The 576,716-nt window shown below is 45.0% G+C and overlaps 2 protein-coding genes and 2 pseudogenes across 11 annotated transcripts; 2 read left to right on the top strand and 2 right to left on the bottom strand.

Moving 5' to 3' along the window:
• The first annotated feature begins 20,616 nt into the window (after positions 1 to 20,616).
• Positions 20,617 to 262,859, top strand: LOC139278597 (caldesmon, smooth muscle-like). 9 transcript variants are annotated; one of them, XR_011596314.1, is made up of 15 exons: positions 20,617 to 20,796; positions 73,110 to 73,218; positions 115,890 to 116,005; positions 191,736 to 191,864; positions 211,412 to 211,835; positions 223,826 to 223,956; positions 227,138 to 227,393; positions 229,813 to 229,953; positions 237,029 to 237,072; positions 237,168 to 237,249; positions 240,509 to 240,652; positions 243,069 to 243,164; positions 250,709 to 250,823; positions 252,559 to 252,607; positions 252,939 to 252,997. XR_011596314.1 is itself a non-coding variant. In XM_070897545.1 (15 exons), exons 3-15 carry the CDS (start codon positions 115,929 to 115,931, stop codon positions 261,596 to 261,598), a joined length of 1,707 nt encoding a protein of 568 aa, XP_070753646.1. In that variant the 5' UTR covers positions 20,618 to 20,796; positions 73,110 to 73,218; positions 115,890 to 115,928; the 3' UTR covers positions 261,599 to 262,859. The 9 variants fall into 9 exon arrangements, 7 of the variants coding, with proteins under 7 accessions (XP_070753652.1, XP_070753646.1, XP_070753648.1 ...); XM_070897545.1 differs by lacking the exons at positions 250,709 to 250,823; positions 252,559 to 252,607 and adding exons at positions 257,050 to 257,110; positions 261,567 to 262,859 and having other exon boundaries at positions 20,618 to 20,796; positions 252,939 to 253,028; XM_070897547.1 differs by lacking the exons at positions 250,709 to 250,823; positions 252,559 to 252,607 and adding exons at positions 257,050 to 257,110; positions 261,570 to 262,859 and having other exon boundaries at positions 20,618 to 20,796; positions 252,939 to 253,028.
• Positions 185,166 to 185,400, bottom strand: LOC139279151 (U2 spliceosomal RNA; annotated as a pseudogene).
• A 23,848-nt stretch (positions 262,860 to 286,707) lies between the features above and the next one.
• LOC139278011 (troponin T, cardiac muscle isoforms-like) lies at positions 286,708 to 341,795 on the top strand. Of its 2 annotated transcripts, XM_070896663.1 has the most exons (15): positions 286,708 to 286,761; positions 295,667 to 295,722; positions 295,827 to 295,840; positions 301,427 to 301,468; positions 303,592 to 303,630; positions 308,326 to 308,343; positions 310,701 to 310,722; positions 313,825 to 313,882; positions 315,775 to 315,891; positions 318,019 to 318,096; positions 320,881 to 320,994; positions 321,713 to 321,825; positions 322,256 to 322,346; positions 325,518 to 325,561; positions 341,591 to 341,795. In XM_070896663.1, the coding sequence occupies exons 2-15, from the start codon at positions 295,688 to 295,690 to the stop codon at positions 341,640 to 341,642; spliced, it is 837 nt and encodes a 278-aa protein (XP_070752764.1). In that variant the 5' UTR covers positions 286,708 to 286,761; positions 295,667 to 295,687; the 3' UTR covers positions 341,643 to 341,795. The 2 variants fall into 2 exon arrangements, with proteins under 2 accessions (XP_070752764.1, XP_070752765.1); XM_070896664.1 differs by lacking the exons at positions 286,708 to 286,761; positions 295,827 to 295,840 and having other exon boundaries at positions 295,678 to 295,722.
• A 184,304-nt stretch (positions 341,796 to 526,099) lies between these two features.
• Positions 526,100 to 552,965, bottom strand: LOC139278101 (uncharacterized; annotated as a pseudogene).
• Positions 552,966 to 576,716: the final 23,751 nt, after the last annotated feature.

A 576,716-nucleotide genomic window follows, 5' to 3' on the forward strand; every position in this document is an offset into this window, starting at 1 on the left:
GACATCTATCGCCAGACAGCTATTTCCAGACAGCTATCTCCAGACAGTTATCCCCAGACAGTTATCCCCAGACAGTTATCCCCAGACAGTTATCCCCAGACAGTTATCCCCAGACAGATATATCCAGACAGTTATCTCCAGACAGTTATCTCCAGACAGTTCTCTCCAACAGTTTAGTCAGACAGTTTTCTCCAGACAGTTTTCTCCAGACAGTTATCCCCAGACAGTTATCCCCAGACAGTTATCTCCATACAGCTATCTCCAGACAGTTATCTCCAGACAGTTTTCTCCAGACAGTTATCCCCAGTTATCGCCAGACAGTTATCTCCAATCAGCTATCTCCACAGTGTTACCTCCACACAGCTATCTCCAGACATCTATCTCCAGACAGTTATCTCCAGACAGTTATCCCCAGGCAGTTATCTCCAGACAGCTATCTCCAGACAGTTATCTCCAGACAGTTATCTCCAGACAGTTATCCCCAGACAGTTATCCCCAGACAGATATCTCCAGACAGTTATCCCCAGACAGTTATCCCCAGACAGATATCTCCAGACAGTTATCCCCAGACAGGTTATCCCCAGACCGATATCTCCTCCAGACAGTTATATCCAGACAGTTATCTCCTGACAGCTATCTCCAGACAGTTATCTCCAGTCAGTTATCTCCAGACAGTTATCTCTAGACAGTTATCCCCAGACAGCTATCTCAAGATAGTTATCCCCCGACAGTTAACTTCAGTCAGCTATCTCCAGACAGTTATCTCCAGACAGTTGTCTCCAGACAGTTTTCTCCAGACAGTTATCTCCAGACAGTTATCACCAGACAGTTATCTCCATACAGCTATCTCCATACAGCTATCTCCAGACAGTTATCTCTAGACAGTTTTCTCCAGACAGTTATCCCCAGTTATCTCCGGACAGTTATCTCCAGACAGCTATCTCCACAGTGTTACCTCCACACAGCTATCTCCAGACATCTATCTCCAGACAGTTATCTCCAGACAGTTATCCCCAGGCAGTTATCTCCAGACAGCTATCTCCAAACAGTTATCTCCAGACATTTATCCCCAGACAATTATCCCCAGACAGTAATCGCCAGACAGTTATCTCCAGACAATTATCACCAGAAAATTATCCCCAGACAGTTATCTCCAGACATCTATCGCCAGACAGCTATTTCCAGACAGCTATATCCAGACAGCTATCTCCAGACAGCAATTTCCAGACAGTTATCTCCAGACAGTTATCCCCAGACAGTTATCCCCAGACAGTTATCCCCAGACAGTTATCCCCAGACAGTTATCCCCAGACAGATATATCCAGACAGTTATCTCCTGACAGCTATATTGAGACAGTTGTCTCCAGACAGCTATCTCCAGACAGATATCCCCAGACAGTTATTCCCAGACAGATATCCCCAGACAATTATCTCCAGACAGTTATCTCCAGATAGTTATCTCCAGACAGTTCTCTCCAGACAGTTTAGTCAGACAGTTTTCTCCAGACAGTTATCTCCAGACAGTTATCCCCAGACAGTTATCCCCAGACAGTTATCTCCATACAGCTATCTCCAGACAGTTATCTCCAGACAGTTTTCTCCAGACAGTTGTCCCCAGTTATCTCCAGACAGTTATCTCCAGACAGCTATCTCCACAATGTTACCTCCACACAGCTATCTCCAGACATCTATCTCCAGACAGTTATCTCCAGACAGTTATCTCCAGACAGTTATCTCCAGACAGCAATATCCAGACAGCTATCTCCGGACAATTATCTACGGAGAGTTATCCCCAGACAGTAATCGCCAGACAGTTATCTCCAGACAATTATCACCAGAAAATTATCCCCAGACAGTTATCTCCAGACATCTATCGCCAGACAGCTATTTCCAGACAGCTATATCCAGACAGCTATCTCCAGACAGTTAGCCCCAGATAGTTATCCCCAGACAGATATCCCCAGACAATTATCCCCAGACAGTAATCGCCAGACAGTTATCTCCAGACAATTATCACCAGAAAATTATCCCCAGACAGTTATCTCCAGACATCTATCGCCAGACAGCTATTTCCAGACAGCTATATCCAGACAGCTATCTCCAGACAGCAATTTCCAGACAGTTATCTCCAGACAGTTATCCCCAGACAGTTATCCCCAGACAGTTATCCCCAGACAGTTATCCCCAGACAGTTATATCCAGACAGTTATCTCCTGACAGCTATATCGAGACAGTTGTCTCCAGACAGCTATCTCCAGACAGATATCCCCAGACAGTTATTCCCAGACAGATATCCCCAGACAATTATCTCCAGACAGTTATCTCCAGATAGTTATCTCCAGACAGTTCTATCCAGACAGTTTAGTCAGACAGTTTAGTCAGACAGTTTTCTTCAGACAGTTATCTCCAGACAGTTATCCCCAGACAGTTATCCCCAGACAGTTATCTCCATACAGCTATCTCCAGACAGTTATCTCCAGACAGTTTTCTCCAGACAGTTATCCCCAGTTATCTCCAGACAGTTATCTCCAGACAGCTATCTCCACAATGTTACCTCCACACAGCTATCTCCAGACATCTATCTCCAGACAGTTATCTCCAGACAGTTATCCCCAGGCAGTTATCTCCAGACAGCTATCTCCAGACAGTTATCTCCAGACAGCTATCTCCAGACAGTTATCTCCAGTCAGTTATCTCCAGACAGTTATCTCTAGACAGTTATCCCCAGACAGCTATCTCCAGATAGTTATCCCCAGACAGTTAACTTCAGTCAGCTATCTCCAGACAGTTATCTCCAGACAGTTGTCTCCAGACAGTTATCTCCAGACAGTAATCTACAGACAGCTATCTCCAGACAGTTATCTCCAGACAGTTATCCCCAGACAGATATCTCCAGACAGTTATCTCCAGACAGTTATCCCCAGATAGTTATCCCCAGACAGATATCCCCAGACAGTTATCTCCAGACAGTTATCTCCTGACAGCTATCTCCAAACAGTTATCTCCAGACAGTTATCTCCACATAGTTATCTCCAGACAATTATCTCCAAACAATTATCCCCAGACAATTATCTCCAGACAATTATCTCCAGATAGTTATCTCCAGACAGTTTTCTCAGACAGTTTTCTCAGACAGTTTTCTCCAGACAGTTATCTCCAGACAGTTATCCCCAGACAGTTATCCCCAGATAGTTATCTCCAGACAATTATCTCCAGACAATTATCCCCAGACAATTATCCCCAGACAGCTATCTCCAGATAGTTATCCCCAGACAGTTAACTTCAGTCAGCTATCTCCAGACAGTTATCTCCAGACAGTTGTCTCCAGACAGTTGTCTCCAGACAGTTATCTCCAGACAGTAATCTCCAGACAGTAATCTCCAGACAGTTATCTCCAGACAGCTATCTCCACAATGTTACCTCCACACAGCTATCTCCAGACATCTATCTCCAGACAGTTATCTCCAGACAGTTATCTCCAGACAGTTATCTCCAGACAGCTATTTCCAGACAGCAATATCCAGACAGCTATCTCCGGACAATTATCTACGGAGAGTTATCCCCAGACAGTAATCGCCAGACAGTTATCTCCAGACAATTATCACCAGAAAATTATCCCCAGACAGTTATCTCCAGACATCTATCGCCAGACAGCTATTTCCAGACAGCTATATCCAGACAGCTATCTCCAGACAGTTATCCCCAGATAGTTATCCCCAGACAGATATCCCCAGACAATTATCCCCAGACAGTAATCGCCAGACAGTTATCTCCAGACAATTATCACCAGAAAATTATCCCCAGACAGTTATCTCCAGACATCTATCGCCAGACAGCTATTTCCAGACAGCTATATCCAGACAGCTATCTCCAGACAGCAATTTCCAGACAGTTATCTCCAGACAGTTATCCCCAGACAGTTATCCCCAGACAGTTATCCCCAGACAGTTATCCCCAGACAGTTATCCCCAGACAGATATATCCAGACAGTTATCTCCTGACAGCTATATCGAGACAGTTGTCTCCAGACAGCTATCTCCAGACAGATATCCCCAGACAGTTATTCCCAGACAGATATCCCCAGACAATTATCTCCAGACAGTTATCTCCAGATAGTTATCTCCAGACAGTTCTATCCAGACAGTTTAGTCAGACAGTTTTCTCCAGACAGTTATCTCCAGACAGTTATCCCCAGACAGTTATCCCCAGACAGTTATCTCCATACAGCTATCTCCAGACAGTTATCTCCAGACAGTTTTCTCCAGACAGTTATCCCCAGTTATCTCCAGACAGTTATCTCCAGACAGCTATCTCCACAATGTTACCTCCACACAGCTATCTCCAGACATCTATCTCCAGACAGTTATCTCCAGACAGTTATCCCCAGGCAGTTATCTCCAGACAGCTATCTTCAGACAGTTATCTCCAGACAGTTATCTCCAGACAGTTATCCCCAGACAGTTATCCCCAGACAGATATCTCCAGACAGTTATCCCCAGACAGTTATCCCCAGACAGATATCTCCAGACAGTTATCCCGAGACAGTTATCCCCAGACAGATATCCCCAGACAGTTATCTCCAGACAGTTATCTCCTGACAGCTATCTCCAGACAGTTATCTCCAGTCAGTTATCTCCAGACAGTTATCTCTAGACAGTTATCCCCAGACAGCTATCTCCAGATAGTTATCCCCAGACAGTTAACTTCAGTCAGCTATCTCCAGACAGTTATCTCCAGACAGTTGTCTCCAGACAGTTATCTCCAGACAGTAATCTACAGACAGCTATCTCCAGACAGTTATCTCCAGACAGTTATCCCCAGACAGATATCTCCAGACAGTTATCTCCAGACAGTTATCCCCAGATAGTTATCCCCAGACAGATATCCCCAGACAGTTATCTCCACACAGTTATCTCCTGACAGCTATCTCCAAACAGTTATCTCCAGACAGTTATCTCCACATAGTTATCTCCAGACAATTATCTCCAAACAATTATCCCCAGACAATTATCTCCAGACAATTATCTCCAGATAGTTATCTCCAGACAGTTGTCTACAGACAGTTTTCTCAGACAGTTTTCTCCAGACAGTTATCTCCAGACAGTTATCCCCAGACAGTTATCTCCAGATAGTTATCTCCAGACAATTATCTCCAGACAATTATCCCCAGACAATTATCCCCAGACAGCTATCTCCAGATAGTTATCCCCAGACAGTTAACTTCAGTCAGCTATCTCCAGACAGTTATCTCCAGACAGTTGTCTCCAGACAGTTGTCTCCAGACAGTTATCTCCAGACAGTAATCTCCAGACAGTAATCTCCAGACAGTTATCTCCAGACAGCTATCTCCTGACATTTACCTCCACACAGCTATCTCCAGACATCTATCTCCAGACATTTATCTCCAGACAGTTATACCCAGGCAGTTATCTACAGACATCTATCTCCAGACAGCTATCTCCAGACAGTTATCTCCAGACAGTTTTCTCCAGACAGTTATCCCCAGTTATCTCCAGACAGTTATCTCCAGACAGCTATCTCCACAATGTTACCTCCACACAGCTATCTCCAGACATCTATCTCCAGACAGTTATCTCCAGACAGTTATCCCCAGGCAGTTATCTCCAGACAGCTATCTCCAGACAGTTATCTCCAGACAGTTATCTCCAGACAGTTATCCCCAGACAGTTATCCCCAGACAGATATCTCCAGACAGTTATCCCCAGACAGTTATCCCCAGACAGTTATCCCCAGACAGATATCTCCAGACAGTTATCCCCAGACAGATATCCCCAGACAGTTATCTCCAGACAGTTATCTCCTGACAGCTATCTCCAGACAGTTATCTCCAGTCAGTTATCTCCAGACAGTTATCTCTAGACAGTTATCCCCAGACAGCTATCTCCAGATAGTTATCCCCAGACAGTTAACTTCAGTCAGCTATCTCCAGACAGTTATCTCCAGACAGTTGTCTCCAGACAGTTATCTCCAGACAGTAATCTACAGACAGCTATCTCCAGACAGTTATCCCCAGACAGTTATCCCCAGACAGATATCTCCAGACAGTTATCTCCAGACAGTTATCCCCAGATAGTTATCCCCAGACAGATATCCCCAGACAGTTATCTCCACACAGTTATCTCCTGACAGCTATCTCCAAACAGTTATCTCCAGACAGTTATCTCCACATAGTTATCTCCAGACAATTATCTCCAAACAATTATCCCCAGACAATTATCTCCAGACAATTATCTCCAGATAGTTATCTCCAGACAGTTGTCTACAGACAGTTTTCTCAGACAGTTTTCTCCAGACAGTTATCTCCAGACAGTTATCCCCAGACAGTTATCTCCAGATAGTTATCTCCAGACAATTATCTACAGACAATTATCCCCAGACAATTATCCCCAGACAGCTATCTCCAGATAGTTATCCCCAGACAGTTAACTTCAGTCAGCTATCTCCAGACAGTTATCTCCAGACAGTTATCTCCAGACAGTTGTCTCCAGACAGTTGTCTCCAAACAGTTATCTCCAGACAGTAATCTCCAGACAGTAATCTCCAGACAGTTATCTCCAGACAGCTATCTCCACAATGTTACCTCCACACAGCTATCTCCAGACATCTATCTCCAGACAGTTATCTCCAGACAGTTATCTCCAGACAGTTATCTCCAGACAGCTATTTCCAGACAGCAATATCCAGACAGCTATCTCCGGACAATTATCTACGGAGAGTTATCCCCAGACAGTAATCGCCAGACAGTTATCTCCAGACAATTATCACCAGAAAATTATCCCCAGACAGTTATCTCCAGACATCTATCGCCAGACAGCTATTTCCAGACAGCTATATCCAGACAGCTATCTCCAGACAGTTATCCCCAGATAGTTATCCCCAGACAGATATCCCCAGACAATTATCCCCAGACAGAAATCGCCAGACAGTTATCTCCAGACAATTATCACCAGAATATTATCCCCAGACAGTTATCTCCAGACATCTATCGCCAGACAGCTATTTCCAGACAGCTATATCCAGACAGCTATCTCCAGACAGCAATTTCCAGACAGTTATCTCCAGACAGTTATCTCCAGACAGTTATCCCCAGACAGTTATCCCCAGACAGTTATCCCCAGACAGTTATCCCCAGACAGATATATCCAGACAGTTATCTCCTGACAGCTATATCGAGACAGTTGTCTCCAGACAGCTATCTCCAGACAGATATCCCCAGACAGTTATTCCCAGACAGATATCCCCAGACAATTATCTCCAGACAGTTATCTCCAGATAGTTATCTCCAGACAGTTCTATCCAGACAACAATATCCAGACAGCTATCTCCAGACAATTATCTCCGGAGAGTTATCCCCAGACAGTAATCGCCAGACAGTAATCGCCAGACAGTTATCTCCAGACAATTATCCCCAGACAGTTATCTCCAGGCATCTATTTCCAGACAGCTATATCCAGACAGCTATCTCCAGACAGTTATCCCCAGATAGTTATCCCCAGACAGATATCCCCAGACAATTATCCCCATACAGTAATCGCCAGACAGTTATCTCCAGACAATTATCACCAGAAAATTATCCCCAGACAGTTATCTCCAGACATCTATCGCCAGACAGCTATTTCCAGACAGCTATATACAGACAGCTATCTACAGACAGCTATCTCCAGACAGTTATCTCCAGACAGTTATCCCCAGACAGTTATCCCCAGACAGTTATCCCCAGACAGATATATCCAGACAGTTATCTCCTGACAGCTATCTCGAGACAGTTGTCTCCAGACAGCTATCTCCAGACAGTTATCCCCAGACAGTTATCCCCAGACAGATATCCCCAGACAATTATCTCCAGACAGTTATTTCCAGATAGTTATCTCCAGACAGTTCTCTCCAGACAGTTTAGTCAGTCAAATTTCTCCAGACAGTTATCTCCAGACAGTTATCCCCAGACAGTTATCCCCAGACAGTTATCTCCATACAGCTATCTCCAGACAGTTATCTCCAGACAGTTTTCTCCAGACAATTATCCCCAGTTATCTCCAGACAGTTGTCTCTAGACAGCTATCTCCACAGTGTTACCTCCACACAGCTATCTCCAGACATCTATCTCCAGACAGTTATCTCCAGACAGTTATCCCCAGGCAGTTATCTCCAGACAGCTATCTCCAGACAGTTATCTCCAGACAGTTATCTCCAGAGAGTTATCCCCAGACAGTTATCCCCAGACAGATATCTCCAGACAGTTATCCCCAGACAGTTATCCCCAGACAGATATCTCCAGACAGTTATCCCCAGACAGTTATCCCCAGACCGATATCCCCAGACAGTTATCTCCAGACAGTTATCTCCTGACAGCTATCTCCAGACAGTTATCTCCAGTCAGTTATCTCCAGACAGTTATCTCTAGACAGTTATCCCCAGACAGTTATCTCCAGACAGTTGTCTCCAGACAGTTTTCTCCAGACAGTTATCTCCAGACAGTTATCACAAGACAGTTATCTCCATACAGCTATCTCCATACAGCTATCTCCAGACAGTTATCTCGAGACAGTTTTCTCCAGACAGTTATCCCCAGTTATCTCCGGACAGTTATCTCCAGACAGCTATCTCCACAGTGTTACCTCCACACAGCTATCTCCAGACATCTATCTCCAGACAGTTATCTCCAGACAGTTATCCCCAGGCAGTTATCTCCAGACAGCTATCTCCAGACAGTTATCTCCAGACATTTATCTCCAGACAGTTATCCACAGACAGATATCTCCAGACAGTTATCCCCAGACAGTTATCCCCAGACCGATATCCCCAGACAGTTATCTCCAGACAGCTATCTCCAGACAGTTATATCCAGTCAGTTATCTCCAGACAGTTATCTCTAGGCAGTTATCCCCAGAAAGTTATCCCCAGACAGTTATCTCCAGACAGTTATCTCCAGACAGTTATCTCCAGACAGCTATCTCCTGACATTTACCTCCACACAGCTATCTCCAGACATCTATCTCCAGACAGTTATACCCAGGCAGTTATCTACAGACATCTATCTCCAGACAGTTATCTCCAGACAGTTATCCCCAGACAGTTATCCCCAGACAGTTATCTCCATACAGCTATCTCCAGACAGTTATCTCCAGACAGTTTTCTCCAGACAGTTATCCCCAGTTATCTCCAGTCAGTTATCTCCAGACAGTTATCTCTAGACAGTTATCCCCAGACAGCTATCTCCAGATAGTTATCCCCAGACAGTTAACTTCAGTCAGCTATCTCCAGACAGTTATCTCCAGACAGTTGTCTCCAGACAGTTGTCTCCAGACAGTAATCTACAGACAGCTATCTCCAGACAGTTATCTCCAGACAGTTATCCCCAGACAGATATCTCCAGACAGTTATCTCCAGACAGTTATCCCCAGATAGTTATCCCCAGACAGATATCCCCAGACAGTTATCTCCACACAGTTATCTCCTGACAGCTATCTCCAAACAGTTATCTCCAGACAGTTATCTCCACATAGTTATCTCCAGACAATTATCTCCAAACAATTATCCCCAGACAATTATCTCCAGACAATTATCTCCAGATAGTTATCTCCAGACAGTTGTCTACAGACAGTTTTCTCAGACAGTTTTCTCCAGACAGTTATCTCGAGACAGTTATCCCCAGACAGTTATCTCCAGATAGTTATCTCCAGACAATTATCTCCAGACAATTATCCCCAGACAATTATCCCCAGACAGCTATCTCCAGATAGTTATCCCCAGACAGTTAACTTCAGTCAGCTATCTCCAGACAGTTATCTCCAGACAGTTGTCTCCAGACAGTTGTCTCCAGACAGTAATCTCCAGACAGTAATCTCCAGACAGTAATCTCCAGACAGTTATCTCCAGACAGCTATCTCCTGACATTTACCTCCACACAGCTATCTCCAGACATCTATCTCCAGACAGTTATACCCAGGCAGTTATCTACAGACATCTATCTCCAGACAGTTATCTCCAGACAGTTATCCCCAGACAGTTATCCCCAGACAGTTATCTCCATACAGCTATCTCCAGACAGTTATCTCCAGACAGTTTTCTCCAGACAGTTATCCCCAGTTATCTCCAGACAGTTATCTCCAGACAGCTATCTCCACAATGTTACCTCCACACAGCTATCTCCAGACATCTATCTCCAGATAGTTATCTCCAGACAGTTATCCGCAGGCAGTTATCTCCAGACAGCTATCTCCAGACAGTTATCTCCAGACAGTTATCTCCAGACAGTTATCCCCAGACAGTTATCCCCAGACAGATATCTCCAGACAGTTATCCCCAGACAGTTATCCCCAGACAGATATCTCCAGACAGTTATCCCGAGACAGTTATCCCCAGACAGTTATCCCCAGACAGTTATCTCCAGACAGTTATCTCCTGACAGCTATCTCCAGACAGTTATCTCCAGTCAGTTATCTCCAGACAGTTATCTCTAGACAGTTATCCCCAGACAGCTATCTCCAGATAGTTATCCCCAGACAGTTAACTTCAGTCAGCTATCTCCAGACAGTTATCTCCAGACAGTTGTCTCCAGACAGTTATCTCCAGACAGTAATCTACAGACAGCTATCTCCAGACAGTTATCTCCAGACAGTTATCCCCAGACAGATATCTCCAGACAGTTATCTCCAGACAGTTATCCCCAGATAGTTATCCCCAGACAGATATCCCCAGACAGTTATCTCCACACAGTTATCTCCTGACAGCTATCTCCAAACAGTTATCTCCAGACAGTTATCTCCACATAGTTATCTCCAGACAATTATCTCCAAACAATTATCCCCAGACAATTATCTCCAGACAATTATCTCCAGATAGTTATCTCCAGACAGTTGTCTACAGACAGTTTTCTCAGACAGTTTTCTCCAGACAGTTATCTCCAGACAGTTATCCCCAGACAGTTATCTCCAGATAGTTATCTCCAGACAATTATCTCCAGACAATTATCCCCAGACAATTATCCCCAGACAGCTATCTCCAGATAGTTATCCCCAGACAGTTAACTTCAGTCAGCTATCTCCAGACAGTTATCTCCAGACAGTTATCTCCAGACAGTTGTCTCCAGACAGTTGTCTCCAGACAGTTATCTCCAGACAGTAATCTCCAGACAGTAATCTCCAGACAGTTATCTCCAGACAGCTATCTCCACAATGTTACCTCCACACAGCTATCTCCAGACATCTATCTCCAGACAGTTATCTCCAGACAGTTATCTCCAGACAGTTATCTCCAGACAGCTATTTCCAGACAGCAATATCCAGACAGCTATCTCTGGACAATTATCTACGGAGAGTTATCCCCAGACAGTAATCGCCAGACAGTTATCTCCAGACAATTATCACCAGAAAATTATCCCCAGACAGTTATCTCCAGACATCTATCGCCAGACAGCTATTTCCAGACAGCTATATCCAGACAGCTATCTCCAGACAGTTATCCCCAGATAGTTATCCCCAGACAGATATCCCCAGACAATTATCCCCAGACAGAAATCGCCAGACAGTTATCTCCAGACAATTATCACCAGAATATTATCCCCAGACAGTTATCTCCAGACATCTATCGCCAGACAGCTATTTCCAGACAGCTATATCCAGACAGCTATCTCCAGACAGCAATTTCCAGACAGTTATCTCCAGACAGTTATCCCCAGACAGTTATCCCCAGACAGTTATCCCCAGACAGTTATCCCCAGACAGATATATCCAGACAGTTATCTCCTGACAGCTATATCGAGACAGTTGTCTCCAGACAGCTATCTCCAGACAGATATCCCCAGACAGTTATTCCCAGACAGATATCCCCAGACAATTATCTCCAGACAGTTATCTCCAGATAGTTATCTCCAGACAGTTCTATCCAGACAACAATATCCAGACAGCTATCTCCAGACAATTATCTCCGGAGAGTTATCCCCAGACAGTAATCGCCAGACAGTAATCGCCAGACAGTTATCTCCAGACAATTATCCCCAGACAGTTATCTCCAGGCATCTATTTCCAGACAGCTATATCCAGACAGCTATCTCCAGACAGTTATCCCCAGATAGTTATCCCCAGACAGTTATCCCCAGTTATCTCCGGACAGTTATCTCCAGACAGCTATCTCCACAGTGTTACCTCCACACAGCTATCTCCAGACATCTATCTCCAGACAGTTATCTCCAGACAGTTATCCCCAGGCAGTTATCTCCAGACAGCTATCTCCAGACAGTTATCTCCAGACATTTATCTCCAGACAGTTATCTCCAGACAGATATCTCCAGACAGTTATCCCCAGACAGTTATCCCCAGACCGATATCCCCAGACAGTTATCTCCAGACAGCTATCTCCAGACAGTTATATCCAGTCAGTTATCTCCAGACAGTTATCTCTAGGCAGTTATCCCCAGAAAGTTATCCCCAGACAGTTATCTCCGGACAGTTATCTCCAGACAGCTATCTCCACAGTGTTACCTCCACACAGCTATCTCCAGACATCTATCTCCAGACAGTTATCTCCAGACAGTTATCCCCAGGCAGTTATCTCCAGACAGCAATATCCAGACAGCTATCTCCAGACAATTATCTCCGGAGAGTTATCCCCAGACAGTAATCGCCAGACAGTTATCTCCAGACAATTATCAACAGAAAATTATCCCCAGACAGTTATCTCCAGACATCTATCGCCAGACAGCTATTTCCAGACAGCTATATCCAGACAGATATCTCCAGACAGTTATCCCCAGATAGTTATCCCCAGACAGATATCCCCAGACAATTATCCCCAGACAGTAATCGCCAGACAGTTATCTCCAGACAATTATCACCAGAAAATTATCCCCAGACAGTTATCTCCAGACATCTATCGCCAGACAGCTATTTCCAGACAGCAATATCCAGACAGCTATCTCCAGACAGCTATCTCCAGACAGTTATCTCCAGACAGTTATCCCCAGACAGTTATCCCCAGACAGTTATCCCCAGACAGATATATCCAGACAGTTATCTCCTGACAGCTATCTCGAGACAGTTGTCTCCAGACAGTTATCCCCAGACAGTTATCCCCAGACAGCTATCCCCAGACAGATATATCCAGACAGTTATCTCCTGACAGCTATCCCCAGACAGATATCCCCAGACAATTATCTCCAGACAGTTATCTCCAGATAGTTATCTCCAGACAGTTCTCTCCAGACAGTTTAGACAGACAGTTTTCTCCAGACAGTTATCTCCAGACAGTTATGCCCAGACAGTTATCCCCAGACAGTTATCTCCATACAGCTATCTCCAGACAGTTATCTCCAGACAGTTTTCTCCAGACAGTTATCCCCAGTTATCTCCAGACAGTTATCTCCAGACAGCTATCTCCACAGTGTTACCTCCACACAGCTATCTCCAGACATCTATCTCCAGACAGTTATCTCCAGACAGTTATCCCCAGGCAGTTATCTCCAGACAGCTATCTCCAGACAGTTATCTCCAGACAGTTATCTCCAGACAGTTATCTCCAGACAGTTATCCCCAGACAGTTATCCCCAGACAGTTATCCCCAGACAGTTATCCCCAGACAGTTATCCCCAGACAGTTATCCCGAGACAGTTATCCCCAGACCGATATACCCAGACAGTTATCTCCAGACAGTTATCTCCTGACAGCTATCTCCAGACGGTTATCTCCAGTCAGTTATCTCCAGACATTTACCTCTAAACAGTTATCCCCAGACAGCTATCTCCAGATGGTTATCCCCAGACAGTTAACTTCAGTCAGCTATCTCCAGAAAGTTATCTCCAGACAGTTGTCTCCCGACAGTTATCTCCAGACAGTAATCTACAGACAGCTATCTCCAGACAGTTATCTCCAGACAGTTATCCCCAGACAGATATCTCCAGACAGTTATCTCCAGACAGTTATCCCCAGATAGTTATCCCCAGACAGATATCCCCAGACAGTTATCTCCAGACAGTTATCTCCTGACAGCTATCTCCAAATAGTTATCTCCAGACAGTTATCTCCAGATAGTTATCTCCAGACAATTATCTCCAGACAATTATTCCCAGACAATTATCTCCAGACAATTATCTCCAGATAGTTATCTCCAGACAGTTGTCTACAGACAGTTTTCTCAGACAGTTTTCTCCAGACAGTTATCCCCAGACAGTTGTCTCCAGATAGTTATCTCCAGACAATTATCTCCAGACAATTATCCCCAGACAATTATCTCCAGACAGTTATCTCGAGACAGCTATCTCCAGACAGCTATCTCCAGACAGTTATCTCCAGTCAGTTATCTCCAGACAGTTATCTCCAGACAGTTATCCCCAGACAGCTATCTCCAGATAGTTATCCCCAGACAGTTAACTTCAGTCAGTTATCTCCAGACAGTTATATCCAGACAGTTGTCTCCAGACAGTTGTCTCCAGACAGTTATCTCCAGACAGTAATCTCCAGACAATTATCTCCAGACAATTATTCCCAGACAATTATCTCCAGACAATTATCTCCAGATAGTTATCTCCAGACAGTTGTCTACAGACAGTTTTCTCAGACACTTTTCTCCAGACAGTTGTCCCCAGACAGTTATCTCCAGATAGTTATCTCCAGACAATTATCTCCAGACAATTATCCACAGACAATTATCTCCAGACAGTTATCTCGAGACAGCTATCTCCAGACAGCTATCTCCAGACAGTTATCTCCAGTCAGTTATCTCCAGACAATTATCTCCAGACAATTATCCACAGACAATTATCTCCAGACAGTTATCTCGAGACAGCTATCTCCAGACAGCTATCTCCAGACAGTTATCTCCAGTCAGTTATCTCCAGACAGTTATCTCCAGACAGTTATCCCCAGACAGCTATCTCCAGATAGTTATCCCCAGACAGTTAACTTCAGTCAGTTATCTCCAGACAGTTATATCCAGACAGTTGTCTCCAGACAGTTGTCTCCAGACAGTTATCTCCAGACAGTAATCTCCAGACAGTAATCTCCAGACAGTTATCTCCAGACAGCTATCTCCTGACATTTACCTCCACACAGCTATCTCCAGACATCTATCTCCAGACATTTATCTCCAGACAGTTATCCCCAGGCAGTTATCTACAGACATCTATCTCCAGACAGTTATCTCCAGACAGTTATCTCCAGACAGCTATTTCCAGACAACAATATCCAGACAGCTATCTCCAGACAATTATCTCCGGAGAGTTATCCCCAGACAGTAATCGCCAGACAGTTATCTCCAGACAATTGTCACCAGAAAATTATCCCCAGACAGTTATCTCCAGACAGCTATCTCCAGACAGTTATCTCCAGACAGTTATCCCCAGACAGTTCTCCACAGACAGATATCTCCAGACAGTTATCCCCAGGCAGTTATCTCCAGACAGCTATCTCCAGACTGTTATCTCCAGACAGTTATCCCCAGACAGTTCTCCACAGACAGATATCTCCAGACAGTTATCTCCAGACAGTTATCTCCAGACAGTTATCTCCAGACAGCCATCTCCAGACAGTTATCTCCAGACAGCTATCTCCAGACAGTTTTCTCCAGACAGTTATCCCCAGTTATCTCCAGACACTCCAGACAGTTATCCGCAGGCAGTTATCTCCAGACAGCTGTCTGCAGACAGTTATCTCCAGACAATTATCTCTAGACAGCCATCTCCAGACAGTTATCTCCAGACAGCTATCTCCAGACAGTTTTCTCCAGACAGTTATCCCCAGTTATCTCCAGACAGTTATCTCCAGACAGTTATCCCCAGGCAGTTATCTCCAGACAGCTGTCTGCAGACAGTTATCTCCAGACAGTTATCCCCAGACAGTTATCCCCAGACAGATATCTCCAGACAGTTATCCCCAGACAGTTATCCCCAGACCGATATCCCGATACAGTTATCTCCAGACAGTTATCCCCAGACAGTTCTCCACAGACAGATATCTCCAGACAGTTATCCCCAGACAGTTATCTCCAGACAGTTATCTCCAGACAGCCATCTCCAGACAGTTATCTCCAGACAGCTATCTCCAGACAGTTTTCTCCAGACAGTTATCCCCAGTTATCTCCAGACAGTTATCTCCAGACAGTTATCCGCAGGCAGTTATCTCCAGACAGCTGTCTGCACACAGTTATCTCCAGACAGTTATCTCTAGACAGCCATCTCCAGACAGTTATCTCCAGACAGCTATCTCCAGACAGTTTTCTCCAGACAGTTATCCCCAGTTATCTCCAGACAGTTATCTCCAGACAGTTATCCCCAGGCAGTTATCTCCAGACAGCTGTCTGCAGACAGTTATCTCCAGACAGTTATCCCCAGACAGTTATCCCCAGACAGTTATCTCCAGACAGTTATCTCCAGACAGCCATCTCCAGACAGTTATCTCCAGACAGCTATCTCCAGACAGTTTTCTCCAGACAGTTATCCCCAGTTATCTCCAGACAGTTATCTCCAGACAGTTATCCGCAGGCAGTTATCTCCAGACAGCTGTCTGCAGACAGTTATCTCCAGACAGTTATCTCTAGACAGCCATCTCCAGACAGTTATCTCCAGACAGCTATCTCCAGACAGTTATCCCCAGACAGATATCTCCAGACAGTTATCCCCAGACAGTTATCCCCAGACCGATATCCCGATATAGTTATCTCCAGACAGCTATCTCCAGACAGTTATCCCCAGACAGTTATCCCCAGACCGATATCCCGATACAGTTATCTCCAGACAGCTATCTCCAGACAGTTATCTCCAGACAGCTATCTCCAGACAGCTATCTCCAGACAGTTATCTCCAGACAGTTATCCCCAGACAGCTATCTCCAGACAGTTATCCCCAGACATCTATCTCCAGACAGTTATCTCCAGACAGTTATCCCCAGATTGTGATCACCACACAGTTATCTCCAGACAGTTATCTCCAGACAGTTATCTCCAGACAGTTATCTCCAGAGAGTTATCTCCAGACAGTTATCCCCAGACAGTTTTCTCCAGACAGTTTTCTCCAGACAGTTATCTCCAGACAGTTATCCCCAGACAGTTATCTCCAGGCAGTTATCTCCAGACAGTTTTCTCCAGACATTTATCTCCAGACAGTAATCTCCAGACAGTTATCTCCATACAGTTATCTCCAGATAGCTATCTCCAGACATTTACCTCCACACAGCTATCTCCAGACATCTATCTCCAGACATTTATATCCAGACAGTTATCCCCAGGCAGTTATCTCCAGAAAGCTATCTCCAGACAATTATCTCCAGACAGTTATCCCCAGACAGATATCTCCAGACAGTTATCTCATGACAGATATCTCCAGACAGTTATCCCCAGGCAGATATCCCCAGACAGTTATCCCCAGGCAGTTATCTCCAGACAGCTATCTCCAGACATCTATCTCCAGACAGTTATCTCCAGACAGATATCTCCAGACAGTTATCTTCAGACAGTTATCCCCAGACAGTTATCCACAGACAGATATCCCCAGACAGTTATCTCCAGACAGTTATCTCCTGACAGCTATCTTCAGACAGTTATCTCCAGACAGCTATCCCCAGACAGTTATCCCCAGACAGTTATCCCCAGACAGTTATCCACAGACAATTATCTCCAGACAGTTATCTCCAGATAGTTATCTCCAGACAGTTGTCTCCAGACAGTTTCGTCAGACAGTTTTCTCCAGACAGTTATCTCCAGACAGTTATCCCCAGACAGTTATCCCCAGACAGTTATCTCCACACAGTTATCTCCACACAGTTATCTCCTGACAGCTATCTCCAGACAGTTATCTCCAGACAGCTATCTCCAGACAGTTATCTCCAGACAGTTAGCTACAGACAGTTATCTCCAGACATCTGTCTCCAGACATCTGTCTCCAGACAGCTATCTCCAGACAGCTATCTCCAGACAGTCATCCCCAGACAGTCATCTCCAGACAGCTATCTCCAGACAGTTATCTCCGGACAGTTATCTCCAGACAGCTATCTCCAGCCAGTTACCTCCACACAGCTATCTCCAGACATCTATCTGCAGACAGTTATCTCCAGACAGTTATCCCCAGGCAGTTATCTCCAGACAGCTATCTCCAGATAGTTATCTCCAGACAGTTATCCCCAGACAGATATCTCCAGACAGTTATCTCCAGACAGTTATCCCCAGACAGATATCTCATGACAGTTATCCCCAGGCAGTTATCTCCAGACAGTTATCCCCAGACAGTCATCTCCAGACAGCTATCTCCAGACAGTTATCACCAGACAGCTATCTCCAGACAGTTATCTCGACACAATTATCTCCAGACAGTTATCTCGAGGCGTGTATATCCAGACACATACCTCCAGACAGTTGTCACCAGACAGCTATCTCCAGACTCTTACCGCCAGACACCTACCTTCAACTGGTCAGATTCAGTGGAACAGCACATGGTAACTGATCTGTCATGTGCAACATTGAATCATTGCTTCACCTAACATGTCAGTTGTGGCTCAGTTCGTTGCAGGAGCAGATTAACAATGGGTCAGATGGGGCTGCAGCCCCAGGCCCACAAAAGCACATAGGCCCTCCAAATAAATCGAGGAAAAAAAATACTGAATGCCCTTTCACTTCTGTGTATTGAACATGACTAGTTGGCTACTATTGAAAAGGAGACATCATTGAGAAATTCACATTTAGGAAGTCTCACAATGTTATCCCGTAAAGTATCTTGTTTATACCTAGATACAGAAGTACCTATATACACTAATGTACCGATATACAGAACAGAATATGTACTAGCCTGTTTTATTTCACATGTTATTGAGAAAAATTTGCATATATGTATACGAATCTCGTATTGCAATGTTACCAAAACCAGAATATATACTTGATTGATGCAGAATATCTTCTTTCATTGTTGAATATACCGGCCTATGTTTTAATATTCAGAATCAGAATCATATATGTAATGAACATGAACAAAAATAACTGTCGGCCCATTTGGATCAGTTTGCCCAGGCCCATCAGGCCCTTAATCCGGCCCTGGTTGGTTGCACTCTCGTCTGAGTCAGAAGGTTGTGAGTCCAAGTCCCACGCCAGCGACTTGAGCACAAAATCTAGGTTGACACTCCAATACAGTACTGAGGGAGGGCTGCACTGTTGGAGGTGCCATCTGGCGGATGAGAGGTTGAACCGAAGCCTGGTCTGCCCTCTCATAAGAACATAAGAAATAGGAGCAGGAGGAAGCCATTTGGCCCCTCGAGCCTGCTCCGCCATTCAATAGGATCATGGCTGATCTTCTCCCTCAACTCCACTTTTCTGCACTATCCCCCATATCCCTTGATTCCCTTAATATCCAAAAAATGTACTAAAAAGATCCCGTGGCACTATTTCACAGAAGAGCAAGGGAATTCTTCTTGGTGTCCTGGCCAACATTTATCTCTCACATAACATCCCTTAAAAACCAATTTATCTGGTCACTAATTTTGTTGCTGTTTGTGGGATCTTGCTATTCATAAATTGGCTGCCATGTTTCCCTACATTATAACAGTGACTACACTTCTAAAGCACTTCACTGACTGTAAAGCACTATGGGAACCCGTGAGAGGCGCTATATAAATGCAAGTCTTTCTTTTCTTCACCAATCATGTACTTTCAAATAAACTAGCAGATTCTCTGCAAAAAAAACCTTAACGACCAACAATACTCCTTTAATAGATTACATGCAAGATACACACAAAGCTGAAGTCTTATTAACTCCTTCAATACGCTATTAGTCTTCTAATGACGTTGCTGCAGCCCACACCCGCCCTGCACAGCTGCAATAATGACACATCTATCTCTCTGAGGCAAGGGGCTGCAGTGGGAACATCAAATGTCCAATAATCAGCTAAGACGTTCCAGATGTTTTCATTGGCCTTTAGTAACAGACATTGGGGCCTAAAGGGTTACTTAAACTATGTCCCTCAGAAAACTAAAAATGGTCAAATTCGACTCTCAGATGAAACCGCACTTCATCCTGTCTTTATTTTTAAATGCACAACAAACACGATTAAACTTCTGAAGGAATGAACTGTCATCCACAATCTGCTGTATTTCTTGACGTTTTTTTTTTCAATTTGTGTAGAGTACATTTGCACCAGGGTGTCGTGCACGAGATTTTTCAGCCCTTGCATGTGTTTTCAATAAGCTGTAGAAAATAAGTACTACGCACTGAGGCGAAATCCAGGGCTCATTTCAACTCTGTCTTTTTACTATGATAAAAGAATATGCACAATTGCTCCAAAATTTGAAGTCTCTGTGCTTTTTAATTTTTTAGCAAGCCAAACGAAAGCTCAAATGGATGCATATTCCCTGGGATTAGCATTTCATATGATTATACATGACAGACTATTTACTTTCAGAGGCCCTGCTAAGGATAACCAAAAAAGGGCATGTAGCAAGACATTTTTGGCAGCAAGCAACAGTTTTCAGGGGTTTTAAGTCTTGTTTCTTGATGAGTGGCTTCCTGAGCATGCCTGGGGAATGACAGGCATTCGTGGACGGAGGCTGGACTCAGCTTGGGTTTAAACACTGTGATTGGCTTCTAATCAGAACAAGCTACAGACAATGCATACTAGTGGCTGTCAACTGTAAACATAGGGGGAGATGTGTTCACTTGGCATTGACTTTGGGAGGGGCCTAGGCATGACTGGAGTTTTATTGAATAGAACTGTGTGAGTGTGTGTTTTGACTGCCTGTACTTCCTCGCAGTTCTGCTGCATTGTAGCTTGTATTCTTTGAAAGCCGGCCAGCGTTGAACCTACAGAGGTAAGGCATGTACTTCTGGTATTCCGTGCAGTAGGCATTGCCTCAAAGTAATGAAAGGTTTGCACAGAGCAGGCTTGAGACGATTCATTAAACTTTATAGTCGGTTAAACTTTTAATTGTCCAAAGTGAAGATTGAAAACACGGTCTGATTTGTGCACGGACTGTGAAGGTTTTTTTGGGAATGTAACAAGTAGAGTGGGAACAACATCTTTCAAGGGGAAATGGTAGAACCCGCGAAAGAGTTTGATATGCCTTTGTTGCAGTGCTAAAGTGACCGAAATGTTTTTTCAGGCTGTTCATTTTGTGCCATCTACAGTAGGGAGCAGCAAGGAATGAAGAGACTGAATGGATCCCTAGCTTTTAGATACAACTCCGGCTGCACTTGTAAACCTTTTCACGCAAGAACAACTTGCAAATGAGTGTGTGTAAGCCTCTTTTGTAGAAATATTGCTTCTCATGTTTTAATTATAACTCGATACCGAGAGTGAAACATAACTCAGGCAATCTCTAATCTGCAAACTGTCACTCGGTCTGGATCTCTGTTCTGCTTTTTCAGAAGTAGAGGATGAACTTTTATTCCAATCAGCTCGACATGTTCAGGCGATTTAAATTGTTGTTGAAGTCGATATCTGATTTCAGACTCGGTATTGCTTAAATCTGTTCATCATCACTCGTGGAATGCTGCAGTGTTTTCTGTTCTGTGAGCTGGTCTGCATGAAGTCTCTTGTTTTTCTTATGCTGGTGTTCAATGCTCACACAGCTAAAAATTCCAGCACTTCACTTTTTCCATATCCTCAGCCTCTTTCAAAAAGTTTTCGAAAGCATTTCTGCAATTATATGTCCCAATGGTAAATCCGATCGAACTTTTTATGTTCCGAAACGATTTCATGTTGATGAGTTCCTACTGTTTGCGCTGGGGGAGGGGAGGGGGATTTGGGGGTTAAAGTCATTCCCGCAAAACAAAATGATTTAAGATTTGAGATGCATACTTGAGAATTGTCTGCTCCAGTGAGCTCCTCGCTTAATTTGCTTGGGAAGGTTGGCGGCATGCCAGTATTTTGAAAAGTAAAAAGGTTAGCTAAATATTTGCAGGCCTTCCGTGGAACCACATCTGATAAGGAATCCATGTTAGGAAAAAAATGAAGGGAATGCACTCAATGCATAGGCCTTATAAGGAGCAAATTTAACTTGGTGACAGACGATGGGTTTGACCTATGGAATGTAAGTATGCATTTGAAAAAGTTCTGTGGGCTTTTTACATGCACAACTAACAGAAAAAGAGACCAAGATGTTTGTTCTCCATATTCGCTGCATTGCATCTCTCTATCCGTTGCAAGTGTTTGTGACTATACATCGCCTGTTAAAACATTGAATTGGGCCTATTTTTGATTTTGAACTGTACCTATCTGCAAGGCCTATAAAAGATTGACTACTCTTTTGATTCTGATATAATTGATTATTTATAATCACGTACTTTAACTCAAGTTATTCTTTGATTGTGCAGTCTAATTGTACAAAATAACCACAGTGTAGACTCAAAAATCTTATAATTTAATAATAAAACCCCAAACTGCCTGACAATGTATAATTACTCAATTTTTTTACAAATTAAACACCAGTCTTGCTTTACTAAGTACACTGCATAAATAGTTGAGTTTTTATTTGTTAATTAAACCCTTTCTTAATAGATAGGTTGAAAGCATTCTTTGACTTAAGATTTGTATTCCCCAATAGTAACTTTGAGACTCTTTGACTGAGGTAGCTGAAAATATTCTCGTGAAAACCAGAGACCACAAAATGGCCCAGCCTCATTAGATCTGTCTGATAGCGATGTTTGTAGGGATTGCATAGACGTCTGGGCTTTCCACTCAAGGGAGCCGCTGCTAAAACATTGCAACTGGTCGAGAATCTGAACTGAAGAGCCCTAGTTATGGGAAAGGCATGGGCTGCAAAAGAGTAAAGGAATCATTCATGCTTTTTGACAGCTTCTCATTAAGGGTTAGTTGAAACCACAAGCATAGCATTGGTGTGAAGTGGCTTTGCTTTGCATCAACACTACGATTATAGTGCAAATATAGCCTGAATCCAGAGTCAGGGCCCGACATGACACAGCAGCGAAAGGGACAGAGACTCCCTGGAGTCTTACTCTATTTGACTTTGGAATAATTTCCTGATTACATACACAAGTTCAGCATCTTTGTGAAGCCAGAACAGCTTTGCACCTATGCCAAACTTATAGTGTGAATGCACTGTTGCGATTACAGCACTTTGGTATTGGTGTACACATTAGTTTCCAAGCACCCTTTATTAAAAGCCATGTAGTATTACACCAATTGGTATGGATGTCTAGATCTCAAACTAAGGGGTCAAGGGCTTGAGGCCCAGGTGTCCATTCATTCAGTTATGATTTCACCTAGCCTTGGCTTTGCCTATTGCTGATCATCAGGTAGCGGGGAAGAAGACAAATCAGACCTTCACCTCCTTGAACTCTCCTGCTGAAGGTTGGGGCATTGTGTGACACCCAATCATTGAAGAGAAGTGCTCGGACCAGGCTGTCTGACTCTCAAGCTGGAGAAGTCACAAAGAAATAGGAAGAAAATTACAGAAATGAAATTAGCCCTTAGAAAAGTGAACAGATTTTGTATATTTCTTTGAAAAACGAGTTTGACATTTGGTTCTCCAATATTTCGACTTGGAAGTTAATGAAATAAACAAGTTAACAGCAAGGGTTAGTAAAGTAATAAAACACACCATGGAGTGGTAGGATCCAGAATTGTAACTGAGATCCTGGTTACAGCAGGAGACACTGGAACCCTAAATTTACTCATGCATTGTGGTTTCCAGATACCAGTAAAGATATTACCAGGATGGCCCATAAGGGCCTGGCCCAGTATTGATATGCACATCTTGGTTATTGAACTGTTCTCCAGTTTCGGACGAATTGCAGTCACACTGCTGGGCTGGTTTCTCTGTTCTTTGCCAATTGTTTGAATAGCTAATGTAGCAACATAATTACATAATCATATCTGATGTGGTTGTATTATCCCAGTGCCACTGACGTGTGTAGGCAATGAGAACTCTCACTGAGTTTGCAATTATTTGAGACCAATTCTGGGTGCATTCACACTCTGCAATTTTAGATTTAGTACTCATGAATAAGGTCAGACAATGCGGAGTCAGGGAACAAGTAACAGAATGGATAGCTAGCTGGCTTTAAGACAGAAAGCTGAGACTAGAAGTAAAAGGTAGCTATTCACAGTGGCAGAAGGTGGGAGTGATGTTCCACAAGGATCAGTACTGGGACCACTGCTGTTCACAATTTACATTAACGATTTAGACTTTGGAATAACAACACCATTTCTAAATTTGCAGATGATACCAAATTGGGGGAGACAGTCAAAACTGAGGAGGACTTCAACAAATTACAGGAGGACATTAATAAACTTGCAGAATGGGCAAATAATTGGCAAATGAAATTCAACACTGATAGGAAGAATAGGGAGATCACTTATTACTTGGAGGTCACGAGTCAAGGTGGGATAGAGGAACAAAGGGATCTTGGAGTACAAATACACAAATCACTAAAAGTTGCGCCACAGGTTAGCAAGACGATAAAAAAACAAGCAGTAGGGTTTATTTCTAGAGGTACAGAATTTAAAAATAGGGTAATTATCGAATCTTGGTTAGACCACACTTAGAGTATTGCGTGCAGCTCTGGTCGCCATATTATAAAAAGGATACAGAGGCACTGGAGAGGGTGCAGAGAAGATTTACAAGGAGGATACATGGGTATACATATTAGGAAAGGATGAAAGGCTGGGTCTCTTTTCCCTTGAAAAAAGAAGGCTGAGGGGTGACCTAATAGAGGTCTTAAAAATTATGAAAGGTTTTGATAGAGTGGATACAGAGAGAATGTTTCCATTTGTGGGGAAGAGCATAACTAGAGGACATCAATATAAGATCATCACCAAGAAATCCAATGGGGAATTCAGAAGAAACTTCATTACCCAAAGAGTAGTGAGAATGTGGAACTCGCTACCACAGGGAATGGATGAATCGAATAGAACAGATGCATTTGAGGGGAGGCTAGACAAGCATATGAGGGAGAAGGGAATCGAGGGTAATGTTGATAGATTTAGATGAGGAAAGACGGGAGGAGGCTCGAGTGGACCATAAATGCCGGCATGGACTTGTTGGGCTGACTGGCCTGTTTATGTGCTACATATCCTATGTAATCCTATGTAAAGCCAAAACTTAGAGTGTAAATGAGGTGTGAAGGGCAGAACTGATTACAAAGCAAAGCAGAGTGAGATTCTCTCCTCCAGGGGATCTCACTCCACTTTGTTCAGTAAAGATCTGATTCTGGATTCAGGCTGCATTTACAGTGCAACTGTATCATCGATGCAAAACAAAACTGCTTTGCACCAATTCTGCCGCTGCAGATCAAACGCACCTTAGAGTGAACTGGGATCACTCATTCCTAGTCTTGATATAAAAGCGCGTGAGGTCTTTGTAGGTTCACCCACTGAACAGACACTGAACTGAGGCAGGGTCCTTCCACTAATGAAAGGAAAAAAAGGATGGAGGGACAATTCAGAAAAGTGAGTTGACTTGTAACACTGCCATATTCATTAGTGGACATGGGCAGAATTGCACTGGTAGGACATGGCCGTTGGTCGCCACTCGTCATCTCAATCAGACTTGGGTGTGTCAAACAACGAACTCTACATCAGGAAGAGAAAACAATAAAATGTCCGAACATTGAATGTTACTGATTTCTAGTGAGTTTTGATTACATTATTAAAACTATAACAGAATTTCTGAGAATTGTTTCAATGTGTTGAAAGGTCATGCTGGAGCTTATGATTAGAGGAATTCTTATTCAAGCCAAGAAAATACATCTTTAAAATGGAGCTTGCTTTGCATCCTTTCAATATGTGTGTTTTTGAATGGAGACATCAATCATTAAAACGTGTTAAACACTTTGGGTTAAGGCTGGAATTTGTGAGGCCATTTGAGAACAGACGACAGGCTGAACTCATCAAGCACTGTAGCCTTGTGCCCTACTTTGATTCTTTAAGAAATACCATTGTTTTATCACAATGAAGTCTTATCTTTCTAAAAAAAAATATTCAATTGACATTCCTTTGCAGGCACTTAGTTGGAAGAACAGATCCAGGGGGCAATTTTCATGTGGAGTGTAAAGTCGGAGGCACTGGGTGGGACATGTGCTGGGCCCAACAGCAAGAGTCAGCAGGGAATCCGGCCAACTTTCGTTCAGGGTCCTCATTGTAACGGGGTTGGTGAGCTGCCAGCAGGAAACGCATGGCCCCATAGGCAAATCACCATTCTGCAGTCGGAGAAACATGGCAGGCAGTCGGATTTGAAAGGCTTGTGTCAGCATCTTAGTGGGAAGGGATAGGAACATCGGGAGTGAGGGGAAGCATTTTACAGCAGCAGCCGAATCTACAGCAAGGATATTAAATGTGGAAGTCTTTAAGGCTCAAAAGCCCCAACGGATGATAATATAACATGAGCCAAACATGCATCAGCTTTCCTATAACTGCAACTGAACATAGGGACAGAATATGAATGGGACGTGGTCCTGGTAGTTACACCGGGACCCTGCCCACCGATGACCCCGCCCCCCCAAAGTGCCGGCTCTGACGCAGTTTGTGGGGTCAGTGGGAGGGCACCTCATTTGCATGGGCAGCAGGCACCTGTGGCACTACAGGCACATCTCGGTTACTTGCTTGCCCCACACTGCCGGATACTCTGGTGCCTGTCACGGGAGGGAGGGGGGGGGGTAGGTGTGTCAGAGACTCCATGTAAGGGGGCTGATATGAAATTCTTGGAAAAAAATTAGTTAAACTATCTTCAGGGGTCCAGACCACTTAACGGGTCTGGACCCCCTCTGTTACTGCCCATTTTTCCCCTTCTGGATGCTGAGACACCTCATCTCACTGGCCTCCAGTCTTAAGCCAGGTCCCTTAAGGGGCAGGAAAATAGGAACTCCTAGTGTAAGGTGGGTATAGGCTCCGCCCCTTGGAAAATCCCTAGTGTATCTCGAGTTACAGCAGAGGTCTGGCGGAACGGATGAGGAAAATCGGCGTCATGATGTCTTTGAGAGGCGAGTGCATGGTAACTTGAGATGCCATCTAGTAATGGAGAAAATACTTCTGTGGTTAGATGTGGGACTTATAATCAAGCCAGTCTCTTAATGCAGTACAACAGGCAACACTGTCATTGAACATCACCACACTGGTGGCACTGAGACATCAATAGGTCTGCTCAGGTGGCTCAGATGCTTTTTGGGTAATGTTGCACATAGCACCTTCATCGTTTTGCCTTTCTTTTAGCAGATAAGGTCAAATTCATCTGCACTGCTCCATAGGAATCAGACTAACGGTCCTGGATTGTTGTAGAATTGGGGCATTTCAAACAGCTTACTTCTCGGAACATCAAAGGTTGCACCACAATAAATGGTGATGTTGCTGGCTGACACTGACCGTATGCACTCCTGTTTATGCATGTACAAATATACAAAGCACTTTACTGGGCAGCAATGACCCAGTCGCATCTCCTTACTAGGCAACGATGGTCTGATAAGAAAATGCTTACAACCGATTTCTTCCTTTGTATTGCACTCCCTTCTAGTTTTATCTCTTCCTTTTCCAAGGCCACTTATTTGTGTCAGAGTCAGTATCATGAGTGCTGACTTCCCTCTACTGCATCACCCAAATGGCTGGTCTTTATCTCTGAGCCGACACAATGCGTATTCGTATGCTATTCAACCCTGGAGGGCATCATCACTGAGGCGTTGCCCGGTATCCAGACACTTTCCTGCATGAGGCACTCGGCACTGATCGGCAGCTAGAACATTGGCTGATTTCCTTCCTCAGGATTACTGAGGCTAATTCTGGTGCCGTACCGCTACCCTGGATCAATGAACTCACAACCTCGCATCTCCTTTCCTGTTGCTTCTTAAAGGAGAATGCACCTAAAATAATCCTCAGAAGTTTGCATGCATGGAATAGGGTTTGCCTAAGCTTCAATCTGCGCTGTTCGACTAACATGCTCGAAACACATCAGTATTGATATCAGTACAGGTGCGACCTCCCAAATCCGGAGTTCCAAACTACGCAATGTCCGAAATCCGGACGTTGCGTAGATTGGTGGACGGGTCGTCCGAAATCCATAATAATGTTCCGAAATCCAGACATTTATTTCAGAACAGTAAATAACACCACACCCCACCCCCACAGACGCACACACCCCAAAAAATTGCAAAAAACAAGAAATAAAAAAATCATAAAACATTCACAAGACATTTAACAATCGAATCGCTGCAAAAGAATTAAAAAATAAAAACTTTAACTTACCTTTTTTGCGGGTCTTCATAACTACCGCTGTCCCATGGGATGCAGCACGGGTTTTTCCCAGGCGTTTTTTTTCTTACGAATTACGGGTCATTGCTGAGCCATAGGTTTCCGGATTCGGGAGGTCGGATTTCGTCTCTGAAATCTGGAAATACCCAAACCTCGGCCCAGGGGTTTCCGGATTTGGGACGTCGGAAATATATTGCGAAATCCGGGACGGCCTCGGTCCCGAGGTTTCGGGATTTGGGAGGCCGCATCTGTACTGATGTAAGGACGAGTGACCCCTGGGTCAGGGATAGTATTCCCGCCACTGAGTGTTGGATTCAAGCCCCATTTCAGGCAGACTGGATTGATGCCCAGCGGGGGTGCTTGTGTTCAATGGGTGGCCCTCCAACGAGGATGACTTGCTTCCAAAAGGGACGAGTTTGCAAATGTTTCAATGAAGGACCTGATATTCCAGTCCTGAACTCCAGGGGTGGAAGATGCCTGTGCGTGGATTTTTTTAACGTGTGGTGACCATCGCACACCAGCCACCACACGGGCTTGACAGAGCTAGGCCTTTATCCAGTGGCAAGGGTTAACCAGGACGACTGGAGACCTGCTCTGCTGCACGGACCTAGTGCACGCACATATAGCAGTGTGGGCAGGCCAGTGCTACCCCTGGGCCCTCGCCTCTTCTGGGCCCCGTACCAGACAGCTGCAACATTTTCTTAAGAAGGTATTTTTGCAATAGGAGAAGCTAAGCCGAAGATAAAAACCGCGAGGAAGGCAACGGGAAACCACCTCGGCTATTCTTCCCCAGTTAAGTGGCTCAAGAATCCTGATCGTGGGACTTCGAGTCAAGACCTGCCCTGGGGCGGAATGGAATGAATGGACGGGCTAATGAAAGACTGCTGTGAACACACATCAGCCCTCAGCCATGCTGAACAAAGAGGCTAGCTAGCCCATATGCTTAGAGCCACGAGTTTCTCTATACCATGCGCCTCGACAACCGTGCACCTTTAAATATAACCGAAGTTGGAGCCTCAAGCTCCTGGTTATTTCCTGCTTAGCTTTCAGAATGGCATGCTTTGTTCAGTGCTGATAAGACATGGACATGTTTTAAATTTTAAAAGTTTTTCTTGTAACAAGCTTTCCAGTAGCTATCAGCGTTCCACGTGTTTCGTGTGCTGATAAATGCATAGCTGCTACAGTCAATTCCTGTAATACACCAGTTTTATTATATTTAAGTGAGTCTTGTACTGTTGAAATGTATCACTCGCGGAGTCTCCCACTTTCACTTGAATTCTTGCACGTATTCTCCACCCGAAAGGAAATGCTCAATTGTCTTTGTCTACTTTATCAGCTCCGTAACTGCTGCCCTCCTAATCTGCTCATCTTCGTCATCCTTTCCTTTCACTCGCTGTCTTTTTTTTACTTGAAACATTTAATACTCCTTAAATTTTATTGCTTCCTATTGTCAACGGCCAGCACTGATCTGGAACATTGCTGGGTCCTTCCCTGCTCCCGTTCAGTCTGTCCGCTGCTGACACCAAGGCAGTGAATGACACCAAGGCAGTGATGACCAGATCCGACACGCTGCGGCTCGTCAAACGATTGGCATTTTTATATATTGCTGCTAATTATTTTCTTCAAACCACGGATGAGCTGGTATCAAATCGGTAAGTATTAAATCATAGATGAATGTCCATTGGTTAAGTGAAAAGTCAAGTAGTGCAGGAGTAGCAAGTGACCCTTCTTTTTGGACAAATGGCACCAACACTGGCAGGGATTCTTTAGCTCGTTGTGTTAACGGGTGCGTCATAGGCATTTCAAGGCAAACAAAGTTGTGATGTAAGAGTTGGATAATGGAAGATTAACCCATTATATATAACCCATGGTGCATTTGTGACGTTAAGAGCTGTATGTTTTCTATAATGCACTGATTTAAATAATAAAAATTAGTCAAAGCCTACGGTTGGATTAAGAAAGTTTGAAAAAGGACAAACATAATTTGTGTTTCATATTCTTGAACATTTCAAAGAATTCTCATTTCTGCTTTTAAGTCTATGTCTGGCTCAGTAGTGAACGGTTTTAACTATTGTTGGTGAATGGGGCAAATGTCAGTCACTCTTAAATTGCAAGGAACTTGGAAATGTTTTTGTAGTTACTTCCATTAACATTCCCTGTTTCTAACCTCTCTTTCCTTTGCATCTTCATCCAACTGGGTGGAGGGGTTTTGCATTTCTCTATGAGTTCATTTAATTCATTCTTGGCATATGGGTGTCGCTGGCAATTCCGCCATTTATTGCCCATCCTAGCTGCCCTTGAGAAGGCCATGGTGAGCCGCCTTCCTGAACTGCTGCAGTCCATGTGGTGAACATACTCCCACAATGCAGTTAGGTAGTGAGTTCCAGGATTTTGACCCATCGATGATGTATGTCCAAGTTGGGATGATGATGAAGATGATCCCATTGAAAGAAAGAACTTGCACTTATATAGCGCCTTTCACATCCTCAGGATGTCCCAAACGAAGTTATCATTGTTATAATGTAGGAAACATGGCAGCCAATTTGCGCACAGCAAGCTCCCACAAACAGCAATAAAATAATAACAGATAATCTGTTTTAATGTTGTTGATTGAGGAATAAATATTGGCCAGGACACCGGGGACAACTCCCCTGTTCTTCAAAACTGTACCATAGGATTTCTTATCCGAAAGATGGCACTTCCAACATTGCAGCAATCCCTCAATACTGCACTGAAGTATAAGTCTAGATTTTTGTGCTTAAGTCTTTGGAGTGGGACTTGAACCCACAACCTTATGACTCAGAGGCAAGGGTGCTACCGCTGAACCAAGACCCATTCTGGTGCTGTTGTGTTCTCAAATAGGATATGTATTTGTAACCTGTTGATACAGGCAGTTCTGGCTCTCTCACCCTGTGAGGCAAAGTCCCATCGGGGCAGGCAATGTTTCACCTGCCTCTGGACAGACAAGAGTGAGTGTGGCCAAGCCTAGAACTCGAGTCTAACAATCAGACAGAAGTACATCTTAACCAATGTATTGTACAGCTACACTTTACAATATATGTGCCACTCCAAAGATTTTAATCTCAGTATTTCAGAATTCACAACTAATAGAATTTGTTGCTGCTGTCGGCTGCAATTAGTAAGGCAAAGTGAGAGTATTTCACAGCTGCTATTCTGTTCATTCTTCTCAATATTACTCAAGGGTTACACACATGAGGATCCTGACAGTAATCAATTTTAAATGTTAGGACTGTAACATATGCATACATATATATAGAGAGCAGCAATTACTCAATTTCCATAACAGGTAATGAGGTTTCCCTCACCAACAAGGGCCAGCGTACATTATGTTCTGTTCTCTTTCAAGGCGAGACATACCATAAAACCTTTCTCTGGTGATGTTCAAGGTAACGTACATCCAACATTCCAAGAATATTGAGTCACAGCAGAGTAAAGGTAGAAGTTATCCTGATACAGTATTTAAAAATATGCAATTAGTGGTTTGTAGATATATATGCAGTAACATAATATTCTGGTAACATTCTTCATTGGGTTTTTACTTCAATTTCTTTTGACGGATCAAAGTCGGAAACTCTAAATGCCTATCAAATATGAACAGGCATTTTTGTGCGAGGCAGCTATGGAAAGATCTAGTCGGAGAGAGGAGGTTTGCCAAGTTGCTCTGAACTCCTTAGATGGATCTGAAGTGAGCCCAAGACCAAGTACAGACATATTTAAAGTATAATCAGCTGCTAATGTATGTTGCCTTTCTGGGTGTTTTAGGGAGTTCGCCTCAAGCAGTCAACTGCAGGAACTGATGGGAACATGATTAGAATTGCAAGCTCATACTTGTTCATGCTGAGTGGTCACTTCAAGCGAGAAATGTGCTGTGCATTGCAGAGTATGAAAAACGTTGTAGGGTAGATTTTAGGAATAGTAAAGCAAATGTAGTTATGGTTGATTTTATCTTATTGTAGTTACGTTTCTCAGTCTTTAGGATCATGCTATGAGCTGAATTCAAAAGTAAAAACTGATGGGTAGCATTCAAATACGATCACCTCTGCCTTTAAGACCTCCCTCCGCACCCCCCTGCCCCACCCCTTCAAAATGCTAAACATGAGCCTAGAATTTACTATTGGTGATAATCTTTGTACGCTATTCCTCTGTCTGCTATTTTAATGCATGTGTTAACTGGTTTATGTGAAAAGGTTAACAGCGCCACTAAAAGAGCAGAGTGTCACATAAGCTCATTAAACATGCAGCACAGATGGCCATTTCAAGCGAATATTCACAAATATCTCTTAAAATATTACCCCATAAAATGTATGGATTTCTGGGTACTAGTATACCTTCTCTTTATCTGGAAACTAGTTTAGTCAAGTGTACAGTTGACCCATAACAAGCCTGCATTAATTCAAGCTGGTGCCTGACTCTGGTTGAAGGATAGAATGCCAGGGCAATGATCCACATTGTATTCACTGCCATCGAACAGACTCCCTGTTCCAAAAATCCTGGTCTGTGCACATATATTTATTTAAAAAAAATGAATATGCAACACACTTAATTTGCCAAATTTCACTTAGAGGTAGCAGAGTGTGTCGTTGGGCTGGATCTTGCAGGAGTGTGCCATCTCACACCGTTAGTTAGATTTTTTTCTGCACCCTTCAACTCAAAAATATTTTGCACCGTAACTTGCTGGAAATGTGAGCTGGTAACATTGTGGTGAGAGCAATGAGGCATCCGGGACCTCAGTGAACAACAGAGAAATAAAGAGAGGGAAAAAAAGATTGGATTATGAGGGTGAGAAAGTGACAGAAAGGAAAAGTTTAAAAAAAAATTAAATGTCAAATTTGACATTTTAAAAATCTCTAACAATTTACCACATGAAAAAACAAGACTCCGCAGTTTAAATTTAATTTCTGGGCTAAAGAGGTTGATTGGCATGCATTTACAATCATCATGTTGTTAAAAAGGTCCTTACACTGTTAATTACCAGATTAAATTTTTTTTTTTTCTATATTCATTCCTGGGATGTGGGCACCACTGACAAGGCCGGCAAATTTATTGCCCATCCCTAATTGCCCTTGAGAAGGTGGTGGTGAGCCGCCTTCTTGAACCGCTGCAGTCCGTGTGGTGAAGGTACTCCCACAGTGCTGTTAGAGAGGCAGTTCCAGGATTTTGACCCAGCGAAGATGAAGGATTGGCGATATATTTCTACGTCAGGATGGTGTGTGACTTGGAGGGGAACCTGAAGGTGGTGGTGTTCCCGTGCGGAGTCTTGTTGCCCTTGTCCTTCTAGGTGATAGAGGTTGTGAATTTTGGAGGTGCTGCTGAAGAAGCCTTGGCGAGTTGCTGCAGTGCATCTTGTGCACGGTGTGCCACTGGTGGAGGGAGTGAATGTTTAAGGTGGTGGTGAGGTGCCAAACAAGTGGGGTGCTTTGGCCTGGATGGACAAGCTTCTTTAATGTTGTTGGAGCTGCACTCATCCAGTCAGTGGAGAGTATTCCACCACACTTTTGACTTGAGCCTTGTAGATGGTGGAACGGTTTTGGGGAGTCAGGAGGCGAGTCACTCACCGCAGAACCTAACTTCTGACCTGCTCTTGTAGCCACAGTATTTATGTGGCTGGTCCAGTTAAGTTTCTGGTCAATGGTGAACTCTAGAATATTGATGGTGGCGGATTCAGCATTGGTAATGCCGTTGAATGTCAAGGGGTGGGGGAGATAGTCATTGCCTGGGACTTGTGTGGCGCAAATGTTACTTGCCACTTATCAGCCCAAGCCTAAATATTGTCCAGGTCTTGCTGCATGCGGGCACAGACTGCATCATTATCTAAGGAGTTGTGAATGGAACTGAACATTGTGTAATCATCAGTGGACATCCCCATTTCTGACCTTATGATGGCGGGGAGGTCATTGATGAAGCAGCTGGAGATGGTTGGGTCTAGGACACTGCCCTGAGGAAATCCTACAGCGATGTCCTGGGGCTGAGATGATTGACCTCTAACAACCACAACCATCTTCCTTTGTGCTAGGTATGACTCCAGCCAGTGGAGAATTTTTCCCCTGATTCCCATTGACTTCAATTTTACTCGGGCTCCTTGATGCCACACTTGGTCAAATGCTGCCTTGGTATCAAAGGCAGTCATTCTCACCCCACCTCTGGAATTCAGCTCTTTTGTCTATGTTTGAATCGAGGCTGTAATGGGGTCTGGAGCCGAGTGGTCCTGGCAGAACCCAAACTGAGCATCGGTGAGCAGGTTATTGGTGAGTAAGTGCCGCTTGATAGCACTGTCGATGACACCTTCCATCACTTTGCTGATGATTGAGAGTAGACTGATGGGGCGGTAATTGTCCAGATTAGATTTGTCCTGCTTTTTGTGGACAGGATATACCTGGGCAATTTTCAACATTGTCGGGTAGATGCCAGTGTTGTAACTGTACTGGAACAGCTTGGCTAGAGGCGCAGCTAGTTCTGACGCACAAGTCTACAGCACGACCGCCGGGATGTTGTCGGGGCCCATAGCCTTTGCTGTATCGAGTGTGCTCAGCCACTTCTTGATATCACGTGGAGTGAATTGAATTGGCTGAAGACTGGCTTCTGTGATGTTGGGGACCCCAGGTTGGCACCTCATTTTTTTTAGATATGCCTGGTGCTGCTCCTGGCATGCTATTCGGCACTCCTCATTGAATCAGGGTTGGTCGCCTGGCTTGATGGTAATGATAGAGTGAAGGATATGCCAGACATGAGGTTACAGATTGTGGTGGATTACCATTCTACAGTGCCTCATGGATGGCCAGTTTTGAGCTGCTAGATCTGTTCTGAATCTATCCTATTTAGCTCAGCGGTAGTGTCACACATGGAGGATGTCCTCAGTGTAAAGACGGAACTTTGTCTCCACAATGACTATGTTGTGGTCACTGTTACCAATACCATCATGGACAGATGCATCTGTGACGGGTAGATTGGTGAGGACAAGGTCAAGTACGTTTTTCCCTTGTGTTGATTCTCTCACCACCTGCCGCAGGCTCAGTCTGACAGCTCGGTCAGTAGTGGTGCTACCGAGCCACTCTTGGTGATGAACATTGAAGTCCCCCACCCAGATTACATTCTGTGCCCTTGCTACCCTCAGTGCTTCTTCCAAATGGTGTTCAATATGGAGGAGTACTGATTCATCAGTTGCGGGAGGGCAGTAGGCGGTAATCAGCAGAAGGTTTCCTTGCCCATGCTTGCCCTGAAGCCATGAGACTTCATGGGGTCCGGAGTCAATGTTGAGAATTCCCAGGGCCACTCCCTCGTATATCACTATGCTGCCACCTCGGGTGGGTCTGTTCTGCCGATGGGACAGGACATACCCAGGGATGGTGATGGAGGAGTCTGGGACATTGGCTGAAAAGTATGATTCTGTGAGTATGACTATGTCAGGCTGTTATTTTTATTATTGCTTTTCGTAGTGGTTGTGTACAACTGAGTGGCTTGCTAGGCAATTTCAGAGGGCAGTTAAGAGTCATCCACATTGCTGTGAGTCTGGAGTCACATATAGGCCAGACCGGGTAAGGATGGCAGATTTCCTTCCTTAAAGGACATTAGTGAACCAGATGAGTTTTTATGACAATCTGATAGTTTCATGGTCACGTTTTATTCCAGATTTATTTAATTAACTGAATTTAAATTCCACAGCTGCCATGGTGGAATTTGAACTCGCATCCCATGGATTACTAATCCATGTCCCTGGATTACTAATCCATGTCCCTGGATTACTAGTCCATGTCCCTGGATTACTAGTCCAGGTCCCTGGATTACTAGTCCAGTAACATAACCATTATGCTACTGCTACCGTTCTGTGGCACGTTTAATGGGTAATTTGTGTGCAAATCCAGCTAGTTCTTAAAAATGATGGGGAGGCTAAGGCCGTTTGTGCAAAGCAAATGGCGGAGTGATTATTTTTCCAGCAAAATCCAGCTGTTTCTTTTTATATGAAATCTAATGTTGGCCTTGTTTGGGTGAGCATTGAGTTGCTGAATCAGGGCTAATAATATGTGGTCCAAAGACTCACCAGCTGGCCAGTTTTAACTGCACTTTCAGCAATCCTAATCTAAGCACAATGCAAAAACTCTCTTAGATCATGAGTTATATGTTTAAAAGGATTCAAGTGGATGACAAATTGGTAAGTATATAGTATTCTTGTCAATGCACACGTAAACAGAGCACTAATAACCATTTTCATCTATGGTGAGTATTTGTTAATTCTTTAACCAAACAGCTCAGTCCAACACCTCATAATTAACTAAATATCACATTTTGACCTGTGTGAATGCCAACGTTCTTTCAGCTAGCCTATTTGTATTTAATTGCAGGATGTGGCCATTAATGGCAAGGCTGGCATTTATTGCTGAGCCCTAGATGCCCTGTGAAAGTGATGATGTGCCTTCTTCTTTAACCACTGCAGTCCATGTGGTATTCGTTGTACTGGTTTGATACATCTGAGTGGCAGTGAGATTGGAGTCACATATGGGCCAGATTGGGTAAAGACAGCAGGTTTCCTTCCCTAAAACTCAATTGGGTTTTTACAACAATCCGACAGCTTCATGCTCACTTTTACTGTCACTGCCATTTTATTTCTAAATTTTTTTAACTGAATTCAATTTCGCAAACTGCCACAGTGGGATTATGAACTCACCTTCTCTAGGTTCTTGGTCTAAGGACTCTGGATTACTAGTCCAGTAACATAACCATTACTCTACCGTCCCAATTCTTAATTATAGAGTTGCTCTTTTTCCTCCCGAAATAAATAAATGCATTTTATAATATAAGGATCTTCTACAATTTCCCAATGGTGCACTTATATCGTCAAATCCTTTCCTGGAGTAGTGTGCCTGCTCTGTCAGTCCCTCTGTTGTTTAAACCACCCAGCAGTGTAAGCAGGCTGGTTCCAACAGCACCTGTATCAACTGCTGCAAGTGTACAGATGTGCTAAGGTTTTTGACTATTTTATTCAGTTCCAATATCTTAACAGCTGGAGGAAGTCAATGCAGATTCCTAGCAGTGGAATCATTTCACTGCTTGCAGGGAGGTAGATGGGAGTATTTCAGCAAATCAGTCGGTCAGTAGGCAAATGTTTCCGACCATCTGTGCCTCTGCCAACATGCTGCTTGGCATTTACATTGGCAGTGAGGGGGGTGTGACTGAAGAACAGCCATTATGGTGGCACACTCTGCCAATGACAGCAACAGTCCCCTCCGCATTTAGGATTATATGTGTACATGTGTATGGGTGTAAATGTCTCATATTTGGTAAATTCTCCTTCATAGTTCCACTTGAAGTTTTGTGCTGTTATTGGATTGCTCAGGGGGAGTATCAGAGAGCAGTACTGGAATGGAATTGAATATCAGGGAGTATTACTGGAATGGAATAGAGTGTCGGGGAACAGTACTGGAATGGAATTGAGTATCAGGGAGTATTACTGGAATGGAATAGAGTGTCGGGGAACAGTACTGGAATTGAATAGAGTATCAGGGAGTATTACTGGAATTGAATAGAGTATCAGAGAGCAGTACTGGAATTGAATAGAGTATCAGAGAGCAGTACTGGAATTGAATAGAGTATCAGGGAGCAGTACTGGAATTGAATAGAGTATCAGGGAGTATTACTGGAATTGAATAGAGTATCAGAGAGCAGTACTGGAATGGAATAGAGTGTCGGGGAGCAGTACTGGAGTGGATTGAAGTGTCGGAGAGTAGTACTGGAATGAGCCCAAATATCAGAGAGCAGCCTGAACAGTAGTTAAGTATCAGAGAGAAAATCCAAATGGTTCTTGGCAGATCCATAGTGCTAACTACAAGTCTTGAATTATTCTGGAATGAATTGCAAGGAATTACTGTTCTATACAAATTGTTCCCAGAAAGAAAGCAAGGATAATGCACCTACCAAACAGGTAATGATACATCAAAGGGTTTAGATGATGCAAAGCATGAAGGAATGCTTGAGCTGTTTATTGTTATCATCTCAACATGTGTATAGTAATCCATAAACCTCAGTTTATGTTATTCTATATAATAAATGTTGGTGAAGTTTATGTGGTTGTCTTGCTCTTATTTTCCACAAGCATTTGTTGCTTTTCATTGGCAAGAGCTATCGAACCTGCCAGGATTGGGTCATGATTGGACTGCTGGGGGCCCTGTATCCTCACCTACACAAAGTCCAAACTCTTATCACCCTGATCCTCCCCAAGCTTCATTTGGTCCCCAAGCTCCAGAAAATTGTTCTTACTTTCAAATCCCTCTAATTTGTCACCCCACCCTACCTCAGTGATCTCTTCCAGTCGTGTTATCCCATATTCAGCCTCCACTCCTCTGACATCCGTTGAGTCTCTGTCCTCACTCCCTCTGCTCCACCATCAATGATTGCTCTTTCAATGAGGCTTTGTTCTCTGGAACTCCCTGCCTCAACTGCTCTGCACCGCCGTCCCATTCCTAAGTCAGTCTGCCCTTTTACCTCCCTCCAGTCTTCAAATGCCTTTATAAGAGGCTCCACTTTCACCATGCTTTTGGCTCCAAACCCCAAGTTCTTTGCTGCTTTTTCCGTTTCCCCCATTATGTGGAGTCCATTATTTTCATTACACTCTGAAAAGTGCTCTGAGACATCTTTCTGTACCTGAGCACTACAGTAACGCATGACTTGAACTGCATGTTGCAATGAAATAGCATACCCTGCATATTCAATGATGTCAATAATGATAGTGGAATGATAGTGGAATGTTTCAGCTTGAAGCTATGCAACATACTGGTTGAATTCCGCATGTTCATGAGTTGAATCTGTGATTTATCTCTAAATAATTAATGATGGCTGGTATCCAGGGAATTCTTGTGATAATGAGGGTAGGTGAGAGAGACATTCATAAATGCAGAGAATGTAAGTATTTGGGGCCTGAAGAAAACCCTCCTTATGATGTCAAAATCTGGTTATGAAATGCAACACAAACTAACTTAAAGCCTACACATGTAAAAATGAAACAATTTACATTTAATTTTACAGATCAGAACAAGTCCATTAAGCCCAATCAGCATACGCCAGTGTTTAGGCTCCGCATGAGCCATCTCCCACGTTATTTCATCGCACCCTATCAGCATATCCTTCTATTCTTTTCTCCCTCATCTACTTATCTAGCTTGCCCTTAATTTATATATCAATCGGTGACAATTATTTAAGTAATAGGACACTGTTAGTACATTATCATTGGCTTTCCCTTGAGGTGTGCAATTTGCAAAAACAACTTGTGAATGTTAAGTTTAAAGCTGGGGATTCCTGATCTGGCTTTTAAAGCTCCAGAAACCATTGCATTCATGAGGATATTGCCCACTGATTGCACATTAACCATACACTTTTGCCTTTACACTTTGCAAAGTCTTGAGTCAAAATAGAGCAGAATTCCACTGACATCAGTGGGAGAAAATGTTAAAAACTTGTAATGGAGAGATCAGAATTGCATATAAATAGATACAGCTGTATTTAGCATTGAAAAAAAACAGTTTATTTCAACTAAAACACTCATTATGAAGGTACTCAAGTCTCCAATAATCATTGTTGCATTACAACACAAAACAGATTTACTAGATCAAGGTGAGGATTAACAACTTGCATTTATATAGTGACTTCAACATAGTAAAACATCCAAGGCATTTAACATTGAGATTAACACTGAGATGGAAGAATTTATGCAGCAGTAGGTAGTTTCTCCTGCTAAAAGTAATAAAGCAATTCAATGGTCATTAGCTGAGGTACTGGCTGAGTGAGATATGCACCACATATAAAAAGTGATCTCAGTATGCATGTTAGGGTGTATCCATACTGCAAGTTTAATGTTGACCTGTTTGGTTTGACACTGATGCTAAACTTGTGTGGTATTTATCGAGTGCCTCAAACTGCTCCAAGGTGTCTTACTCTGCTTCGATCTCGTGTCAGATGGATTCAGGGTGCATTTACACTATAACTGCAGCACTGGTGCAAAGCGAAACCACTGCACACTGAACTACAGTCATTGTGTAAATGCACCGAAGTCACTTCAATATGCCTTTCCTTTATAATTTCCAAAGTGTTACGTACATAGAAATATTAATACTTCAAATTGCACAACACATCCAGTACTAATGGGGTTAAATAAACAGATACTATTAGAAATATAGAAACATAGAAATCTACAGCACACAAGGAGACCATTTTGGCCTATCGTGTCCACACTGGCCGACAAAGAGCCACAAGGCCCTCGGTCAGCAGCCCTGAAGGTTACTATGAAAATGAACAATGGCGGAAAGGTAATGAGCATCCGGCCAAACCAGTCCACCTCACACAACTGCGACATCCCCTGCACTGCAACATTCTACACTCCACCCCAACCAGAGCCATGTGATCTCCTGGGAGAGGCAAAAAAACCAGATTAAAAAAACAGGCCAATCAGGGAAAAAAATCTGGGAAAATTCCTCTCCGACCCATCCAGGCGATCAAAATTAGTCCAGGCGATCACCCTGGCAGTATAAGATTCCCTGTACTTACCATCGTATCTGCGCCAGCGAACAAGAGGTTATCCAGTCTAATCTCACTTATCAGCTCTCGGTCTCGTAAGTGTTAACAAGGCATTCGCTTCATTAAATTCAGCTTTAATGGTAACAGTAAAATTCAATTCATTAATCTGAACTCTGTCAAGAGATTGCTGCATCATTTTATTGTGAGCCTGATAGATGGGGTTTTATTTCACGTTGGGCTGGTTCTGTGCTGACAGTGAGTGACTCTATGGCAGGAGCCAGTTGCCAATAGGCTGCCAGTTGTTGATAGTTACTGACATTCACACTGATTGTGGTGGAATCACTGTGAGTTTATCAAGTGATAAATGACAGCTGATTACTAGAAAATAACAATTGGTTCACATTACCAATAATTATTTTATCAATAGATTGTATCTGGTGTATGTGTTTATACTTCCACACATGATTACATTCTGGAACATTAGGGTTATTTCATTGTTTGATTTAATCAGACATTAATTTCTGTGCTTTAAGAACATAAGTAAATAAGGCATTTGTGTAAACATAGCAATGACATTTATAAATTCATCATCATCATAGGCAGTCCCTCGAAATCGAGGAAGACTTGCTTCCACTCTAAAAGTGAGTTCTCAGGTAACTGTACGGTCCAATGCGGGAATTACAGTCTCTGTCACAGATGGGACAGACAGTGGTTGAAGGAAAGGGTGGGTGGGACTGGTTTGCCGCAAGCTCTTTCCGCTGCCTGCGCTTGGTTTCTGCATGCTCTCGGCGACGAGACTCGAGGTGCTCCCGGATGCTCTTCCTCCACTTAGGGCAGTCTTGGGCCAGGGATTCCCAGGTGCCGGTGGGAATGTTGCACTTTATCAAAGAGTCTTTGAGGGTGTCCTTGAAATGTTTCCTCTGCCTACTTGGGGCTCACTTGCCTGTAGGAGTTCCGAGTAGAGCGCTTGCTTTGGGAGTCTCGGTGCCCGACACAGATATTTGATCATTGTAATAATCAAGTGACCTCCACTTCACTATTACAGAATAGCTTGTTTGGTACTTGTCTGTAAGTACTAACCTTGTTTTGTTAAAAGCCTAAGGATTTGAGTGCTTATAAAATATAATGATTGAATATTATATTGGTATTTAATAAATGTTCTAATCGTGAGTAAAGAAAGAATCAACCTTTAACATCTTCAGAACATGCAATCTCCAGTGCTTTTTCAGCACTCCATTTGTGGAATCATAGAATTTTACTGTAGAGAAGGAGGCCATTTGGCCCATCATGCCTCTGCCAGCTCTCTGAAAGAGCTATTATGTAGTCCTGCTCTTTCTTCATAGCTCTGCACAGTTTTCCTTTTAAAGTAAGTATACAATTTGAAAGTTACCATTGAATATGCTTCTACCACCCTTTCAGGCTGTGTAGTCCAGATCATAAAATCTCGCTGAGTAAAAAAAATATTCTCCTCATCTCCCCTCTGACTTTTTTGCCAATGATCTTAAATCTGTGTCCTGTGGTTAACGACCCTCCTGCCAGTGGAAACAGTTTCTCCATATCTACTCTATCAAAACCCCATATAATTGTGAACACCTCTATTAACTCCCCCCTTAACCTTCTTTGTTCTAAGATGAACAACTCCAGCCGATGTGTGCACATCGAGGTTCCACACAGAGCGAATATGGAATGCCCGGTAGTCTGTTTGAGTGCAGCTGATTGAGTGAACAATGTTGGCCAAAACAGTGGGAGAACGCCTCTGCTCTTCTTTAAATAGCCTTGTGGTATCTTTTGCATCCACCTGAGCAGCCCCGGCTTAACATCTCACCCAAAAGACAGCTCCTCTGACAATACAGCATCCCCTCAGTATTGCCCTGAAGTGTCAGCCTAGATTATGTGCGCAAGTGCTGAAATGGGGCTTGAACCCACAACCTTTTGACTCAGAGGAAGAGTGGTACCACTGAGCCAAGCTGACCTTTGCATGCTATTTCTACTCAATTGTCATTTTGTTATTTTTTGCCTATTGCAGGGTGGGTTATTTTAACCGGGTAGGGAAGGAATGAATGGTTTTATTTGTTTTTGAAATGACTGTTGCTAAAATGAAGAATATGAAACTTTAGCTATTATATACTTACTGGTTTGGTTTTGGATGAAATTACTAAATTTAGACAAATGAAATAGATACCCTCTGCTCTGGAATTGCAAAGTAACGATGCAGTCTTATTCCTGGGTCAGCCAAACGGGAAAGAGAGAAGAGTAATCGTAGAACAGGGAGAGAAAACACACACAGACAGTCCATTGAGCAGTTAAACATAGCGAAAGAGAGGGCAGTGCAGTGGAACTAACAAAAGAGAGAACTATGGGACAGAATAAAGAGTTACAATGAGAGTAAATGGAGAGAGATTCAGTGAGGAGAGAGGGAAAAGGGGCAATTTCTTTGTCCCAGAAGGCTGACTGGGGGCGGGAACCGAGGCCAGGCTGGACCTCCTGCACCCCGGCTACAAAATTGGGGTTAGCGCCCCGAGAGGAAGTGGAGTGCAATGTCGGGTGCTCTACTTCCTCTTTGTGGCGGAATAGGGGCAATAAGCACGTGGATTTTCCAGTGCTACGCGGAGCGAGCACAGGGGAGGGCCGCTGCGAGCTCTGCAGTGGGGGGAGGAGCCACCACCAGGTCACCGTGGAGCTGGGTGCCATGCCCACAACCCGGCACAGAAGTGGAGTGCGGGTCTGCACCATCGCGACACGGACCCTGCAAAATCGTAAACGAAAGGCCAGACCGGTAAGTCTGCAAAAAAGAAATGACGGCAGGCGCCTTCCCTTTTCTTTTCGCTCCGCGAGCGGAGTGCGGCCAGGTTCACGACCCTCGAGGCTGGTGCTGACATCACCCGCGGCGGCCTCACGGGGCACAACCCAATTTCCGCTCCGGGGCGAAAACGCTGCGCACGCTGATGACATCATCATCTCTGCCGCAGTAGCCTGGGGTACTACCGGTGGGAGCGGGGCGCTGCTGGCTTGCGCCGCAGCTAACTCCGGTGCAATTTCGCGGGAGGCAATAGCGGTCCTCAATCCCCCGGGCGGGAAATCATTTGCAGCCCGCCCCTGGGGGCACTAACGGGAGCTGCAAACAATGTGAATTTCTCCCCCTTAGTTAGAGTTCACTCTCCAGGACAAATCCTATGTGGAACTTCTCACGGGAGGAAGAAGAGTTGATACAAATAGGGAAAACCCTTGCAAAATACAGGAAACTTGTCAACAACAACAACTTTTCATTACATAGCACCTTTAACGTAGTAAGATGTCCCAAGGCACTTCACAGGAATATTATAAGACAAAATAATTTGACACAGAGCCACACAAGGAGAAATTAGAGCAGGCGACCAAAAGCTTGGTCAAAGAGGTTAGGTTTCAAGAAATTTTAAAGGAGGAAAGAGAGGTAGAGAGGCGGGGAGGTTAAGGAAGGGGGTTCCAGAGCTTAGGGCCTAGGCAACAGAAGACAGTGTCTCGAAGAACAATCAAAATAAAATTGAAACATTTCCATAAAATATTGTGGTGAAAAATGATTATGTTCGTGGAACCAAATTACTAAAAAACACATGAAGAATTATTAAATTCAACTATTTGAATAAATGCAAACCAGAAAAGAAATACCCCTTCGTAAGGTTGTTATTATTTTTTTTAATTTTTGAATGATATTTTCATTATTATTCAACATGTTTATTTTTCAACCCAACAAATGCACAAACCTTATAGACCTCCCTATTTTCCCTGTGATATCTATCTGGTAATATCACATATTTGCACATTGTGATACAGGGTAATAATCAACTAGAATATGTTAGTCAGTCTCCTGAGTACTTCTGTGTTGTAACTGACCTATGATTGTAGTATATTACATCATACTTTTGGTACAAACTTTGCATTATTCTGTCTCTTTGCTCCCAACATTTTCATATTGCATTTTTACGCCGTGTTACGAATAATTCCTTAGATAATTATGTTGGATTCTTGAAGGCTGTACAATGAAAAGAATGTAGCGGATATTAGAAAGGAATCTGCATTTAGTAATCACTAGTAGTTCTATATTTTAGTAGTAACTATTTATTCACAGTGAATTTCTAATGTTCCTATGCCCTCAGTATGTGATTGATGCACCTTTTCTAATTAAATGAATACTATTTGTAATTCAGAATGCTGATTTTCTATTGTTTGGACCTATTGGAAACCAATGGGCTCCACAGAGATTGCTGATTTCAATTAAAAAGCTTTCTATCTGTACACCGATTGAATTTCTTAATTACATTTAAAAAAACCCATCCCAGCTCATTTATAGGAAATAGTCTTGGGATCACATATACAGGCACTTAGGCTGACAATCTGAAGAAACAAGACATTTGAATTAGAGAGTGTTTGAATCGATATTGGGAATGAAAGTTAAAGTTTAGCTGTTTTATGTAATAGAACTTTGGACTTGCTGCCACCTCCATTTAATTTATTGACCTGCAGCAGCAGAAGCTTCTGGTGGCTCAGTGGGCTGCACTCTTGGCTCTGAGTAAGAAGGCTGTAGACCCACTCCAGAGATTTAAGCACAATATACAGGCTGACACTCCAGTGCATTACTGAGGGAATGCTACGCTGTCAGAGGAGGTGTCTTTTGGATGAAATGTTAAACCGAGGCCCCGCCTATCCTCTCAAATGGACGTAAAAGATCCCATCCCTATATTTATCCCTCAACTAACATCAATAAAACAGTTTACTTGGTATTACATTGCTGTTTGTGGGAGCTAGCTGTGTGCAAATTGGCTGCCAGCTTTCCTACATTACAACAGTATTTCATTGCCTGTAAAGCCTCTTAGGATGACTTGAGGTCATGAAAGGTGCTATATAAATGCAAATCTTATTTGTTTATTATGATAAAGAGGATCTCATTGGGAAGAGGTAGGGCTGTACCATAAGATATGAAATACAACACAATAGAGTTTATTAGGGAATTGCAAACTATTGTGTCAAAGTATATTCAGTCATACCAGAAATAATATGGATGTATATAACATATTATAAGTAAACAGAAAACTACATAAAAATTCCAAACACAATCATTGGAATGTGAAAAATAGTAGCGGAAGCAGAAATAACAGAACATGCAATAATACTACATAGATTTAACGATAATGTTTAAAATACCAGGCCAAGAAACTGCTCTGATTTTGACTTATTTGCCAATTACATTCACAACACAAAAAATAAACTTACTTTATTTTCTTCACCAGCAAAACATAATTGCCTAAATGAGAGAATTTGTGTTGCTGTGGAAATAGTTTGCAGAGTACAGCTAATTTCTGAATATTACCACACTGCAGTAGTTATAATGGGAGTATGGAATGGGGGCTGAATTCAATCCAAACACAAAAGTGGGCCATTTCAATAACATTTTAAAGAATGTTTTTTCAAACAATGTGTTTTTTTCAGAGTTTAGGGGGGAAGGTTGTTACTTGTTTGCTAGCAATATTGTGCAAGTGTGTGGTGTGGTATGTGTGAGTGTGTGGTTAGTGTGTGTGTATACTTTGTGTGTGGTGTAGTGTGTGTGTGGGATGTGTGTGTGATGTGTGTGTGATGTGTGTTGTGTGTGTGTGGTATATTGTGCTGCGTGTGTGGTATGTGTGTGTGGCATGTGTGTTGTGTGTGTGTGGTATATTGTGCTGCGTGTGTGGTATGTGTGTGTGGTATGTGTGTGTGGTATGTGTGTATGCTGTGTGTGGTATGTGTGTGTGCTGTGTGTGTGTGTATGCTGTGTGCTGTGTGTGGTATGTGTGTGTGCTATGTGTGTGTGGTATGTGTGCTGTGTGTGGTATGTGTGTGTGTGTATGCTGTGTGTGTATGCTGTGTGTGTGTGTATGTATGCTGTGTGCTGTGTGTGGTATGTGTGTGTGTGTATGCTGTGTGTGTATGCTGTGTGTGTGTGTATGTATGCTGTGTGCTATGTGTGGTATGTGTGTGTGTGTTTGTGTGTGTGTGTGTGTGTGTGTGTGTGAACATGAAAAAGAGCACTAGCTTCAACTGCTATGCAGGAAACAAAATGCCAGGTTGAACTAGGAGGGGAGAAAGGGGAACAATGCCAGTATGATCTGCAGGAAGAGTTAATGGTTTTTGACCCGCTGGGAGCAGGGAGGCATGGTAGAGCACAGGATACCCAAAGGTCCGGGTTTGCCCGCACACTGTGGAGTTAAAATGGACAGGTTCCCCACCCAGAAGTCAACCTGACTGACAGGCTGGTTTCCAGTTCCAGCAGGGAGCAAGTGTCTGATCACCGATTGGGGGAGATGCAACCCCAGGGGGTGGGGTGGGTATAATCCAGGGGAGGGTCCGATCGCCAACCCTGTGGGGGGGCCGATGACCAACCCGGGGAGGGGGGATTGGCTCCCGGGGTGAGAGGCTGATGATAAGTTAGCTTGGGTGGCCAGGAGGAAGCAGCCCTGCTCCTCAGGCCCACAAGGAGTGCTCCCCGAGGCAGTCCACACCTCACTGCAACTGGTGGGAATCCCGAAGCCCGGGAATCCCGGCCAGCCACAGTTAAACCCAAAGCTTCCAGTCTCATTCTAGTACTGAAAGTGCCAACCCACCACCCTGGAGCAGATTGGCTGCCCGCCCCCCGTCCCACCTCCTTTAAACTGGAAGTCAGTGGATTGGAAGCGGGTTGTGGTCGCGAGCCATATTTTTAGAAAGAAAGACTTGCATTTATGTAGTGCCTTTCATGACCACTGGTCATGCTTTTGGAGTGTAGTCATTGTTGTAATGTGGGAAATGGGGCAGCAAATTTGCACACAGCAAGCTCCCACAAACAGCAATGTGATAATACCAAATAATCTGTTTTTGTTATGTTGATTGAGGGATCAATATTGGCCAGGACACTGGGGTGAACTCCCCTGCTCTTCTTCGAAATAGTACCATGGGATCTTTCATGTCCACCTGAGAGGGCAGACATGGCATCGGTCTAATGTCTCATCCGAAAGACAGCACCTCCAACAGTGGAGCACTCCCTCAGCACTGCACTGGAGTGTCAGCCTAGATTTTAGTGCTCACGTCTCTGGAGTAGGATATGAGCCCACAACCTTCTGACTCAGAGGCGAGAGTGCTATAACTGAGTCACAGATGAGACTTTTACCACTTTAACCTTCCATTTGACCCCAATGCACCCTTTTTGAGGGTTAGAATTCCCCCCAATGTCTCTGGGAAATGGTGAGTAGTTGAACAGGGTACAGTATTCCTATGAACAGGATGTAAAGGGGTTGGAATGCCTCTATGAACTGGGGCATAGAACTGGTTGGACATAGGAGAATGATTGCTGACATAACTTTTGGGGAAGTGATGATCTGGTTCTGGTTGAGAATCCAAACATCACTTAATTTTTCCTTTAACTAACAATTAAATATCCATCAACTGTGAAGTATAAAGTTCCTTAAAATGAATCAGAATGCATAATTTCTAATGTACAATTCAGTATTTTGCAGGGGAACATGCCCCAGACTCCCCTGCCCCTGAAAATGTACCAACAAACCCTTGCCTTCGACATTGGATTTGCCCTCCAGATTTCCATTACTCATGTTTCTTTTCCTCCGATACTAATGAATGAATTTTGTGTATATAACAACAACAACTTGCATTTGTATTACGCCTTCAACCACCTAAGGCATTTCACAAGAGCGTTATCCAACAAAATTTGACACTGAGTCACATTAGGAGATATTAGGGCAGATGACCAAAAGCTTGGCCAAAGAAATAGGTTTTAAGGAATGCTTTAAAGTAGGAGAGAGAGGTAGAGAGACGGAAAGGTTTAGGGAGGGAGTTCCAGAGCTTAGGGTTCTACAGCTTGAGACATAAAGCCATGTGACTATTTGTTTTCACAAGTCAAGAGATGTTCTTGAGTTATCAGTGTTTTGAGGCCCGCTTTTTGAAGCTGTTAGCTTTCTGCTGGTTTTCGTTGTTGGCAGGTGTGCTGTACTGTCACGATGAAATGGTTTGGCTTCACACTGATGCTGCAGTTACAGTGAAAATACGGCCTGAATCTGGAATCAAGGCCAAACCTGACACTGAAGCGAAGCAGAATGAGGTTTGTAGGAATGGGGAGTCTTATATTCACTTCGGAGTCAGGACAGCTTTGATGTGAAGCCAAACCAACTTCATATTAACACTAATCTTTTAGTGTAAATACATCCCAACATGAACCTTTTACCTACACGTGCCCCAGCTATAACATTTTATCCCACCTAGTTTCCTTTAAAAACGCAAAGGCAGAATATTATCTGAATGGCGGCAGATTAGGAAAAGGGGAGGTGCAACGAGACCTGGGTGTCATGGTACATCAGACATTGAAAGTTGGTATGCAGGTACAGCAGGCGGTGAAGAAGGCAAATGGTATGTGGGTCTTCATAGCTAGGGGATTTGAGTATAGGAGCAGGGAGGTCTTACTGCAGTTGTATAGGGCCTTAGTGAGGCCTCACCTGGAATATTGTGTTCAGTTTTGGTCTCCTAATCTGAGGAAGGACGTTCTTGCTATTGAGGGAGTGCAGCGAAGGTTCACCAGACTGATTCCCGGGATGGCAGGACTGACATATGAGGAGAGACTGGATCGACTGGGCCTGTATTCAGTGGAGTTTAGAAGGATGAGAGGGGATCTCATAGAAACATATAAAATTCTCTCAGGACTGGACAGGTTAGATGCGGGAAGAATGTTCCCGATGTTGGGGAAGTCCAGAACCAGTCTAAGGATAAGGGGTAAGCCATTTAGGACTGAGATGCGGAGAAACTTCTTCACTCAGAGAGTTGTTAATCTGTGGAATTCCCTGCCGCAGAGAGTCGTTGATGCCAGTTCATTGGATATATTCAAGAGGGAGTTAGATATGGCCCTTACGGCTAAAGGGATCAAGCGGTATGGAGAGAAAGCAGGAAAGGGGTACTGAGATGAATGATCAGCCATGATGTTATTGAATGGTGGTGCAGGCTCGAAGGGCCGAATGGCCTATTCCTGCACCTATTTTCTATGTTTCTATGTATCCATGTTCAGCTTATTTGCAAACTCCATTTTCTTTTGCTTAGTAAAGTGGTCTTTTATATTATTATGGCTTGTGGTCCAGTAAAACTTGGAAGAATGGCAGTAGATAAGATATGCAAAAAGCCAAATTGAGGACCTACTTCAAGTGGCTTGTGATGCATGTTGCTGCAATCCTCGTTGTCCACTGTTACCGACATTAGGTTGATGCAGCAAACAGGCAACTTATCAGAATCAACCCATCCAAGCTTTAGCTCGGCTGAAGATATTTTATCCTAACCAAACATATCTTCAAATATGAGATCATGGCAGATTGATCAGCATCTGGCAGACAGTGTGTTGCCCCAAGCACAACAGGGAGAAATGTCAGGGTAAGTTCTGTAGTCATAAAGAAACCCAAAGGGCCTCTACATGATCTTATTCAAAATGTATCAACCTCACATAAAGGATGGTATCTGTAATGAGACGTATCATAGTTTTAATTACATGCAATGCTTTTAATTACAGTAATAATACAGGCTGACATTTAATATAAGTTTATCACAAAATCTTTCCATTACTGTCATTGGTCTCTGATGGGAATATGATTCCTGACTGTTCATGATGTATCACTGAGTAAATATCCCTAAAGAATCTGGAGCATTGCCATAAAAAAGAACAAAAATCTCTGATCGCATAGAGTTCAGTTGAAGTGAACTATAAAAAGAACACAACATAACTGTTCCAAATCGACTGACCCACAAGGCCCACAAGACTCGCATTACCATCAATCAATGCACTTATGACAGACTTGCACCTGGGTACCAAGTATTTATTTTCAATTCGGCTTTATCAAGTTGTATGAGAATTCCTATAGTGTCTCTCCTTCATGCCAAATCTGGTAACCATGTGGAATAGCTTACCCAGAGAAGCAATAGAAAGAAAGGATATTATAAATATTAAGAGGGTAACAGATACATTTCTTTTAGTAGACAGCACTATCGAAGGGTAGCAGAGGTAAAGTGGGGTAAGAAGTCTTAAGAACTTTGGAGCTAACCTATTGATGAAAATGGTCATTGCCAATCCTGTACAGGCCTCGCTTTGTAAGGAAACTTAGATACATGGGTAATGGGGAGTAAGGTTTAGTTCAAATCCACCTAATGATGTCTTATGGCTTATGGTCTTCCGGAGTCTGCTCAATTGCCTTGGGGACTCGGGGAGGAATTTCCCAGAGTTTTTCCTGAAACTGGCCATCATTGCTTGTTCTACTTTTGCAATCTCGCACAGGAGTTATCATTACTCATGCTTGAGGAGCGGGGGTGGGTGCACAAATTACACCATCTAATAGATCGGATCAGCACTGCTTGGGCCTCCTGCTCTTTTCTCACCTTTCCCATTATATATCTTTACTGTTGCAGTTATTTTAGTGTGAATGTGAGGATCAAGCAATATATTTATTCGCTAAATACTGCATCATCCCTGACAACTGATATTTCTTTTTGTTTTAAAAAATTATTTTAAAAATATACTATGTTATGTATTAAGCCTATGTTAAATGGTGCACATTTATAATTTAAATTACTGCCCATTGCATCGATAGGTGTAATGTATGCATCTTTGAGGAGGCTCACAGGTTTGTTGAGCTGTTGAGTTGGGAGCGGCTTAGCCAGTCACGTGATGTTCACAAGACTCAATAAAACCCCAACCAGTTGGATTCGGGGGATCCACAATGAGGCAGATGGTTGTGAGCCTGGTGAATGAATTGGTAATGTGTAGTGTGGTTGTCAAACCTTTTGTGAATAAACCAACTAGTTCTTAATAGCAAAGTGTTGGTATGAATTATTAAGCAAGGAACCCATGAAGCAAATACATTATATAAGGTGTCACAACTGAAACATTAAAGTTAATATTCTATGCCACAATTTTTTATCAATGAAGAATGCCACACCCCAATACTCACCAATGCATCCATCTGCAAGCCCTCAGAGCAAGATTCTTTCCCCAATAGTTCATCTTCTTCAATTGCTCATTTTGTGGGAGAAACAACAGGGAAGAAAGCTAACAGACATATCTTGCGACTTAAAGTGGCACAAAGCCTTTAGATGTGGAGCAAAATAAGTCAAATCAGGCTCTTGATGTGAAATGTAACCCAATAACGTAAGGACCATAGCTTCACCACAATTCTACAGTGGTCTGAGCAACCCAGAAAGAATTCAGTGACCAGTGATCGAATGATACATTACATGGTCAGGAGCAGACATCTGTCAGCACTCCAGGTTATTCTGTTGAGAGAAAGCAGTATAATGAAGATTAGGATCCAGACAGTGAGTTGAAGCCTTCCTGAGAAATGTCTGTCTTGGCTGGAGAGCGCAAAGAAAATTGCACATCAGTGCCAGAAACCACAAGAAAAGACTTGTGTTTGCAAGGAACGAGGTATTGACAAAGGACCTTGTCTAAGAACAACATGCTCATTTCTGATGAGTCTGTGATTGTGACGAGTGCTAACACCATCCATGCAGTTGGTGAACATCTCATGAATTGCAGGTCACCGTCAGGCTCGGGGGCCTTTATTCCACTGATGGCATTATGGGTGACATGTTTACAGTTCTCCAGATTGAAAACATTCTCATTTAAATTACATTCTAGCATGATTATGATCTAAAACATACAACTTTCTTCATGAAGCCACTCGTTACCAATATATTGGATGCAATTCCAGCTTTGTGACTCTTGGAGTTGCATGAAGGATTGTGTAAATTACCAGAAACCAACATCTATCCATCAGCTACTTGTTCCAGAAGTCAAATTAATTTCAGTATAGACTGTGCACCATGCGTGACATGTTAGCTTTTTACTCAATAAAGCAGAATATGATCATGGTGACACTGCAACCTCAGTTTTATAATGAAAGATGTGACAGATCACAGATCTACCCTACTTAATATCATAAAAGTTCCTACATTATAAATGTTTATAAGGAGTGAGCGGCTTGCCTGTATTGTGGCCATTTTAAATTGGGCACTGTAACTGGGTCCTAGTGGAGATTGTCCTCTCTCTGCTCCTTTGTATTGGGGATGGTGGAAGGGTCCAAGGTCTTTGGCTCACATGTAGATGGCACTTCACAGGAAGGTGAGTCACTCGAGCTAATGAGTGATGGACAGCAAATTGTTATAAATAATGATTGTTGATCATGAATTGTTTAAATTGCTCCACAGGGGGTCTTTGACTATCTCATGAAGAACGGGTGTGTTGTTTATTTGGTTTCCAGGAGGCTGTGCTGATGCAAGCTCTACTTTGATTGACAGTCTGTTTAATTGTGAGATATATCTTTTGCCCTACTGCTTAATTTCTGTGCCGTTATGTGGGCAGAGGCTAACTAAGAACTCTGGCGACAATTTTGGTACCTGAAGGGTGGGTGGCGTATCTGCTCCGCCCGCCTGATGATTTGGCAGCAGGCCCGATCTATTTTTGGAGTTGGCCCTCATTTTAATTTGTACAGCAAGCTGCCAGCGCTGAACAAGCACTGACAAACGTCTCACCAAGTGTGGTGTCGGGAAATTGGTCAGCTCAACTGCAGAGTGTGTCATTAGAAAAAGAAAGACTTGCATTTATATAGTGCCTTTGACAATCACCGGACGTCTCAAAGCGCTTTACAGCCAATGAAGTACCTTTGGAGTGTAGTCACTGTTGTAATGTAGAAAATGTGGCAGGCAATTTGTGCACAGCAAGCTCCCACAAACAGCACTGCGAAAATTACCAGATAATCTGTTTTTTTGTTATGTTGATTGAGGGATAAATATTGGCCTGGACACCTGGGATAACTCCCCTGCTCTTCTTCGAAATAGTGCCATGAGATCTTTTACGTCCACTTGAGAAAGCAGACAGGACCTCGGTTTAACGCCTCATCCAAAAGACTGCACCTCCGCCAATGCAGCACTTCCTCAGCACTGCAGTGGAGTGTCAGTCAAGATTTTTGTGCTCAAATCCCTGGAGTGAGACTTCAACCCACAACCTTCTGACTCAGATGAGAGTGCTACCCACTGAGCCACATCTGACACTGGGAGGGAGGATGCAATCCCAGGAAGGGGGGGGTCACTGAGGGAGTAGTGGAAGACAAATATTGCATTGGGGTCCTAAATTTGTCTTAAACCCCAATCTAAATATTTTAACAAGATTCCCACCTGGTTCAGGCAGGAGTACTGGCCGCCTAAATCAAGGCCCACTCCAAAAGTCAAATCGGGCAACAAGTTTGGGGTAGTTTTGATCTATGTTTTTGTCTCACTACTACCCCATTCATGCTGAAAAGCGGGACAAAATGAGGTAAAAATCACGCCCATGAGTCAGCTTTCTTATGTAAAAGTATTTCAATAAAGAAACAAGTTCTTTAAAGTTTTGCAGGGAGTTGCTTAAGTTTCTTAATGTTTATTGTTTGGAAAAATACTCTGAGTTACAACAGATATTATAATCTAGCTAAATATTCTTTGTTTTAATAGTGCTGCTGTTAATCTTATTTCTTAACAAACTTGTCTTGTAGTTTTTAGCCTGATTTGTCCATCAATTAGAGAAATCAAGAGTATAGAAGGATCCCATGCCATGCACAACACATTTTAATGGTACAAATAAGGTTAAGGTTTGCTTTGCAATTTGCTATCCCAGATTACTTCCGCAGAAGGTCACAGTTCAGTTCGTAGGGAGTAAGGGTTTTTGCGTGGGCATGAAAAAAAGGTTTTAGAGTGAACTTGGATCCTAGCATCTACATCTCCCCAAATTGTATCAAACTTAAAAACCACAGCTCTGCTGTAAAAATTGGGTTATTTACATCTGGTCCTATCTAGGGAATATGTTTAATATATTTACACTGCAAAAGTAAAAGAGCACTGAGCTTAATCAGGGGGACAAACATATTTGGGATAGTGCGTCCACTCTGCTTTACCTTCCAGAAATTATGGCTTTACATCAAATACAACTTCAGTTGTTTATTTATTGAAAGGATTGGCTCTTATTTTAGTCCAATGCCAATACAACGTTTTCACTTGAATCACACTGGTTTCCTCACGTAACTTCACCATTAACCCATAGGTCTGGTCTAAGAATCCGGAGAGTGTGGGTTCAAATCCCACCATGGCAATTGGAGAATTGGAATTCAGCTTTTCAAAAATAATAAAAAGCTGGTATCAGCAAAAGTGACCTTGAAGCTGTCGATTTGTTGTAAAAACCTAACTGATTCACAGGGAAACCTAGTGTCCTTACCAGGTCTGGCCTTTATATGATTCCAGTCCCACACCAGCATGGTTTACTCTTAACTGCCCTCTGAAATTCCCTTAGCGATGGGCAACAAATGCTGGCCTTGCTAGTGACAGCCACATCCCATGAACAATAAATAAGAAAAATAGGTTAATGCTTCACTTTGGCTTGTCATTCTCCTTCAGTCTTAGAAAAGGCTGCTGATGGAGTTGTGAGAATTGATTTCCCTTTATGTTACCACTTGCCACAGATCAGGCATGGTCTAATTGAATGGCGGAACGGGCTCAAGGAGCTGAATGGCCTAATCCAGTTCCTATGCTCCACTTCTGTTTAATTGTCCACATGCCTTTAAATTTCACCTTTCAGCAATTTCCTGGTCCCACCATAATGAATTCCAGAAGTTGTGAATCATTCTGCAAATGGGTTGACACACAAAAATTGAGTGGCTATTAGCACATCACCATTCTGACAAGATTTGCGTCATTAAGAACTGACTTACATCAATACAGAAAAATTTTCCGTTATTATGTCAGTACCTTTTTTCTTAACTTTAATCTTTTGCTAGCAATTGCACAGCAACTTGAAGTAACAGTTCCACATCTTATTCACAAAATGAACCACAACTGAAGACATTATCAATTGGGTTTTATGAACTGGTCAAATGATGACAATGTCCTCTCTGTGTGCTGCACTATGATTTGGTTGGTAACCAAACTGAAGCTTAGATTTGCTGCCCCCACCTCTCGCCAACCCCCTCCCCTGGCCCCTCCGACTGTTGCAATATTTATCTCCTCTCCATGCATGAATCAGTGCATTCCTCCCAATTCTACATAAGAACATAAGAGCATAAGAAATAGGAACTGGAGTAGGCCATACAGCCCCTTGAGCCTGCTCCACCATTTAATACGATCGTGGCTGATCCGATCATGGACTCAGATCCACTTCCCTGCCCGCTCCCCATAACCCCTTATCTCCTTATTTCTGTCTTAAATTTCTGTCTTTAATTTATTCAATGTCCCAGCTTCCACATCTCTCTGAGGCAGTGAATTCCACAGATTTACAACCCTCTGAGAGAAGAAATTTCTCCTCATCTCAGTTTTAAATGGGCGGTCCCTTACTCTAAGATCATCCCCTCTAGTTCTAGTCTCCCCCATCAGTGGAAACAGCCTCTCTGCATCCACCTTGTCAAGCCCCCTCATAATCTTATATGTTTCGATAAAATCACCTCTCATTCTTCTGACTTCCAATGAGTAGAGGCCTAACCTACTCAACCTTTCCTCATAAGTTAACCCCCTCATCCCCGGAATCAACCTAGTGAACCTTCTCTGAACTGCCTCCAAAGCAAGTATATCTTTTCTTAAATATGGAAACCAAAACTGTACGCAGTATTCCAGGTGTGGCCTCTGGTGGCATGCATCTAACCATATATGGGTAAATGTATCTACATGAAAAGCACTTGTGCCTTTTGAATGTTAAATGTAAGGGCTGCCTGTTAGGCGGTGCAGCCAGAGAAGCTTCATTCGGGGCCAAGGCCTGTGCTAATGTCATGTGAGACAGGTCAAAGCAAAGCGAGTACAATTTTGCAGGCAGCAGAGAGACTGGCTGTTTCATGCTGCCGGAATTGCTTTTTTACCTGACTCCCCAGTAGAGGCTTGCAGTGTGCCAATGTCAAGCATGCAGCATATTACTGCCACCTATCCAGAAATTGGCACTTTGCTACAGAGACTATCTGGAGAATGCCACTGTGCTAGACTACGACTACACATCAGGTGCAGCAAAACTGCAGACTTAAAGTTCAAACAGGAGTCGTGTGGGTCTTTTAATTTATCATGGCTGATACTCCTGCCATCTTATATCTACTTTCTGAGATTTCACCTGCTGTTGGACACCAGGAAGGAGAGCGGAGATATAGCTGCTTCAGGATTTGTTAAGTATGCATCCCCAAAATCACTATCTCTGTAATCTTCTCCTGCCCTACAACCCACTGAGATCCCTGTGCTCCTCTAATTCTGACCTCCTGCACATCCCTGATTTTAATCACTGCATCATTGGTAGCCATGCTATCAGCTGCCTAGGACCCATGCTCTGGAGTTCCCTCCCTAAACCTCTCTTCCTCTTTCTCCTCCTTTAAGATGCTCCTTAAAACCTACTTTTTTGACCAAGCTTTAGGTCACCAGTCCTAATATCTCCTAATGCTGGAAATATTCAGCAGATCAGTCAATATCTGCGGCGAAAGAAACAGAGTTAACGTTTCAGGTCAAAGATCTTTCGTCAGACCATCAACCTGAAACGTTAACTCTGATTCGCTCACCACAGATGCTGCCTGACCTACTGAGTATTTCCAGCATTTTCTATTTTTATTTCAGATTTCCAGCATCCGTAATATTTTTCTTTTGTCGTATTATTTCCTTATGTGTCTCGGTGTCAAGCTTTGTTTGATAACGCTCCTGTGAAGCGCCGTGAGACGTTTTACTACGTTAAAGGTGCTATATAAATGCAAGTTGTTGTTGGTTATTCCTGGGCTCAGCAGCTACTAGAGTGGCCTTGTATCTTTATGTGCCCACTCCTGGAAATGCTCCCACTGCCTCATCATCTACTTTGCCAAAGAGGCATGGAACTGAAGCTTTTTCACTTTCGAAAATTCTAAAATTTGAATTGAAATAAAATCCTGAAAACCACAAGCCCTCACAAACTGCCAAGAGGCACAAACATATATCCCCAGTGGAATATTCAGAAATTTGGTCACATACCAACTTATAAAGTGCCAAGCATTCAGTCGCATACAGAGTCCTAGACCACCGTAGAATTGAACAGAGACCACCATTATACAGCTAGAAGCTGAGTTTAGAATCAAATGACAAATTATTTTAAAAGAACTTATAGAAAGGTTTAATTAGCAGTGATGAAGTCCATACTGTAGCTCAGAGTTGTGTGAATGCTACAAATTTCAGGTCTCCCCAGATATTCTCTCAGAGTTCCGTAGCAGACCATCAATCCTTTCAATCGAGGTTTACTTTAATACCCAATATCTAGCTGTATAATAGAACAACTAGAGTTATAAAAATGAGACCCTTTTGCTATATGGTCTGAACAGTGTACTCATCCTATCATGTTTGAGAATGTACCTCTCTGACCTTCTGAAAGATGGACTGATTCACACTTTAATGAGATAAGACTGAATTGGTAAGTGAATGAATAGATAAATATTTGATGTAAATCTCACCACAATATGACTTGATTCTGTACCTCTCCTCATAACAAACAAACTAATAAATACGCCACACTGGCCCCCTTAATATGCTAAAACATTGACTTTTTTTGAACATTCCTTGAAATCTAAATGGGGGTTTGCTTGCTCCCTGCCTCACTGAGTAGACTTTCGGAACTGACTCAGAATATGTGTTTGCCCGTTTCCCCTCAGGACAGAAGGTTGAGGGGCTTAATGTCTGAACCTCAGCACGTTAGATGAATTGGACTGTAGGACTGCCAATTAAACCAGATATTACATCCCCTCCCCTTACCCCCCAATCTCTCCCCCCCCCCCCCAAGTGGAGGCCACTAGCAACTAAATCTTGCTGTTTTTGGAATGAATAGGATTAACCCAACAGAATGAGGCTGGATGCTTCACAGAACAGACTTAACGACCCTCACTGTTTGATTAGAAGTCAGTCCACATGCCACAGACTGGTCTGGCTCACTTGGTTTGAATATACATCTAATTGTGAAGATTTTAAGACTTGATTGGGGTTTTAATTTTTCTCTATCTCATCCTTCACCACTTTCTCTTTCTTATTTTCAGTGATCAAGATGTCTCAAGGGCTGTTGCTATTCTCACTGTTACTAGTCTTAAAACATAGATTTGAAACTTTATTCATTTTAACAATTTTAATAATGACTAAGTATTAAAAGAAATACCAAAAGTTTGAATTACCTTAAGAAATAAAGTAAGAAAGAACGTGCATTTATAGGGCACCTTACGCTACTTCTGGTTGTCCAAAGCGCTTTACAGCCAATGAAGTATTTTTGAAATATAGTCACTGTTGTAATGTAGGAAACGTGGTAGCCAATTTGCAGACAGCAAGCTCCCACAAACAGCAATGTGACCTGATAATCTGTGTTAGTGATTTTGGTAGAGGGATAAATGTTGGCCAGGACACTTACGAGAACTCCCTTGCCCTTTTACGAAATAGTGCTATGGGATGTTTTACATTCACCTGAGAGACCAGATGAGGCCTCGGTTTAACAGTACATCCAAAAGAAGGCACCTCTGACAGTACAGTCCTCTCTTAGCACTACGCTGGAGTGTCGGCCTGGATTTCAGACTCAAGTCTCTGGAATGGGACTTAAACCCAACAATCTTCTGACTCAGGGGCAAGAGTGCTACCATTAAGCAATGGCTGACACCAGTTGGCAACTGAGATAAGCCAGTTCTATATATAAGCTGTAAAATATTGAAATATTTACTAGCCTGCTGATGCATAGAATGATGCACATGAGCTGCTTCGTAGTCAATCTTTTCAGAGAAATAAAGAATTAAACTGAAAATGGGTCAGAATAGTGCTCAAATGCAAAAGGACAACCTAACCATTTCTGTGCATGCTAAAAATCCTAGACTAAATGATTGTGTTTGGAAACTTTCAACACAAGGAATTACTTTTACTATTGTGTATTTTGGTGATAAATTCTCATTTAAAATTATACTGACGTAAATCATGTCTCTCTTAGTGCTTACATATCAATCTCATCTTACACTCCAGTCTCCCTCAGGTCTGTTCATGACCCGTGAATGATCATAATTATAGGAAGAAGCATTCCAGAGATTCATATCAAGCAGCTTGCCAGTCGTAATATGCTGAACATAGATCTGCAGAAGAAAGAGAGGACATCTAATTAATTTTACTTGTCACTTTTTTTGAGTACTAATTTTCTCTTTTTAGAACACAAACCTCTTTTTTCATCATTTAACTTCTACAAGATGGCACTGATTAAATTATAATGCGCATGAAAGGAAATGGAATGACAAGAATTTTATAACGTTACTAACACACTGTCCCATGGCATTGCTCATGGTGAGCCAGAGGATCCACTACAGTGTAACATCCACAGTGTAACAACTAAAGTATGGTAGGAAGTAACTGTAACACTTACAGGAAATGCAAACACACGACGTTTAATATATTGTAGATGTTCAGACATAGTGGAAAGCCAAGTTTTGAATGATCAGGTCAGTGGTCTATTATTTGTTTTGGGTGATGATAACTGCAAAAAACTATTGTTAGCACTTATCTATTAACTACAAAAGAGCTATGGTCAGATTGATATCTGTGTACCCCTATTTCATGGACTACTGTTTCCAGTGACTCAATCATCTATGGCAACCAAGAGAGAAGGAACAAACTTGCATTTCTGTTGCATCCCATTCTCAAGGCATCCCAAACTGTTTCACAACCAAATAATACGTTTGGAGTGGAGCCACTGTTCTGCTGATGAAAATGGCAATCAATTTACAGACAGCATGGTCCCACAGACAACAATGACTAGTCAGTCTGTTATAGGTGGTGTTGGTTGAGGGAGCAATATTGGTGGAGACACCAGGAAAACTCGTTGCTTTTCCTCAAATAGTACCATGGGATATATTATGTCCACCTCGACAGACACATGTGACCTCAGTTTAATATCTCATCTGAAAGATACAGGGTGGCCTACTCCCAGGGTGTGAAAAGCAGTTCATGATAATTCCTGCTCGAATATCTCTCCCCTGCTATGGGGAAAATAAGTGCCCTTTGCTTGCTTCTTTCCCCAGTGAGGTAGTTGTAATCAAGAACTCATTAGGCTGGGGGATTGCACACAAGAACACTCTGTGACCCAGATTTCAATGTTTGAGTCGAGTGTACAGTTGAATCTTGATAAATGGGAGGTCATTTGCCAAGAAATGTTATACTTGGATCAATAGTTTTCCTATCTTATTCTGTAACTGCAAATTATGATCTAATTTTGGAATAAAATAGCATGAAGAAAAGCATGATTCACAACATTAATACATTGCACTTCTTGCTTCATGTTACTGCATGGTTTGTAATTGGGTCAATACAATATGGTCTGCGCTCACAGAGATAAACTTTTACACCAGTTGTGAATCTTGTTAAAATGTAAGTGAAATTACTGAATGTTACAGTCTTCACATTTAATCTCCACTCATGGTATCGAAGGGGCGGAGGTGGGGTGGGGGCGAGGGGAAAGGATTTGTTATATTACCTGTCTGTCCACTGCTCACAGTTCTATGAAAGTGTCTCTGAGTGAAGGGGTGGTGTACATGGATGTATAATTTATACAGCTGCAGTCCATTCTGCAAACGAAAAGCATTTGCCCCCGTACTTTTTCAGGAAGATACGAAGCAGATTTGCAAACTCTTTTCTTGTGTGACTATATCCAGGCTCAGTGGGTAGCATGATTGGAGCTTGGGCAAGTACAGCGGGAACGGCGACGTTGGGGCAAAGGAGTGGCGAGAGATGGTAGAGCAACATGATCGGAGCCAAGGGGAGGCGTGAGTTCGGGGCCTAGAAGAGGCGAGGGTCCAGAGGCAGCACGGGCCAGCCCACACTGCAATATGTGTGCGCACTAGGTCCGTGCAGCTGAGCTGGTCTCCAGTCGACCTGGTTAATCCTTATCACTGGACCAAGACCTAGCTCTGTCAAGCCCGTGTGGTGGCTGGTGTGCAACGGCCACCACACATTAAAAAAGTCCACGCACAGGCATCTTCCACCCTTCAATATGTAGTTCTGGACCTGGAATATTAAGTCCTTCATTGAAACAACTGTGAACTCATCCCTTTTTGGTGGAAGCAAGTCATCCTCAATACGAGGGACCGTGTAAGAAGAAGGAGAAGAAGTTCTCTGATTTGTTCTATCAATGGCCAATCAGTGCAAGCTTGTAAAATAATCCTACAGTTATTGGATAGATATGCTGTTGTCTGGGGTTGGACATCACGAGCTGTACCAAGGTTCTTAGCGTGCGCACTAAGGTATAAGGAACCTTTGGATTTCCCACTGGTACCCCAGTACAAATTCTCCAAGTCTTATCTACACTCCCAGCCAATAGCAGGAGCTGTTTTAGAGACGTCTGTCTTCGATACAGTTGATTCAAATGGAACTTTTGCTGTTGTGCCATCTAATACACAAATCAAACTCTTGCAGATGTGCTTGATGATCGATTTTTTCCAACTTTCTGAGAACAGGCTAACCCCTAAATATTTGGATGTTTGTGCCAGCTATGTGGTTATCCAGGCTCCTCCGTATTCTGAATTATTGAGGTTAAGTTACATGGTTAGGAAGTTAGGAAATTTGGCCTTCACTGAAGGAATAAATGGCTAGAGCTCAGCATGCTAAATATATAATTGCCTTGGGGAAAATAAACATAATCTCTCCCCTTTTGTGACTGCCAAACGTACATGTATGGAGAAAGGTTGCATTGGAGATGTGTGGTATTTAAAGTGGCATATGGCAGCTTGTTTACACAGCCTCACATATCTCTGTAGTCTACAGTTTACTTTCTTTCTCTACAATTTAAAGTGAGAGTTTGAAATATTAGAACTGATACAACGTATTTGTCCAACACCTTTTGCTTGCAGGACCCGGCAGGCCATTCAGATTACAAACGCTACTCATTTTTGTAGTACTAAGAAGTGTATTAGGATATGCTATGTTTTATACTAAGAGCAGCAATGCTCCATGGCTCTGGTATGGGGAAAGTTCCATTGCAAACTTTAAGGAAACAGCAGTAGAAATAAGCAAAGGAGCCAAGAGTTGAGTTGAGTTGTATCTGTGTGTGTGTGCCTGTGGGAGGAGAGGGGAGCAGCCAATTAGCAGGCCAGTAGAATTTGCTAATCCCTCAGAAATGAATGTGGTTCCCTCCTATGTCCAAAGATCCTGATTCAGTCCAGCTATAAGTAGATGTTTTCTGAACTAGTTAACTTTGACTTGAAAGTGTTGATGGTCAAAAGATGCTCCTTCATATAATTCACTTGGCTACTGGAAGGGTAGCAGAGTTCTCTGCCTAGTCCCCTCTGCCTTTCCACCTCACTCACTGCTTAAAATTCTTCTCTTTGACAAGTTCCCCAGCTAGTTCTCCACTCCACTCCCTTTTCCCCATGCTTGGTGTAAACTGTACCCTCGCCTCCTTATCATAAAGCACTCAGAAACATTTTCAGCATGGGGAGCACTATAGAGAGACACGATGTTGTTGGGATGTAACAAAATACAGTCTTAAATTCATTTCACATTTTTGAGTAAAGGAATAAAACACATCAATGGATCTCACTTGTATTCTTCAACTCTTATAAACATTAAAACAATACAGGTTGAACCTCCCTTATCCAGAACTCCCTTGTTCGGAACCACCCCTCGTCCAGAATCGTACCGGGCCACCGGGTGGCGCATGCGCAGAACTCCGACATGAACAAATTGAAGAAATTGAAATCCTTCCTAGCTGCCGACTCCTGCAATCGCTGGCCTGACCTTGCGATCCACCCCCCATGATCTCTCTGCTGCACTCCCAGTCCCAAGCCAGACAGCCCCGATATCCCCTTGTTCAATACCTGGACTATCCAATTTAACGTGACCACCCCTCGTCCGGAAAAATCCCTTATTCAGAACAGGCCAGGTCCCGAGGGTTCCGGACAAGAGAGGTTCAACCTGTATAACAATGAAAAGCTTTCATTTGGGGTTGTCAGCTTTTTTATTATGTATTAGTTTACATGTGGGATTTTGCCTCTGAGTCAGAAGGTTATGTGGCTCAAGCTATGGTGTCGGACTTGAGCCCATAATCAAAAGCTGATATTCAACTCCATTACTTAGGAAGTGCTGCATTATTGAAGGTGACACCATTCAGATGAGACATGTAATTGAAGCCTTATGCAGGACATAAAAGATCCCATGACACTCTTCAAAGAAGAGGAGGGAGCTCTCATGGTGTCCTGGCCAATATTCCTTCCTCAACCAATGGCATCACAACAGATTAATGGCAATTCATCTCATATGCCATTTGTGTGCAAATTAGATGCCATGTTTACCTATATAGCAACAGGGGCAGAACTTTAAAACATCATTGTGGAATGCTTTGGAAGGCCCTGAGGATGTGAATTCTTAAGAGTATCTTTTGTAAAATGATGTCACTCAAAGGAGCTCATTTTGTAAGAATCTATTTTCCAGTGCATGGAGTAAGGCTAAAGAGTAGCGATGTATTATGACATGAGTTCCTGCGCCTGATTTGCTGTATGATGAGATTGGAGATGCTTTCTCCCCCTGCCGCCCCCCCCCCCCCCCCGCCACAAGGAATAGAGACTTGCCTTGACCAGTTTCACATGCTGTTTAGAAAGCAACATTGGCAGAGACTTTAAAGAGGTGACCTACCAGGCCCCTTGGCCAGGGAATGAAACAGATGGACCTAAAAGGACATATGATAACTAGAAAGTGAAGAAGAAAGAACATAAAAAATAGACTAAAGTTGGACGTTACAAGAGCAGCTTACCACCCTGACTTCTAAGTGAAAGTAAACAGGCATTTCAATTGGCAGTCAGGGCATGTACACTATCAAGTAAAATATATTTAGTGTCAGATCTTGGTTCTCGTCAAAAACTTATCTGAAATGAATGAATATTAAATTCAATTTGGATTAAATTCAGATTAAGAATGAATGGTTTGATTTCATCCAGTCATGGTTATTAAATGCTGGTTTTGGAGAAGTACTGTAATCTTTAATAAACACAGCTGTTGCAATTTAACAGAAAATGCAATGTCCATCAGTTTAAAAAAAGCAACCCATATATAGCCTGGGAGATATGTTGCAATGCACAATCGCAATAGGAATACAGCAACACCCACGTGTCAAGTTTCCCAAAGATTTTATGTTTCTCATAAACTCGAAGGAAAAAAAACTAAATGCTTGACTTTTGTGCTGTAATCTCATTCATTTTGGGTCTTCTCTTCCCAGATGTCATTTCTAAATGCTTTGGCAAACAACGATGGAGAATGGTGCTGAGAGGAGAGGTTCTCCCATTTCACAATCTTTCACATTGCACGTTTTCAGTAGTCATTGCTATATGTTGTTTTTCTGACTTCATTAAACTGACTTCCCTTTTTTCCCACCCTTCAACACCCTGGTTATATGGAGCCCTGGCGATTGTGTCAAACTCACTGCATACAAGGAGTGAAATGCTAGAGTGGAGCTTTGCTAGATGGGACCACTTTGGGAATCAGATTTTGGCTGATGGAGTCATGTTAATGTACCAATTGCAGAACATGTGGAGCATAAAGGGGTCACTATCTCAATTTTTGCTCCTGATAGGGACCCTCACCCAGTGAAAATGCATTTCAGAAATTCAGTTGCTCGCGACTGATGATTTTATTGTGGACATTATGGATTTTAAAATTATAGATAGCATGCCCAAGTTTCCTATATAAACTGAGAAAAAAAGACTTGGATTTATATAGCACCTTTCATGACCACCGGACATCTCAAAGTGCTTTACAGCCAATTAAGTACTTTTTGGAGTGTAGTCACTGTTGTAATGCGGGAAACACGGCAACCAATTTGTGCACAGCAAGCTCCCACAAATAGCAATGTGATAATGACCAGATAATCTATTTTTTATTATGTTGATTGAGGGATAAATATTGGCCAGGACACCAGCGATAACACCCCTGTCCTTCTTCGAAATAGTGCCATGGGATCTTTTACGCCCACTTGAGAGCAGACGGGGCCTCGAATTAACGTCTCCTCTGAAAGTCGGCACTGAGGCTTGAAGTCAGCAAATCATTCGTCAAGTATCTTGAGCTCCCTATTTAATAAGATTTCTGAGTATTCACTGTGACACTGGGGTAGAGTTTTGTCTGGGCATCACGCATCACCTGGGCAGAAAGGACAATCTGATGGAGAGGTTCTTATGCCCCTTGCAGAATCCACCCAATCTTCCATTCTGTGCTCTACCACATGATGCTTAGCGCCCGGGTTGTAAGGATAAACCTCTATCCTAATAGCTCTAACCAGACGTGTTTGCAAATTATACAAGCATAATGGATAGCATTTTCTGCAGCATGACCCGATAATACATAGAAGTCGTTTCAACTTTATTATGTCGAAAAGAAAAGGCGACGCTAAAGCTCAAAAATGGCCGTCCATTTGCTGTGGAGTGGTTTTCAGTGGCATCAGATTAGACGATAGCAGCAGAATTCAAACAAGCAGCCATTGTGATTCCTTCGCTTGAGCAACGGGCACTGATCTATTACGACAATATTTTGAGAGCAGCCTGAAGGGGGTCCCAGCCGCCTGGAACCAGACTAGACTGTTTCCACTTGTCTTTTACTTGGAGTGAAGGTCAAAACATTAAACGTCAATGTCACCGCTACCAAAAATAAAATCCTTATACCCTCCCTTCTTGCATTCGGAGTCAATTCTTACCCATTTTTGGTATCTCCGACATGATCCCGGGGGGCTGTTACGAAGCTTAAACTTGATGCAATCAAGTTACAGTGACCAATGATTAATGAATCCGAACTGTGTGAATTGTATAGCTGTGTTTAATTTAATGAAAGCTGGTGTTTGGCCACTGTGTTTATCAAATGTTTTCATTCCAGAGTAAGCATCCTAACCATATTTGGTGATGTGGATGAAGGCCAAAGCAGCCACAGAGCCCTGACGTACCACACGCACACAGACATTTTGCAATACCTGGCATCCAGTTATTTAAAAAGGTTCTTCCAAAAATGTCTGCTAAGTGAAGGCGGTTTCATTAGTTTCTTTACAAATCATTTCAAAGAGCTTTGAAAAGAACAGTTTTTGCTGTTAAACAACAATCCTATTGCATTGGCACATGTGGTAGCCTGTGTTTGATAATAGGTACCTTCTCATTCAAATAAGCTTCTCTATTGTCACTCGCAATGTTGTAAGAGCCAATGTGACTCAAAAATAATAAAAATAAATATTAATGCATGTAGAATAAAAGGACTGAGAGGAAAAAGAACTGTCCTTGTAGAATGAACTGTAATATCTTTTAATGCCGGGTTATCTGACCTGCAGCCCAAGGGCCACAGGCAGCTCCTGAGCCCTGGCAACCTGGGCCTAGAAGCTCAGAATACTCGGTGCTATTTACTCATTTATTTCATAGGGAACATTTACACTGTTGGTTTAATGTCAGTGTGAAGTGAAGGCCCCTGAACTCCATTCCCACTCCACCCCCTTCCCTTTCCAAACGTGAGACATTCCCCGGAACCCCCTTCCCTACACTTACCCGCGTGCTGGCGGACAGCCCCTTGGCCACCCAGTTTCTCAGAGGGCAGCAGCCGCTTCCTGCCCACTTCCAGACAGGATTTGGACCAGCGGCATGTCAATGAACCCCGGCAGTTAAAATTGCCGGGGCTTCACACTGCCGCGGGCAGGTGGTAACCTAACCGAAACCCACGGTATCCCACTGGAAACCTGCTGATAGTTAAATTCCCTTCCTAGAGTCTTGGCTTGAACTGACTTCAGAGTGAGAGGCCCTGCAAGCTACGCTCTCCCACCACTTTGGTTTGGATAAACAGGACAATGTCAAGCCCTGGTTTACTAAGTGCTCATAGGGGTTTCTGAATCTCCTGGGTGCTATGTAAACCTACTTAACCTCAGTTTAAACGACTCCCTGCTCTGTCTTTAAACGTTTACATTTCTAAACTGTTGAGAGTTAGCTATGATGATGATGAGTACCTATCATAAAGCTCTCAGAGGCCACAGAAAAAGTTCAAATCCATGTTCCCATTCATTCACATATATCAGTAGTTGCTGACTCCAGCAGAACATGGTGTTCTGATTTAGGATTTATCCATCAATGAGACAATAAAAACTGTCCTTTCCAAACCTACAGACAGGCCCACAAAATTCAAATAGGACAAACCAGCGAATGAAGGGGCATTTACATTGCAGCTACATGGGGAGCGGGCAGGAAAGTGGAGTTGAGGCCAAGACAAGATCAGCCATGATCTTACTGAATGGCAGAGCAGGCTCGTGCGGCCAAATGGCCTACTCCTGCTCCTATTTCTTATGTATGTAGATGTGAGACTGGTAGCTGCTGGTTGAAGTACATTGTTTCTCTCCCTCAAATGAGGATGACTTGCTTCCACAAGTTCACAGGTGTTTCAATGAAGGACCCGATGTTCCAATTCTGAACTCCAATTGAGAGTGTGAAAGATGCCTGTGCGTGAAATTTTTTAACATGTGGTGACCATTGTATACCAGCCACTGGACGAGCTTGATCGAGCTAGGCCTTTATCCAGTGGCAAGGGTTAACCAGGACGACTGGAGACCTGCTCTGCTGCATGGACCTAGCATGCACACATATCGCAGTGTGGGCGCTATGAGGCCCATGAAGACATAGGGGTAGATTGTAAGAAATCCCGCTTCTAGATGTGCATATCAGGAATCTGGGCATAGTAGTGAGTGAGCCCTGCAGGCCCTTCCACTCAATGAATTCAATCTCTAAACCAGGAGCAGTCATTTACTAAATCTACTCTGAAAAGGTTCGTCACCCTAGTTGTAACGTGTGATACTTCAGTTTGGCTATGTTTTTAGCTGTCTTGTGGCCTAGTTCCATGTATTGTAACCAACAATATTTTCAAATGTATTACAGAAGTTTGATCTTTCACTAACAGTGTTGCTGTTGCAATCACCGTACAATATGAGATAGTTAGAGTTGAAGAGATTTGCACTTCACAGGAAAGTAACGGCAGAAAGCAACAAATCTTGAAAAAGAAACAATTCAGTGACCTGAATTTGGTCTCCTGGGGGTAGAATTTCAACGTGGCTGATGTTTGGCGGGCCCCCAATTAAAAGAGGCTTTATAATACCAGAATCAGTGTCTGCAGATCTAACTGAAACTTTAGGGTTATCACACGATGTGTTAATTGATCATTTCAGGAAAAAAATGCATTTTGAAATTTTAAGTACACCTATTTCAGATAAATACATACCGCACGAGGTTGTCAGATGTCGCTCAGCCAGTTTTGGTGAATTTGGAGAGATTATTGGCAAGTTGGTTAAATGATAAAGCTAGCAGAGTCACAAAAAAAGCAAATGAAATAAATGTGGCCCCTTTGCATGATTCCCCTCCCTGTTAGTCTGTGGAGCAGGAAAGGGGAATGCTGTACATGCAAAATATCCCTGTAAAGAAAGTATCTTACTGGAGAAATGTTGCAAGGCTTTTCATGTAGGTATTAAGGGCCGTAAACAGGTTCCTCCTTGACTTGAACATTGTAGAACAAAATCTGATCGTACGAAATCCATTCACTAATACATGTTATGATAAAAATAGACGATTATTAGTAATAAAGAAAAAATCTTTTAATCACTCCCCAATTTTCAAATTCTTTTCTTTCTATTTTTTGGTTGTGTTCTCCCCCCGACCCTTCCAGAGCTTTATTGAGAAGATTTGTTGTGATCAAAATCATTTGTCTTGTGAATCTCCCTCTCTCCCCAAGGGAAAAAGTGAAACCGTTGCTTCACACCTCCCTCACTTAGGTCAGGGACCTTTCGACATGCTAAAGTGAAAGCACAAAGGCATATTCTACCATTCATGAGTAAACCAATGCACAGTATCAGCATGCTGCCACGATCGTTTTTTTCAGATCCGCTGTATGTAGTTAGCTCCCATGAAATAAGGTGTTCAAAACTGACTTGTAATGGGTGAGCAATGGAAATAACTTGCAGGACAGCCATTAAATCTCTTCATTATCACTATCCTCTGGGTAATCAGCTGAACGGAGCTGCCAAATATTTGGAATGCTCGCTGCCGAGACTCCAAAGGCTATAGTTTCCATGTTATCAGGAATTTCTGTTTGCGATGCAAAGTGGACAATCATAGCATCACAAATAGGCAGCAGATTAGGGAGTCTGCTGCAGTCTTTGTCGTAACAATTGTTTTGAAAGGGATAATGTTAGGAGGTTCCTAATATTTATATTTGAATATTAAACCGCCACCATATTAACTGTACAGACTGAGCTTCATCATAAAGTATGTCCATAAATGTATTGCAATACAATAAATTACTTTTAGGAGAAAATTAACAGTGTGAATAAGGAGAGCAGCTACTGCTTCTGAAAACGTGATATAAATTGTCAGCATTCTCCGTAGGTTTTCTGGTGGTACTTAAGATAAATAGAATAGTGACCTGTTGACTTATACAGCATATCATTAAGTGATGAAACAACCCTGTTTAAAAAGAAAAATGTTCATTTAAATAGTTTTCTCTCCAGGATAATCCTCTTGCGTGTTGCTCTCACCACATCCTGCTTTAGTCCAGGAAAATGTATCTTATAGTCCTACAATGTTTCACCACAACTGCAGCGACAGGACATTCCTATGGCTTTGCAGTATATGCTGACTCGGTGATAGATATATTTCATAAGTTCAAAAGGTCCCGGGTTGGGCTCATTTTCCAAAGTACTGCCACTTTAACTGATCGAAGAATGCTTTCATTGCAACCACGTTGACTAAATATTTTACTTTTTTTATTCATTCATGGAATGTGGGCGCTTATTGTCCATTCCTAATTGCCCTTGAGTGGCTTGCTAGGCCATTTCAGAGGGCAGTTAAGAGTCAACCACATTGCTGTGGGTCTGAAGTCGCATATAGGCCAGACCGGGTAAGGACAGCAGATTCCCTTCCCTGAAGGACATTAGTGAACCAGATGGGTCTTTACAACAATCTGGTACTTTCATGGTCACCATTATTGACACTAGATTTTTTATTCCAGATTTATTTAATTAACCAAATGTAAATTCCCCAGCTGCCATGATGGGATTAGTCCAGGCCTCTGGATTACTAGTCCGGTAACATTACCACCATGCTACCATACCCATGTCTTGCACTAGATTGTTTTCATTGAAAAAACACCTAATACAGCAAACTTTGTTGGAGCTTTGGCATATAAAGTATGACTTGCATTTATATAGCGCCTTTAATGACCATCGGATGTCCCAAAGTGCTTTACAGCCAATTAAGTACTTTTTGTCACTGTTATAATGTAGGAAACGCGGCAGCCAATTTGCACACAGCAAGCTCTCACAAACAGCAATGTGGTAATGACCAGATAATCTGTTGTAGTGATCTTTGAAATAGTAGCACGGGATCTTTTACATCCATCCGAGAGAGTGCAAACGGGGCCTTGGTTTTACATATCCAAAAGACAGCTCCTCCAACAATGCAGCACTCCCTCAGTACTGCACTGGAGTGTTCGTCTAGATTTTTGTGCTCAAGTCTCTGAAGTGGGACTTGAAACCCACAAGCTTCTGACTCAGAGGCAAGGGTGCTACCCACTGAGCCACAGCTGACACAAGGAAATAGTTGAGGCAAAGCATCTTTATGTGAAAATAGATAAACAGTTGAAGTAAAGGAAAATACAGGGCTATGAGTAGAGAGCAGGGCAATGGTAATAGTTTATGTTTGCTCCAGCAAAGAGCCAGCACAGACACAATAGGCCAAATGGCCTCTTTCTGACTATAAATGTCTATGGTTCTAAGAATGAAGAATATAGGCCGGAATTTTCTTTGGGGAGGTGGCTTGGGGCAGGGCGGGAGAGGGGGACGGGCGGGGGGTGGGAGGGCATGAGGGTGCTGTGAGACGGGCAGGAAGCCTGGGTTTCCCAAAGGCCCTGCCGACTTTTCAGGCAGGGCCTAATTTGAATGTGAGGCATTGGTCTCCCGCCCACAGGCAGCCAGCTTGAGAGTCTTGCTGGCTGCGGGTGGGGGAGCATCAGTTGCAAGGGTCAGTCCAGGGAGAGATTGAGGGAGGGGAATTGGCATGGGGAGGGTGGGGGTGCCAGCAATTGGGAAGGGGTCAGCCATGGGGGGGTTGGCAATCAGCGGGGGGGGGGGGGGAGGTATCGGCAATTGGTGGGAGGGGCTCGGCTATCAGGAGCAGGGGAGAGAGGATCAGCAGGGGATGGGGGATGGTTGGGGGGTTGGCCAGGGATTGGGAAGGGAGCGTCCTGTGATCTGGCCGGCAGGGGTGGTGGATGTCAGGGGGGCTGGAGGATCGTGTCTGGCCTCATCATCATCGTTGGGGGTGGCGAGGAAGGCCTGGGAATGTGATTAGAGACCTCGTGGTGGGGTCTCCGATCACGGGGGGTAGGTTAGGCAGGACCCTGGATCCAGGAGGTAAGTATAAAGCCACTTTCCCCCTGGATGCAGCAGTCCCCGACTCGGTTTAACTGCTGGGTTTCATGAAATGCGTAAAAACTGTCCACAGGCAGTTAAATTCAAAATGGAGGGGAAAGAAGAGGCTTCCAGCTTCATTACAATATTTAAATTGAGGTTCTGCCCCCTGGGAATGGATTGGTCGCCCACCCCTGTCCCACCTCCAGCAAAACCAGAAGTGGGCGTGTTGGAGGCGAGATCAGGTCGCATATCCCATTTTTAACACTTTAACTGCCCCCATGCTCCAAACCCACCTGTTTTTTAGGGGAAAATTTCGGCCATAACTTTCCTTAACATGCAAAACACTAAGATTATACATTGAATTTATATGCTCAACTACTTCCTGTTGGGATGCAGGGTAATAAGTAAATCCAAGTAATTGCAGCCTGAGATCAATCGGAGGGCAATTGTGATACCGTGTAAATTTCTGGCTTCGGGTCAGAAGAATGCTGCCTGAAATAAGTAGCTCCGCTTTGGAGAGCAGTGCTCGAGGGAGTGTATCATGGGAAATTATGGTCACACTCCTCATTCGCAATGCTGGATCGTGGAGTCATCCAGCGCGCGTGCTGAACAACTCATTTCTGACATATACCAGGTATAGATCAGAAGAAGAGTGACAGAAGCTTGTGATGAAAGGACCCTGTCGTGTTGTAGCGTTGTGTGATAGGAAGATCCCATCATATCTCTCTCTCTCAGCCTGTTACCAGGAAATTCATTTGATGGACTGTAACATACTGGGCTCTGACGATTTGAGTTTAGATTCTCTTGTTGATTTGCATTGCTGCTTTGCAATTCGCTCCCCTCAGGTTTATGCCATGCATGGGTTCGAAGTGCACTGTGGGCCCTCAAACTATGCAATGCATCTGAACAGTTTTACCATATTTAGTTAACATTCTTTGATTGATCTTTTCAACCTTTTCCCACAGATACGGCGAAGGAGTCAATATAGTGTATACAAGCTCTCATCCCTGTGGCAGGAGAGCAGGGCCAGCTCTCCATCAACAAGAGTGGTGTTGACAATCCAATTACCTCTATGTGAGTACAGTCGAGAGATTAATTAAACGCTGCCTTTGGTAGCAGCTTCTTGTTGACTTAACATGCTCATTTATCTACAACCTAATGCACATCTACAATAAACTATGTGATTAACATTCATCTCAATCTTACTCTAAACTATTATGTGCAACTAAGGCTTCTGTTAACACTATACATTACTTTATGTTTAGCATTTAGACATGTATTTGGTGTTGGGGGAAACAGTGCAACTGTAGGGGCCCAAGTTTCCACACACGCCTGGAGCGGCGCAGTCCCGACCTGAACGTCGTTTTTCGCACCACAAAGTGCGCCTAAAAAAATCTTCCGTATTCTCCACCTCCCTGCAGGTCCTCTGACCCTCGGCGCAGCACAGCATGAGCTGTGGGGGGGCGGAGCCAGGTCCCTGTGCTGAAAACAGTGCCGGAACCTCTGCACATGCGCGCTACAGTGGGCACGCAAGTGCAGTAGCTCCAGGCGCCCGAAACTGGACCCGACCCAATTCCTGCTCCCCCCCCCCCCCCCACGACTGGACCCGACCCGACCTGACTCCCACCCCCCGACCCGACTCCCCCCCCCCCCCCGACCCGACCCGCGCTCCTGCTCCCGCTCCCCCCCCCCCCCCCGACTGGACCCGACCCGACCCGCGCTCCCGCTCCCCCGCCCCCGGACTGGATCCGACCTGACCTCCCCTTCCCTCCCCCCCTCTCCCTCCCCCCTCTCTCTCCCTCCCTCCCTCTCCCTCCCTCTCTCTCCCCCTCTCTCTCTCCCTCCCTCCCCCCCTCTCTCTCTCCCTCCCTCCCCCTGACCCGAACCGAACCGAACCTCCCCGACCCGACCCAACACCACCTACCTGTAAATCTGGTGCTGGGGACGGGCCCTGCCCGAAGTCTCGGGCCGGCCCGTTCAGCCTTCGGTCCCGAAAGGCCTGCCTGAAGCACTTTCACACAGGTAGGAAGATGGTTTATTTAATCTTTTCTTTGCTTATAAATATTTATTCAGGTTGGATTTATTTGTATAATATTTGTATAAGTATAAATAAGGATTTATTATAGAATTTAATGACTTCCCTTCCCCCCCCCTCCCCCCCCACCTCGTTCTGGACGCCTAATTTGTAACCTGCGCCTGATTTTTTAATGTGTAGAACAGGTTTTTTCAGTTCTACAAAAATCTTCACTTGCTCCATTCTAAGTTAGTTTGGAGTACGTTTTCACTGTGGAAACTTTGAAATCAGGCGTCAGTGGCCGGACACGCCCCCTTTTGAAGAAAAAATTCTGTTCCAAAGTGGAACTGTTCTACCTGACTAGAACTGCAGAAAAAAAATCTGGAGAATTGCGATTTCTAAGATAGTCCGTTCTCCACCAGCTGCTCCTAAAAATCAGGCGCAAATCATGTGGAAACTTGGGCCCTAGGGGTCTGAAAGAAATAACTTACATTAATATAGCACCTTTCATGATCCCAAAGCAGTGCCCAACTTTTGAAATGTAGTCATTGTTGTTACGAAGGAAAACTCTTCTTCGTATAAGTTTACGATGAGTGCAGGATGGGTGACTGGCAAGGAATCCAGTCTGAAGCTGATAAAGGCGTGAATGAGGGCATCAGCTGCTGATGGGCTTCGGTAGGGGCAGAAGCAAGTGATATTATCGAGATGGAATTAGGTGTTCTTTGTGGTGGACAAGATATGGAGGAAGCTGTGAGCCAGGTTTCACTCAGAGCCAGGATGCCAATACAATCATCCACAATGAGTCATGATTTAAGGGCCTTGTGTGGAAGAAAGCAGATGTTCTCGAGGAAAATGCAGAAAGGGGCGTGATTGACGGCCCACCAGCAGAGCCCAGTGGCGTGTATGGTGGGAGAGATTGGGGAGGTTTAGATCCCCTGTGGATGCACTGGACAGGCAGGTTGGCAAGAATGGAGGATGGAATGCTTATCTAGGTTTTGTGCTCAAGTCCTGGGGTGGGAATTGAGGCCACAACCTCCCACTTCAGAGGCAAGTGTTTCACCCCTGCATGACTCTGCAGCTTGTTACATAACACAATATACCTCACAATGAAAAAGGAAAAGAAAAAATCCAATGTTAAAATTTAAATTTGCCATAGGGATGGTGGATTCTATTCTCTGATAAAATGGATGTACACAGAAGAAATTTCTGTCATTTTCTGTTACTGGTATCTTCATTTATAGGAAGTTACTTTTTAGACCACTTTGAGCGGTAGGATTTGACATTTACAGCATAAACACAGTCGCAGTGAAATTAAGTTTTGTAAAGAGACTGTTTCCATTGTTTCAGGGAACATTACTTACCTAAAGATAACTCGTCTAAACAGCAGCAGTTCGTGATCCTTTACGTAAAATTACATGAGAGCTCATTGTTTTTGTACTAATAGCCTCTCAATGCTCTGAGATGGTATCAGTGATATTATGGAGTTGATAAAGTCATGCTGTCAGATGGAAATGATCGATGACAATGTGGGTGGCTTTGCTTGGCCAGGAATATTCTTCGAGGTGATGAGTAAAGAATTGTCTGGAGCCTGAAAGATTTGTCAGGTAAAGCTGAAATATTGATCCAAGAGCCAGGTGGAGCCTGGAGCACATCAGGGAAGCTTGGAGTATCTGGCAAGGTAAACCTGGGCTGGCTTTGAGTAGGCACTTGAGACGAAAATGCAGGAGACTGGGATTCTTGAACATTAATTCAGGAGTATGAAACATCCATTAAAGGAAGGACAGTGGGTCTGTTTGAAGAAGCCTGGATTAGGGACCTGGAGAAAGTAAGAGTAGCCAGCTGGGTTTTTAAGCCACATCGTCTGCATGCCCGACACGAGACTCCCTAAGCAAGCACTCTACTCGGAACTCCGACACGGCAAGCGAGCCCCAGGTGGGCAGAGGAAACGTTTCAAGGACACCTTCAAAGCCTCCTTGATAAAATGTAACATCCCTACTGGCAACTGGGAATCCCTGGCCCAAGACCGCCCTAAGTGGAGGAAGAGCATCTGGGAGGGTGCTGAGCACCTCGAGTCTCGTCGCCGAGAGTATGTAGAAATCAAACGCAGACAGCGGAAGGAGCATGCGGCAAACCAGACACCCCACCCACCCTTTCCTTCAACGACAGACAGAGATTGTAATTCCTGTATTGGACTGTTTAGTCACCTGGGAACTCACTTTTAGAGTGGAAGCACGTCTTCCTCGATTTGATGATGCCTATGATGATGAAATAAACTATTTCATATTAAAATCTTTGGTTGAAGGGACATATCTGGAGTTATATAATATGAATAGTGGAGAGGTATGTGTTTCCAGTCTAGAGTTGGAGGCCTTTAGTTATTATATTAAGCTTATCAAGAGCCATGTTAATATCTTTAGGCATTTTCAATGGTGATAGAAATAGGAATGGAGGTGAAATTTAAAGAAGCCTTGTTCTGCTGTACCAAACCGAACCAAATTTGAAACCTTACTGCTTTACTGAACCCTAATTCTCTACATCAATAATATCAAACAAGATGCTTTCGAAACATAGAAACATAGAAAATAGGTGCAGGAGTAGGCCGTTCAGCTCTTCAAGTCTGCACCACCGTTCAATAAGATCATGGCTGATCATTCCCTCAGTACCCCTTTCCTGCTTTCTCTCCATACCCCTTGATCCCTTTAGCTGTAAGGGCCATATCTAACTCCCTCTTGAATATATCCAATGAACTGGCATCAACAACTCTCTGCGGCAGGGAATTTCATAGGTTAACAACTCTCTGATATGAGGAGAAACTTCTTCACTCAGTCCTAAATGGCCGACCCCTTGTCCTAAGACTGTGTCCCCTGGTTCTGGACTTCCCCAACATCGGGAACTTTCTTCCTGCATCTAACCTGCCCAGTCCCGTCAGAATCTTATATGTTTCTATGAGATCCCCTCTCATCCTTCTAAACTCCAGTGTAAAAAGGCCCAGTTGATCCAGTCTCTCCTCATATGTCAATCCTGCCATCCCGGGAATCAGTCTGGTGAACCTTCGCTGCACTCCCTCAATAGCAAGAACATCCTCCCTCAGATTCGGAGACCAAAACTGAACACAATATTCCAGGTGAGGCCTCACCAAGGCCCTGTACAACAGCAGTAAGTCCTCCCTGCTCCTATACTCAAGTCCCCTAGCTATGAAGGCCAACATACCATTTGCCTTCTTCACTGCCTGCTGTACCTGCATGCCAACTTTCAATGACTGATGAACCATGACACCTAGGTCTCGTTGCACCTCCCCTTTTCCTAGTCTGCCGTCATTCAGATAATATTCTGCCTTTGCGTTTTTGCCCCCAAAGTGGAAAACCTCACATTTATCCACATTATATTGCATCTGCTATGCATTTGCCCACTCACCTAACCTGTCCAAGTCACCCTGCAGCCTCCTAGCATCCTCCTCACAGCTCACACCACCACCCAACTTAGTGTCATCTGCAAACTTGGAGATACTACACTCAATTCCTTCATCTAAATCATTAATGTATATTGTAAAGAGCTGGGGTCCCAGCACTGAGCCCTGCGGCAGTCCACTAGTCACTGCCTGCCATTCTGAAAAGGATCTGTTTATCCCGACTCTCTGCTTCCTGTCTGCCAACCAGTTCTCTATCCACGTCAGTACATTACCCCCAATACCATGTGCTTTGATTTTGCATACCAATCTCTTGTGTGGGACCTTGTCAAAAGCCTTTTGAAAGTCCAAATACACCACATCCACTGGTTCTCCCTTGTCCACTTTACTAGTTACATTCTCAAAAAATGTCAGAAGATTTGTCAAGCATGATTTCCCTTTCATAAATCCATACTGACTTGGACCGATCCTGTCACTGCTTTCTAAATGTGCTGCTATTTCATCCTTAATAATTGATTCCAACATTTTCCCCACTACTGATGTCAGGCTAACCGGACTATAATTACCCATTTTCTCTCCCTCCATTTTAAAAAAGTGGTGTTACATTAGCTACCCTCCAGTCCATAGGAACTGATCCAGAGTCGATAGACTGTTGGAAAATGATCACTAATACATCCACTATTGCTTGGGCCACTTCCTTCGGTACTCTGGGATGCAGACTATCAGGCCCCGGGGAATTATCGGCCTTCAATCCCATCAATTTCCCTAACATAATTTCCCGCCTAATAAGGATATCCTTCAGTTTCTCCTTCTCACTAGACCCTCGGTCCCCTAGTACTTCCGGAAGGTTATTTGTGTCTTCCTTCGTGAAGACAGAACCAAAGTATTTGTTCAATTGGTCTGCCATTTCTTTGTTCCCCATTATAAATTCACCTGAATCCGACTGCAAGGGACCTACATTTGTCTTCACTAATCTTTTTCTCTTCACATATCTATAGAAGCTTTTGCAGTCAGTTTTTATGTTCCCGGCAAGCTTCCTCTCGAACTCTATTTTCCCCCTCTTAATTAAGTCCTCCTCTGCTGAATTCTAAATTTCTCCCAGTCCTCAGGTTTGCTGCTTTTTCTGGCCAATTTATATGCCTCTTCCTTGGATATAACACTATCCTTAATTCCCCTTGTTAGCCACGGTTGAGCCACCTTTCCTGTTTTATTTTTACTCCAGTCAGGGATGTACAATTGCTGAAGTTCATCCATGTGATCTTTAAATGTTTGCCATTGCCTATCCACCGTCAACCCTTTAAGTATCAACTAGCATGCTCCATAATTGTAAATTTGGTCTGAAAAGATTGGCTGGTATGCAATACACAACCAAATGGTTCAGGTTGATTTCATCAGTTGTCATTGTAAAGCTCAAGTATTGTCTTTAGATCAGCAGCCTTCTCCATTCACCATCCAGTCCTTGCCATTGTCTATAATTGTCTGTGATGGTAGTCGTCTGGAGATGGTGATTGTGGTTTGTCACTTCGCAAGATAAGCAAGTACAACAGAATTTATGGCAAAAGTCCTGAAGTGTATCCCCTTTTGTGACAGCAGTAGTTTTGCTGCTGTGAAACTCAAAAGTTATACGACGGTCATTACATGGAGTCTGTTTTTGATGGTTTCTTAATAATACCATAAATTGTCATCACAGAAACAAGCAAAATTGGTTCCAGCTGTGCAGAGGGAAATCTGACACCTCTGTGTTTAACAAATTGCACCTTAATAGGATTAAACTCAAACATCGTCAGGCATATTGAGCGCATTTTTAAGGTCACATAACAAGGGAAGGAAAGAAAGGAGGTGGGGTGGCAGTACTGATTAAGAAGAATATTACAGTGTTGGAGATAGAGGATGTTCTGGAGGGGTCAAGGATGGAATCTATTTGGTTAGAGTTAAGAAACAATAGAGGATTCATTACACTATGTGTATTCTATAGGCCACCAACTAGTGTGAAGGATATAGAGGAGAACATTTGCAGGGAAATTACAGAGAGGTGCAAGAAAGAGGTATTGCTGGATCTGGTTCTGGGGAATGAGGTAGGTCAAGTGGAGCAAGTGTCAGTAGGTGAACATTTAGGGAAGAATGATCATAAGGTTTAGATTAGCTATGGAAAAGGACAGGGAGCAATCTAGAGTAAAAATACTTAATTGGAGGAAGGCCAGTTTCAGTGGGTTGAGATTGGATCTGGCCCAGGTAAATTGGGATCAAACATTGGCAGGCAAAACTGTAAATGAATAATGGCCTGCCTTTAAAGAGGAGATGGTTTGGGTACAGTCGAGTTACATTCCCACGAGGGGGAAAGGTAGGGCAACCAAAGTCCGAGCTCCCTGGATGTCGAAAGAGATAGAGAATAAGATGAAGCAGAAAACGGAGGCATATGACAGATGTCAGGTTGAGAATACAAGTGAGAACCAGGCAGAATATAGAAAGTTCGGAGGGGAAGTGAAAAAGGAAATAAGAGGGGCAGAGAGAGAGTATGAGAATAGACTGGCAGCTAACATAAAAGAGAATCCAAAAGTCTTCTATCGGCATATAAATAATAAACAAATAGTAAGTGGAGGGGTGGGGCTGATTAGGGACCAAAATGGAGACCTACACATGGAGGCAGAGGGCAAGGTTGAAGTACTAAATGAATACTTTGCATCTGTCTTTACCAAGGAAGAAGATGCTGCCAAAGTCATAGTGAAAGAGGAGGTAGTTGAGGTACTGGATGGGATAAAAATTGATAAAGAGGAGGTACTAGAAAAGCTGGCTGTACTTAAAGTAGAAAAGTCACCAGGACCAAATGGGATGCATCCTAGGACGCTGAGGGAAGTAAAAATGCAAATTGCAGAGGTACTGGCCATAATCTTCTAATCCTCCTTAGCCACGGGCCTGGTGCCAGAGGACTGGAGAATTGCAGATGTAACACCTTTGTTCAAAAAAGCGTTTAAAGATAAATCCAATATCTACAGGCCGGTCAGTTTAACATCGGTGGTGGGAAAGCTTTTAGAAACGGTAATCAGGACAAAATTAACAGTCACTTGGACAAGTGTGGATTAATTAAGGAAAGCCAGCATGGATTTGTTGAATCGTGTTTAACTAACTTGAGTGTGTTACTTGATGAGGAAACAGAGAGGGTTGATGAGGGCAATGCAGTTGACGTGGTGTACATGAACTTCCAAAAGGCATTTAATAAAATGCCACATAATAGGCTTGCCAACAGAGTTGAAGCCCGTGGAATAAAAGGGACAGAGGCAGCATGGATAAGAAAATGGCCAAGTGACAGGAAGCAGAGAGTAGTGGTGAACGATTGTTTTTCGGACTGGAGGAAGATATACAGTGGTGTTCCCCAGGGGTCGGTACTAGGGCCACTGCTTTTCTTGATATATATTAACTTGGGTGTACAGGGCACAATTTCAAAATTTGCAGATGACACAAAAATTGGAAGTATATGGAACAGTGAGGAGGATAGTGATAGACTTCAAGAGGACATAGACAGGCTGGTGGAATGGGCGGACACATGGCTTGCGAAATATGCGAAGTGATACATTTTGGTAGGAAGAACGAGAAGAGCCAATATAAACTAAGGCTACAAATCTAAAGGGGGTGCATGAACAGAGAGACCTGGGGTATACTTACACGAATCATTGAAGATGGCAGGGCAGGTTGAGAAATTGATTTAAAAAGCATACGGGATCCTGGGCTTCATAAATAGAGGCATAGAGTACAAAAGCAAAGAAGTTATGATGAATCTTTATAAAACATTAGTTTGCCTCAACTAGAGTATTCTGTCCAATTTTGGCCACTGCATTTTAGGAAGGATGTGAAGGCCTTGGGTGCAGAAAAGATTTACAAGAATGGTTCCAGGGATAAGGGACTTCAGTTATGTGGATAGACTGGAGAAGCTGGAGTTGTTCTCCTTAGAACAGAAAAGGTTGTGAGGAGATTTGTTAGGGGTGTTCAAAATCATGAGTGGTCTAGACAGAGTGGATAGAAGGAAACTGTTCCCATTGGTGGAAGGGCCAAACCAGAGAACACAGATTAAAGGTGATTGGCAGAGGAATCAAAGACGACATGAGAAAAAACTTTTTTACACAGCAAATGGTCAGAATCTGGAATGCACGGCCTGAAAGGGTGGTGGAGGCAGACTCAATCGTGGCTTTCAAAAGGGAATTGGATAAGTACCTGAAGGAAAAAAAATTTGCAGGGCAACGGGGAAAGGGTGGGGGAGTGGGACTAGCTGAAGTGCTCTTGCAGAGAGCTGGTATGGGCTCGATGGGCCGAATGGCCTCCTTCTGTGCTGTAACCATTCTATGATTCTAACATTTAGAAAAGGCAGGATATAGAAGACAAATAGAGTCAAGAAGAGAGTTGCAAGGCTGTAACCTAACCATTGTGTTCAGAGGACAGCTTCAACTTGGATTTATATAGTGCTATTAAAGTAGATAAACATCCCAAGGTGTAAAGGTGTATTCACAGAGGTGTAATCAGGCAAAAAATGGATGCTGAGCCAAAGAAGGAGATATTGCGGTGGCGGGGGGTGGGTAGGGAGGCGGGGCGGTTACCAAAGCTTGGTCAAAGAGGTCAAAGAGAAGAACTCGGTGGAGAGGTTGAGAGATAGAGGGAGAGCTATTTATGAAAGTGATTTGGATCCTAAGATTGCTCTCCAACCTTTCAATCCCACCCAGAAGTTGTTCAGACTAAAATATTGTGTAGATTTTACAAATTGGTGCTTCACATGATGAGAATGAAGATCAGGAATTAAGAGTTGCAAGACTTATGAGGCGCTGAACTGTGGACCCAAATTTCCAACACGTGTAAAGCTCTGAGCTGGAGGAGCCCCAATTCATAAAATCTACCCCTATATTTATGTTTTTGTCCAAACTTTTAACAAGCTTACTATAATAATTGTGCTGACTGACTGGCAAGCTCCGCATTATTTAAAGAAAAACATTACATGATTGATTTTTCACAGTATTTTAGCAGCAATTATTCACCAAGTGCTATAGCAAATAGACCAATTGTTTATGTTACAGATTTTAACCAAGTAGACATTGTGTTAGATTGAAAAGAAATTAATGGATTAACTTGTAGTTAGATGAATTGAGCCCATTTTATATAAATTTGGATTGTGGCCTTGGCTTTGATTCTTATCCCAGCTCTGGTGTAGTGACCTGGACTAATGCAGGATTTTGAAGTAAATTATAGATCAAGTAGCCACTAAAAACCTCTCAGATTGCCTGAGCAGAAATATAGCAGTATCTGAGTTTGAGGAGGGAGGGCATTGAACAGAAGGTCGTATCTATCTTGCAAATTAAAATGTTAAATTCTGCACATGAAGGACAACTAAGAAATTTCTCCTCGGGCCTCCCTGCATTATGCCAAATCTTCATCCACGTGCCCTCAATTCCAATTTAAAAGCAGCTGTCGGGAGGTATGTGAAAATAGCCCAGGTTGACTAACTTGCTGTCTCTTCTCTGTTCTTCACTCAATACCTCCCCAAGGCAGTACGGCTGAGATTAGTAACTCTCCAGGTGTGTTATCATAGGGACAGAATGCATCCTGCCACTCTGTTACACAATATGTTGGTACTTTGCCAAAAGAAGTAGAACTATCCCTCCCCTTGCCACACTTCCAATTTGCATATAAAGCAGTGAGCTGTAAAACTTGGCCTTTTTTTTTCTTCTCGGGTCTCATCTACCGCTTCTGAAGTGTTTTTGCCGCTGTGTCGGATGAGGTTGGCCTCTTTCGCAAAATTCAGATTTTTGCTGTTTTTTTTTGAAGTGGAACGGAAGTCGGTCATAAAATGGGGGGCAGAAGTGGGGCGTTAAGCAGAAGATCGCCAATGAGAGGGGCGGAAGTGGAGGAGTCACCGCCGCTGTCGATCATCAGCGGAGCGGTGATGACGTCATGATGCGTGCCTGTCACTGCGTCTCTCCCCTTCACTTAATGGGGAGAGCCACTACAAGCTCTGCGAAGATTTTAGTTAGATACACTGAGCCACCAGGGAGGGTTTCGGCCGGGCCAGCGGCCTGGCACCCAACAGGGGGTGCCAGACTGCCTCTTGGCGGCCCGGCCGAACCCAAGGGCATAATTGTCCAGCTAATCTGGAAGTTGGGCGTCAAAACAAATAAAATGGTGGCCGCAGCAGTGCGCCCTCGGCTTTAATGGCCGCCGCACAGCCAAGCCCCACACACAGAAAACAAGGTGCACCGACAGAAAAAGCTGTTGGGGGCACCACGCGGCAAATCGAAGATTTTTCAAGCTGAATTTGGCTGCAGGTATAGGAGATTGGCAGTGTGCATTTTGATTACGCACTTAGGACAGTCGGCAGCAGCGGAGCGGAAATGGGAACCACCGGAAAATCCAGCAAGGTGAATTTCGCTAGCGGTGGCCATTTGACTGCAAATCAGCGGCCACTGGACTCCGCCACTTGGCCGCCACTTTCAGCTGGGAAAGGCCTTTTCGGGAGGCTGAATTTCGGCCCCCCCTAAGTCCACCCAATTATTCAAAATAATTACCTTGGATCTCCTCAGATGTATTGTACCTCATCTACAATTGTAGCAAGACTTCAAAGGACCTCCAGCTCGGATGGCTGCCTCAACAGAAGGGCCCTTGGCACCAAAGCTCCACTCGGGCCTGGACATGAATGTAAGGATGGAAATTGGCTTCTGGGTACAGTTGACGTCTGGTTTTGATTGACAGCTCTATATTTATAAACAAATGCCATAAGTTTATAGAAACAAATGATCAGCATTACCTGAATTTTCAGTAATCTTGGTACAAAATAAGCAGGTAAAAAGTCAACTGGAGAGGGTCAAGGTGAGTATAGTTTCTCCAAGTCAATCCAACAGTACTAATTGAATTACAGATGGTATTCAGGCAAGTACTTAGTACTTTGTGTACAAGTCAATTAGTGAACAGTATCTGTTTGAAGAGTGCAAAAATTACCCATAACTTCAAGAGTCGTTGGCATTTTTAACTTATTCCTGGTACAACCTGCTGCAAAACTGTTGTCATTGATGCACTGGGTGTAAATGCTCGGGGTATATTTTGCAGTCCCAGCCAACTTCCCAGAATTTTTCCCGGGGGAATCCCTGATGAATTAATTATTGTAGCTCCCAGCTCATCCTGGGCCTGTCGCTAGAAGCGCGCCAAAATAGAGGGGCTGAGAAATTGCACGTATCAAGATTCCTTTAAAGGGCAACAGCAAAGGTTTAAAAGGATATGTCTTCTTGAAGGTAAGTGGTCATACCCTGTATATGGAGGTGAAAACTGTTGCCGCTTTTATGAAGGCTGTAAAGATTTTTAAAGTACATTTCCAAAGCTGAATAGAGCAAAAGAGTGCTTGAAGATCAGTCCCTCAAAGCTGTCACCAAGCTCATGGTCTACAGGGCCGTAGTAATACCCGCCCTCCTATATGGCTCAGAGACGTGGACCATGTACAGTAGACACCTCAAGTCGCTGGAGAAATACCATCAACGATGTCTCTGCAAGATCCTGCAAATCCCCTGGGAGGACAGACACACAAACATTAGCGTCCTCGTCCAGGCCAACATCCCCAGCATTGAAGCACTGACCACACTTGATCAGCTCCGCTGGGCAGGCCACATAGTTCGCATGCCAGACACAAGACTCCCAAAGCAAGCGCTCTACTCGGAACTCATCCACGGCAAACGAGCCAAAGGCAAAGGAAATGTTACAAGGACACCCTCAAAACCTCCCTGATAAAGTGTGACATCCCCACTGACACCTGGGAGTCCTTGGCCATAGACCGCCCTAAGTGGAGGAAGTGCATTCGGGAGGGCGCTGAGCTCCTCGAGTATCGACGTCGAGAGCATGCAGAAAACAAGCGCAGGCAGCGGAAGGATCGAGTGGCAAACTAGGCTCCCTGTCCCCCCTTTCCCTCAATGACTATCTGTCCCACCTGTGACAGAAACTGTGGTTCTCGTATTGGACTGTACAGCCACCTAAGAACTCATGCTAAGAGTGGAAGTGTCTTCCTCGATCCCAAGGGACTGCCTATGATGATGATAGAGCAAATACTAATGTTTCTGGCAAAAAAAATTGGATGGCAAAGCAAATGTAGAAGCATGAAATGAAGTGAATGGACAAGTGATGGAGCTGCACAGTACTCAAACCTCATGTTTGATGGCTGGCAAAGTGGTGGTACCACTGCGTAAGGTTTGGCACAAGAGGGCGCTCTCCCCAGAGGACAGCAGTGCAACACGCATGGTCGGTGGTGGCAACCAGTGCCAACGCGATGTACCTGGGTACAACTGTGGAAGCAGATGGTTATATTTAAGGAAACAGCCAGGGTACGAATACCCAACAGAACCATTTACGAGTAATTAATGGGTGGAGAATCTTGTACTGCTCTCAGCGCCCAAACTTTGAATACATTCTCTCCAGCCAGCAGAGTGATAAAATCCACCCTCATAGTCATTATTGTGCTGACATGTCACAGATCAGATGGGAGTTTGATAAAGCAGGTAACCCTTATCAAATGCACGGTGTTTGATTTCTGAACATGACAGGTCAGTGAACTGTTTCGCGGTTGGCTGTCTCGAATATTTTTGGTAGTCTGTTTACCTGATGGCAGTCTGAACCTCAGTGGTAAGGTGGAATCCGAGACCCATCGAAAGAGGTGAGGTTTTCTGTTGTCTCCGGAGGTAACCCTGTCCCTGGTGCCAATATAGATGCCGTGACTGGCAATAACAGCTGTAGTTTTTCATGGCTCAGTCACCAGCTTGGTTTAAAATCAAGTGGACACACGCAAGCTTGCACGGGCATGGTTGTTTTTGCTTGTGTTACAGTGCCGTGCGCTGCACTATTAATAACATTTACACAGCACCTGGACTCCGAGGCATTATTATGGAGCCATTTTTGGAAGAGATTCTACAAAGTAAATGTTCTTAAGGTCAGCCATGAATGGTAGAGCAGGCTCGAGGGGCCGAATGGCCTACTCTTGCTCCTAATTCTTATGTTCTTATAAATAGGTCATTTAGCCTTCAGTCAGATATTGATTGCCCTGAAGTTCCTCTTTCAACAAGCAAGAGACTGCCTCTTTATCTCCATCATTAATGACTAGCAATGAAATTAGAGGTAACTCGTGCAATTTCCGAGAACACAGTTTCATTAGCTGGCCGCTAATCGCGGAAAATAAAACACAGCATCCTCCCCTTAAAAAGAAAAAATTCATGCCTAAGTCAGAAGAATAAGTTAATAGTTTATTGAAAGCAGTATACTATGTTGTGTTAAATAGTGGTAATAATTCCAGTTGGTTAGGTTCATTTTGTGCTCATTTGTGGTGATGGATGTTAAAGCCAGAGATCAGGAAATTAAACATTACGGGAGACTGTCAACTAATGGCTGCCTCTTTCTTGCCTGAAAAATGGATGACGAGACATTATAAATCTGTTGGGGCCCTTGTGCACCCATTTGCCCACCTGAAAATTTTCACTCAGGATCTTTAATGGATGCATAGCACCCCCGCCGAAAACAGGCATGAGATTGTTCAAATAAGCAAATCAGGTCTTAGGCCTGTCATAGGGCCTTGATTACAACTCTCAAGGAGAAATGGAGAGCACATGTCAACCCTATTTCTCCAGGCATTGAGAGGCTTCACCGGCAGTCCTTAAAGGGACGGCTGGAGGGCTGCATGGAAGTTCAGAGAAGCAGTAGAGCACCACAAAGATCTTCACTTGCTGACCTATTTTGGGCACCCCCCCACAGCACCCACTCCCGCCACCACCCTCCCATTAGGACTGGCTGCTGGCTGGCTGCGTTCAGTAACCGGCTGATTTTCCTCTCGACGAGCTCACCAAGGAAATGTTAACAAGGCCCGAAACCTGAAAATGCTTTGGGTTTCTTGGCTGTTGGGTTGGACTGATGCTTTGGGTTCACCACCGCTATTACACCCGTTCGGCACCCAACCCAAATGTCTTCCCCGTGCAATTGTTTTTCCTGGCACAGAACTTAATGTTAGGAATTCAGGCATGGAAGTTAGCAGGTCCTGGAGTGTTGTCCCATCTGTGTCTGAATTCCTGACAAGCGCTTCTGGCATCGAGCTTTGCCGTATCTATAAAAATCTAACCTAATGCCTTTTTCCATCCAACGTCTCTCTCAGTTTACATACCAGGGTAAATTAGTCGAGGCTTTACTCCTGGCATGGATCGCACTCGAGGGCGGCAGGCCACTGGGTACAATTCACGGCAGCTGGACCTGTGTCCAATTCTCTGATCCCTGTTGCTGTCAGACAAAACTCTGCACTGGGATCCTTGCCGTCAAAATATACCTTTTATAATGGACAGCTTGTCCTAACCTGTCTCCATGATAATGCCTCTTAAAGGGGTTGTAACTAAATACTGTTACTGAAACATCACAACACCTCCTTGGTTCTGTTTATTTTATTTCTCACTTTTAAATATCTCCATTTATATTATTCCTTTGTGGAGCCTTCATCAAGTTGCTGAAGTATCAGGTGACATAGAGCGAGGATATCCATGCAGACAGCATCCACTAGACAGCAGTCGAATTAGTGTTTACATTCCCTTTGGTGATTGTGAAGCAGTTTGTTGTACGCTCATTGCAAATACTTGTCAGAAACCAAAAAGAAAGACAATGAAATGCCCTGTGATGGTTGCTAACAAGATGGTAAATCCTGATCTCGCTGAATGTTGTTCACTGGACATATTGCACGGGAATCTTCTTGCTGTACATTAATCCTGTGCTTCTGTGCTTCTGTGCTTCTTTTTCATTTATCACTTCAGCAAATGGAGGTAATCAGACTTCCAGAAAGGAATCCTGTAAACTGAGGTATTTTTTTTTAAGTTTAAAAAGAGATGCTGTATGATGAGCTCTTAAGAGCCAATTTTGTGATGCTGTCCTCCCAGCATCGAGCCACACTTGCAGGGAAAACTGGTTCGAGAATTAGGCCTAAACTATTGTAGCCTTGTCTCCGACCTGCCCTCCTTTTCCCAGGGAACATGGCATCATAGAATGCCCTTTACACTCAACCTTAAACTTATGTTCCATTTTTACACTGCTTCAGAATAACAAGCTACATTGATGTGACATTCCCATTCATACTCTGGACAATGTTATGGCTAATCTGAATGGGATTATCTGATTTGATTTTGATTGTGTTTGTATTCTTTCTCCAATTTCCTCACTGATTTTATCCCTCTTAGTGGTGTAAGCAAGGAGGGCTGTTCAAATACATCCTGATGTTTTTTTAATCGGACTACTTCTTCTTTCGAATGAACGGGCCTTACATCACTTGATAGAATGTGGAAACACTGGATGTTCTAGAGCGACTCCGCCCACAATTCGACCAGTGAAAACTGATTTGTTGGGCTTGAGCTTCGAAATGTTCACTGGGATATTGCTGTGGATCATAGTAAAATGATGAATATACTAGCGACACATAACTGGTGCTTGGACTTTGTGCTGTGGAGGTTTTGGCTGGCAAGGCTGTTTTATCTTTTCGAAGTAATAATGTTTCTATTTGAACTTTATTGTGAAATTCTTCTTTGAAAAATAGACCGTTGGAAGCAGATCTGTTTGGTCTAGTAAGCTCATATCCAAATCTCCATCCACCCCCGAAAAAAGAATCCTGCCTATGCCACTGCCCCGTAACTCTTTCAGCTGTGTTAGCTCTAGCTCAGTGGGTAGCACACTTACCTCTGAGTCAGAAGGTTGTGGGTTCAAGTCTCACTGCAGGGACTTAAACACATAAATCAAGGCTGACACTCCAGTGGAGTGCTATACTGTTGCAGGTACTGTCTTTTGGATGAAATGTTAAACTGAGGCCCTGTCTGCTCTCTCAGGTGAAAGAAAACAAGAATGAAAGACTTGGATTTATATAGTGCCTTTCATGACCACTGGATGTCTCAAAGTGCTTTACAGCCAATGTAGTCACTACTGTAATGTGGGAAATGTGGCTGTCAATTTGCACACAGCAAGCTCCCACAAGCAGCAATGTGATAATGACCAGACAATCTGTTTTTGTAGGTGGAAGTAAAAGATCCCATGGCACTATTTTGGAGAAGAGCAGGGAAGTTGTCGCCAGTGTCCTGGCCAAGATTTATCCCTCAATCAACAGAACAAAAACAGATTTTCTGCTCATTATCACATTGCTGTAGGTGGGAGCTTGCTGTGCGTAAACATAGCAACATAGAAATTAGGTGCAGGAGCAGGCCCTTCGAGCCTGCACCGCCACTCAATAAGATTATTGTGTTCCTAACACAGATGAGGCTGCACATAGGGAGGTCAAAGTAACAGTGACCTCAGTCTTTATTAAGACACTCCAGAGTGAGGAACAGGCCTTAGGGGCCGGCTTATATAGAGTGCTCCCAAGGGATGCTGGGATGCCTTGGGACTGCAGGGGATGCGCTCCCTGGTGGCAGAATAAGGGAGTGCATGCTTTACAGACATACAACATCACTCGCCCCCAAAAGTCAAAGTGAAAACTATTTACAAGGTGAGGCGGTCGGGGGCCTTTCTTTCCCTGGTGGATCGCCTCGGTACAATGTCTGTTCTGGTGTGTTGGCTGTGCCCTCACTGGGTTGGCATATTGTTGGCCCTGCAGGGCTGCTAGGTGAGCCTGGCCTTGCTGGGCTGTTGGCGTGATGGGTTCGATTTGCTGGTCCGGCATGGTGTCGTTGATCCTTTGGGTGTGTGTTGTGGGCTCGAAAAAGGTGTGTCTGCTGTGGGTTGTTCAGGGCAGTCTGTGAACCGCAGCCTCATTTGGTCCAGGTGCTTTCTGCAAATTTGTCCATTGTCTAGTTTGACTACAAACACCCTACTTCCTTCTTTAGCTATCACCATGCCCGCGATCCACTTGGGAGTATGTCCATAGTTTAGCACATACACAGGGTCATTCAGATCAATTTCCCGTGACACAGAGGCGCGACCATCATTTACATTTTGTTGTTGCCGCCTGCTCTCTACCTGATCATGCAGGTTGGGGGAAACCAGCGAGAGTCTGGTTTTAAGTGTCCTTTTCATGAGTAGCTCAGCCGGGGACACCCCTGTGAGCGAGTGGGGTCTCGTGCGGTAGCTGAGCAGTACTCGGGACAGGCGGGTTTGGAGTGAGCCTTCTGTGACTCATTTAAGGCTCTGTTTGATTGTTTGTACTGCCCATTGGAGGCTGGTTTAAACGGGGCCGAGGTGACATGTTTGATCCCATTGCGCGTCATGAATTCTTTAAATTCGGCACTGGTGAAACATGGTGCTTTGTCACTGACCAGTATGTCAGGCAAGCCGTGGGTGGCAAACATGGCCCTCAGGCTTTCAATGGTGGCGGCGGCGGTGCTTCCCCACATTATTTCACATTCAATCCATTTTGAAAAAGCATCCACCATCACCAGGAACATTTTACCGAGAAACGGGCCTGCATAGTCGACACATGGATTCTCGACCATGGTCTGGAGGGCCAGAACCACAAACTTAGTGGTGCCTCTCTGGGTGCGTTGCTCAACTGAGCACACACGCTGCATTGCCGTACACAGGACTCTAAGTCAGAGTCAATACCGGGCCACCACACGTGGGATCTGGCTATCGCTTTCTTCATTACTATACTCGGGTGTGTGCTGTGGAGATCCGAGATGAACGTCTCCCTTTTTGGGTAGCACTACACGGTTACCCCACAACAGGCAGTCTGCCTGAATGGACAGCTCGTCCTTCGCCGCAGGAACGGCTTGATTAGCTCTTGCATTTCAACGGGGATGCTGGCCCAGCTCCCATGCAATACACAGTTTTTACTAGGGACAGCAGAGGACCTTGGCTGGTCCAAGTCCGAATCTGGTGGACCGTGACAGGTGGTTTATCATTTTCAAACGCTTCCATGACCATCAACAAGTCTGCGGGCTGCGCCACCATCAACAAGTTTGCAGGCTGCGCCATTTCCACCGCCGCGGTGGGCAATTGTAGCAGACTGAGAGCATCCGCACAGTTCTCGTTGCCTGGCCTGTGGCGGATGGTATAGTTATACGCTGATAGCGTGAGTGCCCACCTTTGTATGCGGGCTGAGGCATTTGTATTTATTCCCTTGTTTTCAGCGAACAGGGATGTGAGGGGCTTGTGATTGGTTTCCAGCTCAAATTTGAGGCCAAACAGGTCCTGATGCATTTTCTTTACCCCGAACACACACGCTAATGCCTCTTTCTCAATCATGCTGTCGGCCCTCTCGGCCTTAGACAAGCTCCTGGAAGCATAGGCGACAGGTTGCAACTTCCCCGCAAAGTTAACTTGTTGTAATACACACCCGACTCCGTACGACGATGCATCACATGCTAGCACAAGTCTTTTACACGGGTTATACAATACAATCAACTAGTTGGAGCATAAAATGTTTCTGGCTTTCTCAAAAGCAATTACTTGGTTTTTTCCCCATACCCAGTTCTCACCTTTACGCAGTAACACATGTAAGGGCTCCAAGAGGGTGCTTAACCCTGGGAGGAAGTTACCAAAAGTTGAGGAGTCCCAGGAACGACCGCAGCTCCATGACGTTCTGTGGCCTGGGTGCATTCCTGATAGCCTCTGTCTTGGCGTCTGTGAGCCGAATGCCATCCGCCGCGATCTTGCTCCCCAAAAACTCCACTTCTGTTGCCATGAAGATTCATTTTGACCTCTTCAGCCGCAGTCCTATGCGATCCAGTCGCTGGAGGACCTCCTCCAGGTTTTGTAAGTGCTCGGCGTTGTCCCGACTCGTGACCAGTATGTCGTCCTGAAAAACCATCGTGCGTGGTACCGACTTGAGTAGGCTCTCCATGTTTCTCTGGAAGATTGCTGCAGCCGACCGAATTCCAAACGGGCATCTGTTGTAGATGAACAGCTCCTTGTGCGTGTTGATGCAGGTGAAGCCCTTCGAAGACTCCTCCAGCTCCTGCGTCATGTAGGCTGAAGTCAGGTCGAGCTTGGTGAACGTCTTGCCTCCTGCCAGCGTCGCAAATAGGTTGTCTGCCTTAGGTAGCGGGTTTTGGTCCTGTAGCGAGAAACGATTAATAGTTACTTTATAATCGTCGCAAATCCTGACCGTGCCATCACTTTTGAGTACTGGAACAATCGGGCTGGCCCACTCGCTGAATTCCACTGGGGAGATGATGCCCTCATGTTGCAGCCTGTCCAGCTCGATTTCCACTCTCTCCCTCATCATGGGAGGTACCGCTCGCATCTTGTGGTGAATGGGTCGTGCCTCTGGGACCAAGTGGATCCGTACCTTCGCCCCGGAAAAGCTTTCAATGCCTGGCTCAAAAAGGAAAGGAAATTTGTTAAGAACCTGGGTACATGAGGCCTCATCGACATATGATAGTGCTCGGATGTCATCCCAGTTCCAGCGGATTTTGCCCAGCCAGCTCCTTCCAAGCAGTGTGGAGCCATCGCCCAGGACAATCCAGAGTGGCAGTTCGTGCACCGTGCCCTCATAGGTGACCTTGACCATGGCGCTGCCCAGGACAGTGATAAGCTCTTTGGTGTACGTTCTCAGTTTCGTGTGGATGGGGCTCAGGGCTGGTCTGAGTGCCTTGTTGTACCAGTCTCTCAAACATCTTTTTACTCATGATGGATTGGCTAGCGCCAGTGTCTCGTTCCATGGCTACGGGTAAGCCATTCAATTTTACGTTTAGCATTATAGGTGGACATTTCGTCAAAAGTGTGTGCACCCTGTGCACTTCAGCATCTGCCTCCTCTCTCTGAGGCTCGAAATTGCTTTGATCCACCATGGACTGATCTTCCTCTGCCACGTGGTGGTTCGCAGGTTTTGCAGCTGCAAGCTCGTTGGAGGTGCCCCATTGTTCCACAGCTCTTACAAACATACCCTTTGAAGCGGCATGAATAGGCTGAATGGAAGCCTCCACAATGCCAACAAGGTATGAATTGCCTTGCATTCATCCTTTGTTGGGGACTCTGAGTCATCTGGGTCACCTGAGGCCTGCTGGCAGTTGCAGACTCGTGGTTTCTGCCCTGTACATTTCTGCTCGCAAACACAGTTCCAGTTAATTTATGAACATTGCTAGCACTTGTGTGCTGAGAGATTTGTTTGCTGTTATCACTGGTGGACATAAACGCCTGTGCTATCGCAATGGCCTTACTGAGGGTCGGTGTCTCTACAGTCAAAAGTTTTCGTAGGATGGTCTCGTGGCCAATGCCATGTACAAAAAAGACTCTGAGCATTTGCTCCAGGTAGCCATCAAACTGACATTGTCCTGCAAGTCGCCTTAGCTCGGCGACGTAGCTCGCCATTTCCTGACCTTCAGATCGCTGGCTCTCTCTCTCTAGGGTGAACACTCAGACTGAATTAGTGTTCCACAGGCATCACAGCCCCTCTTACACCTTCCCCAAATATAATACGCTGTGCAACATACCTATTTCAAATTTAGCTCAGTCACAATCCTCCGTCAAAAATTTCTGAAGGAAAGTATTTCATAAAGAAAGCTAAAAGGTATTATTTACCAGGAGCCAGAATTCTGTGGAAAACTATATTGAACGGCCTCAGAACACAAGCTTGTCACTGTATTGGCATCTTTTTGAACTCTTCTGTAAGGAATGAATGCAGTGGGATCACCACAGTGATGAAAAAATACACTGCAAGCTGGTTGTCTTCGAAACAAAGCTACACATGGCCCACTCCATGTGTCGCTGGCTTTGTGTACCACCACACTGTCGAAATATATACTTTTTAAATAGGCTCGAGTTTCCCTTAGATTGAAACCAACGCCAGACATACTTGTTTAACACATCAAAATATCACAGCATTGCAACATTATATCCTTTAAATCATAAGAATGTGCTCCACATATACCAGAGATAACCTCTTCCAGTGAGATATGTATCTCAGCAACGGCAGAGCTTGCCATCATCCGCTTGTGTGTAACCAATCTCGTTTTAGCTCTGAGAGAATTCATGGTATGCCTTTTGCTGACTACAAAATAGTGTTCTAGTGTTTACAAATCATTATATTTTATTAAGTGTGATTCCTAATTATTAATAGCCGCTGATTGCTGCGGTGACATTGGTAAATTGGAAAAATCATTATGAATCAACGAGTGGTTTCCAAACCTTGGGCTACATTGGTGTGTACCTTAGCATTCCAGGGGCTATGTGTAAAGACAATCTCATGTTTCTATTACTTTGCATCTATCCCAAGTGGCTGACACGAACAGACCTTGCTATTCTGACTTGGGATGTATTAGCCAAACAGGCTAATCCGCCCTTTTTAAAACTCCAAAGCTCACAAAATTAAAAAGTAAAACGACCAAAAAAGAAACATAAGCACATAGCCTTGCCAGGGTTTGGGGGCCACACATTGGGTGTCCCTTGATTGAAATTAAAAACAACTATCTCTGAATTGCCATGATGCTGTTTTAAAGGAAGGTGCAGATCGCCTGACTCAGATGCTGTAATTAGTACAAATTCTGTTGAATCTGAACCTTTCACAACTTCTGCTGGGAAGTGGATAAGTATCTGGATATAGTATTTATGGTTCTAGGAATAGATATTGATTTGGATAATCAAATATTCCACACCATATGATGAATCTTGTGCATGTGAATCAGAGAGATTGTTGCCTGTGGATGGTGGCAGATCAGGCTACGATAGTGGGGATGGGTGAATATTCGCAAATTTTGCCCTGTGATCTTTAGGATCAGGGATTATTTAAGTATTTTTTTAGTCTTTTCGCTTTCAGGGGAGCCTCACCTGCTGGAAATGCACATTGAAAACTGGGTACATACCATCCGTGATTTTCTGATCAGAAAATCATACCCAGAAAGGATCAAACATTTCCTCGTCATGCTGCCGGTATGTGAGACGCCCCATGGGATAGTAAAGTCAGTGCATTGCCCCTCTAGCTTTCCCTGAAATTGCCCATCTCAGAAAGGCCCATAAGCACCTCCGGGATAAAGGGGTTTTCACCCGGGCTCAACGGCCAGAGCCCCCACCCCCCCCCCCCAGGAATTGCCCCTGGGGTTTCGCTGCTGCAAAGTGGTTTGTACCCCTCCCCCCCCCCCCACACACAATTAACGCACCAGCACGCCGGCCCCTTATCGTCCTGCGCCAACTCCTTTGCACCCCATGGGGGAAATTGCCCCGCGGGACGTGAGGTTGGCGTGGGGCAATGCCATCGACAGCTTCTCGGTGCAAGCTGGTTGTGGTGCTCTGGCCACCCAAAAAAGGGGAAGTGGTAGCACGGCAGCCGCCATCTTTTTTCAGTAGGCCTGACAATAGCGGCTGCTGGTGTGGCCGGGCCGCCAACATGCAGACCGGCACCCCCTCTTGGGTACCAGCCCGCAGTTCCGGCCGACACCCTCCCTGGTGGCCCATTTCAATGCGGAAGGCCCAGGAAAAGCAACTATTATCCAGTGATGTTCTCGGCGAGTGATCAGTAATTTCTACTTTATTTTCATGTTTGACGTTTCAGAAATGTAATCTGTGTCATGGTCTGGATTTTGCCAAGGCAAGTTATGTGCTGTCATCTGCAAAGTTTATGTCTCCTCTTGGTAAAAATGGGATTCTACGCAGAGATTGGTTGGTTACTTCATGCCTCATTTCCTATTATCGTATTTCAAATGCTTGTCAATCATGTTCCCAGTAATGACAATATTTTAAAATAATATTTTAAAATAATAGTTCTTACTGAAATCATTAGTCATAAAGAAAAAATGTATAGGATAACTTGATCAATCCTGTTATCCCAGTGTGCATTGCACTGAAAGACAGGTTCCTGTCAGGTGTTAAGTGATAGATTTTTATTAGGCAAGGGTATTAAAGGTTATGGAACCAAGGCAGGTAGATGGGGTTAAGATGCAGATCAGCCATGATCTATTTGAATGGGGGAACATTGCTCGAGGGGCTGAAAGGCCTACCCCTGTGCTATGCTCCTAAGTGTTGCAGTCCCTATTTCTGACCCATGCTCCCAATGAGTGCAGTTCCCTGTTGAGACTGCAGGATCAGTCAATTAAAACTTCATTAAAATCCTGTTAACTGCACCACATAGAAAATAATCCTCACAGACTCCAGTAATCTTTATTACATCTGTAGAAATAAAAGTCTTCATCCAGTGTCTGCAGTGCATAAGATAAAAGTTCACGGGGTTGGGGGTAATATATTAGCATGGATACAGGATTGGCTAACTAACAGAAAACAGAGGGCTAGACTTTCCACTTCACATCGCCCATATATCGCCCAAAACGGACTTCTATTGCCCATTTTGACCAAAATGTGGAAACTAGGCCAGAAACATCGCCGGAAAATTAAGCCCCCAAGTTTCGGCTCACTTCGCTGAACTGATCGCTGAGGTGATCGCCCGCACATCGCCCATCCCAACTTTTGGCACATCGCCAGGCTGATCACTCGCCGAGAACATCACTGGATAATAGTTGCTTTTCCTGGGCCTTCCGCATTGAAATGGGCACTACGGATGCAATTTTGAATTTTGGAGGAAGGGAGGTGGCAGCAAAAAAACTGCAGCTGAGATATTTGTTAGTTATTTAAGGCTATTTTACAGATAGATCGACTCAGATTTATACTTAGATTTCATTGTACAATTGTAGCTTAGTACATTAGGTATTTTTTAAACTGAAAAATGCATTTATAACAAGTGACAAAAATTATTGCAAGTGATGGGCCTATGCTTTCTGCGCCATTACTCGTAACTGCTCACACGCTAGTTTCTGAAAGGATCAATCGAAAAGATGGCAGAGTAATGCATAGACAGAGACAGAGGAGGTGCGCATACAGCCAATGAAGGTACTTGGAAAAGCAATCTTACCTCAACCTGTCTGAAAACACGTGACTTACGAGGCTGCGCTTCCAGAAGGAGGTCATCGATGAGATTTGCAAGCTCGTAAAGGGGGATTTGCAGCCTTCCAGCACCATCAGAACTGCACTGTCATTGAGGTAAAGGTTACTGCAGCACTAGCCTTCTATGCATCGGGATCCTTTCAGGCTTCAGCTGGTGACATCTGTCGTATCTCTCAGCACGCCACACACTGCTGCATTCAGCAGGTGACTGAAGCTCTTTACGCTCACAGAATGAACTTTATAAGTTTCCCTATGACCAGGGAGGCACAGACGGGAGGGCTTTGGGTTTCTCCAGAATAGCAAACTTCCCCAAAGTGCAGGGAGCAATAGACTGCACGCACATTGCCCTGAAAGCGCCTTTACAGAACGCGGAGGTGTTTCGTAACAGAAAGGGATTCTATTCCCTAAATGTGCAGCTTGTTGTTGACCACAGCCAACTCATTCTGACAGTTAATGCTACATTTCCTGGCAGCATCCATGTTGCGCATATCCTACTGGAGAGTGTTATACCTGACCTATTTGTCAATCAGCCAGAAGATCACGGTTGGATGCTGGAGGATAAGGGATATGGCATTGCCAGCTGGCTGATGACCCCACTGCGTAATCCCATCACTGAAGCAGAGAAATGTTACAATGAAAGCCACAGAGCGACACGGAACATTGTCGAGAAGACAATTGGAGTCCTAAAGCTGCACTTCTGATGCCTGAAGCACTCTGGTGGCAACCTACAGTACCACCCTGACCAGGTCGCTGAGTTTATTGTGGTGTGTTGCATGCTACATAACCTAACAATAAGGAGAGGACAGCAAATGCCTGATGGGGCTGCAGGAGCACCTCCAGAAGGAGGGGAGATGGAAGAGTCCGCCGGCGAGGAGCAAGAGGAGGAGGAGGAGCAGGAGGAAGAGAAGGCTGGTGAGGACCTCGGGGAGGACCAGCCTGGTGATGTAACCATAGTCCTACCATCCCTGCCCCCCCCCCCCAGAAGAACAGTACCCCGTGGGAGTTACGCGGCCGCAAAGCTGTTGCGTCAGCAGCTGATAAAGGAACGCTTTGCATGAACTTACATTGGGGATTGTCACATTTACATTTAGATTAACAATGACATTTATAAAAAAGTTGCATTTGCGTTCAGTTACGTTTTAGCCTTGCTTGCACTGGCCTGGCCTTTGTAGTGCAGCATTTGCATTAATGCTTAACTTAAGTAATGTTATTACCAGAGAATAAAGATGTTACATTATTCAAAATGCCTAAGTTAACTAACCTTATCAGAAAATGCACAACAATTGTTTAAATCATTAACAAAATTTATTGCAAACAGAATTCTTTTCAAACACTTTCCTCCCCATCCACCTACCCTCACCCCCCAACTATGAACGAACATTTTAAACAATTTAACATACAATGAACAATGATTTCTCCTCTCTCCTCTCTGTCTCAGCCTTCCTCCTCTCTCTCTATCCACTCTCTCTCTCTCTCTGCCTGCCCCTCCCTGTGCTTCTGCGCAGGTGTGGATGACCCCCGACCTCCCGAAATATAGGAAAAGCCAGTTGGCCGAAAAAAAAAACTCACACATGCGCAGGAGCCCGTTGCTAGGGAAGTTTTTGCCTTCCACATCGCTGGCCTGCCGGCGAGTGGAAAATCGCTAAAAAAAAAGGGCGATGTTCCAGCGATCAGTAAGGCTGAGATGTTGTACATCGCTGGAATAAAGCCCATTTTTTGGCCGATGGTCAGCAAAGTGCCCAGAGAGTCGGCATAAATGGTTCATTCTCTGATTGGCAGCCAGTAACTAGTGGGGTGCCACAGGGATCAGTGCTGGGACCCCAACTATTTACAATCTATATTAATGACTTGAAAGAAGGGACTGAGTGTAACGTAGCCAAGTTTGATGACGATACAAAGATGGGAGGAAAAGCAATATTTGAGGAGGACACAAAAAATTTGAAAAAGGACATAGACATGTTAAGTGAGTGGGCAAACATTTGGCAGATAGAGTATAATGTTGGAAAGTGCGAGGTCATGCACTTTGGCAAAAAAAAATCAAAGAGCAAGTTATTATTTAAATGGAGAAAGATTGCAAAGTGCTGCAGTACAGCGGGACCTGGGGATACTTGTGCATGAAACACAAAAGGATAGTATGCAGGTACAGCAAGTGATCAGGAAGACTAATAGAATCTTGGCCTTTATTGCAAAAGGGATGGAGTATAAAAGCAGGGAAGTCTTGCTACAGCTGTACAGGGTATTGGTGAGGCCACACCTGGAATACTGCGTGCAGTTTTGGTTTCCATATTTACAAAAGGATATACTTGCATTGGAGGCAGTTCAGAGAAGGTTCACTAGGTTGATTCTGGAGATGAGGGGGTTGACTTATGAGGAAAGGTTAAGTAGGTTGGGCCTCTACTCATTGGAATTCTGAAGAATGAGAGGTAATCTTATCGAAACGTATAAGATTATGAGGGGGCTTGACAAGGTGTATGCAGAGAGGATGTTCCACTGATGGGGGAGACTAGAGCTAGAGGGCATGATCTTAGAATAAGGGTCCACCCATTTAAAACTGAGATGAGGAGAAATTTCTTCTCTGAGGGTTGTAAATCTGTGGAATTCGCTGCCTCAGAGAGCTGTGGGACATTGAATAAATTTAAGACAGAAATAGACAGTTTCTTAAACCATAAAGGGATAAGGGGTTATGGGGAGCAGGTAGGGAGTTGGAGCTGAGTCTATGATCAGATCAGCCATGATCTTATTGAATGGCGGAGCAGGCTCGAGGGGCCATATGGCCTACTCCTGTTCCTATTTCTTATGTTCTTATACCTCTCAAAGGTGTCACATCTCAAAAGTATCCCAATATGTGCTGTCAACTCCGTACCAAAAGCAATAGATGGAAAATTCACCCTTAAATTTATTGTGAATAGTGAACCAATGGAAAATTGCACTTAATAATTAGTGTAGTGGGTATGGTGCTGGACTGGTAATCTAGAGGTTATGAGTTCAAGCTTCAACATGGCAAGTAGTAAATTTAAATGGACTAGAATCAGATTCGTCACAATTCTGACCTACACCTAACTCTAGTTCCATCATCTTAAAGGATAAATTTCCACCGGAGTTCTCTTGCTCATCTGCTGTAACTTTGGTGTAAACAGGGTTTCCGTAGCTCTTCCGCTGAAGTTATGGCGGAGGGGCATGAGAACCCTCCTGGCAATTTACCCCTGTTCTGCTCTCTGAATTGGGCCAGTGAACTAATCAGTTGTAAAACCCCCACCACATTCACAGGGTAACTTGGGACGGGCAATAAACTGACCAGCACTGGAGAGGAAATTGTTTTTAAGTGAAAAGATGGGCTTTAAGAAAACGGTAGGAATGTGTTTTTACAAAATATAAACACTTTTTCCAAGTACATGGGACAGGTGAGAAGCTTCAACCTTTGGGCCTTTCCATCCATTGATTTCATTTGGTTACAATGGACGGACAATCACAGGCAGTGCCAAGCTCCCCGCCGATCATGGGTACTTGGAGAATCATCCCTCATGACTCTTTGTGAGTATCAGTAATGCTAAAGATTTAAATCTCGTGAAGCCTGTCAAGGTAAGATTGGATAAGCTAACTTTTAACTCTGAATGACCTAATATGTTTACAATACCCAATTTCCCAGTGGAGCCATTATTTAAAAGAAAATATACTGAGTTTAGCGATGAAAAAATACAGTACAAAAGTTCAGTGTCCAAAATCAATGTTCATCTTGTGCCAAGTTTACAGCAACTTGTGCAGCTGTGGACTTGAAACGTCCTTTGATATACATGAATAGAAACTCAAGAGTTTATTTAAAAATTGTTGTACCTTTGGCAGAGAAAGTAAGGATTGATTTAATATGTGTTTTAGTATTGCTAATAACATGTTGCTGGTTTCCTTCTCTACACTGGTCTCCATGATAATATTTTGCCCAATCTCTAGAAACTCATATAAAAACTGCTTATAGGTGCAATATCCTTCACCCGTCTCCCCAACCCCCGCCCCCCTTGCTCCCCTGACCCCACCAATCAACCTTCAGGGTCTATCTGCCTCTATCAAATATGAGCTCGCCACCAGGAACTGTATTAGAAAAGCTCACCATTAATTGCCCTTACCTTATAGTTCTATCTTCGACATGTGTGCGCACTAGGTCCGTGCAGCAGAGCAGGTCTCCAGTCATCCTGGTTAATCCTTTCCACTGGATAAAGGCCGAGCTCTGTCAAGCCCGTGTGGTGGCTGATGTGCAACGGTCACCACACGTTTAAAAAATTCACGCACAGGCATCTTTCACCCCCTCAACTGGAGTTCAGGACTGGAACATCGGGTCCTTCATTGAAATATCTGTGAACTCTCGTGGAAGCAAGTCATCCTTGTTCGAGGGACCGCCTATGATGATCTTCCTCATAATAGTGTGAAAATGCCAAACTTTCACGAATCATATTCCACCTCATAGAGCGTCCCACTTGGCTGAGATTGAGATGTTGTCGTACAGGGATCACCAATGTGAATCTGAGTCTATCTATTCCATGGCTGAATATTGATAGACTAACATGCTGCCTGAATAGATCACGAGCCATACCCTGTAATAACATAACTTTCAAGTAAATATATAATTACTTTTTAAAGGAAGAAGTGTACTATTTTAGAGTAATTATTGAGTTTTCAATATTCCTTGGTGATAATATTGTATATTCTCATTCTTTTTATTATTTTTCTTTATGGCAGTTCACTCTTCACTCCAATACTCTTCAAAACTCCTCGTCATCATAGTCTTTAGTCAAGCACCCCATATCTAATACTTTTCACTCTAATACTCTTCATTGTAATACTCTTCATTGTAATAGTCCACTACAATACTCTTCACTATAACACCCCATTCCAATACTTTTCACTCTAATCCCCTTCACTTTAATCTTCTTCACTTTAATATCTGTCACTTTAATATCTTCATTCTAATACTCGACTCTGACACTATTCACTATGATACTCTTCCCTTGAATATGCTTCATGGATGGTTACTATGCAAACAGTAGGAAACGCAATAGCCAGTTTTATGCATGGGCTCAATTTTCCCCAGCATTTGCACCGTTTTTTTTGGAGTAAGCTGCTTTTACTGGCCTAACTTAAAAATCTGCAATTTCCCCAATCCATTTGCACCAGCGTAACTCATTTATTACGGTTTTTTTAGGTACATTTTTTTTTCCTCAAAAGGGGGCCTAACCAGTCACCTATGCCAATTCTGGCCAGTTAGACAACTTTGGCCAGCTGATAGTTACTCCATTTCTAATTAGGCCAGCGTATATGGCCTCTCGAGAAAACCCCTGTGGAGAGTTATAAAATCAGTGCAGGTAAGTACATCGGAGGCCATTCAGCCTGGGATAGGGGCGGGAAGCTGAGTGAACCTGGACCGGCACTCACTCAGGACCGGAGAGGATCGGTGCGGGAGAGAAGGAGCAAACTGACCAGCATGCATGCACTCGGGGGGCCACAGAGTGGGAAGGCACGCACTCAGGGTCCACAGAGCGGGAAGGCACGCACTCAGGGGCCACAGAGCGGGAAGGCACGCACTCGGGGGGGCCACAGAGTGGGAAGGCACGCACTCGGGGTCCACAGAGCGGGAAGGCACGCACTCGGGGGCCACAGAGCGGGAAGGCACACACTCGGGGGCCACAGAGCAGGAAGGTACGCACTCGGGGGCCACAGAGTGGGAAGGCACGCACTCGGGGGCCACAGAGCGGGAAGGCACGCACTCGGGGGCACAGAGCAGGAAGGCACGCACTTGGGGGGGGGGCCACAGAGCGGGAAGGCACGCACTCGGGGGCCACAGAGCGGGAAGGCACGCACTCGGGGGCCACAGAGCGGGAAGGCACGCACTCGGGGGGGGGGGGGGCCACAGAGCGGGAAGGCACGCACTCGGGGGCCACAGAGCGGGAAGGCACGCACTTGGGGTCCACAGAGCGGGAAGTCACGCACTCGGGGGCCACAGAGCGGAAAGGCACGCACTCGGGGAGGGGGGGCCACAGAGTGGGAAGGCACGCACTCGGGGGGGGGGGCCACAGAGCGGGAAGGCACGCACTCGGGGGCCACAGAGCGGGAAGGCACGCACTCGGGGGCCACAGAGCGGGAAGGCACGCACTCGGGGTGGGGGCCACAGAGTGGGAAGGCACGCACTCGGGGGTCACAGAGCGGGAAGGCACGCACTCGGGGGGGGGGGGGGCCACAGAGCGGGAAGGCACGCACTCGGGGGCCACAGAGCGGGAAGGCACGCACTCGGGGGTCACAGAGCGGGAAGGCACGCACTCGGGGGCCACAGAGTGGGAAGGCACGCACTCGGGGGCCACAGAGCGGGAAGGCACGCACTCTGGGGGGGGGGGGGCCACAGAGCGGGAAGGCACGCACTCGGGGGGCCACAGAGCGGAAAGGCACGCACTCCGGACCGGAGAGGCTCAGCGGGAGAGGGAGGGAGTGCACTGACCGGCAGGCACGCACTTGTGGGCCACAGAGTGGGAAAGCACGCACTGCACTCGGGACTGGAGAGGCTCGGCGGGGGAGGGAGCAAGTTCAAAGTACAACCCCTAGTAAAATGGAGAGTTTACAGACAATAGAATTGTTCTTGCATAGTAGGACATCGCTGTTGCTTCCATTTGCAGTGAAACTCTTTGGACTACAAGAAAATACTTCAGTTGCTGCGTTAGGTTTGCATCACTGATCTTTGATGGTATTGGGTGGTAGTTATGAGTTCAGTCTCTTGAGAGATGCATCAGTTGCCTGGAATTGTAATCGCGATGCCATTCCTCTCTCAAATTTGTTCTATTCTATCTCATATTCTCCCTCTCTCTTCCACTAAGCTGTCAGACTTATTTCCTGTAATGCTTTCCTGTGATTTAAATTCTCATCATGCCTGCTTTCTGTCATAATTACGCTCCCTATTCATTTTACCTACCTCTGACTTGAGTCCTTTAAGCCCGGTCTCCAAACTAGGTGGTGATGTTACTTACCACTGAGCAGTCTTGAAGGACCTAAAATGAGTCCTGTGGCCTGATGCTGACTGTCCATTCCCTGTTGCCACCTCTAATGGCTGCCATCCACAAGCCAACACTGCCTGCCATTCTCCTTTCTCTGAGCTCTACAGAACGTCAGTTTTTTCCCCTGCACATGCGCAGAAAGCCCAACTCCTTTTTCCAGCGCAGACCGCAGGCTCCAACCCCCCGAGGCGACTGGCCACGCCAAGCGGCTGCAGATTACTGCCCAAATATCGGGGAAACTTCGGAGATTTTTTTCTGGCGCATTTATTTACCTAATTAAACGGCGCAACTCTGGCAATACGCCAGAAAATGGGATCGAGAAAAATTGAGCCCATGGAGTGGTTTGACTTTGAGTTGGAGTTCATTGTTTGAGTTCATGCCAAGTGTATATTTCAAATATTTATATTTCATTTTCTGTAATAACTGAAGCACGGATCAAGTATTAAAAAATATGTTGATAAACATAATGTTTTATAATCAAAATGAAAAAAAGGATTCAATCTTTATAATTACAACATAATGGCAACAGTAGTGAGATTTTCCTGTTACATATAAATGCAGCTAGATCAAGATGGCACCAATGTAAGAAATGTATATTAAATAAATGATTTATTCAGAATACCCAGACAAAAGCGTCCATATATAGGAATAATTTTTCTACATGACCTGTGTCAGCTGTAGTTCAGTGGGCAGTACTCTCATTCTGAGTCAGAAGGTTTTGGGTTCAAATCCCACTCCAGAGACTGGAGCACAAAAATTTAGGCTGGCACTCCAGTGCAGTACTGAGGAGTGCTGCACTGTCCGTGGTGCCGTCTTTTAGATGGGACATTAAACTGAGGTCCTGTCTGCTGTCTCAGGTGCCTTGACCAATAATTAACTATCGACCAACATCACTAAAACAGATTATCTGGCCATTATCACATTACTGTATTGTGGGAGCTTGATGTGTACAAATTGGCTACTGCATTTACTACATTACAACAGAGACTATGCTTCAAATTTAACTGTAAATGATTTGTGAAAGTTACTATATTAATATAAAAGTATTTATTTTCTTTTATAATGTCAGAAAGAAGCAGTTCTTTGCTCTCAGGCCTGAAAAGCTCCGTTTAGGGTAATAATTCCTGGACACTTGTACTTGTGGTCCAATGAGTGATTCAAACTGTTATGGCTGCTCCAGATTAAATCTCTTTCACAGATGATTCAACAATATCATTCAATTATTTTGATGTTGCAGCAAAATTCAGTAAATGGCACAATCAATGTGGCAATTCTTTTTATTTTAAATTCTTCCAAAGATGGCCTTTTAGAGTAACAGAAAAATTACACATCATAAATTTGTTCTTAATCAGTTTTAGAAAAGTAATGGAAACTTTTCCCCAATTGACAGTAATTACAGGCAAATTACTTTGGAGCCTGTGATTTTATAGGTTAATGTGGCACAGTTAAACTAAAAAAGGTGGAATTGACTTCACTGAAACGAAATATCAGGGGACTGAAATTGCCCCCTGATGAAAAAGAGGCGCACTCACCGGTTCTGTCGTTTTTTTTCTCTGCCCCAATCCATGGGGCGGAGATTTACGTGGTATTCAACTGCTTGTTTATTTTTTGGGTCGGGGTGGTGTTGCTGTCGGCTGGGGGTCGGAAGTTCCCTTGGATCGGGGCAGCTATCGTTCTGATGATGTCAGCGTGATGCAGACGTGCCACGGCGCGCTGACGCGTCACAACGTCCATCCCCTTCAGTTAAAGGCGAGGGCTGTTGCGAGCTCTGCAATAAGTTTAGGTGGGTCCACTGGGCCATCAGGGAGGGTTTTGGCTGGACCAGCGGCCCGGTACGAACCCGTGGCCACCATTATCGGGATGTTCTCAGAGTCGGCCGACAATGAAAATAAAATGGAGACGCCGGCAGTGCGCCTTCCCCTTTAAGGGCGGACGCGCCGCCCAGGCACACACAGCTTCCCGTAGGGTGGCGCCCCTCCCGCGGGGCAATTTCCGGGGGTCGGAAAGGGGGTCGCCGCCGGTCGGTGTGGGGTCGGCGCGTGGCCGACGGGCGGCAACATGGGCGACGTAGAAACCCAGGGGCAATTTAGGACGGGCAGCCTATCTGTCTGCCCCCCGGTCGGTGAGGCTTACCCGCTTCATTACCGCGGTAAAGGGCCTTAAAGAGAGGCCTTAATTTTCGACCCCTGGATGTGGAGCATAACGGCCTGCTTTGCGCTACTGCCCAAGACAAATTTCTACCCCTTTCTGCCCATCTCTCCATTTATTTATCTGCTTACTTACCTGTTTATCTAAACGTTCCTGTTATCAGCTTATCAGCCTATCTGTCCATCTATCGGCACAGCCCTCATTGCCACCCTTGGCAGTCCATTCCATGCATTCACCACTCTGTGTAAAGCTGTTAAATTTAAACTGTGATTTTACCTCTCCGAAGTTTAAAGCAATGCCCTCATCTTGTAAAATCTGTGGCTGAGCTAAAGTTACCTATGTTTTTTCTTGTCTATATAGAAACATAGAAAATAGGTGCAGGAGTAGGCCATTCGGCCCTTCTAGCCTGCACCGCCATTCAATGAGTTCATGGCTGAACATGCAACTTCAGTACCCCATTCCTGCTTTCTCACCATACCCCTTGATCCCCTTAGTAGTAAGGACTACATCTAACTCTTTTTTGAATATATTTAGTGAATTGGCCTCAACTACTTTCTGTGGTAGAGAATTCCACAGGTTCACCACTCTCTGGGTGAAGAAGTTCCTCCTCATCTTGGTCCTAAATGGCTTACGCCTTATCCTTAGACTGTGACACCTGGTTCTGGACTTCCCCAACATTGGGAACATTCTTCCTGCATCTAACCTGTCTAACCCCATCAGAATTTTAAATGTTTCTATGAGGTCCCCTCTCATTCTTCTGAACTCCAGTGAATACAAGCCCAGTTGATCCAGTCTTTCTTGATAGGTCAGTCCCGCCATCCCGGGAATCAGTCTGGTGAACCTTCGCTGCACTCCCTCAATAGCAAGAATGTCCTTCCTCAGGTTAGGAGACCAAAACTGTACACAATACTCCAGGTGTGGCCTCACCAAGGCCCTGTACAACTGTAGCAACACCTCCCTGCCCCTGTACTCAAATCCCCTCGCTATGAAGGCCAACATGCCATTTGCTTTCTTAACCGCCTGCTGTACCGGCATGCCAACCTTCAATGACTGATGTACCATGACACCCAGGTCTCGTTGCACCTCCCCTTTTTCTAATCTGTCACCATTCAGATAATAGTCTGTCTCTCTGTTTTTACCACCAAAGTGGATAACCTCACATTTATCCACATTATACTTCATCTGCCATGCATTTGCCCACTCACTTAACCTATCCAAGTCGTTCTGCAGCCTCATAGCATTCTCCTCACAGCTCACACTGCCACCTAACTTAGTGTCATCCGCAAATTTGGAGATACTACATTTAATCTCCTCGTCTAAATCATTAATGTACAGTGTAAACAGCTGGGGCCCCAGCATAGAACCTTGCGGTACCCCACTAGTCACCGCCTGCCATTCTGAAAAGTACCCATTTACTCCTACTCTTTGCTTCCTGTCTGACAACCAGTTCTCAATCCATGTCAGCACACTACCCCCAATCCCATGTGCTTTAACTTTGCACATTAATCTTTTGTGTGGGACCTTGTCGAAAGCCTTCTGAAAGTCCAAATATACCACACCAACTGGTTCTCCCTTGTCCACTCTACTGGAAGCATCCTCAAAAAATTCTAGAAGATTTGTCAAGCATGATTTCCCTTTCACAAATCCATGTTGACTTGGACCTATAATATCACCTCTTTCCAAATGCGCTGCTATGACATCCTTAATAATTGATTCCATCATCTTACCCACTACCGATGTCAGGCTTACCGGTCTATAATTCCCTGTTTTCTCTCTCCCTCCTTTTTTAAAAAGTGGGGTTACATTGGCTACCCTCCACTCGATAGGAACTGATCCAGAGTCAATGGAATGTTGGAAAATGACTGTCAATGCATCCACTATTTCCAAGGCCACCTACTTAAGTACTCTGGGATGCAGTCCATCAGGCCCTGGGGATTTATCGGCCTTCAATCCCATTAATTTCCCCAACACAATTTCCCGACTAATAAGGATTTCCCTCAGTTTCTCCTCCTTACTAGACCCTCTGACCCCTCTTATATCCGGAAGGTTGTTAGTGTCCTCCTTAGTGAATACCGAACCAAAGTACTTGTTCAATTGGTCTGCCATTTCTTTGTTCCCCGTTATGACTTCCCCTGATTCTGATTGCAGGGGACCTACATTTGCCTTTACTAACCTTTTTCTCTTTACATATCTATAGAAACTTTTGCAATCCGTCTTAATGTTTCCTGCAAGCTTCTTCTCGTACTCCATTTTCCCTGCCCTAATCAAACCCTTTGTCCTCCTCTGCTGAGTTCTAAATTTCTCCCAGTCTCCGGGTTCACTGCTATTTCTGGCCAATTTGTATGCCACTTCCTTGGCTTTAATACTATCCCTGATTTCCCTTGATAGCCACGGTTGATCCACCTTCCCTTTTTTATTTTTACACCAGACAGGAATGTATAATTGTTGTAGTTCATCCATGCGGTCTCTAAATGTCTGCCATTGCCCATCCACAGTCAACCCCTTAAGTATCATTCGCCAATCAATCCTAGCTAATTCACGCCTCATACCTTCAAAGTTACCCTTCTTTAAGTTCTGGACCATGGTCTCTGAATTAATTTTTTCATTCTCCATCCTAATGCAGAATTCCACCATATTATGGTCACTCTTCCCCAAGGGGCCTCGCACAACGGTATTGCTAATTAATCCTCTCTCATTACACACCACCCAGTCTAAGATGGCCTCCCCCCTAGTTGGTTCCTCAACATATTGGTCTAGAAAACCATCCCTTATGCACTCCAGGAAATCCTCCTCCACCGTATTGCTTCCAGTTTGGTTAGCCCAATCTATATGCATATTAAAGTCACCCATTATAACTGCTGCACCCTTATTGCATGCACCCCTAATTTCCTGTTTGATGCCCTCCCCAACATTACTACTAATGTAGGTCTGTACACAACTCCCACTAACATTTTTTGCCCTTTGGCATTCTGTAGTTCTATCCATATAGATTCCACATCATCCAAGCTAATGTCCATTCTAACTATTGCATTAATCTCTTCTTTAACCAGCAATGCTACCCCACCTCCTTTTCCTTTTATTCTATCCTTCTGATATGCAGTCATTCTGATTGGCTTAAATGCTCACTGAACTTGCTGGTTTGCCTCGGGACAATCAGTAACCAGTCCAAACCAGTGACTTGACTCCTTCAATTTTTTAAAAAGCTACTAACCAAAGCAAATCAAACCAATCAAATCACTCAACTATTCAATCCGGTTTCAGTGGCTACATTGATTTCTGAACAAATCTTGTATGTGGTAATTTAAATAACATTTATTACATAAGCATAATAAAAAAGTAAATAATCTAAAACAAAGTCGATAAACTTGCCCATACAATGCCCATATGAGTGTGAAGGAGGTGTTAGAGGCATCCTCATTATGGGAGCCGAATTAAAGGCTTGGATACTGCGGCCTGGATTTTCTGATTGGTGATACTGTAACACCGACCTGGAAATAACACAAATCGGAAAACCTAAGACCCCTCTCTGCCATTTGCACTCTGGTAAAGGCTTGCCTGCGATTGGAACTGGACAGACTTCAACAATAACAGCCGCCTGTATAACCCTCTCACAGGTATAACCCTTACCACATTCAGATCGGTTTAAAACAACTCAATTTATTTCCATGGAATTACAATATAATTTGGGGATGAAATTTAGCTTTTTTATAGCCCCATTAGCACCTCCGGGGGGCACTAATGGGACGCAACGAGGTTATCGCCCGGGGGAAGACGGCGATAGCACCTCCGGGGACATTGCCCTGGAGATTTGGGGGGGCATTGTATCGTTAGCATCATGCCCCGCGATTTGCGCCCCGGGCTGGTGCACGCACGGTGATGTCATCGCTCTTGCGCCGACCCCTTTGCGCCCCGCGGGCGGCAAGAATGGCTCCGGCCCATGTCACTGCCAGCACCACGAGTCGTGATTCTGGCTGACATCCTCCACCAGGGCGCCCCTTAAAGGGGATGCTGTTTACGCCATGGGTCGCCATATTTCTCTGTTGGCTGACTCTTCTATTGGCCCAACAATGGTGCCCCTCTCCTCAACCTGCAGACCGGCATTCTGTTTTGGGTGCCGGGCTGTTGGCCCGGTCGAGGGCATCCCTGGTGGCCCAGTGGCAGCCGCCAAAGGGACTGCCACGCGTGCAACGGCCCTCCCCTTTAATTGAAAGGGCAGGGTGATTTGCCGCGCCAGCGCTACGCTGTCTGTGTAACACTGACATTGCTGGCGGGGCTCTGGACTCAGTGCTGCTCTTTCACCTGGGAGCGCCCCTCCACAGATGCGAATCGCCTCCGATAGCGCTCCGCCTCCGTTGAGTGGCGAAAGGCTGAATTGCGCGCCGGGTGATAAATGTCCCGGCCTTGGAAGGTGACCGCCTCCAATCGCAGCGTGAGGCAATTTTGCCTTCTTTGTTCTCTTTATTTCATACAAGCTTCAGAGTAGCTGCAGAGTAAGATGCTGGAGCTTATAGTACTTACACATTCTACACATGAAGATTCAACGACCTTCTGCACAAATACAAGTCTGGCAAAAAAAGGGAAAGTCATTATCTACAAGTCTGTGGAGCACTCAATTGGATAATTTAGTGATCTCAGATTACTAGATTGAAACTTGACATTATATCACATTAACATTCAAGGGCTTTGAGGCAACCTGCTGCATTTCACTGATGCTTCAATCAGTCCAGATGTGCTAGCTTTTATGCCACTGAAACATGAGCTACTGGAATTGCACCTAATCCAGAAAGTCTGGATCGAATACCAATATGAATACACACCACCTCTGCCTGACTATGTCATTGGTTAGAATTCTGCCTCTTACAGAAGTCCAAAAGGAAAGTAGACTTTGCTTCTGAATGAAGTTTTTTTTAGAATAAGGACGAGAACATGGGAATGTTTCAGGGTTGTCCCTTGGAATACCAGCACTTATTGTTCAGGCTTTATTGTGCAGTTGGTCAATTTCATAGAACAGTTCCCTCATTAAAGTTGTCTCCCACTGCACACTGTTGTTATCCCATTACTATACACACAAATAAATTAATATCAGCAGCTTTTTTAATATAATTGGTTCTATGAAGGGCTGATAGTCATCTTGAGGGTGTCAATGAATACAGAGAAGACCCCAGTGGATTGGAAACAAGCCAACATGGTACCTATTGTTAAGAATGACAATAAAACAAATCTGGGTAACTATAGATCCTTTAGTCTTTCATTAGTAACTGGACAAACGATAGGATCAGTCATTAATATATAAAACTGAGAATCACCAAATGAAAATATTCTAATAATTTACATTCAACATGGTTTCAGAAAGCAAGAACCTGCTCCACCAAACTACTTGGGTTTATACTTCCTCTCAGTCTTTCCTTCCCCATTCCCAGTATCTGAGCTATTTTGCTCACATAAATGGATATACTACTGCTAGCCCCCAGCCAACCAGCTATGGGGAACAAAGTATGTTTTCTTTTAACTTGGATTAGAATATTACACTTGTTCCTTTAGAATGGATCTTGAAACAGATAAAGAAATGTGACATTGATCATGGAGTTTAAGAAGGAAATTCCTGAGTGGCTGGAAACTCACTGGAGGTGAAATTGGTCCATGCCAGTAGAGTGAATATAGCGACTGGGCCACCCAGTTTACATCATGCCCAATTTTCTTTCCTATCGACTTCGCTATGTCCCCACCCGACTTTCAACCGCTGATTATATTTTTCAGGCATGAAACAGGTGGCCAGCAATTGAAAGTCTCCCCAGGACAGGCCTGGCGCAAAACTCCCTGAATGGTGACTGAATTTTAGAGACAGCCACCAAATCAAGACCTTTGCCAACCTTTGCATATGTGACATTGTTAGTCAAGATCAGTTACACCTGGACTACCAGCTCAACATGTTCAAGCAACCTTTTGAACAGTTTCACATTCAGCACAAGCCACAGCACTTACATTGTGCATTTAAAACTGATGCCTTTGGGTGAATTTTTGTAGTCACGAAGGTGGAGTATGCCAACACTTTGGAATGCAATTCTTTGCACTTTTTGCTCCCAGTGTCAGCATAAACCAGGTTAGGATTACAGACAGGCACAGTGAAAGCTTCTTGTACTCTGGCCCTTTAATGATCCCTCTTAATCCCAACCTAGGATGACTATTTCTGGCAGTAAGGGAAATATTTTAGTGCTTGCCTGAAGTGCAGGAATGAAGGAGCCTGGAATTGCAGAACACGAGGAGAAATATGAATGTGATGACTTGTGATTTTTTTTCAAGTTATTACAGTAATGGGAATGCAATGATGTATGATATATTAGACACTGATAAAAACACATTTAAATCCCTATTTACAAACATTGATACAGACAAATACACAGTGAGTAAGTGGTCTGGCCATCCACTGCCAACTCTCTCATGTCCACCTCAAGCTGTACCATTGTCCACGTTCCAAGGTTAAATCTGAGCAATATTCAAGTTGCTCCTGGAGAGTTGAAACAACACCAACCTCCTTTTTTCCACTACCAGGTGTTTCTTCCACTGAACCCTCCACTTTCAATTTGTACACCAAGGGGACACTATTCCAAATATCGGCACTCAATTTTCCAAAATGCTCTGGTGGAAAAGCATGGGTTTCCACCATCACCTACTACTTGGAAATGGCTCCCCAAATTCGAAGAACTCATAAAATTCTTTGAGTCAAAAGTCAATCCCATTCATCTTTGCCTCCTCTCCTTTCCCATTCTCCTTGGCTCTCATCCTTCTTCTCCCATCCCATTCAAACCTTCAATTCATCCCATACTTTTCAGTTTCTCCACTACCTCCCCTCCCAATCCTCATTAAGCTCATCTTCTCATGAAGCATATCTGCTCTCTTTAACTCTTGTTCTAGCTCCTAAACACCCAACTTCCTCACCTCAGCCTTACGCATGCTGATCTCTCTCTATTCCCTTGCACTATCCCTACATTCTTCAACACCATTGTTATCAATCCCATTCAAAAGAAGAAAGCTCAAATATCTTCCATTCCCTTCAACTATTACCCTGTTCCAACCTCCCATTTTCTCCCAAGTTCTGGAATGGATCAGTGACTTGTACCTCCACCACTGCTTGCTTAAAGACTTCCATTTCAGTTTTCATCCTTTCCACAGCACTGTGACTGTACCAATGTGTGTGACTGCAACTGTAGCTCATCAGTTTTCCTCATCCTATTGGATCTCTCTGCTGCCTTTGACATCCTTGACTGCACCGTCCTTCTCCTATGTCTGTATCTGCGCTATGTAGATTGACCCAGCGACGATGAACAAACAGTGAAATATATATAACTCAGGGTGGTGCATGACCGTGAAGGGAAAGAGAATGAGCTACAGTAGAACAGTGGAAGTTGGTTTGATTGGGTCACAGGTTGGACATTCCTGTTGTAGCCTCAGAGGGATAAAAATAACTCAGTGAAGGGTGTCAACCTGTGACGCCCACGCCCTGACAACTTAGTCCTATTTGTCCATTTGCCCTGTTTGTATTTGTGGAGTTTTGAAAAGGCTGTTTTTAGGGATGTTGTCATATAGTTGGATAAACCCCGAACCAGAACACTAAGACCAGTTAGTATCGGCAACGTGAGACATATGAAAATCAACGGGAACAGGATTAAAAATTTATATGTGGCACGTAAGATGTCATGGTATACACCCATGTGGCCCATGAAGACTAAAGCTTGGGCATTCCACCTCAGTGTACATGGTGCAACCTATCTACAACTATTTTAATTAAACGATAAAACCGAGTACCCCCTTAATTAAAAGGACACTAGAACGACAAATTAACATATAAAACTTTGTGAACCATAAACGGTCAAATTAAAATTTGGTTGCCGAGGGTGATGATGCACTCCAGTCCCTCCGGTGCCCACCTCTCGCAGAAGGCCGTGAGCGTACCGGTAGACACTGTGTGCTCCATCTCCAGGGACACCCTGGCACGAACAGTAGTAACCTATCTACATGCAATAAGTACAATGCTCACCTAAGAGGAGATTACCAAACTCAAGGGCATTACATCTGTGAAGAATCAAGCCTAAGACAAAACAACACTTTCATGTTTTAAAGGGTGTTTTGCTGCTCATAAAGATTTAATACCAGTCAGTATTTGTCCCGTTCAAAGTGACCGATTGGAAGTTTTCTCCCATATATATATACACACATTTTTATTGCTACTTTTCTCAATCTCCTGACAAGAGGGAAACCAATGAAACGTATTTGAAGCCAAGGTCAGCTGACCCTCGGGCAGCATGCACCACAGCATCCAGGCAGCAGTCCTGTCTGCACACAGCTTACAGAATGTTTTCCGTGCTCACTGAGCTGCCGAGGCTGGGATTCCAAAGGAAGTGGAGGCCTCCAGCACGGTACAGGAAACAATCGAAGAGTTGGCCTTAAACGCCAGATTCCCTTCAGAGTTTTGCTAACCACTGACAGCTCTGTAAACAAAGCAGCAGTGCGAGAAGGCAGCTTTCCCTTTTCTAGTAGCCATTTCTAGACCTGGGCTTCGAAGGAGCTCACCGTAAAATGATGGGCCGTCTCAGGGTGCTGGAGCATTTTCTGCAGTGATTCTCAGCAGACATTGCTATTCAGTGGACTAATAGATATCAAGAAAAGGTATCGTTTGATTAAACCACAGGGATTGGGCTGTCTTTGCTTTCCTGTTCTGAGAAAGTCTAATTCGCGGAAGGAATTAAGCGCTGTGAGACTTCTGGGTGGTCCCAGGGATGCAGCACGCGTTCCCTTCGACTTCTTATTAGTCTGCTCAATTGGAAACATTCGTTACTGGTAAGACAGATTTTTAAATATTTGCAGCACGATATAGGAGAGCTTTCATTGCAGCATTTTATGTCACACAGTGTGCAGCTTGAACAGAAGGATGTTAATATTTGGAATGGTGAGCTTTTAAGTGCCAGAGCGACTGCTCTATCCTTGCAGACTAAAGACCTACTGTTAGGGTCATTACTACTGACTGGACAGTAACAATCCACAGAGTCATACATTTTAAATAAGCACCTTGTTTTCTCTGAAAATCTTTCTTGCATTTGTTTAACATCTGCATATGGTGCTGATAGATATGAGAACAGTTCTGCTTGTTGAATTAATCCAAATTGTTTGACAACATTTTTTAAAAGACTTTTTTTCATTGGACATGTGGTAGAAGTTCTAGCGTGTATATATATGAAGAAATATATAACATATATATTTACACACATATGTGCACATGTATGAATTCTGTTGGCAGTGTTTTAACCATTAAATAACTTACTATTTTCAGATTTTTACCAAGGCACAGCAGAACATTTGTCCATAAACCATGGATATGGATGAGTTTGAACGTCGTAGGGAGGAACGCAGGAAAAAGCGCGATGAAATGCGCCGTGAAGTAGAAAGGTAATGCTTTGTGCACTCGGTACAGGACACATTTACCGTTACATTTGTGGCATGCTGGAAGTGCTTATTAGGAAATCAGGCATGGAGGTCTGTACCCTCATGACCTCCATACCTAAATTCCTGCTGTGCACTCTCATCGCAGCAAGACCTGCGCTCGGAGTGTCAAATTTACCTCGGATCAGAAACTTGTAAAAACTGTCATTGAGTTGGTGCAATTTTAAATCTATATTATTTTAAAATATTTCGGATATTTCTGGGAGTTAATTTAAATGAATGATTAAATGTCTTCACCTGCGGTTTTCTGTTTGGTCCATTGAACATCGAGAAACTGGTGCGATTATAAGCAGATCCCACTTCTAACCTTAGTGACATCGCTACTATGTATTATACTGGAAGGAAAGCACCGGCATCTAGATTGTATCTCACCAGGCCATCCTAAAGCAATGCACATTCGATAAATGATGCTTTTGAAATGAAGTTTTTGTTGTCATGTAGGAAAACATGGTAGGAAGATCTCACAAACAGCAAATTAAATGAACAACCAGTTAATCTGGCTTTTTTTCATTTGGGTTGTTTGAGAGAAGAATGTTGGCCAGGACACTAGAAGTATTCTCTGCTTTTCAAATATTATTGTGGGATCTTTCAAATATTATTGTGGGAACCACAGGAACAGGTAAGACCTCTTCACCTCTGGCAATGCAGCACTCCCACCGTACTGCAGTGAATACGGAATGCAGCCCAATAAGATTTGGGTTTTGGCATAATGGGAAAAGTGCACAGGTGGCTTAAATCAGACTGGCCTGTGAAAGAAAGATTATTATTTTAAATCTTATAATATTATATTAAGTCGGTATATTTGTGCATTAACAATGTCAAATTTTGTCTGATAGCGCTCCTGTGATGCACCTTGGTTAAACATAGAAACATAGAAAATAGGTGCAGGAGTAGGCTATTCGGCCCTTCGAGCCTGCATCGCCATTCAATAAGATAATGGCTGATCATTCCTTCAATACACCTTTCCTGCTTTCTCTCCATACCCCTTGATCCTCTTAACCGTAAGGGACATATCTAAATCCCTCTTGAATATATCCAATGAACTGGCATCAACAACTCTCTGCGACAGGGAATTCCACAGGTCAACAACTCTCTGAGTGAAGAAGTTTCTCCTCATCTCAGTCCTAAATGGCCTACCCCTTTATCCTAAGACTATGTCCCCTGGTTCTGGACTTCCCCAACATCGAGAACATTCTTCCCGCATCTAACCTGTCCAGTCCCGTCAGGATCTTATATGTTTCTATGAGATCCCCTCTCATCCTTCTAAGTGCCAGTGAATAAAGGACCAGTTGATCCAGTCTCTCCTCATATAACAGCCCAGCCATCCCTGGAATCAGTCTGGTGAACCTTCGCTGCACTCCCTCAATAGCAAGAATGTCCTTCCTCAGACTAGGAGACCAAAACCGAACACAATATTCCAGGTGAGGCCTCACTAAGGCCCTGTACAACTGCAGTAAGACTTCCCTGCTCCTATATTCAAATCCCCTACCATTTGCCTTCTTTACCGCCTGCTGTACCTGCGTGCCCACTTTCAGTGACTGATGAACCATGACACCCTGGTCTCGTTGCACCTCCCCTTTTTCTAGTCTGCAGCCATTCAGATAATATTCTGCCTTTGTGTTTTTGCCCCCAAAATGGATAACCTCACATTTATCCACATTATACTGCATCTGCCATGTATTTGCCCACTCACCTAATCTGTCCAAGTCACCCTGCAGCCTCTTAGCGTCCTCCTCACAGCTCACACTGCCACCCAGTTTAGTGTCATCCGCAAACTTGGAGATATTACACTCTATTCCTTCATCCAAATCGTTAATGTATATTGTAAAGAGCTGGGGTCCCAGCACTGAACCCTGCGGCACCCCACTAGTAACTGCCTGCCATTCTGAAAAGGACCCGTTTATCCCGATTCTCTGCTTCCTGTCTGCCAACCCATTCTCTATCCATGTCAGTACATTATCCCCAATACCATGCGCTTTGATTTTGCACACCAATCTCTTGTGCGGGACCTTGTCAAAAGCCTTTTGAAAGTCCAAATACACCACATCCACTGGTTCTCCCTTGTCCACTCTACTAGTTACATCCTCAAAAAATTCCAGAAGATTCATCAAGCATGATTTCCCTTTCATAAATCCATGCTGACTCAGTCCGATCCTGTCACTGCTTTCCAAATGGGCTGCTATTTCATCCTTAATGATTGATTCCAACATTTTCCCCATTACTGATATCAGGCTAACTCTCGCTTTCTCTCTCCCTCCTTTTTTAAAAAGTGGTGTTACATTAGCTACCCTCCAGTCCATAGGAACTGATCCAGAGTCGATAGATTGTTGGAAAATGATCACTAATGCATCCACTATTTCGTGGGCCACTTCCTTAAATACTCTGGGATGCATACTATCAGGCTCCAGGGATTTATCGGCCTTTAATCCCATCAATTTCCCGCCTAATAAGGATATCTTTCAGTTCCTCATTCTCACGAGACCCACTGTCCCCTAGTACATTCAGAAGGTTATTTGTATTTTCCTTTGTGAAGACAGAACCGAAGTATTGGTTCAATTGGTCTGCCATTTCTTTGTTCCCCATTATAAATTCACCTGAATCCGACTGCAAGGGACCTACGTTTGTCTTTACTAATCTTTTTCTCTTCACATATTTATAGAAGCTTTTACAGTCGTTTTTTATGTTCCCTGCAAGCTTCCTCTCGTACTCTATTTTCCCCTTCTTAATTAAACCCATAGTCCTCCTCTGTTGAATTCTAAATTTCTCCTAGTTCTCAGGTTTGTTGCTTTTTCTTGCCTCTTCCTTGGTTTTAACACTATCCTTAATTTCCCTTGTTAGCCATGGTTGAGCCACCTTCCCAGTTTTATTTTTATTCCAGACAGGGATGTACAATTGCTGAAGTTCATCCATGTGATCTTTAAATGTTTGCCATTGCTTATCCATCGTCAACCCTTTAAGTTTCCTCTGCTAGTCTATTCCAGCTAATTCACACCTCATACCGTCGAAGTTACCTTTCCTTAGAAGGACCCTAGTTTCCGAATTAACTTTGTCGCTCTCCATCTTAATAAGGAATTCTACCATATTATGGTCACTTTTCCCCAAAGGGCCTCGCACAACAAGATTGCTAATTAGCCCCTTCTCATTACACATCACCCAGTCTAAGATGGCCAGCTCCCTGGTTGGTTCCTCGACATATTGGCTAGAAAACCATCCCTAATATACTCCAAGAAATCCTCCTCCACTGCATTGCGACCAGTTTGGTTAGCCCAATCTATATGTAGATTAAAGTCGCCCATGATTACTGCTGTACCTTTATTGCACACATCCCTTATTTCTTGTTTGATGCTGTCCCCAACCTCACTACTACTATTTGGCGGTCTATACACAACTCCCACTAGCGTTTTCTGTCCTTTGCAATTCCGCAGCTCCACCCATACTGATTCCACATCATCCAGGTTAATGTCCTTCCTTACAATTGCATTGATTTCCTCTTTAACCAGCAACGCCACCCTGCCTCCTTTTTCTTTCTGTCTATCCTTCCTAGATGCTGAATACCCTTGGATGTTGAGTTCCCAGCCTTGGTCACCTTGGAGCCATGTCTCCGTGATGTCAATCACATCGTATCCGATAACTGCTATCTGCGCAGTTAATTCATCCACCTTATTCCGAATACTCCTCGCATTGAGGCACAGAGCCTTCAGGCTTGTCTTTTTAACACACTTTGTCCCTTTTGAATCTTGCTGTAATGTGGCCCTTTTTGCTTTGTGCCTTGGGTTTCTCTGCCCTCCACTTTTACTATTCTCCTTTCTATCTTTTGCTTCTGCCCCCCTTCTATTTCCCTCTGTCTCCCTGCGTAGGTTCTCATCCCCCTGCTATATTAGTTTAACTCCTCCCCAACAGCACTAGCAAACACTCTCCCTGGGACATTGGTTCCGAACCTGCCCAGGTGCAGACTTTGTACTGGTCCCACCTCCCCCAGAACTGGTTCCAATGTCCCAGGAATTAAAGATGCTATATAAATGCAAGTTGTTGCTGTGTGGCAATTTCTTAAATAATATATGGCAAGAGTGAAGAACAAATTAAAAGGTTTGAAAACTGTTGTTGGCTCAAGCCGAACGATTTTATGTGGCACACTAAGGGTTCACTTATATCATCGGCTAATGGGGTTTGTATTTTGGAACATTGAAAATGTAATGCATTTTAAATGGTAATAGTGCTTTTGATTTCACGTGACCTTAGGCCCCACAACTTGCTGGAAACCACTTGCAGGTGAAAACAAGCAATCTAATGGCCCATAGATCACATGTGCGTTACAATGTCTAAACATTTTTTAAGTTACTCTGTCACCTTAGCTCTTTAAACGATCTATTTATTTGCATTACATAATGCATAGTGTTTAGGCATTCAAAAATCAATTAAGACCAATTGGGCCTTATTACATGGAAGCCAATCAATCATCCTCTGAGGAATAGGCATAGAAGTTGGCCATCGCCGTCACGCTTGAGGCCTTCCGTGACCGGTGGGCACCGGAGGGACTGAAATGTATCGCCACCACCTCAAACAAAATTTTAATTTGATTTGCTAAGTTTCATTTAGAATTTGTTCATTTACAGTATTTATTGGTCGTGCCCCCTTAACATTTAATTGGCAATTGCCAGTATTTAAAAGAGCTGAAGTGGGCCAATCAGCCCCTTGACGCTCCTGATCTTTGGGCACACGATGTGGGGGGAGCGGGCAGGTTGGAGGGCCTCCTCGTGGGACTGCTCCTGGGCCAGGCCGAGGTGGTCATTAACCGGTCCAGACAGCGGGCGGTCGAGGGGGTCATTCAGCCCGACTGCCTGCCTCTCTTCCGCGGCTACGCTCGCGCCCACCGGTACACTCGAGGCCTTCCGCGACAGTTGGGCACCGGAGGGACTGGACTGCATCATCACAAATGGGAACAAAAATTTTTATTTGATTTATTAAGGTTCCATTAAATGTTTTTTTTGTTAATTCACAGGTTTATTGATTGTTGACTTAATTACCAGTATTAGAGTTGTGAGCTAGAAGCTGATTAAGCACTTGTAGATTGTTTGACTCACCACAGGTATATATTTGGCGTTAGTTTGCAAAAGCACATAGTTTCAGCACCTAGAGCCTGTGCTGCCATTCAATTAGATCATGGCTAATCAGGAGCTGAACTTCATTTACCCACCTTTATTCCATATCCCCTGATACCCTCACCTAATACAGATCTGTTGATCTCAGTCTCAATTGACCCAACATTCACAGCCTTTGGGGGAGAGAATTTCAGATTTCCACTGTTAGTAGCATGGTGGCCAAAAAAAAGCTAACTGCTGTCATTTTAATTCCAGTCAGTGATTCTCGAATTCTGCAAGGAACTGGAAAGAAAGAAAGTAGTGAAAATAAAAAATAGAAATATTTTATATTGGATTTTTACTGGCAATAGAAAGCAACATAAAACAATGAAGAACAAAATTCAGAGGGTGGCCTGATATCTTCACTATGAAAGTTCCATTCTAAAATACTGACTGATAAGTAGGTCAGTATTTTCATGTTAATATGTGCCAAATGACATTGCAATATTGAATGGCTTAGCAATGTTAGTTGGGGACTGAACAGTAAAGTTTGGACAAAAGGAAAGTGTCCCGAGCAGCAGGTGGGGCTGGAGCTGTCAGTTTGGGAGCGGGCTTGAACCAGAAGTTAATCATGTTACGAATAGCTGCTGAAGAAAATGTAGCAGTTAGGTTCCACTTGGATCAATTGTTCCTTTCTCGTTTATTTTTATACCGTGAAACGCATGAATTTCTTTTCAAAGCTCGAACATGCAGGCCTACATCTGTTTCCTATGATTCATCGGGCCCTATTTTATACTTTAAGCGTTGGCGAAATTATCTTTTTATCAGCAGTCACTGGCACTGACTCGAGGGATAATTCCGAGATCACACACTCACGGCAGAGAGCATTGGGTGTACGGGTTGGAGATAACATTTGTGACTCCAGTTCACGGATCCCCATTGGGATTACAGAATTGTCCCATTACCCCGTAGGTTTTTCTACCAGCACGAATGAAAAGAGTAATTCCTTTTGTTTGGCCTTTTGACATAATTTACTAAATAACACAAACAAGCCCAAAATAACATTCTACATTTTCAACCCCATCACAAAACTTTTTGTTAATACAGAAGAAGCATTACTGTTTTTTTTGGTTTCAAATTATGGAAAAAGTCCAAAATAAAGTAACTGAGGTAAGAGTCCTTCATCTTGTTAATGAAGGGTTAGGTAATTCCAGCCCACTGCAGGATTACAAGAGGCTTTACAATGTATCAGTGCTGAAAGCTATATTTGAAGCACCTTATCACATCCTCAGGACATCTCAAAGTTATGTTGGCAAACATGGCAGCCAATTACTGCTTGGGAAGGTTCCACAAACAGAAAGTGAGATGATTGACTAGACAATCTGCTTTTGGTGGTGTTTGAGGGAGGAAAAATCCCTACTCTTCTATGAATAGTGTCATGAGATCTTTTATGTACACCTGAGAAGGCAGACAGGGCCCTCAGTTTAACATCTCATCCAAAGGAATTTGTATATTCCATCAACATGATTCTATAGCATAGTGCAAAAAGATACAAAATTACAGGGAAAATTTCCTTGTAATTTGTGCTTGAGAACATTTATTCCCCAGGCACAAAACTCAGGAAAAAGGGACGGAGATATATGATAACCAGGTCTCCACCTCTTTACAGTTGCACAAGTTTAGGGCTGCTAGCTCCTCCAAGATGGCATACAACCATGTCAATGAGACAGCAACATTGCCAAGCTACCCACCTCTTTTTCCTCTTGGATCACCAGCATGTGGCCCATTTTGAAAAGTACCCAGATGTAATGAATACACCTGTGAGTATGCTCACAGGTTGATGAAACTGTTGAGTTGGGAGTGGCTTAGCCAGTCACGTGATGTTCACAAGACTCAATAAAACACCAGCCAGTTGGGTTCAGGGGATCTATGATGAGGCAGGTGGTTGTGAGCCTGGTGGATGAACTGGTAATGTGTAGTGTGATTGATAAACCTTTGCTAATAAACCAACAAGTTCTTAATAGCAATGTGTTGCTATGAATTCTTAAGCAAAGAACCCATGAAGCAAATACATTACAGCAGAAAAAGAAGGCAATAGGTCCTGCACCAAGTCCTTCGCTGATAAGAAGACCAAAGGTAAATCCCTTTCTTTTCCCAGGAAAAATGGTTAGGTGCTGGAGGCCTTGTGGCTGCTGCTTCAAGACAGCAGCTGGAAGGCCAGAGTCCAGGTGGGCATTGTGACTGCTGTAAGCTGTCAGCTGATTTTCCTTCCTTGCCTCCAGGTAGTAGGCTCTGTCGGAGGTGGGCCTGCGCCACGTGGAGATATTCGGGCCTTGTAAATGATTCAGACCATTTCAGGAGGAGTGAGCTTGGATGGACTTGACCTGCCTGACTCCTGGGCTCAGGGGATACAGGAAAATCAGTTGTTAAGTTTGTTTAAGAAACTATGTACCTAAACTAGCCAATAGATTGATGATACTGTTGCCCAATAAACAACTTGGATATGGATTAGACTTCCGGTGCTGAATGCACTGTTTTCATTCCATGATGGAAACTCTGCAATGTGAATAGGATTCTTTGCTAAATGTTGACTTTTAATAAAACAAAATAACTTAAATTGCCTTAGGCTGACAAGCTTGACTTTATTAGGGGGAGAAAAACAGGAATTAGAGCAATTGCAATGCTTTGATATATTTTTTATATACATTCCAAAAAGTACTTGATGCCAAAAGCAAATACTGTGCTGCTAATTAAGTTTAAAAGAACAAAGACTTGCACTTATATGGCATCTTTCACAACCTCAGGACGTCCCAAAGCACCTTACAGCCAAAGAAGTACTTTTTTTGAAGTGTAATCACTGTTGTAATGTAGGAAATGCGGCATTGAATTTGTGCACAGCAAGACTCCACAAACAGCAATGTGATAATGAGCAGGTAATCTGTTTTAGTGATGTTGATTGAGGGCTAAATATTGGCCAGGACACCGAGGATAAATCCCTTGCTCTTCTTCAAATGTTTGGTTTTCTTATGGTATATCATAGGATCATTTTAAAAACACTGTGGTAACTTGTAGGCTAACTTGAGCTATGCCCAATGAGAAATCACAGCAGAAATTCAGGCCTGCCCAGTTTGAGGCCGACATGATTTCCCAGCCATTAAAATGTGAGCAGCGACAAATCAGGCAAGCATCCGCACTGGTGATATGTGCACCCACCACTGCGAGCGCTAAACCACCTTGCCCTTCGCCGCCACTCTCCCTCCTTCACCGCCCCTCTCCCCCCTCCGCTACCTCGCCCCCGTCCGCTACCTCGCCCCCCCCCCCTGCAACTTTGCTCCCCTCCGCCGCCCCTCTCCCCTCCACTGCCACCTCTGCTCTCCCCCATCCGCTGCCTCTCAACCCCCTCCTATGCCCCTCTCGCCCTCTGCCGCCTTACCCCCCTCCACCACCTTACCCCCTCACCTGCCCCTCTCGCCCTCCGCTGCCTTACCTCCCTCCACTGCCTCTCTCCCCTCTGCCGCCTTACCCCCCTCCACCATCTTACCCCCCTCAACTGCCCCTCTCCCCACCCCCACCATCTCTCCACTACCTCTCTCTTCCACCCACCCCCCCACCCCCACCACCTCTCCATTATCTCTCTCTCCCCTTCCGCTAACTCTCTCCCCACCCCCCCCCCGCCTCTTCTCCGCAACCTCTCAGTCCCCCTCTGCTACCTCCCTCTCCCACTTCGCGACCTCTCTTCCCCCCCCCCCGCCACACCTCTCCCCCCGCCCCCTCCCCCCTGCTATCTCTCTCACTCCCCCCACTCCTCACACACACCAACAGCCACCGCTGCCCATGTCCTTTCCCTCCCCCATGCAAGAAGATCCTGATTGGCTGCGGGTGTCTGAAATTTCAGCCCTCAAGGTGCTCAGGACACACAAAGCTTCGATGCAGCTGGATTGCCGGAAGAATAATGTGGGGTGGCAGTGTAAGGAGAGGTCGGCTGTTTCCCACACAGACACTCTGAGCACCTAAACAGCACCAGCACTGTGTGGGAGCCACATTACCAGTCCCACTGAAACTGTGTGTGTCTAAGTTATTGGGGTCAACATTGTGATTGAGCATTTGTGATGCAGAGCTTCGTGTGACAGGAATACATATCGGGGATTCAGGTGGGGAAAGTTAGCTCTCCTGATCCTTTCAGGATTTTCCATGCGCAATGGATACTGATGTGAAGACTGGCTTTTCAAATTGATCAGCCATGATCTTATTGAATGACAAAGCAGGCTCGAGGAGCTGTATGGTCTACTCCTGCTCCTATTTCTTATGTTCTTATTTTCTTATAACAGTGAAGCCTTCTGTGGAATCAGCAGCGAAGGGGTTAACAACTGCAGTTCTTACTTGAAATTCTGATGATTTCTTAGTGGTAGCTGCCTCATTAAATAAGTAATGTCTAGTAGTCAGTAATACGATCCAATCTCATTTTCCGTTAAGTTTGTTCTGGAATCTTTAAAAAAACCTCCGATTTACACAGGTCCTTTGTTGGAAAATTTGTCCGGTTCTATGTAAAGCCTGATATAAATAGTAAGTTAGTATTTGTGTTTGTCATAATCTCTAGAGAGAGTATTTTTAACTGCACATAATGTTTATGATAGGAAATTCTTGAGATACTAATTTTCCCACTCCTAGCTTCACTTTTTTTCAACTCCTGCAATTTTCAAGGTTACAGTAACTCTGTTTCAACACACTGCCTCGTTAGAAAATGCTAACCTTGGCACTTTACAATCTAATGGGAATCCTGCAGGTTTCTTGGGGATTTCAGACTGTAAACTAGATATCCTACTAAGCTGTCAGCACAGATTCTTGTATTGAATGAGTGCTTTATTTCTGCAACACATGGAGCTAATGCTCGCGGAACGGCGACAGTAAGCCAACAAATGTTATACTCCCAGGGAAATGCCCCCTCTCTGCACAGGCCTATTACAGCATCTCCAGGACCTTCGCTTGGCTGAACCGACTGTTTTAAGAGCAAAGTGATGTTGAATGGTCATTAAAATTTTCACGGTGACAGAGGAGTAGAACAAAGGTTCATTTAGTTCATGCTGAGCTGAATGGATATGAACTGCATTTCTGTCTACACACAATTTTGTTAAAATGGCTTTAGTTTATCTTTTCACTTTTATTTGCACTACTTTACTTTCGAGAATATATCCTTGAAAAAGATGTTACACCTCAGGGTGATGGGAGGAGGTTACTCTTTGGGGTGAAAGTAGGAAGTTATCTCTCAGGATGTGGCTAGCGGATTACTCTGGGTGAGGGTAGGAGGTTACTCCTTGGGCTAAGGATAGGAAATTTCCCCCATGGGTGAGGGTAGGAGGTTATCCCTTGGGCTAAGGATAGGAAATTTCCCCCATGAATGAGGGTAGGAGGTTACCCCTTGGACTAAGGATAGGAAATTTCCCCCATGGATGAGGGTAGGAGGTTACTCCATGGGCTAAGGATAGGAAATTTCCCCCATGGGTGAGGGTAGGAGGTTATCCCTTGGGCTAAGGATAGGAAATTTCCCCCATGGGTGAGGGTAGGAGGTTATCCCTTGGGCTAAGGATAGGAAATTTCCCCCATGGATGAGGGTAGGAGGTTACCCCTTGGGCTAAGGATAGGAAATTTCCCCCTTGGGTGAGGATAGGAGGTTACTCCTTGGGCTAAGGATAGGAAGTTTTGCATTGGGTTGAGGGTACAGGTAGTAAATTCCCCTTTGCGGTCAGGAAGTGATTGCCACCCAGCCACTTTTTCACTGAATCAGTGGTTTTGATATTACTGCCAGTTGATATTTTAGCCAGTGATACAGCAGCTATCTCTTTAACAATGCACATTCAGCACAAGATATTTTAACAAAGGCTGGCAACTGATGGCGATTTGAAAAACCCGATTGGGCAGTGAAAAACCAGCCAGATGGTAACCATAAGTGAGTATCTTATGAAAGGCATTTAACTTTTGAACCCATGTAATCATAGTGACAAGGAATTGGCATGTATTTTGGAATCTGTAGTTTTGGATGTTTGAAAATTCAAGGGCCTGATTCTAAAGTGAAATTCGCGCTCATGAACATCCCCATCATTATTATTGGAATGCACAGACCGCAGTCAAATCCAGGCAACCATTGACCTACAACACTGCCAGAGGAAGTGTCCTCTCAACGTTAGGGAAAGTAACTGCATTGTCTGCCATTAGACCACTGTGGATCTGACACAACCTCCAATACATTGCCTGCAATTAGACATCCTAGTCCAAACTAGGTAAATTATAATTTTGTTTTTAATTTTGGCACCTCAAGGTGAGGAATGTTAGTCATCATCAAAGGCAGTCCCTTGCTTCCACTCTAAAAGTGAGTTCACAACGACATGCAAGCCGTAATCCTGACCAACGGATCCACTACAGATTCAATCCACGTCCGGACCGGAGTCAAGCAGGGCTCCGTCATCACGCCAACCCTCTTGTCGATCTTCCTCGCTGCAATGCTCCACCTCACACTCAACAAGCTAATGCTCCACCTCACACTCAACAAGCTCCCAGCTGGAGTGGAACTAAATTACAGAACCAGTTGGAAACTGTTCAACCTTCGTTGCCTCCAGGCTAGATCCAAGACCGTCCCATCCTCTGTCATCGAGCTACAGTATGCGGACAACGCTTGCGCCTGCGCACACTCAGAGGCTGAACTCCATAAAAGATATGGTTACTACCTTTATAACGTAGAACTCAAACTGGTTTGTTGTTTGCCCTTCAGTTGGCCTCCATAAAATGGGACTGCACATGGTCTTCATAGGCAGCTTGTCGGCTCTCTGGAAAGGTTCTTTGGCACAATGGACACTCGTGAACGAAGTGCTTCAGAATGTGCTGCTCGAAATCAAAGTCCTCCAGGTTGAGCGGGAAGATGACCTCATTGTCAACATCTTCACCAAGACGTATGAAAGCATGGGAATGTTAGTACTGCAGAATGGAACTCTTCCCATTTCAGGCACCAGTGTCAGCACTCCCAGTCAGATAAGCACAGCCAGATGCAGAATAAAGATCCCTCCACTCTGTCCCCAACCCTAACCTCAGCGAAGCTCCCCTTACTGCATAGGACTGACGCTTCATCTCATTTTCCACACTGGCCATCCTGTAGCTTTACTGAGTGAGATTAACAGTTAGCGCTATTTGTGGGATCTTGCCATGTGCAATTTGGCTGCTGTGTTTCCCTACATTACAACAATGACTTCACTTCAAAAGTACTTCATTGGTTATGAGGCGCTTTGGGCTATCCTGAGGTCATGAATGATGCTATATAAATACTAGTTCTTTCTCCCTAATACTTTACATTGATGAGCACAAAATACATCTGAATACCCACATTTACTCACAGTCAATCACACCCGTTCTCTGCAGAATCTTCCAACTCCTTAGCATCTGTTGTGCTTTAATACCACCAGCAACAGTGACCAGGAAAACGGACCTTAATATTAAATAGGCAATTGAATCATTTTAATTTTCCATTAAGAAATGTAATTGTAATGATGAACTTATTCTGTGCTGCCTGTGAACTTACTGTCAGGCCTAAGTAAGTCCTGATCAAAAAAGGTGAAAAGCTCCTGTTAATATGTAAATATATTTCAATGCTTGCATATTGGCATACACTCAATTTTCTGAGATCTGACCAGGATTTTGCAGAGCACTTAGTTCATCGACAGGAAATGGGTAATAGGAAGCAGGCACACTGGACTGACAGGAAGTCAGCATTTCAAAGAGGACACACCGTGTTTTGAGAACATTCAAACATGGAATTTTTCTGTACTAAGTGTTGGTGCTAATTTTTGTCTGGTTACTTTTGAGATTTTCCCCAAGTGTTTCGACCACCCGATTGTTATTGTCGTTGTTGTTGTTGCTAGAATTAGAGTTTTGAAAACCGGGATTCCAATCAGGAGTCCTCTTTTTTCCTGTTATTGGAAGAATGAAGATGAGCATGGAAGGAGGGATGCAGGGCATGTCAGATTCCGTTGGATTGCCCTCACCCACCCTTTCCTGTGAAGCGCGGAGCTACACCTACCCTGGAATGTATGAGGAAAACTCTCGCAGATTTCAGTTCACTAGGGAGGCAGTGACAGAGTTGTGCTCTCCTAGAATCTGACCTCCAGTCCACCTCTGCCATTGAGGCAGCAATTACAGTAGCTTTGAATGTTTGTGTCTGGCTCATCCTATATTGCCGCAGGGGACTCCAGCAATATCAGTCAATCCAGTAACAAGTGCAAGGAGCTCATGGACCTCTTTGTCATTATGATTGAGACCATCCGGTCAGCTGCCTCTGCTGTTCACTCCCTTCCCCTAGCTCACCAAGCCAAATTTCCCCTAAAGTTCCTCCCTCCCCTAGCCCTGAACTCGCAATTTTCTCTCATTTCTCTTCTAGCTTGAGACTTGAACACAAAAGTCTAGGCTGACACTCCAGGGCAGTACTGAGGGAGGATTGCACTGTCAGAGGTGCCGTCTTTCAGATCAGATGTTAAACCGAGGCCCCGTCTACTCAGTTGGACGTATAAGAATCCATGGCACTATTTTGAAGAGCTGGGGAGTTCTCCCCGGTATCCTGGCCAATATTTATCCCTCAATCAACATCACTTAAAAACAGATTATCTGGTTGCTGTTTGTGGGAGCTTGCTGTTCACATATTGACGGCCACCTTTCCCACATTACTTCCATGACTAAGCATCTGGGGATATCCAGAGGTTGTGAAAGGTGCTATAAAAATCAGGTCTTTTTTTTTCAACTTGTCCACAAGACCCACTTCCTGTTCCCTAGTTCCTATTCCCATCAAACTGCTGACCATTCAACTTCCTTTCTTGGCCCCTATGTTAGCTGATATTGTTAATGGTTCCCTCTCCTCAGGTACTGTCTCCCTCCCCTTCAAAGCTGCCATCATCACCCCTCTCCTCAACAAGTCCACCCTTGACCCGTCTGGCCTTGCAACTTACCGTCCCATCTCCAACATCCCTTCCTCTCCTTGAACGTGTTGTTGCCTCCCAAATCTGTGCCCACCTTTCCCATAGCTCCATGTTTGAACTCCACCAGTCAGGTTTCTGCCCTTGACACTGCACTGAAACAGTTATTGTCAAAATCACAAATGACATCCTCTCTGACTGTGACTGTGGTAAACTATCCCTCCTCATCCTTCTCGACCTGTCTGCAGCCTTTGATGCGGTTGACCACACCATCCTCCTCCAACACCTCTCCTCTGTCATCCAGCTGGGTGGGACTGCCTTCACCTGGTTTCATTCCAATCTTTCCAGTTGTAGCCATCGAATCACCTGCAACGGCTTCTCTTGCCGCTCCTGCACCATTACCTCTGGTGTCCCCCAAGGATCTATCCATGGCTCCCTCCTATTCCTTATCTACATGCTGTCCCTCGTCGATATTATCCGAAAACACAATGTAAGGCTCCATATATGCGGTGACAGCACTCAGCTTTATCTCACTGCCACCACTCTCGACTGTCTTTGATTTGTTTCGCTGCTTCTCTGACATCCAGTACTGAATGAGCAGAAATTTCCTCTAAGTATTGGGAAGACCAAGGCCACTGTCTTCGGTCCCTGCTACAAACTGCATTCCCTAGCCACCGGCTCCATCCCTCTCCCTGGCCACTGTCTGAGGCTGAACCAGGCCATTCACTACTTGCCGTCCTATTTGACTCTGAGACGAGCTTCCGACCACTTATCTGCTCCATCACCATCGCCTATTTCCACCTCCGTTACATCACCTGTTTCCACCCCTGCCTTAGTTCATCTGCTGCTGAAATCCTCATCCATGCCTTTGTTACCTCTAGACTTGACTATTTCAAAGCTCTCCTGGCCAGCCTCCCATCTTCCACCCTCCATAAACTTGAGCTCATCCAAAACTCGGTTGCCCGTGTCCTAACTGCACCAAGTCCTATTCATCCATCACCCCTGTGCTCGTTGACCTATATCAGCTCCCAGTCTAGCAATGCCTCAATTAGAAAATTCTCATCCTTGTATTCATATCCCTCCATGGCCTTGCCCCTCCGTATTTCTGTAACCTCCTCCAGCAAAAAGGCCCCCCGAGATCTCTGCGCTCCTACAATTCTGACCTCTTGCGCAACACCGATTTTAATGGTTCCACCATTGGCAGCCATGCCTTCAACTGCCTAGGCTCCAAGGTCTGGAATTCCCTCCCTGAACCTCTCCGTCTCTCTACACCTCTCTCCTCCTTTAAGATGTTCCTTAAAACCTACCTCTTTGACCAAGCTTCATCTGTTCTAATATCTCCTTATGTGGCTTTGTTTGATAACTGTCCGGTGAAGCATCTTGGGACATCTTACTACGTTAAAGGTGCGATATAAATGCAAGTTTTTGTTATTGTAGTTTACAGATGCATCAAACAGATAGCTGATGTATGGTTCAGCAGGGCACAACATTTAGGGCCCAAGTTTCCACATGATTTGCGCCTGATTTTTAGGAGCAACTGGTGGAGAACGGACTATCTTAGAAATCGCAATTCTCCACATTTTTTTTCTGCAGTTCTAGTCAGGTAGAACAGTTCCACTTTGGAACAGAATTTTTTCTTCAAAAGGGGGCGTGTCCGGCCACTGACGCCTGATTTGAAAGTTTCCACAGTGAAAACGTACTCCAAACTAAAGTAGAATGGAGCAAGTGAAGATTTTTGTAGAACTGAAAAAACCTGTTCTACACATTAAAAAATCAGGCGCAGGTTACAGAACGAGGTGGGGGGGGGAGGGGGGGAAAAGGGAAGTCATTAAATTCTATAATAAATCCTTATTTATACTTATACAAATATTATACAAATAAATCCAACCTGAATAAACATTTATAAGCAAAGAAAAGATTAAATAAACCATCTTCCTACCTGTGTGAAAATGCTTCAGGCAGCCTTTCGGGACCGAAGGCTGAGACTTCGGGCAGGGCCCGTCCCCAGCACCAGATGTACAGGTAGGTGGCGTTGGGTTGAGTCGGGTCGGGTCGGGGAGGTTCGGTTCGGTTCGGGTCGGGGAGAGAGAGAGGGGGGGAGGGAGAGAGAGAGGGGGGGAGGGAGAGAGAGAGGGGGGGAGGGAGAGAGAGAGAGAGAGGGAGAGAAAGAGAGAGAGAGGGGGGGATGGAGAGAGAGGGGGGGAGGGAGAGAGAGGGGGGGAGGGAGAGAGAGAGCAGGAAGGGAGAGGGAGGGGGGGAGGTCAGGTCGGATCCAATCCGGGAGCGGGAGTCGGGTCGGGTCCAGTGGGGGGGGGGTCGGGTCGGGTCAGGGGGCAGGAGCGCGGATCGGGTCGGGTCCAGTCGGGGGGGGCGGGGAGCGGGAACAGGAGCGCGGGTCGGGTCGGGCCCAGTCGGTGGGGGGGGGGGGGGGGCGGAGCGGGAACAGGAGCGCGGGTCGGGTCGGATCCAGTCGGGGGAGGGGGGGCGGAGCGGGAACAGGAGCGCGGGTCGGATCCAGTCAGGGGGGGGAGGCGGAGCGGGAACAGGAGTGCAGGTCGGGTCAGTCGGGGGTGGGGAGCGGGTGTCTGGTCTGGTCCGGAGGCAGGGGGTGGGAGCGGGTGTCGGGTCTGGTCCGGAGGCAGGGGGGTGGGGCGGGGAGCGGTGTCGGGTCTGGTCGGGGGGTGGGGGGGAGAGCAGGAGCTGGCCGTGGGAGGAGCCTTATTCATGCAGCCCCAGTGAGGCCATTCGGCCAGGGCTAGGGGCTGCGTGCTTTGGGCCCCTCCCACACAGTTCGGCGCCTGGAGCTACTGCACTTGCGTGCCCACTGTAGCGCGCATGTGCAGAGGTCCCGGCACTGTTTTCAGTGCAGGGACCTGGCTCCGCCCCCCCCCACAGCTCGTGCTGCGCTGCGCCGAGAGCCAGAGGACCTGCAGGGAGGTGGAGAATACGGAAGATTTTTTTAGGCGCACTTTGTGGCGCGAAAAACGGGCGTCCAGGTCGGGACTGCGCCGTTCTAGACGCGTGTGGAAACTTGGGCCCTTAATAACTTCCCCCATTAGTAAATGATAGCTGAGTGAGAGGGCTGTGCACATTTTTTGGATAATAAGATTTCCCAAGTTCCAGGGCATCATTGATAGAATCCATGCAGCCTTATGGAGCCGTGCATATGATTCAATGGTTCAATGAACTGAATGGTCTTCCATTCCATTTCATCAACATGCAGGTCGTGCAAAAGATTCTGAGGCTATGGTGATCTTGTCGGCCACTAAAGTACCATCATTGTATGGTGAAGTTTGGCTGGAGATAGGACTCTGTCATTGCCTCCCAACCAGCAGTCAGTTTAAAGCAATCCAAAGTGTCAGAAATTATTTGACAAGAGAATAAGAGGGTGCAGGTTTGAGTCTTAGGAGACCTAGGCAACGCCCTCCAACCCTGACTTTTAACATCTCTGACATAGCTATGCACAGCAGTAGGGCACAGATACAATGAGGTCCATGCAGCCAGCAAGATCATTATTGGACACTCTATAGGCATCTGGAGCTGCACTTCAATGCCTGGACAGATCAGTGGTATCTTACAATATAGCCCTGCCTGAGGCTATTTTCCTCATGGATGTTTCAGCCTACATTGACTGATTTCCACCTCCTGCCACCAGTTTGGATATTTCTTGGTATTTCTTGGATGTTGCCCTAAGATGCCAAAAAGGAACAATCTTTGCAGTACTTCAGCCACAAGAACCGCCAAACATACCTCAGAAGATGGAGGTGGGCGTACTTTTTCTGCTTAAGTGCCCAGCCACAGATGGAGCCCCTTTTAAATAGTAGTACAGCTTTTAAGAATTCCAGCGATGTATTATTTCTCACCCCCACTGGCAGCACACACCCCTCAAGCAGGCCCAACCTGCTCTTTAACTCGTTATGAATGGTTGGTTAATGAAGCTGAAATCAGGAAAGCCTGAGAGATCGGCAAAGTACGATGTCACTGAGCATCATGTTCGGTGCTCCGAGGTCCCACTGCTTTGGCACCGGTACCGGAAAATGTACTTTATTAATATTTTATGAAAACCATATCGAGATTTATTTTCTGCATATGATACTCATAATCCTTATTGGCACATCGCCATTTTTGCACATCTGCAGACTAGTTGGAGTTTCTATAGCCTATTCTACATTCGCAAATAAAATCTGTTAGTGATGTAGGCTCCTGGGATTAAATTCATGTTTCTATCATTTTCACCCATTTTACATGGAAAAAAATCTTTCTACACAACCATTTTTAAAAGGTCAGTTTATTGCGTATTACAGGTATTACAATATATGCAATTCTTCGCCTCCTTTTGATTTTGTGTTGCATGGCTGACTTTTTTTCATAAGGGTAATTTTATGCTCAAGTACTCTCGGCACAGAGCTTCAGGTGACAGGAGTGTGCGGAGGTCAGCACAGCGGATGCACGGCCCACACCGGTCAAAGCCATTTGTTTGCCTACTAACAACTGTAAGTAGAAAAGGCTATTTTCCACCAACTCCTGCTGGAAAAGAATGCCCGTCAAAGCAAGGTTTATGAGGTGCATGCATGGTGCTTTCATTACAAGGCAATGAAATGTGTCAGCTCTTTGAAGGAGAAGGCAAGATTGATTTCTGACTTGTCAGAAAAGCAGTGCAACCATGGCCAATGACAGCTCTGTGTAATCTCCATGTCCTCCCAGAGAACAAATTCCGTGAAATGCATGAGCAAACTAGGGTCCTTACTGAGCAGACCTTTGAAGCAATGCTTTAGATGCTTCAATAGGTTGGGAGGGGATGAGGGGTGTCTAACAATATGCCTTGGAGAAGGCCTGTAAAATTGCACTGTCTTAGTACGTTAGGTGCTGTACAATATTGCCACGGGCATGGATGTCCCCATGGACTTGAATGATGAGCATTTATAAGTCACGGCAAGCCAGGCCAATGATGTTGCACACCTGCTACACACAGCAGACTGGCCACTTCAGCAGAGATAGGTGAATGAGCGTTCCATTCCCATTCTTCCAGTAAGCTTTGCATTTGGGAACTATTACTTTCTGTTTACAATCACAGAGCTGCCATTTGTTTTGGCAGAGCAACAATTTATTTTTAGTCAACTGAACCCTTTATTCTCTGCACAGTGGAAGAATGGCAGGCTACAAGATACTTTAGAAACACAGAAACATAGAAAATAGGTGCAGGAGTAGGCCATTCAGCCCTTCGAGCCTGCACCAACATTCAATAAAATCATGGCTGATCATTCCCTCAGTACCCCTTTCCTGCTTTCTCTCCATACCCCTTGATCCCTTTGGCTGCAAGGGCCATATCTAACTCCCTCTTGAATATATTCAATGAAGTGGCATCAACAACTCTCTGCAGTAGGGAATTTCACAGGTTAACAACTCTGAGTGAAGAAGTTTCTCCTCATCTCAGTCCTAAATGGCCTACCCCTTATCCGAAGACTGTGTCCCCTGGTTCTGGACTTCCCCATCATTGGGAACATTCTTCCCGCACCTAACCTGTCCAGTCCTGTCAGAATCTTGTAAGTTTCTATGAGATCCCCTCTCATCCTTCTAAACTCCAGTGTATAAAGGCCCAGTTGATCCAGTCTCTCCTTATTTGTCAGTCCCGCCATGCCGGGAATCAATCTGGTGAACCTTCACTGCACTCTCTCAATAGCAAGAACGTCCTTCCTCAGATTAGGAGACCAAACTGAACACAATATTCCAGGTGAGACCTCACCAAGGCCCTGTACAACTGCAGTAAGACCTCCCTGCTCCTATACTCAAATTCCCTAGCTATGAAGGCCAACATGCCATTTGCCTTCTTCACCGCCTGCTGTACCTGCATGCCAACTTTCAATGACTGATGAACCATGACTCACAGGTTTCGTTGCACCTCCCCCTTTCCGAATCTGCTGCCATTCAGATAATATTCTGCCTTTGTGTTTTTGCCCCCAAAATGAATAACCTCATATTTATCCACATTATACTGCATCTGCCATGCATTTGCCCACTCACCTAACCTATCCAATCACCCTGCAGTCTTTCAGTGTCTTCCTCACAGCTCACACCGTCACCCAGCTTAGTGTCGTCTGCAAACTTGGAGATATTACTCTCAATTCCTTCATCTAAATCATTGATGTATATTGTAAAGAGCTCGGGTCCCAGCACTGAGCCCTGCGGTACTCCACTAGTCACTGCCTGCCATTCTGAAAAGGACCAGTTTATCCCGACTCTCTGCTTCCTGTCTGCCAACCAGTTCTCTATCCACGTCAGTACATTACCCCCAATACCATGTGCTTTGATTTTGCACACCAATCTCTTGTGTGGGACCTTGTCAAAAGCCTTTTGAAAGTCCTTATACACCACATCCACTGGTTCTCCCTTGTCCACTCTACTAGTTACATCCTCAACAAATTCCAGAAGATTTGTCAAGCATGATTTCCCTTTCATAAATCCATGCTGACTTGGACCGATCCTGTCACTGCTTTCCAAATGCGCTGCTATTTCATTTTAATAATTGATTCCAACATTTTCCCCACTACTGATGTCAGGCTAACTGGTCTATAATTACCCATTTTCTCTCTCCCTCCTTTTTTAAACAGTGGTGTTGCATTAGCTACCCTCCAGTCCATAGGGACTGATCCACAGTCGACAGACGGTTGGAAAATGTTCACTAATGCATCCACTATTTCTATGGCCACTTCCTTAAGTACTCTGGGATGCAGACTATCAGGCCCCTGGGATTTATCGGCCTTCAATCCCATCAATTTCCCTAAAACAATTTCCCGCTTTATAAGGATATCCTTCAGTTCCTCCTTCTCACTAGACCCTCGGTCCCCTAGTATTTCCGGAAGGTTATTTGTGTCTTCCTTCGTGAAGACAGAACCAAAGTATTTGTTTAATTGGTCCGCCATTTCTTTGTTCCCCATTATAAATTCACCTGAATCTGACTGCAAGGGACCTACGTTTGTTTTCACTAATCTTTTTCTCTTCACATATCTATAGAATCTTTTGCAGTCAGTTTTTATGTTGCCAGCAAGCTTCCTCTCATACTCTATTTCACCCCTCCTAATTAAACCCTTTGTCCTCCTCTGCTGTGTTACAAAATTCTTCCAGTCCTCAGGTTTGCTGCTTTTTCTGGCCAATTTATATGCCTCTTCCTTGGATTTAACACTATCCTTAATTTCCCTTCTTAGCCACGGTTGAGCCACCTTCCCCATTTTATTTTTACTCCAGACAGGGATGTACAATTGTTGAAGTTCATCCATGTGATCTTTAAATGTTTGCCATTGCCTATCCACCGTCAACCCTTTAAGTATCACTCGCCAGTCTATTCTAGTCAAGTCACGTCTCATACCATCGAAGTTATCTGTCCCAAGTTCAGGACTCTAGTCTCTGAATTAACTGTGTCACTCTCCATCTTAATAAAGAATTCTCCCATATTATGGTCACTCTTCCCCAAGGGGTCTCGCACAACAAGATTATTAATGAATCCTTTCTCATTACACATCACCCAGTCTAGGATGGCCAGCCCTCTAGTTGGTTCCTCGACATATTGGTCCAGAAAACCATCCCTAATACACTCCAGGAAATCCTCCTCCACTGCATTACTACCAGTTTGGTTAACCCAGTCAATATGTAGATTAAAGTCGCCCATGATAACTGCTGTACCTTTATTGCATACATCCCTAATTTCTTGTTTGATGCTGTCCCCAACCTCATTACTAATGTTTGGTGGTCTGTACACAACTCCCACTAGCATTTTCTGCCCTTTGGTATTCCGTAGCTCCATCCATACAGATTCCACATCATCCAAGCTAATGTCCTTCCTTACTATTGCATTAATTTCCTCTTTAACCAGCAATGCCACCCCACCTCCTTTTCGTTTCTGTCTATCCTTCCTAAATGCTGAACACCCTTGGATGTTGAGTTCCCAGCCTTGGTCACCCTGGAGCCATGTCTCCGTGATGCCAATTACATCATATCCGTTAACTGCTATCTGCGCAGTTAATTCATCCAACTTATTCCGAATACTCCTCGCATTGAGGCACAGAGCCTTCAGGCTTGTCTTTTTAACACCCTTTGCCCCTTTAGGATTTTGCTGTAATATGGCCCTTTTTGCTTTTTGCCTTGGATTTCTCTGCCCTCCACTTTTACTTTCTATCTTCTGCTTCTGCCCCCATTCTACTTCCCTCTGTCTCCCTGCATAGGTTCCCATCCCCCTGCCATATTAAAAGTGAATTTGTTTTATTAAGTATTTTAATGCCTGCAATCTATATTTTAATGTACTTTTTGCTGGTGTATGTGCCCCTTGTACTCTGGGTCCTTCACCACATTGCTAATGGATGGCTCTACAACAGTGTGCTCCCCAGCTAAGGCAATAGCACTGGTAGGTGCCTGCAAAGCCAATGGGAAAACTGCAAGGGATGCAGACCAGTTGCCTGTATCCATGCTTAACCCTGATGGGCTTGCATCAATACGAGGAATCTTCTGCTATAATCACAGACTCATTGCTTTCAGGACTGCCATTAACATGAGTATGAAGTGACTGTTCTTGCTCTACTTCATTCATATCACTGCTGCAGGACATCCTCATGGTGCCTACTGATCTATGTGTACATCGTGCTTCCCTGCTACCATTTTCCAAATGAGTTGATAGCCTCTTAGATTTATACACTAAGACCCTTAAGGATTCACTGCTATTGCTACTTGCTCAATGGCAGGAAACTGTTGTTCCAATCTAACTATGACATCTTCCACTGTTGTGCGTATGGAGGCAAGTGATTTCAACATAGACCATATGTTCTAACATCCATCATTGGAGAGTAGATCGACTAAGGTCTGTATCACCATACAGCTCATAAAGGGGTACTCAAAATGCTGGACTTCTGCACTGCACCTGTTTTTCTCTCTCTCTCTCTCTCAATCCTCACCATTACTACTCAGTCATCACCTGTACTTACCCTGTGCATCCTCCTCAACATCACTGTGATCTGCCAGAGTGTGGATGTATCTGACCTGGAGCCTTCCTCAAACATGGACAACTGGTATTCAAGTGAGTAGTGCTCTTTGGGGGCATCTTGCCTGGCCCTTGGGTCCCCTTGCTCTTTGAAAAAGCAGATTGGACATTATGGGGCTGTATTTTACAGTGTAGTGCACCACATGCTGACAGGCTAATTGGAATATTGCATGAGAAGGTTAAAGTACCTGCTTTGCTAGTCCACCTGATTTTCCACCTATTAAAATCAGGCAGGTTGTAAAACCAGGATACAGCCTTACGTGATACTATGATTAACATTTGTAGTGCACAAAGCTTGGTATTGGTAGTTCCACATCATAAAATCTGCCCTTAAGAATACATAAACATACTATTCATTGAGTAGTCTTGCTCTTACATGCACTATTGTGTGTATGAACATGGTGATGTAGCATTGTGCAAATTATGGAATATGTGATTAATATAGTACACAGCAGTTGACTTGTCTATTTCTCCAATCGCCAGTCACAACATCTTCCAGAGTCTCTTGCGTAAATATTTCCTCATATGCCGTGAATTTCCTTCTACTGCATATTTTTCACTGTGCCCAAAGGTCGTGTGCCAGTCTTGTTTTTAAACATAAGAGCAGTGTGCATTGAGACAGAGTGATTTGATCCATGGAAATTCCTTTCCGCAGCAAATTCTTTTTGCCATCAAGACAAGTGCAATGCAATTTGCATTATCCTGCGACAGTAATTCACATCTACAACCTCACTTGTTTTGTTTCTACTGACATTGTGTATGCCAGTACAGCATTATTTTTACCTATGTCTTTAACAACTACAATTGTCCCATATATCCATACCTGTCTTGTGCTGCTACAATATGGAAATATATTTGCCTTATATTTATGCTCTTTAAGTTATGCAACTTTTTGTAGACCTTTTGCTAGACCATGCAAATAGCTGACACGGAGTCAAATTGTTTGACCCATGTTTACAAGAATGATACCAGAACTGAGAGATTTTCAGGAAAGATAGAACAGGCAAAGGCTCTTTTCTCTCAAAAAGAGAAGACTGAGGAATGACCTGATAGCGGTCTTTAAGATGATTAAAGAAGTTGATAGGGTAGGTGTAGAGAAGATGTTTCCACTTGCGGGTGAGACCAGAACGAGGGGCCACAAATATAAATTTGTTACTACTGTACTAAATCCAATAGGGAATTCAGGAGGAACTTCTTTACCCAGAGTGTTGTTAGAATGTGGAACTTGCTAGCACAAGGGGTAGTTGAGGTGAATAGCATAGATGCATTTAAGGGGAAACTAGGTAATAATAATAACTTTTATTTATATAGCGCCTTTAACGTAGTAAAATGTCCCAAGGTGCTTCACAGCAGTGTTACAGATAAATTTGACACCGAGCCACGAAAGAAGAAATTAAGGCAGATGACCAAAAGCTTGGTTAAAGAGGTAGGTTTTAAGGAGCGTCTTAAAGGGGGATAGAGAGGTGGAGAGGTTTAGGGAGGGAGTTCCAGAGCTTAGGGCCCAAACAGCTGAAGGCACGGTCACCGATGGTTGAGCAGTTATAATGAGGGATGTTCAAGAGGGCAGAATTTGAGGAGCGCAGACATCTTGTGGGGTTGTGAGGCTGAAAAAGATTACAGAAATAGGGAGGGGCAAGGCCATGGAGTGATTTGTAAACAAGGATGAGAATTTTGAAATTGAGGCGTTGTTTAACCGGGAGTCAGTGTAGGTCAGTGAGCACAGGGGTGATGGGTAATCGTGACTTGGTTGGAGTTAGGACACGGGCTGCTGAGTTTTGGATGACCTCAAGTTTATATAGTGTAGAATGTGGGAAGCCAGCCAGGAGTGAGTTGGAGTAGTCAAGTCTAGAGGTAACAAAGGCATGAAGGAGGGTTTCAGCAGCAGAAGAGCTGAGGCGGGGTGGAGGCGGGCAATGTTACGGAGGTGGAAAAAGGCGGTTTTAATTATGCCGCAGATATGTGGCTGGAAACTCATTTCAGGTGACACCTAGATTGCGAACAGTCTTGTCCATCCTCAGATTGATGCTAAGGAGAGAGATGGAGTCAGTGGTTAGGGAACACAGTTTGTGGCGGGGACCAAAGATAATAGCTTCGGTCTTCCCAATCTTTAATTGGAGAAAATTTCTGCTTATCCAGTACTGGATGTCAGACAAGCAATCTTGATAATTTAGATATCAAGCAGGGGTCAAGAGAAGTGGTGGAGAGGTAGAGCTGGGTATAGTCAGCTTACATATGGAAACTGACTCCGTGTTTTCGGATGATATCGCCAAGGAGCAGCATATAGATGAGAAATAAGAGGGGACCAAGGACAGATCCTTGGGGGACACCAGAGGTAACGATGCGGGAGTGGGAAGAGAAGCCATTGCAGGAGATTTTCTAGCTATGATTAGACAGATAAGAATGGAACTAGGCGAGTGCAGTCCCACCTAGCTGGACGATGGTGGAGAGGCGTTGGAGGAGGATGAAGTGGTCAACTGTGTCAAAGGCTACAGACAGGTCCAGAAGGATGAGGAGAGATACTTTACCTTTGTCACACTCACAGAGAATGTAATTTATGACTTTACTGAGAGCCGTTTTGGTACTGTGGCAGGGGCGAAAACCAGATTGAAGGGATTCAAACATGGAATTCATGGAAAGATGATCACAGATTTGGGCGGCGACAACACATCAAGTACTTTGGACAGGAAAAGGAGGTTGGAGATGGGGTGATAGCTAGCAAGCAAAGTGGGGTCAAGGGTTGGTTTTTTGAGGAGAGGAGTGATGACAGCAGATTTGAAGAAAAGGGGAACAGTACCTGAGGAGAGAGAACCGTTAACAATGTCGGCTAACATGGAAGCCAAAAAAGGAAGTTGGGTGGTCAGCAGTTTAGTGGGCAAGATGAGCTTGGAGAGATCAAGAGGGGAAATCAAAGAGTAATTAGAGAACGATGTGAGTTTAGGGCTAGAGCAGGTGGGAGCCTCAGATGAAGTTTAGCCCTGTGGGGTAGGTGAAGGAAGGCAACTCGCAGAGGCAGCTGATTGGATGATCTCAATCTTTGAGACAACAAAGTCCATGAGCTCCTCACACTTATTGTTGGAGGTGAGTGTGGTGGAGACAGGGGAGAGGGGTTTAAGGAGATGGCTAGCAGTAGGGAATAGTAGCCGGGGGTTATTTTTGCAATCCAGAATGATCCTGGAATGGTGAGCAGTTTTTATAGATAAACATAGGAACCAATAATGTTTTGTGTGTTTGAGCCAGATCTGGTGGTGAATGGCTAAACCAGTTGTCTGCTATATCCGTTCAAGTCTGCGTCCTTTTGACTTGAGGGAGCGAAGATGAGGGCTGTACCATGGGGAACGGCCAGCACATGAGGGAGAAAAGAATGGAAAGTTTTACTGATAGGGTTAGATGAAGAGGGGTGGGAGGAGGCTGGTGTGGACCATAAACACTAGCATGAACCAGTTGGGCCGAACGACCGGTTTCTGTGCTATACATTCTATGATATTCTGTGTAATTCTATGTTGCCTTGCTTGTTTCCTACATGTCACATTTGAAGTCTCCACACCAAAATCATGTTCGTAAGCATTTCCAAGGCCTGGTCACTGAAAGTGTGTGGGACTGGTCATTGGGCTTTTTTTTGGAGAAAAAACTGCACACTCTTCAGCTGCATTAATAACCTTTTGGATATTTATACTTGTGACCTGTGCAGCCCTAAAAGAACATTGTACAGATATGTCAGTGATCAGCTACTAGTTTTGCAATGCCACTAAATAAACTGGATTCTCATGTACATTTCAAAACTATCTTCCCTCAACTCTAACAATTAAAATAACAATCAAAAATTCTCTTTCAACCCCTTATTTAAGGAATGTGGAAGATATAGTGGTTTACGTTCTGTAAACATTGAATCCAACAAGTGAGTTCACAAAAGCACGGGGAGAAATTTTCATTTTTAGTGCTGCTTGCTTCACACACTGGAAAACATATTGAATAATCATGTTGCTAACACACAGCAGCCAAAATAAATCTTCCCGCTGTCTTTCTGATATCACTAACACATAGTGACGAGAGGAAATCCTTGTCCATAATTAGTAAAGCACATAACTGGAGATTCCATATGTGGGTTGGTCTGTGAAATAGAAATGAAGGTGCTACATGTAGAACAAATGCAATTGAACATCTTTTGAATATGAAATTGATTCTAATACTGACTACCGCACTGCTGTGAGGGATTAAAGCAGGCATGAGTTTAAAATTATACTTTTAAAATTATAACCGCTGAAAATCTGAGGTACAATCAGAAATATACAATAGGTCCATCAGAACAGTGCAGAGGATTCAGGTCTTTGTCAGAACTGGAAACTGGAAGCTAAGTGAGTTCCTATATAGGACTAAACACACAGGAGATGGGGGGTTGTGGCTGGGGGGGGAGATGAGTTATGAGTCAGGAATGCTGAATCCTATCACGGAGATACAGCTAACGGGTTCAATGGCCAACAAGATGGTTTTCTGAAAAGCTGGAAACAGGTAAAAACTATTCAGTGATGTACTAACATCTCAATAATGGCAATAAAAAGACATTAAAAGAAAGGGCGCGAAAGGAATTAAGTAAGGTGGTGAAAGGCATGCTTCATCTGTCACCGTTTCTGAAAGTTATTTTGTATATCTTTGTCACTATTTTCACCGCCTTTACTTAGTGAATCCCATATCCTTTTGTTTTTTTGATGTCTCTTCATTGGCTCACTGAGATGGTCTTTGTGCATCATAACCAGTTTTCACCTCATTCTAGCTTTTGAAAAAATAATCCAACCAGTCAACTCATGAACTGCCTCACTGTGGCAGCAGTCAGCATTCCTGAGTCTGAGCTATCCGCCAATCCCTTCAAATGAATTGATGAATTGTCGAATTCACCGAAATTACAGCAAAGGCAACCATTTGCCCCACTGTGCCAGTGCCACCTCCTCTACTCTAATCCAATTTCCTCACCCTCTCTCCATATCCTTTTATATTTTTCCTTTTTAAATATTTATCCCGTTCATTTTTAAATTATTTTTTAGTCTTTGCCTCAATGGCACCTGTGGTAAAACATTCTGTGTTCTAACACTGTGTGAAAAAAATTCTTCTAGCTTTCCATTTGTTCTTCTAGTGATAATCCTGTCTATGCTCCCTTGTTAGCAATTCGGCAACGAGTGGAAACAATCTTTCACTTGACACTCGCAAATACTTTGATCAGTTTGAAAATGTCGATCAGATCCCCCACCCCCCCTCACTCACCCCAACCACAACATAATAATTTCTGTTTCAATGAAAAAATGACCCAAATCTTTCAGACTCTCTTCAGAACTGTAGTCTCTTCATCCTGGTATCACTCCAGTGAATTCTCTCTCTACTCTTTCCATGGTTCTAACATCCTTCCTTTACTGGGATGCCCACAACAGCAGACAATGGGGGTAATTTTGACTTTGGGCATTAGTATAAATGGGGCGATATCAAATTAGTCACCCATTACACATCTCTCCCGATAATCGCTCACTTTACACTATTGTCCAAAGTCAGAATGGCCCCCAATGGGTGAAATGTTCCCAGATCCCGTGCCACCGCCAGGATCTTACAAACTGCTGGTGGCTTATTGGAAGATCACCAGTGTACAGCCTGTGATTTTCCATCCATTGAAATAGAAACATAGAAAATAGGAACAGTTGTAGGTCATTCAGCCCTTCAAGTCTGCACCGACATTCAATATGATCATGGCTGACCCTCTATCTCAACACCATATTCCCGCTTTTTATTGTTAATGTTATTGTAGCATCGGTAATGGAGGGTTGGAGGGAATCTGCCATCTTGGTGCCCAAGTAACAGGTAGCAAGGTGAATTGATGTATTGAAAGCAGGCAATGTCCAGGTCTCCACATGAACATGCAAACTGTAAAAGTCAGATTACAGGCTCCTAGGGAATGCGAGAATGAATTCCAGTGACTATTACAGAATCATATCAAACAGCTGCAAATCATTTAAAGTGAAAGCATGTAAACTGAAGCAAATGAATTGCATCTACAATAAATGAACTATTTGAAGCCGTGTATTGTTCATTCATTCAAGGAATCTTTTTCAAGCCTCTGGCATTTCCCTGTAGGTAATTGTTCGATGATTGCAATAGTTTAATTGAGAGAAATGAAATCTAGAGAAAGATTTATATACAATTGACATGAAAGGAAAGCCCATGTCCAAAGCTTGCAGTCCCAGACTTTGCCAATGAGTTCAGATGAAAGAAATGACTGGTGGGATATTAGTGAATGAACCCTTGATGTATTTATATGGCATTCCTCCATTTGATTGCAGCCACAATCCACACCTTTGTTAAAATGGTGGATGAGGAAGGTCATATGACTACATTAAACATTCAGGACGATGGTTGGAAGGAGGGGCAAGATATTGGGACTATCTCCACTGGCAGAGCAAAGAGGAGATTTAATAGAAGTTTTCATGGAATGAATAAGAAAAGACGATTGCTTCTAATTGGGGAGGCAGAGACACGAGGTCATCATTTTAAAATTGTCTGTGACAGATTGAGGAGAGGTTAGGAGAAAATGTCTTTACACAGAAATGGGAGTACAGAATAATTTGAAAGGGATTGGAGGCAGAGACCATTACATCTTTTAAAGGAAAAATAGATAAATGTTTGTGGGTAGGGTTGCAATTAGATGTGCTGAGGAGGCAATAAGCTGATGAGTTTTTACTGCTACAGCTGGAATACCTTGCTATTTACTGACCTCTTCAAATTCAGTATACCTATCACTGCCACTACCCTTGGTAACTCACTTATTATAGGGGAAGGAACGTCTAGGGGAATCTGTTTTGTTCAAAGTACGTCCACGTTTATCATTATTGTAGTGTATGTAGGCACCTTTAGTAATGACTCCACGAGGCAGGGTATGATAATTAAACTATGCAGACCTGTAGTCCTTTATTTGCATCTCCTGAGTGCCGACAACAAGCTGTGAGTTCCCTTTTATACTGGGTTACCTGCTGTGTGCAGGCAACCCCTAGGTCTCCAGCAGCAGCACCCTCTGGTGTACCAGTAAGGTGTGTACAGTGTAAGGGTCCATTCAGTGTTGCATAGCAGTGTTCCAGACATCACACAGTAAACAGGCATGCATACACAACAACACTTCCCCCCCCCCCCCCTCCCCCTAAGCATTTTTCATATCCTTATAGTCATGCCCAGGGGAGGTGATCAGTGCTGGGCTATGGAAGGTTGTAGTGAGGGTTGTGTGGTTGCCAGGTGTGACCCCTGTGCTTGAGGTTGGCCTCTTACGTTTCCCTTCCCTCACACACAGACCACGTGGGTGTTACTGTTGTGGGATCCCTCGGAGGGGGTAGCCACGGCACCAGTGGGCGGTGGGTATACTCTGTGATGTGGGTAGTTGTGGGCAGGGCCACAAGACTGGGTAGGCTCCTTGTCCATTGTTGTTGTGGGGTGGTGGGCAGCGCCACAAGACTGGGTGGGCTCCTTGTCCACCAATTGGGAAGAGGGTCAGGTCATCCCAGGGTTTGTCAGGGAAGCTGGAGGGTATTGGCCTCATGCTCCTGGTGTTGGCCCTGGTGGCCAGGGGCTGTAGGGCTGGTCTGGTGCAGGTTGCCATTGGTGGTGGCTGGGCTGCCCATTGACCACTGTCACTGTCCCTGTAGTGGGTCTGCTCCCACTGCCTGTGTGTGTGTCCTGCAAGGGGCATCACATTCGTTCCAAAGGTCCAGGCTATATGGTCAGGTAGCCTGCTGGACCTGGGGTCTCCCACAGGGGAATTCCATTGGCATCAGCATGATCCCTGTAGGACCCAATGTCCTTTGGCAGTGTCCTACCGGTATACATGACACCTTGGCTCTGATCACACATAGTCGAGCCTGTATTATACATTCTAGCATTTGCATCACTTTTGGATATCCTGGTTTCAACAGACATGGTTACATTAGGCATTTCACAATCTCTATCATTACTGTTAAGCATAATAACCTTGTTCTTAACCTTACTGACACCTGCATTCATATCATTAGTCACATTAGTTAAACCAGCATCACAATTCATTGTTACATTGCATACATTTTCATACTTGCACCCTTTAATCGCATCTTTAGCTTTAAAGTCCGTGTACTCAAATAGTTGAAACTTTCCCTTTAAATTTCTTTGGTTACCTTCAAATCCGATTGGCCGCTCGATGTCACATGATGCTCCTCCATGTTCACTCGTGGCATGGCGGAGGCCATTTTGATTACAGGTTCTGCTGCTTGAGGTGCTGCAGCCATTTTCTGGTCTTGCTGCAGTTAGGCTGTGGTGCTCTTTTCTTCCACAGGTTTGATCCTGGATGTTGGGAATCCATTTTTTTGTCGATGTTCACCTCTTGGAGTGCTGCCCCGGCCCGGAAAGTGGAGTTTGGATCTTCGGTCTCGGTGATTTCACTGGGGTGCTGTGGGCAATCGACCTGGACAGTGGAACCTCTGGATGCAACAATGGATCCATGTTCGAGGTCGATTGCCGGAGCCCGAAGGCCTGGGAGCAGCTTCGCTTGGACAGGCTGTCGTTGTGGTCGATTGGCGGGATTCATCCAAAGTTCTTCAAAGGCCGCTTGGCTCTTCACAGACTGGCTCTCTCCTGTGTCGCTCTCCATAGAAACTGGGACCCCGTCGACGTCTACTTTCATCGCCCACGGAGAACTTTCAGTGGAGCAGGTAAAGATTCCATACTCTTCCTCCAGGGTTTGAGCAGCTTCATCTTCATCTGTGTCGGAGCCCCGGTGATCAGCCAACTCATCAGAGACGTGGTGAGTACAGCCTTTTCTGCACATTCTCTGAAGGTGCCCTTTCTCTTTGCAGCCTTTGCATGCATAGTCTTTGTAGCGGCACTGGTGGGCCCTGTGGTTTCCTCCACAGCGCCAGCACGGGGCCATCCGGTTTGCCCCATGTGGCGGACTCAGGGTTGCGGGACTCGGGGCAGCATTTCTGCCTTTAGAAGTATCCATGAGGTGCACTGCACTCGCCGGTTTAGAGTCCTGGGTCAGTATTCGCCTGGAGTCGTTGGACGAAACCATGTAGGCCTGGCTCACTTGAATTGCTTTCTGCAGGGTGACCGTGATGTCAGCCGAGAGCAATTTGTGTAGGAGGCTTTTGTGGCCGATTCCGATGACAAATATGTCCCTTAGTGCTTCAATAAGGTGGTCACCAAACTCACACGGTGCAGCTAGTCTTCTTAAGTGTGTAGCATACTTGGCAATTTCTTGGCCCTCAGGTCGCCAGTAAGTATAGAACCGGTGCCTGGCTGTGAGGATGTTTTCTTTCGGTTTTAGTTGTTCCTGTATGATTGTTACAAGTTGCTCATGGCTCTTGGTGGTTGTCTTCTCCGGGGCTAGTAAGTCCCTGACGAGACCGTAGATGGTGGGCCCACAACTGGTAAGCAGGATGGCCCTGCGTTTGTTCGGTAGTGTAGCCGGTGTGTCCCCGTCCAGGTCGTTGGCTATAAAGAAGTGTTCCAATCTTTCCACAAAAGCGTCCCAATCTTCCCCCTCTGTAAATTGCTGAAAGTTGCTGAGGTTAGACATGTTGAGCGTGTAGTTCGTGACCTCGTATTCCCGTCGCCAGTTGTAGTGTATGTAGGCACCTTTAGTAATGACTCCACGAGGCAGGGTATGATACTTAAACTGTGTAGACCTGTAGTCCTTTTATTTGCAGCTCCTGAGTGCCAACAACAAGCTGTGAGTTCCCTTTTATACTGGGCTACCTGCCGTGTGCAGGCAACCCCGAGGTCTCCAGCAGCAGTACCCTCTGGTGTACCGGTAAGGAGTGTACAGTGTAAGGGTACATTCACTGTTGCATAACAGTGTTACAGACATCACACAGTAAACAGGCATGCATACACAACAATTATGCCTTCTATTTCTTTGACCTTTATTTAGACACCAATATAGTGACCTTAGTGTCGGGTCTCCCTCCCTGCTAGATAACTCCAGTAACATCTATTACAGGGAGCAATCTGGAGTGGTTCCATTGTGAGCAGTGCACTGAACTTCGAACTTGACTGAAACACCTGTGGAGCTGCCTGACTCTCGGATATCGTTGCTATAGAGCTACCTAACCCTGTGATACTGTTGCTATGGTGCTGCATGACACTCAGATACTGTTACTATGGAGCTGCCAGACCCTAAGATACTATTACCATGGAGTTGCCTGAACCTGTGATGCTGTTACAAGCTGGCTACAATACAGAAAGCAGAGAGTAGGAACTAAAGGTAGTGACTCAGACTGGAAGTGGTGTTCCACAAGGATCGGTGTTGGGACCACTGTTGTTCACCATTTACATAAACAATTTGGACTCGGGAATAAGTACAAAATCAAAATTTGCAGATGACACCAAATTGGGGGGTGTAGTTAATACAGAGGAGGTCTGTGCCAAAATATAGGAAGACATTAATAAACTTGCAGACTGGGCATGTAATTGGCAAATGAACTTCAACATAAATAAGTGTGAGGTGGTGCGTTTTGGTAGATAGAATAAGGAGGCCACATACTCCTTGGAAAATTACTGTCTAAATGATGTAGGTGAGCAGAGGGATCTGGGGGTAAAGATACACAAATCCCTAAAAGTAGCAACGCAGGTTAATAAGGCCATAAAAAACAGAGGTTCATTTCGAGAGGGATAGAATTGAAAAGCAGAGAAGTTATATTGTTGTTGTTGTTTTGCATGACAGGAAAAGCTTATAGAGAAGTTATGTTAAACTTTGTATGGAACCTTAGTAAGACCATACTTGGGGTAATGTGAACAGTTCTGGTCTCGATCTTATAAAAAGGATATAGAGGCACTGGAGAAGGTGCAAAAAATATTCACTAGAATGATACCAGAACTAAGAGATTATACCTATCCGAAAAGATTGGACCGGCTGCGGCTGTTTTTCTCGAGAAAAGGGAAAACTGAGCAGTGATCTAATTGAGGTCTTTAAGATTATGAAAGGATTTGATAGGGTAGATCTAGAGAGGATGTTTCCACTTGCAGGGGAGACCAGAATTAGGGGCCATAAATATAAGATAGTCACTAATAAATCCAATAGGGAATTCAGGAGAAACTTCTTTACCCAGAGAGTGGTTAGAACGTGGCGCTTGCTACCACAAGGAATAGTAGTGGTGCATAGCATAGATGCATTTAAAGGGAAACTAGATAAACACAAGGGAGAAAGGAATAGAGGGTTATGTTGATGGGGTTAGATGCAGTAGGGTGGGTGCAGGTTTGTGTAGAGCACAAACACTGGCATGGTCCTAATGGGCCAAATGACTTGTTTCAGTGCATAACTTCTACGTAATACTATGTAAAGAAAATCTCTTTCAGACTTTCCTCCCCTTTAGCTTTCCTGCTCAGTATGGAGCAGAACCACACAATGCAGAAAGGAATCCAGGTTCAATCCCTGGTCTAGAAACATAGAAACATAGAAAATAGGAGCAGTAGTAGGCCATTCGACCCTTCGAGTGCACCGCCATTCAATATGATCATGGCTGATCCTCTATCTCAACACCATGGGCCCAAGTTTCCACATGATTTGCAACTGATTTTTAGGAGCAACTGGTGAAGAACGGACTATCTTAGAAATCGCAATTCTCCACATTTTTTTTTCTGCAGTTCTAGGCAGGTAGAACAGTTCTACCTTGGAACAGAATTATTTCTTCAAAAGGGGGCGTGTCCGGCCACTGACGCCTGATTTCAAAGTTTCCACAGTGAAAACGTACTCCAAACTAAAGTAGAATGGAGCAAGTGAAGATTTTTGTAGAACTGAAAAAACCTGTTCTACACATTAAAAAATCAGGTGCAGGTTACAAATTAGGCGTCCAGAAAGAGGGGGGGGGGGAAGGGAAGTCATTAAATTCTATAATAAATCCTTATTTATACTTATACAAATATTATACAAATAAATCCAACCTGAATAAACATTTATAAGCAAAGAAAAGATTAAATAAACCATCTTCCTACCTGTGTGAAAGTGCTTCAAGCAGGCCTTTCGGGACCGAAGGCGGGAACAGGAGCTCGGGTCGGGTCCAGTCGGGGGGGGGGGGGGGGGTGGAGCGGGAACAGGAGCGCGGGTCGGGTCCAGTCGGGGGGGGGGTGTGGAGCGGGAACAGGAGCGCGGGTCGGGTCAGGTCCTGTCGGGGAGGGGGGGGGTGCGGCGGGCGGAGCGGGAACAGGAGCTCGGGTCGGGTTGGGTCCAGTCGGGGGGGGGGGGGCGGAGCAGGAACAGGAGCACGGGTCGGGTCCAGTCGGGGGGGGGGGGGACGGAGCGGGAACAGGACCACGGGTCGGGTCCAGTCGGGGAGGCGGGGAGCGGGAACAGGAGCGCGGGTCCAGTCGGGGAGGCGGGGAGCGGGAACAGGAGCGCAGGTCGGGTCCAGTCGGGGAGGGGGTGGGGGGGGGGGGCAGAGCGGGAACAGGAGCGCGGGTCGGGTCGGGTCTAGTCGGGGGGGGGGGGGGCGGCGGAGTGGGAACAGGAGCACGGGTCGGGTCCAGTCGGGGGGGGGGGGCGGAGCGGGAGCGGGAACAGGAGCACGGGTCGGGTCCAGTCGGGGAGGCGGGGAGCGGGAACAGGAGTGCGGGTCGGGTCCAGTCGGGGAGGCGTGGAGCGGGAACAGGAGCGCGGGTCGGGTCGGGTCAGCCGGGGGGGGAGGAGCGGGTGTCGGGTCTGGTCCGGAGGCAGGGGGGGGGCGGGGAGCGGGTGTCAGGTCTGGTCCAGAGGCTGGGGGGGGGAGCGGGTGTAGGGTCTGGTCGGGAGGCAGGGGGGGGAGCGGGTGTCGGGTCTGGTCAGGAGGCAGGGGGGTGGCGGGGAGCGGGTGTCGGGTCTGGTCAGGAGGCAGGGGGGGGAGCGGGTGTAGGGTCTGGTCGGGAGGCAGGGGGGTGGCGGGGAGCGGGTGTCGGGTCTGGTCGGGAGGCAGGGGGGTGGCGGGGAGCGGGTGTCAGGTCTGGTCCAGAGGCTGGGGGGGGAGCGGGTGTAGGGTCTGGTCGGGAGGCAGGGGGGTGGCGGGGAGCGGGTGTCGGGTCTGGTCCAGAGGCTGGGGGGGGAGCGGGTGTCGGGTCTGGTCAGGAGGCAGGGGGGTGGCGGGGAGTGGGTGTCGGGTCTGGTCGGGAGGCAGGGGGGTGGCGGGGAGCGGGTGTCAGGTCTGGTCCAGAGGCTGGGGGGGGAGCGGGTGTAGGGTCTGGTCGGGAGGCAGGGGGGTGGCGGGGAGCGGGTGTCGGGTCTGGTCCAGAGGCTGGGGGGGGAGCGGGTGTCGGGTCTGGTCAGGAGGCAGGGGGGTGGCGGGGAGTGGGTGTCGGGTCTGGTCAGGAGGCAGGGGGGTGGCGGGGAGTGGGTGTCGGGTCTGGTCAGGAGGCAGGGGGGTGGCGGGGAGCAGGTGTCAGGTCTGGTCCAGAGGCTGGGGGGGGAGTGGGTGTCGGGTCTGGTCGGGAGGCAGGGGGGGGGGCGGGGAGCGGGTGTCGGGTCTGGTCGGGGGTGGGAGCAGGAGCTGGCCGTGGGAGGAGCCTTATTCACGCAGCCCCAGTGAGGCCATTCGGCCAGGGCTAGGGGTTGCGTGCTTCGGGCCCCTCCCACACAGTTCGGCGCCTGGAGCTACTGCACTTGTGTGCCCACTGTAGCGCGCATGTGCAGAGGTCCCGGCACTGTTTTCAGCGCAGGGACCTGGCTCCGCCCCCTACAGCTCGTGCTGCGCTGCGCCGAGGGCCAGAGGACCTGCAGGGAGGTGGAGAATACGGAGGATTTTTTTAGGCACACTTTGTGGCGCGAAAAACGGGCGTCCAGGTCGGGACTGCGCCGTTCTAGGCGCGTGTGGAAACTTGGGCCCCATATTCCTGCTTTTTCCCCATATTTTCCCCAGAATTAGCTAAACTCATCTTGGGTGTTGGTGTGTAGCTGCACAACTGGCATCAACAGGGAAAGGAAAACTCAGCGTGGGTTCCCGTTCTTGGTCACAATGTCAAAACATGGGAACATGTGGCTGTTGATTGAGAGCTGTGTTGTACACCTGTGATACAGTCTACAGCCACTTGCCAGTCAACACTCACTGCATGGGCTCAGTTACAGAATAGAGAACACTAGAGGTGGGGAAACTCTCCACCATTGCGAGGAAGGAGTAAGCAGGGGATAGGGATCGAAGAGCCAGAAAAGGAATGTTTCATGTAATTCTGATAACACAGGGGCTCTTCTGGCACATCCACACTATAACCCTGGCAGGGGTGCAGTTAAAGGACTGGGAAACAGGCTGGGATCCAGAGTTGTCAGTTGGGGCAGGGCCTTACGAGGGGCAGAGATTATAGGAGGCCGGAACACCCCATGTGAAGAATGAACACCATCGTGTCTGAGATAATTGGACGAACACTTAATGCAAGTTTAAAATGAATGGATTAGCACCCATGTTAAAAGGAATGCCTTAAGTGCTTGACCAATATTGTCACTGGTAATTTCTAGGCTTGTGCACTTTAAACATAACATAAAAAACAGGAACTGGAGTAGGCCATCTGACCCCTTGAGCCTGCTCCGCCATTCAAAAAGATCATGGCTGATCTGATCTTGGGCTCAACTCCACTTCCCCGCCCGTTCCCCATAAACCAGGCTCCCTTATCATTCAAAAATCTGTCTATCTCCACCTTGAATATATTCAATGACCCAGCCTTCACAGCTCTCTGGGGTAGAGAATTTCAAAGATTCATGATCCTCTGAGAGAAGAAATTCCTCCTCATTTTGTTTTAAATGGGCGACCCTTTATTCTGGAACTATGCCCCCTAGTTCTAGATTCCCCCACGAGGGGAAACATCCTCTCTGCATCTACCCTGTCAAGCCCCATTATAAAAGATCAGATTCTTTCCTTCAGCACTGAAGCATAAATCATCACCTGTGGCGGCACACATCGAGGAAACCAGGGCAGGGGGGTGGGGGGTCCTCTCTCTGATTTTCCTCTGTGCGTCCTATCAGGTGATGCTTCACCCCCATGCCCGAAAGAGAAGAATCTGGCACCAATCTGCTGTAAATGTTGTTGGTAACCTTTTAGTTTTCAAATTAAAGTAAGACTTGCAGCAGGAGGGTGTTCTTCTGACTTTGGATTCCGGTGGGAGGGAGTTGAGGAGCAGGGGGCGGAGGGGGGGGGGGTGGCGTAGGAGGGGAGGGGGTGGGAGGGGAGGGAGTGGAAGGGGGAGTGGGAGGGGAGGGGGTGGGGAGGAGAATGGGGGGTAGGAAGGAAAGGAAAGGGAGTGGGAGGGGAGGGGGTGGGGAGGAGAGGGAGTGGAAGATGGGGTGGGGAGGAGAGAGGAGGGGGTGGGGAGGGGGGGCTGGAAGGGGGATGGGAGGGGAGGGGTTGGGGAGGAGAGGGGAAGGGATAGGGAGGAGAGGGGAGGGCTTTAACTGGCCCAAAAGGGACACCTGAATTTCAGGTGCTTGCCCTGCAGCATTTTCTGACAGCACTGGGAGATTAGAGAATCACCCCTCATTTCTCCGGAGGTCAAAGCAAAATTATTTTGGGGGGTTTTAATTTGAGTGCGAGTTAAGATAATAAGCTTCATTTCATGTGCTCCGTAGTTAAGTACAATCACAGACCTGATATGGAGCCTATTATGTCTATCACTGCGTATTATGGTACCTTGGATCTGAGGTGAGACTGTGAGGAATGTGCAGCTGCAGCCTCCACAAGCAGCCAACGTCGGGTTAAGATTGACCGGAACATTCCACTACACTTCGCACCAATTCTTTCACGCAGCTTAATGCCACACCTTGTCAGTCATGCATTAACCGTATTGGCTTCTCTGCAACTGGCAAGTCAATTCTCAGCAACACCACTCCTCCTTAATGAGCAATGAAATGCTTCATTACAGAATAGGGCTGCTAACTTTGGTTGGATGTACAAAGGACAGTGAAAATCTGGAACTCTCTTCCCCTACCCTGCTGAGGCTAGGTCAATTGAGAATTTCAAAATTAGGATTGATCGATTTTTGTTGGGCAAAGTCACTAAGGGTTAATACTGCGACAACTCCGTTCCCAAGTCACCAATTCCATCCCTCCCCCTGGTGAACTGAACCAGACTGTTCGTAACCTTGGTGTCATATTTGAGCCCGAGGTGAGCTTCCGGCCACATATCCCGCCATCACTATACCGACTATTTCCACCTCCGTTGCATTGCCCAACACCTCTGCCTCAGCTCATCTGCTGAACCCCTCCTCCATGCCTTTGTTACCTTTAGACTTGACTATTCAAACGCACATCTGGTCGGCCTCCAATCGTCCATCTTTCATAAACTTAAGCTCATCTAAAACTCTGTTGCCCGTATCCTAACTCGCACCAACTCCTGTTCACCCATCACCCCTGTGCTCGCTTATCTACATTGACTCCCAGTTGATCAACTCCTCGATTTAAAAATTCTCATCCTTGTTTTCAAATCCCTCCATGGCCTCACCTCTCCCTATCTCTATAAACTCCTCCTACAATCCTCCAAAATATCTGTGCTCCTCCAATTTTGGTCTCTTGCGCATGCCCGATTTTAATCGCTCCACTATTGGTGGCCGTGCCCAGCTGCTGAGGCCCCAAGCTCTGGAATTCCCTCTCTGCCTCTCTACCTCTCTTTCCTACTTTAATACACTCCTTAAAACCATCCTCACTGCCCTATTATCTCCTATTGTGGTTTGGTGTCAAATTGTATTTGATAACACTCCTGTGAAGTGCCTCGTGATATTTTACTATGTTAAAGGCGCTAGATAAATGCAAGTTGTTGTTGTTACGGAACCAAGGCGGATAGATAGAGTAAGATACAGATCAGTCACAATCTAATTGAATAGCGGAACAGGCTCGAGGGGCTGAATGGCCTACTCATGCTTATATGTGTTCCTACGGTTTCAACACATGACTTCTCGCCTCCAAATGTTCTGCCCATTCAAACAGCCTTTCACTCCCAGCTCAAATATTTTTGTAACTAACAACTGAAAATGTTCAAAGAAAATTAAATAAAACACATCGGGGCAGAAATTCAGTAACGTCCCGTTTGCGGGTGATACCCAAGGCGAGGCAGGACTTCCTGTGGGCAGCCAAAAGTCCCGCCCTGGCCGCGAAATTGGGGTTACCGTCCCCAAGAGGAAATGGAGCATAATGTCGGGCACGCCACTTCCTCTCAGGGGCGGGATCCGGGCGCTAAGCGCGGGAATTTTCCAGCACCAAGCGGATCGCCGCGTAGCGCTGGCGGGAAAACAGGAAGGGGAGGGCAAGCCGCGAGCTCTGCAATGGGGCGAGGGACCACAACTTCCCCATCGGGGAGCAGGGTGTGGTGGCAGCAGCCCGGCACAGAAGCAGGATGCTGGGCTGCAACATGGTAGCATGGACTCCGAGGCCATGACCGGTAACAAAATGGCGCCACGCGCCTCCCCTTTAACTTTTGCCCGCGAGAGTAGCGCGGCCCAGTTCGCGACCCGCGAGGCTGGCACAGACATCAACGGCGGCCTCACAGGATGCTACCGAATTTTCGCTCCGGGTCGAAAACTGGTCGCTACGCACCTCGATGACGTCATCGCCAGCGCAGCGACCCTGAGTGGTACCAGCGGGAGCGGGGCGCTGACGGTTTGTGCCTCTGCTAACTCCTGCGGGATTTCGCAGCAGCAGCCCTGCGCTCTGGGCGAGAAATCGTTAACGGCAGGCGCAAACAATGCGAAATTCTCCCCCATCATTTTTTAATGCCTCTATGATTGTTCTCCGAGGTTGTTCACAGGGAGTGTCCAGGAGATTCATCCTCAATACCTGGAGATTCCAGGGCAATCCTGGTGGCTTGGCAGCACTATTAACAGTTGAAACCGATAGCATCACATTTACACATTTGTACTTCTGGTGCCGAGCTCCTCCATTCAGCAAAGTGTACAGGGAGTTTGGAAGTGGAGGTTAGCAGTTCCCTGCGCGTTGATTAATACTGATCAACGGAAATCTGTGCGGGACGCTCTGACTAGGGTTGTCAAACCTCCAGGTTTGTCCTGGAGTCTCCAGGAATCGAAGATTAATCTTCTGGACGCTGCTGTGAGCAACACGGGAGAAATATCGTAGAGGCATAAAAAAATTGAGTATTTTTTTCTCTCTTTTTGAATACTTGTTAAAATTAATTATAAGAATGTAGGAATTGGGGGAAATGACAGTCAAGAATCACCCAATTGAGTCATGAGTCTTTCCAATTGGCGTGGGAAGGTGGAGCGCTGTGAGGATGGACATGTTGGGTGACCAATGACAGGAGTGTGGGGATGGGGCAATGGGCGGCTGGATGTCATATGATGAAACCTCCAGGAATACATCCAACTCGAGTTGGGAATCGTAGCACTGACCTCCGCATCGGACATATGTTCCTGATGGGCAAAGCTACACGTTGAGAGTGTGGATTCATTAAATTTACCCTTTCATAGCAAATCGCCTACTTCACATAAAGCAACGTGAAATTTTAATCGTCGAGGTGCACTATCGTGTGCGAGCACAGTTAAACGGGATAAAAACCCTCACAATAAAACCTTTAAAAATGCAGGTTCCGCTTTGTTTGATAAAAAACAAATCCTGTTGGCACTGACTGAGCTTTTAAAAATACACAAGTCCCAATAATGGGAATTTTCCCAGACACTGTGAAGCCACGAGGGTACAGGTTTCTGTGCTGGGCCTCATTTTGCTGTTAATGATTAACAGAGTATTCGCATTTCATTGATTTTTAAAATAGAGAGAGTCTCTACAGGAAAAGGGGACATTTTAGCCAAGATTATGGCACAATTGGAAACATTTTTAGTTTCACTTTTAAAGTGATTTTATGAAATCAAGAAGGATTAATCCCGTTGCTGTTAACAACAGGTCAAAACCAGCTGTAAAATGAATTGTGCATACATGTGTGGTGGCAGCCATGATTATTTAGTCCTAAAGATCAGAGGTCAGACTAATTCTCGCAATATTTACCGGAGCGTTATCAGACAAAATTTGACACCAAGCCACATGAGATATTAGGACAGGTGAAAGAGGCAGTTTTTAAGGAGCGATAAAGGAGGCGAGAGAGGTTTAGGAGGGAATTCCAGACTTTAGGGCCCAGACAGCTGAAGGCACGGCTACCAATGGCAGGCTGAAGGAAGGTAGGAATGTGTAAGAGGCCAGAACTGCAGGTGAGTGATAATGGTGCAGGTTGATTTGCTCCTTGATTTTTTTTTTCCTCACCCTGCCTCTGTTGAAGTGTCTGTTTCCTCATTTCCTTCATGTGGCTGGGCTGTGATTGACTGGGACCTCCATGGGGAGTGGAAGGAAGAACGCCCATTCTCCCACTCCATGGTCATCATCATAGGCAGTCCCTGAAAATCGAGGAAGACTTGCTTCCACTCGAAAAATGAGTTCTCAGGTGACTGAACAGTCCAATACAGGAATTACAGTCTCTGTCACAGGTGGGACAGACAGTGGTTGAAGGATAGGGTGGGTGGGACAGAGTACTCATCTACCGATGCTGTGCGCCCACTGCTATATCGCCCCGCAAGGAATTTCAATGTTGTTAGGAGTTAGAAATCTGAAACAGAGTTGGGAGGGATATATTTTTATGTTATAATAGTAAATAAAAAATTTCAAATTTCATTTGTAAACTTGTTTTGAACATTTGATGATGAATTTACAATGGCATCTACTCACATTTCTCAGAACCATCCCAAAGCACTTCACATTCAATGATTTTACCAAGTAACAATCATAGATTTTGAATTGGCAAAGATTGGTAGTTACCAAAAGTTAGCAAGTGCTTCTATTTATCCATCTGGGATATTCACATTAGTTTCTTCCCCCTCTTCTGTGTCATGTTTCTGGAGAGAGCAGGGATTGAGGGATATGGCGAGAAAGCGGGTCAGTGGGCTTATCAATGTCGATGGTTTGTTGGACATAATGGCTGTTTCTCTCTTCCTATAATACCCCTGTTGTTATTTGTCCAGTGGAGACTCTAGACCCAATTTTCTGAATGTATTTCCCCCAGTGTGCAGTCTCACCCACCGGGAACACAGGTCAGGATATCACAGGCACACTCCCTGAATATTCTGCCCATTCATTTTAGGTTCCCACTGTCAATGCACACATTAAAAATAGCAGAGCGTGCCACTCATGAACTTGTGCACTCATGGTGGCCGTGGCTCCGTGTCAGGGACATGCACTCAGGAAATCAGCCCACTCAATATTTTTAGACTATTTACCAAAATTACATTTAAAACCTGAGTATTAAGAAATCTTTCTGATCATTTACTTATATATATTATGAGAATTTTAGTGACTGTTTCTGGGAGTGCCATCCATGGCTCAGTTAGTCATCTTGCTTTGGAGTCAAAAGGTCATGGGTTCAAGTCCCACTCTAGTGACTTGAGCACAAAATCTAGGCTGACTGTTCGTTCAGTGCAATACTGAGGGAGTGCTGCACTGTCGGGGGTGCTGGCTCTCTCGGGTGGATGTAAAAAAATCCCTTCGCACTTTTCAAAGAGTTGAGAGGAGTTCTCCCAATGTCCTGGCTAACATTTATCCATCAATTAACACTTAAAACAAATTATTTGGTCATTTATGTCACTGCTGTTTGTGGAACTTTGCTATGTGCAATTTGGCTGCCGTGTTTCCTACATTACAACAGTGCTACAGTTCAACGTACTTCATTAGTTGTAAAGCGCTTTGGGACATCCTGAGGTTATGCAAGGCACTATATAAATGCAAGTACTTTCATTCTTAATATTGTTACACAGTAAAGAAGCTCCAACATTGTTGATTGGTCTATGATGTCACATGATTAGCTTTGAGCCAGCATTGGTCTACGCTAACCACTTGAGACAATAAAAGAATCCGATCCCTACAAGAACACACAAGCCACTTCAATTCGAACAACTTCTATTTGTACACTGCTTCTCACATTCGGACATCTCAGCATTTTACAGGGCAAAGAATTGGCACTAAGCGGGGGGAAATGGAACAAAAGAATTGAGGAGGATGAAAGGAGAGTCCAAGAGAAAGGTCTTTAGGAAGCTTTTATAAAGATGGAGGGAAGTCAAAAGGCAGAGGGGTTGAAAAGTGGCTGGTGTTGATGAAGCAGGGAGCTGAGTTTGTCATCAGTGTCAAAGGAGTGGAGGGTGAATGGAAGGACATAGGGCTGGAGGGGATCATGGAGGTAGGGTGAAGTAAAACCATGAAGAGATTTGAAGATGAGCGCGAGGATCTTCAAAGTCAGTTTTCTATGGCACTAGAAGAGTGGAATTAGCATAGATGGGGCTGTGGACCTTTGTGCGGGGAGCTGTTTGTGGGGACCAAAGACTGTCATGTATCCAGACATGTTTACTGCTTGTACTATTACATATGATGTGCCACCAGAGGGCACTACTATGGGAAACTTGCACACCAGCTGTATGGTCACTAAGGTGTGCCACCAGAGGGCACTGCAGTGGGAGACTTGTAGGTTACCTGTACAGGTGTGCCAGGCCTAGTATAAAAGGCAGGCCACCATGTGTGATCCTCACTCTGGAGTTACATTAAATGGACTAAGGTCACTACAGTTCAAGTACAATACATTGCCTCGTGGAGTCATTAACAGAGCATCTAAGGACATAACAAAGACGATGACTTCATTCTATAAGACATTTAGCTGGAGGAGGTTTTAGCTCATCCAATTATGTTGGAGAGCAGCAGTAGTCCTGGGTGGAAGGAGGAGGTGGAAAGAAGTGAGTGATGTTGGTGTACAAGTAGACGCTGACTCCATGTGACAATATTCTGAGCACACATTGCTAGCAGGGAGCCTCACCCATTCATATGCTTAAAATGGTATTGCTGAGGGGCAGCAGATGAAGATGGGGGACTAAGTATAGAGCCCTGAGGTAAATTGTGAGAGGAAAGGCCACTGGAGGTGATTTAATGTAGACAATGTGAATGGAACCATCAGAAAGCAGTATCATGGAGATGGACTATGGAGGAGAGATGTTCAAAAAGGATGGAGTATTCCACAGTGCCTAAGTCAGCAGAGAGATAAAAAAATAAGCAATAAACAATAATTATTAGGAAGAACATTTTTTAGGATTAAGGACGGGGCTTTAGGGCCAAGAAACTTGTTGATTTTTGATTATGTTCTACTACTTTTAGCTTTATATTTATTAAATTGCTTTTTTTTCTAGATTTTTTTTTCCTCAAGTGCTGCCAGGTTCTCAATCTGTTCAGTCTCTCTGCTTGCCCAATCTTAATCTCCCCTCCGCTCACCTCATAGTGTGGCCTCAGACCAAGGCCCTGGCTGACTCAGCCACTATGTCTGACTCAGCCTGTCTCTCATATCAACCCAACCTCACCCAGCCTCTCTACCTTGCCAGACCTGCCACTTTCCAACAGTCCAAACCCAAATGATCATTTACTCGCCACCTGATGCCCAGAATGACATGTGTCTTGCATGGACAGCCAGGAGTGCCACTCATTTATTACTCAGAGAATTGAGGCTACAATATTGTAACCCTATTTTTGATCCTCGCACCTTCTGAGCATGCTTTCCCCAGTTGGAGTGAGGAACATGGAATTTATCATACAATGTTTTGCTTCATAATGTTGGTTTTTAGTTCCTTCCTTCTAGAGATTGAGGTAGAATTTTCCTCTTGGGCATCACCTGGACAGAGCACAAAGAGGGAAATTGAGCAGGGAGGATTGCAGGCCCATAATGAAGCCTACTCAATGTTTCTCTAAGCCCTTTGCCCAAGAGATGTTCTACAGCCATGCACTAAAGAGGAGAACCTACTGCACTATGTTCAAATATATATATTTAATGTTTTTTACTTTCTAAATTACGGGGAAAGGGCAAGAAGATGGGATTAGAGTAAACAGTTCCACTTTAGATGTTGGCACCGACATTGGAATATTGAGCCAAATGGCTCCCTTTTGTGCTGTAGATTCTATTATTCACACATAACTATAATGTAAATCCTCCGATTCTGGCCTCTTGCGCATCCCTGATTTTTAGCGCTCCACCAGTGGCGACCTTGTTTTCAGCTGCCGAGGCCCTAAATTTCTGGAATACCTTCCCTAAACCTCTCGGCCTCTCGACCTTTCTCTCCATCTTTCAGATGCTCTTTAAAACCTACCTTACCTGTCCTAATATCTCTTTGTGTTTAGTGTCATATTTTGGTTTGATAATGCTCCTGTGAAGTGCCTTGGGATATTTTACTACTTTAAAGATGCTCTATAAATACAAGTTGTTGCTTAAATCAATGGGAAACTGTTTGGGCACAATATTAATCTCAGAAGAAACGAAAAATGCTTTAAATATCGAATACTGTTTTTTAGTGTACAAAGAAAACCCCATTTACCTTTAAAGGTTGAAAACGAAGGGATCTCATCAGCAGCAATGTCACTGAAATAACAGGGGGCTTCTATTACAGACAATACCATAGAAATCAGTGATCATGTGACCCAGATCCGACCACAGGACGTAATTACAGCTTGTCCTCTCAAAGTATGAGACTGGCTCAGGAGAGCTGTAGATGCACACAGTACGTCTGCTGCATGGGAGATGAAAGTATCACTGCATCATCTGGAAAGAGAAAGTCAGGGCATTTAAAGGTGATGTTTCACTCAGCCAAACAAATCGGCTGCCCGTGAGAGCAGCTCCTTCAACACTAAAAACAAAGCCTGTCAGAGAGCCTCCTGGAATCTGCTCTTTCAAAGATGGCCAGCAGAGAACAGAGCAGACAAAATTGGTCAGCTCTCTCCAAGTAAGTGCCCATTTAAAGCATTTCTGGCTTGTAATATTGAGCCTCACACAAACAGTGGGGAAATCATATGTGAAAAACTGGTCTTTACTGAATGAAGGACCTGATGTTCTTTTGAGCATTTTTCGCCCCCATCGCTTTCTTGTCCTTAAAATGGACAGATTAGTGCGCTAGGCTTCAGCTCATGTTGTTTAATTGTTCTATCTCCCAACAAAGGCAGCACATGACAAAGCGTTACTTGTGCGTACTGTTGCTGCTAATCCACTAAGGGCTTTTAATACACTTTGATGGGCAGTGCAGCATTGTAAGCGAACCAAACAACAAAGAGTGGAACTGCGATTGAGGTCAGAGAATCTTGTCCTGATGAAATCTCACTCGATGCTCGGCTCACACAGAGCTGTGCTCATTTGGATCCCCACTCATTTGTTGCTAGACAGTAGTCGTCTTGTTGGCTTAGGCGGACTGCAGCTGAAAACCATTCAGACATTAAACCCACACACAAGTCACTGTTTACCTCGGCTTTGCCTGATGTTTAGGGTAGGATTAATGAGCGTTACACTATCAGTCATTGTGCTATTGGCATGAAATGAATAGGGAACAGGGCACATTTGACTCTGCATTAGAGGAGAATTCTTAACAGCGAGTGACGTTGTGGTGACCAAACAGCTTTTTGTTGAATCAGTGGGAAGCAGAGGTTAGTGCAAATTGTCAAATATTCAACCGTAGCATAAATAAGTTGTCATTCATGATATGAAATAATTACAACATTTATTACAGGCTTCCAGGGCCGTGAGAACTGCCTCTCATCAACATTACCACTTTTAGCACTGTTGTTTATGGGTAAAAATTCTGCTATCGTACTCCCAGCACACACTGGGAATGTGCACTTCCAGCCTGTCATTTTCCATCCATTTTTATCCCAATATTTAAGAAATGGCAGCACTTTTTAAATTGTACTCCACATCCCATTCCTTGACTGAGAGCTGGACAGGTGACCTCCATGCAGAGTAGTGGGGGACTTACCCACTCCTTTCACACCCTGATCTGACCGACTAATGTTAAATTACTAGTGGCAAGGACACCCATCCCAAGCCAGCGGAACACTGTCTAAATATGCAAATCAGGCTCCGATGACATCGTTGGGGCCTGACCTGCAATTTTTACCTGAGGCCTGAGGCCAAGCCTATAAGGAACAGGAGCTGGAAAGTTTACTTGCAGACCAGGAGGAGCAGCAGTATTTCTCTGGGCCCTACAAGGAAACCCTGCGTCTTCTTGTCCCCGGGCACTGTCCCTTCCTCTGATCACCTCAAGGCACCCACCCGCTCCCTCACCATTTACCTGATTACTGGGGACCATTCCCACAGGTCTCTGGTGATGGCCTTCTGCCGCCTGAATTCATGGTCCCTCCCGCCGGCCAGGCTGTGATTCGGGCGGGGGTCCATCTGAATATGGAAATGAAGCCCAGGAGTTAATGTCTCTCTGGGCTTCGGCATGCCAGTTTGTCACTCGCACAAGTTAAAATCAGGGCCTTAGATTGCAGCCAGCTACACCACAGGAGGAAGATTTCCTCTCCCTCTGGTCCGATATGAAATGAGGTTGGAAACTTTTAACGCAGCACCTTGTGAACATGGGCCCACATGACAAACTGCCTCTAACTTGGCACAAAATTCACAATCTCACCAGAAGGAAAGCTGATGCATGAATTACTCTTCTGAGGTTAGGATGACGCCGAGTTGTCTGGGCTGAGTTGAGTGAGATTTGGTTATTATCAACCTTGTGTTATCTAACCCGGGACTGTATGATGCTGTCACTGAAAATCTGAAATGACAAATAATTTCATCCCCAAAAATAACATTCATCATCTGCCGAGAACAAAAATGTATACAACAACAGCAAAATGCATTTATATAGTACCTTTAACTAGTAAAACATCCCGAGGTACTTCACAGGAGTGTTGTCAGACAAAAATTGACACTGAGTCACATGAGATATTAGGACTGGTGACCAAAAGCTTGGTCAAATAGGTAAGTTTTAAGGAGTGTCTTAGAAAGAAAGACTTGGATTTATATTGCACCTTTCACGACCACCAGACGTCTCAAAGCGCTTTATAGCCAATGAAGTACTTTTTGGAGTTTAGTCACTATTGTAATGGGGGAAACGCGGCAGCCAGTTTGTGCACAACAAGCTCCCACAAACATGTGATAATGACCAGCTAATTTGTTTTTGTTACATTGATTGAGGGATAAATATTGGCCAGGACATCGGGATAACTCCCCTGCTCTTCTTCGGAATAGTGCCGTGGGATCTTTTACGTCCAATTGAGAGAGCAGATGGGGCCTCGGTTTAACATCTCAACCAAAAGACAGCACCTCCGACAGTGCGGCACTCCCTCAGCACTTCACTGGAGTGTCAGCCTAGATTTATGTGCTCAAATCCCTAGAGTGGGACTTGAACCCACAATCTTCTGACTCAGGCGAGTGTGCTACCCACTGAGCTTCCGCTGACACTGACAAAGGGCGAGAGAGAGGCAGACAGGTTTAGGGAGGGAATTCCAGAGCTTAGAACCTAGGCAGCTGAAGGCACGGCCGCCAATTCAATTAAATTCAATTCAAATAAATTCAAATGTATAAGTAATTCATTTAAATATATTTAAAGCTGTTTCTTTGTTGTATTTTCCTGTCATGTAAACAGCGTTTCCACTGCACTCCTAGCGGAGTTCTGGCGGTGGAGAGGGAGAAGCTCCGAGATAATTCCCAGCCATTGCTAATAGATATAACTTTGGAAATCAGAAATAAAATCTCTGCAGATTGATAATATAGATGGGAAATCAGTCAACCGTGAGGCAGTGTGCCAAGGTTCCTTTTAGTAGATATTTGATTCTTCCCACTATTTTGAAGTGAGGTTACAGTTCTCTGACAGCTGGGGATTTGTACACTGGAACAGAGAATGTCCAAGGGGGGAATCTCATAGAAATGTTCTAAAATGATGAAAGGTATTCAGGTGGTAAATAGTGAAACATAGTTTGGCTTGGCTCGCAAATTGGTTAACCAGGGGGCATAGAAGAAGGAAGAGCGAAGTTAGAAGAATTTTCTTTCACGAGGATGATTAGAACATGGAATGATTTGCCACAAGTAAATATTGAGGTAGAGACTGTGGTGTAGTTGGCCAGTGAGAACATCACCCAAAGGGAGCATGGTTCAGAAATACAGCTTACAACACAATCGTCCTGATTCTCAGGCGTGGACTCCCACAGGATTTAGGGAGTTTAACCTCATAACATCATTTACATGGATACCTGATTAAAAAATTGAACGCTAAGAACAGTAAAAGGGGAAAGGGTGTTAGTGAGTAGATCCAGTAAAGGCACCAGCACCAACACAGGCTCGATGGACTGAATGACTTCCTTCAGTGTTATGATTGCTATGATTCCGTCTAAGTATTCAACCTGCACATCCGTTTCGCACTTTGAATAATTCTCACTGAATAAAAAGAAAGACTTGGATTTATATATCATCTATCACGACCACCGGACGTTTCAAAGTGCTTTACAGCCAATGAAGCACTTTTGAAATGTAGTCACTGTTGTCATGTAGGAAACGCGGCAGCCAACTTGCGCATAGCGGAATGATAATGACCAGATAATCTGTTTTGTTATGTTGATTGAGGGATAAATATTGGCCGGGACATTACAACACATTAAACAATTAAAAATAATTCTCACACAGGACAAGTGTACTCCTTTGACTCCTGTTCAATGCGACTGACATCCTGTTTAGTGTCCCAACACCGCTGAAAGCCTGCTTGATGGGCAGTCAAAGCAAAGATTATTAGTGCCCACTTTATTTTCGGGTCACTGTGGAATATTGTTGCTAATTCCAGATCTGATTTTTGTCTACAATCAGAAGGTGAGGGGAAAACCCTACTTCAAGCTGAATCTTGTGCCTGCTCACAAACAAGGTTCTTTTTCAGTTTAGAATGTAAAAGAAACAGGATATTGAAAAATTAGATGCACTGTAGACTTCATAAATAAGCAACAACAAGAACAACAGAAAAACGTCCGTGAGAATTAATAGTTGAAAGCGTATCAAAACCAGCCACAAGAGCTGAATGGACAGACCCCATCGTACAGACTTATCATAACAAACCACTAAGTTTGCCACAGAATGAGAACAAAAGCATTCATTTGTCCATTGATTTCCTTCCACCAGTCGACATGCCCTGGAGCAGTAATCATATCCCAGGATAACTGAGTACAAGCATCTTCTACTGTGGCTGACAGTCCAGGATCAAAGCTTCCTTAAACTCTTGATAACCGGTATAAAGCTGGTGGTTTCCATACAAAGAAACTCAAGGCTCATTGCAATCCAAGTAAATTCAACCTTTCAGGTCTCAAAGTTTCTCCATATGTAACAAATTTGGCAACTGAGCAGCTTGAACTTAGAAAGGTTTTTACATACAGACAGTGATATCTGTTACTGCCTCAAATTAAAATTATCTCTGTAAATACAACCATTTTGTCAATATTAATGCAACAATTGCAATAATAGAAAGGGAAAAAAAGTTGGATTTCTACAGCACCTTATCACTTCCTCAGGATCTCTCGAAGTGCTTCACAAGCAATGGATTATTGCTAAAATGTAGTGACTGTTGTGATGCAGGCCAACATGGCAGACAATTGCACACCGCAAAGTCTCACAAGCAGTAAATTAAGTGAATGACCAATTCATCTCTGTTTCATGGTGTTGATTGAGGGAAGAATGTTGTCCAGGATATCAGGAGAACTCCCTGCTCTTAAAAGAGTACCATGGAATCTTTTCCATCCACCTGAACAGGCAGAGCCTGGGTTTAAAAAGTGGCACCTCCAACAATATAGCACTCCCTCAGTACTGCACTGGTAGATTAGGAGCTCAAGGCATGGAGTGGGCTTTGAACTCAACCTTCTCACACAGAGGCAAGAACAATCCCAAACTGAGCCACCACGACATTTAATGATATGCAGGTGCAAATTGTATTAGCTGCCATCACAACAACAACGTGCATTTATATAACGCCTTTAACGTAGTAAAACATCCCAAGGCATTGTGTCCAAGTGAAATGAGAATTTGTTCACAAAGGTCACCTTGATCGGGGAGAGTTGGAATCTGCTTCGTGAAGAGATCAAAGGAAGCACAAAACCACATACACGACCAAGAAGCACACAGTCGTACTTGGAAAAAAATGTCTCCCTTAACTGATGTTGCGTAACCATATCTAATGACCTTACCATAACGGCAGGCTACTATTTATGCAGAACAAAGAATTGGGCGAGGTGCTGAATGATCAGCCGATTCGCCATTGCCCGTTTATTGGCCGGCGATAAAGTTAAAACTACCCCCAATGTGTTAACATACAGTAGAGCTGGAGTGGGTTCATCCATTAGGGGGAGGGGGGAACTCATCATGGGCAGTAGGACAAAATGGGCGGCACCACATCAGTCAATGGGAAGGAAAATTGGGAGAATTGTGAAACTGGCTGCAAAGAGCAAGTGGTGCATGTGGAAAGGTGGCTCCCTGACCTCTTGGTCACAATATGGACAAGGCAATTTTGTGAGCACAATAATTCTGAATAAAAGGAAGAGAATGTCTCAATGTATGGGGTGAAATGCATTGGCAGGGCTGATTATACAACAGAGTAAGCAAGATTTAAATGAAAACTGGGGACTGATCATTAGCGAGGATGATTAAACAAAATACTAATTGGACAGTGATGGCAATGTGAACAGTTGGAATGCAATCGAGCTACCTGACAAAACGGATATATAACATTATAAAGAGATGAATTACAATCGATAGTAACTAGATGATTAATTGATTGTTCATCAGTCGGATATAAAAGATCCCATAGTAGTGTTCGAAGAAGAGCAGGAGAATTCATTCCCGTGTCCTGGCCGACATTTATTCCTCAATCAACATAATGAAAAAATGGATTATCTAGTCATGTATCACATTGATATTTTTGGGAGCTTGCTGTGCGCAAACTAGCTGCTGCGTTTCCTACATTACAACAGTGACTACACTTCAAAAGTTCTTCATTGGCTGTAAAGCACTTTGAGAGGTCCTGAGATTGTGAAAGACGCTATATAAATGCAAGCTCTTTCATTCTTTAATAAAAGCTCCTCAGATGCCAGGAATAGCTTTATTATCTGCAGTCTATTACAAACGTGGCACTCAACCCACCTGAGTATGTAGGGTTTGTGGTATAGCTTAGATCCTTTCAAAAGTATATGAGAGAAAAGGGAGCAGAAAGATATGCTGATAGGCTGAATGGGAGGAGACTCATGTGCACTATACACACCAGCACAGATGAGATGGACCGAATGGCCTGTTTTTGTGCTGTATATTTTATGTAATTCTAATTGGCATGGGCCTGGAAGGTGCTCGAACCATCGCAAATGGGTCTCGGGTAGCCACGGGTTGACAACAACAACTTGTATTTATATAGCGCCTTTAACATAGTGAAGCATCTCAAGGCGCTTCAAAGGAATATTATGAGATAAAAAATTTGACACCCAGCCGCATAAGCAGAAATTAGGGCAGGTGACCAAAAGCTTGGTCAAAGAGGTAGGTTTTAAGGAGCATCTTGAAGGAGGAAAGAGAGGTCGCGAGGCGGAGAGGTTTAGGCAGGGAGTTCCAAAGCATGGGGCCCAGGCAACAGAAAGCATGGCCACCAATGGTTGAGCGATTATAATCAGCGATGCTCAGTAGGGCAGAATTACATTCGGAGATTACAGAGATAGGAAGGGGTGAGGCTGTGGAGGGATTTGAAAATAGGATGAGATTTGAAAAGACCGGAAACTCCAGCATCTGCTGCGATCTGGGGGAATGACCTTCGGTAGAGTACCAAGGAATGGGTGCTCTCTGAATCAGAAAACCTTGACCAGAGCTTAAAGACAGTAACCACCACCCCCACACCACCCCCCCATACTGAACATTGCTAACCATTCAGAGTTTGTTTTTTTAATTACCATTTTAGAAAAAAGCATGTGCCTATGACAACAACTCAAACACTGTGACAATATGACCTGTGGTAGAATTGTGAGTTGGCATCACTCTGGTCCAGGGGATCCTTTAGCCGATTTGGTTTGCATGGCACCATGTTATGTGCTGTTGGGAGTGAATCCAATCCAAAGTGGGTCAACTGGCTAAGCTTCATATGTTTATAAATGAATTTGTGACAAAATGCTTGGGTTTTTATCAATTGATACAGTACTCATTCTGAACAAACACATTGATATTGTTGAAATCCCACAAAAGCACATTCACTCCGAGGCGGCTGCAGTATTCAAGGTATGTAGGCCTCTGAATTAAACTGTCAGCAATGGAGTTGTTCTGGGTAGTTTTATAGCTGAGGTTTCACTCAAGGCTACTGAAAAGACAGCCTGGCAACCCTTGCTTGACCCACCCAATTTAAATCCATTGCCAGCCCCAGACTGAAGTTAATTTGGCTTGTCACTCCTGACTACTAGGTCAGACGTTTCAGCACAGTACAGTAGAACTACTGTATGCAATTTTTAACACATCATTAGCAGTTTAGCAGTGTTCCAACTGTTTTTTTTTTTATTCCATAGATGGTCTAATTTTCATGCGGTCTGGTAGGTTTTATTCTCAATAGCAATTGCCACTGGTTTCAGAAGGGACACAATAAGCCTTTTTTTAACTTACTGTGCTCTACGTGAAGGACAAGTTATGTTTTCTTCATTCAGGTCACGGCAACATTTGCTAAGCTGGAAAAGTTGTCAGATGATCATAATTACATAGAATGTACAGCGCAGAAACAGGCAGTCCGACCCACCTGGTCCATGCTCCACACGAGGCTCCTCCCACCCTTCTTCATCTAAACCTATCAGCATAATCTTCTATTCCTTTCTCCCTTATGTGTTTATCTAGCTTCCCCTTAAATGTATCTATGCTATTCGCCTCAATTACTCTTTGTGGTAGCGGGTTCCACATTCTAACCATTCGCTACCTTGGTGTCATATTTGACCCTGATATGAGCTTTTGGCAACGTATCCGCAGCATAACGAAGACCGCCTATTTCCAGCTCCATAACATCCGCCCTTGCCTCAGCTCATCCGCTGCTGAGGCCCTCATCCATGCCTTTGTTACCTCTAGACTTGACTATTCCAACACTCTCTTGGCTGGTCTCCCACATTTTACCCTGCATAAACTAGAGGTGATCCAAAACTCGGCTGCCCGTGTCCTAACTCGCACCAAATCCCACTCACCCATCACCCCTGTGCTCGCTGACCTACATTGGCTTCCGGTTAAGCAACGCCTCGATTTCAAAATTCTGCTCCTTGTTTTGAAATCCCTCCATGGCCTCGCCCCTCCCTATCTCTGTAATCTCCTCCAGCCCCACAACCCCCGAAATGTCTGCTCTCCTCTAATTCTGCCCTCTTGACCATCCCTGATTATAATCGCTCGACCATTGGTGGCCTTGCCTTCTGTTGCCTAGGCCCTAAGCTCTAGAGTTCCCTGCCTAAACCTCTCCACCTTTCTACCTCTTTCCTCCTTCAAGACGCTCCTTAAAACCTACTTCTTTGACCAAGCTTTTGGTCACCTGCCCTCATTTCTCTTTATGCGCCTCGGTGTCAAATTTTTTATCTCATAATACTCCTGTGAAGCACCTTGGGATGTTTCACTACGTTAAAAGCGCTATATAAATACAGGTTGTTGTTGTTGTACAGAAGGTTCTCCTGAATTTCCTATTGGATTTATTAGTGGCTATTATTTATTTATGGACCCTAGTTCTGGTCTGTCCCCACAAGTGGAAACATTTTCTCTCTGTCTACCCTATCAAACACTTTCATAATTTTAAGGACCTCCATCAGGTCACCTCTCAGCCTTTGTACGGACAATTTGGACTACATTTTCCAAGTACCCCACACTGGTATGTGCCCAGTATGTGCCAACAGCAAGCGAGATCTTTCCATGCTGGCATGTAGTCACGAATTTAGACTTTTGTCTTTCTTAGGGAAACAATAACAGAAATGATTTAATGATATTCAAGATGAATACATAAATGGAGAGGATTATTGGGAACAATAGGGTTACCTTCTCTGGTTGGGTGTATTCCTGGGGGTTTCATCACATGACCTCCTGCCTCAAACAGACCTATTCCCATGTTCCCGCCATTGGACAGTCAACAGACTCTGTTACCCGATTGCAATAATCCTGCCCGTTAATGGGAGGTAGGTTTTTTGCTCCAACGCCAATATTTTTATAACTAAGAAATAAAAGTGTTCAAAGACAATGAAAAAAGAAACACAATTTGTTTTACTGCCCCTATGATTTTTCTCCCGGGTTGCTGGCAGCATTGTGTAGGAGATTATTCTTCAATTTCTGGAGACTCCGGGACAATCCTGGAGCGTTGGCAAGCCGAAGGGAAAATCCTGTCAAAGGGCAAGTGGGAAAACAGCATGGGCTAACTTGTTAGCTGTTGCTAAATAATGTGTAAACATATAATGGTGTGCACTGCGCATGTAGTCTAGTGAGTATTGGTGCTACATGCTTACAATAATATTTTAACTGTAACTACTTAAAACAGTCCTGACCATAGCTTTCGAAGCTGTTCGCAAAAATGTTCACATTAAATCTGAAAAATAAGCAACAAACTCTCAGGCCAGGTATCACGGAGAAGGCAACTGCAGCCTTTTCACAGACAAGAACCATCTCTTCAATCCTCCTTTTCCCCCCCACAGACTTGTCTTGTCTGTCAGTTGCTTTCTCCACCTTGAATCATTTCTATGGAGTAGCAAACCCTACCATTCAGCACAACTAAAACCGTTTTGCTTGGCTGCCGTCGGCACCTAGATTATTTTGTTGCTAACTCCCATCAGGCTGCTTGCTCGGGTTAAATCCAGTGGTGTGCAACCTCTGGGGAATTGGATAAATACTTGGAAGGAGAAAAAATTGCAGGGCTATGGGGAAAGAGAGGGGTAGTGGGACTAACTAGATAGCTCTTCGAAGAAGCTGGCACAGACTCGATGAGCCGAATGGTCTCCTTCTGTGCTGTACTATTTTATGATTCAATGGAAATATGATCAATGGCCAAAAAAACAAAATGCAGGAAGAATGCTGAGGCGGAAAGTTTGGGAAAGCAATTTAAAGCAAAATGTATTTAACCACAATGAGAATAGAAGACACATGTTTGATGGGGGGCAACTAGGCTCTGTTAAGCCTGGCATAAGTTCAGAAATAAACCTCGATATAAGTGTGATTGGGAAATGCTCAACGTTAGGGAAGAGCAAAAGATGGTTACATCGTTTCAGAGTTCTCATTTAATGTTTCGTTTTAAGTTTGCGATAATTTCTTTACGTTACTTGATTCAGTACAGAATGTGCCTTAAATATATTATGAGACCATAAGAAATAGGAACAGGAGTAGGCCATTTGGCCCCTCAAGCCTGCTCTGTCATTCAATAAGATCATGGCTGATCTGATCTTGGCCTCAACTCCACTTCCCTGCCCGCCCACATAACCTTTGACTGCCTTATCATTCAAAAATGTCTTAGCTCCACCTTAAATATATTCAATAAGAAATATGGAGCTGTGTTGTAATTTGTCTCAAACAACAAGGGGAGAAGTCCTAGGGCACCATTGAGCCACCAAATGACTGCCTAGTGCTTAAACCTGACGGTAAACTCATCCCCAAATCCCAGGGATAGTCATTTAAATAAGAGGGCCACTGCTGGCCCAGTGGAAACTCGGAGCAGATGGTTGCACAAAAAGTCTGCTGGGCCAAGAAATACTAGCGGTGATGACGTTTCTTCCGACAACGATCCAATGCTGATCAATCCCTTTGAGCCTATTTGCAGATCAAAATGGCACCTATGCCTATTGCCCAGCAGGTATAGGTGGCACCAGGAAAAGCAGGAGTGCATTGTGGCAGGATTTCCAGAGCAGCTCAGGAACAGCCCATACATGCCACAAACGTGCTACTGGGATGTGGGCAGAAACGGTGCTGACCCCCACTGTTCAGTATGTTTAAACTCTTCTTGATTGGGACAGAAACTCGGTGGATCTGGATTCCACCTCAAATTGCGACCCCACGTCACAACTACACCCCACACCCCTCTCCGCCCCGCCACCCCGCCGCTACCTCAGGGGCTGGATTTCAGAGATGTACAATTGAAGATTTGATTAAAGACAATTGAGGATACAAAGAAACGTTTCACCTTTTTAATCTCCCTGCCTATCAATCCTCTATCTGCTCGACACCTATTTCTTCTGATTCTCTCCTTTATTTGTTCTTGGGCCTTTGAGTCACAAAGGCCAGCACCGATGATGGAGGCCATTCCTGCCCATCTCTCTCGAATAAATCCAAAGTTTTTGCCTCCACCACCCTAGCCAGCCAGCATTCCAAGTATTGATCAAGTGTTTTTTTTTACCAGTTTGCATCCATACCCGATTGTCCATTTGTGGTTCGATAGTGCTCCGGATTAACCTTTCCCATTTCACTTTTTATCTTGCTTGCCTCTCTAAAGGGCCCCTTTCATTCACCTCTTTTTCAAGGCTGGATGTTCTAACCTTTCCTCACAACAATGTTTACTAGAACGGCTATTGGGGAGGAGGTCAATCCTGAATTAGTTAAAAGCAACTAAATACAAGCAAATTATGAGATAATTTAGAGGACAAAGTGTCGGGACCTGATGGGATATATTGGGGGATCCTGAGGGAAATGGGGGAAAGAAATAGAGAAGGCCCTCGAAATTATATTTCAGGGTTCCAATGAGAGTGGATGTGTGCCGGAGGATGGAGAGTGAACAATATAATTTGCATTTTCACAAAGGGAAACCGACCTAAGCCAGCTAATTACAGGCCAGTTAGTTTACAATCTGTGGTAGGGAAATCTTTAATTAAAGATGAAATTACTAAATATCTAGGTGAAGAGAAACGTATTAGAAGCCAAGGTGAATTTTCGAGAGGAAGATTGTGCATGACAAACCTGATAAAAGAGTTCTTTGAGGAGGTGACAAAGATGGTGGATGGATAAGGGCAGTGGATGTGGCGTAAACGGTGTTTCAAGGTACAACACAGGAGACTGTTGGAGAAGCTTAACAGGTATGATGCGAGCAGACCGGATTGAAAACTAGTTAGAGGGGAGAAAACAAAGGACAGGAGTTAAGAGTTAAGGGGCTAGAAATTGCCCTCAACCCCAAACGGGGCGGATAATTCGAATTAAATTAATATTCTCCACCCGAATCCATGGGGTGGAGAATAGAAGGCTATTGGCCTCTTTAACTATTGCAATTCATTAGGCGTTGTTTGGGGTGGCTGAAGGGCGGGGCTTGTCATGTATCTTACATTATATATAACTGTATCCTAACATGCTATACATGACTGTAATAAGATATGGCCTGTAACCACCAGCATACCTTACCACCAGGGGTGCACTTGCAAGAGACAGGTATATAAGGACAGGTCTCAGACAAGTGCAGCATTCCAGAGCTGTGAAATAAAGGTGCAGGTCCAGAGTGACCTTGACTTCACTACATGCCTCGTGTGAATCTGTACTGAGGGGACAGGACTTTACAGTGGCGACGAGTTACGGGATTACAGAATCCACAGAATGGCGAACAACGGATCAGATGAAAAGTACAATGCTGGAGACAATTGGGAGAACTTTATAGAAAGGCTCCAGCAAAGCTTTGTAACCAAAGACTGGTTAGGAGATGACAAAGCAGACAAGAAAAGAGCCCATCTCTTGACCAGCTGTGGCTCGAAAACATACGCTTTAATGAAGGATCTGTTGGCACCCGAGAAACCAGCAAGCAAGTCATTTGAAGAATTGAGCACACTGGTAAGAGACCACCTGAAGCCAGCGAGCAGCCTACACATGGCCAGACACAGGTTCTACAACTACAGACGCTGTGTGGGCCAGAGCATACCCGACTTTGTGGTGGAACTTCAGAGGTTGGCTAGTTTATGTGCGTTCTCCGATGAACTGAGGAGAGAAATGCTGAGAGACTTTTTCATTGAAGGAATAGGCCACGCAGGCATATTCCAAAAGCTCATAGAAACCAAGAACCTTACCTTAGAGGCAGCAGCACTAGTTGCACAGACATTCTTGGTAGGGGAAGAAGAAACGAGGTTGATCTACAATGCAGGTACGACAACTAACGAAATATCGGAACAAGAAGTTCACAGCATTAAACAAGCTGCTACCCCCACACACAGACAAAACCGGGAGAACAGGCTCTCGACAGCAGGCAGTGGTGCCAGAAGCCATCAAAGGCCACAGGAACGGCCGTTCACACCTCATCAACCTACAATGCGAACAATCAACTACAAACTGAGAGAAGCTCAAGAGAGATCAGCCAGACGCAGCTCATTCTTTGGGAACACTGAACAATAGAAGCAGTCTGTGCTGGAGGTGTGGGGGTGGGCACTCGTCAAGGGGATGTCGATTTTAGCAGGCTGTTTGCAGGAACTGTGAATATACAGGGCATTTGGCCTGCATGTGCAAAGAAACAAATCGGATGGGTCGGAAAGTGGACCAGAAGATGGTGGGGACAGTACACAGGACACCGATGTACAGTGGGTCAACACGATCAATGGCCGCAGTTTCGACAACAGGGCGCCTCCTATAATGATGAGGGTCCTACTCAATGGGATACCTGTCAACATAGAGCTGGATACGGGAGCGAGTCAATCTCTCATGGGCGCTCAACAATTTGAACAACTGTGGCCGCATAAAAGAGACAGACCAAAACTCACAAGGGTCGACACCAAACTAAGGACCTGTACCAAAGAAATCGTACCAGTCCTCGGCAGCACCATGCTCTCTGTCACACACAAAGGGACAGTGAACTGACTTCCCCTGTGGATTGTCCCCGGAGACCCCCCAGCACTGCTGGGGAGAAGCTGGCTGGCAAAACTAAACTGGAAATGGGATGCCATGTCATTAGAGGAACGGACCTCCTGCTCAACAGTTATAAAGCTATTTGAACATCTCTTTCAGCCAGGTGTGGGCACTTTCAAAGGGGCCAAAGTCAAAATCTACATCACACAGGATGCTAGACCGGTCCATCACAAAGCCAGAGCTGTATCCTATGTGATGAGGGAAAAGATTAAACACGAACTAGACAGGCGGGAAGGCATTATATCACCTGTGGAATTTAGCGACTGGGCAAGTCCCATCGTCCCAGTCATGAAGCCTGATGGATCCGTACGAATCTGTGGGGACTACAAATCTACCATAAACAAAGTCTTCCTACAGGACCAGTACCCGCTGCCCAGAGCGGAGGACTTATTTGCCACATTGGCTGGAGGTAAACTTTTCTCAAAACTAGACCTCACATCTGCGTATATGACGCAAGAATTGACCGAGGAATCCAAGCTACTCATCACCATCAACACACATCGAGGCCTTTTCATGTACAATCAATGCCCAACCCTGCATCAGGTCGGCAGCTGCCATATTCCAGTGCAACATGGAGAGTCTGCTCAAGTCCATCCCGGGGACGGTTGTATTTCAAGACGACATACTTATCACGGGCAGGGACACCGACTCCCATCTCCGTAATTTGGAGGAAGTACTAAAGCGGTTGGATCGGATTGGCCTACGAGTCAAGATATCCTAGTGCCTGATTCTCGCACCCGAGGTTGAATTTTTGGGCAGAAGGATTGCCGCCGATGGAATCCACCCAACAGAGTCCAAAACTGAAGCAATTCGCCTGGCACCCAGGCCCCGGAATGTCTCAGAACTGCGCGCCTTTCTCGGGCTACTCAATTACTTTGGGAACTTTATGCAGAACTTAAGCACGCTGCTGGAGCCTCTCCACGTGCTACTCAGGAAGGGGTGCGATTGGTTTTGGGGGGACGCCCAGGAACGCGCCTTCAATAAGGCACGCAACCTTCTATGTTCCAACAGTGTTTGAACTTTCTTTGATCCAGGTAAAAAGCTAGTTCTCACATGCAATGCGTCAGCATATGGGGTCGGGTGCGTTTTACAACATGTCAATAGTGCGGGCAAATTACAACCCATAGGTTATGCCTCCAGGTCACTTTCGTGGGTGGAGCACGAGTACGGAATGGTAGAGAAGGAGGCGCTCACGTGCATGTACGGTGTCAAAAAGATCTACCAATACCTTTTTCGGGGCCAAGTTCGTGTTAGAAACCGATCACAAGCCCCTCACGCCCCTTCTATCCGAGAGCAAGGCAATAAACGGCAACGCCTCGGCGCCAATTCAACGGTGGGCATTCATGCTGGCGTCCTATGACTATACCATAAGGCACAGACTAGGCACAGACAACTGTGCCGATGTGCTCAGCAGGCTACCCCTGGCGACCACGGAAGGGTCTGATGAACAGGACTGTGAGATAGTCATGGCAATCAATGCCTTTGAGTCCACAGGTTCGCCCATAACGGCTTGCCAAATCAGAGCCTGGACGGCCAACGACCCCACGTTATCCTTAATAAAAGGATGTGTCCTAACCAGTGACTGGGCAGAGGCTCGCAATGCCTGCCCCGAGGAATTAAAACCCTTTCACAGGCGCATGCATGAGCTATCACTACAAGCAGACTGCCTGATGTGAGGCAGCCGAGTAGTCATGCCTCTGCGAGGCAGAGAGGCATTTGTCCAGGAGCTCCACCGCGAGCACCAGGGGATCGTTCTCATGAAGGCCATAGCCAGATCCCACGTCTGGTGGCCTGGTATTGACGCGGACTTGGAGCTCTGCGTCCGAAGGTGCACCATTTGTGCCCAACTCAGCAATGCCCCCAGGGAGGCTGCATTGAACCCCTGGCCTACCAAACCGTGGTCGCGGGTGCACGTAGACTATGCGGGCCCATTCATGGGCAAAATGTTCCTCGTAGTTGTAGATGCATTTTCAAAGTGGATCGAATGCACCATTTTAAACTTGAGCACAACATCCACCACTGTGGAGAGCCAAGCAACCATGTTTGCAATGCACGGAATCCCTGACACATTGTTCAGTGACTGGTCCGTGCTTCACCAGCGCAGAATTCCAAGACTTTATAATTGACCACGGCATAAATCACATCAAGATGGCACCGTTTAAGCCGGCCTCCAATGGCCAGGCGGAGAGAGCAGTGCAAATCATTAAACAAGGCATGCTTAAAATCCAAGGTCCCATGCTGCAGGGTCGCCTGTCGCGACTGCTGCTGGCATACAGATCTCGTCCGCACTCACTGACTGGGATCCCCCCCGCACAATTGTTGATGAAAAGGACTTTAAAACCAAGGCTCTCATTAATCCTCCTAGACATGCACAAAATCGTTGAGGCAAAGCGTCGTAAGCTGACTGAGTACCATGAAATTCGAGGGGGAGATGGAATGAGATAGGGGACAAAGTGTTTGTACTAAACTATGGCAGAGGTCCCAAATGGCTTGCAGGGACAGTAACGGGCAAGGAAGGAAACAAGCTACTAGTAGTACAAATGGACAATGGCAAAACCTGCCGGAGGCATGTAGACCAAGCCAAAAGCAGATTTACCAACAACACTGCAGAATCAGAGGCAGACTACAACGTGGAACTCGCACCACACCTGGTGGACAGACAGAGGGAACAACCTGAGGAAAGGGCAATCCCAACAGATAGCCCAGGCGAGTCAACAACAATCACACCAATCAAAACAGACAGCCCAGGCGAGATACCAGCAACCACACCCAAAGAAAAACAGACACCAAGGCAAACAACTGAACCACAACTCAGACGCTCCACGTGAGAGCGTAGACCACCTGAGAGACTGAACCTATAAAGACAATAAGACCTTGGGGGAGGGTGATGTCATGTATCTTACATTATTATATATAACTGTATCCTAACATGCTATACATGACTGTAATAAGATATGACCTGTAACCACCAGCATACCTTACCACCAGGAGTGCACTTGCAAGAGACAGGTATATAAGGACAGGTCTCAGACAAGTGCAGCATTCCAGAGCTGTGAAATAAAGGTGCAGGTCCAGAGTGACCTTGACTTCACTACATGCCTCGTGTGAATCTGTACTGAGGGGACAGGACTTTACAGGACTGAAGGTGGGCGCCGCGCTGATGGTCGTGCTGACACGTAGCAATGTCCCTCCCCTTCACTTAAAGGGGAGGGCCGCTGCGAGCTGTGCAGCCACTTTACTGGACCTCAGTGGGCCATCAAGTCGTACAGAGTCCAGAGTTTTCAGAGTCGGCCGACAATGAAAATGAAATGGCAGCCGCTGCAGTCGCTCTCCCCTTTAAGGGCGGATGGGCCGCCCAGCCTCTGGCAGCTTCCCGCTGGGAAAAGCTGTCAGGGGAATCGACCGGCGATCGCTCCGGTCCTGCGAGGTAATTTCCCTCGCGAGGCGGAAAGGGGTCGGCGCATGGCCGACGGGGCGGGGCAAGTGGGCATGGTGGAAATCCACTTTTTTAAAATTTCAAAACATATACTTTATTCATATAAAAATTTGCACAATACATTGAAAAGCAGTTCAGTACATTTGGATGCAGTCAGCAATTCCATACAGTACATTGCAGGGTACAATTCAGTACAATCCAGGATACATTGTAATACAGTCATCAAATTACGTTACATGTGGCACTATACAGTACACGGAACAGGTGAGGGTACAGTTACATTTCTTTACAACATACATTACTAAACAGTTGCTGAACTTGCATTATACATGGCACTGCATAGGTGTTTTCAGGTCATGGTGCTCTATGTATACAAAGGTTTACAAGTACGGCCCGAGGGAAGCTCTATACTGATTCCATCCCCTGGGTTTACCGTGGCAGAAGGGCTTAAACTGTGGCTCTTCCCCATCGTGCCTTTGCAGCGACTGCACCAATTTTTAGTGCGTCCCTCAGCACGTACTCCTGGATCTTGGATTGCGCCAGTCTGCAACACGCAGACGTGGATGTCTCCTTGCTCTGGAAGACCAGCAAGTTTCGGGAAGACCAAAGTGCGTCTTTCACCGAGTTGATGGCCCTCCAGCAGCAGATGATGTCTGTCTCGGTGTGTGTCCCTGGGAACAGTCCGCGGAGCACAGAGTCCTGTGTTACGGAGCTGCTTGGGATGAACCTCGACAGCAACTACTGCATCTCCTTCCAGACCTGCCTTGCAAAGGGGCAGTCCCGAAGGAGATGGATGACAGTCTCGCCTGCATCACAGCCAACTCGAGGGCAAAGTGCCATGTCTCTGAAACCCCGGCTGTGCATGAAGGATCTGATGGGTAGGGCCCTTCTCACCGCTAACCAAGCTACGTCTTGGTGCTTGTGTGAAAGTTCTGGCGATAAGACATTCTGCCAAAGGAGTTCGACAGTCTGCTCGGGGAACCGTCCGACAGGATCCATCATCGCTTTCTTTTGAAGGGCGTCCAGGACCTTGCGTGCCAACCACTGCTTTATGGCCTTGTGGTCAAAAGTGTTTTTCTTGAAAAACTTTTCCACGAAAGACAGGTGCTGAGGCATGGTCCAACTGCTCGGAGCATTCCGCGGCAACCTGGCCAGACCCATCCTTCGCAACACCGGGGACAGATAGAATCTCAGCACGTACTGACACTTGGTGTTTGCGTACGAAGGGTCTATGCACAGCTTGATGCAGCCGTACACAAAGGTGACCATCAGGATGAGGGCCACGTTCAGAACGTCCTTTCCCCCTTGTCCAGAGATTTGTACATCGTTTCTCTGCGGTCACGGTCCATTTTCGATCTCCAGATGAAATGGAAGACGGCTCGGGTGACTACCACGGCACAGGAGTGGGGTATAGGCCAGACCTGCACCACGTACAATAACAGCGAGAGCACCTCACTCCTGATGACCAAGTTCTTTCCTGCAATGGAGAGTGAACGCAGCTTCCACCATCCCAGTTTATGTTTGGCTTTAGCGATACGCTCCTTCCACGCCCCGTCCGCTCCGAACCATATTCCCAAAATATAAAAATGTTCCTCTAAGGCTAATTAATGTATATGCCTCACCTCTCAGAAGCGAGCGGCTGGCCCTCCTCCAGCAGCTCCCACTGCTGCTGGTGACATCCAGACCAGTCGTTCTGGGCGGTGATTTCAACTGCATCATCGATGCGACTGGACGATCCAGCAGAGCCGACAGCAAACTGGACACCACATCCAAACTCCTGATGGACGTGGTAAAGGATGCCAAGCTGTGCTACGTCTTCAGCAACCCTGCAGATGGAGCACCGCGCAGATACACCTGGTCGAGACCAGATTGGTCCATCCGTTCCAGAATAGACTTCCTGTTTGTGTCCCACACGCTCAAGGTCAGATCCACCGATGTCACGCCGGTGTTCTTCTCTGACCACTGCCTCCTACTGGCCGACTGCCTCCCACAGGAAGACCAGAAAGTTGGCAGGGGAATATGGAAGCTCAATGTGAAACTGTTGACCCCGGAAAACTTTGAGGAACTCAAGAAGGATTACAAAGGTTGGAGAACCGTAAAACCCTTCTGTGATTCCCCGATGCACTGGTGGGAAACAATCAAGACAAACATCAAGAGGTTCGTCATCCTCAAAGGTGTTCTGGAGGCTAGAGGGAGACAGAGGGAATTGTCCCAACTCCAGAAGAGTATGCAAAACCTGCTCCTGCTGCAGTCGATGGGGGTCGATGTCGCGGAGGAACTCCAAGAGGTGAAGGGGCAGCAAGCCGCGCTCTTTGCCTCAGAGTCCTCCAAAATCATTTTCCGCTCCAGGGTCCGCTCCGTCGAGCAGGAGTTCGCGTTTCTTCTTCCAAAAGGTACACAGGGGGTGCTCTGTGATCTGCAGCCAAAAGGAAGAAGATGGTTCTGTGACATCTTCATAGCCCGACATGCTGAGGATCAGCAAATCCTTCTATGCCGGGCTGTACAAGGTCAAGCCCACAGACCATGCGGCCTCCCTGTCTTTCCTGTTGTCTATCTCAGAGGTCTTAGACGACATTGAGCGGGAGAATCTGGACCACCCGCTAACTCTGGACGAGATGACAAAGGCCGTCCGGTCCCTCGCGACGAGTAAAACTCCCGGAAGCGACGGCTTACCGGTCGAGTTGTATTCGGCTCTGTGGGACTGGATGGACCCAGACCTGCTGGAAGTGTACGGGGGTATGCTTCTGGCTGGCAGTATGTTAGAATCAATGAGGAAAGGCATCAAGCGCATTTGGAAAGAGGTGACATGATAGGTCCAAGTCAGCATGGATTTGTGAAAGGGAAATCATGCTTGACAAATCTTCTGGAATTTTTTGAAGATGTTTCAGTAGAGTGGACAAGGGAGAACCAGTTGATGTGGTTTATTTGGACTTTCAGAAGGCTTTCGACAAGGTCCCACACAAGAGATTAATGTACAAAGTTAAAGCACATGGGATTGGGGGTAGTGTGCTGACGTGGATTGAGAACTGGTTGGCAGACAGGAAGCAAAGAGTAGGAGTAAATGGGGACTTTTCAGAATGGCAGGCAATGACTAGTGGGGTACCGCAAGGTTCTGTGCTGGGGCCCCAGCTGTTTACATTGTACATTAATGATTTAGACGAGGGGATTAAATGTAGTATCTCCAAATTTGCGGATGACACTAAGTTGGGTGGCAGTGTGAGCTGCGAGGAGGATGCTATGAGGCTGCAGAGTGATTTGGATAGGTTAGGTGAGTGGGCAAATGCATGGCAGAAGAAGTATAATGTGGATAAATGTGAGGTTATCCACTTTGGTGGTAAAAACAGAGAGACAGACTATTATCTGAATGGTAACAGATTAGGAAAAGGGGAGGTGCAACGAGACCTGGGTGTCATGGTACATCAGTCATTGAAGGTTGGCATGCAGGTACAGCAGGCGGTTAAGAAAGCAAATGGCATGTTGGCCTTTATAGCGAGGGGATTTGAGTACAGGGGCAGGGAGGTGTTACTACAGTTGTACAGGGCCTTGGTGAGGCCACACCTGGAGTATTGTGTACAGTTTTGGTCTCCTAACTTGAGGAAGGACATTCTTGCTATTGAGGGAGTGCAGCGAAGGTTCACCAGACTGATTCCCGGGATGGTGGGACTGACATATCAAGAAAGACTGGATCAACTGGGCTTGTATTCACTGGAGTTCAGAAGAATGAGAGGGGATCTCATAGAAACATTTAAAATTCTGATGGGTTTAGACAGGTTAGAATCAGGAAGAATGTTCCCAATATTGGGGAAGTCCAGAACCAGGGGTCACAGTCTAAGGATAAGGGGTAAACCATTTAGGACCGAGATGAGGAGAAACTTCTTCACCCAGAGAGTGGTGAACCTGTGGAATTCTCTACCACAGAAAGTTGTTGCGGCCAATTCACTAAATATATTCAAGAAGGAGTTATATGTAGTCCTTACTACTAGGGGGATCAAGGGGTATGGCAAGAAAGCAGGAATGGGGTACTGAAGTTGCATGTTCAGTCATGAACTCATTGAATGGCGGTGCAGGCTCGAAGGGTCGAATGGCCTACTCCTGCACCTATTTTCTATGTTTCTATGTTTCTATCACCTTCATCTACAAGCAGAAGGGGGAGAGGGAGGAACTCAAAGACTGGCGGCCCATTTCGCTGCTCAATGTGGACTACAAGATCCTGTCGAAGGTCATTGCAAACAGGTCAAGTCTGCTCTGGAGCTGGTGATCCACCCGGACCAGACCTGCATGTCCACGGCAGGAAGATCTCTGATAGCCTCGTGCTACTCAGGGATACAATCACCTACATGCGGGACAGGAAGGTGGACACCTGTTTAATCAGCTTGGACCAGAAGAAGGCCTTTAACAGGATATCGCACACGTACCACACGTGCTCTGCAAGATGGGGTTTGGGGAGGGTATCCGCAATTGGATCCAACTGCTCTATCAATGGGTGGGAAACTGAAAGCTTTACGATCAGGTCTGGAGTCAGGCAAGGCTGTCCCCTCTCCTCTGTCTTGTTTGTGTGCTGTATCAAGCCCTTTGCTGAGTCCATCAGGAAGGATGCGGGCATTAGGGGGGGTGACAATCCCAGGCAGCAGAGGCGCTCAGGTCAAGACCTCCCTGTACATGGACGACATCACCGTCTTTTGCTCGGATCCGCAGTCAGTCCGCGGATTGCTCACAATCTGTGCCCAGTTTGAACTGGCCTCGGGAGCGAAGGTAAATCGCAGCAAAAGCGAGGCCATGTTCTTTGGAAGCTGGTCCGACTGATTCTTTATTCTCTTCACCGTGAAGTCAGATTACCTGAAGGTTTTGGGAATATGATTCGGAGGGTGGAAACCCACTTTTTTTTTTCATTCGTTGCCAATCTTTCCAATTTTTTGTCAGATCACAAACGCCAGAGGTCACCTTGCACCTGTCAAGGATCACTCTGTACCAATGCTCTTAGCCAAAAGGCCTAGATCCACTGCACCGTTCCTGGAAGTACTGCAATACCAGGTTCGTGCCATGGAGGTGGGTGTGTGCCCCCCACCCACCTCCATGGAGGTGGATGGGTCAAGCCACCCCACCCACCTCCTATTTCCAAAAAGCATAGGAGAACCACCTTCCTGATCCAGGGAGAACCACTTTCTGGTCATGGTTACTCCCCTGTCAGGTCAGTTATGCATGATCTTAGCCAAAAGGCCGAGAAGCGATGGTGGAAACCCACTTTTTAAAAAAATTTTCGTTGCCAATCTTTCCAATTCTTTGTCAAATCACAAACGCCAGAGGTCACCTTGCACACATCAAGGATCACTCTGCGCCAATGCTCTTAGCTAAAAGGCCTAGAGCCACTGCACCGTTCCTGGAAGTACTGCAATACCAGGTTCGTGCCATGGAGGTGGATGGGTCAGGCCCCCCACACACCTCCGTGGAGGTGGATGGGTCAATCCACCCCACCCACCTCCTTTAGCCAAAAGGCCGAGAACCCACTTCCTCCACTCCCGGCCCGGGGGCAATTTTGGATGGGTCGGACCATCCGCCTACCCGCGGTCGGGAAGGCCTTACCGCCCCATTACTGCCTTAGGGAGACCGCAGTTGGAGTACTGTGTGCAGTTTTGGGTTCCACACTATACGAAGGATGTTGAGGGAATGGAGAGGACACAGCACAGATTCACCGGGATACTGCCTGATCTGAAAAATTACAAATACAAAAAAGGACTTGAAAAATTGGGCATATACCTTCCCCTCACCATCTGGGAAGTGTATGTTCTTGGGTAAGGCAGTTACCCTGGATACACCCATAGTGGTGCCATTGATGTGTAAATGAAGGAACCTCCCCCTGACCCTGAAAATCCCGTCATTTCAGTGGCGAAGGCTCTTGCTGGGATGATCCCAGTGTAATTGTAGGCCCAATCGTTGGTAGGGCCACTATTTTTCAGTAAAACGATAAGGAGGAAAATGCATTGTACTGTGTGTAAAAGGTCACTAGTTTGATCCTTGGTCTCTGCTGAGCTAGCTTTCCCAGTAATCTCTAGACTAGTTTGAGCTGTGGTTCAGTTGGCAGCACTCTCACCTCTGAGTCAGAAGATCGTGGATTCAAGTCCCACTCCAGGGATATAATCTAGGCTGGCAATTCAGTGCCATACTGCTGGAGTGCCGCACTGTCAGAGTGCCATCCTTCAGAGGAGGCGTTAAACTGAGGCCCCATCTGTCCTCTTGGTTGGACATTAAAAAAGATCCCATGGCACTATTTGTAGTGCACTGGTCTCTGTATTTAAGGAAGGATATACTTGCATTCAAGGCTGTTCAGAGAAGGTTCACTAGGTTGATTCTGGAAATGAGGGGGTTGACTTATGCTGATAGGTTGAGTAGGTTGGGCTTCTACACATTGGAGTTCAGAAGAATGAGAGGTGATCTTATCAAAACATATAAGATAATGAGAGGGCTTGACAAGGTGGATGCAGAGAGGATATTTCCACTCATAGGGGAAACTAAAACTAGGGGACATAGTCTCAGAATAAGGGGCCGCCCATTTAAAACTGAGATGAGGAGGAATTTCTTCTCTCAGAGAGTTGTAAATCTGTGGAATTCTCTGCCCCAGAGAGCTGTGGAGGCTGGGTCATTGAATATATTTAAGGCGGAGATAGATTTTTGAATAAGGGAGTAAAGGATTATGGGGAGTGGGCAGGGAAGTGGAGCTGAGTCCATGATCAGATCAGCCATGATCTTATTAAATGGTGGTGCAGGCTCGAGGGGCCAAATGGCCTAATCCTGCTCCTATTTCTTATGTTCTTATGTTCTGATAAGAGCAGGGGAGATGTCCCTGGCCAATATTTATTCCTCAACCAACATTGCTAAAACAGATGATCTGGTCATTATCACATTGCTGTTTGTGGGACTTGGCTGTCGCTTTTCCTACATTACAACAGTGGGTATGCTTTAAAAAAAAGTACTTAATTGGTTGTAAAGCGTTTTGGGATATTGTGAAAGGCACTATAGAAATGTAAGTTCTTAGACCGTGTCTAAAGGTAAATATCAGTCTCCCAGCTGCAGCTGTAGTATCAGTCTGACTTGTTAAAATGGCTCATTTTTTACATGCTTTTTCCCCAACACCTGGACTAAGCACCATTGTCTAGCAAGGAACAATTCAGCAACAAGCTTTAGTTTTATGAACCCTGCTCTGTAACTAGTTGATAAGCGGTCTGCTCGAATGACACAAGTCATCTCTTCCGGTTAGTTTCCCCGCTCTTTTCCCCCCACAGAGCAGATATGTCTGCAGTGCTGTCTCCGAGCGTCCACTTCGAGTGTGGGCTCAGTGCACTGAGCAATCTGCAGTGTGAGCCTGCATCCTGCCACCCCAGGCACAGCGTGCCACTGCACTATCATGTCTCACCATTGGATTTCCTTCCGAATACTTATGTTAAATATGCAACTTTGCTGCTCTTTCCACCATCACAATGCTGCTATCATTTAAACAATGTGTATGACAAAATAAGACACGACCAGCTGAGGCAGAATAGGGAGATTTCTGTATTTTATCTCGTATAGTTCTGAAATAGTTTGAATTAAAATGCAAGCTATCTTTTTCTGTTCTCCATCCACACCAGAGACTTGAATACATAATCTCATCGTCATCATAGGCAGTCCCTCGGGGTCAAGGATGACTTGCTTCCACACTAAAAGCTAGTACTCATTTTAAACGGTGGAAGATGCCTGTGCGTGAATTCTTTTAATTCTTTTAAGGCTGGCACTGCAGTGCTGAGGGAGTGCTGCACTGTTGGAGGTGCCGCCTTTTGGATGAGACATTAAACCGAGGCCTTGTCTTCCCTCTGGGTGGTAACCTGGCAAAGCGGATCACCCACGCTTTATAGAATGCACCTGATTTCTGTTCCACTGAAATCATACCCTCCCCACACAGGGTTCTGTATCCATTCTGTCAGGTTACTGCCCAGTGGAGAATTTGAAAAAAAACCCTCTCTCGCCCAAAAGGCTGTGGATGCTGGGACAATTGAAAGTTTCACTGAGATTGGTAGATTGCTAGAGTCTTGTTGGGTAAGGGTATCAAGAGATATGGAGCAAAGATCAGCCATTATCTAACTGAATGGAGGAATGGGTTCAAGGGGCTGAATGGCCTACTCCTGTTCCTATGTTTGCCAGTGTTCACTACCATAGTTCAGGAGCAATTGGCAACCCTGAGCAAACTAACACACTTACAGCACAGATAAGGGAACAGATTTTGGATCACATGGGTCTCAGTCTGTTTAAGAAAGCTCCTCTTTTGTTTTGACCACAAGACAGGAATCTTGGGAATTATCCCAGACCTTATCATCGAGATCATACAGCTGCTGTCACTGTGCCTGAATGCACTGTGTTTTCAGTGCCAGGTACAAACCAGAGAAATGATTGAGGAGGAAGCTATGATACTAGTAGATGGAGTCAGGGACTTGCTTAGTTTTCAGTGTGCGATAGAGTTCTAAATCATGGCCGGGGACTGCTATACTCCGAGCATTAGTTTCAAAATTGTTTCTAACAATGGCAAAGCTAATGTTCCAGAATGTTCTATGCCACAATAGTATATGTAGAGTTGATTCTCCTACATTCAAAAGCATAACTCACTAAAATATTTGTTTCACCGTATCAGCTAATGATGTGTTTAAATGACAATATAAATATCACGCCTATGACACCTGTGACTCCAATCCATCAAAGATTATTCCGCAGCTCCCAATTCATTGAAGCAGCATTTAAAGGGCCCAAGTTTCCACACGATAAAAAATGGGTTCCCTTCTGAGCTGGGCGCCCGTTTCTCGCACCTAAAACGGCGCCTAAAAAAAACCGCGCTATTCTCGAACGCCCTGCAGCTCCTTGTCTGCCTGGCGCGGCACCCAGGGGGGCGGAGCCTACACTCGCGCCGATTTTGTAAGTGGGAGGGGGCGGGTACCATTTAAATTAGTTTTTTTCCTGCCGGCAACGCTGCACGTGCGCGTTGGAGCGTTCGCGCACGCGCAGTGTGAAGGAAACATTGGCACTCGGCCATTTTTGTAGTTCTTTGTAGCTGTTTAGTTTTTGAACATTTTTTAATAAAAGCACATTGCCATCAGCACTGAGGCTTCTTGCAGCAGCGAGAAGGTGCAGGAAGCCTCAGAAAGTTGAGGCAGCCGTTTCCCTCCCCACCCCCCCCCCCCGCGGGAACGAACGGAACGGCTCCCCCCCCCCCCCCCGCGGGAACGAATGGAACGGCTCCCCCCCCCCCCCCCCCCCGCGGGAACGAACGGAACGGCTCCCCCCCTCCCCCCCGCGGGAACGAACGGAACGGCTCCCCCCGCGGGAACGAACGGAACGGCTCCCCCCGCGGGAACGAACGGAACGGCTCCCCCCCTCCCCCCCGCGGGAACGAACGGAACGGCTCCCCCGCGGGAACGAACGGAACAGCTCCCTCCCCCCCCCCCCCCCCGCGCGGCAACGAACGATGGCTGAAGCACTTTCACACAGGTAGGAAGATGGTTTATTTAATCTTTTCTTTGCTTATAAATGTTTATTCAGGTTGGATTTATTTGTATAATATTTGTCGAAGTATAAATAAGGATTTATTGTAGAATTTAATGAGTTCCCTTCCCCCCCCCTCCCCCCACCTCGTTCTGGAAGACTAATTTGTAACCTGCGCCTGATTTTTTAATGTGTAGAACAGGTTTTTTCAGTTCTACAAAAATCTTCACTTGCTCCATTCTACTTTAGTTTGGAGTACGTTTTCACTGTGGAAACTTTGAAATCAGGCGTCAGTGGCCGGACACGCCCCCTTTTGAAGAAAAAATTCTGTTCCAAAGTAGAACTGTTCTACCTGACTAGAACTGCAGAAAAAAAAATGTGGAGAATTGCGATTTCTAAGATAGTCCGTTCTCCACCAGTTGCTCCTAAAAATCAGGCGCAAATCATGTGGAAACTTGGGCCCAACATGTAGAAAGTCTATAATAGCCATAGGGGGCAAAATTGTCCCTTTGTATAGTCTTGTTAGCGCCTCCAGGGGTGCTAATGGGGCGCAAGACAACTTTCGCCCGGGAAGGGGGCGCTACCGCCTCCTGGGAAATTGTCGGTGTGCGGCAATCCTGCGCCGGCCCCTTAACGTCCCATGGGCGAAATTGCCCCATGGACCACGAGGCTGGTGGCCAACATCCGCTCATGGAGCAGTGTTTAAAGGGGAGGGCTCCAGCGCCCCGGGCTGCCATCTTTTTTTGTCGGCCAAATTTCTGGTCGGCTTGACGATGGCAGTCCTAGCGTGGTCCGGGCCGCCATCGTTCAGGCCGGCACTGCATCATGGGTGCCGGGCTGCAGGCACGATCCCACGCTGCCCTGGCGGCCCAGTGGAGACCATCAGAGGCCTTACAGAGTGCGCAGCGGCCCTCACCTTTAAGCGAAGGGGAGGGACATTGAAGTGTGTCAGTGCTACGCGGAGAACGGTGTAGCGCTTCCTTCAGCGCCCCCGTTGTGCCCCGGTTACCGACCCCAAAGGAAGTGGAGTGTGGGAGACTGCGCTCCGCTTCCTTTCAGAGGCATTGAGGGCAATTCCGCGTTGGGGGCGAGACCTGTACATCGGGCGCTAAAAGTCCCGGCCCCAAAAGGTTACCGTCCCAATCGGGGCACGTGGCAACTTCGCCCCCATTGTATTTATTTAAATGTTATAATCCAACTAAAAGTATGTGGTAGTTGTGAGAGACATTTATAAAAGATAAAATGCATGCTTTAAATTGTGTATTTGACCGAGGGGAAAACACTTGCCTTTCACTAGACAGTTATGCCAATTGTGTAAATACATCAGGCAAGCACCATCACGCTGCCTGATGTACCGGGAGCTGATAGGATGCAATTCCGGGGAAATCGGACACTCCCAGTGGGGCTTGGTGCCTCCAGGGAGCTCATCGTAAGCACATAACCCGTGAGTTCCCGACAGGACCATGATCATTCTGCTTCCGCAACCGGTGGGCACCGCACTGCCACCGGGACACCAATCATAACATTGGCTTTAAATTGTGAAAGTTACTGCTGTTCTATTGTTGCTTTATTAAAACATAATAGTTTGATTGGAGCAGGTGTATGTTATATTAGTGCTGCTCTTAAAGGGGCACTTGTGCTGCTCTTGTTTGGTGACACTGGGGCCTCGGTGTCAGTCGCTCTTATTGGCCAATCCAAACTGGCCAATAATTATTTTGTACAATGCTGTTTAGTGCTGTTCATAGGAATTACCCTGCTTACTTACAGCTCCCTCACTAATAGAAAACCCAAGTACAGTACCACACCCTGTAATTTCCTCTTCTCTGTATGTGCTTTATATAGGACTCCCAAAGACTGTTCTTCCCGATATGATTCATGATGAAAGAAATATTATTCAGAAACTCTGTCATTGAATGAGGAGCCATGGGGGAGGTGTGGGGGGGATAGAGGTGGGGGCTGGAATCTTTGAACTGGTGAAGTAATTTGACTTGGCCCCAGCAGTGGCTACAATGAGAGAGCGAGGATGTTAAATATACTCACGGTGAATTCTCTTGTGTCTGCAGAATGACCAGTCAGCGGACAGATGACGACGATGAAGAACTGGCTAAAGAACGACGTCGCAAAGCTCGCCAGGAGCGCCTGCGGGAATCTGCACTTACCCAGGACACTCTGGAATTCAATTCCCAGAACAGGTAGACACACTCTATAGGAACTTGGATTTTTTTTCTTCCAATTTAATTCTTCTAAATAAAAAGATCAAGAGGTAGACTGAGCATTCCTGGCAGTGCGCTGGGCTGGCGATAGGGCGGCAAGGCTAGGACACCAGTGCTTTGAGTGCAGCTCCCTGCTGGGAGGCCAGGATCAGTGAACGCACCCTCAGAATTAACACTGCTTGGAGCACGCAGAGCGAACCATGACTTTAGCCACTCCACTGGCTAAAACCAACTTCTTTCCAACAATTTCACGCACGAGAGAATGGGCTACAGGGAAAGAGCAGGGGAATGGGACGAATTGGATCGCTCTTTCAAAGAGCTGGCACAGGCACGATGGGCTGAATGGCCTCCTGTCTGTGCTGTGTCATTCTATGATTCACACTTTGTGCTTCCCTGCAGGTCACACCCAAAATATACGGCCAGAAAATGGCCAGCTGCTCCATCGGGTCTGTCCCATTCAGCCATGTTGCAATGAGGTATCACGGCCTCCAGTGCACCCCACCCACCAGCAGTCATGTAGTCCCTTGTGAGAGGCAAGACAACCGATAATAAACCCTCTCGTTTTCTTCATATTCTTTTTTTTCCCCCCGAGTTGGCCCAGTTCATTTCATTTGTTTTAAAAAATGTGTGAAGACCTGATAAATAAGCCAGGGCTCTGTTCCTGATAATTCTCTGGTGACCCCCAGCTGCAAAGGTGTGCCAAGTGAGGTCAGGATTCGGCTTGACTGTGCTGCTTTCTGTGGTAGAATAGCTTGAAGCCAATCACTGTCTTGGCACTTCATGTGAAGAATGACCACCTGGGCAAAGTGCCAAAGGACAGTGTCCCACCATATCCTCTGGCTTTCTCCCCGCTCTCTCTCGCTCTTTCTCTCTCTTCCCCTCTTCACCCCCCGCACCCCCCCCCCCCCCCAGCTTGCTCCCTGGTCTCTCTCCCTCTCTCTCTCTCTCTCTCACTGGTCTCTCTCTCTCTCTTCCCTCCCTCCCCCCCCTGCTGGCCTGCTCCCTTGTGTCTCTCTCTCAATCTCACTCTCTCTCTCTCTCTCTCTCTCACTCCCACCCTTCTGGCTTGCTCCCTGCTCTCTCTCTCTCAGTCTCTCTCTGGTCTCCTCTCTCTCTCTCTCTCTCTCTCTCCCAGGCCAGCTCCCTGCTCTCTCTCTCTCTCTCTCTCCTAGGCCAGCTCCCTGCTCTCTCTCTCTCTCTCTCTCTCTCTCCCAGGCCAGCTCCCTGCTCTCTCTCTCTCTCTCTCTCTCCTAGGCCAGCTCCCTGCTCTCTCTCTCTCTCTCTCTCTCTCTCCCAGGCCAGCTCCCTGCTCTCTCTCTCTCTCTCTCTCCCAGGCCAGCTCCCTGGTCTCTCTCTCTCTCTCTCTCTCTCTCTCTCCCAGGCAGGCCAGCTCCCTGCTCTCTCTCTCTCTCTCTCTCTAGGCCAGCTCCCTGCTCTCTCTCTCTCTCTCTCTCTCTCTCTCCCAGGCCAGCTCCCTGCTCTCTCGCTCTCTCTCTCTTTCTCCCAGGCCAGCTCCCTGCTCTCTCTCTCTCTCTCCAAGGCCAGCTCCCTGCTCTCTCTCTCTCTCTCTCTCTCCCAGGCCAGCTCCCTGGTCTCTCTCTCTCTCTCTCTCTCCCAGGCAGGCCAGCTCCCTGCTCTCTCTCTCTCTCTCTCTCTGGTCTCCTCTCTCTCTTTCTCTCTCTCTCTCTCTCTCTCCCAGGCCAGCTCCCTGATCTCTCTCTCTCTCCCAGGCCAGCTCGCTGGGCTCTCTCTCTCTCTCTCTGACCTATTTCTTGAGTTCTCTCCGTCTATCTTTCTCTCGCTGCCCTTCTCCCGCTCACTGTAATTCTCCTTGCATTTTCCACATCAGCTCGGATCTCACTTCCTGCACTTGGCCTGTGTCTCTATCTCTGGTTCCCACTCCGCTGTACCACTTTCCCTGCTGCACTCGCTCCTGTACCTTCTGGGTTACTTTCTGCAACTTCTGTCACTGCTCAATTTTATATTTTCTTTTCCCATGTCCTCACTTCCTATGTGTTCCAAAGACGCAGATATCATGTGGTACCACCCCCGCTCAACTGATTCCCAAGAGCTAGCTATTTCTCTTGCTGGCTTTTCCCACATTAAAGCACCATGCTCTTGTCCACTGCCTGTTAAAATGTGCCAGTGAGGCAGCGTTTTGTAAACGGTGGCTTTCCAATTAGACAAGCCAACAACAACTTGCGTTTCTAAAGCGCCTATAACGTAGTAAAACATCCCAAGGCGCTTAGCAGGAGCATAATCAGACAACAATTGACACCGAGCCAAAGAAGGAGACATTATATGACCAGACACTTGGTCAAAGCAGTAGGTTTTAATCAGCGAGTTAAAAGAGGAGAGAGAGGTAGAGATGCAGTAAGGCTTGGGGAGCGAGTTCAGAGCTTAGGGCCAGGACGGCTGAAGGCACGGCCGCCAAAGATGCGTTGAAGGAAGTGCGGTGACCTGTAGTGGTGACCTGTACCACTAATGCAACAGTGTTTGCCAAGAATAGGGGAAGAAAACAAAATTTTCCGAGTCAGATGCCACAAATGAAAGGCAGTGCAGTTTATTTCAGACAAACACACACCTGATCCCAGTACAGAATTCCAATGTCCCAAATCATTTCCTATTCACAGTCATCACACACAGCTCTCGATCCATTCATAAAGCCCAGCTCCAAGCAGAAAGTGTTCCAAATATTCATTTATTTATTGCTTGCTATATCGAATAGAGTCAGTTCTCAGCACCTGCCAACTTCTGCACACTGCGTAACCCTCGTAAAAAAAGATTATATTTGATATGTTTCAAATAGGAAGTGGCTTTATTGACTGTTGTATAAATTGGGGTCAAGTTTAAAAGTTAACAACCCTGGTAGGGAATAGAGAGAGATGGAAGAGCATGTAGGTAACTCAACCGCAGAGATGATGCACCTGATTTGTGGCCCACGCAATTTTCTATCCATTAAATTCAACAGACGGAAAGCATGCGGGCAGCGAATGCTCACATTCCTGATGTGCGCGCCTGTCACGTGAAACCCTGCGCAGGAGCAGTGAATCATCAAATTTGGCATTTAAATCCGGAGGTAGCAGCAGGAAAAACTCTGGACAATTTGGAAATGTATTCCCCTTTGTTCTCAGTGTGGTTTATTCTGGTGCTGCCCCCTGGTGGTAGTGTATGTCTTGCATGTTCTAGCTCCTAATCGCATGCTCCTTAGTTATGCAAAGTGTGCCAGGGAACTGAAGGGTAACCAGTGTAACTCCTTTGTTCAAGAAAGGAGAGCAAGATAAACAGTGTAACTATAGATGTCTAGTGTCAGTTGCGGGCAAACACTTAGAATCCATATTTCATGATCATATTAGCAAGCAATTTGAGATGTGCTGGATAATTAAGGTAAGCAAGCATGGATTTGTAAAGGCATCATCGTCATCATAGGCAGTCCCTCGAAATCGAGGACGACTTGCTTCCACTCTAAAAGTGAGTTCCCAGGTGGCTGTACAGTCCAATAAGGGAATGACAGTCTCTGTCACAGGTGGGACAGACAGTGGTTGAAGGAAAGGTTGGGTGGGGAGTCTGGTTTGCTGCACGCTCCTTCCGCTGCCTGCGCTTGTTTTCTGGAAACTCTCGGCGACGAGACACGAGGTGCTCAGCGCCCTCCCGGACGCTCTTCCTCCACTGAAGGCGGTCTTGGGCCAGAGATTCCCAGGTGTCGGTGGGGAAGTTGCACTTTATCAAGGAGGCTTTGAGGGTGTCTTTCAAAAGGCAGATTGTCTCTAACTGTAATGTATTTGCTTCGTAGGTTCATTGCTATTAAGAACTCGTTGGTTTATTAGCAAAAGGTTCAACAATCACACTACACATTACCAGTTCATTCACAAGGATCACAACCAACTGCCTCATCGTGGATCCCCCAAACCCAACTAGCTGGGGTTTTATTGAGTCTTGTGAACATCACGTGACTGGCTAAGCCACTCCCAACTCAACAGCTCAACAACTCTTTTGGTTGGTTGGAAACAATAAATAAACAGTTAGATCAAGTGCCCCCCAATCTGGGGGACACTCCAAACATTTTTCCAGGCCCTTTTTTGTTTTTTTCTTGTTTTTGTTGTATTTTTGTAGTTTTTTTTGGGGCACTAAAACCATAATTTACAAGTGCCCCCTATAAAAGGGGAGGGGGACACTAAAACTGGCAATTAAAACAAATTAAGCTTTAAAACATATAAAATCAAATTAAAATTTGGTTGCCGGGGGTGATGATGCACTCCAGTCCCTCCGGCGCCCACCTCTCGCGGAAGGCCGCGAGCGTACCGGTGGACACCGCGTGCTCCATCTCCAAGGACACCCTGGCGTGGATATACGCGTGGAAGAGAGGCAGGCAGTCGGGCTGAACGACCTCCTCGACCGCCCGCTGCCTGGACCGGCTGATGGCACCCTTGGCTGTGCCCAGGAGCAGTCCTACAAGGAGGCCCTCAGACCTACCTGCTCCCCTCCGCACAGGGTGCCCAAAGATCAGGAGTGTGGGACTGAAGTGCAGCCAGAATTTCAGGAGCAGCCCCTTTAAATAGTTGAACAGGGGCTGCAACCTCACACATTCAATAATATATACATGGAACACAGACTTTTCCATCAACAGCTCAACAACTCTTTTAGAGACAAAATAAAACATTTAAATCAAGTACCCCCGGCCACTCCAAACATTTTCCAATGCCCGTTTTTTGTTTTTTTTGTTTTTTTTTGTTGTATTTTTGTATTTTTTTTTGTTTTATTTTTGGGCATTAAAATCGTGAATTTTCCAAGTGCCCCCTATAAAAGTGGAGGGGGACACTAAAACCGGCAATTAAAACAAATTAAACTATAAAATAAATAAAATCAAATTAAAATTTGGTTGCTGGGGGTTATAATGCACTCCAGTCCCTCCGGCGCCCACCTCTCGCGGAAGGCCACGAGCGTATCGGTGGACACCGCGTGCTCCATCTCCAAGGACACCCTGGCGCGGATGTACGCGCGGAAGAGAGGCAGGCAGTCAGGCTGAACGACCCCCTCGACCGCCCGCTGCCTGGACCGGCTGATGGCAACCTTGGCCGTGCCCAGGAGCAGTCCTACGAGGAGGCCCTCGGACCTACCCGCTCCCCTCCGCACAGGGTACCCAAAGATCAGGAGTGTGGGACTGAAGTGCAACCAGAAATTCAGGAGCAGCCCCTTTAAATAGTTGAACAGGGGCTGCAACCTCACACATTTAATATATACGTGGAACACGGACTTTTCCATCAACAGGTCAACAAACCTGTGAGCATGCTCACAGGTGCATACATTACATCTGAAAAATGTATTAAAAGTAGCTAATTGTGTGGATGAAGGAATGCAATGGATGTAGTGTATATGGATGTCCAGGATTATGGGGTGCTGGGCGGAAGATCTGCCTGCTCCTTTCCTCCCCCCAGATCAAGATTTCTGATAGGGCATAAATGGGGCACACACTCAGTGGATCTTCGATTTGCGCCGCCCTCCACCCCAGGAATTTTGGGCTTCAGGCCAATTTCCACTGGAGCAGAGAAGGTTAAGAGGTGATTTGAAAGAGGAGTTTACAATTATGAAGGGTGAATAGGGAAAGACTATTTCCTCTGGTTGGGGAGTCATTAACAAGGGATTGTCAATTTAAAATTGTCACTAAAACAGTGTGGGGAAAGGTTAGGAGACATGTCTTTACCCAGAGGATTGTTGGAGCATGGAATGGTTTGCCACAGAAAAATGTTGAGGCAGAGACCAGTGATATTTTAGGGGAAGAGTAGATAGGAAGACAGAGGGCTATGGGGAAAGAGCAGGTCAGTGGGATTAGTTTTGGATTGCTTTAGGAAAGAGTTAGTACGGACACAATGGGCCAACCGGCCTCCTTTTGTGCTGCAAACCTCTGTGTTCTATCTTTTCTAGAAGTGCTCATGCTTTTATTTGAATGGAAATAGAAATTGCTGTTCATTATACTAAATAATGCCACAATACATTTGGACCTCATCCCTCTGTTTGCCATTTTAATACCAATTAACTCATTTAAATCAACCTTTTTATATACAAGTTCTGCTTTATTACACAGAGTAGCTTGGATGAAGGCAACTTTAATGAAGCTATTTAAAGAAAGGGTGGGTGGGACAGTAGAGGAGGGCAGACAGCTGTGGGTCATGTTCATCCATCAATTCAACTGTGGAGCCCCATTAGTCTCCATGACAACAGAACTAGAGAAATTATCTCAGCAGCAGTAACTGTAACTGTGTTGCTGAGGACCCAGAACAAATGTCTCCCTTTTCTCTTTGCAACACTGTACCTTAATTGTCCTTTTGTTGGTGCACCTAATTAATATAAGAGCCCAATTTTTTCCTAGTTTGTGCTGTTAGTGAGGTGTCATGGCCACCGAGTGTGCGTCGAGGAAAATCACAGGCGTGCGGCCTTTGATGTGTAGTCAGTTGGAGACAGCCTGAGCGCAGAAAACTGGTTCTCGGATATAAGTTCTACATTGTACAAATCTAACAAAATGGCAGCTGTGTGATCCACAGATATCCTACCCTTAACAGGATTGAGTGCAACAGATTTGATTTTACAATGTGCAGGACCCATTGAGTCTCAGAACTTCCTCTCCTCCCCCCCCCCCCAACCCCTCCTTTTTTGGGACAGTACAGTGTAATAGATTTTCCATGTCCTGTTGCTGGCCAGCCTCATGATTGTGGTTAAAGACTGACTACTTTTAGCAGAATTATAAGATGCCTTGAGATCATAAAGGGAGTGCCATAAATGTCCAACAGTGCCAGGGTGATTTATAGTAAAAATTAAGGATATCCTTTCATACAACCAGTTTTTTATTAGTCACTCATGTACAACCAAATGGAAGACCTTTGAACTGTCAGGAATTTACAGGGAGGATTAAGGATGAATGTCATCACTCAAAAGGGAATTGGAAATGTATTTGAAAAGGAAGAATATATAAGGATACGGGGAAAGGGCAGGGAAATGGGAGTACGGTAGGGAACTCTGGTTGAAGAGCCAACGCGGGCACAAAGAGCTGAATGGCCTCTTTCTGTGCTGTAATTTAGAGTGTCAGCTGTGGCTCAGTTGGTAGCACTCTTGCCTCTGAGTCAGAAGGTTGTGGGTTCAAGTCCCACTCCAGGAACTTGAGCACAAGAATCTAGGCTGACACTCCAGTGCAGTGCTGAGGGAATGCTGCACTGTCAGATGGTGCTGTCTTTCGGATGAGACGTTAAACTAAGGCCCCATCTGCTCTCTCAGGTGGGTGTAAAAGATCCCACAGCACAATTTCCAGGAAGAGCAAGGGAGTTATCCCCAGTGACCTGGCCAATATTTATCCTTCAATCAACGTAACAAAAACCAGATTATCTGGTCATTATCACATTGCTGTTTGCTGGATGCAAGTTGGCTGCCGCGTTTCCCACATTACAACAGTGACGACGCTCCAAAGGTACTTCATTGGCTGTAAAACGCTTTGAGACGTCCGGTGGTCATGAAAGGCGCTATATAAATGCACGTCTTTCTTTAATTTCCACGAATGAGGCTCACCGTTTATTTCAATGAAATTATAAGGTTCAGCATGATGAATTAAAACCTGGGACAGCTACAGCAGTCTAAATTTTATAATTTGTATTATTTTAATGGTTTCTCTGGACATGGGAGTGGGCAACTGTCATCAAAGCAGGTACCATCAGAAAGCTACAGCTATTTTCCGACAGCCAGTGTTAAGGGCTGGCTTTGGATGGTTGCCATGGGTTGTTGCCGGGAGTGCATCTGGTGAAATCGCGAGCATGCAGCCTGTTGGTTCCTGTCTTTTCAGTTCAATGGGAGGAATATCACCAGCTGCGTGCCCATGATGTGTTGCCTGTAGGGGGGCACCAGTTCACAGCCTTGTGCCCTGGAGATTTGTTCCAATTGAAATGATTGCACATGACATTCTACAGCCCATTAATTTAAATCTGGAATGAGGCGTCTTAATAGCACAAAGGTTATAGCAATTAACAAGATACTTATGGATCGGGAGGCCATTCAGCCCATCTGAACTCATCCATCCACACAGATCCTAAAGTCCGCAGCAACCAACCTTTTATTGAAATATTCCAGGATTGTCACCCTCACTATTCTTCCAAGTGTTGAGCACTCTTTATGCAAAGAAGCATTTCTTGGTATCAACCCGAAATTTACCTTTTTACTAGCATGAACCTGTGCCCCTTATTCTACTCCTGCAATTAACCTTTAATATTCCCTTAACTATCCGGTGTAGCTCTATAAGATCACCTCTCTGGGGGCTTTCCAGACTGAAAATCCCAAATCTCTCCAGTCTTTCTTCATATCGAAGACCGTTGGCATTACGGGTCAGCCTCTTCTCTGCACTGCCACTCGAGCTTTCATTGTCTCTTGTGTGTGGGCGTCCGGTACTGGACACAGTACTCAAAGTGTGGTTTGAGCAGAGCACGATAGTTATAATTTAATATATTAGAGAGTTGCGCAGCCCAGATCTGAGGCAAAAATCTAAATTAATTTGAATTTGTTTGGTTCTGGGAATTAAAATGTTGTATTTCTTTTAAAATGGCAGAAATCTCTATTGTACAAAATCTAAATCTGAAGTGTCAAAATCTTGGGACAATTTTGCCGATGTATTGTTGATTTTGGTAGCAATGGTTTAATGGTTTAGATCAAACTGTGCAGCCAGTCTGAGTTAAGCGGTTCGCTCACCTTTATGGCCAAATAACCCCTGCAATCTCTGGTTTCTACTGCTTTAACTGCACAAGCCAATAACAATAAGATCACTTCTGAATGTGCGTCATTGCAGCCTCTGACCATCGTGGTCTACTTTGCGGAATATTAAAACGACGGTACAGAGACCGAGTGTTGAGGTTGCCTTTTCTCACTTCAGTCTCACTGACACCGAACATTGTAGTCCTGTCGAAACGTCTCTTTTTCCAAAGCATTGTTAGAAGGTGTTGAAACTTTAAATTAAAGCAACATCTGCAGAATTCAAGTTAGTAAAATCGGATGTTTCTGGCTAGCAGCAGGATGCCAGCTAACCCAGCCACTGCTTGGATAAGATTCCCGGAATAGTTTGGGAATTTGTCCTGGACTTCAGCCGTCGAGCCTTACAAGGGAGATTGAGAAACAAAAGTCTTGGATTACAGTGTTTGGTTGTTTAAAATAGTTAGAAAACCAAATAAAAGGAAGGTTTGGGGGAGGACAAATTTAGCAACACTTGTACTGGGTTCTTTTAGTCTAGTTTGATGAGTGTATACGATAATGAAAAGAAAGCTTCCAGCAAAAGAAGGAGTGTCACCATCAGAACTCCCTGTGAAACTGACACTGAGGTCAGCAGCATCAAGCTGAGCATTTGGAGTGGAAATGATATCATCACAGACGCACCCTCGGACAATGACTGTATCCACTGACAGTAACTCAGTTGGTCAGGCAGTAACTGTGGAGAGAGGAAGGTAGGGTAAACGTCCGACGAGTGATCATGACCTAAAACGTTAACCCAAACTTCGCTTCTCCACAGAATCTGCCTGACTGGCTGAGTTCTTTTAGCATTTTCTGTTTTCATTTCAGATCTGCAGCATCTCCAGTATTTTGCTTTTCAGAACATAACATAAGAATTAGGAGCAGGAGTAGGCCATACAGCCCCTCGAGCCTGCTCCACCATTCAAAAAGATCATGCCTGATCATCGACCTCAACTTCACTTTTCTGCCCGATCTCCATATCCCTTGATTCCCCTAGACTCCGTTCTATCTATCTCAGCCTTGAACATATTCGGAGACTCAGCATCCACAGCCCTCTGGGGCAGAGAATTCCAAAGATTAACAATCCTCTGAGTGAAGAATTTTCTTCTCATCTCTGTCTTAAATGGCCTTCCCTTTATCCTGAGACTGTGGCCCCTAGTTCTAGACACTCCACCCAGGGAAAACAACCTCTCAGCATCTACCCTGTCAATCCCCTTCAGAATCTTGTATGTTTTTCCACAGTAATTCAGTCCTCTTCTTCTGTTAGACTCAGCTGATATTCTTAACCTAGTTTAAGTATTTCATAGAAGATTGGATGTACTGTGAGACTGACAGATCTCCCCGCCTATCCTCCCACACACACACAGACTCAAACATCGACTCATACTAGACTGTCCAGGGTACACCTACATTAGATCACCAGATGGAAATGTAACAATCGAAAGTGACATAATCAGAGACTTAAAAGACAGTTGCATTTGTTGCTGATGCTCAATCTACAGGCTCCAACATGCCGTGAAAAGGAGATTTTAGTTAGACAACGGTTGTACACGTGCAAAGGGACCTTGGGCTAGAGTTTCCCGAACCTGTTTTTCTGGCGCCCACACCCGAGGTGCGCCCCTTTTGTCATCCTCCAAGTGCGTCGAAAAAAGATGTCCTTATTCTGGCCGCTCCCCAGCCTCTCATCGGTCGTGGTGCAGCGAGGCCCAATGGATTGGGGGCGGAGCCAGGTCCCGGCGCTGAAAACAGTGCCGGGACCTCTGTGCATGCACACTAGAGTCTGCGCGCATCTGCAGTAGCTCCTGGCAGGCCATTTCTGAAAACACGCGCTGCAAGCTGTGTGGGAGGGGCTGAAGCATGCCAGGAGCTGGCCGAATGGGCTCCCTCATCGGCCGCCCGCTGCGTTCCCTAAGGTAGGACTTCTATTTTTTATTTGTTATTTACTGATTGATTTTGGTGCTTTAGGTGCAGGGTTCCTTCTATTTTTTTATTTGTTATTTATTGATTGCTTATTACTTTGGTCTTGGTGCTTTAGGTGCAGGATTCCTTCTATTTTATTTGTTAATTAATTGCTTATTACTTTTTGTGCTTTGTTTGGTGCTTGGTGGTGCTTGAAATGTAGTTACTTGCACCGATTCCTTAACTGTAAGTAAGGTCTTTCTGTGCGGACAGAAGTGGCCACATGCGCTGGCCTAAGTTAGTTTGGAGCAACTATTTGCTGGCTAAAACAGGAGTAAGTAGCTGGGAACGCCCCCTTTTGAAAAAAAAACTGAACTTAAAAAAAACCTAACTAACTCATTTATGCTGGCGTAAATTAAATGGCCAGAATTGCAACTAAAAAGATAGTCCAGAAAAATCAAGTTGCTCCCCCAAAAAAGGAGCGACTCCTGGGGAAACTTGGGCCCCTTGTATCTGCTCCTTCACGTGAAATGTAACAGTAGATGATGGATCGTGATGTGCATGCAATGAGAGCGACTTTCTACCTGCGCAGTGGAACAGGGAGCTTTGAACTTGAAGCCATGCAAGTTGGGTTGCATTAAGTTCTCAATGTACATTTATGTTACTCTATCCCATTTATTAAAGGTTGTCCGCTTGATTTCCAGTCCACGTTGAAAGGCAGTAACAGCGCTGCAATTGACCTCAGTGCCCAAGGTTAGAGTTGGGTGAAGTGGAGACTCCCGATGGCCATTCGGTGAGACCTGTTAGCACTGTATTTGTGTGGATATGGGTGAGGACAGGACTCCCCTCCGATCTTCTGAAGGTGCTGACTTTTGCTGAAATATTGTTCTCTGGGCACCAAACACCTCTGATACTTTGCCGAAATTGCCAATCTACATGCGCAAACTTAAACCAGGTGTCAGCACGCTACTCCAATATGGGGGGGACAGCATGCTTATACTGTCCACCACTGATGTCCAGATATACTCATTGTAATGTATTTGCTTCATAGGTTCTTGGCTTAAGAATCCATAGCAACACATTGCTATTAAGAACTAATTGGTTCATTAGCAAAGGTTTAACAATCACACTGCACATTACCAGTTCATCCACCAGGCTCACAACCACCTGCCTCATTGTGGATCCCCTGAACCCAATTGGCTGGGGTTTTATTGAGTCTTGTGAACGTCACGTGACTGGTTAAGCCACTCAACTCAACAGCTCGACAAACCTGTGAGCACACTTACAGGTACATACATTCCACTCATTTACAACAGAGTGTTAAATGTCCAATCCTGGGAGCCCTGGTTGATTTTCCTATCTCACGACGACTGACTAATCACTGACCTGATGAGATAATCCAACTCAGCACTGGCTGAGATTCAAACTTGGGATGTTCCTGGTCTGTGTGGCTCAGCAACTTACTGACTGAGCTCACAATTTACTCACTGAGCCATCTGGAAAGCTTTTAAATGATTGCTGCTGGAGCTAGAGATATATGAATCACTACTGTTCAGTTTATGGATGATTTAGTACATTTAACCTCAAATGGTGTTACTTCACGCAGAGGTTGATTGAATAGCACTGTTCTTCACTGAGATTTGCTGTCCAGACAGCCTGTTGCATGAGGACAAAGAAATGTGAACTGTAAAAAATCCCACTTGGTCATCTTGATGTGCTGTGTGTTGAGGAATGCAACACGTTTGACCTTTGTCAGACCTTGTGCACTGATCACATAAACACAACTTGCTCAAGGCTCTGTTCCCAGATTGGAGCCTTGTTCCAGGGAAGCGTGAGTCAGAGATAGAGCTATAACATCCTGGCCCCAATTGTCTGGGTCATGCTCCCCCCTAAGCGAGGCTCCGCTCCAGAAATGGAGAAATGGAGGTGCCAGCTGTGGCTCAGTGGGCAGCACACTCGCCTCTGAGTCAGAAGGTTGTGAGTTCAAGTCCCACTCCAGGGACTTGAGCACAAAAAGCTAGGCTGACACTCCCGTGCAGTGTTGAGGGAGTGCTGCACTGTTGGAGGTGCCATCTTTTGGATGAAACGTTAAACCGAGGCCCTGTCTGCTCTCTCAAGTGGACGTAAAAGATCCCATGGCACTATTTCGAAGACGAGCAGGGGAGTTATCCTCGGTGTCCTGCCCAATATTTATCCCTCAATCAACATAACAAAAACAGATTTTCTGGTCATTATCACATTGCTGTTTGTGGGAGCTTGCTTGTGCACAAGTTGGCTGCCGCGTTTCCCACATTACACAGTGACTACACTCCAAAAGTACTTCATTGGCTGTAAGGCGCTTTGAGATGGCCGGTGCTCGTGAAAGGCGCTATATAAATCCAAGTCTTTTTTCTTTCTTTTGCATTGCCCTCTGGAGTGTTCTTAGATCGTCAATAGATTGAAGTCAACGAGGAATCAAATTCTGCCGCTGATCATTGTAGATTATTCATAATAAGAACATAAGAAATAGGAGCAGGAGTAGGCCATCCGGCCCATCAAGCCTGCTCCGCCATTCAATAAGATCATGGCTGATCGGTCGTATGTGATTGGTCTGGGGGTAAGCACGTAAGCACTTTTTACATCGAATGTACAGAAACAGGCCGTTCAGCTCAGCTGGTCTAAGCTGGTATTCATGCTCCACACAAGCCTCCTCCCACCCTACTTCATCTCACCCTATCAGCATATCCTTCTATTTTCTATTCCTTTCTCCCTCATGGACTAAAACCAAAGTTCAAACCCCATGCTAAAACAGAAAGGAATTAGGGAGGTTGGGATGGGAGCGGGTGAGTGGGGGTGTAGCGGGGGAGAAAGCTGCCATATATTATCAGAGATCATCCTCATCATAGGCAGTCCCTCGTATCGAGGATGACTTGCTTCCACACCGCAAAGGGATGAGTTCACAGGTGTTTCAATGAAGGACCTAATATTCCAGGTCCTGAACAACATGTCGAAGGGTGGAAGATGCCTGTGCGTGGATTTTTTTAATGTGTGGTGGCCGTTGAACCCCAGCCACCACACTGCTTTGATAGAGCTAGGTCTTAGTCCAGTGGCAAGGATTAACCAAGACGACTGTGGACCAGCTCTGTTGCATAGACCTAGTATGCACACATAGGAGCAGGAGTAGGCCATACGTTATGAGGAAAGGTTGAGTAGGTTGGGCCTCTACTCATTGGAATTCAGAAGAATGAGAGGTGATCTTATCAAAATGTATAAGATTATGAGGGGGCTTGACAAGGTGGATGCAGAGAGGATGTTTCCACTGATGGGGGAGACTAGAACTAGAAGGCATAATCTTAGAATAAGGGGCCGCCCATTTAAAACTGAGATGAGGAGAAATTTCTTTCAGAGGGTTGTAAATCTGTGGAATTTGCTGCCTCAGAGAGCTGTGGAAGCTGGGACATTGAATAAATTTAAGACAGAAATCGACAGCTTCTTAAACGATAAGGGGTTATGGGGAAGTGGAGCTGAGTCCATGATCAGATCAGCCATGACCTTATTGAATGGCGGAGTAGGCTCGAGGGGCCGTGTGGCCTACTCCTGTTCCTATTTCTTATGTTCTTATATCACCAGAGATATGGATCCTTTGGATGCATTTTCATGCCTCTCAGAATGCTGGATTTAAATAGTAACTTTATACTGAAACCACACACTGACGCAACAGCTGTATTGGAAATGCAGAAATGGTGAAGTGGTTTCCACTTCACAGAAATGCTACAGTTACAGCATAATTCCAAAGTATGAGGTCCAGCCCGATTCTGGCGCAGAGCAACGTGAGACCCATGGAAGGGAGAGATTCCCACTACTTGGGTTTGACACTGCACTGATTATATCTCCATTGCGGTGTCAAACCTGCTTCAAAAAGTGCTTGCATGGTTCCCTGCCCCCTTTTTAAACTTACTGACCGTGGAATTAAGCGTCTGCATACAGACAGTCCTGCCTAGGCGCTCGAAACATTTAAACGTAGCTGTTGGGAGAAGGACTCCATATAATCTTGCACCCACCGAGCTCTCTCCTGGGCAGGAAATGCGTGTGTAAATGAACAACAATAACAACTTGCATTTAGAAAGCACCAGTCGCGTGGAAAATAATCCCAAAGCACTTCACAGAGGCGAAATCCAAAGATAAATGCTGAGCCAAAGCAGGCGGAGGAAAAGTTTGGTCAAAGAGGTGGACTTTAAGGCGAGTCTTAAAGGATGAGAGGGAGGTAGAGAGAGGTAGAGAGTGGAGGGGTTTGGGGAGGAGGAGGGGGAGTAGTCTGGGGAGGGCAGAGTGGTTTGGGGAGGGTGGATGGGTCTGGGGAGGGAGAGAGTGGAGGGTTTTGGGAAGGGGGGCGGAGGGGTTTGAGGAGGGTGGATGGGTTTTGGGAGGGAGAGAGTGGAGGGGTTTGGGGAGGGAGAGAGCGGAGGGGTTTGGGGAGGGATTTGTTGAGGGAGAGGGCAGAGGGGTCTGGGGAGGGGTTTGGGAAGGGAGAGGGCGGAGGGGTTTGAGGAGGATGGATGGGTTTGGGGAGGTAGAAAACGGAGGGGTTTGGGGAGGGTTTTGGTGAGGGAGAGGGCGTAGGGGTTTGGGGAGGGTTTTGGTGAGGGAGAGGGTGGAGGGGTTTGGGAAGAGAGGGTGGAGGGGTTTGGGAAGAGAGGGTGGAGGGATTTGGGGAGGGAGGGTGGAGGGGTTTGGGGAGGGAGAGGGCGGAGGGGTTTGAGGAGGGAGAGGGCAGAGGGGTTTGAGCAGGGTGGATGGACCTGGGGAGGGGTTTAGGGAGGGAGAGGGCAGAGGGGTTTAGTGAGTGAGAAAGTGGAGAGGTTTGGAAGGGAGAGAGTGGAGGGGTTTGAGGAGGGTGGATGGGTCTGGGGAGGGGTTTGGGGAGGGAGAGAATGGATGGGGTCTGGGGAGGGAGAGAGTGGAGGGGTTTGGGGAGGGTGGATGGGTCTGGGGAGGGATTTGGGGAGGGAGAGAGTGGATGGGGTCTGGGGAGGGAGAGAGTGGAGGGGTTTGAGGAGGGTGGATGGGTCTGGGGAGGGGTTTGGGGAGGGAGAGGGTGGAGGGGTTTAGGAGGGAGAGAGTGGAAGGGTTTGAGGAGGGCGGATGGGTATGGGGAACAGTTGGGGAAGAAGGGGGCGGAGGTGTTTGAGGCAGCAATTCCAAAACGTGGGGCCTAAGCAGCTAAAGATACAACCACCCATAATGGAGCAAAGGAGGGGGGATACTTACTTCCTGACAGCCCCCAGTCTTGGAGCAGTCGGTGCTACAATACACCGCTGGATATATATATCCTTCCAGCTGAATATCAGAGAACAGATGTTTCTTAAGCATTGCCACTACCTCACCAAGAACATTGAAAACATCAATTACAAAGATTCCTCTCCCCCACCAGGCAGATCAAAGGAGCAAAAACAAAGCCACTGGACCATTCATGGAAAATGGGATGGATCAAACATTTCCTTTTCCCAGTCTACTAGAGAATCCAATTTCTTAAATGAGTTGCTACGAGTCCACGGAGAAAATTAAATGGATTGGCTGCAGGACATACCACAAAAAATCTATTGAAAACAAAGCTACATGTGACTTGTTTTCTGTTGATGATAAAAGAAGGCCAGGAAGACGCATAGAAATCAGGGTAACCTTTTAGCTGATTAATTCAAGTGTATTAAAAACTAAAGTTACTCAATTCTTTAGTGGTAGTTAATAAATCGGGTAATGCTTTTTGTGGAGCTCTCTGAATTATAGCACCCAAGAGTTTAAGATTAACGTTAGGTCACTGGATTATTCTGTGTGAAAGATTGATAGATATTGGCAGTACATCAGATCTACCCCAGGTTCGTTTCAGATTCCAAGGATTATACAGAGTTCCTCATTTGGGTGCAATCATTAATAAAATGATGTGTTGGCATGTGATTAAAAATAGAATTTTTGCTTAATAGCAACGTGCAGAGCCAAGCCATGTCCTCTCAACACAAAAGGTTCTAGTGTTAATGAAAATAAAGAGGAATGAGATCATCTATTAGAGCCTTTCTATATATGGAAGGCACGTGGGGTCCACAAGTCTCGTATTAACCGGCGCTACGGTATTTGTACATACAGTTTGTGTCTATCTAGAGGATTGATCTCCAAATCCATATATGAGTTTTATTACTTCTTTTTAAAAAAAAACATTGGTTTCCTATTAAGTCACTGAATAGCGTGCCACAACCCCTGAACTGGTAATTTCCCAATCTGAGATTCTTGAAAAAACAGCCACTTTGATTCACAACGAACCATAAATGGGAATGATTCCACTTAACCCTGTCAACCCATGAATGCTCAGCAGGGAGAATCTGAAAGTTAACTGGTTGAAACAAGTTTTGATTTGGACAAATGGGTAACATTTTGGGACTGTAAAACATAGCACTGGGGAAAACTGTCTGGAGTTAAAATATTTCTGATTGTAATGGGGTTCAAATCTAGAGTTAAACATTTTAGCTAATCTAATAATTAGTCTTTAGTATTTGCTTTTTGAACAAATTATGCACAATTCTGTTCAAGTGATGCTGATGGGCTCTCAAGCTTTGGAATTTTTTTCAGTGTCAGCTGTGGCTCAGTGGGTAGCACACTCTCCTCTGGGTCAGAAGGTTGTGGGTTCAGGGGTCTTGAACACAAATAAATCTAGGCTGACACTCCAGTGTACTGTCGGAGGTGCCGTCTTTCGGATGGGACGTTAAACCGAGGCCCTGTCTGCCCCCTCAGGTGGACGTAAAAGATCCCGTGACACTATTTCAAAGAAGAGCAGGGGAGTTATCCCCGGTGTCCTGGCCAATATTTATCCCTCAATCAACATAACAAAAACAGATTATCAAGTCATTATCACATTGCTGTTTGTGGGAGCTTGCTTGTGCGCAAAATGGCTGCCGCGTTTCCTACATTACAACAGTGACTACACTCCATAAGTACTTCATTGGCTGTAACGTTCGGTGGTCGTGAAAGATGCTATATAAATGCAAGTCTTTTTTTCTTTTCATTTTGATTGTATGGTCATTAAAAAAGAAGTGTTGAATGTGAGTGACAGTTTATCTTCTGTTTTTGCTATCTCTACAATCATGTCAAAGGAACATGTTCTTCAAAAGGTTTTGTAAATGTTTATGGATATGAGATAGGACAATAGGGGTCTTGGCTTTGAAGCCTCCTGCACAAACCTATCGGGCTTAAAGTAGATGAAAACAAACGGCTATATTAATCATGGCAGCAGAACACTCCGTGATTTCTTCCATGACACTGGGTGTGAACTTCCTCAGGTTCTCCAACTCTCCCACTGTAACTTCGGCAGAAGAGCCAAGGAAACCGTCAAAATGGCAGCAACACCCTTCTACGCTGGCTGATGAGCGAGACAAACTCCAACAAAATTTGCCTCTTGTGATTTTAAAATCGGCAATGCTAAATTTATTGGAAACCGTGATCATAGTCCATTGACACATCCTACAGATCCATAATCTCCCAGCAGAATGATAATACTCGCTTAATTTATTACAGGGTACACTTCTATACCTATTTCACATTCTTAACTACACAAATGGTTTGACCCTGTATCAGTGATTTTATTGGAATGTGTTGTCAGTGGTCTTGTATAGTATATATTACATTCACCTCTGCCAGCACATACAATAGTATGATTCCTTATCATCGTGACTCCGTACTGCTTAAATAGAAAAAGACACTGAAGTTGATCACGTAAGCTTGGATTGTCTAATCATTAGATAGAATTAATAGCACAGAAACAAGCCATTCAGCCCAACAGGTCCATGCCGGTGTTTGTGGTCCACACAAGCCCCTTCCATCCTACTTCATCTCACCCTATCAGCATATCCTTCTATTCCTTTCTCCCTCATATGTTTATCTAGCTTCCCCTTAAATGCATTTATGCTATTCGCTTAAACTACTCATGTGTAGCAAGCTGCACATTCTAACCACTCTTTAGCTAAAGAAGTTTCTCCTGAGTTCCCTATTGGATTTGTTGGTGACTATCTTAATGGTCCCTAGATTCGATCTCCCCCAATCATTATCACTGATGGTTGCTTACTAAGGTGCTGTGACCAAGGAAGACAGTCACTCAGAGTTATAAGTTGTAAGGTTAGTGATGTAGGGCTGGATATCCCTCTGCCTAGCAGGATAGTGGCAGGATGGCACTTCTGCTCACTGCTGTGATCTCACTGTAACCCTGGCCCATTTTCCTGTGTGGGGGCTCATTTGTTATACAAGGCAGGCTTCTGGCAGAATCCCCATCAGTGCAAGGCCCCACAATTCTGGCAGGAACTTTGAAAGAGGGCAGATGCACGGAAAGGAACGGCACCATTTTCATTGAAGGGCTAGGCCGAGATTGAGGCCTAAAGATGTAAGTGTGCAAGGCCCTCATGGAGGGAGACAAGGCCACTGCTCCGCTTTTCTCCCTTAAAGCAACGACTTTGGGTGACCAAAGCCACACCTATTTTTGCACCATTTCCCACCAGATTTTGATGTGTTTGCTTCATGTATGAGGTGAAATGTGTGAGATAGAGACTGATATAGTGTTTATTATGCATAGAGTGTGGAAGAGTGCTCAAAATAATTTTCTTGTTTTAAATTTATTTAATTAGGTTAATACCCTTTCAGTTTTACATACTGGTGCAGCAGTGTTGGCTAAGTGAGGAAGATGTTCCCTTAAAAGGACAATATTCAAAATGGGAACTTTTAGCATGGATCCTGGCCCACTGAAAACACACCCCAGGAAATTGTGGGGATGCTTTAAGAATCATATTTTTGTCTTTTCAAATAATCCAAGTATAAATGTGTATACAAATCAGATAACAATAAATTCTCTTCCAATACAGTGCAATGGAAGAAGAGACCAAGGTTTCAAGAACTCAAAGTCTGATGGATGAAGACAATGACAATGCAGACCGGTTGCAGAAACGAGAGGAACGACGCCAGAAACGTCTTCAAGAGGCCATGGAGCGTCAGAATGAGTTTGACCCAACAGTAAAAGAAGAAACTCAAGACATTTCAAAGGAAATCCGAAGAAATGAGAGAGAGGAGGAGGAGGAGGAAGAAGAGGAGGAGGAGAACAACCAACGGAATGAGTGGCGGCAAGAGCCAGATCCTGAACCGGAGCCTGAGGCTGAGCCCGAACCCGAGCCCGAACCAGAACCTGAACCAGAACCAGAACCAGAACCAGAACCAGAACCAGAAGAATTGGTGATCGAAAAAGAGGAGATTGTAGAAGAAAAAGTGGAAAAACCATACCAAATTGAAAAGGTAAAATGTGCGGCTCTACTGACAAAATCACTTTGACCATCACTTTAATCTCTTTCCCTCAGCTAAACTATCCTTAATTCCCTCGTGGGGAGTCTCGTAGGGGACATAATTTCATAATAAGGGGTTGCCCAATTAAAATGGAGATGAGGAGGAATTTCTTCTCTCAAAGCATTGTGAATCTGTGGAATTGTCTACCCCAGAGAGCTGTGGAGGCTGGGTCATTGAATACATTTAAGATGGAGATATTTTTGAATGATAAGGAAGTGAAGGGTTATGGGGAGCGGGCAGAGAAGTGGAGTTGAGGCTAAGATCAGATCAGCCATGATCTTATTGAATGGTGGAGCAGGCTCGAGGGGCCAAATGGCCTACTCCTCCTATTTCTTATGTTCTTAATTCCTAACTGCATAATTTTATTTCTGTTTTAACACGGGCGCTGGTGTAAAGATAGGAGAGATGTTCCAGTTCCTGTGCCTGAGTGTATTGGATCACCTGGGTAAAGGAGAATCAGGCAGGGAGGTCCCTACACCTCTAATATAGCCTCCATCATTTAAACTCATGGGTGGAAAAATCAGGTGGGCTCCCTTGACCAGTTTCCTCTGTGCTGCACCCAGACAATGCGAGGCCCCTTGGCCACAGGAACAGGAAAGTTAACCTCAATATGTTTTCATTTAGCTAACTACACATAGTTTAATTTCCAAGTAGCTATGAATTCAGCTCTTTATCTTTGACTCGTAAATAATCTGCAATCAATTTGTTCCCCAACCTTTGCCTCAACACTAAAACCCGATGTTTGTTCGTGGCTGCACTAACAGGATATTTCCATTCTCTGCACACTTCCATATTCAGTGCCAAATTCTGGGCAGTTTGTACTACAGGCTCCTGTCCTCTGCTGATTAGATTAATGGTAAAGAGCTCAATTCACTTATAACCATTAATGGGCAGCAGTGAGAGGAATTGTTTATCCCCTCTGTCTGGACGGGTTTCAAATTAAGCTTCAGGGTAGAAGAGCAATGCTGGTGCTGCAGGAGTATTCATTGCTTTCTGAAATTACAATACATCATTTTATTCAATGCTTGCTTTGGAATTATGCCAGGTTTCTCACAAAGTGAGAGCTATAGGGTAGCAACTCACGTTGGGCGGTAGCACGAAACGGGATAGCGAATTGGCAACCTGTTTTCCACTTGCTTCTCCATTGGACAAAAAGCCGGGCGGGCTGTAAAACGGGTTGGCGATTCACTGTCGCCTGTTTAGCACCATTTCCCAAGGCACATTTCTACCCCAGGCCTTTGAAAGTCAGTCTCGCAGTCTACAGAATAACACTTGTTTAGATTTCTTAATAAGGAACTAAATAAGATCAGCTGAAGGGACACATGGCAGAGCTCAAATCGGTTAGAGAGGCACATGGCAGGGAAGGTAGCAACTATATTCAAGAAAGGAGGGAGAGAGAAAGCAGTGAACTACAGGCCAGTTATCCTGACATCAATTGTCGGGAAAATGCAGGAATCCATTGTTAAGGAAGTGGTATCAGTGCACTGAGAAAATCCTAACATTATTAGGCAGAATCAACATGGTTTTATGAAAGGGAAATCATGTTGGACAAATGTATAAATTTTTTGAGGATGTCACTCCATGGTAGATAAAGGGGAACTGGTGGAGGTAGTATATTTGCATTTCCAAAAGGCATTCGATAAGGTGCCATGTAAAAGGTTATTGTACAAGATGAGGGCTCATGGGTTGGGGGTAATGTAGTAGAATAGATAGAGGGTGATGCGTCCTTACTACACAGTATAAATGCACATGAGGCCCATGCTTGAGAGAAGGTCAGTCTGTGACCTGTCCTTTATTCCTTAGCACTCAAGTGATGAAGGTAGGTGGAGCTTCCCCTTTTATACCTGAAGGTCCAGGTTAGGAGTGTCTCCCACCTAGTGGTCAGTGTTCTCACGGTATACAACTTAGGTCAGTTTATACATGGGTTACAATGCTGGTTGAATACATGACATCACCTCCCCCCCCAAAGTCTTATTGGGATCACAGGTTGAGTCTCTCTGGTGGTTTACGCTCCCTTGTAGAGCGCCTGAGTTGGGGCTCCGGTTGTTGGGCGCTGGCCTGAGTGTCTGCTGTTTGCAGTGCCTCAGGTCTGTCCGGACTGCCCACAGTGACTGGGCTCTCCTCCCTTTGGTTCCGGTGTTCGGTCACCTGTGGTGCAGTGAACTTTATATCGTGTTCTTCCTCTGCTTCTTCTATGGGGTTGCTGAACCTCCTTTTTGTTTGATCCACATGTTTGCGGCAGATTTGTCCATTGGTAAGTTTAACTACCAGAATCCTATTTCCCTCTTTGGCAACCACAGTGCCTGCGAGCCATTTGGGCCCTGCAGCATAGTTGAGGACAAAAACAGGATCATTTACATCAATACATCGCGCCCTCGCATTCCTGTCATGGTAGTGATATTGTGACTGCCGCCTGCTCTCGACAATTTCTTTCATGGTGGGGTGTATAAGGGATAATTGGGTTTTGAGCGTCCTTTTCATTAGTAGCTCTGCGGGTGGAACCCCTGTGAGCGAGTGTGGTCGGGATCTATAGGCCAACAGGAGGCATGATAAGCGGGTTTGTAGGGAACCCCCTTGGAATCTGAGCATCCCCTGTTTGATTATCTGCACTGCTCGTTCTGCCTGGCCGTTTGAGGCCGGCTTGAACGGTGCCGTTCTAACATGGTTAATTCCATTGCCTGCCATGAAGTCCTGGAATTCAGTGCTTGTGAAGCACGGGCCATTGTCGCTGACCAAGATGTCCGGTAGACCGTGGGCGGCGAACATTGCCCGTAGACTTTCTACCGTGGCAGAGGATATGCTTGAATTTAAAATGTCACACTCGATCCATTTGGAGTAGGCGTCTACTACAACCAAAAACATTTTCCCCATGAAAGGACCTGCGTAGTCCACATGGATGCGTGACCAAGGCTTGGCGGGCCATGGCCAGGGGCTAAGGGGGGCTTCCCTGGGCGCATGGCCCAGCTGGGCACACTTGTTGCACCTGCGAACACAAAGTTCCAGATCTGCGTCTATCCCTGGCCACCAAACGTGTGACCTGGCAATTGCCTTCATCGTGACAATGCCCGGGTGCCCATTGTGGAGTTCTGTGATGAACATCTCTCTGCCCATCTGGGGCATGACTACGCGGTTTCCCCACAGTAGGCAATCGGCCTGAATCGAGAGTTCATCCTTGCGCTTGTGAAATGGTTTAAATTTCTCAGGGCATGCCCTGTACGTGGCTGCCCAGTCCCCATTCAAGACACATTTCTTGACTAGAGACAATAGCGGGTCTCTATTTGTCCAGACTTTAATCTGACGGGCTGTCACGGGTGAGCCTTCGCTTCCGAAAGCTTCAACAGCCATGACCATCTCAGCACCATGCTTGGTAGCCCCCTCAGTGGTGGCTAGTGGGAGCCTGCTGAGTGCATCGGCGCAGTTTTCGGTGCCTGGTCTGTGCCGAATTGTGTAGTCATAGGCAGCTAACGTGAGTGCCCACCTCTGTATGCGGGCCGATGCGTTTGCATTTATGGCCTTGTTGTCGGCCAAAAGAGACATTAGGGGTTTGTGATCTGTCTCCAGCTCAAATTTCCTGCCAAACAGGTACTGGTGCATTTTCTTTACCGCATATACACATGCGAGCGCCTCCTTTTCTACCATCCCGTAGCCCCTTTCTGCCTGGGACAGACCCCTGGAGGCATAAGCTACCGGCTGTAACTGACCCTTGGCATTGACATGCTGCAACACACACCCGACACCATAGGACGACGCATCGCACGTTAACACAAGTTTCTTACATGGGTCATATAGCGTTAACAGATTGTTGGAACATAACAAATTGCGTGCTCTATTAAAAGCCCTTTCCTGGCTGTCCCCCCAGACTCATTCGCGACCTTGCGTAGGAGCACGTGTAGCGGCTCTAGCAGCGTGCTCAATTTGGGAAGAAAGTTGCCAAAATAGTTCAGGAGCCCCAGGAACGAACGCAGCTCCGTTGTGTTACGGGGTCTGGTTGCTCTTTGGATCGCTTCCGTCTTGGATGCAGTAGGGCTGATCCCGTCTGCTGCTACCCTCATCCCCAGGAATTCTACCTCTGGAGCTAGGAAGACGCACTTCGCCTTTTTCAGTCGCAGACCTACCCAGTCCAGTCTGCGTAGCACCTCCTCCAGGTTGTGGAGGTGTTCTTCAGTATCGTAACCCGTAATGAGGATGTCGTCCTGAAAAACCACCGTCCCTGGAATCGACTTGAGGAGGCTTTCCATATTTCGTTGGAAGATCGCGGCGGCCGAGCGAATCCCGAACAGACATCTGTTGTACTCAAACAACCCCTTGTGTGTCGTGATGGTGGTCAGCTTCTTCGACTCACTCGCCAGCTCCTGGGTCATGTAAGCTGAGGTCAGGTCCAATTTTGAAAAAAGTTTGCCACCTGATAGCGTCGCAAAGAGGTCCTCCGCTCTCGGTAGCGGGTACTGGTCTTGGAGTGACACCCGATTGATGGTGGCCTTGTAATCGCCACATATCCTGACCGACCCATCCACCTTGAGCACCGGCACAATCGGGCTTGCCCAGTCACTGAATTCGACTGGCGAGATGATGCCTTCCCTCAACAGGCGGTCCAATTCGCCTTCTATCTTTTCCCGCATCACGTACGGCACCGCTCTGGCCTTGTGATGTACTGGTCTGGCGTCCGGGTTTATGTGAATCACTACCTTGGCCCCCATGAAAGTGCCAATGCCGGGTTGAAATAATGAGTCAAATTTGTCCAGGACCTGTGAGCATGATACTCGCTCCACAGAGGAAATTGCATTGACATCGCCCCATTTCCAGTTCATGACAGCAAGCCAACTCCTCCCCAGTAGTGCGGGACCGTCCCCTGGGACAATCCAGAGTGGCAACCTGTTCTCCGAATCTTTGTGGGTCACGACTACCGTGGCGCTGCCTAGCACCGGAATGATCTGCTTTGTGTAAGTCCGTAGCTGTGCGTCAATCGGCGATAATTTTGGCCTCCTGGCCTTGGATGCCCACAACTTTTCGAACTGTTTGATACCCATCAGGGACTGGCTGGCACCCATGTCTAACTCCATTGATACTGGGATACCATTGAGGGGCACTTTCATCATTATCAGTGGCGTTCTGGTGTATGAACTGTATACGTGCTCCACATGAACTCGCTGAACTTCAGCTTCCAGCGATTTCCCCCAGTGTCCATTTCTGCAATTTCTGCAGGTATTTTGCTCATCTCTGCAAACTCCGGCTGAATGTATTCCTCCACGCCTCCAGCATGAGTTGCGGTTTGAAACAAAAGGTCCCTTGCCAGTCGATCGTCCCTGACTGCTCCTGTTATTGTCCTTGAGTGCACCATTAACAGGTGTTGATGGCCCCATTACTGGCCGCATTGTCCCTTGCAATGGTGTGAATCGCCGTTCAGCTTGCCATTGTCTCTGTCGAACTCCCCCTCTGGGTTCGACTACATGTTGGGGCATGCCTGACTGCCCTTGTCTGCCTGGAGAACTGTGTGCTGCTTTAACAATGTTGAATCTCTGTCCCAACCATTCCTTAACACAGTACCTCTCATCTGTTCTGCTAGTGGCCATGCTCGCGTGGTTTAAATCCCAGTTTCTTGTCGCCATTGATACATCCTTACTACACAATATAAATGCACACGAGGCCCATGCTTGAGAGAAGGTCAGTCTGTGACCTGTCCTTTATTCCTTAGCACTCAAGTGATGAAGGTGGGTGGAGCTTCCCCTTTTATACCTGAAGGTCCAGGTTAGGAGTGTCTCCCACCTAGTGGTCAGTGTTCTCACGGTGTACAACTTAGGTCAGTTTATACATGGGTTACAATGCTGGTTGAATATTGCATTTCCAAAAGGCATTCGATAAGGTGCCATGTAAAAGGTTATTGTACAAGATGAGGGCTCATGGGTTGGGGGTAATGTAGTAGAATAGATAGAGGGGATTGTTTAACAGACAGAAAACAGAGTAAGGATAAACTGGTCTTTTTCAGGTTGGCAGGCTGGAACTAGTGGGGTGCTGCAAGGATCAGTGCTAGGGCCACAGTTATTTACAATCTATGTGAATGACCTAGATGAAGGGACATAGTGTAATGTATCCAAGTTTGCTGATGATACAAAGCTAGGTGGGGCAGTAAGCTGTGAGGATAACACAGAGGGGACGAAATTGCCCCTTTTTTAGAGGTCCGTTAGCGCCTCAGGGTGGGAGCTAACGGGGCGGAAGAGACTTCTCGCCCAGGAGTGGGGGCGAGCTACCAGCTCCCCGGAAATTGCCCAGGAGTTTCGCGCTCCGTGGTTAGTGCCGTGGGCCGCCGCACAACCGCCGATAATGTCGTCCCACCAATGCCGAACCCTTACCGCCCTGTGGGGGAAATTGAAACAGCCGTGAAGCTGGCGCGAGCGGCTGTCAATGCCAGCTACGTGAGGCGCCAAACTGGCTGACATCTCTCGGGGCGATACTTAAAGGGGAGGGCGCCAGTGCCCCGCGCCGCCTGGTTTGCCGATTCTCGGGTCGGCTCCAATATGGCGGCCCTTGCGTGGCCCTGGCTGCCATCGTGCAGCCTGGCACTCCATTTTGGGTGCCGGGCTGTAAGACCGGTCCTACTTTGCCCTGCTCTGAAAGCCCAGTGGAGGCCTTCAGAGGCCTTGCAGAGTGCGCAGCGGCGCTCCCCTTTAAGCGAAGGGATGTTGAAGCGCTACATGAAGCATCCGCATAGCGCTTCACTCCCAGCCCCAGCAGTGCCCCAAGATTGTGCTCCACTTCAAGGGGCGGGAAGCCCAATTCCGTGGCGGGGGCGAGACGTCTGCACCGGGTGCAGGAAGTCCCGGCCCCAGCTGGTTACCGCCCCCAATCGGGGCGCAAGCCAATTTTGCCTCCAAAGAGTCTGCAAAGGGATATAGATTGACTAAATGAGTGGGCAGCAAGGTGGCATGATGGAGTATAATGTCGGGAAATGTGAGCTTATTCTCTTTGGTAGGAAGAATAGAAAAACAGAAGATTTTTTAAATGGTGAGAAACTTTTAAATGTTGGACCTAGTAATTGGCCTCCGGGGGCGATAACGGGGCACTAAGCACTTACAGACCGGGCGCGGCGAGAAGATCAACTCCCGCTAACTTCGGCGGGAGGTTTGTGGCGGCGATACAGCATTGTGCCCCAATCTCCTTTGCCCGGAGATCGTGACATCATCATATACGCATCGTCCTGGTAGTGCCCCAGACCAGGACTTCGGTTCAGCCCCCTTCATCGTCGGGCGTAAACACCAGCAGCTGCAGGAGGCATTGATTGGGAGGCCGGCCGCTTCGGGGGCAATGCTTAAAGGCGAGGTGGCCGAGGCAGGTGAAAATGTTTTTTAAATGTGCTCTGATTTTTTTTTTCCATGTTTTTTGCCCGCAATCGATCAGCCCATCACACTGCTTCAGTGCATCGGGCTGATCGCGGCTGCCTTCGGGGAGCAGGTAAGTTTTTCGCTTGCTGAGCCTGCAGCAATGGCCCTTCCCTTGCAACGCAGCAGCACTGCACACCTACCGCCCCCGCATGCTGCCTGTTGCACTCCAGGAAGGAGGTGCAACGCTTGATTTAGCACTCCACTTACTTCCTGAACCGCAAATGGCAAAGTTTTTCAAAGTTAAAATACATTAGCACCTAGTGCTAATTTTTTCAACTTTTAAAAGATAGCATCCCAAAGGGGACACTCCTGAATTTCTCCCCTTTGGTACTCAGAGATTTGGGTGTCCTTGTGCAAGGAACACAGAAAACTAGCATGCAGGTACAGCAAGCAATAATGAAGGCAAATGGCATGTTGGTCTTTATTGCAAGGAGCTTGGAGTATAAGAGTAAGGCCATCTTACGATAATTGTACGGGGCCTTTGTGAGACTACACCTGGAGTACTGTGCACAGTTTTGATCTCCTTATCTGAGGAAGGATATACTTGCCTTGGAGGTGATGCAATGGAGGTTCACTAGATTGATTCCTGGAATAAGAGGGCTGTCCTATGTTGAGAGGTTGTGTAGAATGGGCCTAGACACTCTGGAGTTTAGAAGAATGAGAAATGTGAGCTTATTCACTTAGGTAGGAAGAATAGAAAAACAGAATATTTATTAAATGGTAAGAAACTTATAAATGTTGGGCCTAGAAATTGGCCTCCTTAGCGCCTCCTGTTATTGCCTCTGCGGGGGCGATAACCGGGCGCTGAGCACTTACTGACTGGGTGCGGCGAGAACATCGACTCTCGCTAACTTTGGCGGGAGTTTTGCGGCGGCAGTAAGAAGCTGCGCCCCGATCTCCTTTGCCCGGAGTTTGTGACATCATCACCGTGCGCATCGCCCTGGTTGCGCCCCGGGCCCAAACTTCGGTTCCACCCTCTGCAGCATCGCCAGCATCACCGACAGCTGCAGAAGGCGTTGATGGGGAGGCTGGGTGCTTCGGGGGCGATGCTTAAAGACGAGGTGGCCGAGTAGAAGTGATCTCATTAAAACGTACAAGATTCTGAAGGGGATTGACAGAGATGCTGAGAGGTTGTTTCCCCTGGCTGGAGTATCTAGAACTAAGGGGCACAGTCTCAGGATAAAGGCTAGGCCATTTAAGACCGCGATGAGGAGGAATTTCTTCACTCATGGGTCGTGAATCTTTGACATTTTTTGCCCCAGAGGGGTGTGGATGTTATTTGCCTCAGCCACTCCATGAGGTAGCGAGTTCCACAGTTGCACTACTCTCTGGGTAAAGAGGATTCTCCTGAATTCCCTACTGGATTTATTAATAACTATTTTATATTTATGGCGCTGAGTTTTGGTCTCCCCACAGGTTTGTGGTTTGCAGAAAGTTGCATTGGCCGATGTGCATATTGTGCTGCCCTCAGACTTCTATACATCAGAATTAATGGGCAGAGTGTGGTGGGTGGTGCCAGCCTGTGATTTCCCAGCACACATGGCTGGTGATCAAGGCTTCCTTCCCAGCCATGCAGACGTGGAAAACTGAACCCAGCATTTGTTCTTGGCTTAGGTTTTCTACAAAGCCATTTGAGAAGTCGCCCGATGGGAGCCCAGCAGTTTTGACGGAGGTCCATTTTACACCACGTCTGACTTTTCCACACCATCGCAGTCAATGGATAGTAAAATCTAGCGGGGTGTAAAACGGGCAGCCCACCCGATACCATCAGCTTCCTGAGTTAGGTTAAAACTCAACTGGAACTCTCTAACTCACTTTGTTGGTTGTTAATTGTTCAGTCAAGCTCAGCTGTAGCTTATTTAGCAACAACAACAACTTGTATTTATATAGCGTCTTTAATGTAGTAAAATGTCCCAAGGCGCCTCACTGGAGTGTTATAAGACAAAACAAATAAATTTGACGCTGAGCCACATCAGAAGAAATTATGGCAGACGACCGCTTGATCAAAGAAATAGGTTTTAAGGAGCGTCTTAAAAGAGGAAAGAGAGGTTGAGAGGCAGAGAGGTTTAGGGAATGAGTTCCAGAGCTTGGGGCCGAGGCAACAGAAGGCACGGCCACCGATGGTTGAGCGATTATAATCAGTGATGCTCAAGAGGGCAGAATTTGAGGTGCTAAAATATTCTAAAATAACATGCTTCCATTTTTTATTCTAAAAATACGACCACTGCACTATTGCCATCAGCTGGAGTGTGCAGATGGAGGATGTGGGTTGGCTGCTGAGACTGACTAGATAAGTCATGAATAAGGCAAGTGGATGTGCAAAGATTGCCAGCTAACCGTGCAGGAGGGAAGTGGAGTGATTGCAAAAGTTGCTGGAGATTCTTTTCTCCTGCCTCTGCCATCCTAGCCTTCAACCCCCATTGGAATGGCTGTCAGCCACTCCAACCAGGCCAGGCACATGGAAGATATGGCAAAGAGGCAGAGCCCAGAAAGCTCTCCCATTCCCCTTGCCTACCACCACTGTTGCCACTGCTCCCAGGCCAGGGGTGGCAGTAATCCCTGGGGCAGTGGTAAATGCTGCCCCTTTTGCAGAGGAAAGGACCCGGTAGTGAGTACCTTGTTATTCCAGTAGGCCACATGCCTGTATATTTTTAGGTCTCAGCCCAGGCCAGAACTAAAATCGTCTGTTCTTCTCTATCTTTGGGGCTCCTCTGCCCTCAATAAGTTGTCCCACCCCTTCAGGTGCTGCTTCAGGGGTCCCATTGCAGCACCACCACAATTTCCATTGTTGATAGTGGGGGGCTCCCATTTCCTGTCGGGAATCTTCCTATTTTAATGTATCCTTCATGACCCCTAAACCAGGAAAATGGGCGGGGTTATGGCAGGGTCATGGCAGCAGGTGGAAGTCCCACCCTGACCCTCCTGGGCAGGAAAAGGGAAATTGAGGTCTTCCTGTCAGAATTTTTAAGGGCCTATGATGTGCACATTCTGAAGGGTCTTATTTTTTAAATGTGCAGTAATTAAAGCAAAAGCAGATGGTTTTATATACTTCCTCATCCTCAGCCATTGCACTCTACAATCTGCTTCATTGGATTGTGTGTTCAGAATGTGCCGCCTTAATTCAATTGGTTTTTGATTTTAGTGTTGACTGAGTTGCCATAATCACAGTTTAGGGCCTCTGTTTAACCCCTTATCCAAAGGACAGTACTTCTGACAATGTAGCACTCCCTCAGTACTGCACTGAAATGTCTGCATAAATTCTGGAGGAAGACTTGAACTCATGACCTTCTGACATTGAAGCAAAGGTTCGAACCCTCAGCCAAGCTGACTCTGCAGCCTTTGGGATTCTGAATTTGTTTTCTTAATATAAATTGTGATGTTGATATATATTATAGGTTGAAAGCTGTAGATTAGTAAATACACAAAGGAAAGGTTGAAGGCAAAACTCAATGATTTGTGTACAATAACAATAATAAGAATAAAAATAAATTGTAAGAATATACGCGGGATGTTTCAGTGTAACCGTAAAGTACCAACAAGGGTGGGCAGCCATTGCTTGCTTTGCTTAGGTCCAGTATTTAGGAAACATAGAAACATAGAAACATAGAAAATAGGTGCAGGAGCAGGCCATTCAGCCCTTCTAGCCTGCACCGCCATTCAATGAGTTCATGGCTGAACATGAAACTTCAGTACCCCCTTCCTGCTTTCTCGCCATAACCCTTGATCCCCCGAGTAGTAAGGACTTCATCTAACTCCCTTTTGAATATATTTAGTGAATTGGCCTCAACTACTTTCTGCGGTAGAGAATTCCACAGGTTCACCACTCTCTGGGTGAAGAAGTTTCTCCTCATCTCGGTCCTAAATGGCTTACCCCTTATCCTCAGACTGTGACCCCTGGTTCTGGACTTCCCCAACATGATCTAGGGGTACTATCATATTATAACCTGAGACCAATATATGTGGAGTGAAATGTTCAGTCAGCGTGACCGTACTACATGGCCAGCTCAGAGTCAGGTTGTGTGTGCAGTGTTGCATTCCTGGAATGGTGAATTTTTAATGTTACGAAAGCACGGGTATGGTGTCAACTCTCTAACACTAAAGACAAGGCGCTCAAAAGAGTCAGATAGCTGACCTGATGTTGGAATTACACTGGCACTTCAGTCACTTTGCATTTATGCAAAGGCAGCGGTATAATGGCATTGTAGGAGTTTCCTGGCAGAATACGACGTGGTACAAACCATTGAGAGATTGTGCACGATCGTCACGGTTCATTAATACGGGTGACTATTTAAGGAATACTTCCCTTCAACACAATGATGACTGTCCTGCTGATGTATTCTTGATGAAGTAACAGCACTTTACATGACACTTGACACTCCGCTATCTTTGCTACTTAGAAGTCGGCAGAATAAACTGCATCCTTGCAATGTTTAGCAAGCGGTTTGGCTATTAATTCTGTGTGGTTGGTGAGCATTATTCCAATCGCACCAAATCCAACTGATCATAATGCAGCATACCAATGACATTTCTACCTCTTGTCTTTATTTTTAAAAACATCAATTCCAGAAAAGCCAAGTATGGAAGGAAGAAATTGTTGAGCGCACAGAGAAGAAAATATCAAAAGCCGGCCCGGAGAACGGAGAGGCTCTCCATGAAGAGATTGCACAGAAACATAAAAAGATGGAAAGAGCGTTGAGGTAAAAGCAGACTATTGCATTCCTTTTGTTTCTACTTGTTGTCACTGGGATTGTGGAAGATACACCTGGAATTAACCGAATGATTGATACCAGTGACCCACCTTCATTCCTGTTCTTTATGGATGTGACGACCAACAGCATCTGCGCAAATGTGAAACAGGCAGTTCATTGTAGCAAGGCCAGACTGGTGTGTTGTCAGAACGCGATTAAAATAACACAAGTCAGTATATGAAAATTTAATGTTATGCTGATTACACACACCAGTATTTTTATTCAAATATGCCTTGATATTTCTAAATCTCTACATTGGCTGAGGGGTGGCAGATATGGATCTGGCAAAGTATGTTGAAGAATTCATTGCCATGATCGACAAATTTAAAACAATTGGGGCTACAAATTCGGTACCGCCCCAAGGCGCGAGACTTTGCCCCAGGCACAGACGTCGCGCCTTTCGCGAGAAGGTGGGGTTACCACCCCCCGAAAGGGAGTGGAGCATGAAATCAAATGGTCCACTTCCTCTCTGGGACGGTAGCGGGGCGGAGATCTCGGGAGCGGGGCGCAGCGCTACGCACTGGGCCGTGTAGCGCTGCCGCGTTCGAGGGGCTCTTCCCTGAATTAAAGGGAAGGGCCCAAGCTGCATACACTGCGTTAATGAAAGGGTCCTTCCGGGGCAGCGGGGGGATGTGGGGGCCGTACCATCAGCCTGGCACTCGAGGCTGATGACCCAAGAAAATCGGCCATTTTGTTTCGGAACAGCCGGCCACTTCCCCTTTAACTTTCGCCCCGCTAGCAGCAGACCACCCGGGACACACCCCCTGACCCCTGAAGCTGTCGCTGTCATTGCCCGGCACAGCTTCAGGGGGCAATACCCAATTCAGGATCCGGGGCGCTGCACTCAGTGATGACGTCAGCATCGTCACGCAGCAGAGCAGGACGCTACGTGTTCTCTCCACTGCTAAATACCCGCTGAATTTAGCGGGAGTTGTTAGTGGTGCCATGCTGGGTCACAAAGTTGTTTTCCCCCCCCCCCCCCCCCCGCCCCCAGTGGGGGGCACAAATGACTTTGATTTCTCTCCCTTGCTATTTTAGGGACTATGGACAGAAGCTGGCAGTGTATAACTCACTGTCACTCCAGCTTGTCCGAATGCTGTCCTGGAAGCAGCCTGTATGAATGGGCTGAGAGCACACAATCAATTATTCAGGCAAAAGTCTGTCGATTACTTCTTGCTCCAAATGAAGCAATTCTATTCCAGTGGCTTGGTGGGTAGCACTCGCGCCTCTGAGTCAGAAGATTGTGGGTACCAGTCCCACTCCAGAGACAAGAGTACATAGTGCACTCCAGTGCCATACTGAGGGAGTGCTGCACTGTCGGAGGTGCTGTCTTTTGGACGAAATGCTCAACTGCCCTCTCAGATGGACGCAAAAGATCCCATGGCACTTTTCATAGAAGAGCAGCGGCGATCTCCTGGTGTCCTGGCCAACATCTATCTCTCAACAAACATCTCTAAAACAGATTATCTGTGCATTTATCTCACCTTGGGACCTTGCGGTATGCAAATTGGCTGTCATGTTTCCTTACATTAGTACACTTCAAAAGTATTTCTTGGTTGTAATGGCACCATATAAATGCAAGTTCTTGCATTCTATCAGATGATGACTGATGGGGCTGTGCTGCCACTACATTGTGTTTTGGGTTGAGTTGTAGTAAAAGCAGCAACGAAAAGTGATTCTATTAAACTTTGCTCCAAGCAGCAAAGCCCTACTTGATTAGAGATTGGTTTCCAACATTGTAATTCCCATTTCTCTGTTGGAGCCTGGCATTCCAGTGGGAGTGCTAAAATGTATCTTTTTAACTATCAACGAAATTCACTGTTTTGTCCCTGTTTACCAGCAGTCTTGAATATATAAATCGAGAACATTAGCAAAATAAATGTTTTTTCACAAATGAACCAACTTTTCTTTTGGGTAAAAATCGAAATTGTTGGTCCAAAACATGACAATGGTGATTTAGATTTTTTTTAAATAAAATTGATCATAAGATAGTTACGAAGGAGGCAGACCATCCAGCGTGACCTACCATCCCACCCTTCCCCCTCCCGCCCCTTCTCTGCACCAACTCCAGTCTTTCAATGTGTGGGCAACCTAAACTGGAAGGAGCACTCCAGTACCTACAGTCAGACCAGAGCACTGTACTATTTGATGTTGACTTCCTGTATCTTACAATAGACTTATCCTCCATCAGGAAGGGATGGGGAGGCATGCTACCAGTTTCCGGGAAATGGCCCGGGAGTTTGCGGAGGTGTTGTCATGGCAGTGCCGCGTAACCAGGGATGATGTCATCACCGTGCGCGGCAATCCCTCACTGCCGCGCGCCGACCTTTTTCCGTCCCACGGGGCAAATTGGCCCATGGCCCGCAAGGCTAGCGTGAGTGGGTGTCAACGCCAGCTTGGCGGGTCGCGAAGCTGGCTGACATCCGCTCAGAGGGTGGAGGTTAAAAGGGGGGGTCGTCAGCGCCCCACATCACCAGCGCCCCACGCCGCCATCTGACATTTTTTGCCGACTCTAGGATTGGCTCACTTACCACTTTGTTTTTTTACGTGATCCAGGCCGCCATCATGCAGCCGGATACTCCATTTTGGGTGCCGGGCTGCAGGTCCGGTCCCACGCTGCTCTGGTGGTCCAGTGGAGGCCATCAGAGGCCCTGCAGAGTGCGCAGTGGCCCTCCCTCTTAAGCGAAGGGGAGGGGTGTTTAAGTGCATCAGCACTACGCGGAGTATCCATGTTAGTGCACCGGGACCCGCCCCTAAAGGAAGTGGAGCGCGCGGGAATTTGCTCCACTTTCTTTGAGGGGCGGTAAGTCCAATTCCACGGCCAAGGCGGTACTTTAGTGTCGGGCGCAGGAAGTCCCGCCCTGAGAGGGTTACTGCCCCCAATCGGGGCGCAGGGCAATTTCGTTCCCAGTGTCTGAATGCAATTGTCATGCAAAACGGGCTCGTGAGTTTAAATATTTTTTGAAAGCACCCTGATTGCACCCAGGATGATATGCGATCATTAAAATGGCTGGATTGCTGCATAAAGAGCGGCTACCTTAAAAGTGATCTGAGCCGAGTTGATGGTGAAGGAGTCCAAAGTGTTGCCTCATAACATTCTGATTTTTTCCTTTTGGTGGGGGGAGTGCAGCCGGCCAGATTCCAAGTCGACCCAAGAGGCAGAGGAAGCGGCCGCCAAGCTCGAGGCCGAGAGGAAGCTGGAAGAGCTGAGACGGCGCCAAGATGAGAAAGAGAGCGAGGAGTTTGAGAAAATGAAACAGAAGCAGCAGGTGGCCGTAGTGGAGCTGGAGGAACTGAAGAAGAAACGGGAAGGGCGCAGGAAGGTACGAGAAGAGGAAGAGCAAAAGCGGCAACAGGATGAGGCTGAGAGAAAAGCAAGGGAAGAGGTAAGGGAGCAATGGAAGGATATGCTGATAGGATGAGGTGAAGTTGGGTGGGAGGGGGCTCGAGTGGAGCATAAACACCGGCACAGATGAGTTGGGCCGAATGGCCTGTTTCTGTGCTGTACATTCAATGTAATCAACTAACGAAGAATTAAACATAAGCACTCCCCTGGCCCAGTGGGTAAATGCACTGCGTGATGTGATACTTGTTTGATTCTCAGTCTGAGCTGCCTGTCAGGCCTTTCATACACGACACCACAATCCTGCGCTCTTACACCCGAGGATGGTGAAGGCAGGTCTGCGCAGGGCCACATTTCCCTGTTATACAGAACAGCACAGAAACGGACCTGGGGTAGAATTTCCAAACGATTCCCTTGATCTCCTGTCATACCTCGGACAGCAGTCTGGGCGTGAAGTCCTGGACAAATGGCGCAAAAGACCGTCTCTGTCGTTTCTCCGGGATCTTTGCTGACAGGAGATTGGAGAAATCCTGAGGAAATTGTTGGCACCCATCTTTACAGAGTTGGAAAACTTTATTTAGTGCATGAGTATAGGGACCTTCCTGAATGAGGCAGTGAATTGCCAGGGCAAGTCATGATGCTGCTGCATCTCCTCTCCTGTACACTCGGGTCCGAAAACTGCTGCTGGAGTTTCCATACCCTTGCCACCTTTGTACTAAATCTGCTGTAATCTCGCTCCCCCTGCACAGTGTCCCAGTGCTGTAATCTCCCTGCTCCCAGTCCCAGTGCTGGAATCTCTCTCCCTGCTCCCAGTCCCAGTACTGTAATCTCTTCCCCGGCTCCCAGTCCCAGTACAAAAGATCACGGAAATTCGATATGCGCTGAACCTAATTTACGCTTAAAATTTTGTGATCTTTTGCGTGGTTGCGCTGATTTTGGGCAAATTGCACCGAGAAAACCATTGCAACCAAGCGGAAATTCTACCCCATTGTGTTTTACATGGCATATTGTGCTTAGAAAACAACATATCGTCCAATCTACCATGAGCAATGCCACAGGAGATTTACTAGCAAATGGTATACTGTTACACACATATATTGCACACCAGACAGCACAAACATTTTAAAATGCTTTGTGCTTCCAAGCTACAGGCAGAAGCTGGCAACTATCTTCCAATTTGCAACATTCGCCTGACCAAACAACAATTAAACTCTCCACAGATGATGACTGACCTGCTGAGTGTTTTCAGCTCTTTCTGTCTCTAATGTACTTAGTGCAACTCCATTGAAACAACTCTCACTTTAAGATAAACATCCAAGTTGAAATTTTTCAGCTTTGGAAAGGGATGTGCTAGAACAAAAGGAACTGAGATCCATATAACTGATCTGATGCTCTCAAACCAGCTGCCATCAAATCTTAAATGTTTCGGTGGGAATTAGCAAACAGTAAAAGCCAACTAGTATTCTCCCTAAATTCTAATTTTCCTCACTAAATTCCTGCTAGATTCACCACTTCTGTCTTATGCTATTGCTTCCTCCATCTTCAAAGGTGCTGAGCTTCCCCAGTGACTGCAGGGAAACCTCCTATTTCCATATCCTGTAGAAACATTGCATAAAATCTTAAAACATAGAAGGCGGCCATTCGGCCCATCTTGCCCGTGCTAGCACTTTGAAAGAGCTCTCCGATTAGTCCCATTCCCCCACTCTTGCCCCATAGCCCTGCAAATGTTGCCTTTTCAAGTATTTATCCAATTCCTGTTTGAAAATTGCTATTGAATCTGCTTCCACCACCCTTTCAGGCAGTGCATTCAGATCATAACAACTCGCTGAGTAAAACAATTTCTCCTCATCGTGCCTCTGGTTCTATTTCCAATTACCAAAAATCTGTGTCCTCTGGTTACCGACCCATTGCCAGTGCAAACAGTTTCTCCTTATTTATTGATCAAAATCTCTCATGATTTATATAGCACCTTTCATGCCAATGACGGACATCGCAAAACGCTTCACAGCCAAAGAAGTGTAGTCACTGTTATAATGTAGGAAACACGACAGCCAATTTGCACACAGCAATGTCCCACAAAGAGCAGCGTGATAATAACCAGATAATGCTTTAGTGATGCTGGTTGAGGGATAAATATTGGCTAGCCCACTGGGGAGAACGTTCCTGCTCTTCTTCGAAATAGAGCCATGGAATCTTCTGCGTCCACCTGCGAGAGCAGACGGAGCCATTGTTTTATGTTTCATCGAAAAGACGGCTCCTCCGACAGTACGGCACTCTCTCAGTACTACATTGGACTGTCAGCCTCGATTTTGTGCTCAAGTCCCTGGAGTGGTGCTTAAACCCACAACCTTCTGACTCAGAGGCAAGAGTGCTACCCACTGAGCTACAGCTGACACAGTTTGTTTGTAGGAAATGCCCACAAATCCTTTGACTGCAACGTTAATATTTGATCTTGTTTTAAGGAGGAGAAGAGGAAGCTGAAGGAAGAGATTGAGAGACGAAGAGCAGAGGCAGCAGAGAAACGCCAGAAGCCAGAAGACGCTGAAACAGCCAATGATAAAGAGCCTTTCAAATGTGTGAGCCCCCGCGGTTCCTCCCTAAAAGTACGTACTCCACGAGCTGCAGGATGTGCACCCTGCTTACTGGGATGTAGAACAAAAAGATATTTGAATTTCATTTAAAAACATCAATTATATTTCACAAATGATGTACTCGAGATTGTGTGGAGGAAATACTATGCGGTACTTTTGTGAGGCTCTGCTGCCAGAGTTGGGGCTTCACAAGCCCTGTGTTTCTATAGGTGAATGATCAGTCATGATCTTATTGAATGGTGGTGCAGGCTCGAAGGGCTGAATGGCCTACTCCTGCACCTATTTTCTAAGTGTAAGGTGCAGGCCAGAGAATCGGAGCTGTAATGTTCCAGCCCGATCACTGACCTGTGATCCTATTAAGATATCATGCCCTTAGCACAGCCATACAAACTTGCCCTTCATGTTTTCAAAAAATAAATCTGACCAACTATTGGCCAAGACAGCCTGGGATAAAGTATTAGGGGCTAAAATTCAGGGCCGGCATAAAGCTGGCGCACCTACCCTTTGTTTGGAAGTTTTTTCCGCCGGGGGCATTAAGGCGGCCTTTCCATGTTAGTAATAGTGAGTAGCAGCAGCAATGAGCACACTTGTTTTGATTGTCCTTGACAAAATATACGAATATGAACAATGACGGACAGGTAAGGATCACCTGGTCTATCGAGCCTGCCCCACACAATTGCGATACCTTGTGTATCACAACATAAAGACTCCACCCCATCCCAAAACCATGTGATCTCCTGGGAGAGACAAAAAAACAGAAACAACCCAGGCCAATTTGGGGAAAAAAATCTGGGAAATTCCTCTCCGATCTATCTAGGCGATCGAAACTAGTTCAGGACATTAAATTTTGCAGTACCAACCTTCTATAAGAGTTAATCTCCGCCGCAGCCAGAAACAACTCCAGCTTTTGCTTGAAGGAATTCAGTGCGTCTGCATCCACCACATGAGAGGGCAGCTTGTTCCAGAGGTCTACTGTTCTCTGGGAAAAGAACCACCTCCTGACATCTAACTTAGATATAGCCTTATACAGCTTAATTTGTGCCCCCTGGGAAAGCCTTACCTATTTTATTTAAATAAATGGTCAGCTGGAACAATGTCTATTCCCTTCATTATCTTATAAACCTCAATCATATCCCTCCATAGTCTGCGCTGCTCTAAGGTAAAGAGTCCCAACTCTTTTAGCCTATCTTGATAACTAAGGTACTTCAGACTTGGAATTAGTCTAGTGGCCCTCTTCTGCACCCTTTCCAGAGCCTCAATATCACCCACCATGTGAGAAGACTAAAACTGGACACAGTATTCCAAGTGCGGCCTGACTAAGATCTTATACAAGGACAAAACAGTACGCCTCGTCTTATACTCAATTGTCCTATGGATACACCCCAACATTCTATTTGTTCTAGCTATCGCTGCATGCCATTGCTTATGTACCTTTAATAATGTATGCAATAGAATGTCCAAATCGCTTTCTATCTCCACTGAGGTTATTTTAATCATATTATTTTCATTTTAATTCAATTTTTTTTGGCAATCATGCTTGTAGCCTGAAAAACTACATTATTCTCACATTGTTGCTGCCTATCACGGTATCAATATGCCCACAAAATAGGGTAGATGTAAAGTATTTGCTTCATGGCTTCTTTGCTTAAGAATTCATAGCAACCCATTGCTATTAGGAACTAGTTGGTTTATTAGCAAAGGTTTAACAATCACACTACACATTACCAGTTCATCCACCAGGCTCACAACCACCTGCCTCATCATGAATCTCCTGAAGCCAACTGGCTGGGGTTTTATTGAGTCTTGTGAACATCACGTGACTGGCTAAGCCACTCCTGACGCAACAGCTCAACAAACCTGTGAGCATCCTCACAGATGCATACATTACAGTAGATATTAAGCGAATTGTCACTATAGTCAATAGAATGATATTGGAGCTATAGAAAGGGCACAACAAAGATTCATTAGAATGACCCCAGGAATGAGGGTAATGTTTATGTGGAAAGACTCAGAAAATTAGGGGCATTTTGCACTGCAACGGAGAAAGTTAAGGAGGAATCTAAATTCTCATTTCCATTTGTTGGTGAGTCTGTAATCAGGGGGCGTAGATTGATTATTATCAAAAGAATGAAGAAGAAAGTTAAAGGAAATGTCTTTTTTCACACAGAGGGTTATTAGAATATGGAATACTTCACCACTAATTGCTACTGAGACAGAGATTAGAGAGACGACTTTACAAATGTGTTCACCAAAAAAAAAGACATTTATAATATAGCTTATATGGGAATTGGATAAGTATGAGGAAAATAAAAATGTAAAAGGATATGGGAAAGGGGCAGTGAGTTGGAATGAATGTAGATAGCTCCAGTTGAAGAGCTAGTACCGGTACAGATGCGACTGATTAAATAGCCTCTGGCTGAGCTCTGATTTCCTGGGTTCGATGACTAGAACACCCCAAAGTTTAACATCAATTGTTTACATGTCTGCCTTTCTGGAATTGTTTCAGATCTGCCGCTATATGTGCATCCTGTTTAGCGTATGTGTTTGCCTGTTTGCTATACAATAATCCTCTGCGGATACAACCTTTTGCTGAGTTGCTGTGTACTGTCCTCTGCTCCTTTATTATTTTAATACTGGACACCACTGATTTGATGTAAGCAACCCTAAAGAGAGACTGTTTCATGAATTGAACATTTTGCTCAAAAAGTTCTTTGCGTTGAATGCATGCTGTGAGTCTGTCGGCTTTAACCCTTTCACAACTGTATCCGAATTTGTACCCAATGGAAAAGAACATTCTGATGTTAGAGCCTACTTTGACATTTTTTTTTAAATGAGGATATGGTGGGGAATGATCTAACAGCTTCCGAGGAGAACTCAACCATTCTGCCTCATAATTGCTCAGAAAATGGCAGACTCATTACTTGAAAGTGTCTGTAAGATAGACACAGACACACAGACAATTACACACACTCAAACACACTCATACACACAGACAAATACACTCACACACAGACACACAGACACACACACACATACACACTCACGCACACAGACATGCACTCACACACATGCACTCACACACAGACACACACACACACACAGACATACACACAGACATACATACTCACACACACTCGCACATACGCACACAGACACGCACTCACACAGACACACACACTCACACAGACAATCACGCACACAAACAAACACACTCATACACACAGACACACTCACACAGAGACAAACACAGTCGTACACACAGAGAGACACACTTGCACACACAGACAATCACACACACACAGACACACGCACTCACACACACACTCACGCACACAGACACACACACTCACACAGACAATCACACACAAACACACACACTCACACACACACAGGCGCGCACACACACACTCACACACACAGACAAACACACTCGCACACACAGACGCACTCACACAGAGACAAACACAGTCGCACACACAGAGAGACACACTCACACACACAGACAAATACACTCACACACAGACACACACACACACATACACACTCACGCACACAGACATGCACTCACACACATGCACTCACACAAAGGCACACACACTCACACACACAGACATACACACAGACATACATACTCACACACTCTCGCACATATGCACACAGACACGCACTCACACAGACACACACACTCACACAGACAATCATGCACACAAACAAACACACTCACACACACAGGCACACTCACACAGAGACAAACACAGTCGTACACACAGAGAGACACACTTGCACACACAGACAATCACACACACACAGACACACGCACTCACACACACACTCACGCACACAGACACACACACTCACACAGACAATCACACACAAACACACACACTCACACACACACAGGCGCGCACACACACACACACAGACAAACACACTCTCACACACAGACACACTCACACAGAGACAAACACAGTCACACACACAGAGACACACACTCACACACACAGACAATCACACACACACACACAGACAAACACACTCACACACACAATCACATACACACAGACACACACACTCACAATCACACACGCAAACAAACACACTCACACACACACACACACAGACAAACACACACACACACAATCACACACACACACAGACAAACACACTCACACACACACACACACACACACAAGCACACAGACATACACAAACACATTCACACACAGACAGAGACACACACAAGATAAAGTCAATTAGTCCATGTCAGTAGTCTGCATCCATCAATCCTGTCCCATCCTTTCCTATTTTGAAATACTTCTATCATATTGCTCCATAATCTGCATTCTAACAAAAAAAGGAACCAATGTTTCTAGTCGTCTTTATATCTGAGGTCTCATGGTTAAGTTATCAGATCATTCCTCACCAGATCCTCAGTACAGAAATAATATACGGTACGTATAATGCAGCATTGCTCAACATATTCGATGCTAATACAATCTGGATGCACAAATTTTAAATAGGGCCCATTATGTCTAGCTATCACCTAACTTAACAGGTCTTGAAATATAAAAAGGGTTAATGAAATAATTGAAACAAAGTCTTGTCTTTGTAGTCTGTTAGACTTTAACTCGAAAAAGGGACCTCTAAATTTCATCATACCATACAGCTTCCAGCTATCCTTACTCTAGTTTACCACCATTATCTTCAGTAGGTCGAGGGGTTGTGTGTGATAGTGAAAGTTCCTTAGCAGCCAGCACTCAAAGCTCAGGAGTACTGAGCTACAGCAGGTTAGATAGATCAGTGAGCAAGTGGAATATTCTGTATTGAACAAATGTTTTAATTCTGCCACGAGTATCAGCAACTAATGTGAACAATTAGATTTTCAAATTGTTTTCTATCGACGTATTCTTCATTTGAGGCAGAGAATCACCTTGCAGGGTCAGGTGATGTGAGGAGACGCATGCCGTTATGCTTATACAGCCTGTTGCTCGGGCCCCATTTTGACATCTGATTCGTGGCCTTGTTTTGGATGTACAGTAAACTTGTTAGAAATAGTCAGGAGTGTGCAATACCTGTACAAACATGCACAATACAGAATCATGCAGTAGCACCAAGTGTCTCTTGATGGCACTGCTGAGCACAGAGTCGGTTTCACCCACAGTGGCACCATCTTCAGGCATTCCGTAAAATAACACCTTTTAAAATGCACCTGAATCTGACGTGCAACACTCGTTGTGGGGATAACAGGGTCAATTCACCAATCCCGCCCTCCCAACAGAGACATGCACTTGAAGGGAGTGCAGGTTAGAGACCAGGTTGAAACACTGCAGCACAGATTCTCAGATCTGTACCGCTTACCACTGAGAATATTGGATTGTGAAGAGAGCGACTGCATTGGACATCACCAAGGCCCAGGTTGCTGATTGGAGCGTGGGCAGGTACAGCAGGAGTGGCGCGTGATCGGGGCCCAGGAGAGGCGTGAGTTAGGGGCCCAGAAGAGGCGAGGGCCCAGGGGCAGCACAGGCCAGCCCACACTGCGATATGTGTGCGCACTAGGTCCGTCTCCAGCCGTCTTGGCTAATCCTTGCCATTGGACCAAGACCCAGCTCTGTCAAGCCCGTGTGGTGGCTGGTGTGCAACGGCCACCACACGTTAAAAAAATCCACACATCTTCCACCCTTCAAGATGTAATTCGGGACCTAGAATATTAGGTCCTTCATTGAAACACCTGCAAACTCATTCCTTTTTGGCATGGAAGCAAGTCATCCTCGATATGAGGGACTGCCTCTGATGGTGATGATGGTGAATTTACCCCAAGAAGAACTGAATAAAATAATATTACTATAAGTAAACAGCTACATGATCATGAGACATTGTGGCCTTTCTCTGGGGTAGGGGTTCCAAAAGATGTAACCTCAGACCCTCTAATTGCATTAAAATTGGAATGATTCCTCACGATACTTGAACAGCTTTCTGCAGCGACACCCAGGTAAGGTCATGGTTTAATTCCTGAAAGAAAATCTCCTATAAATGATGTCTCTGAAGCAAAACCTTTTTTTTTCAAAAGGTAACATTTTAATTTTTCCCTGTACCGTTCACAAAAATTCATATAACACAGAGAAAATGTTGTCCATTTATGAATACAGTAATGCAGGGTCATAAGTGTCATCTTATGTATCGACTTTGAGTTATGATCTGGATTGCTGTATGGTGGAAAGTTGAAAAATAGAGATTCCTTTAGTGGGGTAAGTTTTTTGATTTAGTACTGGCAGTGCAGAGCTTTACCTCACAGCAGTGTATAAAGGTAAATTCACCCAGTTACACAGCCCGTGGGGAGTTCCACTCGATCACAGAGACAGCACTGTAGTGGCATTCCCTGACCTGTGCTCTCTTTGAGTTCAGCTCCCCTCTGGGACTTCGTGTGAGCAGTGAATTTATGCTGTTGGGAATTGAGGAGCCAAGGCCCAATCCAGGGCCCGTGTGATTTTAAATCTGTTGGAATTAATCGAAAGACATACCCTCCATCACACAAAATCCTGCACCAAGAGCACTAAATCATTAAACTTCCCCCAGTCTGCATGTCTCCAGGCCTTTCAGTGTGGCAACCAGCAGATGGCTAATTCACCCCTCTCAAACTTATTTCAGTTTGTGGCCTCAAAATGAGAGGCATTTAAATTACATATTATTAGGTATGGAAATTGACAGAAGATTGCAACTCTGACCCACTGTACAAATATGATTTTAATCCCGGGAAAACTGGCTTCTGAAAGATTTTTAATTCTATTACCGATCATCCGAGAGACCGTTGCAGTCCTCAGGATGAAGGTTTCTTTTCTGTTTTTGGCAATTTAAAATTGCCGGAGGTCCATGTTACACTCTGTACACAGTGCGTCAGCGGAAAGCTGCCCAATATCGCCACACCATACTGGCTCAATATGTTTCTGTTTGCTCTCTCACTGAATCTGATCGGGTGTGAGCTTGTTACCGACGATGCAGTGGCTTTTGTGTGTAAATTATTTCCCATTTTCTCTGCTTAGCTTTGCCATCACCTGAATTACAAATCTTTCTTTCCACATTTTATTTTCAGATCGGTGAAAGGGCAGATTTTTTGAATAAATCAGCAAAAAAGAGGTACAATCTGTAATAGTATCTTTATGCCAATTTAAAAAAAAAATGTACTTGTTTGTTAAGGACCATTAATACTGTAAACTCAATTGTATTCACAGCACTACCACCAAGACTGCACGTCCAGTGTTGGGTGTCTCCAAGATTGACAGTAAATTGGAGCAGTATACCAGTGCAATTGAGGTGAGGTTCCAGAACAATTATCCGCATGATATTCTCAAATTTTCTTAACCAGTTACAGTACGTAAATTCTGCGATTTTAAATTCTGCATTAAAAAATGTAAATGTCCAGGAAAGTATCAAGTTTTTCTTTAAGGCAATGAAAACTTTACAGTACAATACTTGAAATAGCGTTATACATTCAAACCTTGGTATAATAATCAATTTTTAAAAATTAATTCCCAAATGTGTTGTTTTTTTTTAGCAATAAATAGTGAGTCTGAAATGCTTGTACTATTTCAGTGTTAGAAGGTTAATGCATAATCTCTTATCCTGTAATGTTAATACCTTTACCTCCGTAATGTTGCCTGTCTCCACCCTGCTTCAGCTCATCTGCTGCTGAAACCCTCATCTCTGCCTTTGTTAACCTCCAGGCTCGACCATTCCTATGCTCTCCTGGTCACCTTCCCATCATGCACCTTCTGTAAACTTGAGCTCATCCAAAAATGTTGATTGCTCAACCGTTAGCTTCCGTGCCTTCAGCTCTGGAACTCCCTCCCTAAATCTCTCCACCTCTCTACTGCTCTCTCCTCCTTTTAAGATGCTTCTTAAAACCTACCTCTTTGACCAAGCTTTTGGCCAGCTGTTCTACTATCTCACTATATAACTCAGCATCACATTTTGTCTGATAATGCTCCTGTGAAGCGCCTAGGGACATTTTACTATGTAAAGGTGCTATATAAATGCAAGTTATTGTTGCATAAGCCCTTACCCAGTTCTATTCCTGTGTTAGAGTTGTAATCCATAGGACCTCACGCTGTACTGACTGCCATATTATGTTCTTCTGAGGTAGCTTCAGTCACTGTCCTAACCTCATTCTGTCCTGACCCACTTCCATTATCTCTGTCTGGCTCACTGTCCTATTCTCACTGTCCTAACCTCATTCTGTCCTATTCTCACTGTCCTAACCTCATTCTGTCCTATTCTCACTGTCCTAACCTCATTCTGTCCTATTCTCACTGTCCTAACCTCATTCTGTCCTATTCTCACTGTCCTAACCCCATTCTGTCCTATTCTCACTGTCCTAACCTCATTCTGTCCTATTCTCACTGTCCTAACCTCATTCTGTCCTATTCTCACTGTCCTAACCTCATTCTGTCCTATTCTCACTGTCCTAACCTCATTCTGTCCTGACCACTCCCATTATCTTTGTCTGGCTCACTGTCCTATTCTCACTGCCCTGATCCTCTCTAATTCTCTCTTATCTGGCTCACTCTTTCATTCCCTCTGTTCTGTTCTGTCTCTATCTGCCTCACTATTTAATTCTGTCTGTTGTTCCTCTATTCTGGCTCACTCTCTAATTCTATCTGTTGTTTTTCTATATTAGCTCACTCTCCCATTCTCTCTGTTCTGTCTCTGTTGGCTTGCTCTGCCAATTCTACTTCCCCCTTCCCCCCCGAACCCCCCGACTTTACTTTCCCCCTGCCCACCAAGCTCCTTGACATGAACAACGACATTCCATAAACATATACTCGTGCCCCAAACACATTACCCTCCAATGGATTGCAACACTTAGTATCCGTGGTAATGCCTTGTGAATGGTGTCACAAATGAGGATAATACGTGCGCAAAGTTACAAAGACACTGGCACTTTCCTGATGATACAGATAATGTCAGAGGCCAAGCCAAAAGTTGCAACTGAATCGTGGGGATTAGGTGATGTGCATCAACTGATAAAGCTGCATTTTCCATTGGTTAAAATATCATTTAAACTCCTTCATTCGAATACATCACTTTGTAACTCACTCCATGATATCCATTGTCAATATGTAATTTTACAATGTTCTTTTCTATGTTGTCAAAGTTGCTTCACATGTATGGAACATTCGCCTCCAAAAAGATTAGATTACAGCACATTTTAGGGTTCATAAGCCGAGCCAGGTCTAGATATATGGAGATAGTGGTGAATTACAAACAATAAATCATACATGATCGTGCACCACACTGTAACTTCCTGACACCATTGTGTAACCTCTATTCCACTGTAGAGTATAGGCATGATGGCTCGAATCGTGACAGTGGCGGACTGCGTAGGCGGATTTTCTGTCGGGAAACCCGGAAGTTTGGGTTTCCCCGTATGCTGTGGGGTCTTGACTCCACAGTGTGCGTAGTTTTGCTTTGACAAGTGCCCCGCCCAGAAGTCAGTCTGATTGACAAGCTTGGCTTTCAGTCGGCCGGGAAGAACTCTGGAGGAGGCCACAGGTAAGTTGCCTGCTGCTGCTAGTGGGAGCGCCGGGGTCCGATCCCTGACAAGGGGGTGGGTGCAACCCCAGTGGGGGGTGTCTGATTCCGATTCCCATCCCGGGTCCTATCCCCGACCCACGAGAAGGGGGGCATCTAATCGGAGGGCGGGGGGGGCTAGGGGAAGCATTTAACTTCTCCCCAAAGCTCCCTTCAGCTGCCAGGTTTCCTGAGGCCTGGGAAACCTATCCGGGCAGGGTTAAACCTGCAAAGCAGGTGAAATCAGAAGCTGCCACCCTCGTTGAAATGTTTCATTGGCGACCTGCCTCCTAGGAGCATTGAATTGAGGTTGGGTTTGAGATTTTTAAAGTTTGAACATCTCACCCAACCCCAACCCACCCGGTTTTGGGGGTTAAGATGCAGCAATACTCCCAGATTTGTTAAGACTGTTAGTGACATCAACAAAATAAGCCCCTATCTTCCCAGAATACATCAATTAACAGAAAATTGGTGATGCAAAATGTTACTATTTGTTTTGCAGTTAAATGATCATAGTAACTGAATCTTGGATAATGACTTTCAAAATAATTTGCTGACTGCCCCCTTGATAATCTAGAAAAGAACGTTGTAAAATCACATAATGTCAATGAATACCATGGAGGTAGTTGTGCGGCTGGTAACGTAATAAAATCCAGGGCTTTAAATTACATTTGAACTGATGAAAAGTGCAGTTTTAGCGGTTCATCCACATCATGTAAACCCCGAGATTAGGCTACAGCCTACAGCTTGATCTCATCATTAGTGGAGCTTTGTGCACAATCGTGTATTAACCTCATTTGGACATAGTTCCTGAACTGTTAGCAAAGATATATTTCAAGTGGATTGCAGGGAAATCCTAAGTACATTATCAGATATTTTATCAATTCAGAAGCTGTTCATGTTAATGTTGTGGCCACTGCAATCTATTTTGACATTACTACTTGTACATTTACCTACTCAACTGTTTTGTGAGAGGACTCAGGTCACTATTGTCTACATTTAGGGTGCCAAAGCTACTAAAGGGGGCAAGACGTCCGCTTCAGATCTCCCACTGACAGCTGAGGGAGTGCGGAACATAAAGAGCATGTGGGAAACTGGTGATGTCTATAGTTCTCCTTCTCCAACTAATAAGGGTACACCGAACAAGGTAAGGTATCTCTTTGGGATCTTCCTGCCCAATCAGATCATACTGAAATAGAATGTAGGTAGGACAACAGCCTGATACGGATCGTGTCAAATCAATGTGCTGACACTTGCATGAAACTGCTCACAGATTTACTGCACAGCTGTTTTTGTTCTTGATATATGTGTCATGCGTTTTTAACTCTTTATCCCATGGATACTTTGTGACACTGTCAGTCCTGTATCTGTGGAGAGCGGAGAGTGTGCTTGTATTTCCATGACGCTCTTCAATTTTTTTCAATTATCTTTAAGAAAGGCAATTTAATTGAAATTTGTTTAGCTGTTGAATAAAGTTTCTTCTGGTTTATAATTGATAATGGATCAATAATTTAAAGACATGATTCTACGGTTTTCATTTTGTGAGGATAACAACAGTATTGGTTCCAAACTGGTATGGACTGAGCAGTGTCATACACATACCAACGGACTGCAAAGCCTTTTTACATTATGAACATCTCTGGGTTAAAGAGTTACACAGTGAAAATTTGCTTAACGCCACAGCATCATTCTTCATAAAACCAGTCTATTGAATGTACTGGTGACTATATATGTTGGTTCTCTCTATATTCATTGATGAAAAAAGATTTGACCAATCCTGTGAAACAGAGAGAGTCCAAAAACTGCCTCCACCACAACTTATAAAAATGAAGAATTGCATTAGTTCAAAGTTGCCTGAAATCCCCAGGGTTTATCCCTAAATTGTGAATCGCAGTATATAAAATTCCTTTATGATATCTGGGCTGGTACTTGCACACTTAATGCGCACCTTGTTAATCGTGCCATGATATATTTTTAAACTCCTGTGAGATTTCGCATCAGGAACCTTTGACATGACTGATAAATTGGGGTAGGTGATCGAGAGGAAGACAGAGTTTGGAATGGAAAGCTAAATTGTTTAGGAATATGAAAACTGATTTCTGGTCCTTTAATATCCAACATTTTAAGATTCACTCTTGGTATTAATGATGAATATAACAGACAGCAAGAGGAACTTGCACTTTCAAAAAATAAACAATGACAGTAAAAAACATGCCAATAATGATACAGCACAGAAAGAGGCCATTCGGCCCATCATGCCTGTGGCGGCTATTTGAAAGAGCTAGCCAATTAATTCCACTCCCCTGCTCTTTCCCTGTAGGCCTATACATTTTTCGTTTTCAAGTATTTATCTAATTTCTTTTGAAAGTTATTATTGAATCTGATTCCACTGTCCTTTTAGGCAGTGGAAGAGTGGTGGAAGCAGATTCTGACTTGGAAATATATCGCTGTTCCTTCATCGTCACTGGGTCAAAATCCTGGAACTCCCTCCCTAACAGCACTGTGGGAGTACCTTCACCACACGGACTGCAACGGTTCAAGAAGGCGGCTCACCATCACCTTCCCAAGGGCAATTTGGGATGGGCAATAAATGCCTACCTTGCCAGTGACGCCCACATCCTGTGAATGTATCAAAAAACAGTGCATTCCAGATCATAACAACTCGCTACAAAAAAATGTGTTTTCTCATTTTGCCTCTGGTTCTTTTGCCAATTACCATAAACACTGAACAACCCATCTCAAATACAATGCTCCGATATAAAACGAGTCAATAGGACCTTGAGCCGCTCTGAAAATGCTGTGACCCCCAATGTGATTTGAACAGGAAGCCTTCTGATTTGGGTTTAGACGCGCGACTGTTGTGCCAAATGGTTCACAGCAAGTAGAGTTCCTGAAATTAAACAATCGCTGTAGCTAATATAAACTGATAATTAAATACCTGGGAATACCGACTGAGTAGGCTTTCCACCCACAACTGCCAGAGTTATGTGCATTATGCTCAGAACATCTTGGTGTAAACGTTACAAACTTTCAAGATGCATTGTCGGGAGTACCTGGCTTATGGTCGAGAATTATTTTGTGTTAAACCAATAGGTGGTTCAGGAGTATCCATGATGGTAGCAATATTTAGAATGCAATTCTTACACTAAATATATTCTTGGAGTGCTTCAAAGGAACAGGTGTATCACACTTTTGGAACTACCCCAAAATAATTTCACTACAAAATACAGAAGCAGCGAACATGTTCATAAAATCTTGGATATTTTTTATATACAAGTTTTTATTCTTGGAAACAAAAAATACTTGACAACAGTACCCTTTAGGTGATGTACAGTTGTACTAGGTTTGTGCATTAATTTGAGTATTTGAAAAATAAATTTATCAGATCTAAGTTATAGTCTTAACATGTTCTGATTCCTAACGGGCAGAGAATGTTTCAGGAAACGATCTAAGTAATTCTTCCACTGTCCTGTACGTTGTGGTGACGAGCGTTTAAATCCTAGCGAAACTTGCATGCAATCACATAATGCTTCACACGATTCTGTTTATGGCTATCCTTGTAGGAGGTAGCGGGCCTGAAAGTGGGCGTTGCCGGTCGAATCAACCAGTGGCTCACCAAAACTCCTGAAACAAACAAATCACCTGCGTCTAAACCCTCAGTAAGTTGCCCACCTCTTCACTGCTTTTCAAACAAACTTCTCATCTCAAGGTAACCTGGCGGCTAGACCTGTAGAGCGTTCCGCGTTGAACTAGGAGGCCCAACTTGCAAACGTGGCCTGTGCTGATCTTTCTGCCTGGGTTTCTCCCAGAGGGCCAGTTATTCCCAGTCTCCGCCAAGTTGTGTGGGTAGGGGGGAAGACTGGCTGGGAGAGGGGTATCCCATGCCGAATAATTTGAATACAACTTCTGGTAAGTCCATCTGCCAAGGGTGAACATTGACAACAGGTTGGCACATGTGCCTGGGTACACTATTGCACCCTCATTAACTGAGGAAGATAGCATGAAATGGCTAACTTGGGGGAAGGGAGGGCAGGAACAAGAAGGGAAATATTTTTAACTCTCAACATCAGTATCAAATGGGGACTGCCTTGAAATTGCAAAAAAATACAAAAATCCAATCTTTTGTGCTTGGCTTTCTTTTCAGTCTGTCCACATTAGCTTAAGAAATAAAAATAAATGACTTTCTACAGCATGGAATACAAGTTGCTAAGAGACTCACCAGCAAATATGTTTTTCGAAAACACTTAGAACAGAATCTCCAAATTGAAAGATGCAATATTTCTGAGACAACAGCGTCCATGTTTTCTGTTGCTGAATTAGCGGGATATTGCTGTGCTTGCGTCATTCATTGACACCGTGCGTCAGGAATGAAAATTAACTTGGACTTTGCTGAAAGTTTCATTTTCATTTTTGCAGTGTTGTTTTGATTGGAATATCTAAAGATGCTTTGCTATAGTGTCAGCTGTGACTCAGTGGATAGCATCTCACCTCTGAGTCAGAAGATTGTGAATTCAAGTCCCACTCCAGGAACTTGAGCACAAAAAAATCTATGCTGAGGGAGTGCTGTCAAAGGTGCCGTCTTTCGGATGAGACGTTAAACCGAGGTCCCATCTGCTCTCTCAAGTGGACCTAAAAGATCCCATCGCACTATTTTGAAGAAGAGCAGGGGAGTTATCCCTGGTGTCCTGGTCAATATTTATCGCTCAATTAACATAACAAAAAAACTGTTTATCTGGTCATTATCACAATACTGTTTGTGGGAGCTTGCTGTTTGCAAATTAGCTGCCACATTTCCTACATTACAACAATGATACTCCAAAAGTACTTCATTGGCTGTAAAGAGCTTTGAGTTGTCTGGTGGTTGTGAAAGGCACTATATAAATGCAGGTATTGCCTTATAGCAACCAAGATTGAAACCCACTGTGATATTTCTCTGTGTACATTCGCCTCCAGTATTCTATGGTACGTATCAGTACCTCTGATATGGTTCACATTGTTCATAGCTTTCATCTTAATTTTTTTTTAAACTTGTTGCAAAAATCCTCCCTTTAACATCCCTCTCATCACTTTTGCACTTTTTGTATAATTCTCAATAATGGTGCCACAAACAACATGCACTTTACCGACCGATACAATGCAGGGTTTTTAATTCTACATCCAGGACATAATAAACCCAAGGAAAAAGTAATCAGAATTCAACTAACAAAGGCATTAGCCAAATTTGACAACCCTATTAATAATTCAATAGCTCAGATTAATGCCCAACTCTCTCGACGCCTTTTCACCGCCCCAGATTTCTGAAACTGTCGTCAGTTGAAAGTCGACAGTTTTAACTCTGAAACAGTGGCTAGTTTTACATAAAATATTGTATACTGAAGACCGCAACATGAAAAACTAACAAGAAAACAGCCAGATAGCAACACCAGCCATTGACCAAGAAATAGCAGAGGAAGTTAAGAGAAACACAAGAAAGTTGAATTATACGGAGAGATGAATTGAAATTAAAACACATTTCTCTAATCTTGCTAGTATCTCCATAATGAACAGTGGTTCATACCAGTACCTGGTGTAGCAATGCCAACACTGGGTATATCAATACTAATACCTAATGTACCGATATCTCATGTACCAATGCTAATACCTATTGTAGCAGTGCCAACACCTGGTGCATCAATACTAATATCTGATGTACCAGCACCAATACCGAGCGTATCAGTACCTGGTGTACCAGTGCCCAACACCTCATGTATCTACACCAACATCTAGTACCAACACCTGGCGAAGCAATATCAATATGTCGTATTCCAATACCTGGTGCACCAGTACTAACACTTGATACCTCAATACTCAGTGTAGCAATGCTCAGTGTACCTGCTGTATTAATACCCAGGGTACCAATACCAACACCTAGTGTTCCAGTATTACTGCCTGGTGTAACTCTCATGGACATCAGGTGGCAACAATCCTTTAATCTCCACTTGTACGAAGCTCCTTATTGTCTATACATGACACACATTGTATAATTCAACGGAAGTCAAAGTGGGCAAGGTGAGAAGTGCATGGGATTATGTAAATCCATTGATTTCAACTTCTTAATTATGTGAATGTGCAGAAGCACTGGATCCAATGTAGTAGGTAAATGTGCAAAGTGTGAAAGGCATGAGGATTATTGAATTGGAAATCAATGGGAATTAAATGACTGGTGTTAACTGGCACCATTCTGATTCAAAAGGGGGTGATTTTAACCCTACTCCCTCAGCAGAAACCTGGCAGTTAAAATCGCTCTGGCTCTTGCCTGTCCAAAAGCCGCCATGATCGCAACATCTGCAATTTTAACCCGCTCTCCTGAGCAAGCAGTTAGGACACACGCCTAGAGCCAACAGGGTCCTTCTTTACATATGCATGTTGCAGCCCGATGACATCATTGAGATCCGATTGTAATTTTAACTCGGGCCTGAGTGGGGAATCACCAGGAGTTAAAATTAGGGCCTATGCTAGGTATTGGTTGCCTACTCATTAATACTTAGCTGCTACCTCCTACCTAGCTGTCTCTCCTGGCCAGGTGAAAGGTGAAAGCTATTGAGGCTAGAGGTCAATTGAAAATGTCAAAACTGAGATTGATAGATTTTCATTAGGCAAGAGTATTAAGGGATACAGAACCAAGGCGGGTAGATGGAGCTAAGATCAGTCATGATCTAATTGAATGGCAGAACAGGCTCGAGGGACTGAATGGCCTACTCCTGTTCCTATGTAGAATTTAGTTGGGGTACTGCGAAAATTGACCTCGAACTGCCACAGAATTCATGGAGCCCTGATCTCAGTTGTTGAACGTTTGATAAAAGGAACTATTTTGCCGATCCAAACAGGTTTGCGTCAACAAGGCTTGACTGTATATTACTGAAAGCCGAGTAGTTTAAGTCATAAATGTATTGGTTTGTATCTTTCATGGGCACGTGGGCAGATCAAAGTGGTTCTTTCAGTGTTTAAGATGAAGGAGTTCAAGAGTAAAATACTTAATAGCCTTTGATTTTCATCACAAGAATTGTTCTCCCTATTTCTTATTCATATCCGTTGGTATTTTTGTTTAAGAAACAAACTATTCATTAATCAGTTAGCCAGCAATATTAAAAAGTAAGTCTATGCTTGTAGGCTGCTCTATACCAATCCTGTGGTAGTTGGTTGTCTTTTCATCTCAGCACTATCTGTGCTGGTGTCAGTAACAAGGATAATATATGTATATAGAATGCATGCAGCAAAGCTGAAAAACAGAGAACATTACTTCAGTTGAGGAGCTATCATTTGGTCCATGTTACAAATGCAGATTTGTTAACTGATTGAAGGGTGTAGCTTATATAACAAGCACCATGTAAAATGCCATTTGTATAGTTGGTGAGGAAAGAGGGGTCAGAAATGCTTTGCTGTTGACTTTGGTTTGGCCAAGGCAATAATTTTATGCCAAAGAACGAATCAGATATTTAATGGATGGAAAATCTTGTGGACTGTGAATTGGGCGCACCGAGTAAATGGAGTTAAGATACAGATCAGCCATGATCTGATTGAATGGCAGAACAGGTTCGAGGGGCTGAATGGCCTACTCCTGTTCCTATGGGAAGTTAGGCATGGCGGTCAGTACGCCCAACTCATAATCCACAAGGTTTCCCATCTATTAAATTCCTGAGTCATGTACTCAAAGTTGTGCGGACTGCGATTCAGCCTTGTCGATCTCCGCATGTTTCCCAGCATGCACTCCAGCCATGCAAAGCTCTACAGAGGGGGTACCAACTCATGAAATTTACCCCATACTGTGTTGAGGCTTCTGATAAACTCCTAGTAAGGTTGTCTCTATGTAACAGGCAAGTCTCTAGCACAGCGACAAGTTCTGATGAAAATGGTCTGTGAGATACTGTTAAATTAATCATCATGTTGTGGCAAGACTGAATAATACCAAGCACTTCTGTGATAAAATTACAACTTTATTCATACCAATGAAAATTTAATATTACATTCATATTATATTTTTCTACATAGTGTAATTCAATGGAATTATGCCAGAGGTATCCAGCAGTGTGCAAAACAAAACTATTCTAATTTATTTTTCTATGGATTGAAGTGGTCATTATATCCTATGTACACATAGATATTGCTCTCTACTATATTTTGGTAAATACACATATATCCGCAGATCTGAGTCTTAGTTATTTGTTTTCAGTTGAAGAAATGTCAGTTTTAGAACATAGATATCGTAACAATCAAGAGATGTTCTAGGCTTTGTATGGCAGGCTAACAATAGTCAAAATTGTACTACATAAACTTTCCACCTCTTCAATTGAAAGAATTGAATAATAAAGTATTGGCATCGATTTCAGTTGTGATGTTATACTGCGTATTTATCAAATATATATAACAACAGTGAAGGAAATATGGAATGAACCACAGTCCTGATTTGGAGGAACACCGAGTCCCCGGAGAGTTTAGGGCTGTTGGAAGCTTAGGAGATAGGGAGGGGCAAGGCCATGGAGGAATTTGAATATGAGGATGAGAATTTTAAAATTGACACATTTGGGGACTGGGAGCCAATGCAGGTCAGCAAGAACAGAGGAAATGGATTTATGAGACTTGGTGCGTGTTCGGATACGGGAAACAGTTCTGGAGAAGCTTAAGGGAGAATTGGGAGACGGGGGTGGTGGGGGGGGGGTGGGTGGGGGAAGATGGGAGGTCAGCCAGGAGAGCATTGGAATAGTCAAGTTGGGAGGTAACAAAGGCATGGATGAGGATTTCAGCAGCAGATGAGCTGAGGCAGAAGTGGAGTGGGACGATGTTATGGAGGTGGAAGCAGGCAATCTTGGTGATGAAGCGGATATGTGGTTGGTAGCTCATCTCGGTGTCAAAATGACACCAAGGTTGCAAGCAGTTGGTTTAAACTCAGACAGTTGCTCAGGACAGGGATCAGTGGCTAGGGGATGGAATTTGTGGCAGGGACTGAACACAATGGCTTTGGTCTTCCCAATATTTAGTTGGCGGAAATTTCTGCTTATCCAATACTGGATGTCTGACAAGCAATGTGACAATTCAGAGGGAGGTCGAGAGAGGGGGTGGTGAGGTAGAATTGAATGTCATCAGCATACATGTGGAACCTGATCTGTTTCTGTATGGTCGCCAAGAGGCAGTATGTAGATGAGAACTAGGAGGGGACAAAGAATAGATCATTGGAGGACTTCAGAGGTAACGGTGTGGGAGCAGGAAAATAAACCATTGCAGGTGATTCTCTGGCTACGACTGGATAGATAAGAATGGAACCAGGCAAGGGAAGTCCCACCCAGCTGGACGACGGTGGAGAGGTGTGGGAGGAGGATAGTGTGGTCAACCACTTCAAAGGCGACAGATCGAGAGGGATAAGGAGGGATAGTTTACCACAGTCGCAATCGTAAATGCTGTCATTTGTGACTTTGATCAGGGCCATTTTAGTACTGTGGTGGGAATGGAAAACTGATTGGAGAGATTCAAATATGGAACTGAGGGAAAGATGGGCACTTTGGAGAGGAAAGGGTGGTTGGAGATGGGGCAGTAGGTAGAGGAGGGGTCAAGGGTGTGTTTTTTGAGGAGAGGGTGATGACGACACATTTGAAGAGCAGGGGGACAGTACCCCAGGAGAGGGAACCATTAACAACACCAGCTAACATGGGAGCCACGATGAAAAGTTGGGTCATCAGTAGTCTGGTGGGAATAAGATCGAGGGATGAGGAGTGGGTCTCATGGACAGGATGAGCTCGGAGAGGGCATGATGGGAGATAGGGGAAAATCTAGAGAAAGATGTGAGTTCAGGGCTAGGGCAGGGGCAACCAAGGGGGAAGTTTTGCCGGGTGTGTTGGTGAAGGGAGGGAAGCGTCAGAGGCATCCGAACAACTTCACAATAGTGGAAATACTGATGACAGTTGAGGGATGAAGTAATGCCCTACTGATCATAGCTAACAGAAATCTCAGAGTGCTCCCTAATGATGGAAGCTGAAGGTGTTATTGCACTGTCAGGACTCTGTAGCTTACATTTACATCTCTGAAGATTACAGTCAATATATTCATTCTACTTTTGACCTCAATTTTAATGATGAAAAAGGACAATTGCTTCAATTCTGTTGCGCGGGCAATGACTTGTGCTCTGTTATGTCCGTGGGTAGTCTCGGTCCTGGTGCTGGCTCATTTCATTCCTTGAAAACTGCAGCCGCTGACATTGATTAGTGGGTCACGGTGAAGACCTTTACACACCAGTTAGTCTTGTGCAGTGTTTCAGTCCAAGGGAATAATAAATATATGCAGTCTACACAGGTTATGTTGGGGGGAGAAACCAAAGTCCCACACAACCAGTCTTACGTATGGCAGGGCTGGGTATACTGGTATTGGCCGAATCAGGGGTCAAATTGAAGTTTAGTAATAAATTACATACATGAGGATTTATCTGCACTGTGTGTAACATTTTGTTGTAGCTGGTGGAGATATTTAGCTATGAGGAACACATCACTGACTGAGACCACAGGTTTGAATCCTAGCTTCAACTGAGATTCTAACTCCCCTGTTCCAATTGGTCTGTTTTGCCAGTTTTTAGTTGGTGGCAGCGAAGCTTCACCTTGGAGAGGAAGGGCGATAAAAATCTGGTCGGGTTAGTTCTGCCTTGCAGAAGTCCATCCATTACTGGCCAGTCAAAGGCACACATAGATTGTCGAGAGCTCAACAGAATTCGCTTGTTCATCTCGAGGAGACGTATGATGGATGGTAGAGCAGAGATGTGAGAGCTTCAAAAGGGGACAGTGTATATTTTTTTTAAACTATGCATGTTTCATTTGCATGAGTTTGCAACAGCACTGAATAATGAAACATCAAACATTAAAACTACTGTCAGCGAAATGTATGTTCCAGTCATCCTCGACTCCGAGAGACTGCCCAAAAAGAAGTGTGTTCCAGAAGTAGTTATTGAATTCTCCACAAGAGGGAGGCATCGCACCCACAAATAATTTGAATTAAAGACTGAAGGTTTATGCTTGCCAGTGGCCAATTTCATAGTTTGAAATCCATGATCCGTGATGGTTCCATGATTCAAATGTATCTACTTTACAAATCTCTACACTTATCTCCAACGGTGTTACACTTATATAAAGTGCGAACAGCTTGTGTGATGTTAGTAACCATATACCTCTCCTGTTCTCTCGCCCAGTTGATTCCTCCACTTCCTTTCTTCATGCCTTCGTCCATTTCTATGTGGTTGGCATAGCTTCTTCTTCTTTCTTTCTTCTACTTCCTGGTGGTCAGGGATTCTTGTGAATAATCAGGTAAACCTGCATTGATTGTTTTATAGTTTGTCTAGGGCTACAATTATATTGAGTAGTGCAATGTCTGATTTTATTTTTGTCAAAAAAATGCATCCAAAACAAATCCATACAATAAAACATATTACCCTGTACTTCAAAATGACGGACTGAGAGGCTGATAATGCTGACTCCTCCCTCTCCCGTGTAGCCACAATATCCCCCCACAGTGATTGTGGTGCCAGGACGAAGATTAAAAGTCCTCTGTATCAGTTGTATAACTTGGCCTGATGCGAAATGCATTAGTAGCTGTGCCATCATTGAACAATGGCTCCCGTCTCCCTTCAAATCATTTGATGCCAGAAAATTACATTTCACTGTGAAGCTCTGAATCTATAGATTGGGGAAAGTACATTACTTCTAATTAAAAATGTGGTATTCAATAGAATGCAAAACACACTTGCATCATTGGATTATTGTTCAACATTTCTCTCAAATAAACAAATCTGTAACTTAGTGATCTGTCCTATCTCCCCAGGCCCTCCCTCGCTAAAGAACACACAAAGGCAAGTGGCACTTTACTGTCTCACTTGTAATCCCATAGAACAGTAAAGTCCCCATGAAAAACGTTTCTGCCAGTCCTGCTGTGTCAGCAGGATTCACCAAACACGCCACACCACAGAGGGGTGTGAGCCCACTCAGGCTGGATTACATGTGCCTGGCTCACAAATGGTAACGCCAGAGGCCTGAAAACTGAAGCCTGCCCATTGACCTGGAGACCCTTTGTGCTGAAAGAGAATCCGAGAGGGAGAGGAAAAACAAACTTAAAATGGGACCAAGAAATGTTTTAAAGACCACAGATCTAAATGATCTTTTATAGATTGCTCTCATCATGTCAGCCAAAGCTAAATTTAAACCAAGGTCCCTGAGGTGAAGGAACAATCTATTATCCCACCCAATTCTCTCAATTATTTTTTATAAAGAGATTTCCTTTTAATCAATAACACAGGAATCCTGCAATCCTAGTTTTCCTTTGAAATTCCTAAGCATGAAGTGATTGGTAAACGGTAACAGTGTTGTGGGCTGCCCCTATTGGGGTTTGGTAGCAAGTGCATACCTTGGTGCTTTACTGCACTGTAAATCGTATTGTACATTCATTTAAATGCTAAACTGATAGCGTGTGAAAACAAAACATTGTAAATGTAGTCATGTATATTTGTTAATCAAACTGTTGGCAATATACATAGGACCCAATGAACTCCAATTTTCCTTCTATGCTATATAATAAATCAGTGAGAAGAACCCTGTCATGTCTAATATAACCACATGTGCAGACCACTCCTGTCAAGTGAGTTTGTGTATATCTTTCGAAAGGTTCTGTACCCCTCCCTATTAACTTCTATTTATTGTTGCTGCTTCTAGTAAAGGCCATTTCTCATTTGTATAAATTTTCCAGTCCATTCTCACTGCAACATATCCTAATCTTTTATCCGTTACTACATTTTAGTCCAAGAAGCATTGAGCTAGATTTCCAACTTTCTGACCGGGTTGTAGATTGGCCAACCAATTCTAGAGATCACCCGATTTTTATTTCCACTGATTTAAATATAAAGGGCGGCTGATCTGCAATGTTAAGTTTTAAGCTCCCTGAACTGACTTACTGTTGTAATAATAAATATGAAAGCATTGTGGGGAATAAACTGTTTTGTTACTGCAACACACTTCATATGCCCTCCTCTTTATGTATATGCCTGATTAGTTCATGAAGAACTGCAGAAAATGAGTTTTCGAGGGACACTGTCATCAGTGTAAGTTTCCCATTAGATATTATTCCACGATATGTTGATTGATGATAGTTTAAACACAATATGTAAATGATCAGATTATTGCTTTAATAAATATACTGCTCTCAAAATCAAACACACAGGCGATGCCCGGTTAACAGAAGTGCACAGTGCTTTGTTTTCCTCCTCTTGCTCTACATGCACACCAAATGCAAAATGATAGTATAAGTGTAATGCTTGTCACCATCACCAAGTACTGCAAAAGTGCACAGTGTTCCGGGTCCTGCGTTATTCTAATTGATCTGCAATTTTCTTTTCAAAAACACCTTACTATTTTTCATATTTCTCATTCCAGGATGTGAAGCCGGGAGATGTATCAAGCAAGCGCAACCTATGGGAGAATAAAACTGATTCTTCCAATGGAAAATCTGCCACCCCGTCTAAGGTCATCATTGGATAGGAGACCTGTATCCATATTCACACACATTTCTACATTATATTTAGATGTAAACTGTTACATCCCCGGGATGACTGTACAAAACACAAATGTCCACCAGGGAGCGATTTAAATGTTATTAGTTGATATCCAAATATTATGCTGAAATTGTTGATGCTATTCCTGTAACTTACCAAAAAAAAGTTACATTGGTATTTTGTGCTAAGACTAATGAGGGAGACCGGGTATCAAAGAGTAAAGAGCAGGAAAGAAATTGGTATCAGAATGGATCTTCAAAAGTTAAAACTTCCATTTCAAACACTAGAGTTGCTATTAGTTCTAAACCACCAGACTCTCATTCAGAGAAGCTGAATTGAAATCTCAGCTTTGACTGTCTGTTGAATTTGGCTACTCTGTATTGGTGAGTGTCGCGAGTTCATAATCAGCCAAATCATGCAAATACATTGTATATACCCACTGAACTGACATTTCACTAAGTACAATATATTATAGAATAAAGAGAACATTTCAAGACCCTCACATGAATGTTTCGGAGGGTTGAATCCCTTCTATTTTCTACCCAGTTTTCAAAGGCCATAGCTCGACACTGGTCAAGAATGTAGTCCTCTCCCTGTCGGCAGTGCTCTGATCCAGCTAGTGCAAGGTATACAAGTATAGCCTGGAGATGACTTTCACTGCAGTTTTCCCTCGCCTCTGGAGAACTGTGTCTGGGCTCTGCCGAGAGCATTGGTGAGCTCAGGGAGGCAGCAGAGTAATGTGAATGAGTATCCACCACTGTGTGTGCTGCATATTGATGCTCTACCACCTGCCATGTTCTATATGCCAACCATCAACGTTTTACAGTTTTGGGGGACCAGTCAGTGTGGTCCACATTTACTGGCAGAAATCAACTCAATTGAGCCCACTTCTGCCCCCATCCACTTGGTTGCTGTCTTGCTGTTCCTCCAAAGTGCAGTGGTTTACAAACTGGATGGGCCCCACTTCTCCTGTGAGCATATTCCCAGTACAAATGGCCCAATTGCTATCATAGGTAGGAACCATTGCAAGAACATGAGTTCCCAAGGACAGTATGCATAGGGAGGAATCTTGGCAATTAGCATTAGGAGTGTGTTGATAGAAGTGTTAGCCACTGAACTCCAGATATCAGAGGGCCGGGGGAGGGAGTGTTGGTTGGGAAGGTAAGGGGGTTTGGTTAGAAAGGAGATGAGGAAATGGTGGCCAGGGGCAAGGAGGATGTTGTTGGATAGGAGAGGAGACAGAATTGATTGCATGTGGGAAGGGGGAATGTTTGGTGAGGAAAGATGAGGGGAAATGATTTGCAAAGGGAAGGGACAAAATAGTTGGCATGAGAAAGGGAAAAATGCATGGAAAAATCCAGAAAAGTGGAGTTAGGGTCAAAGATCAGCCATGATCTTATTGAATGTCAGAGAAGACATGAGGTGGTCGTATGGCCTACTCCTGCTCTTAATGCTTATGTTCTATATTCTTACAGGGGGAAATGGATGGGGAGGGTAGAATGCATTGCAGTGTGAGGAGACTGTTTGGTGGTAATTGCAAAAAATGCATGCTAAAAATGAATGAGCGAGGGAATGGGGAAAATGAACCAGAGAGGGAAGGGGAAAGGGCAATGAAGAGGGATGTGAATATCGGGTAATACAGGAAAGAGCAAAATGAAGATGGAGGGAAATGTTTGGCAATGGAGGGATGGGGGAAAATAAATGATAATGAAGGAGGCAAAAGAAGGAGGCAGAAGCTGGGAGCAGAGCTTTGAGGAAGGGGCAGGAAGTTGGGAGCGATGCTTTTGGGGGAAAGACAGGAGAAGTGCTTTGGGGGTGTTAATGTAATGGCTACTGTATGGACTAGCAACTCAGTGGTTATGAGTTCAAATCCCACCATGGTAATTTTGAGTTGTGGGTTAGCACCAGGAAAAATGATCATTAAAGCTGCTGGATTGTCATTAAAAACCCAACTGGTTTAAGAAGGATTATCAATGTCTTCTGTAATTGTCTAGAAAGCCATTATTGTAAAGAAAGTTACGAAAATAAAAATAAGAAAAATATCACAGACCAAATGCCAATGACCAGCCATTGTATTAGGACAAGACTCAAGTAACAAACTAATCCCAGTTGACTCTGCAAAGTTCTCTTCACTAACATCTGGGGACTCGTCCCCATCCTCAGTGCAAGACATGAGGCAGAAGAATTCACAAGCATCCTCAGCAGACAATGCCGAGTGGACAATCCTACGTGGCCTCACCTTGCAGTCCCCATAAGAGTCCAGCCATTTTGCTTCACTACATTAAGAAGGGGCTGAGTGCATTGAAACCAGCAAAGGCCCGGACAGTATCCCAGCTGTAGTGCTGAAGACATGGCACCAAAACTAGCCGCACCTCTCCAGGCTGTTCCAGTGCAACTGTGGCAATGGCATCTACCTGACAATGTGAAAATTTGCTCAGATATGTCCTGTCCACAAATAAACAACACAAATCTAACCCAGCCAACTACTGCCCTATCAATTATCAGTAAAGTGATGGTACGCCTAATCAATAGTAACACCTACCCGCACCTACTCACCGCTAACCACTCACTGACACTGAATGCCAAAGGAAAGATAACTGTTCTCAACATTAAGGCAGCATTCGATCGAATACGGCACTAAGGAGCTGTAGCAAAACCCTCCAGTAGTTAGTCATGCCTGACACACAGGAAGGTGGGTGTGGTTGGAGGAGGCCAATTATCACAGCCCAAGGACATCTGTGAAGGAGTTCCTCAGCACAGTGTCCCTGGCCCAGACATCTTCAGCTAGTTTATCAATAACCTTCCATTTGTCATAAGGTCAGGACTGGGGCAGTTCACTGATGATTCCCCAGTGTTTAACTCCATTCATAAGGCCTCCAATAATGAAGCACCTGCGTCAGCCTACAGTAGGACCTGGGCTGATAGGTTGTGGGTAACATTTGTACACATAAATGCAGACTCTCTCTCAAGAAAATGCTTAGGTACCTCCACTTATCTTTAATGACACCACCATTACCGAGTTTCCCACCATCAATATCTTGGGAGTCACCATTGACCAGAGACTTAACTGGACCGGCCAGATCAACACTGTGGCTACAAGAGCACGGCAAAGATAGGCTTGTCTTCAATGAATGCATCATCTACTGACTCCTTCAAACCTTGCAAAGTTGGGCACAGGCTGCTCATAATAATCAAATAAAAGCAATAGATGGAAAATTGTGAGCAGCTAATGCTGAAATTTGCAATAAGGGCTTCCACCCAGCCAAGCTCTTGTGCCCTGGTGCTGATGAGGAAAATCTACCTCAATGTCTCTCTGAAAGGGTGGGAAGTGGATGGGGGTGCTGTGACTCTGTGAACTAGGTCCAGAGATTACGTAAGAGTGCCTTTATGAACTGAGCAGTGAGGCTTCGATATAGGAGAGTGACAGATTGAGGTCACTTTTGGGTAAGTGATGTTTTGTTGAGAATTCCAAATGTCATTTTGTTTTTCCTTTTGTTGTAGATTAAGCACAAAAGTACCAGAATGCATAATTTTTAATGTACAAATTCAATATATTCCAGGGGAGCATGCCCCCAGCTGCCCATAAAATACACTCCAATTTTGTGCCTTCAGACTCGGATTCTCTCTTCAAGCTCTCATGTACTTATGTGTTTTTTCTTCCGCCCCTCCAATACAAGCAAAGGAATCCTGTATAGACTTTCTGGTTGTTTATACATGTCAGGACCTTCCTTGAGCTGTCAGCCTTTTGGGGTTGTGTCAATATTTTCAAGTTGTTGGTCAACTTTTGGTACAGATGCATGAAACCTCTTAAAATCTGTACTTGGGCACGATTCATCTGTAGATGTGGTGCAGAAGATTGATAGGCAAAGCGAAGAGAAATTAATTGAATTCTTTAACAAACTGGGAGTGCTGCCTGTGAGGAGGAGTTGGGCTCAAAGTGATATAACTTAAACACTAGGAAAGTGATGACTGTTGTCCTTTGTTACACCTAGATTACAGCTGGAAGTAAGTACAAGTCAGGCTCAGCAGGGGATCATCGTGGTTACACTAATGGTAAGTGACTTTCATAAACATTTCAGATGGAAAATTAACATTACGGCCAGGTACTTGTGGAGTTATTCACAGCACTATTTCAGGCTAAGCTGACAGTTATTACTTATGATTGCTAGCAGCTGAACATGAGCTTTTTTATTGTGTCTTCAATAATGTTTAACATACGTCAGCAGAAAGGCTGTAAAACCATAAAACTAAGTAAGCAACAGCGTTGAGAGCAAACTGTACACTCACCCTTCAAAAGGGCAAGTAAAGAAATGTCACTGTGACAAACAGCTGGCCATGTGTCAGTTCAACTTTGTGTCCCTGTTCAATTACAAATTGCTATATTTACAGAAAAGGTAATAAATCATGTGTTTATTTCTCTCAGGGAATGTTTTAACATGTTAAAATGTCAGCTTTGCATTGTATTTTCTAAATTTAAATAGACATAGGAATCTGAACCATGCTCGTTGCATCACACGTGGGCCTGTGTGCTGTTCAAATAAGGAGCATGTCAGGATTGGCCATTAATCACCCATTAGCTGCACTGGGATTTAAAAATACCAGACAAAGGAAACCAAGGAGAAACAGGAGTCAGAGCGTTATACCTCACAACAGCTGGCTATCATTCCTGATTGTTACACATGCTGAGCAATGTTAATGACTTGGCAGACACATGATAATTGGACAGGGATGATTAGAGTTTCAATAGCTAGGATGTAGAGTAAGGCACGTTGTGAGCTCTGTTCAAAAGAAAACCGTGAAGCCAACAATTTCTATACAGATTTGGGTTTCATTATACTAAAGCTAAGTCACTATGAGCTGTGGGAAAGCCACACATTTTTAATAAAAATAGATAATGCTGGAAACACTCAGCAGGTCAGGCAGCATCTGTGGAGAGAGAAACAGAGTTAACGTTTCAGGTTGATGACTTTTCATCAGAACTGGAAGCTCTTCGAGATTAACAGTTTTTAAGCAAGTACAGAGCCAAGGAATTTTAACATTGATTTATACTTAGCACTTAATTTTAATCAAGTTTCAGTCATGGCAGTCAAAACATACTGGCTATCACATCTAAACAGAAATTGCTGGAAATACTCAGCAGATCAGGTTGTATCTGTGGAGAGAGATACAGTTAACAAAAATATTAATTCTGTTTCTCTCTCCACAGATGCTGCCTGACCTGCTGAGTATTTCCAGCAGTTTCTGTTTATATTTCAGATTTCCAGCATCCGCAGTATTTTGCCTTTTGGCTATCGCATCTCCTATCTTAGTCACGTTCACTTTATTGTGCTCTTTCTCAAAGTAGATGTCTCTGCTCTCCCTCTCCGCTCTAGTGTTGGAGAGGAGCAGCAGAACTGAGGTGCACAAGGGTGCTGGAGTTTCCTGTAGGGCCATTAACATGCCCTGAGTACACCGTTGTAAATCGTTGTGATACAAGGGAACCTAAAAAAATGTCAAGGGGAGGAACTTAGTGGATATAATAAAGAAAATGGTGATGAAAAAAAACCTTCACCACACGGACTGCAGTGGTTCATGAAGGTGACTCACCACAACCTTTTCAAGGGCAATTAGGTATGGGCAATAAATGCTGGCCTTGCCAGCAACATCCACATCCCATGAATGCAAATAAATTATAATCTCACCTGCATCTATCTTTAATGGATCCACATTCCCTTTTACCATTCTTTTTCAGTTAATATATTTATAAAAAATCTTTGCTATTAGCTTTGATATCACTAAGAAACATTTTTAATATATATTTTTGCACCTCATTACTTTCTTTGTTGCTTTTTATAGCACAGCTAGTTTGCGGAATTTCAGTTTTTCCTTGCATCTGTGCAAGTCTTTTCTTTTAGCTTGATACTGTCTCTTACCTTGTGTGTTGGCCATAATTGCTTAACTACACAAGTGGAGCCATTATCTTTCAGGGGTATGTACTGATTTGTATTGTACCAAATACTTTGATTTTCCCCCCACTGTTTGTCTGTACATCAATAGTTCAGGCCAGACAATTTATCTCTCATTCCTTAGAATTTTACTTATTAAATTAAAAATCCTGGTTTGTGACTGTCCCTTCTCCCTCTTAAATCAGATATAAAATCCGATCATATTATGGTCACTATTCCCAAGATGTTCTCTTACTGATGAGATTGTTAACTAATTCGCGTTCATTTCTTATCATTAAATCTGTTATGGCTTGTTCCTTTGTCGATTTTAAAATGTATTGTTCTAGAAAACTGCCCTGAATACATTCTAGAAATTCATTGCCTTTACCACTTGAGTTATTCTTCTTTTCCCAATCTACGTGAAAATTACATGTTTACTTTATAGCCACGTTGTCTTTGCTACATGCTTGCCCAATCTCCGTATTTATACAGCCCTCCACTCCATCATTACAATCAGGAGGTCTGTAGACAAACTCTATCAGAGTCTTGCATTCTTTGTTGTTCCTTAATCCTACTCAGAATGTTTCTACTGTCTGATCACTCATATTGAAATCTCTTATTACGGCTGCTGCAATTGTGTCTTTTATCAATATTGCTACTCCTTTTCTATTTTCTCCATATTTTCTAAAGATCAAATAGCGTGAAATATTTAGCTCTCAATGCTGCCCAGCTTGTAGCCAGGTCTCTGTATTACAGGTACCTAGAACATCATACCCTTTAAGCTGAACTTGTGCTTCTAGCTCACTCGTTTTATTTCTTATGCTACGTACATGGAGCTCAAATGCTATTCCGTCAATATTATCTTAATTTGGATTCATTCTAAAAAACCCAATTTATAGGCCTTCAATTCAGATGTACATATGCACCTTTATATTTGTGTGTGTCCTTCCTACCACCACGAGGGAGTTTGTTTGTCAGGGGATGTTTTTTTATGTCAGGCCACTGAGAGAGTAGCAACAAGAATCATTACTGGACTTATGACTCGAAAGCAAGAAAGAAAACATGGAAGTCAACTTGTTTTCACTGGAGAAGAAAAGATTGAGGAAAGATAAGAGCCAGACCTTTGAAATGCTGAGTCACAGATAATGTATATTAAGCAGGCTATTTATTCTAGACAGTGAGTGGAGAATTCGAGGACACAACTGGATATTAATAGGTCTCAAGTGAGACTAGAGATTGGAAGAAATTTTTCCTCGACATATTGGCTACGTAGCAGAAATGGAGATTGGGCATTGTTGTATTTAATCACTTCAAAAGGCCTGGAAAAGGATGGTATGGAAATGAAGTATAAATAAAGATGAACAAAATACTTTGTGGACCGCAATGGTCTTGGCACTGCTGGGACCGTGGGGTTGTCATCAGAGGAAGGCAGCTGGCTCACCTTAAGGAATGGAGGTGCCAATGTAGACAGGCATTTATGGGTTTTCTCAGCTATTTTTAAAGGGTTTTGCATAACCTTTACTTTGGAGATTGAGTAAGTTGTAGATCCACGGTATTGTCCATTGTTTGTACATTGTTCTCACCACGAATGGATGGAATGACATTTTCTCATTCCATGGATTTTTGGGGTTTTATTCCTTGCACCAATTATATATGTAACCCCTGGTAGATTATGAGGGAAATGATGGATAGTTTCAATATTGGTATGTTCCCAGTCCAGATTCTTGTAGGGAGGGGAGGGGGAAATTATAGTGGAATTCATGCTTGTCTAGTGAGAGGAACAGGCATGCATTCGATTCCTGGTGGTCCTGGGGAGGTTCGTGTGTGTCTATGTTGTTTGGTAGGAATGTCTGAGTCATTCAGCTGACAGGCCAGGAAATTGAAAATTCAGCATCTGAGCCGGCAGATTTGACTGACAACCAAGTCGTTAAGCTTACCACTTTCTAATCAGGAAAATAAGGGGTCGGTTGCTTATGTTACCGATCCATATAATCAGCTAAATTCTATAACAGAGACACTAAATCAGAGCCACATGTACGTGCTATAAAGGTTCAGTGTTTTTGATAAACGTACCTTTCAAATTGTTGTTGAGGGTAAATTGGGGGTTAGCTGGGACTGGAGGATTTACAGGTTACTTGTTTTGCTTAATTGCTTTGGGGGAATGAAAAGGAATTTCCAGAAGTTTTCCTAAATTGGCCCCATTTTTGGTCTCTCCTTGGAGACTGAGTGACTGGGGCGAGGGCAGGGGGGTGGTTCGATGTTCCATTTTTAGATAGACTGGATTTGATGGCCTGGATGGTAATTTCCCAGCAGTTTTTGTACATATTCAGGCAACTTTAATTGTGATTCATGCTTAATGCCATAAACATAAAAACCTGTCATGATATTTTAAATTTTCTTTACACATTCAACCTAGTAATATGGCATTTTAAAATGGCGTGTCTCTGAAAGAGAAGACATGTTTTGTTATAAATTATTTATATTTCATATGCAATGTATTTTGCCACACAAAATGTATTTTGTTCATTTCATGTCCTTCCTTATTCATTTGCACAAACACATCCGATTTTTCTTTCTTTCTTCAGCAGGGATGGCACATTATGAAAACGAACCCTAAAGAGGTCTTCACAGAATTCTGGTCCATATGTTTCTGAGATGCCTAGATGAGCTTTTTATATTTATGTAATATTTTATTAACAAATTGTTTCACATTATCCCAGTCAAAGCCATGTGTATTAGCACTATATTACAAATCCACATTTGCAATTGATCTTCACAGGTATATCGCCTTTGTACAGATCAGTGAGACCCTTATTTTGAAAGAGAAATTTGAACATTTAGAATATTGATAAATCATATACTTTAGAATACAATTAACTATAGCAAAAGGAACATTTTGATCATGAATCCATTGATGAATTAAATGTTAAAACCAATAAGAATTTTGATTAGACTTTCTCCTCACTTTAGAGTGCTCTGCCTAATACGTCATAATTTTTACATTTTTGCTCTATGTTTAAATGGGTTTAAAATTTGATTTGTAATAGTGGTACTGATTATAAATCGGTTCATTTTGCTCTGAATGGAGGAACGCGGAGCAATGGTGATACATCACAGATAACATTCACAGCTTCTAGCTTTGTAGTTTAATTAAAGATAGAATGCTTTTAACTAGCTTGAAATGCTAGATCATATATTCAGTAATAAACCAGATAGCAGTCAACATCACGGTGTATTTGAAATGTTCACATTTTCTCACAAAATTTAGTTCCATCATAACTGGCCTTAGATGTTCGAAATGAGTTCTCAAACAAACAAAAAATATCGAATCTGCCTCAAAATTATGAAAAAAAAGTAACACAATATATTTTAAGGTGTGAGTGAGTGTGTGTGTATGTGTTGATGTGAGTGCCTGCAAGGAGATAGGACAATGAATAGATGTGGTATTAGGAGATAAAAAGGGGTTATGAGTTCTCTGAAACACTGAACTTCCACTATGCATGTCACAGGAGTTGTACCGCATACCTTTTGATGTCTCACACTTTTATTCATATCTTAACCTGCATACGTGGCAAATACACGAGAGTTCAAAAGTCTTGGTTTTGAAGGAATTTGGAAGTTTTAATATGCAGTAGAGAGGAGCAGTTGAATTTTGAGACTGAATAGGAAAAGAGGCTTTTATGGCTCCTTGTGTATGCTGGTCATCTCTGCGCAACGTTAGATAAAGGTGAAAAATCAACCCAAAGATGTGCTACAACTGCTTCGCTATGAAACGTTAACCATTTTGTACTTTTTTTGGTTTACATATAACATGAAATGCAAATGCACTCAATTATTGTATAGGTCTGAGAATAAAACTATACAACTTTTATCTTCAATTGTCTGCTTTCTGCCATTTTGTGAACACCACAAATAGTTAAGGAGTATTAGGCAACTGCATTTTTTCATTAAAAATGTTTAAAACAATGTATTATGAAAATGGCAATTCACAATAAATAGATTATTTCTATAAGCTGACTTCTCGAGTGTTTATTTGCTGGAAAACTAATAAATGTTAAATTGATTTTTAATATTAACTGTCACATATCGGGCTGTGTCAGATTCAGTGCTGGCAGGGGGTTGGAGTAGGTAATTGGCTATCACTCTGGAGTCAGGGACCAATAGATGATCAGATAGGTATCCTTCCATGGGCCTCCTTCTGTTGTGGTGTTTGGAAGGGAGCTTATCTTTTGTGATGTTCTGGTAGTACTGGCCAGCTTTCCTTTTCTAGGGACATTGAGGCAACACTGGAGGTGATGATACTAACTAGGAAGGGATCCCAGATTGCCTGGCATTAATCTAGTTCCAAACAGAGTCTGTGTGTTCAGATTAGCATATCTCTCACAAGGGCTTTGTGCACACATTTGCTGCGGAGGTGGTCATGCTTCTCAGAGCGTGGGGATGCGCCTTGTCAGCAGGGAGATGTACAACCGCACTATTTTGTGCATCATGTCGGGGGCGGGGAAAAGTTCTCATTCTCTGATGAGTAATGTTCATAATGATGAAGCTGGCTCTGGTGGGGGGGTGGGTGGCAGCAGGGCCAAAATGATTATGAAGTGTCTGACAAAATTGGTGTCTGAAGTTGGATGTTGGGGCTTTACCAGATATGTGCAAGAGTCCACTCTTTTGGTCACAGTCCCCTCGGCATGTCTCTGCTACAGAAAGATGTAACTAGGTCCAGCGGGTGATTTCTGAGTTGAGCCTTCCACAATCTGTTGCATGGCATTTTCCTACGTACTTCTCCCCATTTCCCTTTTCATTCGCTGGCAGCCTATTTCTTGTTCAAAACCTTTTTTTAGGCTTTATTCTATGAGGTGGTGCTTGTGTCACTTTATTTTCACCAGTCAGCTACCTGTATTATGTTTTTTTGCACAGCTGATGCTCCATAGTGCCTCGGAGCAATCCTCTGTTACCATAACTTGAAAGGCGGTCTGTGTATCACTAAAGATAACCATTGCACACGTTCACCTTCCACTTGCTCTGGTGCAATGGAAACTTCCAGGAGCACACACAAAGAGTGTATTCAGGCCTGGCATTATTTTTAATAAATATATGCATAACATACAAATCAGTTCTACCTGTGAGGCTGGAAATTATGTTTTAGGTACATAATTGAGGACAGAACTGCCACTTCTTATTTCAAAAATAAAAATCACTTGTGTGCTCATCTCATCATCAATGACCAATGATCACAGTTCTGTCCTCATGGTTGTTCCTAGTCGTTTTGGAGTGCCGGTTGTGCAAAAAATATAAACCACTCGTGCTGTGCAGCTGACCGACAAAAAAAAGTCTCCCAAGCACCACATAATAGAACATAACCAAACAAACATCCCCATGAAAGTCAAGATCTAACGGGGCCGAAATTCAGGGTCTTGGTAAGACTCGTTACTGCCTGTTTGCGGCGACCATGCGGCGGAATCCCGTGGCCACCACATTGTGGTCAACTGGCCAACCCGACCCAGATTCAGGTCGGGGATTTTTCAGGCTGTCCCCAATTCCTGCCGCTGATGACGACCACCGCAAGCGGGTCATCAAAACGCGCACTGCCGCTCTCCCGCACCTGCAGAGTACACCGACCGAAATTCAGGTAAAAAAATTGTAGCCCCCGATAGCTTTTTCTGTTGGTGCACCTTCTTCTCACTGTGTGCGACAGCGCGGCAGCCCTTCAAGGGGAGGGCCTACTGCCGCAGGCGCCATGTCTTTATTTTTGTCGGCCAACTTCCCGATCGGCCGGTAAAATAGTGCCCACGGGTTCAGCCAGGCCATCAACAGGAGAGAGCACAGTGACACATACGGGCTGTGACGTCACCACCACTCCACCACTGACTGACAATGGCGGAGTCCCGGTCCCGCTCCAAATTCAGCCCCTCAGTACTGCTGAACTTCCGCTCCCACTATGACCGACTTCTGGTCCAATGTCAAAAAAAACTAAGTGCCGAAAATCAATGGAGAGGCCGCCTCAACGATCCCGGCAAAAAAAACTTAAAGAAAAATGTAGGTGCGCCAGCTTTCTGGCGGACCTGAATTTCGGCGCCAACATAGACGCAGTTTCTGTTGCTACAACATCTTCGACAACCAAAGCACCTTGAGGTACTAGTATGTGCAGCCTTGCACAATGGGGCAAGAAAGACCATCAAAACACATCAAAATCACAATATGTTCATTACGTTTACCATTTTAAATGTATCACACAAGGTTCTGGCACATACATTGCACAAATAGAATATTACAGATGCAGCAGCTGAACATCATGTTTATTCCATGCTGTGTCATAAATCTTATATAACTTGCAGTGTAGCCCTCCTCACCAGGAATAAACAGATAAAATGGCAAATACATACAAGTTACAACATGGAATCGGTCCATTCAGCCCAACCAGTCCATGCCGGGATTTACCCTCCATGCGAGCAAATAGTTCTAATCACATTTACCCAGCCTGTTCCCATATCTGTTCAACACCTTTTCCTTAATCTTGAATGTTGATATAGTTTTTACCACAGCCACTAACCCTGGAAGTGAATTCCACAAACTGACAATTCTCTGTGAAGTTGTTTCTCCTTTTCTCAATCTCTTGCATTTAATCTTGTATCTATGGCCCCTCATTCTTGACCACTCCACTACTGGAAACAGCCTGCTTCTCTCTATCCTGTCCCATCCTTTCATAATTTTAAACTTTTCTATCATATTGCTTCATGATCTGTTAGAATTAAGGAACAATAGAGGAACTGGTTGTATCCTATAGTAGGAAGGAGATAGAGCAGCAAATTTGCAGGCAATTTTCAGAAAGATACAAGATCTATAGAGTAGTGATAATGGAGGACTTCAATTATACTAATAGAGACTAAGATAGTAACAGTGTAAAGGGCAAAAAAGGAGAGGAATTCCTGAAATGTGTACAAGAAAACTTTCTTGATCAGTATGTTTCCATAGAGGAAGGACACAGTGCTGGATCTGGTTCTGGGGAATCAGGTGGAGCAAATGGAGCCTTTTTCAGTGGGGGAGCATTTGGGAAACAGTATCATTAGGTTTAGAGTGGAAAAGAACTAGGAACAATCAAACGTGATAATTTTCATCTGGAGAAGGGCTAAATTCAGTGAGTTGAAAGGGGATCTGGCCTGGGTGGATTGGAATCAAAGATTGGCAGGTAAAACAGTAAATGAGCAATGGGAGAGCTTCAAAGAGGATATAGTTTGGATATAGACTAGACACATTAATGACCTGGACTTGGGTATGCAGGGCATAATTTCAAGTTTGCAGATGACATGAAACTTGGAAATGCAGCAAAGAGAGAGGGCATGATCTTAAAATTAGAACTAGGCTAGTTAGGAGTAAAATCAGCAATTTTTCATAGTGGAAATCCAGAACTCACTCTCCCAAAAGGCTGTGGATGCTGGGTCAATTGAAATTTTCAAGACCGACATAGATAGATTTTTGTTAGAAAAGGGTATTGAGGAATATGGATCAAAGGTAGATAAATGGAGTTGAGATACAGATCAGCTATAATCTAATTGAATGGTGGAACAGTCTTGAGTGGTTAATGGCCCACTCCTTTTCCTATTTTCTTAGCATTGTTGCCTCATTGGTTAGTGTCAGCAGCTTGAGATATAGGATACTTTGGAAATTTATAGAGATAATTTTCTCATCATCATCATCTTCATCATAGGCAGTCCCTCGAAATCGAGGAAGACTTGCTTCCACTCTAAAAGTGAGTTCTCGGGTCACTGTACAGTCCAATATGGGAATTACAGTCTCTGTCACAGGTGGGACAGACAATCGTTGAGGGAAAGGGTGGGTGGGACTGGTTTGTCGCACGCTCCTTCTGCTGTCTGCGCTTGGTTTCTGCATGCTCTCGGTGACGAGAATGGATGTGCTCAGCGCCCTCCCGGATGCTCTTCCTCCACTTAGGGTGGTCTTGGGCCAGGGATTCCCAGGTGCCAGTGGGGATGTTGCACTTTATCAAGGAGGCTTTGAGGATGTCCTTGAAATGTTTCCTCTGCCCACTTGGGGCTCGCTTGCCATGTAGGAGTTCCAAGTAGAGCACTTGCTTTGGGAGTCGCGTGTTGGGCAAGCGGACGATGTGGCCCGCCCATCGGAGCTGGTCGAGTGTGGTCAGTGCTTCGATGCTGAGGATGTGGCCTGATCGAGAACATTGATGTTGCGTTTATCCTCCCAGTGGATTTGCAAGATCTTGCGGAGGCAGCGTTGGTGATACTTCTCCAGCACTTTGAGGTGTTTACTGTATATGGTCCACGTCTCTAAGCCATACAGGAGGGCAGGTATCACTACTGCCCTGTAGGCCATAAGCTTGGTGCCAGATTTGTAGTCCTGGTTTTCAAACACTCTCTTCCTCAGGCGACCGAAGGCTGCGCTGGCACACTGGAGGTGGTGTTGGACCTCGTCATCGATAGTAGGCTTCCAAAGTATGGAAAATGGTTCATGTTGTCCAAGGCCACACAGTGGATTTTGGTCAAAAATTTTTTTTCGGATATTGTGCTATCGGCAGGGAGCCTGAGCCAAGAGTTGTCAGCTGTGGCTCAGTGGTATCACCCTTGTCTCTGACTCAGAAGGTTGTGGGTTCAAGTACCACTCCAGAGACTTGAGCACGACATTGAGGCTGACACTTCAGTGTAATACTGAGGGAGTGCTGTCTTTGGGATGAGACATTAAACCGAGCCCCCGTCTGCCCTCAGGTGTATGTAAAAGATCCTATGGCACTATTTCGAAGAAGAGCAGGGAAGTTCGCCCTGGTGTCCTGGCCAATATTTATCCCTCAACCAACATCAGTAAAACAAATGACCTCACTGCTATTTGTAGGACCTTGCAGTGCATAAATTGGCTGCCGCATTTCCTACATTACAATAGTGACTATACTTCCAAAGAGTCCTTAAATGGCTGTAGAGCAGTTTAGGATGTCCTAAGGTCATGAAATGTGCTATATAAATGCAAGTCTTTTTTCTTGGAAATTCAGATGTTTTGACCATCAATTTCTGACATGCAAGTTAGGTCGGTGAGGTTCCAGTGATGCAAAGTTGGAAAATGACCCCTTATGACTGATCCCTTAGCTCCATGGTGTGCATCTATATGGCCCATGAAGACAAAGAGCCTGGACATCCTACCTTAGCAAATCTATTTATTTGTACGGTGTCAATCAGTGAACTATCTGAGAAGCCATTTCCTTCCAGTAATTGAGTGCTCCATATGCAAGCAGAAGCTCACACACGTATAATCACAGTCATACCCATGACCAGGACATTATTATTACCTTAGGTAGATATCTTTAGTCTGCAAAATGAACTACCGGATTACCCGGTACAGACACAATGGGCCAAATGGCCTTTTTCTGTGCTGTATGATTCAGTATGGAAATACATCCCAGTCCAGTGCATAAGCATTTGAAGGAAGGAGTGCTAATATGCTGAAATGTTTAGTGAAGGTTGTCATAATATATAAAAAAAGGACTACTTCACCAAGCACAACAAACCTACCACATCAGAAAATAAAAACTATATATCACTGGACCCTGAATCCGATCGCGGTGTTTAAAATATTAAAAGGATTTGATAGCGTAGATACGGAGAAACTATTTCCTCTTGTAGGGGAATCAAGAACAAGGAGGACATATATGGCCCTGAAATTCCATTCGAGCTCTTCCCGGAAATGACAGAAAAAGAGAAAAAGATGCGCACTTACCTGTTGGTGCTGCGCCAGTTGGAACTGCCGAGCCTGAGGCCTCTGATGACTGCGTGTCGCAGCACGTGCACGTGGGGACATGCGCAGGCCGGGATCTGGGGACAGCAGCCAATCAGGTGTAGTATAGATTCTCATTCATAGTAACAGGAGTTCCGTAAGTCTGGAACTCCTATTGCTATGAATGAGAACCCCCCCACCACCTAAACACACAAAACACAATAAAAAATAGAAAATAAACTACATATTTAACATTCATTTAATTTAAAGTCGTTATAAAAAAAATATTTTCCCGACTTTTTAAAAAGTTTTTTTTATTAAGCCTTAAAATAAACTTACCGTAGTGGGGAGTGTTTTTAAAAATAAAATGTGTTTTTATAACTTTATTTTTAAATGTTTCTGTGTATTTTTAAATACTTGCGCCTGTAAAAGTAGGTTATACACCTGCTTTTTCAGGCGCAAGATTTTAAAGGACATTTGCTGGGCAACATATGCGTAAATGTCGGAAATCTTGTCCTGCAAGTGTCCTCACTCACAATCTGCAGATGATCTGTCAAGGCAGAAACTTGACAGATTGGAAAAGCCGGTTTTCAGTACATGCGCATTGCGCGCTGAAAACCAGCTTTTCTGATGCCTTCTCGGGTCCTTGGAACTTCGTACATGTAATGTCCTTAGACACTACTATAAATTCACACGAGGCACATTCTGCAGACAAGGTCACTCTGTGACCTGAACCTTTATTCACAGGACCAAGAAGTGATAACCCTGCGTGGGATCTCCATTTATATACCTGGATGACCAGGTGAGGAGTGTCTCCCACAAGTTCACCCCCTGTAGTCAAGGTGTGCATTTCTTAGGTGTATACAGAGTGTAGTGTTGTTATGAAGATTACAGTTACATGAAGGTTACATACATGACATCACCTCCCCACCAACGTCTTATAGGTTCAAAGAATAAGTGTTTCAGGCGGTCGACGCTCTCTCGTGGAGCACCGCAGTTGGGGCTCTGGTTGTTGAGCCTTGGCATGCGTCTCTGTCACCTGTGGTGATTCCGGCCTGTCCGGGCTGGCCGCAGGGACTGTGCATGCTGCTGAATGTTCTTGTTGCTCGTTCACTGGCGGTGGTGTGGGCAACATCTCATCATCTTCCTCAGGTTCCTCAGCGTCCATGTTGAACCTTTTTTTTACTCGGTCCAGATGCATGCGGCATATCTGTCCATTGTTAAGTCTGACCACTATGACCCTAATCCCCTCTTTGCCAATTACAGTACCCTCAAGCCACTTGGGCCCCAAAACGTGATTAAGAACAAATACAGGGTCATCGATTTCTATACATCTCCCCTTTGAGTTACGGTCATGGCACTCATTTTGGGACTGGCGCTTGCCCTCAACAATGTCTGACGGGACTGGATGAATGAGGGACAGCCAAGTTTTAAGTGTATGTTTCATGAGTAGTTCCACGGGCGGGCTCCCGTGACCGAATGCGGTCGGGACCTATAGGCCAGCAGGAGGCGCGATAGGCGGCATTGAAGGGAGGGTCCTTGAATCCGGAGCATGCCCTGTTTTATGATTTGGACCGCACGTTCCGCCTGGCCATTGGAAGCTGGCTTGAACAGTGCTGTCCTGACATGTTTGATGCCATTAGCCAACATGAACACCCGGAATTCATAGCTAGTGAAAGATAGGCCGTTGTCCCTAACCAGGATGTCCGGCAAGCCGTGGGTCGCAAAGACCACACGCAGACTCTCCACAGTGGTGGATGTCGTGCACGAATTCAATATGATGCACTCGATCCATTTCGAGTACGCATCAACAACATTTTTCCCATGAATGGGCCTGCGTAGTCTCCGTGAATACATGACCATGGTCTGGTGGGCCAGGGCCACGGGCTGAATGGGGCCTCCCTGGGGGCATTGCCCAGCTGGGCACACGTTGTGCACCTGCGAACACAGTGTTCCAGGTCTGATTCAATTCCCGGCCACCATACATGTGACCGGGCAATGGCCTTCATTAGCACGATGCCTGGGTGCTCGCTGTGGAGTTCCCTGATGAATGCTTCCCTTCCCTTCTGGGGCATGACTACCCGGCTGCCCCATAGTAGGCAGTCGGCTTGGATGGAGAGCTCATCCAGCCGTCTGTGAAACGGTCTGACCTCCTCGGGGCATGTTCCGTGTGCAGGCGCCCAATCCCCAGTCAGAACACATTTCTTAATCAAGGATAGGAGGGGATCTCTCTTGGTCCAGATTTTGATCTGGCGGGCTGTGATGGGGAGCCTGTGCTGTCAAAGGCTTCAATGGCCATGACCATCTCAGCGCTTTGCTCTGCTGCCTCCTCAGTGGTGGCCAGTGGAAGCCTGCTGAGCGCGTCAGCGCAATTTTCGGTGCCTGGCTGGTGCCGTATGGTGTAGTCACACGCAGCCAGCGTGAAAGCCCATCACTTTATGCAAGCTGACGCATTGGCATTGTGGTCCGTTTCTAACTCGAACCAAAAAGGTACTGGTGCATCTTTTTCACTCCGTAGACACATGAGAGTGCTTCCTTTTCAACCATCCCATATCCCCGTTCTGCTTGGAAGAGCGATCTGGAGGCATAAGTCATAGGTTGGAGTTGGCCCTCATCATTACTCTGCTGCAACACGCACCCAACCCCATAGGATGATGCATCACATGTCAAAACCAATTTCTACACAGGTTGTACAGAGTCAACAGCTTATTAGAACAAAGCAGGTTCCGCGCCCGATTGAAAGCCCGTTCCTGACAGTCCCCCCCAAAACCAATCGCAACCCTTATGCAGGAGCACGTGTAGCGGCTCCAACAATGTGCTTAAGTTCGGCAGAAAGTTCCCGAAATAGTTCAATAGTCCCAGAAATCAACGCAACTCCAACGTGTTGCCGGGCCTGGGCGCACAATGAATCGCCTCCGTTTTGGATTCGGTAGGCCGGATCCCGTCTGCGGCAACCCTCCTGCCCAAAAACTCAACCTCTGGGGCCAAAAACACACACTTGGACTTCTTTAGTCACAGGCCAACCTGGTCCAGTCGGCGTAGCACCTCCTCCAGATTGTGGAGGTGTTCCTTGGTGTCTCGACCCGTGATGAGGATGTTGTCCTGAAATACGATTGTTCCGGGGATGGATTTGAGCAGGCTTTCCATGTTCCTTTGAAAGATAGCGGCCAATGATCGAATGCCAAACAGACACCTGTTGTCAACAAACAACCCCTTGTGTGTGGTGATGGTGGTCAGTAGCTTGGATTCTTCAGCCAGTTCCTGGGTCATATAGGCTGAAGTGAGGTCCAACTTGGTGAATAGCTTGCCGCCTGCCAGCGTGGCAAAAAGATACTCCACTCTCGGAAGCGGGTATTGGTCTTGAAGGGACACTCAGTTGATGGTGGCCTTGTAGTTGCCACAGATCCTGACCGAGCCATCCATTTTTAGGTCAGGGACGATGGGGTTTGCCCAGTCGCTGAATTCAATGGGCGAAATTATGCCCTCTCTTAGCAACCTGTCCAACTCACTCTCAATTTTCTCCCGCATCACATACGGCACAGCTCTAGCTTTGTGGTGCACTGGTCTGGCGTCCGGGGTGATGCGTATCACTACTTTGGTAGCTTTGAAAGTCCCGACACCAGGTTGAAATAGTAACTCAAATTTCTGTAAGACCTGTGAGCATGTACTTCACTCCACAGATGAAATGGCGTGCACATCCCCCCATTTCCAGTTCATCTCGGCTAGCCAGCTCCTCCCCAAAAGCACAGGACCATTTCCCGGGACAATCCAGAGTGGCAGCCGGTTCTCTGATCCATTATGTGTGACTACCAACATTGCACTGCCTAGCACTGGGATGATCTCTTTGGTGTACATCCGTAGTTGCGTGTCAATGCGTTCTAGTTTGGGCCTGCTAGCTCTGAGTGGCCATAGTTTCTCGAATTGTTGGACACTCATAAGTGACTGGCTGGCCCCTGTGTCCAGCTCCATGCGTACCGGGATGGTGTTTAATAGGACTTTCATCATCATAAGTGGCGTTTTGGTATCTGAGCTGTGGATGTTTGCCACATAAACCCGCTGAACTTCAGCGTCCATTGCTTTGTCCCAAGCATTAACCTGCCTTGCAGACCCCTCTTCTGGTTCGTCTGCCTCGTAAATTAGCCTCGCTGTGGGCTTCCTGCACATTCTGGCTAAATGTCCACTGAAGTTACAATTTCTACAGATAAATTGTTGAAACCTACAGGTCTGCCCCCGTACCTCCAGCATGAGCTGAGATCGTTGTGAACAAAAGGGCTGTTACCAGGCATTCCTCTCTGATTGTCTCTTTGATTACTCTTGAGCACTCTGTTAATGGATGTCAATGGCCCCATCCCGGGATGCATTGTCCACCATGATGGCGTAAATGTCCGTTCAACCTGCCATTGTCTCTGTTGAGGACCCACTCTAGAGTCTGTTGCTGCCTGGGTGGTGTTGAATTGCCCTTGCCTGCCTGCGGGGTTCTGAGTCGCGTTTACAATGTTAACTCCCTGATCCATTGCCACGTTGGAAGCAGAGTTGCGCGCGTATATTATCTTGGTTTCCTCCTCCCCCACCATGAAGGTCTGAGCCATCAACGCCGCCGCTTCCAAGGTCAAGTCCTTGGTCTCAATTAGCTTTCTGAAAATCCCGACATGACCAATGCCCTCAATGAAGAAATCCCTTAACATCTCCCCCTGCAGGCGTCTGTGAACTTACAGAGGCTGGCCAACGCTGAAGGTCCGCAATGAAGTCCGGTATGCTTTGTCCCTCCCGACGTCGGTGTGTATAGAATCTGTGTCGGGCCATGTGTATACTGCTCGCTGGTTTGAGGTGCTCACCGATCAGTTTGCTGAGCTCTTCAAAGGTTTTGTACGCCGGCTTCTCGGGTGCGAGCAGGTCTTTCATCAGCGCATACGTCTTAGGTCCACAGCTGGTCAGTAGATGCGCCCTTCGCTTGTCAGCCGCTGCATCTCCCAGCCAGTCCTTCGTGACAAAGCTCTGCTGGAGCTTCTCAACGAAATCATCCCAGTCCTCACCAACACAGTACTGTTCCTCTGTGCTACCGGTGGCCATTCTCGTGAGTCATTGATTGCCGTTTTTTGTCGTCAAATGTAATGTCCTTACACACTACTATAAATTCACATGAGGCACATTCTGCAGACAAGGTCACTCTGTGACCTGAATCTTTATTCACAGGACCAAGAAGTGATGACCCTGCGTGGGACCTCCCTTTATATACCTGGATGACCAGGTGAGGAGTGTCTCCCACAAGTTCACCCCCTGTGGTCAAGGTGTGCATTTCTTAGGTGTGTACAGTATGCAGTGTTGTTAAGAAGGTTACAGTTACATGAAGGTTACATACATGACAGTACAGACCCGGGACATCGGAATTTCAGGGCCAATATTAAATTTAGAGCTAAGCCATTCAGGAGTGAAATCAGGAAGCAGGAAGGGTAGTAGAAATTTGGAACTCTCCCCCCAAAAGGCTGCAGATGCTGAGACAATTGGGGCTTTCAAGACCAAGATATATAGGTTTTTTTTAGGTAAGGGTATCACGGGATATGGAGCAAAGGCAGGAAAATGAAGTTGAGGTGCAGATCAGGCAATATCTAATTGAATAGCAGAGCAGGCCCGAGATGCTAAATGGTCTACTCCTGTTCCTAATGGGCCAATGCCCTACTTCAAAATAATAAACAATATCAGGATAATAATCACTATCTGCTATATGCTATCAGAAAAATTAAATATACTGTATAAGACTCAGAATAAGTTACAAAGCGATAAGGGAGAACCAGATAGATAGATTTTTAATCAATAAGGGAATTAAGGGTTATGGGGAGTGGGCGGGTAAGTGGAGCTGAGTCCACGGCCAGATCAGCCATGATCTTTTTGAATGGCGGAGCAGGCTCGAGGAGCTAGATGGCCTACTCCTGTTCATAATTCTTATGTTCTTATGTTCTTATGAATGCACAATCAAGAGGTTTAGATATAATAAACTTTGAAAGCAATTCAATTAATATACAGACAGATCAGTTCAGAGACAATGGCCTCAATTTTGGCCGAGCCTGTTTTTCGGCGCACTTACCGGAGTTGCGCCGCTTATCTGCGTTCCGAGGTACACTGAAAAATGTTGTTGCCACTTTGGCCGCTATCCGGCCTCTTCACTGCAGTCACGCAGCATGGCCAGTTGAGTCGGGGGTGGAGCCAGCATTCTGTGCCGGGACATCTGCACATGCACATTGGAGTCCGCTGGTGATGTCTGCACATGAGCAGTAGCGTTGCGAGTCTGCAACAACAGTAGGTCTCTCTCACTTTCAGAGCATGGCGATGGGCTCCTTCAGGTAAAGTTCTCAGCATTTATTCTGCCTCCCTTGTTGGGCTAGGGGCGGGCAGAAGAACTGATAGTGCTCCTGCCTGCCGATGATTTCTATCGGTTCTCCTGCCCGCCCCTAGCCCTGGCCGAGTGGCCTCCAGGCTGTACACAAAGAAAACCCAAAGGAAACCCTTTGTGCATGGCTTCTCACTTTTGGGACTGCTGAGTTTACCCTATAGTTTTATGACAGTATCTTGGTGAATTTGTTTGTGCATTAAGATAAAGGCTGAGGAATGGAATATTTTTTTTCCTTTATGGAACTGGTTGCACTTACTACCATCAGGTTGAGCAAATGTTTTTTGCAGTGTCGAGTTTCTATTTTTACATAGCCGATCATTCAAGGTTTTGTTTGCAAGGTTTGGTGGTTTGTAAGGCTTGGTTTAGATGCAGGTCCTCGCCGCTTCCCGCCCCTATCCCAGGCCGAATGGCCTCTGATGTACCTACCTGCGCCGATTTCTTTAACTCTCCATAAGGATTTTATGAAGTGGCCACATACGCTGGCCTATGTATAAATGGAGTAACTATTAGCTGGCCAAAGTTGCCTAAATGGGCAGAACTGGCGTAGGTGACTGGTAACGCCCCCTTTTGAGAAAAAAAAACTCACCTAAAAAAATCATAACTAACTCAGTTACGTGGGTGCAAATTGATTGGGGAAACTGGGGATTTTTAAATTACGCCAGAAAAACCAAGTTACTCCAAAAAAAAACGGAGCAACTCCTGGCCAAAATTGAGCCCATGATCAGTACAATTTCTGGTTATTGTTGTATTGTAAAGGCTTCAGTGTACTCACACAGAATAACCATTTCAAATTTAAATTATTTTCTCAGTACGCCTCTTGTTCCTACGGTAGCAAATCAATGCCATTTTTAGTTTGATAACATACTTAAAATATTCGTTCTACCTGTTCTTTGTACCTTAATTAGTATCCTGACCTTTACTCAAACAGAAGATATACAGGGATGTTCAGAATCAATTATATTGGAAAGAGCTGTGAAGGATTTGGCCAATGAAAACCATTATTTACAATCACAAATGCTAAACAGTAGTTAACAAAATATACCCTCCTCGCTATTAGAATACTAGGGACCAGTGTTGGAGCCTTTAATGACAGCTCAATTGTATGATTACAATAAATCATTATATATTACAGAGGGGAATGTTTTCATTACAGTTTACCTTTAGAAATCAATGCATTTACAGAGTCTTGGGGGGTGAAAAAGACATGGACGTTAGTACAAAACAGGTGAGAGCGAATCAGCAGCTTGTTTTGCACTCCCCTCGATTTTCTTTTCCACTGAAGTCCATCGACGGGGTGTAAAGCGGGCTCCCGATATGCTATTGCCCATTTTGCACTAATGCCCAAGCTGAATTTCACACCCGCCACCCTGGTGTTCGCGAGACTATAGACTATAGACAAAGCTTACTGGAAAGATCGAATTCTTCCTGTACCTGACATGATATTTCAAGCATGTTGAAAAATGTTGATAGCTTCCCTTTTTACACTTTTCCGTGCTCATTCATAGTGATCTAATTAAAGAGTGTTTTTTTTTCTATGAAAAAGGGAGTTTGGCTATCCTTACCCTTGTGTGCTATCATTCTGACCAGCTGAGAGAACCATGTTAAATAAAGCTAGTTTTTTTATAAAAGATAAGGGGACCTGAAATCACTCTTGGCATTTTTCAGCAGCAAGATCCATTTTTTAAAGTTATTTTACAAACGTTGAATAATTTTGCTGTCCCCCCTTCTGTGGAAAGGCATAAATCTTTAATGCCTCCAAAACAGGATGCCAGTCACTTATTAAATGCTGCAGGTCATAGCTCTTTGGCAATTGCCTCCAAAATCAACCCTCCCCCTGCCTCCCCAGGTGATTGGAATAAACAATTAGTTAAAAGATTCACAGCAGCTGTGACCTTCACAGATGGAGCAGATCCCGTCATGCTAGACACCTGTGCATTATCTGCCACCATTTGACACACTTCATTAATAGGCTCTCTGGAGAATCTCAACCATTTTGCACGCAGCTCTTTCATTATTTTCGGTATGTCATATTGCTATCCCTCTTTATGGGTTTAGCAAAGTCTTTGGCCCATTGGCGTCAGTTCTAAGCTCAGTTTATTGCTAATGTGTACAACCCCGTCAAGTAATCAGCAAATGCAACCCAACTCCATTTAATTGGTTTTACCTACCTATTAATAGCCTTAATTGTTATTTTCCCAGCAGCTTCAGAAACACAGTTCCAACATTGTAAAGTCAGCAACTGGGAATGCATGTTCAGAACAAACTGCTTTGTGGCAAATTGCATGAATTTTCTGGGGGGCGGAGTCAGGCAGTTAACAAAATTACTCTTCGAAACTCATCCTGTATGTCTTTTTATCATACATTTTCTGGCTTGTGAGGCACAATCTGGAGATGGGTTACTGAAGGAGCCTGCAAAAGGTGTTTCTTTATTATTTGATAGCACAGTCCAAACTTACCAAATGATCTTTAAATTTATCTTTAAAATAAACACACTAATTTCACATTCTTTTCAGTATTTTTTAAAGCCCAGTCCAGTGGAACTGAAGAGAAAAAGATTAGTGAAGACTAATGTAGGTCCCGTGCAGTCAGAATCAGGTGAATTCATAATGGGGAACAAGGAAATGGCAGACCAATTGAACAAATACTTTAGTTCTGTCTTCACGAAGAAAGACACAAATGACTCCCGAAAATACTAGGGGACCAAGGGTCTAGTGAGAAGGAGGAACTGAGGGAACTGAGGGAAATCCTTATTGGTCAGGAAATGGTGTTAGGGAAATTGATAGGATTGAAGGCCGATAAATCCCCAGGGCCTGATAGTCTGCATCCCAGAGTACTTAAGGAAGTGGTTCTAGAAATAGTAGATGCATTGGTGGTCATTTTCCAATATTCCATGGATTCTGGATCAGTTCCTATGGATTGGAGGGCAGCTAATGTAACCCCACTTTTTAAAAAAGGAGGGAGAGAGAAAACAGGGAACTATAGACCGGTTAGCCTGACATCGGTAGTGGGGTAAATGCTGGAATCAATTATTAAAGATGTAAAGCAGCGCATTTGGAAAGCAGTGACAGGATCGGTCCAAGTCAAGATGGATTTATGAAAGGGAAATCATGCTTGACAAATCTTCTAGAATTTTTTGAGGATGTAACTAGTAGAGTGGATATAGGAGAACCAGTGGATGTGGTGTATTTGGACTTTCAAAAGGCTTTTGACAAGGTCCCACACAAGGGATTAGTGTGCAAAATTAAAGCACATGGTATTGGGGGTAATGTATTGACATGGATAGAGAACTGGTTGGCAGACAGGAAGCAAAGAGTGGGAATAAACGGGTCCTTTTCAGAATGGCAGACAGTGACTAGTGGGGTACTGCAAGGTTCAGTGCTGGGACCAGCTATTTATATTAATGATTTAGACAAAGGAATTGAATGTAATATGTCCTAATTTGCAGATGACACTAAGCTGGGTGGCAGTGTGAGCTATGAGGGGGATGCTAAGAGGCTGCAGGGTGACTTGGATAGGTTGGGTGAGTGGGCAAATGCATGGCAGATGCAGTATAATGTGAATAAGTGTGAGGTTATCCACTTTGGTGGCAAAAACAGGAAGGCTGATTATTATCTGAATGGTGACAGATTAGTAAAAGGGGAGTTGCAACGAGACCTGGGTGTCATGGTATATCAGTCATTGAAAGTAGGCATGCAGGTACATCAGGTAGTTAAGAAAGCAAATGGCATGTTGGCCTTCATAGTGTGAGGATTTGAGTATAGGAGCAGGGAGGTCTTGCTGCAGTTGTACAGGGCCTTGGTGAGACCACACCTTTGAGTATTGTATGCAGTTTTGGTCTCCTAATCTGAGGAAGGACATTCTTGCTATTGAGAGAGTGCAGCGAAGGTTCACCAGACTGATTCCCGGGTTGGCAGGACTGACATATGAAGAAGGTCTGGATCGACCACACTTATATTCACTAGAATTTAGAAGAATGAGAGGGGATCTCTTAGAAGCATATAAAATTCTGACGGGTTTGGACAGGTTAGATGCAGGAAGAATGTTCCTGATGTTGGGGAAGTCCAGAACCGGGGTCACAGTCTAAGGATAAGGGATAAGCCATTTAGGACCGAGATGAGGAGAAACTTTTTCACCCAGAGAATTGTGAACCTATGGAATTCTCTACCACAGAAAGTTGTTGAGTCTAGTTCATTGGATATATTCAAAAAGGAGTTAGATGTGGCCCTTACGGCTAAAGGGATCGGGGGTATGGAGAGAATGCAGAATTGGGGTACTGAAGTTGCATGATCAGCCATGATCATATTGAATGGTGGTGCAGGCTCGAAGGGCCAAATGGCCTGCTCCTGCACCTATTTTCTATGTTTCTATATTACCCTAGTAAGGGTAGCACTGCTGACGGATAGCCTGTGACCTGGTGTGTAGGTTCTGATGCTTACCCTGGGTTTGCTGCAGGAAAATCAACAACACTTGGCTGTAATACAGAAAATTTACTGAAGCAATACATCACATGATTGAGTCAAGATAAAAGTAATGCCTTACTGATGATGAATGATTTAGTCCTCAAAGATATCATATTTGCAATACTCTTTACCTATCACGTTACAAAACTTGCTTAAGATGCAAGTAACTTATAGAAACATAGAAACATAGAAACATAGAAAATAGGTGCAGGAGTAGGCCATTCGGCCCTTCTAGCCTGCACCGCCATTCAATGAGTTCATGGCTGAACATTCAACTTCAGTACCCCATTCCTGCTTTCTCGCCATACCCCTTGATCCCCCTAGCAGTAAGGACCTCATCTAACTCCTTTTTGAATATATTTAGTGAATTGGCCTCAACAACTTTCTGTGGTAGAGAATTCCACAGGTTCACCACTCTCTGGGTGAAGAAGTTCCTCCGCATCTCGGTCCTAAATGGCTTACCCCTTATCCTTAGACTGTGACCCCTGGTTCTGGACTTCCCCAACATTGGGAACATTCTTCCTGCATCTAACCTGTCTAACCCCGTCAGAATTTTATATGTTTCTATGAGGTCCCCTCTCATTCTTCTGAACTCCAGTGAATACAAGCCCAGTTGATCCAGTCTTTCTTGATAGGTCAGTCCCGCCATCCCGGGAATCAGTCTGGTGAACCTTCGCTGCACTCCCTCAATAGCAAGAATGTCCTTCCTCAGGTTAGGAGACCAAAACTGTACACAATACTCCAGGTGTGGCCTCACCAATGCCCTGTACAACTGTAGCAACACCTCCCTGCCCCTGTACTCAAATCCCCTTGCTATGAAGGCCAACATGCCATTTGCTTTCTTAACCGCCTGCTGCACCTGCATGCCAACCTTCAATGACTGATGTACCATGACACCCAGGTCTCTTTGCACCTCCCCTTTTCCTAATCTGTCACCATTCAGATAATAGTCTGTCTCTCTGTTTTTACCACCAAAGTGGATAACCTCACATTTATCCACATTATACTTCATCTGCCATGCATTTGCCCACTCACCTAACCTATCCAAGTCGCTCTGCAGCCTCACAGCATCCTCCTCGCAGCTCACACTGCCACCCAACTTAGTGTCATCCGCAAATTTGGAGATACTACATTTAATCCCCTCATCTAAATCATTAATGTACAGTGTAAACAGCTGGGGCCCCAGCACAGAACCTTGCGGTACCCCACTAGTCACTGCCTGCCATTCTGAAAAGTACCCATTTACTCCTACTCTTTGCTTCCTGTCTGACAACCAGTTCTCAATCCATGTCAGTACACTACCCCCAATCCCATGTGCTCTAACTTTGCACATCAATCTCTTGTGTGGGACCTTGTCGAACGCCTTCTGAAAGTCCAAATATACCACATCAACTGGTTCTCCCTTATCCACTCTACTGGAAACATCCTCAAAAAATTCCAGAAGATTTGTCAAGCATGATTTCCCTTTCACAAATCCATGCTGACTTGGACCTATCATGTCACCTCTTTCCAAATGCACTGCTATGACATCCTTAATAATTGATTCCATCATTTTACCCACTACCGATGTCAGGCTGACCGGTCTATAATTCCCTGTTTTCTCTCTCCCTCCTTTTTTAAAAAGTGGGGTTACATTGGCTACCCTCCACTCCATAGGAACTGATCCAGAGTCAATGGAATGTTGGAAAATGACTGTCAACGCATCCACTATTTCCAAGGCCACCTCCTTAAGTACTCTGGGATGCAGTCCATCAGGCCCTGGGGATTTATCGGCCTTCAATCCCATCAATTTCCCCAACACAATTTCCCGGCTAATAAGGATTTCCCTCAGTTCCTCCTCCTTACTAGACCCCCCGACCCCTTTTATAACCGGAAGGTTGTTCGTGTCCTCCTTCGTGAATACCGAACCAAAGTACTTGTTCAATTGGTCCGCCATTTCTTTGTTCCCCGTTATGACTTCCCCTGATTCTGACTGCAGGGGACCTACATTTGTCTTTACTAACCTTTTTCTCTTTACATATCTATAGAAACTTTTGCAATCCGTCTTAATGTTCCCTGCAAGCTTCTTCTCATACTCCATTTTCCCTGCCCTAATCAAACCCTTTGTCCTCCTCTGCTGAGTTCTAAATTTCTCCCAGTCCCCAGGTTCGCTGCTATTTCTGGCCAATTTGTATGCCACTTCCTTGGCTTTAATACTATCCCTGATTTCCCTTGATAGCCACGGTTGAGCCACCTTCCCTTTTTTATTTCTATGCCAGACAGGAATGTACAATTGTTGTAGTTCATCCATGCGGTCTCTAAATGTCTGCCATTGCCCATCCACAGTCAACCCCTCAAGTATCATTCGCCAATCCACGCCTCATACCTTCAAAGTTAGCCTTCTTTAAGTTCTGGACCATGGTCTCTGAATTAACTGTTTCATTCTCCATCCTAATGCAGAATTCCACCATATTATGGTCACTCTTCCCCAAGGGGCCTCGCACAACGAGATTGCTAATTAATCCTTTCTCATTACATAACACCCAGTCTAAGATGGCCTCCCCCCTAGTTGGTTCCTCGACATATTGGTCTAAAAAACCATCCCTTATGCACTCCAGAAAATCCTCCTCCACCGTATTGCTTCCAGTTTGGTTAGCCCAATCTATGTGCATATTAAAGTCACCCATTATAACTGCTGCACCTTTATTGCACGCACCCCTAATTTCCTGTTTGATGCCCTCCCCAACATCACTACTACTGTTTGGAGGTCTGTACACAACTCCCACTAACGTTTTTTGCCCTTTGGTGTTCTGCAGCTCTACCCATATAGATTCCACATCATCCAAGCTAATGTCCTTCCTAACTATTGCCTTAATCTCCTCCTTAACCAGCAATGCTACCCCACCTCCTTTTCCTTTTATTCTATCCTTCCTGAATGTTGATTCTTTCCCTCCCAAAAATCCCTGTTCCCAGTTTATTTTAATGTTGTAAATATTTATTCTATTTTTTTAATTTATTCATGCATGGGATGTGGGCATCACTGGCAAGGCCAGCATTTATTGCCCATCCCTAATTGCCTTTGAGAAGGTGATGGCTTGCTAGGCCATTTCAGAGGGCAGTTAAGAGTTACATATAGGCCAGACCGGATAAGGAAAGCAGATTTCCTTCCCTAAAGGATATTATTGAACCAGATAGGTTTTTACAACAATCTGGTAGTTTCATGGTCACATTACTGACACTAGCTTTTTATTCCAAATTTACTTAATTAACTGAATTTAAATTCCCCAGCTGCTATGGTGTGATTTGAACTCACATCTCTGGATCATTGATCCAGGCCTCTGAATTACTAGTAACATTGCCAGTAACATTACCACTATGCTGCCATACTTTATCTCCCCCAGTAAATTTGCTAGAGATTCAAGTACTTTATGAATCTTTTAATTCTTCTTTTCTGCCTCACAGAGTCTTAATTCTTGGCATTTATTTATTAGTTACCTCCTGCTTATAAATGGGCCATTTCACCAATCCTGCACTCCCACCAGGCAGCTACGTTTGCAAGGACAGCAGCTCGGAAATGTAGCCCTTTCGGCATGGCTCCACACAGGATTGGTAAATTTAGTCTGTAATCTTTACAGCTTTGATATGTTTTTCTGCTCCTTGGTCGGGATTTTGCCCACCTCGGCGGGTGATGTCGGTGGCGGGACCCGACCCTGCTGCTGGCTCCATCTCGCTGCCGAAAATGAATTTACATTGATTGGGCTTGTTAAGTCCACCCAGCACATTTACCGGGCCAATTAGAGGAAGCAGATCTGGTGACGTCATTTATGATGCATCATCAGCCAGTTTCCTAAAGGGACCATGGCCATCTTACTTTTGAGTTATCGAGGGAGTCACAGCACGCAGGGAGGTCCACTCCCCTTCCCATGGGGGAAGCGACCTCCCCAGGAGACCAATACATCCAGGTTGCACACTGCAGAGGAGGCCACCAGCAGGGATGTCGTCAAGAGGTCCTGGGTGCAGTGCCGCAAACATTTCAATGATCTCATTAGATGATGAAACATTAGTACAAAGCCACACTCACTTTCATCCTCCTGCGCCTCTCATCATATCCCCATCACTCTGCCTTCCCTACCCTACTCCTGCACATCCTTCTCATACCAACTTCCCTTGCACCTCCACCCATCCCTCTCTCTATCTACATTATCACTTCCCCATCTCACTAGCCACCCCTCACACTCACTCTCATCCTAGTGCCATCATACCAACTAACAACACACAAAGGCAGCCACTCGGGCATTTTATCCAACGTTCATGTAAAGTTTCTGTTAAAGTGGTGTCAAACGTTGAATGCTTTATTTGCAACACTTTCCGTTCTTGGATAGGTTTGTGTGCACCTTTGGAAGTGGCTTAGTGAGTTGCAGTAAATGGTGAGACATAATAGTACCCCCTGCAATGGTGGTATGAAAGGAATGTCTTGGACATTGAAATGTTTGCGGCATTGCACCCAGGTCCTCCCGACGACCTGCTTTATGTTGGAGTTGATGTGGGGTGGTGCCAACCTGGCGCACCATGTGGCAGCAAGGGTGTACAGCGTCAAGTGAAGTAAATCTGGCCATGGTGAGGCCATCCCTGGCCACCCGGGCATCAATGTACTCGGATGCTGATGCCCTCTGTCCTGTGCAGCATCAGGTGATTGCGGAAAAGGTTGGTGTTGTTGCTGGTCTGCCTTCTGCTGCTAATGTTGAGGCTGATTGTGTTCCAATTCTGAGGACCAAGGTGAGCCAGTATAAAGGGCACCCATGTTGATGGAATAGATGGCAGGTGAAGTAGAGATGACAGAAGCATTCTGTTAATGGTGAGAGAGTTCTTCCAATGAGGTGAGAGAGGAAAATGGAAAACCTGCAGAATCTGTACTGGAAATGGGCTATGAAAAAGCTTATGGCTGAGGAAAGTGATGATCTGACAGGTGGAAGCTTTTATTGTACATTTGACGTTGTCAGGTAATCAGCTGGAGCAATGGCCACTAAACTCCCACCTCAGATTGACAGATGTGATCACCGAATAGCATGCCATGAAGTTATGTAAGAATAAAAGTATATGTTAATGATAGAATTATGATGTGTGATGGACTTGAGATTATTGATATGGGATGTATGTAATTGAGATGAATTTAATGTGTATGTATAAACTCACAAACACAAAATGGATACAAAATGGTTCTTAACAGAGAAAAGACATCTAGTTCCAAGTCTCCTCCGGGTGGGCGGAGCTTAAGGAACAACCCTATCAAAACTCACCAGACTATCAGAACCATTAAAGGGCATTAATACGAAAACAATTAACTTGATCAAGAAACACCACCAACTTCTGCAGACAGTCACGTGTGAGGAAAGCTAATAAACAACTGACGTGAAACTATCCCAATCCTGGGGCTTTACCGACTTATGCTAGGAGACAATAGACTTAAGGAGCCCAAAGCCTGATCTCTCTCTCTTGATGACCACGTGGCAAAGCAGGAAGCCTCTCTCTACACACCAGACCGAGAGGCAAGGAAGAAGACCGCGAGCTTCGCTTGACTCCGAGGGAAGTATAAGTCTGTTTAAATCTGTAACTCATGACCTTATCTGCTGTAATTAAGTAGAATCCATAGGATACAAGTCGACTGTTCTTTTGTCCGATAGGTTACGTGTACGTGTGTGGGTTTAATAAACTTATTCCAAATTGTTTTAAAAGAATTGGTCCTGCTGTCAATTTAATGACAGCGAGAGAAAATCTTACAGTTAAAGTTAAAAAGCAAATTTTAAAAAGTCTGTTATGTATATTGTAATGAGTTTAATTGGGTCGCCTAGCGCTGCCTGTCTGCTCAGCGCTGACAGACCCAACATTGGGAAAGGCGCATTGCGGCAGGTTGACAGCAAGTTCCTGACCCACTTTAAAACAAACACTTTCCCACCCAATCCGTCACCAACCCCGCCTGATGATACCCTCAAAATTACGGCCCTTGTGTCTCGTGGTTCTTATTACCAAAGTTGGTTGCCACTGTGCACTTTGGTTATTGTAGTTTCACAGGAGCATGCCAACCTTAAAACACGAAATTGTGGGATCGAAGATAATGAGGAAATTTGTGGGTCAAAAACAGTCCTAAGAACTTATTTAATCGATTTGATTGGTCGGTTTTGTGATGCTTGCTGTTTTATGAATGGCTGCCTGCCATGTTAGATCCTCATACGCCAGTCTTACGCCTGTAAAACGGGTGTGGCAACAACCAATTTCTAGGCCATAGTTCTCTGAAAGTACAAGTATAGGCATAAAAGGCATAAAAAAAGGCTATTGGGTTTGATAAATGGATGCTTAAAGTACAGCTTGCATGCATTAGGATGATGTCAAGGATGGGAGACTATAGTTATGAGGAGAAACTGGAGAGACTTGCATTATTTCCACTGAAGCAGAGAAGGCTCAGAAGAGATTCAATTGAGTCTTCTAAAATCATGATAGTAAATAGGAAAAGAATATTTTGTTTGGTTAGGAAGTTGGTGATGAGCGATCACCAATTCAAATAGTCAGTAAGAGAGTGAAAAGCAAGGTTAGAGAAAATTGCTTTCCGCAGAGAGTTATTGAAGCACAGGATGCTCTATATGAGGAGTGGTTGAGCTCGGGACCAATGCATGAACTTGAAGCAGGGAAAGATGCAGGGCTATTGGGAGAGTGCAGGGCAGTGAGAATAGTTTTGATTGCTCTAGCAAAGAGCAGCACAGACACAATGGGATGAATGGCCTCCTTCTGTGCTGTAAACTTCTATGCTTCAGTGTGTAAAAATACTTCTGCAGAGCTGGTGCTAACAGCTAGTGGAATTTGAAGCAGATCTGGAATGTAACACTAAAAATGATAGTTGTCTGACTACCAGCTCAATGACTGGCTACAATTAATAAAACTAACACCTGCTCAGCCTTCCCACCCAAATTATTAATAACGAAAGTGAACAGATCCAAATAAATCTCCAAACTTCCAGCCTTCCCCCTCCTTCACCATCAATCAATGCATGCAGAGACATTCAGCCTCACCCTTGCACGATGTCTCCTCTCAACCAATGGGAAAGCCCGGCGCGGTCACGCGCGGGCCGGGCGCGCGCTAAATGCGACCGCGCGCCGGTGTGCGCGCATTGCGCCAGGTGACAGCGCGAGCGGTGGACTCAGTAGCAGCAAGTCCTGCACTGCTCCCCCAGCACAGGTAAGGCAGTCAATGGGCACTGGTGCGCTTGCTTGGCCCACTTATTCCTGTCTTTTTATGAATGAGATGTGTTGCAACGGTATGAATGTAAAGCATGAGTGCAAAGAGGCAACTGAGGCTTTTCTGCAGCTTTTTGTCTTTTACTGAAAGGGGAAGAAACGTCTGCACAGTTATGATTTGGCACATAATACTTTAGCACTCCTAGTTTTTGTTATTGGAGATGTGCAAATGGACAATTAGCAAGGTCCTCTTCAGACTCACGGCAAACTGCAGCCATAAACCACACATGGATTCAAACCTAAACTTTAGGCTCGGATTCAAACCTAAACTTTAGGCTCCGATTCAATCACCTGCTTTATTTCAGGAGTCAGATCAGTGATGTTCATATTTTGTGTGTGGGAAATGCTTTGAAATTGAATTATTCAGGGTTTTTTTTTCTCCCAAAAGAAACTGGAACTGCACAGGCAAATATTGTGCTACCTGTTGTGTGATCATGTTGATAACATATTTTTGCAAATTGTTTATTAACAGCACTGAGCATGAAATGGCAGAGAAAATGCATCGTGGCATTAATGACTTTGATGAGATGGAAGTCCCACGCCGACTTAAAGGGCTCAAAACTAATAAACCCCCCCAGGCATAGATGTTATTTATCTCAATAGGGTAAAGGAGACTCTGGGAGATTTGTGAGGTGTTGATAATGATTGCGAGGGAATCACTGGACATGAGGGAGGTACCAGTAGATTGTACTGGCCAAATTCAAAAAGGAGTGGCAAATCATATGTGGGCAGTGATAGACCCATTAGTCTCACTGCAATTCTGTGTAAGCTAATGGAATCAATTATCAGGAGTGAACATGAGGATTATCTGTAAAACCATATCCTGTAAATGGCAATCAGCATAGCTTCGCACAGGGAACACCCCATCTGACAAACATCTGAGACTGCTTTTGGGGAAGTGCCAGCCCAACTGAACTGACACGGTTTGCCTAGATCCCCAAAAGACACTTGACAACGTTCCATACTAAAGGCTATTCGTTAAACACAAAACTGTAAAGTCTTTGCTATAAACAGAAAATGCTGGAATAGGTCAGGCAGCATCTGTGGAGAGAGAGAGAGAAACAAGGGGCGAAATTGCCCTGCGCTCGATTAGGAGCGTTAACCAGCTGGATCCAGGACTTTGTGTATGACGCAGACATTCCGTCCCCGCCACTGAATTGGGCTTACCGTTCCTCGAAGGAAATAGAGTGCAATCTCGCGCGCTCCACTTCCTTTAGGGGTGAGTCCCAGGGCGCTGAGGGAAACGCAATACGGATGCTCAATGCCTCTCCCCTTTGCTTAAAGGGGAGGGCCACTGCGCACTCTTCAAGGTCTCTGATGCCCTCCACAAGGCCACTAGGGCAACGTGGGACCAGGCCAGCAGCCCGGCACCCAAAATGAAGTGCCAGGCTGCATGATGGCGGGCTGGACCACGCTCAGGCCGCCATCCTGGAGCTGACCTGAGCGTCGGCAATCCAGAACAGATGGTGACCGGGGCCCTGGCGCCCTCCCCTTTAAGTAGCGCCCTGAGAATGGATGTCAGGCAGCTTCACGACTCGTGAAGCTGGAGTTGACATCCGCTCGTGCCAACCTCGTGGCCCGCATAGCAGTTTCCCCCATGTGGCGATAAGGGGTCGGCGTGTACGCTGATTACACAATCGCTGGTTGCCTGGGGCACGCTGCTGCCACTGCAAGTTTCCTGGGAGTCGGTAGCTCCTCTTTTCCCCCCCTCCCCCCCCCCCCCCAGGTTAGTGTCCCCCGGAGGCACTAACGGGCCTCTAAATAAGGGGCAATTTCGCCCCCGGAGAGCGAGCTAACCAGATATTACCTCGGAGGCGCATTTGGTGCGGGAGAGGGTTTCCCGAACTGTAGCATGTCTTTTAATTTTTTTCTCCAGGTTTCCCACCCAACAGCCAGTCTGATTGACGGGCTGATTGACAGGCAGGAAAGCCTGTAGCAGAAGAATGTAGCAGGCAGGGAGAGATCGTGTCGAGGGTTCTAGTGGTGGGGGTGGGAGAGATTGCGGGCAGGGGAACAGATGGTGGTTGGAGACAGAACAGATGATGGTGATGGGGGAGTGCGAGATCTTGGTAAGGGCGTGCAATCACAGGGTTGGGGGGGTAATGGTGGTCCGATTGCGGTGCGGGTGTGGTTTATGGGTATGCTTGCTGGGTGTGGAGGAAACATTCCTGCTCCTCCTGGCCCATAAGCAATGCTGTAAAGGTACTTAACTTATGGTTTCAGCCCTTCTCGCCTCCTTTTACCTGCCAGGTTTCCTGAGGTTCGGGAAAGCTGTCTGACTGGTTAAAAATAGAAATGCTGTTAAAATAGTGGCACACAGCCTCCTTAAAAGGTTTCAATGCTGGCACTGCCTCCTGTGAGTGGATTGGCTGCCCGCCCCTCAACCGCCTCTGTTAAAAACGAATGTAGGTGGGTTTCGTTCCTGTTTCAGTTTTTTAACTTTTTAACCTTCCACCTGAAACAAACCCACCCTTTGTTGGGGGTTAAAATGCCCCCCCCCCGCCCAGTTTCAGGTCTGTGATCGTTCATCAGAACTGAAAGGGTAGCTCTGTTTATCTCTCCACAGATGCTGCCTGACCTGCTGAGTATTTCCAGCATTTCAGCATTTTCTGTTTACATTTGGGATTTCCGGCATCTGCAGTATTTTGCCTTTAGTAAAATCTCGGAAATGGTGTATAGTGAACAAAGTTAAGAGACTTGGGAATCTTACTAGACTTGAGACTTAATGGTTTGACTTGGATGGGGAGACAAAACCGGTGGAATCCCTTTTACTGCCTGTTATGACATGCCTGATATTCAATTATATTGAAGTCAGTGGAACTGACTTTCAAGCTTGTATAATAATGGGCGACTGATGCTGTATTGCCTGTTTTGCATCCCCATTCATGTCCAATTTCACCCCCATTGTGTTCAACTGGTGCAGAGCAGCCATCGACAATGCCAAACCTAAACTTCCCTTGGCATGTGGGCCACGCTGGCATGGCCACATTTATTGTCCATTCCTAGTTGCCCTGAGAAGATGTTGGCGAGCCTCCTTCTTGAAACGCGTCAGTCCTTGTGGTGATGTCCCTCCCGCAATGGCATTGGTTAGTGAATTTCAGGATACTGGGCCAGTGACGATGAGGGAATGATGATGATATATGTCCAATATGGCATGTGTGTTGAAGGTGATGATCTCACAGCATTGCTGCTCTTGTCATTCTCATTGATAGAGGTCACAGGGCGGGAGATGTCAAAGTAACCTTGGTTACTCTTGAACTACATCACCAAAACAGTAGAATATAAATCACGGAAGTAATGGTTTTAGCTGTACAGAACTCCAGTCAGTCTGCACCTTGAGTGCTGTGTACAGTACTGGGCTCCAAAAAAAATCAAATACTGGAAGCTCTGCAGAGTAGAGCCACAAGGCTTGTGTAAAATATTTAAGTTTTTATAAGGAAAGACTCCAGAAACCAAATCTCAACCGTTCAAAAAAGGATGGTCAGGATAAGACTAAGAGGGGTGGGTATGGCAGCTTAACATTCCTGGTTATAGGATTTGCAGACGGGATAGAGAGGGGGGTAAAAAGGGAGGGGGTTGCAGTATTGATTAAAGAAACTATTATAGCTGTGAGGAGGGATGATATGTTAGAGGGATCATCAAACGAGGCCATATGGGTCGAACTGAAAAACAAAAAAGGGGCGATCACACTGCTGGGCGTGTACTATAGACCTCTCAACAGTGAGAGGGAGATAGAAGAGCAAATTTCTGAGGTGCAAAAACTATAGGGCAGTAATAGTAGGGGATTTCAACTATCCTAATATTAACTGGAACAACATTAGTGTGAAGGTCCTGCAAATCCCCTGGGAGGACAGACACACCATCATTGGCATCCTTGACCAGGCCAGCATCAAAGCACTGACCACACTCGATCAGCTCTGCTGGGTAGGCCACATTGTCTGCATGCCTGACACAAGAATTTCAAAGCAAGTGCTCTACTCTGAGCTCCTTCACGGCAAACGAGCCAAAGGTGGGCAGAGAAAAAGTTTCAAGGACACCCTCAAAGCCTCCTTGATAAACTGTAACATTCCCACCAACACCTGGGAGGGCAGTCTTTGGCCAGGGACTAAGTGGAGGAAGTGTATCTGGGAGGGCGCTGAGTACCTCGAATCTCATCGCCGAGAGTACGCAGAAACCAAGCGTGCGGCAAACCAATCCCATCCACCCTTTCCCTCAATGACTGTCTGTCCCACCTGTGACAGGGACTGTGGCTCTCTTATTGGACTGCTCAGTCATTTTAACAGTGGAAGCAAGTCTTCCTCGATTCCGAGGGACTGCCTATGATAGGAAGGGTATAGAAGGTGCAGAATTTCTAAAATGCATTGGAGAACTTTTTTAGCCAGCATGTAACAAGCCCAACATGGGAGGAGGCGTTTCTGGATTTAGTTTTCAGGAATGAAGCTGGGCAGGTGGAAGGGGTATCCGTGGGAGAGCATTTATGTGCTAGTGACCATAATTCCGTTAGATTTAAGGTAGTTATGGAAAAGGACAAGGTTAGACCAGGAATAAAAGTTCTAAATTGGGGAAAAACCGATCCGGAGGGATCAGGCCAAATATGTACCCTTAAAGAAAAAGGGTGGGATTAACAAATCTAGAGTCCCCTGGATGTCTAGGGATATACAGGGTAGGATAAAGAGAAAAAGGGAGGCTTATGACTGATACTGCAGAATCTCTAGAGGCGTATAGAAAGTCCAGGGGTGATATCTAAAGAGATATTAGGAAAGCAAAGAAAGAGCACGAAAAATTCTTGGCAAGTAAAATCGAGGAAAACCCAAAGATGTTTTATAAATACATTAAGAGCAAGAGGATAACTAAAGAAAAGGTAGGGCCTATTCGAGACCATGAGAGTAATGAGTGTGGAGGCGGGAGATGTGGGTATGGTTCTTAATGAATACTTTGCGTCTGTTTTCACAAAAGTGGGGGGGGGGGGTGCAGCAATGCAGACACTGCTGTTGAGGAGGAGTGCGAAATATTAGATGAAATAAACATACAGAGGAGGTATTAAGGGGCTTAGCAGCTTTGAAAGTGGATAAGTCCCCAGGCCTGGATGAAAGGTCCGGCTGTTAAGTGAAGCAAAAGAGAAAATAGCAGAGGCTTTGACCATCATTTTCTAATCCCCTCTGGCTTCCGGTGTGGTGCCAGAGGACTGGAGGGCTGCTAATGTGGTACCTTTGTTTAAGAAGGGAGAAAGGTATAGACCGCGTAATTACAGGCCAGTCAGCCTAACCTCAGTTGTGGGAAAATTATTTGGAAAAAAAACTCAAGGACAGGATAAATCTATGTCCCTGATCTTTCTAAATAGTCAGCATGGATTTGTTGAGGGAAGGTCGTATCTGACTAACTTGATTGAATTTTTTGAGGAGGTAACCAGGAGGGTCGATGAGGGCAGTGCGTATGATGTAGTGTATATGGATTTTAACAAAGCTTTTGATAAGGCCCCACTTGGCAGATTGGTCATGAAAATAATAGTCCATGGGATCCAGGGCAAAGTGGCAAGTTGGATCCAAAATTGACTGAAGCAGGAAGCAAAGGGTAATGGTTGATGGGTGTTTTTATGACTGGAAGGCTGTTTCAAGTAGAGTTCCACAGGCTCAGTACTAGATCCCTTGCTTTTTGCGGTATACATCGATGATCTAGATGTAAATATAGCGGGTATGATTAAGAAGTTTGCAGATGATACAAAAATAGGCTGTATAGTTGATAATGAAGAAAGCTGCAGACTGCAGGAAGATATCAATCAACTGGTCAGGTGTGTAGAACAGTGGCAAATGGAATTTAATCCAGAGAAGTGTGATGTAATGCCTTTGGGAGGGCTAACAAGGAAAGGGAATACACATTAAATGGTAGGACATTGAGAAGTGTAGAGGAACAAAAGAACCTGGGAGTGCACGTCCACAGATCCCTGAAGGTAGCCAGCCAGGTGAATAAGGTGGTTAAGAAAGATATGGAATGCTTGTCTTTATTTGCCGAGGCATAGAATATAAGAGCAGGTGGTTTATACTTGAATTATAAAACACTGGTTAGGCCACAGCTGGAGTACTGTGTGCAGTTCTGATCACTGCATTACAGGAAGGACGTGATTGCACTGGAGAGGGTAGAGAGGAGATTTACGAGGATGTTGCCGGGAGTGGAGAATCTTGGCTATGAGGATAGGCTGGGTTTGTTTTCCTTGGAACAGAAGAAGCTGAGGGAAGACCTTATTGAAGTGTATAAAATTATGAGGGGCATAGGTATAGTGGATAGAAAGGGCTTATTTCCCTCAGCAGAGTGGTCAACAGCCAGGGGACATAAATTTAAAGTAATTGGTAGAAGGTTTAGAGGGGAAATTTCTTCATGCAGAGGGTTGTGGGGGTCTGGAACTCACTGCCTGAAAGGGTGGTAGAGGCAGAAACCCTCACCACATTTAAAAAGTACTTGAAGTGCCATAACCTGCAGGGTTACGGATCTGGAGCTGGAAAGTGGGATTAGGCGGGATAGCATCTCGGACACAATGGGCCAAAATGGCCTCCTTCCGTGCTGTAAACTTCTATGATTCTATAATAGGCTTGCCAGCAAAGTTGAAGCCCATGGAATAAAAGGGACAGTGGCAACATGGATACGAAATTGGCTAAGTGACCAGAAACAGAGAGTAGTGGTGAATGGTTGGTTGTTTTTTGGACTGGAAGAAGGTATACAGTGGTGGTCCCCCAGGGTTCAGTACTAGGACCACTGCTTTTCTTAATATATATTAATGGCTTTGGTGTAGAAGGCACAATTTTAAAATTTGCAGATGACACAAAATTTGGAAGTATAGTGAACAGTGACGAGGATAGTGATAGACTTCAGGAAGACATAGACAGGCTGGTGGAATAGGTGGGAACGTGGCAGATGAAACTTAATGCAGAAAAATGCAAAGTGATGCATTTTGGTAGGAAGAACAAGGAGAGTCAATATAAACTAAAGGGTACAATCCTAAAGGGGTTTCATGAACAGGGAGACCTGCGGATATATATGCACAAACCGTTGAAGGTGGCAGGGCAGGTTGAGAAAGCCGTTAAAAAAACATAAGGGATCCTGGGCTTCATAAATACAGGCATAGAGTACAAAAGCAAGGAAGTTATGATGAACCTTTATAAAACACTGGTTCGGCCTCAACTGGAGTATTGTGTCCAATTCTGGCCACCGCACTTTAGGAAGGATGCGAAGAACTTGGGGTCAGAAAAGATTTGCAAAAATGGTTCCAGGTTTGAGACACTTCAGTTACATGGATAGACTAGAGAAGCTGGGGTGGTTCTCCTTAGAGCAGTAAAGGTTGAGAGGAAATTTGATGGAGGTGTTGAAAATCATGAGATATCTAGACAGAGTAGATAGAGAGATACTGTTTCGATTGGTGGAAAGGTTTAGATCCAGGGGACACAGATTTGAGGTGATTGGCAGAAGAACCAAAGGCAACATGAGGAATTTTTTTTTTTATGTAGCGAGTGGTTAGGATCTGGAATGCACTGAAAGGGTGGTGGAGGCAGATTCAATCGTGGCTTTCAAAAGGGAGTTGGATAAGTACCTGAAGAGGAAAGAATTGCAGGGTGACGGGGAAAGGGCAGGGGAGTGGGACTAGCTGAAGTGCTCTTGCTGGTGGTTCAAATAGCCTTCTGTGCTGTAACTGTTTTGATTCATCCAGGAGAAGAATCAAAGGGGCGTTATAAAAAATTGTGTATTTATTTTTCACTTTCATTTCATTTGTTTAAAAAATATTTGAGTTGGGGGAAAAATGGCTGTTTGATGGTCAAGAATCATACCATTGAGTGATGAAGAGTCTGTTTGTTTTCCAATTGCTGTGGGAAGGAGGACTCTGAGGATGGATGTTTTGGGTGACCAATGGTGGTGGTGTGGGGACGGGGCAGTGGGAGGCCATGTAATAAAACCTCCAGGAATACAACCAGAAAGCCTACATGTGGCACAAAATTCACTACTACTCCTGAAAGAGCTGCTTGTGGAAGCGCTACTAGAATTGGCAGCTTGTACGGACTATATTGATGAGGCTCATGGCCCAGTTTCAGGCTGGCCTCAGGCCCCTCGGTTTGGGTGCTAACTGCCTGTTCAGCGTCTGGACCCAGGAGTGACTAATTTCCACTCCATACTGTACATTACAGCTATCAATAACTGATTTTTGAAATAAAAATTAGACTTTCAAAATATTAAAATCAATTTTTGCAGGGTCACATGTTTTATCCAACAATATTGACATCTCTATATATGAGCATTTTATAATCATCAATTCACTAAATATATTCAAAAAGGAGTTAGATGAAGTCCTTACTACTAGGGGATCAAGGGGTATGGCGAGAAAGCAGGAATGGGGTACTGAAGTTGCATGTTCAGCCATGAACTCATTGAATGGTGGTGCAGGCTAGAAGGGCCGAAGGGCCTACTCCTGCACCTATTTTCTATGTTTCTATGACTGCCCAATGGTTACAAACGGCTGGACTTGCCCATTGGTGGTATTGTAACATCAGCCATAACCTAATTAAAATAATGGCGATGGGAAAATCTAAGCTAAAATGTTTTAAAACTCCACAACATTCACGACTTGTATGAATACAATACATCTTTAAGCAGATGAAAGAACTCCTTTGTTGATCTTGTAATCATTTACTCCATGTAACAAAATTGTAAACAGGTTTGAGACTTGTTACATATACTGCACAGAAGCAGCTTTTTCTGCTTGCCAGTAAAATACTGGGCTGTTGCTGCAGCAGATCTTTTTCAAAAGTGGGATTAGTTATCGTAAATAAAATGAATTTAAACTTGGCGTATTTTATTTTTGCTAGATAGATATCTATTGCGCAGAAATGGCTGACACTGAAGGTGCATTGGAAGAATTGCAGTAAGTGTTACATAATAAATATTTTACAACAGTCAAGTGCAAAGGGTCATTCTTTTATTTTATTAGTTTGAATAAATCATTTGCACCTTTTCTTTTGCATACAGGGAGGAGGTGGCAGGTAAGATGATTTTTTTCACTTTTTTCCTTTTCTGCAGAGCAAACACCAGCCATAGAAGTACAAGATATGTATTTTCCAACATAGCTTGTTTTATTTAATTTCCAGTATTTTTGTGATGAAGCAATAACATGTCTTGGGTTGGAAATGGCAAGAAATATTGATGTTAACAATGGCACAGAAATGATGCAGCGTATTGATCATGTAGGTGTAAAATAATTAAAAGTAACCCAATTAAAAGAATGAATTAACAACTGAGAATTTTCAAACAGCCACTGAAAGGTTTGAGAATGTTCTACGAGCGACTTGTGCTATCTGTGAACTACCATCTCTGAGAGCAATCAATATCTTTTATGAAGGAAGGTATATCAAGGTAAAATATCCCCTTTTGTGGTCCCAGAACAGAGGCTTGTCAACCAGGGGCATGTATTGGGAAATCTTAAACATATAGCCCAGGATTTTCCACTCATTAAAATAAAACTATGGAAAATCGTGGGTTGTAGACGCACCAAGATGTGCACCCAATGGGACAAGCCTTGCACCCGGAGCACTAAAGAGTTGTAGCCCTGTCTCCAAATGCATTCAGAGAATTGGAGATTAGTATCTCTAACCTGAACTCTTGTCCAGTGAGGGTCCCAGCTGACAGTGCAGGGTCAGTGAACTTACCCTTGTGCATCTTTTCTTAAGTACAGTGATCATACATGAGCATATTTTCCAGTAGGCAGGATTGGCCTTGCTGGCACACAATGGGGCCAAGTTTCGGCCTGAGTTGCTCCTGTTTTTTTGGAGCAACTGGTTTAGAATGGAGTATCTTAGAAATTGCAATTCTCGGCATTTAGTTTGCTCCAGTTCTAGTAAGTTGGAACAGTTTCAGTTTGGAACAGATTTTTTTTTTGTCAAAAGGCGGCATGTCCGGCCACTTACGCCCGTTTTGAAAGTTTAGGCAATGAAAACATACTCCAAACTAACTTAGAATGGAGTAAGTGTAGATTTTTGTATGCTCAGAAAAACCTTGTCTACACTTAGAAAATCAGGTGTAGGGAATTGGTGGGGGGGGGTTAAAAGGAAGTTTACAAACATTAAACACTTCAGTTTTACAAATAAAGAGCCATCATCAATAATAAATGATAAATACATCAATAAATCAACCCAAAAAAATTAATAAAAAATTTAAAATTCAATAAATAAAACATTTTCTACTTACCGACTGCAACACCGGGAGTCCTCCAACAGCATGCTGGGACGGCCCCCCCCAGTGCAGTGTGTCTCTATTTGTCTGTGTGTGTGTCTCTCACTCTCTGTCAGAGAGAGAGAGAGAGAGAGGTAGCATCGGGTCGGGGGGGGCGGGCGGGGGGGGCGGGGGAGAGCGGATGTCGGGTCTCCGGGGGGGTGGGTGGAAGCGGAGGTCAGGTCGCTTGGGGGGGGGGGGGGGAGTTTGGGGAGCGGAGGTTGGATCGCAGGGGCGGGGTGGGGCGAGCGGGGGTCGGGTCTGGGGAGCGGGAGTCAAGTCGGGTCGGGTGGGAAGTGAGCCTTATCCGTGCAGCCCCAGTGAGGTCACCACAGTTTTGGAGCTACTGCACATGCGCGCCCACTGTAGCACACATGTGCAGAGGTCCCGGCACTGTTTTCAGCGCAGGGACCTGGCTCCGCCCCCCCACAGCTCATGATGCGCCGCGCCCAGCTCCAGAGGACCTGCAGGGAGCCGGAGAATAGGTGAGTTTTTTTTAGGCACACTGTGGCGCGAGAAACGGGCGTCCAGGTCCCCCGAAACTTGGGCCCAATGTGTGTGTATGTGAGGGCTGGGAATTCAAGCAGGCCTCCCTTTTGTCGAATCCCCACTCCATTAACAAACTACATGGTTTCCAGAAATCATTTTAGGCCAGCCTGAAATGTGCAAGGACTTTAACTACATTAACCTAAACTAATCGGTGCAAGTGTAAACCTTGCCATACACCAGTCCCACATACCAAGCACCAATCAGAAGATTGATCTTGAGTTTCCATGTGTGATCATCTTAATGATTTGGGAGGTGTCAGTAATGTTTTCTTGAACTTAAAAATCTATTTACTTATTACAACAATTTATTTTCCTTTACAATTGCTGCCATAGTTCAGTTAAGAAGTGATTTGAAGTGTTAATCAGACGTAAAATGGGTGTTAAGTACACAAATTTTGGTTGGCGATCGCGTGCCCCTTTTTTTTTTCCCGAGGGTGGTGTGGGTCTGGAACTCACTGCCTGAAAAGGTGGTAGAGGCAGATACCCTCATCACATTTTAAAAAATACTTGGCTATGCACTTGAAGTGCTGTAACCTACAAGGCTACGGACCAAGAGATGGAAAGTGGAATTAACCTGGATAGCTCTTTGTCGGCCGGCATGGACACGATGGGCCGAATGGCCTCCTTCTGTGCTATAAATTTCTATGATTCTATGAGCAAAGGAACAAAGAGCTGGGGGGTTTGCAAGGATAACAAGCTTTCTGCAATTTCAGCATATTGTTGACTGCACCCATATTGCCTTGCCTGCTTCATTTGAAGAGCCAGGAATATACATTAACAGCAAGGGATTCCACTCCCTGAATGTCCAGCTGGTGTGTAACAACAGGCAGTGCATTATGCAGGTCAGTGCATGTTTTCCTGACCGTAGTCATGATGTTTTCCTCCTTCCCCTGTCCTCCATATCCTGCCTCTTCCACCCAGACCATGGGGTGTTAAGGTCGGCTACTTGTGGACAAGGGCTATCCCCTGACCACCTGGCCAGTGACTCCTGTCAGGAACCTGAGCACTGACCGAAGAGCGCTACAATCAGTCATGACAGAGTCAGAGCTCTCATTGAACAAACCATCGGCCTTCTGAAGCAGAAGTACAAATGCCTAGACAGGTCTGGAGGCATTCTTCATCACAGCCCCACGAGAGTCTCCAGGTTTGTCTTTGTGTGTTGCATTATTTTGCCCTGCAAAGGGGCCAACCTATGGAGACACCTAGAAGAAGTAGTAGAGGTACAAGAGCAGGAATATCAGGAAGCTGAGTGTGCTAATGAAGAACTAGGGTCATCAGTCACACCAGTTGCCAGAGTTTGCAGCATATTATTAAGAAAAATGTGCAATTCAATAATCCCCCCCCCCCCCCCCCGCCCGGCAATGCACCAAGCAGTCCATCAGCAAAGGTCCTTTCACCCACAGCATGAATGTCCCCAAAGGGTACATTTTCTTCGTTACTAGGCATGTTTAGGCCAACCACACTTATTAAAGTTAGCAACACCACATGATTTGTCATACTTCATTTCACTATTCCCAGTCATTAACAATGGAGCATTAAGAATTACCCTTATGCAAACCCCAAGGCCAAGAGTTTCTGTTCTGTTCACAATCGACACTCCGGGTGCAAATTGTGCTCAAAATCATGCTATTTTTAAGAAGTTTTATTTTTGGATCAAACCAATTTGCATATCGCCGAACGTAAAATCTTGCTTGAACCAGCGGGATGGGCAGCTTTTTAGAAGGTAATTATTTTTAAGTTTGCATTCAAAAATATTCCTTGATATATTTAAGAGTGATAACCTGGTGCAGTTTTATTAATACAGCTCAAAATGGGTTTATCTCAAAAAATGTGTTTTTAATCAGTGACTAGACCACCATCTGTGTGTAATCGAATTTAAACAGTTGAAAATGACTAAGAAACTATACAAAAACAATTACAGGTTATATTGGTGTTTAAAAATACAGTTTAAAAAATGTATATATTTAAAGGCTTTCAAAATGTGTTTTAGTGTGCCTGCAACAACTTGTACTACTCCCAAAAAAAAGCTTGATTTTAAGCGCCTTCTTGAAGGCCTGCAAATGGACGAAATTAGCGAAAACTCGCCATGGTGATTCATTGGATTTGGGGCCGTGGCCAGTTTTGTAGATGGGGCTGCTTCGAGCATGATATTTTTTGAACTGGCACAAAAGACCGCAGAAACTCAACTTGCGCTGGACATAATTTGCCCTTGAAATTCCTCGATCTTTTGCGCTGGTTTTAGGCAATTTCCTGCAAATTGCACTGAAAACAAAAGCATAATCTAGCAGAAACTCCAGGCTGTATTGTCGAACTTCTCTGCTCTTTTGTCTGTTCTGGCACTCGTACACGGGTTCCCCAGTGGCTGCAGATTGGTAGTTGGAAAGCCGCTGAATGTTCACCTGAGGGTACTTGAGATGGCTGAGGTGCGTGACCCCCCAAGGGGCTCTGGCTGTAGAGGGCCGAGCTGCACACTGCAGCTTCTTGGGTGTTGACCGGGGTAATCGCGCCCAGCTGGCTGCCTGGAACCAACAAGGGCCCTGGTTGGTGGAGGTGCAGATGAGCTGACATCCTGAGTGAGGACAACATGTACCTTTCCCATGGTGCCACTGCCAATCTCTGAGCCTCAGCACTCTCACAGCTCTGCGTGAGAACAGGAGTGATATGATGCTCTCAAAGCCTTTGTCCACGTTTTCCTTCATATTTTGAAAGCCAGAGGAGATGGGGAACCCAGAGCCAAGATGGCAGCTGTCTGAGCTCCTGTCAGAGTTGCCGTCACAGGCTCCATTGCTCTGGGTCCCAGTGCAGCGTTCATAGAGCAAGCGGTCAGATCTGTCATTGACTGAATAGTTCTGATGCCGTGCGTCAAGAACCCACGCAAGTTGGAGCTGCCCTTCATGCTCTTTGACATTGTGTGCCGGCAGGTCAGTACACTTAGAAGTTCTGTGTGTATTCCCATCAGTCTTTGATAGGCTTGAAATTCACATCTGTACTTTCCGCAGCAGGGCAAGCTCTCCCTCCAATGAGCTGCTTCCTGGGCCGTCCTATCCATTGCCCTTGCTTTGTGTACTTGAATCTCCCAGTGATCAGAAGTGGGGGAGGGAACACTTGAGTATTAGGGCTACAGCTGGTGCAGGGTTCAACACAGAGTAACAGATGAGAGTTAGGATTCTTATCTTAACATCCCAGCTCAGATCATTACACTTCTTCTGCCATTGCAGCCAGGTCCTGGGTGCAATCTTCTACCTTTGACCTGTTTGGCCACTTCATCCCACTGATGTCAGACAACTAGCCTGGGGCCCCTTCTGTTCCATGTGCCTCCCTCTTTGTCGACTAGGACCTTCAAAGCAGCATCAGACAATTTGAGGAGCCCTTGCAGCACTTCCTCTGCCTGCCATTTTCAAACGTTTTAGTCACTCTTGGTTGCAGCCAAGATGTACCTCCCCATTAAGAGTTGCAATCTGCCTTTGACGGGGATACCTAATTCCCTGCCACCATTAGGCAGGTTGCCAATGAACAGCACGAACAATGCTGGCAGCTCGCCAAGTTTAATCTAATGAGACATGAGCACTGATGTGGCTTCTGCCCCGAACCCATGCGATTCGTGTGTGGAGTAGCACAAAACAAATTTTTCCAAAACAGATAACTCTGCACAGACCAGGTATCAATTTTGCAAAGTACTTGAGCTCTCCGGCTCCTTCTAACCCACTGGATAAACACGCTGCACCATTGACGGAGGCTTACATGAATACCGAAGCAAAATCAAAAGTAGCTTTTAAGATGCTATTTAAATTTCTATTTAAAATTCTTTTATAGAAGAGGAAGAAGTATTGGAGGAAGAGCCCAACTTGGAAAAAGGTAAAATTCTTGCCTGTATTCTTAACAAAGTTACTATTTATATGTCTGTTAATTTGTTATGATTTAATTTCATCCCACCATCTGTGAACTTTATAAGGCCAACTTTTCGATGGGCATTTCCTGTGCAGAGCCGCCCCCACTGGGAAATCATAGTTATGCTCTACTATTATCTGATGTGCACTGCCATTGGGCCAAGGTTGATGCATCTTGAAAATCGGGCCTTATCAATACAATTGGTGGAAATGGCTTGGATCATTTGGTAACAATCTACGCTCTGGGTCAGAGGTTACAGATTCAAACCCTGTGCCAGAATATAAGCACATAATCTAGCCTAACACCCTACTGCATTACTGAGGGAACCCTGTGTTGTCAGAGGTGCTGTCCCTTGCATTCAACATTAAATCGAGGCCCTGTCTACCTATTGTGTGTTAAAAGATCACATGGCAGTATTCAATGGAGAATAAGTTGTTCTGTGTCCTGGACAACATTACTAACTTTCACCATCACAAGTAAAACCATATTAGCTGGGCATACATCTCATTGTTGTATTTGAGATCTTGCTGTACACAGAATGGCTGCCTACATAACCAGAATTACTGTGGAGGAATAAATTGTCCCTCTGCGCTCCTCGTATATACCAGAAACATGTATTGCATATCTGTGCAGCGGCATCCCATAAGTTTTTATCCATAAAGCAGATTTTTTTTTTTCCCTTTTTACTCAACTGTACTGAAATGGTTTTGAGATGCGAAATGTTTTTGTGCATTATCTATAAACACTGACATTTTGAACATTAGTTAAATAATTCAATTCTAACCAGTTATAAGGAAGGCTGGTATGTAGTGTAGAACTGCACTGACAGATGGACTATTTTTGTATGAGGTTAGTATTGTGGCCCAAGTTACATACGTGCACGTTTCCCCACATGTTATCTCAGCTTAGTAAAACGATAATTATTAGGAAAGCAGATGTCTTGTGTTTAGGATGTAATAATTTGTGTTATGGTGTGGTCATTTGCATTATGAAAAGATCATCACTTTCTAAAATTATTATTGAGATACCTGGCCTCGTTATTCCTTTTATTCTCTCGTATGATAATGATGCATTTTCAACTTTTCAAAATTACCCTAAAATAGTTCAAAATTTCAGTGCTACACAAGTGTATGCTTACTCTTTTACTGAGTACTTGCAGATTTTCAGTCGTCTTTGAAGTATCCAATATTTACCTGCAATAGATAGAAAATGAATGTATATACATTAATGTACATACTGATTTGTGGACAGCAATAAAATACAATCTGTCAAGCTGATAGGACAAGCCACAAAGATGAAGTGCTGAGAATTAGGAATATCAGATTATTAGTTTCAGATGCATTTTGATTGTGTTATTTAGTGATTTATCATACCCTGCATAGTAACCACTACAGGGGATTTCCCGAGCGAGGTATTAGCATAAGAACATAAGAAATAGGAGCAGGAGTAGGCCATTTGGCCCCTCGAGCCTGCTCCACCATTCCATAATTTGGCCTCAACTCCACTTATGTGCCCGCTCCCCATAACCTTTGACTTTCATCGTTCAAAAATCTATCTCCACCTTGAATATATTCAATGACCCAGCCTCCACAGCTCTCTGGGGTAGAGATTTCTAAAGATTCATGACCCTCCGAGAAGAAAATCATCCTCATTTCTGTTTTAAATGGGCGACCCCTTATTCTGAAACTGCCCCCTAGTTCCAGATTCCCCACTAAAGGAAACATCCTCTTTGCATCTACCCTGTCAAGCCCCCTCAGAATCTTATACGTTTCAATAAGATCACTTTTCATTCTTTTAAACTCCAATGTGTATAGGCCCAACCTGCTCAACCTTTCTTCATAAGTCAACCCCTTCATCTCAGGATTCAACCTCGTGAACATTCTCTGAACTGCCTCCAATGCAAGTATATCCCTCCTTTAAATAAGGAGACCAAAACTAATACTCCAGTGTTAGTGCCCATTGTACACCAGTCTCAATACCAGCGTATCAGCAACTCGTTCTTTATCAAAAGAAAGCAAGCATTAGTGTGTATCATGTGCTATGACTTGTCAGACAGACACTGACTTCCTCTATCTGATTGACATACGCAGATTCCTCTGAACTGCAGACTGAACAACCAACTCATGAAGGTACAAAGTATTGTCCATGAGCCACTAACACCTTTTACTGAGGTGCAGTCTATTTGCTGAAGTCGTCATAACCTTGCAGTATTGTTTTTTTTCGTCATTATTGATGTACGCAATAATCGTCATTTTTGATAAGATGTCTGAAGAGTGTTTATTAAAATATAAATTATTTTGTGGACTTGATCTAAAAACAGTGTCTTAAATAATACTAGGTTATGCACACCCTTCCCAGGTGCTGTTGAATAGCAAAATTGAGAAAATTACCAAATAAAGCAAAGTATTAAAAATATAAGAAATATTTACATATTAAAAATTAAACAGTGAAGTACTATACATTTAAATTGAGAAGACTAGTTAGGTCTCTACTTCTGAAAATGCATATGCTTTGTACAGTTACGCCTCTCTGTTACTGATCATCTTCATATCTATATTCAGTAAGATCTCGGAATATCCGTTTGTGCCTACCTGCATTTTTGTTTACAGAGTCATTCACCCACTTGTTTTAATTTTGCATTCCAATGTCTGGAAGCGCACATACATTGAGCGCTTCTTTTAACCCTCTAAGAGTTTTATCACTGCATTCATTAAGGAAGCATTGAGCTGTGCACATTACAACAAAGATGGCCATCTTTTATTGTTGCATCTCTGCTAGCCTACATGCCATTGAATAGGATGTATGTCTGCCAGTTGCAGAGAAAGCCAATGTTAAAATGCCAGGCAGATTCCGTTGATAATTGAAGTTCCAGTAGTAGCTTTTCCAGCATCGCTGAATACAATAACCACCTAAATGCCATGTCCCAGAAACTGCGGGGTTCTCCCCATCTACCTCCTGCGGGTTTGGTGGGAAACTGGTGGAATCTCTGGGGAAAACAGGAGAATCCCCGTGGAATTTCAGGGCCCTTGTGTCCAATATAAACAGTGTATCTCCAACAAAATAAGCATACTTCTCCCATATACCTGTGAAAGAAAGAAAGACTTGGATTTATATAGCATCTTTCACGACCACCAGACGTCTCAAAGCACGTTACAGACAATGAAATACTTTTGGAATGCTGTTGAAATTTGCGCACACGGCAAGCTCCCACAAACAGCAATGTGATAATGACCAGATAATCTTTTTTTTTGTTGATTGAAGGATAACTACTGGCCAGGACACCGGGGATAACTCCCCTGCTCTTCTTCGAAATAGTGCCATGTGATCTTTTACGTCCACTTGAGAGAGCAGATGGGGCCATGGTTTACTGTCTCATCCACAAGACGGCACCTCCAACAGTGCAGCACTCCCTCAGCACTGCACTGGAGTGTCAGCCTAGATTTTTTTTTTTGTGCTCAAGTCCCTGGAGTGGGACATGAACCCACAACATATGAGTTGAATGTAGGAATTATTTTTCACGTACTCCACCTGCCAATGTAGTTGAAGTAGTAAATGAGTTTCCAGATAATGTTAATCTATTTTTTAGAATTTAGGTGACAAAAGGGATCTGTTACACCTTGTGGGAGCTTAACTAAGCGGTTCAAAAGATCTGATCAAGCAACTAGGATTTTGGATCTGACCATCCCATAAAATGCTCCGATTATCTCTCTCTCTTTTGGGTCAGGTTAACTTCTGGAAAAACAGGAGAATCCTTATGGAATTTCAGGGCCCTTGTGTCCAATATAAACAGTGTATCTCATCAACAAAATAAGCATACTTCTCCCATATACCTATGTGAAAGAAAGACTTGGATTTATATAGCACCTTTCACGGGCTGATTTTCAAGATGGCGAGGAGCCTTGCCTGCCAGCCGTGCACATCACCTGACCCACTATTTCCCTTTTAATTTAACGGATGAGAAATTTATGGCAATGCCCTCTGAAATCCCGACTGGCAAACTTGCAAATTGTCCCTTCTCTGATTGATTGCATCTCCAAACAGTCATTTTAATCTGAAAACAAATATTAATTTAAAACTAAATACAAAGCTTTATGAGCAATTTAAAAGCCTATTTCCCTTTGCGCAAATTTTTAACACCGGCAGAAAAGTCCTCACTAACCATAGATTCAGTAAGGCTGTACTCCTGCATGAAGCTTTGCTTAGTGCAAGTGCCAGTCAGCGAATCAGATGAGAAAATCGGGCCACTTACCAAGCAAGGCTCCATTCGGGATCATACCTGCATTGGATTCACCCTATAATCTCATTAGTTGCATTTTAAAAAGCTGTACTGTAGCTTTTATTTTGCCCTGTTCATGATGTTCAACTAAATTCTCTTTTTTATCTTCAATTTTCGTCTAACTTGCAGAAGCTCACCAAGGTAAATTATGTTTTTATTTTCTGAATTCAAGTATATTAACCTTTCTGTTTGCTCCAAATAACGAACCAGTATAATTTGACACTTTAACAGGCCTCCTGGTCAAGTGAACCATAACTGTAGCTCTGTCCCTCAGCGGCAAACATTTGACCAATATATGGATGACTGTTCCTTACAGCCATGTGCTTTATTTAAAAAATCTAGGATAAACATTGTGCTCCGGCACTCCCAATGGGGAGATATGGTTAAAGGGAGTGCAGCCAGGAGGATCAGAGCTACAGTGCTGAAGTGCCAACATAAAACCATTCTCCCTTTTTGGAGTGTGGCTGTCTACTGGGAGTGCAGGAGTGTTGCACATTTTAGTAACATGTCTAAAATTATTACCTAAGATATGTACAGTTGTAAACATAGAAAATAGGTGCAGGAGTAGGTCATTTGGCCCATCGAGCCTGCACCACCATTCAATAAGATCATAGCTGATCATTCACCTCAGTACCCCTTTCCTGCTTTCTCTCCATACCCCTTGATCCCTTTAGCCGTAAGGACCATATCTAACTCCCTCTTGAATATATCCAATGAACTGGCATCAACAACTCTCTGCAGTAGGGAATTCCACAGGTTAACAACTCTGAGTGAAGAAGTTTCTCCTCATCTCAGTCCTAAATGGATTACCCCTTATCCTTAGACTATGTCCCCTGGTTCTGGACTTCCCCCAACATCGGGAACATTCTTCCTGCATCTAACCTGTCCAGTCCCATCAGAATTTTATATGTTTCTATGAGATCCCCACATTCTTCTAAACTCCAGTGAATACAGGCCCAGTCGATCCAATCTCTCCTCATATGTCAGTCCTGCCATCCCGGGAATCAGTCTGGTGAACCTTCACTGCATTCCCTCAATAGCAAGAACGTCCTTCTTCAGATTAGGAGACCAAAACTGAACACAATATTCCAGGTGAGGCCTCACCAAGGCCCTGTACAGCTGCAGCAAGACCTTCCTGCTCCTATACTCAAATCCCCTAGCTATGAAGGCCAACATACCATTTGCCTTCTTCACCACCTGCTGTACCTGCATGCCAACTTTAAATGACTGATGTACCATGACACCCAGGTCTTGTTGCACCTCCCCTTTTTCCTAATCTGCAGCCATTCAGATAATATTCTGCCCTTGTGTTTTTGCCACCAAAGTGTATAACCTCACATTTATCCATATTATACTGCATCTGCCACTCGTTTGCCCACTCACCTAACCTGTCCAAGTCACTCTGCAGCCTCTTAGCATCCTCCTCACAGCTCACACCTCCACCCAGTTTAGTGTCATCTGCCAACTTGGAGATATTACACTCAATTCAAATCATTAATGTATATTGTAAATAGCTGGGGTCCCAGCACTGAGCCCTGCGGCACCCCACTAGTCACTGCCTGCCATTCTGAAAAGGACCCGTTTATCCTGACTCTCTGCTTCCTGTCTTCTAACCAGTTCTCTATCCACATCAGTACATTACCCCCAATACCATGTGCTTTAGTTTTGCACACTAATCTTTTGTGTGGGACCTTGTCAAAAGCCTTTTGAAAGTCCAAATACACCACATCCACTGGTTCTCCCTTGTCCACTCTGCCAGTTACATCCTCACAAAATTCTAGAAGATTTGTCAAGCAGGTACCTTTCGAGTCCGGCACCCTTGGGACCTGACCGGTGCCAGACCAGAGAATTTTCTGGACTACGGGAGGTCATGCCGACCCTAGCATTGTCAGCAGTACCCTAGACTTAATGGGTACTGCTGACAATGACCCGGCCACGATCTGCGTAGAAGCCTACTGCGCATCATTTCTCAGGCCCATCTTCGGCGCCTCAGTCAGCCGCCTCGCTCCTCGCTCCTCGCTCCCTCTCCGTGCCGACCCGACCAAGGAGGGAACACCAGAGGCAGCGGGGAGAAGAGGAGCAGCCAGCCCCAGGACATAGCGTGGGTCGCAACTCCCTCCCTGCCGGGAATGATGCCGGACCAGGGATGTTGCTGGACCAAAGAGTCCCGGACTGGAGAGGTACAACCTGTATTGACTAATTTGCATCTTTTAATGCATATATCTGCTTTGCCTCTTGTGTTTAGAACAATATTAAAACAAAAATTCCTGTATTATTCCATTTAAAAAGAATCCTATGTCCTGGATATGCTACGGGGGTAATTATAACTTCTCGTCGGGTGAAAAACAGGTGATGGTAAATCAACTACCTGTTTTACACCTCGTCTGATTTTCTTTGCCTTTGGCTTCAATAAAATAAATCTGGCGTGCAGTAAAACTGGCAGCCAATTTGCTTTCGCACATTTTTCATCCAGTGATGAACGTTAAAATTACCCAATGGTTCTTGCCCACTTCCTGAGTAACTGTGCTTCATTCTCTTTTTTTTTTAGTAGGAGAAGCAGAAGAAGGTATGTGGATTTTTAATGGCTCATTTTTGTTTCATCTAGCAGCATGTGTATGCATTGAGTTCTACTTTTAATGCCTTGCCAGCATTTCAAACAGTTAATATTAGAAATTACTTTGAGCTTGAAACAAAGATGCCATAACTTTGGTGCAGTGACAAGAAGCTGTACATAGCTGAAGGATTTTTGTAAGTGAAAATCAAAACAAAACTGATGTCTGATTTTCATTTAGATATGAAGTATAAATGATCAGACTGTAGAACCTAGAAAGGGTCATATTAAACCTCAGCTGGTCAACGGGTCCGCTGCTAGGAGACGGGTCAGCTATTTAAATATTATAATGAGGCTGGAAGCCTCTGCTTTGATGTCCATTTTGTATTTAACTTTAGCTGGCCAGGTTTTGCATGCCAGCTAAAGCAAGGCGAGGACTGCTGGATCCAGGAGTTGAGTGCCTTTACACTTATCTCCTCAATCCAGGGCCCCTGCCTAAACTCTTCCCCAACCCCCCACCGTCACCCGCTCCTCTGGCCCTCCCCGTGCTGCTCCTTCAACCCAGATTCCTTCAGACACCCCCACCCAGGTCCTCCTCCGGCCCCCCGATCTTTCTTTTTAACACCCCGATCTTCTTGTGTCTCCCACTCCCCCCACCTCCGATCTTTTTCCCTCCCTCTCCCTCCCTCTCCCTCCCTCTCCCTCCCTCTCCCTCCCTCTCCCTCCCTCTCTCTCCCTCTCCCTCTCCCTCCCCCTCCCCCTCCCCCTCCCCCTCCCCCTCCCCCTCCCCCTCCCCCTCCCCCTCCCCCTCCCCTTTTTTCTCTCTTCTTTTTTTTCTCTCTCTTCTTTTTTTTTTCTCTCTCTCTTCTTTTTTTTTTCTCTCTCTCTTCTTTTTTTTTTCTCTCTCTCTCCTTTTTTTTTTCTCTCTCTCTTCTTTTTTTTTTCTCTCTCTCTTTCTCCAAACTGGTCCTGGTTTCGGGGTGGGGTTGGAAAGAAGGGCGCATGCGCAGAAGAGGGTTAGTGGGAATTGCACTGGGGGAATGGGGTGAAATCTGAGATATTTGTCCTAACTCTCTCTGCGTGGGTCAGGAGAATCATGCAGAAGGGAGACTTTGTACAAATAGTTACTCCGATCTTTTATTCCTCATCCCTGGTTGCCCTTAGTTTGACACAACCGAGTGACTTACTAGAACACTTCAAGGGGCAGTTAAACGTCATTGACGTGAGACTGTAATCACATATAGTCCTGGCTAGGTAATAACAGCAGGCTTCTTTCCTTTAAAGGATATTGGTGAACCAGTTGGGTCTTTCCGACAATCCAATACTGATACCAGATTTTTTTAAATTTCCAGATTTTTCTTTGAACTGAATTAAATTTCAAAAAACTTCCATACTGAGATTTAAACTCATGTTCTTTGGATTATTAGTCCAGACCACTGGATTACTCGTCCAGTAACATAACCACAACACAACCATACTCTATGGGGGAGATGTTGGGGTCATTTGCACCTCCGTTTGTGCCCCGTTAGCGCCACCCGGGGACATTAACAACTTTTCGCCCAGGCACGGCGCCGCTAACTACTCTCTCAACATTCCGCGGGAGTTTAGCAGCGGCAGTAACCAGTAACACCCCACTCCGCCGGCAATGAGAACGTCATCACCGTGTGCAGCGCCCTGTTTTCGCCTGGGAACAAAAATTGGCCCGTGCCCCCTGAAGTTGCGCCGGGCGCCGACAGCATCAGGGTCACGAACCTGGCGGCAGGAGGTTTGCGGGGGGCAAGTTAAAGGAGGCGGCGGGTGGGTGAATAAAAAATGTGCCGACTTGCCTGTCGTGGCCCGTTACTGCTTTGAACGTGGGGTCTGTGCCGCGATCTGGCAGCTTGGCACTCCGCTCCCCAGTGGTGCAGTTAGGGCCCCAAAGAGTTGGCAGCTTAATGAAAGGAAGAGCCCCTCCCACGCGGCACGCTATATGGTCCAGTGCGTAGCTCTGCGCCCCACTCGCGATCTGTCTGCCCTGTTAGTGCCCCAGAGAGGAACTGGAGCGCGTTCTTTTGTGCTCCACTTCCTCTTGGGGGTAGTAAACTCAATTTCAAGAATGGGGCAGAATTCTGCGCCTGATGCAAAAAGTTCCGCCTCACGGACGTTACTGCCCCAAATGGGGCACAACCGAATTTCTCGCCCTATGTATCAATTTTGAACAATTTACATTAATCTCACTAAACTTAATACCTGTATTTGGTGAGATAAAGTAATTGACTAATAATTCTGTATATATTTGTAATTCTGAATTATCCAAAGCTTGGTTTTGTTTATAATAGTCTTGTATCGTGCATTCACTAATCTACTATTTGATTCTTTTCTTTGCGTTACAGAAGAGACAAAGCCTAAACCAAAGTAAGTCATAAATATGAACACTTACAGAATACAAACTACACAGTATTGAAATGTCTTGTGAAATCTGTCAAATGTGAAACAGATCCAGGCAGAGAATTGCAAATGTCTAGCTACTTCCATTGTATAAAATTCTTGATACACTGAATACCAAGGGAATATCTCGAATCAGACATGAATAACATCAATCTGGCACAAAAGTTACCAGTTTTTCTCAGTAAGCTTTGTAAAGAACAATGAGCACACCCTCTGCCCTAGCTGCTTTCAGTTTAGAAACCGCACTGTAAACTGTGTGGAGCCAAAATTGCCCCTTTTGTGTGTCCCATGAGCAGCGCCAGTAGGTGCTAACTGGGCGCAATTGCCTTTTTTCCCAGGGGCGAGCGGCGGTGGAGCCTGGGGTGAAATTGTCCAAGATTTTAGGGGCGATTTGGCGTTTGTGCCATGCCCCGCCATGCTCTGATTTTAGCCCTGGACTGGCACACAATCGGCAATGACGTCATCACCGTGTGCCCCAACCCATGGTAGAAATTACCTGGCGGGACGTGAGGCTGCCGCAGGCCGATGTCCACATCTGCTTTGCCAATGTGCGTCCTGGGCCACCATTTTTTTTTTTTGGTCAGCTGATTTTTCTGTTGGCCCGACAATGGCAGTCCTCATTTCGACCGGGACACCATCATGCAGCCCAGCACTCCTCATTGCATGCCGGGCCGCTGGCCCGCTTGATATTGTCCTTGGCTCAGTGGTGGCCACCAAAGGGCCTGCTGAGTCCGCAATGACCTGTGGAGCAGCCGCGTAGCGCTGACCTCCGCTCCACGCGGAAACCTGTGGAGCGCTCCTCCAACGGGGTGGAGCACCGGATACAGCACTCCGCCTCGATTGAGGGGTGCAAAGGGCAATTCCACGCCGGGGGCGGGACTTCCAACCGAACGCTAACTGATGTTCCGCGGGGCAATTTCGGCCCCTGTGGTTTTTGTTCCTTTTTAATCTCTGTTCACAACCAGAAGTGAAGTCCAATGCCAAACAATCCCTGCCCAGTGCCTGGGATGTGCTTATTGATTGATGATTAATTGCTTGTTGCTTTTGGTCTTTGGAGAAATAACATCAGTGCCTGGCTCATTAGCATTTTAACCACTTAGCATCTCTACTTTTTAACCTGTATGAATATGCTTTGCATTAGTAACCAACATTGAAATGTAACTCTTCTAAATAATTTCTGCAGAAAAATGGTTAAAATATACTGAAAAATGACAACAGCATATATTTTAATTAGCAGTAAATCAAATTACATTTTGAATTTATTTAGTGACTGCTTTTTAAGAAGGCATTCTTTATTTGTTTAAATTACCATGATATTCTACGCAAAATATCATTGCATTTTTATTTTATACTTTAAATATTCATGTTTAGTAAATGTGTGTTTATAGAATGGCTGAGAAATATTGTACAAAATGATGGACAATAAACTTACTTATTTCAGGGATTTGTTGGAATATATAGATTGCAATGTACATTTATATTCCAATGGACCCCAGTACAATATAAACAAAGCGCAGTTTGCTTCACGCTTCTCAAAAACCCTGACTAACCGGGATTTTCCACTTTTGTGGAAGCAAGCTGGTGTTACATTTAGTAGGTGTTCCACTCGCCCACAAAGGACTTTGTTTAAACAGGCAAGTCCTGGCTTTGTAGTGAGACTCTGTACTCCCGTTAAAATTGAGCATGATGTAATGTAGCCCCTTTGCTGCTATAATCTGCTTTCTCCATCATTAGCATCATTCCGGCTTAGTTTTCTGGAGCCTCCGACCTCTACGGGATAAATCTAACAGCCGATTATAACAGATAAATTATCCATCTACTAGACATCCTCTGTGACTGTGGAACACTATCCCTCCTTTTCCTTCTTGACCTGTCTGCAGCCTTTGGCCCAGTCGACTACACCAACCTCCTTCAATGCCTCCTCTCCGTTGTTGAAGCTGAGTGGGACTGTTCTTACCTGGTCCCACTTTTACCTATCCAGTCGTAGCCAGAAACGTTCCTGCAATGGCTTCTCCTCTCTCCTCTATCGTTGCCTCTGGAATCCTCCTAGAATCTATCCTTGGTTCCTATTTTTAACCTACATACTGCCCCTCGGTGACATCACCCGAAAACAAATCAAGCTCCTCATGTACGCTGACGACACCCAGCTCTACCTCACCATCACCGCTCTTAACCTCTCCCCTGCATCTGTATTGTCAGACTGCTTGTCCAACATCCAGTCCTCTGAGACAGTTACTCCAATTAAACATTGGGAAGACCAAAGTCTTCATCTTTAGCTTCCATCACAAACTACGTTCTCCAGCCACTGATTCCGTCGCTCTCCCTGCAGACTGCTCCAGGCTAAACCAGACTGTTCACAACCTTGGCATGCTATTTGAGCCTGTTGAGCTTCCGACCCCATATCCTCTCCAACAGGACCGCCTACTACCATCTCTATAATATCATCTGTCTCCACTCCTGCCTCAGCCCATCAACTGCTGAAACTCTCAAGTCCCATTCACCCATCATCCCTGTGCTCGCTGACCTACATTGGCTCCCGGTCCCTAAAGGCTTCGATTTAAAAATTCTCAACCCCGCCCTATCTCTGTAGCCTCCTCTAGTCCTACAACTCGCCAAGAACTCTGTGTTCTTCCAATTCTGGCCTGTTGTCCATTCCTCACTTCCTTCACCCCACCATTGGCGGCCATGCCTTCAGCCATAAAGGCCCTAAGCTCTGGAATATTCTCCCTAAATCTCTCTGCTTCTCCACTCCTTAAAGCCCAACTCTTCAACCAAACTTTTGACCACTTGTCCTAATGTCTCTTTCTTTGGCTCAGTGTCAATTTTTGTCATTACACTCCTGTGAAGTGTCTTGGGACATTTTACAACTTTAAAGGTGCTATACAAATCTTGTTTTTTTTTTGTTGTACATTGCAGATTGTGCAATGTTAGTATTTTTTGGGCCTGAGATTAGTAACACAGTAACCTTCATAGCATCACATCCTTTATGCCTCCCTACATTTTATATACTAACTAACCTATGTAAATGCTGAAATTCAGAATTAATATTTAATTCCATCTGTCTCTTAGGTTATTTATGCCAAATCTTGCTCCCAAAATTCCTGATGGTGAAAAAGTTGACTTTGATGCAAGTATATTTCTTTCTTGATCTATTTGGGTATATTTTCTGAGTGATGCACCCTGTATAGATCCTTGTTTGACAAAAGCATGGATCAGGATAATTGAGCATTGAGGTTTGTATGCCAAACTTGCAGTGCTCCTGTCCAGCAGTTAATTTGAATGACCAGAACATTGGAAGTGCTGACCCCTGTGCCCCATTCTTCAGTCTGTGCTCTCATCGAGCGAGACTCCATATAGACTAAAGAGCTTCAAAAAAATTTTACCTTTTACGATGCAATATTTGGTAAGCCTTTTAATCTTGAAAACTGATATTTATTTATTTCTTCCCTGAGAATTTTGAATTCTATAATTGTAAAATTCAGAAAGTTTAAAAGAAACGACAATTAAACATTTAAAAATAACTTTTAGATCACCCAACTTTATTTTTGGATAATAAAAATATAGAAGCACACATCAAATAATATTGCATCATATCTACCTATTTATTATATTGGTGTCTAAAAGGAAAAAAATACATTAATATAGCACCTTATCAGCATCCTCCGGGTGTCCTAGAGCACTTCACAGCTAATGAATGACTTTTGAAATGCAATCTTGCCATTATGTCGGCAACTGTTAGTCAATTTGCATGCATTAAGGTCTAACAAACAGCAACATGGGTAAATTACTAATTGGTCTGTTTTTGGTCATTTTGGTTGAGGGTAGAAATGTTGGCCAGTGCAATTCCTTGCTTTTCAAATAAAACCATGGGATTGTTTGCATTTCCCTGAACAAATCTCAGTTTAACATCCCGTCTGCAACAATCTCCCTCACTAGTGTGCTGGAGTGTTACTACTAGGACTGGGACTCAAACCCCCTGATCTCTGACTCATAATCAAAAGTGTTACCAACCGAACCAAACTGGCAGCACTAATATATTCTTCTCTTCATGCAGTATAAGATAAAACTAAAAGAAATTAGCTTTTCATATATTGTATCAACTATGCTAATTTGACCAAACATCTAATTAGATCTCTCTCATTAATTTCATACCAAGACCTATGTTGTACTCTAATTCATGAAAATGTAATGCAATTTGAAGATGACCTAAATGATTTATGTTTTCTTTAAACAACAAGGCATCATATTAAATCAAATTGCTGAAGAGTTTTCTTCTTGTATCCAAATAATGGTCCAAGAATAAATTCTTCTTGACAATTAGAGTATAGACACAGTAATCCAGAGGCCTGGACTAATGATCCGGAGACATGAGTTCAAATCCAGTTAATTAAATAAATCTGGAATAAAAAGCTAGTGTCAGAAATAATGACCATGATTGTCGTAAAAACCCATCTGTTTTGCTGATGTTCTTCTTCAGCGAAGGAAATCTGCTGTCCTTGCCCGGTCCGGCCTATATGCGACTCCAGACCACAGCAATGTGGTTGACTACCTCTCTGAAATGGCCTAACCAATCACTCAGTTGTCAAGAAGGTGGCTCACCACCACCTTCTCATGGGCAATAAATGCTGGTTTTACCAGCAATGTCCATATCCCATGAATTAATAAATAAAATAAATACAAAGGTATTTTGATTTACACCATGGTGTACCATATCTATTCTTACTAGTAAAGGAATCCTGAAGGACAATTTTACACAATCACAGAATTGGCACAGAGCCTCGCTCACCAGGAACACTTCAGGAGTTTGGCCATGATTTTACATCCATTATGGATGTGCCCCAGTTTCCAACAAGCACTCCTGCTGGGCAAGGCTCCATGCTGGTCATACACTTTTGAAGAATTGGCCCTGTAATACACAACTAAGGAACAGTCTCTAAAGATACAAATTACTTACACTGCTGATATAATTATTTCAAGCTCTTCATCAGTGTTTAATAATTTGTTCCTTTTTGCCTCCAGGACATTCAGAGGAAGCGTATGGAAAAGGATCTATTGGAACTGCAAACCCTCATCGAAGCTCATTTTGAGAAGAGAAAAAAGGAAGAAGATGAACTCGTTGCTTTAAAAGAAAGAATTGTATGGGTCAAAGGCTATATCTATAATAAAATTAATGTGTAATACTTTTTTTGCATTTGTTGCACAGTAAGCGTATATAATTGTCAAGTGCTGTGCTTACTTGACACTATCAGTTACTCTGAAATTTCTTGGTGACAATCTAGTAGAATCTTAGAATTGTGATTTCTCTTCCTTGTTTAGAGAACTAAAACAATGTTAATTTTTTTTTGTCTGTATGTTTGCATTGAAAGCTGGTTCACTGGTCCACAGAAACACTGAATTATTCTGAGTAAAATTTTCAAGTGGTTAATTTGTCATTTAAATGTACACCTTGAGTCCTAGTTGTGGGTGGGTGGGGGAGCAGGGAAACGAAAGCTTAATTTCCAAAGACTACACTGTCAGTTCTGGGTGGAAATACAGATCAGAAAATTGAGTGCACTGGCCTATATGCCCAATTCTCGTACCCATGACCCATCCAGCAAGAGTCCGTGGTGCTAAATTTAACGCAGAGTATTCTATATTTAACATTAAGCAAACCTACAGCATGTTAAGATGACAGCAGTGTTTGGGTTTTGATAATTATCACCATTGTCTTAGCAGTCTCAATACAAACCGAATCAAACGTTATCTGAAAACCAGAGCCTACATCAAACAGTTTGGTGCTGTGGGTCCACACCCATTAAGAGCTGGGTTGAAACTCCTCAATTATTTTTCCCACAGGATGCTTGGAGCCGCGGGAAACCGGAATATGTTATAGGGCATTCTGGATTATGCTCTAATACAGGTGCCAGATGTAAAAACATGGCATGTTCATTCGGTTTGCCAACCACCCCCACACAAATCTACTCTTAATGTCCATTCCTATCCAACAAAATAAGATTCTCCAATATTATGGATGTTAAAAATCCAAGTATGCTTTATGGGCAGTAATCTAATCACCAATTCACCGTGAGCCTTATTCCAGCAACATATATTCAACAGCTGCTGTGCATGATGAGTGTATGCACATGCAGCATCTTTCAATATGTTAAAGTAGCAACTATCATCAGTACGATTGGGTTTTGGGACTTTACATGCATTTTTTAGCTCAAACTGACTCTTGGAACTAAAGTGAAACAACATGGATTTCAAGATGGAGGCCAAGCATCCTTGTCGTTGCAAAATTCAGAGGAAGTTTGGGCTCCTATTGCAGAATCTCTCATGATGAGATATATTGGAAAGTCATGTGCAGAAGACAATGTCAGCTGTGCGATATGGTAAACATCTCCTTTCATGGGGCTGACAACCTACTTGCAGCTCAGGAGGGTATATTTTCCATATCTCACTGGTAGCCTTTCCATAGAAGGAAATACTTGCATTAATGTAGCACCTGGTCACACCTTTTGAGAAATGTCTCCATGTCCATTTAATTAGAATAGAATTATAGAATTGTTACAGCACAGAATGAGGCTAGTTAGCCTATCGAGCCTGTGCCGGCTCTCTGCAAGAGCACTTCAGCTAGTCTCACTCCCCCGCCTTTCCCCGTAGCCTTACAAATATTTTCCTTCAGTTACTTATCTAATTCCCTTTTGAAAGCCACAATTGAATCTGCCTCCACCATCCTTTCAGGCAGTGCATGCCAGGTCCGAACCACTCGCTACGTAAAAAAGTTTTTCCTCATGTCACCTTTGGTTCTTCTGCCAATCACCTTAAATCTGTGTCCTCTGGTTCTCTGCCCTTCTGCCATTGGGAAAAGTTTCTATCTACTCTGTCTCGACCCCTCGTGCTTTTGAACACCTCTATCAAATCTGCTCTCAACCTTCTCTGCTCGAAGGAGAACAACCCCAGCTTCTCCAGTCTATCCATGTAACTGAAGTCCCTCATCCCTGGAATCATTCTTGTAAATCTTTCCTGCACCCTCTCTAAGACCTTCACATCCTTCCTAAAGTGTAGTGGCCAGAATTTGACAATACTCCAGTTGAGGCCGAACTATTGTTTTATAAAGGTTCATCATAACTTATTTGCTTATGATTAATTCATTAAGTGCAGTGATTGTTGTGATGTAGGTCAGTATATAGCTTCTCTAGATTACAACTTGATTGCAGCATTCTTGCACTCAATTTATTTTTTTTAGCATTCTAACTCCTTCCAAATAAAATATATTTACAGGAAAAACGCAGGGCAGAAAGATCTGAGCAACAGAGAATCCGAGCAGAGAAGGAGAAAGAACGGCTGAACCGAGTAGCTGTAAGTTACATGAATCCAATTAGTCCCACTCTTTCCTCATAGCCTTGCATTTTTGTTCGTACCAGAAGGATGGAAATGTAGCCTAGCTAACCTCGGTGGGTCCATGGCGGGCAATATCGGTGGAGGGTCCCGACCCTGCTGCTGGCTCCATCCCGCTGACTGAAATTATTTTACCTTGATTGGGCTTGTTAAGCCCGCCCAGTGCATTTCCCGGACAATTGGAGGAAGCGGGTCTGGTGATATCATTTGATGACGCGTCATCAGCTGGTTTCCTTAAAGGGACCGTGTCCAAAAATTATTTTTAAATTTGTGCTGTCAAAGTTCTACAATATTGAGGTGCTGCAGATCACTGCACAGAGAGGTTCAGGGCTGCACCCAACCTCTCCCATGACACCCTCTTATCACATCCACAACACTCTGCCTTCCCTACCCTACTCCTGCACATCCTTACTCTCACTAACTTACCCTGCACCTTCATCCATCCCTCTCTATCTACATTATCACTTCCCCACCTCACTAGCCAGCCCTCACACTCACCCTCATCCTAGTGCAATCATACCAACTAACACATAAGGGTAGTAGGGACTTGGATGTTTTATGCAATGTTCATGTAAAGTTTCTGTTAATGTGGTGTCAAATATTGAAACCTTTATTTTCAACACTTTGTGTACTTGGGCAGATCTGTGGAAGTGGCTCAGTGAGTTGCAGTGATGGATGAGACATAACGCTACCCCCTGCAATGGTGATGAATGTGAAAGGAAAGGCTTTGGCATTGTAGGGATGCTTTATGGTGGTGGGGGGTATAGTGGAGATTACTCCAAATATGTAAATGATGTACAATGTGTACCTTGAAGTACCTACAATAACACAAGATAATCTAAATTGAATAAATTACCATGCTAGGCAATTACATACACTGCTAAATATTTCAAAACTGATGCAGGTCCAGCAGTAATGAAACCACATAGCTGAGTCAACAATAATTGATTAGCATTTGGATATTTGGGGCTAAAGAGCGATAGGTTGAATGTTTTTAATGTACGCTCACAATACAAACTAATTCTATCAGATTTCTGAGCTTGAATATATTTAAAGTGGAGATGGACAGATTTTTGAATAATGTGGGAGTCTAGGATTATGGGGAGCGGGCGGGGAAGTGGAGTTGAGGCCAAGATCAGATCAGCCATGATCTATTTGAATGGTGGAGTAGGCTTGCGGGGCCAAATGGCCTACTCCTTCTCCTATTTCTTATGTTATGTTCTACTCCCTTCTGCCTGCAGGCTCCAAGGTGGGAAGCTTTTTTGGGTTAATTTGATAGCAATTTAGAATCTGTGTGGTAACAGTTGTATTTTAATCATTGATATTTTTTTTAAATCCAGTTAATACTTTATATTTTTTTAACTTTTTTGCAATAAATCTTCAGCTTGTGTATTTTCATCTTTGTCGTGGGAATACCATCCGTACACATATGGTACACATTGAGAGGTTGCTTCCTCCCTGACTTTTGGACAGAAATGTGATACCAATATGAAAGCACACTGGAAAAATATATAAATGAACTACTGAATATTTACTGAATATAATGAAATGGCAGGTGTATAAAATAGGCAAAAGAAATGCCTCACTAAAATTGCACGGCAATATTTACCACCTTCAAACTAAGGAACATTAAATTGAAGCCCAAATTTCATCCAATTGCGTGGACATAACATCATGTTCCAATCGAACATAAACAGTATTGTATGATTTCAAAATTCATGCCTGGAACATTACTGTATCTTGAGAAAAAGAGACAAGAAAATGTGGCAACAGCATGATATAGCTTGGGCATCGTCAAATGTACAATTGGTGACTTCACAACATGGATACTTTTGATGTGGCGGGGGGGCAGGAAATTCGTAGCTTATCTGTCAAGAATACTTAGCCACCCCCCTCCCCCCTCCCAGCACCTAAGCTAGCTTTTTTGAATAAATTGAAGGTTTCGCCTCCTTTATCCAAACTATAAGACCATTTTGAATATTGAAGTGCTTCCTGACTTCTGTCCTAAACTTTCCTTTCACCAGTTTTAACCCACATGGTCCTTACTCTAATGTCGTATTATTTCCACAGACCATAGTTTCTACAAATCACAACATTTTCAACCAAGGCAGTAGATGTTGCACTGTAAACAGAACAAGCCCTGAATGGTTGTGTACTAATTATTTTATTAAGATTCATAAGGCTGACCATTACACATTTGTGTGGATAGACATTGTATTCAATGGATGCCCAAAACACATCCTCATCTACTTCAGAAGCATTAAGTTTTGCGAGCTTATTGTAAGAATTGGAAGCCAGATCAAAGGAGCTTATAGGGTTGGTTTGGCCCATGAGCTGCAGCAGTAGAGGACTGGTAATGCTATGCATCATTAATTCTATCTTGAGAAAGGTGATCCGACTAATAAGTAAATATTGAAGCATATTAACAGTGAAGACCAACATGGTGACCCAACAGGAAGAGCAATTTTAAAAGTTAATTATCGAGTAAATTTTCATCTTCAATGTTTCCAGACTAAGGGAGGTACAGTAGCCTGGTAGTTATGGTGGTAGATAATCAACCCAGCAATCATAAGATCAAACATCACAATGGAAATGTTCCCAGACTAGAACTCCAGGCACTGGTAGCATAGATCAGGAATTGTGGTTTGCACCACACCGAATGCACTCTATCTGCACAAAGCTTTGTATTGAGAGCACAAAGGACCAAAACTTAACCCCAATATTTATTAAATTAATACCCTGTAGGAAGAAAAGGCAAGAAAAGAAGACGAGGAACTTCGGAAAAAGGTAGAAGAGGATTTCAAGAAGAAGAAGGTTCTGTCCAATATGTCACTGCACTATGGAGGTTACTTGCAGAAGGTACTAGATGTTGGGGGTAAAAATGCCCTGTGCCCTATGCCCCGCGTAGCGCCAACGCTCTTTAGCACCCCTCCCATTCGTTTAAAGGGGAGGGCCGCTGCGCACTCTGCAAGGCCTCTGATGGCCTCCACTGGACTACCAGGGCAGCGTGGGACCTGGGCTGCAGCCCGGCACCCAAAATGGAGTATCCAGCTGCACGATGGCAGCCTGGGCCACATTCATAAGCAAGTATTGGAGCCGACCCGAGAGTCGATAAAGATGGCAGCACGGGGCTCTAGTGCCCTCCCCTTTAACTTCTGACCCACCAGCCTCACGGGCTGCGTGCAATATCCCCCATGGGGCAGGAACGGGTTGACGCGTGGCGCTGAGGGATCACCGCGCATGGCAATGATGTCATCACCAGTTGCACGGCGGTCCAGGGCGCTACACACAGGACGCAGAGTTGCCGTGACAGCACCTCCGCAACCTTCCGGGCAATTTCCCGGGAGCCAGTAGCGCCCCCCGCACCCCCCGCACCCCCATACCATTTACTTGTATGAACCATGTAAAATTCCTATTTATTTAGTCGGGTTAGCGCTTAATATGCTTAGATTTAGTTATGTCAAAGGGTATCATTGGTTTCTATAATGTGGCAGATAGTTAAAAATGTATATATGCAGTAAGTGGAATGGGTATGATAGGATGGCAAATTACTCACCATCAAATTACTATTTAATAGACAGAGAACCGTAAAGGTGCCAAGAAGCAAACTGAGAGAGAAAAGAAAAAGAAGATTCTGGCAGACAGACGCAAAACTCTTAATGCTGAGAACCTTAGCGAAGACAAACTCAAGTAAGAGCCTGCAAATAAAACCTACACTTGCTGCAAAAATAGTTGCTATGGTAATGTCTTGAGTGCTATCAGAACCCTGTAATCTGTTATCAGTTTGTTAACTGTTACAGATGCTGGCTGATTTATTTAATTTGCATGCCTAACTTGTTCCCTGTGTTTAGACTGCCAGCTATACACTATATATTGTATACTTGGGGCAGTTCTCTTGAAAATCAAGGATCAAAAATAAAATGTATATTGTTCCCTTCTTCCAAATTGAAAGCTATTGCACCACTGCCCTTTGAAGAGCTGAGTTACTCAACAGTTCTGAGCAATGAACCAAGTATTTCTAACTACACAATTGGTTGAATTAGGGCAGTGTTACATGTACACCCATATGTCTATAAGAGAATAGAGAATATACAATAAACATACTGTCTGTCACATTTAGGGAGAAGTCAAAAGAGCTCGCAGATTGGCTATTGCAACTCGAGGGAGAGAAGTTCGATCTATGTGAAAAACTGAAGAGGCAGAAGTACGAAGTATGTAGACTTTTTACATCTTTTGTTCTGACATCCTATGCTAAATAATAGTAAGAATAATGGAGTTTTAATGGACAGAAGGAGGTCCATTTTGTCAATGCCAGCTCTCCGAGAGTAAGACCATCCCCCATTTGAAAATTTCCATTTAAGACATGTGTCTTGCCGAAATGTTTTTGTCTTTGAGGGGTCATAGAGGCCCAATTTCTGTAAGTTGTGATAAATACTGCTGCATTACTCATAGGTTTAGGTCATTCAGCCCATCTATCCTCCTCATATCGCCACCACAAGCCACAAATGTACAGTAGCCTTGTTGCACATTAATCATTGCAATTCTCATGAATGCACATGTTTACCTATAAATGAATGTACTTTTCTAGTAAGCCACAAGGAAATAAATGCAATGGCCCAGGACCAAGTGGAATGCATCCTCGGATGCTGAGGGAAGTTAAGGAGGAAATCGCGGAGGTACTGGACATAATATTCCAATCCTCCTTGGATATGGTGGGTGGTGCCAGAGGATTGGAGAAGTGCAAATGTTACACCCTTATTCAGCAACTATAGATCAGACAGTTTAACATCGGTAGTGGGGCAGCTTGTGGAAAGGATAATCGAAGACAAAGTTAACAATCACTTGGACAAGTGTGGATTAATTATGGAAAGTCAGCACTGCTTTGTTAAAAGGCAAATCGTGTTTGGCTAACTTGATCAAGTTTTTTGTTGAGGACAAAGTGGTCGACGTAGTGTACATGGACTTTCAAAAGGCGTTTGATAAAGTGCCACATAATAGGCTTGCCAGCAAAGTTAAAGCGCATGAAATAAAAGGGTCAGTGGCAGCATAGATACGAAATTGATTAAGTAACAGGAAACAGAGTAGTGGTACATGGTTGTTTTTCGGACTGGAGCAAGGTATACAGTGGTATTCCCCAGGGGTCGGTACGAGGACACAGATTTAAGGTGATTGGCAAAAGAACCAAAGGTGACACGAGGAAAAACTTTTTTACGCAGCGAGTGGTTAGGATCTGGAATGCACAGCTTGAATGGGTGGTGGAGACAGATTCAATCTTGGCTTTCAAAAGGGAATTAGATAAGTACCTGAAGGAAAAAAATTGTAGGGCTTTGGGGAAAGGGCGGGGGAGTGGGACTAGCTGAGGTGCTCTTGCAGAGAGCCATCACGGGCTCGACGGGCCAAATGGATTCCTTCTGTGCTGTAACCATTCCATGATTCTAATTCCGTAGAGTGTTTCTGGGGGATTGATCTGGGTTGAGGTAGGGTGGGGCTGGAAATTCTGCCCAAATCATAAATGTGCCCTTGAACCCATTCCAAATTCCAGGGTCAGGCATTTGCAAACTGTTAACCAGCACAACTGGGGTGCACAGCACAGTTGGAAGAAAAGGAAATTTCCTGCATTCTCATTAGTTTGTGAATTTGTCAATTTTTTCTACTGTAATTAATCAACTGTTGTAAGAAAAGTAGACTTTTAGAATATAATTCCCCCACCCAGAAGCCCTTGCGAAACACTAAATGTCAGTGACACACCTTTGACTCATTATGGCTAGGGCACAAATGCCTGGAAATATTTCTGCATTACGTATCTCCCTCATTTGCGTGGCATTATAATCTGCCTGCCTTCAAATCTAAGCAAAATGTTGGCAATAGGAGAAAAGGTTGGAGATAGATGTCTTTGGGTCCTAGCCTACCCACCCAGATTATGGTGTTTGTACACAGATTTCTGGGTTGAAATTCAGATCAATTGACTTTTAATATGGAAAAAGATTCTTTTATTCACAGCTTTGCTGGTATTATATTCACTTCACAGTTCTTTAGTAACTGGTTCAAACCTAGTACAGTAACTGAATGAAACTTAGACTCATCACGAGAGTGGCTGGATGATTTATCACATGATAAAGGACAAAAAAATAAAATCTGGTGTATCGAAGATGTTCTACCCCAGCATTGTGCAGCTTACATGCTCCATCAACCAGCTAGTCCCTGCGTCTTGTACAGTCTCTCCGTTCTAATCACTTCTGTAGTTGTTCGCTCTGCAGAGGATTATATCCTGGAGAAGGAAACATAGCTATAGTGGCTCTGTTGACATTAGTTCTGTAATTTTCTGTTGCTTACTTTTTTTGTGATTAATTTTCTTGTTTACTCATTAGCTAATGTCATTTAATAGCAAAGCTTGCTTATTCATCATTTAATCACCCCAAATCTGAGAATTATTGAAGAATTAGAATCATACAGCACAGAAAGAGGCCATTCTGCCCCTCATGCCTGTGCTGACTCTTTGAAAGAGCTATTCAATTAGTCCCGCTCCCTTGCTCTTTCCCCATAGCTCTGAAAATCTTTTGAATTATATATCTAATTCACTTTTGAAAGTTACTATTGAATCTGCTTTCTCCATTCTCGGGTAGTGCAAATCAGATCATCATAACTCACTACGTAAATGCATTTCTTCTCCTCTCCCCTCTGGTTTTTTAGCCAATTATCTTAAATCTGTGCCCCCTGGTTACCGGTGCTCCTACCAGTTGAAGAAATGTCTCCTTACTTGCTCTTTCAAAATCATTCATAATTTTGAACACTTCTATTAAATCTCCCCTGAACCGTCTCTGCTCAAAGGAAAACCCCAGCTTCTCCAGTCTCTTCACATAAAATGGCGGTGCGGCTCCTATTAAAGGGGAGGACCTACTGCCGCTGCAGCCATTTTTTTTTTGTCGGCCAACTGTTCTGTCGGGCCAACAGTTATGTTCTTTGGTTCGGCCGGGCTGCCAACAGGCAGCCTCTTGGCATGGCCAAAACCCCCCAGTGGACTTAACTAAAATATTCGCAGCGGGTCTCCCCTATAAGTGAAGGGGAGAGCCATCGTGACGCTGCACCATGATGACGTCATCAGCGCTACGCTGATGACGGACAGCGGCGGCCACTCCGCCCGCCCCAAATTTCCACCCCTCTGGAGTCCGAACTTCCGCTTACCGCCCCACTTCTGCCCTATTATGACCGACGGTCTGCCAAAAGGAAAAAAAAGCCAGAGCGGAATTTTGCTTCAGAGGCCATCGCATCCACTGCGCCGGTAAAATCAACAGAAACAGGGTAAGCGCGCCACATTTCCAGCGGTGGGCAATTTCAGCCCTAAAGACTGCATATAATCTTACTAAGTATATTTTTGCTTCCAGATCAACCTGCTGCAGATTCGAGTCCATGAACAGATGGGGAAGTTGTAAGTAAAACTCTTAACAGAAATTTCCTTTTATCTTGGAAGTGTCTTGCATACAGAAGTTGAAGCAAAAAGCATTTCCAATAGACATGCAGTGCTGATGTTAAAGTAGCACCAGTGTTCAGACCCTTTAAAGTCACGTGCTAAAATGGCGATTTATCAGATGTCTGATCACTGAAGATGCATGTCATGATGTCAAAGAAAGTTGCAATCAAACTTTATAATTAAAAGTGAACTCCATAATACCATAACTGGACATCCTTAAAACTAAAATCAGTTGTTTGCCTGAGGCAAATGAGATTCTAGATTTTAACGCTTACATTTTGATTCCCCCACCCCCTTGTGTGCTTTGAGAGCTTGTGGAAGCTCTGCTGGTTGGTCAAAGTTATTCACCCATCATATCAAATATGATGCAACAATCATAACTGACATTTATTCCGTAAAGCCGGATTAACATTCACATTTTCATTCACTCCAAGCAGTCAAGATGGGGAAAGGATTATATTAAGTTGCTTTGTAGGTGTCATTGTAAATACATTCATGAAGGTTTCCTCTGGTTGGCATTTCAAGTGAAATTATAACTATGGTCTTTTGAATATGTTAATGAGTTTGGCAGAAATATCAACCAGAGGAAATCTTTCTTGAGCACCCTTATAATATCTATATATGTATAAATCATATGGGGTCCGAAATTGGTGGACATACCGCCCGCGGACTGCTGACATACCACCCTAAATCGCGAAACTGATCGAAAAATGGCAACATAATGCCCACATACCGGCTGGCGGAAAATTTATCAGCACCATACCGTCTGCGGTATGCATACCATCTGCCCATGCACACTGCCAACATACTGCCCAAAATCGCCAAATTGAATACTTACCACCGCCCCTGCAGACCATCCTGGAATAAGTGGTTTTAAGTCAACCTTCAGTCAGCGGTATGCATCTTCACCTGGAAAAACATTTTTATCTGTCAACCCATGCTCCGCCCCCCCCCCCAGCAGACTCTTCTCTTTCCCCCCCCCCCCCCCCCCCAGCGATCTCCCCATCCCAAGCAGCAATCTCTTTCCCCCCGCCCCCCCCTGCAAGTAGCGATCTCCCACCCGCCCAAGTAACAATCTCTCTCCAAGAAGTGATTTTCCAACCCCCCTCCCCCCAAATAGAGATTCCCCTCCCACATACCTGCACAGCACTCTCAGGCCGGCAGTCTCTGTCGATTTTGGTCTGTGTCTCTCTGGGAGCGGAGCTTCGCAGCAGCATGTGCGTGCACAGTACACAGAAGATTCCTGAGTGAAAAGGACTCGCCACCCACACCGCCAGCTGCACTCCGCTCGGCATACCGCCGAGAAAAAAACAATGAAAATCGCGCACACTCCTCCCCAACGATACCCGGCAGTATGAAACAACACCCCACCGGCACGCGGACGACCAATTTCGGCCCCATAAAATTCTAGAGGGCTTGACATGGTAGATGCTGAGAGGCTGTTTCCCCTGGCTAGAGAGTCTAGAACCAGGGGCCATAAGGGGTCAGCCATTTAGGACTGAGATGAGGAGAAACTTCTTCACTCGAGGGGTTGTGAATCTTTAAAATTCTCTACACCAGAGGGCTGTGGATGCTCAGTCATTGGGTATATTCAAGACTGAAATCGATAGATTTTTGGGCACTGAGGGAATCGAGGGATATGGGGATAGGGCAGGAAAGTGGAGTTGATGTAGAAGATCAGCCATGCTCTTATTGAATGGTGGAGCAGGTCCGAGGGGCCATATGGCCTATTTTTGTTCCTTTTTCTTATGTTCATATGTTCTTAATGTTGCTACATAACAACCAGATCAATCCTTCCCCTATAGTTGCTCTTAATGACATCACCACCATTTAAATAATAACTACCATCAGTTCTTTCAATAACATTTTCATGTATTATTCTAAATCCTTTGCCTTGTGTGTGCCTTTTACCGCACAAGTGAAAAACAAATGTATTTAATGATGAGACTGGGGCGGGGGTAATTTTATGAATCCACACAGCTGTTGGGGAGCCTTGCCCACTGCCCAATCAGAAATTCAGGAACTTCTTTGCCTGCCTGAATTACAGAGTAGGGCTGCTGGCAACACAGACTTGTACAATTAACCACACCGCAGTGCGAAACAATAAGGAGGAAAATAGTTTATTGTCCTGGAGAGTTACCATTTTGTTTTTAAATATCAACTTAATCATAGTCAATTTAATCTATCATTTAAATAACAGTAAAATCCATTAAAATACCCGATATTCACAACTTCACTCTTTTGGCAGAAAATATACAAGTCTTGTTTCTATATTATATAATTTTGATTATTGTTCATTGGCACTCTTCTTCATTATACTCCACATACCCTGGACAGGGGTGTGAACCAACAATTATTCCAAATCCATATGATTTTGTCGTCCAGCATATATAACAGTTCTTCTCTTCTGCTTTCCTTCCAGTCCCTGGACATTAACTGCCTGCACTGTTGCTCCTTGTGAAAAGGCAAATCCAATAGCACGTTGATCAATTTAATTATTTCCTAGCTTTAATTAATAGCTGAACATTTGCAGGAAGGTACAACCTGGTGTATATTTCCAGCATTTTCTGATTTTACGAATGGGTCTCCATCAACAGGGGTGAAAAAGAATTGGGGCCTGATCACTGATCATACAAGAATCTTGGCAATGTGTGGCAGTTATTAATACAAATTGGAATGCATTGAATTAAGATACTTTATAATGGTGCTGTATAAGTCCCTGGTAAGGCAACATTCTAAAATATGGCAATTTTGATCACCATAGCTCAAAAAAAATAATAACTTTTATTTATATAGCGCCTTTAATGTAGTAAAACATCCCATTTGCTTCACAACAATGTTACAGACAAACAGATAAATTTGACACTGAGCCACAGAAGAAATTAAGGCAAATGATCAAAAAACCTACCTCTTTAAACAAGCATCTTAAAAGAGAAAAGAGAGGTAGAGAGGCGTAGAGGTTTAGGGCGGGAGTTCCAGAGCTTAGGGCCTAGGCAGCTGAAGGCACGTCCACCGATGGTTGAGCAGTTATAATGAGGGATGTTCAAGAGGCCAGAATTTGAGGAGCGCAGACATCTTGTGGGATTGTGAGGCTGAAAAAGATTACAGAGATAGGGAGGGGCAAGTCCATGGAGTGATTTGTAAACAAGGATGAGAATTTTGAAATCGAGGCGTTGTTTAACTGGGAGCCAATGTAGGTCAGAAAGCACAGGGATGATGTGTGATCTTGACTTGGTGCAGGTTAGTACACGGGCTGCTGAGTTTTGGATGACTTCAAGTTTACGTAGGGTAGAATGTAGAAGGCTGGCCACAAGTGAGTTGGAGTAGTCAAGTTTAGAGGTAACAAAGGCATGGATGAGGGTTTCAGCAGCAGAAGAGCTGAGGCGGAGGCGGGCAATGTTACCGATATGGAAAAAGGCAGTTTTAGTTATGCCATGGATATGTGGCTGGAAACTCATTTCAGGATCAAATATGACACTTAGGTTGCAAACAGTCTTGTTCATCCTCCAAATGATGCTAGGGATGGAGTCAGTAGTTGGGGAACGCAGTTTGTGGTGGGGACTAAAGATAATGGCTTCGGTCTTTCCAATAGTTAAGTGGAGAAAATTTCTGCTCATCCAGTATTGGATGTCGGACAAGCAATCTGACAATTTAGATACCAAATAGAGGTAGAGCTGGGTGTTGTCTGATACATGTAGAAATTGACTCTGTGTTTTCGACTGATATCGCCAAGGGGCAGCGTATAGATGAGAAATAAGAGGGGACCAAGGACAGATCCTTGGGGGACACCAGAGGTAACGATGAGGGAGTGGGAAGAGAAGCCATTGTTGGAGATTTTCTGGCTACGCTTAGATAGATAAGAATTGAACCAGACGAGTGCAATCCCACCTAGCTGGACATTGGTGGAGAGGCGTTGGAGGAGGATGGAATGGTCAAATGTGTCAAAGGCTGCAGACAGGTCCAGAAGGACGAGGAGGGATAGCTTACCTTTGTCACAGTCTCAAAGGATGTCATTTGTGACTTTGATGAGAGCAGTTTCGGTATTGTGGCATGGACGATAGCCAGATTGAAGGGATTCAAATATTGAATTCATGGAAAGGTGATCACGGAATTGGGAGGCAACAACACGTTCAAGTACTTTGGACAGGAAAGGGAGATTGGAGATGAGGCGACAGCTAGCAAGCAAAGTGGGGTCAAGGGTTGGCTTTTTGAGGAGAGGGGTGATGACCGCAGATTTGAAGGAGAGGGGAACAGTACCTGAGGACAGAGAACCGTTACCAATGTCAGCTAACATGGGAGCCAGAAAAGGAAGTTGGATATAATATATATATATTATATTACATATATTGTATATGCAATATATATATTACATTATATATATTGTATATACAAAAAAAGCATAAAGCTACACTGGAAACGATTCAGAGAGGTATGATGAGGATGATTCCGGAACATATAACAATAAGATATATTTGAAATAAAAGACTTGGATGACAGGACTTATTTTTCCAGGAAAAACAACTAAGGAGACAGCTCTTCAGAGTATTGAAAGATTTTCGATAAGACAGAGGGCAGCAGATTATGTAGCGTGGGCAATGAACACAGAACTCGAGGATACAATGAGAAAATTCACAATATCAGACATTAAAAGAATTGTGTTCCCCACAGGATAATGAATATGTGGAGCAGACTATTACATAGAATTAAATTGAATCTACAGCACAGAAACAGGCCATTTGGCCCAACAGGTCTATGCCAGTGTTTATGCTCCACACAAGCCTCCTCTCACCCCTCTTAATCAATCTTACCCTATCAGCATATCCTTCTATTCCTTTCTCCGTTAGTATATATAGTTTCTCCTTACATGCATCTATGCTATTTGCCTCAACTTCTCCCTGTGACAGTGAGTTCCATATTCTCACCACTCTTTGGGTAAAGAAGTTTCTCCTGAATTTCCTATTGGATTTATTAGTGACTATCTTATATTTATGGCCCCAATTTTGATCATCCCCACAAGTGGAAACATCTTTAGGTCTATCCTATCAAACCCCTTCATAACTTTAAAGACTTCTCTTCGGTCACCCTTTATAGAGAAAAGAGCCTCAGCCTGTTCAGCCTTCCCTGATAAAGTATATCCACCCAGTTCTGGTATCATTCTTGTAAATCTATTTTGCCCCTCTCCAGTGCCCCTCTATACTTTTTATAACGTGGAGCCCAGAGCTGTGCATGGTACTCCCAAGTGTGGTCTAACCAAGGTTCAATACAAATGTTTCAATTCCATCCCTCTAGAAAAGAACCCCAGTGCTTTGTTTGCTTTTTAAAAATGGCCTTATTGACCTGCGTCGCTACTGTTAGTGATTTGTGCATCTGCCCCCCAGGTCCTTTTGCTCCTCTACCATATTTAGACATTATGCAAGCAGTAGGTATTCTTCCTTCCAAAATGTAACACTTTACGCTTAGAATATATTTTTATATATATATTCATTTGCCAATTACATATTTCAATTTGCCCATTCTGCAAATTTATTAATGTGGACTTGTATTTTATCACAATCTTCCTCAGTATTATCTATTCCCTCACAATTTGTTGTCCGCAAATTTTGAAATTGTACTTCCAATTCCCGAGTCCAAATTGTTGATATTAATTGTGAACAACCATGGTCCCTGCATCAATCCAGGTGGAACACCATTTCCTATCTTTTGCCGGTCTGAGTAGCTACCCTTAACCCCTAATCTCTGATTTCTGATCTGTAGCCAGCATGTTATCCATTCTGCTACTTATTCCCTAACTCCACATGCCCTGACCGTAGTCTACTATCAGAGAAAAAAATAATTGTGGATCAATTGATACCTTTTAAAAGGAACAGGATCAATACCTACCAGAATAGGGGATTAAGGGCTATCGGAATATTAATAGATCTTGTTCATTTTGGGTAGTAAAAGAATAGAAAGATCTTGGGTAGTATGGAAAGAACAGTATTGCTAAACCTGCAGCCATCCACGAAATCATGTTGCTGTGGCTTCCCTCTTATGATTTAACAGAAAGTCCTAAAGTATTTTTGATTCCATCTTGTCATATATAGAAAATGTATTCTTAAGTCGAGTTGCCTCATGATTGTCATCTTCTAGTCACAACTATGACCCATCAGTGCTATTGTGGACACATAGCTCAGCAACTGCCAAATACATAAATAAACAGGCCTTAGATGCTAATGCATAAAAATAGGACAGTGTTGCAACAAGTGAAATATCAGTCAATTGGTATGGGCGAACAAGTGACTGACCGCATCGACGGAAGCATAATCAAACATCACTTACAAACCTCGAACAAGGACATAATATTTTGCAAATAGTAGGCCTGCATGCTTTCAGAAAGTACATCTGTTAATTCGGATGTTTAACCTATTAATCTGGTGTGGCAGCAGTAGATCAGTATTCCCTGAAGAGAGAAATTTCTACGTGCATTGCTGCTATTTTCACACTTTTTGAAAGTGACTCCAAAGATCGATTAGTGAACCCTTAGAGCCCATAGAGCTCAACCGCCTTCTGAAAAATAACATAAAAAATAATTCCCAAATGGCACGCTTCAGTTCCGTACCTTAAAAAAGGTACAAGTGCTTCAGCACCAACACAAATGGCTCAGCAAGCCAGGGAAGGGGCACCCAGGGTCTCTCATGCAGCACTCCAGCTTTGTGCAGGGGGTCAACACTGCAACAGAGGTCCTTTATCCACAGGGGCCAGGAGGCCCTCCAGAAAGAAGGATGTGGGACCTGATCACCGAGGCCATTACTGCCAGCAGTGTAACCCCCACAACCTGGCTCCAGTGCCTAAAGAAGCTTCATGACCTCAGACCAGTGGTCAAGGTCAGTGAATGCATCTTCAAAAGCTGTCTCCTACCAACTGCACCACACTGCTCTTTGCACGACCATCACTCCCCTACCAACAATCTCTATCAACCTCCCATTCCTAGCTTCACCTCACCCCCTTGGAGACGGTGCTGAAAGGATACAAGATGCTGGTTTCCTCATAAGTTATCCTACTTCTCGCATGCACCTCTTGCTTTCCCGCCCTCCTCTTACCACAACTCCACCCTTGTGCCTTCCTCATTTCATATACCCAAGAAATGCAGCCTTCCCAGCAAGTGGTTGACCAAGAAGAGGGAGAGGAGAGTGAAGAAGAAGAAACCCCGTCACTCAATTTGACACTCCCAGCCATCAGCTCCTCCAGGCCATCCCCACTGAAAATCAGAGTCTTCCACCAGCCATGCTGCAGCCACTGGGGTAGCACTGCGTGACTTCAGTAGAATAGGCAAAGGCACACACAAGACGGTCACTAAGGGAATGCACAAGGGTGATTAGTTGATATCTTGATGTCATATTGGATGCATATATGGATAAAGTTGGACTGGAAAGTTTTTTATTTAAGCTTTGTGGCTGACTGAGAGGATGCTGTGATCGCCAGTAATAGAGGGAAGGCAAGATGTGGGACAAATGTTGAAGGGGGGAATTTGGGTTGTGTACCGCAGGTGGATGATTCCATCTTGGATATCCCGAATAGAAAGGGACTGTCTGGGTTGCATCCTTCCTTCCACATCCTCCTTTTCTGCGTCTTTCTCTTCTCTCTGAGTGGCTGCTCGAAATCTGCAATAAAAGCAGAAAATGCTGGAAATACTCAGCAGGTCAGGCAGCATCTTGACCTGAGACATTAACTCAGTTTCTCTCTCTCTCTGGATCATGTCTGACTGCTGAGTATTTCCAGCATTGTCTGTCTTCTGAGAGGCCTTCCTTTACCATCTGAGACCTTGCAAGCACTCCTTGCACACCCTGCACACTCTTTAAAAACTTTAAATATCTATTGCACCAAGCCACTACGTCAATGAAATATAAAAATTCCAGTCCAAAAGCTTAAATAAAAATTTACCTGAAAGATGTGTGTGCCCCTTAGTGCTAACAGCATCTCTGTAGGTCTGCCACACGCTCCCTTTTAAGAGCGTGCTTAGGACCCAGCGTTAAAGTGTGCACAGAGGTCCAAGTTTACAGAGCGTGGCTTCAAGTCAGCGTTGCATGACGACTGACATCACTCTCTGCTCTTTTGCTTTTCTACCAAAATGGTGGCCGCCGAGTCCCATGCCAGAAGCGGCCGGAAGTGAGGCTGCTGCCATTTTTTCCAAGAAACTGATCTTGCCAGGGAGCTGTAAGTACTCCAATTTCTAGGGTCAAATGGTATTTGGTATGGTTGCACTGGAGTCTGTCCTGGGTCTACCATTCCCAGGTTCAGAGGAAAGAACTATATCCTTTATTCACACAAGTAAACCAGACTGATCAATGAAGAGTCTGAACTGCAGCTTCAGAGTGAACATGTCTTATCATCATTAAAATAGCTGAAGATTGCCACACACACATGCACTTCTGTAATATTGGAACAAGAGATTAATTTCCTCCCAAATGGATTTAGCATCAATCCATCTTGTGTGGAGTATGTAAAGTCCTGTCTCTGTAGTACAGACTCACTAGGCACATGCTGAAGTCAAGGTCACTCAGGACCTGCACCTTTATTTCACAGCTCTCGAGTGCCACACTTGCCTGAGACCTGCCTTTATATACCTGTGTGGAACAGGTATGCAGTGTCTCCTGCAAGTGCACCCCTGGTGGTAAGGTATGCTTGTGGTTACAGGTCATATCTAGTTAGTCATGTATAGCATGGTAAGATACAGTTGTGTACAGTAGTGTGAGATACATGACAGAGTATACCATCATTTGAAGAAGGAGAATTAAGTAAATACTTTTATTAATGTAGCAAACAAATTTTGAAAGGTTAATAGGTACTCTAAAATTGGGATTATCAATGCAACCGCTCCTTTAACCAATGTTTACATTTGTTGCAAAGTTGTGCTGTAAAGGTGCAGTAAGTTGTAATCATGGTTTTGACAGGTCATTAAGAACTTACATGAAGATAGAATCGATGTGTTATACTATGGGGCCCGAAATTAGTCAACCTACCGTCCGCATACCGCCCAAAAATGCGATTTTGGTCAAAAAACACCTACATACCGCTCGGCAGAATATTCATCATTGACATACCGTCGAGCGATATGCACACCGTCCACCGTGCAGGACCGCCTGCATACCGCCCAAAAAGTCTGATTTTCATTGCATACTGCCGACATACCACTGGAATTGCATACCGCTCTGGAAAAGGTGGTTTTATGCGATGTTAAGTGGGTAGGAATGGGCAGAGTGCACGGAGCTACCATTTTGGAAATAGAGAACTGTCAGCTAAAGCAGCACCTCTCTATATCAGAGGTGAACAGTGACTTTACAGTGCGATTTAGAGTGGAAAAGGTATTTTTATTGGTACTGAGTAACTTATTAAGATAGAAGGCATTTTAGTTATTTTCTAATTGAAAAATATTGTGGAATTTAAAAAGAATGAGGCCTGTACTATCTCAGCCTCATTTGCTGACTCCCTGTCTGATGGAGGAGCCAGATGTGAAAAGGTTTATAAATGAATGCTTTGCTTGAATGTGGAGAGCTGCGTTTTGGGACCCTGATGACTGTTACCCCAAAAGTTTGACATTGAATTGAATTTAAGCACCCTTGTACAAACATTTATGTAAAAATGTCAAAAATATACAACAATTTTAAAACTTTGTAAAACATAACTATAAAACAACTTTAACAACAAATTTATAACAACTTTTACAACTTTAATAAACTTTTACAAATCAAACTTCAATTATTCAATGAACACGTACAACAAAAGACCCTTTACTGTCCTTGACCTCAACCACGTGCTACACCATCCTTGGGACTATTTTTCCCCCCCCCCCCCCACTTTCTTACTCCCACCCTTCCCTTTCCCACTGCCCCTGAGCTTGGACCTCCCCGTGATGGTACAAAGCCGGTGTGCAGCACCACACCCCGAGTGCTGTTGCTATCGTTTGGGGTCAGACATTGCAGGCGCAATGAATGGGGCCTCGGGGGAAGCTCATGATGTGGAAGGCACGTCTTCAGGGCTGGAAGATGATGTCAGTTTCCCACCCTCAGGTGCTGTCGACCCGACTACTATGGCACGGGGGGGTTCCGCGCCATGTCCCGATCCCGTTTATTGCCGCGTGGCTTCAACAACATCGGCGGTTCGCTCCATTGCGGTGATCATACATGACATATCCTCCGATTGCCGCTCTGATAGTTTGCGGCTATCATAACCATGGCCTTGAGCAGCTCTCGACCTATGTCGACGCTGGCCTGTGACAGACGCACCGTGTCCTGGTATGCACCTATCTGTCATGCAGCAACCGACTGTTTGCCGCAGCGACGGAGGTTGGTGCAGAAAGGCACTACACCGCTGGGGGTGCCTTGCTGCGCACAGCTTGGTCCCGCGGCATCAGAGGAGCCGTGGGGGAATCCCCTGAATACAGACTCCGTGGTGGAGGATGTTCCAGCTGGCCCACATGGAGCTGGTGTATCCTCCTCATCTCCACCTCCACTGGCTCCCTGGCTCCAGGATCAGTGGCTCTTCCTCTTCTTTGTCTTCCTCATCCCTGCCAGTGGTGAAGTTGGAAGAGGGCTGGGTGACGCCAGAGGTGTAGGCAGTGGGTCTCTCTGCAGATGTCTGGTCTGAATCGTCTGAGTCTGGAAGTACAAAACAACATTTAAAAATGCTTGACTATAGGGGAGGGGTCAAGGTTACATGAGTACATAGTACAGTGACAATATCCACTACTACTGCATTACATATCGCAGACAGACAATACATATATGCATGCGTTACATACCCCAACATTGCAGTACATCACATGAGGCCAACATTATAATGCAAAAACTTGCATTACATTACATGAGGCCAACATTACAGTTACAATTACATGACATGACATGACATGACCACAATACAGACTGGATTGTATTCATCTTACCATCCTGTGTGAGTGGGTCAGCTCCAATGCCGGTGGTGACACGATTGCTATCCCCAACCAGGGACAGGGCACTGATCTTGGTTTCAGTCAGAGGCTTCTGGGTTGCGGGTCCTCCCCCCGTACGCCACTAATTGGCGTCTTCTGCAGAAAGTAAAGTAAAAATCTTCAATCCATGTAACATCGCAGACACACAGGGTCACACACACACACACACACACACACACACACACACACTAAAAATTGATCCTCATGTCAGTGCCTGAAAGCATGAATACATCACCGTAACTTTAAGATAAGTAACATCATCCGTGTGACACTGAACCTACATTTACATGGTGCATGGCACATGGGCGGTGCATAAATAAAATCATTACTGACTCTTGCTACCCTCACCAGGTCGTTTCACCTCTTACGACACCTTTCTCCAGTGCGTACCATTGTACTTGTGGAGGACACAGCCTCCCCGATCTTGGCCCATATCCTGTTGTACTCCCTTCGTTAGCTCGAAGTACCTCTCTGTGATATTCTCAAGAAGGGCAGGTAACTCTGTCTCATCGAAGGTGGGCTCCCTCAACCTCCCGTCCATTTCGATGTTCCTGTGTTTGGATTTTTTTTTAACATTTCCATAATATTTCTGTTATGATTTTTGCTTTGTAAAATATGTCTTATTCTTCAAACTGTAGAATTGTTAGTTGCTATGAATATTTTTTAACTCTGCAATGTGTGTTTAAAGTAATTGCCCATCGACCAGCTTGCTGCTCCTTCTCACTCTCTCTCCTTCCTCTTCAATTCACTGCGCATGCGCGGGTGACCCCTGACTCTCTCAATCGTGGGTAAAACGCTTCTGTAAAAAAAAAAACAGGGAAACAAATCGAGCATGCGCAGTTCAGTGCCGCACCGTCCATCGAAGAGAAAGTTGATCTGGATTGATTACGAGGTTACATACCACCCGCTGCACACTGCTGATATACCTCTGACAAAAAAAAAATCGACCAATTTTGTCCTCTTTGGTCTCTGGCGGTTTGAAACAACCTACCGCCAAGAAATGGCCGGACCTTGTGCATTGACCAATTTCGGACCCTATGGACCTTTGCTTTCTATTGCTTACATTTTCTTCACAATGTTCCCAGAGAAATACACATTTAAAAATGAAGTATGGAATTAAATAATAGTGTAATTGTTGAAAATCAAAACTCTTAGCTAATATATGAACCTGTGCATGCATCGCTATGTAATGTACTTTGTAAAGAGACGGAATAGTGGAGCATAATCTCTGATGACATCCAGTTAATCTTGAGCTCTTGAAGAGCCTAACAAGTTGGCACAAGTTTGCATTTTCCAAACTATTTTTTTTAAAAAAAAGCTAACTCAGATTGTTGCATTCTCAAGAACCAAATCAAGATCTCATTATTCCAGTATATGAGTGCACCCATCAATAAGGAAAGACATTGGCCCAGATTTTGCTGGAGCGTGCCCTGATAGACTCGTTCCTGCACATTTAGGTTGTTGTTTATTTTTCCCCACAAAGTTGCTGAAAGTGTGAGCTGATAACGCTACGGCGAGGGCAACAGGGCATCTGGGACGTTGGTGAGCAACAGGGCAAAAAGTTTATCTGCTTAACCAATGGGATTTGAAGGATTGAGAAATAAACAGAGGAAGGACTGAGATGGAGGGTGGATTAGAGTGGGTGAATTCAATTTTAAATCAGGTACAGAAAGAGAAATAAAGAGGGGGGAAAGAACGATTAGATTAAGAGAGAAAAATAGAGACAGAAAAGAAAAGAAAGAAAAATAAAAAATTGCGCATTTTAAAAATCTACAACAATTCACAACCTGAAGGGATACGACATCACACTTAGAATTATTCATTTATAATTCTGGGCGAGAGCAGTTGATTAGCAGTCTTTAATAATCATCGTGTGTATAGGGTACTTGTGCTGTTAATTACTAGACTTAACTTTCAGCAGCAAGTTTAATGGATAATTAATGTGCAAATGCAGCAACTCCATGAATATCATGGGGAGGTTAAACGCGAGATGCCGTTTGTGAAATTTGTAATGATTCGCAATCCGCGGGGCATTTCTTCCTCGCCGCAAGTTGCTGGCCGATTTGATCATTAATTATGGTGTGCGTCGTTCAGATGCTGTTATTTCTTCAGCAAAATCTAGGCCGTTAAGTTGATCATTGGATTTTCCAACTTGGTACTTTTAGCTACTTTGTTGATTGTTGTTGCTCCAAAATAGTATGGCAACCAGCATTGACAATGTGAATAATAAATAGTACCTGTCTAGTCAGGATTGAAAACATTTTCCAAATAAACCATTTCATGAGCTATTGAAAAGCAACAGTTCTTTGTGTCAATCTTTTTCATGCTTAAACATGACCCTGTAATTCCCATGTGGGCAAAAGTATTTTTGCAGGTTGTTCAAGTTTAAAAATGTCCTAACGTTATCAAGGATAACCTTCCAGATATGAATAATATTGAACTATGATTCCATCGGCATTCAGTTATGCTTGGAAGAAGTTCACAGGGTAATATAATCATCATTCCCAGTTTATAGCGGTTCTTGCAGATTCAGAGTAGAAGTCTAACTGGACAAACGCTAACTTTTTGAACAAAAAAGTATATTAATTATTATTATTTAAATTCCAGACAAACATATGGCCCAGATTTTGCGGGGCCGATGACGTGTGTGAAAACCCAGAACTTGCGATCTGTCAAGTTTCTCCTTGACAGATCGTCCGCATCCGCTGTAAATTCACCTTTGCTGGCACAGTGTTGGGTTATTTGCCTAACTACTGCCCAGCGAATACCCACAAAAGCAGGCGTAAGGCCTTCTTTAACCAGCGTAAGGGTTTAAATAAATGTTAAAATACATTTTTTTAATGATTTAAATATTCACCTACATTTAAAATTAGTTGAGGTCAATTTTGTCCCGGTTAAAAATGTTTAAATTTATATTTCAAAAGTTGTTGGTTTTATTTTAAATGTTTAAACGGTATTTTAAACCCGTGATAACTGATTTTTATTTTAATATTGTGAAATTGTATTTACTAGGTGATTTCTATTATGCTTCTGGGGATTGTGTACGTAAATGGAATCCCCATAATCATCATAGGAATCCCCCTCTTGTCATTGGTTGGCCTGGTCCACGTCTCAGGGACACTTGTGAGGTGGTCAAGAAATGTACAGGTGCCTCTGCAATGGACTGTTAAATTGTGCAGTTATCCATCTTCCAACCCCTGCTGGATCCTACCTTCCAGGGTCATATTTTCCAATGTTTTATAATGGAGTTCTTACTTCTGTCTCCACTAACTTTTGTGTAACATATCTCAAGTAACTTATGTCATATAAAATAAACTTTTTAGAGCTAGTGTGGCAAAAGTATTCCATTGTAAAATATAATGACAACAAATGGTTTTACAAGGACTTGATGTATCGTGTGCCAACAGATCCACCGATATTTCGTATATACCTCGTGATAAACACTAGTTGCTGATTATAATGTCTGACAAACAACAGTCTCAGATATTGTTTATGGTCCCAGGTACAACACAGAATCTACAATATTACCATTCTGTATAACATGTTCTTGCCTATTAGATGTTTTTTGATCATTTCAAGAGAAAACCTTGCAAACTAATACTATAAACATGAACTTCTTTATATATCATAGAAACATAGAAAATAGGTGCAGGATAGGCCATTCGGCCCTTCGAGCCTGCACCACCATTCAATAAGATCATGGCTGATCATTCACCTCAGTACCCCTGTTCTGCTTTCTCTCCATACTCTTGATCCCTTTAGCCAGAAGGGCCATATCTAACTCCCTCTTGAATATATCTAACGAACTGGTGTCAACAACTCTCTGCGGTAGGGAATTCCACAGATTAACAACTCTGCGTGAAGAAGTTTCTCCTCATCTCAGTCCTAAATGGCTTACCCCTTATTCTTAGACTGTGTTCCCTGGTTCTGAATTTCCAACATCGGGAACATTCTTCCTGCATCTAACCTGTCCAGTCCCATCAGAATTTTATATGTTTCTATGAGATCCCCGCTCATCCTTCTAAACTCCAGTGAATACAGGCCCAGTTGATCCAGTCTCTCCTCATATGTCAGTCCTGCCATCCCGGGAATCAGTCTGGTGAACCTACGCTGCACTCCCTCAATAGCAAGAACGTCCTTCCTCAGATTAGGAGACCAATATTCCTTGAACTCTCGGGGCTCTTTTTCAGGCTATGAAGTTGCTGGATTTTTGCTTTACTTATTGTTTGCGACAATCACCAATTGGTTACTTCCTGCTATCCCCCACCTGGGGCTGCTTCAAGTTGAGTAATGAAGTATTCAGCCTCAAGGTGGTGGCTTTTGCTCTGTTAACATAACCCTCAGGTCTTCAGACTCTTCCCATCAATTTACTACAGGTCTGTTAAATCATTGCTCATTAATAAACTGTAAACAAAACTATTAGGGGCCGAAGGTGCCCCTTTTTGTAAAGCCTCTGAGGCAGTAACGGGTGGTGAGACCTTTCCGTCTGGGGGCAGGTGGCGGGTACAACCCGTCCGCAGTTGCCCCCGGGCTGGTGGCGGCGGAAACGTCCCATCTTCCCCGCCCCACCCTGACTGACACTGCCCGCCTTCCGCTCTGTTCCGCCCCGCCCCCGACTCTGTTCTGCCTTGTCTTCCGCCCAGCTCCGGATTCTGTTCAGCCCCGCTCCGCTCCCGACTCTACCCCCCCCCCCACCCCCCACCGCCTCCAACAGCGTCCATGAGCGCAGAGAGGCTTCCAAAAAAACAAAGTCCCGAATATCGCTCCATTCTCCGCTCCATCTCCACGGGTGCAAAATCTTCAGTTAATTCAAATGGGGCGGAGGGCAATTTCGGCCCCTTAATCTGCCATTGCTCAAAATATTATTTGGTATAATAGAAATAGATACAATAGCTCTGTTACTGTTTTCATATTTGTTATACTAGAATCACTGATTGTGAAATAGGTAATACATATTGTTTAACCTCATTATTTTTTGTGAATGACATCTTGGTGAACGATATTTTTTGTTTGCAAACTTACAGCAGTACAAAAGGAACTCGTGGCAAGGGTAAGGTGGGTGGTCGTTGGAAGTAATCAGTGTCCTGGGCACATCAACAAAGGAAGTACCAAATCTGATACATCATCCTCCCACTATAGACCGGACTTCCTGAAACGATACTAAATATTAAAATGATTTATCTTTTTATGTGGAAAATTAAATGAATAAAAGTCCCTGTGCATTAGTCACATTAGTATTTCATATCTCAGTCTCTGTGATGCTGTCTAAAATATTTGTTATTGCGGAAAGTAAGAATGTATTACCAATTAGTTTACCATACATCCAAAGTGTGTATTTTGAAGTCATATGTTTAAAAATATTTTTGCTGATTACAAAGAAAAAGTTAAATTTGTAAATGTGCACATTAAAACATATTAACAAAATGGTTCTGATATATTTTACGGGCACAGAATATATTTCAAGGGCTGAATTTTCTGTGTTGGTAGCGGGTGCAATCGGTGGTGGGCCGGATGGGAAAAGTTGTTTTTTTGACAGCGGGACGAGGATCTTTTCCACATCTGTCAGCATAATCAAAATCATTATGAAGTACTTTACAGGAACTTAAGAGCCTTCCGCCCCCCCCAACATTTAAATTTCCCTTCATAGCCACGGGATTCACACAGCTCGAGAACCACGTCTGTCAACCTGCGGTGGGAGTTCCGCGGCCATTGCTCCAGCTGATTACTTGACTGCATGACAAACAAACCAAAATAAAAACGTGTTGATTATATCCGCTAACAGATTCATGGAGATTCTGTTCTACTTGAACAGGTATTGGTAAATGTTAGTTTTTCACTGGCCATTGTCGGCTGTTGCCTTCCAACTGAACAGTAATTGCAGTGACTTGATCTGCACTATTAAAAAAAAAATGACTGTTTAAATAAATGTGTTTCTGGTCAGGTTTTTCTCACCGTATACGGTCATTGTCCAGTTACACATTAAATCAAGTCATCAACTGTAACAATTTTATTCTCATCGCTCATTCCACTGGTTCAATTTGCTTTCAGTCCCTGAATATGACAAATTAAATTTTTCAGTCTGAGACTTTAGGGTGAATTTCTGCAGACGTTCCCTCACTTGTCCATTGTTAACTTCAATGGAAGGTTGCAGAAATCCCACAAACATATTGTAAGCACCACTTACACTGTTAGGCAGGGTTTCCGCAGCTCTTCCGCTAAACTTGCAGAAGATTGTAAATCCAGCCCTTTACAATTACAATGAAAATGCTTAGTTTTATGTATTACCTATACACACACATCTTGCATTTGTACCAGTTACTGGTACAAAAGTCTATCAATTTGTGATCAAGATCGGGGCGGAAGAGCGGATAGAGTTCATAGAGGGACGTGATCGGGACCCAGGAGAGGCGAAGGCCCAGGGGCAGCACGGGCCAGCCCACACTGCGATATGTGTGTGCGCTAGGTCCGTGCAGCAGAGCTGGTCTCCAGTCGTCTTGGTTAATCCTTACCACTGGACCAAGGCCTTTTTCTGTCAAGCCCGTTTGGTGGCTGTTGTGCAACACCTACCACACGTTAAAAAAATCCACACACAGGCATCCTTCAAATTTCAAGATGTAGTTCGGGACCTGGAATATTAGGTGCTTCATTGAAACAGCTGTGAACTCATCCCTTTTGACGTGGAAGCAAGTCATTGTTTTGAGGGACTGCCTATGATGATGAAAGCACCAATAACTTCCCAATTAACGTAGTTTTAAAAATTATCTTCTTGATCATTTTGTAGATTGCGTCATTTTACTTAGTGACAAATGTATTTAAATATTTCTTTGTCACACATATAACTTCTATTATATTATTGTACAGTAAAGATTCAACACTCGCTATGTTAGATTGAACTTAAAATTTAATGTGGAAGGGGTCCCTTTAAGGATCCCGGCTTAAAACACGTCCAATGAGTGACCCCACCAAACCCGCTCCATCGAATTGGGCCGGGTATGCTTTGGGCGGGCTTAATAGGCCCCATTAATGTAAGTTCATTCTGTACAGCGGGAAGGAGCCAGCAGTGGGGTGGGAACCCACCACGGACACCGGCCACACCAGACCCACCAAGGTAAGGAAAATTTCAGGCCCAAAACGGTGAGCCTAAAATTATTTTTGTGGGGCCCGGAGGAGTGCTCCTTGGGGCTCAAAAAGAATAATATGGATCACTGTAGCCCCAGGCTCTGGCCTACCCCTGCGATCGCTCCCCCCACTTTCTCCCCGAACCGAGCTTTCTGCTGGCCAGATCAGCCTGATATCCCACCCACTATTGAGCCGGACAGCTGCTTGGGGCATGCAGCTTGGCATTAGCATGGTAACGAGGCCCGCGCTTAAAATATCTCGGGTTTCCCACCGGTAGGAAGCACCGGGGGGCTAGCAAGCTGCACCAATGGGCAAATCCCTCCCCACCTCACCGCAAACATCTGTTTTTTGTTTATCTGTTAACAAATTTTGTCTTTTATTTTAAAAAGTGATAATATTATTTCAGAATATGATCATTGAGAATAATTATATGTACATTATTTGAACATGGTTCAGCTGAAGATGTGACCTAGCAATATCATGAATCTATGATCTGACATGGCAAGAACTGGCAAAATACATGAACATTAATGCTATGAATTAAGACGCCTACAGGGGCTGAAATTGCCCTTTTTTATAGCCCCATTAGAGCCTCCGGGGTGGGCGCTAATGGGGCGCAACGAGGTTATCGCCTGGGGGAAGAGATCGATAGCGCCTCCGGGGAAATTGCCCGAGAGGTTTGGGAGGCATTGTGCCAGCAGTGCCGCGCCCCGCGATTTGTGCCCCGGTTGGCGCACACATGGTGATTATATCATCGCCGTGCACGCTGAGCTGTCATCGCCCTGTGCCATCCCCTTTGTGAACCATGGGAGAAATTGCCCCGTGGGCGTCGAGGATAGCGCCAGCCAATGTCACTGCCAGCTTCGGGGTGCCCTTAAAGATGAGGCCATTTGCGCTATGGGCCACTATATTTTTCAGTCAGTTGATCATCTGTCAGCTCGACAATGGCGGTCCTCACCTTTACTGGGGCACCATCCTGCAGCCCGGCACTCTGTTAGCCTGGTTGAGGGCATCCCTGGTGGCCCAGTGGCAGCCGCCAAAGGGACTGCAGAGCGCACACCAACCCTCCCCTTTAAATGAAGTGTAGGGGCATTCTGCCGCATCAGCTTTACACGTAGCACTGACGTGGCCAGTTGGGGGGGGGAACAGTCGCTAGGCTCCAGAGCATGGCGCTGGACTCTGCACCACTCTACCGTCCCGGGAGCGCCCCTCCACGGACGTGGAGCAATCCCATTGAGTGGCAGAAGAGCCGAATTCCTTGCCGGGGGCGGAACTCCCAGCCCGGGCGATAAATGTCCCAGCCCTGGAAGGTGACCACCTCTAAACAGGGTGCGGGGCAATTTCGCCTGCTTAATGCTTACACAAAGGGATGAATTTTGTGAATTAGCACTGCCAATGCAGAGCTTTTCACGCCAGGAATGCAGATCACCAATTCAGACACAGAGGTCAGTACACTGCACAAAATCTTCTGCCTACATGCGTCACGAGTGCACATTGAGAATTTGGGCATGGAATTCGCATTGACCATGCTGTTTTAACTACAGATAGATTTATATACTGTAGCTATGCTGCCTATCTATTAATCCAGCTGTAATGGAAAAGGGAAACTGATTACTTTTCAGAACCAATCAAAGAAATATAGGCATCACTCTGGATGTTAGTCTTGGAACCAAAGTAATAAATTGTAATTATATAGCACCGTATAACATTCTCAGGACTTCTCAAAATGCTTCACAAGCAATAAATTAGTTTTGAAGTGTAGTCACTGCTATTATGTTGGGAAATATAGCAGCTAATTGCACACAATAAACAGCAGGCCCAGATTTTGGACTGGGGCATCTCGCGACGTGATTTTTTCAGAAACAGTTCAGCTCGAAAAAAAATTCCCTTATAAGTTGCCTTGGAAGTGTGAGGGCAACTGGGACCTCGGTGAATGATGGGACCAACAGTTTATGTACTTAACCAATGAGATTTAAGGATTGAGAAAGAAAGAGGAGTGACAGAGAAGGAAATAGGATGAATTAGAGTCAAATAGAAAAATAAATAAAGAGGGAACGAAAGAGTGGATTACAAGAGAGATGAAAGAGACAGGAAGGAAAAGTAAGACAAAAAAGTTAAATTTAAAATGTTTCTGTCAACAAGATACTTCCTGTACGAATGAGCCTCCACAATTTACATTGTTCCCTTTCTGGGCAGCAGAGGTTGATTGGCATTGCAAGAATATAAATCTCCTCATTTAAAAAGGTACTCACGCTGTTAAGTAGCAGCCATAACTTTCTATGACAAATTTAATTGGTAATTAATGCGCAAATGCAGCAACTTCATGAAATGAACGGGGAGATTGAGGGCAAGATGTTTTCCCGAGGCTAACAGCAGAGCGTCATAAATTGTCCAGCAACTTGTGCTGAATCGCAATTCATGGGGTGTTTTTTGCTGACCATAAGTTACTGGCCGATTTACACATTAATAACATATTAACGATGGTGTGTGCTATGAAACTCCCTGTTATTTTGGCAGCAAAATCTGGGTCCATCAGACTCAATGAATGAGCAGTTCATCTGTTTTTGGTATTGGTTGAGACAGCAATGTTGAAAGTGAGACTGAGAACTCCCCTGGTGTTCTACAAACAGTGCCATCTTTTACATTTACCTGAACAGACAGACATGGCCTCGGCTTAATACATCATAAAAGGACAACCACCCCAACAATGCAGTACTCACTCACACTGAACTGAAGGCAGCCTAGACCCTGCACTTGTGTCCTGGAGTAAGATTTGAACCTACAACTGGGAGGGGAGTGTGTTACAGACCTAGCCAATCTGACACACCTTCCAATATAATTATACAGGAGCTGAGCAACTCTGCTCCGCTTCTACACCCCACTTTCTGCAATGGTGCAAAGCCGGACTCACCATACGATTCACTTGGGTAACAATTTGTTATATAATGTTACATTCATTTTTCTGATGCAATTAATATTGATTTTGACCCTCCTAAGGTGTGCATTAGCTACTATCAAAAGAAATATGAATATATTTAAGGCAGAAATAGACAGATTTTTGAGTGATAAGGGTTATGGGGAGCGGGCAGGGAAGTGGAACTGAATCCATGATTAGATGACTCATGATCTTATTGAATGGCGGAGCAGGCTTGAGGGGTCAAATGGGTTACTCCTGTGCCTATTATGTTCTTATAAATGTGACATTCAGTCACACAAGCCTTCTAATTGAATGCAGCATCAAATATGCTCTTTTTTTGCATATGTAATACAGTATATGTCCATTTTACCTTTCCAATTAAAATAATTCAACACATTTGGAAGATTTGAAATGCAGTCAATAGACCAACAAAAATGAAAAGAATGAATAAATTTTCCAAGCGACTTCTCTACACATTTTGGCCTGAGATAAATCTAGACTGTGAGTTTGACATATTGGCCTGCCATTCATTTGTCATCTAGTTAAATAAATAATGGAAATCACACAACAATTGTTTTGTGATGCTGGGCTTCTTTTGAAATATCAAGACAAAAAGGAGGTACCTATAAGGGTTAATTAATCTATCAGACTTTCTCAAGACAAGGACAACTGCTCAGTTTCAGACTATGCTCTGTGATGCATTGATATTTCTGTTATAATTAGTCTCTTTTAATTAATTTGAAAGTAATGGCAATGAAAACACAGGAAATGCTGGAAAATGCAGTTCTGACAAAAGATTACACTTGAATTATTAACCTTCCTTTCCCATAGTAAATTCTAACTGATCTACTGTATATTTTCTGGTTTTGTATCAAATCTGTTAGCAATGTTTTTTTCTTTTTATTTAAAATTAACTGCATCCAGTTATTTTTCCCCCCAAATGTATTACATAAGAACATAAGAAATAGAAACAGGAGTAGGCCATACGGCCCCTCGAGCCTGCTCCGCCATTCAATATGATCATGGCTGTTCTGATCATGGACTCAGCTCCACTTCCCTGCCCGCTCCCCATAACCCCTTATCCCCTTATCGTTTAAGAAACTGTCTATTTCTGTCTTAAATTTATTCAATGTCCCAGCTTCCACAGCTCGCTGAGGCAGCGAATTCCACAGATTTACAACCCTCTGAGAGAAGAAATTTCTCCTCATCTCTGTTTTAAATGGGCAGCCCCTTATTCTAAGATCATGCCCTCTAGCTCTAGTCTCCCCCATTAGTGGAAACATCCTCTCTGCATCCACCTTGGCAAGCCCCCTCATAATCTTATACGTTTCGATAAGATCACCTCTCATTCTTCTGAATTCCAATGAGTAGAGGCCCAACCTACTCAACCTTTCCTCATAAGTCAACCCCCTCATCCCGGAATCAACCTAGTGAACCTTCTCTGAACTGCCTCCAAAGCAAGTATATCCTTTCATAAATATGGAAACTAAAACTGCACGCGGTATTCCAGGTGTGGCCTCACCAATATCTTATATAGCTGTAGCAAGACTTCCCTGCTTTTATACTCCATCCCCTTTGCAATAAAGGCCAAGATTCCATTGGCCTTCCTGTTCACTTGCTGTACTTGCATACTAACCTTTTGTATTTCATGCACAAGTACCCCTAGGTTCTGCTGTACTGCAGTATTTTGCAATCTTTCTCCATTTAAATAATAACTTGCTCTTTAATTTTTTTTGCCAAAGTGCATGACCTCTCACTTTCCAACATTATACTCCATCTGCCAAATTTTTGCCCACTCACTTAGCTGTCTATGTCCTTTTTCAGATTTTTCGTGTCCTCCTCACACATTGCTTTTCCTCCCATCTTTGTATCATCAGCAAACTTGGCTACATTACACTCAGTCCCTTCTTCCAAGTTGTTAATATAGATTGTAAATAGTTGGGGTCCCAGCACTGATCCCTGCGGCACTCCACTAGTTACTGGTTGCCAATCAAAGAATGAACCATTTATCCCGACTCTCTGTTCTCTGTTAGTCAGCCAATCCTCTATCCATGCTAATATATTACCCCCAACCCCGTGAACTTTTATCTTGTGCATTAACCTTTTATGTGGCACCTTATCAAATGCCTTCTGGAAGTCCAATTACACCACATCCACTAGTTCTCCTTTATCCATCCTGTTTGTTACATCCTCAAAGAACTCCAGCAATGAGTATTGTGATGGGGTTTCTTATTTTATTAAAATGATGACATTTTAACTCAAACTGCATTGGTCAAGTGAACGAAAATGGAGAAACATTCAGGATTAACAACATGCAGTTTAAGATTGTACTACTTACAATTGTCGTTTCTAATTTTTATTATAATAAAGCACAACAAGCTAATATAAAATGTCTTGGAATTGGAAGCTAATGGCCAAGAAATTGCGGTCAAAGGCGTACCTCCGGAGTCTGCCTCCGATGCACAAAACAATTCTTGTACCTCCTGGCACCGAGTCTGTGGAGCGTTGCGTTCTCGGGCCTCCAGGTGGACGATAGCATAAAGACCCATGATCCCAGAGATGCAGGCGTTTCGGATGCATCGCTGGGATCGTTTGGGCCCAGGCCACCAATCACAAAGGTGGATTCCTTTGCAATCATTGATGAAGGGAATCCCCTCATGAAATGCAATGGAATCCCCAAATAATTATACAATGTACAGAATTCTAATGATTATAAACATGCTGAATTGCAATTTTATCATAAGTTCCTTCATTGCACCAACCTCAATAAATATTTTATTTATGATAAATAACAATAAACATCTTACTCCAGGCCAATATTTGCATAAACTCATTTAAAGTGTATGTGCATCATTTTGGATTTTTAAATGTTTTATTTAAGCCTTATATATACCCTTATGCTGATGAAAGCAGGCCTTATGCTTGCTTTTACCAGCCATAAGAGTTTTGTGGGCAATTGCTGGTTAAACAGCCCAACATTGCGCCAGCAATACTCATTTTTCAGGTGGTTTGGATGTGTCAAGGCATACCTTGACAGATCGCAAGTTCTGGAAATGCGCAATGCACACGGAAATCCAGAACTTGTGGGGCCTTTCAAATGGATTACGATGGCGTACTACACCGTCACAGAGACTGCCATTTCAGGGCCATTATTTTTCAGTTATAGTTACTTAGCAAAGTGCTTTAGAATAATATTAAATAAGGTAGGTGAGGAGAAGACTGCAGTTTATTGGGTATATTCTCTGAACTAGCACTCCTGGTGCATAGCGAGGTGCACTCAGAGCCCATACCAGGGATTTGGGCACAGAATTCAGGAGGCCCAGGTGATCGTCCACTGGAAATCATGCCCAAATTCCCAATATGCCCACATATCAAATCCCAATATGGTAGTAGCAAATCAAATGTCAATATCCAATTTGGATATCCAGGCCAAAGCTTCTGGTGTATCAGTGTGGATATCTTGTCGACCTGTGAATTTCCTCTGAGGGCAGTGCTGAATGATGTGCTCCAGGGTCTGATTAGGAGCTCCACAGTCTCATGTTGGGGATGCTTTAATTTTCCACCTATGGAGAAGGTGGCAGCATCGACCATGACCAGCTTTGAGGCATGTAACGGGGGCGGGGGGGTGGGGGTGGTGGGGATGTTGTGTGTGGTCTTTATGAGAGGGTCAGATTCCCCCCTGACCAACTTGAGTGGTTTTGAATCGCTCCTACTCCCTTAGGTTCTGTACTCTGGATTTATTTGGAGGATGTGACAAAAGTGCAGAGGACACTGGTTTGATGCAAAGAACTTTGGTTTTATTACAGTCAAAGTAATACAGGCGTATTACTCTAGTAAGAAAATACAAGGCCAAATTTACAATCACTCTAATAAAGGACAGTACAAGGAAAGGTACATGGTCAAACTTATAATCACTCTAATAAAGTACCATACACTACACATTCAAAGGGGGTTGCAGTAAAATTATACCTCCCACCTCCCAATATCTAATTCTAGCTAGGTTAGACTCCAGAGCAGGCAGGGACTTATGCTTACCAATCCTTTTGATAGTTAATGGTAGATGGTGATGTTCTTCCTTCCTTCAGGACTTCAAGACTTCGAGGCTGGAGAGGTTAGTTTACAACTGTCACGTTGGTTTCTCTCCTTGTCTTCATGAGGTAGTAGCAAGCACCTTTCTCTCCCCTCTAACCTCTATTGAAAACAGGGGCAGTTATATGATTTCAGTGTTCTAATCTTGCCGCCCAATCTGTTCACAATCCTTTGTATAATTTTGGCGGGCTTGGTTCTTCTTTGTAATATTTTGTCGGGCTCGTTAAAGTTGATATGTCTTGGGTGGATTGATGTTCGAAAACTGTTTCCTGATGGAAATATTAGTTTGGTAATTGCAATGTCCTTTTGTGCTTAGTCTTTCGCATACAGGCTGGATTGGGCCTCTTTGTGATGTATATGCTGAAATGGTTTGTCCAGACCCATGTTGATGGGGAGCTACCTCTGGGTGATTTTGTGATGGTAATGTCTCTTGTGGAGAAGGATTTTCAAATATTCATTCTTCCAGACAGGCTAACTCAGTCTTCACACCCAGACAGTTCCAATAATCAAGTGGGCTTCTTTTGTTCCCTAGGTCCGCCCACAGACTTGAATTTGTCTTGTAAAAGTTCGTAATTCTATTAAAGTTCGTAGTTTCTTCCATAAGTACTTTAGAGTTCCAAACTTTTCGGTATATAGTTCCAAATTAAATTTCCTTTTGAATGAGCCCAAACACAGGGGGCGTTTCTGGTGAATTTTGCTCTCTGCAGGCGATCGATGGTTGTCCACTGTTTGTGGGGAATGTTTGATCCTACAGGTTGTACTGTCGGCTCCTCTATAAGGAATGTATTCCGTATGTCGCAGTTCTTCCAAGCTCTGCATAGGGAGTGTTATTCCTTATATCTATAGTATGATTAAAAAAAAATTAATGCAAAACAATAGAATGAAACAAAAAAAAATCAACATAAGTATCTTGTTTTGTACATTTTAACTTTTATATTAAAGCAAAAAAAGGCTAAATACATAACATTAAAACAATTAAAAAATGGGAGGATCAAAGAGAAATATTAAAAAGATAACATAAATGAATAAATTCAGAGAAACAAAAGATGGGATTAGATGGAAAAATTGTTTCAAATCCAGCTCATACTGATGGATAAAAGTAACTCCTCCTTTGGGTGCATGGACCAATGTAAAATGAGCATGGACAATCCATCTATCGATAGAAAAAACTGGGGACAATAAGGTATTATTATGAACATAACAACTGGCGACGAGATAATGAACCATCACGCAAAAATGCAGAGAACTGTTGGTATCCTGGAGAAATTGTCAGAAGGGGACGATTGGGAGACCTTCGTGGAGCGACTCGACCAATACTTCGTGGCCAACGAGCTGGAAGGGAATGAGAACACTGTCAAACGACGGGTGATTCTCCTCACCATCTGCGGGGCAACAACCTATGGCCTCATGAAGAATCTCTTTGCTCCGGTGAAACCAACAACCAAATCGTATGAAGAACTGTGTACGCTGGTCCGGGAGTACCTAAATCTGAAGGAGAGCGTTCTGATGGCAAGGTATCGATTTTACACATGTCAACGGTCTGAAGGCCAGGAAGTGGCGAGCTACGTCACTGAACTAAGGCGCATTGCAGGACAATACGAATCTGATGGATTCCTGGAACAAATGCTATGAGACTTTTTTGTGCTTGGCATTGGCCATGAGGTTATCCGTCACAAACTATTGACTGTTGAAACACCGAACCTGAGCAAAGCCATAAGGATAGCCCAAGCATTTATGTCCACCAGCGATAACACCAAACAAATTTTGCAGCATAAAGAGGTTTCGGCAAATACTGTACACAAAGTAACATAATTTTCGGCAGAAATGCATATGGCAGAACATACACGCTTGCAGCTGCATGACCTCAGATGACCCAGAGTCCACCATCAAACGTTAATGCGAGGCAGTTAACACCTTGTTGGTGCTGCGGAGGTGATCATCGAGCCCATCAATGCCGTTTCAAACACTATGCATTCAAAGGCTGTGGAACAATGGGACACCTCCAGCGAATGTGCAGATGAGCTGCAAACCCTGCAAACCACCAGGTTGCAGAGGAAGATCGATCCATAGCAGATCAAACTGAACTAGAGACTTGAACCAAGGAGGCAGAAGTGTACGGGGTACAGACCTTCATCATGAAATATCCACCGATCATGTTAAAAGTCAAACTGGATGGTATTCCAGTATCCATGGAACTAGACACGAGTGCGAGTCAGTCTATCATGAGCAAAAAGGCCTTTGACAGGCTGTGGTGCAACAAGGCACACAGGCCCAAAGCTTAGCCCCATTCATACCAAGTTGAGAACTTACACCAAAGAGCTGATCCCGATAATTGGCAGTGCAGCAGTAAAAATCTCCTATGATGGAGCAGTGCACGAACTCCCACTACGGATTGTACCAGGAGATAGCCCCACGCTGTTCGGCAGAAGCTGGCTGGGGAAAATCCGCTGGAACTGGGACAACATCCAAGCGCTCTCGTCCGTCGACGACGCCTCAAATGCCCAGGTCCTGAGCAAGTTTCCATCATTGTTTGAGCCAAGCATCGGAAGTTTCTCGGGGGCGAAGATGCAGATCCACTTGGTTCCCGGTACACGACCCATCCACCACAAGGCATGTGCGGTGCCATACATGATGTGAGAGAAAGTGGAGATCGAGCTGCACAGGCTGCAGTGAGAAGGCATCATCGCGCCAGTGGAGTTCAACGAGTGGGCAAGTCCAATTGTTCTGGTCTTCAAGGGCGATGGCACGACCAGAATTTGTGGGGACTATAAAGTAACAATTAACCATTTTTCGCTGCAGGACCAGTATCCACTACCCAAGGCAGATGACCTATTTGCGACCCTGGCAGGAGGAAAGACGTTCACCAAGTTGGACCTGACCTCGGCCTACATGACGCAGGAGCTGGCAGAATCATCGAAAGGCCTCACCTGCATCAACATGCACGCACCATGGTTTTCCAGGACGACATATTGATCACAGGTCAGGACACCATCGAAAACTTGAAGAACCTGGAAGAGGTTCTAAGTCAGCTAGATCAGGTGGGACTCAGGTTGAAACGCACGAAGTGCGTTTTCCTGGAGCCAGAGGTCGAGTTCTTAGGGAGAAGAATCGCGGCAGCTGGCATCAGACCCACCGACGCCAAGATGGAGGTCATTAAGAACGCGCCGAGACCACAGATCGTGATGGAGCTGTGGTCGTTCCTGGGACTCCTCAATTATTTTGGTAATTTCTTACCTGGGTTAAGCACCTTGCTAGAATCCCTACATGTGTTGCTGCGTAAGGGAGATGACTGGGTATGGGGGAAATCACAAGAGGCTGCTTTTGCGAAAGCCAGAAATCTGTTATGTTCCAACAAACTGCTTGTTCTATATAACACATGGAAATGTTTCGTGCTAGCTTGCGATGCATCTTCGTACGTATGAGTGTGTGTTACAAGAAGCAAACGAATCGGGAACATTGCAACCAGTCGCCTATGCATCCAGGAGTTTGTCCAAGGCCGAAAGAGCTTAGAGCATGATTGAAAAAGAAGCTCTGGCATGCATTTACGGGGTAAAAAAAATGTGTCAGTATTTGTTTGGGCTTAAGTTTGAGTTAGAAACTGACCATAAGCCGCTCATATCGCTATTCTCAGAGAGCAAAGGGATTAATACCAATGCCTCTGCTTGCATCCAAAGACGGGCGCTCACACTGTCTGCATATAATTATGTAATCCACCACAGACCAGGCACAGAGAACTGCGCTGATGCTCTCAGTCAGCTACCATTGCCCACCCCCAGGGTAGAAATGGCACAGCCTGCAGACTTGCTCTTGGTGATGGATGCATTTGAAAATGAAAAGTCACGCGTTACAGCCCGCCACATCAGGACCTGGACCAGCCAGGATCCTTTACTGTCCCTTGTAAAAAACTATGTCCTCCATGGGAGCAGGTCTAGTGTCTCAGCGGAGATGCATGAAGAGATCAAGCCGTTCCAGCGGCGCAAAGACGCAATGTCCATACAGGCGGACTGTCTTTTGTGGGGTAATCGCATGGTTTTGCCTAAGAAAGGAAGGGAAACGTTCATACACGACCTACACAGTACTCACCCAGGCATAGTAATGATGTAAGCTATAGCCAAATCCCATGTGTGGTGGCCCGGCATCGACTCAGATTTGGAGTCTTGCGTGCGCCAATGCAACATTTGCTCTCAACTGAGCAATGCACCCAGGGAGGCACCGCTAAGTTTATGGTCATGGCCCTCCAAACTGTGGTCTAGGATCCATGTTGACTTTGCTGGCCCGTTTCTAGGCATAATGTTTTTAGTTGTTGTGGATTCTTATTCAAAATGGATTAAGTATGTAATAATGTTTGTAAGCATGTCCACGGCTAGCATCGAAAGCCTACGAGCCATGTTTGCCACGCACGGCCTGCGTGATGTCCTTGTCAGCGACAATGGGCCGTGCTTCACCAGTGCTGAATTCAAGAATTCATGACCCACAATGGGATCAAGCACATCACATCTGCCCCGTTCAAGCCCGCATCCAATGGCCAGGCAGAACGGGCAGTCCAAACCATCAAGCAAAGCTTGAAACGTGTGTCGGAAGGCTCTCTGCAGACCCGCCTGTCCCAAGTCCTGCTCAGCTACCGCACAAGACCCCACTCGTTCACCGGGGTTCTCCTGCCAAACTGCTCATGAAAAGGGCACTCAAAACAAGGCTCTCTCTAGTCCACCCTGATCTCCATGATCATGTCGAGGGCAGGCGGCATCAACAAAGCATGTACCATGATCGCGCAAACTTGTCACACGATATTGAAGCCAATGACCCTGTATTTGTACTCAACTATGGACATGGTCCCAAATGGCTTGCTGGCACTGTCATAGCCAAAGAAGGGAGTAGGCTATTTCAGGTCAAACTCGCAAATGGACTAACTTGCAGAAAGCATTTGGGCCAAACCAAACTGCGATTCACAGACAGCCACGAGCAACCTGAAGAGGACACCACCAACTACAACCCTCCGACACACAAACAAGTGGCAACCAACATCACGGTTGACCACGAAACTGAACTCCTCATCCCCAGCAGTCCAGCAAGGCCAGCTGCACAGCAGCCCAGCGAAGAACCAATCAACTCACCTACACCTGTGTTTGTACCGAGGTGATCGACTAAGGAGCGAAAGGCCCCAGGTCGTCTCACCCTGTAAATAAGTGTACTATTGACTTTGGGAGGGAGTGATGTTATGTATGTAACCCTATGTAACCAGTATCATACTGCCACCAGAGGGTGTACTTGTTGGAGTCCCAAGGGATCCCAGCATCCCTTGGGAGCACTCTATATAAGCAGGCCTCCCATGCTGTACCAACACTCTGGAGTTAGAATAAAGGAACTAAGGTCACACTTACTCACGTCTACAGTACTCAGTTACATTACTTTATTATGAACATAACACTGAGGATGGTACATCTCAATTTTAGCCTAAAAGACTTTCAAATCCACTCATTTCAAAGGAGGGAAAATTGCTCGGGCCATGAACTGGGTGTACTGGGCTCCACCCACCGAGATCTCAATTTTCCATTCCATATGCAACAAGTGTACAAATCAGTAAAATTACACCTCATGAGAAATAAAAGACAATCATAACTGATGCAGATAGGGTATTCTGGGCTTGTGGTTATGATACTAGGGCTTAGAAGGTTAAATGATGAAGACGTGTTGCAGCAACTTGCCTTGTATTTCCTTGAGTATAGGAGGTTGATCTAACTGAGGTATTTAAATGTTAAAAGAATTGAATAGGGTAGATACAAATACACCATTTCCTCTAATGGAGGAATGAAGAATGACAGAGCAAAATCTTAAAATTAGACCTAGGCCATTCAGGAGGGAAATCAGAAAGTATCTTTTCACATAAAGGGCAGGAGAGATCTGGAATTCACTCCCTCAAATGGCTGTGGGTGCTGGGACAATTGGAGCTTTCAAGACTGAGATTTTTGATAGATTTTTGTTAGGTAAGAGTATCTTGGGATAGGGATCAAAGGTGGGTAAATGGAGTTGAGGATCTAACTGAATGATGGAGCAGGCTCGAGGGGCTGAATTGCCTACTCCCGTTCCTATGTGAAGGTACCTTGTTAAGTATAGTAAAGGAAGCCTACAAACATAGCTGAATAGGTTATTGCTGGTTCTGGGCCGCAACAAAAGTATTTTATTCCCTAGGGCTGACATCGCATACCTTGATGAGCATGAAAAGCAATTGGAGCCAGAAATCAAAATGTTAAAACCTGAAAGTACAAGCAAAATGTCCATGATACTGTTCTGGCAACCAGAGGTTAAAGTTCATAAAGAAGCTCATTGTCAGAGACTTTATGAATAAACACTCCAGACATGGAGCTTTGCCCAATGGGATTACATATGGGATCAAATTAACGCAATGGATGGAGAATCTTGCAGGGTGGAGAGGGGTGACATCAGTGGTTCTCCCATGTTCTAGGCAGTAGTACCCAATTTACTGTCCTGGCTATACAAGTAAACATAAATGGTGAGAGCCACTGTTCCTCCTGCATTTCATTAATACTGGGAGGCACAATGAAATCCAATGTAAATTTCACCAGAATAAAACCCAGTGTGTTTCATTATACACAGGAAGTTATGCATTGCAGCGGTCTTGTGTTCAAACCATGTGTGATTGTTAATTGTCAATAGGCACCAACTCTTTCTGATCCAAATAATTTGGCCACTTGGGCTAACTTGCAAATAGAGAGGGCAGCATTGTAAACAAAGTGAGAAAAATATATCTAACTAGCAGAGACTTGGAATACATTTGCAGTCAAATTAGTATATTGCAACAGTACTTGTTTAGATTATTATCATCTTCTTTGTCTACAGATTCAACACTGATGTTCTCCCTCCCTCCCTCTCTCTCTCCACTCTCTCTCTCACTCCCCCGCCCTTTCTCCCTCTCTCCCTCCCACTCTCCCCCACTTTCTCCCCCTCCCCTCCCTTTCTCCCTCCCTCTCTCCCCCCTCACTTTCCCTCCCTCTCACCCCCTCTCTCCCCTCCCTTTCTCCCTCCCTCACCCTCCGTCTCTCTCTCTCTCACTCTCCCTTCCCATCCCTCTTCATCCCACCCTCTCCCTCCCTTCCTCTCTCTCTGCTTCCCTCCCCCACATTTCTCCCCTCCCTCCTTCTCTCTCCCTCCCTCTCTCCTCCCCCTCCTTCTCTCTCCCTCCCTCTCTCCTCCCCCTCCCTCTCTCTCTCCCCTCCCTCCCTCTCTCTCTCCCCCCCTCCCTCTCTCCCCTCCCCCTTCTCCATCCCTCCCTCATTCTCTCTACCTCCCTCCTCCCTCCCTCTCTCTCCCTCCATCCCCCTTCTCTTCCCTCCCTCCCTCTCTCTCTCCACCTCCCTCTCCCTTTCCCTTTCCCTCTCCCTTTCTTCTCCTCCCTCTCACTTTCCCTCTCTCTTTCTCCCCCTCCCTCCCACTTTCTCCCCTTCCTTCTTTCTCCCCCTCCCTCCATCCCTCTTTCTCCTCCCTCCCTCCCTCACCCCCTCCCATCCTCTCGCTCCCTCCTCTTTCTCCCCCTCGCTCCCTCCCTCTTTCTCCCCTTCCCTCCCTCCTTGCAGGAGTGCTAAATAGCACATCACACATTGAGAATAGCACACAGAACTTCAAAGAGCAAGTTATTATTTAAATGGAGAAAGATTGCAAAATGCTGCAGTACAGCGGGACCTGGTTGTACTTGTGCATGAAACACAAAAGGATAATATGCAGGTACAGCAAGTGATCAGGAAGGCCAATGGAATCTTGGCCTTTATTGCAAAGGGGATGGAGTATAAAAGCAGGGAAGTCTTGCTACAGCTATACAGAATAGTGGTGAGGTCACACCTGGAATACTGCGTGCAGTTTTGGTTTCCATATTTACGAAAGGATATACTTGCTTTGGAGGCAGTTCAGAGAAGGTTCATAAGGTTGATTCCAGAGATGAGGGGGTTGACTTATGAGGAAAGGGTGAGTAGTTTGGGCCTCTACTTCATTGGAATTCAGATGAATGAGAGGTGATCATATCAAAACGTATAAGATTATGAGGGGCTTGACAAGGTGGATGCAGTGAGGATATTTCCACTGATGGGGGAGACTAGAACTAGAGGGCATGATCTTAGAATGAGGGGCCGCCCATTTAAAACAGAGATGAGGAGAAATTTCTTCTCTCAGAGGGTTGTAAATCTGTGGAATTCGCTGCCTCAGAGAGCTGTGGAAGCTGGGACATTGAATAAATTTAAGACAGAAATAGACAGTTTCTTAAACGATAAGGGGATAAGGGGTTATGGGTAGCGGACGGGGAAGTGGAGCTGAGTCCATGATCAGAACAGCCATGATCTTATTGAATGGCGGAACAGGCTCGAGTATGGCCTACTATTCCTATTTCTTATGTTCATATGTTCTTATATTCATAAAATTCTTGTAATCTCACTACAAAAAAATGATCCTCAAGGTATCCAGGGTGAACCTACATTACAACAGTACTTCAAAAGTACTTAATTAGTTGTAAAGTGCTTTGGGACATTTTGAGGGCATGAAAAGCGCTATATAAATACTTTTTTTCCTTCTTTGAACGGTCTGTTTTGCATTATGACAACAGTATACAGTGTTCTTCATAGGATTACATAGGATATACAACACCGAAACAGGCCATTCAGGCCAGCCAGTCCATGCCAGTGTTTATGGTCCACTCGAGCCTCCTCCCGTCTTTCCTCATATAAATCTATCAGCATAACCCTCTATTCCCTTCTCACTCATATGCTTGTCTAGCCTCCCCTTAAATGCATCTATACTAATCGCTTCAATCATTCCCCGTGAGAGCGAGTTCCACATTCTCACCATTCATTGGGTAAAGAAGTTTCTTCTGAATTCCCTATTGAATTTCTTAGTGACTATCTTAGTTGATTGTCTCTAGCTATGCTCTTCCCCACAAGTGGAAACATTCTCTCTATCAAAACCTTTCATACTTTTAAAGACCTCTATTAGGTCACCTCTCAGCCTTCTTCCCCTTCAAATGCAGCTCCCTGTTGGTTACAAAAACATCACAATTTGCCCTCAAGTAAGCTATTTGCAGCAATATTAAAGAACACTATAAAATGTAGCTATTCCGAGTCAGGGATACAGTGCATCAGTTTTATTTGCAGCCTTCATAAGTCCTGCAATTGCTTGAATTGCAATGAATCATTTGGCAGGTGGAGAGCTGTCCTTGTTGCTCAAAAAGAAAATGGGGCAGATTCTTCACACCTCAATTTGGAGCAGAGTGTGCTGCAAACAATGGCCCTGAAATTCCGGTTGGCCTCTTCCTGCGGACAAACGACCTAAAAACAGAAAAAAGATGCACACTTCCGAGCCTGAGGCCTCTGGTGACTGCGCGCGCAGCGCATGCACGTGAGGACATGCACAGGCCGGGATCTGGGGACAGCAACCAATCAGGTACAGTATAGTTTCTCATTCATAACAATAGGAGTTCCGTAAGTACGGAACTATTATTACTATGAATGAGAACCCCCCCCTCCAAACATCCAAAACACAATAAAAAATAGAAAATAAAGTGCACATTTAACATTCATTTAAATTAAAGTTGTTATAAAAAAAAAGTTTGCAACTTTTAAAAAAGTTTTTTTAATTAAGCCTTAAAATAAACATCGTAGTGGGGAGTGTTTTAAAAATAAAATGTGTTTTTATAACTTTATTTTTAATGTGTGTGTGCATTTTTAAACACTTGCGCCTGTAAAAGTAGGCTATACGCCTGCTGTTTCAGGCGCAAGATTTTAAAGGACATTTGCTGGGGAGGATATGCGTAAATATTGGAAATTTTGCCCTGCAAGTGTCCCTGCTCACAATCTGCGGATGATCTGTCAAGCCAGAAACTTGACAGATTGGAAAAGCTGGTTTTCAGCGCATGCGCATTGTGCGCTGAAAACCGGCTTTTCCGATGCCTTCCCGGGTCCATAGAAACTTCTTACCGACCCAGGATATCGGAATTTCAAGGCCAATGTCTTCACCTGAGATAGAACTGGCTGACCCTGATGAACCTTCTGGAGTTGACCCTAATTAGGTACAGAGTGGTCTCCTAGCCTGGATTGGGTTTCCTTCCCACCGAGTGCCCATCAAAGGAATGAGAAATAAAGGGAGTGTGGGGTGGAATATCCAGCACAGCTCACCTCCGAAAGCATTTTAATTTGATCCATTGAGAAGATCTGAGGCAGAGAACTGTTGAACAAAATATGGTGCAGGGCCTTTCACAAAGGCGGCAGCAGAAAGGTGCCCCTGCTTGACCACACTCCTTATGGGACAAAGTGACGGATACTGCAAGGGAGGAAGTGACAGAATGGGTCAATGTGCTGTCCAGCATTAATGAGGAGGAGTCCTGTGAGTGTTTTGTTCGGTGTGCTTATAACAGAAGTTTTGAGACAGGGGTCTATTGATGATCTAGGGCTCTCCGGGGTGGGGGTCCTGATCCACGACGGGACAACTACTCCAGGTGTGCTGCAGGAGAGGTGGGTGGTGGGGGTGGAGAGATGGAACAATGTGAAAAGGATTGGATAAAGGCCCCAAATGTACCACGTGATGCTGCATCACAGGTCAGGGAAGGGAGTTTAGCATTCAGGAGAGACACACCATGAAGCTGACAATAGATTTCTAGCAGTGTTTGACAAACTCTCCACAGTTCAGGTGCAGCAGTGCCCTGACAATGTATTTCCACGGCTCATGTTTGGGGAGCAGCCCTCACTGTCTCAGAATAGGAGTCTGCAGCTGTATGGACATACCCTTCCCTTATAACCCACCTGTCAGCTACAATTTATCACCTTGCACCTTACACAACAGTCTCTAATGAAGCACATTAATTAAGTGGTACTGGATTTCCTGTCCAAAATTTTAATAGCTATGAATAAAAATACACATTTGGACTTTTAGCATCTCCATGACTGGCAGTATGCATGTTACACTTTAGCTTTCTTTGTCATATTGGAGATAATATGGTCGAACTTATAATAAGTCAGAGAAAAACAATGCTCATGTTCTGAATATTGAGCAATGGATGAATATAAATCATTGCAGTAACTTTATATAACATGAGATAAATAACATAAGATCACAAATCACATTCTGTCGCACCCACCCATATGTTTTGGAACAAAGGGTCTGTGGAGTGGGTCAATGTTTGCGCTGGGTCCTGCACACAGATGAGACTGGCCAGGGTTCATTCCACATACAGAGTCCACAATTCTCCTGATGTTCATTCCAATGGGAGGAAAATCAGGGGGCAGTGAGCGCAGTGGTCGAAAATAATAACAGGATTGGGCAGAGTCAACAGGATTTATGAAAGGGAAATCATGTTTGACAAATCTGTTAAGAGTTTTTTGAGGTTGTAATTAGTAGAATAGATAAGGGGCAACCAGTGGATGTGGTGTATTGGGATTTTCAGAAGGCGCCACACAAGAGGTTATTAAACAAAATTAGGGCTCATGGGATTGGGGGTGATATACTAGCATGGATTGAGGATTGGTTAACAGACAGAAAGCAGAGAGTAGGAATAAACGGGTCATTTTCGGATTGGCAGGCTGTAACTGGTGGGGTGCTGCAAGGCTCGGTGCTTGGGCTTCAGCTATTCATAATCTATATCAATGATTTGGATGAGGGGACCAAATGTAATATATCCAAGTTTGCTGATTATACAAAGTTAGGTGGGAATGTAAGTTGTGAGGAGGATGCAAAAAACTTCGAGGGGATATAGACAGGCTAAGTGAGTGGGCAAGAACATGGAAAATGGAATATAATGTGGAGAAATGTGAAGTTATCCACTTTGGTAGGAAAAATAGAAAAGGAGAGTATTTTTTAAATGGTGAGAGATTGGGAAATGCTGGTGTTCAGAGGGACCTCGGTGTCCTTGTACACAAATCACTGGAGAGGTGCGAGTTAGGGGCCTAGAAGAGGTGAGGGCCCAGGGGCCGCACCGGCCAGCCCATACTGCGATATGTGTGCGCACTAGGTCCATACAGCAGAGCTTGGTTTCCAGTCATCTTGGTTAATCCTTGCCACTGGACTAAGACCTAGCTCTGTCAAGCCCGTGTGGTGGCTGGGGTGCAACGGCCACCACACCTTAAAAAAATCCACGCACAGGCATCTTCCACCCTTCAAGATGTAGTTCGGGATCCGGAATATTAGATCCTTCACCTGTGAACTCATCCCTTTTTGGCGTGGAAGCAAGTCATCCTCGTTTTGAGGGACTGCCTATGATGATGATGATGATGATGACAGCAAGCAATTAAGAAAGCAAAGGGTACGTTGGCCTTTATTACAAGAGGATTTGAGTATAAGTGTACAGACATCTTACTGCAATTATATAGGGCTGTGGTGAGACCGCACTTGGAGTATTGTGTACAACGGATCCACCACAGACCTAATCAATGTCCGGACTGGCGTCAAGCAGGGCTGCATCACTGTGCCAACCAACTTCTCGATCTTCCTCACTGCAATGCTCCACCTCACACTCAACAAGCTCCCCACTGGAGTGGAACTAAACTGTTGAACTAGTGGGAACCTGTTCAACTTTTGGCAGATCCAAGACCGTCCCATCATCTGTCGTCGAACAATGTACGCGGACGACGCTTGCGTCTGCGCGCATTCAGAGGCTACCCTCCAAGTCATCATCAACATCTTCACCGAGGCATAAAAAAGCATAGGCCTTACACTAAACATCCGTAAAACAAAGGTCCTCCACCAACCTGACCCCGCCACACAGCACAGCCCTTGACAACGCAGACCACTGTCCATACCTCAGGAGCCTATTATTAGCAAAGGCAGACATCGACGACCAGGTTTAACACCGCTTCCAGTGTGCCAACGCAGCCTTCGGCCGCCTGAATGTTCGAAGATCAGGTCCTCAAATCTGGCACCAAGCTTATGGTCTACAGGGCTGTAGTGATACCAACCCTTCTGAATGGCTCAGAGACATGGACCATGTACAGTAGGCACCTCAAATTGCTGGAGAAATACCACCAACGATGTCTCTGCAAGATCCTGCAAATCTCCTGGGAGGACAGGCACATCAACGTCAGTGTTCTCGATCAGGCCAACATCCCCAGCATCGAAGCACTGGCCACACTCGACCAGCTCCGTTGGGCGGGCCACATTGTTCGCATGCCCGAACAAGACTCCCAAAGCAAACTCAGAACTCCTACACGGCAAGCGAGCCCCAGGTGGGCAGAGGAAATGTTTCAAGGACACCCTCAAAGCCTCTGCGATTAAGTGCACCATTCCCACCAACACCTGGGAGCCCCTGGCCAAAGACCACGCTAAGTGGAGGAAGAGCATCCGGGAGGGCGCTGAGCACCTCGAGTCTCGTCGCCGAGAGCATGCAAAAAACAAGCACAGGCAGCGGAAGGAGCGTGCGGCAAACCAGACTGTCTGTCCCACCTGTGACAGAGACTGTAATTTCCATATTGGACTGTTCAGTCACCTGAGAACTCACTTTTAGAGTGGAAGCAAGTCTTCCTCGATTTCGAGGGACTGCCTATGCTGATGATGATTGTGCACAGTTTTAGGGGCCTGTTACCACCGCAAATCGGCAGCCACGCTGCGGAGTGGAGTGGCCTCCGACTTTTGGTGAAATGGTCGGCACTAGCCCAATTGCCCTCCCGAGGTTTCCCGGCGGTGCCTCGATCCCCCCGTTACCACTCCTCTGCTGTTGATCGGTGCTGTCATCAACGTGCGCGCCGCAGATCTAACCCCCCTCGGAAAATCTTCGGCCCGCCACGCGGTAAAAATTGCCCCCCGCCTGAAACAATCTTTTCCCCGGTGGTCCAGTGAGGCTGAGGCCTTTTGCAGCGGCCGTGCGGTTTCCTTGAAAGGGGGGGGACTTACTGCCGCCATGTTTTTTTGTCATCTGAGTGCCAGGTCGGCCCGACAATTATGTCCCCGGGTTTGGCCGGGCCGTCAACAGGCAGCCTGGCACCCACCCGCACTCCCCACTCTTGGGTACCAGGCCACTGGCCCGACCGAAACCCTCCCTGGTGGCCCAGTGGAACGAAGTTTAAAAAGCACGGAGGCTCTCCCCTTTAAGTGAAGAGGAGAGCCATGGTGACGCGGCGCCGCGATTATGTCATCATGGCGGTGAATACACACCGCCCCCAACTTCCACCCCTCAGTTACTGTCACTGCCGTGTTTTTGCCCTTCAGGTGTAGTCACCGCACCCCCCCCCACCATTATGACCGACTTCCGGATGAAAACAAAAAAACCAAAGAGCGCAATTTCCCGACAGAGTCGACCTGAACTGCAGCTCCAGTAAAAAACATTGAAATTGGATGGGAGAGCCCCATTTCAGGCGGGGGGAAATTTTTACCCCTTAGTCTCTGTTATGTTCAGAATAACTCCACAAGACTATACATTGTGAGCTCAAACTGTTGTGACCTTGGTCTCTTTAATGTAACTCCAGAGTGAGGAGGCAGCATGGTAGACTGCCTTTTATACCTGCTTGCCCAGGGTGTGCAGGTGACCCTCGGGTCACCCACAGGTGCGCCCCCTGGTGGCAAGTCTTACACATTGGTACTGTTTACATACATAACAGTCTCCTTACCTAAGGAAGGATATACTTGCCATAGAGGGAGTGCAACGAAGGTTCACCAGACTGATTCCTGGGATGGGGGCTTGTCCTATGAGGAGAGATTGAGCAGACTAGGCCTATATTCTCTAGAATTTAAAAGAATGAGAGGTGATCTCATTGAAACATACAAAATTCTTACAGGGCTTGACAGGGTAGATGCTGGGTGGATATTTCCTCTGGCTGGGGAGTCTAGAACCAGGGGTCAGTCTCAGAATAAGGGGTTGGCCATTTAGGACTGAGATGAGGAGAAACTTCTTCACTTAATGGATGGTGAGTCTTTGGAATTCTCCACCCCAGAGGGCTGTGGAGGCTCAGTCTTTGAGTATATTCAAGACAGAGATCGATAGATTTTTGGATATTAAGGGAATCAAGGGATATGGGGATAGTGCAGACAAGTGGAGTTGAGCTGGAAGATTAGCCATGATCATATTGAATGATGGAGCAGGCTCGAAGGGCCGAATGGTCTACTCCTGTTCCTAATTCTTATGTTCTTATGAATAAAATCTGAACAGACAGTGGAGTAAAATAGTGCCAGGTAAGTTATACTAACAAATATACTACATCTGTATAGTTAAACAAAATATCATATGCTGTTAACAATGGACAGGTAAATCCCACACATATAAACCGTAACTGCCTTTGAGAGACTTTGAGTGTTCAATTGTATTCCAGTTTGCAGGGCAAGATGGAAAGATCCTCAGGGAGAATAATTCAAACTTTTATCTTCCATTAGATAGTTCCAGTGACCTTTCGCAAGACCCTTTTATGTTACTGTAGGTAGTTGTTTGTGGTAGGTCTCAGACTGACAGGGCATTGGTGAAAGGAATATTTCAAAATGCTGTATAGTAAATATCAATAAAAAGCAGTTTCCACTTCGACCACCAAGGGGTACATAGTGTGTCATGTAATCATCCTATTTGTCACTGTCACACTGGGGGCAGACTCAGGACCTCCCTGGTAGGCGAAACACTGCTGAGAATTACTTTCAAACAGATGAATATCACCATTAAGTGACGTGACAACTTACACCTCAACAGCGTTCACTTTCTGAAGGTATACTGAAGAATTAGTCAGGTGCAGGATTAAGAAAGGACTGCTAACTGTCTCCTGTTTCACATGTAGTAGATTTACCCACGAAATATATGACATGATGAATTATCAAGAGTTTTCTCCCAGAAATTTGACAGATGTTTTGCCTTTCCACTTGAGAAAGAATTTTACAGATGATTAACCCTGCGACATAAATGGGAATAGCCTTCACCTGTGTAACCTGCATATGAACAGCTATCGGTTATGTTAAAGTACAATATATCATGGTATGCTTGTCGTAAAACAAGAATTACTGGGAAAATCTTTTCAGGGATCAGCAGTGGCTCGGTGGGTGGCACTCTCGCCTCTAAGTCTAAGGGCTGTGGGTTCAAGTCTCACTCCAGAGGCTTGAGCACATAATCCGGCCGACACTCCAAGTGTTGTATTGAGCGCATGCTGTATTGTCGGTGGTGTCGTCTTTCATGTGCACATAAAAAATCCATGGCATTATTGGAAGAAGAGCAGTGGAGTTCTGGATAACATTTATCACTAAAACAGATTATCTGGTCATAGTCACATTGCTGTTTGTGGGAGCTTGCTGTGTGTAAATTGGTAGCCACATTTCCTACATTACAACAGTGACAACACTTCAAAGGTACTTCATTGGCTGTGAAGCGCTGTGGGATGTTCTCAGAGGTGCTATATAAATGCAAGTCTTTCTTTTTATGGGAAGCTGCAGAAAGGTTTCCTTCAGCCCACAGATAGGGCTGTCTGACAGAATATGAAGATATTTCTAACTAAATTAGTACAATCATTCAGGTTTGTGGTGGGGGGAGCATCACCATTATTATTCTATAATTTGTTATCAATGTTAATTTGATATCAATAGTATAGATGTTACTGGTGATATTTAAAATTATTGTCTAATTGTACATATTATTTCAAATAGTGTTAGATCTCTTAATTTTCAATGAGATGCGAACTCCGGTGGTAGATTTAAAATAATTTTATTCCAGCAGCAACAACAAGCTCTGGCTTTATGCCAGGTCCTTTGTCCTTCTGAGAACACATGGCAAAAATGGCTGTTCTTATACCTGATTAATTTACAGAAATGAACTCACCTCCTTTGACCTTATTGGCTCCATTGATATGTTGTTAACCCTTAATTGGCTCGCTGCCAAAAGTCCTGAAATGTCAAGCGTGAGTTATAGCTCAATGCAATGTGCTCATTCTCACGTAGACATGGGTCTGTGTTTTCTCAACTTTGCAGCCTGTTTGAATTCTCTATCAAATAGCTACAAGTTAGGTTTGAAATCTGCCCTTGGGTCCTGTGCTTTCTTTTATTAATGGATTTTGACAGCTAGAATGATCCTGAGGGGCTTGGCTTTGGGTCGGTGGAATTATGCCCCCTCTCACCTCTGTGAAAAGGGAGGGGCATTTGTGTACACAAGGCAAAACGCAGAAGGGCATGTGCAGAAGGGTGGGGCCGGAGGGAGTAGGAGGAGGGGAGGATGTAAGAAAGAGAGAGGTAGAAGGCACAGTGATGTTACTGTTGCAGTGTTGGCTGGTATCACTGGTATCAGATTTTATTAAACATACTCTACATACATAACCATGGCTGGAGTATTGTTTGGAAAAAATTGCAGGCTCTATTAACTGATGCTCACATGGATTTTTACACATTGCAGTAAGACTGACCGGCTGACAGACTGACTCATGCAGTATGCTATGAAATAGTACCGTGTGGATTCTGTACTTCCATGCTTTACAACCTTATGCTTTATTAATGTAGCATTTAATATACATCATTTTATTAGCAACCCAATTGAATAGAGACGCTACTCCAAAATCAGCTAGTGTAACACATTTACTGATAATTAGTCAGGCTCTGATTTATCATCCACTCAGAAATTGGTATATTGACGGCCATCGAGAGTTTTCTAATGTAAATGTACGGCCAGCAAATCATGCTACACATCGTAAGTGATGAAATCTGTGGGATTTGTCACAAGATCCAACGCTGCACCAAATCAGTTGCCTTAATAAAGATGTCTGTCATTTAGTTGAATGCAGACAAACTATCTCTGTATTACTGCTGAATGTTTATTATAGGCTGGACTTGGGAGTCTATAATCAGACTGCAACTTTCATCATGCGTAGCATGGAATCTTTCAGTGAAAATATTGGCCCGGAATTTGCAGTGGGTGATAACAGCAAATGAACAGGGTTCGTTGTTATTACCCCTTTGAAACTAACCACAACTCCAGGATGTAGTGCGTGCGCATCCTAACACGGAAATCCTGACGTTGCAGTCAATCATTCACTGTTCTGACTCTACCCAATAACCGGTAATCGATGTCAAAGAGGAAATCAGTGAAACTGACAAAAACTTTGGCTTTTCCATGGTAATATCGCTGTTAAATACCCCATTAAAAGTTAGACCTTGTTGGATTAGGTTTTAAGAGTGTATTATCTGCTAAACAAACGTTATGGCCCTAAAAAAAACTAATTAAATTTTGTAGAGTGTCAAATTTCTCCATTATAATAAAAAAATTTAAAACAATGTTTTATTTATTTAAAGCTTGTTCATATTTATTTCAGGTTTACCTTTTCCCATGTGAGAGCCCCAATTTTTGTTTTACTCTCTATAACATTTTCTAACAATCAGAATAAAAGGAACTTGTTCACTTCCTGCTTCTCTGTCTGAGAATTCTGCATGGTGATTGGCTGCTTAGACAGCTCGTTGACGTCACAGCAGATTCCCCACTGCACTACACTGATCTCAACTGCACGTCGAAAAAGGCAAACCTCTCGCCACAAGGATCGCGAGATCTTTGTGAGCAACTTTCTTCGGGGCCAGCGGTGAACGCCTTTGCTTCGCCACTGACCGCAAATTATAGGCCAATGAGGAACGAGGGTGGGCTTCTTATTGATAATGATAAATGCTGTGAGGTGTTACAGCCCATTGAGTTGTCCGATGTGAATCTAAGCTATTTTTGCTCGATAACCACCAGTTTTCAGTTGTAAAGGCAATAAACTCCTTATCACTGGAAAGTATAGTGTCATTTACATTTCACACCACTACACGCCGAGTTAGAAAAGCCTCTGTTGGGGAGCAGGTTACATTGACCGAGGAAGACATCTTGATATGTTTGGTCATGAAGCATGAGTATAGATATGCCTGATTGATATATTATCACAGAAAGCCCTGGCCAGGCTATTTGATTTGAAGGGCAGGAGGTGGCTGTTAATTTCAGAATAACTCCACAAGACTGTGTTGCAAGCTCAAACCATTGTGACCTTGGTCTCTTTAATATAACTCCAAAGTAAGGCAGCAGCATGGTGGACTGCTTTTTATAACTGCTTGCTCCAGGGTGCACAGGTGACCCATAGGTCTCCCACAGGTGGGCCCCCTAGTGGCAAGTCTTACACACAGGTGAGGTTCACATACATAACATCACTTCCCCCAAAATCTTAAGTACAAGTTATTTACAGGTTGAGGCGCTCTGGCGCTCTGCGTTCCCGGGTCAATCGCCTGATTTGAAGTCCTGGGTGAGTTGGTCGGATCATTGCTGCACGGCAGTGCAACTGGTCTGATCGGATTGTCAGGCATAGTGGGTTCATCCTTGTGGTTGACAGTGAGGTCAATTGCTGGTTGGATGTGTGTTGGTGAATCATAGATGGTAGGGTCTTCTTCAAACTGTTCTTGGTTGTCCGTGAATCGCAGTTTGGTCTGACCCAGGTGCTTTCTGCACGTTTGCCCATTCAACAATTTCGCAACAAACACTCTATTCCCCTCCTTGGCTAAGACAGTGCCAGCAATCCACTTGGGACTGTGACCGTAATTTAGAACAAACACCGGATCATTGACCTCAATGACACGCGAGGCCGCCGCGCGATCAAGTTATGCCAATGCTGCCGGCTTTTTACGTGATCATTGAGATCCGGGTGGACTAAGGAGAGCCTGGTTTTGAGTGCTCTCTTCATTAACAATTCTGCAGGGGGAACCCCGGTGAGCGAGTGGGGGCGCGTTCAGTAGCTGAGCAGGACCCGAGATAACCGGGTCTGCAAGGAGCCGTCCATTACGCGTTTCAAGTTTTGCTGATGGTTTGAAGTGCCCGTTCCGCATGGCCATTGGATGCGGGCTTAAATGGGGCAGACCTGACATGCTTAATGCCATTGTGGGTCATGAACTCGTTGAATTCCGAGCTGGTGAAACATGGTCTATTGTCACTGATAAGGATGTCGGGCAAACCATGGGTGGTGAACATGGTTCTAAGGCTTTCAATGGTGGCAGTGGACGTACATGATGACATTATTATACATTCAATCCATTTAGAGTAAGAGTCCACTGCTACTAGAAACATCTTCCCTAGAAGAGAGATCAGCGAAATCTACGTGAACCCTGGACCACGGCTTGGAGGGCCATGACCACAGGCTCAGGGGGGCCTCCCTGGGTGCGTTGCTCAACTGTGAGCAAGTGTTGCATTGGTGTACGCATGACTCCAATTCGGAGTCAATGCCGGGCCACCAGACGTGCGACCTGGCGATAGCCTTCATCCTGAATATGCCTGGGTGGGTACTGTGTAGGTCACGTATAAACATTTCCCTGTCTTTTCTGGGCAAAATCACGCAATTCCCCCATAGGAGACATAAGAACATAAGAACATAAGAATTAGGAACAGGAGTAGGCCATCTAGCCCCTCGAGCCTGCTCCGCCATTCAACAAGATCATGGCTGATCTGGCCGTGGACTCAGCTCCACTTACCCACCCGCTCCCCGTAACCCTTAATTCCCTTATTGGTTAAAAATCTATCTATCTGTGACTTAAATACATTCAATGAGCTAGCCTCAACTGCTTCCTTGGGCAGAGAATTCCACAGATTCACAACCCTCTGGAAGAAGAAATTTCTTCTCAACTCGGTTTTAAATTGGCTCCCCCGTATTTTGAGGCTGTGCCCCCTAGTTCTAGTCTCCCCGACCAGTGGAAACAACCTCTCTGCCTCTATCTTGTCTATCTCTTTCATTATTTTAAATGTTTCTATAAGATCACCCCTCATCCTTCTGAACTCCAATGAGTAAAGACCCCGTCTACTCAATCTATCATCATAAGGTAACCCCCTCATCTCCGGAATCAGCCTAGTGAATCGTCTCTGTACCCACTCCAAAGCTAGTATATCCTTCCTTAAGTAAGGTGACCAAAACTGCACGCAGTACTCCAGGTGCGGCCTCACCAATACCCTATACAGTTGCAGCAGAACCTCCCTGCTTTTGTACTCCATCCCTCTCGCAATGAAGGCCAACATTCCATTCGCCTTCCTGATTACCTGCTGCACCTGCAAACTAACTTTTGGGGATCCATGCACAAGGACCCCCAGGTCCCTCTGCACCGCAGCATGTTGTAATTTCGCCCCATTCAAATAATATTCCCTTTTACTGTTTTTTTTCCCAAGGTGGATGACCTCACACTTTCCGACATTGTATTCCATCTGCCAAACCTTAGCCCATTTGCTTAACCTATCCAAATCTCTTTGCAGCCACTCTGTGTCCTCTACACAATCCGCTTTCCCACTAATCTTTGTGTCATCTGCAAATTTTTTACACTACACTCTGTCCCCTCTTCCAGGTCATCTATGTATATTGTAAACAGTTGTGGTCCCAGCACCGATCCCTGTGGCACACCACTAACCACCAATTTCCAACCCGAAAAGGACCCATTTATCCCGACTCTGCTTTCTGTTCGCCAGCCAATTCTCTATCCATGCTAATACATTTCCTCTGACTCCGCGTACCTCTATCTTCTGCAGTAACCTTTTGTGTGGCACCTTATCGAATGCCTTTTGGAAATCTAAATACACCACATCCATCGGTACACCTCTATCCACCATGCTCGTTATATCCTCAAAGAATTCCAGTAAATTAGTTAAACATGATTTCCCCTTCATGAATCCATGCTGCGTCTGCTTGATTGCACTATTCCTATCTAGATGTCCCGCTATTTCTTCCTTAATGATAGTTTCAAGCATTTTCCCCACTACAGATGTTAAACTAACCGGCCTATAGTTACCTGTCTTTTGTCTGCCCCCTTTTTTAAACAGAGGCGTTACATTAGCTGCTTTCCAATCTGCTGGTACCTCCCCAGAGTCCAGAGAATTTTGGTAGATTATAACGAATGCATCTGCTATAACTTCCGCCATCTCTTTTAATACCCTGGGATGCATTTCATCAGGACAATCCGATTGGATGGACAATTCATCCTTGCGTCGGTGAAACGGCTTAATTTCATCTTGCATTTCCCCGGGAACCACTGACCAGCTCCCATTGAGGATGCAGTTTTTTACTAGTGATAGCACAGGGTCCTGGCTAGTCCCGGTCCTGATCTGGCGAGCTGTGATGGGTGAGCCCTCACTCTTAAAAGCATCCATTACCAGAAGCAAGTCTGCGGGTTGCGCCATTTCCACCCCGGTGGTGGGCAATGGCAGCCGACTGAGGGCACAGCACAGTTTTCACTGCCTGGTCTGTGGCGGATTACATAGTCATAAGCAGACAATGTTAGTGCCCATCTCTGGATGTGGGATGAAGCATTGGTGTTGATACCTTTGCTTTCTGAAAGCAGTGAGGTAAGCGGTTTGTGGTTGGTTTCGAGCTCGAACCGGAGGCCAAATAGAAATTGGTGCATTTTCTTAACCCCGTATACACATGCCAGCGCTTCTTTCTCAACCATACTGTAGGCTCTTTCAGCCTTGGATAAACTCCTGGATGCATATGCAACCGGTTGCAGTTTGCCTGACACATTTGCTTACTGTAACACACAACCGAGCCCGTACGACGACGCATCACATGCTAGTACTAAACGTTTACATGGGTCATACAATACAATGAACTTGTTAGAGCATAGCAGGTTTCTGGCCTTATTAAAGGCTGCCTCTTGAGATTTACCCCAAACCCAGGCGTCACTCTTGTGTAGCAATAAATGCAAGGGTTCCAGCAGTGTGCTCAACCCCGGTAGAAAGTTACCAAAATAGTTGAGGAGTCCCAGGAATGAACGCAGCTCCATCACATTCTGTGGTCTGGGTGCATTCTTGATGGCCTCCGTCTTGGAGTCCGTGGGTCTGATGCCGTCTGCTGCGAACTTCCTCCCCAAAATTCGATCTCTGGCGCCAGGAAAACACACTTGGAGCGTTTCAGCCTGAGTCCCACTCTGTCCAGTCGCTTTAGGCCCTCTTCCAGGTTGTGCAAGTGTTCGGTGATGTTGCGACCAGTGATCAAGATGTCGTCTTGGAATACCACGGTGCATGGAACTGATTTCAGTAGACTCCCCATGTTCCTCTGGTGGATGACCGCAGCCGAGTGAATCCCAAAGGGGTATCTGTGGTGCACAAACAATCTTTTGTGCGTGTTGATGCACGTCAACTTCTTTGATGGTTCAGCCAGCTCCTGTGCCATGTAAGCAGAGGTTAGGTCTAGCTTGGTGAACGGCTTTCCCCCCTGCTAGTGTTGCAAATAAGTCCTCCGCTTTGGGTAGTGGATGCTGGTACTGTAACGAGACTCAATTGATCGTCACCTCCTGTAGTTCCCGCAGATTCTGACCATCCCATCGCTCTTTAGCACCAGCATGATTGGACTGGCCCACTCGTTGAACTCGACTGGCGATATGATTCCCTCTCGTTGATGTCTGTCCAGCTCGATTTTGACTTTCTCTCGCATCATATATGGGACTGCCCGGGCCTTGTGATGAACGACCGTGCCCCAGGAACAAGGTGGATGGAAGTTGCCGATGCCTGGCTCAAATAACGCCAGGAATCTTTTAGCACCTGAGTGCACTGGACATCATCCACCGAAGACAGTGTTTTGATGTCATCCCAGTTCTACCAGATCTTGCCCAGCTAGCTCCTGCCGAAAGGCATTGGGCCATCGCCTGGTACAATCCATAGTGGTAAATCATGCACCATTCCGTCGTACGATACTTTCACTGCTGCACTGCCGATAACAGGTATGAGTTCTTTGGTGTAAGTGCACAGCGTTGTGTGAATCGGGCTTAGTTTTGGCCTCTGTGCCTTGTTGCCCCACAGTTTCTCAAAAGCCTTCTGGCTTATAATCGATTGACTCGCCCGTATGTCCAATTCCATGGAGACTGGAATGTCGTTAAGTTTAATTTTTGACATTATCAGAGGGCTTTTGGTGGTGAAGGTGTGTACCCCATACACTTCCTCCTCATCCTCCGGTTGAGTTGCCTCTCCTGCTCGTTCAGTGTGATCTGCACTGGATCAGTCGTCCTCTGCTGACTCTGCCACGTGGTGAGGCCGAGGTTGCTTGCACTTTCGCTGGGGGTGCCCCATTGTTCCACAGCCCTTGCACACATAGTGCTTGAATCAACATTGATGGGCTCTGCGACTGCCCCCGCAGCAGCAGCATGGTGTTAATGGATTCACATTAGCACTCCACAGTGGCCTCTGAGTCACCCTAGGTCTGACCTCTGCGGTAGTGTGGGCCCTGCCCTGTGCCGTTCTGCCTGCTGAAGGCATTATTTTATGCACAGTACTTGCCGGTGAGCTTTGATTCTGTGAAGATATCTGTTTCATGTTGTCGCTCGTGGATATGAAGGCCTGGGCTATCGTGATGGCCTTGCTCAGATCTAAGGATTCGGCAGACAGTAGTTTGCGGAGGATGGCCTTGTGGCCAATTCCGAGCACGAAAAAGTCCCGCAAAATTTTCCCCAAAGATCCTGCAAATTTGCACTGTCCCACAAGGCGTCTTAGGTCGGCGACAGCACTCGCCACGTTCTGGCCCTCGGAGCGATGGTGCGTGTAAAAGCGATACCTGGCCATTAAGATGCTCTCCTTCGGCTGGAGGTGTTCCTGAGCCAGCGCACACAGCTCTGTTGGTTTGTCTGGGACCAGTAGATTTTTGAGGAGGCCATATACCGATGACCCACATACGGGGAGGAGAATTACCCTGCGCTTGGTCGCCGTCTCAGCCGTGTCCAGCTCGTTTGCCACGAAGTACTGGTCGAGATGCTCAACGAAGGCCTCCCAATCATCACCCTCAACAAATCTCTCAAGAATACCAACGGCAGCCATTGCCGTGTGAAAGTTCGTGATCTGTAACTCGTCGCCAGTTGTTAAGTTCAGAATAACTCCATGAGACTGTGTTGTAAGCTCAAACCATTGTGACCTTGGTCTCTTTAATATAACTCCAAAGTGAGGCAGCAGCATGGTGGACTGCCTTTTATACCTGCTTGCTTCAGGGTACATAGGTGACCCATAGGTCTCCCACAGGTGTACCCCCTAGTGGCAAGTCTTACACATAGGTTAGGTTCACATACATAACAGTGGCCTTAATTAGGAATCTACGGTGAGGAGATGCTTCATTTAAAAAAACCATTAGAGGAATTCCTAGTAATGGAAACATTATTGAAAAAAAATGAAAGTGCTATAATTTAATCGGAGTGAGCTCTAATCTCAGTAATTCTACATGTTGGATGGCATGAAGCTTTGGAATTATGTTAAAGGTAAAATGTTGTCAAAACTAGCTCTAGGAGCTTTGTGTTTTAAGGTCTTTTGGGTAATAGTGAATTGGCAGCCTGTTTTACAATGTTCTTTTCTATTAAAGTCAATGGGAAAAATAAAACCGGGCAGCATGTAAAGCAGGCTGGCGATTCGCTATCACCCATATTGTGGTACTGCCTCATGCCAATTTCACTCCCTCATCTCTAACATGGTACCTTTGAATATACAGCATTCCCTCAGTACTCAAGTGTCCGGCTAGGTTATGCGTTGTAGTCTCAGAGGGGGGCTTGAATGTATAAACTTTTGACTTACAGTTAAGAACGTTCCTAACTGAGCCAAGCTGACAATTTGGAATAAAGCTGATAGATGACGATGGGAATGGTTTTCTGAAGGGATTGTCCTGCTCACCCAACATAACCTTGGCAGACCAGCCATGGAAATCCCAGCGAAACAGCATAAACAATACCCCATTTTTCCGGGGCTTTCCACGGTGTAATGTGTTTGTTTCATGATGGGGAGGCTCCCAAATCTGCAACCAAGCTCATGGTCTACAGGGCTGTAGTGATATCCGCTCTCCTGTATGGCTCAGAGACATGGACCATCGCTGAAGAAATACCACCAACGATGTCTCCGCAAGATTCCGCAAATCCCCTGGGAAGACAGACGCGCCAACGGTAGCGTCCTCGACCAGGCCAACATCCCCAGCATCGAAGCACTGACCACACTCGACTAGCTCTGCTGGGCGGGCCACATTGTTCGCATGCCTGACACAAGATTCCCAAAGCAAACGCTCTACTCGGAACTCCTATACGGCAAGCGAGCCCAAGGTGGGCAGAGGAAACCTTACAAGGACACCCTCAAAGCCTCCTTGATAAAATGCAACATCCCCACCGACACCTGGGAGTCCCTGGCCAAAGAGCGCCCTAAGTGAAGGAAGTGCATCCGGGAGGGCGCTGAGCACCTCGAGTCTCGTCGCCGAGAGCATGCAGAAATCAAGCGCAGGCAGCGGAAGGAGCGTGCGGCAATCCGGTCCAACCTCCACCCTTTCCTTCAACGACTGTCTGTCCCACCTGTGAAGAGACTCTAAGTCCCGTTTGGACTGTTCGCTCACCGAAGAACTCATTTTTAGAGTGGAAGCAAGTCTTCCTCGGTTTTGACGGACTGCCTATGATGATCATGGATTCTTTGCTTAAGAATTCATAGCAACACATTGCTATTAAGAACTAGTTGGTTTATTAACAAAGGTTTAACAATCACACTACACATTACCAGTTCATCCACTAGGCTCGCAACTGCATACCTCATCGTGGATGACCTAGGCCCTACTGACTGGGGTATTACTGAGTCTTGTGAACATCATGTGACTGGCTAAGCCACTCACAGTGCAACAGCTCTACAACTATTTTAAGTTGAAACAATAATCAAGTGAGCATACTCACAGGTGCATACATTACACACAGCTCTTTGACTGAAGATACAGTACCCAGTCAGAGAATTCCCAGGAATATTCACACTCCTTGATTTTAATCTAGTGCGATAAGATAAGCACAGAATACCAATAGGTTAAAACATTTCTGATTTTTCATTTTCAAACATGTTTTATTCCCTTTAATTTTGCAGTAAATTACTGTAAGTCTTTTCAATAACTTTCTATGATCCAAAGCAAATTGCTTATATATTTAAAGCAAAGATTCAGGTCCAAGTAAGTCAAATTTGTCTATTTTTATGTTTTGTTATCCTGGAATGTTTCACCTTCCTCCTGTTTGAGGTCAGTACATCAAAGCAGCGACAGACTGGGTACAAATGTTAGCATTCAAATCAACGCAGCAGATTTCAGAATTCTTTTAGGTAAAGGTTTTGTTTTTACTGGCTGTGTTTCAGAAGCAATATTTCAAATGTAAAATTACCTGGACAAAAAATCCTTGTGACCATCAAAATATTATGAAAACACAATTGGAATCGGAATGCGGGATTTATCACTGAACCTTTACATGTTCTTGGCATCTTATGTGCTTGGAATGTGAGCACTAAAATGGTCGAAGTTTAAGCAAGCTTCGAAACCTTGTTCCTGACACAGTTTGCTGCCGGACTGCTTGAAGCTGACATGTTATCACAGAGTCCATTTTCACAACCGGCTTAGTGTTGTTGTGAAGCCATAATAAATCGTGTCACACTGATGCTAAACTGGGCGTGTAAATCTGGAATAAAAGCAGAGAATGCTGGAAACACTCAGCAGGTCAGGCAGTATCTGTGGAGAGAGAAAAATAGTTAATGTTTCAGCTCGCTGATCATTCAACAGAATTGAAAGGTTATTGACCTGAAACATTTGAACTCTGCTTCTCTCTCCAAAGTTGCTGCCTGACCTGTTGAGTGTTTTGAGTATTTTCTGTTTTTATTGCAGATTTCTAGAATCCGCAGTATTTTGCGTCGGCTTTAGTGAAAATCTGTGTCCTGGTCCAACCTATCTCTGGAGAAGAGCGTGGTGACACTCCGTGGTCTCACTGAGCTACGGTTCAAACCTGGGTATTATATAGAAAAGCAAAATACTGCGAATGCTGGAATCTGAAATGAAAACAAAAAATGCTGTAAATCTCAGCGGGTCAGGCAGCATCTGTGGAGAGAAAAACAGAGTTAACATTTTGGGTCGATGACCCTTCGTCGAACACTCGCCAGTTCTGACGAAGGGTCATCGACCCAAAACGTTAATTCTGTTTCTCTCCACACATGCTGCCTAACCCGCTGAGATTTACAGCGTGGGTATTTTATAGACCCACTTGATCTCAATTTAAATGTGGAGTGAGCAGGGGTTCTCCTCTTCCCACTTTCTAAACGTTAACATGTTTACAGACTCCTGTAGCCAGGCAGCACGTGGCTCTCTCTCGGGCCAAACGGTTCCAATTCCAGACAAAAAGGAGCCTGGAAATGTAAACACGGTTCTACCTGGCTGGAATCCAAACCGCAACTATCTGTTTATTCCATTACTGGCAGCATCAATGCATGAGTTATTCTGTCATTCAATACAAATGAATCCATTTCATTTTTCACAATTGAAATACCTTTACAGGTATGAATTTAATCAAGCACTAGGGGCTGAAATTCATTATCGCCCCCCTTGGGGCGGTAACAGTTAGGAGGAGTGAGACTTAACGCCAGGCGCTGAAGTCTCGCCCCTCTCAAAAAATTTGCATTACCACTCCCGGAAGGAGGTGAAGTGTTAAACCACTTCCTTCCTGGGGCGCTAATGGGGCGGACACCTCAGCAGCGCTGCTCACTGGGCCATGCAGCGCTACCACATCCGAGGGGCCCTTCCCTCACTTAAAGGCAACAGGCTCTGCAAATAAAAAAGGGAGCTATCTGGACCACCGTGGAGTAGGGGTGCACAAGCAGGGTGCCGAGGTGAGCGATCGCGGACAGGACCCCGCAAAGTAAATGGAGCAGCAGCGGGAAAACCAAGGTACGTTCTTTTAAATTTTCCATCGGCCACTTTGCCTTTAATCATCGCCCCGGTAACGGCTGGCCGCATCATCTGTGCCTCCTGCAGCTGTCGGTGTTTTCGCCTGGATTTCAGGGCCGGGGCGCTAATGGGGCGATGCGCGCGGTGATGATGTCACGATCTCCGGGCGCATGGGATCGGGCCGCAAAGCCATAGCGCGCCGCTAAACCCCTGGCCAACATGGCGGAAGTCGTTGTCAGCGCCGTGTCTGGGCGGTAAGGCATTTGTGCAAATGCATTGAATTTCTAGCCCGAGGAAACTGAATCACAGAACGGCAAAGCCCTGCTTCATAAGAACACAGCACTGTGCGCTAATGAGATTCTTTCAAGAAAAGTTCTTCACTGCAGTAATTCCATTTGATTCTGCACTTTTCATTCATCTGAATTTCTAGAATTCTGCCAGCTACATCCACTAGGAAGTTATAGAAGAGCACTTCGAAGTCCAATGATGTGAGAACACGATCCAGTGCAGCTTTTCTAACTCACGTGCAAGAACTGTGCGGTGCTGTGTGATGGGAACGTGTGACACTGTCTTATTTTGCATTCATGAAACTTGAACACTGTTGATGCCACTGCGTGTGTGGTGGAAATGAATCATGAACTGAGTGGGGCAGGCAGGTCAAACAGCTTCAATTATTGTTTACCCCCCGCCCCGCCCAATCAAACACCTTGGCCGGAATCTTTACCTTGCAGTCGAGTTGCGTGCTTGAACAGCGTGTTCTGCACTGCACATTTAACTCAATGGCCCCAATGAAAACAATTATGCGTGTTTCCCGGCCCAATTAAATGGAGTGGGTCTGATGACGTCATCAATGGCTCATTTACAGCGCTGATATTTAAAGCAGTCTTGCACACATCTCATTTGAAGGTTGATGTAAGTGTGCATATGGTGGTTACCAGAGGTCTCAGTAAAATTGACAAAACTGTGGGTCATGGAGACAAGACAGAAGCCAGGGCCTAGATTCACCGATGCCTACCTGGAAGTTCTGGTGCAGGCAGTCAGAGCATGCAGGGAGGTCCTCTTCCCTGGCGATCGACGAAAACGACCAACCAAAGACGCAAAAAGGCTGGAGATCGCAGAGGAGGTCAGTAGCAGAGACGTGGTCAGGAGGATGTGGATCCAGTGCCGGAAAAGATTCAATGATCTCATCCTAATGCAATCATAGCAAGGAACACCAGAGAAGGAGGCCACTGGGCAATGTCACCCCACTCCCTCATCGTCACCCTCTACTGATGTAGCCCACACATTCCTTACACTCACTCCATCACTCTCACTCACAGTTCTCTTCTTTCCCTCTTTGTAGGAGAGGAGAGCCCCCAACAATCGGGACAGGCAGTCATTTGACTCCAACAGAGGAGGAGGAGGCCCCAGAGATCTCTGGAATTGGGGAGCTGCTGGCAGTGGGAGATGGAGCGAGGGGGACCTCCCAGCTACCTGGTGACAGAATTAAATCTCATAAAGCACGGGATTACGGCGGCTTTCTGACGCGCTGGCAATTTCCACGATTTTTACTGCTGATCCACCCCCAAACCCGCACGCATGGGATCGGGAAAGTCCCAGCCCTCGTATTCATATAGCAATATCATGGGCTAGATTTTACACTTTTTTTGCATGCTTAACGCCACTTAACGTCCATTTTACCGCTGAAATGACGTATAACGCCCAGATATCGCCCATTTAGCCACAAAATGGAAATTGACGCCCACTTATCGCCAAGTGTTACTTTCCCCAGGTATGTAAAGCCGGGAAAAACTAATACCGCCCGCCCACCTTTTTTGGGCGGAATCATCAGACTGGGCAAAACCAACGCCCATGATATCGCCCCGCGTTAGTTTCCACACGTAATTAATGCCGAGATTCAATAATACCGACTGCCCACTTTATTTTGTCATAAAGATCACATTTGCCGAAACTAACGCCCAGGAGATCGCCCAACGTCACTTTCACCACCTCGCACACATATCGCCCACAACATCGCTCGCCCAAAAAAATGCCAAGAAAAAATGGAACTAACCGGAACTACTCGCAGCGTTATGGACGCCATGTTCTAAATCACATGTCGCATCATTTAAACGGCTGCTCTGCTTCAACCTCGGGGGAGTTCGGATGTGCTCTGGAGGTCTTTGGAGGTAATGTGAACATCTGAACAAACATCTTTATCATACTGTGAACGATTGGAATTTAATAGGTGTCTTCGTCAGGACATTCGTTCTTTGTGACCAATCGGTGGAAAACAGATAGCTATTGGAATGGGACCTGTCCTTTCTCACCCTCTCTTGATGACCAATTACATGCTGCAGACTCGAGATGGCAGAAGGAATGCTCCACAGCATTATGTGCCCAATGTAAGACGTGCCAGTCTGATGAGGAGGACCAGACGTTGCACTCCCCGCAAGTACAGGGAGAAGCAATCTTACCTCAACTTGTCCGATAATACCTGCCTTCGGAGACTGCACTTCCACAAAGAGGTTATCACTGAGGTGTGCCAGCTCATAAAGGGAGTACTGCATTGTCCGTCGAGGTCAAAGTTACCGCGGCACTGTTGTTCTACGTGTCGGGTTCTTTTCAGGTCTCAGCTGGCGACATTTGTGGTCTGTCTCAGTATGCCACACATTGCTGCATTAGACAGGTCACTGAAGCCCTGTACGCATGCAGGATGGACTTTATCAGCTTCCCTATGGCCAGGGTGGCTCAGACTGAGAGGGCATTAGGATTCTACTGAATTGCTAACTTCCCCAAGGTGCAGGGAGCAATAGACTCTACGCACATTGCCATGCGGGCACCTTTTCAGGATGCAGAGATTTTCAGGAACCGCGAGGAATTCCACTCCCTGAATATGCAACTCATTGTCGACCACCAGCAAATTATTATGGCAGTGAATGCTAGATTTCCGGGCAGCATCCATGATGTTCACATCCTGCGTGAGAGCAATGTATCTGACTTGTTTAACAATCAGCCACAAGGTCAATGCCAAATGCTTGGTGACAAAGTATATGGCCTTGCCACCTGGCTGATGACCCCCCTGCGTGACACCCACACCAAAGCCGAGAGGCGATACAACGAGAGCCACAGAGCCACTTGCAATATCGTGGAGAAAACCATTGGAGTGCATAAGCAACACTTTAAATGTCTGGATCACTCAGGAGGCAACCTCCAATACCACCCTGAGCAGGTAGTTCAATTCGTGGTGGTGTGCTCCATGCTGCACAACTTGGCTATCAGGAGGGGATAAGAATTGCCTGATGAGTCTGACAGTCCACCTCACCAGAGAGAGCAAGAGGAGACTGATGCTGAAGCCATGCCACCCTCCTGTAGACCACATGAAAGGGCCCATGGTGGCATGATAGCTGCAAAAGCCTTATGTCAGGAGCTCATAAATGAGTGTTTTGCCTGAAAGAACGTTGATGTTATTCACAAGGCTGACACACTGCTGGGTGTGCAGGTCATACATCAATGGTGGGCATCACCTTGGTGACAGTTAAAGTTTAAGTTGATTGAAGTTAAGTGTAATTATAATCTTTGATGTTAAGGAATCACCAGTGTGTAACGGTGCAGCTATCTGAGCCAATGCACAACAAGGATTTGTTAAATAAAAAATATTTAAGCTGAACATTTGTCTGAAATCATCAGTATTTCTGTAAAAACCAACTCTTCCCCCCCCCCACCTCCGCTTCTCCTCCCCACCTCTACCCCTTCCCCTCCTGGCTCCAAGCCGCCTGGCCGAGGAGCACCTCAGGCGATGCTTCATTGGGGGTGGGAGGGGTGTGGATGATGGCCGAACCGCTGCTTGGACGGATATGGGAGAGGACAGTCCCGAGGTGGACAGTCCGGAAGCAAGATGTTACTCCTGGCTCTCTTGTCGTTGGCAATGGGGGTGCGGCACCTTGGGGTGCAGTGCCGCGCTCCGGGACCACTGGGAGCCCTCTGCCACCAGTGTTCCTGGCTACCAGCTCCAGGGCCTTCCATGATATATATTATTTGTTGGTCAGAAACTCGGTGTCAACTATGTTCTTGATGCTTAGTAGGCTTTTTGCTGCTGGTGAATCTCCCTCATCCCTCTCACTACAGCTAAACAAGCACACACCACAGCCACACCCACTTTCAGTTCTTCCCTGCTCCCTCTCTCTCTGTCTCCTCTTCTGCACATGTAATGATGATCCCTGACCTCCTGAATTGTGGTAAACGAGCGTTGCCATGCCGTTGCTAACGACGGCGACACTTTACGGCAGAAGGTCAGAGAGATTTAACACTAACGCCCATTTTATATCGCTCGTGCTAACGCCCAATTTCAAAAATGGAGACTAGGGGCTTTGAGAATGGGCGACAAGCCGGCGATCTGAAAACCCATTTTTACCGCCCACACTGGAAATACCACCCATTTTTGGGCGATCTGCACAAAAGTGTAAAATCTAGCCTTATGACTTTCTTAGCAAAAGGTTAGTTTGATCGCAACCCAGGGATGGATTATGATCTGACTTAAAGTGAAAGGATACCTTGAATTTTTGGTACTGCAATAGAATTAAGAACAAATGAACTTGCACTTTACCATGTCCCAAGGTCCTGCACAACCTATGTATCATTTCTGAAGTGTAGTCACTGTTATTATGCAGCCCCGCCACTGGCAGGAGGATGTAATTACAGTGTGACAGGTTTACACAGGCCATTCCAATTATAAATGTGGATTGAGGGATTTCCATTGAGAATATAAATAGACAGACAGAATGTGTTACTTTAAAAGGAGGAGCCGAATTCCATCTGTGTGCCCTGATCCAATTATTCCCCCCAACCCACTTCACCTGAACACTACACTTGGGGCTGAAATTGCCCCTCCCGATAAGGCCTCTGACCGCCTGAAAGCAGCAGCCACGGGGCGGCGCGGAATGGCCACCGACTCTCCGCGGAGTGGCTGCCATTTTGTAAATTGCCCTACCTCAGGTTTGGAGCGGTGCCCAGGACTGCTCCGCCCATTTTCCCTCTGCCGCGTGCACGTGCTGACCCATTTCCGACTGGCGGGGACCCCCTCACAAAATTTCCAAAATTGCCCCGTGGTAACGGCCCCGCTGCCAGTCGGTGCCCCTGACAGCTTTTGCTGTTGGTACACACTCTGTAACACGGTGGACCGGCCGCCCTTAAAGGGGAGGGTGCACTGGCGCGGCCGCCATATTATTGTTTTTGTCTGCCAGGTCGGCCCAACAATTATGCCCCCCAGGTTCAGCTGGACTGCCAACAGACAGCCTGGCACCCTTTCTTCGGTCCCAAGCCACTGGCCCGGCCGAAACCTTCCCTGGTGGCCCAGTGGACCTAAATTAAAAGTATGCAGAGCTCACAGCGGCCCTCCCCTTTAACTGAAGGGGAGAGATGTTGTGACGTACACTGATGTAATTAGCACGGCGCTGATGATTGGTCAGGATGGCTGACCCACTGTAAGGGCACCTCCGCCCCTCAGCCACAACTACATCCGACTTTCCAAGTCCCGAACATCGACTGAATCTCCGCTGCAGGGGTTGCGGCGGAGAAAAACGTCAAAAAACAGAGGTTGTGCTCCGTTTCGGGCGGTGTGCAATTTCGGCCCCTTGGTCTTGACTCCTCCTGTACAATGGCAGATAGTTCTAAAAACATCCTAAAATAATAAAAAGATGCTGTTAAAATCGACAAAGTACCTGGCTTGGACAACTTGTTATAAAAGAGTTAGGGATGGAAATGAGTAATTTTTAAAACATTTTTATGAGCTCACTGAATTCACCAGAGATACGTGAAGATTGGAAAATATCTAACATAAGTATTATTTAACAAGGGCCACACTAAGTTAAACATATGTTGTAGAAAAGTCTTTGAAACAATTTTATGGAAATCAAGTAGAGGACCACTTGGAACAGCAGAACCTGTGGGAGGAGAGTCGGAACCACCGCAGGTCAGGGAGCTCACATTTAACTAAACAAAGTGGGGTTTGCCAAGACTTTACTGGCAGACAGAGGGCATGCTGTTGATGTATTTTGGGGATTTTTGTAAAGATTTTACAAAGTTGTTCAGCTGATTAATGGCCGAGTCATTGAATCGGAGACAGAGTACGGGGCTACACTTAGAAGAGACTGTAGTGTATGTAGGCACCTTTAGTAATGACTCCATGAGGCAGGGTATGGCACTTAAACTGTGCAGACCTCCAGTCCTTTATTAGCAGCTCCTGAGTGCAGACAACAAGCTGTGAGTTCCCTTTTATACTGGGTTACCTGCCGTGTGCAGGCAACCCCTGGGTCTCCAGCAACAGCACCCTCTGGTGTACCGGTAAGGTGTGTACAGTACAAGCATACATTCAATGTGGCATAACAGTGTTACAGACATCACACAGTAAACAGGCATGCCTACACAACAATACTCCCCCCCTGAGCATTTTTCATATCCTAGTTGTCATGACCGGGGGAGGTGATCAGTGGTGGGTTATGGGAGGTTGTGATGAGGGTTGTGTGGTTGCCAGGTGTGACCCCTGTGCTTGAGGCTGGCCCCGTACGTTTCCCCTCCCTCACACACAGACCATGTGGGTGTTACTGTTGTGAGATCCCTCGGGGAGGTAGCCATGGCAGCAGTGGGTGGTGTGTATACTCTGTGATGTGGGTAGTTGTGGGGTGGTGGGCAGGGCCACAAGACTGCGAGGGCTCCTTGTCCACCAATGGGGATGAGGGTCAGATCATCCCAGGGTTTGCCAGGGAAGCTGGATGGTATTGGCCTCAGGCTCCTGGTGTTGGCCCTGATGGCCAGGAGTTGTATGGCTGGTCTGGTGCAGGTTGCCATTGGTGGTGGCTGGGCTGCCTATTGATCACTGCCCCTGTAGTGGGCCTACTCCCCTTGCCAGTGTGTGTGTCCTGCAAGGAGCATCACATTCGTTCCAAAGGTCCAGGCTACATGGTCAGGTAGCCTGATGGACCTGGGGGTCTTGCACAGGGGGATTCCATTGGTATCAGCATGGTCCCTGTAGGACCCAATGTCCTTTGGCAGTGTCCTACCGGTATATATGACACCTTGGCTCTGATCACACATAGTCGAGCCTGCATTATACATTCTAGTATTTGCATCACTTTTAGGTGTCCTGGTTTCAACAGACATGGTTACTTTAGGCATTTCACAATCTCTGTCATTACTGTTACGCATAATAAACTTGCTCTTAACCTTACTGACACTTGCATTCATCTCATTAGTTAAACCAGCATCACAATTCATGGTTACATTGCATACATTTTCATACTTGCACCCTTTAATTGCATCTTTAGTTTTAAAGTCCGTGTACTCAAATAGTTGGAACTTCCCCTTTAAATTTTTTTGGTTACGAGTCTCCTTTAAGGGAGCCTTCAAATCCGATTGGCCGTTCGATGTCACATGATGCTCCTCCATGTTGACTCGTGGCATGGAGGAGGCCATTTTGATTAAAGGTCTGCTGCTTGTGGTGCTGCAGCTATTTTGTGGTCTTGCTGCAGGTAGGCTGTGGTGCTCTTTTCTTCCACATGCTTGTGGTGCTGCAGCCATTTTGTGGTCTTGCTGCAGGTGGGCTGTAGTGCTCTTTTCTTCCACAGCGCCACTTCGCCTGATGTGGACCCGGTTCATCCAATTCCTGCCCAGCAGCGTGGGACCGTTGCCAGCTACAATCCACAGGGGGAGTTTGTTCAACACGCAGCCCTGAGAGACCTGGACATCTACACTGCCAACGATTTGGATTTTACCTTTGGTATAGGTGAGCAGCTTTGCCTGGACAGGAGACAGTTTTGGTCGAGTGGCAGGATTCCTCCAAATTTTTTCAAAGGTCTTTTGGCTCATCACAGTTGGCTCGTCCCTGTGTCGATCTCCATGGACACTGGGACCCCTTCGATGTCCACTTCCATCATCCACGGAGAACTTCCGGTGGAGCAGGTAAAGATTCCATACTCTTCTTCCAGGGTTTGAGCAGCTTCATCTTCATCTGTGTCGGAGCCCCGGTGATTAGCCAACTCATCAGAGACACAGTGAGTACAGCCTTTTCTGCACATTCGCTGAAGGTGCCCTTTCTCTTTGCAGCCTTTGCATGCATAGTCTTTATAGCGGCACTGGTTGGCCCTGTGGTTTCTTCCACAGCGCTAGCACGGTGCCATCCGGTTTGCCCCATGTGGCAGACTCAGGGTTGTGGGACTCGGGGCAGCATTTCTGCCTTTAGAAGTATCCATGCGGTGCAATGCGCTCGCCGGTTTAGAGTCCTGGGTCAGTATTCGCCTGGAGTCGCTGGCCGAAACCATGTAAGCCTGGCTCACTTGAATTGCTTTCTGCAGGGTGACCGTGATGTCAGCCGAGAGCAATTTGTGTAGGAGGCCTTCGTGGTCGATTCCGATGACAAGTATGTCCCTTAGTGCTTCATTAAGGTGGTCGCCAAACTCATAAGGTGCAGCTAGTGTGCAGCATACTTGGCAATTTCTTGGCCCTCAGGTCGCCGGTAAGTGTAGAACCAGTGCCTGGCTGTGAGGATGCTTTCTTTCGGTTTTAGTTGTTCCTGTATGATTGTTACACGTTTCTCATAGCTCTTGGTGGTTGTCTTCTCTGGGGCTAGTAAGTCCCTGACGAGACCGTAGATGGTGGGCCCACAACTGCTAAGCAGGATGGGCCTGCGTATGTTCGGTAGTGTGGCCGGTGTGTCCCCGTCCAGGTCGTTGGCTATAAAGAAGTGTTCCAATCTTTCCACAAAAGCGTCCCAATCCTCCCTCTCTGTAAATTGCTGAAAGTTGTTGAGGTTAGACATGTTGAGCATGTAGTTCGTGATCTCGTATTCCCGTCGCCAGTTGTAGTGTATGTAGGCACCTTTAGTTATGACTCCACGAGGCAGGGTATGGCACTTAAACTGTGCAGACCTGCAGTCCTTTATTAGCAGCTCCTGAGTGCAGACAATAAGCTGTGTGTTCCCTTTTATACTGGGTTACCTGCCGTGTGCAGGCAACCCCTGGGTCTCCAGCAACAGCACCCTCTGGTGTACTGGTAAGGTGTGTACAGTACAAGGGTACATTCAATGTGGCATAACAGTGTTACAGACATCACACAGTGAACAGGCATGCCTACACAACAGAGACAATTTTCCTGTTCCCCACAGGTGGGCGCTGGGCTTGTGGAGTGCATCCAAAATGGAGTCTACTGCAATCACCTAAGGCCACCTGTGTTTCTGAATTCAGGTGATTATCCTACTCCCAACCCCATGGCAGGGCCTTGTTCTGGAATGACAGCCACTATTACATTTCTTGTTCTGTTATAAATTCCACCAAGAACGCAGAGCTACCAAATCTTTCTCTCCGTACACTGGAACTTGGGAGTGCGTTTCCCCCTATGCTTATTTGAGATTGTCTTTACGGTGAAGGCACTATATGGCGGGTTGTTGTTGTCGTGTGTACCATTCCAGCCTAACCGATCTGAGCTGAACTGTTACTCGGACTCTGTCTATGCCTGCATTGTGGAGGTTCCTGTGAATAGGATAGATTTCCCTGCCTTCCAGAGATCTGAGTAAGAGCAGGAACTCTTAGCATTAAGGAGAAGCCATGTGCTGCCATACATATAGCACGTCTTATTACCATCGTTTTGTAACTAGAGAAAGAAGTTCGAAAACTCAGTGATCAAATCCATTTACTTCTGAAAATGAAAAAGCGCATGTAAGTACGTCATCTGGAACAGAAAACTCTAGTAATAATGGACAGACTTCTGCTATGTCAACCTTATCTGAACCACCTACTAAGAACAAATCAAGTCGTGGACAAGGCAGTATAGTGATGCTTTTTTGAAAAATTGTTTTATCAATTGTGCAAACGCAAACCAAGATCCACAGCTCCAGTGTGTTATTTGTCGTGAGGTGTTTGCAAATGAGAGTATGAAACCATCACAATTAAAAGGACACAAAACATGGGAACCCGTTAATAAGCCTATGCAATATTTTCAAAGGAAGCAACGAAAATTAAATTTATCAGCGAAAGTTCTTAGTCGGTCAACTGCACTGAACAATAAGGTTCAACCGGTGTCATGTTCGGTTGCACCCATGTGGCAAAAGCGATAACGGCCCATACAGTTGCCGAAAAATGTATTCTTCCAGAAACAGTCTGATTTGGCTAATTTGTTTTACAATTTTCAATGAAAAGTCTGCTGAAAGATTGAGAAGGATTGAGGGAGTGCAGCGAAGGTTCACCAGACTGATTCCCGGATGGCAGGACTGACATATGCGGAAAGACTGATCGACTAGGTTTATAGGGCACAAGTTTCCACACGATAAAAAACGGGCGCCCCTCCGAGCTGGGCGCCCGTTTTTCGCGCCTAAAATGGCGCCGGAAAAAAAACTCGCGATTCTGGAGCGTTCTGCAGCTCCTTGTCTGTTTGGCGCGGCGCCCAGGGGGGCGGAGCCTACACTCGCGCCGCTTTTGTAAGTGGGAGGAGGCGGGTACTATTTAAATTAGTTTTTTTCCTGCCGGCAACGCTGCGCGTGCGCGTTGGAGCGTTCGCGCACGCGCAGTGTGAAGGAAACATTGGCACTCGGCCATTTTTGTGGTTCTTTGTAGCTGTTTAATTTTTGAACATTTTTTAATAAAAGCACATTGCCATCAGCACGTCAGCACTGAGAAGGCTGCAGGAAGCCTCAGAAAGTTGAGGCAGCCGTTTCCCGACGACCTCCCCCTTTTGCCGTCGGGAAATGGCTCCTCAATTTCTGAGGCTTCCTGCAGCCTTCTGTCTCCTTCCCTCCCTCCCTCCCGCCGTCTGAAACGGCTTCCTCCACACCCCCCCGCCCCCCGCTGCGTTCGGTCGCTCGCCTGCCGTCTGGAACGGCTCCCCTCCCCTTGCGTTCGGTCGGTTCCCTCCCTCCTTCCCACCGTCTGGAACGGCTTCCTCCCCCTCGCACGTTCGGTCGGCGGTCGGTTCCCTCCCTCCCTCCCGCCGTCTGGAACGTCTTCCTCCCTTCCTCCCCCCCCCCCCGCGTTCGGTCGGTCGGTCCCCTCCCGCCCGCCGGCCGTCTGGAACGGCTTCCTCCCCCCTCCCCCCGCCCCCCCCGGCGTTCGGGAACGGCTGCCTCGTTTTGTGAGGCTTGCTGCAGCATTCTCCCTGGCTGAAGCACTTTCACACAGGTAGGAAGATGGTTTATTTAATCTTTTCTTTGCTTATAAATTTTTATTCAGGTTGTATTTATTTGTATAATATTTGTATAATTATAAATAATGATTTATTGTAGAATTTAATGACTTCCCCTCCCCCGCCCACCTCGTTCTGGACGCCTAATTTGTAACCTGCGCCTGATTTTTTAATGTGTAGAACAGGTTTTTTCAGTTCTACAAAAATCTTCACTTGCTCCATTCTAAGTTAGTTTGGAGTACGTTTTCACTGTGGAAACTTTCAAATCAGGCGTCAGTGGCCGGACACGCCTCCTTTTGAAGAAAAAATTCTGTTCCAAAGTGGAACTGTTCTACCTGACTAGAACTGCAGAAAAAAAAATGTGGAGAATTGCGATTTCTAAGATAGTCCATTCTCCACCAGTTGCTCCTAAAAATCAGGCGCAAATCATGTGGAAACTTGGGCCCATACTCCCTGGAATTTAGAAGAATGAGAGGGGATCTCCTAGAAACTTATAAAATTCTGACGGGTCTGGACAGGTTAGATGCAGGAAGAATGCTCCCGATGTTGGGGAAGTCCAGAACCAGGGGACACAGTCTAAAGATAATGGGTAAGCCATATAGGACTGAGATGAGGAGAAACCTTTTCACCCAGAGAACTGTGAACCTGTGGAATTCTCTGCCACAGAAAGTTGTTGAGTCCAGTTCGTTGGATATATTCACAAGGGAGTTAGATGTGGCCCTTACGGCTAAACGGATCAGGGGGTATGGAGAGAAAGCAGGGGTGGGGTACTGAGGTGGTGATCAGCCATGATCATATTGAATGGCGGTGCAGGCTCGAAGGGCCGAATGGCCTGCTCCTGCACCTATTTTCTATGTTTCTTTGTTTATTCCTCTCCGTGATAACGCATTGTCTCGGTGAATATGTTCTGTTGCAGAACATTTAGAAGCCGAGCGTATCACTCGGTTACAGTCAGCCAGGGATTTTGCTATCCAACTTGACGAAAGGACTGACATTTCAAATTGTGCAACACTAGGAGTTTATGTGAGACATGAATGGCAAAATGCCTTTATGGAAGATTTGCGTTGTTGTCTGATTTTACCAACAAACGCAACAGGATCACAGATACTCGGAACACTGCATGACTACGTAGTTAGAAATGACAAATCAGTCTGGGCTAATTGCAAAGGAATTTCAAGTGATGGTGCGGCAAATATGACCGGTAGAAATAGCAGAGTTGTGAGAAGAATATCTGAGGCAGCGGGTCATGATGTTCGGAATCACCGATTGATTCACCGTGAAGCTGTGGTGTCCAAGGATATTCCCCCTGATCTTATGGCAGTACTGAAGGAAGTAGTGAAAATTGTTCTGCTCAGAAATGGGAGGGGATCATCCTCATTTACTGTATCATACTGAAGTACAGTGGCTGTCACAATGCTTATAACGGTGTACGACCTCAGGAAAGAGATCCACATTTGTGTGGTAGAGAAACAGTCTGATTTGGCCAATTTGTGTTACGATGACAGTTGGTTAATGAAGTTATCCTATCTAGCTGACACTTTAAACAAACTGAATTTAAGAACATAACAACATAAGAAATAGGAGCAGGAGTAGACCTTACGGCCCCTCGAGCCTGCTCCGCCATTTAATACGATCATGGCTGATCAGATCATGGACTCAGGTCCACTTCCCTGCCTGCTCCCATAAATCCTTATCGGTTAAGAAACAGTCTATCTCTGTCTTAACTTTATTCAATGTCCCAGCTTCCACAGCTTTCTGAGGCAGCGAGTTTGAAGCTACAAGGAAGAGGCAATGATTTAGTCCGACAATGTGAACAGATACAAGCGCTCCAAGAATCGTTACTGCTGTGCCAAGCACAACTGAAAAGTAACCGCCCAAGCTGCTACATGTTCCCAACACATTGAGGAGAACTGCATCAACTAAGAAAAAGTGAATGAAATGAAATGTGCCATACAATTACATCTCACTGCTCTGTCTGACAATGCTAATCACTACTTCCCTGCAGAGGGGTTTGAACATTTGATGGAAAACACCGAGTGAAAGATCCTTTCGTTTTCGAAAATCCTGAATCAATAATGAAGCTAAACTTGATGCCTGAGTAAGAAAATGAGCTGCTGCAACTCACCTGTGACAGCACACTGAAAACACGTCATGAGTCTTTAAGTTTGTCACCATTTTGGATCAGTGTTTTCACTGTGAAGTAAGATTAGTGCCTGTTGCTGCTGCAATTCTCAACAACCTACATGTGCGAACTGGGATTTTTGACTTTGACAAGGTTTAAAAACAAGAGAAAGGAAGCAATTCTACAGGACACCTGATATGAGTGAAGCACTTTCATCTTGTGATCCAGATTAGAACGAGATTATGACCAACAGGCAGGCCCGCCCATCACAGTAAGTCAGTAAAACCCGACCTGATGTTTTTTATTTAACGTTTTTATACTGCATTTAAATGTTTCTCAAGTAACGTCGACGTCTCGTTATTACTTGAAGTGAAGCAGTTAAAGCGAGCATGTATTGCCCTTTATTAAGATTTCATGAAAACTCTAGTCAGAAGATATTATTGTTTTGGATCGCGGCGATAAGGGTTTTTCTTCTACTGGGTCACGAGAGAAAAAGTTTGAAAGAGGTCTTTAAGATTATGAGAAGGTTTGATAGGGTAGACATAGAGAAGATGTTTCCACTTGTGCAGGAGTCCAGAACTAGGGGCCATAAATATAAGATAGCCACTAATAAATTGAATAGGGAATTCAGGAGAAAGTTCTTTCCCCAGAGAGTGGTGAGAATGTGGAACTCGCTACCACATGGATTGGGTGAGGCGAAGAGCAATAATGCATTTAAGGGGAAGCTCGATAAACACATGAGGGAGAAAGGAAACAAGGCTATGTTGACGAGATTAGATGAAGAAGGGTGGGAGGAGGCTCGTGTGGAACTTAAACACCGGCATGAACCTTTTGGGCCGAATGACATGTTTCTCTGGTATAACTACAGAATATTGAATATATTTAAGGTGGAGATAGACAGGTTTTTGAATGATAAGGGAGTCAAGTGTTATGGGGAGCGGGCAGGGAAGTGGAGTTGAGACCAAGATCAGATCAGCCATGTTCTTTTTGAATGGCAGAGCAGGCTCCAGGGGCTAAATGGCCTATTCCTGCTCCGATTTCTTATGATATATGTTGTAATTACTGTGTAATATATGAAAACCTGACAGGATTTGTAATTGCATAATCTGATCACTGGGTGGCACTGTGCACATTGAAAAAATCCAAAGCTGTTGTAATTATTACTTTTAAAATCTGTTTTTTTTTACATACTTCAATTTGAAATTTAATTTTTTCCATTAGGTTCTTGCCGCCTTTTGGCCTTTTTCCTCTCCCAAGGTGGCTGCTGTTTGGTTAATTCATTTAATGATTTTAATAAATATGTAATACAGGGCTCTCTCATTTACAACCGTGACAGTTGCCACTGTGAAGAATGGTAGGACAGTCTGTGGAGCTTGGAGTAGCACGGAGTGAGTTTTGGTCACCCAGGTGGCCAGCGAGTGACAATAGCAGCAGGTAAGGGCCCACGTGGGTCCGCAGAGCATGGCCACAGTTAATCTCAGAAATCATATTCTGGACACCAGACTACCCGTGAGTTACACAATGATGGCTGATTAGTAAATGTACAATTATAGTTAAATCCCCAAAACAATAAAATGCCCAATGGCTTACTGAGTACATACTCTATTTAAGCTCTTTCTATCATCAACGTGCTCAAATACCTTTCTCTGCACTTTTAAATTATGCTGTTTTTCATGGTTTGGGGAAAGTAGTTTTATATTACTGAAAGAAGGTTTGGACAATTTACCACCCAAATAAGTAGGAGGATTGAAAAACAACAGTTTATCTGTTAATCTAATTAATTGTTGTCTTTATTGGATTATTTATTAACTTAGTATGTCAAGCTGCCATATATACACATACATCAGCCTGAAACCCTACTAGTCACTGTTACATAAGAACATAAGCACATAAGAAATAGGAACAGGAGTAGAAATAGGAATACGATCATAGCTGATCCGATCATGGACTCAGGTCCACTTCCCCGCCCGTTCCCCATTACCCCTTATTTCTTTATCGGTTAAGAAACTGTCTATTTCTGTCTTAAATTTATTCAATCACCCAGCTCTCTGAGGCAGCGATTTCCACAGATTTACAATCCTCTGAGAGAAGAAATTCCTCCTTATCTCAGTTTTAAATGGAGGGCCCCTTATTCTAAGATTATGCCCCCTAGTTTTAGTCTCCCCCATCAGTGGAAACATCCTCTCTGCATCCACCTTGTCAAGCCCCCTTTTGGGATGGGTACCACAGCATTAGGTCTAATTTACCTAGTTGACTAGTACAAGTTGTCTAGACTGACTATTGATACTTATTAATGATATGATCTTTTATTCTGTGTAGAAACTTGTATTGTTTACTTGACAAGCTACACCATAGTGAATGTAGGGGTATTTTGAATTGGCTTTGTTAAACTAAACTGATGTTGGAAATCCCAATTCGCCCTCAATACTGTGTGGATGGCACAGGCCCTTTGATCTTATTGGCCACTATTGCAGAGCACAGAAGCTGTGGGCTGCACAATGTTTCATTTGGCCCAGGAGTCATTGTCAGCATACAGAAATCTTTTATTCATCGTCTGTTATCCTTAAAGCATCAAACTTATTAAAATATATTTCAGGTATATAAAAAGTGAAATGAACAAGTGTTCCAAATCAATGTGATGTTAGCTGATCTTATATCATTATTAAAAATATGTTGTCATTCTTCAATCGACGTTTATGGCTTGACGCTGTGTGCTTAAGGACTCCTAGATGCAGCTTGGCTCAGCTGGTTGCCCTCTTGCATCTGCTTCAGAGGTTCGAGGGTTTGAGCAGCACTCCAGAATTTAAGGACATAATCTGCACTGGCACTTCAGTACTGAAGGAGTGCTGCAGTGTCAGTGTTGTCATCTGTTGGATGAGCTATTAAACCAAGGCCCTGGTGCTATTCGAAGATGAGATGTGAGTTCTTCTAGTGTCCTGGCAACCTTTTCCCTCTAAGCAAAAGCAGTCTGGATTTGCCTGTATAGCAACAACAATTACACTTCAAGGCCCCAAGTTTTGTCCCGCGGCGAAAACGGCGCACCTCCAAGCTGGGCACCTGTTTTTTGCGCCGAAAACTGCGCTTAAAAAAAGTCCGATATTCTCGAGCTCCTTGGAGCTTGATGTCTGCTTGGCGCGGCACGCTCTTCGCAGCAGGGGGTGGAGCCTAACACTCGCGCCGATTTTCTAAGTAGCAGGGGGCGGGTACAATTTAAATTAGCCTTCGTGGTGCCGGCAACCCTGCGCGTGCGCGTTGGAACGTGCGCGCATGCGCAGTCTCACACAAACATTGGCACTCAGCCATTTTTAAAAGGACTGCAGAAAAAGTGAAGATTTGTTTCTTGGACCCACTGACGCCGCCCCATAAGCATGGCTAAACGGCCTAAAGAATCTTAATCAGCTGCGTGTGTCCTGTGTTCTTTCTTCGGCTCCCGGCCAGCCACTGACGCCGCTGCAATCCCATGACCGAATGGCCTTAAGTCCGTCCAGATGCTGCATCTTCGCGGGGAATGAAGGCCTGCCTCAAGCACCACAGCTCAGCTCGAAGGTTGCTTCCCACCTACTGCTGCTGTCGAGACACTGACGCCACACCCCTGCCTGTCTCCAACATGAAAGGCCTGCCTGAAGCACAGCAGCTCGAAGGCTGCTGCTGTTTCACACAAATAGGAACATGGTTTATTTAATATTTTCTTTGCTTATACATTTTTATTCAGGTTGGATTTATTTGTATAATATTTGTATAAGTATAACTAAGGATTGATTGTAGAATGTAATGACTTGCCTTCCCCCCCCTTCCCCTCCCCCACCATTCCCTATGCCTAATTTGTAACCTACGCCTGATTTTCTAAAGTGTAGGCAAGGTTTTTTCAAGCGTACAAAAATCTTCACTTACTCCATTCTAAGTTAGTTTGGAGTACGTTTTCACTGCCGAAACTTTGAAAACAGGCGTAAGTGGTCGGACACGCCCCCTTTTGAAAAAAAAATTCTGTTCCAAAGTGAAACTGTTCTAACTGACTAGCACTGGAGCAAACTAAATGACGAGAATTCTGATTTCTAAGATACTCCGTTCTACACCAGTTGCTCCTAAAAATCAGGAGCAAATCGTGGCGAAACTTGAGGCCCTTAAGTCATCCATTAGCTGTGTCGCCTTTGCAGATTTGAAAAGTATTGTATAAAGACAAACTCCTTCTTTCCTTCTTTGAGCTTGAAAAAGTACACAAATGTAAAAGGCTATAAGGAATGGATACAAGCAAAATCTAACAAAAAGTCAATTTTTTAAATGACTCAAGTTATGCTCTCCCATTTCTTTCCATTAATAACTCACTCCACAATCGTGTTGCTGCTTTGGAATTTACTGATTTATTACCATAATATATGCCTATCAATTAACATAATTTATGCACATTTAGTTCAAATGAAACACTCCAGTGTGATAGGATACATATCATAGCAAATAACAAAAATAAGACCGAGCTCCAGGGTGTTGGCAAAAGTGTCGACAGCTTACCAACAACCAAAAAAACAGCAACTAATCAATCGATTGGTGTGGGCTATTGGTTCGTAATATCCAACATGGGTTTAAAGAAACTGTAAAACTGCTGCTCACCAGGCATTGGAAGGAGATATAAGAGTTGGTGGGTACAGTGTCCAGGGCCCACAGGAACTGGATAGAACTAAAAAAATGACTTGGATTTATATTTCCAAAACACTTTACAGCCAAGTATTTTTGAAATGTGGGAAATGCGGCAGCCAATTTGCACACAGTAAGCACCCACAAACAGCAATGTGATATAGACCAGATAATCTGTTTTTAATGATAATGTTTGAGGGATAAATATTGGCCAGGACACCAGGATAACTCCCCTGCTCTTCTTCAAAATAGTGCCATAGGATTTTTTTATGTCTACCCGAGAGAGGAGACAGGGCCTCGGTTTAATGTCGCATCTGAAAGAAGACCCCTCCAACAGTGTAGTGTTCCCTCAGCACTGCACTGGAGTATCAGCCTAGATTTTTGTGCTTGAGTCTCTGGAGTGGGACTTGAACCCACAACCTTCTGATTCAGAGGTAAAGGTTGCTACCCACTGAGCCACAGCAGAGATCAGGAGGACTAGTTTATCTAGATACCTAGAATTGGGCACATAATGTTACAGTTCATGCCCACAGAATGCGAGACCACCATGGAGCTTCGCAAAATTGGCCCCTATACGTGTAAGGCATTCAACAGAATTGTGGGTTTCAATTCAGTGCCCCTTCCGCCCCCTTCTTCTTCTTCTTCTTAGATGGCCCCTCGTATCGAGGATGACTTGCTTCCACCAAAAAGGGATGAGTTGACAGGTGTTTCAATGAAGGACCTAATATTTCAGGTCCAGAACTACATGTTGAAGAGTGGAAGATGCCTCTGCATGGATTTTTTTAACGTGTGGTGGCCGTTGCACACCAGCCACCACACGGGCTTGACTGAGCTCGGTCTTGGTCCATTGGCAAGGATTAATCAAGATGACTGGAGACCAAGCTCTGCTGCACGGACCTAGTGCACACACATACTCCTACTGTCCATAGATCGCAGTGTGGGCTGGCCCGTGCTGCCCCTGGGCCCTCACCCCTGTGGTAAGCCACACTTGAAGGGAGTGTAGAATCATGGCCACACTGTTACAGCCCTGCCTCTCACCTGAGCTCTTGGGTGAATCTCCATGTTTACCCTACGGTAACTTATATTACAGAGATGTTTCCATTCATAGGCCAGACGTAGCAGTACTATAATATAAATGAGGCAATAGTAGTACCTCCTATGGTACCGCAAGAGGTTTCTCCTTGCACCACAAAAGGTATTGTACTGTCAGTGCTAAGTGCTAACTGCTGAAGGATACCTTTCTCTGGCCAGCGTTAGGCCCAGCTCTCCCAGACAGGCCAGCAAAGCGATTTTTGAAATTCTACCTTGCGCAGTCCTTCCTCTGACATTGGGAAGGGCCCACTACCATAATTAAAATTATGGTTGCGACCGTTAATAACACAGTTTTACTTCCTCACTGGCGATCTGTATTCGGCCTTGCAATGCGGGAGAAGTGGGTTCTAGAGCGTAGGGTGTTCCATCACATTGCAGAGCTGTTCTGTAGTATAAACACCAGTTAACAGTCTTAAGAGTTTTCATTTGCTCCTATCATTATATACAGATTGCCATTCAAAAACGCTCACTATGCACTCGTATCTCAGTGGCGGATTGATTGACAAACTACCACTGAAACAACAATTCACCCCTCAATACAACTCCTTCCAGCAGCAGTCTAATTTCCTTTGGTTCACCTTCATTAACTATTAGCATCCTCTAAATAGACAGTTATCCTTGGGCGGGGTGGGATGGGGGGGAAGACGGGTAAACTCATTGTTGCTGCAGCAGCTGAACGGGTCAAGGCAGCCATTTTGCAACTGGAACAATGTTGCTCACTGACACATCTGAGGGTGGTGCTACTTCAGGGGCACCAAGTGCACAAACTGAAAGGGGTAGGAATTGGTGGGTGTTACTCTCATGTTGTGCTCAAAATATGGGCGCAACACAGACCAATTTAGCAGTGGTACAGCCTGCACAGGCCCAATCTGCACTGCTAAATTTGTGGGGCCCATTTCGTAGGCATCCCGGTCAGAGTGCCCCTCCCGGCCCTTCTCCCCGCAACCTCCCGACTCTATAGGTGTTGCAACCGATTCGCCCTCACCCGCTCCAAGCCTCCTCTCTCCCCGAACTTACCCGACAGCCGGTGCCAGCAAGGCAGAAGTCCCTACCTTTCCATTTACTGTCGGCCGAGCTGCCTGTGGAGATGGGGCCAGCGCCGACAGCTTGCCCTGAGTATATAGATTGAAGCCCCAAAGAGCAATTCCTGTCAATCCTCAGGTCTTGCGCTGGTCGAGCGACGCCACGTCTGACCACAGTATAATGGGGCTCTCGCTCGGTTCCATTCTCTTTTACTCTCTCTCTCCTTGTCTCCATATTTCAGACCAGTCTTTCTCATCGGCAATATTCTTTTCGGTTGCTGTTTCGGATTCTAGTCAGTGGCAAAGATTTGATCTGAGACTGACTCTTCAAATATTTCTGCTGTATAAAATACAACCGCCTCATCTTCCTCATTGTTACTAACTAAATGAATTCGGCAGTCTTTTTTGTTATATACACATCACTTGCAGCAGCTGTAACGGTGTGCAGCAGCGGAGCTAGAAAGCAGCATTACTTTGTTACTCTATTTACACGGGTATCAGTGCTAAAGCAAAGAAATGTGCTCTGTTTTGACTTTCTGGTGCTATGGTGATCAGGGCTGTGCAGCAGTGATAAGATGAGAAGCCCTGTGATAATTTATCTATTTCCCAGTGGGCAAAGAGTATTGCTTTCAACATACACACAGGAGGGCTAATAAACAAGGCAAGCTGGACAGTGCTGACATCCCAATAGTGTGGATTTGAGTCTGCACTGTAACACGGTAGTTATGAATCCTGCAAAGTTCACAGTTACAGTTCTGGTTATTTTTATCTAATTTTATATATCGGAAAATGATTGCACAGATGCCATCCTGTGAGGGGGAAAGGCAGTTGCGCTAAACACACTAAGGGGTTATCTCCAAATGTTAACATCAGTGTGAGTGTTCAGGTTCAAAGAGTGTTCAAGGGAGTTTCACTTGAACAGCCAACTATTTAACTCATCATTGTCTTTAAGTCTTTCATGTTGTTTCTGCATCTTCCATTTTAACCGTTCTTTTATGTCCCCTTTAGTCCTTTCTCAATAATTGTTTACTTTCATTCACTTAATACGATACATGCGGCTAACAAACTGAGTGTAATAAGAAGACGACACTCTATTTATATTTGCCACACCAAGACTAAATTCTCATACATTTTTATTCTAATTTAACATGTCAAAATGAAGATGTGTTTCCAGTTAAAAAGCACTTTGAATTCCTTTGTAAATTTTAGAAATTATGTAACTGAAAGACACAACACCCTCTGATCTCTATCCAGATGAAGTATTGAAAGGACATAGAGTTCCTTTCACTGTCCACTTACAGAGTGAGACTGAGAACTGTCCGTTGTTCATGTTTGGTTTTGAAGGGGCTAAGACTTGGAACAATCTGGATATATCCATACATGTGGGCCATCACTGATCATTGCCTGCTTCTCTCAGCCTTGCAGAACCAGTTGATGCGTAACGGATGTTTGATAATTGAACATGTGAACATGCTGATGTGTAGAAATGGTGTTTAACCATTAAACATCTGGGCATTGCTGATGTGTGGACCTGGTGTTTAACCATCATCATCATAGGCAGTCATTTGGAATCGAGGAAGACTTGCTTCCACTCTAAAAGTGAGTTCTCAGGTGACTGTACAGTCCAATACGGAAATTACAGTCTCTGTCACAGGTGGAACAGACAGTCGTTGGAGGAAAGGGTGGATGGGGAGTCTGGTTTGCCGCAACCTCCTTCCGCTGCCTGCGCTTGTTTTCTGCATGCTCTCGGCAACGAGACTCAAGGTGCTCAGCGCCCTCCCAGATGCTCTTCCTCCACTTAGGGCAGACTTTGGCCAGGAATTCCCAGGTGTCGGTGGGGATGTTGCACTTTATCAAGGAGGCTTTGAGGGTGTCCTTGAAATGTTTCTTCTGCCCACCTGGGGCTCGCTTGCCATGTAGAAGTTCCGAGTAGAGCGTTTGCTTTGGGAGTCTTGTGTCGGGCATGCGAACAAGTGGCCCTCCCAATGGAACTGGTTGAGTGTGGTCAGTGCTTCAATGCTGGGGATGTTGGCCTGATCGAGAACATTGGTGCATTTATCCTCGCAATGGATTTGCAGGATCTTGTGGAGACATCGTTGGTGGTATTTCTCCAGCGATTTGAGGTGTCTGCTGTATATGGTCCACATTGAACATGTGATCAATGCTGACGTGTGGAACTGGTGTTCAACCATTGAACATCTGGACATTGCTATGTGAGTGAGAAGGACAACAAGATATCAGAGCAGAATGTTACTCGTCATGAGCTTAAGGAATGTTTGCGACTTTACCTTTCCTTAATCGCTTGAAGTTCTTACATATGAATTAATGATGCATATTCCTTGTATGAAACCTCTTTAACAATCATTGCTGTGCACATAGGTTGCCATGTGCGCTTCCGAATTGTAACAATAGCACACGTTCTAAGTTTCCACAAAGTGTTCCTTGCCCTGTTTTAATTTCTCTTGATTCAAAATTCTCATCCTTGTTTTCAAATCCCTCCATGGCCTCCCTATCTCCATAATCTCCTCCAGCCCCAACAATCCTCCGATCTATCATGCGCTCCTCTAATTCTGCCCTCTTGAGCATCCCTGATTATAATCGCTCAATCATTGATGGCCGTACCTTCTGTTGCCTCGGCCCCAAGCTCTGGAACTCCCTGCCTAAATCTCTCCGCCTCTCTCCCTCTCCTTCCTCCTTCAAGACGCTCTTAATACTTACCTCTTTGGCCAAACTGTTGGTCACCTGCCCTAATTTCTCCTTATGCGGCTCGGTGTCAAATCTTTTGCCTCATAATACTCCTGTGAAGCACCTTGGGATGTTTCACTATGTTAAAGGCACTATATAAATACAAGTTGTTGTTGTTATGGCAGGTCTACACCTGGGAAAGCTGGTGCTGCTGATCTTTTTCCAGCTCCTAAGGATCAGGAAACAATCCTCCAATGTGTACTGCATCAGGCACTTCGAGAAGGTGGGGACCATCAAGTTTCTCTTCTGCCTCTCTGACTCCTGCCAGTCGACTTCTAGCACATGATCCGAGAACATTACTAAGCATTTTTCAGCAATGTAATTCAGTTAATAGCTGCTCCATGCCCTCTGGGTGGGGGGTGGAATTCACTGTACATGTTTTCCCCAGAGATATCTGTAATCAGGGTGTAAAGCAAATCCCTGCACAAAAGACCAAGGACACCCGGGCACAAATGCGTTATGCATGAGTATATGCGTTGCCCGAATGTCCGTGCTCCTTTACGGCAGTCTATCGATCCCTGCGGTTGAAGGCTGCCCCCAGGCTAAAGATACAAGCAAACCTCCTGTCATTGTGCTGGTTCAAAATGGGTTTAAAATTAAGCCCCAAATTTTAGGTGCACTAGGAAAGAAAATAATTTTTCTAGTGTTTTATTGTGATTGCTTGAGCGTTTAAAGAAAAAATGATCTCCACTGAGATCTATTCTGTCAATTTTATTTCTTTGAATGCATTTTATTGCATCAATAAAAATCACATTAACATTTTTTTAACTTCCATGATTGCATGTCCTTAAACTTACAGTGCCTAATGTGCATGCATTATAACTAGATGGCTTAAAACTCTAATTTTGATAATTAAAAAAGGAATATCATCATCATCATCATCATCATAGGCAGTCCCTCGGAATCGAGGAAGACTTGATTCCACTCTTAACATGAGTTGTTAGGTGGCTGAACAGTCCATTATGAGAACCACAGTCTCTGTCACAGGTGGGGCAGATAATCATTGAGGGAAGGGGAGGGTGGGACTGGTTTGCCGCACGCTCCTTCTGCTGCCTGCGCTTGATTTCTGCATGCTCTCGGCGACGAGACTCGAGGTGCTCAACGCCCTCCCGGATGCGTTTCCTCCACTTAGGGCAGTCTTTGACCAGGGTCTCCCAGGTGTCAGTGGGGATGTTGCACTTTATCAGGGAGGCTTTGAGGGTGTCCTTGTAACATTTCCACTGCCCAACTTTGGGTTGTTTGCTGTGAAGGAGCTTGCTTTGGGAGTCTTGTATCTGGCATGCGAACTATGTGGCCTGCCCAGCGGAGCTGATCAAATGTGGTCAGTGCTTTGATGCTGGGGATATTGGCCTGGTTGAGGACGCTAATGTTGGTGCACTTGTCCTCCCAGGAGATTTGCAGGATCTTGCGGAGACATCGTTGGTGATATTTCTCCAGCGACTTGAGGTATCTACTTTATATGGTCCATGCTTCTGAGCCATACAGGAGGGCGGGTATTACTACAGTCCTGTAGACCATGAGCTCGGTGGCAGTTTTGAGGGCCTGGTCTTCAAACACTCTTTCCTCAGGCAGCCGAGGGTTACACTGGCGCACTGGAGGCGGTGTTGAATCTCGTGATCAAAGTTGTTGATAGGGGGATCCCAAGATATGGGAAATGGTCGACGTTGTACGGGGCCGTGCCATGGATCTTGATGACTGGGGACAGTGCTGTGCGGTAGGACAGGCTGGTGGAGGACCTTTGTCTTGCTGATGTTTAGCGTAAGGCCCGTGCTTTCGTGAGCCTCAGTGAGTACGTTGATTATGTCCTGGAATTCAGCCTCTGTATTTGCGCAGACACAGGCGTCGTCCGCGTACTGTAGCTCGACGACAGAGGCTGGGGTGGTCTTGGACCTGGCCTGGAGACGGCGAAGGTTGAACAGCTTCCCACTGGTTCTGTAGCTTAGTTCCAACTCCAGCGGGGAGCTTGTTGATTGTGAGGTGGAGCATGGCAGCGAGGAAGATTGAGAAGAGGGTTGGGGCAATGACGCAGCCCTGTTTGACCCCGGTCCGGACGTGGATTGGGTCTGTAATGGATACGTTAGTAAGGATCATGACCTGCATGTCGTCGTGGAGCAGGAGGAGGATGGCGACGAACTTTTTAGGGCATCCGAAGCGGAGGAGGACACTCCATAGACCCTCGTGGTTGACAGTGTCAAAGGCTTTTGTAAGGTCGAAGAAGGCCATGTATAAGGGTTGCAGTTGTTCCCTGCATTTTTCCTGCAGCTGTCGCGCTACAAAAATGATGTCTGTTGTGCCCCGTAGGGGACAAAATCCACACTGTGACTCCAGGAGGAGCTCCTCGGCCACAGGGAGAAGACGGTTGAGGAGGACTCTAGCGACTGATAGCAGGGAGATTCCTCTGTAGTTGCTGCAGTCGGACTTGTCCCCTTTTTAAAGATGGCCACGATCACTGCATCTCTGAGATCTCCTGGCACGCTCTCCTCTCTCCAGATGAGAGAGATGAGATCGTGTATTCATGCCAGTAGTGGCTCTCCACCATACTTCAATGCCTCAGCAGGGATTCCATCCGCTCCCGAAGCTTTGTTGCTCTTAAGCTGTCTTATGGCTTTTCCTACCTTGTACGGCGTTGGTGTTTCACTGAGGTGGTGACGGGTCACATGCTGCGGGGTGGAGTCGAGAACACTCAAGTCAAAGGCAGAGTCTCGGTTGAGGAGATCTTCGAAGTGCTCCTTCCAGCGGGCCCTGACTGCCTCGGTGTCTTTGATGAGTGTTTCCCCATTCTTGGCCAGCAGTGGGGTGGGGCCTTGTGTGTTTGGACCGTAAATGGGGCAAATTTTAACCCCATGATGGTGGGGAAGGGGCGGGAGGGTTAAAGTCTCAAAAACATGAAACTTGACCATAACCTGCCTCCAACACGCTTGTTTTAACAGAGACGGGCAGTTATTTAAATATACTTATGTGGCTGTAGGCCTCAAATATTAGCAGGCTTTTATATTTAGCAGCTGTAGGCCGTGTTTCCCAGAGCTCGGGAAACCTGGCAGCTGAAGGAAGGCGATTTGGTCGGATTCGGCAGCAAAGTGCTGGCCCAGCACTGCTTGTGGGCCAGGAGGAGCAGGAGAGCTTCCCTCCACTCCTGAAGCAACTCTCCTCTGGTGCAGTGACCTGCACCCCCGCCCCAGTGATCCAACGATCCCCAACCTGCAGTTTGAAGCCTCAACCCGCGATCTGAAGCCATCGCGATCTTTTCCTCCCTCTTTCCCCCTTCTCCATTCCCCGGTTGCAGCCTAGAGCCATGGGCTTTCCCGTCAGCCAGCCAGCCTCTCAATCTGGCTGGCTGCCGGCCGAGAAACGGGGTCAAAAAATTCAAATGAGCCATTAAATTCAGGACCGCCCCGTTACCGGCCTTTCTGGGTTTCCTGGCTGCTTAACAATCCCCATGCCCACCCCTCGGCACCCCATTGACGTGGACGCTAACCAAGAGAGCAGCCCCTTACATCGCCGAGCCCGCCTCCCGACCAGTCGGCGCTCATGGTGGACGCGATTGACAAGGGCATTAAACTTGTTATCAAGCCATGGTGAACGGTAAAGTTTATGTGTGCTGTACGTCATATTCCAACCGGGCACTCTTCCAGGGATATTATTTGTTCGGGGATGCAGTAAAAGAAAGAAAGACTTGCATTTATATAGTACCTTTCATGACCACAGGACATCGCAAAGCACTTTACAGCCAATTAAGTACTTTTGGAGTGTAGTCACTGTTGTAATGTGGGAAACACAGCAGCCAATTTACTCACAGCAAGCTCCCACAGACAGCAATGTGATAATGGCTAGATAATCTGCTTATTTGTTTGTTTGAGGGATAAATATTGGCCAGGATACCAGGGATAACTCCCCTTGCTCTTCTTCAAGATAGTGTCATAGGAGCATTTACATCTACTTCCAACAGTGCAGCACTCCCTCACTGGATTATCAGTCTAGATTTATATGCTCAAATCCCTGGAGTGGGACTTGAACCACAACTTTCTGACTTAAAGGCAAGGGTGATACTCACTGAGCCACAGCTGACACAGGGACTATCCCAGGATAATGGGGACGTATGGTCATCCTTGGTTATCAGGATGCTTAGTAATTCTTAAAAAAAACGTAAAGATAGCACTCAAAAACCCTCAATCTCAACAATGCTGCTTCAAAAGCCTTATTTTTACTTGATTGCTGGTTTTCCTGAAATAAATTCCCCGGGCCTTTTTTGTGTTCTTTGCCTCGGGAATTAATAGATGAATTTCACAAGATGTCTGCCCTCACTGCAGTGGCCTTTGCCAACACCGTGTTGTTACATCACCTCGCAGCATATTAAACAGAATTTAAAAAAAATAATAAACATTAGAAGTCGAGAAACAAAGAAACTAAATACATTATACATAAAAGACATTAGTCTCGCCATTCATGCCCGAATCTGTTGCGCTTCCAGCTCTGTACAATTATGCACACAAAAGTATCAAGTTGCACATTCCAGAGCCATGAACAATCTGTCATTAGGAAAACAAACAAAGCATCCAACAAGGAATAGCAGCTTCCCAGTTATGGAAAAAAGCTAAGTCTTCATTCATTGCCCACAGAGGATCTTTTCCCTCGGAATAGCAAAGCAGATTTTAAAACCGAGTCTCAGAAACAGCTCCAAACTTCTTTCTAAAATTAATTTTTTTGAAAATGTAACAGTAAAATGGCATTGTGTAGCATCAGTGGCAAAATGCCCTCGGTGTAAGTGCCAGAAAACTGAAGCATTAAGAGAAATGAGAAATTGTATCGATAGCAGAGGAGTTGACTGGGTTTATGCACATTTTCAGTAGTGTACTGAGCCACAATTGACCCAGGCATGCTTGATGTTGTCTTTGGAATGTAAGATGCAAAGTAATACCTTATTCCCTAGAATGTTAATTGTTCATCTTCCCAACGGCTTATTTTTCAAAGACTGGAGAATGTAGAATGTTAGCATTTTGACTGAAGCTGAAAGGACTGCAAATAATAGGGCCAGCTGCTTTGAATGTGTCCTCCCAGAGTGGACCCAGCTGCATACTGGGAACTGTGGGTGCGCTCCCCATGGCTGACCAATAACAGACGGAATATTGTGGGGAGCAAACCTGTGATTTCTCAATAAGCAAACACATTAAGTGTCAGCTGTGGCTCAGTGGGAAGCACACTTGCTTCTGAGTCAGAAGGTTGTGGGTGCAGGTCTCACTGCCAGGGACTTGAGCACTAAAACAAATCTAGGCTGACTCTCCAATGCAGTGCTGAGGGAGTGCTACACTGTTGGAGGTGCCGTCTTGTGGATGAGACGTTAAACTGAGACTCTGTCTGCTCTCTCAGGTGGAAGTAAAAGATCCCATGGCACTATTTTGAAGAGCAAGGGAGTTATCCCTGGTGTCCTGGACAATGTTTATCCCTCAATCAACATAACAAAAAAATCAGATAATCTGATCATTATTACATTGCTGTTTGTGGAGCTTGCTGTGCACTAATTGGCTGCCGCGTTTCCCACATTGTAACATAACTACACTCCAAAAGTGCTTCATTAACACTTTGAGATGTCCAGTGGTCGTGAAAGGCGCTATATAAATTCAAGTCTTTCTTTTTTCTTTCAGGTTCAAGACTCTCGTCGAAGGGCCACAAACGTGCACGATTGGCAGAAACTCGCCATCCTCAGTATTTCGATCTGGGAACATGGCCAGTTCTTTGGGCGGAGCTGGCTTCAGGTGAAATGGTTTTTAAACCAACGTTAAAGATTGCAGAAGCTTGATTTACACTTGACGTAACTTATGTTTTAAATCCCCTGATCTTTTGCATTGGTTCGGCTAATTTCACTCGGATAGTGCTGAGAAAACGAGCGCACACTGGCAGAAACTCTACCACGTTACGTATAGCGCTTGAGCATGAAACTAAGTTTTCAATTTTGAAATGAAAGTGAAACAACAATAACAACAACTTGTAATTATATAGCGCCATTAACATAGTGAAACATCCTAAGGCACTTCACAAGTGTATTATGAGATAAAAAAAGCTTGGTCAAAGAGGTATGTTTTAAGGAGCGTCTTGAAGGTGGAAAGATAGATAGAGAGGCGGAGAGGTTTAGGCAGGGAGTTCCAGAGCTTGGGGCCTAGACAACATAAGGTACGGCCACCAATGGTTTAGTGATTATAATCAGGGTTGCTCAGGAGGACAGAATTAGAAGAGTGCAGACATCTAGGGTGTTGTGGAGTTGGAAGAGATTCATCATAGGCAGTCCCTCGGAATCGAGAAAGACTTGCTTCCACTCTAAAAATGAGCCCTTAGATGGCTGAACAGTCCAATACAAGAACCACAGTCCCTGTCACAGGTGGGACAGATAGTCGTTGAGGGAAGGGGTGGGTGGGACAGGTTTGTTTCACGCTCTTTCCGCTGCCTGCGCTTGGTTTCTGCATGCTCTCGGCGATGAGAGGTTGGAGGAGATTACAGAGATAGGGAGGGACGAGGCCATTGAGGGATTTAAAAATAAGGATGAGAATTTTGAAATCGAGGCATTGTTTAACTGGGAGCCAATGTAGGTCAGTGAACACAAGGGTGATGGGTGAGCGGGACTTAGTGCGAGTTAGGACACGGGCAGCCGAGAACAGAAAGTTTGCTGTCTTCTAACATTACAAATATCAATGCAGCTTGGCATAGCTGTGCCAATCCTAACCTGGGCATGAACACAGATAAGAACATAAAAAATAGGAGCAGGAGTAGGCCATACGACCCCTCGAGCCTGCTCCACCATTTAATACGATCATGGCTGATCCGATCATGGACTCAGGTCACTTCCCTGCCCACTCCCCATAATTCCTTATTCCCTTATCATTTAAGAAACTGCCTATTTCTGTCTTAAATTTATTCAATGCCCCAGCTTCCACAGCTCTCCGAGGCAGCAAATTTCACATATTTACAACCCTCTGAGAGAAGAAATTTCTCCTCATCTCAGTTATAAATGGGCAGCCCCTTATTCTAAGATTATGCCCCCTAGTTCTAGTGTCCCTTACCAGTGGAAACATCCTCTCTGCATCCACCTTGTCAAGCCCCCTCAAAATCTTATACCTTTCGATAAGATCATCTCTCATTCTTCTGAATTCCAATGAGTAGAGGCCCAACCTACTCAACCTTTCCTCATAAGTCAATCCCCTCATCCCCGGAATCAACCTAGTGAACCTTCTCTGAACTGCCTCCAAAGCAAGTATATCCTTTCGTAAATATGGAAACCAAAACTGCACACAGTATTCCAGATGTGGCCTCACCAATATCCTGTATAGCTGTAGCAAGACTTCCCTGCTTTTATACTCCAACCCCTTTGCAATAAAGGTCAAGATTCCATTGGCCTTCCTGATCACTTGCTGTACCTGCATACTAACCTTTTGTGTTTCATGCACAAGTACCCCCAGGTCTCGCTATTCTGCAGCACTTTGCAATCTTTCTCTATTTAAATAATAACTTGCTCTTTGATTTTTTTCTGCCAAAGTGCATGACCTCACATTTTCCAACATTATATTCCATCTGCCAAATTTTTGCCCACTCACTTAGCCTGTCTATGGGCTAGAATCTCCATTGTTTTTGCATGCTTAACGCCCACCTAACGTCCATTTTACCGCTGAAATGACGTATAACGCCCATATATCGCCCATTCTGGCACAAAATGGAAACTGACGGGCTTTTTCAGGAGATTTATTGGTGAGCGTTATTTTCCCAATGGGATTAATGCCAAGAAAAAATATCACCGCCCGCCCACTTTTTGGGGGCAGAATCAGCAGAATGGGCAAATTCAACGCCCAAAATATCACCCAGCTTTACTTTACACATGGAATTAACACCGAGATTCAATATTAACACCCGCCCACTGTTTTTTGTCATAAAGAGCATATTTACCCAAACTAGCGGCCATGGAGATCGCCCATCTTCAATTTCACCACCTCGCACACATATCGACCACAATATTGCTCGCTCAAAAAATCGAGCACAAAGAGTGGAACTAACTGAAATGAACGCCAGTGGTGTGGCTGGCATTTGTTAAATCCCATTCTTACGTGAGGAGCTGATATCGGAAAGATTTGACTGAAAGAGCGCTGATGTGGGTGACAACGCTGACACACTACTGTGTGTGTGCAGCTCAGACATCAATGTTGCCCATCACCTTGGTGCCAGTTAAAGTTTACATTGATTGATGTTAAATTGTATGTAACGGGTCCAGCTATCTGAGACAATGCGCAACAAGGCTATGTTCAATAACAAAAGTTTAATACCAACATTGGTCTGAAATCATAAGTATCACAGCCAATAACACCCAACTCCCACCCACATCCCACTTTTTCCACCATTGACATAAATCACATGTTCAACATGTCCAGCAACACAGAATACAAAGGCAAAGCAGGAGCGTGGTCCCCAGCCCCCATACATTGCAACAAATAGCATAAACCCAGATGGAGATATAACACAGCCATCACCTGTGCACATGCACCTCACTTTCCTTCCCCCCTCCCCTTCTTCTCCCCACCTCTTCCCCTTCCCCTCCTCGCTCCACGGCACCTGGCTGAGGAGTTCCTCAGGCGATGCCTCATTGGGGGGATAAAGGCAGATGCGTTGGTTGGATGGGTACGGGAGCGGGGATTGCCTAGGGGGCAACATTCGCTGATGCAGAAGCAGGATCTTGGTCCTTGCTCTCATCTGTCGTTCGTAGTGGTGGTGCGGAACCTAGGGGTGGAGTGCCGCGCTCTGGGACTACTGGAGGGCTGTGGCAGCAGTGTTCCTGGCTATCGGATCCAGGGACTCCGCCCTGCACGGAATGCACTCGATCATGGTGGCCAGGTGTCGGGATATGCCTCCCAAACCTTCGATGAGCTGGTCACCAATGTCTACAGTCCTCCTGGACAACTGTACCATCTCTTTGATGTCATGTCGTGCTTGTGGAACAGACCTGCCATGTCCACGAGACCTCGACAGGGTTGGCGCCATCCTGGGGAAAAATGGGGTGCCCTGTGGCGAGGTGCTTGGGGCCAGCACCTCCAGAGTGGAGGCAGGAATGACCGGAGGAGCAATAGATGGCCTTGGGGTGGAATGGGTTCTGGAGTGTGGCGATGCAGGTTCTTCGAAGTCCGCGCTTTCATCCGTGGAGAACAGACCCAGCAGATTGACGGGCGACAATCGGAGCTCCTCAGCACTAGATGTAGTAGGATCGTCCGCCGCCTCCTGCCCCGCGCCCCCTCCTTCTGACCTCTGTGGTCTTGCCTGGGGCCGCGCTGCTGGCTGAGCTGCAAGACACAAATGAGGTTGTTAGAGGAGAAGTGGGTGCTAGGGGGACAAGGTGAGTCCAGCACAACCCACAGCATATGCACGACAAAAGCACCACCACTCTCAAAATCATCGCAGACATCACATTTCATGACCATCAACACATTGTACATTGCAATGATTTTCATTAGGCCAATATTATTTCTATGACACTTTTAGAAATCATCTATCATATATGATTGGCCGAATATGAGTTGGTGTGGCATCTATCACGCAATGGTGTAAGCTTTATGTCACATATGTACATGCTGTTTGTAGCCACCAGATGGTGTCATTGTTGGAGATCACTGAGCAGCACGTACATGGTGATGCTCTGGTATAAAAGGCCAGCCATTTTGTGAGTCAGGCACTTTGGGCCTAAATAAAGCAGAGCCAAGGTTGAACCTTGCTTAGTTAAACAGTACTCAATTTGAACCTTTATTGCATACGTAACATTTGGCGACGAGAATACAAGAACCTTTGTTTGCAAAATGAGCATGATTGGATTTTTAGAGCGATTCGTGGAGGGAGAAGATTGGGCAGACTTTGTAAGCCGTTTGAACCAATACTTCGTGGCCAACAAAATGAAGGGGGTCGACGACGGGCAGTGTTCCTCACTGTGTGCGGTTCAAAGATCTACGGTCTGATAAAGAATCTACTCATGCCTAGTGATCCAACAGAGAAAACTTATGAGGAGTTGTGTACATTGGTATGGGAGCATCTCAAGCCAGACAACGGTATCATCATCTCGAGATACAGGTTTTATACACACGTTCGATCGGAGGGCCAGAGCGCGGCGGAATTCATTGCCGACCTGAGACATCTAGCGGGACCGTGCAAGTTCGGGACGGTGTTGGCAGACATGCTGTGGGACTTCTTCATTATCGGTATCAACCATGAGGTGATCCTGCACAAACTTCTGGCCGTGGAGGAGTTGAATTAAAAAGGGCCATCCAGATCGCTCAATCATGTATGACGACGGACAGAAGTTTAAAGCAAATAGCAGTGAAGAACCGAACCTTGGCAAGTACTGTAAATACGATTGATTCGGCGTTCGGCAGAGCGGCACGCGGCAGGGCCTATCCGGCTGCATTCACGAAACCTGTGGCTTCCCAAAGTCTGCCAGCGGGATTGTATCCGACTTCTCCGTGTTGGCGTTGTGGGGGAAATCATGAGCATCAGCAGTGCCGATTTAAGCAATATAGTTGCAAAGGTTGTCTGAGAGTGGGTCATCTCCAGCACAAGTGTCCGCAGATGAGCAAGCGAGCTGCGACACACCACGTGGAGGATGAGAGTCAGATTAGCGCGGATCCGGATACGCAATCCGAGATGTCAGGGGAGAAAGTGTGTATGGACTGTACTCTTTCATAACCAAGAGTAAACCAATTTTGATTAACGTGAAGTTTAACTGTATACCGGTATCAATGGAACAGGACACAGGAGCAAGTCAATCGATCACGAACGGCATTTAATAAGCTGTGGGATACTAAGACTGTGAGGCCCAGCCTAAGCCTTGTTAACACCAAAAAACTGATAACGGTGATTGGCACTGCACAAAGTAACATGTCGTATAACGGTGCGGTTCACGAGTTACCGCTGTGGATTGTTCCAGGCAATGGCCCAACGCTGCTCGGCAGGAGCTGGTTAGAGAAAATCAGATGTGACTGGAACGACATGAAGGAGTTGTCATCGGAGGAAGATACATGTGCCCAAGTATTGAGCAAATTCCCCTCGCTGTTCGAACCGGTTATCGGCAACTTCACAGGAGCCAAGGTGCAGATCCACGTGGACTCAGTTGCAAGACCCATCCATCATAAAGCTCGGGCAGTGCCGTATATGATGAGGGAGACGGTTGAAATTGAACTGGACAGACTCCAGCGTGAAGGGATCATATCACCGGTCGAATTTAATGAATGGGCTAGCCCCATTGTTCCTGTGCCAAAAAGTGATGGCACAGTCAGAATCTGTGGAGATTACAAGGCTACAATCAACAGGGTTCCGAAACAAAATCAGTACCCATTACCGAAGGCTGATGATTTGTTCGCGACGCTAGCCGGAGGGAAGTCGTTCACAAAACTGGACTTGATGTCGGCCTATATGATGCGGGAGTTGGTCCGGACGTCAAAGAGACTTACGTGCATTTACACGCATAAAGGACTGTTTATTTATCACAGGTGTCCTTTTGGAATTCGCTCGGCTGCAGCAATATTTCAGAGAAACATGGAGAGTCTACTGAAGTCCATTCCCAGAACCGTCGTGTTCCAAGATGACATCCTGATCACAGGTCGTGACTCCAAGGAACATCTGACCAACCTGGGAGAGGTTCTACATCGCCTAGACAAAGTGGGGCTCAGACTGAAACGTTCGAAGTGTGTCTTCATGGCAATGGAAGTCGAATTCCAGGGGAGGAAAATTGCTGCTGACAGCATCAGTCCTACTGACATGAAAACCAAAGCCATCAAAAATGCACCCAAGCTGGAGCTGTGTTCATTCCTGGGTCTACTCAACTACTTTGGTAACTTCCTACCTAATTGAGCACCTCACTTGAACCACTGCACATGCTATTGAGAAAAGGGAACAACTGGGTGTGGGGCATATTGCAAGACAGAGCTTTCTAGAAAGCCACCAATCTGCTTTGCTCGAACAAGCTGCTGGTACATTATGACCCATGTAAAGATTTAGTTTTGTCCTGTGACGCATCGTTTTATGGAATTGGTTACGACAAGCCAATGAGTCGGGGAAACTTCAACCTGTCGTGTATGCATCCAAAAGTTTGTCTAAAGCAGAAAGAGCCTACAGAAGCTTTAGTGTGTGTGTACGGTATAAAAAAGATGCATCAATACCTGCTCGGTCTGAGGTTTGAATTAGAGACCGATCACAAGCCGCTCATTTCATTGTTTTCCGAGAGCAAAGGTATCAATACCAACGCTTCATCCCGCATCCAAAGATGGGCGCTGACATTATCTGCCTATTATGTCATTCGCCACAGACCTGGCACAGAAATGCTTTGAGTTGGTTGCCGTTGCCCACACCGGAGGTGGAAACGCCACAACCGGCAGATTTAATGTTAATCATGGATGTTTTTGAGAGTGAAGGTACCCCTGTCACAGCTCAACAAGTTAAGACGTGGACCAGCCAGGACCCGATATTATCAATGGTAAAGGGTTACATCCTCAAAGGGAATTGGTCTGCCATACCTAAACAAATGTGTGAGGAGGCCAAACCATACATTCGTGCAAGGATGAACTGTCTATTCAAGCAGATTGCATATTGTGGGGCAATCGAGTTGTAATGCCTAAGAAAGGAAGAGAGAAGTTTGTGCATGAGTTACACAGCACACATCCTGGTATAGTGATGATGAAGGCCATTGCCAGGTCCCACATATAGTGGCCAGGAATTGATTCTGAGCTGGAAGCATGCGTGCATCAGTGCAACACCTGCAAAGCCCCAGTGGAATCGCCGCTGAGTCTGTGGTCATGGCCATCCAAACCTTGGTCCAGGACCCATGTAGATTTTGCAGGTTCCTTCCTGGGCAAGATGTTTTTAGTGGAGGTGGATGCTTATTCAAAGTGGATTTAAGTAATCATATTGAATACAGAAGACAGAGTCAACAAGGGTACCAGGATCGCGCAACTGTGTCACGCGAGATTTCTGTTAATGATCCTGTGTATGTGTTGAATTATGGTCAGGGTCCCAAATGGATCGCTGGTACAGTCATGGCCAAGGAGGGCAACAGAGTATTTGTTATTAAGTTCAAGAATGGGCAAACTTGCAGGAAACACATGAATCAAACAAAGCTGAGGCACATAGACGAGCCAGAGCAGTCGGATGAAGAAACCGTCGACAACCAACCAACCTACCAGCAGGCTTCAGCGGATTCAAGGGTCATCAGTGAATCCAGTATTTCTATCACGGACTTGTTCAATTAAAAATGGACTTGCAATTCCTGACATGGCCACTGCCTACCCAACAAGTTAGCCAGCCAGCTACCAGCCACAACAGACTCCGCACATTCACCCAAGGCTGGAATCAAACTGAGACAGTCAACCCGGGAGCGTAAAGCACTGGACCATCTCAACCTGTGAAAGTCCGAGATAAGATCTCAGAAGAGGGTATTGTTATGTATGTACATGCTGTTTGTAGCCACCTGATGGTGTCATTGTTGGAGGCCACTGAACAGCATGCACATGGTACTGTTCTGATATAAAAGGCCAACCATTTTGAGAGTCAGGCACTTTGGGCCTAAATAAAGCAGAGCCAAGGTTGTACCTTGCTTAGTTAAACGGTAACCTTTATTGCATACGTAACACTTTACTTATGTGGCATCCACCTCCGGCTCCTGACGGTCCGCGTTGCGGAATTGGAGCTGAGGGTGGATTCACTCTGGAGCATCCACGATGCTGAGAATGACGTGAGTAGCACGTGGAGCGAGTTGGTCTTACCGCAGGAGAAGGGTGCACAGCCAGCGAGGGAATGGAAGACCAGCAGGAAGAGTAGTGCAAGGAAGGTAGTGCAGGGGTCCCCTGTGGTCATCCCACTGCAAAACAGATACACTGCTTTGAGTCCTGTTGAGGGGGATGACTCATCAGGAGAGGGCAGCAGCAGCCAAGTTCATGGCACCGTGGCTGGCTCTGTTGCACAGGAGGGCAGGAAAAAGAGTGGGGGAGCAATAGTGATAGGGGATTCAATTGTAAGGGGAATAGATAGGCGTTTCTGCGGCCGCAACCGAGACTCCAGGATGGTATGTTGCCTCCCTGGTGCAAGGATCAAGGATGTCTCGGAGCGGGTGCAGGACATTCTAAAAAGGGAGGGAGAACAGCCAGTTGTCGTGGTGCACGTTGGTACCAACGACATAGGTAAAAAAAGGGATGAGGTCCTACGAAATGAATTTAAGGAGCTAGGAGCTAAATTAAAAAGTAGGACCTCAAAAGTAGTAATCTCGGGATTGCTACCAGTGCCACGTGCTAGTCAGAGTAGAAATCGCAGGATAGCTCAGATGAATACGTGGCTTGAGCAATGGTGCAGCAGGGAGGGATTCAAATTCCTGGGGCATTGGAACCGGTTCTGGGGGAGGTGGGACCAGTACAATCCGGACGGTCTGCACCTGGGCAGAATCGGAACCAATGTCCTCGGGGGAGTGTTTGCTAGTGCTGTTGGGGAGGAGTTAAACTAATATGGCAGGGGGATGGGAACCAATGCAGGGAGATAGAGGGAAACAAAAAGGAGGCAAAAGCAAAAGACAGAAAGGAGATGAGGAAAAGTGGAGGGCAGAGAAACCCAAGGCAAAGAACAAAAAGGACCATTGTACAGCAAAATTCTAAAAGGACAGAGGGTGTTAAAAAAACAAGCCTTTGTGTCTTAATGCAAGGAGTATCCGCAATAAGGTGGATGAATTAACTGTGCAAATAGATGTTAACAAATATGATGTGATTGGGATTACGGAGACATGGCTCCAGGATGATCAGGGCTGGGAACTCAACGTCCAGGGGTATTCAACATTCAGGAAGGATAGAATAAAAGGAAAAGGAGGTGGGGTAGCATTGCTGGTTAAGGAGGAGATTAAGGCAATAGTTAGGAAGGACATTAGCTTGGATGATGTGGAATCTATATGGGTAGAGCTACAGAACACCAAAGGGCAAAAAACGTTAGTGGGAGTTGTGTACAGACCTCCAAACAGTAGTAGTGATGTTCGGGAGGGCATCAAACAGGAAATTAGGGGTGCATGCAATAAAGGTGCAGCAGTTATAATGGGTGACTTTAATATGCACATAGATTGGGCTAACCAAATTGGAAGCAATACGGTGGAGAAGGATTTCCTGGAGTGCATAAGGGATGTTTTTTTAGACCAATATGTCGAGGAACCAACTAGGGGGGAGGCCATCTTAGATTGGGTGTTATGTAATGAGAGAGGATTAATTAGCAATCTCGTTGTGCGAGGCCCCTTGGGGAAGAGTGACCATAATATGGTGGAATTCTGCATTAGGATGGAGAATGAAACAGTTAATTCAGAGACCATGGTCCAGAACTTAAAGAAGGCTAACTTTGAAGGTACGAGGCGTGAATTGGCTGGGATGGATTGGCGAATGATACTTAAGGGGTTGACTGTGGGTGGGCAATGGCAGACATTTAGAGACCGCATGGATGAACTACAACAATTGTACATTCCTGTCTGGCATAAAAATAAAAAAGGGAAGGTGGCTCAACCGTGGCTATCAAGGGAAATCAGGGATAGTATTAAAGCCAAGGAAGTGGCATACAAATTGGCCAGAAATAGCAGTGAACCTGGGGACTGGGAGAAATTTAGAACTCAGCAGAGGAGGACAAAGGGTTTGATTAGGGCAGGGAAAATGGAGTATGAGAAGAAGCTTGCAGGGAACATTAAGACGGATTGCAAAACTTTCTATAGATATGTAAAGAGAAAAAGGTTAGTAAAGACAAACGTAGGTCCCCTGCAGTCAGAATCAGGGGAAGTCATAACTGGGAACAAAGAAATGGCGGACCAATTGAACAAGTACTTTGGTTCGGTATTCACGAAGGAGGACACAAACAACCTTCCGGTTATAAAAGGGGTCGGGGGGTCTAGTAAGGAGGAGGAACTGAGGGAAATCCTTATTAGCCGGGAAATTGTGTTGGGGAAATTGATGGGATTGAAGGCCGATAAATCCCCAGGGCCTGATGGACTGCATCCCAGAGTACTTAAGGAGGTGGCCTTGGAAATAGTGGATGCATTGACAGTTATTTTCCAACATTCCATTGACTCTGGATCAGTTCCTATAGAGTGGAGGGTAGCCAATGTAACCCCACTTTTTAAAAAAGGAGGGAGAGAGAAAACAGGGAATTATAGACCGGTCAGCCTGACATCGGTAGTGGGTAAAATGATGGAATCAATTATTAAGGATGCCATAGCAGTGCATTTGGAAAGAGGTGACATGATAGGTCCAAGTCAGCATGGATTTGTGAAAGGGAAATCATGCTTGACAAATCTTCTGGAATTTTTTGAGGATGTTTCCAGTAGAGTGGACAAGGGAGAAACAGTTGATGTGGTATATTTGGACTTTCAGAAGGCGTTCGACAAGGTCCCACACAAGAGATTGATGTGCAAAGTTAAAGCACATGGGATTGGGGGTAGTGTGCTGACGTGGATTGAGAACTGGTTGTCAGACAGGAAGCAAAGAGTAGGAGTAAATGGGTACTTTTCAGAATGGCAGGCAGTGACTAGTGGGTTACCGCAAGGTTCTGTGCTGGGGCCCCAGCTGTTTACATTGTACATTAATGATTTAGATGAGGGGATTAAATGTAGTATCTCCAAATTTGCGGATGACACTAAGTTGGGTGGCAGTGTGAGCTGCGAGGAGGATGCTGTGAGGCTGCAGAGCGACTTGGATAGGTTAGGTGAGTGGGCAAATGCATGGCAGATGAAGTATAATGTGGATAAATGTGAGGTTATCCACTTTGGTGGTAAAAACAGAGAGACAGACTATTATCTGAATGGTGACAGATTAGGAAAAGGGGAGGTGCAAAGAGACCTGGGTGTCATGGTACATCAGTCATTGAAGGTTGGCATGCAGGTGCAGCAGGCGGTTAAGAAAGCAAATGGCATGTTGGCCTTCATAGCAAGGGGATTTGAGTACAGGGGCAGGGAGGTGTTGCTACAGTTGTACAGGGCATTGGTGAGGCCACACCTGGAGTATTGTGTACAGTTTTGGTCTCCTAACCTGAGGAAGGACATTCTTGCTATTGAGGGAGTGCAGCGAAGGTTCACCAGACTGATTCCCGGGATGGCGGGACTGACCTATCAAGAAAGACTGGATCAACTGGGCTTGTATTCACTGGAGTTCAGAAGAATGAGAGGGGACCTCATAGAAACATTTAAAATTCTGACGGGGTTAGACAGGTTAGATGCAGGAAGAATGTTCCCAATGTTGGGGAAGTCCAGAACCAGAGGTCACAGTCTAAGGATAAGGGGTAAGCCATTTAGGACCGAGATGCGGAGGAACTTCTTCACCCAGAGAGTGGTGAACCTGTGGAATTCTTTACCACAGAAAGTTGTTGAGGCCAATTCACTAAATATATTCAAAAAGGAGTTGGATGAAGTCCTTACTACTAGGGGGATCAAGGGGTATGGCGAGAAAGCAGGAATGGGGTACTGAAGTTGCATGTTCAGCCATGAACTCATTGAATGGCGGTGCAGGCTAGAAGGGCCGAATGGCCTACTCCTGCACCTATTTTCTATGTCTATGTCTATCACTTCAGGGTCTGCAGATGCGTACGTGGCTGTCCGGGGATGCTTCCCCACGAGTGCTAGCACTCGCTCCTCAATCTCTGTGATGTTGCTGGGGACTGGTGGCCCTCCCACCCATTCACCTCTGTATGGACCTCATCATCGATAGCTTCTTCTGTAAAAGGTGACAGGACGGCATGGCATGAGATCATTGCGTGATATTATTACTAGGTACTGTCACAGAGACTGATACAACATATAACCGACAGATGCAATCATGATTATTATGATTATTATCATTCTTTACCTAAAGACGTACACCGTGAGCGCAGGCTTTGAATAAAACATTCCCGGTAAAAGTGAAAGACTTTACATCTGCTGATAGTCACTCATGACTGTTACAAATCAAATTATATAAATACATAATACATGTAAATCAATGTAATACTTACTCTTGCGGATCCCACAAGGTCGTTCCATCATTTGCGGCATTGGTTGCCCTCACGCACCTCGTTGGTCACCGATGAGACCACCTCGACTATCTCGGTCCATATCCTCTGGTAGGCCTTTGGGGTGGGCTTCCCACAGCCTCCATGTCAAATCACCCAAGCATGACTCGACCTTCTGCAGGAGGGAGATATTTGCCTCATCCAAGAACCTCCTGGCTCTTTTGCGGCCTCCAATGTGCTCCTCTCCCAACTCACTGCTCTCTCCAGCGTCAGTCTCCACAGCGTGCTGTGATGCCTCCTCCTCTCCCTCCATTATAGAGCATATTCGGTCAAATATGTGGCTGTTAACAGCAACTTTTTGTTTGCCTACTTGCTGTGAAACTTTACCTTCTTCCTTCCAAAGCAGCCACACCACACCCAGACACACCTTCAGTCCCTCTGAGCTCCCTCTCTCTCTATCTCCTCTTCTGCGCGTGTCATGGTGACCCTTGACCTCCAGAATCGCAGCGATCGAGCATCGCCATGCCATTGCTAAGGACGGCTATACTTTACGGCAGAAGGTCAAAAAAATTTAATGCTATCGACCATTTGATATCGCTCACGGTAACCCCCATTTTCAAAAATGTAAACTAGGTGATTTGAGAATGGTCAAGAAGCCGGCGATCTGAAAACCCATTTTTACCGCCCACGCCGGAAATAACGCCCATTTTTGGGCAATAAGCTCAAAAGTGGAGGTTCTAGCCCAATGTCCTTTTGCAGATTTTTTGTGTCCTCCTCACACATTGCTTTTCCTCCCTGTGCCAATCCTAACCTGGGCATGAACAGAGAGCTGTGCCAATCCCTAACATGAAAGTGGTACGAACAGACAGCAAAAGGTTAATTTTCACCTTTGGCCAGGTTGGGTTGGAAGCTGAGATAGCCAGGGCTATAAATATCAGTCCTCAAGGGCAAAAGTGCCTGAGTTATTCACATGGAGGTGACAATGAGAGAACAAAGGAATTGGGCTGAAGCAAATGTTTTGTCATTGAGCACAGGAGTTTCGGATTATTGCTTCCCTCCTAAATAACCCTAGATAGTGGGAGAACTTGGTGGCCTGCCTCTGACATTCTGCCAACACTCTCCAGGGCATACTGTAGAGTACCACAACATTAGAACTTGGCAACTATCTGCTCAGTTATGTTGCTGCACTTCTAAACTGTGGAGTTGCGTGTTCTTTCCTGGAGGGAACATCATTCTTTGGCAGTATCGTGAGTCATATTTTGAATAGTTAACCCATATTTACAAGTCCAATTTCTTTTCATTCTGGAATAAATAGGGAATCCATGATTCATGCCATGGGCTTAAAATGAGTATAGTCACAGATGTAAGGTCTAGTGATGTGTTAACCCAGGACCTTCCAACGGCAAACAGGATCCTGTGAAGGAATGGGATTGAATCATTAGCTGAGATGATCTGAAAAAGGGTACTCTCTTCTTTTCCTTTGCATCATATGAATTTTCCCAGGATTTCAGGACAAGGGAAAACAGTTCCTTCATTGTAGGGAGCTTGGGCTCAACTATGAGAGTAATCTGAAACACGGAATCTAAAAATATCTGGAGTAAAAATGGGAAAAGGAAGTCCCAACATTTGAAGCGCCACAAAGTTTCTGAATCGCTCACTCAGTTTTAAGTCTCCCAGTTTGATGAGTCTGTCTTTTATTGTTTCATGGGATATGGAGTTCAATGCCTCAACATCATCAGTGGCAGCATTCATGATGGATACTTGCTGCCGATGTGTCTGAAGTCTTCCCTACTCATACTATGTACTGCTCAATAGCAGTCTGCAGAGTAACAAACCCTTGCTGCCCAATCCTATCCAACTATCAGAGAAGGTTCACTAGGTTGATTCTGGAGATGAGAGGGTTGACTTATTAAGATAGGTTGAGTAGGTTGGGCCTATACTCATTGGAGTTCAGAAGAATGAGAGGTGATCTTATTGAAACATGTAAGGTGATGAGGGGGCTCGACAAGGTGGACGCAGAGAGGATATTTCTACTCATAGGGAAAACTAAAACTAGGGGGCATAGAATGAGAGGCCACCCATTTAAAACTGAGATGAGGAAGAATTTCTTCTCTTAGAGGGTTGTAAATCTGTGGAATTCTCTGCCCCAGAGAGCTGTGGAGGCTGGGTCATTGAATATATTTAAGGCGGAGATAGATTTTTGAGCGATAAGTGAATAAAGGGTTCTGGGGAGTGGGCAGAGAAGTGAAGCTGAGTCCATGATCAGATCAGCCATGATCTTATTAAATGGCGGAGCAGGCTCGAGGGGTCAAATGACCTACTTCTGCTCCTATTTCTTATGTTCTTATGTTCTTATGGCTTCCAACTGTTTTTATTATGGAGGCAAGTAACTGATGCGCACGTTTATCCCGTCTACTAAACTTTCAAACCTGTCCCTGTGAGCTCAGAATGGCAAAGTGGTTCAACAAAGCAAGTGGCGATGTTGGTCTCCACTGAGCAGCAACGTGCCCTCCTTCCACTGTCATCATGCACATCTGAAGTGACCCATCCCAGACTTCTTCGAAATCAGTAAATCCCTCCAATATGTGTCAATGGGATAGTGCTTGTTTCAAGTGCTGACGACACTGAATGCTGTAGTGGGGCTTGGTACTGAACGACCCCAGCTCCTGCTCATGGGGCTGGATTTTCTGGTTTTAGCGATTTCGCCCATTGCCAGGCGCAAATCGCGGCAAAATTTTTTTTTTTAGTGCCGGGTTAGCGTTAGCGCCAGAGTGCGCAACTTTCGCCAAATGAAAGTTCACGACGGGCGTTAGCGCTAACTCTGACCTTGCACCACGGAATTTGTCCGCCGGAGCCGAAAGTTCTGACCATAAAAAAAATCGTCCATTCTGCGCATGCGCAAATTTTTCATTTAAATTTTTTTCCCGCGTTTCTGGTCTGCTGTCCAATCGCAAATGCTAATGCAGGGCGCAGCCGCGCACATGCGCAGTACACCCCCGGGGCTGAATCATCCATTTTACTTTTTGATTTTCATGGTGGAGGAGGATAGCAGGCAGCATGCGAGGAGATTCAGCCCAGAGGCAAACGAGGCTCTAGTGGGAGCAGTGGAGCGGAGATGGCCTGAGTTGTACAGGAAGGGTGGATCTAGGCCCCTCCCACCAGTATTTAACAATATCTGGAGGCAAATTGCAGAGGTCTCTGCCTCCGACACTATGGAAAGGACTGCAACACAGTGTCGGAAAAATTCAACTTTCATTCGAGGGTCGTTAGAGTGAGTACAATTTTTATTGATGCACTCCTTCAGTACTTAAATTATAAATCTGACACATTATTTGTTCTCATGCTGTTGCTGTCTCTCAGCACTCTGTGGGTTGCCTCCTAAAATGCATGAAACATAGATATGCTTAGTGTGGCACTTTATTTGCCATGAATGATCTTTACACATTATTAAGATTGCTTTCTGAGATCTCAAAAGATATTTCCGCACTTCGATGTCCTCCTGATGAACCACGTGCAACTTCCAAGGCCATTAAACACAGGACTGTATTACATTCACACAGTATGGCATAAGGGCTTTGGTGGCTATCTGTGTGTGCCACAAGAGCAGATGGACCCTCTTGTAAGCATTCGCATTTTCATCTTTGCAGGCAAAGCAGTCCCACAACTGCCGTGAACAGTTGAGGACAGGCGGCAGTCCGCCTCAGACCCTGCCACTCACCGACTTGGAAGAGCGAGTGGCTGATCTCATCGGTCTATCAGATCGGGCAACTGCCCAAGGAGGTGCTGATGCCCCCCTTGGATACTGATGGTAAGTCCTGCACACTCCCTGGGCTGCTTGGGACAATGTGATGCAGTGTCTGTGGACTAGGGTTGGGGCAATGTCCTGCAGTGTCTCTGGACTTCATATAATGGAGTAGCGGCAGTCCTTCAAATGATCCTGTGCTATGTGACCTTCCTCATGTCACCCTGCCCCCTTCCCTGCTGCTAACCACTCGTCTGTTGCTTTCTACTTCCAGATGACCAGTCACAGGCGCCACATCCCTCAAGGGAACACTCCACATAAGGCCATCATGTGGGGGAGGAGAAGAAATTTGAGGAAGAGGAGCTGACGGAGCAGCTGACTCCGAGGGAGGGGGAGCGGGGCGGCAGTTGCAGTCGACACCTCTTTTGCCACTTGCAAACACCTCGTCCGAGGATGCTCATACATTCCCAGGCTTTGAGATCTCTGAGGCTCCTGGGACTAGTGGCGTGAAGTAACGCAGTTCTGGGGTTTAATCCCATATGCCATCTCTCTCCGGAAGGTGAGCCGGCAAAGTCGGTCTGCTGAGAGACAGGCAGACGCAGAACTGGACATGGTGGGACTGTCCAGGGAGAGCATCAGGCTCACCCGTCAGCTCCTTGATGTCCTGCATAGGATTCCCGTGCACATCGACAGTCTGAAAGTGACTAATACGGAGGTAGGTTCGCAGATTGTCTGTGAAACCTGCGAGGCCATCACTGTCCACACAAGGCTGGTGGCCTCCACCAATGACAGTGAAGTCCCTAGTGTGACACCCAGGCACCACCCCCCCACACCACCAAGACGCTCGCCACTCAGAAGCGCGGCCTTCCACGCCTCGAGCTGGTCCAGTGCGTCCCCAGACGCCATCTCCAATGTCTCTCCCCCCAATTCAGCAGGACTCTGGCCGCCTTGCTGCACGGACTTTTGGCACCAACTTGCGTAGGGGCATCAGGCGAGGGAGGGGGCTAAGGGTAATGGGGGCGGGAGGGGGGATGTTGGTGGAGAGCCGGTGGTAAAAGATACTTGGGGCAGGGGTTGTTGTTTTGTTGTTATTTTATTAAAGTTTTCAAAGTTTCCCAATTCTGTTCATAAAGTTATAAAAGTTCACAATGTTTAATAAATTTTATTCAAGTTTCTCAATTATGTTTGCAAAGTTTACAACGTCTAATAAATTATTTTGTTCACCTAAACAATTCCTGGGTAATGTCTCGTTTGCAGAATAAGAGGGGGAATATTCAACATGGTGGGATAGAGTGGCCAGGCAATGGTCAAACGAGCCGATCACTCTTCAAGCAAAGCGTTGAATTATGAGCTGCTGACATAAGGCTTTTGCAGCGGTCAAAGCCCCATGAGGCCTCCCCTGTGGTTGTGGTTGTGGTGGTGGTAGTGGTGGTGGCATGGGTTCCTCGCCAGGCTCCTCTTCCTCCTCCTCCCCCTCCTCCTCCTCCCCCACCCCTCTCCTGAGGTGACCCTGTAATCCCCATTGGCAATTCCTGTCCCTTCATGATGGCTAAGTTGTGTAGCATGCAACACACCACAATGAACTCAGAGGCCTGCTGAGGGGAGTATTGTAAGCAGCCTTCAGAGTGGTCCAGGCAGTGGAAGCGCTGCTTCAGCACTCCAATTGTCTGTTCAACGATGTTATGTGTGGCTGCATGGCTCTCATTATAGCGATGCTCGGCTTCTGTCTGAGGGTTCCGGAGGGAGGGTAATGAGCCAGGTAGTGAGGCCGTAACCTTTGTCCCCCAGCATTCAGCTCTGACCTTGTGGTTGATGCTGGAACATGCGTGAGACACTGCTCTCACGGAAGATGAAAGCATCATGGATGCTCCCTGGATATTGGGCATTGACTGCCCATTGTTATGTCTTTGGATGCTCTGATAATGACTCCACGAGGCAATGTATTGCACTTGAACTGTAGTGACCTTAGTCCATTTAATGTAACTTCAGAGTGAGGATCACACATTGTGGCCTGCCTTTTATACTAGGCCTGGCACACCTGTACAGGTAACCCAAAAGTCTCCCACTGCAGTGCCCTCTGGTTGCACACCTTAGTGGTGTACAAGTTTCCCACAGTAGGGGCGGTAGCGGCAGAGCGCTGCACAATGTCTCATGTAACGATGTTGGAATCACAGGCTCCTTCCCTCCCTTAAAGGGAAGGGCCAATGCTGAGAGTGCTGCAAGGTAATGATTCGACTGGTCAGCGATGGCACCTGCGATCCACAACGATCAGCCCCATGTACTGTAATAGAGTGCGGGACTGGTCAATCGAGGCATTGGAAACATTCACAAAGGAGCAGAGAGGGGTGAACATTTTTCTATGGCCTACCTGACCACGATGCCTTTAATTACTGCGCCCCAAACGGCCGGCCGAGCTCACAATGCCTCCTGCAGTTGTTGACGCCCGGCGATGCTCCAGGGGGGTGGAAGCAAATTTCGGATCTGGGATGGTAACGGGGCGCAGCGCCCCAGATGATGTCATGATTTCCGGGGTGCAGGAGATCGTGGTGTTAGGGTTTACCGCCAGTGCTAACCTGCAAGGGAAGTTCCCGGGCATCGGTACTTTCGCCGCGCCCTGTCAGAAAGACGTTAGTGCCCCATTGTCGCTCCCCCGGAGATGCCAGCAGGAGGCGCAAAGGAGGCGAATTTCTCCCCCTGAGACCCTAAAACACAGAAGGGGTAGACTTGACTAAGTATTGATCCTGGTACATACTTTTGTTGTGTATTGCTCTGGTGCATTAAATGTATGATAAGTACAATGGTGCACCACAGAGAGCGCTGTGGTAGGAGACCTGAAAGTACCTGCACGAGGCAGTATAAAAGGCTGCCCACCATACCTGTGGAGCACTCTGGAGCTGTTCAATAAAGGACTAAGGTCACAGCAGTTAGACCAACACCAGACCATGTGGAGTCAGTGATTTGTGTGCTACATATATCACATTGGCGACAAGGAAGCGGACGAATTCCACGCAACCATGGTTACTCTGGGCTCGCTAAAGGATTTTACCGTGGGCAATGATTAGGAGGTCTTTACGGAAAGGCTCAAGTACTACTTCACAGCAAACGATCTGACGGAGGACACGTAAGGCGATATTGCTTTCCAGTTGTGGCGATGAGGTTTACTGTCTCGTCAGGGATTTGCTGGCACCCAGGAGCGCCAGGGACAAGTCATATGAGGAACTGATTGAACTCATTCATGACCAGTTGAAACCGAAGGAGAGCATCCTCATGGCCAGATACAAATTTTACCATCACTGGAGACCCGAGGGCCAGGATGTCACCAAATATGCTGCGGACCTCAGGAGACTCGCGGCGCCGTGTGATTTTGGGGCACACCTTGACGAGGCGTTGCGGAGTTTTTGTCATGGGGATTGGCCATGAGGGCCTCCTTCACAAGCTGCTAGCCACGGAACCAACAGTCACCCTGACAAAGGCCATCACCATCAGCTGGGCATATATGACCTCGACGTGCAGCACCAAGCAAATGATCCACACAGTCTTGAACCTGGCAGGCACTGTCCACAGGATAGCGGCCACCATGACAAAACTGCAGAACGTGGCTCTGTCCGGGGCAGAGAGCACGGACCTTGGGGTCCTGGAACTCAGAGTCCGCTGAGTGGGGTCAATCAAGCAGCACCATACTGGCGCTGCGGAGGAAGCCATGGGCTCACTGGTGCAGGTTTGCAGAATATATGTGCAATACCTGCCACCTAAAAAGGCCACCTTCAGCGCATGTGTAAAAGAAATTGGATTCACCATGTGGCTGAGGAGATGGGGGATGATCCACTGTTCAGTGAGGAGCAGGCAGAAGAAGATGAGGTGTTGGGACTATATATGTGCACCGACGATTCGCCCCCAGTGATAATGGAAGTAAAAATTGACGGAGTCCCAGTGAGTATGGCAGTGGATACGGGATCGGTTCCATCGTTGATGAGTCAGGGAACTTTTGATAAACTGTGGAGTAACCCGGCTGCATGACCTAAGCTGGTCCCGGTCACGGTGAAGCTGCGTACTTACACCAAGGAACTGATACCTGTTCTCGGCAGAACGATGTACAGGTATCTCACGGGGGCGAGACGCACGTTTTACCCTTATGGGTCATTGCAGGCGATGGCCCGACGCTCCTCGGCAGAAGATGGATGGGAAAGGTCCGTGGGAGCTGGGAAGACTTCTTCACTCCCCCACAGACTGATGTTCCCCGGGTTTCCAAAGGGCAGCGGCAACCGAGCTGGAGCTGCAGCAGCAGCCCAGAACTCCTGGCCCCAAGCAATCCTGCAGCCTCAGCCTCCACACAAGGCTACAGGTGCGGGCCCATTGCTGGGGTGTGGGCTGGCGGGGCGCTGCGGTCCATCGGTGGCCGGGGGACCCACGCAGCGGAACAGTCGGGCGGCGGCAGCGACCGCGATGGTGGCGGCCACGGAAGCAGCAGGAGAAGTGGCCACGGAGGCAGCAGGTGAGGCGGCCATGGCGGGAGCTGCAACGAAACGTGTTTGAGAGCGCCAGCATCGACTAAGTCCAGCATCAGCGCCAGAGGAAGAGGATCGTGGACAAATGACTGAAACCTTTCCCCAATTCCCTCTCCCCACCTTCTGTGTTTCCTTTTCCCTCCTTCCGTGTTTCTTCTTCTTTCTAGGCCAGCTGAACACCTAAGATGGCAGCGCCCAACGGAAGCCTCGTGGGAGCCACAAGATGGCATCTTAAAAGGGAATTGCTCCCGGGTGTCTTAAAAGGGCCTCACACCACTGCGGTCCCCACATAAAGACTTTTGGACTTTTGTATGCTATGTGAATGTAGGATGATGGATTTATGACAAGAACTAATATTTTAATGCTGGGTGGTCACTGTGTTTAAAATAATGGACATGAATTGCGAATTATGGCAAGAGCTAATATTTCAATGCTAAATGGTCACTGTGTTTAAATTCAGGGACGTAGATCCGTGACCAACATTACCAATGGGCTAATGCATTTTTCAATTTAGGGGATTCTAGCAAAGGCTTTTCGAACTGGGCGGGGCAGTGATGTTGTGTATTGCTCTGGTACATTAAATGTATGATAAGTACAATGGTGCACCACAGAGGGCGCTGTGGTAGGAGACCTGAAAGTACCTGCACGAGGCAGTATAAAAGGCTGCCCACCACACCTGTGGAGCACTCTGGAGCTGTTCAATAAAGGACTAAGGTCACAGCAGTTAGACAACACCAGACCATGTGGAGTCAGTGATTTGTGTGCTACATACATCACAACTTTAATGTGAGTGGATTGCAACTTGGAGGTTAGTGTCCGTGCTGACTTCCACATCCAAATTCCCTGTAGGCAACCTGTCGTACAAAGCTTTGCACCAGGAGAGCGAATTCAAAAAATCTGACCTCCGTGAAAAAAAAATGAAAATCGTTTTTATCAAACAGAGAAACAAGGCCTGGATATTAACAGGGACCGGTTACGTAGGCGAGGGATGGCGGGGGGAGGGAGCAGAGTTTCAGATACTTTTTACTTTACAGGTTTCCCGGCCCAGAAGTCAGCCTTATTGAGTTGGGTGGGAAGGACTCCAGAGCAGGCCATAGGATCAGGTAGGTCTGGTCCCCAACCCGGGGGCTGTGGGGGTCCAATCCTGGTGTCTTTGTAATGGGGCATCAAACAGCCGGGGGGTGAGGGGTGCTTGGAGAGCCAAGGGGGAAGCAACCCTGCTCCTCCTGGTCCACAACCAGTAATGTAAAGGCACTTAACTTCTCCCCGATGCTCGCATCACCTCCCTTCAGCTGCCAGGTTTAAACCCCAAGGCCTGGAAAACCCAGCCAGCCAGGGTTAAACTTGCAAAGCAGGTTAAATCAGAGGTTGCCAGGCTCATTAAAATATTTAAATTGCCAACCCGCCTCCTGGGAGTGGGTTGGCTGCCTGCCCCTTGTCCTGTCCACCCCATGGCCCCTGTCCTGCCCACCCCTTGGCTTCCTGTCTTGCCCACCCCTTGTCCTGCCCACCCCATGGCCCCCTATTCTGCCCATCCCTTGTCCTGCCCACCCCTTGGCCCCCTGCCCTGCCCACCCCTTGTCCTGCCCACCCCTTGACCTTCCGTTCTACCTGCCCTTGGCCCCATGTCCTGCCCGCCCTTTGCCCTGCCTCCATTAAACCCAGAAATGCGCAGGTCGGGGTTGGGTTTCAGATTTTAAAGATTTTAACACCTGACCAAACACCAATATATCCATTTTTGGGTGTTAAAATTCAGCCCAAAATATAGCATTTATGTAGTTGGCCAATAGCAAATCTGTTAAAAAAACAATCGTTACCCACAACACAGCTCTGCAGAGCAAGAGACCAATGAAAGCACGTGTCCCCACCTGTACACAGAAAGTGGGTATATCTGAAAACAAACCACAGCAATGGGCTAACCCTGTGTGCCTCTGTTTGGCTCGGTTACTCCTACTCTGCCTCGGGCCTAAAGCACGTTAAATTACTGAGCAGTTAGAATGTATTACTCTTTAAAGCTGTGTTGAGAATATACACCAGTACCATATCAGTGTGAAGTCCAGAGTATAATTTCACTCTATTGTAAAAAAAAAGTTTTGAACATTTTAAATCTAAACCATTAATTGTTGCATGTTTTCCACTGTTAGAAATTTCAGATTTGCATCAAATATTATCTCCGGTTCAGTGTCACTGGTCTCTATCATAAGCGGACACCATGCTCCTTACAACCAAGAGTTTACCTTTTCTGCCTGATATCTTTCTAGTTATATGATGACATGACATGGGGGCCACAATAATAAAAACCCTTGTGAGAAAAGAAAAATACTGTGGATGCTGGAATTGGAAATAAAAACAGAAAATGCTGGAAATCTCAGCGGGTCAGGCAGCATCCGTGGAGAGAACCAGAGTTAACCTTTCAGGTCTGTGACCTTTCATCAGAACTGGAAAATTTTGAGCTGCACCAGATTCTTAAGGAAGTGCAGGGGCACTGAAAGGGGGAGGGGAGGAAAGAACAAAAGTGAAGGTCTGTGATAGGGTGGAAGGCAGGAGAGATTTGAGAGACAAAAGTAACGATGGGCCAAATTGAGATGGTAATGGCACAAGTTAAGAAACAAAAGATGAGTCTAGATAGGGGGTGAATGGTGGAATAATTACCAGCTGCCATAGGAACCAGAGAGAAAAATAAAAATAAAAAGGAGGGGTGGTTTTAAAATGAAAGGGAGGAAAGGGAACAAATATGGGCAGAGGTTATGGCCTGAAATTTTGAACTTGATGTTGAGTCCAGAAGGTTGTAAAGTGCTTAAACGAAAGACGAGGAGCTGTTCCTCGAGCTTGCGTTGAGCTTCATTGGAACAGTGTAGGAGGCCGAGGACAGAGGGGTCAGAGTGGGAGTGGAGTGGAGAATTAAAGTGACAGGCGACCGGAAGCTCGGGGTCACACTTACGGACTGAATGGAAGTGTTCCACAAGGCATCACCCAATCTGCGTTTTGTCTCCCCAATGTAGAGAAGACCACATCGTAAGCAGCGAATACAGTATACTGAATTGAAAGAAATACAAGTAAATCGCTGTTTCATCTGGAAGGAGTGTTTGGGGTCCTGGAGAGTGGGAAGGAGGGAGGTAAAAGGGCAGGTCTTGCATCTCCTGCGTTTTTGCAGGAAGGTGCCGTAGGAAGGGGAGGGATGCTGGGGGTGACTGCAGAATGGACCAGGGTGTTGAGGAGGGAGCGGTCCCTTTGGAATGCTGAGAGGGGAGGGGAGGGGAAGATGTGATTGGTGGTGGGATCACGCTGGAGGTGGAGGAAATGGCGGAGGATGATTTGTTGAACTGGTGGGCTGGTGGGGTGAAAGGTGAGGACAAGGGGAACCCTGTCATGGTTCTGAGAGGGAGGGGAAGGGGTGAGAGCAGAGGTGTGGGAAATAAAATGAACACGGTTGAGGGCCATGTTAACCACGCTGGAGAGGAATCCTTGGTTGAGGAAAAAGGAAGATATAGCAGAGACGCTCGTGTGGAAGGTGGCGTCATCAGAGCAGATGCGACAGAGAAACTGGGAGAATGGAATGGAGTCCTTACAGGATGCGGGGTGGGAGGAAGTGTAGTCCAGATAGCTGTAGGAGTCAGTGGGCTTACAGTGAATATTTGTCAATAGTCTATCCCCGTGATATGTGTAAGGGATAGTGTGATCTCACTTGCACTTCTCCTATCTTCTGAGGTGGATTGATAAACACTCTAGAGAAGCAGGCCGGTTGTAAAGCAAAAGACTGTTTTTTTTGGTAATTTCTGAATGAACAGGATCCAGATTTCAGTGCAATTCAATCTGATCCCTATTACCTCTTGTAAATCTAATGAATAATGCAAACTCAACCCCCAATATAAGCCTAGTGTCACTTTTGCAAATCAGCATTCACTGAACTGACTGGCTCTATACTTGGGAAGAAAATTCCCTCCCCCTTTAACTCTTTCCACTCTAAACCTCTGTAGATTGCTTGGCCTCAATATTTACGGGGATGCTGGGAAAGGTACGGCGGAGGCTGTAAGCGGCCAAAGAACCCGGCAGGGCCAGGGACGTGGAGGCCCTGTCGATCTCAACCACACGGCCTCATTAAATACAAATGCTGGAGTCTCCCACCTGCCAGACAGACAGGTGGATAGCCTGGCTGGAGGGTGGGAGCATGGACGTGCGGCAGGAGGCCACAACCAGGAACCGTGGGGATGGCCCCAGCAGTTAGTGGGGTTCGTAGCCTGGGGCAATGATCGGGGGTGGGGGGCTGTGGGGAGGGTTGTGAATGGGGCTGCAATTGGCCCCTCTGTTTAGGCCTCTGGTTGATTTTGCAGATCGAGTCCTGATAACATAACTGGAACTGATCTGCATATTTAAAACAGGACCCCAACTCTTCCCTGTAGGTTTCCTGCTCAAAAGAGCAGGTTAGTATAGGGTCATGGAGGGAAGGAAGCGGGATCGGTGGAGGTAACTGCCCCCAGGTGGGGGCAGTTAAAATTGGGGCCTTTGTTTCAGTTCAATAGGAAGTTCAAAATTTTGGCCTCTGACCTTCCTGCAGTTCTGCATATTGGCCAGTCATGCTGTCAATCCAACTGGCCACTACTCTCCTGTGTATGTATCCCCTGTCAGCTACCTCCCATTGAGCTCAAATAAATTAAGCCATTGTAGCAAGATATGTATGAATTTCATTAGACAATATTAAGAAAATCTATTGTCTAAAACTGTGCTACTACAGCAGTGGAATGTTTTTTTTTAACATTTAAGTTGCCTCTTCCGCCCAGGAGTGCAATTGATCACAGGGCAATCCATCAGTCATTACGCCCACAACATTTAAGTTTGAGTATTAACCCCTGTCCTTTTACTGTCCTATAGATGGTAGGCCCAATCCATGTTTATCACAGAATCATGGAAACGTACTCATTTTGGCCCATCATGTCCCCACCGGCCAACAAAGAACTATCCAGCCTAATCTCACTGTCTCGCTCTTGGTCCATAGCCTTGTAGGTTACAGCGCTTTAAGTGCACATCCAAGTACTTTTTAAATGTGGTGAGGGATTCTACCACAACCATCCTTTCAGGGAGTGAGTTCCAGACCACCACCACCCTCTGGGTGAAAATATTTCCCCTCAAATCCCCTCTAAATCTTCTATCAATTACTTTAAATCTGTGCCCTTGTTTGTTGACCTCTCTGCTAAGGGAAATAGGTCCCTTCTATCCACTCTATCTCGGCCCCTCATAATTTTATACACCTCAATAAGGTCTCCTAAATGTCTATGATTCTCTTCTCAGCCTCCTCTGTTCCAAAGAAAATAAACCCAGCTTATCCAATCTTTACTCATAGCTAAAATTCTCCGGTCCAGACAACATAGAAACATAGAAAGTAGGTGCAGGAGTAGGCCATTCGGCCCTTCGGGCCTGCACCACCATTCAATATGATCATGGCTGATCATGCAACTTCAGTACCCATTCCTGCTTTCTCTTCATACCCTTTGATCCCTTTAACCGTAAGGACCACATCCTTGTAATTCTAACGCAAAAGCAAAATACTGCGGATGCTGGAATTTGGAATAAAAACAGAAAAAGCTGCAAATCTCAGTGGGTCAGGCAGCATCCCCTTAAATGCATCAATGCTAATCACCTCAACCATTCCATGTGGTAGTGAGTTCCACATTATCACCACTCTCTGAGTAAAGAAGTTTCTCCTGAATTCCTTCATTGGATCTTATATTTACGGCCCCTAGTTTTGGACACCCCACAAGTGGAAACACCTTCTCCATCGAACCCCTTCATCATTTTAAAGACCTCTATCAGGTCACCTCTCAACCTTCTCTCTTCGAAAGAAAGAGGTTCCACCTGTTCAGTCTTTCCAGATTGTGTACTCTCTCAGTTCTCATATCATCCTTAGAAAGTTTTCTTTAGTGCTTCTATATGCTTGTAATATGGAGACTAGAACTGTGCACAGGGCACACTTTGCAGATGACACAAAACTTGTAAGTATAGTGAACAGTGAGGAGGATAGTGATAGACTTCAAGAGGACATAGAGAGGCTGGTGAAATGGGCGGACACGTGGCAAATTAAATTTAATGCAGAAAAATGCTGAAGTGATATATTTTGGTAGGAAGAAAGGCGAGTTGTATAAGCTAAAGGGTACAATTCTAAAGGGGGTGCATGAACAGAGAGACCTGGGGGTATATGTGCACAAATCGTTGAAGGTGGCAGGGCAGGTTGAGAAAGCGATTAAAAAAGCATACGGGATCATGAGCTTTATAAATAGAGGCATAGAGTACAAAAGCAAGGAAGTTATGATGAACCATTATAAAATACTGGTTCGGCCTCAACTGGCATATTGTGTCCAATTCTGGGCACTGCACTTTAGGAAGGATGAGAAGGCCTCAGAGAGGGTGCAGAAAAGATTTACAAGAATGATTCCAGGGATGAGGGACTTCAGTTACGTGGATAGACTGTAGAAGCTGGGGTCGTTCTTCTTAGAGAAAAGAAGGTTGTGAGGAGATTTGATTGAGGTGTTGAAAATGGGTCTGGACAGAGTAGATAGAGAGAAACTGTTCCCATTGGTGGAAGGGCCGAGAACCGAGGACACAGATTTAAGGTAATTGGCTAAAGAACCAAAGGTAACATGAGGAAAAAAGATTTTATGCAGTGAGTGGTTAGGATCTGTATTGCCTGAAAAGGTGGGGGAGAAGCGGGGGTGGGGAGGTTGGGGGGGCTGGGTGGAGGCAGATTCAATTGTTGCTTTCAAAAGGAAATTGGATAAGTACCTGAAGGAAAACATTTTGCAGGGCTATGGGAAAAGGGTGGGGCAGTAGGACTAACTGAAGTGCTCTTGTAGAGAGCTGGCACGGGCTCGATGAGCTGAATGGCCTCCTTCTGCGCTGTAACCATTCTAAGGGCCGAAAATTCCGGCTTCGCCGGTTCCATACGAAATGCGCTCGGACTCGGTGAGGCCTCGTAAAAGCCAATTTTCGGGACACGATGCACATGCGCTGAAAACCAGCTTTTCCGATCTGTTAAGATGTCTAAAGACAGATCCTCACCATCCCCAGGAGAACGACATTCGCGTGGGAGAGATTAGACTAATTGCCCAACTCATGTCCAGCGAATGTCTGTCAAACCTTTATGCCTGGTAAAAGCAGGCACATAGCTTACTTTTACCGACGTAAGAGTTTTAAAACATTTATAAAATTAAATTTAAACACTAATTTTTATATTAAAAACCCTGACCATTAAGGTAAGTTTCTTTTTAACACTATTAAAACACATTAAAAAAATTCAAAAAAAAAATGTTTTTCTAAAACATTTAATTACAGTCAATTTCAATTAATTTTAAATATATGAAGTGTTTTATTTATTTATTATGCTGCGTTTCGGTGTTTTAGGGGTTTTTCTCAGTAATGGGAGCCAGTACAAACAGAGCTCCCATTTTTGTCAATGAGAATACTGCATAGTGATTGGTGGTCCAGGCCCACATAACTCCAGCTTGTATGTACGTACCTCAAAGTCGAATCTAGTCCTCCGACCGGGATCTTACGTTCCTCCGGGACCACCAGATACTTTTGTAGATTTTTTGGGGGTTGGAGGCGTTCGTATGAAGGAAGCCTCGGTCTGCAATTATCCCCCCTATGATTCTATGATGCTCCCAAGTGTGGTGTAACCAAGGTTCTATGTAAGCTTAACATAACTTTTTTGCTTTGTTACCCAAGTTAGGTCATTTAATTGAAATATAAGGAAAGAATAAATGTTGCAAAACAGATCTTACTATTAATCCGCGCCACGGGCAGAAATCTGGGCTGCTTCAGATTCTGAGCCTGATTGTCTAATTGAAAGTAAGCGTGAAGGTTAAAGAAAAAGTATATGAATGGGTAAAATCTGTGAAAAGTAATTCAATGCCAATGGGTGGAACAATAATCATCGATGTCCTTACAGCTTTCAGACAAGTGTTGTGAAACATGACGCACAACAAATACTGGTAGCCTCCTTAGGTTGATTACACAACATGCCTTTGCAGTTTTCATGTAATAGGGGATGGGATGGGGACCACTTCTCTGTCATCAGGAAGCATTCAGTTCATAGCAAAGAGCAGCAACAGATCCAGAGATAACAGATGCTGACAGTAGCTGTCAACTTATACCAACTAATCACTCTGGGTGATTTTCAACAGTTACAGTACTTCTTATATGTGCTGATCAAATAAATTGGAAATTACTTGAAAAAGTTATCAGGTGAAACATTTTAACATTTACTCATGAATCTTAAAGCAGTCCATTAAATACATATTTTTAACTTAAAAAGTTGAACTCCTTTTTGGAATATATACAACAGCCTATTTTTAATTGACAGCAATTGTTCTTTAATAATAATTTTTTCTCTGCCATCCCTTTACAAGGGATTGGTTTGGCCCAGTCATTTGCCTCTGAATCGGAAGGTTGTAGGTCCAAGACCCATTCGGAGTCGCTATAGAAGCTGACACTTCACAGCAGGGCCCAGGGGCGATTTGTGCATTGTGGGAGGTGTGGTATTTTTGGATGAGATGTTAGGGTGGGTTTCCCTGACCTTTGTCTCTGGACAACACTCAGTTCTCCAGGTATAGATGTCAAAGAGAAGGGTCAGAGACCTAGGCCTCATTCCCTTTTATATTCCTGGGGCTTTTCTGGCTGCTGTGATGATACTATTATCTGCAGGCCAGTCGGGCTGTGTTATTCGGGCAGGAGGGGCCATCCTACTCCCACCTCATTTCCCTTTTTGCTCACTTCCTGAGCGCCCCAAAGCAATGGTACCCAACAATCATGGCACCCCCGGGGCAGGCCAACACATTCATGTTTAAACCCCCCTCCCTTCTTCCTCTTCTAATGAAATCGGAATGTTCTGGCTGCTGATGGAAATTGGTTGCCAAAAGGTCTTGCATTTGTGCACAGTGTCAGCTGTGGCTCAGTGGGTAGCACTCTCTCAGTGGAAGGGGCTAGGAGTGAGCAGGTACTGCTGATTACTGCAGGATTTGGAGTGAGTTTGAAAAAAGTGGGCCTTTTTGGCCCATAAACATCAGCCAGATGGCTACTGAAGGACCTGGAGTGCCGGGCCCCTCAGAGGAAAATGCTCCCAGTGTGAATTTAACATGGGAGAGAATGCCTTGAGAAGGGAGAATAACAGGCCCAAAGATTTGGGCCGGGACCTCAGGAGGTTTGGAAAAGCAATCACAGTGATGGTTCACTGCCAGGATAAGGTGATGTGAGCTTAGGATATCATCCAGGCAGTACATGAGGACTGCAGTGAGGGAAGTTGCTTTGCTTGCCGATCAAAGCCGAATGTTGGATTTGAAGTGACAGTCAGTGGCCGAGAGGAGGTGGAAAGACTTTTACTGAGCCTGAAGGTTGGTGAGAAGTACTTGGGTGTACTTTGCTGTATTCCGAAGAGGTGGTGGTTTCATTCTTAAACCTGACGGTTTATGTTGAGGACGATATGCTGATAAAAAAGTTGGAATCGTGGGACATTAAACTTTGCTCAGTAATAAAGAGGAGATACTATCCTGGGACTTGGGTAGCCGATGGAACCCGTTATGTAAAAATGCGGTTCCCAGAGGGGGTGAGGTCATTACCCTATAGCATGAAATTCGAGACAATGGAAGGAGTGCAGTACTTCTGGGTTCTGCATAATAACCAGGTGAAGGTTTGCTATTACTGTCTTGGACACAACCATTTAGTAAGAAGCTATCCAGACCTATACTGTTATAACTGTGGCATGTCTGGACACATTGCTCGGAACTGCAAGGCAGAGAGCTGTGCAGTTTGTCACATAGGCCTCACCCGCTGTGAGTGTGAGGCAGAAGGAAGCTCCTTGAGTGATGAGGAGATGGGAGAAGGAGCAGGAGGTGTGAGTGGAGTGGCCAGAACAGTGGAGCAGGCGGAGGACACAGCCGCTGAATGAAATGAGAAAAGAGCACAAGAAGGGGCAGAAAATTGCAGAGTAGAAAACAGGATGGAGATGGTGGAAAATACACCAAGTATGGTGCAAATGGACAAAGTCAGCGGAGGACATCACAGGTCAGGGACAGAGTCGAGCCATAATATGGCTCGCCTTCAGGTGTCCATGAGGGAGCAGAGGCAGCTGCAGGGTGCGGGTTAAAGTGTAAGTACTCCAAAGAGAGACGGGGAGTTGTACAACTTGGGGTGCAGGAGAGGAAAAGACCAGGAGAGGTGCAAGAGTCTTAAAGGGGCAGCAGGATGGGAGCGGGGAGACAAAGATGTCAAAAGGGAGCAAGATGGTTGGAGAGGCGCCATTGTCCCAGAGAGAGAAGAAACGGGGAGCAAGAGTCAGTGGTGGAGATGAGGCCAAAGGGAGTGGCACTGTTGGAGAAACCAGGTTAGTAGGAGGATTCTCGAAGGGAGATTCTGTCGCTGACGGGGATGGGAGATTACAGAAGAGCTTGAGAATGAGGAGCCAGAGGAGGAAGGAGACATGAAATTGAGGGATGGGGGCGCATCATGTGAAAAGGGAAAGGTTAGTGAGGGGCAGAAGTAGAGAGAAGGGGTAGTTCCGCTTAAATTTAATGTAAGGAAGAAGCTGAAACTGCAGGGGAAGTTCAAATAGGAGGTGACAAAAAGCCGGAAACTGCAGGAGAAAGCAACAGCTGCCCAGAAGGTTGGGAAAGAGCATGAGAGCAGGGAAGAGCCAGAGAATTAATGATGATGGGAGGATTATCAGGCACACTTCTTTTATTAGGAGCAATGATTGCATTGGTCTCGGTTAATGTGAACGGACTGAGGGGAGAAGAAATTGCAGCAGTTGTTGCAGTGTTTTAAAGGCACTGACCTGTTGTGTCTGCAAGAAACCTTTTGGGATGAAAATATCCTTGAAAGAGTTCGGAAGGTTTGGAAGGGAGAAGTGTTTGCAAATTGTGCAAATAATAACCGTAGAGGGGTGGCTGTTTTAGTGAGTTCGTCCATAAAAGGGAACGTTGCATTGATGGACAAGAATACTGAGGGGAGATTTTTACAGCTAAAGGTACAAATGGATGAATTGAATTGTGATCTCTTTAATATCTATGCGCCGAATGACCATTGCAAGCGTCGTGAGTTTTTTCGGTGGTTTTTCACAGAAGTGGCAGAGGTGGAAAACCCTTGTATAGAGGAGGATTTTAATGTATTTTTTATCTAGGATGGACATTTCAGCCCAGGTGACCTTTAAGAATGATAACTCCAGAGAGATATTTGTAAAAATGATGGCAAATTTAAATTTGAGAGACTCATGCAAGGATCGGAACCCCATAAAAAGGGAGTTCTCCAGTGTGAGTGATGTTTTAAAACAGAGCCGAATGGGAAGGGTTAAGTTCTGAGGTGATGGAGATTTATTTATAAAAAAGTATTTTTTAGTGACCACTCGGCTTTGGTTCTTAATATTAGGAACAGCAGAATTACAATCTGTCCAGGGGTGTGGATTTTAAATAATCAGTACCTGAAAGAAATTGCTTTTCAAAAAGGGATTTTAAATATAATAAAGAATGCTCGGAACGAGCCTTTATTCTTGAAAAAAAAAAGAATTTGGTGGGACAATTTCAAATATGAGGTAAAAGTTTTTTCGGTACGTTATGGGAAAGAAAGAGCAACAGCTAACTGGCGTCAAGAAGAGAATAGAAACAGAAGATTTACAGATATCTGTAAAGCAGTTGACAGAGGGGATAAGGGAGCAGAGACTAAGTGGAAGGTTTTAAAGAAAGAGTGGGAATTATTGCAAACTGAAAAATGCAAGGGGGCCATTCTCTGTCCAAAGGCTAAGATGCATTGGAGGCAGAAAGCTGCACTAGATATTTTCTAGAGCAAGAGAAGTTGCGACAAAGGTTATCATTAATTGGAGAGTTGAAGGTTGGGGAAAAGATCATTAATGAAAGTGGGGAGATTATGGAGGCGGCTAGTAGCTTTTATTAAGAGTTATATACAAAAGAAGACATTTGCAAATTGGCGATGGAGAAGGTTAGTACTTTTATTGAAGAGGGTTTAAAGGAGGATGAGAGAAGAATGTGTGACAAAGAAGTAGGATTAGCGGAAATAAAAGTCGCAATAAGTGGAAGGAAGTGGGGGGGGGGGAGGGAAAGTCCAGAGTCCGATGGACTAAATGCAGAATTTTACAAAGAATTTTTAGAGATTGGTCTTCGAGGTTTTTAAGGAGATTAAAACTGAGGGAAGCCTGGCCCCATCTATGAAGAGAGATATCATAAGCTTAGCTTATAAAAATAAAGGGGATGGAGGGATCTGAAGAATTGGAGGCCTATCACATTATTAAATGTGGATTATAAGATCTTGACGAGGGTTATGGCAAATTGTATGAAGTTGGTGATGTCGCAGATTGTTTCGCCCTCTCAGTCCTATGGAGTCATAGGCCGGGACATCGCTGACTCTGTGGTCTCAATCCGAGATGTGATAGAACTCATGGAAGAGAATGGGAGGGAAGCTTATGATGGATCAAGAGAAAGCCTTTGATAGCGTCTCTCATGAGTTTTTATTGGTGGTTTTGGAAGCATTTGGTTTTGGGAAAAATTTCATTGAGTGGATAAGGATTTTTTATTCAAACACATTTAGCTGTGTTAAATGTAATGGTTTTTTATCCAAGTATTTTCCAATCCAGAGATCAGTGAGACAGGGTTGTCCCCTGTCCCCATTGTTGTACACATTGGTAGCAGAACCATTAGGTTACATGATGTGAAAGGAACAAGCGTAGTTGGGATTGCGGTTCCCAGTTCCGGGCAGGTGTCGGGGATACACCAATATGCAGATGGCAGGACCTTAACGTTGAGAGATGGGGTGTCAGTGAGGAAAGCTATGGCAGTAGTGGAGGAGTATTGTAGAGTTTCAGGAACCAGAGTAAATTACTAAGTCCCAATGCCTGGTTGTGGGAAGGAGTAGGGGGGAGTGGTTGGAGGAAAGCCCTTTTAAGGTGGTGGAGATTTTAGAAGTTCTGGGGGTGCATATGGGGTACAAGAAGGATAGTGGATGAAGTGGATCGACTAAATTGGGAACTGAAGGTTATGAAAATGTAAAAGATTTTGAGAAGATGGGAAAGATGGTGGTTGAAAGTGCAAGGAAGAGCGACAGTGGTGGCTGCTCTCCTGCTATCTAAACTATGGTACTTGTTGACGGTGGAGGATATTCCTGAGTGGGCGGAAAAGTCTATCCGAGAGGCTTGTGTAACGTTTTTATGGGAAGGGAAACCAGCCTTGGTCGCTTACAACCCCATCATTGGACAGCAAAATCAGGGACTCAATTTCCCAGATACTAATTTACAGAATAAATCCTTTAGTATTAAATGGGTGAAGAGATTTCTTCAGATGTCAAATACATGTTTTTGGAAGAATTGTTTCCAGCATTTTTTTAAATTAAGTGGGATAGGAGGACAGGGAATATTTTATATGGAATACAACAATATGTTTTTGAAATCAATTAAACCTCTCCCTAGGTTTTATGGGGGTTGTAGAAACTTGGGCCCAATTTTTTAAAAGTCTGCAGTTTATGCCCAAAGGTGCTGAGGAATTTTTAGAACAGCCCTTATTTTTGAACAGGTAAATCAACATTGAAGGAGAGATATTATTTAATCAAGCTTTTATAAAAGCTGGTGTTGTATATGATACATATGCTTATCACTATATAAATCACATGTGGCCCATTGCTGGAGCTGATTACCTTGTGACCTTTAGATTTAATGTAATCTCCAAAAGTGAAACCTGCAGGAGGAGCCTGCTTTATATAGGGAGGCAGCACGAGGTGCAATAATGTGTGCCTCCTGGGCTTTTCCCATCTGTTGGCTGTTACATGTAATTACATGGTACAATGCATGGTACAGAGCATGGCTGCAAATATATCACAATATATGTGAAAGATGTATTATGTGAACTAATTCCAGGTTGATTGCCGGAAACGGTATTGAGGGATATGAGGCTAGAACCTCCACTTTTTTTGCATGCTTAATGCCCACTTAACACCCATTTTACCGCTGAAATGACATATAACGCCCATATATCACCCATTTTGGCACAAAATGGAAACTGACGGGCATTTTTTGGAAACTTATTGCCGAGCGTTACTTTCTCCATGTGCTTAACAGCTGGAAAAACTATTACTGCCCGCCCACTTTTTTGGGCGGAATCATCAAAATGGGCGAAATCAACGCCCAGAATGTCGCCCAGCGTTACTTTCCACACGGAATTAACGCTGAGATTCAATAATACCGCCCGCCCACTTTTTTTTGTCGTACAGAACACATTTGGCGAAACTAACGCCTAGGAGATCGCCCATCATCACTTTCACCACCTCACACACATATCACCCACAATATCGCTCGCCCAAAAAAATGCCCATAAAACGTGGAACTGTTCTGAATGAATGCCAGCGGTGTGGTTCCATTTTTTAAATCACAGATCGTTTCATTCAAAAGGCTGCTTCAACTTCGAGGGAGTTTGCATTGACTCTGGAGTTCTTCTCTGGTGAAGTGAACATCTCAGCAGACATATTTTCAGACTCTGGACTGTTGTGGGTTTACTCTAAGTGTATTTTAGTGAGGAAATCATTGCTTCTGATCAATCGCTATTATACTTTCAATGCAATGGGGCCAGCAAACAATAACTGTGCTTAAGCAGCACTTCAGATGTCTGGACCAATCAAGAGGGGAGCTACAATACAGCCCTGAGCAAGTAGGTAAATTCGTGGTTATGTGCTCGATGCTGCACAAGCAAGCTATCAGGAGGGGCCAAGAATTGCCAGAAGGCACTGATGCTCCACCTCAGGAGAGAGAGGAAGAGGACGATGAGGGGCTGGATGCTGACCTAGGGCCAGACAATCAGGCTGGCTATGCAACCATGCCCATGACCCCCTCCAGACCACAGGAAAGGGCTCGTGGTGGCTACATAGCTACAACACTCTTATGTGAGGAGCTGATATCTTAACGATTTGACTGAAAAAGCGTTGATGTGAGTGACAACGCTGATACACTGCTGTGTATGTGCAGCTCGGACATCAATGGTGCCCATCACCTCAGTTGAAGTTTACATTAATTGAAGTTAAGTTGTATTTAACCCTTTCATGTTAAGGAAGCACCAGTGTATAACAGTCCAGCCATCTGAGACAATGTGCAACAAGGTCATGTTCAACAAAAAAATTTTTATACCAACATTGGTCTGAAATCATAAGTATCACAGGCAATAACACCCAACCCCCAACAACACCCCACTTTTTTCAGCATCGACATCAATCAAATGTTCAACATGTCCAGCAACACAAAATACAAAGGCAAAGCAGGAGGGTGATCCCCAGCCCCCATACATTACAACAAATTGCATAAACCTAGATGGAAATATAACACAGCCATCACCTGCGGACATGCACCTCACATTCCTTCCCCCCTCCCCTTCTTCTCCCCACCTCAACCACTTCCCCTCCTTGCTCCACGGCACCTGGCAAAGGAGCTCCTCAGGTGGTGCCTCATTGGGGGGAGATGAAGGCAGAGGCAGTGGTTGCATGGGTACGGGAGCGGCGGGTGCCAAGGGAGCAACATTCTCTGATACAAAAGCAGGATCTTGGTCCTTGCTCTCATCTGTCGTTTGCAGTGGTGGTGTGGAACCTAGAGATGGAGTGCCGCGCTCGGGGACCACTGGGAAGCCTGTGCCAGCAGTGTTCCTGGCTATTGCAACCAGGGCCTCCGCCATCCGCAGAATGTACTAGGTCATGGTGGCCAGCTGTCGGGATATGCCCCCCAATGCTTCGATAAGCTGGTCACCAATGTCTACAGTCCTGGACAACTATACCATCTCTCTGCTGTCATGTGACGCTCATGGAACAGACCTGCCGCGTCCACGAGACCTCTGTGGGATCGGCACCGTCCTGGAGACAAATGGGGTGCCCTGTAGCGAGGTGCTTGGGGCTGGTACCTCCAGAGTGGAGGTGGGAATGACCGGAGTACCACTAGATGGCCTTGGGGTGGAATGGCTTCTCGAGCGTGGCGATGCAGGTTCCTCGAAGTCCACGCTCTCATCCGTGGAGAATACGCCCAGCGGATGCCCGGGCGAGAATCGGAGCTCCTCAGCACCAGTTGTAGGATCGCCCGGAGAGTCAGGCCCCGCACCCCCACCTTCTGGCCTCTGTGGTCTTGCCTGGGGCAGCGCTGCTGGCTAAGCTGCAAAACACAAATGAGGTTATTAGAGGAGGAGGGGGTGCTCGGGTCACCAGGTGAGTCCAGCGCTACACAACAGCATATGCACGACAAAAGCACCACCGCTATCAAAATCATCACAGACATCACATTTCATGACCATCAACACATTTGCATTGCAATGATTTTCATTAGGCCATCATTATTTCTATGACAACTTTAGAAATCATCTATCATATATGATTGTTCACATATGAGTGGGTGTGGCATCTATTGACTTTACATCACGCAATGGTGTAAGCTTTACTCACGTGGCATCACTTCAGGATCAGCAGATGCGTCCATAGCTGTCCGGAGGTGCTTCCCCACGAGTGCGAGCACCCGCTTCTCCATCTCAGTGTTGTCGCTGAAGACTGGTGGCCCCCCACCCGTTTGCCTCTGCACGGACCTCATTGTCGATAGCTTCTTCTGTAAAAGGTGACAGGACGACATGGCATGAGATCATTGCATGCTATCATTGCTAGGTACTGTCACAGAGACTGATACAATACATAACCAACAGACGTAATCATGATTATTATAAAAATTAGCATTCTTTACCTAAAGACGTACACCGTGACCGCAGGCTTTGAGTAAAACATTCCTGGTAAAAGTGAAAGAGCTCACATCCGCTGATAGTTACTCATGACTGTTACAAATCAAGTTATATAAATACATAAGTACATGTAAATCAATGTAATACTTACTCTTGCGGATCCTACAAGGTCATTCCATCGTTTGCGGCATTGGTTGCCCTCACGAACCTCATTGGTTGCCGACGAGATCACCTCTGCTATCTCGGTCCCTATCCTCTAGTAGGCCTTTGGGGTGGGCTTCCCACGCCCTCGCTCTGTCAAATCACCCCAGCGTGACTTGACCTCCTGCAGGAGGGAGGCATTTGCCTCGTCCGAGAACCTCCTGGCTCTTTTGCGCCCTCCAATGTGCTCCTCTCCCACCTCACTGCTCTCTCCAGCATCAGTCTCCACAGCGTGCTGTGATGCCTCCTCCTCTCCCTTCATTATAGGCCAAATTTGGGCAAATATGTGGCTGGTAACAGCTCATTTTTGTTTCCCTATTTGCTGTGAAGCTCTAAAGTCTCCCTCCTTCCTCCCAAAGCAGCCACACCACACCCAGACACGCCTTCAGTCCCTCTGAGCTTCATCTCTCTCTGTCTCCTCTTCTGCGCGTGTCATGATGACCCTTGACCTCCTGAATCGCGGGAATCGAGCATTGCCATACCGTTGCTAAGGACGGCGACACTTCACGGCAGAAGGTCAAAAAAATTTAACGCTACTGCCCATTTCATATCACTCACGGTAACGCCCATTTTCAAAAATGGAGACGAGGTGCTTTGAGAATGGACGAGAAGCCGGCGATCTGAACACCCTTTTTTACCGCCCACGCCAGAACTAACATAGAAAATAGGTGCAGGAGTAGGCCATTCGGCCCTTCGTGCCTGCACCGCCTGAATCGCGGGAATCGAGCATTGCAATAAGCCCAAAAATGTAAAATCTAGCCCATGGTTTGGGAGGAGGATCAGGAGATAGAGAAAAAAGTAATTGAGATCATGTATGAGAAGATTACGAGGGCAATGCCACAGGATTGGATGGAAGAAATAAATACACAAATCTCCAAAGGAGGTATAATGCATCCCGCTTTTCCAAGCTTTCTGCTGGAGAAAGGGGAGGAGTTGGTCCAACTTGACAATTGTAATACTTGAGATTTCTATGAGGTATTTAGAGAATGGAGATTTAAGACTCCTGCTGGTCAGGAATTTTGGCAGAATATAAACCCAACACTGGACTTTATTAGAATTTGGAAGGTAGTGTGGGCGAATTTTAAATGTCCAGAGTGGATTGAACTGGATTTCAAATTGGCTCATACCAGACTTTTACCATAATAGTCTTATGTAAGATTGGGTGAGTAGAGGTGGCAACTTACCCAGTATGTGGGATGCGGGATAAGACTCTGTCCCATTTGCTGGTGTTACGTCCTCAGTTAAAGGATTTTAAATACTATGTTCGACAGTTGTGTGAGGTTTTCTTGCTGGGTGAGCACCAAAAAACAAGAATGGGACTCCCGTGGGACTCAATTTTGAGATGGGGATTGCAAGAGAATTTGCCCGAGTCTAGCGGAGCGGCAATTAATTTAATGTTCAGTTTGGCTAGATTTGTGATTATGCAAATAAGGAATGCTCTGTTATTTAAGGGGAGGAGAATAAACCTAAAAGAATATTTTAAATATAAACTAAAAGATCATTATGAAGCTCTGTGGATGTTTTATTCAGAAAATAATTTAAAGATAATATTTTATAATCATTTTGTAAAGTACAATATTACAGGAGACCAATTAAACTTCAGTTTTTGATAATATGTGTTGGAGGAATGGCTGTGCAGAGGGGCAGAATAGATTTGTATGATACAATGGACATTGTAACCGTTCTTAATGTTCAATAAATATTAATAATTATTTTTTTAATTAAAAAATATGGGTAGCAAAAATTAAAAAGTGGGTAACATACTTGCCCCTGAGCCAGAAGGTGTGGGCTCAAGTTCCACTCCAATGCAGTGCTGAGAGTGTTGCATTGTTGGAGATGCCATTTCTCGGATGAGACGTTAAACCGAGGCCCTTTCTGCTCTCTCAGGTGGACCTAAAAGATCCCATGGCACTATTTTGAATAAGAGCAGGGGAATTATCCCCAGTGTCCTGGCCAATATTTATCCCTCAATCAACATAACAAAAATCAGATTATCTGGTCATTATCACCTTGCTGTTTGTGGGAGCTTGCTGTGCACTAATTGGCTGCTGTGTTTCCCACATTACAACAGTGACTACATTCCAAAAAGTACATCATTGGCTGTAAAGCACTTTTGAGACATCCAGTTGTTGTGAAAGGCGATATATAAATGCAAGTCTTTTTTATTTTCTTCTCTAAGGTCTAATACACAGCTACAGGCTCGGGCCAGCTGCGGCGGGACCTGTCCCTCTGGCGCTAAGGGTTACCTGGGTTGGAGTGCAGGGGCGGTTGGCTGTGGGGCTTTTCTCAGACCCCCGCAGGAAGTTCCAGCAATCTCGCGGCTGGACAGGAGCAGCACACTTTGGGAAATCTGCCTGCTCAGGTAGACACACAAGTTTGCTTGGCACTATTGAAAAAGAGCAGTGAATTCTCCTGATGTCCAGGTCAACACTCCTTTCTCAATAAACATAACTAATAAAAGTAGATTCATTGGTTATTCTTTTTAATTGCTATTTGTGGGATCTTGGTGTGTGCAAATTGGCTGCTGGGTTTGCCTGTGTGATAATAATGACTATATTTTGACTGTGTCCATGATTTGGGAAGTCATGAGAAGTGAAGTATGAATACAAATTCATTTTTCTTTCTATTAAGACAGATATTAGACTGCGAAACAAGTCTCTATGTTGTGACGGTCTATCACAGTGTTTAATGAAACCAATGGTAACTCACTAGGACCTTGATATTATGTTGTTGGATGTATTCTGCACATAAAGACAGTGCTGTTGGTACGAATTATCATGCTCATTTTAAACTCTGTTGGAAAACTGTTTAGTTTTGCAGGTAGAGGCCTATCATTGTATTTGCCCCTACACTCTGCATAAAAAACATAGAGATTAGTTTTTCCTCTCTGTAGCAAGATAAAACAGGTAAGCCAGGAACTCCATCAGGTCTCAGAGTTAAATAAATCAAACTAGGCCCTCGACGCTCAGTGAAAATACCTCCTGTATTAGGGGCCTCTGTACTAGATCTCAGGATGTTTGGGCCATTGCTCACCTCTCCCTCCCCACAAAGACACACACACACACACACACACACACACACATCTATTCACCAGAATTGATGCCGAGCTCTAATTTCCTGCTGGCACTGTGGAAATGTACTTTTAAAGTTACATTTCCTGTTACATGTACCCTTTGGCAATGAAATAAAATGGAGTCCTGGTCCTCCCAGAAGCCCCTGCAGTGAACAGTTTGCTTCTGCATAAACATGCTAACCTTGACTGAAACTGCTGATAGCTGATTAATTGAGAAAAGCAGGAACCATCTGTATGAGCGAGGGAACCTTGAATATACCCACCCAGCCGGAGGCTTAACTATCAGATAACAGAAAGAATGTCCTGTTGGAATGAGTACTACCCATTGTACTCCCCTGTACTACTAATAACCTGTTGCTATGCTAAACCTTAAAAGGACTAGATAAAGGTTGTACAGATATGTAAAGACTCAAACAAGGATGTGGTACTAATTAAATTGGAGAATTCTTTATCTGTATTTGCTGACTGCAAGGGCAGAACCGATACACGTGATGGAACCATAACTTGTTTGTTCTATTGTATAAAGATATTGTAAATTTGTACTGTGGGAGTCTTCGCTTAGCCTTTGACTGAGCGAGACTTTTCCTTGCTGCAAGTAAAACTTATTAAAGGAATATCTACTGGAGCTGATTGTGTCAGAGTCTTATATAGAGAGTCGAGATTTCGACAGTTACTTCTTGGAGGTTCCACCGAGATCGCTTACTCTCTACTCTGTGAGTAAACAGATGCCGGCATAGTGCCTCTTCAGTGAAGGGCTTCACTGCCCAGAATAAGGTGAGCCTTTTGCTCGCAAGAGGTCTCTTTCCTGTTGAATTACATATGTAATCTGTTGTCCACAGTGGAGGTACTGCGATCTACGAGACTGGACATTTAAGAGCTAAAGTTATTTTTGTAATCATTTCCTTCTCAGCCTGTAGGCAGAAAGGATCTGATCCTAAAAATATCCGATCTGGAAATAGCCCGGGGAGATTTTTATTAGTAAAAGGTAAAAAAAGAGCGCTATCGATCGATGATCCTTGTGTGATAGGATCAGGGTCCTTGTGTGATAGGACCATAAAGGGAATTATCCTTGTTTGATAGGATAATACAAGTCCCTAGAGGAAAGTTCCTTGTGTGATAGGACTGCCTTAGAAGGGACAGGGTCCTTGTGTGATAGGATCCGGGTCCTTGTGTGATAGGACCATAAATTTTATTAAGATAAGTTAAGGACTCGATCTGTAGTGGCGTACAACGCAGACTGAGAATTGACTATGTGTTTAGATAGAGTTTATGGCTATGATTTGTATACCTGCGTGGATGTTAATTGTCTTAGTTGTCCTTGTTATACTGTTGTGTTCAATACTTTTGTGCGATATTGCAATTAGATAAATGGGAAGAGTCACTAAGGAAAATTGTAATTCGGAAAAACAAGAATTGATTGAGAAAAGAAACAGTAACTGATTGATCAACTACGGTTGGTTTGTGTCAACATATCTCAAACACCCAGACTGAGCCCGAATTAAGAGCCTTTTTAGGCCACGTGATGGCCAGGAGAAGTGGGCGTAGAGAACTCGGTTGACCGAAAGGATTGTGAGATCAGAAACTGTGAAAAATCTTAATCATCCAGAATGGGTGCCAGAGCAAGTAAAACACCAACAAAGGACACACCAGCCTATTTTATGCTCCAGAATTGTGGTCAGTCTTCAATTGACCACCGAAAAAAAAATGGGTAAAATGTACTAAGGATAGAAGCAGGCCATTTCCACCCAATGGTTAATTTAATTTAGAAAGAATAACATGTCTAGAGGAGTGTCTTATAGATAGAGACCCAGATAGAAGAGGTAAAAAAACAAAGTAATAGAAAAGGCCTGGGTTCCGATTCTTCGAGCCCATGTAAAATTAACAGAGGAAGTAAATCAATATGTAAGAAAAGGAAAAAAAAACTGATAGTGACTATCTTAAGTGACGTATGGATCCAAAAATAGAGCTGGCCAAATAATAAGCTTTGTTGAATGAAGAGAGACTTTTGTGAATGTCTGTCTTTAAATGAGAGTGCTTGTGTGATTTTTGACTGCGGAATATTTGAGGTGGGAATTAATGAATTTTTCATGTGTCTGAAAGCCTGTTTGAGAAAGTGGTGGAGCTGTCTGCTGTTTTAGCTCCACCCACTTTTTTGGACAGAGTGAAGGATTTTTTTTAACCCTTTGTAGTGTTGTCCTGTATGTGGAAAGTTTTAAGAAAGTGTGAACGTAGAATTGAATTACATTTTAAGTTATTCGGATGATAAGTTACGGAGCTAGGAAATGCACAAAGGATAGGTTTGTTGAGCAAAAGATAAAAAAATGCGTGGTCCTGTTGTTATAAAAAAAAAAATTTCAACATGCTCACTTGTCAAAAGAAAACACGCAATCATTGATTACATTGGATTGAAAGAAAATCAATTTAGTCTAGGAATGCGATAAAGAACGGAGAAGGGAAGTTGTAATGCCTTAAAAAAAAAAGCCTATGTGGGTCTCTCAAGGCTGGGGAAGGACACCCCCATTTTCCTTTGTGTAAAACCTTGACACAAAAGCTTCCAGCTCAGTAAAAAGAGTTTTAAATAAAAGATTGGCAGTACAATATTTGAATTGGGATTTTGAGATATTTCAGGTGATTCTCCTTGATAAACATTTTGGTTGTATTGGAAAATCTTGGGTTTGGAAGCCTTTTAATAAAATTACACAATTGCTTCGTCAGAAGCTGAAGCTTAAAAAGATGTAATTTATGAGACACTGTATCATAAAATTAAAGTTACAGAGCAAAAGATTGGAGTTTTTGATGTTCAGCTTCTAAAACAGAAGTTGGACAAACAATTATAAAACAAGTACTTTGCATTCTGTGATCTCTGAATCACTATAAGCATAAATGAGAAGTCCGTGTAACACACCTATTTACCGGTTCAGAAGCCCAATAGTGACAAATGGAGGTTTGTCCAAGACCTACGAGCTGTGAATGAATCTGTATTCCCCACTTATCCGATGGTGCCCAATTCTGCGACTATACTTACCAGTATTCCGGCAAACTCAACATATTATATGGTGATTGATCTATGTTTGGCATTTTCCTCAATACCCATTCACCCAGAGTCCCAATTTCTGTTTGCCATCATGTATAAAGGATGCCAATATACATGGACAAGACTCCGACAGGGATTTACCAAAAGTCCTACTATATTTTCACAATGTTTGAAGAAGGATCTGGAAGATGTAATTTTACCAGCAGGTTCTACACTTGTACAGTATACTTACTGCTCGCCTCAGCCTCCAAATTAGCCTGCAAAACAGATTCTCTTGTGTTATTAAAAGCCTTAGCCTCGAAATACACAAAGTGTCAAAGGCGAAGTTACAATTTGTCTCAGAAAGGCTTCGGTATCTAGGACACGAATTGGTCAGAGATAGGAGACAATTGACACAAGACCGAGTAAAAGCAATCTGCTCTGCTCCACTACCAATAACCAAGAGAGAAATGAAACATTTCCTCGGCATGTCAGAATATTGCAGGCAATGGATTATGAGTTATTCCGAGATCGTTAGACCATTGTTAGACATGTCCATGCCCTCACTACCAGAAAAGTTGATTTGGAATGAAGTATCCCAGAATGCTTTCCAGAATCTTCAGCAGTTCCTCACTTCAGCACCAGCTTTGGGATTACCAGATTACACTAAGTCATTCAACTTATTTGTTCATCACAAGTCGGGTTTTGCACAATCTGTTTTGACTCAGTTACATGCGGACAGGCAGCGACCGATAGCGTATTTCATTACCCAATTAGATCTAGTGGCACGCGAACTACCAGGATGTCTTCCTACTTTGGCAGCAGCTTAATATGCTGTACAACAGGCTCAGACAATAACTCTAAATCATCAGACTATTTTGTATATCCCACACTCTGTTGAGATTTTACTTACTAAATGTGCCACTCAACACCTAACTTCTGCAAAAACCACTAAATATGAAGTAGAACTGTTATCAAATCTGAACCTTATCATTAAAAGATGTACTACCCTAAATCCAGCCACTCTACTCCCCACGGAAGAAGACGGCAAACCCCATTTATGCGAAATGGTAACCGAATTAGTGACTAAACCACGTATCAATTTAACAGATGTACCAATGTGTAACCCTGATCTAATGTACTATGTTGACGGATCAGCCTTATGTAATGACAGGGGCCAACCTAAAGCAGCTTATGTAAATGTAATCCAGTTTAATGTTGTCGAAACAGCCTCTCTTCCAGATTCCTTTTCAGCCCAACAAACCGAATTATTTGCATTAACTCAAGCCTGTATTCTGGCTGAAGGACAAACATATCTATGCTACTCCAGGTATTTTTGGAGTAACGCATGACTATGGACAAATTTAGAAAATTCGCAGGTACCTGACTTCTTCAGGAACCACCATCAAGAATGCAGAACAAGTAGAAAATCTTCTGCGAGCCATTCAATGCCCCTTAAAACTTGCCATTATTAAATGCCAAGCACATACAGGCCAGTTGAATGAGGTAGCACTTGGAAATGCCAGAGCTGATAAAGCAGCTAAGTCAGCAGCTCTGTCAAAAGGGGGGATGCAGGTATCATTGATTCCACTAAGTAATTGCTCAGATCCGTCACCCACTATTAATGATGCACTAGCCTTTCAGTCGCAGGCCAGTACGGAGGAGGTGTTGACCTGGACAAAGGACCAATGTTATAAAAATCCAGAAGGAATATGGGTTCACCATGACGGCCGCGTGGTGGCTCCCAAATCCTTACTTCCATGGATTGCCCGATGTGTTCATACATTCACACATACGGGCAAAGGGGGGATGGCAGATTATATTTTGGCAACTTGGTATGCACCAGGTATTTCGGCAATTGCAAAATAAATCTGTGAAAATTGTGTTACCTGTCAGACAATGAATCCGGGTAAGACGGAAAAAGTAGAATCTACCTCCCACCCAAATTCAATGGGGTTTTTTGTACATTTACAAATGGATTTTATTGAATTACCTATGTGTATGGGATTTAAGCATGTATTAGTTATTGTAGATGTGTTCTCTAGATGGATTGAAGCCTTTCCATGTAAAAAGGCCGATGCCACTACTGTTGCTAAATGTTTGTTAAAAGAAATTGTACCGCGCTTCGGAATTCCTGCTAAGCTTTCTGTTGATAATGGGTCACATTTCACGGGAACTGTTATAAAAGAAATGTGTAAAGTGTTACAGATTAACCAAAGTTTTCATTGCAGTTATCATCCACAATCAGCTGGATTTGTTGAAAGATATAATGGAATGCTTAAAAACAAGTTTGCAAAATTATGTAATGACACTGGACTAAAATGGGTAGAACTGATGCCCTTAGCCTTGATGGTAATGCGATCTGCAACCAACAGAACAACAGGCCTGTCACCACATGAGATAGTTATGGGATGTCCCCAAAGACTTCCTTTTACAGCACCGTTTACTGCAAAACAAACGGACATCCATAAAATGGAAGAAAATACGTTGAATTATTGCATTGCGCTAACCAAATGTATTTCCAGCTTTCATTCGCAGGTAAAAGAAGCTCAAGTCGAGCCAGTGGAAGGGAAGTGTCATAATCTGGAGCCCGGACAATTCGTTTACATCAAAATCTTGAAAAGAAAAAGCAGTCTACAACCAAGATTTGAAGAACCATACCAGGTCTTGCTGACAACTAATACTGCAATCAAGGTAAAAGAAAGACCAACATGGATCCATGCGTCCCATTGCAAAAGGCACCCGACCAGGAGGAAGGGAAGAAGGAGCCAGAGGAACAGAAAAAGGAGGAACGAATAAGGAACTGTATGGACTATGGGGACTGATAGTACTATGCTTAACAGGGTTGTGCCTTGTGTTATTGATAGTACCAGGAGTACAGAAACGTGAACAAAGGGAACTACAGGAAAATGTATTTATGGTGCTGAGTCATAAGTATGTTCAAGAAAGAAACTTGTCTAATTGTTGGATATGTTCCCATGTACCTGTCCATTCCAAAGTGGGTATTCCCCTAAGATCCGTCTCCTTTAATGAATCAGAAATGGTAGAATGGTTGATAGTGCAAAATAGGACGAACCTAACCAAGGTGTCAGAAACGAAGGATCTAACAGAATGGAGTTGCAGGGTATAAACTTACAACCTTCCAGGGATGGTACCAGCCAAATTATAATAATAACCGTCAGCCACCCTTCCTAAGTATTACTCCCGGAATAGGAAATCCTGAAGGTATACTATGCCTAGTAAGTAATGAGACTAAAGGACCAGAAATGGGATGCAGCAAGTGTTCCCAAATGACTAAATGGCAAGCCATGACAAATATCACTGACCGGAGAAAGATAGCAACCTTTAACTGGACTATGGTCCATAATAAAACCTCAGGTTTAGAGTGGGACGGTGAGACCACTCGAGTATGGATGGTTGGGATCCCTAGGGAGATCCTTGGTACAGGGTTTGATCATATTCTTGCTGATAATCTTTGCTCTATATCTTTTGTTTGTCTTAGTTAAGTGTTGTTGTGCCAGCTTGGGAAAAACAATGTTACCAACCAAGACCACTGCTCGGGTTATGGTAACAACAACTACTGAAGGTTCTTGTGTGAAAATGGAAATAGAAAGACTGTGCAAGATTAGAATGGATTAAGTTGTCTTGTGAAGGACAAAAAGGGGGGAATGTGGAAATGTACTTTTAAAGTTACACTTCCTATTACATGTACCCTTTGGCAATAAAACAAAATGGAGTCCTGGTCCTCCCAGAAGCCCCTGCAGTGAACAGTCTGCTTCGGCATAAACATGCTAACTTTGACTGAAACTGCTGATACTGATTAATTGAGAAAAGCAGGAGCCATCTGTATGAGTGAGGGAACCTTGAATATACCCACCCAGCCGGAGGCTTAACCACCGGATAACAGAAAGAATGTCCTGTTGGAATAAGTACTACACATTGTACTCCCCTGTACTACTAATAACCTGTTGCTATGCTAAACCTTAGAAGGACTAGATAAAGGTTGAACAGATATGTAAAGACTCAAACAAGGATGTGGTACTAATTAAATTGGAGAACTCTTTATCTGTATTTGCTGACCGCAAGAACAGAACCGATACACGTGATGGAATCATAACTTGTTTGTTCTACTGTATAAAGATATTGTAAATTTGTACCACACCACTGTGGGAGTCTTCACTTAGCCTTTGACTGAGCAAGACTCTTCCTTGCTGCAAGTAAAACTTATTAAAGGAACATCTAGCGGAGCTGATTGTGTCTTATATTGAGGGTCAAGATTTCGACAGCATTGATAGACAAGGCTATGGCCCAGAAATTAGGCTACTTACCACCACCCATTAGCGCTAATATCCTGGTGAAAAATGGTGGCCACCACTCTAAAGCCCTCCTCTGGAGCAGTACTCGCTGGCCGCCATCTTGGCGAGGTCCTTAGCACTGTAACTGGGGAGAGTGTGACGTAAGTTGACGTGCCATGCCGACTTAACATCATACTGTGCAAACTTCATCTTTATCGCTGAGTTTAGCATTGGGTCGTAAGCTCACTCTGAAAACAAACGTGCAGCAGACTGACAGAGATGGGGTCAGCACTTCTTAAAGGGACACTTACATCTTTCAGGTAAACTTGCATTTAAACTTTTGAACTGGATTTAAAAAAATGTTATTGAAGTAGTGGCTTGGTACAATATATGTTACAAGTTTTTTAAGTGTGCAGGAACTGCTGCTGGATGCTTGCAAGGCCTCGGGTGATAAAAGAAGGCCGCTGAGAAGACAGAAAATGCTGGAAATACTCAGCAGGTCAGGCAACATCAAGGAGAGAGAAACAGAGTTCAGGTCTCAGCTCTAGATGCTGTCTGACCTGCTGAGTATTTCCAGTATGTTATGCTTTTATTTCAGATTTACAGCATCTGCTCGCAGAGGGAAGAGGAAGACACAGAAGAGGAAGAAACAGAAGGAAGGATGCAACCCAGACAGCTCCTTTCTGGTTGGCATATCCAGGATGGAATCATCCACCTGCGGTCCCAGTGACCACAATTCCAATTCCCCTTTCAACATTAGTCCCACACTGTACCTTCCCTCTGTTACTGACCATCACAGCATCCTCTTGGCCACGATGCTGAAATAAAAGCCACCACAAAACAAACTTTCCAATCCAACTTTTCCATCTATCCATCCAATATGACATCAAGAAATCAACTCATCACCCTTATGCATTCCCTTAGTTACTGTATTGTGTAAGCCTTTGCCTATCTTTCTGATGTCATGCAGTGCTACCCTAGTGGCTGCAGCATGGGGGACACTGCAGATGGCCTTGCTGGTCGACCGTGAGCTGGTGGCTGGCAGTATGAAATTGAGTGACGGTGTTCATCTTTACTCTTCTCTCCCTCCTCTTGTCAAACATTGGCTGGGCAGGCTACATTTCATGGGTGTGTGAAATGAGGAAGGCAGAAGGGTGGAGTTGTGGTGAGGGGAGGGCAGGAAACCAAGCGGTGCATGCTTATACCATGTGCAATTGTAAATCAGAAGAGATTGTGGGATGTGGAGCAAGTGGGATGCGAGAAAGAGAATAAAGTATGAGACCCACCACTGACCACAGGCTCGGCCATGCCCCTGCCAAAAATTGCCAGCACCGTCTCCTCCAAGCGGGTGAGGTAATGAAGGTGAGCCTCAAAATCTGCTGGCACTGGTTATGCGACACCTCTTCCTGCAAGAGTGTGGTGTAATTTGTTTGGGTGATGTGCCTGTCACGGTTGAATAGCTCACAGTGGTAAGTGAGCACGGGTGAGGTGAAGCTATGAATGTGAGTTGTGAACTGTGTTTGGTAGAGCTTGTTGGTAGGCAAGAGATGGATGTGTGGTGCATTGAGCAGTGTGTCAAGCTAGTGTGCAGACGGTGGGATATGACATTTAAAGATTAATTCACTGACCTTGACCACTCATCAAACACTGGTCATTAAACACTGAGTCCAGGTCCTTATGGCTGTACTACTGTTATTGATCACATGGACTATATGCTCCCACTGCAGTGCAGTCTTGACTGTTGCCTAGAGGGCCTCCAGTCCCCCTGTGGAAAGTGAAGCTTTCTCCTGGATTTGACTTCCTGGACCAAGGCCGAGAATCTTGAAACCAATTCTTTGGCCTATTGAGCCATAACTCAGTCTTCCTGTTTATAAAAGTTGCCTCCACAAGTCGTTTCAGCAGCTGCTGCAAGAAGAGGACAGCTCCCCACCAGTGGTGAATGGTGGTGGACAATTAAACAACTAATGGGAGGAGGAGACTCTATGACCATCCACATCCTCAATGATGGCAGAGACCAGCACGCAAAAGACAAGGCTGAAGCGTTTGCAATCATCTTCAGCCGAGTGGATGATCCATATCGGCCTCCTCCTGGTGTCCCCACCATCACAGAATGCAGTCTTCAGACAATTCGATTCACTCCATGTGATATCAAGAAATGGCTGAGCGCACTGGATATAGCAAAGGCTATGGGCCCCGACAGCAAACCGGCTGTCGTGCTGAAGACTTGCGCTCCAGAACTAGCCGCGCCTCTAGCCAAGCTGTTTCAGTACAGCTACAACATGGCATCTACCAGACAATGTGGAAAACTTCACAGGTATATCCTGGCCACAAAGAGCAGGACAAATCCAATCCGGCCAATTACTGCCCATCAGTCTACTCTCAATTATCAGCAATGTGATGGAAGGTGTCATCGACAGTGCTATCAAGCGGCACTTACTCACCAATAACCTGTTCACCGATGCCCAGTTTGGGTTTCACCAGGACCACTCGGCTCCAGACCTCATTACAGCCTTGACCCAAACATGGACAAAAGAGCTGAATTCCAGACGTGAGGTGAGAGTAACTGCCCTTGACATCAAGACAGCATTTGACTGAGTGTGGCATCAAGGAGCCCTAATAAAACTGAAGTCAATGGGGATCAGTGGGGAAACTCTCCACTGGCTGGAGTCAAACCTAACACAAAGGAAGATGGTTGTGGTTGTTGGTCAATTATCTCAGCCCTAGGACATCACTGCAGGAGTTCATCAGGACAGTGTCCTAGGCCCAACCATCTTCAGCTGCTTAATCAATGATCTTATCTCCATCATAAGGTCAGAAGTGGGGATGTTGGCTGATGACTGCACGGTGTTCAGTTCCATTCGCAACTCCCCAGATAATGAAGTAGTCCATGCCCACATGCAGCATGAACTAGACAACATTCAGGCTTGGGCTGATAAGTGGCAAGTAACATTTATGTCACACGAGTGTCAGACAATGACTATCTCCAACTTGTGAGAGACTAACCACCATCCCTTGACATTCAACAGCATTACCATTGCCAAATCCCCCACCATCAACATCCGGGGGGTCACCATTGACCAGAATTTTAACTGGACCAGCCACGTAAATACTGTGGCCATAAGAGCAGGCCAGAGGCTGGGTATTCTGCGGCGATTGTCTCACCTCCTGACTCCCCAAAGCCTTTGCACCATCTACAGTGCACAAGTCAGGAGTGTGATGGAATACTCTCCACTAACCTGGATTAGTGCAGCTCCAACAACACTCAAGAAGCTTGACATCATCCAGGACAAAGCAGCCTGCTTGATTGGCAACCCATCTGCCACCTTAAACATTCACTCCTTTCACCGTCAGTGCACCATGGCTGCAGTGTATACCATCTACAAGATGCACTGCACCAACTCGCCAAGATTTCTTTGGCAGCACCTCCCAAACCCGTGACCTCTACCACCTAGAAAAACAAGGGCAGCAGGCATATGGGAACACCATCATCTGCAAGTTCCCCTCCACGTCACACACTACTTTCACTTGGAAATATGTTGCCGTTCTTTCATCATCGCTGGGTAAAAATCCAGCATCTCCCTCCCTAACAGCACAGTGGGAGTGCAGCCATGCGGATTGCAGTGGTTCAAGAAAGTGGCTCACCACCACCTTCTCAAGGCAATTAGGGATGGGCAATAAATGCTGGCCTTGCCAGCGACGCCCACATCCCAGAAGCGAATTTAAAAAACTTGGGCCCACTGCTGAGGGGTCAGCCCCTCAGCAGTGCGTTCAGTGCTCGGCTGAATGCTGCAATCATGTAAAGCAGCAGGCAGCATGAATAGTACGTGTTGTCTGCCATCCTCCGAGCAGGCGTGGTTTGTTATCGCATCGCGATCCCTGTGCCTGTTTTCAGGGGATACCGAATTCCTAGGCCATTATTTTTTTGTTGCTATTGTGGAAGAACTCTGCCCCAACCTGTATCCTAAGAGTGCATGGCTCTCTACTAGGCAATACTGTTACAGTTCCAGCCAAGAAGCAGCCAGTCAATGTAAATATAGTTTGGTCTGCCTGGAATGTGAGATGCATAAGAACATAAGAACATAAGAAATAGGAGCAGGATTGGCCATAAGGCAATTCGAGCCTGCTCCGCCATTCAATAAGATCATGGCTGATCTGATCATGGACTCAGCTCCACTTCCCCTCCCGCTCCCCATAACCCCTCATCCCCCCCATCACTCAAGAAACTGTCTATTTCGGTCTTAAATTTATTTACTGTCCCAGCTTCCACAACTCTCTGAGGCAGTGAATTCCACAGATTCACAACCCTCTGAGAGAAGAAATATCTCCTCATCTCAGTTCTAAATGGGCGGCCCCTTATTTTACGATCATGCCCTCTAGTTCTAGTCTCCCCCACCTCTCTCTGCATCCACCTTGTCAAGCCCCCTCATAATCTTATATGTTTCGATAAGATCACCTCTCATTCTTCTGAATTCCAATGAGTAGAGGCCCAACCTACTCAACCTTTCCTCATAAGTCAACCCCCTCATCCCCGGGATCAACCTAGTGAACCTTCTCTGAACTGCTTCCAAAGCAAGTATATCCTTTCGTAAATATGGAAACCAAAACTGCATGCAGTATTCCAGGTGTGGCCTCACCAATACCCTGTACAGCTGTAACAAGACTTCCCTGCTTTTATACTCCATCCCCTTTGCAGTAAAGGCCAAGATTCCATTGGCTTTCCTGATCACTTGCTGTACCTGCATCCTTTTGTGTTTCATACACAAGTACCCCCAGGTCCCGCTGTACTGCAGCAATTTGCAATCTTTCTCCATTTAAATAATAACTTGCTCTTTGATTTTTTTCTGCCAAAGTGCATGGCCTCACACTTTCCAACATTATACTCCATCTGCCAAATTCTTGCCCACTTACTTAGCCTGTCTATGTCCTCCTGCAGCCTCTTTATGTCCTCCTCACACATTGCCCTTTCTCCCATCTTTGTATCGTCAGCAAACTTGGCTATGTTACACTCAGTCCTCTCTTCCACGTCGTTAATATAGATTGTAAATAGTTGAGGTCCCAGCACTGATCCCTGCGGCACCCCACTCGTTACTGATTGCCAACCAGAGAATGAACCATTTATCCCGACACCCTGTTTTCTGTTTGTCAGCCAATCCTCTATCCATGCTAATATATTACCCCCAACCCCGTGAACTTTTATCTTGTGCAGTAACCTTTTGTGTGGCACCTTGTCAAATGCCTTCTGGAAGTCCAAATACACCACATCCACTGGTTCCCCTTTATCCACCCTGTCCGTTACTTCCTCAAAGAATTCTAGCAAATTTGTCAAACATGACTTCCCCTTCATAAATCCATACTGACTTTGCCTGAGCAAATTTTGCTTTTCCAAATGTCCTGTTACTGCTTCTTTAATAATGGACTCCAACAATTTCCCAACCACAGATGTTAGGCTAACTGGTCTATAATTTCCTGCTTTTTTTCTGCCTCCTTTTTTGAATAGGGGCATTACATTTGCTGTTTTCCAATCTGCTAGGACCGCCCCAGAATCCAGGGAATTTTGGTAAATTTCAACCAATGCATCCATAATCCCTGCCGCTACTTCTCTTAAGACCCTAGGATGCAAGCCATCAGGTCCAGGGGATTTATCTGTCTTTAGTCCCATTATCTTACTGAGCACTGCCTCCTCAGTGATTGTGATTGTGTTAAGTTCCTCCCCGCCTATAGCCCCTTGACTATCCACTGTTGGAGTATTGTTAGTGTCCTCTACCGTAAAAACTGATACAAAATACTTGTTTAGAGTTTCTGCCATCTCCATGTTCCCTATCACTAATTCCCCAGTCTTGTCCTCCAAGGGACCAACATTTAGTTTAGCCACTCGTTTTCTTTTCATATACCTATAGAAACTCTTACTATCTGTTTTTATATCTTGTGCTAGTTTACCTTCATAGTCTATCTTTCCTTTCTTAATCATTTTTTTAGTCATTCTTTGCTGGCTTTTAAAAGCTTCCCAATCTTCTGTCCTCCCACTAGTTTTGGCCACTTTGTATGCCCTTGTTTTTAATCGGATACCGTCCTTTATTTCTTTATTTAGCCATGGATGGCTTTCTTTTCTTTTGCACCCTTTTCTCCTTACTGGAATATATTTTTCTTGAGAATTGTGAATTATCTCTTTAAATGTACACCACTGTACATCAACCGTCCTACACTTCAATCTGTTTTCCCAGTCCACTTTAGCCAACTCTGCCCTCATACCTTCATAGTCTACTTTATTTAAGCTTAGTACGCTGGTTAGAGATCCAACTTTCTCACCCTCCATCTGAATTTGAAACTCAATCATGCTATGATCACTCATTCCAAGGGGATCCTTTACTAGGAGATTGTTTATTAATCCTGTCTCATTACACAGGACCAGATCTAGCATAGCCTGCCTCCTGGTTGGTTCCTGTCATGTATATAACCTCTATGTAACACGACTGCAATACTGTATATACTTAAGCAATGCACACCTTGACCACAGGGGGTGAACTTGTGGGAGACACTCCTTACCTGGTCGCCCAGGTATATAAAGGGAGGTCCCACGCAGGGTCATCACTTCTTGGTCCTGTGAATAAAGGTTCAGGTCATAGAGTGACCTTGTCCATAGAATGTGCCTCGTGTGGATTTTGTACCATTGAGTAAGGACATAACATTGGCGGCGAGAAACAGGAATCAACGACCCACGAGAATGGCCACCGGTAGCACAGAGGAACAGTACTGTGTTGGTGAGGACTGGGACAATTTCATTGAGAGGCTCCAGCAAAGCTTTGTCATGAAAGGCTGGCTGGGAGATGCAGCGGCCGACAAGTGAAGGGCCCATCTGCTGACCACCTGCGGACCTAAGACTTACACGCTCATGAAGGACCTACTAGCACCCGAAAAGCCGGCGGACAAAACCTTCGAAGAGCTCAGCAAACTAATCGGTGAGCATCTCAAACCGCCGAGCAGCATACACATGGCCCGACACAGATTCTATACGCACCGACGTCGTGAAGGACAGAGCATACCGAACTTTGTTGCAGACCTCTGGCATTTGGCCAGCCTCTGTAAGTTCACAGACGTCTGCAGGAGGGAGATGTTAAGGGACTTCTTTATTGAGGGCATCGGTCATGCGGGGATTTTCCGAAAGTTAATTGAGACCAAGGACTTGACTTTGGAAGCGGCGGCATTGATGGCTCAGACTTTCATGGCGGGGGAGGAAGAAACCAAAATAATATACGCGCACAATTCTGCCTCCAACGCGGTGGGGGATCAGGGAGTCAATATCATAAACGCGACTCAGAGCTCCGCAGGCAGGCAAGGGCAGGTCAACACACCCCAGGCAGCAATAGACTGCAGAGTAGGTTTTCAACAGAGACATTGGCAGGCTGAACGGACATTTATGCCATCACAGTGGACAATGCGGTCCAGGATGGGACCATTGACACCCACTAACAGGTTATTCAAGAGCAGTCAAAGGGACAATCAGCGAGGAATGCCGGGTCATAGCTCCTTTGTTCACAAAAATGGGAATCTCAGCTCATGCTGGAGGTGTGGGGGCAAACACTCTTCCAGGACTTGCAGGTTTCAACAATTTGTCTGCAGAAATTGCAACCTCAGTGACCATTTAGCTCGAATGTGCAGGAAGCCTGTAACCAGGCTAATTTATGAGGCGGATGGACCAGAAGAGGGGTCTGTGAGGCAGGATGACTCTTGGGGCAAATCAATGGACGCTGAAGTTCAGCGGGTTCATGTGGCAAACATTCACAGCTCATATACCAAAACGTCACCAATGATGATGAAGATTTTATTAAACGGCATCCCTGTACGCATGGAGCTGGACACGGGGGACAGCCAGTCACTCATGAGCGTTCAACAATTCGAAAAGCTGTGGCCACTCAAAGCCAGTAGACCCAAACTAGAACGCATTTAGACACAACTACGGACGTATACCGAAGAAATCATTCCAGTACTAGGTAGTGCAATGTTGGCGGTCACACACAATGGATCAGTGAACAGGCTGTCGCTCTGGATTATCCCGGGCAATGGTCTCGCTCTGTTGGGGAGGAGCTGGTTGGCTGAGCTGAACTGGAAATGGAGGGATGTGCACGCAATGTCACCTGTGGAGTGAAGTTTATGCTCACAAGTCCTACAACAATTTGAGTCACTATTCCAACCTGGCGTTGGGACGTTCAAAGGTACCAAAGTAGTGATACGCATCACCCCGGATGCCAGACCAGTGCACCACAAAGCCAGAGCAGTGCCGTATGTGATGCAGGAGAAAATTGAGAGCGAATTGGACTGTTTGCTGAGAGAGGGCATTATCTCGCCTGTTGAATTCAGCGACTGAGCGAGCTCCATCGTTCCCGTCCTAAAAGCGGATGGTTCTGTCAGGATCTGTGGCAACTACAAGGCCACTATCAATCGGGTGTCCCTACAAGACCAATACCCGCTCCCGAGAGCGGAGGATCTTTTCGCCACGCTGGCAGGTGGCAAGTTGGATCTCACTTCAGTCTACATGACCCAAGAACTGGCCGACGAATCTAAACTACTGACCACCATCACTACGCACAAGGGACTTCGTTTACAGCAGGTGCCCGTTTGGCATTCGATCAGTGGCTGCAATTTTTCAAAGAAACATGGAAAGCCTGCTCAAATCCATTCTTGGAACAATCGTATTTCAGGACGACATCCTCATCACGGGTCGTGACACCGAGGAACACCTCCACAACCTGGAGGAGGTGCTACACTGACTGGACCGGCTAGGCCTGCGACTCAAGAAGTCTAAATGTGTGTTTTTGGCTCCTGAGGTTGAGTTCCTGGGCAGGAGGGTTGCTGCAGATGGGATTTGGCCCACCGAATCCAAAACAGAGGCGATTCGACGAGCGCCCAGGCCCGGCAACACATTGGAGTTGCGTTCATTTCTGGGACTCTTGAACTATTTCGGGAACTTTCTGCCGAACTTAAGCACGTTGTTGGAGCCGCTTCACGTGCTCCTGCATAAGGGTTGTGATTGGTTTTGGGGGGACTGTCAAGAACGGGCTTTCAATCGGGCGCGGAACCTACTTTGTTCAAATAAGCTATTGAGCCTGTACGACCCCTGTAAGAAATTGGTTCTGACATGTGATGCATCGTCCTATGGGGTTGGGTGCATGTTGCAGCAGAGTAATGCTGAGGGCCATCTACAACCTGTGGCTTATGCTTCCAGATCGCTCTCTCAAGCAGAATGGGGATATGTGATGGTTGAGAAGGAGGCACTCGCATGTGTCTATGGTGTAAAAAAAATGCATCAGTACCTTTTTGGCAGGAGGTTCGAATTACAAACGGACCACAAGCTGTTAACATCCCTGTTGTCAGACAGCAAGGCTGTCAATGCCAATGCATCAGCTCGCATACAGCGATGGGCTCTCACGCTGGCTGCTTATGACTACTCCCTCTGTCACCGGCCTGGCACCGAAAATTGCGCTGACGCGCTCAGCAGGCTTCCACTGGCCACCACCGAGAGGGGAAGCGGAACAAAGCGCTGAGATGGTCATGGTCGTTGATGCCTTTGACAGCGCAGGCGCCCCCTCTCAGCCCGCCAGATCAAAATCTGGACAAACAGAGATCCCCTCCTATCTCTGATTAAGAAATGTGACCTGACTGGGGATTGGGCGCCCGCACACGGAGCATGCCCTGAGGAGGTCAGACTGTTTCACAGGCGGATGGATGAGCTCTCCATCCAAGATGACTGCCTACTATGGGGCAGCCGGGTAGTCATGCCTCAGAGGGGCAGGGAGGCATTCATCAGGGAACTCCACAGCGAGCATCCAGGCATCGTTCTAATGAAGGCCATTGCCTGGTCACATGTTTGGTGGCCGGGAATTGATTCAGACCTGGAACACTGTGTTCGCAGGTGCACGATGTGTGTCCAGCTGGGTAATGCCCCCAGGGAGGCCCCGCTCAGCCCGTGGCCCTGGCCCACCAGGCCATGGTCATGTATTCATGTAGACTACGCGGGCCCGTTCATGGGAAAAATGTTTCTCATTGTGGTAGACGCGTACTCGAAATGGATCGAGTGCATCATTTTGTGCACGACATCCACCACTTGGAGAGTCTACGTGCGGTCTTTGCAACCCACGGCTTACCGGATATCCTTGTTAGCGATAATGGCCCATGTTTCACGAGCTACAAATTCTGGGAGTTCATGTCGGGCAATGGCATCAACCATGTCAGGACAGCACCATTCAAACCAGCCTCCAATGGCCAGGCGGAACATGCGGTCCAAATCATTAAACAAGGCATGCTCAGGATTCAAGGACCCTCCCTTCAATCCCGCCTATTGCGCCTCCTGCTGGCCTATAGTCCCGACCGCACTCGCTCACGGGGGTCCCGCCTGCTGAGCTACTTACGAAACAAACACTCAAAACTCGGTTGTCCCTCATTCACCCAGTCCTGACCGACATAGTTGAGGGCAAGCGCCAGTCCCAAAACGAGTACCATGACCGAAATTCAAGGGGGAGATGTATAGAAATAAATGACCCCGTATTTGTCCTCAATCAATGGGGCCCAAATGGCTTGAGGGTACTGTAATAGACAAAGAGGGGAACAGGGTCATCATGGTTAAACTTAACAATGGGCAGATATGCCATAAGCATCTGGACCAAGTTAAAAAAAGGTTCAGCATGGACACTGAGGAACTTGAGGAAGATAATGAGATGGTATTCACACCACCGCCAGTGAACGAGCAACAAGAACATTCAGCAGCATGCACAGTCCCTGTGGTCAGCCCGGACAGGCCGGAATCACCACAGGTGACAGACACTCAAGCCAAGGCTCAACAACCAGAGCCCCAACTGCGGCGCTCCACGAGGGAGCGTAGACCACCTGAAAGACTTAACCTATGATCCCAATAAGACTTTGGGGAGGGTGGGGGGGAGAGGTGATGTCATGTATGTAACCTCTATTTCATGCCACTGCAATACTGTGTATACTTAAGCAATGCACACCTTGACCACAGGGGGTGAACTTGTGGGAGACACTCCTTACCTGGTCATCCAGGTATATAAAGGGAGGTCCCACGCAGGGTCATCACTTCTTGGTCCTGTGAATAAAGTTTCAGGTCATAGAGTGACCTTGTCCATAGAATGTGCCTCGTGTGAGTTTTGTGCCATTGAATAAGGACATAACAGTTCCATTACATACTGCTCAAGGAACCCGTCCCAGTCTTTGACCTGTGTAGTGTAAATACACCAGTCAAAGCACTGCTACACTGTGGATGTGTAGTCTAGGTGTGAAAACATTATTGCCACAGTATATGAGACAACTAGACCAGTGAGAGTACAGTTGAGCAGTATAATTAGGTCATATGTGTGATCCAGTCAAGTCTTACACTTCTGCACCTTGACTCATTGGAAAAAAAGCCCATTGTCCACCTGGAGACATCTCCTCTTCTTGTTGCGATGTTGGATTTTGTTGAGAACAACATCAAAATCCAACATCGCACAACTTCCACGCAAGACTGGCCTTGCCTGTCCTGCCCCAGTTAATGATTCATCAGGTGACAACTACCTTTTACCTGATCTAGTCTAATGGACCTGCTTCCACTCCACCTCAGACCAAACTCACTCTTAGGGTCACCTCACTTCCTCTTTACTCCTCTGTCACTCTCACGGTTCAAAGAAAACAAATCAAAATTTGATAGATTGGGTTCAATATAAAGTTAAGGATCAAATAATAAAAATAGAAGGGACGTGTTTGGAAGACAGGAACACAGGGTGAACAGAATTAAAATGGTCTACATTTTTGTTTTCATTATTTTTATTTAAGAGTTTATGAGTAATCGATTAGTTTATGACAGTAAGGTTGGAATTATGGCAGAATAATCAGGTTTATGGTTGTTTTTAAAAAAAAATTTGCTCTCAACACTTGTAAGACCGCATTTTTTGCCCGTTCCTAGTCTCGCTGAACTGGGTGTTTTGTTGGGTCACTCCAGGAGAGAGTAAAGTCATGTGTGGGCCGACTGGGTAGGGTGGCAGCTCCCTTGCCTGCAAGACATCAGTGAGTCAGTCGGGCTTTTAAAACAATCTTACAACTTAATTAGGTGTAATTTTCTCCTGACTAGCCAGGGGAAAAAGTCACGGAATCGGGTGGAAAGCTGGTTTTACATCCCACCCAATATTGTTCTCGGTTGATTTAAGCTAAAATTGCTCTATAGTCATTTTTGTTTCTAGTTGTCAGCTCAAAAATTGAAATTAAATTCACAATTTATCATGGTGGCGATTAGAACTCACAACTCTGGGTTGCTAGTCCAGATTAATAATCACCACACTACCATACCAAGCACCAATATAGGGTATTTGGTAGCAATATAGGGATTACAAAAGTAATACAAGGTTTATGGCAGTAATGTAGAGTTTATAGCAGCAATTATAGGGTTGATAGCAGTAATATTGACTTAACAACAATCGGGGGTTATGGCAGCTAAATAAGATAATAATATGACAGTGACATAGAATGATGGCAGCAATAAAGCTGCTCTTGAGAGTGAAGTAAATTTATTGCTGCAGTGCTTTAGGACATTTTCCTACATTAAAGACACAATGCAACTTACTGTTGTTGTAGTATTAGGTTGTGTTCTCGTAACATGGTGCTTGAGAATGGAATTTCAGGTCGAGCAGATTTGTGTGCTCCCTAGACCACCCATCAAGGGTTTTTTCCTTTTAAACATAATACTTGGGTGCTATGTTTATCTTTTTGACAATAAATTAAAGCCTTAAAAAATGTTAAATTGATGCTTATAATAAAATTACCTCTTTCAGTTCTTCAAAGACTCTTGCCTCGCACAGCTAACACCAGTTACCTTTGATGGCTTCATCCTTAATTCTTTCTCATCTCTTGACTCTCTCTGCCTCATTATCTACTCGGATTCCAGATTAAACTCCTCCATCTCCTCTAATGCTAAATCTGTCTTCAAGAAGCTTGCTTTCCTCTTTCATGCCAAACACTTCTTTGGCTCTCAACAATTCTTAACTATTTGCAAAACTCAAATCTTTCCGAGACTTGAATCTTGATTCCCATACTTAGGGAAGCTCTTCTAACATCTTTCCAACACTGCTGGGGCAGCCTACAAGGAAAACGTTGTTGGATGATAAATGATCGCTCTACCCTCCAACTTCTCGCTTCATCTCTACCATATCGTGCCTATTTTTTATCTATACCACTATGCTTAGTGTTCTTCTGACCTTTCCTCCTTTGTTTAAGCTGAAAATATATTGTCCTACTTGCTCTATCTCCTCCCTCTGTGTTAAAATCAAAAAAGACTTCAAATACTTGCATTTATATAGCGTCTTTCACAACCACCAGACAGCTCAAAGTGCTTTAGAACCAATGAAGTACTTTTTGGAGTGTAGTCACTGTTGTAATGTGGGAAATGCGGCAGCCAACTTGCACACAGCAAGCTCCCACAAACAGCAATGTGATAATGACCAGATAATCTGTTTTTGGTATGTTGATTAAGGGATAAATATTGGGTAGGGCACCAGAGAAAACTCCACTGCTCTTCTTCGAAATAGTGCCATGGGATCTTTTACAGCTACCTGAGAGGGCAGATGGGGCCTCGGTTTAACGTCTCATCTGAAAGACGGCACCTTCGACAGTGCTGCACTCCCTCAGCACTGCACTGGAGTGTCAGCCTAGATTTATGTGCTCAAGTCCCTGGATTGGGGCTTGTACCCAAAAAATCAAGTCTCGTCCTACCTTGCCCTACTTTATTTCATTCCTTCCCAAGATCTCAAAGCGGTGGCACCTAGGGGGTCATTTTCACTGCTTGGGTAGTAAACTGGTGGACTGGATCGCCTGCTTGCTGTCATTTAAGTCTAGAAATATTTGGAATAGGAATAGATAAGTTCTTAACATTTTGGCAGGATATTCTTCTCTCTGCTATTTTAGTGGAGGAGTTAACTCGGTTTTATTAATGGTTAATGTCTCCCTTAAAACAACAGGCAGAGGAGTGAGATAGGAACACAATAAATATTTTGTATACTGTTATTATCAACAATAATTTCCAGCTTCCGAACACTACTTCATGATTTACCACATCTCTGCTATTTTGTTGCCATGGTGATGCCCTGCTGGGTGACCTTGCCCCTCCAATTAGGATTCTCCATTTTAATAAAAGCCAATACTTTACCTTGCTCAAAAGTAAATTCATTGTTTACAATTGGTTGAGGTGGCAAGTTGACGCACCAATTTATTCACAGTATGCATTTAGCGGGACTCAATAAATTACCCAATTACAACCTGGCAACTCTTTTACATTTTATTTTCTGAAATTGGTGTGCTTTATCAGGCAGACTTTGGGGTCCATTGAGTGATGAATAAAGATCACCAGTAGTGCTTCAAAAATAAAATACAAATTTTGCACAGTTTCCACTCTTTATGTTGCCACTGCTGAATTCCAAAATGGCCCCATAAAAACAACACAAAAAGTCTCGCATTGAAACAGTGCAGACGGTTACATGTATGGAGCCAAAAATATGCATTTATCAATCTTGATGGAGCACCGGATAACAACTAAAGACTGGCAGTTAGGAGGGCTAATATGAATGGGGCAACCATTTTGCAATTAATCTGTCAATGCCACACTGCAAAACAAAATGAAGATCTACAATTATGTAGCAGTTCAGCTTGACATTATTGAAGACGGTAGGAATGCGACCTATGAATCACCTGGAAGAACAAAGGGAAGCTGCCTATGATTTTATACTGTATTACATCGCAACTGGTAACAACACGCAAGGACTTTGAATGTCCATCAACATCCAGCAGCTGGTTCATTCCACACAACAGCTATGTGGCTATACTCATCTTCCAGACAGGGGATGCAACAAGTCTGTAATCATTTGCCATAGTCGTGACAGAAAGTAACTCAGTGGTGCCTGAGGACAATGTATTGTAGCACGGTCAAGTAACAGGTTGTAGTATAAAGCCACCATTTATCATTTGATGAGAAGCTTACAATTTGACCAGACAATTGTGATGGCACCAAATTAAATTGGACTGTCAATGTTTAATGACAGTGACTGATTAATAGTGGAACCGCTGTGTCCTATTATATATAGTCAGTCAGTGCACTTAGGGCTACATCTACATTTATGGGAAATGTATTTTATGCCGATTGCAATCCAAATGTCCTGTTTAAAGCTCTGAGGTGGATCTTGCCTCTGTGCGATAGTGTCAGGCGGGTGTTAGCGAGCCAGCAGCATTGAAATAAAAATGGGGAGAGATATAAATCGGGCTGGTGACCCGCTATCGCCCGTTTTACACTATCGCACAGCGGCAAGTTCGGCCCCTTCATATATTATACTGAAGTAAACCTTTAACTGAGCATTGGCCTTTCCGGTAAGCTCTAAGGGGTTAAATTGGATAAGACCCAAAAAAGGGCGTGGGGATCACGATGAACACGCGCCTGTTCATTCCGCTGCAGGCAGGACGTTAAATGCGTGTTGCCTGCTGATTTCCACCATTGCTGCATGCAGCCAGTGCTACCCACGCTGTTCATTGGCTGCACACGTCAGCAGGGGCCCTGATTACCATGGGTGGCTAGCTCTACTTAAAGGCCCACCTCTTAAAGGGGAGGTGCATTGTGGCTGCTGGAAGTGAATTGATTATGAAGATTTTTGTCAAGAAGGTTCAACCTGTGAGAGAGCGAGCACTATCATTTTCTGATGATGCACACTGGAGGCAAGATGTAGAGAGAAGGAGAGACATCTTGTAGGCACAGCAGTGGCAGGAGGCCCTCCAGACATATGCTCAGGAGACAGAGGAAAGAGTAGTGGTGGAGGCCAATGCCAGGAATATAACTCCAAGCACCTGGATGCAGTGCAGGTAGGAGTTAATGATTTAACATAAGTTGTTAAGGAAAGTAAGTTCAATCTTCAAATGCCATATCCTACCAACTGTACCACGAGCCTCATCCACTGCTCGATTCTCAACACCCCCATCACCCACCTACCAACAATCTCTAGAAATCAGTACTCAACCCTTCAATCCATATGCTTTACCTCACCCTCACACACTTAGCACTGTTGCAAGCCTCGTACCCACAACTCACCACTTACACACACACTGGTAGCTATTCAACTGTGACAGCCACATCACCCAAACATACTGCAGGGTGCTCACTGACATACTTCTCTCTTTCTTGCAGGAGAAGGTGGCACATAATAGCAGGCAGCAGCAAAGAACTGGAGGAGGACAAGCACGCCTACATGTTTTAACCCCTATGGAGGAGACAGTGCTGGCCATCATGGCAATGGGCATCGCTGAGGCCGTGACCACTGGCGGCACTGGAGGGATTAATGATAAGGATATCTGCATATCGAATCCTCCTGCTCTCATTAGAACATAAGAATTAGGAGCAGGAGTAAGCAATTCGGCCCCTCGAGCCTACTCCGCCATTCAATGTGATTATGGCTGATCCTCCACCTCAACTCCACTTTCCTGCACTATCCCCATATCCCTTGATTTCCTTAAAACTGTCTCGAATATATTCATAGACTGAGCCTCCACAGCCCACTGGGATATAGAATTCCAGAGATTCACCACCCTCTGAGTGAAGAAGTTTCTCCTCATCTCAGTCCTAAATGGCCAACCCCTAATTCTGAGACTGTGACCCTTGGTTCTAGACTCCCCAGCCAGAGGAAACATTCTCCCTGCATTTACCCTGTCAAGGGTGTAAGAATTTTGTATATTTCAATGAGACCACCTCTCATTCTTTTAAACTCTAGAGAATATAGGCCTAGTCTACTCAATCTCTCCTCATAGGAAACCCCCCCCCCCCATCCCACTTCAACCTCATCCCACAATCTTTGCTGATTCATAAGCTGAAGATGTTGTAAGCACACACTTCTTACTTTGTCCTCTGCCACAACCCAACCCTTCATTTCAGATACCCAAGAACTGGAACCTCCCCAGTCAGTGGAGGAAGCGGAAGAAGACAGAGAAGATGATGAGGCACTGTCACTCATTCTTACAGTCGCAGCTATCAGCTCAGATATTGAAACTGCATGTTATTTAGAGGCTAGGATAGAGGAGGGATCTGCACATGGTGAGTCACTGGGCATGTGCGCAGAAGCCGGGGGGTGGGAGGTGGGGTGGATAGCACAGATGCCAGCTTGGAAAAGGATGGGATTGCATACTAGTTCTACTGCAGAGGAGTTAGATGAGAACATCGATGGGCCAGGCTATAGAAGAAGGCTGATGGGTGTATATAACCAAATGCTTGGTGCACTTTAAAGCCTGCCAGAAAGGATTACGTAGGATTACATAGGATAGACAGCAAAGAAACAGGCCAGTTAACCCAACCGGTCCACACCGGCGTTTATGCTCCACTCGACTCTTGTCCCACCTGCGTTCAATGCCGAGGAACACAGGGCTTTGTGCAGACCTCCGAGCCCATCCTTTTCAACATGGAATGGGTGCTCACCTCCATTAACACACCTGTGGAATCCACCATGGTGCAGCATCTGATGGTCAATGTCAGAGCTTCCATTGTGGCACTAATAGATTCCATCGAAGGTCTGAGTGCAGCAGTGGAAGCTCAGACAGCTGCCATCCAGAAAGAGGCAGATGTGGGACCAGATCACCAAGGCCGTCACTGCCAGCAGTGTTGCCCCCACAACCTGGCTCCAGTGCCCAAAGAAGCTTCATGACCTCAGATCAGTGAACAAGGTCAGTGAATGCATCTTCAAAACCTGTCTCATACCAACTGCACCACTCGCCTCATACACTGTTCAATGCATGACTCCCCCACACCCTCCCCGCCCAATCACTCATCTACCAGCGATCTGTACAAAACACGAGGCACACCTCCCATTCCTAGCTTCATCTCATCCCCTTGGACGAGATGCTGCTGGCCATTCTTGGCAGGGCCACGGTTGAGCCCTTGGCCAGTGGCGGTATCCTCACACATTATTCTCCTTCTCACATCCCATTTCCCCCACATCCCACAATCTCTTCTGATTCACAATCTAGTAGATTGTGCTTTTCTCATTTCAGACATCCAAGAAATCCAGCCTGTCCAGCAAGTGGCAGAGGAGAGTGAAGAAGAAGAAACACCGTCACTCGATTTCACTCTCCAAGCCACCAGCTCAGATGCTGACACTCTGCGTACTTTCGAGTATAGGTTAGATGCGGGATCTGCACATGGTGAGACACCGGACCCGAGTGGCCTGCAGCCAGGCCAGGGGGAAAGGCGAGATCGAACGTGAGTTCTGCTACACAGGACTCAGATGAAGACCTTTGCGGTTGCGGTACATCTCAGCATTTACATACGGTGCCCGCAAAACCACGTGCAGGCAGTAAATGGCACCCTACACCACAGGGAAGTCTGCTAACCTGGCAAAGCCATGTGCATGCTCCATCTGCTTCTCTCTGGTTAGAGAGACAACAATGAAATCCCCTCTCTTGGCATAAAGAATGTCTGTCATCTCTCTTACGCAGCAAAGGACGGTGAACTGTGAGATGTTACGGATGTCGCCTGCTCCAGCCTGGAAGGATCGCTATGCAAAGAAATTCAAGGCCACGGTCACTTTCACAGCCGCTGGCAGTGCTGTCATTGCCCCGCAGTGAGGCTGCAGGTCTGGTTGCTAGAGGTGGCAGAGTACTGTGAGCACCTCCTTTGTAAAGTGTAGACACCTCACACACTGCTCCTGGCTCAGGTTGAGAGAAGAGAATTACTCTCGGAAAACTCTCGGTGGGTAGGGCCTCCTGCAGAGAGCTGGTTTCCCTCTCCACCTCCTCCCTCTGTGAGCAGCTTGTCCTCTTCTTTGCTGCCTTTGCTCCATCTCCCTGTCATGCTGCAGGCCAAGGGGGACTGCAAGTAGAGCCCCCATGACTGGGAGCAAATGGTGTGAGCAGAACTCTTGAAGTCAGAAGCAAGGCCTTCTCCACTCCCTGTCACCTCACCAATTGTAAATAACTCCAGAAAGCCCCAAAATGTAGACAGAGCTAGTAGAAATAAAAAAGCAAGTTACCTGAAAGTTAATGATTCCTTTAAATAGCGCTGGTGGGGGGTGCTACCTGCTGCTGAACACATGTTCAGCTGTGTGAGGTTCAGAGAGGACATTATCTCCAGCGATGATGCCGGAAATGGCAGCACAGGTATCAAATCAGCATTGCACGCTGATTGCCGTCATGATCTGCCTACTTACTATTTGTCTGTGCATATTCAGAGGCTGAACTCCAAGTCATCGTCAACATCTTTACTGAGGCGTGCGAAAGCATGGGCCTTACACTAAACATCCGTAAGACAAAGGTTCTCCAACAACCTGACACCGCCGCACAGCACTGCCCCCCAGTCATCAAGATCCATGGCACGGCCCTGCACAACTTGGACCACTTTCCATACCTCGGTGCCTACTAGCAGCAAGGACAGACATCGACGACGAAATTCAACACCGCCTCCAGTGCGCCAACGCAGCCTTCGGCCACCCAAGGAAGAGAGTGTTCAGAGATCAGGCCCTCAAATCTGGCACCAAGCTTATGGTCTACAGGGCTGTAGTGATACCCGCCCTCTTGTATGGCTCAGAGATGTGGACCATATAGAGAAGACACCTCAAATCGCTGGAGAAATACCACCAACGATGTCTCTGCAAGATCCTGCAAATCCCCTGGGAGTACAGATGCACCAACATAAGTGTTCTCAATCAAGCCAACATCCCCAGCATCGAAGCACTGACCACACTCAACCAGCTTCATTGGGCGGGCCACATTGCCCGCATGCCAGACACAAGACTCCCAAAGCAAGCGCTCTACTCGGAACTCCTACACGGCAAGTAAGCCCCAGGTGGGCAGAGGAAACGTTTCAAGGACATCCTCAAAGTCTCATTGATAAAGTGCAACATCCCCACCAACCCCACCAACACCTGGGAGACCCTGGCCAAAGATCGCCCTAAGTGGAGGAAGAGCATCTGGGAGGGCGCTGAGCACCTCGAGTCTCGTCACTGAGAGCATGCAGAAAACAAGCGCAGGCAGCGGAAGGAGCGTGCGGCAAACCAGACTCCCCACCCATCCTTTCCTTCAACGACTGTCTGTCCCAACTGCGACAGAGATTGTAATTCCAGAATTAGTCACCTGAGAACTCATCTGAGAACTCGATTTCGAGGGACTGCCTATGAATGAATGAATGAATTTAGCACACGCTCCTAACAGCCACCCTATCGCCCTCACCAAGGTAGCGCCTGGCACAGCCCACACCAGACGTGTGTGAGTGCTGCTCAGACACCATTTTGGTCCCAATTCATCACCCGTAGCATGCAAAGTAGAGTATCAGCTGTGGCTCAGTGGGTAGCACCCTCACTTCTGAATCAGTAGGTTGTGGGTTCAGGTCCCACTCCTGGGACTTGAGCATTAAAAAAAATCTAGGCTGACTCTTCAGCGCAGTGCTGAGGGAGCGCTGCACTGTTGGAGGTGCCGCCTTTCGGATGAGGCGATAAACTGCGGCTCTGTCTGCTCTCTCAAGTGGATGTAAATGATCTCATGGCGCGATTTCGAAGAAGAGCAGGGGAGTTATCCTCGGTGTCCTTGCCAAAATTTATCCCTCAGTCAACATTACTAAAACAGATTATCTAATCATTATCACATTGCTGTTTGTGGGAGTTGCTTGTGCACAAATTGGCTGACATGTTTCCCACATTACAAATGTGACTACACTTCAAAAGTACTGCATTGGCTATAAAGCGCTTTGAGCCGTCCAGTAGTCATGAAAGGTGCTATATAAATGCAAGTCTTTCTTTCTTTCTTTCAAACAGCGGGTGCTATGCAACCGAATTTCCAGGTCTACATTTATAAAGCAGGGAGGGGAGATGCCCGCTGTCCCTACATAAAGTGGGTTTATAGGAAGTGCCCAGAACATCCAACAAACTCCTTGAATGCTTAGTAACCCAAGTTTCACACTGCGCTGGATTTATACTCCTTACAATGTCATAACCAAATATTGTGAGACTGCCCCCTCAGGACACACTGCCTCCACTTTCCTCTGGTGCCAGGTCCAGATTAACACAGCCAGTTTAGCTAATCTTCAGTGTAAATGCACCCTTAAATAGGAGAGGACATGAATTGTATGTGTTTCCCCATCTTTCCTGTACCACAAACCATTCTTTGACTGGCAAGGCAGGCAATGAACTGACGCCCAGTCCTCTGCTGATGCCATTTTTAAGGCAGCTAAGAGGAGATGATAACTGAAAGCGATGCCAGGGTAAACTAGCAGTTAGAGTCTGCTGTGTTACTGTGTGAAGCATCGTGTCTCCACTCTGTATTTCCTCCCAGTGAAACAGTTCAGATCTGGAAAGTGTAGCTAATTGCTGTGGTGATCCTCCATCCGAGCATTCGATGGCACAGCGTGTGGATCTTCACTCCCATTCTGATGATTGGCTCCTGATTTTAGGTAAAAAACAATACCGTTTGCTCTGATTGAAGCAGGCATTAATAGAACCATTATTTTTAGATGTATGTAATTGGAACCTTCCAGTAGAAATAAATGTAATATCCAGACTTTACTGTTAAATTTAATTTCCACTTACGTCAAGTATGCAGTTGGTTCAATTGTGGTACTCTTGCCCCTCAGTCAGAAGGTTGTGAATTCCAGTCTCCTAATCTAGGTTGACGTTTTGCGCAGTACTGAAGGAGTGCTGTATTACGCAGAATTATATAGACAATGCAACACAGACATTTGACATTAACCCCAACCGACCATGTTGGTGTTTATGCTCCACAGCAGCAGTAGACATAATTCCAAGTGTATACTCTGTTCCCATCTCCCTTTATCTCCCTTCCCTTCGACTACCTATGTTAACTGAAATTTTATCTGCCTATTTAGGTAGATGATAAAGACTCCATGAAACTGTTATGTCTGTAAGCTTGTAAAGTTTGTAGCTCCACACTGTGGATGTGGACGTATTGTGTACTGCAAGTGCAGGGTTAATAATAAACAGAACTAGGCAGATTTCCAGAGGCTTCCGACAGAGCTGCCTGCCATGTTAGGAGCTGTGTGAGCTGTGTGTGCTGTGCTCTGTAAATATATCACATTTGGTGATTGAGATGGGATTTTTCGGATGATTTAAAGCTTACATTTTTTTGGTGAAGGATTCAGCCAGCCGACAGAGAGACTTTGGAAGTTTCTGTCTTTGGAAAAAAGCTACAAAATCCGAGGTAAAATACAGCATATGATGTGAACAGCTAGAGATTAAAATGCAGGTGTAATCGGACATTTGGGGGAATATAGACACGACCGGGAATGTTTTAAAGTGTATGTGGATCAGCTAGAAATGTATTTCATTCCAAATAACATAATCGAAGTTTCAGACAAGGCAGCCCAGAACCGGGCTATGTTGGAACGTAAGAGAGCGATCTTCTTATCGGAGGCAGGTCCAGCATTATATGAAACCCTTGTAAATCTGCTTGTGCCTGACGAGCCAAAGGACACAAGGCTTAAAGAGATTTTAACGAAGCTGGAGCAACACTATAACCCCAAACCGTTAGAAATTGCTGAAAGCTATCGTTTCGGGATTCGGAATCAAAAGGCTGATGAAGTATCAGTGATTACATCGTAGGATTAAAAAAGCTATCGATGCACTGTAATTTTGGAAACTTTCAAAACCGAGCATTATGGGATCATTTTGTTTGTGGGGTGAAAAATGATGCAATCAGAAGGAAGTTATTGACGACGGATGACTTGACTTTTGAGATTGCTTGTCAGACAGCGAGGTTGATGGGCATGGCCGAACAATATTCCCGAGAATTAAATAATAATTATGGTCATCGGTCAACCAAGGCAAATCACCTGCAGGTTCAAAGTAAAAGACAGTGGCGGCCCAAAGTCTCAGAAACTGGAAATTCTAACAGAGCGTTGAAGTCGTGCTACAGGTGCCTGGGACAACACATTGCTCAAAGTTGTCCATACGTGAAGGCATAGTGTTTCTTCTGCAGAAAGACTGGGCATCTTGCGAGACATGCCGACTGAAGGGTAAATCAGCTTTTAAAGCTATGAGTCCAGCATTCAAAGCTATGAGTAGAAATCCCAAGAGACTACATAGCATGGAAGAACAACAACAGGACGAGGAGATGTTAGAGTTACACGTCATCAGGAGCACGAGGTTAACGGACAGCGATTCGGAAAGCATCAAAATCCACATAGATATTGCGGGATTCAAGATACCAATGGAAATTGACACGGGTGCATCCGTGAGTGTAGTACCGGAGTCACTATATCGCGACAAATTGCGTGATTTTCAATTGGAGAAATCCAAGATAGAGCTGAGAGGCTACTCGGGAGAGAAAATTCCTGTGGTAGGTCGTATCACCGTACCAGTGAAATATAAAGTTCAATTTCAGAACTTGCCTCTAAAAGTAGTGAAAGGAGACAAGTCTGCCTTACTAGGAAGAAATTGGTTGAGCTCACTGAAGCTGGATTGGAGTAAGATTTTCTGTGTGGAAGCGAGATTTTCATCAACGGATGAGGTTATCAAGAAGTATCTGAAGGTGTTCTGCGAAACGGGCAGTCTGATCCAAGGCTTCAAGATGAGTGTCAGGGTACAGAAGGATGCTAGATCGGTTTACTACAAGCCATGTTCCGTACTATATGCATTCTAGGAGAAAGTTGAGCAAGAACTCAAAAGACTAGAGACTGAGAACATTATTTGTAAGATAGATCGATGTAATTGGGCTACACCCATTGTTATTGTACCTAAGTCCGATGGTAAGGTGATTATAAAGTAACCGCAAACCAGGTTCTAGAGGGTAATGTCCCCAATACATTGCCGAATATAGATTTGTTCACAATACTGACAGATGGTCAGATCTTCTCAAAACTGGATCTTACGAATGCCTACTTACAGCTTGAATTGGATGAGGAGTCCAAGTCATGTTTGACTATAAATACTCATCTAGGCCTATATCAGTTTAATAGGCTATCGTTTGGAGTGTCTTCCGCCCCTGCCATATTTCAAGGGGTGATGAACCAGATTTTGCAAGGTATTGAAGGGGTAGTATGTTATTTGGATGACATACTAATTTCAGCACCAAATAGGCAAATTCATAATAACATATTGAATGAAGTCCTCAAACGGCTAGAGAAGCACAGAGTACGAGTGTCAGCTCGTAAGTGTGAGTTATTTAAAAACTCAGTGGAGTACTTAGGGTACAGAGTAGACAAAGATGGTTTACATCCGACCAAGGAAAAACTGGATGCAATCAGAAATGCACCCACTCCCAGGAATGTCACTGAACTTCGTTCATTCTTGGGTCTTTTGAACTATTATGGGAAGTTTCTACCAAATTTGGCTACAGTATTACATCCACTGAATGAACTTTTGAAAAAACAGGTCCATTGGAAGTGGTCAAAAGAATGCAATACAGCATTCAAGGAGTGTAAAAGCAAATTGGTAGTGAGCACCATGTTAGTTCACTATAACATATTTAAGGAGATTAAGCTAGCATGTGATGCCTCTCCGTATGGAGTTGGGGCAGTAATCTCTCATGTATTAAGTAGTGGGGAGGAGAAACCAATTGCTTTTGCTTCACACACTCTCAGTGCCAGTGAGAGTAATTATGCGCAAATTGAAAGGGCAGCTTTGGCATTAATTTTTGGGGTTAAGAAGTTTCACAAATACTTGTATGGTCGTAAGTTTACCATCGTTATGGACCATAAGCCCCTAACAGCAATCCTTCATCCAAAGTCCCCAGTTCCAATATTAGCTGCAGCCCGAATGCAGAGATGGGCTTTGATTTTGTCAGCATATACAAATTATATTGAATACAGATGATCAGCTGATCACAGTAATGCTGATGCAATGTCTAGATTGCCTTCCCCATCACAAGTTACACCCGATCGGGAAGAATGTTTTATTTTTCATACATTGATGAACTGCCAGTCACAGCTGAAGAGATTGGTAGAGCAACCAAACGTGACCCAGTGATGTCAAAGGTATATGGGTATATTGCAAATGGATGGCCAAACCAGGTAACAGACAAAGATACACATCCATTCTTCATTCGTAAGAATGAATTATCAGTCAATAAAGATTGTATCATTTGGGGTGCAAGAGTGGTTATACCAAATAAATTCAGGTCCAAATTATTAGGAGACCTCCAAGACCAGCACCTGGGAATGTGCTTGACCAAGAGTTTTGCATGCAGTTATTTATGGTGGCCAGGTCTTGATAAAGATATAGAGTACATCGCGAGTCAGTGTACAACATGTCAATCGGTAAGCAAGCAACCACCACCAGTACCATTACAGCCATGGAAATGGCCTCCCAGGGTGTGGCAAAGGTTACATATTGATTTTGCTGAGTTAGAAGGACAACAATTGATCATTGTGATTGATAGCCATTCGAAGTGGGTTGAGGTGTTTCCAATGTGGAAAATAACAACAAGTATAACATTGGACATTTTACGAAAATTATTTTCTTCATTTGGCCTCCCTGAAGAGATTGTTTTGGATAATGGATCACAATTTCGTTCAGAAGAATTTGCACAATTCACGAGCAAAAATGGTGTGAAACATACCAAGATTCCCCATGCCATCCTGCTTCGAATGGTGCAGTAGAGCGCACTGTACAAATTGTAAAACGTGCCCTCATAAAACAAATGTTAGATCCAAATCCAAGGAAACGACAGTTGTCATTGGATCACAAATTGGCTAATTTTTTGATTACATATCAAAACACTCCTCATACAACTACTGGTAGAACACCAACAGAGTTGTTTCTCAAATGACATCCACGAACCAGATTCTCGTTGTGAAAGCCAAATTTTGCACAGTCCGTAGAAGAGACACAATTAAGACAGAAAGAGAATCATGATAGAAGTAGAGTAAAAGAGAGAAGTGTGAAATTAAACCAGAAGGTGAGAGTGAAAAACCATCACCATAAATGGTTAAAGTGGTTACCAGGAAGAGTGGTGAAGATATGTGGTCCTCACACATATTTGATAAAAATGTTTGATATTGGACAGGTTAGGTTTGTTCATATTGATCATATTTTACCTACAGTCATGGAAGGAGTTGAAGGTGGGAATGATTCAATTATTTCTGATTCATCAGATAGTTTTGATATACCAGTAGAAAATCCTAAATCCAATGTACTTGAAACAAATCCAGGAGAGAATCAGAATGAAAGTCTGAGTCCGAGTCAGGAAAACAAAGAGCCTGAAGTTAGAGTGAGTTCAAATGAAAATCAAGGAAATTCCGTGGAGGAAAACGTTTCTCAGGATGAGCTTCGAATGAGTCTGAAATCGACACCATGTTTGGAAGATTCTGTTCGAGATCGAAGGTATCCTCTTCGAAACAGAAAACAAGTGGTAAAGTTAAATTTGTAAATATGGAAAAAAATAAGTTTATATCCTGTGTTATGTATAAACATGAAAGTTATGTGTGATGTTTGTTATAATAACTTCTTCATTAAGGAGGGAGAAGTGTAATGTCTGTAAGCTTGTAATGTTTGTAGCTCCACACTGTGGATGTGGACGTATTGTGTACTGCAAGTACAGCGTTAATAATAAACAGAACCAGGCAGATTTCTGGAGGCTTCCGAGAGAGCTGCCTGCCATGTTGGAAGCTGTGTGTGCTGTGTTCTTTGAAGATATCACAGAAACCATTTGAAGAGGAGCAAGGAATGTCCTTGTTGTGCTGACCAACATTCCTGCCTCAACCAACATCATCAAAACAGATTAATTGGTTATCAGTTTGTGGGATCTTGGTGTGCAAATTGGCTGCTGTATTTGCCTACAAAATAACAGTACCTACAATTCAGAATTAGTTTATTGGCTGTGAAGCTATTTGTGACATCCTGAGGATGTAAAAGGTGCTATGTTAATACGTATTCTTTGTTTCATTTGCATTTGAAGTTAGTTAGAATTAGTGGAGCTAGTTGTTGGCTAACCATGCATTTGCCATTAAAAGTTCTCTTAACAAATGTTTTTCTTTTCCAATGTACTGGATAGACTAATATCCAAGTCTTCATACATACCTAGCAGCAATTAAAAGATTTGCTTAGACAAACATAACATAGCTGGCTCTTGTAAGACATGTCTTTACTGCTTGCAGGCATTATCGAAAGCCAGCCCTAAACATATCTGTCAAACCAAAATTCTGGTTGTACTGTCCCAACACCCTTATCAAGTTACTTTAATCTCCATGTATCTGTTGAAATGTAACAATGACAGCACAGATGCTGAGTCTGAAAGATTAAAGTCAATAGATTACATAATGGCCAGGAGCAGTAATGTGACAATGATGGATGACCAGCATGATGTAAAGTGCACTGCATTCAGTGTCATTCCTTCATGTTGTAATTAATTAAAAGTAGCTTACTTCATTGAAAGAGAAGTCAAATATGTTGCGTTCAAAGGCTTCAACTTTCTTCATGTTCAGTTTTGAGATTCTGCAGGCCAAAGTTAAATTTAATGGCTCACACAAAATGCTCAATTAATGTTACAAACTGGATAAAGAAAGGTAAAGATTTTCACAGTGAGCCATTTAAGAGTTTATAAAGATTTGATTTCATTGCCTTACTAAATCATTGTGGGAATATTTCAACTCTCCAGCAAACACTGTATTCATGCAAAAGTCCTTATTGAGATATAACAGCTCCGATGCTGTGGTGATTTAGCTCCTGTCTGTAATTAAATAAAATTACAGGTAGAATTTGCTTTTTTGGGGTTCCAATATATACTGACTGTCATTTAATTGTTGATTATCATTTGTCATAATCATTAATCCTTCAATGTTGACACAAATACCTTTCAAGTATTTGTAGGGACTAAAAGAAAGAAAAAAGAGTTTTTATATAGCACCATATCTCTATCTCAGAACATCCTAATGTACCATCTCGCTATCTCAACACATCCTAACGTACCATGTTACTATTTCAACACATCCTAACGTACCATATTGCTATCTCAGGACATCCTAGCGTACTATATTGCTATCTCAACGCATCCTAAGGTACCATATCACTATTTCAACACATCCTAACGTACTATATCACTATCTCAACACATCCTAACGTACCATGTCACTATCTCAACACATCCTAACATACCATATCGCTACCTCAACACATCCTAAGGTACCATATCACTATTTCAACAAATCCTAACGTACCATATCGCTATCTCAGGACATCCTAGCGTCCTATATCGCTATCTTAACGCATCCTAAGGTACCATATCACTATTTCAACACATCCTAACATACCATATTGCTATCTCAACACATCCTAATGTACCATATCACTATCTCAGGACATCCTAAAGCTCTTCACAACTAATGAATTACTTTTGAACTGCAATCCCTGTTACAATCTAGGCAAATGGAGCAACCAATAAGGTCCAAAAACCAGCTAATGAGATGCAAATAATCTGTTTCTGGTGGTGTTGGTTGAGGGAGAAATCTTGGCCAGGGTGTTGGGAGAACTTCCTGCTCATCTTCAAATATTATCATGGCATCTTCATAAAAAGGTCATGTCTTACAAATCTAATTATATTTCATGAAGAAGTTACAAAGTTGATGGATGAGAGAAGTTCAGTAGACATTGTCTATTAGACTTCCAAAAAGCATTTGATAAGGTACTGCACAAGAAGCTTCTCTATAAAATTGAAGCCTCTGGTATTACTGCTAATATATTGAGCTGGATTGAGAACTGACTGGTAGACGTAGGGAAATTGGATTTGGATCTGTTTAGAAACGGCTCACCAGTGGTGTGCAGCAGGGACCAGTGTTGGAATCTGTACTCTTTACTATTTTTATTAATGGTCTGAATGTAGGTATTGGGGGTACAATCTGAAAATTTGCAGATGATGCCAAGGTCTGTGTGAGTATTAGGACTGTAGATGATGTTCGCTTGCTTCAGGCAGATCTTAATGTGTTGGGAGATTAGACTCATGGAAAATGATGTATAACTTAGATAAGTGCAGTGTTATGCATGTGGGCAGGGCAAATGCTCAATATTCATACACTCTTCAGGGAAAGGCATTAAAGAATGTGGAGATAGAAAGAGATTTGGGCATTCTAGTGCATACATACTTAAAGGTATACGAGCAATGCCGTGAAGGAATAGCTAGAGCAAATAGAGTTTTGGGTGTATTCATAGGACAATTTGAGTACAAGGCGAAGCATACTATTCTCTCCTTGTACAAGAACTTAGTCAGGCCGTACTTGGAATACTGCATCCAGTTTTTGTCTCCTCACATGGTGGGTGATATTGAGGCTTTGGAGAGAGTGCAGAGGCGGGCCACTAGACTAATTCCCAGTCAAACATCTTAGTTATTGTTGTGCATGGAGAAAGAGTCAGACTGAACACTGTGAGCTCAAAGTAAAGTGTGACCTTAGTCTTTTATTGCAGGTCTCCAGAGTGCCTCTCCAACCTGTGAAGCCTCCTTAAATACCTGTGCTCCCAAGGGATTATGGGATACCTTTGGACTCCAGGGGATGAGCCCTCTGGTGGCTGTACAGAGTAAATACAAGTTTACAAATATAACAACACTCCCTCCCAAAGTCAATAGTGTAACTATTTACAATGTGAGTCGATCTGGGGCCCTTCTTGCCCTGGTTGATCGTCTCGGTGTGAAAGCTGGTGTTGTTGAATCATTTGTTGGGCCCTCGCTGGGCTGCTGTGCAGCTAGCCTTGCTGGGCTGCCTGGTGTGTTGGGCCCTGCTAGGCTGCTGTGGATGATGCATTCTGCTTCGTGGTCAGCCGTGGTGCCGGTTGCCACTAGTGTGCATGTTGGGGGATCAAAAAAGGTAGGGTCCAAGGTGGGTTGCTCAGGATAGTCCATGAATCTGATTTTGATTTGGTCCAAGTGTTTTTGGTGAATGAGCCCATTTGAAAGTTTGACCCGAAACACCCTGCTCCCCTCTTTGACCACGACAGTATCAGGAAGCCACTTGGGACCTTGTCCATAATTTAATACAAGTACAGGATCATTGACTTCAATCTTGTGTGACACATTTGCGCTATCATGGTATGCACTTTGTTGAAGCCACCTGCTCACTACCTGTTCATGTAGATCAGGGTGAACTAACGAGTGCTTTATTCATGAGGAGTTCAGCGGGTGGGTTCCCAGTGAGTGACTGGCATCTCGTGCGGAAGCTAAGCAGGACTCAGGATAGGCAAGTCTGCAGTGAGCCTTCAGTTACCCTCTTCAAGCCTTGCTTGATGGTTTGCACTGCTCTCTCTGCCTGACCATTGGACGCTGGTTTAAACGGGGCAGATGTGATATGTTTGATCCCGTTATGGGTAATGAATTCTTTGAACTCAGCACTGGTAAAACATGGCCCGTTGTCGCTCACGACGACATCGGGTAGGCCGTGTGTGGCTTTCGGTAGTGGCAGCGGACATGCTAGCCGCCATTATCTCAAATTCAATCCACTTGGAGTATGCATCTACAAACACAAGGAACATTTTTCCCAAGAACAGGCCTGCATAGTCGACGTGTACCCTAGACCACGGTTTATGGGGCCAAGACCATAAACTTAGCGGCACCTCCCGGGGTACATTGCTTAATTGCGCGCATATATTACATCTGTGAACGCAGGACTCGAAGTTCGCATCGATACTGGGCCACCACACGTGGGATCTGGCTATTGCTTTCATCATTACGATGCCTGGGTGGGTACTGTGGAGGTCATTGATGAAGGTGTCTCTGCCCTTTTTGAGGACCACTACTCGGTTGCCCCACAGAAGGCAGTCTGCTTATATAGACATTTCATCTTTGCACCGCTGGAATGGCTTTATCTCTTCCTGCATTTCCACTGGGACATGGACCAGCTCCTGTGAAGCACACAGCATTTGACTAGAGATAATAAGGAGTCCTGGCATGTCCAGGTTTTGATCTGCTGGGCAGTGACGGGTGATTGCTCACTCTCAAATGCTTCCATAACCATGGCTAGATCTGCGGGCTGTGCCATTTCCACCCCTTGGTGGGCCTACTGAGAGAATCGGCGCAGTTTTCTGTGCCTGGCCTGTGGCGGATGGTGTAGTTGTATGCGGACAATGTGAGCGTCCATCTTTGGATGCTGGCCGATGTGTTGGTATTTATCCCTTTACTCTTGGAGAACAGGGATATAAGTGGCTTATGGTCAGTTTCCAATTCGAATTTTAGCCCAAACAGGTATTGATGCATTTTCTTTACCCCATAAACACACGCTAACGCTTCTTTCTCAATCATGTTGTAGGCTCCTGGATGCATAAGCAACCGGTTGCAGTTTCCTGAAATCATTAGCTTGTTGCAAAACACACCCGACGCCATATGAGGACACATCATATGCTAGTACAAAACGCTTACATAGATCATACAACACAAGCAAGTTGTTTGAGCATAACAAATTTCTCGCTTTTACAAAGGCATTTTCTTGGCTTTTGCCCCAAACCCATTTGTCCCCTTTTCGTAGTAAGACATGCAGTGGTTCTAACAGTGTGCTGAGACCCGGTAAGAAGTTACCAAAGTAGTTCAGGAGTCCCAGAAATGACCGCAGCTCTGTGGCATTGGTGCGTTCTCGATTGTCTCCGTCTTCGCATTGGTGGGACTGATGCCATCCGCCACAATCCTCCTTCCCAGGAACTCCACTTCAGGTGCCAGGAAAACGCACTTCGAGTGTTTTAACCTGAGCCCCATGCGGTTGAGTTGACTAAGAACCTTCTCCAGGTTCTGCAGATGCTCAACTGTGTTCCGACCTATGACCAAGATGTCGTCCTGGGAAACCATGGTGTGCAGGACCGACTTCAGTAAGCTTTCCATGCTTCTCTGGAATATTGCCACCACCGATCGGATTCCAAACGGGCATCTGTTATAAACAAAAAGACCTTTGTGCATGTTGATGCAGGTGAAGGCCTTCAATGATTCCTCCAGTTCCTGCGTCATGTAGGCTGAAGTCAGATCCAGCTTCGTGAATGTCTTTCCTCCCGCCAGCATTGCAAAGAGGTCGTCAGCCTTTGGTAGTGGGTATTGGTCCTGCAGGGAGAAACGATTGATAGTTACTTTGTAATCGCCACAGATTCTGACAGTGCCGTCTCCCTTGAGGACTGGGACAATAGAACTGGCCCACTCGTTGAATTCGATCGGGGAAATGATGCCCTTTCTTTGCAGCTGGTCTAGCTCGATCTCTACCCTTTCTCTCATCAAGTACGGTACTGCTCTCGCCTTGTGACGGATGAGTCGCGCCCCCGGATTTAGGTGGATCTGCACTTTTGCTCCTTGGAATTTCCCGATGCCTGGTTTGAACAGCGAAGGAAATGGGCACACGAAGTGTCGGCAGTGGGCGATAGCGTTTGGACGTCATCCCAGCGTGGGACCATTGCCTGATACCACCCAGAGTGGTAGCTTGTGCACCGCTCCATCGTAGGAAACCTTTACGGTAGCACTGCTGATTACAGGTATCAGTTCTTTCCTGTAAGTTCTTAGTTTCATGCGAACTGGAGTTAAGACTGGCCTTGAGGCCTTGTTGCACCACAACCTTTCGAAAGTCTTTTCACCCATGATGGACTGGCTCGTACCTGTGTCCAGCTCCATTGACACCGGGAGTCCATTTAGTTCAACATTCAGCATTATCGGGGGACAATTCATGGTGAATGTGTGCACCCCATATACCTTTGCCTCCTCGATCTGAGGCTCTGTTTCATCATGATCCTCCGTGGATCTATCCTCCTCTGCAACATGTTGATTTGCAGGTTTAACAGGCTTAGCAGCTTGCCTGCACACTCATCAGAGATGTCCCATTGCTCCACAGCCCTTGCACACGTCTCTTTGAATCGGCATGAATGGAAACGATGATCACCCCTGCAGCGCCAACAAGTTGTTATTGGCCTTGCATTCATCACCCTTGATGGTGGACTCTGAGGCATCTGCGGACGTGTAGCTGCAGGTACGTGTGACCTGCCCTGTACGTTACGATTCGAAAACAACATCACTTTGTTCACAGTACTTGTAGCAGCACTTATGTGCTGAGAGATTTGCTTCGTATTGTCACTGGTGGCAATGAACGCCTGGGCTATCGCTATGGCCTTACTCAAGGTTGGGGTCTCTACAGTCAAAAGTTTGTGAAGTATGGTTTCGTGGCCAATGCCAAGTATGATAAAGTCTCTGAGCATGTGCTCCAAATGTCCTTCAAATTCGCAATGTTCTGCAAGGCGTCTTAGCTCGGCAACATAACTCACCACTTCCTGGCCTTCAGATCTTTTCTAGGTGTAGAACCGGTACCTCGCCATCAGAACGTTTTCCTTTGGGTTCAAATGCTCTCGGACCAGTGTGCACAAATCGTTGTATGATTTCTCCGTGGGTTTCGCTAGAGTGAACAGATTCTTCATGAAGCCATGTGTTGGTGCCCCACACACAGTGAGGAGGATTGCCCTTCATTTGGCAGCGCTCTCTTCTCCATATAGCTCGTTGGCCACGAAGTATTGGTCGAGTTGCTCCACAAAAGTTTCCCAATCATCTCCCTCCGAGAATTTCTCCAGGATGCCCACTGTTCTCTGCATCTTTGTGTTCGCCATCTGTATCTCGTCGCCAGTTGTTGTGTATGGAGAATGAGTCAGACTGAACACTGTGAGCTCAAAGTAAAGTGTGACCTTGGTCTTTTATTGCAGGTCTCCAGAGTGCCTTTCCAACCTGTGAAGCCTCCTTAAATACCTGTGCTCCCAAGGGATTATGGGATCCCTTGGGACTCCAGGGGATGAGCCCTCTGGTGGCTGTACAGAGTAAATATAATTTTACATATATAACAGTTATCAAGATAGGCTAAAAGAGGTGGGACTCTACACTTTAAGAAGTGCAAACTTAAGAGGTAATCTGATTGAGCTTTGAGATAATAAAGGGAATAGATTGTGATCCAGGTGACAGTTTGTTTCAATTTAATAGGTTAGGGAGGACCAGGGTTCACAAATTTAAATGGTATTAGGCTAGATTTAGGATAGATGTCAGGAGGTGGTTCTTTTCCAAGAGAATAGAAGACCTCTGGAACTGTCTCCTGCGGTAGATGCTGATTTGTTGAATTCCTTCAAGCAAGAGCTGGACCTGTTTCTGGCTGGGGCGGAGATCACCTCCTACAGAAGATAGGTACTGCAGGCCATTCAGGGCCAGAGTGATCTCCTGGACTAGTTTTGATCGCTGAGATGGGTCGGAGAGGAATTTCTCCGATTTTTTTGTCCCCAAATTGGCCTGTGTTTTTTAACCTGGTTTTCTGCTTCTCCCAGGTTATCACATGGTTTTGGGTGAGGTGGAATTTATATGTTGTGATAAACAAGGTATTGAAATTGTGTGGGACAAGCTCGATGGACCAGATGGTCTTTACCTGATTGCATGTTTGTACCTGTTTGGTCCAGCTGGAGAGGTTCCCTCAGTTTAACGTCTTCTTCAAAAGTGCCACCTCCAACAATGCAGCACTCCTACAGGACTGCACCGATATATCAAAACTAGATTATGTGCTTAAGTCCTAAAATGGAGCTTTACCCCACAACTTTTTGACTCAGAGGCAAGATTGAGACAAGGCTAACACCTTGTATATTTTGTACAGTGACAGTCATCAAACAAAATCAAAGCAACTGTTGCTGGGGATGTACAAATACCTACAGATATAAGTGAAAAAGTGGTTCCTTTTCTGAAACTGAATTGTGCTTTCTTATCTAATGTAAACAATAATTCATTATTTTTTAAACCATTTCAAGTGCCAGTTTCCATATTATTATTATAGGTTAAAATATTTCATTGCAATTAAGTAGTGACTCATTAATTTTAGTATTATAAAAATAGTTGAATCAACAGTGTTAACATTTAATTCAGAGATATTTCAAGCTTTAAGAAACTTAATTACATAGAACATACATCACAGCAGCAGACTAGTCAGCCCAAAATGGTCTTGTTGGTGTTTATGTAAACGGAGTGTACTTAAAAAGTGGTTTATTTGGGAATTTGGAGAGAGTGAGAATTCGGAGAAGTGGGGGAAAGAGTTGCTGCTTTTTGCCTACACTACTTTTACAGCTTGGTGTTACAGGTAGATATTTAATTTCATTTACCCATAATTTAATCTAGATCAACTAAGCAGTCCATAACAATTAAACACAAATTTAATTAAAGTTAATTAAATAAAACGAGGTCATAGGGATGGCAGTGTAGGAGATGTGCCACAACTGCAGCATGTGGGAGTTTGTGGAGAGCATTGTGATCCCGGACGACCACGTTTGCAGTAAGTGGCTGCATCTTGAGAAACTTCAGCTCAGAGTTGTTGAGCTAGAGTCTGAGGTGCAGACATTGCAGGGCATCAGGAAGGGGGAGAGTTACCTGGACATTTTGATCCAGGAGGCAGTCACACTTCTTAGGTTAGGTACTGGTACCAGTATGGTTAGTGGTCAGGGACTTGAGAGTGTGACTGCAAGTCAGGCAGGTAAAGGGTCTCCAGGTGCAGTGCTGGAGGAGACTCAGCCTTTGCCCTTATCCAATGGGTATGAGGGGGTTCTTGCTGCCTGTGTGGATGAGGGGAACGCCTACAGGATGGATGAGCAGGCTGATCATAACACCATGATGCAGGAGGCCATTCAAGTGGGGGGAGTGAAGGGGAATGCAGTTGTGGCAGGGGATAGTATAGTCAGAGGGATAGATACTGTTCTCTGTAGCCGCGACCAGGAGTTCCGAAGGTTGTGTTGCCTACCCGGTGTCTGGGTTAAAGACATCGCCTCGCGGCTGGAGAAGAACTTGGAGTGGGAAGGGAAGGATCCAGTTGTCATGGTCCATGAAGGAACCAACAACATAGGTAGAACTAAGAATGAGATTCTGCTGAGAGAGTTTGAGGAGGTGGGGACCAAATTCAAAAGCAGAACCTCAAAGGTAATAATCTCTGGATTGTTACCTGAGCCACGTGCCAATTAGCATCGGGATATGCAGATTAGAAGGATAACTGCATGGCTCAAAAGTGGTGTGGAAGGCAGGGGTTTCGTTTCATGGGGCACTGGCACCAGTACTGGTGAAAGAGGAAGTTGTTCCATTGGGACGGGCTCCACTTAAACAGGGCTGGAACCAGTGACCCGGTGAATTGAATAACTAGGGCAGTAGACAGGGCTTTAATGTAATGAAGCGGGGTGGGAGGATTCAATAAAGATTACATTTAAAAGCAACAAGAGAAATGTCAAGGCTCTAAAGCAGAGCAGAGCTTTGGGTAAAAATAAGCAAAGAGAGTCAGGAAGGGATAGAGAGAGTAACATAGGTAATAGGGCATCAGTAACTAAGGTGACATCAGGGAAAAATAGAAAAAAGTCAAAGCTAAAGGCACTATATCTGAACGCGCAAAGCATTCTCAAGAAAATAAATGAATTAATAGCACAGATAGAAATTAATTGATCTAATAGCCATTACGGAGACATGGTTGCAATCTGACCAAGGTTGGGAATGAAATATTCCAGGATGCTTAACTTTTAGAAGAGGTAGGCAAAATAGAAAATGAGGAGGGATAGCCCTAATAATAAAGGATATGATAAAGACAGTAGAGAGAAAGGATCTTAGCTCGGAAAATCAAAAAGTAGAATCAGTTTGGGAAGAACTAAGAAGCAGCAAAGGGCAGAAAACATTGGTGGGAGTTGTTTATAGACCACCAAACAAGAGTTGTAATGTAGGGCAGAGTATAAATCAGGAAATTAGAGGTGCATGTAACAAAGGTAATACAGTAATTATGGGAGACTTCAATCTACATATAGACTGGGCAAACCAAATTTGCAGTAATACTGTGGCGGGTAAGTTCATGGAATGTATGCAAGATAGTTTTCTAGATCAGTATTTTGAGGAACCAACTAGAGAACAGGCTATTTTAGATCTAGTACTGTGCAATGAGATAAGGTTATTTAATAACCTTGTAGTAAAGGGGCCTTTAGGGAAGAGTGACCATATTATGATAGCATTTTATATTAAGTTTGAAAGTGATTTAGTTAAGTCCAAAACTAGGGTCTTAAATCTAAACAAAGCAAATTATGTAGGTATGAGGGGTGAGTTGGCTAAGGTAGATTGGGAAACTATATTAAAAGTTATGCTGGTAGTCAAGCAATGGCTAGCATTTAAAAAATGAATACATAATTTACAACAAATATTCATTCCTTTAAGGCACAAAAACCCCACAGGAAAAGTGGTCGAACCGTGGCTAACAAGAGAAGTTAAAGATAGCATTAGATCAAAGAACATAAGAACATAAGAAATAGGAGCAGGAGTCGGCCATTTGGACCCTCGAGCCTGCTCCGCCATTTAATAAGATCATGGCTGATCTGATCTTGGACTCAACTACACTTCCCTGCCCGCTCCCCATAAACCCTTGACCCCTTATTATTCAAAAATCTGTTTATCTCCACCTTAAATACATTCAATGACCTATCCTCCACAGCTCTTTGGGGTAGAGAATTCCAAAGATTCACAACTCTCTGAGAGAAGAAATTCCTCCTCATTTCCGTTTTAAATGGGCGACCCCTTAAATAAGGAGACCAAAACTGTACACAGTATTCTAGGTGTGGTCTCACCAGCACCCTGCAAAGTTGTAGGAGGACTTCCCTACTTTTATATTCCATCCCCCCTTTCAATAAAGGCCAACATTCCATTTGCCTCCCTAATTACTTGCTGTACCTGTATGCTAACTTTTTGTGTTTCATTTACAAGGATCCCCAGATCCCTCTGTACCTCAGCATTCTGTTTACCATTATATTTTTCCTAGTAAAGTGGATAACCTCACATTTTCCCACATTATACTCCATCTGCCAAATTTTTGCCCATTCACTTAGCCTGTCTATATCCCTTTGAAGATTGTTTGTGTCCTCCTCACAATTTGCTTTCCCACCTATCTATATATCATCAGCAAATGTGGCTACATTACACTCGGTCCCTTCATCTAAGTCATTAATATAGATTGTAAATAGTTGAGGCCCCAGCACTGATCACTGGTTCACCTCACAAGTTACAGTTTGCCAACCTGAAAATGACCCATTTATCCTAAAGAGACAAATAATGTTGCCATAAAGAGTAGTAAGCCTGAGGATTGGGAGGATTTTAGAATTCAGCAAAGGAGGACCAAGAAATTGATAAGGAAAGAGAAAGAAGAATATGAGAGTAAATTAGCAAGCGACATAAAAACAGTTTGTAAACGTTTCTGTAGGTATGTAAATAGGAAGAGATTAGTGAAAGTAAACATGGGCCCATTAGAAGCAGAGACAGGAGAAATTATAATGGTCAATAACGTAATGGCAGAGACATTAAACAAATACTTTGTATCTGTCTTCACGGTAGAATACACATAAAACATTCTGGAAATAATGGGGAAACAAGAGTCTAGAGAGAAAGAGGAACATAAAGAAATCAGTATAACACACTTCAGAAATTTTTTTTCTTATTTGCCCTTAACACTATTACGATCCCAGTCTATATTAGGATAGTTGAAGTCCCCTATTTTTACTACTCAATAGTTCTTGCACTTCTCTATAATGTCTCTGCAAATTTGCTCCTCAATATCTTTCCCACTATTTGGTGGTCTATAGAATACACCTAGTAGTGCAATGGCATCTCTATTATTTCTTAACTCTAGCCATATAGATTCTGTCCTTGACCCCTCCAGGACATCCTCTCTCTCCAGCACTGTAACATTCTCCTTAACCAATACTGCCACACCACCTCCTATCTTTCCTTCCCTATCTTTCCTGAACATCTTAAAACCAGGAATATTAAATACCAATCTTGCCCCTTTTTGAGCCAGTTATTGCCACAACATCACATTCCCATGTGATTATTTGTGCCTGCAGCTCACTAATCTTGTTTACTAAGCTTTGTGCATTCACATACATACACTGTAAACCCATCTTAGACCATCCTGTATTCTCTCTTAGTTTGACCCCACTTAATATTTTACTATTTCTTACTTTAGCACTCTGCCTCTCCCAATCCTTTGAGCATATTATTTCCTCTTTCTAATGTTACATCCTGGTGCCCATCCCCCTGCCAAATTAGTTTAAACCTTCCCCAACAGCACTAGGAAACCTCCCCGGGAGGATATTGGTTCTGGCCCTGTTGAGGTGCAACCCATCCGGCCTGTGCAGGTTCCACCTCCCCCAGAACCAGGCCCAAAGCCTCTAGAATCTAAAGCCCTCCCTCCTGCACCATCTCTCCAGCCACGCAATCATCTGCTCTATCCTTCTATTTCTATACTCACTCACGCGTGGCAACGGGAGTAATCCGGAGATTACTCCCTTTGAGGTCCTGCTCTTTAATCTCTTTCCTTGCTTGCTAAAATCTGCCTGCAGGACCTCATCCCTCTTTCTACCTATATCGTTGGTACCAATATGGAACACGTCCTCTGGCTGTTCAATCTCTCGCCTCAGAATGTTTTGCAGGCACTCAGAGACATCCTTAACCCTGGCACCAGGGAGGCAGCATACCATTCTGGAGCCACGTCCGCGGTTGCAGGAACGCCTGTCTGTTCCTCTAAACATCGAATTCTCTACTACCATTGCTCTCCCACTTCCCCACCACCCCACCGCACCCCCTCCTCCCCCCATTCGTGCCCCCACCTACACAGCTGGGACATTGAATAAATTTAAGACAGAAACAGACCGTTTCTTGAACGATAAGGGGTTATGGGGAGCTGGCGGGGAAGTGGAGCTGAGTCCATGATCAGATCAACCATCATCTTATTGAATGGCGGAGCAGGCTCAAGGGGCCTAACCCTGTTCCTATTTCTTATGTTCTCATATTCCCTAGAGTTTAGAAGAATGAGAGGTGATCTAATTGACACATATAATTTTTTTTAAAGGACTTGACAGGGTTAATGCTGAGAAAATGTTTCCTCTGGCTGGGGAATCTAGAACACAGGGTCACAGTCTCAGAATAATGGGTCGGCCATTTAGGACTGAGATTAGGAGAAATTTGTTCACTCAAAGGGTTGTGAATCTTTGGAATTCTCTACTCCAGAGAGCTGTGGATACTCAGTCATTGAGTATATTCAAGACAGAGGTGGATAAACTTTTGGGAACAAAGGGAATTAAGGGATATGAAGATAATGTGGGAAGGTGGAGTTGAGGTAGAAAATCAGCCATGATCTTGTTGAATGGTGGAGCAGGGTCAAAGAGCCAAATGGCCTACTCCTAGTCCTATTTAGTATGTTTATTGTGCTCTGCACCAGCCTCCTCACATCCTACTTCAGCTCAGCCTAATGTTTTAAATATTTTACTCTATTTTCAGAATATTGGAGTTGGCTTCTGCTCATTCGATGTCATTTATAGTGGGAAGGCATTCCGTTCTTTTGTTTTATTTATACGGGCTCGCTGAGTGACAATTTAAATTTAAGATAAATTAGAGGTAATATTTTGAGGCTGAACGCCTACTGTGGTGTCTTGTGAGATGCAAGTATGGGTCGAATATAGGGCCTTAACACTACAGGACTGATGCTGCAACCCAGGTTCCCATCCAGTGAGGCCCCTGATTAGAACCAACACTCACAAAATTATCCCATTAAGTTTATCCCATTGAGGCCAAATGAAAACCTTAAGTAATGATATATTTATTCCTACGATAAATGGAACTTAGAATAAAAATAGCTTGAGAATGTTTTTGCTTTTACTTCATCTTGTTGCGAGGAGCGCCCAGCACTTAGAAATAAGTCAAAAAGGCACGTCGACCCGGTGGGGCTCAAGGTTTTTTGGGGCCTTTTCTGTATGTGTACTGTCAGGACTGTTTATTGTTCTATGAAAGCTGAATGAAATATGCATGGATTGAATTTTATAGTGGGTGGACAGGAGAGCTCGCTGTCTGAGAAAGTGTGTTAGTCACCACTGTAACTATTTGTACAGCTGGTGGCAAGAGCCTGATCATTTTACACCAATGGTAATGACCCTGTCTCCTACCTCCCCATCACACAGTGTGGTGGGGCACTACAGGGTGGGCAGGCAGCCAATGGCCATGGTCAGTTCCATCAAGACCCTGGTGGCAGTGGACTCCTCATTGTATCGCTCGTCTGGCCTTGGTCCTTGGGTGCCTCAGTGCGGTAGGCACTGAACAGCAGAAAGAATCCTGACTGCAATGTTCAGGCAATTAGACACAGATAATGAGGAAAAAGTGGAATGACTTCTGCGAAACGGCGTTGCGATCGTAGAATCTCGCTCGAGGGGAGGGATGGGTCGGAGAATTGGGTGTGGATGTCAGCAGGCCCAATTTGTGGCGCATCTGGTTTTTACGGTCATTAAACTGAACCAATGGAAAACTGTGAAATTGGGAGCTTTGCAAATCGAGCATGCAGAACTCTGCGTGTGATTTTCCAATCCATACTCCTGTCGAGTAAGATCTCTTGTCTAAGGGAGCGGAATCCCTGAAAATGTATTTTCTATTGTGACATTTAAAATGGTGCATTATAAAGAACGTTGTGGGGTTTTAATTCGACTAATAAAACACAGGAATTGACAGAATATTTATCAACTGATTACGAAAGCTGCTAATAGCAACTTTAATAGAAAATATTGAAAATATTTACACCTTTTAAAGGCAAAGCAAGAAGATGGTAATCAGGCAAAGAAACATACAGGCATTCGAAAGTGATGGGCAGGAAAAGCTCAGCTGGTCCATCAAGCCTGCCCCACACTCGCGATGCCTGGAGTATCATGACTAGACACTTCCAGCCCCCAGCAGCCGTGTAATCTCTTGGAGAAGCAAAAGAAACTAAGGCCAATAAGGGGGAAAAAAATCTGGAAAATTCCTTTCTGACTCCCTCTGGAGCAGCAAGTAACTTTCTGCAAACTATGCACCAGTCTTAGCCGTGCCTGGATCACAATATGTTAATCAAGTCAGAAGTACTTGTGGGTTCGATTGTCAGCTTCTTGTCAGAATTGCGTTGCCTAACATGTATTTGAATGGAGGAGCAACATTATCGGCTAGCATGAAGTCAGTTTTTACATGTATGCCAATGACACTCAGCTCTACATCTCCACCCTTGGTTTCATGATAACTTCAATATTGTTAGAAAGCACAGGATTTATAGATTTACCTTTATGTTGTAGTATATTGGTTATTATGACACATTTCATGGTAATGTCAGGATGTCACTATATATATAGAGCTAGAACTAGCTGGAGTGCTTTATAGATAAAACAGAGAGCCTTTACTGCTGTCAGGAGTAGAATGTAGCTTTGGAAAATGAGGTTATTTACTGCTGTAATTATATGTTAGCCTGTGCTGTTCTTCGTGCCTTACTTTTCTGTGTTGGATAACGCCAAACTTTTACCCAATTGAAGATTGGGAAAATCAAAGCCCAAAACTCCATACCCTCACCCCCATCCTGGCTGTTCACTCAGTCTGAAACTTTCGTGTCTTGTTTAATCTGGAGTTGAGCCTCAAATCCCACATCCTATGACCCTTCGTCAGAACTGGCAATAGTTCAAGGGTCATCGACCTGAAACTTTAACTCTGTTTCTCTCTCCACAGATGCTGCCTGACCTGCTGAGATTTCCAGCATTTTCTGTTTTTATTTACCTATCTCCATCCTTACTTCAAGCCCAATAAACCCAATTCTAAGAACCACCCTCCCAACAAGCAAGTCTCCAAGGCAGGAACAGTGATTCCAAAAAAATTAACAAGCAGAATTTAATTATTTATCTTATGCAATTGATGTGACATGTGACATTGATATATGGAAGATGTTGGTCTGGGCAAGATACACAATACTGGGTAAATTCAGCATTCCCATTCTCTCAGTGTGGATCCACTCATAAAGAGAATGTAGGTAGAAAGAGAGCTACAACGCTGTTGCTCAGTTCTCTGATTCATGCTCTCTTTGAGTATTGCTTAATGCTGAAAGCACAGGATTTATAGATTTACCTTTATGTTATAGTATATTGGTTATTATGACGCATTTCATGGTAATGTCGGAATGTCACTATATATAGAGGCAGAACTAGCTGGAGTGTATTATAGATAAAACAGAGAGCCTTCCACTACTGTCAGGAGTAGAGTGTAGCTTTGAAAAATGAGGCTATTTACTGCTGTAATTATATATAAGCTTGTGCTGTTCTTTGTGCCTTACTTTTCTGTAAGTAAATCTAGTTTATTAAAAATCTGAGCCCAACTCAAATACAATACCAAGGATGAAATACTTCAGTTATCTGGAGAGACAAGAGAAACTGGGGCAGAGAAGGCTACAAGGCAATGTAATAGAGGTGTTCAAAATCATGAAGGGTTTTGATGGAGTAAATAAGGAGAAACTGTTTCCATTGGCAGAGGAGTCAGTACAATTTTCATTCATGCACTGCTTCATTACTTCAAGGATAAATCTGACACACTATTTGTTCTCATGCTGTTGGTGCCTCTCAACACCCTATGGGTTGCTTCCTAAAATGCATGACATATAGGGCTCAAGTTTCGGATCCCCGCTAGAAGGGCGCACAGTGGAGAGACCCGCTAATTTGTAGAACAGAAATTGTGCCGGATACTTACCTCGCGATTCTCCGATATCTGTAGGCCCGTTTCCAGCTCGGCGCGGTGCAGCAGGAGCTGCCGGGGGCACCAAAAACAGTGTCAGCAGCTACTTGCGTGCGCAGTGGAGGCTGCGCGTGTGTGCGCAGTAGGGCCTGGCCCTCCCAGTGCATCCTGTCTCCGGGCGACGATCCTATCCCTGGCCAAAGGGGCGTTGCCCCTATCACGGGCCGAGTGGCCTGACAGCCCTTACCTCTTCTGTGGCGGCCCGCCCGGCATCTCCTGGGGGCAGGCCCAGCCTGAACTCCTCGTCGGCGGCGGGGCCCGCCCAAAGTCCTGGGCGGCGGTCTGGCATCTCCTGGGGGGGGGCTAGCAGGCTGTTGGAGGGCTCCCGGTGCTGCAGTAGGCGAGTAGAAACTTTTAATTTATTATTTATTGATTGATTTTTTATTATTATTTTTTTATTTAATTTTTTTTGATTGATTTATTGGTTGATTTATTGATTTATTGATTTATTTCTCATTTATTATTGATGATGGCTCTTTATTTGTAAAAGTGAAGTGTTTAATGCTTGTAAAATCTCCTAACTTCACTCTCACTTCCCTTCCCCCCACGCCACCCCCCACCGCACCATCTCTTGTTCCCTGCGCCTAATTTATAAAGTGTAGGCAAGGTTTTTCTGAGCGTACAAAAATTTACACTTATTCCATTCCAAGTTAGTTTGGAGTAGGTTTTTGCTGCCTAAACTTGCAAAACAGGCATAAGTGGCCAGTAAGGCCCACTTTTGAAAAAAAAACTGTTCTAAAACGAAACTATTCTAACTCACTAGAATTGGAGCAAACTAAATGCCGTGAATTGCAATTTCTAAGAGACTCCATTCTAAACTAGTTGCTCCAAAAAAATAGGAGCATCTCGAGCCAAAACTTGAGCCCAATGGTAGGCTTAGTTCGGCACACTATTTGCCATGAATGATCTTTACTCATTATTAAGATTGCTTTCTGAGATCTCATAAGATGGCTCCCCACTTTGATGTCCTCCTGATGAGCCATGTGCAACTTCCAAAGCCATTAAACAGAGGACTGTATTACAATCAGACAGTATGGCATAAGGGCTTTGGTGGCTATCTGTGCCACAAGAGCAGATGGATCCTCTTGTAACCATTCCCATTTTCACTGACAGGCTAGCCTCTTCATCGGCATTGCCAGTCACAGGTGTTTTGGGTGTGACAGTGGGGAACGCAGAGAGTATGGCGGCAGGCATGGACTGCATCACCTGCACAAGCTGAAGCAGAGCTTGTGCCTATGATGCGCCATATTCCGCAAGGCTACACTATCTGGGACTCCACTGTCACTGCTGGAGGCCACCAGCCTCGTGTGGGCATTGATGGCGTCGTTGGTATTGCGGCTCGCATCGACAATCTGTCCCCCGTAATGGTCGCTTTCAGACTGTGGATGCTCACAGGAATCCTACCCAAGACATCACCAAGCTGACGGCTGACCTGGATGCTCTCCCTGGATATTCCCACCATGTCCAGTTCCACCTTCTGCCTGTCTGTCAGCAGACTGACTTTGCCAACTCAACCTCTGGAGAGATGGCCTGCAGGATTCAATCCCAGCACTGCATTGCTGCACGCCGCTGGTCCCAGGAGCCTCTATTTCACTGAACCCCGAGAACGTCACGTCACCCTCAGAGGAGCTGAGTGCCGGTGGTGGAACAGGGGTGGGTTGATGCTGCCCCGGAGCCGGCTCATCGCTATCCTCCTTTTCCTCCTCCTCCAGACAATGGCCTGACGTGGAGTGGAGGGATGTGGCGCCTGTGACTGGTTATCTGGAAGTAGAAAGCAACAGACAAGTGGTTAGCACACAGGAGGGGGCAGGCTGACATAAGGAATGTCGCATAGCACTAACTCATTTGAAGAACTGCCGCTACTCCATTATAAATTAGTCCAGAGACACTGCAGGACATTGCCCCAACCTATCCCAGGGAGTGTGCAGGACTTACCCTCAGTATCCGAACGGGGGTCAGCGCCCCCACTGGCAATTGCCTGACCAGTGATGCCAATGATGTCCGCCACTCTCTCCTCGATGTCGGTGAGTGGCAGGGTCTGAGGCGGACCGCCGCCTGTCCGCACCTGCTCACGCCACCTATGAGACTTCTTTGGCTACAAGGAAGAAGCCGGGCCTTTCATGCCATGAGCTGGTCCAGTGCATTCCCAGACGGCATCTCCATTCTCTCTTCCCCCAACACAGCAGTGCTCTGGCAGCCTTGTTGCATGCCTTCTTGGTGCCACTTTGGGTAGGTGCAGCAGGCAAGGGAGGGTGATAAGGGGAAGGGGGGCAAAAGACAGTGGGGGAAAATAGTGGGCAGGATGTGATGTTGCTGCATTATGTTGTTGATGCTGGATGCATCGTATGCTTTATGTTATGGTATTATTATTATTATGTTACAGATTATGTTACAGTATCACACTGGGTTATGTTCTGATAAATTTGTTGAATTATCACACTGCTGGATGCAGCCCATTTTATTTTATTTAACTCACACAATAAAGGTTACAATGTTTAATCAATGTTTTTGTTTGCCTTAACAATTCCTGTGTAGTGTCTCATTTGCAGAATAAGAGAGGGAATATTCAACATGGTGGGATAGAGTGACCAGGCAACATTCAAATGTGTCGTTCACTCTTCAAGCAAAGCGTTCAATTATGAGCTGCCGACGTAATGCATTTGCAGCGGCGAAATCTTACGATGCTTCTCCTGTGGTTGTGGTGGTGGTGGTGGTGGCACGGGTTCCTCGCCAGGCTCCTCTTCCTCGTCTTCCCCCTCCTCCTCCTCTTCCCCCTCTTTCTCCTGAGGTGGTCCTGCAATCCCCATTGGCAATTCCTGTCCCCTCATGATGACTAAGTTGTGTAGCATGCAACACACCACAATGAACTCAGAGACCTGCTGAGGGGAGTATTGCAGGCAGCCTCCAGAGTGGTCCAGGTATCAGAAACGCTGCTTCAGCACTCCAATTGTCTTGTCGACAATGTTGCGTGTGGTTGCATGGCTCTCATTATAGCAATGCTCGGCTTCTGTCTGAGGGTTCCAGAGTGGGGTCATGAGCCAAGTGGCGAGGCCGTAACCTTTGTCCGCGAGCATCCAGCTCTGGCCTTGTGGTTGACTCTGGAACATGCCTGTGACACTGCTCTCACACAAGATGAAAGCATCATGGATGCTCCATGGATATTGGGCATTGACTGCCATGATGTGCTGAGTATGGTCGCAAAGGATTTGTACATTCATGGAGTGGAATCCTATTCGGTTTTGGTAAACCTCTGCATTCTGTAAAGGTGTTCACAGGGCGATGTGCATACAGTCAAGGGCACCCTGAACCTGGGGGAAGTCAGCAAATCATCCAAAACCTATAACCCTCTCATTTTGGGTCTCCCTGGTCATTGGGAAGTTTGTGAAGTCCATTCTGCGCGCGTACAGTGCAGTAGTCATCTGGCGAATGCTGCAATGTGTAGCGTGCTGCGAGTTTGAGCATATGTCCCCTGCTGATACCTGAAAGGAGCCGGAGGCATAGAAGGCAAGTGCCATAGTCACCTTCGCCTCGACGGGCAGTGCAGTCCTGTTGCCGCTGGTAGGCTGTAGGTCTGCCTGTGGGAGCTGGCATATCTCTGTGACTGCCTCTTTTCGGAAATGCAGCCTTCTAATGCACTGTGCCTCAGAGAGCTGGAGGTATGAGCGATGTGCCCTGTAAAGGCCCCCTCCCCTTAACATCAGAATGTGCCGCTGAATCTGATAAGTGTTATAAATAGTTGCTGCCTGCTTTCGTTTGAAATAAATAACATCAGTGAAGCAATACTATCAAGTCACTGACAGACTTGCCAATAATCTTTTGCACATCCTCCAATATAATGTCGTGTCCATAATCATTTGTTATGACTGCGGTACTTTAATTAATTTGTGGGTCATGGGTTTTCAGTGACATACACTGGAAGATTACATAGTCTCGAAGTGGAACAATTCAATGTGGCATTAAATTCATCAAACTGTGCTTGAATGAAAGTATTGCTTCCTATCCTGGCACTAGGTAAGCATAAAAATTGCTGATTAAGAACCTCGAGCCTGAAATGTTTCTATTTTAGCATTCTCACTAGATTTTAAGCACTACTCCTTGACCAGTAATGCAGAAAATGAAACACACTGCCAAAGGAAATCTAAAACTCCAAAAATTGGAAATAATCCATTTAAGCCTTCATCCCCTTTACACAGGCACGTTAGCACGTAACAGAACAGAGAAAAGAAGCAGGTTTCACCACATCAGACAGGAACAGACTTGTCAGCGGCCTGACATTCTACCACTAGGGTGGGTCCAATGTTGCAGATGGCTTTCAGTTACACTTCCAATTCTCACAAAAGAATTCAAATTATGCATTTTGTCTTATGAACTCACCATCCATTTCTCTAATGGAGATGTGGAAACTGTAAAAGGACACATCTGAATTTGCCTGGACCAGATGAGTCGCCCCGACATATGGATAATTGCAATTCAGATCAAAAGAGTATTTTTAAAAAATAACAATTAATCTATCTTTAAAGTTGCATATTCTTATTTATATGTAAATACACAGTGGGGAGTGGTGCTTTAGTAAAACATAAATTAAAGAACAAGGATGAACAAACAAATTGCTTTTGCCTTCAGCTTCAAACTGCGCAGTCTTGGCAAAGTTGAGGATTCATCTTCCAAGACTGTGTGAAACATGAATCATTTCACCCCAACTATCTGGCAATGGAATAAGGACAAATAATGAACACATAACGGGGAGCAGTGTGAAGCAGAGAGAGGTGGAGTAAAACAAAAGGAAGCAGGGTGAAGGGGGAGAGAGGGATAAGACCAAAGAGAGCAGGGTGAAGGGAGGGAGAGGGGGATAAGTTGATCGGGAGCAGGGTGAAGGGGGAGATGGGGAATAAAACAATAGAGAGCAGGGTGAAGGTGGAGAGGGGGATAAGTGGATCGGGAGCAGGGTGAAGGGGGAGAGGGGGATAAGTGGATCAGGAACAGGGCGAAGGGGAAGAGGGGGATAAGTGGATCGGGAGCAGGGTGAAGGGAGGGAGAGGGGGATAAGTTGATTGGGAACAGGGTGAAGGGGGAGAGGGGGATAAGTGGATCGGGAGCAGGGTGAAGGGGGAGAGGGGGATAAGTGGATCAGGAGCAGGGTGAATCAAAGCTAAAGATAAGGAAGGACATTCGGCCCATCTTAATTCATCCATGCACAATAACCCTACACTCTGCCCACTGATCTGTTTAATTGTTTCCAACAATCGGCACTGAAGTATTGATCACTCTCTTCCTGAAGAAGAATGTTCTGATATCAGTCCTAAAATGACCTTTTACTAGTTTGAACTCGCGTTCCCTCATCCTGTTCACACAGTTCGATGTAAAGTAGGATTATTCCGCACCATTTACTATTTTATATACCTCTGTAAGATCATCTTCCAGGTGCCTTCTTTCCAGGCTGCAAAGCACAAGACTCTCCCCATTACTCAGAGCACTGCGCTAAACATCAGCCTTGCGGCTCTTCTCTGCATTGCCTCCAGCACTTGCGCATCTCTGTTATTTCTCGGTGACCAGAACAGAATGCAGACCTCAAGATTCGGCCTGCAAATCATTGTACCATCTGAACATGACTTCCTCTGACTCAACATCTACTCAACACTCTACTGGTTTTGCTGATTGGTGCTCTGCATTGGTTCAATGTGCCGAGTATGGCTTCTACCAAGACCCTACGTCTCTCTCAACTTCACGCTTAGCTATTTCAACACTATTCATGGAGTATGTGCATTTCCCTCTTCCTTCTTATGTGCAGTACCTAGCACAATGTGGATAATTGCCCAGCTATGTCCTGTCCACAAAAAGCAGGACAAAGTCAACTCAGCCAATTACCACCCCATCAGTCTATTCGCAATCATCAGCAATGTGATGGAAGGTGTCTTCGACAGTGCTAGCAAGCGGCACTTACTCAGCAGTAACCTGCTCACTGATGCTCATTTTGCCTTCTGCCAGGACCACTCAGCTCCAGACCTCATTATTGCTTTGGTCTAAACATAGACAAAAGAGCTGAATTCCAGAGGTGAAGTGAGAGTGAATGCCTATGACATCAAGGCAGCATCTGAGAGTGTGGGCTATCTGCTTCAATTCCACTGCTCCCTCTAATTTGGTAGTGTCTGCAAAATTGACCAATTTACATTGAGATTCTGAATCTAAGTCATTGATATAAATTGGAAACAGTAGCACTCGCAACACGGAGCCCGTTCAGTGCTGCCCACCTGCCCCACTCCCACCCTGACATTACTGCTCTAACCAGTGCCCATTGTTTTCCACCCTTTAGCCCATCTCGTATCTGTTCCCACGTTTTGCCCTGAATCCCCACAGCTTTGAGTTCGACGTAACCTTTCTTCCGTCGAATTTTACGAAATGCTTTATGGAAGTTGAGTTTAAGTATTACAAGGATTCATTTGAAATGATAGAGAAAAATGCTGCTTGTCTCAGGAGATAAGAATCACAAAATGTCTCTGAAAACCAGCAACTAAAATAATTCCAATGTTAATTTTCTCTATTAAGAATGAAATTAAAATGGAATACAGATTTTTAAATCCAAAGTCAATTTTCCTCAAACCCCTTGGCTAATGCACTCTGAGATTGAAAGCACAGAAATATAATTTGAAATCTTTTGTATCACAATGGTTGTGGTGTCTGGAAGACTGTGATAAAAACTGTGTGACTTTCTCATTGGCCTATTTTTAGGCTGCAGACAGAGCCGAAAATGACCAATAGGCTCCGTGCACCAGCCTGTTCCATCACCTGTCACAGAATAACTCAGGGACAGGAACCCCTACCTATAATAGAGACACCTCCACACCACCAGGTTTAATGCCTTTAACAAAAACATCAACACTTTCTATTCCATGTGTCCTTGATCTTTCCCGCTTTATTATTTTTGGTTTCAGTGCAGATCCTCTTCTTTTGATCAAATTCATTCACCCTCCTGCTTTCTTTAAGATTATTTATTTTATGTGATACATTCCCTTGTCTCTACTTTGCCTGTTTTATGATCTGATTTAGCCCATGTGGGCCTGCTGACCAACTGAAGCCTAGATTGAAGGTAGCCCCGATTCGCTGATCTGTGCTCACCACAGACGAGGCTCTGTGCTGCTAGTGAAGCTTTGGAAAATTACCCCTCTCTGCTGTTTCTCCAATTGTCATAATAATTGCAGACATTACAGTTGTGTCACATGACCTCAGTGATGTAGTTATCCTCCATTGGAGTACAAATTTTGTGCTTATAATTAGTGGATGAGTGCAAAGAACATTTTGGGCTGGATTTTCGATTTGTAGCCGCCTCTGTTTTCACCCCGGAGGAGCGGTAATGGTGGTGGAAAGCATTTCCGGGCGGGCGGCCAACTTACAGTGCCCCGGGACATTTGGTGCTGGGTTTGCGGGGGTGCGGAGCAGTACCACTCGGGAGAGGCGAGCCAGTGTGCAATGCGTCTGGTTGCGACACCGACTCGAAATTTGAAACTCGCTCAATCCGTAGCACCCCACAGCGCTCCCTAGTGGACCAGCCTGTGAAAGCTGCCAGTTCCAGCTGTAGCAGCTGCAGTGAGGGAAGGAATGTTTACCTCAGCTAAGTGTGATTTAAAAAAAAAAAAATTTTTACAATTCATGTGGATGTGGCGACAGTAAAGTAATGGGAATGTTTTGGGTATTGTTTTTTCTGATTTTTTTTTTCCATGGAATCCTCTTTTAGAGCGCTCCGAGGCCAGCTGTTTCCCTTGGGATTTTCATTTGCTCAGCTGGCCAGCGCCATAAAAGAGATGTGGAATGCCTCCCTTAGTGCTCTGCTCCAAACTTAGGGCCCAGTTGGTGAATTTTGGAGCTGGAGACGGCAACCATTTCCTGGCACAAAATTTACTGTCTGCCTGGGTTAACGCTGCTATAGAAGCACAAGCATATTACCCACTGACCTGACCCTGAACCCGTCTGTATTTCCCACTTCAAGGGGTCTTTAACACTAGCCCCGAAGTTCTCCCAGGACAGGCCCAATCCCATAGCAAGGGCTGCATCCAGAAGTGAGACGACCAAAGCTAACTATGGCTGAGAGCTTGAGAGGCATGTACTGGGGGTAGTGGCCAACCTCTGTGGATCTTACTTCTGCTGTCCAAAAACAGCAATCCGAAGATACCCAGCTGCAAAAAGATTTGCTTCACCTTCAGGGAAGAAGAAACTTGTCTGTTTTAAGCCACCGGGATCTTGCTGATCATCATCATAGGCAATCCCTCGTATCGAGGATGACTTGCTTCCACGCCAAAAAGGGATGAGTTCACAGGTGTTTCAATGAAGGACCTAATATTCCAGGTCCTGAACTATATCCTGAAGGGTGGAAGATGCCGGTGAGTGGATTATTTTTAATGTGTGGTGGCCGTTACACACCAGCCACCACACGGGCTTGACAAAGCTAGGTCTTAGTCCAGTGGCAAGGATTACCCAAGACGACTGTTGACCAGCTCTGCTGCACGGACCTAGCGCGCACACATATCGCAGTGTGGGCTGGTCCGTACTGCTCCAGGGCCCTCGACTCTTCTGGGCCCCAAACTCACGCCTCTCCTAGGCCCCGATCATGTCGCTTCACCCTCACTCACCACTCCTGTGCCCAACCTTGCCGCTCCTGCTGCACCTGCCCACGCTCCAATCACCGACCTGGACCTTGATGCCGTCCAATCCGGTTACCCTCCTAGCTGCCGTTGCCCTCTTGCACCAGCTCACGCTGCTCCCTGGAGTAGTATGCCGTTACGCTGCTCCAGGGGCCGCTCGCTTTTATGGCCCTGACCTGCCGTTGATAGTCCTTTTACAGCTCCTCTGATCTGAGGGTAGGGTAGATGCTGAGAGGCTGTTTCCCCTGGCTGGAGTGTCTAGAACTAGGGGCACAGACTCAGAATAAGCGGTAGGCCCTTTAAGACTAAGATGAGGAGGAATTTCTGCACTCAGGGGGTTGTGAATCTTTGGAATTCTCTGCCCCAGGCGGCTGTGGATGCTGAGTCTCTGAATATATTCAAGGTTGAGATTGATAGATTTTTGGAGTCTAGGGGAATCAAGGGATATGGAGATTGGTCAGGAAAGTGGAGTTGAGGTCGATAATCAGCCATGATCTTATTGAATGGCGGAGCAGGCTCGAGGGACCATATGGCCTACTCCTGTTCCTATTTCTTACGTTTTTATGAAGGGGCTGAGAGTGAGTACTTAGACCCACTTTACGAGGGGGCAGTATTGTTGGAATGTCTATCGAGCAGGAAAATGAGTTGGAGCTGTTGTGATATCATTAATGGCACATTATCATGGGATTAGCATGATGGCGTCTGTTCCAGAGACAAGCACTCCACTCCCCTCAGCAGAATCCAAGGAGTTTTCTGGGCTATGCAAGCGGTTACAGACCTCACTTCTCTGTGAGAAGACTGAAGGGTGACCTGGCAGAGGTCTTTAAGATTATGATATTGTAGACCTAGAGAAGATGTTTCCACTTGTGGGGGAGACCAGAACTAGGAGGTCATAAATAAAAGATAGTCACCAATAAATCCAGCAAAGAATGCAGGAGCAACTCCTTCACTCAGAGAATGGTGAGAATGTGAAACTTGCTACCACAGGGAGCTGTTGAAGCAAATAGCATAGATGCAATTGTGGAAGCTAGATAAGCACATGAGGGAGAAAGAATTAGAAAATAATGCTGATAGGGTTAGATGAAGTAGGGTGGGAGGAATCTCATGTGGAGTATAAACACCGACATGGACCAGTTGGGCCAAATGGCCTGTTTCTGTTCTGTACATTCTACGTAATTCTATGTAATCACAGGTCTCCATCTCTTGTTTTTCCTCTGCTTTGCATCCAGGATGTAAATGTTCTCAATGCACAAAGCAAAGGAAAATCATTCCTATTCTGTTGGGAAAGCTGTTTAGATATGAGGACAGCCTGTATCAAGACTATTGTATTTACAACATGAAAATTGACACAACAAAGGTCTGGCGATTAACCACTGGACTACACATACCCCACAGCAGGATTACTTTGTAAATATGTGTCAGCTATGTATGAGTAAAGCTATCACTTGTAGACCATAGCACAGTTGTAATTATTATGAAAGTACTTTGCAGCTGACTACTACTATTGATTGTAAGATTTAGTTCCTTACAAGAAACAAAAAATTGAGTCCACTGCAATCTATTATAGGGAGAGTTGGCTTATTGTTGTCTGTACAAAGATCAGTGCTGCAAAGTCATTTGAGGAATAGAGACTACAGACAGTGACCTTACTCACCCCATGCAGTGCTTACGTAGATTTGGCCTGACATAATTTACTTCTCAATAAACTTGTTATGAATACAGGATGTACCTCAGATAAATGTATATATTTGGTTTAATCTGCTTTAGAAGGGGCTTTGCCATGTGGGATTAGAGTAGATGGCCTAGATTTGTAAATCGGCATTATTTTAACACTGATGACCCATATATTTGGAACCGATTAATGATGGCGTTGAAATATACCAGTTGGAAAACCTAGGCTAAGAGCTCCAGGTGAAGAGCTAACACTCATGCAGACATGATGGGATGAATGGCACCAACAACCTGTATTTATATAGCGCCTTTAACATAGTGAACCATCCCAAGGCGCTTCAGAGGAGTATTATGAGATAAAAAATTTGACACCAAGCCACATAAGTAGAAATTAGGGCAGGAAAGAGGTAGGTTTTAAGGAGAGTCTTAAAGGAGGAAAGAGAGGTAGAGAGGTGGAGAGGTTTGGGCAGGGAGTTCCAGAGCTTGGGGCCTAGGCAACAGAAGGCACGGCCTCCAATGGTTGAGCGATTATAATCAGAGATCCTGAAGAGGGCAGATATCTCGGGTGTTGTGAGGCTGAAGGAGATTACAGAGATAGGGAGGGGCAAGGTCATGGAGGGATTTGAAAACAAGGATGAGGATTTTGAAATCAAGGCATTGCATAACTGGGAATGGCTTCTTTCTATTTTGAAATCTCTCTGATTCTATAACTATTTTTGTTCTCTCTGAGCAACGTTACCTGTTTTCAGTAATTCTGCAATTTAAATTCAGTATAAGGAAAGAAAGACCTTGCATTTATATTCTCTTTCACATCCTCAGGGTGTCCCCAAAGTGCTTCACAGTCAACTATTTTTTCTTTATTCGTCCATGGGATGTGGGCGTGGCTGGCAAGGCCAGCATTTATTGTCCATCCCTAATTGCCCTCGAGAAGGTGGTGGTGAGTTGCTTTCTTGAACCGCTGCAGTCCGTGTGGTGAAGGTACTCCCACAGTGCTGTTAGGGAGGGAGTTCCAGGATTTTGACTCAGTGAGGATGAAGGAATGGTGTGTGACTTGGAGGGGAACTTGGAGGTGCTGGTGTTCCTATGCACCTGCTGCCCTTGTCCTGCTAGGTGGTAAAGGTCGTGGGTTTGGGAGATGCTACCGATGAAGCCGTGACGAGTTGCTGCAGTGCATCTTGTAGATGGTACACACTGCAGCCACGGTGCGCCGGTAGTGATGAGAGTGAAAGTTTAAGATGGTGGATGGGGTGTCAATCATGTGGGCTGCTTTGTCCTGGATGGCGTCGAGCTTCTTGAGTGTGTTGGAGCTGCGCTCATCCAGGCAAATAGAGAGTATTCCATCACACTCCTGACTTGTGCCTTGTAGATGGAAAGGCTTTGGGGAGTCAGGCAGTGAGACACTCGCTGCTGAATACCCAGCCTTTGACCTGCTCTTGTGGCCACAGTATTTATGTGGCTGGTCCAGTTAAGTTTCTGGTCAATAGTGACCCCCCCCAGGATGTTGATGGTGTGGCATTCAGCGATGGTAATGCCATTGAATGTCATGTGATGGTGGTTAGACTCTCGCTTGTTGGAGATAGTCATTGCCTGGCACTTGTGTGGAACGAATTGTTACTTGCCACTTATCAGCCCAAGCCTGAATGGCGACCAGGTCTTGCTGCATGCGGGCATAGACTGCTTCATTATCTGAGGAGTTGCGAATGGAACCGAACACTATGCAGCCATCAGCGAACATCCCACTTCTGTCCTTATAATGGAGGAAAGGTCATTGATGAAGCAGCTGAAGATGGTTGGGCCTTGGACACTGCCATGAGGCACTCTGTAGCGATGTCCTGGAGCTGTGATGATTGACCTCCAACAACTACAACAATCTTCCTTTGTACTCACAGGTCTCCCCAGATGTTGGTAAGGAGGACATTGCAGCGTTGACTGGGCTGGATGTGCCATTGTCATGTCTGTAGCCGGTGCCAAGGTTGATGCCGGGTTGTCTGTCCGTTTCTTTTATTTTTATTATTTCTTGTAGTTTTTGTTACAACTGAGTGGTTCGCTGGGCCATTTCAGATGGCAGTTAAAAGTCAACCACATTGCTCTGGGTCATAAGGCACATATCGGCCAGACCGGGTAAGGATGACAGATTTCTTTCCCCAGATGGGTTTTTATGACAATCTGATAGTTTTTTGGTTAACATTATTGATACTAACTTTTTATTGCAGATTTTATTAACTAACTGAATTTAAATTCCACAGTTGTCGTGGTGGGATTTGAACTCACGTCTCTGGATCATTAGTCCAGGAACTGGATTACTAGCCCTGTAACTTAACCACTATGCTACCGTTCAAAATTACTTTCAAATTGTAGTCACTGTGGTTATGTAAGCGAACATACCAGCCAATTTGTGCACTGCAAAATCCCACAAATAGTAAATGAGATAAGTGACCAGCTAATCTGTTTTAATGGTGATGAGTAAGGAATGAACACTGGCCACTGGGAGAACCCTTCTATGAATAGTACCATGCGATCTTCCACACCTGAACAAGAAGACAGGAGCCTCGGTTTAATATTGCGGTGTAGTATAATGCTGCTAAACAACAGCAGATTATTTGAACATAATATAGCCATGTGTTTTATTTCTACATTCTCTGCATAGGCACCTGCGTATTTACTTGCAACATGTATTCCCTCTGTAGAGATGAAGGACTGGACTTTCCCTAAAGGCCCTCAACACTTGATTTCTGAGAAGAACCGCTAACATTCGGTGAGTAACGCTGGCGAGAATTTCCATTTATATGTTTAAAATAATTAAAACTAATCGCCCGGCAAGAAAATGGACGTTGCACACTCATCGTCGGCGGTTTTCTCGACGGTTAAGTGGAAAGTTAGTACCATGGGCGGTCATTACCGGAATGGATGGTAAGTACTAAAATTTAGTCCGAGGCTGCGGTTGGGCCTAGGGAGGAGGGCACACTTAAAAAAAATAAATTCAATAAAAAAAAATAAAAATGTACAAAGCATTCTCAAGACATTTAAACCTAATTGCCATTTTAAAATTTACAATAAATAAAGAATGTTTAACTTACCTTTCTTTGCAGAGTACTCACCTACCGCCCTGTTTAAGCAGTTTTTACAGGCCGGTTCTCTCGGCAATCTGGACGCTGGCGGTTGAGGCCAAACTTATTCTCGTAGTTGTTCTCGGCATTGTACATGGGTGGTTTGTTCCCGGCGGGCGTCTTCAGATGTGGGCGATACCATGAAGAAACTTAAGGGGAAACTTTCACCGGGCGGAAAAACAGCTGTACCGCCGAGAAAATTGCCGACAATGAAGCGGAAAGTCTTTCCCGAGCCATTATATGATCAAAGAAAAGTGATGGATAGATTTATGAATACATGCCAGAAGTACAAAATTTTTCTCTGATTTATTCAGGTCCCAACTTTCAGTGAGAAGTCTAATATTTCTGCCAGGGCATTGTGCAACCAGGGCCTCGAGTTTTAGGGGAGGGCGGGAATGGTGCACGAGAGCCTGGACTGGCAGCGCACGTGGACAGGTCGGGGATGTGGAGCACTTGCTGATCCTAATAGCAGAACCTAACTTCAATAAAACGTCCCGGACTCCTGTCTGACGCCTGTCCAATATTCATCACCTGGCTGGCAGGAACAAATGGGAATTTGGGCACAGGAGGCCGCAGTCTGTGGGAACGATCCCCGGCAGTCAGTGAGAGGTTTCAGGGCATTTGAGGGCATTAATCAGAGGGGTGGGGCAGGGGATTCCCTCACGAACAGGAATTGGTGGGGGAGGGGGGGGGCGGAGGAGAGGGATGGGAATGGGGAGGCCCAAGGACTCCTTTAGGGCCTTTAGGAGGTCATACCTTTGCTCCTCCTGGCCCGCAAGTAGTTTAAAGAGAAGGACATTTTAAAAACTTACCTTGACCTCTTCTGGGCAGTTGGCTCCACCAGCCGTGCAGGACCCCCCTGGTTTGCTATTAACGTTTTGCATCTTTAGTAGTCCACCATCTGCTTTTAGCAGCAGCATTGGCCAGGGCCTGAATCACCCCTGTTAATATTACGACGGGAACATGGTAGGTTGGAGGCGGGATTTCGATTTTCAAGATCTTAGCCCCTCATCTGACCCATTCCTGCCCATCAGGAGCAGGGGTTTAAAAATCGAGGCCCAATTCACTACTTTATATCCTATCCTATTGGCAGGTGATGGACTGAAAGGCATTATACATGGATTTCAGACTGATTGGGAGGAAAATCAGTCAATATTTTCCACTCTATCCTCCACCATCGGAACAGTCAAATTTTCCAGGTAGACAATAGAAGTTGTAAAGAGTTTAGAATCAGCAGGCAGCTGTATATATTCTGATTCATTGTTCTTAATGACTGGAAATAAGCTATTTAAACCATGCAAATGATTTTTTTCCCCATTGTGCACAAGCGATAAACAGCAGGAGATGATGTTGAGATACATAGATAGGGCTGACATCTGAATTCTCTTTAATGGCACTTAAGTTGTCCGATTTACAAAATTATACCACATTTCTAGGCACTAGTAACAACATTTGTTATACACATAGGGCTTGAAATTCCACAGGAATTCTCCCAATGGATAACATCAAAGATGCATCAACAGTGGACTAGTCAAATGTACTGTCTGAAAAGAAACTTCTTTACCAACCATGATAAAGAGGAGGGGGAAAGGGATCCAAAGACAGGTAAAAAATCAATAATAAAAGAACACATTCTAGTTGAGGATTTCACACGTCCACTCCACTCCCACTCTGGCCTCTCCGTCCTCGGCCTCCTACACTGTTCCAATGAACTCAACGCAAGCTTGAGGAACAGCACCTCATCCTTCTTTTAGGCACTTTACAGCCTTCTGGACTCAACATCGAGTTCAACAATTTCAGACCATAACCTCCCTTTCCTCCTTTTTTTAACCCCGCCCCCCGATCTTATGTATTTTTTTTCTCTCTCTGTTTCCCATGGCAGCTGGTAATTATTCCACCATTCACATTCTATCTAGACTCATCTTCTTCTAATTTCTGCATTACCATCTCAAGTCGGCCCTTTTGTCTTTCAAATCTCTCCTTCCTTCCACCCTGTCACAAACCTTCCCTTTTGTTATTTCCACCCCTCCCCCTTTTCAGTGCTCCTTAAGAATCTATTAATTTTGAACACTCGCCAGTTCTGATGAAGGGTCATCGACCCGAAACGTTAACTCTGTTTCTCTCCACAGATGCTGCCTGACCCACTGAGGTTTCCAGCATTTTCTGTTCATAAACCAATATTCACTTGTTATTCTTGGACGCTCTTCTATCATCGTTGGATGGACAAAACATTGTGCTGAGTCTGAAACTCCCAACCTCACATCGTGCATCCTTCAATTATAAGGTGGTACAAGGACATGCTGTAGAACCTGGTCAATCAAACACTTGCTGAAAAAGCTCGATAATGAGATTCTTAGCTTGTTGAAGGTGATCAGAAACACAAGAATTATTTATGGGTTTTTTGTCAGATAGTCAGACTTGAAATAAGAAACTTCAAGCTAATAATTCATCTTTAACATAAAATTGCTTCATTGTTTTTTAAAATGACTTGACTACATGAATTAAACATTCTCTCTAAAGTTACTAAGAGTACTGAGGGGTGTTGTATTACTTTGCACATCACAAAACCTGCATTGCAAGTTGAGTCAGATTGAGAAGGTTTCTAATGATCAGTGAGATTCCTTGAACAGAGAGCTTGGTGACCACCTGGTGAGCATCAGTGATCTTGGGAGGGAATTTTAATATCCAAGAACGGGACAGTTGTGGAAGCGAAAATTGAAACATGACCGCAACCCGGCTCCAACACGGCAATTTTCGGGTGTAACAGAGGCGCGTTTAGCTGCGTGTGGGTAACCTGCTCGCCAGGGCTGGTGTGATCATTAGTACAGGCGGGTCAGCAATTAACACAGCATTGAACATCACAATTAAATGTAAATGGGTGGATTTTCAATTGATTTAAATATTACTTTGTTACAGATGAAAAGAAAGACTTGCATTTATATAGCGCCTTTCATGACCACCGAATGTCTCAAGGCACTTTAGAGCCAGTGTAGTCACTGTTGTATGGTTTTCCCGGGGCTCAGGAAACCTGCCATTGAAAAGGTGGTGCGCTATCAACTTCAGATTGGCCGATCTCATTAAAAGCTCAGTGCTTACCATTGCTTTGACAGTTCCCTCAGGAAACATTTAGCAGAGCGTTCTTGTCAGCATAGAGATTTTTGAGATGTCTGGAGGCTTTCAAACAGACACCAGCAGGATGTGAGGGGCCATGGATGTTTTCAACACTATATCGGACGAGGAAGTCGATCACCATCTGCGGCAATGTGCTGTGGTGGGATCAACAGGTGCAAAGGAGAGAGGTGCACAGGAGACAGGTGCAGAAGTGCAGAGAGGAGATCAACAGAGAGGCCGCTGTTGTGGGAGGCACTACCCATGTGAGAGGGTCCACCGCCACAGGCTCAGCTTCCTCGACCTATCTGAAGGGCAGTGCTTCCGCAGGCTCAGACTGCCATGGCAAGTGGTCGCAAACATCTGCAGCCTCCTTCAAGAAGAGCTGCTCCCTGCTGGACTTGGTGGCCAGGCATTGCCCATTGCTGTGAAAGTCACCACCATCCTGAATTTCATTGCTTCTGGCTCCTTCCAGTACGCCACCGGAGACATCTCAAAGGTCTCTCAGTCGGCTTCCCATATATTTATACTGCAGTTTACCAATGGTTGTTTGCCGGGGTGTCACCTTATGTCAACTTCCCCAGCGACAATAGCCAGAATGAGCGGGCACTCGCATTCGCTTCTCTGGCTGGTTTCACACAGACACACAGGTGGCAATCTGAGAACAGCAACCAGGAGGTTTTATTGACTGCAAGGGATTTTATTCTATCAATGCATAGCTGATGTGCAACCACAAGAAGAGACCCATGAAGGTATGTGCCAGATTCCCTAGGAGCTGTCATGATGGGGTCAATGAATCCTGGGACAGGAGCCAGATGACTTGAAATCTGTTTTTTTTAAAGTAACAAAACAAACCCAGACAACTGCACAATCATGATTATTGGATAAAATAATAGAATTGATTATCGGGAGTAAACCTTGAAGATTACCTGTATGACAGCCTAGCAACTGCAGCACAAATGGACTCCGAGGGAAGATTATGAATGTCCAATGTTCTTGACTTCCTTTTTATGAAGCCACCACAAAAGTGGATGATGGCAATCCCTAAAAGTTAAACAAAGGGCAGCTACTGAAGCTTAAAATGGTGGGAATTCCAGGAAATTCCTTGGAGTGGTTAGGAAGTTGGGCAAAGTGTGTGAAGCAGCAAGCACTGGTTAAGGGTATGATGTTAGATGGTAGTGGGGGTGGGGGGGGGTGGGTGTAGCGGGGGTAGTACTGAGCGCGGTCCTCCAGGCGTCTGTGTTGGGACCAATACTGGTTTCAGTCAAAATTCATAATTTTGAATATCTCTAGTAGGTCTCCCCTTAACTTCTCTGCTCTAAGGAGAACAATTCACGCTTAGGAACATAGGAACATGAGTGGGCCAATGAGCCGCTCGAGCCTCTCCAATCTCTCCACATAACTGAAATCCTTCATCCCTGGTATCATCCTCGTAAACCTCCTCTATAACCTCTCCAAGGCCTTAACATCCTTCCTAAGGTGCGGTGCCCAGAATTGTATACAATACTCCAGTTGAGGCCTGACCGGAGATTTGTAAAGTTTAGCATGGCTTCCATGTTTTTATATTCAATGCTACTATTTACAAAGCCATGTATGCCATCCGCTTTCTTAACTGCCTTATAATCTTGCCCTGCCACCTTCAAGGGTTTGTGAATATGGACCCCAGGTCCCTCAGCTCTTGCACCCCCTCAAAATAGTACCATTTAGATTATACTGCCTCTGCATGATGTTTCTCCCAAAGTGCCTCACTTCACATTTACACTCTTGATCCTCTTCATACACCTCTTGGTTGGGAATAGAATGGGTTACAAAGTGGGTGAGATTACACTAACAGTTCAGTTATCTCCCACGCAGAAATAGCAAGCTAGAGAATTGTTGCTAATGTTTCAGTCACCATACTCAGGCAACCCTAGATGAGCAAGTAATTTGCACATGAGGTAACTATATGCGCTTTTAGTCCGGTGCATAAAAATATCTACTCTGTGCCACTCGGTGTGGGGAACACACGCACGCTGTACTGTGAAGAATTCTCATTAGCCACAATTCTCATTAGTGCTGACTCAGGGTTGGTGGGGTGGTTGGATGGGGGTGGGTTGGTCACGTCTAGAGTACATTTGTCTCTATTTTAAGGCTTTTCTTTCTGTACGTGTACATTTGATGCATAAGCATTCTTTAATGTGTTAGGAGATCTGCAATTGGCTTATTGCCATCACCTGTTCTCCTACCAAGCCATGGCTTGGCCACTTAATGTGCACAGTGGCACAAATGGCCTCATGCCACGATCAATGACACCCCAGATTCTAGGGAAGCCAGTGGACCTGTAGAATTATGATGTTCTGCTCTGTTGGTTCTGTTAGTCAGGAGGAAAGTTAATGTAATCATGGGGCATGTAAAATAAGGCACCCGATGCATCCTTAATACATTTGTGCATAACAAACTCTCTGTTGTAGCAGATGTCCCTCCTGTACCTGCCTGGAAGAACCACAATGGATACATATTAGAGGCTGTGGTGATGTTCCCAACCACTGGGAGTGATAGACATGGTCTGCAGGTGCTAGGAACATAGGAACAGGAGTAGGCCATTGAGCTGCTCGAGTCTGTCCTGCCATTCAATTAGATCATGGCTGATCTATATCTGAACCTCATTTAACCACCTTGCTTCCATATCCCTTAATACCCTTACCTAAAAAAAAAATCTGTCAATCTCAGTCTTGAAATTTTAATTGACCTAGCCTCAGTAGCTTTTGGGGGGAAAGAGTTCCAGATTTCTAGATGTGTTGATTAAACTCAGTCATCGTTTCTTGACTCAACCTAACAATCTGACAACTCTGCTTCTCTGATATTCTCAGGTAGGTGTGGCTGGGACAGTATACCCTCGGCACGCGCTACTGGTGGGCGGCCACAGTGTGTCCTGCTTGCCACCTGACACTACAGAGTGTCCTTTTCTGTTCATGTTCATCTTCTTCCACTAGGTCATTTCAGGATTTCTGACTATGCCACCATGGGGGAATCTTGGTGTAATAAATGTTAAAAATGCCAGCATTGAGCACATTTTAAAGGGTTAAATTGAGAAAACACCAGGATTTGGGAGATATAGATTAGCATTTAGATGGGGTGTCTGAACCAGTATGCTGGTGAAAAGGAAAGATCATGTTAACATTCTAGTGATTATTCACACTCAATGATACTGTGACAACTCTATAGATTTGAACTCAGCAGCGAGCATTTCTAAATTAGGCTGGTGGATTCCACGCTTGGATTTCAAAGAGGTACTGTTGTTACATCCCTGGTTTATACTATTGCACAGAGGACAGTATGAATCAATCTCCATGAAACAAAGATGTTCAGACTGCTAATGGGAGTGACTGAAGCAAAAGAACGCAAGAAGGTGTCTACAGCAGGGCCAAATGTGTAACAAGGCCCAATTCCCATTCTCAATTGTTTCTTGAAGTGAAAAACAGTGGCCAACATTTCACTGTAGCTAACTAGCTCGCACTGATACAGGCACTACTGCTGTGCAGATTTGAAACTGGAGTTAATGAAGCAGCACATATGCCTAATGAGGCTCTGGAAATTGGGGGAGGGAGGGTTAGTTCCTCAAAACACTGTAATCCCTCTTTGATCGCTTTAATTGATGTAGTGCCTAATTTGTACATCCACTGCTTGTCCCACCAGAGAATTTTATGGGCTCCTATAACAGGAATTAATCAAATGCTGTAGAGCACTCAGTCAATTACTGGCCATTGGTGCATAAGCAGCAGGGTGCCTTAATATTAAGAAACAGTCAGGCTCATTTTTGGAGTTCATGCAGACTCCAAACCAACAACACAAATTCAGAAAAATCAACCCACGTAAGTTCTATCATCAGCAGTTTTTAAAAAAACTTTCCTTCTTATTTAATTCCCCACTTACATCCATGATCACCTCGTCACTCTATACAGTTTCCTCCAAGCCAGCGGATAGGGCCAACAACGCACCAGGATTGCCCCGGGGTCTCCAGGAATTGGAGATTCCTCTCCAGGACACTGCTGCCAGCAAGCCAGGAGAAAAATCATAGGGGCATTATGTTTTTTTTCTTTGAACGTTCTCATTTCTTAATTATAAAAATATTGGAGATGGAGCTAAAAAAAATGGCTGTTGGACTAACAGTCAGGATGTATCCAATTGGGTATCAATGAGTCTGTTCCCTTTCCAATTGCGTAGGAAGGTAATGCGCCCAGAGGATAGACCAATGGCGGGAGTGTGGGGCAAGGGTGGCCCCTGGCGGGAGTCCTGTGACAAAGCCTCCAGGAATGCACCCAAGCAGAATAGGCAACCCCACCACAGGTCTACACGGTCTACACAGTCTCCATAATTGTGTGGCAGCCTCTAAGAAGAATTAATAAACCTTATCACGACCTAGGCAGGTAGATTTAAGCATCAGAATGTTTGAGCTCAAGACTTACGTTCCTCCAATTGTAAATCCAATAGTGTTTTCACCTCCCTCTGAAACGTGCGTATGTTTGGGTCAAGGTACAGTGAAACAGCCTTTCCATCTATTCAATACACACATCCGATTATAGTTGTAGTAAACTATGTATTGTACTGCGAAAGGCGATATGCGACAAATCAGCTTTGCAAGATCATGATGGCGTCAGAAAAAATGACTCCTTTAAGATACTGGCATCAGACTGAGCTGGAATGTTAAGAATTTATTTCAGAGATCCTTCAGATTGCAGTCAATCTGAGGTTGTCGGGTTGATGTGAGACCAACACTGGAAGTCAAATGATGATGACTATATTGATGAAAAGTCTTGGGCATTGAGGATGTATCAGCTGCCAGAGAGCTGAAATGCCCTTGTAACAACTGACCCACTTTCATGCCTCATTTTTAAGACTGTTATTCCCTCTAATGTCAAGAAAATCTTTTTAGACTGAAAGCAGTCGCTGTCTGACCTGAATATGAAAAAGGAAAGATGACGGGATACATCTGTAAAGATTTACACAAGTACCACACGGCATTAGTGCGAAGAATTAAAAGAATGTCGGAACTCACAAAAGACAACAACATAAATAAGAAATTTCCAAGAAAATCCAAATTGGGGCGAAGCTAAATCATTTTTTGTGAAAGACCTATCAGGTAATCAAAATATAATATATCATATCACAGAGAGACACCAAGCTGAATAAAAATAGTAATTTTGTTATTGAAATTCTTTTCATTCCGAAACCAAAACATTGGATCACATACTATTAGCAGCAATGTATTTAAAGAAAGTGTATTTCAAAGGGTTTGTTTAGTGATACTACACTTGATGGGAGTGCGGATGGGAGACTCGGTACCAAGTATTGTAGTTTAATCTTCGCTCCTGTCAAAAAATATTCCCGGCTGAGAGCGCAGGATGGTTGGATTTGCTCTTAATAGAATATACCAATTTATTCTTTTTATATTTCAGTATTATGGAAGAATCTTAAAACTCAGCCACCTGATGATTGAAAAACTCAGCTGAAAGTAAAGTATGGATGCATTTATTAAAGGTGAACAATGTGATCAGGAAGATAATAGAGCTGAATTTTTATCATATCTAAAATATTTAATAAGGCAAGGAATGATAGTATGATATTAGGACCTCAAAAGTAGTAATCTTGGGATTGCTACCAGTGCCACGTGCTAGTCAGAGTAGGAATCGCAGGATAGCACAGATGAATACGTGGCTTGAGCAGTGGTGCAGCAGGGAGGGATTCAAATTCGTGGGGCATTGGAACAGGTTCTGGGGGAGGTGGGACCAGTACAAACCGGACGGTCTGCACTTGGGCAGGAATGGAACCAATGTCCTCGGGGGAGTGTTTGCTAGTGCTGTTGGTGAGGAGTTAAACTAATATGGCAGGGGGATGGGAACCAATACAGGGAGACAGAGGGAAACAAAAAGGAGACAAAAACAAAAGACAGAAAAGAGATGAGTGAAAGTGGAGGGCAGAGAAACCAAAGGCAAGAAGGGCCACTGAATATAAAAGGGCTGCAGGAGGGGTAAAAACTAAAAATCATGGTTTAAAAACTAGGATGAAAACACTCTACCTAAATGCACGCAGCATTATAAATAAAGTAAATGAGTTGACGACACAAATCATTACAAATGGGTATGATTTGGTGGCCATTACAGAAACATGGTTGCAAGGTGGCCAAGACTGGGAATTAAACATACAGGGGTATCTGACGATTCAGAAAGATAGGCAAAAAGGGAAAGGAGGTGGGGTAGCTCTGTTAATAAAGGATGATATCAGGGCAGTTGTGAGGGATGATATTGGCTCCAATGAACAAAATGTTGAATCATTGTGGGTGGAGATTAGAGATAGTAAGGGGAAAAAGTCACTGGTCGACGTAGTTTATAGGCCCCCAAATAATAACTTCATGGTGGGGCGAGCAATAATCAAGGGAATAATGGAGGCATGTGAAAAAGGAACGGCAGTAGTTATGGGGGATTTTAACCTACATATCGCTTGGTCAAATCAAATCGCAGGGGGTAGCCTGGAGGAGGAATTCATAGAATGCCTACGGGATTGTTTCTTAGAACAGTATGTAACAGAGCCTACAAGGGAGCAAGCCATTTTGGATCTGGTCCTGTGTAACGAGACAGGAAAAATAAACGATCTCCTCGTAAAAGATCCTCTCGGAATGAGTGATCACAATATGGTTGAATTTGTAATACAGATTGAGGATGAGGAAGTTGTGTCAGAAACAAGCGTACTATGCTTAAACAAAGGGGACTACAGTGGGATGAGGGCAGAGCTGGCTAAAGTAGACTGGAAACAAGGACTAAACGGTGGCACAATTGAGGAACAGTGGAGGACTTTTAAGGAGCTCTTTCATAATGCACAACAAAAATATATTCCAGTGAAAAAGAAGGGCGGCAAGAGAAGAGATAACCAGCCGTGGATAACCAAGGAAATAAAGGAAAGAATCAAATCAAAGACCAATGCGTATAAGGTGGCCAAGGTTAGTGGGAAACTAGAGGATTGGGAAAATTTTAAGCAACAGCAAAGAATGACTAAAAAAACAATAAAAAAAGGGAAGATAGATTACGAAGGTAAACTTGCGCAAAACATAAAAACAGATAGTAAAAGCTTTTACAGATATATAAAACGGAAAAGAGTGACTAAAGTAAATGTTGGTCCCTTAGAAGATGAAAAGGGGGATTTAATAATGGGAAATGTGGAAATGGCTGAGACCTTAAACAATTATTTTGCTTCCGTCTTCACAGTGGAAGACACAAAAACCATGCCAAAAATTGCTGGTCATAGGAATGTGGGAAGGGAGGACCTTGAGATGATCACTATCACTAGGGAGGTAGTGCTGGACAGACTAATGGGACTGAAGGTAGACAAGTTCCCTGGTCCTGATGAAATGCATCCCAGGGTATTAAAAGAGATGGCGAAAGTTATAGCAGATGCATTCGTTATAATCTACCAAAATTCTCTGGACTCTGGGGAGGTACCAGCGGATTGGAGAGCAGCTAATGTAACGCCTCTGTTTAAAAAAGGGGCAGGCAAAAGGCAGGTAACTATAGGCCGATTAGTTTAACATCTGTAGTGGGGAAAATGCTTGAAACTATCATTAAGGAAGAAATAGCGGGACATCTGGATAGGAATAGTGCAATCAAGCAGACGCAGCATGGATTCATGAAAGGGAAATCATGTTTAACTAACTTACTGGAATTCTTTGAGGATATAACGAGCATGGTGGATAGAGATGTGCCGATGGATGTGGTGTATTTAGATTTCCAAAAGGCATTCGATAAGATGCCACACAAAAGGTTACTGCAAAAGATAAAGGTATGCGGAGTCAGAGGAAATGTATTAGCATGGATAGAGAATTGGCTGGCGAACAGAAAGCAGAGAGTCGGGATAAATGGGTCCTTTTCCGGTTGGAAATCAGTGGTTAGTGGTGTGCCACAGGGATCAGTACTGGGACCACAACTGTTTACAATATACATAGTTGACCTAGAAGAGGGGACAGAGTGTAGTGCAACAAAATTTGCAGATGACACTAAGATTAGTGGGAAAGCGGGTTGTGTAGAGGACTCAGAGAGGCTGCAAGGAGATTTGGATAGGTTAAGCGAATGGGCTAAGGTTTGGCAGATGGAATACAATGTCGGAAAGTGTGAGGTCATCCACCTTGGGAAAAAAAACAGTAAAAGGGAATATTATTTGAATGGGGAGAAATTACAACATGCTGTGGTGCAGAGGGACCTGGGGGTCCTTGTGCATGAATCCCAAAAGGTTAGTTTGCAGGTGCAGCAGGTAATCAGGAAGGCAAATGGAATGTTGGCCTTCATTGCGAAGGGGATGGAGTACAAAAGCAGGGAGGTGTTGCTGCAACTGTATAAGGTATTGGTAAGGCCAATACACCTGGAGTACTGCGTGCAGTTTTGGTCACCTTACTTAATGAAGGATATACTAGCTTTGGAAGGGGTACAGAGACGATTCACTAGGCTGATTCGAGAAATGAGGGGGTTACCTTATGATGATAGATTGAGTAGACTGGGTCTTTACTCCTTAGAGTTCAGAAGGATGAGGGGTGATCTTATAGAAACATTTAAAATCATGAAAGGGATAGACAAGATAGAGGCAGAGAGGTTGTTTCAATTGGTGGGGGAGACTAGAACTAGGGGGCACAGCCTCAAAATACGGAGGAGCCAATTTAAAACCGACTTGAGAAAGAATTTCTTCTCCCAGAGGGTTGTGAATCTGTGGAATTCTCTGCCCAAGGAAGCAGTTGAGGCTGGCTCATTGAATGTTTTCAAGTCAAAGATAGATAGATTTTTAAGCAATAAGGGAATTAAGGGTTACGGGGAGAGGGCGGGTAAGTGGAGCTGAGTCCACAACCAGATCAGCCATGATCTTATTGAATGGCGGAGCAGGCTCGAAGGGCTAGATGGCCTACTCCTGTTCCTAATTCTTATGTTCTTATGTTCTTATTAAGAACATAAGAAGAACATAAGAAATAGGAGCAGGAGTAGGTCATACGGCCCCTCGAGCCTGCTCCGCCATTCAATAAGATCATGGCTGATCTGATCATGGACTCAGCTCCACTTCCCTGCCCGCTCCCCATAACCCCTTATCCCCTTATCCCCTTATCATTTAAGAAACTGTCTATTTCTGTCTTACATGTATATATTCAATGTCCCAGCTTCCACAGCTCTCTGAAGCAGCGAATTCCACAGATGTACAACCCTCTGAGAGAAGAAATTTCTCCTCATCTCTGTTTTAAATGGGCGGCCCCTTATTCTAAGACCATGCCCTCTAGTTCTAGTTTCCCCCATCAGTGGAAACATCCTCTCTGCATCCACTTTGTCAAGCCCCCTCATAATCTTATGCGTTTCAATAAGATCACCTCATTTTCTTTTGAATATTTAGCCACAGATTTTCCAAACCAGACATTAAACCAAGGCCTTGTCTAACCTCTCAGGTGGACGTAAAAAATCCCACGGCACTATTTTGAAGAAGAGCAGGGGAGTTCTCCCCGGTGCCCTCAATCTCTCAATCAACATCACTAAAACAGGTTATCTGGTCATTATCACATTGCTGTTTGTGGGACCTTGTTGTGCATAATTTGACTGCCGCTCTTCCTACATTACAACAGTGACTGCACTTCAAAAGTACTTCATTGGCTGCAAAGCACTTTGGGACATCCTGAGATTGTGAAAGGTGCTATATAAATGCAAATCTGTCTTTTTTCCTTTTCCAATGCTGTTGAGAGGAGAAAGACGAGGGAAATACCCAAATATTGCATTTAACTCAGCTTGAGCTTTTTAACAAATGGTGGATTTGTGTTGCTTCACCTTATAAAAGCTGCCTTCTGAAAGTTAAAGTAAATACGAGAAATTAGAACTGGCAAAGAATGAAGAAAAATTGAGCCACCGGTCGCATCATAGCGACCTTCAGGTAAGTGGGTCCTTCAGGTAAGTGGGTCCTTCAGGTCTCTTGGTAGTCTGTCGTATCCAACAAAGATGTAGATGTGCTAATCATCAATGGCATGTGCCTTCAAGTGGCTGTATAGGCCAATTCTGGATGCACATAGACTCTTGCACGTCGGACAAGGGAAGTTCGATGTGCCTGATGCTGACAGTACTGCCACCTGATGTCGTCTATCTCTCGTGTCCCGCAGGCGTTGACATCGGCTTTCTTCGAAGGTCTGGCAGGCAGTCCTCATGAGGGTTTGCCACTGGATTTTATTAGCTGCTGTATTCTCGAGGTCCTTTGGTCGGATGCCACAGTACTGGAGGTTAGCCTTAATGCAATCTTTGTAGCACTTGCGGGGGTGCCCCTGGTGTCTTTGACCTTCACAGAGCTCTCCGTGAAGAAGCTGACGAGGGATCCTTGACTCATCCATGCGGATGACATATCCAGCCCACCGGAACTGGGCTCGCATGATCATCACCTTGATGCTAGTTGATTGTGCTCTCTCCAGAACCACAAAGTTTGACACCCGGTCTTGCCAGCGTATGTGGAGTATAGATCTGAGACTGCGCATATGGAAAGCTTCCAACTTTTTGATGTGACGCCTGTAGGGTGTCCAGGTCTCACATCCATAAAGGTGAGATGAGAGAACGACTGCTCTATACACCAACAGTTTAGTTGACAGTCGGATGTGGTGGTGACTCAGCACCTTAGTGCGCAAGCGACCAAGTGCCTGGCTGGCTTTACAGATCCTAGCATCAATCTCCTTGTCCAAGGACCCATCACTTGATATGGTGCTGCCAAGGTACTTGAAGCTGTCCACTGTCTTTAGTTGTATACTGCCGATGAAGACTGTGGGAGCAGGTGCTGTGGTGCCAGGGGCAGGCTGATAGAGAACCTCGGTTTTACTAAGGCTGATGGTTAGGCCAAACAATTCTGTTGCCTCAGCAAATTTGCTGAGTATGAATTGTAGGTCACTCTCCTTGTGTGCCATAAGGACGCAGTCGTCAGCAAAGAGTGCCTCTAGGATGAGTCGTTTCCATACTTTGGTATTTGCAGCAAGGCGGCGGAGGTTGAACAGTGAACCATCTAATCGATATTTTAGGTAGACCCCAAACTCCAAGTCTTTTATGGCATAGTTCAAGACGCAGGTAAAGAATAGGTTGAACAGAACTGGAGCAAGTACACAACCTTGTTTCACTCCATTTGAGAAGGCAAATGGGGCTGTGGTTGTGCCGTCTGAGAGCACTTCACCTGTCACTTTGTCATGAAACAGCTCAATGATGTGGACAAACTTCCTTGGGCACCCAAGTTTCGTCAAGATTGACCACAGCGCTGCTCTGTTGACAGTATCAAAGGCCTTGGTGAGGTCAATAAATACAACGTACAGGTCCATGTTCTGTTCAATGCACTTCTCCTGCACTTGTCTGAGTGCAAAGATCATGTTCGCTGTGCTCCGACCAGGTCGAAAGCCACATTGTGCTTCTGGAAGATTTACTTCTGAGACACTAGCTATGAGTTGGTTCAATGCTATGTGGGCAATGATCTTCCCAGCAATGGACAGAAGCGATATTCCCCTGTGGTTGCCACAGTCTGCTTTGTTGCCCTTGTTCTTGTAGAGGGAAACTAGCATAGCGTCACGGAAGTCCTGTGGCATGTCTTCATCTTCCCAGATGCTAGTTATTATGTCATGAAAGGCCTCGAGAGTTGCTGTGCCTACTGCCTTGTAGATTTCGGCAGGGATTCCATCCTTTCCTGGAGCCTTTCCAGTACTCATCTGGTTGATGGCTTTCTTTACTTCGTCCATGCGGGGAGGAAGATCAAGATCTTCTTTGATAGGTTGCTGGGGTATGGAGTCAAGTGCTTCTTCGTTCACTGTTGAAGGTCGATTAAGAAGATTACTGAAGTGTTCTCTCCACCTCTCATTTATGCCAGTCCTGTCTTTGATCAAAGTGCTGCCATCTGCTGAAAGGAGTGGAGTAGTGCTGGGTTTTGATGGTCCATAGACTGACTTGATGGCGCTGAAGAACATCTTTGTATTGTGAGTTTCAGCATAATGTTCCACTTCCTCTGCTTTCGTCTGCCACCATTTACCTTGCATCTGGCGAAGGTCTCTTTGTGCTTTGCTCTGCATGTGTCTGTAGCGGTCACTCTTGGAAATTGAGGAAGGGTCATTTTGCCATTCTAGGTATGCTTTTTTCTTTTCATCCAGCATCTCAACGTTGTTTTCATCGAACCAGTCTTGGTGTACCTTCTTTTTAAGTCCAAGAGTTGTCTTTGCTGAGTCTGTCACCATCTGTTTGAGCTTTGTCCACTTCTGTGTGGTGTTGCCAATGAGCAGACCGTGAGACATCAGCCTGTTATCGAGGTCATCCTGGAACTGCTCATGATGTTTCAGCCTAGCTGTGTTAAAGACACTTCTGCTCGGTTTTGGACGCTTGAGCTGAAGTGGAGCAATGTACAGCTGGAGAGTGGATCTGACTAGACGGTGATCTGTCCAGCATTCTGCTCCCCGCATGGCTCTTGTGATTTTTACATCCTTGATGTTTCGCCTTCTTACAATGACATAGTCTATCATGTGCCATTGCTTAGACCTGGGGTGCATCCAAGTTGTTTTGTACTTGTCAGCTGCCTGAATAACGTATTTGTGATAGTCAAGTCGTTCTCCGCGCACATACTCAAGAGGAGGAGGCCATTACTGTTTAATTATCCTGTGCCGTGCTGTCCAATGACTCCCTTCCAGTGCTTGCTGTCTTTTCCAACTCGTGCGTTGAAATCACCCAGGGTGATCAACTTGCCCCAGCAGGTGTGGACCTGACGAGTCTGTCTAGATCTTCATAGAACCTCTCCTTCATCTCATCGGGGCTTGGAAGGGTGGGTGCATAAGCACTTATAATGGTGATGTGGCGCTTGGCATTCAGGGGGAAACGCAGTTTCATAAGTCTTTCGTTAATCCCTTCAGGCAGATTCGGAAACCGATGCATAAGAGAAGTCTTCACTGCTATGCCAACTCCGTGGATCCTATTCTCATTCTCTGCCTTGCCTTTCCAATAGAAGGTGTAGCCGCTACCTAGTTCACTCACGCAGCCCTCCTCTGCAAGTCTTGTCTCACTCAGAGCCGCTATATCGATGTTATAACGCTGCAGCTCTCTTGCAATAAGGGCAGTCCTTCTTTCCGGTCTTGTAGTGTCAGCTCTGTCTAAGAGTGTGCGAACATTCCATTGACCGAGAAGAAGTTTTCTTGTGTTATGAAGTTTTCGATTGTTGCTGTATTTTCGACCGCAGAATGGGTTGAACTGCCAGCCGCGGTATACTGGCCAGTTAATGGAAGGGCAGGCAATATTTGGGCCACCTTTTCTAGGCCCCTCCCTTATAAAGGGTGAGCAGTGCTGTCCTAAAGAGGGCTGCTCAGTTGCCTGGGGTGTTGCCGGGTTCCTCTGCTGCCCTGGATATAGAGTCAAACGACCACTTGCCCACAGGCCGCCTACGTGCAGGTTTGAGGCTACGACTCCCAGCGATCACCTCAACCTGTCGCTTTGTCCCTCCCCCATCGCCGCAGGACTTGGTATGTTGGATGATGGTTAGCACAAACCTGGGTGTCTGGGGTGTCAGAGAGGGGTAGCACCCCTGACAGTGGACTTGTCATGCTCTTCGGAGTAGTTCCTCTGCCTTGGTCCCCACCTGGCATTCAACTCTCATCTGTGGCTCCAAGTAACTGTAGCATGCACAGCGGCCACACCCCGATAAACTGCTTCGACAGGCAGGCTAAACCAGATGAGGGTAGCCGATGGGTATTATCCCTCGGTGACTTTCGGGACCTGCTCACCCCAGCATGTGAAGTCTGTTGCGGTGGATTTGGCAGAGGAAATCAAGTTTGATCCAACGGCCATGAAGGTGGAACAGCAATGCACTGTGGAGTGTATAGGGCATGGCAGAGCACGAAAGGCATCATGGCCATCCACTGCAGTCAACAAAGTCTTCAGTTGTACCAAATTTTGGGCCACTGAAACCCGGCTTCTGCGGAGGAGAGAGTGGGACCGTCCCTGTGCACCGGCCTTCCCACTTTAAAAGCATCTATGCACAGGTTTGTGCTAACCATCATCCAACATACCAAGTCCTGCGGCGATGGGGGCGGGACGAAGCGACAGGTGGAGGTGATCACTGGGAGTCGTAGCCTTAAACCTGCACATAGGCGGCCTGCGGGCAAGTGGCTCTGTATCCAGGGCAGCAGAGGAACCCAGCAGCACCCCAGGTGACTGAGCAGCCCTCTTTAGGACAGCACTGCTCGTCCTTCAGGTAAGTGTCTCCCAACTCTCAGCAATGGGTTGGAGGGAGTTGGTAAAGGTTGGGAATAGAGATTTTTTTTAAAGGTATTCGTTTATGGGGACATCGCTGGCAAGTCCGGCATTTATTGCCCATCCCTAATTGCCCTTGAGAAGGTGGTGGTGAGCTGCTTTCTTGAGCCGCTGCAGTCCGTGTAGTGAAGGTACTCCCACAGTGCTGACTTTGTCGCAACGGTTTGGTCCAACTGAATGGCTTGCTAGGCTATTTCAGAGGGCAATTAAGAGTCAACCACATTGGGTCTGGAGTCACATATAGGCCAGACCGGGTAAGGACAGCAGATTTCCTTCCACATTAGTGAACCAGATGGGTTTTTACGATAATCTGGTAGTTTCATGGTCTCCGTTACTGATACTCACTTTTAAATTCCAGATTTTTTTTTTATTAACTGAATTAAAATTCCCCAGCTGCCGTGGTGCGATTTGAACTCATGTCTCCGGATTATTAGTCCAGGCCTCTGGATTACTAGTCCAGTAACATAGTCCACTATGCTACTGTACCTGGGGTTCTTTAATGTGGGGTTGGGAGGAACATGCCTGTTCCTCCTCACCTGTGTGCAGCCCGCGAAGGAGCGGCTGCCTCAGGTCGAATCAATGGCAGAGAGGGGCCCTCAAGCTGCCATTAGGCCCCTTATTTGCATACACAAAGGGCTGAACACCTGCTTTTAACGTGGGTAAAGGCCAGCTCTTGTTTGTCCGTGCCCAATATGGCAGTCAGCACACCTCTGGTCAGGAGCTCCAATTTCTAGGACAATCTATTTTAATTGCCCCATCCATTTAAACTTCACTTACACACAATTTTTCATTCCTATTGCTAGTCTACACTCTGTTCCTGAAGCTACGCGAATGAGCTAATCAAGAAAATTGTGTGGCGAAAACTGGTCACCAACCGTTTGGGTCTGACCTGCAACCATTGTGGAAAATCACAATAGGTCAGTGCATCGTCACCAATCAGACTAATAAGTGAAAAATCTGACACAGAAAATAGGCAAAAACACAACTAGAAATTCTGAAAACGGAAACGAAAATGTTTTGGGGTGGAGAAACAGAAAAATAATAGGGTAGCATTTAGGAGGAGGTAGAGGTTTGAAGATTTCATTCTAAAAATAGCACATTGCGCTGGCTAGCTGTAAAGTACTGAACATTCTCTCTGAGTCACAGTTTAATCAGTTATGGTCATGTTGCAGGGTTAGCTACACCTCCTCACAATACCGAGCTTGGAGCAGTTCCCCAATGTCTCCATGTTTGAGCTCCCTCAGTCTCGAGCTTTTTCATCATTAGCTTTATCCTTTCTCAGCTTTATATTTTCTTCTGTGAATGAAAAGGTAAACATGAGCAAGTAGCTGAACGAGAGTTACCAGTACTCAAAATCTTGCTCCATGTTAAACTGTGTTTGCAAAAGGTAGCCAACAAAAATAGAAAATAAAATGCTCTGTGACCTTCCATTTCCCTCTTCTCCTGTAAGACCTTCCTGATAACTAACCTCTCTGACCAAGCTTTTGGTCACTCCTGCTAACATCTCTGGTAGCAGCCCTCAGGAGGGCTGTCGAGCAGGGAGGGACATTCCCGTGCCATCTTGCACCACGGGAACTTAGCAAAAGATTTGTTAATGAAACTCACCTTTTCTGGCAGTCGCTGCTTTTTATTTATTTGTTCATGGGATGTGGGCGCACTGGCAAGGCCGGCATTTATTGCCCATCCCTAATTGCCCTTGAGAAGGTGGTGGTGAGCCGCCTTCTAGAATCATTGCAGTCCTTGTGTTGAAGGTACTCCTAAATAAAAACAGAAAATGCTGGAAATCTCAGCAGGTCAGGCAGCATCTGTGGAGAGGAAGCAGAGTTAACGTTTCAGGTCGATGAGCCTTCGTCAGAACTGGCAAAAGTTTGAAATGTAACAGATTCTTAAGGAAGTGCAGGGGCACTGAAAGGGGGAGGGGGAGGAAAAAAGAAAAGGGAAGGTTTGTGATAGGGTGGAAGGCAGGAGAGATTAGAGAGACAAAAGGGATGATGGGCCGACTTGAGATAGCAATGGACATGTTAGGAAATAAAAGATGAGTCTCGATAGGGTGTGAATGGCGGAATAATTACCAGCTGCCATGGGAAACAGAGAAAAAAAATTAAAAGGGGGGGTTTGTAAAAAATAAGGGAGGAAAGGGAACAAATTATGGGCAGAGGTCATGGTCTGAAATTGTTGAACTCGATGTTGAGTCCAGAAGGCTGTAAAGTGCCTAAACCAAAGGTGAGGTGCTGTTCCTCGAGCTTGAGTTGAGCTTTATTGGAACAGTGTAGGAGACCGAGGACAGAGAGGTCAGAGTGGGTGTGGAGCAGAGAATTAAATGATAGGTGACTGGAAGCTCGGGGTCACGCTTAAGGACTGAATGGAGGTGTTCCACAAAGCGATCACCCAATCTGCGGTTGATCTCCTCAATGTAGAGGAGACCACAATGTGAGCAGCCAATACAGTGTACAGCAGCAGATGAGCTGAGGCAGGGGCGGAGTCAGGTTACAGAGGTGCAAGTAGGCAGTCTTGGTGATGGAGCGGATATGTGGTCAGAAGCTTATCTCGGGGTCAAACACAACACCCACCAAGATTGCTCAGCTTCAGATAGTTACCAGGGAGAGGGATGGAAATAATAGTCAGGGAATGGAGTTTGTGGTGGGAACGAAAGATAATGGGGCCAAAATTGGCCCCCACCCAAAATGGGGTGCACACACCCCGTTTCAATGGTTTTTATCACAGCTGTGGTTGAGATCGCCTCTTGAGCAAAATTCTGCTCTTTGTTTTTTTTTTAATTCGGATCCGGAAGTTGCACTTAATGGGGGCGGTGACTACACGAGAGGGGCAGATACGCAGCGGTGGCAACATTTGAGGGACGGACGTTGAGGGCGGTGCGGAGTGACCCCGGCGATGACGTCACCACGGCACCGTGTCACCACGGCACTCCCCTTCACAAAAGGGGAGAGCCTTCGCGATTTTAAAACTTTGGCCAACTGGGTCACCAGGGTTCTGGCCGGGCCAGCGGCCTGGCACCCAAGATGGGGTGCCAGGTTGCCTGTTGGCGGCCCGGCCAAAACCGGGGGCATAATTGTCGAGCCGACATAGCAGTCGGCCGACAAAAAACAAACATGGCGGCAGCGGCAGTGCATCCTCCCCTTTAAGGGAAGCCACACCGCCGTTGCAGAAGGCCACAGCCTCACAGGACCACCGGGGCAAAAACAGGATGGGCCGAAGATTTTCAGAGGGGAATGCCGCCGTCGGGAAGGAGGGTAGATTGGCGGTGTGCACGGTGATGATACACTTAACACGGATCGGCAGCAGTGAAGTGATGGGGGGGATCGGGGCACCGTCGGGAATCCTCAGCAGGGCAATTGGGCGAAAAGTCGGCTGTCACTCCACTCCGCAGCGTGGCTGCCGATTTGCGGTGGTAACAGGCCTTAAGGAGAGGGGTAATTTTGGCCCCAATGACTTTGGTATTTCCAATATTTAGCTGGAGGAAATTTCTGCTCATCCAATACTGGATATTGGACAAGCAGTGTGACAAATCAGTGGCAGTGGAGGAATCAAGAGATATGGTGGTGAGAGAGATCTGAGTATTGTCAGCGCACATGTTGAACCTGCCATTGTGTTTTCAATGATGTTGCTGACGGGCAGCATGTCGATGGGAAATAGGAGGTGGAGAAGGATAGATCCTTGTGGGACTTCAGAGGTAATGGTGCGCAAGACAAGCCATTGCAGACGATTCTCTGGCAACGATTCGATAGATAAGAATGAAACCAGGAGAGGGCAGTTCCACCCAGCTGGACGACTGAGGAGAGGCGTCGGAGGCGGCTGGTGTGGTCAACTGTACGGAAGATGCAGATAGGTCGAGAAGGATGAGGAGGGATAGTTTACCATGGGCACAGTCACATAGAATATCATTTGTGACTTTGACAAGAGCCATTTCAGTACTGTGACTGGAGCAGAACCTGGTTGGTTTAATAGAGCCATGGGATCTGTTACATTCACCTGAGAGAGCAGATGGGGCCTTGGTTTAACATTTCATCCAAAAACGGCACCACCAACAGTACAGCACTCCCTCGGTGCTCTACTGAAGTGTCAGCCTGGATTATGTACTCAAGTCTCTGGAGCTGGACTTGAACCCATAACCTTCTGACTCAGAGACAAGCTTGCTACCCATTAAGTCACAACTGACATTGAAAGGAGAGAAATGTTTGGAATTTTCGCACACAAACAATGTGCCAAGTGGCAACTGGAATATTTCACAATCTCGTTCCACTGGAAACCAGAATATTTTCATTGTTGGAATTGTTTATGATGAAGAAACATGAAAGCAAATTTTTGGTCCTAATAACTCCATGGAGTTGAAGTCAGTGCTGGAATAGGATTTCATAAATACAACACACATTGTAGCAGTTGGCACACCATAAACCACCCCTTGTAAATGTCTTAATCCTCTGCCTCAAATTGTCGGCAAACATTGATGCAGTCACTAAAAACAAAAACATAGATTAAGCCTTTTTCATCTGACAGTGCCATTCTCAAGTAGTTTAGAATCACGCCCAACATGTTTACTTCAAAGTCACCTTTAAATTATATCAGAAGATTCAACAAATATCCTTTTCAGATCTACAATTTAAAACATTTTTGCAGAGCAATCTAATTAAGTCGCTGAATGTTGGCAGAACTTACGGATCATTGATCAAATCAAAGTACTAATGAAAAGATCAAACCCACCCAACCACCTGCTTCTCCAAGTTCTGGCACACTTCACTATTCATCGTTTCAAGTTCAGAAGTTACCAGACTTTGGCAGAGGCTTAACCTCGCTACAGGTGGCTGCAGTTTGTGGCATCTATCTGGAACCGCTTTGACAATCATTGTGTCATCAACTCAGAGCTTCAGACCAATCTATTAGCAGAAAAGATTCATTATAAATGCTTTTCTGGTAAGTAGCTCAATAGGAAAGTAGCACAGGCTCAGGTCTCAGTAACATAGATGCACTAGGCCAAACAGTAATTAATATCATGAGGGTTATTTTTTGACTTGGTGCTTCAACCACTGGGAATCGGAAATTCTAGCGCGTGCTGCACCTGAATTTTCAATATACGTTCCCAGCAGATGAGGCTCCCCACTGGAAGCAAGTAATTGGAAATTACCCCTTGAAAATCAGAATATAAATGACCAATATTAGCAAACAAATATTGAATGCATTTGAGAGACATTCCTCTGTTCTCCATTTTAATACAGGTACTAAATCGCTAATTTTAAATAGGTTACCACCTATGCTAAAAGAGCAATGTTAGATGAAGATGTTGGGGCAAAGTTTCCTGTTTTGCACTTGGGAATACTGGATCACCTATCCCACCCCCGACCCCCAAAAATAAAATATGGTCTGCATTACTGTCCTGTGTGCAGCCCAACAGATGGACTCCACACTTGATTTTCCTCCAAATCTGCCTCAGGTTATGGAAGTTTATCAATGTAACTGAATGCAGCATATAGAAGAAAATCCAGGAAGGATTGCACACACCTGCAAGTGAGCCAGCCTGTTTTTCTATTGGTCAATTGCCCTGCTGTACTATCACCATGCATGTGAAGCTAGCAATGACAGAACTCCGTAGTGCGCCCTAAAGTACTTTTCCGCCAATGAAGTATTTTTGAAGTAGAGTCACTGTAGCAGCAAAATTAGGCATAGCAAGCTCCCACAAACAGTAATGAGATAATGACCAAATAATCTGTTTTAGTGATGCTGTTTGGGGGATAAATATCAGCCTGAACACCAAGAGAGCTCCCTTGCTCTTCTCTGAAATAGCACCACGGAGCCTCGGTTTAATGTCTCATCCAAGAGTATAACTTTAACAAATGTGCCTTCATTCACATTGGGTTCACCTCCATCTGAACTTCTAAAGATCCCAATACCATGGCCTGCTGATACAACAGTCAACACCACAACAAGAACATGCTCTGGGCATAGTGCAACTTAGCAAAGAAAGAAAGAAAAACTTGCATATATATGTGTGCAAATTTTATTTCACTCAATGTAATGTGGATATATGATTGTTGATTTGCACCCCAATGAATCCACTCTGTAACAGCGTGTGAGTAAAATGTTCTACTACCTAATCGATGGCTTCTTCCACATGCTCTGCTACCCAGTGGAAGGCTGCTGTGTACCCATGAGGGCCACTTGCGATCAAGGTGGCCCTGAACAAATGTGAGCAGAGGCCTCGTATCCTCCAGGAACTCACTCCCGGTTATACCTTTACTGCGAGGCTGGCCTGACCCTGCCTAATGTCTAGCCTAAGTGCTATCACTGGAAGGGAATGACTGGAGAGTTCGATTGTGTTGCCATTTTTAGCTACAACAGATATCATCTGTGTATAGGCCCCTTCTATTGGGCACTATCTTACCATGCCTATTGATCCATGTGCAGAATATGTCAATGTATCTCACACTTCTGTACACAATTGTATCTTACCATGCTATACATGACTGTAACCAGATATGACCTGTAACCACAAGCTTACCTTACCACCAGGGGTGCACTTGCAGGAGACACTGGATATATCTGTTCCACACAGGTATATAAAGACAGGTCTCAGGCAAGTGTGCTATTCGAGAGCTGTGTAATAAAGGTGCAGGTCCTGAGTGACCTTGACTTCAGCATGTGCCTCGTGTGAGTCTGTACTGCAGGGACAGGACGTTACAATGGCGACGAGTTACGGGATTACAGAATCCACAGAATGACGATCAACGGCTCAGATGAAAAATACAATGCTGGAGATAATTGGGAGGACTTTATAGAAAGGTTCCAGCAAAGCTATGTAACCAAAGACTGGTTGGGCGACGATAGGCAGACAAGAGAAGAGCCCATCTCTTGACCAGCTGTGGGTCGAAAACATACGCTTTAATGAAGGACCTGCTGGCACCCGAGAAACCAGCAAGCAAGTCGTTTAAAGAGTTGAGCACACTGGTAAGAGACCACCTGAAGCCAGCGAGCAGCCTACATATGGCCAGACACAGGTTCTATAACTGCAGACACTGTGTGGGCCAGAGCATACCCGACTTTGTGGCGGAACTTTGGAGGTTGGCTAGCTTATGTGAGTTCTCTGATGAACGAAGGAAAGAAGTACCGAGAGACTTTTTTATTGAAGGAATAAGCACGCAGGCATAGTCCAAAAGCTCATAGAAACCAAGAACTTGACCCTAAAGGCAGCAGCACTGGTTGCACAGACATTCTTGGCAGGAAAAGAAGAAACGAGGTTGATTTACACTGCGGTTACAACAACTAATGAAACATCGGAACAAGGGGTTCACAGCGTGAAACAAGCTGCTACCCCCACACACGACAAAGGCAGGAGAGCAGGACCTCAACAGCAGGCAGTGGTGCCAGAAGCCATCAAGGGCCACATGAACGGCCGTTCACACCTCATCAACCCACAATGCGAGCAATCAACTACAAACTGAGAGAAGCTCAAGAGAGATCAGCTAGACGCAGCTCATCCTTTGGAAACAATGGAAGTGGTCTGTGCTGGAGATGTGGGGGAAGGCACTCATCAAGGGGGTGTTGATTTCAGCATGCCGTTTGCAGAAACTGCAACTATACAGGACATCTGGCCCGCATGTGCAGAAAAACAGCAGCTAGGCTGGTATACGAATCGGAGGGGTCGGAAAGTGGACCAGAAGACGGTGGGGACAGTACCCGGGACAGCGATGTACAGCGGGTCAACACGATCAATGGCCACTGCTCTTACAACAAGACGCCTCCAATAATGATGAGGGTCCTACTCAATGGGATACCCGTCAACATGGAGCTCGATACGGGAGCGAGTCAATCTCTCATGAGCGCTCAACAATTTGAACAGCTGTGGCCACACAAAAGCGACAGACCAAAACTCACAAGGATCGACACTAAACTAAGGAACTATATCAAAGAAATCATCCCTATCCTTGACAGCGCCATGCTCTCAGTCACACACAAAGGGACAGTGAACCGACTTCCCCTGTGGATTGTCCCCGGCGATCTCCCAGCACTGCTGGGGAGAATCTGGCTGGCAAAACTAAATTGGAAATGGGATGATGTTCACGTCATGTCGTCAGAGGAACGGACCTCCTGCTCAATAGTTCTAAGTCAATTTGAACATCTCTTTCAGCCAGGTGTGGGCACCTTCAAAGGGGCTAAAGTCAAAATCTACATCACACAGGATGCTAGACCGGTCCATCACAAGGCTAGAGCTGTGCCCTATGTGATGAGGGAAAAGATTGAACATGAACTGGACAGGCTTCTGCGGGAAGGCATTATCTCACCTGTGGAATTTAGCGACTGGGCAAGTCCCATCGTCCCAGTCATGAAGCCTGATGGATCCATACGAATCTGTGGGGATTACAAGTCTACCATAAACAGAGTCTTCCTACAGGATCAATACCCGCTGCCCAGAGCGGAGGACATATTTGCCACATTGGCTGCAGGAAAACTTTTCTCAAAACTAGATCTTACATCTGTGTATATGATGCAAGAACTGACCGAAGAGTCTAAGCTACTCACCACCATCAACACACATTGAGGCCTTTTCATGGACAATCGCTGCACATTCGGCATCAGGTCGGCAGCTGCTATATTCCAGCGCAACATGGAGAGTCTGCTCAAGTCCATCCCGGGGATGGTTGTATTTCAAGACGACATACTTATCACTGCAGGGACACCGACTCCCATCTCCGCAATTTGGAGGAAGTACTAAAGCGGTTGGATCGGGTAGGCCTAAGAGTTAAGAAATTCAAGTGCCTGTTTCTTGCCCCTGAGATTGAATTTTTGGGCAGAAGGATTGCCGCTGATGGAATCCGCCCAACAGAGTCCAAAACTGAAGCAATTCACCTGGCAGCCAGGCCCCGGAATGTCTCGGAACTGTGCGCCTTTCTCGGGCTACTCAATTACTTTGGGAACTTTATGCAGAACTTAAGCATGCTGCTGGAGCCTCTCTACGTGCTACTCAGAAAGGGGTGCGATTGGTTTTGGAGGGACGCCCAGGAACGCGCCTTCAATAAGGCACGCAACCTTCTGTGTTCCAAAAGTGTTTTGGCTTTTTTTGATCCAGGTAAAAAGCTAGTTCTTACATGTGATGCGTCAGCGTACGAGGTCGGGTGCGTTTTACAACATGTCAATAGTGCGGGTAAATTATAACCCATAGCTTATGCCTCCAGGTCACTTTCGCGGGCGGAGCTTGGGTACGGAATGGTGGAGAAGGAGGCGCTCTCGTGCGTGTACGGTGTCAAAAAGATGCACCAATACCTTTTCGGGGCCAAGTTCGCGTTAGAAACCGACCACAAGCCCCTCACGTCCCTTTTATCCGAGAGCAAGGCAATAAACGCCAACGCCTCGGCGCGCATTCAACGGTGGGCATTCATGCTGACGTCTTACGACTACACCACCAGACACAGACAACTGTGCTGACGCGTTTAGCAGGCTACCCCTAGCGACCACGGAAGGGTCTGACGAACAGGACTGTGAGATAGTCATGGAAATCAATGCCTTTGAGTCCACAGGTTCGCCCATGACGGCTCGCCAAATCAGAGCCTGGACGACCAGCGACCCCACGTTATCCTTAGTAAAAAGATGTGTCTTAACTGGTGACTGGGCAGAGGCTCGCGATGCCTGCCCCGAGGAGATCAAACCTTTCCATGGGCGCATGCATGAGCTGTCCCTACAAGCAGACTGCCTGATGTGGGACAGCTGAGTAGTTATGCCTCTGCGAGGCAGAGAGGCATTTGTCCGGGAGCTCCACCGCGAGCACCCAGGGATCGTTCTCATGAAGCCATAGCCAGATCACACGTCTGGTGGCCTGGCATTGACGCGGACTTGGAGCTCTGCGTCCGACGTTGCACCATTTGTGCCCGACTCAGTAGTGTCCCCAGGGAGGCCCCCCTGAGCCCCTGGCCCTGGCTCACCAAACCGTGGTCGCGGGTGCACGTAGACTATGTGGGCCCATTCATGGGCAAAATGTTCCTCGTAGTTGTAGATGCATTTTCAAAGTGGATCAAATGCACCATTTTAAACTCGAGCACCACCTCTACCACTGTGGAGAGCCTTGGAACTATGTTTGCAACGCACGGAATTTCTGACATATTGGTCAGTGATAATGGTCCGTGCTTCACCAGTGCAGAATTCCAAGATTTCATCAGTGACCACGGCATAAACCACGTTAAGAAGGCACCATTCAAGCCGGCCTCCAATGGCCAGGCGGAGAGAGCAGTACAAATCATTAAACAAGGCATGCTCAAAATCCAAGGTCCCATGCTGCAGGGCCGCCTGTACGACTGCTGCTGGCATACAGATCTCGTCCGCATTCATTGACTGGAGTCCCGCCCATGCAACTATTGATGAAATGGACCTTAAAGATAAGGCTCTCATTAATCCTCCCAGACATGCATGAAATCTTTGAGGCAAAGTGCCGTAAGCTAACTGAGTACCATGACTAAAATTCGAGGGGGAGGTGGAATGAGATAGGGGACAAAGTATTTGTGCAGGGGTCCCAAATGGCTTGCAGGGACAGTAACAGGAAAGGAAGGAAACAGGTTACTGGTGGTACAAATGGACAATGGCCAAACCTGCCGGAGGCATGTAGACCAAGTCAAAAGTAGATTCACCAACAACACTGCTGAACCAGAGGCAGACTACAATGTGGAACTCACACCACACCTGGTGGACAGACAGAGGGAACAACCTGAGGAAAGGGCAATTCCAACAGACAGCCCAGGCGAGACACCAACAATCATACTGAATGAAACAGACAGCCCAGGCGAGATACCAGCAATCACACCGAAAGAAAAACAGGCACCAAGGCAAACAACTGAACCACAACTAAGATGCTCCATGCGAGAGCGTAGACCACCTGAGAGACTGAACCTATAAAGACAATAAGACCTTGGGGGAGGGTGATGTCATGTATCTCACACTTCTGTACACAATTGTATCTTATCATGCTACACATGACTGTAACCAGATATGACCTGTAACCACAAGCTTATCTTACCACCAGGGGTGCACTTGCAGGAGACACTGCATATACCTGTTCCACACAGGTATATAAGGACAGGTCTCAGGCAAGTGTGTCATTCAAGAGCTGTGTAATAAAGGTGCAGGTCCTGAGTGACCTTGACTTCAGAATGTGCCTCGTGTGAGTCTGTACTGCAGGGACAGGACTTTACAGAATAGGTGAGGGCAGCAATAAAATTCTTAAAGTTCCTAATAACAGATCTCTCTATGCAATAGGTAAGCCTATCCAAGATGGAAGAGAGAGCCTCTTGCAATTTGGTGCCCAAAGTCTCTATGGCAGCACTCTGAGCATTCGCGAGATACAATGACTGGCCTTAGGACCTCTATCTCAGAGTGGTCCAATGCAGGTATCCCTAAGGCTGCTACATACTCCATGGTGTACACTGTTTCGAGTCCATGCATCAAACAGCACAGATGCAGGTAGTGTATTCCTCTGCACTAACTCTCATCTGTTGAAAGTAGCTTGGCACAGCCTCCAATAATTGTAACAACCTTTGATGTTCCGAAATTATCCTTTTACAAGCAAGTCCCCGAGGCTCACATCAATGACTTCATCAGCTGAGCGAGCTCTCCAGACAGCAGCTTCCTGTTCCTCCACTCCCATCATCACTTGCTCCTGCCTATCTGCGCTCTGTGTGTCATCCTTCTCAAATCGCTAAAAGTTGTGACACAGGTTAGCAAGGCCATAAAAATGCAAACCAAGCTCTAGGGTTTATTGCTGGAGGTATAGAATTGAAAAGTAGGGAAGTTTTGCTAAACCTGTATCGAACCTTGGTTAGACCACACTTGGAGTACTGCGTATAGTTCTGGTCACCATATTATAAAATGGATATAGAGGCACTGGAGAGGGTGCAGAGAAGATTTACAAGGATGATACCAGAAATGCGAGGGTATACATATCAGAAAAGGATGAACAGGCTGGGCCTCGTTTCACTTGAAAAAAGAAGGCTGAGAGGTGACCTAAAAGAGATCTTTAAAATTACGAAAGGTTTTGATAGATTGGATATAGAGAGAATGTTTCCACTTGTGGTGAAGAGCATAACTAGAGGCCATCAATATAAGATAGTCATCAAGAAATCCAATAGGGAATTCAGAAGAAAATTCTTTACCCAAAAAGTGGTGAGAATGTGGTACTCGCTATCACAGGCAGTGGTTGAAGTGAAAACTATAGATGCATTTAAGGGGAGGCTATGAGGGAGAATATGCATATGAGGAAGAAGGGAATAGAGAGTTGTGCGGATAGATTTAAATGAGGAAAGACAGGAGGAGGCTTGAGTGCAGCATAAACGCCGGTGTGGACTGGTTGGGCTGTATATCCTATGTAATCCTATGTAATTCTCGATCTCATTCTCAAAGTCCCTCTTGGTGGAGGACCCTGAACTGTAGCTTTGGAAGGTTAGATGGCATAGCGTTGTAGGCTGTGAAATGCTGTCCTGTTCAGTATCATTGGGTCTTGCCTGTTCTTTCTCTGGCTGTTCAAGAGACAGAAAAGAGAAAAATATGTTACAATGGTGTTGTTATGCAAACCTCCCAGGTATAGCTTTCAGTAGAATAAGTGATATGGTACAGGGGTTCAATGTCTGCTTTGGTCCACTGAGTGAGTGAGTGAATAGAATAGGAAAGAACGGGACTAAGGCTGGGCTCAAGACAAACCCTTCTACATCCCCATCCATTGCTTCTAAGGTGACTGTTCCTAATATCTACAGTGTTGCCTCCTCAAATGGAGTTAGGGAGCACCCCCCCCCCCCTCTCCCAGTTTCTTATCATTATGTGCTGTCTTCTCCTGCAACTTGTCAGTAGGACATATAGCGCCACAATGCAACACACAACACACATATCTTTGGGTCAAAGATATTTAACGATGCAAATGCAGGAGCATGTAAGAGTGGAAGGTTGCTGCTACAAAGTGTACCCCACTGCATAATGGGCATTCATGGTAAGCCTTCAAAGTACTGTAAGGCAGTGTGAGAGAGAAATAATTCTAGATGCTATGCGTGCTCAATAAATAGCATTAATATAAGGTTATGGTAGGATCTCCTACCTTGCTTGACCTAGTGAGGTCATTAAATTTCTTCTGGCATTGCAGCAGATATGATGAATAGTATACTAGGCAGTCAGAATTGTTGTCACCTTGTCTTGGGGTCCTGGGGTACATTATCCAGCACATTGAAAAAGAGACTCCCTTTCCGGTGCACTTACTCTAACTGGATTTCTAGCTGCCCATCAGAAAATTGTTCAAATCATTCTTAACATAAGGGGCCTGAAATTCATCGACATACCGCCCACTTACCGCCCGCTTACCACCAAAAAATACAAGTTTCATCAAAAAACAGGTACATACCACTGACATACCGCCCGGCGGAAGATTCATGAGTGACACCCATGTCGAACCGCCCACATACTGCCCAAAAGTGCAAGTTTCATAACATACTGCTGACATACTGCCGGAACTGCATACCGTCCTGGAGAAGGTGCTTTAAATGGATCTTAAGTGGGCGGTATGAACACAGAGTTGACAGATTTGTTTGATATTACACACATCTTTATAGTTCGCCACAGTTTGATGTATTTTCAAATTGATTGTAGTATTTTCTAGTGTTAGGCAATAATATAAATGGTCTAATAAAGCCTTATTTACTCTTTTATTAATGAATTATAATAAACATTTTCTTAGTCTCTCTCACCCCCCAGTCTCTCTCACCCCCCAGTCTCTCTCACCCCGCCCCCAGTCTCACACCCCCCCACAACCAGTCTCTCTCACCCCCCGCCACAGTCTCACAAACCCCCAGTCTCTACCCCCTCCAGTCTCACTCACCCCCCACAACCAGTCTCTCTCGCCCCCACCCCCCGCAGTCTCACAACCGCCCCCCCAGTCTCTCCCTCCCCCAGTCTCACTCACCCCCCAGTCTCACTCACCCTCCAGTCCCCCCCACTCCCCCACTCCCCCAGTCTCAATCACCCCCCAGTCATTCTCACCCTCCAGTCCCCCCGCCCAGTCTCCCCCCCAGTCTCACTCACCCCCCAGTATCTTCCCCCCCAGTCATTCTCACCCTCCAGTCCCCCCGCCCAGTCTCCCCCCCCGCCAGTCTCACTCACCCCTCAGTCTCTACCCTCCAGTCCCCCACCCAGTCTCATTCACCCCCTAGTCTCTTCCCCCCCAGTCTCTCTCATCCTCCAGTCCCCCCCCACCCGCCAGTCACCCCCCCCCCAGTCTTACTCACTCCCCAGGCTCTCTCACCCTCAAGTCCCCCCCCCAGTCTTCCCCATCCCCCCAGTCTCACTCACCCTCCAGTCCCTCCCCCCAGTCTCTCCCACCCCCCAGTCTCACTCACCCCCCAGTTTCACTCACTCCCCTGTCTCTCCACTCCCTAGTCTCTCTCATCCCCCAGTCTCTCCACTCCCCAGTCTCTCTCCCTCCCCCAGTCACTAACCCCCACAGTGATCTCTCACCCCCCACAGTGATCTCTCCCCCCCACAGCGATCTCTCTCCCCCCCGCCCCACAGCAATGTCTCCCCCCACCCCCACAGCGATCTCTTCCACACACAGCGATCTCTCCCCCCCTCCCACAGCGATCTCGCTCTCCCCAGCCCACAGCGATTTCTCTCTCCCCCCCACAGCGATCTCCACCCCCCCAGCGATCTCTCTCGCCCCCATAGAGATCTCTCCCCCCCACCCCCCCGCACAGCAATCTCTCTCCCCCCCAAGCCATCTCTCCCCCTCACAGCCATCTCCCCCCCGCACAGAGATCTCTACCCCCCCCACAGCCATCTCTCCCCTCCCCCCTGCCCCACAGCGCTCTCCCACCTCCACAGCCATCTCTCCCCCTCCCCACAGCAATCTCCCCCCCCCCACAGCGATCGCTACAGCGATCTCCACCCCCCACAACAATCTCTCTCCCCCCCCACAGCGATCTCTCCCCCACCCCCCACAGCGATCTATCCCCCCACAGCGATCTCGCCCCCCCGCCCCACAGCGATCTCCACCTCCCACAACAATCTCTCTCCCCCCCCAACAGCGATCTCACCCCCCCCACTGCGTTCTCTCCCCCCCACAGCGATCTCTCCTCCCCACAGCGATCTCGGCCCCCCAACCCACAGCGATCTCTCTCCCCCCCCATAGAGATCTCTCTCCCCCACCCCTCCCGCACAGCAATCTCTCTTCCCCCCCGCAAGCCATCTCTCCCCCTCACAGCAATCTCCCCCCCCATAGCCATCTCTCCCCCCCCCACAGAGATCTCTCCCCCCCACAGCGATCTCTCCCCCCACCCCCCTGCCCACAGCGATCTCTCCCCACCCCCACAGCAATCTCCACCGACCCCCACAATGATCTCTCCCTCCCCCCCCAACCTCCACAACGATCTCAGGCCGGCAGTCTCTGGCTCTCGTCGGTGTTTCTCGGGGGCGGGGGAGGGGCAGAGCTTGACAGCCGCGCGTGCGTGTGCACAACTCGGGAGCCAAAGATCGCCGAGTCAAAAGGTCACCTCTGCCCACCATCGCCCACTGCACTCCACCGGCTGTACGCTGCTCCCGAGAAAAGCGGGATGAATCTCCCGCCCACTCGGCTCCAGCGGTGCCGGGCAGTAAAAAGTCACGCATCACCCAGGGACCGCCGATAAACGGGAGTCTGATATATTCGCAGAGCACAGCACACACAGCTTCCTAACATGGCAGGCAGCTCTCTCGGAAGTCTCTGGAAATCTGCTTAGTTCTGTTTATTATTAACTATGCACTTGCAGTACACAATACGTCCACATCCACAGTGTGGAGCTAAAAACATTACAAGCTTACAGACATTGCACTTCTCCCTCCTTAATGAAGAAGCCATCACAACAAACATCATACATAACTTTCATGTTTATACATAATACAGGATATAAACTTTTTTTTTTCATATTTACAAATTTAACTTTATCACTTGTTTTCTGTTTCGAAGAGGATACCTTCGCTCTCGAACAGAACCTTCCAAACATGGTGACGAATCTTAACTCATTCGAGGCTCATCCTGAGGAACGTTTTCCTCCATGGAATTTCCTTAATTTTCATTTAACTCACTCGAACTTCAGGCTCTTTGTTTTCCTGACTCGGACTCAGACTTTCATTCTGATTCTCTCCTGGATTTGTTTCCAGTACATTGGATTTAGGATTTGCTACTGGTATATCAAAACTATCTGATGAGTCAGAAATAATTGAATCATTCCCACCTTCAACTCCTTCCATGTCTGTAGGTAAAATGTGATCAATATGAACAAACTTAACCTGTCCATTATCAAACATCTTTACCAAATATGTGCGAGGACCACATATCTTCACCACTCTTCCTGGTAACCACTTTAACCATTTATGGTGATGGTTCTTCACTCTCACCTTCTGGTTTAATTTCACACTTCTCTCTTTTACTCTGCCTTTATCATGATTCTCTTTCTGTCTTAATTGTGTCTCTTCTACGGACTGTGCCAAATTTGGCTTTAACAACGAGAATCTGGTTCGTGAATGTCATTTGAGAAACGACTCTGCTGGTGTTCTACCAGTAGTTGTATGAGGAGTATTTCGATATGTAATCAAAAAATTAGCCAATTTGTGATCCAATGACAACTGTCGTTTCCTTGGATTTGGATCTAACATTTGTTTTATGAGGGAACGTTTTACAATTTGTACAGTGCGCTCTGCTGCACCATTCGAAGCAGGTTGGTATGGTGGAACCTTGGTATGTTTCACACCATTTTTGCTCGTGAATTGTGCAAATTCGTCTGAACGAAATTGTGGTCCATTATCCAAAATAATTTCTTCAGGGAGGCCAAATGCAGAAAATAATTTTCGTAAAATGTCCAATATTTTACTTGTTATTATGTTCCACACTGGAAACACCTCAACCCACTTCGAATGGCTATCAAACAAAGTGAACAATTGTTGTCTTTCTAACTCAGCAAAATCAATATGTAGCCTTTGCCACACCCTGGGAGGCAATTTCCATGGCTGTAATGGTACTGGTGGTGGTTGCTTGCTTACCGATTGACATGTCGTACACTGACTCGCGATGTACTCTATATCTTTATCAAGACCTGGCCACCATAAATAACTGCGTGCAAAACTCTTGATCAGACATATTCCCAGGTGCTCCTAATAATTTGGACCTGAATTTATTTGGTATAACCACTCTTGCACCCCACATGATACAATCTTTATCAACTGATAATTCATTCCTACGAATGAAGAATGTAGGATGGTTTGGCCATCCATTTGTAATATACTCATACACCTTTGACATCACTGGGTCACGTTTGGTTGCTCTACCAATCTCTTCAGCTGTGACTGATAGTTCATCAATGTATGAAAAATAGAACACTTCTTCCCTATCAAGTGTAACTTGTGATGGGGAAGGCAATCTAGACATTGCATCAGCATTACTGTGATCAGCTGATCATCTGTATTCAATATCATATGTATATGCTGACAAAATCAAAGCCCATCTCTGCATTCGGGCTGCAGCTAATGTTGGAACTGGGGACTTTGGATGGAGGATTGCTGTTGGCACTTATGGTCCGTAACTATGGTAAACTTATGACCATACAAGTATTTGTGAAACTTCTTGACCCTAAAAATTAATGCCAAAGCTTCCCTTTCAATTTGCGCATAATTGCTCTCACTGGCACTGAGAGTGCGTGAAGCAAAAGCAATTGGTCTCTCCTCCCCACTACTTAATACATGAGAGATTACTGCTCCAACTCCATACAGAGAGGCATCACATGCTAGCTTAATATCCTGATGTATGTCATAGTGAACTAACATGGTGCTCTCTACCAATTTGCTTTTACACTCCTTGAATGCTGTATCGCATTCTTTTGACCACTTCCAATGGACCTGTTTTTTCAAAAGTTCATTCAGTGGATGTAATACTGTAGCCAAATTTGGTAGGAACTTCCCATAATAGTTCAAAAGACCCAAGAATGAACGAAGTTCAGTGACATTCCTGGGAGTGGGTGCAGTTCTAATTGCATCCAATTTTTCCATGGTTGGATGTAAACCATCTTTGTCTACTCTGTACACTAAGTACTCCACTGAGTTTTTAAATAACTCACACTTACGAGCAGACACTTGTACTCTGTGCTTCTCTAGCCGTTTGAGGACTTCATTCAATATGTTATTATGAATTTGCCTATTTGGTGCTGAAATTAGTATGTCATCTAAATAACATACTACCCCTTCAATACCTTGCAAAATCTGGTTCATCACCCCTTGGAATATGGCAGGGTCGGAAGACACTCCAAACGGTAGCCTATTAAATTGATAAAGGCCCAGATGAGTATTTATAGTCAAACTTGACTTGGACTCCTCATCTAGTTCAAGCTGTAAGTAGGCATTTGTAAGATCCAGTTTTGAGAAGATCTGACCATCTGTCAGTGTTGTGAACAAATCTTCTATATTCGGCAATGTATTGGGGACATTACCCTCTAGAACCTGGTTTACGGTTACTTTATAATCACCACACAATCTTACCTTACCATCGGACTTAGGTACAACAACAATGGGTGTAGTCCAATTACATCGATCTATCTTACATATAATGTTCCCAGTTTATAGTCTTTTGAGTTCTTGCTCAACTTTCTCCTTGAGTGCATATGGTACGGAACGTGGCTTGTAATAAACTGATCTAGCTTCCTTCTGTACCCTGACACTCGCCTTGAAACCTTGGATCGGACTGCCCATTTCATAGAATACCTTCGGATACTTCTTGATAACCTCATCTATTGATGAAAATCTCGCTTCCACACAGAAAATCTTACTCCAATCCAGCTTCAGTGAGTTCAATCAATTTCTTCCTCGTAAGGCCAGCTTGTCTCCTTTCACTACTATTAGAGGCAAGTTCTGAAATTGATCTTTATATTTCACCGGTACGGTGATACGACCTACCACAGGAATTTTCTCTCCCGAGTAGCCTCGCAGCTGTTTCTTGGATTTCTCCAGTTGGAAATCACGCAATTTGTCGAGGTACAGCAACTCCGGTACTACACTCACGGAGATACCCATGTCAATTTCCATTGGTATCTTGAATCCCGCAACATCTATGTGGATTTTGATGCTTTCCGAATCGCTGTCCGTTAACCTCGTACTCCTGATGACGTGTAACTCTAACAGCTCTTTGTCCTGTTGTTATTCTTCCATGCTATGTAGTCTCTTTGGATTTCTATCATAGCTTTGAACGCTGGACTCATAGCTTTAAAAGCTGGTTTACCCTTCAGTCGGCATGCCTTCGCAAGATGCCCAGTCGTTCTGCAGAAGAAAAACTCTGCCTTCACGTATGGACAACTTTGAGCAATATGTTGTCCCAGGCACCTATAGCACGACTTTGATGTTCTGTTAGAATTTCCAGTTTCTGAGACTTTGGGCCCCCACCGTCTTTTACTTTGACCCTGCAGGTGATTTACCTCGGCTGACTGATGACCGTAATTATTATTTAATTCTCGGGAATATTGTTTGGCCATGTCCATCAACCTCGCTGTCTGACAAGCAATCTCAAAAGTCAAGTGATCCGTCGTCAATAACTTCCTTCTGATCGCATCATTTTTCACCCCACAAACAAAACGATCCCATAATGCTCGGTTTTGAAAGTTTCCAAAATTACAGTGATCGATAGCTTTGTTAATGCTACAATGTAATCACTGATAATTTAATCAGCCTTTTGATTCCGAATCCTGATACGATAGCTTTCAGCAATTTCTAACGGTTTGGGGTTATAGTGCTGCTCCAGCTTTGTTAAAATCTTTTTAAGCCTTGTGTCCTTTGGCTCGTCAGGCACAAGCAGATTTATCAGAGTTTCATATAATGCCAGTCCAGCCTCCGATAAGAAGATCACTCTCTTACGTTCCAACACAGCGTGGTTCTGGACTGCATTATCTGGAACTTCAATTATGTTATTTGCAATGAAATACATTTCTAGCCGATCCACATACGTTTTAAAACGTTCCCGGTCGTGTCTATATTCTCCCAAATGTCCCAATACACCTGCCATTTTAATCTCTAGCTGTTCACACCATGTGCTGTATTTTACCTCGGATTTTGTAGCTTTTTTCCAAAGACAGAAACTTCCAAAGTCTCTCTGTCGGCTGGCTGAATCCTTCACCAACAAAAATTAAGCTTTAAATCAACCGAAAAATCCCATTTTCCGTCGCCAAATGTGATATATTCACAGAGCACAGCTCACACAGCTTCCTAACATGGCAGGCAGCTCTATCGGAAGTCTCCGGAAATCTGCCTAGTTCTGTTTATTATTAACCCTGCACTTGCAGAACATAATACGTCCACATCCACAGTGTGGAGCTACAAACATTACAAGCTTACAGACATTATAGGGCGGAACTTAGCTTTGACCAAATTCGGGCCCAAGATAACTCAGACGCCCTTATACTTTAGGATAGCTTAATGATAGTTGTATGCTACTGAAAAGATGCAACAGCCCTTTAAACTGCTGCTGGCCTTTAATGGAAATGGAGGTGAGGTCAGCATATTAATTGTTGAGTGTATGCACTAATTACACGTTGCCCAAACAAAGGCCCCAACTGAAAATCTGATCTCGAGGTGTGTGATAAACGTAGTGTGTATCATTCTAAGGACACAATATGATTGCAACATTTGAATTTATTCCAAAGCAAAATGTTTTGATGTGAACTGATCTGAATTGCTTTAAATCAAAACTAGTTATTTTGAGAAAATTAACTTTATTGACAAATAAAAATACTAAAACTGCTGTTTCAGAATATTACTGGTAGTTATCTAAAATATCTGGTTTTGCTGTTAAATATGTGAGACTACATTTACAATATCAATCTGCACGGAGTTATCTACTGAAATTCTACTCTCTTAAAACAGGAGGGGCTAGACTTTCCCGAGAGCCCTTCAACGCCCGATTATCTGCCCAGAAAAACTGCTAACGTTTTGCAAGTAACGCTGGCAAGTATCTCCATAATTAAGTTAAAAATAATTGCCCAGCGAGAAAATGGATCTTGCACCAGTATTCTCGGCAGTTTCTTCGCGGTTAAAGGCAAAACTAAGTGAAATGGATGCTTCTTAAAATTTACGCCGAGGCTGCGGTTGGGCCTAGGGAGGGGGGAAAACTTTTTTAAAAAGTTAAAAAAACATTCCCAAGACACTTTTACACCTAATCGCTGTTTTACAATAAAAAAAAAAAAAAATAAAGAACCTTTAACTTACCTTTCTTTGCAGAATACTCACCTACCGCCTTGTTTAAGCAGCTTTCACCGGGCAGTTCCCTCAGCAATCTGGACAGGCTTCCGTTGAGGCCAAACTTACGCCCTGGCGATTTTCTCGGCGGTGCACGTTGGCAGTTTGCTCCTGGCGGGCGTTTCGAGATTTGGGCGGTACCATTCAAAAAGTAAGAGGGAAACTTTCGCTGGGTGGTTTCTCTCCCAAAAACAGCTGTACCGCCGAGTAAACCACTGAAAAAGCGGCGAAAATGAAGGTGAAAGTTTAGCCCGAGGAAATTTGCAGACTTTCAGGCTTTTCTGGCCTACAATTGTACATAAGGCCTCCAAAATTAGGCCTTCTGAGATCAGAAAGCTCTGACTGCTTGAAAAATCTAGGGGGTCCTAAAAAGGAGATTTGCTTTGGTCTCTTCAACCTCCCCTCCAGACTCGCTGGTAATCCTTCGGTGCACTGTAGTGTGGTGCTCAGTGAGCAATGCAGTAGGAAAATAAGGCGGCAAGCTGGGAATACCCAATCCCACCTCAGTTGCATCTCAATGATGGGCCGGCCAGCACCTCTGATTCCCTGGGGAAGTGCTGGATAACCCAGAGCAATGTAAAAGAGAGATTCCCTTCCTTTTTCACGTCCTTTGTGCTAGGGAAGTGACATTGTTCAGGATGGCAAGGGTCTGGAAAATTGAATCCCAGATCTTTTTTGTGACACTAGAAAGATTTAAAATATCCTTTGAAATAAGAACTTGCCATCACTTACCTTCATGTCCAGTCTCGCCTTTTCTTCACTGTTGCAGTGCTGTCTTTTCAAATGAATCAGAAACAGATCAGTGCAAACATGGGAGTGTAGCCTGATGCATACCTTCCAAAACCATTGGTCACATGGTGGCCCTGTTTACTTTGGGCCTTGCCCAATGTAGTGAACAGTTTGGATTGTATCATTTCATAAATATTATTAGTCATACCCATAAATTTTCACATTGTGCATTTTTCAAAGATGATCATTCATAGCAATGAAATGATATAATTGCATGGACAAGATGTATGTTATTAAATGTTAGCATGCAACAATGTACAAAAGATAGATTGGTTTAACCTTATAAATATTTATAAAGGGGAAACAAGACTGTAATAGGTATTAATATTATAAATTGGACCTTGAACTTCAAAGAACATTTTCATTGTGTCTTGTAGACTATGCAGTTTCTAAGCCTTGTCTGATCAAACATCCATTCCAAAACAGAGAGCAAACATAAGAAAGTTTCGATTTAAAAAAAATCACACCCATTCCTTCCTGCGACAATGTACAATCTGCCCGACCATAGACTCTGTGCCACCCATTAGGGTGGAATCCAGTACTTTCAATGGGGAGTAGCACTCGCAGGGAGGACGCCTTGGGAAATTTGGCATTCGGCTTGGGAATGGCCGTCTATTAACTCTAGTGGATGGAAACACTCCTTCTTGCAGGTCCCACACAATAATTTTAAGTGGATCTAGATTTATTGGCACTATGCAGGTTATTTGTTGCTGCTGGTGACCCTTGCCCACTGTGAGCACAGTTGGAAATCCAACCTCAATTAATGGTCAGACTATCACGGGTGGCTTTTGGCCAAATCTTCTCTCTGACTGATCGTGGGCGGGACTCCTGCCAGCAACACAAAATCACAACATGACCTCTTAGGCACAAACAGTCTCATGTAGAATTTAATTTTAAGTCTATCACATGCTTCGACACAATAGTCCAACGATTGCCTTTTTTTACGTACCGCGACATTGCTTGACTGCACCTTTCCTCAGAAGCTGCATTATTGTCACAATGGCAGTGATAGTTGCAGAGCCAGTGTCACTATTCTGTCCTTGAGCAAAGGCTCATCTGGTGGCATGAAGGCCTGGAGCTCAATATTTTTAGTAGCTTTAAAAATGCCAATTGCCCATGGATGGGACTGTTTTTTCCTCTGAAACTGGAAATATCACAAGAGGATCTACAATCGCGAATTATAATATGAACAGGGTCAGATAAATCCACCTAAACCACAGCCGTAACAGGGAATCGGATGTGAAGGGTATTTGGGTCAGAGAATCGGTGTTGGTAACCCCAGCTCTGAACTGTGCCCCCTTCAAGTGCAGTCCCCTGCTGAGGGTGTAGATGCTTACCCTTGTGATTCAACCATCACAAGCAACGTGAATAAAAACTGCTTGTTTGCAAGCAGAATTTTGTGGAGTTTAAAGAACAACGTCAGGAATCATTATCTAGACTAATAAAGAAGTTACAGACCCCACATTCCTGAAACCTAGAGTTCACTTTTATTTAGAGAGGGGGAACAGCAACATGGGCTATATTTTCCGACATTTGTTAATTTTAGTGAAAAAGTAGATGTAAATATAAAGCAGGGACCATCACATATACTCACACTTATTCACAAAAATCAGCAAGCAAAGGAAAATATACTGTCATGTATCATATTAGTTGTGATGAAGTGAGCCAAAGATACATTTTCAGGTGGCCTCCACCATTATACTAGGTAAACAAAAGATAAAAAAGAACGATTTGTTCAAACATATCTCCACGAAGGCAGGGCCTCTTTAAGAACCCTGGTGTAATCACAATAAAACAATCCAAGCTTATCACAGTGGAACAGATGCCAAATCCACGCCAGGTTAAGAGCTTGTCACAATGTGGTAATAAAACGTGTCGCAGACTGGATTCTACTCGGTAGACTCCACATTGTTATGGTGCTGGAGCCCTGGGCTTCAGGCAACAATTGGCTGAGGCTGAAGTTTATTATAATAATATACAAGACGAATGACTTTCTTGAAGGACGAATGTTGACGGTTACTAAGACCGATTGTTCTGCGGGGAAAACAAGATGCTTGCAAATGCTTGCTGAGATGAATCATCACTGTGAGCACACCTGAGCACAGCTGTCAGCCTGTGTGACACAGGCAGCAATTATGTATGGGGCAGAGATCGAGTGTCTCTGCTGGCAGCACAGAACCTAGAAAGAAGCACAGGTCACAGATTCAGGGCTGTAATGTTTTAGGCCTTGCTCTGAACATCCTTACAGAAATCACCATGAGTATGTGGGCTGGCAGGGCAAATATTGGGGTGCAGTCCCGCAATGCCTTGACCCACCTTTCTTTTCCAGCCAGCAAAATATCCCTTGGATTTGGGAGCAGGTACTTGCTACACCCACATGTTATACAACGAATTTCCCCATCATTTGTATACTAGCAACGCTGAGCAGAATGGATGCCTGTGCAACCCTAGTGTTCAGCATTGCAAAGAGCCTGCGGTAGCGGGGTGGGGGGTATTTGAAATGGTTGGTTTTGATCAATTGTGGCAGGGAAATTTAAAATTCAAATTCAAATCCAGGCCATTTAAAAATATATTTTTTAAATCTTTGGCTAGTACAGCCAGCCCTCTTACACTGCAGTGAGGGGCTACAGTGATTCTCCACCCACCACCTGAGCCTGCCCAAAATATGCAGATGCCCTTGGCCCTGGAAAGCGTTTTGGGGATCAGAATGTAAACAGCCGGGAGGTGGAGGGGTTGAAAATCTCCTCCCAAGACGCCATTATCATTGAAGCAGTGATGAGATTTGGAACTGAATCTCCAAAGCTGATTGCCTCACGCCTTGCTATTAATTTAATCTAATTTACTATTGCTAATTAGCATATGACTAATGACCAGCATTAATATTTAAGTAAGTCATCATAAGCCTATTATTGTAAATAAGTATATATATTGCTTTTGGCTTAGCATATGTGCGTGCCACTGCTGCACAATTCAAAAATCATCCGCATGGAAGACACACGGAATGACTGATTGATAATATAAATCCAATTAAAATGGTTTTGCAGTACTGGCAGTAATTTTCTGCTTCCTTTAGATTTTCATATGGATGGCATTCATTTGGCTGGAGAAATATCCACATTGCAATTTACCAAGCTTCAATGCAACTGGTACAGAATCTGCACAGTCAAATTCACACAGCAACCTGTCATTTCTGGGCAGGGAATTCCTGGCTAAATATGAATGTTTTACCAGCATATGTTTTGATGAATATTCCAGCAGATTTTAATTATGCGTTCTACTTTAAAAAAAAACAGAATAATCATTTGATCCATTGGATGCCAGTGCATGTTGGGTGGCTACATGGTTACAGTCTATCAGTTATAGGGACGCAAGGGTAATTTTACAAATTTGAAGGAAATCGTAGATGGTGTGAGGCCAGATTTGCTATTAGTGCTGCTGGTGGATGCGTCTCCCTGCATGCAGGATGGACGTGTATATTTACCCCCAGAAATAAAACTTTAGCCCTGGGAGTTGATAAGCTGCTACTACTAAGGAAACCAGAAAAAAAAGATGGCTGATTGCTCAGTCCCGCTTATAGTTTCTACTGAATCTGCCCTTTCATAACACTCTTTCTCTCTCTCTCGCTCTATTTTTTATTTCCATCTCTGCCGCCCCCTTCTTTTCTCTTCTCTATCTGTTTCACACATATTCCTGCACAATAGATACATTATACAAACAGACAAACACACACATACACACACATATATATATATACATACATATATATATATACAGATAAACACGCACAGTCACAAACAAACACACACATTGGTATGGGTGTCTGCACATACACACAGCCACATATACGCATAATTATTTGCTTGTCAGGTGAAGGTGTTTTCCTTTTCCCTGGATCAGTTTTTTAAAATTGTAATTTTGTAATTATTTTCTTTCTCAGCTTTAATAATTGCAGGTAAAAGATTCAAATCCAAACAGCCTTCTTTTCCAATCCATCTACTCTTATCTTGCTTTGAAAATTGAGGCTGAATGCATTTAATTCTTTAGGGAAAATGTAAAATAATAAACATTGATGGTGAGTCAATCTCAATGAAAGGCATTCGGATGCAATTTTACAAACACTGAGCTTTAATCCCTGGTAGAGATTTGCAGCCGGTTCTTGTGTCTTTTTAAACCTGTCCCCCCCAACCCCCAACCCCCCTCCCCATTTTCATCTTTTCCATACCTTTGAGAAATCTTTCCCTGCAGCGCCACTATCTCTAGAGCCTCCTTCACCTCTCCCACTTATTCCATGTAACGCATTTGCCCGTCCCTCTCCATTCATTGAGATTGGCCCTTTCCATCTGGACTATTTTCTGATCTTCCTCCCAACTGCTCTGTGACCCTGGAGATCCTCTTCATTTGGTCCATCAATGCTGAGTTGTCCTCCTTTGTTAAAATGATCAGAATTTTAGATAACTAAATGCTCTTTCAATTGTCCAACAGTGGCTCCCATAAATGGACCTTGTCCTCTACAATCCAAAAGCTGGGGTGTGTGCCTGAGAGGTTAAGAAACATCCCACTTACTCAGACTCATTCCACACTGGCAGCAAGAAGCAATGCCCACAGGGAGCTCCTGAGCTCATCACATCAAATTGTGGATGCAAAGCCATTCATGGGTTCTCTTGCTACATTTTCCCATGATATACTCCCCATGAGTGCCATTCCAACTGGGAGCTTAAAGGGCAGTCAAGCGTACAGTATTTTGTTTTCTGGATTGAATGTATTCCCATTGTACTATTAAATACTCTTCAAAATGGAAGAAATCATACAGACCATAGCAACGTAAATCTTTATTTACAATTAAATAAGATTAAAAATACTATATATAAATATAAACATGCATACAATGAGAAAGTCCATAATGGTCAATTACCCTTCATAAGAACAGTTTCACTGGTAACTGTGGAACATATTGCCAATGAGAAACTCAACCTGTTTTCATCCTCTTCTCATCAAATATTCATTTAGGGAATTATTCAGAGAATTTTCTTCCACGTTTCGGATGAGACCATTAAATCGAGGTCCTCTCTACTCTCGCAAGTGGATGTAAAAGATCCCATGGCACTATTTCGAAGAAGAGCAAAGCAGTTATCCCAGTGTCCTGGCCAATATTTATCCCTCAATCAACATAAACAGTTTATCTCATTGCTGTTTGTGGGAGCTTGCGGTGCGCAAATTGGCTGCTGCGTTTCCCACATTACAACAGTGACTACACTTCAAAAGTACTTCAATGGCTGTAAAGCACTTTGAGATGTCCAGTGGTCATGAAAGGCGTTATATATATCCAAGTCTTTCTTTCTTTAATCTTCCCAAAATTAGGTGGCATAGCAGCAGAAAGAGGAAAAAATGGGCAGCCAGGCCCACCTCCATCACTGACCTGACCTCAAGTTCCCTTCACCTGCCCTGCTGGGCATTATTGACCACTTCTCCCTCAGCGCTGCATGCATATAATGAGATGTGGTTGTATGGGACCTGGGTTACTGTTTTATTTCCTTCCCATCGGCCCCTCTTCCCACCATTCCCCCAGACTGCCAGATGAAGTCTGGTGGTTGACTTGTGGTAGATGTATGACAGCCTCAAAGTCCAGTGATGGAGAGAAAAGTTCTTGCAATGGCCCGATCTCCCTCCATTTCAACCCCCGGCACATATTTGCTGAAGGCCTAGGTCTGCAAATTTTGACGCCATGCCCCAATTTCTGAATCCAACTTATTTATGTACTTGGTGAACACCGGTGGTTCCAGCACAGATGCCTTTAACTCCTAGCTTTTGGTTTCTGTTCTGTTGCCATCATTCAATCCATTCTGCTCCCTGGCCTTTGCTTTTGTCATGAGTCTCTGAGAGGACACCTCATTAAAGTCCTTCTGAAAATTTGCATATACCACATCCATGCCATTGCTTTGTCTACTTTTTCTGTTAGTGGCTTCGGAGCAGAGCGGGGATGATGCATAACAAATCAGTCTTTTGACAAAGTTCTAATTAAATGTGGGCGAACCGCTATAGAAATGAACTCCCCCCAATCCCCCACCATGTATTTAATCACAGCCCTCTCTTTATAAATCAATGTGTTAACAACCTGGTAGCATTGTACAGCTACCAGAATGCACCAAAGTCGCTCTGTGCAAGCAGTCTATGTACTATAACTTCCAGAATGCCCTGAAGAAAAAACTTGCACAGACCTGTTACATGTCAGCCTTGGCCCTTCTCCCAATCTAACAATGAAAAAGTACCAAACAGCAACAGCATCACAATTGGGATGGAAATGGTAGCATAATGTTTCTGTTACTGAACTAGAGGCCTGCAATAATAATCTGGAGACATGGGCCAGAATTCCCTGGGGTCTGTGCGATCACAATTGGAGGTGGGTTGAGTGGGAAATTTGAATGGTCTTGTAGCGGGCCTTTCCCTTGGGCACGTATGCCGGCATGGCCGTGACCCAAACAGCAGAGGCAGGTGAGCTCATGTATATCATTATTAGATACTTGTCAGACACTTAAGTGCCTTTTTGACCCTATCTTTCAAATTGCCCTGGATGCGCATGGGAATCATGCAGCTCAGGAACCACGTCTGTGAACCCAAGGCGGAAGTTGAGTGGCCATTGATCCAGATCATTACTGCACAGCATGAAAAGTGCAATAAATATTCGCACTTCACAGCTGGTCACTTTCCTAAGGCTGATGCTGTTGCTGACTGCATTGCCAGCATAGGTTTGGCTTTCTAGAGGTTACAAGTGTTTCCATCAAAGTTGGCATCCACCGTCGCCTCATTGGTACAACCTATCACACCTCTGACAAATTGCTTCTCTTATCTCAATGTGACCTGCCATCTATTCCATCAGCATCGATACTGTTTATACTGTTTCGCCTTGGTGCTCAGAATCAGACCACGATCAGCCCCAACACCAGCAGTACCAGGCACACCAGCAGCACCAACAATAACACCACCAATATTTTGCTCAACTACCTGATGCTCCACAGGACAGAGGGCATCAGCGCAGGGCTGCACTGCGCCGGAGGCGATACCCCCAACACAGGGTATACAGGCAGAGGATGAGCTTCCTCAACATGACTGAGCAGCAGTGCCAAAGGAGGCGTAGGCTATCTCACCAGTTCGTCGCACATTGCTGGAGCAAGACCTGTAGCCCAGAGGAGCGGGTGGACATGGCTTACCAGTGGCTGTCAGTCACCAGCGCCCTCAACTTCTTCGCCTCAGGCTCCAACCTCCCTCAGCTCCTCGCTTCTCCAAACTGGCTGCTTGGAGACAAGGGTGAGCCACTGAAGATATGGCTCATGACACCCTTGAGGAGGCCAAGTATTGAGGCCGAGGGGAGAAAGAATGAAAGCCACATTTCCACCAGATGTGTCATAGAGTAGACAATAGGTCTGCTGAAAATATGCTTCAGATGCCTTGACAGATCTGGAGGAGCCCTTCAGTATGCCACCAGCCAGGGTCTCCAGAATAGTCAAGGTCTGCTGCACCCTGCACAACACAGAGCAGCAGCGAGGATTAGCGCTGCATGAGGAGTAAAGCTCTGAGCACACAGCGTCTTCAGAGGAGCAGGAGGAACATCAGCTGGAAGACGAGGAGGAGCTGGAGGAACCTGCGGTCCAGATCCCACCAGCACCCGAGCACGTTGCTGCCCGGGAGGCCAGATTTAATTAACTTTACATGTTACACACATATGACCGCCACATGTTGCACCAGGCTCCCAACACCCCACAGCAACACCATAAAGGATCCCTACAAGGACCAAGCCATTCCTTTCACACTGACCACCATTGCTAGAGGTAACGTTATATCTCACCATTCACTCCAACTCACGAAGCCACTTCTAAAGGTGTACACAAATTTGTCCATGGCCGGAGAGTGGTGAAAATAAAGATTTTTATCTGAGACATCACAGGAATGGAAACTTTACAGAAACATATATGAAAACACCCAAGTGGTCAAGTGGTTACCCTTGTGAATCTACTTGTGTTTCATCTTTCTCTTACACTTGCTTCCATGAGGTGCTCCCCCTGTGGCTTCAGCAGGTGTAGAGGCTGGCTGCTCACTTCCGTGCTGCTACTGCTTGGCGGACGCCCTCTGGGTTTTGGAACCTGTGAGGGCCACGCCAAAGTCTGCTCCTCCTGCGATTGTGCAGGGGCAGACTTGAGCATCACGATCCCAGGAGGCTGAGGGGGAGGGGGGGGAGGTGTTAATGGGGGAGAAGTGTGAGCGCTTTGAGACAAGCCCCCACTTCCATGTCCCCTCTCATCATCATCTCTCTCATGGGCCAGCCGCACTTCCCTGTTGGCAAGGAGCTGGAGAGCACCTTGCTACATAGCAGTGGGACCATGAGGACCCAAGTCTACGTAGACATCCTGTTACGTCTTGAATAAAGAGTCAGACTAGGTACTGCAAGCTCAAAGTAAGTGTGACTGTAGTCCTTTATTGCAGATCTCAGAGTGTCTCTCCAGCCTGTGAGGCCTCCTTATATACAGGTGCTCCCAAAGGATTGTGGGATCCCTTGGGACTCCAGGGGATAAGCCCTCTGGTGGTTAGACATGGTAATTACAGGTTGGCATACATAACAACACTCCCCCCCCCTCCCCAAAGTCAATAGTGTAACTATTTACAATGTGAGTCGATCTGGGGCCTTCCTTTCCTGGTTGATCGTCTCGGTGCAAATGCTGGTGTTGGTGAGTCGTTTGTTGGGCCTTCACTGGGCTGCTGCGCAACTGGCCTTGCTGAACTGCTGGAGGTGGTGAGCCTTGCTGGGCTGCTGCGGGTGATGGGTTCTGCTTCGTGGTCAACCGCTGGGTCGGTTGCCACTTGTGTGTGTGTTGGAGGGTCGAAAAAGGTAGAATCTATTGTGGGTTGTTCTGGATAGTCTGTAAATCTGAGTTTGGTTTGGTCCAAGTGTTTCCTGCAGGTGAGTCCATTTGCGAGTTTGACCACAAACACCCTACTCCCCTCTTTGGCCAAAACAATGCCAACAATCCACTTGGGACCTTGCCCATAGTTCACCAGACTGATTCCCGGGATGGCAGAACTGACATATGAGGAGAGACTGGATCGACTGGGCCTGTATTCAATAGAGTTTAGAAGGATGAGAGGGGATCTCATAGAAACATATCAAATTCTGACAGGACTGGACAGGTTAGATGCAGGAAGAATGTTCCCGATGTTGGGGAAGTTCAGAACCAGGGAACATAGTCTAAGGATAAGGGGTAAGCCATTTAGGACTGAGATAGGAGAAACTTCTTCACTCAGAGAGTTGTTAACCTGTGGAATTCCCTACCGCAGAGAGTTGTTGATTCCAGTTCATTGGATATATTCAAGAGGGAATTAGATATGGCCCTTACGGCTAAAGGGATCAAGGGGTATGGAGAGAAAGCAGGAAAGGGGTACTGAGGTGAATGATCAGCCATGATCTTATTGAATGGTGGTGCCGAATGGCCGAATGGTCTACTCCTGCACCTATTTTCTATGTTTCTATGTTTCTATGTAACACAAATACAGAATCATTCACTTCAATTTCACGTGACACATTTGCGCGATCATGATATGTATTCCGTTGAAGCCGCCTGCTCTCTACCTGTTCGTGTAGATCAGGATGGACTAACGAGAGCGTTGTCTTAAGTGCCCTTTTCATGAGCAGTTCAGCGGAAGGGACCCCGGTGAGTGAGTGGGGTCTTGTGCGGCAACTAAGCAGTACTCAGGAAAAGCGAGTCTGCAGTGAGCCTTCAGTTACCCTTTTCGAGCTCTGCTTGATTGTTTGAACTGCTCGTTCTGCCTGTCTGTTGGACGCTGGCTTAAATGGGGCAGACGTGACATGTTTAACCCCATTGCGGGTCATGAATTCCTTGAATTCGGCACTGGTAAAGCACGGCCCATTGTCACTCACAAGGACATCATACAGGCCGTGCATGGCAAACATGGTCCGCAGAATTTCAATAGTGGCAGCGGACGTGCTTACTGACATTATCACACATTCAATCCATTTGGAGTACACATCTACAACCACTAAAAACATTTTTCCCAAGAATGGGCCGGCATAGTCGACATGAACCCTAGACCACGGTTTGGAGGGCCAAGACCATAAACTTAGTGCGCCTGCCTGGGTGCATTGTTTAACTGGGAACATGTATTACATTTGTGCACACAGGACTCTAGGTCTGCATCAATACCGGGCCACCACACATGGGATCTGGCTATCGCTTTCATCATTACAATGCCCGGGTGGGTACTATGGAGATCACTAATGAAAGTTTCCCTGCCCTTTTTTGGCACAACAAACCGATTGCCCCATTGGAGGCAGTCTGCCTGTAAAATCATTTCAGCTTTGCGCCGCAGATACGGCTTTATTTCTTCCTGCATCTCTAACGGGACACTAGGCCAACTCACGTGGAGCATGCAGTTTTTTACTAGGGCAGTAAGGGGTCCTGGCTCATCCAGTTTCTAATCTGTCGGGTGGTAACAGGTGATTGCTCACTCTCAAATGCTTCCATTATCATAACTAAATCTGCAGGCTGTGCAATTTCCACCCCGGTGGCGGGCAATGGTAGCCTACTGAGAATATCGGCATGGTTTTCTGTGCCTGGTCTGTGGCGGATGGCATAGCTGTATGCGGACAACGTGAGTGCCCAGCTCTGGATGCGGGCCGATGCATTCGTACTTATCGCCTTATTTTCAGAAAAGAGGGATATGGTCGGTTTGCAATTCAAATTTGAGCCTGAACAGATATTGATGCATTTTCTTTACCCCGTAAACACACGCTAACGCTTCTTTTTCGATCATACTGTTGGCCCTCTCAACCTTAGATAGACTTCTGGATGCATAAGCAACCAGTTGCAATTTCCCAGATTCATTAGCTTGTTGCAATACACACCCGACCCCGTACATAGAAACATAGAAACATAGAAAATAGGTGCAGGAGTAGGCCATTCGGCCCTTCTAGCCTGCACCGCCATTCAATGAGTTCATGGCTGAACATGCAACTTCAGTACCCCATTCCTGCTTTCTCACCATACCCCTTGATCCCCCGAGTAGTAAGGACTTCATCGAACTCCTTTTTGAATATATTTAGTGAATTGGCCTCAACAACTTTCTGTGGTAGAGAATTCCACAGGTTCACCACTCTCTGGGTGAAGAAATTCCTCCTCATCTCGGTCCTAAATGGCTTACCCCTTATCCTTAGACTGTGTCCCCTGGTTCTGGACTTCCCCAACATTGGGAACATTCTTCCTGCATCTAACCTGTCTAACCCCGTCAGAATTTTAAACGTTTCTATGAGGTCCCCTCTCATTCTTTTGAACTCCAGTGAATACAAGCCCAGTTAATCCAGTCTTTCTTGATAGGTCAGTTCCGCCATCCCGGGAATCAGTCTGGTGAACCTTCGCTGCACTCTCTCAATAGCAAGAATGTCCTTCCTCAAGTTAGGAGACCAAAACTGTACACAATACTCCAGGTGTGGCCTCACCAAGGCCCTGTACAACTGTAGCAACACCTCCCTGCCCCTGTACTCAAATCCCCTCGCTATGAAGGCCAACATGCCATTTGCTTTCTTAACCGCCTGCTGTACCTGCATGCCAACCTTCAATGACTGATGTACCATGACACCCAGGTCTCTTTGCACCTCCCCTTTTCCTAATCTGTCACCATTCAGATAATAGTCTGTCTCTCTGTTTTTACCACCAAAGTGGATAACCTCACATTTATCCACATTATACTTCATCTGCCATGCATTTGCCCACTCACCTAACCTATCCAAGTCGCTCTGCAGCCTCATAGCATCCTCCTCGCAGCTCACACTGCCACCCAACTTAGTGTCATCCACAAATTTGGAGATACTACATTTAATCCCCTCGTCTAAATCATTAATGTACAGTGTAAACAGCTGGGGCCCCAGCACAGAACCTTGCGGTACCCCACTAGTCACTGCCTGCCATTCTGAAAAGTCCCCATTTACTCCTACTCTTTGCTTCCTGTCTGACAACCAGTTCTCAATCCATGTCAGCACACTACCCCCAATCCCATGTGCTTTAACTTTGCACATTAATCTCTTGTGTGGAACCTTGTCGAAAGCCTTCTGAAAGTCCAAATATACCACGTCAACTGGTTCTCCCTTGTCCACTCTACTGGAAACATCCTCAAAAAATTCCAGAAGATTTGTCAAGCATGATTTCCCTTTCACAAATCCATGCTGACTTGGACCTATCATATCACCTCTTTCCAAATGCACTGCTATGACATCCTTAATAATTGATTCCATCATTTTACCCACTACCGATGTCAGGCTGACCGGTCTATAATTCCCTGTTATCTTTCTCCCTCCTTTTTTAAAAAGTGGGGTTACATTGGCTACCTTCCACTCCATAGGAACTGATCCAGAGTCAATGGAATGTTGGAAAATGACTGTCAATGCATCCACTATTTCCAAGGCCACCTCCTTAAGTACTCTGGGATGCAGTCCATCAGGCCCTGGGGATTTATCGGCCTTCAATCCCATCAATTTCCCCAACACAATTTCCCGACTAATAAGGATTTCCCTCAGTTCCTCCTCCTACTAGACCCTCCGACCCCTTTTATAACAGGAAGGTTGTTTGTGTCCTCCTTAGTGAATACCGAACCAAAATACTTGTTCAATTGGTCTGCCATTTCTTTGTTCCCCGTTATGACTTCCCCTGATTCTGACTGCAGGGGACCTACGTTTGTCTTTACTAACCTTTTTCTCTTTACATATCTTTAGAAACTTTTGCAATCCGTCTTAATGTTCCCTGCAAGCTTCTTCTCGTACTCCATTTTCCCTGCCCTAATCAAACCCTTTGTCCTCCTCTGCTGAGTTCTAAATTTCTCCCAGTCCCCGGGTTCGCTGCTATTTCTGGCCAATTTGTATGCCACTTCCTTGGCTTTAATACTATCCCTGATTTCGCTTGATAGCCATGGTTGAGCCACCTTCCCTTTTTTATTTTTACGCCAGACAGGAATGTACAATTATTGTAGTTCATCCATGCGGTCTCTAAATGTCTGCCATTGCCCATCCACAGTCAACCCCTTCAGTATCATTCGCCAATCTATCCTAGCCAATTCACGCCTCATACCTTCAAAGTTACCCTTTTTTAAGTTCTGGACCATGGTCTCTGAATTAACTGTTTCATTCTCCATCCTAATGCAGAATTCCACCATATTATGGTCACTCTTCCCCAAGGGGCCTCGCACAACGAGATTGCTAATTAATCCTCTCTCATTACACAACACCCAGTCTAAGATGGCCTCCTCCCTAGTTGGTTCCTCGACATACTGGTCTGAAAAACCATCCCTTATGCACTCCAGGAAATCCTCCTCCACCGTATTGCTTCCAGTTTGGTTAGCCCAATCTATGTGCATATTAAAGTCACCCATTATAACTGCTGCACCTTTATTGCACGCACCCCTAATTTCATGTTTGATGCCCTCCCCAACATCACTACTACTGTTTGAAGGTCTGTACACAACTCCCACTAACGTTTTTTGCCCTTTGGTGTTCTGCAGCTCTACCCATATCGATTCCACATCATCCAAGCTAATGTCCTTCCGAACCATTGCCTCAATTTCCTCCCTAACCAGCAATGCTACCCCACCTCCCTTTCATTTTATTCTATCTTTCCTGAATGTTGAATACCCCTGGATGTTGAGTTCCCAGCCCTGATCATCCTGGAGCCACGTCTCCGTAATCCCAATCACATCATATTTGTTAACATCTATTTGCACAGTTAATTCATCCACCTTATTGCGGATACTCCTTGCATTAAGACACAAAGCCTTCAGGCTTGTTTTTTTTAACATTCTTTGTCCTTTTAGAATTTTGCTGTACAATGGCCCTTTTTGTTCTTTGCCCTGGGTTTCTCTGCCCTCCACTTTTCCTCATCTCCTTTCTGTCTTTTGCTTTTGCCTCCTTTTTGTTTCCCTCTGTCTCCCTGCATTGGTTCCCATCCCCCTGCCATATTAGTTTAACTCCTCCCCAAAAGCACTAGCAAACACTCCCCCTAGGACATTGGTTCCGGTCCTGCCCAGGTGCAGACCGTCCGGTTTGTACTGGTCCCACCTTCCCCAGAACCGGTTCCAATGACCCAGGAATTCGAATCCCTCCCTGCTGCACCACTGCTCAAGCCACGTATTCATCTGCGCTATCCTGCGATTCCTACTCTGACTATCACGTGGCACTGGTAGCAATCCCGAGATTACTACTTTTGAGGTCCTACTTTTTAATTTAGCTCCTAGCTCCTTAAATTTGTTTCGTAGGACCTCATCCCTTTTTTTACCTATGTCGTTGGTACTAATGTGCACCACGACAACTGGCTGATCTCCCTCCCTTTTTAGAATGTCCTGCACCCGCTTCAAGACATCCTTGACCCTTGCACCAGGGAGGCAACATACCATCCTGGAGTCTCGGTTGCGGCCGCAGAAACGCCTATCTATTCCCCTTACAATTGAATCCCCTATCAATATCGCTCTCCCACTCTTTTTCCTGCCCTCCTGTGCAACAGCACATCACATGCTAGTACCAAACATTTACATGGATCATACAACACAAGCAACTTGTTTGAACATAACAGCTTCCTAGCTTTCTCTAAGGCATTTTCTTGACTTTTACCCCATACCCATTCATCTCCCTTATGCAGTAGAGAATGCAGGGATTCTAACAATGTGCTAGGACCCAGTAAGAAGTTACCAAAATAGTTCAGGAGTCCTAGAAATGACCGCAGCTCCGGCACGTTCTGTGATCTCGGTACGTTCTTAATTGTCTCTGTCTTCGAATCGATGGGCCTGATGCCGTCCGCCGTGATTCTTCTCCCCAGGAACTCCAATTCAGGAGCCAGGAAAATGCACTTCAAGCGTTTTAGCCTGAGCCCCACATGATCAAGCCGACTAAGAACCTCCTCCAGGTTCTGCAGGTGCTCGACGGTGTCCCGACCTGTAACCAAGAGGTCGTCCTGGAAGACCAAGATGCACGGGACCAACTTCAGCAAGCTTTCCATGTTCCTCTGGAATATCGCCGCAGCCGATCAAATCCCAAATGGGCATCTGTTGTAAATGAAAAAACCTTTGTGCGTGTTGATGCAGGTGAGGTCTTTTGAAGATTCCTCCAGCTCCTACGTCATGTAGGCCGAGGTCAAGTCCAGCTTCATGAACATTTTTCTTCCCGCCAGCGTCGCAAATAGGTTGTCTGCCTTTGGTAGTGGGTATTGATCCTGCAGCGAGAAATGATTGATAGTTACCTTGTAATCACCACAGATTCTGACAGTGCTGTCTCCCTTAAGGACTGCAATGCTCGGACTGGCCCACTCATTGAATTCAATCGGCGAAATGATGCCCTCTCGCTGCAGCCTGTCCAGCTCGATCTCTCCCCTCTCTCTCATCATGTAAGTTACCGCTCTCGCCTTGTGATGAATGGGTCGTGCCCCCAGAATCAAATGGATCTGCACTTTTGCTCCTTGAAACTTCCCGATGCCTGGTTTGAACATCGAGGGCAATTTGCTTAGGACTTGGGCACATGAGGTTTTGTTGACAGACGTAAGTGCTCAGATGTTGTCCCAGTTGCAGCGTATCTTTCCCAGCCAGCTCCTGTCAAACAGCATGGGGCTATTGCCCGGTACCGCCCAGAGTGGTAAATCGTGCACTGCTCCATCATAGCAGACCTTTATGGTAGTACTGCCAATTACGGGAATCAGTTCCTTTGTGTACGTCTGAGTTTGGTACGAATGGGAGTCAGGACTGTCCTTGAAGTCTTGTTGCACCACAACTTATCGAAAGTCTTTTTGCTCATTATGGACTGGCTTGCGCCCATGTCCATCTCCATGGACACTGGGAGCCCATTTAATTCGACCTTCAGCATTATCGGGGGACACTTTGTGGTAAATGTGTGCACCCCATATAACTCTGCCTCCTTGGTCTGAGACTCTGGTTCGTCATGATCCACCGTGGATCTGTCCTCCTCTGCTACACGGGAATTGCAGGATTAGCAGGATTGCAGCTCGCCTGCACATGCGTTGGAGGTGTCCCATTGTTCCACAGCCCTTGCAAAGGTATCCTTTGAAGCGGCATGAATGGAATCAATGATCACCCCTGCAGCGCCAAAAAGGTGTGAATGGCCTTGTATTCACCACCCTTGATGACGGCCTCTGAGTCATCCGCCAATGTGCAGCTATAGGTGTGTAAGTCCTGCCATGTACATTTCAATTCGAAAACAACGTTACTTTATTCACAGTACTTGCAGCAGCACTAGTGTGCTAGGAAATTGGTTTGGTATTGTCACTGGTGGCGATAAACACCTGGGCTATCGCTATGGCTTTACTCAAGGTTGGGGTCTGTACAGTCAAAATTTTGCGAAGTATTGTTTCATGGCCAATGTCAAGTACAAAGAAGTCCCTGAATCTATTCTCCAAATGTCCTTCAAATTCGCAATGTCCTGCAAGGCGCCTTAGCTCGGCACTTTCTGGCCTTCAGACCTCTTGTACGTGTAGAACCGATACCTCGCCATCAGAACGCTTTCTTTCGAGTTTAGATGCTCCCGGACCAGTGTGCACAACTCATCGTACGACTTGTCTGTGGGTTTCGCTGGAGCAAGCAGGTTTTTCATAAGGCCATATGTTAATGCCCCGCAAACGGTGAGGAGGATCGCCCTTCGTTTGGCAGCGTTCGCTTCTCCTTCCAGCTCGTTGGCTATGATTTATTGGTCAAATCGCTCCACAAAGGTTTGCCAATCATCTCCCTCTGAAAATTTCTCCAAGATGCCCACAGTTCTCTGCATTGTTGCATTGGGGTTCGTCATCTGTATCTCATCGCCAGTTGTTATGTCTTGAATAAAGAGACAGACTAGGTACTCCAAGCTCAAAGTAAGTGTGACCGTAGTCCTTTATTGCAGATCTCAGAGCGCCTCTCCAGCCTGTGAGGCCTCCTTATATATAGGTGCTCCTGAGGGATTGTAGGATCCCTTGAGACTCCAGGGATAAGCCCTTTGGTGGTTAGACATGGTAATTACAGCTTTACATACATAACACATTCCACCAAGAGAGGAGGTCTATGAGACTCTGCCATCTATTCTCCATACAGATCATGCGCTCCTGTGAGTGACGCATTCGCTGCTCCATGCAGGTAGCCATCCTTTCCATGGAAGAGCCAAGAGTCACCATCGCCTGTGACATGGTGGTGCTCATTTTAGAGATGGACTCCTCCATTTGGACATTTGCAGCTATTGCGGTCACAAATCCTGTCAGTCTCCTGCACTTCTCGCTGCACCTCCAGGATCGTCCTCTTTCTGGATGGCCCCTGAGGCTCAGTATCTGCATGCAGCTGAGCAGAGCTGGGAGCATCCAGCACCCTCCGGCGAGGAGACTCCACTGCTGTCCCTGTCTCCACCCTCTCCTCTTGCTCACTTGTGACTTTTGAGACACCAGGTGACAACACTACTCTATCTCACATGGGACTCGCAGAGGAGTGGGTATCTGCGCTTGCGCTGGTGCTGGCTGAGCTTATGTCTGGTGACACTGCACCCTCAGAGGCTGGAGGCTGCTCTGAGGAGTTATCTTCCTCCTCCTCCTGGACAGTAAGGGTGGGGGGAGGGGAGTGCGCTAATAATGGAGCTGTGAAAGAGTAAAGAGATGAGTTAAATATGTCACATGAAGAATGGGTACAGATACCATTATACACATGATGAATATTCACTGGCTGCTGATGTCAGTCCCTATATGAGTAACTGCTGTATGCCATGTGGCTGTATGATATGTAATTCTGTCACCAGGTTTTTGAAATGTTCCTGTCTCTGACCTCCAGCTGCTTGGTGACAGAGACCTCCAACGCAGCTTCCCCTGCTGATGTAAGGGCGGTCAATGATGGAGTGCCACCACTCCCTCTTATTGTGGGTTCTCTTTTCCTGCAAGAAGTGAAAGTGATGGAATGAATATAAGGACTAGATCGGTTACATCTTCAGAGGGTGACTATGATGGAGAGGGGTGCCAATGCTAAGTGGCCCCCTTGCACATTGTTAGTTGGTATGATTGCATTAGGATGGGGGGGGTGAGTGTGAGTTTTTTAAAATTCATTCATGGGATGTCACTGGCAAGGCCAGCATTTATTGCCCATCCCTAATTGCCGCCTTATTGAACCGCTGCAGTCCATGTATTGAAGGCACTCTCACAGTGCTGTTAGGGAGGGAGTTCCAGGATTTTGATCCAGCAGATGAAGGAACATCAACAACAACTTATATTTATATACCGCCTTTAATGTAGTGAAATGTCCCAAGATGCTTCACAGGAGTATTATGAGACAACCGGCGAAATACTTCTAAGTCAGATGGTGTGTGACTTGGAGGGGAACAGTGGAGGTGGTGGTGTTCCCATGCACCTGCTGCCCTTGTCCTTCTAGGTGGTAGAGGTCACAGGTTTGGGAGATGCTGCCGAAGAAGCCTTGGCGAGTTGCTGCAGTGCATCTTGTAGATGGTACACACTTAAGGTGGTGAATGGGACGCCTATCAAATGGGCTGCTTTGTCCTGGGTTGTGTCGAGCTTCTTGAGTATTACATAGAAACATAAAAACATAGAAAATAGGTGCAGGTGTAGGCCTTCAGCCCTTCGAGCCTGCACCACCATTCAATAAGATCATGGCTGATCATTCACCTCAGTACCCCTTTCCTGCTTTCTCTCCATACCCCTTGATCCCTTTAGCCGTAAGGGCCACAACTAACTCACTCGAATATATTCAACGAACTGGCATCAACAACTCTCTGCGGTAGGAAATTCCACAGGTTAACAACTCTCTGAGTGAAGAAGTTTCTCCTATCTCTGTCCTAAATGGCTTACTCCTTATCCTTAGACTGTGTCCCCTGGTTCTGGACTTCCCCAACATCGGGAACATTCTTCCTGCATCTAACCTGTCCAGACCCATCAGAATTTGATATGTTCCTATGAGATCCCCTCTCATCCTACTAAACTCTAGTGAATAAAGGCCCAGTCGATCCAGTCTCTCCTCATATGTCAGTCCAGCCATCCCGGGAATCAGTCTGGTGAACCTTCGCTCTACTCCCTCAATAGCAAGAATGCTCTTCCTCAGATTAGGAGACCAAAACTGAACACAATATTCCAGGTGAGGCATCACCAAGGCCCTGTACAACTGCAGTAAGACCTCCCTGCTCCTATACTCAAAACCCCTAGCTATGAAGGCTAACATACCATTTTCCTTCTTCACCGCCTGCTGTATCTGCATGCCAACTTTCAATGACTGATGAACCATGACACCCAGGTCTCGTTACACCTCCCCTTTTCCTAATCTGCCGCCATTCAGATAATATTCTGCCTTCTTGTTTTTGCCACCAAAGTGGATAACCTCACATTTATCCACATTATACTGCATCTGCCATGTATTTGCCCACTCACCTAACTTGTCCAAATTACCCTGCAGCCTCTTAGCGTCCTCCTCAAAGCTCACACCGCCACCCGGTTTAGTGTCATCTGCAAACGTGAAGATATTACACTCAATTCCTTCATCTAAATCATTAATGTATATTGTAAATAGCTGGGATCCCAGCACTGAGCCCTGCGACACCTCACTAGTCACTGCCTGCCATTCTGAAAAGGACCCGTTTATCCCGACTCTCTGCTTTCTGTCTGCCAACCAGTTCTCTATCCATGTCAAAACATTACCCCCAATACCATATGCTTTAATTTTGCACACCAATCTCTTATGTGGGACCTTGTCAAAAGCCTTTTGAAAGTCAAAATATACCACATCCACTGGTTCTCCCTTGCCCACTCTACTAGTTACATCCTCAAACAATTCCAGAAGATTTGTCAAGCATGATTTCCCTTTCATAAATCCATGTTGACTTGGACCGATCCTGTCACTGCTTTCCAAGTGCATTGTTATTTCGTCTTTAATAATTGATTCCAACATTTTCCCCACTACTGATGTCAGGCTAACCGGTCTATAATTACCGGCTTTCTCTATCCCCCATTTTTTTTTAAGTGGTGTTACATTAGCTACCATCAAGTCCATAGGAACTGATCCAGTGTCGATAGACTGTTGGAAAATGATCACTAATGCATCCACTATTTCTATGACCACTTCCTTAAGTACTCTGGGATGCAGACTATCAGGCCCCGGGAATTTATCGGCCTTCAATCCCATCAATTTCCCCAACACAATTTCCCGCCTAATAAGGATGTCCTTCAGTTCCTCCTTCTCACTAGACCCTCAGTTCCCTAGTACTTCCGGAAGGTTATTTGTGTCTTCCTTCGTGAAGACAGAACCAAAGTATTTGTTCAACTGGTCTGCCATTTCTTTGTACCCCATTATAAATTCACCTGAATCTGACTGCAAGGGACCTACGTTTGTCTTCACTAATCTTTTTCTCTTCACATATCTATAGAAGCTTTTGCAGTCAGTTTTTATGTTCCCGGCAAGCTTCCTCTCATACTCTATTTTCCCCCTCCTAATTAAACCCTTTGTCCTCCTCAGTTGAATTCTAAATTTCTCCCAGTCCTCAGGTTTGCTGCTTTTTCTGGCCAATTTATATGCCTCTTTCTTGGATTTAGCATTATCCTTAATTTCCCTTGTTAGCCACGGTTGAGCCACGTTTCCCATTTTATTTTTACTCCAGACAGGGATGTACAATTGTTGAAGTTCATCCATGTGATCTTTAAATGTTTGCCATTGCCTATCCACTGTCAACCCTCTAAGTATCATTTGCCAGTCTATTCTAGCCAATTCACGTCTCATACCATCGAAGTTACCTTTCCTTAAATTCAGGACCCTAGTTTCTGAATTAACTGTGTCACTCTCCATCTTAATAAGGAATTCTACCATATTATGGTTACTCTTCCCCAAGGGGCCTCGCACAACAAGATTGCTAATTAGTCCTTTCTCATTACACATCACCCAGTCTAGGATGGCCAGCCCTCCAGTTGGTTCCTCGACATATTGGTCCAGAAAACCATCCCTAATACACTCCAGGAAATCCTCTTCCATCTTAATGCTACCAGTTTGGTTAGCCCAATCTATATGTAGATTAAAGTCGCCCATGATAACTGCTGTACCTTTATAGCAGGCATCCCTAATTTCTTGTTTGATGCTGTCCCCAATCCCACTACTACTGTTTGGTGGTCTGTACACAACTCCCACTAGTGTTTTCTGCCCTTTGGTATTCCGCAGCTCCACCCATACAGATTCCACATCATCCAAGCTAATGTCCTTCTTTACTATTGCGTTAATTTCCTCTTTAACCAGCAACGCTACCCCACCGCCTTTTCCTTTCTGTCTATCCTTCCTGAATGTTGAATACCCCTGGATGTTGAGTTCCCAGCCTTGGTCATCCTGGAGCCATATCTCGGTGATGCCAATTATATCATATTCATTAATTGCTGCTTGTGCAGTTAATTCGTCCATCTTATTATGAATACTCCTCGCATTGAGGCACAGAGCCTGTTGTTGGAGCTGCACTCATCCAGGCAAATGGAAAGTATTCCTTGTGTCTTATGGATGGTGGAAAGGCTTTGGGGAATCAGGAGTTGAGACACTTGCTGCAGAATACCCAGCCTCTGACCTGCTCTTGTTGCCACAGTAGTTATGTGGCTGGTCCAGTTAAGTTTCTGGTCAATGGTGACCCCCAGCATGTTGATGGTGGGGGATTCAGCGATGGTAATGCCGTTGAGGTGGTGGTTAGACTCTCACTTGTTGGAGATAGTCATTGCCTGGTACTTGTGTGGTGTGACTGTTACTTGCCACTTATCGGCCCAAGTCTAAATGTCGTCCAGGTCTTGCTGCATGCAGTCATGGACTGCTTCCTTATCTGAGGAGTTGCGAATGGAACTGAACACTGTGCAGTCATCAGAGAAAATCCGCACCTCTGACCTTATGGTGGAGGGAAGATCATTGATGAAGATGGTTGGGCCTAGGACACTGCCCTGAGGAACTCCTGCAGCAATCTCCTGGGGCTGTGATGATTGACCTCCAATCACCACAACCATTTTGCTTTGTGCTAGGTATGACTCCAGCCAGTGGAGAGTTTCCCTCCTGATTCCCATTGACTTCAATTTTACTAGGGCTCCTTGATGCCACACTCGGTCAAATGCTGCCTTGATGTCAAGGGCAGTCACTCTCACCTCACATCTGCATTTCAGTTCTTTTCTCCATGTTTGGACCAAGGCTGTAATGTGATCTGGAGCCGAGTGCTCCTGGTGGAACCCAAACTGGGCATCGGTGAACAGGTTATTGGTAAGTGCCGCTTGATAGCACTGTCCACAACACCTTCTATCAATTTGCTGATGATTAAGAGTAGACTGATGGGACGGTAATTGGCCGGATTGGATCCGACCCGCCCAGGTGCAGAAAATTTACCAACATGGCAACTGGGGAACTTAAATTCTGTTAATTAAATAAATCTGGAATTAAAAAGCAGCTAGTACCAGTAACGGTGACCATGAAACTACCGGCTGGTCATAAAAATTCATCTGGTTCACTAATATCCTTTAGGGAAAGAAATCTGCCATTCTTACCTGGTTCGGCCTACATGTGACTCCAGACCCATAGCAATGTGTTCACTCTAAATTGCCCTCTGAAATGGCTTAGCAAGCCAATCAGCTGTGCTTATCACCACAAGGGCAGTTAGTGATGGGCAATAAATGCTGGCCTTGGCAGCGATGCCCACATTCCATGAATCAAAAATAAAAATTAAGGGAAGGTTTTTTCTGTATAAAAACAGCAAAACGCAGTAAAGAATATATTCTATCTAATGTAACTTTGACAGGAAAAATACAGTAACTAATTATCTATAGGGGCATGTAATATACAATAATAGAGAAAACATGCTCTGTGTTATATAGAACTCTCCGATCAGCTTCTGATTCCAGCCTTAGCCCCAGGAAAGTTTGGCTAACTTTCTCCTTTTGAGAACAAGCCAAATGTCTCCCAGAATTAGTATCAGGTATTTCTTGTGAGTCATGCAATGTGGATCCAAATACTTTGAAATATTGACTTCCCTAAAATGATAATATACACTATCAGACTAAACCAGACCAAACTTGTCAAGATCTTGCCCACTTTCCTTGATAAGCCTTCCAAATTCTAGCAGGGAGAGTGAAATAGTTCCTTCCTAGTCATTGGAATAAAATCAAAAATCAAAAATCTTTTGAAAGCCAAGTCTGACAACATAATGATAGCAAATGTTTAAAAAATAAATAATTAAGAAGGGAATGCAGCTGGATCCATGATGTAAATAGTAATCTAATAAACATTAGGTGAAGATGGTGATAGAAGATGTAATGATTGTTAATGTAATACAGGAGGGAGTTTCTATAGGTCAAATAGTCTTTTGTCACTGACTTACATTTTTAGAAGCTCTTTGGGACTTTTTATTACATTAATCAAGCCATCTGGGTGCAAGTTGTTAGTGTTGTTGTTCACTTGTACTATCTCATGTGACACGCTCACAGATGGTTTCTGAATGACAGGGTACAGTACTGGCCTCACATTAGTAAGCTATCTCGAACGGGGATCAATCAATAAAACCACTAAATATCTGACTGAATGAGTTATATGCATGTTTATATGCAGGCTAACCTTTATTAACTGGCTAGCGATAGATCACTCTGTGAAGGAGGACGAATATCTGTATGTGGTACTTTAGCCCAGAACAGTTGGACATATAGGGGGCTAAATTGTACTATTGGACTAGCGCTCATTTTTTAGGCACTATGCAGCCACCCAATGCTTGAAAATGGAGTCTGAGTTGCGCACACACTTCTGATGGGAAGTGAGCAGGGCGCCATCTTGGTAAAGGGGTTTGCGCGCATGCACCTAACGACTGCCGACAGCATGCAGAGCAGGCAGATCATGACGCAACTCAAGGTGCAACCATTTTCCAACTGCACACTCCAGCCAACGCCTTGTCTTAACCTTGCACAGCTGAACACGACGTTAAACAGAATGAAGGACCCCCACCCCGCCAGCGCTATTTAAAGGGATCATTAAGTACTTACTGGTTAGTTGCTGGATTATTCCTTCTGGCTGCTGGTGCAATTGTACGTGTTTTTGGAGCTTTTCTATACTTGGCTAAAGTTTGAATAGTCTACAAGGAATGGTCTGGCTGGTACTGAAGTACTTTTCTGATCAGTTCAAAGCTTCTATTGAAACAAGTTGCTTCCAAACATGGGTGGCCTGGTAAGGATTCCTCTGAGAATTCAGCATGACTGGGTGAAAGAAGAGAGGTCATGTAGAGCAGGACAAGCTGCTGGAAGGAGGAGGAAGAGGAGGATAAGAAGGGCTCTCAGCAGGAGGCCATATCTGTCCAGCATCTTTAGGGAGCAATTCTCTTACTTCAACTTCAGTGAGGACCAATGCTTGTGACATCTTCCTTTCACAAAAGAGGTTGTGACTAAAATCCGACAACTGTTGCAGCCACAACTGCAACTTCAAAGCAGGGCAAGGACAGCATTGCCTCTGGCTTTCAAGGTGACCATGGCTCTTAACTTTTTCAGGTCTGGCTATTGCCAGGCTGCTGCTGGAGATATAAGCAACATCTAAAGGATTTAGATAGAGTGAATAAAGAGAAATTATTTCCAATGGCTGAAGGGTCGATAACCAGATGGCACAGATTTAAGGTGATTGGCAAAAGAACCAGAGGCGACATGAGGGAAAACCCTTTTACGCAACGAGTGG

The sequence above is a fragment of the Pristiophorus japonicus genome, chromosome 13 (genome assembly GCF_044704955.1).
Source record: "Pristiophorus japonicus isolate sPriJap1 chromosome 13, sPriJap1.hap1, whole genome shotgun sequence".
Taxonomy (NCBI): domain Eukaryota; kingdom Metazoa; phylum Chordata; class Chondrichthyes; family Pristiophoridae; genus Pristiophorus; species Pristiophorus japonicus.

What these genes read in the sequence shown, in the direction of transcription:
- LOC139278597 (XM_070897545.1), top strand. Translation starts at nt 115,929, where the DNA reads ATGGATATGGATGAGTTTGAACGTCGTAGGGAGGAACGCAGGAAAAAG. An exon ending in AATAAATCAGCAAAAAAGAG is followed by an intron (nt 237,073 to 237,167) that starts GTACAATCTGTA and finishes TTGTATTCACAG; the next exon opens with CACTACCACCAAGACTGCAC. An exon ending in CACCTGCGTCTAAACCCTCA is followed by an intron (nt 243,165 to 252,938) that starts GTAAGTTGCCCA and finishes TTCTCATTCCAG; the next exon opens with GATGTGAAGCCGGGAGATGT.
- LOC139278011 (XM_070896663.1), top strand. Translation starts at nt 295,688, where the DNA reads ATGGCTGACACTGAAGGTGCATTGGAAGAATTGCA. An exon ending in GTGAAAAAGTTGACTTTGAT is followed by an intron (nt 313,883 to 315,774) that starts GCAAGTATATTT and finishes TTTTGCCTCCAG; the next exon opens with GACATTCAGAGGAAGCGTAT. An exon ending in AACGGCTGAACCGAGTAGCT is followed by an intron (nt 318,097 to 320,880) that starts GTAAGTTACATG and finishes AATACCCTGTAG; the next exon opens with GAAGAAAAGGCAAGAAAAGA.